The sequence below is a fragment of the Equus asinus genome, chromosome 1 (assembly GCF_041296235.1).
Source record: "Equus asinus isolate D_3611 breed Donkey chromosome 1, EquAss-T2T_v2, whole genome shotgun sequence".
NCBI classification, from domain to species: domain Eukaryota; kingdom Metazoa; phylum Chordata; class Mammalia; order Perissodactyla; family Equidae; genus Equus; species Equus asinus.
This window is the reverse complement of record NC_091790.1, coordinates 90,144,345-90,721,060: the sequence shown is the minus strand read 5'-3', so window position 1 is coordinate 90,721,060 and position 576,716 is coordinate 90,144,345. Positions and strand designations below refer to the sequence as shown.

Below are 576,716 nucleotides of genomic sequence, written 5' to 3'. Positions count from 1 at the left end.
TCCTTAAGAAAATGCCAATGTCAGGGGAAGTTGCACCTTTATCTTAAAGGCATTTGTTCTTGCAATAGTAAATGTTTAAAGCAGATATACAATGCATGATCGATGGCCATGACAGGCCCTTTTGGAAAAACAAAGTAAGGCCAAGCTAGGTTTACACCAAATGGCTTCCTATTATACTCCAATATATTCTATTGGTTGTCATTTCTATTTGTCAAAGCTAACATTATTTAGCTTTGTCTTCCCTCAGTGTTACTAAAAGTTCCATCTCTGATCCCGATGTCAATCCAAATCATGAGAACAGAGTCTTGAGAGAAAAAGAAAAGCCTTACTTTGCCAGGCAGAGGGAGCAAAGCAAGGGCTAGTGCCCCCAAAGTTACTTGCTCCCTGTTAAGAAATAGGTAGGGGTTTTTATTTGGGGTTTTAGGTAGGGGAGGGGGGCCATGGACTTCTTGGTCAGCACTTTCCCATTGACCTGTGTCTGGGACTGCTTCCAGTAGAGGAGACAAAGGATTTCTCAGATGAGTGTGCTTGGCTGTGTATCTCCATGGTGGAAAGTAGACTCTGACGTCAGGAAGCCAAGGAGTTGGGCCTGAGAAGCTTTGGTTTCTTGATGTTCCCTGGACATTAGTTTCTCTGTTAAAGAACTTCAAGGTCCTGGGATTGGCTACATCATTAGTGGAAGCCCAGTTTGAGGCCATCTGGGCTTTAACAATTTGTAACTTCTATTTGGTTGTAAAGCTCAGGGGGTAGGAGATTAAAGAAACAAATATTTACATATGAGTGTAACTAAAGACCCAGGGAACTAGGAATGCAGGTTTTTACTTTTAACCCCATACATGCCAGTTTCACTGTAAGGGAACGAGTATCAGGGCTGATACTAACTAAGACATGGTAACATCAGAACTCTGCTGGGCATTTTTAAATAATGATTTCATTATTCTGCAGAAATATCCTAGAAGATGTATATAATTACTTCTATATCTGAAAGACAATTGAGGTTCAATGAGGTTAAGTTACTTAAATGATGTGGGCTAATGGTATGGTTTTATGGTTTTTGCTTGTTTGATTGGTTAGTTGGTTGGCTGAGTATTAGTCTATCAATTACTGGCTGTGTGATTTCTATCATGTATTTATATTCTTGTGTGAATTAAATGAGATAATGCACATATATCACAGAGCTTAGTAACAATGAATGCAAAATATTTCATAGCAGTAGTTACAGTTATTAGCATGTTTTGAATGATTTATTTTAAATATGATTCTTTACTTCAGTCACAGTAACTCATTCTACCTCACCGAGGGTTTTTATAGTTGAAATAGGAATAGCAACTGAATTACAATTTTCGTATTCAGAAAACTGGGACAGATGATTGCTAGCTACATACTCAACAAATAAATCAGGCTCTGCTCTCCAACAACCTGATGCTCTTTTAAATCTGTGGTGTTTGTTTGTTTTAATTTAAATATGCTTTATGCCATACATCAGATATGTGTCTGGAGTTGATCTGATGGTGTTGCATCAGTTATGCTGTATCTTTTGTCTCCTACCACATCTAAAAAGAACTGCAGTAGCACACACAGTATGAAAACTGACAGACAGGTTGTGTGGTTCCCTGACCAGAAATGAACCAAGGCCACAGCAATGAGAGCACCAAATCTTAACCACCAGACCACTAGGGCTGGCTCTGTTTGCAAAAATCATTACCCATTAAAATTTCCTCTTCTACAAAAATATAACTGATGATAAAACTGATGATAAAAATAAAAACTTTGTTTCAGTAAGAATATGTCCCTGAAATAAAGATTCTGTAGAACAACACCAGTTTTCTCCTCTTCCTTCAGAATCGTGTTTGATTTTTCATTTGTTCCTGATAAGAGTTATTTTAATTTTTTACATAAAGTTTTTTTAAGTTTGTTTTTAAAAAGAATTATTTTATAGGTCTACCAAAATAATAAATTCTCAGTAAATAAAACTGTAAGGGTTGGCCCCATGGCTAAGTGGTTATGTTCACGTCCTCCAGTTTGGCGGCCCAACGTTTTGCTGGTTCAGATCTTCAGCATGGACATGGCACCACTCATCAAGCCATGTTGAGGTGGCATCCCACATAGCACAACCAGAGGTACTCACAACTAGAATATACATCTATGTACTGGGGGGCTTTGGGGAGAAGAAGAAGAAGGGAAAATCCTGTAAAAAGTTTTTACAGGGAAAAACCTGTAAAAAGTTATCTATGTTAGTCATTTTATGTTATAATTGTAGGTGAGAAATAATATTGCAAATTAATTTTTATTTATTTATATTTTTTCTAAAGATTGGCACCTGAGCTAATAACTGTTGCCAATCTTTTTTCTTTTTCTTTCTACTTTTTTACTCCCCAGATCCCCCCAGTATATAGTTGCATATTTTAGTTGTGGGTCCTTCTAGTTGTGGCATGCAAATTAATTTTTAAATAGTTTCTGAAATGATTTCAAGACTATGTTCCATTGGTCTCTAACTGTAGAATTTGTCTGAAACATTTAAAGCTAGGTTGTATTAGGGAAAACTGCATCTCGATGTGAGTTCTCCATGTTCACCAGCAACATAGAGACTGACTGTTGACATTAGGAATCCTTCTATCTTATGATTTATCACTCTGTGCAAAATGAAAACTTGTTATTGATGTTAAGTCATTTAGTAGGTCTTTCTTGGAGACATAGAATCTTATATTTTAAAGACACCTAGGAAGCTTCTTATTTGGTCTAAAACATCCATCAATCCTGCCAAGTCAAAGGCAGATAACATTCCTCTTTATACTAAGGTGAAAATATACTCCCTGTAATGACTATTCACTATTCTGCATAAGTGCTCAAGGAGTCTAATTTATCAATAGGAATGCTGGACTCTATTGTTTAGGTCATATTACCTTCACTTCCACTTAGCAATCAGTGAGCAGAGATTTGAGTCTAGGAAAAGATAAAAGTGGCAGATATCATTTCAGTCCTGAGTCTGATTTAATTGATAAAACTTTTGAGGTACTTGGTCTTCATGTCTAGAATTAGTAATAAGTAAATTATTTGGTTTATCCTACCTGTACACAGAGATCTGGTGAGACCCATTCCTGAGGTTGCTGCATGAAACATACCAAATAGTTTTATGTGTCTGAAGTCCCTGAAGACCTTCACATGGAAATATGTTTATTTATGCCCCATTCCCTGAATGAGAACTAGAATTCCCAAAGATCAGTCTCATTCCCCAGGGAAAGAAAGATAAATTCAGCCCTCACTAGTCAAGTCTCCACTCACAATTTCTTTCAAAGAGTGAAAACATGGATATCCACAAGGGACTCTCTTTGGTGATCATTTTCAATAACAATCGCGTGCAATGATTCCACCTTTTTATTATTTATGTGTTTCAAATTGTACCCCTACATTTGCTGGGAAATGTTGCTGCTGGTCCTGGGATAGAAGAAAATCCACAGTTAGAAAGCACAGGATTCTGGCCCCAATACTCAATTTTAATGTAAATATTAGAAATAAAACTAAATGCAAAACCTCCATTCTTTTTTTAAAAAAATAATATAGGATTATATTTCCTTTTTCTTTTTCTTTTCTACTGGGAAAGATTCACCCCAAGCAACATCTGTTGCCAATCTTCCTCTTTTTTTTCTCCCCTAAACCGAGGACATAGTTATATATTCTAGTTGTAAGTCCTTCTATGTGAGCTGCCACCACAGTATGGCAACTAAAAGATGAATGGTGTCATTCCATGCCCAGGAACTGAACCCAGGCCATCAAAGTGGAGCACGCTGAACTTTAACTGCTAGGCCATCAGGGCTGCCTTGCAAAACCTCCATTCTTGCGTCAACAGTAAGCCTTCATGTATTGGCCATAAAAATCAGAGAATGTACAACATAAATTCAAAATGTGAATTGTTGTAATGATACCAAATATCAGTTTTTTATTGAAATTCATAAAGCATCCATCATACACCTGGTCTTATTTCTAGTTTTTAATAAAAATTATTTGGATGGAAAATATATTTTTTAATATAATCTTGTGATCTTTCTTCAAGCAAAAGTAAATATTGTAATAAACACAAATGACATTTTTATTTTACTTTTTGTCTAGAATTTTCTAGGATATAAGCTTTATCAGTGAAAAATGTATGTCTAAATAGTTTGTCTTTGTATTAACAGCTTCTAAAATAATATCCAGGAAAGGTTAAATGTTCAAAAGATATTTGTTGGTTGACTGATGGAATGAATATGAATAAGTGAATGGATGAATGAGTACAATATACACCCTAAAATTCTGAAATAAAACATGAGGTTTTCATTCCTAGTGCTGGAATCTATCTTTAATGTGATTGATTTTAACTTTGATAAAGAAACAGCAACAACTTGCACATCATTCTATAGAATATTCACTACTTTAGGGAAGGACTCAGTTAGTTGTGCTTTCTTCATCTTGGTGTTCCTAGTACCTAATAAGGATGTGGTACATTCTAGGCTCTAAAATAATGAAGTAACAAACTGTGGACAATAAAGAGGAAATTACAAATATTCCTACCAACTTTGTTATTCATTACAATGAATTTAAATCTTTGAGTTTATTTCCAGAGTCCAAATATCCACATGAAGTTCATGTTGCTTCCTCTGTAATGTCTTTTATGTATTGTCCATCATGTGACCAAAGGCAGTCTGTACCATGCTCAATTAACAATACTTTTGTTCCAACATCAGCTCTGCCAACTTGCCCATCTGTTTAGCATCCCCAGAACATTGTAAAGATTTTCTTAAAAACTTGCTTTTACTCTTTCTATGGTTATTGATGCTTTATATAACTCTTCAATTTCTCCTTTGAAGCTTATTATTTATTGTACAAGAGTTATTTTCCATTTCCCAAGTTTTTTATGCTATTAATAAACTTACCTTGGTCAAGCAGATAAAATTCTAAGACAGGACCATCAATGCATCACAAAATGTCACCTTTATAAATATTTTTAAGAAACACACCCCGACATATCTACATACGTACACATACACACACATACATATAGATAAATATGTATAAAAATGACATTATAGAGACCATATTTCCATCCTTCACATTAAATAGTTTTACCTTATAAGATTCATTATTTTAAAGTTCTCCATAATTACTTATAAACTAAATTTTCACTGATGCCATCTCCCTCATTCCCATTCTCTCTACCCAACCGGGAGGCAACAACTATTAACTATTACAATCTTTTTTCTATTTTTCCAATCTTTTTATTTTTTTATTGAGGTAACAACACTTTAACAAAAGACCTACACTCTTAAGTTTTTAAGTATACAATACAGTAATGGTAACTATAGGTGCAATGTTGTAGAATAGATCTCTAGAACTTAATCATCTTGCATAACTCAAACTTTATGCCTATTGCATAGCAACTCCTATTTCCCCTTCCCCCAGTCCCTGGCCACCAACATTCTACTCTCTGCTTCTATGTGTTTGACAATTTTATATGCCTTATATAAAAGGAGTCATGCAGTATTTGTCCTTCTGTGACTACCTTATTTCACTTAGCATAATGTCCTCAAGGTTCATCCATCTTACCTTTTTTAAAAATAAAATGAATTTACTGTTATGTTCTTGGGTAAATAAATTATACACACTATTGTTAGTTATGCAGCTTTAAAATTTCCATAAGTGGATTTGTGATGTTTACATCATTTTATGACTGCCATATATATAAATATATATTTGGCCCAAACTTAAGATTTGGAGATTTAATTATCTTGATTGCTATAGATTTGGCTCAAGGATTTAAACTAGATGAATATTACATTTGCTTCTGAGTCTTCTCTATTAAGAACAATAATGTGGTTCACATATTCTTATTCCTCAGTTTTCTCACATACAATAATGTATCTAATGTATATACTTGGATGATACTTAAAAGTTATTAGATTATATGGTATATTTTCAAATGTAGTAGATACAAAAAATATATTTTTAAATTGATTCTACCAATTTATAGCCCCATAAAGAATTTGGGAATATTTATTCACATTTTAGCAGCACTTAATAATGCCAAGCAATTCAAATTCTGCTAAATCAAACAAAGCAATGGTATATCATTAATGTTTTACTTTGAACACTGATTAAAAATGAATTTGTAGGAGCTGGCCCCGTGGCCAAATGGTTAAGTTCATGCGTTCTGCTTTGGCAGCCCAGGGTTTCACTGGTTTGGATCCTGGGCATGGACATGGCACTGCTCATAAGGCCATGTTGAGGCAGCATCTGACAGGCCACACCTAGAAGAATTGACAACTAAAATATACAACTATGTACTGGGGGGAGTTGGGAGAAAAAAAAGAAGAAGATTGGCAACAGTTGTTAGCTCAGGTGCCAATCTTTTTAAAAAAATGAATTTAGACTACTGGATATCCATGTGCAAATTTAAGATGTCAGAATCATAACTCATTCTAGATACAAAAATTAACTCAAAATGGATCAAAAACCTAAATATAAGAGCTAAAAGTGTAAAACTCTTAGAAAAAAATGGAGAAGCACTAAATTGACAATAGAGTTTCCTTTTTTTGATGAGGAAGATGGGCCCTGAGCTGACATTTGTGCCAGTTTTCCTCTTTTTTGTATGTGGGTAATCGCCACAGGATGGCTTGATGAGTGATGTAGGTCCATGCCCAGGATTTGAACCCATGTACCCAGGCCACCAAAGTAAAGCATGCCAAAATTAACCACTACACCACCAGGCTAGCCCCAGACAATAGATTCTTAAACATACAAAAATTATAAGAAACAAAAAATAGATAAATGGGACATAATTTAAATTAAATATATTGTGCATCAAAGGACATTATCAAGAAAGTAAAAAGACAACCTACAGAATACAGGAAAATATTTGCAAATAATATACTTAATAAGAGTTAAATATCTAGGATATTTAAGGAATTTCTACAACTTAACAACAAAAAGTCAAATAACCTAACTAAAAAGAAGGCAAAGGATTTGAATAGAAATTTCTCCAAAGAGATATTCAAATGGCCAATAAGTACATGAAAAGATGCTCAACATCATTAGTCATTAAAAAAATGTAAATAAAACCACCCTGAGATACCACTTGACACTGTAGGGGAGGAAGATATTTCCTCTACCCATTCTGGGTGCTTCTGGCCAGAGAATGAATTAAATTCACATGAGACAGAATAACAGGAGAAAATTAATCAAAGTTTTATAACATGTACACAGGGGAGAGGCTAAGGCAAAATGAACAACTTGCCAAAATGGCTGAAGCCACCACCTTAAATATCATCTTCAGCTAAAGACAAAGGAGGATGTTGGGAGAAGTTACCAGACAAGTACAGTAAACAAGAATAAGATTACTATGCAGATTTAAGTCCTTGCCTTCTCCATTGATTATGAGTTTCTAGTGATAAGGTCATCCCCGCTTCTTCCTGGTATAGAGAGGGAGACAGCTTTACAGATGGAGATTTCCTTTACAAATGTAAACGTTTCCTAACAAAGGGTAAGTAAATTCTACTTTTCAGAGTTTCTTTCCTGTCTGCAGTTTTTTAAAAGTAACCAGCCCAAAATAATCCTTATGCCAAAGAGACATATCTTGGGGTGGCCAATTCCAGTCCCCCACAACACAAACTAGGATGGAAAAAAACAACAGACAATAGAAAATGGAGAGATGGAGAGAAATTGATTCATGTCTGCATGGCTGGTGAAAATGAAAAATATAAAATTGCTAATCTGTTGTGGGAAATAGCCTTTCAGTTTCTCAACAGTTAGACATAAAATTACCATATGACCCTACAATTCCAACCTAGATAAAGACTCAAAAGAATTGAAAACAAATAATCAAACAGGGACATGTGAATGCAATACTGTTCACAATAGCAAAAAGGTGGAATGACATCAAATGTCCATCAACAGAAAAATGGATGAACAAACTGCTGTATATGCATACAATGGGATATTACTAATCCATAAAAAGAAATGAAATATAACACCAAAAAGAATAAAGTACTTAACTAAAGAGGTGAAAGAACTAAGTTTTCAGTTTGTAAAATGAACACTGCAATATGTTGTTGACAAAAATAATCCATAACCAATCTATAAATGAAAATTTGGGTAAGTTTATTCTGAGCTAAAATGTGAGGACCATGGCCTGGGGCTTTTCTTCCCAATGGAAGAAAGGGCACCAAAGAAGTGGGGTGTACGGAGTGGTTATATACCCCAAAAGAGGATGTTTCACATATGATTGAAATGTCCCTTTTACAATAGTTACAAGTCTGCTTTGTTGGCACAGTGATTGAAGGACATATTAGGTAGATCTGCTGTTTCAGTGGACACAGCAGGGTGGCAGGTATGTTGTCTCAAGCTGGGTGGTCAGAGGTGAGCTGGGTGGTCAAAGGTGAGCACAGCAATCAGTTCCTAGCCTAAGGAAAGATGCTTATCCTTAAGGAAATGCCAATATAGGGGGGAAGTTACACCTTTATCTTAAGGGCTTTTGTTCTTGTCTTTGGGACATAGGAAATGTTTAAAGCAGATATACAATGCATACCCAACAGCCATGTCAGGCCCTTTTGGAGAAACAGTCAGGCCGAATTAGGTTTACACCAAACGGCTGCCTCATATACTCCAAGATGTGCTATTGCTTGCCATTTCTGTCAACATTGATAAAAACAATTAAAGAAGACACAAACAAATGGAAAGTCATCCTGTGTTCATGGATTGAAATATCTAATATTGTTACGAAGTCCATACCATACAAAATGATCTACAGAGATAAAGGAACTTCTATCAAAATCTCAATGGCATTTTCCCCAGAAATAGAAAAGCAATTATAAAATGCATGTGAAACCACAGAAGATGTTGAATAGTCAAAGCAATCTTGAATAAGAAGAACTAGAACACAGCTGAAGTCATCACACTTCCTGATTTCAAAATATATTGCAAAGCTACAGTTATCAAAACAATACGGTATTGGCAGAGAAACAGATCCATAGATCAATGGAACAGAATACAAAGGCCATAAATAAATCCACACATATATGGTAAATTAATTTTTGTCAAAGGAGCCAAGAATATACAATATGGAAAAGACAGTCTCTTCAGTAAATTATAATAGGAAAACTGGGAAGCCAAGTTTGAAGAGATGAAATTGGACCTTATCTTACACCATACACAAAAATCAACTCAAAATGGATTAAAGATCTAAATGTAAAGCCTGAAACTGCAAAACTTCTAGAAAAAAATGTAAGGGAAAAACTTCATGACATTGGGTTTGGGAATGATTTCATGGATGTGACACCAAAAGCACAGACAACAAAAGCAAAATAGACAAGTGAGACTACATCAAGTTTACAAACTTCTGCACAGCAAAGAAAACAATCAACAAAATGAAAAGGCAAATGGCAAAATGAGAGAGGATATTTGCAAATCGTATAACTTATTAGGGGTTAATTTCCAGAATATATAAACAAATCCTAGAACTCAATGGCAAAATAAAACTAATAACCTCATTTAAAAGTGGGCTAAATTCTTGAAAAGACATTTTTCCAAAAAAGACAGATAAATGATCAAGTACATGAAAATATGCTCAAAATCACAAATTATTAGGGAAATGCAAATCAAAATCACTATGTTAAGATGACTATTATAAAAGCTTTTCTCTACAGCTATGACAGGATATCTATCACATCTATTCCAGGAGAGAACTCTAAGTAGAAAATCTCTTGCTTGTATCTCCTAAGGATCATCTTGAAAATGGACCCTTGACACTTTGCAGTTAAAAAGCCTAATAACATAGTCTCTCTCACATAGAAAGAAAGAAGGGCTTGCTGAATGCAGCCTGGCACTCAGTGCTAGGGAACATCTTCCTTGTAACATTATTAAGCTGTGCAGCGGTGACAAAATATCTGTGACATTCATTCCATGAAAGAAGAGTGTTGAGAGAAATTCTTACTCCTAGCTTCTTAGGATCACCTAGAAAAATGACTTTTCAAACTTTGCAGTTCACAGCATTTGACAGGGTCTCTCCTGCTTAGAAAGAAAGGAGTTTGAATGCAGTTTGCCAGGAGCTGTTAAGGAAAGTCTTCCTTTCTGATTTTTGAAAACTTTTCTCTACAGCTAGGACAGAATATCCATAACATCCATTCTAGCAGAGAACTCTGGCTGATAAAACCCTTGCTTATATCTCATAAGGACCATCTTGAAAAGTGACTTTTGTTCTAGAGCTTTTATGGTTTAGGATTTTACCTTCAAGTCTTTGATTCATTTGGATATAATTTTTGCGTATGGCTAAAGATAGTGGTCCAGTTTAATGTTTTTGTATGTGGCTGTCCAATTTTCCCAATGCCATTTATTGAAAAGAATTTCCTTTCTCCATTGTATGTTCTTAGCTCCTTTGTCAAAGATTAGCTCTCCATAGATGTGTGGTTTTATTTCTGAGCTTTCAATTCTGTTCCACTGATCTGTGTGTCTGTTTTTGTACTCCTGCCATGCTGTTTTAATTACCATAGCTTTGTAGTATATTTTGAAGTCAGGGATTGTGACGCCTCCAGCTTTGATGTTTTTTCTCAAGATTGCTTTATCTATTCAGGGTCTTTGTTGCCCCATATGTATTTTAGGATTCTTCATTGTATTTCCATGAAGAATGTCATTGGGATTCTGATTGGTTTTGCAGTGAATCTGTAGATTGCTTTAGGTACTATGTACAGTTTAACTATGATTGTTCTTCCAATCCATGTGTATGGTGTATCTTTCCATTTCTTTATGTAATCACAGGTTTCTTTCAGTAATGTCTTTCACTTTCTTGGTTAAATTTATTCCTAGAAATTTTATTCTTTTTGTTGTGATTGTAAACAGGATTGTATTATGTGTATAGAAATACAATTGATTTTTTATGCTGATTTTGTACCCTGCAACTTTACTGTATTTGTTGATTATTTCTAATAGATTTTTTAGTGGATTCTTTAGGGTTTTCTATATTTAAAATCATGTCATCTGAAAATACAGTTTCACTTCTTACTTTTCAATTTAGATTCCTGTTGTTTCTTCTTCTTGCCTACTTGCTTTGGCCAAAACCTCCAATACTATCTTGAATAAGAGTGGTGAGAGTGGGCACGCTTGTCTTGTTCCTGTTCTCAGAGGGATGGCTTTCTGTTTTTCCCCATTGAGTATGATGTTGGTTGTGAGTTTGTCATGTATGGACTTTATTATGCTGAGGTACTTCCCTTCTATACCCATGTTATTCTGAATTTTTATCCCAAATGGATGCTGCATCTGGTCAAATACTTTCTTTACATGTATTTTTATTTTTCATTTTGTTAGCGTGGTGTATCACTTTGATTGATTTCTTGATGTTGAATCATCCCTACAGCCCTGGAATGCATCCCACTTGAATGTAGTTTATGAAAGATTTTATGTATTGTTTTATTCAACTTGCTAACATTTTGTTGACGATTTTTGCATCTATATTCATCAGTGATATTGGCCTGTAATTTTCCTTTTTTGTGTTGTCTTTGTCTGGTTTTGGTGTCAAGGTAACCTTGGCCTCATAAGTGGAGTTAGGAAGTGTCCTGTCCTCTTCAATTTTTTGGAAAAGTTTCAGAAGCATAGACATTAATCTTTGATCATTTGGTAGAATTCACCAGAGAAGCCATCTGGTCCTAAACTTTTGTTTTGGTGCAGGCTTTGATTACTATTTCAATCTCTTTACTTTGATTGATCTGTTCAGATTTTCTATTTCATCTTGATTCAGTTTTGGGAGGTTGTATGATTCTAAGAATGTATCCATTTCTTCTAGGTTATACAATTTGTTGGCATATAGCTCTTCATAGTATTCTCTTATAATCATTTGTATTTCTGTGATGTCAATTGTAATTTCTCTTCTTTCACTTCTAACTTATTTATTTGAATCATCTTTATTTTTTCTTTGTGAGTCTGGCTAAGGGCTTGTCAAATTTGTTTATCTGCTCCAAGAACCAGCTCTTAGTTTCATTGGTCCTTTCTGGTTTTTTTTTTTTGTCTTTGTTTCACTTATTTCTGCTCTGGTCTTTATTTCCTCCCTTCTACTGTCTTTGGATTTTGTTTATTCCTCTTTATCTAGTTCTTTTAGGTATAGTCTAAGACTTTGAGATTTTTCTTGTGTCTTGAGGTAGGACTGTATTACAATAAACTTCCGTGTTAGTACTGCATTTGCTGCCTCCCATAAGTTTTGCTATGTGGTGTTTTTATTTTCATTTGTCTCCAAGCTACTTTTCTTTTGATTTATCCGTTCATACAATAGTTGTTCAGTAGCATATTGTTTAGTCTCCATATGTTTGTGACTTTTCCATCTTTCTGATTGTAGTTGATTTCTAGTTTAATAGTATCGTGGTCAGAGAAGATGCTTGATATGATTTCAATCTTCTTGAATTTATTGAGGCTTCCCTTGTTTCCCAACATGTGGTCTCCCTTGGAGAATTTTCCATGTGTGCTTGAGCAGAATGTGTATTCTACTGTTTTTGGATGGAATGTTCTACATATATCTATTAAGTCCATCTGATCTAATGTTTCATTAAGGCCACTGTTTCCTTCTTGATTTTCTGCCTGGATGATCTATCCATTGACATAAATTGAGTGTTAAGGGCCCCTACTATTATTGTGTTTCTGTCAATTTCTCCCCTTACGTCTACTAATCATTGCCTTATATATTTTGGTGCTCCTGTGTTAGGTGTATTTATATTAATGAATGTTATGTCTTCTTGGTGGAATGTCCCTTTTATCAGTATATAATCCTCATCTTTGTCTCACCTTTTTTTGTCTTCAAGTCTGTTTTGTCTGATGTAAGTATAACTACACTCACTTTCTTCTGGTTGCCATTTTCTTCCATTCATTCACTCTGAGCCTGTTTTCTTTAGAGCTGAGATGAGTCTCTTGGAGGCAGCATATTGTTGGGTCTTTTAGGATTATCCACCTAACCACTTTGTGTCTTTTGATTGGTGAATTCAATCCATTTACATTTAGAGTGATTATAGAGGGCTTAGTACTGCAATTTTATCTTTTGTCTTCTGGATGCTCTATGTTTCCATTCTTTCTTTTTCCTGGTATTTCAGTGTGCTATTTCAGTTTTGTGGTTTTCTGTGATGTTTTTATCATTTTCTTTTAATTGTGATTTATGACTTGGCTCTGATTTTTTGTTTTATGGTTACCATGAGGTTTGTATAAAGGATCTCATAGATGAGATAGTTAATTTTCTGATAGTTTCTTATGTCCATTAGCCTATGCAGGTTCAGTCTTTTTCCTCTACTCATTCTATGTTTTTGTTGTCACAAATTATCCCTTTTTGTAGTGTGAGTTTGTTACCAATTGAAATGGTTATATTTATTTTTAATGCTTTCTTTCCCTGTGTTTTTGATGTTATAATTGTTTAATAACATATTCTGATATACACTTCAAGTTTTCTTTTTCTGGTCTATTTATCTCCTTGCTCAAAGCTTTGTAAACCTTTGCTTATTTGTTTCAGGTAGGAGGGCTCCTTTCAACATTTCTTATAAGGCAAGTCTAGTGGTGATGAACTCCCTCAGCTTTTGTTTGTTTAGGAAGGCTTTTATTGCTTTGTCATATCTGAAGGATAATAGGATAATTTCACTGAATAGAGTATCCTTGGCTGATAGTTCTTGTCTCTCAGTATTTTGAATAGATCTTTCCACTGTCTCCTAATCTGTAGGGATTCTGCTGGGAAATCCACTGAAAGCCTTATGGAGGTTCTTTCGTTGGTTATTTTCTTCTCTGTTGACCTTAATACTTTTTTTTTTTGTCATTGACATTTGATAGTTTTACTATTACATTCCTTGGAGAAGTTCTTTTTGCATTGATGTCATTAGGAGTTCTATTATCTTCATGTGTTTGCATGTCAAGTTCCTTCCCCTGGTTTGGGGAGTTCTGTGCTACTATTTCTTTGAATAAGCTCTCTGTTCCTTTCTCTCTCTCTTCTCCTTCTTAGATACCTGTAACCCTTATGTTACTTTTCCTATATTGAGTTGGATGTTTCTTGAAGAATTTCTTCATTTTGTAAAAATCTTAGTTCTCTCTCCTCCTCCACCTGAATCATTTCTTGATTTCTATCTTCAAACTCACTAACTCTCTCCTACATATGTCTGCTTTATTTTTAATGCTATCTACATTATTTTTCATCTCGTTAATTGTGTTCTTCATCTCCAGGATTTCTGTTTGGTATTTTTTTAAAGTTTTACTCTCTTTGGTGAAGTACTCCTTCTGTTTATTAATTTTATTCCTGAGCTCATTGAACTGTCTGAGTTTTCCTGTCACTCATTGAGTTTCTTTATTCTAGATACTTTGAATTATCTGTCAGTTAGATTGTAATTTTCTGTACTTCCTGTTTGGTTTCTGGAGAGTTGTCATTATCTATCTGCTCTGCTGTGTTACTGTAGTTCTTCCTGGTGTTTGATAAATTGATCCCCTGCTGGCACCTTTGTGGTAGTAGTCACCTTTGCTTATTTGGGTATGCCTTTGATTACTTTGGTTTTGGGCTCCTTTTAGTTGTATTCAAGAGCCTGTACTTACAACACTCCACAGCTTCTGCTAGAAGTGTCAACAGTGCCCTCTGTCTGCTGCCTTGTGTCTCTGAGGTTGCTGGTGCCTTGCTGCTTATGATGTCACTGCAGTCTCAAGTGTCACCAGTGGGGTCACCAGGCTGCAAGCTCTTCTGCTTCCAGGGTCTCTTGGGTCTGATGTTCCTCCAATGGCTATCCATAGGCTTGGATGCTGCTGCCCCATGCACCACCTGCAGTGCTACTCCTGTGATGTCTGTGGGTGATAGTTGCACCACTGCCAGGGTTGCTGGGCTCATGGGTGTCATTGTCACTGCTGGGGTCCTGGGGAACCAGGGATTTGTGTGCACCCCCTGCTGGTGGAGCTGGTGTTAGGGGTGACACCACTGGTGGCTGGATCATCAATTTAGTTGTAGCTACTGATGCCTCTTGCTGCATGTTCCACCTGCAACAAAGGCCCACTGCTGGGCCTTTTTTTCTGCTCTTGCTACCTCTGCTCACAGTCACAAGAGCAACTGCTTGAGAATCCACACCCTGGATCACAGTCACAAGGGAGGGAGAAGGGGCCACTCTCCTAGTTCCCCTCCCACGAATATGGTCTGCCTGCTTCCACAAGTATAGATGCATTGATGTGTCCTATTGTGAAATGTAAGGAATCCTCTCTTGGTTATGGATGTCCAATTTGTTGTAACTTAAAAGGGAACAACAGGAACAACTTACTTCGCCATAATGCTGACATCACCTCCTTTTCTCTTATTAATGGTAATAAATTCAGATTCTAATCTTGTAAAGTTACTCAACTTTCTTATATTTAAATTTTGTCTCCCAATTAAATTTCAAACCATAAGTAAATAAACCATTTTTAACATTTCTTTGTATGTCCTACAACCCCTTATTCCAATGCTTTGAAACTAATAATTCAATAAATTTAATGAACTTATAGGGAGTCAACAAGAGCTTAAGTGGCTTTTTCCATCAGAGGTTACAGGTATTATTTTGCAGAATGTGACCATCCTTTATTTATAAATATTACTTATATATATTGTTGATGAAAATAATCCATAACCAATCTATAAGTGAAAATTTGGGTGAGTTTATTCTGAGCTAAAATGTGAGGATTATAACCCAGGAGAGTCTTTCCACAAAGGAACAGGGCACTCCAAAGAAGTGGGGTTATACTTGGTGGTTATATACCCTCAAAGAGGATGTTTCACATATGATTGAAATGTCCCTTTTACAATAGTCACCAGGCTGCTCTGCTGGCACAGTGATTGATGGAAACAGCAGATAGGTCTGTTGCCTCTAGCTGGGTGGTCACAGGTGAGCACTGCAATCAGTTCCTAGCCTAAGGAAAGATGCTTAATCTTTAAGGAAATGCCAACGTTGGGAGGGGGAGGGAAGTTGCACCTTTATCTCAAGGGCCTTTGTTCTTGTCATGGGAAATGTCTAAGCAGATATACAATGCATGCTCAATGGCCACAGTCAGGCCCTTTTGCAAAAAACAAAGTCAGGCCGAATTAGGTTTATACCAAATGGCTTCCTCATATACTCCAATATATCCTATTGCTTGCCATTTCAGTTTGTCAATATTTATCCTATATTTAGTCAGAGTCACCAGGAGTAAAAATGTAGTTAAGAAGTCTAAAAGGTACTTTCTACTGTGATGTTTGATTTTTAAAATATATTTTTTAAATTATAGAACTACTCTTTAAATTTTCTAGGCCTAGTCTCTTCCCAGTTTTTCTTCTTAAACCAATGCAAGGCCAGCTGGATATTTTATAAAGAGCACCCTTATAGGGTAAACTTATAGGGTTTACAAATATGGTAGTTTTCTATCCCAAGTCTGATAGCTAAGTCCCTAATTCTTAGCAACACAATGATCTTGAAGATTATTCACATAAAGAAGGTAGGACATTTATTTCTGTACTGATTTGTATTATTTCCCTCCTTCTACTGACTTTGGGCTTTGTTCATTCTTTTTCTAGTTCTTTTTGGTGTAGTTTAAGGTTACTTGTTTGAGACTTTTCTTGTTTGTTGAGGTAGACCATTATGCCTATAAATTTCCCTCTTAGTATCACTTTTGCTGCATCCCATAAGAGTTGGTATGTTGTGTTTTCCTTTTCATTTTTTCCAGCCTTTTTTCAATTTCTCTTTGTTCAGGAGCATGTTGTTTAGTCTCCATATATTTGTGGCTTCCCCAGCTTTTTTCTTGTAGTTGATTTCTAATTTCACAGTATTGTGGTCAGAAAAGATGCTTAGTAAGATTTAAATCTTCTTAAATTTAATGCTTGCCTTGTTTCCCAACATACGATCTATCTTTGAGAATGCTCCACATTCACTTGAGAAGAATGTGTATCCTACTGTTTTTGGATGCAATGTTCTCTATATATCTATTAAGTCCATCTAGTCTAATGTTTCATTTAAGCCCACTGTTTCCTTGTTGACTTTCTGTCTGAATGATCTATCGATTAACATGAGTGGGGTGTTGAGGTCCCCTACTATTGTTATGCTGCTGTCAATTTCTCCCTTTAGTTCTGTTAATGGTTGCTTTAAATCATACTGCTGGGTATTTATCCAAAGAACATGAAAGACAAAATTCAAAGTGATTTTTGCATTCCTATGTTCAGTGTAGCATTATTCACCATTGCAAGGTATGGAAGTGTGGGGACCTGGAATTGGCCACCCCAAGATATGTCTCTTTGGCATCAGGATTATTTGAGGCCGATTGTTTTTGATAAACTGGACAGGGAAGGAGGCTCTGAGGAATGGAACTTGCCCTTTGTTAGGACACGTTTACATTTGTAAGGTAAATCTCTATCTGCAAAGGTGCCTCCCTCTCTGTACCAGGAAGAAGAAAGGCGATGACCTTCTCTCTAAAAACTCTTAATCAGTACCAAAGGCAAGTACTTAAAATCTGCATTTTTATTGTGCTAGTCTGGTAACCTCCTGTAACTGACTTCCTTCCCCCTCCCAACGTTGGCGTCTCCCTAAAAATTAAGCATCTTTCTTTAGGCTGGGAACCGATTGCGGCGCTCATCTGTGACCCCACCCCCAGCCTGAGGCAACACACCTACCACCCCACGGCGTTCACTGGGACAGCAGACCTATCTGTCGTTTCCATCAAGTGCTGTGCTGACAGAGCAGCCTCATGACTATTGTAAAAGGGACTTTTCAATCATATGTGAAACACCCCGTTTGGGGGCTATATAACCACTCTGTGCACCCCACTTCTTCGGTGCCCTTTCTTCCTTTGGGAAGAAAGGCCCTGGGCCACGGTTCCTCATAAAGCTTTGTTTAATTTTCTCTTGCTATTCTGTCTCATGTGAATTTAATTCGTTCTCCGGCCAGACGAACCCACATTTGGGGAGAGGAAATGTCCTCCTCCCCTACAGAAGAAACCCAAGTGCCCATCAATGAATGAATGGATAAAAAAGATGTGGTATGACAAATAAAAATGGCAAGCAATAGGATATATTGGAGCATATGAGGAAGCCATTTGGTATAAACCTAATTCGGCCTGACTTCTTTTTTTCCTCCAAAAGGGCCTGACTGGCTATTGAGCACGCATTGCATATCTGCTTAGACATTTCCTATGGCCAGAACAAAGGCCCTTGAGATAAAGATGCAACTTCTCCCCCGACATTAGCATTTTTCCTTAGGCTAGGAACTGATTGCTGCACTCACCTCCCAGCTCACCTGTGACCACCCAGCTGGAGACAACAGACTGCCACCCTGCTGTGTTCACCGAGACAGAAGACCTACCTGCTATTTCCATCAATCCCTGTGCCAACAGAGTAGTCTCGCGACTATTGTAAAAGGGACATTCCAATCATATGTGAAACATCCTCTTTGAGGGTATATAACGACCCTGTATACCCCCCCCACCTCTTTGGAGTGTTCTGTTCCTTTGTGGAAAGACTCTCCCGGGTTATAATCCTCAGATTTAAGCTCAGAATAAACTCACCCAAATTTTCACTTATAGATTGGATATGGATTATTTTCGTTGACAGTTCTTGGCGTAGTCGGCAGGATTTCAGAGAAACCCACTGGTGGCCACCTGGAATCTACAGTGAACTGGCATTCGGTACCAATAAGGGCCCATTGAGCCCCCCGGATCACTGCATTCTTCAGGTGACCTTGGTGAGTTCTCCTGAAACCCGGACCTCCTTACTTTAAGTTGACGGTCCAAGAGTTTATATGAGCTGGGTAAGGTCTTAAGACTAGAGGTTTTGAGGGGTACCGGTACAGTTCCTAGGTGGAGAAAAACCTAGAGAGAATTCCTAAGCCTCAGGGGCTTAGAGGATCTTGGAGTGAGCAGGGTTGGTTGTCCTTTTAATTTGGCTTTGAATTGGAAAGAATTGTGTTTATAGAGTCTGAACAAACTGCTTGATAGAAAAATGAGAGACTGAATGTCTTCAGCTCCGAAGAAAAGGGACACTTGCTCCTCCTGGCCTTTACCAAAAGGCGCCCTTAGGTGACTAAGGACCTCAGCGGGAGTGTCAGAGGATCAATCATCTCGACGTGCAGCAGTCCCATAGGGAACTCCACTCTCATTCACGGTAATCAATTACAGGCTCGTCCGGGGACGCGCACATAAGGGCTGGTCACCCCGTGCTCTGAGCTCCCACGGCAGTATTAGGCAGCTGGAGGGAAAAACCGAGGCACGTAAGAGAGTGTTTATGACCTTTCTATGGGGAGTAACACTCACAAGCAGCACACTTCTGACCCACTACACTGTCCTTAGAAGTTGTTCAGACTTTATTTAAAAAAAAAAAACAGACAAGCAAAAAGAAAATGGGAAAACCGTGCTTTTTAAAGCTGGCCAGCTCCCGGATGGACGACCTCCCAATGGAACTCCAGCTGGTTTCCTGTATGGAAACAATGCTTGCAAGTATCTAACAAAAGGGGAGGGATTAACTAAGAATGACTTAAGTGGCCAAAGTGGGGAATGTTTGATATCTCAAAGCTACTGTATTTGCGCCCACAAGTAGAAAGAGCCGGCTCTAAAACTAAAGCAGAAGAATGGGAAGCTTATTTTGATTGGCATTTAGAGGCTTCAAAACGTAATAATGATAAAATGAATTCTTTACAGGAGACTAACCATAAATTGGCAGAGACTGTAACTGAATTAAAAAAGGATAAGAATTCAGAAACCGTCCCACTCCGTTTATCCCTTCCATCTCATCTGCAGCTGCCTTTGGAATCTCAGAGCTCATCTCCTTCTTCTTTTCTAAAGAGCTCTATTCCACTGACTTAAAGTAAGCGCTTACAAAAAAGTTTTTCTGAATAGAACTAACCCAAATGTCTTCATCTCTCTTAGAGTTACAATGGCCATTTTCGCCTCCTTTTTAGCTTTGCAACCGGGAAACAAAGAAACCTTTAAAGAGTCAAAGGCTCCACCCCTGGGAGCCCCAACTTTGGGTTTCTGGGTCTGATCACCCAAGCAACCCTAAGTGGGGTGCCCTCTCTTGACAGTTGACTCATTGAGTATTTTAGTCACCTACTGAGTCAGTTATAAGGGTAGGAGACCTGTGATTTATCTGTGAACTGTCCTTCTGGGGTTGTGTGCCCAGCATAGGAACTGTTGTGTGACTCTTATCTTGATAACCCTCTGGAAGAGGCCATGAGGGCGAGGTCTGATCTCATCTCTTCTTTTCTTTGTCTGTTTTGCTCATCATCTCTTCTGTTGTCACCAAGTCGAGGTTAAGTTCAGGCTGAACCTGACCAGAACCTGGACCTTCTGTAAAATTGAAAACTTGGGTTTCTCTGTGCCTTTGTGATGCAGTTGGACAGGTAGATCAACCTGGAATGTAATTTGAGTTAAAACTCAGTTTCTGAGAAATCAAGAGTTTGGCTTAAAGTAAGTGCTTACATAAATTCCAAATGTAGTAGAAATTAACCCAGTATGTTTCAAAGTTAACGTCTTGTGAATTAACCTTTGGTAAATGAAAGCTTGTTTAAGTTTGTTGGTTTGATTGAAAATAGTCTTGTTGTCAGAGTTGTTGGTATTTGCATACGATGCAGGCATGCAGCCTGGGTTTACTAGTCAAATAAGTTCATGTTGTCTGTTAGAAATTCATCAGCAAAATAATAGCTTTAAATGAGGACCAGTTTTGTCTAATGTCTCATGAGGTTTTCGTAGGTAATCTGAACATAAGTGTTGGAAACAAACGGTTTAAATAGATAAAAGTGGGTACAATAACTGTTTTATGGTCTGTATACTTGGGGGAAAAAAACCTTCAAATTCTTTTTGGTAACAATCTTCAGTTTTGCCAAGTTAAGTTAAATGATAAAAATCTGAGTATCTGGGTAATTTTTGGATTGGATAGAACAAACGTTGCTAAACATCTAAGTTTATCTGCTTTTTTTTTTATTGCAGAGATGCTAAAAGTCTTTGGGTCTTTTACTGTAAAGTGATGTGTTCCTAGAAATTATGAACTGTTTAGAATGTTGATATAAAAGACAATTTGTAATTGCTTACATTTTAGTGTTTATTAGGGTCTGTTAATGGTTAAAAGTTCTAATTAACATATGTAATTAAAGCTATTGGAAATTAATAAGGAAAACAGCTCTGCATTCAAGGAAAGTTAAAATGTAAGTTTTCAGTAAAGAAGGTATAAAGAATGGAAATATTTGTGTTTGGTTGGTTAAGAAAGATAAATTTGTCCTAATGTACTAGAAGGGAAGAAAGAAAGCATGGGACAAATTCTGAAGGCAAAAAGAATGTTGTAGAAGGTTTGTGAAGGAAAAATTCTGAAAAGAGTTTTATGCCTGGTCACATAGACTGAGATTAAAGTAAATCCAATTAAGCAAATGAGTTTAATGTTAAAAAACAAAACTGTTAACAGAGATTAAGAGCAAGAACCGGTTATGTAGGACTGAATGAACTGAGGATGATTATAATTTTTTTTATGACTTTTGTTTGAAATATTGTTTTTGATGTGTTGTTTTGTTTTCTCAGATTTAAGGAAATCTTTTCTCTTATGCTAACCATGTCTTATAGCAATCAGTGAAATTATACCTTTGTGAGCAAAACTGAAACATTTGTCTTTTTCTCCCTACCTGATCCCTCCAGAATTTGGAAACTCTTTGTGAGTGAGTATGGTTATTTCGTGGCAATATAGTTATTTTCATAAGTTCAATAAGAATCTGTTCTCCTTGTAACAGGACACATTTGTTATCTTACCAAAACTTTGACTGGAATGTCATGTTTGAGAGAAAGATACAGACTCAGATATGACAATACTGCCTTTGAGGAATAAGGTTGACTTTCTGGAAATAAAGCCACTTGGAAATATGGGCCTGGTACCTTGCTTTACAGAGAGAGATTCCAGCAATCTTACCTGGTAAGTAAGGAAGCTTGCTTATCTGGCAGGTGCAATGAACCTCGAAATATTCTGGGGAATCTCAAGAAAGGAGAGAAAGTCACCCAAATCTAAGGTATTGCAGGCAAGGCCTCATGGCACAAATCCTTGGCTTGGCTTTTCTGGCCTCAAGAAGTCTTTAAGGTTCAATCTGAGATTCCCCATAAAAAAATTCCAGCAAAAGCAGATTTGAGAGTCTATATGATCAATTGCTATTCTTGCTGCACTTATGTAAATAATTGGGCCAAGTTTCTTGAAACTAAACTTATTTTGCAAACCAATTAGTCTTAATTTGACTATCTTTGGTAAAAATGAGGGTGATTTTGGAGAGAAGAATTATGTTTCAGTGAAAAAAACTATAATACGCATTTGTGGATATTAGATCCTAGTTCTGTTAATTGTCTTTGAGGCTTTTTCTACCTGTGAACTGAACTGCATCCTGAATTCTTCTACTGAAATATCTGGTTACAAATCTCCAAACTAATGTTTTCAATTTTTCCCTCATTTTCATTTGGAATCATTGAGATTTGAACATGCTCTTTTTCCTGAAACCTTGCAAACTGAAGCTGAACAACTTGATAGAAACTTAAGAGAGATTCCTATCTGTTGCTGTGTAAGCTGTAAGCCACTCAAAAAGATACCTGAATGCCCGATGACATCATCAGACACCTTTCACGCTGCAAAAAGATGCTTTGACTCTGACATCTAGAAGTCTTCTTGACTGCCTGCCCCTTGGATGCAGGAACTAATTTATAATTTGCTCCAACCATTAACCTTGTTACCTTGCTTCCAATGTCACAAGGGAGAGAAGACCACGACTGCATTCTATTGTTTAATTTGGTTTACAAATGAGTCTTACTTAAATGATAAGTGAGGATATTACAGTGTCTAGCCTCAAGAATGCCTGCTACTTTCTGTTAACTCTGCTAACCCAGTAGAAGATTTCCTTCTACAGGCTCAAGAAATTGCCACGGAACAAGAGAAACAGATATGGCAGTCAAAAGGGGGAATTTTTGACACCCCCTCACAGATGTGGTTCGGGCCCAATAAGAAACCCACTCCATGGGTCACAAGGCCACTTTCCCTTCCTAAGGGACCCTTCGAGGTATGACAATTGGACTTTGTCCAAATGCCACCATCTCAAGGATAAAACATATCTTGTAATGATCTGTATGTTCTCACATTGTTTTGAGGCCTTTCCTTGCAGAAGAGTGATGGCTTTGGGTAAATTATTATCGAAAAGAATAAATTCCTGTTTGAGGAATTCCTCCCGAGTTACACAGTGACTGGGGGAACTCAAATCTATTTGTAATGTTTGGCCAATATTGCAGCATTTCTACTGTGCTTACCATCCTCGATCTTCAGGACTGGTAAAACTAATGGCACAACTAGAACTTAATTGGCAAGCTTTCAGAAACATTTACTCTCTCACGGCCAAAAGCTCTTATGCTAGTGCTCTTTAATCTTAGATCTATACTTTTTGTAAACATCGGCTGTCTCCTTTTTAAATAATACAACAGCCTATGCAATTAAATGAAGAAATATATAAACCAGCTTTGCTTAAGGGATGTATTACATTGTTTTCATGGTCTTATTGTGGTGCTTAAAAGAAATGAAAGATTTGTAGCTGATTCTTTCACAGAGAAGTCCCAGAACTTAAGGATCATGGACTGTAACCTGAAGAATTTATTTATTGAAAGAGACATCAAATAAGACTCTTTGCAGCCTTGTTGGAAAGGACAATACCAGGAGGAGAAGAAGACGACATCTGTTGTAGACAGCTGTCCCAAGACTCCAGACCAGGCCTGTATTCCCAACCTTATATCTCCTCATTTAAACCTTTGTTATGCTTAAACTGTATACCTATTTTATAATTGTTTGGAATGCTATCATACTTAAAGTGATTAATTTGGAACAGACTCTTCTTGAAGGCCAGGAATTTATCGAGTGACTCCCAATGGATCTCACTGGTTATGTGGAACAAATCTTTGGCCTTGGCTACTGCCTGGATGGCTAAAACACTTCACCCTGAGTTTCCTTTAAAAGCAGGGAAGGAGTCAGGCTGAGTTAAAACCTGTTGCCAATCTCCCTCTCCTTAAGGCCAGATGGGCTTGTTCGGTGTTTCACTGGTATGACTGTATTTGCAGCTATGTTTGCTCCTTCCTTGGGGCTAGAAGATGTCATATTACATATAGAAGCTCTGACTAAATTTACTGAACAAGCCCTTAATGATAGTCAAGCAGGAATAGCCTTATTAAATACTGAAATGACTTTAATGCGAAAGGCTGTCCTTCAAAATAAAATGGCCTTAGATATTCTTACAGCATCCCAAGGTGGCACGTGTGCAATCATTCAGACTGAATGCTGTGTTTTTATACCTGATGAGTCTTCCAATGTGTCATCTCTGCTAAAGCACATGAAGAAGCAGGTGGATGCCTTATGCGATCCTGCACCTAGTTTGATTTGTTTCATTGATTCCCTTTCAGTACCTGTTCCCTTTTTCAATCCGGATTGGAATTCCTATTTCTATTACTTATTGGAATCCTTGTACTGGTCATACTATTCAAACTAATTGTTGTTTTCTTTACTCAGTGTTGTAAGAGTAGCATACAAACTAAAGTAATGATTGCTCGACAGCTTGAGATGGTCAGTCTGTCTTATAACCCTGGACAAATTTCCTTTTCTGATATGGACTATGACTAAGAATTCATTTCAGACTAATCCTTTCAAAAATGCTGTTCTTATCGTTACTGTACTTGTTCTATAATCATATACAATGTAAATGCAAGGTGTCATAGAAAACGCATATGCAATGTTTGTGCAACAATCTAAATTAATTACATAACATATGAAATGCTTCCTCTGTTAATAAATATACTTCTATGCTTGTCCACTATTTCCCCCCAACGTGGATGACTAGGCACATAAATAAGATAAAAGCCTAGCACCGAGGGACATGATGGACCCAGGGCAGGCAGCAACCACCCTGGCGCCGAGGGACAATATTTGATCATAAATGCTTTCTATCGAAAGATTAGAGATCAAAAGGGGAAAATGACAAATAAAAATGGCAAGCAATAGGATATATTGGAGCATATGAGGAAGCCATTTGGTATAAACCTAATTCGGCCTGACTTCTTTTTTTCCTCCAAAAGGGCCTGACTGGCTATTGAGCACGCATTGCATATCTGCTTAGACATTTCCTATGGCCAGAACAAAGGCCCTTGAGATAAAGATGCAACTTCTCCCCCGACATTAGCATTTTTCCTTAGGCTAGGAACTGATTGCTGCACTCACCTCCCAGCTCACCTGTGACCACCCAGCTGGAGACAACAGACTGCCACCCTGCTGTGTTCACCGAGACAGAAGACCTACCTGCTATTTCCATCAATCCCTGTGCCAACAGAGTAGTCTCGCGACTATTGTAAAAGGGGCATTCCAATCATATGTGAAACATCCTCTTTGAGGGCATATAACGACCCTGTATACCCCCCCACCTCTTTGGAGTGTTCTGTTCCTTTGTGGAAAGACTCTCCCGGGTTATAATCCTCAGATTTAAGCTCAGAATAAACTCACCCAAATTTTCATTTATAGATTGGATATGGATTATTTTCGTCGACAGGTATATATCAGTGGACTACTACTTACCATCAAAAAAAGACAGACAAAATCGTGCTATTTGCAGCAACGTGGTTGGACCTTGAGGGTATTATGCTAAGCAAGATAAGTCAGGCAGAGAAAGACAAACATTATGATTCCACTCATATGTGTAAGATAAACAAACACGTGGATAAGGGGGACAGATTAGTGGTTACCAGAGGGGTAGGGAATGAGGGGAGGGCCAAAAGGGTAAAGGGGTACATATGTATTGTGATGGATATAAACTAGACTATTGGTGGTGAACATGCACAGTTTATACAGAAACTGAAATATAATGTACACTTGAAGTTTATACAATGTTATAAGCCAATATGGCCTCAATAAAATAATTAAACAAAAAAAGAAGCTAAGACACCTACCAATCCCTAATGCCCAGATCGTTAATGTACTCAAGGTTCTTCCATCTCCCCAGGGCACAAATATCCAGTGAGATTCCATTCCATACTGTGTACCCCAGCCTGTGTACACCACTGGCTTGTTCTAATCTCCACCTCTCTCTTTTCTTTTTCCTTCCTCTTCTCTTCTCTTTTCTCCTCTCTTCTTCCCTCTGCTCTCCTTTCCCCATCCTTTTCTCCACCTCCCCTGTCCCCTCTCTCATTCTCTTTCTTATTTTATTCATCAAATATTTATTAACATTTACTATATGTGGGGCCCTATATCAGGCAATAGGAACGCTATGTTAGAGTTTATGGTTGAATAGAGAAGTGAATATTAATAAAATGATCACAAATTGTGATGTGTTCTGTAAAGGTAAAGAAAAGAGAGATATAATAGTAGGTTCCAGAGACCTGGTCTTATCTGGAGTGTTTGAGAACACATCCCTAGTTTTAAACTTATGTCTGAGAGAGAAGTTGAATTTACTAACTTATTACCCTTTTCTCTTTTCTGTTTCATTTCTGAGAGATAAATCTCCCCATCCTCCAGCTGCTGACACAAATGGCCCAATGTAATGTTTTTATACCTTCTTGCTATGCTATAATTTTCCCAATAATCAGTAAAGATTCCCTGAAACTAGGTTTTGGACATGTAAGTCTAAAGATGGCATCAGTGAAAAGCTGACCTTGATTCTTCCCTATTGACCAGTGCCCTCATGGACGTATGTCTCCCCTGCTCTTCTTGCACACCCCCTTGTCTCCATCACCTGGCTTGGGGCTGGCCTCCTCTAGAAACCCAGACTGGATTCAATCTCTTTAGCTTCCCCATCCTTGTTTCTCTTCCTATTAATTTTTCACTAAGTGAAACAAATCAAAAATCGTATTAAAGAAAATTTTCAATGTCACCGATGTACTTACTATATTCTAAGTCAGAAAATTATATTTTAGTCATATTTTTAGTAGCAAGGTATGATGTGAATCAAATTTACTTGATAAAGCAGAATGTTGGCAAGGGTGTGGAGAAAATAGAAATTCTAATTCAATGTTACTGACACTAAAATTTGGAAGATTTATTGGCAAAGTCTACCAAGATTTCAAATGTACATGCTTCTTGATCCAGAAGATCCTCTCCAGGACAGACTTGTACAAGTTTTGCAAAGATGTATGTAGAAGAATGTTCACTGCTTCTCTTATAATAAAAATTTAAAGCAACCAAAAGGTCCACCACTGGGGATTGGAGAAATAAATGGTTCAATCATCACAAAGAATCTTTCTGTCAATAAAAGTGAGATAAATAAGTATGGACGGACATGGAAAGATGTACAGAATATACTGTTAAGTGGAAAAAATCAAAATATAGAATGATACAGGAGTATGATCCTATTTCTGAAAAATAATTACAAATAGCAACTCTGAAAGAATAAGTGAAACTAGTCATCTCTGGATGCAGGATATCTGGGTACATTCATTTCCCAATACATCACCTCTGTAACGTTTGAACTTTCACAATGAGCATGCATTATTTTCTTAAATTAAGTCACCGTGGCTGTATATTATTGTTACATATTAATTTACAGTGGCGTTTTCCCATTCCTATTCCCTTCCTTTTATTTGAGGAGTTTCCGTCATTCATTTCCTCAAGCAATGTAACAGAAAAATTTTTCTAAAGCCTTTCCAGTCTTTCTGGCTTTTGCCTTTAGGGGAAGAGACTTTATTATGTACATAAACAAAATGTTTTATTCAGCAGCAAGAGGAATGCAGACTCTCCTTCATCCTAGGAAAAGATGCCACCTGACTGAGGTGATAAAGGAGAGAGAGCCTGAGAGGCCATCAGAGAGAGAAAGAGAACTTTTAATATCCTGGAGCAGAAATAACCCACAAACTGTTCTCAGTAGATGGGCCCAACAGGAGTAGGGGCCAGCATTGCCAGACTTTTTGATTTTTTTTCTCCCCAAAGCCTCCCAGTATATAGTTGTATATTCCAATTGTAGGTCCTTCTTGGTTGTGCTATGTGGGATGCTGTCTCAGCATGGCTTGATGAGCAGTGCATGTCCGTGGCCAGGATCTGAGCAGATGAAACCCTGGACTGCTGAAGCAGAGCATGCAAACTTAACCACTCAGCAACAGGGCTGGCCCCCTTTTTGGTTTTTTACATCAAACCTTAACTTAAAAACTCAATTTTTAATTGGCTCAATTGTGCAGGTCAAACTAAGTGTACCTGAGTACATTTGGGCTGCTGTCACACAATGTCATAGACTGGGTGGCTTATAAACAACAGAAATATTTCTCACAGTTCTGGAGGCTGGGAAGTCTAAGATCAAAGCACCAGAAGATTCAGTGTTTGGAGAAGTCTCACTTCCTGGTTCATAGTCATCTTCTCACTGTGTCCTCACATGGTGAAAGGGTTAGGGAGCTCTCTGGGAGCTCTTTTTTAAGGGGACTAATCCCATTCAATAGCATTCCATCCTCATGACCTAACCACCTCCCAAAGGCCCCAGCTCCAAATATCATCATTTGGAGGTTAGGTTTTCAACACATGAATTTGGGAGATGGACATAAACATTCAGTCTACTGTGGTACCTATGAGTTAAACCCAACCTACAGGCCACACGTGTGAACAGATCAAGGAGGAAGTGGCAGCCTCATAAAAAATTCCTGTGTTCCAAACATTGGTCAAGGACAAGGAGCTGTGAGCATCTCTCTCCACAGATGCCAGAGTTGACCAGGACAACATGTTCCTTCTCACCCCCTATACCCTGCTTAAGACCCAGAACCATAGATGTTGGATTAAAGAGAGATGAGGGAACAAGAACCGAAGAGGACCTGATGTGTTACTTTTTATCTGCTAGTATAGGTGAATGGAGCCACAGAGTCATAAATGAAAATGGGTAAAAAAATCATTAATAATATAGATTATTTTTTGTAGCCCTTGTAGGAAAAACAGGTGCTCTGCCCAGCCCCCTGGGGAGCCAGCTTTTTTTAAGAACCACAGCCATGGAGGCTTTATTTTGCTGCCTGACCACCACCATCATGGGTCACATGTATGCTCCTGTGAAGGGCTTGTCCCAGTAGGCTCTGCCCTTCTGCCACAGCATCCCCACCTGGCTGCAGTTGATGTTTGATGACACAAAAGAGGAGATCTACAAACTGGCCAATAAGTGCCCGACTCCCTCACAAACCGATGTGGTCCTGAGACACTCACATGGCACTGAACAAGTATGCTTTGTGACAGACAATAAAATCTTAGGAATTCTTAAGTACAAAGGACTCAAAGTCTTAAGTCTAATTTAAGAAAGCTGTTTCAGTTTGAAAGCATCTTGAGAGGAACAAAAAGGATAGGGGGGCTAACTTCCATCTGATTCTGATTGAGAGCCATATTACCAGTTGGCTAGGTATTATAAGACTAGATGAGTCATCTCCTTCAGTTGGAAATATGAGTAATCCACAGCGCCTGTGCTGGTTGCATAAATTTGTCTATGTAGTCAAGCAACAAGTCATTAACTAGAAAAAAAAAGAGAACCACAACCCTGGGCTAGCTTTGCCTTTCTGATCCTGCTGTCTCTTCCCACCAGCTCCACACATGGTTCTTTCTCTTCCTGCCCACCCATGCCAGGAAGCCTCAGTGCCCCATCTTCCACCAGTGTCATCAGGACACAAGAGAAAGTTAAGTCCATGTAACTGGGGTTGTTAGTGAGAGTCATAGGGGAGAACTTTTATTTCTGAGATTGTGAGAAAAATGAGTTTCTGGAATACCAAGCTGGAACCTGGAACAAAGAGAAACAATGTAATAAAGAGGATTTTGTTTATTCTGTGCAGTGAATAGTATAAATTTACCATAGTAAGCCATGTCATGAGGGCTGGCCTGGAAAACTAAACCAACTCTTGATTTAAAAAATGAGATATTGTGGGGGCTGACCCCATGGATCAGTGGTTAAGTTCCTGCACTCTGCTTCAGCGGCCGTGGTTTCACCAGTTCAGATCCTGGGTGCCAACCTAGCACTGCTCACCAAGCCATGCTGAGGTGGCATCCCACATAGCACAACTAGAAGGACCTACAACTATAATATACAACTATGTACGGGAGGGCTTTGGGGAGAAGGAGAAGAAAAAAAAAGAAGATTGGCCACAGATGTTATGTCAGGTGCCAATCTTTACAAAAGATTTTTAAAACTTTAAAACAAGTTTTTTAAGAGTGAAGTATTGGGGAGAAGCATCCTTTAACCTACAATCAAACCTCAGGTTCTCTTCACCACTGTCCTCTCTTCCATCTCTATTTTTCTCTTCCTTATTTTGTCCATTAATTCTTACTGCTTCAGTTCCTACCTCTACACAGATGAGTCAAAACCTAGACTTAAGTACAAATTCTCCTCCAAGCACCAGACACACTTTCTGCAGCCTGGGGTGCATCTCAGCCTGGGCTCTCCAGAATGTTTCCCAGACACTTGTGGGAATTTTAATAAGGAACTCCCTGGAGATCGGGGGTGAGAAAAAGGAGAAGAAATGAAGCCAGGTATCTGAGAGCTACAGTAGATAAACCAATTTCCTGTTTTTCCTGTTTAACTTGAGGGGTTACTCAGAGGTCTCAAGGATTTGTGAGCTTGTTTTGCAGAAGAAAGAGAATACCTTTTGGGAGGTCATGATCACCGAATGGCCAGCTCTCAGCAGCCTTGGAAGCCCATAAGTCAGATTTCCCAGGGACTTATTTGGAGTGACTCATTTATTTCCCCAAATCTCCTCCTGAAAAGTCCCTTAGCTCCATAAACCCCCTCTGTTTCTGTCTCTAGGGAGCTGGATTTGAGAGACCCAGGCTCCCACCACTCTTTTTGACAATTCAAATAAATCTTTCTCCATTTCTAAGCACTGATGTCTCACTGTTGACTTCCTGTGCATCAGGCACACAAACTTGAGATTAAGAGGTTTGATATCAATTGTGGCAAGCCAGTCAGGACTCCTGTGCCTGTGGCTGGATGGCCCTGGTGAAGTTTCCAGTGGTTGGTGGTCCCCAGGAGCTGTGGGAAAGTCTTTGCCTGGGGGACTTGTCCTCTGCTCCCCCCTTCCTGCCAGAATCTGCCACCCTAGGTGCATCCTATCTCCCTTGGATTGCTGAATCACATTGGACTTCAGTCCTTGTGTGTGAGTATGTATTTGTCTTATATGTGAGTCTGTTGTCAGTTGAGTTGCCATGACACGTGCAGTCGTGAATTCCCTGTCTCTCCATTTGTTTTTTGTGTGAGTGATTCATTGGAAAGGGGGGTCTGTAATTTGGGAGAGATCTAGGGGATTTTTGGACTTCACCTTCTGTTCTTGTCCTATGGGAGTTAGTTTTGCATTTGCTTGGTGAGCCAATATAACACTCCCAGTTGTCAGTCTCTGTACCTCTATTTGCATTTTGAGTGCATGAAGGCAGGGACTCTCATTTGGGAGAGATCCAAGGGATCGTTGGACTTCACTTATTGTTTTTGACCTGCAGGAGTTGGATTTGTCTTTGTGTGGGTGCATTTGTCTTGCGTGTGTGTGTGTTTGTTGGTTTGATTTAAATGGGCACATTCTTAGAGTTATTGGTAGTGGCAGTCGCCCAGAGGGGAAGGCAGTATGGATGGGAAGGTGGTGAGGAGGGTGGAGACAGGCAGCCCAGTGCTCCCGGCCCTGTCATGGTCGTGATGGGAGAGGTGGCCTGAGGGCAGTGGGCTCCTCTATGCTCAGCCAAGCCTGGCTTAGCTCAGGGGCCATGAGCAGTGGTGGCGGTGGCAGCGGCAGGAGAGGTTGGGTGTCCAATCACTTTGCTTTGGGCTGCACACCAGGCTGGAGTAGGAAGAAATATGTCCCTGGGTCAGAATTTCACAGCTCTGATGAGAGGGCCGTGATGGAGACTAACCCTGAATAGAATCCCAATAACCCTGATGATAAAGAAAAGCAAGGATATATTTTTTTCTGAGGAAGATTAGCCCTGAGCGAACTGCTACCAATCCTCCTCTTTTCGCTGAGGAAGACTGGCACTGAGCTAACATCTATGCCAGTCGTCCTCTACTTTACATGTGGGTTGCCTACCACCGCATGGCATGCCAAGTGGTGCCATGTCCACATCCGGGATCTGAACAGGTGAACCCCGGGCAGCTAAAGTGGAATGTGGAAACTTAACTGCTGTGCCACCGGGCCAGCCCCTTGAGACTTCTATTTTTCTATGTGAGTCTAGCTAAATGTTTGCCAATTTTTATCTTTTCAAAGAACCAGCTCTTGGTTTCATTGATTTTTTTTCTATTTTTCTTAGTCTCCATTTCATTTATTTCTGCTCTGATTTTTATTATTTACTTCCTTATACTGGTTTTAGGATTGTTCCTTCTTCTTTTTCCAGTTCCTTTAGGTGTACTGTTAGATTGTCTATTTGGGATTTTTCTTGTTTGTTGAGGTAGGCCTGTATTGCTATAAACTTCCCTCTTAGAACCAATTTTGCTGTATCCCATAGATTTGGGCATGTTGTCTTCTCATTTTGATTTGTCTCCAGGTATTTTTTGATTTCTCCCTTGATTTCTTCATTGACCCAATCATTGTTTCATAGCATTTTATTTAATCTTTTGTTTAAACTTCGCTTTTCTGATTTTCTTCCTGTAGTTGATCTCTAATTTCATAATTTTGTGGTCAGAAAAGATGCTTGGTAGTATTTCAATCTTCTTAAAATTATTGACACTTGCTTTGTGGCCCAATATGTGATCAATCCTGGAGAATGTTTTATGTGCATGTGACAAGAATGTGTATTCTGCAGTTTTTGAATGAAATGTTCTATATATATCTAGTAAGTCCATCTGGTCTAATGTGTCGTTTAAAGCCATAGTTTCCTTATCAATCTTCTGTTTGGATGATCTATCCATTGGTGTAAGTGGAGTATTAAAATCTCCTACTTTATTGTGTTACTGTCTATTTCTCCTTTTACGTCTTTTGATAATTTCTTTATATATTTAGATGCTTCTGTGTTGGGTGCATAGATATTCACAAGTATTATATCCTCTTGTTGGATTGTTCCCTTTATCATTGTGTAGTACCCTTCTTTGTCTTTTGTTACAGTTTTTGTCCTTTTAAATAGTTTTTTAAACTAGTTTATTTATTTTAACTATTTTATAGTTAAAATTTTTTTAAATAATTCATTCTACCTTTTGTTTTTGTTCCCATTTTTGTTTACCCAGTTTCTTGAGTTGAAATTAGTTTATTAAAATCTCAAATTTATTATTCTCAAAAATGCATCTGAAACTATAAATTTCCCTCTCATATTACCTTCTCTTGTATTGTACATGTGCTCAAAAGGTGTGCTCTCAATTCTAGATACTTTACATTTACGTGTGAATTTCCTCTTTAATGAGAAACATGTCATTTCCAGCTCTACAATAATTTTGCCATTTCTGTTATTATCTGTCAAATTAAAAAGCAAGTTCACTTGTTATTTTACCCTCAAAATGAATTTATTCAGAAACAGCCAAAAGAATTGCAATTTGGGATGTGCATGCTTTGGCAAACCATAGGCAAATCCAGAAAACAAAGGAAGGGAACTTGCTTTTATAGAGAAAAGGGGAGTAGGAAGGGGCTGTTCTGAACAGAAGTCCAATGGGAGAACCTAATAGTTCAGGGCAGCATCAGATTCTCATTGGCTGAGCTGTGGCATTTCTCATTGGCTGAGTTGTTTCCTGGTGGGGAGAGAAGTCTTCCTTCAGTAGTACAGTAGTTTTACTCCCTGTCAGAGGTGCAGGCATTTGTCTCTTCCTGTTTGGAGTAATTGAAGATGTGTGAGAGCTTCCCCTTCAGGACTTCCTGGCTCCAGTTAAGTTAAGGTTTTTTTTTTAATTAATTCCCACATTTCCCCTTTTGATCAAGATGTTTCTCCAAAAGCATCACTGATCAACAGTTGCATTCTCTGCATGCAGTGGTTTTGTCCTTGTCTGCTAGGGAGAACCTTTCCTGGTTGTCATGTCCCATGTTGGAGGTAAAGTACATAGTTGTTGGAAACTATTTAGGCCACATTTGAGTAACAAGGAATGTTAGGAGCAGGAACTCTCAGGTATTTCTCATCTAAAAGTCTATATTTCTCCAAGGTCATAGGCATTGGAGTTCATCTCAAAGTGCTGAGATAACATCCCCTTATCAGGCATGTCATTTTTACAGAGGTTGGACAAGCAGTGGGTACAGAACTCCACAACAGGTATACAGAATAAGATGAAGAGCAATACTATAAGCCTAGTTTTCAGGATGGTTCTAAATCAGTAGCCCAGACCTGAAGACAGCCAGCTGAACAGATCAAAAGACAATGGATTAAGTGAAATTCATTGTAGCCAATGTGCTTTCTCTCTAATGTTATGTAATTTGGTTTCTACTTCCCCAGAGGCATTTATCCAAGGGCAACAGGAGGCACTCACCATGGCACAGACACCTCCTTGCTCACCAAGTAATCAAGTGCTATATGATCACCCAAAACTACCTTGGCCAAGTTAAGCAACCTTTGCTGAGCTGAAATTGCTTTGGCTGTGGAATCAGCCAGTTCTACTAGTATCAGGGAGAAATTCCTGGTCATTGTTTCTTTGGCACTCACTCTGATCCATGGGAAGAAAGTTCTGCCCACGGAGGCAAACCCAGAGTCATGTACACCTCCTGGAAGTTCTCATTTAAAGGAACTATGGAGATTCAATGTGAGAGACAAATGAGAGCCCTCTGATTCATTATGCATAGAGAATAGGACAGTGAATAGGGCAAGGGCACACTGCCTTGTATTCTCCAGCTGTTGAAGCAATGAGTTGTCCAAGTATAAAGACCATTACTGAAACCTCCACAGATGACATAAACCAGGGAGTGTACATAAGGTCCTGGCATAAGTGATATCATCTACAGACTCATTCACCAACATAGAGGAGTCAGCATTATATAACCAAGGCTCAGATACTATGTTGTTACATACTGAGAGGTTGCCTAAATACATGAGCATGTTAAGAAATATGCAAATGATACAACTTGCATTGATGGTACTGCAAAATTTCCATAAAAATATTCAAAATATCTTGTTTTCTCCTCCCAAGGCTAGATTAAAGTAAAGCAAGAGACAAGTTTAGGCGAATATAGCACCCTGACTTGGCAAAATGGACCAGCAGAGCAATTTAGACAAACAACAGAATCTGGAATCTCAGTGAAAATATTTATAGAGTGAACCAAGGGGTCATTACTGGCTTGGACAGACAGAAGTTTTGGATGGTAAATCCAGCAATCAGAGAAGTTTCCCTCTTTTAAGAGGGATTGGGAAATGTGAACAAGGGCATTGTTCTTCCAGGAAATAGAAGGAGAAAATAAATAAACAACAGTGGCATGAGCATATACTGGTCATCTTGGGAAATCTGTCTGCCTCAGATGTCAGCTGCTTCTCTTCCTAGCCAATTTGATTTGCAGATCTCCAGACTTTGTACAGGACCAGATGTCAGGTGGAGCCTTCTTCAGCCATGAGATGTGTACCCAAGTCTTGAGTCCCTGAAGTTTGGATCCAACCTGGTAGTGAGGATGGCCTACTATGGTTCCTTCTAAGAGTCTTAAGGGCATTAAAATTGGGAACATAACTTTGGAGTATTATATCCAGACATTTAAGGGAACTAGAAGAATTTAGGATCCAATCTATCTTACAGCTATAGCAAAACCTTAAAGACAATTAATAGGACTAGAATTTAATATCTACACGGGTGAAGACATAATTTCTCTCTTCACAATTAGCCTGGCTTTGTTAAAGATAATCATAGTAAAACTAATTTACTTGTGTTAAACTGGGCCTGATTATTTATATAAATGCAACAAGGAGAGTGATTGACCATATACGCTCTTTTTAACGATTTCTTTGCTATTACATTGTAAGCAAGGTACTATGCTTGTTTTTCAAACATTTTCTTAAAGCTGTCAGTCAGGTTTGAGTCTCTGCACATCTTTCTTGAATATAACATTCTAGTCAAAGCTTTGGCAATGTAACCAATATTTCCAATTGTGTTTTGTTACAAGGAGAACAGATCTTCACTGAACCCATGCAAATACATATATCATCACAAATAGAATACTTAAAGTTTCCTGAATTCTGGAGGGATCAGGCAAAGAGGAAACAGATAAATGTTTAAACCTTGTTGCAAAGATACACTTTACCAAAATGCTGTAGGTGATAGATATCTTAAAGTAGAGGAGAAAAAGGGGTCCTTTACATCTGGAAAACAAAATGTCAAAGCAATCAGTCTTCCACTCGAGTTTCAGAAATTCCCACCCAGTTCAGAGTTATGATCTTAAAGTTATCAAAACCTGTGTTCCAGGGTACATGTCAGTCTTTTTCATTAATCTCTTTGAAAATGGAATATATTTGTAAAAGCATCAGAGTAAAACAATAACTTACTGTAACTGACAAAAGACTAAAAAGGGCAATGGCTGAATACAATTGACAAGAAAATTTGGGTATTTTTGTGACATACATTTGAGATAGTAACTAGAACTACAGTTAATAACATTATATTAGGGCATATCAGATCTTTAGGAATTATATACCATTTCTACAACACTTTAGTAACATTCACCCATATGATAAACCTAAAAAGACATTATTTCTTATTTGACCATGTTTTTCATGTAATTTGACATACTATATAAGCCTAATTAGTGTAATATGTCTCTTTTTATAAGGAGAAGGAATAAATCTTTTGAGATGTCCCAGGTGCCACTTGGAAAATCCCAGTTACATACAGGCTGAAAAAAAGCTCATTTAGAATTTGAATATTTGGGGAAGCTTGTCAAAATATAAAAAGGTTTGAACAGTTGACCAAATAGGATCACAGATCAGTATAAAATAATACTTAAGTATCTATTTGACCAAAGTAACAACAACAGGTTTCAAAGGCAAATACAAAAGGTCACATGGCTTTAAGCAAAAATCAACTCCAACACTAAGAAGACTCAAGTTTTCCTAATTAGAGACCTAATTTAAAAAAGCACAAGAAATCATTTTGATAAAACATAAAATCTGTTTCCTAGGCATATTTGACTTAAAGGGGAAGAAAGTTTCCAAATCTGTTATCAAGAGCATACCAATAGCCCTAGAAAACCTTGTCCTTTCCATAGAAAAGAAAGCCAAGTTTTAATTTTGCGTCATCTTATTTTAGTATTTTGGTTTTTTTCTCAGGAAGATTAGCCCTGAGCTAACATCTGCTGCCAATCCTCCTCTCTTTGCTGAGGAAGACTGGCCCTGAGCTAACATCTGTGCCCATCTTCCTCTACTTTCTATGTGGGACACTGACATAGCATGGCTTGCCAAGCAGTGCCATGTCTGCACCTGGGATCCAAACTGGTGAACCCTGGGCTGCTGAAGTGGAATGTGCACACTTAACTGCCTCACCACTTGGTTGGCCCCTCATTTTAGTATTAAAATTCATTTTAATAAATTCATTTTAATCTTAGCCAGCTTGAACACACATTAAAATTCTTTTCTCAATATTCTTTTCCACAAAACCTTCTACAATTTCTTTTTACATTTAGATTTTGTCCTATGTTTTCCTCTTTCCCATTCCAAAATAACCAGCTTCTCTTTAAAGCAAAATTACTTTCTTTTCTCTCAATAAAATGCATTTCCAATCTTTATACCTTCTTTTACTGAAAACACATCCTACTTCCCTTGCATACAGGGATGTTTCCCTTTTTATTTCTTGTAGCTTTAGTTACATATATTAGAATTCTTAACCGTTAGAATCCACAATTCCTGGTAAAAATTAAGAAGTAAGCAATTGTGAACTATATTAGCATTTTGTGGTTTGGAAAACTTATAATACCTTTTATAAATTTCTAGAAACATTGCTTTTTTATAGAAAATTTCTCAGCATGACATAAAATTTATTCACTAATAGACTCAAATATCTTTAGTTTTCTGCATTAGGTAAACTTATCTTCAGTAATTAATGTTTTAGTATTTTATCTTGTTTGGAAAATGATTTAGGCATTCAATGACTATCCATTATTTAGTTTAACTTAGTATATAAACTTTGGTCTCATTTACATTTAATTTAATTATTTGCTTTTAGCAATCATGCTTGGAGTAGACACTCAGTAGCCAACCATCATCTTGTTACTTTCTTGCTGACAAATTTTGCAGCAGAGACAGCATGATCCTACATGACTAGTGAACACAGGCAGAGAGAAAAGCTGCACATTTCCATCATACCCAACTAAAACCTTTGAAGATATCCCTGTTTTTTATTTATACCAACAACCTTCAGCTAGCTTTTATTTACTAAAGATTAATCCTAGATCACATAAACTTGAAAAGCATTTGAGTTAGTTTCTATTATATTTCTGAGATTCAGGGATAATTTATAATCAGTTTATTTCAAGAGAATTAAATAGAGCTTTTTAGAAGCTAATTCTAGTAATACCATTTGGAGGTAGAAAAATATCACATCCCTATATCATACATACACAGACATAAATAGAGATCTCATAGCTTTCATTTAAAAAATTTTAGATATGTCTGAAAAGAATAGTTGGATCCAAGTTGTATTTCTGGCAGATGGACTAAGGTAAAGTTAGTTGTTCAGAGATGGCTGAAGTCTCTTACTGAAAGTTTTCATTTGCATCCTTCTGGAGCTGCTTTTGGAGTCATTTTGCCTATTATCAAAAGTCTAGGGTAGCTGCTATTTAAACTTTTCCTTCTAGTTTTTATTTTCTCCAGTTAACTTAGAAATAGTAATAGGAATTAAGCATTTGAGTCCTCAGAGGTCTGATTTTGAAGAGGTAGGTTTTTGCAGAGAGGAAGCGAGGCCTCTGGGGTGGAGCCTGAGACAAAGGAGTCTGGGAAGACAAGATGGCACCTGAGACACAGAAGGGGGTAGGGAGCAGGAGGCTTCAGAAGCCATTTTGTTCTCAGTTTTTTAGTTGTTTTGGTTAACTTAGACAAGATATCTAGTAGTAAGGCAATTTTAGAGCTTTGTGGGTATCCAGAAGCCTTCAGGTACCAAGGAAAATAAACTTCCCATATGTTTTGCTTAATTTTAGAGCCATGGTCTTCCAAAGTGATTTTAAGAAAAGCTAGTTTGGAGAGATTGAATGTCCTCCATAATGGCTATTGCAATTCTGAACTACTTTTGGTCAGTTTGTCCCACTTAGTTAAAAATGTGCATGTAGAGGCCCATAGTTCTTAAACATAAACCTGGCTGGCATCCCTGAAGGAGGATTTCCCTCACAAAATTTAGATCACTGGGATCCCATTTCAGAAATTTCTTCTGAAAACCCAAGAAAGTTGCTAGAGTCCTAGCCCTGATCCCTGAAGGAACCTAAAAACAAAAGATTTGCTGTATTCCCAGCCCTGACTCCAAAAGGAATCTGAAAACCAAGGAAACTTCCAGGAAGTCAGCCAGCTTTGAGGATTCCTGTGAGTCCTTCTATGGGGTGAAGTATCAAAACTGAAGGTGATCTGGAGGACCCCACCCTTGGGCCCAAAACACTTATGTTCATGCCAAATCCTGGACATGAATGTTGTTAGCAGCTCTGCCTCAAGCTGGAAACCACACCATGTTCTTCAAAGAGCAAATGTCTAAAGAAATGGTTGGGGGTTAGTTAGTGGAACGGTGGGTAGAAATGGAGAGAGGTGTTGGGAGACTCATATCAGAGGAGGAATGGGCAGGACTGGGCAATGGATTGTGGGTGATGTGGGGAGATCCAGGATGAGGACATGCTCTGGAGTTTGGAATGAGTAGGGTCACTAGGTGAACAGTGGCACAGTCCACTGAAGGGGGAAGCCTGGGGTATGGCTCAGGTGAGGCCAACCAAACTTTCAGTGTCATATCATTCTTGGACTGTAATGTCCAGGCAGCATCCAAGTCAGAAGATCAACCAGGCAGTTGTATGTGTGATTCTGGGTGGAGAGATCTGGGGTTTATAAGCACTGAGATAATAATGAATGCCTTAGGAATGGATTGGATCACTCAGAGGTTATTTAAAACAATGAAAGCATAGAGATAAAAGAATAGGGCCCAGAGTTGAGCTATGATGCACTTCAATTGTTAAAACCCAGGCAGAGTAGCCTCTGCTGGCAAACAATCATGTGAAAGAATATCCAGAGAGGTAGAAAGAAAAGGAGAAGATTCTGGCATCAGGAGCAGAAACCAGAGTGTCTTCAGAAACAAGGAGGAGCCACATCCCCACTTCTTTGCCCCTGTCCAACCCCTCAGTCTCTCTGCTCCACCCTGACCTGGGGCGACCTGGGGTGTGTGTGACCCCAGCTCTCTAGGTCATTCACCTCTTCCACATACCAGAGCCCCTGGAAATTCAGTGGGCTGCCCCAATCCTCCAAGGCCTGGGGCTGGCAGTCCCAATCTCTGGGCCAGTGCTGTCCAGCTCTCTGAGAGACTCAGATTGCTTTCCCAAGGAAAGGACATTCCCTTCACATGGCAGGGATGAGCCAAGGTTGCATTATCCCTTTGCACCTGGACTCCATCTTACAAACTTTGAGTTCCCTCCACTATGGAGAAAGAAGATGACTGATGCCTCAGGCCCCACTGGCCTGCTGATATCCACTGCTCTCATGGGAGGCATGAGCTGTCATTAGGTCCAGGGTCACCCAACAGGCATGGGAAAAGACACACACACAACACACACACACACACACACTCACACACTCCCTGAGGACCAGTCAGTCCTCCTGCAGGGGCCCAGCAGTGGTGGTAGCAAAAAACATTTCAGGAGACCATCACTGCCACTTCTTTGTCCCCTATGCTAACAGCCCCAGCTGATTCAAGTTCTGGCTGGATTGTTTGGTTTGTTTGTTTGATGTTATTGCAAAGTGCGAGCTTGGAGCTTCCTAATCTGCATTTTATTCTGTCTACTCTACTCCTTCTCCAAAAAACATAGTCATAATTAAGAAGACAATATTATGCATATATTGCATTTGGCTTTCAAACTTGAACCAAGGTTAGTAAGAGAAGGAAACTAAGTTGTCTTTGTTAAAGGAATTTTATCCTTTTTTTTGATACAATCAAAATGTCCAAGTATACTCTATAAAAACTTTAATATGTTCAAAATTGAGGAACACAAATAAGTGGTAGCTCATTGCTCTCTCTGGTCCTATCTCCTTCCCCTACCTCCAGGCTGCACAGCCTCCACTCTAGCTCTTGTGACACTGGACTCATCTGATGAAACACCTACCTCCTCACTGGTATAGAAACTTCTGCTCTCATTCATCTCTATTGCCTGTGTTCACACATATCTAAAGCCACTGCAGCTACTAACATGATAAATGAGGGAATTATTTTTCCACTGAGCCCAAGGGCTGGATGAAAAGAAAAGCTATCCTATCTCTTCTGTGAAGACACAGCCTTAGTGGAGACTAGAACAAATGAGTGTGAATGCTGGGAAGATTATTTCCATGTCCATCCCTGACCTGCTGTACACCTAAGAGGGTGGTGAACATAATGGACACTAACATTTCCCAGGGTGTTTAGAAAATCCAGTCCCAAAGGAGAAACCTGACCACTTGGCAAAAGAGGGATCAATCCAAGAATAAGAGCAAGTCCCTTCTCACCTGTTGGGTCATTGTCAGGAACTCGGCTGCCACCCATCTTCCTCTGTGTCTCACCCAGGAACAGTTTGAAAACTAAACAGATAAAGCTGATGAAAGAGAAAGAAGTCATGAGAATCCAGTCTTTAAAACAGAAGAGACCAGATAGATACATAGTATTGTTAGATACACCAGGCACAACTCCCAAATATTCACCTGGGAATGGACCCCACCAAACCCAACCCACAGGAAAGCCCTATGATCTAAGACCAGCAGGGGGGGCCCTCTCCCCTTCCAGGGTCAAAAGTGAGAAGGCTTTGGTGACTTTGCACATAGGAAAATAGTAATATCCCCATTTTACAGATAACAAAATGAGAATCAGGGGGTGTTATGGACCGGACTGTGTCCCCCCAAACTCATATGTTGAAGTCCCAAGCCCCATTGTGTCTTTATTTAGAGAAAGGGTCTTTAAAGAGGTACTGAATGTTAAATGAGGTCCTCTGCGTGGGGCCCTAACCATAGGACTGGTGTCCTTGTAAGAAGGAGAAGATACACAGAGGAAAGACCATGTGAGGATGTGGTGAGAGGACAGCTGTCTGCAAGCCAAGGAGAGAGGTCTCTGGAGAAACCAACCCTGCTGACACCTTGATCAACTTTCAGCCTCCAGAATTGTGAGAAAATACATTTCTGTTATTTAAGGCCAGTTTGTAGTATTTGGTTAAGGAAGCCCTTGCGGAATAAAATAGGGTTTTATACTTTTATTAGACCTCTTGTTCAGAGTTATTACTTAATTTTTAATTCCTAGGATTAACACCAAGTCCTAGGAAACCCTCACAATTGTCACCTGGGGATTCTTGTCTCCACAGCAGGGATGCCACTCTGAAATTTATGGGTTAATAATTCTTGGTTAGGTGCACAGGATTGCTTTTCCAACACCCACCCCAGCCCTATAGAACCTTCCACTCTCCCTGCTTTGCCCTGCCATCACCCTCCAGATGCACCTTCCTTCACTCCCCTTGGCTCCCCCACATGTGGGATTCAGGCAAGATCAGAGATTTATCCCTAGCTTTGCTCACCATGGCCTTGGACATGTGGCCAGGCTACTGTGGGATCTCTAATGGTGGATGGAACAATCTAAGGACTCACATCTGGTTGGAGGGTCAATGACTCTCATTACACAAGTCAGGCACTAACACCTCTCACACAGGAGAGAAGCAGGAGTGCACACATCACAAGTCTAGTTGTGTTCCATAGTCCCCACAGGGCAGACAGGCTGAGAAAACAGAGTTCATGAGTTTTATTTGGGGGAAACTGAGTTAACTCCTGCAGATATATTAGTGAAATGTTACCTGGAGTTCCATCCTAGTAATTATCATTGGCAGAAACATTCTTTACTTCACAATTTACATATATGACAGCATTTGTAAACTGTAAAGTACTACCTAAATCAATATTTCTTTTAAAGATTGGCACTTGAGCTAACATCTGTTGCCAATCTTCTTTTATCTTTTTCTTCTTCTTGCCAAAGACCCCAGTACATAGTTGTATATTCTAGTTGTGAGTGCCTTTGGTTGTGCTATGTGGGATGCCACTTCAGCATGGCATGATGAGTGGTGCCATATCTGTGCCTAGGACCCAAACTGGTGAAACCCTGGGCCGCTGAAGTGGAGCACACAAACTTAAGACCTTGGCCACAGAGCTGGCCTTAAATCAATATTAATCATTAATTACTGCAAGGACGAATATTGCTAATGTGTCAGGAATAAGGATGGCTTAAAACATTTTGACCTGGAGGTCCCCAAGAGAGGAAACATTTCTCATAGATTTAATTGAAACCCTGTGATCGGGATTTACATGTATTTGCTTCTTTATTCTCTACCATAGCCATGCTAGTTATAGATAAGTTACTCATTGTATAAGTGACATAAGCTAGGTTCAGAAAGCTTGACTAAAATGACAAAATCATGTGGCTAGAAAATGACAGAGCCAGAACTTAAACTTAGCTCTGCCTATCTCTGAATCTCAAATTCCTAAACATGATGGTCTTGAGGGGTGGCCCCCAGACTCAAGCTTTACCTTGATATGTCACCTCTAAGATCAGTGATCAGTGATCAGACACCCCTTCTTATTACAATGCTTCCCAGTTCAGTCTATTCACACAGTCTCCCATTCCCAGGTTCTCCCACTGCAGGGGATCCTCAAGGGCACTGAACAGACTTCCCCAAATCAGCCCCAACTCTCCACAGTTTTACAGGTCAATTTCACCACACAAAAATGTCTCAGGACCCTCTAACCTTTCAGCACACCTGATGATCAAGCCCCAAACCAACAGAACAACAATATGTCCCCTTCCCACAGCTGCATCTGTCACATCTCCCAATTGGCTTGCTAACTGACATTTATAACTTGACCCATGTGGCTGGGACAGCTGGCCTCCTTTGGACAAAGCAGGCAAGCTGTAGAGTGCTCCTCTCCTACCGCCCCACATGTGTGCACCCAGGGAGAGGGCCAGGGGAAGGCCAGTATCAACTCATAGTCACAGATTTCTCACAAGATTAGTGCCTTAGGGAGCAGGAGTGCGTGGCTTTCCTGTCTCCAGAGTTGAGGGTGGCACCTGCCGATGGAAGGGCATGCCCGGTGAGTTCCTTGTCTGTTCCCTAGGGTGCCTGCCTTGTGTGGCCACACTCCTTTGGCAAGCCATTCTCAGCCTTGTGACTTGACAAAGTCTTGCCTTCTCTGGGTGTTGAGAGATTCATTTGTGATGAGAGGCAGTGTCTTTCAGAACAACAAATGAGGCCTGGAATGAACCAGCAGGCAGAGGGATAGCTTGACTGCCTCTGTGGTCTGTTGCAGGCAAAGAGGGTGAGAAAACCACCACTGCCAAATAATGCAAATGGTGCTCTGGGGAAAGTAGAAGGGGATGTGAGGCACAGCTGAGGGAAGTGGGAATCCACTGAGACTTCACCGGCAAATGATCACTGGAAGAGTGTGCCCGCATCATCAGAGCCCCGCTGACCTGATGCTCAGCAACCATAAGGGTCATTGCGAGGCCACAGGTACTGGTCACAAGGCATATGTTGTTGGAGGGTTTAAATAAAGGCAAGAGGGCTACCAAAGGGGTGACAGTAGGAACTTTGGGAGAGGTTGGGGACTTGGGGATGGTGTGAGTGGCCCATGATGCTCTCCTCAGATCCCCAAGATGCCAGGTGTCTGGTTCACAGCCACCACCACACCCCACCAAAGGACCAACTGCCCCCCCCCACCCTTTCACCACCGCCAATAATATCTCAGTGTAGGCCTGATACGGTGGTGAAAGTTGGGTCACCAGGACACATCCTTGGCCTCTGAACCAGACTTGGGTTCATGAGGAAGGGGGGCATGAGGCAGGATGAAATCCACTGAGGCATGGGTGATGAGGATCCCCAAGCCCCATTCTAATGGATGGTCCTGGCAACTGACAATCTCTGGACCACAAGACAGTGCCTCCTCCGAGACATGGCCAGAGGCAGCCCGTTCCTGGCTCCACAGACTGGGGTACCCGGCTCCTCCCAGGGCAACCCAGGAAATGATGGAAAGCCTCCCTCAATGTTGGTGTCCCTCTACCTGACATGCCAAGACAATCAACCTCCCTTGGGAGGCAGGACACGGCCGGCAAGGACCCAGATGAAGCGGGTGCTACCTCCCATGTCGGGCACATGACATGCCCAGGGGCTCCCTCCACTGGCAGGATGATGACACCTCCCAGAAAACCTTCAGGACTCAGGGCCCTTTCCTCTGCCTTTGCCCCACTGACAGAGTCTTGACCCACGTGAATGAGACAGTCAGCCTCCTTTGGGTAAATCAGGAAAGCCCTAGGGCGGTCTTCTCCCTCTGCCCCTGCTCTGTGGACTCAGGGAGTGGGCCAGGAGAGGGCCTCTCTTGGCCCTTCTTGTCAGGTATCTCCCAAGGGGAGTGCCCTGGGTGGCAGGAATGTGGGCTTTCTTCAGTCCAGAGTTGAGGGTGGGAACCACTGAGGGGAGAGTGTGCCTGTGGGTTTCCAATTCATTCCCTGGGTGACATGCCTGTGCTGCCCCACTCCTTTGGCAAGCCTTCTCAGCCTTCTGACTTGACACAGCCTTCCCAACTCCTGGGGAAGAAAGGTTCATTCGTGATGAGAGGCTGTGTTTTTTCTAGCAATAAGTGAGGATACAGATGAACCAGCTAGCACAGGGAGAGCCTTGCTGTCCTCCCAGGTCAGTTGTGAGCAAATAGGACTGGGAAACCTCTTCCAAGGAGGCAAGCAGTGACCTGAGCAGAACAAATGAAGGGGATGTGAGGCACAGGTGAAAGAAAGCAGGCAAGCCACAGAGTGCACCTCCCCCACTGCCCTGTGGCTGTATACTCAGGAAGAGAGCCAGGAGAGGGTGTATCTCTACCCATATTCTAGGATTTCTGCCAAGGGTAGTGCCCCAGGCAGAAGGAAATCAGGCTTTTCTGATGCCAGGACTTGAGGGTGAGTCCTGCTGAGGGAGAAGCTTGCAAAGGGGACTCCCTGTTTGCTCCCTAGGTGGCCTGTCTGCTGTGCCACACTACTGAGTAAGGCATTCTGGGACTTTTGAATAGACAAGCAAAGCCTTTCCTCCTCCTGGAGTTGAAAGTTTCATTTGTGACGTAGGGCCATGATTTTTCTACCAGTCACTGAGGCCTGGAATGACCCAGCTGGCAGAGAGATAGCCTGGGTGTCCTCCCCCAGTCATTATTAGAAAACAGGGCCAGAAAACCTCTCCTGTGAGAAGGCCAGCAGCCAACTGAGCAGAAGGTCAGAAGGGGAGACAAAAAACAGGTGAAGGAAAGGTGAACCCTAGTTCTACTGGGGTTCTACACCAGGAGGAGAGAAGACTTTGCCTAGTCTGTCAGAAAGCCTGGAACTCCTTGCAAAGAAGAGCAGCACAGCAGACTGGCCACCTACATAATGGATGCGGCATCCCCCCAGGTAAGTGCTTGCACCGGAAGAACGCAACCACATGCAACTCTGGGGCAGAGGGAGAGGAGAACCCCATAGCTTGTTGACTTTTCCAAAGAGGGCCATCCAATGCAGCCCCTTGGGCCAAGACGATGTCTGTGGGACTACTAGGAAGGAAAGAGTCCTGGGCCCTGAAAGTTTTCTGGGAAGTGTCATCAGCCCCATCAGGGGAAGAAGCTGCCTGTCTTCTGGTGTGCCCAACCTAAGAACTGGGGCCCACCACACCTGAATCCTTTCCTGCCCTGCCTGGGCTCCCAAGGGAGGACGCTGGACTTGGTCTTGGCAGTGGCCACCAAAGGGAGGCTTGTGGTGAGGGGGGCATTCCTCAGTTGCCTGGGCTACCCTGGGAGAGTCAGAGATCCCTGGGCAGTGGCCCCAGGGAATACGGAACAGACCACTTCTGGCCATTTCTGGGGGAGGGAGCCACCTCAGGGTCCAGAGATGTGTGGTGGCCAATACCATCACTTGGAGCGACCCTCCAGGACCTTCTTTGCCCCCACCTAGGTGGATTTTTGTCTGGACCCCCACCCTGTTGGATCTTATCCCTTCACACCCAGGTCCGGATTGGAGGCAACAGATGATACCAGGAAAACTGCCTTTCACCGCCCTGACTGGCCTTCCCTGTGATTTGGAGGGTGCTGGCAGGCGAAATGACGGTGGGGATGGTGGGACATTTGGTGGTGGTGGGGTCAGCTGTGACCAAGGCATTGGGATCTTGGGGACCTGAGGAGAGGAGGGAGGGCACAACTGAAGCATCCCTACCTCCCGAACCTCTCCTCCCAGTCCTCCTGACCTTCACCCCTGTGGGAGCCTCACTCCCTTGCCTGAAACCTGTCCCTCCCACTGCACGTGTGCAGCAACTGGGGTCCTCTGGCCTCACAGTGACCCTCATGGCTGCTAAGCCCCGAGTCCGCAGGGGATCGTGGATGTGGGGGCAGTTCTAGCTATTTCCAGGTGGAGCTGCAGGCGAACTAGGGTTCACCATTCCTTCACCTGTTTCGCGCCTCCCCTTCTGACCTTCTTTTTAGGTCTTCTGCAGCTGACCTTCTCCAGTGAGGCTTTCTGGCCCATTTTCCAACAGCAGTTGGGGGAGGACACCCAGGCCCTCTCTCTACCAGCTGGCTCTTTCCGTGCCTCAGTGACCAGTTGAAAAGGCATGGCCCCACATCACAAAGGAATCTTTTGACTTGAGGAGGAGGGAAGAGTTTGTCTCGTCTGCCAGAAGGCCCAGGACACCTTGCCAAAGAGAATGGCAGCAGACTGGCTTTGGAGGGAAAAGGGAACACCCTTCCCCCCTGAAAGAGCTTGCAGTGGCAGAACCCACCCACACACAATGCACAACTCTGGAGTCAGGAGACCTTGCTTCCCTGCTGCCCAGGGCACTCCCCTAGGCAGAAATCCAGCCCCTAGTGTAGAGAGATGCCCTCTCCCCTCCTGGCTCTCACCTGGAAGGTGCAGAGCAGGTGCAGAGGCAGAAGAGAACTCTATAGCTTGCCAACTTTTCCAAAAGAGGGCCAGCCAATGCAGCCCATCTGGCCTAGACTCCGTCAGTGGGATTACTAGCAAAGAAAGGGCCCTGGGTGAAGAAAGTTTCCTGGGAGGTGTCATGAGCCCTGTCAGGGGAAGAAGCTGCCCATCACTGTGTGTGCCCACCCGATGTGGGATTTGGTGCTGGCCACATCAGAGTCCTTGCCTGCCCTGCCTGGGCTCCTGAGGACGCTGGACTTAGTCTTGGTAGTGGCAGCCTGAGGGATGAGTGTGGTGAAGACAGAATTTCACAGTTTCCTGGGCTTCCCTGGGAGAGTCAGGGATCCCTGGGCAGTGGCCTCAGGGAACAGGCCACCTCTGGCCATGTAGGGTGGGGGGAGCCAGCTCAGGGTCCAGAGATGTGTGGTGGTCAACACGATCACCTGGAGTGGCCCTCGGGGATCTTCCACACCCCCATTGGATTTTGTCCTGCCCCACCACCCCCATTGGGTCCTATGCCCCCCACACCCAGGTCCAGGTTGGAGGCCAGGGATGATGCCAGGAAACTGCCTTTCACCACCCTGTCTGGCCTTCTCTACACCTTGTAGGACAGCAGCGGGAGAAAAGCTTGTTGGGGCAGCCAGGCACTAGGCTGCCGTGGCTGCAACCCAGGCATTCAGAATCTTGGGGACCTAAGGAGAAGAGGGCAGGTGCACCCGTGCTCTTCCCGCCTCCCCAACCTCTCCCAGGGGTATGGCTGACTCTCACCCCTGTGAGAGCCCCACTCCCCGGCCTGAAACCCATCTCTCCCACTGTGCATGCACGGGGGAGGGGGCGGGTGCCGGCCTCTAGACTCACCAGGACTCCCTCACTTCCCAAGTGCTGGGTCTTGGGGGCTCTTGTGGTGTGGGGGCGCCCTCTGGTGGATGCCTGATGCAGCTGCTAGCAAACGGATTCTCATTTCCTTCAGCTGCTTCTCACATCCCCTTCTTCCTTCTGCGCAGGTAGCTGCTTGCCTCCTTGGAAGAGGTTTTCCAGCAGCCCTCTTTGCTCACAACTGACCTGGGAGGACAGCAAGGCTCTCCCTGTGCTAGCTGGTTCATCTGTATCCTCACTTATTGCTAGAAAAAACACAGCCTCTCATCACGAATGAACCTTTCTTCCCCAGGAGTTGGGAAGGCTGTGTCAAGTCAGAAGGCTGAGAAGGCTTGCCAAAGGAGTGGGGCAGCACAGGCATGCCACCCAGGGAATGAATTGGAAACCCACAGGCACACTCTCCCCTCAGTGGTTCCCACCCTCAACTCTGGACTGAAGAAAGCCCACATTCCTGCCACCCAGGGCACTCCCCTTGGGAGATACCTGACAAGAAGGGCCAAGAGAGGCCCTCTCCTGGCCCACTCCCTGAGTCCACAGAGCAGGGGCAGAGGGAGAAGACCGCCCTAGGGCTTTCCTGATTTACCCAAAGGAGGCTGACTGTCTCATTCACGTGGGTCAAGACTCTGTCAGTGGGGCAAAGGCAGAGGAAAGGGCCCTGAGTCCTGAAGGTTTTCTGGGAGGTGTCATCATCCTGCCAGTGGAGGGAGCCCCTGGGCATGTCATGTGCCCGACATGGGAGGTAGCACCCGCTTCATCTGGGTCCTTGCCGGCCGTGTCCTGCCTCCCAAGGGAGGTTGATTGTCCCAGTGGTGGTAGGGAGAGGGACCTTCTGACCTCACAGAAACCTCCCCTAACCTAAGAGATGCCCTCTGAACTCAGAGAGACCTATCCTGACCTTACAGAGACCTCCCTGTCCTCAGAGACCTCCCCTGACCTCAGAGAGATTGCCTCTGACTTCAAAGAGACTTCCTCTGACATCAGAGACACCCCATTTGACCTCACCTGGATCTCCTCTGATCTCACAAAGAAACCCTTTCACCTCACAGAGACCTACCATGACCTCACAGAGATTGCCTCAGACCTCAGACCTCCTGTGATGACACAGAGACCACTCGGACCTGACGGAGAGCTCCCATAACCACACAGAAACACCCTCTGACCTCAAAGAGCCCTCTTGTGACCTCAAAGAGACCTACTCTGATGTCATAGAGTCCTCCCCTGACCTCAAAGAGACCCACTCTGACCTCACAGAGACTTCCCTGACCTGACAGAGTCCTACACTGACCTCACAAAGTACTCCCCTTACCTAACAGAGACCACCCATGACCTCACAGAGAACCCCTCTGACCTCACTGTGACATCTTACCTCACAGAGATCACGTGTAATATCACAGAGATCACCTCTGTCCTAACAGAGGTCTTACTGATGTCAGAAAGACCTACCCTGATGTCACAGAGACCTCCAGTGATGTCACAGAGATGGCTCAGCCCTAACAGAGGCCTCACATGACCTCACAGAGATAACTTGTGACCTCACATATACCTCCAGGGACCTCAAATTGACAACATCTGAGCTGACAGAGACCTCCCCTGACCTCACAGAGACCACCTCTGACCTCATAGTAACCACTCTGAACTCGCAGAGTCCCTGACATCACAGAGATGTCCAACAACAACACAGATATCCCATCTGATCTCGCAGAGATGTCAATGACCTCAGAGACCACTTCTGACCACAGATACCCCTTCTCTGACCTCAAAGAGAACCCCTGTGATGTCACAGAAATATCCCCTGACATCACAGATTGCTCCCCTGAACTCAAAGACCTCCCTGACCCCAGAGACATCCTTAACCTCATGTAGACCTCCCATGACCACACAGAGAACTCCTCTGAAATCACAGAGACTTCCTCTGACGTCACAGTGACCTGAGGTGACCTCAGAGACCTACTGTGACCTCACAGAGACCTCCCCTGGCTTCAGAGAAATGCTTTGACCTCATAGAGACCACCAGGATCTGAGGGACCTCCTATGACCTCACAGAGACCCCATCTGACATAACAGAGACCTCCTCTGTTCTCAAAGAGATGCCATCTGACCTCACAAACTCATCCTCTGATTTCATAAAGACACACCCTAACCTCAGAGACCTCACCTGACGTCAGAGACTTCCTCTGACATCACGAGACCACCCTTGACATCACACAAAGTCCTCTATTACCTCACCGTGACCCCCTCTAAACAGAGAATCCCCTGACCTCACAGAGACCTCCTTGATCTCACAGAGGCCTACCCTGACATCACAGAGACTCCCTCTGAACTCACAGAGACCTCCCTGTCTTCACAGACACCCCCTCTGACTTCACAGAGACCTCCCCTGACCTCAGAGACCCCTTCTGACCTAACAGAGGTCTCCTCTGACCTTGCAGATAGCCCCTCTGACCTTATATATACCTCCCCTGCCCTGATGATGACCCCCTCTGACACAAGACATCCCTGATCTCAGAGAACTCCAAGACCTTGCTGAGACCCCATCTTATGCAAGAGGCCTCCCTAACCTAACAGAGACCAACTGTGCCCTCACAAAGACCTCCTATAACCTGAGAAACACTCTGAACTCACAGAGACTGCCCCACACCTCATAGTGACCCCCTCAGACCTCACAGAGACCTCATATCACCTCACAGTGACACCCTCTGAGCTAACAGAGACCCCCTGTGAACTCAGATAGACCACTTTTGACCTGAGAGACCTCCCCTCACCTAAAAGAGAACACCCTGACCTAAAAGACCTCCCCTGACTACACAGATACCTCCCCTGAACTCACAGAGACCTCCCTGACCTCAGAGAGCTCAGTGGCATCAGAGACCTCTGCTGAACTCAGAGACATCAAGTGAGCACAAAGAGACCTCTCTCATCTCAAAGAAGCCTCCTTGACATCAAAGATACCTCTATGAGGTCACAGAGACATCCAGTGATGTCACACAGACCACTCTGACCTCACAGAGACTTGATCTGAACACACAGAGACCTCCCTGCCCTCTGAGACATTCCTTGATCTCAGAGACCCCCCTGATCTCATAGAAACCTCCCCTGACCTTGGGTAGACCTCCCCTCTCTCACAGAGACCTTGCCTGACATCACAGATACCTCCCTCTCCTAAAGGACCTCCCCTGACCTCATAAAGACACCCTCAGAGCTCACAGAGACCTTCTCTGACCTACAGAGACCCACTTTTACCTCATAGAGACCTCCCCTGACATCACATAGACCTACCCTGAACTCAGAGACCTGCCTGAACTCACAGAGATCTCATTGATCTCAGAGACCGACCTCCCATGACCTCACAGATGGCTGACCTTACCAACACAGAACCTCATCTGACTTCACAGAGACCTCCCGACATCACAAAATGCTCTCTGACCTCACAGTGACAAGACATAATCTCACAGAGACCTCCTTGAAGTCACAGAGGTCTCTCCTGGCCTCACAGAGACCTCTCTGCCATCTGAGACATTTCCTGATCTCATGAAACCTCCCCATACATCAGATAGGCCTCCCCTCTCTCACACAGACTTCGCCTAACATCACAGATACCTCCATGTCCTCACAGACCTCCTGTGACCCCAGAGACAGCCCCTCTGACCTCACAGAGATGTCCCTTACTTCACAGAGACATCCCTGACTTCACAGAGACCTCTCCTACCTCACAGAGACTTTACTTGACTTCACAGACACAAAGAGACCTCCTTTGAACTCACAGAAAGCCCCTATGACCTCATTGACACCTCCCCTGGCCTCACAGATACCCACTCTGATGTCACAGATACCTCCCCTTCCCCCACAAAGACGTCCTCTGAAACAGAGAGACCTCCTATGACTTCACAGAGAACTCCCATGACCCACAGAGACCACCTCGGACCCCACAGAGTACTCTCTGACCTCACAGAAGCCACAGCTGACAGCAAGAGATCTCCCTGACCTCACAGAGACCTCCCCTTACAACATGGATATGCCCTATGACCTCACAGAGAACTCCTCTGACAACGCACAGACCTCCACTGACCTCAGAGACCTCACATAAGCTCACAGAGGCCTCCCTTAAACTCAAAGAATTCTCCTGATCTTAGAGACCTCTCTAACCTCACAGAGACTTCACCTGAGGACACAGAGAACTCTGACCTCACAGAGATGACCCTAAAGTCAGAGACCTGCATGACCACACAGAGCCCTCCTCTAACATGAGATTGCCCATGATCACACAAAGACATCTGTCCTCAGAGACCACGCTGACCTCACAGATACTCTCTCTGACTTCATAGAGCTCTAATAGAGACACTCATCTCACAGAGACTCCCTCTGACCTCACAGAGACCCCTTCAGACCTCACAGAGACTTCCCCTGACCTAACAGAGAACTCCCCTGGCCACATAGACATCCCATGATATCAGAGGCAACCACTCTGATCTCACAGAGTCCTCCCCTGACCTTACAAGATACACTCTGATCTCAGAGACTCCTCCCCTGAATTCACAGAGACTTTGTCTGAACTGACAGAGACCTACCCTTATCACTGACTAGTTGTCCTGAGGAACTCAAGGGTGGGTTTAGAAGCATTTAACTTTTTCCAAGTTTTTTTCTTTTGTTATGTTAAGGAGACGCCATCACCAACCACCTGGAACCAGACCAAGCCTCACCACAAGAGCTATAGCTGTGACCTTTGCATTATTTTTAATGCTAAGATCTCTCCAGGAGGAGCTTAGGCCTTATTACCATCAGCTGCAGTTTATGTTGAAGTATGTTTTCCAACTGAGTCTGCACAAGAGCATACTCACCTCTCCCTTTTGAATATTCATTCCCCATCCGAAATAAATGTCCCTACTTCCCTTTGGGGACACCATGACTCTGGAAATTATTCCTCATGGTCTCCTATTTGCCACAAACATAGCCTACTTTGTGAGACAACTACTTCTGGTGGAGAGTCTGTTTAACTTATTAGGAGGGAACCCACTTTGGTTTCAATAATAAATTGGTGCCTAACGTGGGGCTTGCCTCTTTGTGATGGTCATGCTGCTGGCTTGAAGTTGCTACTCCCTTGGGAGACCCAGCAGCAGCTGCTGTAGGGGAGGAAGACAATTCCTCTACCCTCTCTGGGTTCGTCTGGTGGGAGAACGAATTAAATTCACATGAGACAGAATAACAGGAGAAAATTAAACAAAGCTTTATAACATGTATACATGGGAGAGGCTCAGGCAAGCTGGGCAACTTGCCAAAATGGCTGAAGCCCCCACCTTAAATATCATCTTAAGCTAATGACAAAGGAGGATGTTGGGGGTGGAGGGAGAGCTGATCATGGGAGATTACCACACAAGTACAGTAAACAAATGCAGATTTAAGTCCTTGCCTTTGGCATTGATTAAGAGTTTCTAGAGATAAAGTCATCCCTGCCTGGTCTTCCTGGTACAGAAAGGGAGACAACTTTACAGATGGAGATTTCCTTTACAATGTAAATGTTCCCTAACAAAGGGTAAGCAAACTCCTCTCCTGAGAGTTGCTTTTATTAAAAGTAATCAGCTCCAAACAATCCTCATGCCAAAGACACATATCTTGGGGTGGCCAATTCCAGGCCCCCACACTGCACTGAGCACTTTGCTCAGTGGATCTCCCAAAGGAGAAGAGGGACACAACCACCATGGCACAGCTATAAAATTTATTTAAGTTGTCTCACAAAGTCTGCCTGTTAGAGCCTGGCTTCAGGGTTCAAGCCCCATCTGGGGGTAGCCTGGCTTAGGGGAGTGAGAGTCCCCTCTGGTTGGAAGTATTGCATGACCCAGCCACTCAGGAAGGGCCAATGCTTGGCTCTGGTGAAATGGGAGCAATCCCTGTCGACCAGTCAGGGGTTAGAGTCCCCTCTGGAGGTTGAGTCTCCTCTAGATTCCATGACCCAGCCACTCTAGTGTGCAGGAGGAATCCCTGTGGACTAGTCAGGGGTTCCAGTCCCCTCTGGAGAATGAATCTCTTCTAGAAATGACAAATAAAAATGGCAAGTAATAGGATATATTGGAGAATATGAGGAAGCCATTTGGTGTAAACCTAATTTGACCTGACCTTGTCTTTCCTAAAGGGCCTGACAGAGGCCATTGAGCATGCATTGTATATCTGCCTTAGAGATTCCCTATGGCAAGAACAAAGGCCCTTGAGATAAAGGTGCAACTTCCCTCCCCCTCCCAACTTTGGCATTTCTTTAAAGATTAAGCATCTTTCCTTAGGCTAGAAACTGATTGATTGCTGCGTTCACCTGTGACCACCCAGCTCAAGACAATAGACTTGCCTCCTGCTACGCCCTCTGAGATAGCAGACCCATTACCTGCTGTGTCCATCAAGCACTGTGCCAACAGGGCAATCTTGTGACCATTGTGAGAGGGACATTTCAATCATATGTTAAACGTCCTGTTTGGGGGTATATAACCACTCTGTATACCTCACTTCTTTGGTGCCCTTTCTTCCTTTGGGAAGAAAGGCCACGGGCCATGGTCCTCAGATTTCAGCTCAGAATAAACTCACTCAAATTTTCATTTATAGATTGGTTATGGATTATTTTCATAGGAAGAAAGAAGAGGTTGGGGTTTGAGTCCCCTGAAGTCACTGAGTCTGTCTTTGTGTTGTGCCTGTGATTGGAGAGGGGTCCCCTTAGATGTAGTCAAGCCCCCTCTGGAGTTGGTGAGTCTGGTTTTTTTTGTCATTTGTTTTTGTTGAGGATGCCTGACATCAATCTTGTTTTTCCACAGTCTGGCTTTTCTGGTCTCCTAGGTCTCCTTTTCTTTCCTTGCCCTCCCTATCTGTGACCCCTGGGTGAAACCCAGCATCCACCAGTTTTATTTTCCCTTTAAGGATTTAGTTACTGGGCCTGGGTCTAGTTTCAGGTGATTAAGGTGCTAAACCTTCTCTGGGCACAGCCTTTTGGCATCTGCATCACCATTAACCATCACAAGCTGCTCCTGGGAGATTGGAAAAAGATCATAAGAAAAGACATTCGAATATCGGGGGAGCAAGCTCCATCCCAGAGGAAAGCCTATTGGGCTGCATCTTCCAAAACTGGAAGGCCTTCAGGTATTCCCCATTGTGTTGAGAGCAGATTATCTTTTTATGTAACACAGCCTGGCCACAATATTCACTGGAAGATGGCCAGAAATGGGACCCTAAATGTTAACACCATACTACAATTAGATCTATTTTGCAAAATAACCAAGAAATGGGAAGAAATCCCTTATGCCCGGTGCTTCATGGCACTATGTCTAAATGAAGGGTTAAAGGTTGAATCTAAGACTTATCTTTCTGACAAGGCTCCTCAAAATCAAGCCAGAGGCTGTAACAGGGCCAAACATCTTAATATCTGTGCCCCCGCCCACCACCAGCAATCCCTCTGTGGATGAAAATAATACAAAACCAACATATAAATCAAAATTGGGGTGAGTTTATTAGCAGCCAGAGTGAGGATTATAACCCAGGAAGGCCTTAGAAGGTGTTCCGGAGAAGCATGGGTTTCGGTACAGTCTTATATATATTTAGATCAAAGAAGATACATTAAACACACCCAGGATACATTTTCAGAGGTATTCATTTGCAAATTAGGAGGTCAACAGGACCCTGATGCCTGGAAAGAAACTAATCCAGGTGTTACCAATAGGGTGTTACCAATAGGGCTAGGAGGGGAAGTATGCATTCTTATCTTGAGAGTACATTAAATAATGTACTTTTATCATTAAGCAGCTAAACAATGTATGTTTGCTAGGCCGTAAGTCAGGCTTTTTAGTTCAAGCTGAATTAGTTTTGAACTCAATTAGTTACCTTCTATACCTCAATATGTGAAAATTTTTTGTCACCTCTATAGGGAATTGGATGCTCCAACAACAAAAGACTCTTCATCCTCCTGTTCCAGATAGGACAACTAGATTAGGAAGCAGTTACAAACCTGGGATATATCCCCTAAGACAGTTGCCTGGATGGAGAGGGGAGACATTAATATGCACATCCCCTTTTCCACTTCTGTTTTGTACACTTGGAAGGCACACACTAAAGGAAGGAAGGACTGACCCTGGGTGGAATCCCAATGATCAAGAAAAGCAAGGATATTTTCAGGGCCTGCTTTTGAAAGCCATGAGAATAGTATGCCAGCTACCCATTAACTGGTCTAAATTAAGAGAGGTCCAACAGGGCCCTGAGGAAAAACCCTCTGCTTATTTTCAGATGATGTGGGACTGCCTCAGAGGATACACAAATTGGGACCCCAAGGCCCAGGGCAGTACAGTGGTTCTTAATAAATATTTCATATCTCAAAGTACTCCAGCCACCCATAGGAAACTCCAGAAGTTCGCTATGTGTCCTGATACTAATTGTGCACAACTAGTAGAGGCTACATTTAGGGTGCTCAATGACCAGGATGAATCTGAGGATGAAAAGTGTTACTGGCTCTTAGTTAATATCAGCCCTGATAAGTTTCCCTACATTGAACCCAGCATATATGGGGTTAAAACCAGAAAATTTCATCTCTGTTCCCCACTTCTTTAGTTACACTCATATATAAATATCTTTCTCTTTAACCTTTGACTCCCTGAGCTTTAAAACCAAATAAAAGTTATAAGTTGTTAAAGCCCAGGTGGCCTGGTTCTGGGCTTACATTAAAGTTTTAGTTAATCATGCATCCTTGAAGTCTACCACGGGGAAAGAGTTGTCTAGAGAACTAGAGCTAGGCTTCTCAGACCTCAACTCCTCAGGCCCCTGACACCAAAATCCACCATCCATCATGAAGGCAAGACAGCCAAGGATGCCTACCTGCAATCAACCTGTCCTCCCATTCCCCTCTTCCTGCAAGCAGCATCTCAAGGCCAAACACAGGCTGGTGGGAAAATGCCAGCAAGCAAGGTTATATGTTCCCCCTACCCTACCTAAAACCCCAAATAAAAATGCTTGCTTGTAGCTTTTCCGGAAGATTGGGATTTCAGTACTAGCCACCCATTCTTCTTGCTCAATGCTTTGCAGTAATAAAGTCCTACTTTCTTCTACTACATCAGTGTCAGAGATTGGCTTGATGCATAACAGGTGAGTGAATCCACTTCAGGTTTGATATCAAAAGGAAGACAAGAAGATGAAAAGGCAAGCCACCCTGATAGCTGTGGCCCTCCAGTCTACCCAAGATAAACTGAGGAAGAGAAATAATATGCCATCAGTGAGTAACCCTGGCACCTACTGAGGGACCAGAAAGCTACCAACAAAGTTGGGGGCAAATCAACGTGTGTATGCAAGTGGGAAGGGCATTAGGGTCAGGATTGTCCAAATCATCCTCAGAAAGGGAAGGGATCAAAGACCAAGCTGTGACAGAGACCCTTGACTACAGATGAGATGTGATGGGGCTGAGGGGCTCCCCTTCTGGCCCCAGGAGGGCCAGGTGACCTTGACAGGAGGAGAGGAGCAGATTGAATCTTTGTTTCATAGTGGAGCCATGTTCTCATTGTTGAAGGCCCAAAAGGGAAACCTTTCTGAAGGAAAGTGTGGACTGAAAGAAGTCTAAGGAAAGAGAGAGGCCCAAAGATTTCTGCAGCCCTGGACCTGTGAAACAGGATCAAAACTGCTTAAGGATTCCTTACTGTGTGTACCAGAATGACCCATTCCCCTCCCCTTCTAGGGAGGGTCATGCCGTCTAAGTTAGGGGCCTCCACAGGCTGGGATCAAGAGAAAATCGAGATCCAAGCACCAAAACGTGGGGGAGGTGAGCCCATGGCCCTCTTACAGGATGCAGCAGCACCTGAGAAGGAAGAGATTCCCCCTACATGTCTTAAGCTGAGCTAACTTGGAATTATGGGCACAAGGACAGGTGGAGTGTGCAGCCGGTGCCACACCAGGAAAGGTAAAATGGAAGCAGGAAGGTCGCTGGCCCTGGGTAAAACATACACCCCTTGAAGGCAGGAGCCATAAAGAGGAATCTTTCCCATAATCAGTAAGTTTTCAGAACAGGGGGATATAGAGTTGCTCAAGACCTAAGTGCTATCAATGCTGTACACTCCTGGAGTTATATAAAAGTAAACAGCTGCACTTTGTTTCTAGCACAGAGCTCCTAAAACTCCTGTAATTTCCCATATGAGAGCCATATGGGGCATCTTTTGTTCTAATAATTACTTTAGTCCTCAGTTCCTGAAATCAGTCCAGAGCAATAAAGGTGAAATGGATTGTCTTGTGTTATTCCTAACAAGCCCCTTTCAACACCACCTGAATTGTGCTAACAAGGTGAGTGTTGGAAAGGCCCTAAGGGTGGGGGCTGGTCACCAGGGAAACCAGTTGTGTGATTTGGGGGTTGGAAGTTTCAGGCCCATTCCTGCCCCAACCCACCCCTTGGGGGGCAGAGAGAGGGGGGAGAGGGGCTTAAGATCATGTTCAATTGCCAACAGCCAATGATTGAATTGACTACACCTAGGTGATGAAGTCTCCATTAAATCCCAAAAGGATGGTGTTCAGACAGCTGCCACGATGGCAAACACGTGGAGGTTTGGGGAGAGTGGCACACCCAGAGAGGCTCTGGGAGTTCCTCGGCCCTTCTCCACATGTTTTGCTCTAGGCATCTCTTCCGTCTGGCTGTTAATAAGTAAAAGGTTTTCCTGAGTTCTGTGAGCCACTCTATCAAAGCACTCAAACCCGAGGAGGGCATTCTGGGAACCTGCGGTCTTGTCGCCGGTTGGTCAGGAGCACAGGTGACAACCTGAACTTGCAAGTGGCACCTAAAATGGAGGCAGGGAGAAGGGTAATCCTCTGGGACCTGATTCTACCCCCAGGTAGATAGATAGTGTCAGAATTCAGTGAAGTATGTTCCACTTCTTAGCCGTAAGGGATATAAGGTGTCTAAAGGGGATGGCTGGGTTTCTGCCATCTTTGGATCCCTAAGGTTGGATTCACAGGAAAGCCTCTCTGGCAAAGGACAGGGGCCAGAAACGGACCCCTTTGAATGAGGAAAGCTAGACACCGTGGCAAAAGTATGGCCCCATGCTTGAGAGCTGTAGCTGCCACCTGCCTGTTACTCAAGAGATCAGAACAACTGACTATGGGCCAACCTAGGATGGTGTGGACACCCCATTAAGTCTCTAGCCTACTAGAGACTAAAGGATATCTCTGGCTACCCCAGAATAGAATACTTCAATATCAAGCGATGCTGCTAAATTCCCCCCATATTTCTTTAAAACTCTGTCATACCTTAAACCCAGCTACTATGCCCCTTGATTCCAATGGGCCTATTAGCCATACTTGCTCAGAGGAGATTGCTGGCCACAGAGGTCTCCAGAGTGAACCCTTGACATTAAACATGGTCCAGAGATCCTTAAACTGCTAGAAACGGTACAGGGCCCCAAGGAAGTAGCTGGAGTCCCTTGTAAAGGTCATGAAAGTGGGGAATCAGAGGCCATAAAAGGAAATAACTTGGCAGCTGCAGCTGAAAAATTGCTGCTATATCAGGAGAGCTTCTCCAGTTACCATTAATTCCAAAGCTACCCTTCTGTGAATTTACACCAGTGTATTCCCCTGATGAAGTAAGGAAAGCCATAACACAGGGTTATCAGTGTTCCTCAGTAGTCATGGGCTGGTTCAGAAACCAATGAGGGAAGATTTTGGTCCCAAAACAAACAGCTTGGGTGCTCCTTAAGAGTGCTCATGCTAACAACTCACAAGGAGGAAACCCACTTTGATTTTGGTAACTTCATGACCTCATAGAGTCCCCATCTGACCTGACTGAGACCCTCTCTGAATACACAGATAACTCCCCTGACCCAACAGAAAGCTTGACCTCACAGAGACATCCCTTGACATCAGACTCCCCTTGACCACACAGAGACCTCCTATGCCCACACAAAGACTCCTCTGATCACCCAGAAACCTCCACTGACCTCACAGTAACCCCCTCTGCCCTCAGAGTGATGTCTCCTGACTTCGCAAAGAACACCCTGCTATACAGAGAGCTCCCTGACCACACAAAGAACTCCTGTGTCCTCCCAGAGAACTCTGGTGCCATTTCAGAGACCCCCCTGACCTCACTGAGACATCCACTGACATCACAGAGACTAATCATTACCTCACCAAGACCCCCTATGACACAGTGATAACTCAACCTCACAGAACCTCAAGTGACTCTCAACACATCTGGGATCTCAGAGAAATGAGGAGAGGATGGTGGGTGCACCCACCCCTCCTCAACTGACTGACAAATCCTATGGGTCCTATTGACCGTTCACACTCTGGAAGACATGCTGCATGGAGTAAAACCCTTCTCTTTACCTATGCACACAGAGCAACAGTGACTCTAGACTCAGAAAGGCCCTCAGGCTTTCTGAGGCAGAGGTCCTCATGGCACTGAAAGTGTAGGGGAGCCAACTGGCAGTAACCAGGTACAGCTGCAGGCAAACAGAGGTTCCCAGCTCCTACAGCTGTGTCTTACACCCACTTCTCCTCTTCTGCTCAGGTCCTGCTACCTTTCTTTGGAAGTGACTTTCTGCCCCTCTTTGTCCATCAGGAACCAGGGGGCTGGGAAGACTGCACACTGGTCATCTAGGACCTACTTTATTGTTCAAGAAAACAAGGCCTCACATCAGGAAGGAACTTTTCAACACAGGGAGCACAAAAGACGTTGACAAGTCAAAGGGGCTGAGGATGGCTAGACAAAGGAGTGTGGCCACACTAGATGTGTCATGCCCCATGCATAAAGAGTGGAGAAACAAGTGGGCCTGCCCTTTCACGGGTGGCCACTCCTCTTCACTCTGGAATCCAGAAAGCCATGCCGTCCTGCTGCCCAGAGCTCTGCTCTTGGGAGAAATTGAGAACTAAGGGCAGAGGCATGCTCTCCCTTAGCCATCTCCCTGGGTGCACTGCTGTGGAGCACAGGGAGAGGTGCACCCTACAGGAAGGTCTGTTTTGTCTGGAGGAGGCTGGCCATCTGGGCTCCCCAGTCTGAGACTCTGTTGGGGGTCTAGGACCGGGGAAAAGGCCCTGAGACCTGAAAGTTACCTGGCAGTTGTCCTCAGCCTGGTTTGAGGAGGATGCCACTGCACAGCTGGTGTGCTGGACCTGCATCTTAGCCCCTTCATGTACAGGCCCTGTCTGGCCCCAGTCAGGCTCCTGAGGGACAATGATAGCCTTGGCAGCAGTCATTTCAGGAATACCAGCTGCAGGGGAGGTGTTCCACAGTCTCCTGGGATGCATTGGGTAGGGCAGGGCCCCCCTGTGTTGTGGCATGTGGACTGGGATGCTTCTGGTCACCTCTGGGGCAGGGGCTCAACTCAGCTCAACAGATGGACAAGTTCCACAAATGACACTTGGAGAGGAGCTCGGGAATCTTCACATCCCAGCTTCAGGGTAATTCTTGCACCACCACTCCTATCAAACCCAATCCCAACATGCCCAGGTCCAGATTTGAGAACACAGTGGTGACTTTAAAACCTACTTTTACCTCCCTGTCCAGCCCACCGTGGTGGTGTTCTTGGTGGTTGGGGAAATGACACTGGTGGTGGCTGCAGTGGTAAAGGCCATGGTGACAGCTATTTCCCAGACATCTGACATCTTGAGGACCGGAGGAATGCATGATTGGTGCACCCACACCCTCCCCCCAACCTCGCCGATCTGTCCTACTGACTCTCACCACTCCAGGAGCCCTGCTTTCTTGAGTTACAGCCTTCACTCCAACTGCACTTGTTTAAATTACACAGCCTTGAAACTTCCCTCCATAAGCTAGTCAGATCAAAATTCTCCCTGGAACCTTCTGAGTTGGCTGAGAGCAGAGCAGCAAAGAACACAACATTCTCCAAAGTTAGAGGCAAAATTTTCATCTTGAACTTCCTAGGCACACCCCTGGGCTCCTAAGCAGGCTGCATCTGACATTAAATATGGATTTCAGGCCATCCACTTCTGTCATTTTGAATCTGGTCTGCCTACCAGGGTTTCATGTTCTGGAGAATATCTTGGGCCTTTTCCAGGTGAAACTTCAGTGTTTCCTCATGGCTTTGCTTCCTCAGTTGGTCCAACAGCTTATGGAGGTGGGCCTCCTGGGACCATGTGACTTCACATATGTTACGTTACTGTGAGTGAAAGCATCTCACACTAGTTCTATTCAATGGGTTCCACCCCAATGTGAGATTTCTGCTTATTGGAGGAGATAGGCATTTAAAAGACTTCCCACAGATATTCATTTATTCTTTTCTCTACGTATGAATTCTAGGCTAATCAGTCAGTCATAGTTCCTAGTTAAAAACCTTCCCCATGTAAGTTACATATACATGGTGTGTTACTCTCTGGAATGCACTGAGATTTCTTCTTTATAACATCTGAACTGTACAGTTGATTAATTTTATAACTTCACTGTGTTTCATAGACTAAGTATTTGAGCCATGTTTTTACAATTGTTCTTTTATAAGAACTCAGGCTATAGCTCTCAGCTCAGGTTAATATCTTTCCAAAATTAAAATTAAGCAAAACTTTCTGCTGGGACAGGACTTACTCCAAAATCAAACTATAGTCATGTTATTATGATGTACTAATAATCATCCCATTCCCAGGCCTCTAATGTAGGGGACCAGGGTTCAACCCAAGAAACTTACCATCACTGTGCAGTTAGATGGGTCCTTTCTGCAGTTATCTGATATAGGTACCATTTCTTGGCTTTAAAGGTCACTTATCTTGCCTAAAGTAAATTAAAACATAAATTTCTAGAGAGGTATTAGAGAACCAAAATTTTGTAAAGCATGCAAGGCAAATATTGACCCTCACACAGGGAAAGAATATGAAATGGAGCAATGCACTAGTGAGTAGAAACATGTTTTAGGGCACTGTCAATTACAAAATGTTTTCAAGGTTGAAGAGAAAATTTAGATGGGATTTTGGTAAAGTTATGAGAAAGGAAATCATCAAGGGGAAGGGACAAGGGCAAAGTTCACCACATAAAACTTTCACTCCAAAGAGCACATAAACCACAAATAAAAGACATGCTCAATGGTAGTAATAATGACATTGAGAACTTTTTCCCCACTGGCTTCTCACACTTTCCTGAAAAGAGCATTGGCTTAAGGAAATCTGCAGTTGGCATTACCAAGGTCCTCACTGCCTCACTGACCAGGCTTCTCCTCATAGTGAACACATATGCCTGGAGTTTACCCAGCCTCAGGCCTTGTGGGAATCCCCTTTCTTCCCTTCACAACTCCTCTTATTACTCCAATGGGAAATTATGTCTTATTTGCAGACCTGCCACCCTGTTCATGGGAAAAAGCCACTTGAACTTTGAACTCTGTTTTAAGAACCATACATATTCTTCAAGTTCAGGACAGGATCTCAATGAACAACCAAGTGAGCATTGAAGAAAACCTTGTAGGTCCTTGAGCAGAGCAGGAGGAACACCCTGACACCAAGCCCAAAGCACTGAGGAACTCATTGTGGATGTGCATGAGCAAGCTCACAGAGTAAAGACTCCCAGTGTTTTCAGCAAGGGAGGAATTAAATGCTTCTAGTTAATCCAGAATAATCTAAGTTTATGTTGCCTGCTATTTTTTCTACTGTAGTCTCAAACTCTGGGTTTAGTGCTTAGAACAGAATAATTACTTAAGAAATGTTTAATCTTATTGTTTAGTCATTAAAAAAAATCCATTGAGTTTCCAGCACTGTTCTGGGTATTGGCAATAGAGCAGCAACAAAGACATGAAACTGTGGTCAGGAACACTATATTCTAGTGGAGGGACAAAGTACATATCAGTAAATCAATAAATAAGCAGGTTACCTTCACATACTTTAGAACTCTAAGTGATATGAAAGAATATGATGGAGAGCTGAGACGGGACTGTGATATGTGGAAACTTCTCTTGATACTTGTTGAATAAATAAATCAGAGTTGACAGACTCACCCACAGAGACAAGATGACAGGTTCTCCAGCATCACAACTCTGTATAGCTTTTTCCAAGATGCACCCACCAAGGCCTATTCTTCCTGGGTGAAGTCTACAACTACATCTATGAAGGTCACAGATTCCTAAAACATTATGGACATTTTGGTTCAGACAGGGACATCTCTCCCAGAGTCCAAGGGTAGAGAGTTATATGATAGTGCTGGAGAAATGAAGCTGTAGGTATAGAATGCTCAAAACCTGTTTGATGTTCCAGCCAAATGCTTCCCTGTGTTGATCTGGCATGTGTTATTTATGCATAACCACAAAGATATATACAGTATGTAAGCAGCCTTAATACATACTAGCTTTATGATAAAGGAATGTCACATGATGTTCAATGTGAAATAAAGTGGACATTTCCCAAAAATTTGGTAAATCTCACTTACATACTTGCATATTTAATATAGTTTATTAGTTTTCAACTTGAGAATATGTAACTAGACTCTCCTTCTCACCAATTTCCAGTAAACCACAGACCATCACATAGCAAGCAATATTTGTTGCCTGTGACATATAACTGTGATTATCTGTAAACATTTCCCCTATGTGAATCTTACATTTCTCCTTTGTGAAATGGTTTAATCACCTGTTACAAATGTGGACAGATCCAATGAGCCAATTTGCAAAGCACTTCCTTTATATCAAACACTCAATACATATAAGTAATAAGTATGCTAGTATTTAAAGGTGGAGAATGATGAATAAATGTTGACCATTCTGCAGAACTTAACAGACTTAATAGAGAACATGGATCAGCAGGTGCAGCCTCTGTCTCTTATCTCTACACATTTCCTGTGTTCACTACGAGGTAGAAGGACAGATGGTCCAGAAACACAACCCAAGGGCCCCTGATAATTCTACACATAAGGATGGCCTTAGCCTGATCCATCCTACAGTGAGGTTTCCATTGTCAATTTTCTCTGGGACCTCCAAGCATCTGTTATCATTGTAGTTTAATCCTATCCATCTTCTAACAGGTAACAGAAACCTCTCAATTGTATATGGTCACTCCAGTCCCCCCCAAATGGCCACAGAATCTGACATTTTATTCTATCTACTATACTCCTTCTCCTCAACACACTGCAAAAGTTAAGAAAATACTCTCCACACAGTTTTCAGTTTTCAAATTTGATCAAAGTTAATTACAAAGACAGGTGGGACCAAGATGGCGGAGTGAGTGGTCTTCTTTGTCTCTCCTCCTTTGAATCTACAACTAATTGGACATTCGCTGATTAACAAAGGATATCCAGATAGCATCTCAAGATGCCTGAGAGACTTGTGCTGCTATACATCGGAAGGCGGACGGACTTCCCCCCAGGAGGAGGTGGAAATAGGAGAAAACTCTCCAACCCCCGACCCACGGTCAGCCCAGTACCTGCAAGAGGCTCTCTTCCAGCAGACTCCCCCATAGCATCGCCACACACCAAGGGCAGGAGTGTGCACTCACCAGTGGAGCAACGGTGGAAACAGGTGACAATAGCCCTACCTAAGCCCCCCGCAATTACACCTAAGCCTACTGGGAAACTCCAGGGTCCTGCACCTGTAGGCAGGGAAGGCCTCTGCTCGCCATTAGCAGGGAGGCCCTTCCCAGAAACCAGAACGAAGTGAAGCTCCCAGGGAGCAGATTCCCTGGCACAGCACCAGCCCACCAGCTGCTGCTGGGCCCACGGTCTCCGGCTGTGCATGGGTCAGTGCAGGAGGCGCCCAGACTTCCCATGGATGTGCTTGGGGACTGAGTGGGAGCTCCAGCACCCAACTCTGCAGCCCAGGGGGAAACTCGAGGGTCCCACACACCCCCAGCAGGGAAAGCCTCTGCTCACCATTAGAGGGGAGGCCCCACCCAGCACACACAACACTGGGAGACTCCCAGGGAGTGGATTCCCCGGCAGGGCACTAGTCCTCCAGCTGCTGCCAGGTCCACGGTCTCCAGCTGTGCATGGGAGAGTGTAGCAGGCACCCAGACATCCTGTGGACATGCTTGGGGACTGGGTGGAGCTCTAGAGCCCAGCTCCATGGCACAGGGGGAAAATCCAGGGTCCCACACCCACCGGCAGGGAAGGCCTCAGCTCACCATTAGCAGGGAGGTTGGGCCCAGAAACCAGAACAAAGGGAAGCTCCCCGGGAGTGGATTCCCTGGAAGGGCACCAGCCCGCCAGCTGCTGCTCGCCCACGGTCTCCGGCTGGGCATGGGTTGGTGCAGGAGGCACCCAGACTTCCCGTGGACATGCTTGGGGACTTGGTGGAGCTCCAGCACCGGGCTCCATGGCCCAGGGGGAAACTCCCGGGTCCCACACCCGCCGGCAGGGAAAGCCTCTGCTTGCCATTAGTGGGGAGGCCCCGCACAGCATTCAGAACACCAGGAAGCTCCCTAGAGCAGAATTCCCCACACGGCAGCAGTTTGCCAGCCACCGCCAGGCCCACGGACTCTGGCCATGTCCCAGACGAGGCAAGGGGCTCCCAGAGACTCTGTGTGAGTGGTGTGGGGCAGGGTGGAGCTCCAGTGAAACAGTTACATGGCCCCGGGGGGAACTCCAGGTTCCTGCAGCAGCCTCAGTGAAAGCCTCTGCACAGCACTAGTGGAGAGGTCCCGACTGGCAATCTCAAGGCTGGAAGGCCCTGGGGCAAAAGTAGCACAGCTAGGTGAGCTAACAACAGACTGAAGAAAATACCCATGGCTCTGCTGGGACCTATAGTGGACAAGTGTGATCTCGTGGGCTCTGTCAGTGACACAGCTGCAATTATAGGTGATCCTGCTCCCGGCTGCTGGGAAAGCTCATAACACCACTGTAGACCCCAAGGAGGGAGCACGTCTAGGTGGGCTGCAACAGTAGGCACCAGCAGCCTGAGGCCCCCTTGCCATTGCCCCCACAACCGACGAGGAACCCCACAGGACCACTGTGACTACGAGGAGGGGTCCAGGTCCAGTCAGTAACAGCTGACAGGGTTCCTTGTTGGTGCAGTCTAAACAGCTGCTCCCCTCCCACACCAGAGAGTTCACTAGGATGGGGGCATAGTCAGCAGGTGTAGGTGCTGACCACCCCAGTGGGCATATGTCATACACCTTTTCTGACCTAGGTTCCTAATGGGTCTTCCTGCCTCTGGTCATCTTCCCCCCCCCAATCAACTCTCCAAACATCACCTAGAAGATGAGATTTCTGAAGCAGGACTCTGAGTGTGTAGTCTCCCCCCATGAACAATTCCAGTGCCCAACAAAGACCCTGCCCACATCTTCAGCCTCAACTGTCACCTCTCCCTTGTCAAATTGTATGGTTCTGCCTCACCAAACTTCTTACAGCTTCCCCAAATATGCCCTGATATTTCTCTCTTCTAGGTTATAGACACATGCAGCACCACTCCCCATGTCTTCCCCCTTTCTAGGTCCTGTTTCCCATCACATCTCTGTTTCCTCATCACTTCATCAGAAAATTTTTCAAGACATGGTTATGTGTTCCTCGAGATTCCCACATGCTCTTGAAATTTCAATTATAGCAATCATCAAAATGTATCATCAGTGCCTATTTACTTCCCTTAAGTATTTGGTGAATAAATGAATTAGAATGAAACAATGCATGACTCAACTAAGAAGTCAACTCGGGATCCTTCACGTTTAGGGTTGGAAAAACTGATGTGTAATAATAGCAATTCCCTTGGGTGCAGTTGCTGCATGTTCTCTTCCTGCCTCCTGTTGGATGACACCCTGCCATGAGTCATTAACTTGGGCATCTAGAAAGACCCCCTTTTACAGCCAGAGACTCCATCCATTACACTGCTACTGAGAAGACCCATCTTTCCTTACAGCCCCATCCCTTCAAGCCATGAAACCAGATCCCATCTTACACCTGTCACATGCACGTTAATCAACAGTTAGGTGGCACCCAGGCAGTGGGATGAGGCATTCAGGGTATTGTCTAAAAGCACTTGCTTCACCATGATGTGGTCCAGATTGGAGAAGAAGAGTGCCTGGATGGTGATGAACATGTAGTCCAAACTAGAGACAGACACAAAGGGAACTCAGCCAGTGTCCCACAACAGCTATGTTTCCTGAGATCCTGCTTTATACAGCCAGAGACCTAGGGATAAGCAGTCGGAGGTTATCTGGCTGTCTCTTCTCCCATACTAGGAAGGAGACCCTGACCAAAAAGTGAAGGCTTCCTGGAGTTGGGAATAGGAGGAATAACAGAAACAATAATGAACATCTATTGAGCACTTCTCAGAAGTGACTTACGCATTCCCTCACCATTACTGTAGTGGAAAGTATTATTATAATTATTCTCATGTTAAAGGCAAAGAAACTGACGTTTAGAAATATTCAAAGATAGCACTGTGTCTCATGATCCCCCTCTTCCCCTGTGTAGATGTCCTAGTTTCTCCACCCATCCCTCAGAGACCTGGATTATGGGATTTAAATGAGATGGTCATTCATGAAAGTGCTCAGCAGGAAGCCTGGTCATGGTCAATGTCATTATCGGACTGATATTTGTTGAAAGTGTCAGGAAGAAGTGAAGGAGGTGGATGTTGGGGGTTAATGCTTTTCCCACCCCTGAGACCTATGGAAGGAGACAGTAGGATTAGGGATATAGGGGAGAATTGGCAGCATGTCAGTGACTTCCAGTCACAGGAGCTCATCAAAGACACCAGCCACCAACTCAGCCAATGTTTCCAATCTCCTCAACTTACATCAAATTAGGGAGTGTGAAACATCCAGCTTTGTTACTTGTTCTCAGGATTCCCTTGGCTGTTTGGAGTTCTTTGTTGTGCCATATAAATTTTAGGATTGTTGGTTCTATTTCTGTGACAAATGTTGTTGTAACTTTGATAGAGATTGCATTGAATCTGTAGATTGCTTTAGGGAGTATGGACATTTTAGCTATGTTAATTCTCCCAATCTAAGAGCATGGAATATCATTCCATTTCTTTGTGTCTTCTATTTCTTTTAACAATGTTTTATCGTTTTCAGTATAAAGGTCTGTTTCTTCTTTGATTAAGTTTCTTCCCAGGTATTTTATTTTGTTGCAATTGTAAATGGGATTTAATTCTAAATTTCTCTTTCTGTTACTTCCTTGTCAGTGTATAAAAATGCAACAGATTTCTGCATGTTAATTTTCTATCCTGCAAATTTACCATATTAATTTCTTATTCATTTATTTATTTATTGTGGTAACATTGGTTTACACCATTATGTAAATTTGAGGTGTAAATCATTATATTTCTATTTCTGTGTAGATTATATTATGTTCACCAACCAAAGGCTAATTACAATCCATCACCATACACATGTGCCTCATCACTCCTTTCACCCTCCTCCCTCCCACCTTACTGTCTAGTAACCACCAATACAATATCTGTCTCTATGTGATTCTTTATTGTTTTTGTCTTCTATTTATGAATGAGATCCTACAGTATTTGACTTTCTTACAATGACTTATCGCATTTAGCATAGTCGACCCTCAAAGTCCATCCATGTTGTCACAAATGGCCAGAATTCATCTTTTTTATGGCTGAGTAGTATTCCAATGTGTAAATATACATCTTCTTTATCCATTTGTCCCTTGATGGGAAACTTGTTTACTTCAAAGTCGTGGCTATTGTGAATGATGTTGCCATGAACATAGGGGTGCTTATATCTTTACACGTTCATGTTTTCATCTTCTTTCGATAAATACCCAGGATTGGAATAGGTGGGTTGTATGGTAATTCTACTCATAATTTTTTGAGAAATCTCCAAAATGTTTTTCATAGTGGCTGCGCCAGTTTGGACTCCTAGAAGCTATGTATGAAAGTTCCCTTTTCTCCACATTCTCTCCAACACTTATTTCCTGTCTTGTTAATTATAGCCATTCTGAGGGGCATGAAGTGATATCTCATTGTAGTTTTCATTTGCATTTCCCTGATAATTAGTGATGTTGAACATCTTTTCATGTGCCTGTTGGCCATGTGTATATCTTCTTTGGAGAAAAGGGCTTTGCCCATTTTTTTACTGGGTTTTTTGTTTTTCTCTAGTTGATATGTATGAGTTCTTTATATCTTTTGGATATTAACCTCTTATCAGATATATGGTTTGCAAATATATTCTACTGATTGTTAAGTTGTCTTTTTGTTTTGTTGATGGTTTCCTTTGCTGTGCAGAAGATTTTTAGTTTGATATAGTCCCATCTGTTTATTTTTTATTTATTTTTATTTTGCCCAGTCAGATATGGTTCTTGGAAACTTGCTAAGACTTATGTCAAAGAGGGCGCCACCTTTACTTTTTCTAGAATTTTCATGGTTTCAGGTATTATATTCAAGTCTATAATCCACTTTAAATTTATTTTTATGTATGGTGTACAATAATGGTCTCCTTTCATTCTTTTGCATATGGCTGTCCAGTTTTCCCAACACAATTTATTGAAGAAATTTTCCTTTGTCCATAGTATGATCTTTTCTCCCTTGCCAAAAACTAGCTGTCCATAGATGTATGGGTTTATTCCTGGGCTCTCGATTCTGTTCTATTCATCTGTGTGCCAGTTTTTGTACCAGTACCATGCTGTTTGGATTTCTATAGCTTTGTATTATATTTTGAAATCAGGGAGTGTGATAATTCCAGCTGTGTTCTTTTTTCTCAGGATTCCTTTGGCTCTTTGGCGTGTCTTGCTGTGCCATATAAATTTTAAGATTCTTTGTTGTATTTCTGTTATAAATGTCATTGAAACTTTGGTAGGGATTGCATTGAACTTGTAGATTGCTTTAGGAGGTATGGACATTTTAACTATGTTAATTCTTCCAATCCAAGAGCATGGAATATCCTTCAATTTCCTTGTGTCTTCTATTTCTTTCAACAATGTAACATTTTGAGTGCAAAGTTCTTTCATCTCATTGGAGAAGTTTCTTCCCAGCTATTTTATTCTTTTTGTTACAATTGTAAATGTGATTGCATTTGCAATTTCTCTTTCAGCAAATTCCTTGTTATTGTATAGAAACCCAACAGATGTCTTCATGCTGATTTGTATCCTGCATCTTTACTGTATTCATTCTTTTATTTATTTATTTATCTATTTATTTATTGTGGTAGCATTGGTTTATAACATTATATAAGTGTCAAGTGTATATGATTATCTTTCTATTTCAGTGTAGATTACATCATGTTCACCACCCAAAGGCTAATTACAATGAATCACCATACCATGTGCCTAATCACCTCATTTACCCTCCTGCCTCCCTCCTCACTTCTGGTAACCACCAATCCAATCTGTGTCTCTATATGTTTGTTCTTGTTTTTACCTTCTATATATGAATGAGATCATATGGTGTTTGACTTTCTCACTGTGATTTATTTCATTTAGCATAGTACCCTCAAGTTCCATCCATGTTGTCACAAATGGCCAGATTTAATTCTCTTTCATGGCTGAGTAGCATCCCATTGTGTATATATACCAAATCTTCTTTATCCATTCTTCTCTTAATGGGCACATAGTTTGCTTCCAAGTTTTGGCTATTCTGAATGAAGCTGCTGTGAATTTAGGGGTGAATATGTCTTTATGTGTTTGTGTTTTCATGTTCTCTGTAAAAATACCCAGCAGAGGACTTGCTAGATCATATTGAAGTACTGTTCTTGATTTTTTGTGGAATCTCTATGCTATTTTCCATACTGGCTGCACTCCCACCAGCTGTACATGAGAGTTCCCTTTTCTCCAGATCCTTTCCTACACTTGTTATTTCCTCTTTTGTTAATTATAGCCATTCTGATGGGGTTAGGTGATATTTCATTGTAGTTTTAATTTGCATTTCCCTGAAAATTAGTGATGTTGAACATCTTTTCTTCTGCTTGTTGGCTATCTGTATATCTTCATTGGAAAAAGATCTTTCGCTTATTTTTGAGTTGGGTTTTTAGTTTATTTGTTGTTGAGATGTATGAGTTCTTTACATATTTTGGATATTAACTCCTTATCAGATATATGGTTAGCAAATATATTCTCCAAATTTTCAGTTTGATTTTTCATTTTGTTGATGGTTTGCTTTGCTGTGCAGAAGTTTTTAGTTTGATGTGGTCCTATTTGTTTATTTTTTCAATTGTTTCCCTTGACCAGTTTTCCTTGACCAGTCAGACATGGTACTTGAAAATATATTACTAAGACCGATGTTGAAGACCATAGCATCTATCTTTCCCTCTAGAAGTTTTATGGTTTCAGGTCTTACACTCAAGTCTTTAATCCATTTTGAGTTAATTTTTGTGTATGGTATAAGATAGTGGTCTACTTTCATTTCTTTCCATTGTCGACGAAAATAATCCATAACCAATCTATAAATGAAAATTTGGGTGAGTTTATTCTGAGCTGAAATCTGAGGACCATGGCCCAGGGACTTTCTTCCCAAAGGAAGAAAGGGCACCGAAGAAGTGAGGTGTACAGAGTGGTTATATAGCCCCAAGCAGGACGTTTCACATATGATTGAAATGTCCCTCCCACAATAGTCACAAGATTGCCCTGTTGGCACAGTGCTTGATGGACACAGCAGGTAGTGGGTCTGCTATCTCAGAGGGCGTAGCAGGAGGCAAGTCTATTGTCTTGAGCTGGGTGGTCACAGGTGAGCTCAGCAATCAGTTTTTAGCCTAAGGAAAGATGCTTAATCCTTAAGGAGATGCTTATGTTGGGAGGGGGAGAGAGGTTGCACCTTTATCTCAAGGGCCTTTGTTCTTGCCATAGGGAATATCTAAAGCAGATATACAATGCATTCTCAACCTCCATGGTCAGGCCCTTTTGGAAAGACAAGGTCAGGCTGAATTAGGTTTATACCAAATGGCTTCCTCGTATTCTGCAATATATCCTATTGCTTGCCATTTTTATTTCTCACCATGTGGCTGTCCAGTTTTCTCAACACCATTTATTGAAGACACTTTCCTTTGTCCATTGTATGTTCTTTGCTCCCTAATAAAAATTATCTGTCCATAGACGTGTGGGTTTATTTCCTTGCTCTCAATTCAGTTCCATTGATCTGTTTCTGTCATGCCAGTACAATGCTGTTTGGATTAATATAGCTTTGCAGTATATTTTGAAATCAGGGAGTGTGATAGCTCCAGCTTTGTTCGTTTAGTCTCAGGATCCCCTTTTTTACCAATGTGGATTCACTCCTGGTGATTTAAATCAGACTCTCCACCAGAAGTAGTTGTCTCACAAAGTAAGGTATATTTTCTGAAAACAGGAGACCATGAGGAATCATTTCCCAAGTCATGGCCTCCCTGAACAAAGGGAAGTAGGGCTGTTTATTTCACATCAGCAATGAATATTCAAAAAGGTGACAAATAAAAATGGCAAGTAATAGGATATATTGGAGAATACGAGGAAGCCATTTGGTATTAACCTGATTCGGCCTGACCTTGTCTTTCCAAAAGGGCCTGACCATGGCTGCTGAGCATGCATTGTATATCTGCTTTAGAGATTCCCTATGGCAAGAACAAAGGCCCTTGAGATAAAGGTGCAACTTCCCTCCCCCTCACAACGTTGGCATCTCTTTAAGGATTAAGCATCTTTCCTTAGGCTAGAAACTGATTGCTGAGCTCACCTGTGACCACCCAGCTCAAGACAATAGACTTGCCTCCTGCTATGCCCACCAGGATAGCAGACCCACTACCTGCTGTGTCCATCAAGTGCTGTCTGACAGGGCAATCTTGTGACTATTGTGGGAGGACATTTCAATCATACGTGAAACACTCTATTTGGGGGTATATAGCCACTCTGTGCACCCCGCTTCTTCGGTGCCCTTTCTTCCTTTGGGAAGAAAGTCCCTGGGCCATGGTCCTCAGATTTCAGCTCAGAATAAACTCACCCAAATTTTCATTTATAGATTGGTTATGGATTATTTTCATCGACAGTTCTTGGTGTAGTCGCAGCAGGATTTCAGAGAAACCCACAGGAGGTCACCTGGAATCTACACTGAGCTGGCATTTGGTACCAATAAGGGCCCATTGAGCCCCCTGGATCACTGCATTCTTCAGGTGACCCTGGTGACTTCTCCTGAAACCCGGACCTCCTTATTTTAAGTTGACAGTTCAAGAGTTTATATGATGTCGACAAAAATAATCCATAACCAATCTATAAATGAAAATTTGGGTGAGTTTATTCTGAGCTGAAATCTTAGGATTGCAACCTGGGAGAGTCTTTCCACAAAGGAACAGAGCACTCCAAAGAAGTAGGGGTACACAGGGTGGTTATATACCCTCAAAGAGGGTGTTTCACATATGATTGAAATGTCCCTCCCACAATAGTCACAAGTCTGCCCTGTCAGCACAGCGCTTGATGGACACAGCAGGTAGTGGGTCTGCTATCTTGGTGGGCATAGCAGGAGGCAAGTCCATTGTCTCATGCTGGGCAGTCACAGGTGAGTGCAGCAATCACTTTCTAGCCTAAGGAAAGATACTTAATCCTTAAGGAGACGCCAATGTTGTGAGGGGGAGGGAAGTTCAACCTTTATCTCAAGGGTCTTTTGCTCTTGCCATAGGGAATATCTAAAGCAGATATACAATGCATGCTCAATGGCCTTGGTCAGGCTCTTTTGGAAAGACAAGGTCAGGCCCAATTAGGTTTACACCAAATGGCTTCCTCATATATTCCAATATATCCTATTACTTGCCATTTTTATTTGTCAATGAGCTGGGTAAGGTCTTAAGACTAGAGGTTTGAGGGGTACCGGTACAGTTCCTAGGCCAGAGGAGCCTAGAGGGAAGTTCCTAGGCCAGAGGAGCCTAGAGGAACTTGGGAGTGAATGGGGAAGGCTGACGTTTTTAAATTGGGTTTAAATTGGAAAGAATTGTGTTTATAAAGTCTGAACAAACTGCTTGATAGAGAAATGAGAGACTGAACGTGTTCAGCTCCGAAGAAAAGGGACACTTGCTCCTCCTGGCCTTTACCAAAAGGCGCCCTTAGGTGACTAAGGACCTCAGCGGGAGTGTCAGAGGATCAATCCTCGTGAAGTGCAGTGGTCCCATAGGGAACTCCACTCTCATTCACAGTAATTAATTACAGACTCGTCTGGGGACACGCACATAAGGGCTGGTCACCTGCGCTCCGAGCCCCACAGTGGTTTTAGACTGCCGGAGGAAAAACCGAGGCACGTAAGAGAGTGTTTATGACCTTTCTATAGGGAGTAACACTCACAAGTAGCACACTTTCCAACCCAGGAAGCTGTCCTTAGAAGTTGTTCAGACTTTATAACCAAACAATATTAAAAGAGAAGTGGGAAATCGAGCTTCTAAAACAGCTCGATCAGTTCCCGAATGGGCAGCCTTTCCTCCAGACTACAGTTGGCTTCATGCTGTGATTGCAACTGCTTAACAAAGGGGGATCCCATGCCAGATTGCTAAGGCCAAAAGAAAGAACAAGAAAGGAAAAAAAAAACTGGGAAAAAAAGTTTTTTCACCGCAGTCTGCTATGAGAACACCAAAGTCAAATATAAGGAAAATATTTGTCTATATGTCTGTCTGTGTGTGTCTATATTTTACAAAAGTTTTTATATTTTACCTCTGGATGGTACAATTTCTAAAGAGCTCCCTTCAATTGACTTAAAGTAAGCGCTCACAAAAAGTTTTTCTAAAAGTTCTAACCCAAATGTCTTTCAAGTTAACATGATATAGGTTAATCTTTGGTTAATGAAAGTGTAAGTTGTTGGTTTGATTGAAAAGGAATGTCCTCAAAAGTTGTTGGTATTTGAATATGGTGCAGGCATGCAGACTGGGTTTACTAGTCAAATAAGTTCATGTTGTCTGTTAAATTCGTCAGCAAAATAATAGCTTTAAATGATGACCAGTTTTGTCTAATGCCTCGTGAAGTTTTCGTAGGTAATCTGTACATAATTGTTGGAAACAAATGATTTAAATAGACAAAAGTGGGTAAAATAACTCTTTTATGGTCTGTATACTTGGGAAAAAACAGCTTCCAAATTCTTTTTGGTAACTTAAAACTTTAGAGTTTTGCTAGGTTAAGTTAAATGATAAAAATCTGAGTATCTGGGTCATTTTTGGATTGGATAGAACACAAACATCGCTAAACATATCTAAGTTATCTACTTTTGGCTTCTTATTGCAGAGAGGCTAAAAGTCTTTGGGTCTCTTACTGCAAAGTGTGGCACGTTTCTAGAAATTATGAAAAGTGTTTAGAATGCTGGGATAAAAGACAATTTGCAACTGCTTACCTTTTTAGTGTTTACTACGGTTTGTTAAAGGTTAAAGAGTTCTAATATATGTGATTAAATCAGCTAGAAATTAATAAGAAAAACAGCTCTGTATTCAAGGAAAGTAAGGTGTAAGTTTTCAGTAAAGAAGGTATAAAAAGAATGGAAATTTTGTTTTGTTGGTTAAGAAAGTACTAAAGTACTCGGAGGAAAAAAAAAGGACATGGGACAAATTCTGAAGGCAAAAAGAAAGTTGTGGAAGGTTTGTGAAGGAGAAATTCTGAAAGGAGTTTTATGCCTGGTCAAGTTGTCTAAGATTAAAGTAAATCCAACTAAGTGAATGAGTTTTAATGTTAAAAATAAGCTGGTGCAGAAATTAAAATTTGACTTTCTCTTTTAAAAGGATAATTTTCTTAAACTCTTAGTCTGCTTTTGATAAAGAAGTTATAAAAGGTTTTTCCTTGTGAGTAAGTTTACAGAAGATCTATGCTTTGTTAAGGTAATTTCCTAGGTGCAAAAAGACAGGGGTCTCTCTATTAAGGTTTTTTGCTGTTGTCACTTTGATTAAATATTATGAGCCTTGTTTCATTGACCCTTGTTTCACAATGACAAGATCAGCAACCTCTTGATCTTAAGTATTTAAAAATCTTTTGATATTTTTGACAAGGTTCTCCCTCAAACAAATAGTCCAGTCCTGAATAAATGCTTTCCTTTGTTCTGGATGAAGGAAGAGAATTTCTCTGAGGATTTTCAGAGGGCCCCTGAAACTTCTCAAAGAAATTTGTTCTCTCTTCCTGTGAAGGAGGGATACTAATTAGGCTTGTTTGGAATGCTAAATTGCATGGGAAGCATTGTCAAGTAAATGATAATAAACCTCAGGTTATATTGTGTAGGTAAATGTTATTCACTATTTTAACCTTGCCGCTGCTGAGGATTATTTTAGGCTGGTTACTGTTGAAAATTGCAGATGAGAAGTAGACTCTGAGAAGCGGAAATTGCTTGCCCTTTGATAAGAGACATTTGCATGTGTGAAGGAAGTCTCCATCTGTGGGTGTTTCCCTCTCTGCACCAGGAGGAACAGGGGAAGACCTTATCTCCAGAAACTCTTAATGGGGGTGGCAAGGACTTAAGTTTTGTTTATTGTGCTTGTCTGGTGACCTCATGTAACTGACTCCCCCCACCACCAATGTCCTCATTTGTCTTTAGCTAACGATAGTATTTAGGGTGGTGGCTTCTGGCATTTACTTAATCCGATTTGATTCTTATCTGAAAGTTATAAGACCACCCAATAGCCAGACCCCACCTGCACTGATACCATTTTAATTTTTTACATATTCTTTCCTTTGTCTTGTAAAGAGATGACTCACATGCCTATGCCTTAGATTTAGCTCTACTGTCAACCGATGTTTGCAGCAGCAGCTCCTCCTGCCCATGGGTCCTGTCCCCATGCTATTCTCTAGATGGGAGAGCACTACTGCCAGACCTTGAGAGAGTCCAAAAAAAATCTTTCTTTTGACTCCTCAGCTCACCGACCCCACATCAGCTACGTTGCTTCCAACATCACAAGGGGAGAAGACCATGAGTGCATTCTATTGCTTAATTTGGTTTACAAATGGGTCTTACTTAAATGATAAACAAGTATGGTTAATCCAGTAAAAAGATTTCCTTCTACAGGCTTAAGAAATCAACACAGAAGAAGAAAAATAATATATGTAGGTTGCAACAAAAGGGGAAAAATCATACTTTTGGCAACTTTCTCCCAGTGGCTCATATAGCCTCTACTTGTTGTGCTATATGCCCAAAGTATAATCCAGAGAAGCCACTTCATGAATCACGAGGCCACTTACCCTTCCTAAGGGACCCTTTGAGGTATGACAATTGGACTTTGTCCAAGTGCCACCATCTCAAGGATAAATATATCTTGTAATGATCTGTATGTTCTCACATTGTTTTGAAGCCTTTCCTTGCAGAAGAGCAATGGCTTTAACAGTAGGTAAATTACTATTAGAGACAATAATTCCTGTTTGGGGAATTCCTACTGAGTTACATAGTGACTGGGGAACTCAAATCTGTTTGTAATGTTTGGCCAATATTGCACTGCGCTTACCATCCCTGATCCTCAGGATTGGTAAAACTAATGGCACAACTAGAACTTAATTGGCAAGCTTTCAGAAGCATTTACTTTCTCATGGCCAAAAGCTCTTGCGCTAGTGCTCCTTAATCTTAGATCTATACTTTTTGTAAACATCGGCTGTCTCATTTTGAAATAATAATAAAACAGCCTATGCAATTAGATGAAGAAATATATGAACCAGCTTTTCTAAAGGGATATATTACATTGTTGTCACGGTCTTATTGAGGTACTTAAAGTAAAATGAAAGATTGATAGCTGATTCTTTCACAGAGCTCCAGAACTTGAGGATCATGGACTATAACCTGAAGAATTTATTTATTGAAAGATACATCAAATAAGACTCTACACAGCCTACTTGGAAAGGACCATACCAGGAGAAGAAGAAGACGACATCTGTTGTAGACAGCTGTCACAAGACTCCGGACCAGGCCTGTATTCCCAACTTTGTATCTCCTCATTTAAACATTTGTTATGCTTAAACTGTAAACGTTTGTTATAATTTGTTTGGAATACTATCATACTTAAAGAAAGGGATTAATTTGGAACAGACTGATCTTGAAGGCCAGGAATTAATCGAGTGACTCCTAATTGAACTCAATGGTTATGTGGAACAAATCTTTGGCCTTGGCTACTGCCTGGATGGCTAAAACACTGCACCCTGAGTTTCCTTTAAAAGCAGGCAAGGAGTCAGACTGAGTTAAACCTCTTGCCAATCTCCCTGTCTTTAAGGCCAGATGGGCTTGTTCAGTGTTCCACTGGTATGGCTATGTTTTCAGCTATATGTGCTTCTTCTTTGGAGCTAAAAGATGTCGTTATTACATATGGAAGCTCTGACTAAATTTACTCAAGGAGCCCTTAATGATAGTCAAGCAGGAATAGCCTTATTTAAATACTGAAATGACTTTAATGCAAAAGGCTGTCCTTCAAAACAGAATGGCTTTAGGTATTCTTACTGCATCCCAAGGTGGTACATATACAATTATTCAGACTGAATGCTGTGTGTTTGTACGTGATGAATCTTCCATTGTGTCATCTCTGCTAAAGCACATGAAGAAGCAGGTGGATGCCTTATGTGAATCCTTCACCCACTTTGATTTATTTGGTTGGCTCCCTTTTCAGTATCAGTTCCCTTTTTCGATCTGGATTGGAATTCCTATTTCTATTATTTATTGGAATCCTGTACTGGTCACAATATTCAGACTAATTGTCGTTTTCTTTACTCAGTGTTGTAAGAATAGCATACAAACTAGAGTAATGATTGCTCAATGGCTTGAGACGGTTGATCTATCTTATAACCCTGGAGAAATTTCCTTTTCTGATAGAGACTATGACTAAGAATTCATTTCAGACTAATCCTTTCAAAAATGCTGTTATTATCGTTACTGTACTTGTTCTATAATCATATACAATGTAAATGCAAGGTGTCATAGAAAAGCACATATGCAATGTTTGTGCAACAATCTAAATTAATTACATAACATATGAAATGCTTCCTCTGTTAATAAATATATTTCCATGCTTGTCCACTATTTCCCTCCCAAGGTGGATGACTAGGCAAATAATGAGATAAAAGCCTAGCACCGAGGGACATGACGGACCCAGGGCAGGCAGCAACCACCCTGGCACCGAGGGACAATATTTTGATCATCAATGCTTTCTATCAAAAGATTAGTGTTCAAAAGGAGAAAATGACAAATAAAAATGGCAAGCAATAGGATATATTGAAGAATATGAGGAAGCCATTTGGTATAAACCTAATTCGGTCTGAACTTGTCTTTCCAAAATGGCCTGGCCAAGGCCGTTGAACATGCATTGTATATCTGCTTTAGATATTCCCTATGGCAAGAGCAAAGGCCCTTGAGATAAAGGTGCAACCTCCCTCCCCCTCCCAACTTTGGCATATCCTTAAGGATTAAGCATCTTTCCTTAGGCTAGAAACTGATTGCTGAGCTCACCTGTGGCCGCCCAGCTTGAGACAATAGACTTACCTCCTGCTACGCCCACCAAGATAGCAGACCCACTACCTGCTGTGTCCATCAAGCACTGTGCCAACAGGGCAATCTTGTGACTATTGTGGGAGGGACATTTCAATCATATGTAAAGCACCCTCTTTGGGGGTATATAACCACTCTGTACATCTCATTTCTTTGGTGCCCTTTCTTCCTTTGGGAAAAAAGACCCCAGGCCATCGTCCTCAGATTTCAGCTCAGAATAAACTCACCCAAATTTTCATTTATAGATTGGTTATGGATTATTTTCGTCGACAAGTGCTTCTACCACCTGCTTCAGATTGATTATGTGTTTGATTGCCATGGAAAGATCAGGGTCTGGATTTGTGAGTGAATCTGAGCCTTTAGGGAACAGCTTCCCATAGGTCATTTCCAAGGAGCTAAGCTTCAGTTTGCCTTTTGGAGCTGCCCTTATCCTAGTGAGGGCCATTGGCAGTAATTTCTCCATTTCTTGTATGTCTTGGCACAATTTTGTCAAGGTTTTCTTTAAAGTTTGATTGGCCCACTCAGTTTTTCCAGAGAGTTCTGGTCTCCATGTGGTTTGTAACCCTTCATTTAATTTTTAAAACTCTAGCTACTTCAGAGGTTATTTTTTATACAAAAGCTGGCCCATTGTCACTCTGAATTGATCTAGCCAGCCCCAAATGGGGAATTATTTCTTTTTAACACTTTTGTTACCTCAATTGTCACTTCTGATCTACAGGAAGGGCTTCAATCCATCCAGTAAATGTATACACAGACACTAAGAGGTATTTTTACCCTCTGGGGGCCATGGTCATAACAGTAAAAGCAACTTGCAGACTTCCCGCAGTAAAGTTCCCTGAATTTGAGTTGCTTTGACCAGGGAAGATACAGGAGTTCTGGTTTATGCATTATTCTTCTGGCAAATGCATTGTGTAGTTATTTATTTCAATCTTCTTTTATACCTGGGGTGCTTATGACCTTTGTCAGCCATAGTTATATAAGGTATCTTTTCCATAATGGGTAGAATCATGAGCACTCTTAAGGAGCCCCCAAGCTGTTTGGGGACCCGAATCTTCCCTCGTGGGTTTATCATGCAGCCCTTGACTTTTGAGGACCACTGGTAACCCTGTGTAGTGGCTTCTCTTACTTCATTAGGGGTGTACATTACACTGGTGTAAATTCATAGGAGGGCAGAGTAGGAATTAATGGTAATTGGAGAAGCTCTCCTGATATAGCAGTCCTTTTTGCAGCTGAATCTGCCAAATTATTCCTTTTATGGCCTCTCATTTCCCACTTTTATGGCCTTTACAATGGCCCACAGCTACTTCGTTGGGGCCCTGTAGCACTTCTAGCAGTTTAAGTATCTCTGGCTCATGTTTAATTTCTTTTACTGCTGCTGTTAAGAAGTCCTCTTTCTTTCCAGATGGCTCCATGAGCATGAATTACAGAGAAAGCATATTTAGAGACCATGTATATTGTTATTACTTTTTTTTCCCAATTCCAAAGCTCTGGTTGATGCAATTATTTCTGCTTTCTGGAACGAGGTGCCTGGTGTCAGCCCCTTGGCTTCTATGGTTGCATGCAGAGGCACTACTGTATAACCTGCTCTTCCTTGTCCGTTACTCATGAAGCTTCTCTCATCTACAAACCATACTTCCTCTGCATGAGGTGATGGTTCACTCTGGAGATCTCTGCAGCTAGAGGAAACCTGATGAATTACTTCTGGGAAATGGGCCCATTGGAATCAGGGAGCAGGGTAGCTGGGTTTAAGTTATGACTAGATATCCTTCAGTCTCTAGTAGGCTAGAGACTTGATGGGAGGTCCACATCCATCAAAGGTTGACCCATCATCACTTTTACTGCCTTTTTTACTCGTGTGGTGGATGTGGTAGTGAGAGGAGTGTTCCCCAGTAATCTCTGTGGTCTCAAATCCAGACCTGGGCATGTGGGGATTTGGTCTTATGGGTGTGGTGGGACAGGAGGAGATACCCTTAGGCAGCTGCAAAGAAGATCCCCACGTTACCCTCCATGTGTCAGTTGTGGCATCCGCCAATCTGCTGACCTGGGAGGGGTCCCTGCCCCAGAGGCATCCAGGGGTAGCCTGTTCCATGGGTTACATCACTGGAGCCCCGCCAGTCCAAGTGCATCCTGGGAAACAATGGAATGCCACCCTCACCACCAGCACCCTTCTGTCTGCCACAGCCAAGGCCATTGTCCCCACTCTGGAGCCTGGGTGTGGTCAGAAGGGACCCAGATGTAGTGAGAGATAAGCCCCATGTTGGGCACAGCAGCTGCCCCACGGCTTCCCACTCTGACAGGGCTAAGGACACTTCCCAGAAAACTTTCAGGACTGAGTGCCTTTTCCTCCATACTAGTCACCCTGGGAGATTCTTGGCCCAGGGATCTGGGATGGACAGCCTCCCTTGGACAAAGCAGGCAAGACATAGGAATCTCTTCCCCCTCTGCCCCTCATCTGTGTACCCTAGGATATGGCCAGGAGAGGACCTGCATCAGCCCTTAGTCACAGATATCTCCCAAGAGTACTGCCATAAGTAACAGGAAGTCATAGCTTTCTTGACTGCAGAGTTGAGGGTGGTACCCTCCCATGGAAGGGCATGCTCAGTGGGTTTCCTGCTCTTTCCCTAGGGGGCCTGCCTAGCGTGGCCGCACTACTTTAACAAGCCTTTCTAGGCCCTGTCACTTGTCAAAGTTTTTCTTTGTGCCAGTACCATGTTGTTTGGATTACTATAGCTTTGTAATATACTTTGAATTAAGGGAGTGAGATACCTCCAGCTTTGTTCTTTTTGCTCAGGATTCCTTTGGCTGCTCAGGGGTCTTTCATTGTGCCATATAAATTTTAGTATTCTTTGTTCTATTTCTCTAAGAAGTGTCATTGGAACTTTGATGGGGGTTGCACTGAATCTGTAGAATGCTTTAGGACATGCAGACATCTTAACTATGTTAATTCTTCTAATTCCAGAGCATTGAATATCTTTTCATCTCTTTGTGTCTTCTTCTATTTCTGTGAACAATATTTTGTTGTTTTCAGTACCAAGGTCTTTCACTTCTTCGGTTAAGTTTCTTCCTAGGTATTTTATTATTTTTGTTGTAACTGGAAATGGGATTCCCTTTTTTTTAAAGATTTTATTTTTCCTTTTTCTCCCAAAGCCCCTGGTACATAGTTTTGTATTTTTAGTTGTGGGTCCTTCTAGTTGTGGCATGTGGGATTCCACATCAGCATGGCTTGATGAATGGTGCGATGTCCATGCCCAGGATTCAAACTGGTGAAATCCCTGGGCCACTGAAGCAGAGAGCGAGAACTTAACCACTTGGCCACCGGGCTGGCCCCAGATTCAATTCTTAATGTCTCTTTCTGCTACTTCCTCGTTAGTACATAGAGACGCTGCAGATTTCTGTATGTTGATATTCTCTCCTGCAACTTTACTGTATTCATTTCTCTTTTGTTTATTTATTCATTTATATATATATTTACTGCAGCAACATTGGTTTATAACGTTATATAAATTTCAGGTGTACATCATTCTTTTTCAGTTTCTGTGTGGATAACATTTTCACTACCCAAAGACTAACTATAAGCCATCACCATATGCATGTCCCTTATTGAACTTTTCACCCTACCCCTCCCTTCTTTCCCTTTGGTAACCACCAATCCAATCTGTCTCTTTGTATTATTTTGTTATGCTTTTCATCTTCTATGTATGAATGAGACCATATGTTATTTAACTTTCTCACTATGACTTACTTTGCTTAGCATAATAACTTCATGATCCACTCCTGTTGTCATAAATGGCTAGAGATTATACTTTTTTATGGATGAGTAATATTCCATTGTGAGTATATACCACATCTTTATTGTTTCATCCCTTATAAACATTTCTTCAAAGATAGGACAGAGTAGCTATAACATACTTTCTATTAAGAAACAATGTGGGGAAAACGATTGTTTCTAGACTTTTCAAACATTGCAGTTCACAGCATGCTGACTGGGTCACTCCCACAAATATAGAAAGAAGAGCTTGTTGATGGCAGCTTGCCAGTACCTCTTAAGGATCATCTTCCTTTCAGATTTTTAAAACTTTTCCTTCAGCCTTGACAGAATATGTATAACATCCATCCATTTAGACAAAGCAGAAGAGAAAAACTCTTGCTTGTAGCAGTTTAGGATGATTTTGAAAGTGACTTCTCAACCTTTGTTGTTCACAGCCTGACCCAAAAGGAAGGCATTCCTTACCTGCTATTGGCAAGCTGTGTTCAGCAAAGCCTTCTTTCTTTCTCTGAAATTCACAGCCTGTCAGTTTGCCATGAACTGCAAAGACTGAAATCCCTTTTCAGATGATCCTAAAAATCTATAAACATCACATTTGCAAACTTATTTTCTGTTCAGGGCATACTGATAGATTCTCTCCCACGTAGAAAGAAAGGAGGCATTATTGAAAGTTGTTTGCCACTGCTTTTAAGGTCAATCTTCCTTTCAGATTTTGCCATCTTTTCTCTACATGTAGCACTGAGTATCTCTACAATCCATGGGAGCAGAGTCCTCTGTGTAGAAAATATCTTACCTTCAGCTGGTAAAGATCATGCTGGAAAGTGACTTTTCAAACTTTGTACTTCACATAACAAGAGAGCCTCTCAAGCAGAGGAAGAGAGGAGATATTACTGAACCCAATTTGCCATAGCTGTTAAGGCCAGTACTCTTTCCAGATTTTTAAATCTTTGCTCTCCAGTTAGGACAGAATATATCATCCATTGCAGGAGAGCACTTTCTGTATAAAATCTGTTTACAGCTACAGAGGAGATTTTGAAAAGTGACTTTAGAAATTTGCAGTCCAGGGCATGCTGAGAGTGAATCTCTAGATTAAAGTGAGAGGAGGCTTTACTGATGCAGTTCTCATGGCTGTTAAAGCCAGCTCTTCTTTTCAAATTTTTAAATCTTTGCTCAGCAGCTAGGACAGCTATATACACTATCCACTGCAGCAGAGACCTGTCAGTTGAAAATGTCTTGCTTGCAGTGGGTATATATCATCTTGATTTTGACTTTCCAAACTGTGCACTTCAGAGCCAGCTGACAGGGTATCTGGGGCAAATAATGAGAACGAGGGCTTACTGAACACAGTTTGCCATAGCTGTTAAAGTCAGTCTTCTTTTCAGATTTTTAAATCTTTGCTCTCCAGCTAGGGCAGAATATCTATACCATCCAATCCAGGCGATACCTCTATGTAGAAAATCTCTTGCCTACAACTGGTCAAGATCATGCTCAAAATGACTTTTCAAACATTGCAGTTCACACACGGAGAGAATCTCTGTTGCACAGAAAAAGAGATGTTATTGGACACAGTTTGCCATAGCTGTTAAACCCAGTCTTCCTTTCACATTTTCCAGTCTTTTCTCTACAGCTCACACAGAATATCTCTACCATCCATGGCAGGAGAGACCTGTGGGTTGAAAATCTCTTGCTTGAAGCTGGTGTACATCATCTTGGAATTGGTTTTTCAAACTTTATAGTTCAGGACCAACTGACAGCAGTATCTATGGCAAAGAATGAGAAAGAGGCCTTACTGAATGCAGGTGGTCAAAACTGTTAAGGAAAGCCTTCCTTGCAAATTTTCCCTATCTTTTCTCTCCAGCTAGGACAGAATATCTATATCTTCCATTGCAGGAGAGCCCTCTTTATAGAAAACCTGTTTGCAGCTACCGAGGAGATTTTCAAAAGTGATTTTACAAACTTTGCACTTTGCATACCCAGAAGGTCTCTCTCACAAAGAGAGGAGGCCTTACCAAAGGCAGTTTACCCTACATGTTAGGGCCAGTGTTTAATTGGCCTTGTGGGCCTACAGAATGCCTATGGGTTTTTGACAATTGAAGTTCACCCTTGCAAACCCCCACTTGCTGATACCTGTTTACTAACTTTTCCTCTCTTTCCTCAGGTTTCACTACAGCCATGACAGTACATCTGTAGCATTCTTTGAGTGATGGAACACCTTGGTGAAACAGCTTTCTTGTAGTTCTATAGGAGCTGGTAGTTGTTTATGTGTATTTTCACAAGATACATAGTTAACATTTCACTAAAGGCAGGAAAAACGTCAACAAAATTCTTTCACTGGAAGAACTCTGTGGTGAAATCTTCTGGCTTTTAGATGTTTAGCAACATCTTCATGTAATATTTAAGAAACATTTCAACACGAGGAGGACAGAGTATGTATATCCTTCAGTCATTGAAGGAACACAGTGATTTAAACATCTTGCTTGCAGCTGTTTAGGACCATCTTCATATAAGACACTACAAGGTTTTCCATATAAGCATTCAGAACAGCTACAGGTTTTTAAAATTGAAGAATATTCCCACAAAGCCCAGCTTGCTAATACCTCTTTACCAACATTCTCTATAAGTCTTTCCAAAGGTTACACTACAGCTGTAACAGAATCTCTGTAGCATTCTTTCAGTCATGGAACTTCATTGTAGCTCTCCAGGAAAATCTTGCTGTAAGACGTCTCAGGGATTGCAGTACAGGCTGTACAGAATGGTGCTCAGTTGCATACAGGGAATAAGACTCATGCTGAAAAAGTACCTTGTCATTGAAATCTGCAGAAACTTTTCACACAGCCTTAACAGAATAACTATAGCATTCTTTCACTGAAAGAAATCTATGTAACAAACTTCTTGCTTGTAGTTTTTAGGAAAGTCTTTGTATAAAGCAAATGAAACATTTCACTAAGGTGGGAAAATCTATATTATTCATTCACAGAAGGAACATAGAGGTGAAACCCTCTTACTACAAGTTCTATGAATATCTTTCTACATAAAATTGCATCCAATGAAAGAGCACACTTGCTGAACCAGGATGTGAGTAGCTGTTCAACAACATCTTCTACAAATCTTTTCAAATGTTTCATTGAAGCCAGAACATAATAACTGTTACATCCATTCAATGAAAGAACACAGTACTGGAGAATGTTGTTTCTAGCTGTTAGTAAAATTTCATGCAATTCCAATGAAGCTTTTCTCTGAAAATGTGTCAGATATGAACAAAATACAATCATTAAGTGAACAGTAAGGTAAAACATACTGCCTTAGGCCTTTTAGGTACATCTTCATACTATCTAATTACATCAAGTGTTATAGAAAGCTTGGTGGCAAGATGGCAGAGTAGGTGGACTCTGAAGTCACCAGCTCCCATGAACACAACAAATTCACTACTATTCTTGGAACAGTTACCCCTGAGAGAGAACTGAAAGCAGGATTAAAAGAACTCCCACAACTAAGGATGGTCCTGACAGAAGTGGAAGTGTCAAAATTCCCTTCTGGAGAGAAAAGAACCACCTTTGAGTCACAGTGCTTCATGACAGGCCAGAAGCAATCTTTAGGTATGAAGCCTTCCTTGGAAGAGTCCAGGATCTGAGTAGGTGAACATTGCCACAATAAGTAGCTTTTGGACTCAGCACAATCAAGATAAGTCTCATAATATTGGTCTTTTCTGAGAACAACAGGGAATACCCTTGTAAAAGCCACTGTACATAAGGGGAAAAAATCCTGCTCTTAAATGACCCATTCACAAGTTCACCCATTTCAGAAAGCAACATAAAATCACCAGAAAGGAAGGTCCTTACCAGTCCCTTGGTGACAAGAGATTCACTTGATAAGGTCTGTGTGCATGTTGGTGAGAGGTGAGACCTCCACAGGGACCGAGACATCAGTAGCAACCATTATTGTGACCTAGTATCATCTTTTGGCTACATATGCTACCACACACTATTGGAGTTCTTACCCTGGCTGTTATCCCAGAGTTCTGCCCCACCCACTAGATACAGCTCAGTCTAGGCAGACTGCCCACCCTTGTAACGGCCCCAACCAAGAGCAAGCCCTCCGGCCATTTGTATCCTGCATAGGTGGGGTGCCTGGAAACTCTGAAGCTGGGTGAGTGGGTCTGACTCTTGGGCAGGGCTTGTGAAAGGGTCATGCCTGAATAACTGGAGAGTGGGACCTCTGCAGTCTGGAAACTGGGTCTGCTTCAGGCTGGATGCATGGGGCAGGACTGTGTTAATGGGGTGTCTGGAACTGTGTGTGGTGGGGTTTTTCAGCTACAGCAGACTTGTTCTTCTCAAATAGCCACATAAGGGATCAGCCCCACATTCCAAAGCCTGAAACAATTGGGAACTCCCATGGCTGGTGTTGGCACCACTCAGCTGCAATCTTGAGAAAGCTGACAACATTGAAGGCTGAAGGCCTTTAGCAGTTCTAAGCTCCTGAGTCTAGCAATCAGGTAGACTGAGAGCCTACTCCCTTAATGGAAAAATGGCAACAGGAATATGCGATTACACTTGGAGCCAACTGTACTTTGGCTCATCACACCCGAAAAATTATTGAAGGGCCCATATCATCCACACACAGCTGATCATTTCAAGCAGCTGGTCAGGGGAAGGCCTAGACTCCTCCAGGCATCTGCAGTAAGAACAACCCTGCCACAGCAGAAGGACACATGTAGCCCACACAGGAGACTCTCATAGAATATTTGGAACTGGTGATGAAAAGGGAGAGCATTGCAGGGCCTCATAAGGCATCTCATGTAAACTCACCTCTCCAAGATCAGGAGATGTAGCTGAAATACCTAATGCATAGAAATAAACAGAGAGAAAGAAGCAAAAAAGGAGACCGAGGACTACATTCTAAGTAAAGGAGCAAGAAAAAATCTCCAGAAAAAAAAATAAGTGAAACACAGATAAACAATCTACCTGACAAAGACTACAAACTAAAACTCAATAGGATTCTCATTGATCTTGGGAGAAGAATGGATGAATTCAGTGAGAACGAAAAAGAATTGGAAAATATAAAAAAGAACCAATTAGAAATGAGGAATACAATACTGGAAATGAAAAATTCACTAGGGAATCAATACCAGAGTAAATGATACAGAAGAACGGATTAGCAACCTGGACAAAAGACAAGAGGAAGTCACCCAATGTGAACAGATAAAGGAATTAAAAAGAATGAGAACAAGCTAAGGGACCTCTGGGACAACATCAAGCACATTAACATTTGTATTATAGATGTCTCAGAAGGTGAAGAGAGAGACAAATTATCAGAGAATCTATTTGAAGAAATAATAGCTGAAAACGTTCCTAACCTAAAAAGGAAACAGACATCCATGTACAGGAAGCACAGACAGCACCAAACAATACAAACCCAAAGAGAGCCATGGCAAGGCACATTATAATTAAAATGTCAAGAATCAAACATAAAGAGAAAATCCTAAAACCTGCAAGAGAAGGGGAACAAGTTACATATGAAGGAAACCTCATAAGGCTATCAGCTGACTTCTCAGCAGAAATCTTACAGTTTTGAAAGGAATGGAATGATATATTTAGTGCTGAAAGGAAAAGACCTACAGCCAAGAATAATCTACCTGGCAAGGTTAACGTTCAGAATGGAAGGAAAGATAGTTTCCCAGACAAGCAAAAACTAAAGGAGTTTATTGCCAAGAAGCCAGCTTTACAAGAAACGCTAAAGGAAATTGCTTAAGTGGAAAAGATAAGACCACACATAGAAATGAGAAAATTATTTTTTAAAAAACAATAAAGTCACTGGTGAAGGAAAATATACAAAAAAGGTAGCAGATCAACCACCTATGAAGCTAATATGAAAGTCAAAAGACAAAAGTATTAAAATTACCTATTTCCATGACAAGAGGGTAATGGATACACAGACACAAAAAGAAGAGCTTAGCTATGATACCAAAAGCATAAAATGTGGGAGGAGGGTATTAAAAGAGTAGAGCTTTTAGAAAGAGATCAAACTAAAGAGACTATCAACTTAATACAGATGGCTATATTTGTGTATTATTATGTATGAACCTCATGGTAATCACAAACCAGAAACCTATAATAAATACACAAAAAATTAAGAGAGAGGAATCCAAACATACTGCTAAAGAAAGCCATCAAACCACAAGGTAAGAGAGCAAGAGAAGAAGAAAGGAACAGAGGAGAACTACTAAAACACCAATAAAAAGTAACAAAATGGCAATAAGTACATCCTTATCATTAGCCACTTTAAATATCATTGGACTAAATGCTCCAATCAAAATGCATAGGGGGTCTGATTGGATAAAAAGGAGGACCCATATATATGCTGCATACAAGAGACTCATTTCAAACCTCACAAACAGAAAATGAAGTGATGGAAAAGATACTCCATGCAAAAGGCAATGAAAAGAAAGCTGGGGTATATCTGTAAATATCTATGCACCCAACATAGGAGCACCTATATATATAAAGTAATTATTAACAACATAAAAAGAGAAATAGACAATAACACAATAATAGTAGGGGGCTTTAACTCTCCACTTACACCAATGGATAGATCAACCAAACAGAAGATCAATAAGGAAACATTGGCCTTAAAGAACACATTAGACAAGATGGATTTAGATATAAAGAGAACATTCCATCCAAAAACTGCAGAATTCATATTCTTTTCAAAGACACATGGAACATTCTCCAAGACTGATCACATATTAGGCCACAAAACAAGTCTCAGTAAATTTAAGAAGATTGAAGTAATACCAAGCATCTTTTCTGACCACAAAAGTATGAAACTAGAAATAAATGACAGGAAGAAAATCGGAAATGCCTCAAATATGTGGAGGTTAAACAAAATGCTACTGAACAAAGATTGGGTCACTAAAGAAATCACAGGAGAAATTTAAAAAATACCTGGAGACAAATGAAAATGAAAATATGACATGCCAAAGTGTATCGGATGAGGCAAATTGATTCTGAGGGAAGTATATAGTAATACAGGCCTACCTCAACAAACAAAAAAAGTCTCAAACAATCTAACAGTGCACCTAAATGAACTGGTAAGAGAAGAGCAAAGAAAGCCCAAAATCAGTAGAAGGAAGGAAATAATAAAAATTAAAGCAGAGGGAAATGAAATAGAGACTAAAAAAATAGAAAAAATCAATGAAACAAAGAGCTGATTCCTTTAAAAGATAAAATTGACAAACTTTTAGACACAGCAAGAAAAAAGACAGAAGGCTCAGATAACTAAAATCAGAAATGAAAGAGGAGAAATTACAATGGACACTTCATGAATACAAAAGATTGTAAGAGAATACTATGAAAAGCTATATGCCAAGACATTGGAGAGATTGAAAACCTTTCTCTACCACTGGGACAAATTATCTGTTACCTTCATACAATACTGGTACATGGCTTAGAAAACTTTTGCTTGTGGCTTTTTAGCATCATCTTCATTAGTGACTTTTAATTCAATGCTGAGCAGTCTTCACACAGGCCCTCATACATATATGTTGAAGGAAAACTATTACTGACCTCACCATGCCAAGAGCTGGAAGTGACAGTTTCCCAGGAGAGATTTAAACATTTATCTACAGCTGGGAGAGAACACCTATAACCTCCATTCAAGGCAAGTATGCTGTGCAGAATAGCCCTGGCTTCTAACTGTTTCAGATCATCAACATAAGTGCCTCACACATTGCACTTCATAGCCTTTAGTCAGGCTTTCTCTCCATGTCATGAAAACGGCTTGTTTTTGAACTCAGCTGCCCGTATCTGTGAAAGGACTTCTTTCAAGGAGACATTGAAAAGTTTTCACTACTTCTGGGACAGATTATTGTAATTTTCATTCAAAGAGTTTAAAAAAACTCCTGCTTGTGGCTCTTTGATATCCTCTTCATAAGTGACTTTTTTCTTTCTTATTACTGCTATGTTTTATTGCAGTATCATTGGTTTATAACATTAGATAAATTTCAGGCATACATCTTAATATATTTTGAAATCTGTATAGATTACTTCATGTTCACAACCCAAAGTGTAACTGCAATCCATCACCACACATGTTCCTTATCACTCTTTTTGCCCTCCTCCCTCCCGACTTCCCTTCCACAACCCAATCTCTGTTGTTATGTGTTTGTCTGTTGTTGTTTCTAACTTCTACTTATGAGTGAGGTCATATGGTATTTGACTTTTTTCTTCTGACATTTCACATAGCGTAATGCCCTCAAGTTCCATCCATGTTGTCCCAAATGGCTGGATTTGATCATTTCTTATGGCTGAGTAGTATTCCATTGTGTATATATACCACATCTTCTTTATCTATTCATCACTTGATGGGCATCTATGTTGCTCCCAAGTCTTGGGTATTGTGAATTGTGCTGCAATGATCATAGGGGTGCATGTAGCTTTATGCATTTGTCTTTTCAAGTTCTTTGGATAAATACCAACAGTGGAATAGCTGGATCATATGGTAGATCTATTCTTAATTTTCTGAGGAATCTCCATGCTGTTTTCCATAGTGGCTGCACCAAATTGCACTCCCACCAGCAGTGTATGAAGATTCCCTTCTCTCCACATCCTCTCCAACACTTTTTCTTTCCTGTGTTGTTAATTATAGCCATTTTGAGCAGCAGGAGCACACTTTCATGACGTGGGTGAGAGACCCAGAGGGAAGGCCAGGAATTGCAATGTTTCGGGTTCTTACCTCGATGATCTGAAAGAGCAAGAAACCAGGGTTATTCAGCACAGTTTCCTTTCCTCGAATGGAGGTTATTGATATGCCATTCGAGTTGTACTGAAATGTGTGAACGCCATCCTGGAAGAAACTCACTGCCACGGGATGGCGTGGTGAGGTGCTCCATGGTCGTCATCCCCAAGCTTGGGAGAGCCTCTGCCTGAACACCTTGGCCTGGAATTACAAGGCCTTTAGGAAGACCATATGAAAGAGATACAAGTGGGAGCTTTGTATACATGGCAGCAGAATTGTAAGAAAGTTGCAGGTGGTCAGTCCCATTGGTAGTGGGTTTCAAAAATCTCCTTGGGAGAAGTATGTCAGAGCTATGGGCAGCTGAGGGAGGGTGAACAGACTGTCTTGGTATTGGTGAGACTGCCCGAGTGAAGCCTGTGAACTCCAATGTGTGAAGCTCTTGCCTGGACCACCTGAAACATCTTTGGAAGCCCGGGTGCTCTGCACAGTGTACTTTCCCTGAACGAAGCTGAGAGAGCTCTTCTCACATCGGTAGGGAAATATTTAAAAGCTCCCACCAGAAAATGTCCCTTCCACCTCTGGGCAAGGCTAGGTCGCCCATAGTTTTCTTTCATCACAGGCGTGTGAGAGCCTGAGTCTAAGACTGCTCTGCCTTGAATTGAAAGTCCCTTATGACGGTGATCTCAAAGATCCACAAAGCAGAAGCCTGTCTAAACAGTGTAGCCACACTGAACTGTAGGAAAGTTATGGGTCATCACGCCCGGCAGTTGGGAAAGTCCCTCTGTCTCACCCTGGGAGATTTCCCTTCACCGCTCTGGGCAGCTGACAGCAGCGGGTACGTGATTTAAGTCACAGGGGAGAAAGCCTGAGTGAAGGCCTACCACCTACCACAGCAATGTGTGAGGCCCTTCCCTAGACTATCTGAAACAGCTAGTTGCCAAGGCTTCTCTGCCCAGGGTACTTCCCTTGAATGTGTGTTATAGAGATAGCGTCTCCCAGAAGTAGTCACATGTTTAAAAGAGCTCCCTGTAGGATAAGACTTGTAGCTCCTGGCAAGCTGAGCCCTGTAGTAATGCTCCTTCGTGAAATGCAGGTGAGACCCTGTGAGTAGACTGCTCAGCATCGAATGCAAGGTCTCCTAGGAAGACGATCATGACAGCCACCACCTCTGGTTTTTCTAATTCTTATAGCCTCACTGTAGGAAAATCACACATGATTTTTTCCATTGCTTCTGATATGGTTTTGGTCTCTATTTGAATGAATTTCCTTTACAGCTTTGAGTAGCTCTCTACAGCATGTACATTATTTTAAATTCATGGGGCATCAAGCCTGTGTTTAGCTTGCAAGCTTATGTGCCAGTCATTGACCTCACTGAGTTCTAAAATTTGGTACCCAGGGCTTTTATGCATAGTGTATTTTCCTTGCATTTGTGTTGTTCATATTTTTTCCCAGGATGAGGAAAATGTTTAAATGCTTTCCTAGTCAAATATGACTTACTCTTATTGATAAATGAAGCTCATTAATTATTCTTCTTCATCACATTCCAGTGAGATCCTGTTTAAAGTGTGCGTGGCTATGTTTTAATTGTCATCTATGAACATGCTCCTTAATAGTGATGGCTTGAGATGTAATGTTCATGTGTCGTTGAACTTTGAACTCAACCCCTTCCTTGTACACAGCATGTTACAACTGTTTTTTAACATTTACCACTGAGAGAGAACTGAAAACTGTATAAAAAGTACCCTTGTATCATAGGACATTCCTGTGTGAGCCAGAAGAGCCAGAAACTTGTGCTTTATGGACAAAAGCCTCCTGCATTAGCTGCAGAGCTTCACAGACTGGTGGGAGCAACACTAATGTATTCAGCCTTTTCTGGATGATTGGGAGACTTGACCAGGTGAATGTTACCACTCCAAGCATCATTCTCACTCAGCATAACTGAAACACATGTTATAATATCTGGCTTTGCTGGCTGTTAACTACAACAGTGAATATCCCTAGAAAAGCTTTCAGACAGAATCAGAAAAAGGCCAGCTCTTAAAGTGCCCAAACACAAACTCACCCATTTTGGAAAGCAAACTAAAATCACCAGAAAGTAATGTGTAAAGTCTTTTGGTTAAAAGAGAGTCACCTGATAGTGTGTGGTTGCATCTCGGTGAGATGTGAGACCTCTCCAGGGACTGAGACATTGGTTGCTAACATTATGGTTACCTAGGACAAGCATACTGACAAAGATGTTGGCAGACACTGTTGGAGTTCTTCCCCTGGCATGTTAGCTCAGGGTCTGCCCTGCCCACTAGAGTGCTGATTTAATCCAGCTCAGCCCAAGCAGGCAGCCCACCCTAAGGACTGACCCCACCCACAACAAGTCCTTGAGCAACTTTTAGGCCTGCCTGAATCATCTGCAGGCAGGTGAGTTGATCTGCTTCTGTTGGGTAGGCTGGGTCTTGGGAGTGGGTGGAGTGCGTGTGGGCCTCTACAGTGGGGCAACTGGGTCCACTTCGGGGCCCTGGGATGTGCACACTGGCAAGGACTGTGTTGAAGGTGGGTGTGGGCCTTGTGCTGTGGGGCTTAACAATGCAGAAGACTAGTGCTTCTGAAACAGCCACACGGTGGATCATCCCTGCCTTCCAAGGCCTGAAAATGTTGGGTAATCCTGTGCCTGAGGCCAGCCCTACTCAGCTACAATCCTGAAGGTGTTGACAACAGCCTTTCAGGTAAGATACCTACAGAATTTCTATGGCCTCGAGCCTAGGAACCAGCCACACTGGGGGCCTATCTAGTTAAAAGAAAACCTTCAAAAGGAATGTGCTATTAGACATTGCAGCCCACTGTGATGGGGCTCCCCAAACATGAGAAACTGACTGAAGTTTCCATAGCAGCCACAGGCAAGTGAGCATTAGAACCAGCTAGCCAGGGGGACTGCCTATACTCCCTGGGCACCTGCATCAAGATCAACTCTGCTGTCACAATAGAAGAACACATGTAGCCCACACAGTGTTCACACCTAGAGCATTTGGAACTGGTGACGAGAGGGAAGTACACTGCTGGACCTCAGAAAGGTGTGTCCTACATAAGGCCACTTCTCCAAGACAGCAGATGTAGCTGACCCACCCAATACATAGATATAAGCACAGAGAAAGAGGCAAAATGAGGAGGCAAAGGAATACATTCCAAGCAAGGGAACGAGACAAAGCACCTGAAAAAGTACTAAATTAAACAGAAATAAACAATCTACCTGACAAAGAGTTTAAGCAAAAGATCATAAGGATGCTCACAGATCTTGAGAGAAGAATGAATGAACACAGTGAGAACATCAACAAATAATTGGGAAATATAAATAAATCTATGAGAAATGAGGGATACAATACTGGAAATGAAAAACCAACTAGAGTGACTAAATAGCAGAGCAGATGATTCAGAATAACAGATCAGTGTGCTGGACTAAAGACTGGAGGAAATCACCCATGCTGCACAGATAAAAGAAAAAGTATTAAAAAGAATGAGAACAGTCTAAGGGAAATCTGGCATAAAATAAAGAGCAGTAACTTCGTATTATATGTGTCCCATAAGGAGAAGAGAGAGACAAAGGGGTAGAGAATCTATTTGAAAATAATAGCTGAAAACTTTCCTGACCTATGGAAGGAAACAGATATCCAAGTACAGGAAGCACAGAGAGCACCAAACAAGAGAAACCCCAAAAAGCCCACACCAAGACACATTATAATTAAAATGTCCAAAATTAAAGAGAAAGAATCCTAAAAGCTGCAAGGGAAAGGCAACAAGTGACATAGAAAGGAAACCCCCTAAGGCTGACTTCTCAGCAGAATCCTTACTGGCTAGAAGGGAGTGAGATGACATATTTATTTAAAGTGCTGGAAGGAAAAAACCTAGAACCAAGAATACTCTCCCTGGCAATGTTAGCATTCAGAATGGAAGGAGAGATAAAGTTTCCCAGACAAGCAAAAATTGACAGAGTTTATCACCAAGAAGCCAGTTTTACAAGAAATGCTAAAGGGACTTATTTAAGTGGGAAGAAGAAGACCACAAATATGAATAATAAAATTATCCACAAAAAGGCAATAAAATCATTGGTAAGGGCAAAAATACAGTGAAAGTAGTAGATCAACCACCTATGAAAATAATGTGACAATCAAAAGACAAATGTACTAAAATTACCTGTTTCAATGATAAGAGGGTAATGTATACACACATAGAAGAAGAGGTTAGATATGACATCAAAAACATAAAATGTGAGAAGAGAGCAGTAAAAGAGTAGAGCTTTTATTTAATTCTTAAAAATTTTTAGGGATTGGCACCTGAGCTAACATCTGTTGCCAATCTTCTATTTTCTCCTTCTCCTCCTCCTCCTCCTTCTTCTTCTCCCCAAAACCCTGCAATACCTAGTTGTATATTGTAGTTGTAGGTCCTTCTGGTTGTGCATGCAGCATACCATCTCAGCATGGCCTAGATGAGCATGTCTGCACCCAGGATCCAAACAGGTGAAACCCCAGGCCACCAAAGTGAAATCAACCACTTGGCCACAGGGTAGAACTTTTATTTATTTTTAAATTTTTCCTTCTTCTCCCCAAAGCTCCACAGTACATAGTTGTATATTTTAGTTGAGGGTCCTTCTAGTTGTGGCATGTGTGATGCCACCTCAGCATGGCTTGATGAGCAGTGCTAGATTCACACCCAGGATCCGAACTGGCAAAACCATGGGCCACCAAAGCAGATCACACAATCTCAACCACTCAGCCACAGGGCCAGCAGGGTAGGGCTTTTAGAAAGATGGGAGACTAAAGAGACCATAAAAGGGCCAGCCCAGTGGTACAGCAGTTAAGTTTACACATTCAGCTTTGGTGGCTTGGGGTTTTCCAGTTCAGATCCTGGGTGCAGACCTATGCACCACTTATCAAGCCATGCTGTCGCAGGTGTCCCACCTATAAAGTAGAGGAAGATAGGCATGGATGTTAGCTCAGGGCCAATCTTTCTCAGCAAAAAAAGAGGAGGATTGGCAGTGGAAGTTACCTCAGTACTAAGCTTCATCAAAAATAAATTAATTGAATAAAGAGACCATCAGGGGCTGACCCAGGGGTGCAGTCGTTAAGTTCACACATTCTTCTTTGGCAGCCCAGGGTTCATGGGTCCAGATCCTGGGTGTGGACATGGTGCCACTTGGCAAGCCATGCTGTAGCAGGCATCCCATATATAAAGTAGAGGAAGATGAGCATGGATATTAGCCCAGGGCCAGTCTTCCTCAGCAAAAACAGGAGGATTGGCAGCAGATGTTAGCTCAGAGCTGATCTTCCTCACACACACAAAAGAGACCATCAACTTAATGTAATTGCTATGTATGTCGACTATTATCTATGAACCTCATAGTAATCACAAACCAGAAAACTATAATGAATACACAAATAATTGGAGAAAGAAACCCCAACATAATACTAATGAAAGTCATCAAACCACAAAGGAAGAAAGCAAGAGAAAAGCATGCAACGGAGAAGAACTACTAAAACACCCAGACAAAAGTAACAAAATGGCAATAAGTACGTATCAATCAATAGCTAATTTAAATGTCAATAGACTAAATGCTCAAATCAAAAGGCATATGGTGGCCTCTTGGATATAAAAACAACACCCATATATATGCTGCATAGAAGAGATATACTTCAGACTTAAAGATACTCACAAACTGAAAGTGAAGCAATGGGAAAAGATACGCCATGCAAATGGCAAAGGCAAGAAAGCTGGGGTAGCAATACTTATATCAGACAAAATAAACTTTAAAACAAACACTGTAACAAGACCCAGGAATGGCACTACATAATGATAGAGGGAACAATCCAACAAGAGGATATAACACTTTTAAATATTTATGTACCCAACACATGAGCCCCAAGTGCTCATATAAAGCAATTTATTAACACACATGGAATAAATAGTAACAATAATAGTAGGGGATTTAACACTCCACTTACACCAATGTGTAGATCATCCAAACAGAAGATAAATAAGGAAACATTGGTCTTAAATGGCACATTAGACCAGATGGACTTAGTGGATATATATAGAACAATCCATCCAAAAACCAAAGAATACAAATTGTTTTCAAAGGCACATGGAACATTTTCCAGGATTGATCACATATTAGACCACAAAACAAGTCTCAATAAGTTTAAGAAGAGTGAAATAATATCAAGCAGCTTTTCTGACCACAAAGGTATGAAACTAGAAATCAACTACAGGAAGAAAATCAGAAAAGCCAGAAGTAGGTGGAGATTAAACAAAATGTTCCTGAACAACGATTGTGTCAATGAAGAAATCAATGGAGAAATCAAAAGATACCTGGAGACAAAGGAAAAGGAAATAGAACACGCCAAAATCTATGGGATACAGCCAAAGTGGTCCTGAGTTAGAACTTTATAGCAGTATAGGCCTACCTCAACAAACAAGAAAAAACTCAAGTGAACAATCTAACAGTACACCTACAGGAAATGGAAAAAGACGAACAAACAAAGCCCAAAATCAGTAGAAGGAAGGAAAGAATAAAAATAAGAGCAGAAATAAATGAAATGGAGACTAAACAATAGAAAAAATCAATGTAACCCAGAGCTTGTTCTTTCAAAAAATAAACAAAATTGACAAAACTTTAGCTAGACTCACCAAGAAAGAAACAGAGAAGGCTCAAGTAAATAAAATCAGAAGTGAAAGAGGAGAAATTACAATGGACACTTCAGAAACACAAAATATTATAAGAGAATATTACAAAAACCTATATGCCACCCAATTGGATAATCTAGAAGAAATGGACAAGTTCTTAGAGTCATACAACCTTCCAAAACTGAATCAAGAAGAAATAGAGAATTTGAATACACTGATCATCAGTAAGAAGATTGAAACAGTAATTAAAAACCTCCCCAAAAATAAAAGTCCAGGACCAGACCAGTCCCTGGTGAATTCTACCAAACATTTAAAGAAGACTTAACACCTATCCTTCTCAAACTCTTCCAAAAAATGAAGAGGGGAAATGTCCTAACTCATTCTGTGAAGCCAACATCACCCTGATACCAAAACCAGACAAGGACAATGCAAAAAAAAGAAAATTATAGGCCAATATCACTGAAGAACATCGATGCAAAAGTCCTCAATAAAATACTAGCAAATCGAATACAACAATATGTTAAAAAGATCATGTACCATGGTCAAGTGGGATTTATTCCAGGGATGCATAGACGGTTCACATCTGCAAATCAATTAATATCATACACCACACTAACAAAATGAATAATAAAAATCACATGATCATCTCAATAGATGCTGAGAAAACATTTCAAATGATACAGAATCCATTTCTGATAAAAACTTTTAGTAAAATAAGTATAGAAGGAAACTACCTCAAAATAATAAAGGCGATATGTGACAAGCCCACAGCTAATATCATTCTCAATGGAGAAAAATGTATAGCTATCCCTCTAAGATCAGGAATCAAACAAGGATGGCCACTTTCACCTCTCTTATTTAACATAGTATTGGAAGTCTTAGCCAGAGCAATCAGGCAAGAAAAATAAATAAAAGGGATGAACATTGGAAAGGAAGAAGTGAAACTATCCCTATTTGCAGCTGACATGACTTTACATATAAAAATCTTGAAAGAATCCACTAAAAAACTTTTACAAACAATAAGTGAATATGGTCAAGCTGCAGGTTACAAATGAACACACAAAAATCAGTTGCATTTCTATACACTAACAACAAAGTAGTGGAAAGAGAAATTAAGAAGACAATCCTATTTACAATTGCACGAAAATGAATAAGATACCTACAAATAAACTTAACCAAAGAGGTGAACGTTCTGTACACTGAAAACTACAAATCATTGTTGAAAGAAATTCAAGAAGACACAAAGAAATGGAAAGATATTCCCTGCTCTTGGATTTGAAGAATTAAAACAGTTAAAATGTCCATACTTCCTAAAGCAATCTACAGATTCAGTGCAACCTGTATCAAAGTTCCAACAATGTTTTTCACAGAAATAGAACAAAAACTTCTAAAATTTATATGGAATAACAAAAGACCCTGAATAGCCAAGGGAATCCTGAGAAAAAAGAACAAAGCTGGAGGTATCACACTCCCTGATCTCAAAATGTACTACAAAGTTACAGTAACCAAAACACCATGGTACCGGCACAGAAACAGACATACAGATCAATGAAACAGAATCAAGAATCCAGAAGTGAACGCACACAAACATGGACGACTAAATGTCAACAAGGAAGCACAGAATATACAATGGAGAAAAGAAAGGCTCTTCAATAAATGGTGTTGGGAAAACTGGACAGCCACGTACAAAAGAATGAAAGCAGACCATTATCTTATACCATACACAAAAATCAACTCAAAGAGGATAAAAGACTTGAATATAAGATTTGAAACCATTAAGATTTTAGAATAAAACACAGCCAACACACTCTTCAAAATCTGTCTTTGCAGCACTTTTTCAAATATCATGTTTGATTGGGTAAGGGAAACAGAAAAATAAACAAATGGGACTACATTAAACTAAAAAGCTTCTGTACAACAAAGGAAACCATCAACAAAATGAAAAGACAACGTAACAATCGGGAGAAGATATTTGCAAACCATATATCAGAGAAGGGGTGAATATCGAAAATATACAATGAATTCATACATCTCAACACCAAAAAAAAGCTAAAAACACAATTTAAAAATCAGCAAAGGATCTGAACTGAGATTTCTTCAAAGAAGATATACAGATGGCCAACAGGCACATGAAAAGATGTTCAATATCATTAACTATCAGGGAAATGCAAATCAGAACTACAATGAGATATCACCTCACTCCCATCAGAATGGTAATAATTAACAAGACAAGAAACAATAAGTGTTAGAGAGTATGTGGAGAGAAGGGAACCCTCATACAGTGCTGGTGGAAGTGCAAACTGGTGCAGCAACTATCAAAAGCAGTAGCGAGTTTCCTCAGAAAATTAATAATATATCTACCATATGATTCAGCTATTCCACTACTGGGTATTTATCCAAAGAACTTGAAAAGACAAATGCGTAAAGCTACATGCACTCCTATGTTCATGGCAGCACTATTCACAATAGCCAAGACTTGGAAGCAACTTGGGTGCCCATCAAGTGACGAATGGATAAAGAAGATGTGGTATATATATACACAATGGAATACTACTCATCCATAAAAAAGGATGAAACCGGACATTTGTGACAATGTGTACGGACCTTGAGGGTATTATGCTAAGTGAAATAAGTCTGCGGGAGAAAGTCAAAACTGTATGATCTCACTCATAAGATACATACAAGACAAACACATAGCAACAGAGATTGTATCAGTTGTTACCAAGGGGGGAAGTGGAGAGGGAGGAGGGCAAAATCAGTGATTAGGCACATGTGTGGTGATGGATTGTAATTAGTTTTTGCATTGTGAATATAATGTAATGCATACAAATTTCAAAATATATTAAGATGTATGCCTGAAATTTATTTAAGGCAATAAAAATAATAATAATAAAGGAAAAAAGTCACTTATGAAGAGGATATTCAAGAGCCACAAGAAGGAGTTTTTCCAAACTTTGTAACCTGTTTGAACAAAAGTTACAAATAATCTATCCCAGATGTAGTGAAAACTTAACTGTCTCCTTGGAAGAAGTCCCTTCACAGATACGGGCAGCTGAGTTCAACAACAACCCGTGTTCATGACCTGGGAGAGAAAGACTGACTACTGACTAAAGGCCATGAACTGCAATGTTTGAGGCACTTACCTAGATGATCTGAAACGGCCAGAAGCCAGGACTATTCTGCACAGTGTACTTTCCTTGAATAGAGATTATAGACATTATCTCCCAGCTATAGGGACATGTTTAGTGCTTTCCTGGGAAAATTTCACTTCCAGGTCCTGGCATGGTGAGGTCTGCAATAGTTTTCCTTCAACACATGCATGTGAGAGCTTGTGTGAAGACTGCTCAGTGTTGAATTAAAAGTCACTTGTGAAGACTATGGTAAAGAGTCACAAGAGAAAGTTTTTCTAAACCACGCACCAGCATTGTATGAAAGTAAGTGATAATCTGTCCCAGCAGTAGAGAAAGGTTTTCAATCTTTCCTTGGAATAAGTACCTTCACAGATATGGTAAGCTGAGTTTGACTTTCTCCCTCAGACTTATTTCACTTAGCATAATACCCTCAAGGTCCGTACACATTGTCACAAATGTCCTGGTTTCATCCTTTTTTATGGCTGAGTAGTATTCCATTGTGTATATATATATATATATATATATATATATATATATACCATATCTTCTTTATCCATGCTTTCACAAAATGAGAGAGAGCCTAAGTGAAGGAAATGAACTGCAAGGTGTACAAAGGAAGTTACTAGGTTAATCCTAAAGTGATCTAGGCCAGAGCTTTTCTGCACAGTGTACTTTCCTTGAATATGTGTTATGGATATTCTCTCCCAGCAGTGGTGAAATGCTAGAAGGTCTCCTGGGAAAATTTCACTCTCTAGCTCCTGGTATGGTGAGGTCAGCAATAGTTTTCGTTCATCACATGCATGTGAGCACCTGTGTGTAGACTGCTTGGCATCGAATTGAAAGTCACTCATGAAGATGATATTAAAGAGTCACAAGCAGGAGTTTTTCTAAAGCATGTAACCTCTTTGAATGAAAGTTACAAATAATCCATCCCAGAGGTAATGAAAACTTTTAAATGTCTCCTTGGGAGCAGTCTTTTCACAGATATGGGCAGCTGAGTTTAACAACCACCTGTTTTCATGACATGGGGGAGAGAGCCTGACAAAAGGCCGTGAAGTGCGATGTGTCTAAAGGAACTTAGCAGGACGATCCTAAAGAGCTACAGGCCACAGATATTCTGCAATGTTTACTTTCCTTGACTGTATGTTATAGATATTCAATCCAAGCTGTTGTTTCACGTTTGAACGCTCTCCAAGGATAATGTCACTTCCAGCACCTGGTAGGCTAAGCTCAGTAAAAGTTTTCCTTCATCACATATGATAGAGAGCTTGAGTGTGTACTGAACAGCAATTTAATAAAAGTCACTTATCAAGAAGACCCTAAAGAGGTACAAGCAGGAGTTTTTTCCCACTGTGATCCTTCATTGAATGGATCTTACAGATAATTCATCCCAGCTGAAGTGGAAACTTTTAACTCTCTCCTTGGAGGAAATCTCTTCATAGTTACAGGCAGCTGAGTTCAACAAGAAACTGGTTTCATGACATGGGAGTGAGAGACTGAGAGAAGGCTGTGAACTGCAATTTGTGTAAAGGAAATTACCAAAACTATCCTAAAAAACAAGCCAGAGTTTTTCTTCATAGTGTAATTTCCTTGAATCTGAGTTATAGATATTCCATCTCTTACATAGATATTCATTCTATCTATACAATTATAGTTATATTCATTCTATCTATGTAATGAAATATTTAAAAACTCTCCAGGGACAATGTTATTTCTATCTCCTGGCACAGTGAAATCATCAATAATTTTCCTTCCTAACAGGGGTGTGAGAGCCTGTGTGTAGACTGCTTGGCATTGAATTAAAAGTTACTTATGAAGACTATATGAAAGAGCCACGAGCAGGAGCTTTTCTCAACCACATACCCCCAGTCAACCAAACTTACTGATAATCTGTCCCATCTGTAGTGAAAATTTTTAACTGTATCCTTTGATGTAGTCCCTTCACAGCTACAGGCAGCCTATTTAAGCAGGAACATGCTTTCCTGACATAGGACAGAGAGCCTGAGGGAAGATCATCAACCACAAAGTGTAAGGCACTTACCTAGATGATCTGAAACAGCTAGAAGCTAGGGTTTATCTGCAGAGTGTACCCTCACTGAAAGAATATAGATATTCTCCCCGAACTGTAGTGAAATGTTTAAAAGTTCTCCTAGATAAATGTCTCTTGCAGCTCCTGACAAGCTGAGCTAAGTCATAGTGTTCCTAGAACCAAAATGAGTTCTTTTCTAATGAGTTAAATCAGACGCTACACCAGAAATAGTTGTCTCACAAAGTAATGTGTATTTGGGGGAATTTGGAGAAAATGAGGAATAATTTCCAGAATCATGGCATCCCCAAACAAAGGGAAGCAGGGACATTTATTTGGGATAGGGAATGAATATTGAAAAGATAGAGGTGGGTATCCTCTTGTTCAGGCTCAGTTGGAAAACATGATTCCACATACTCTTCAGGTGATGGTAATAAGGTCTAAGCTACTCCTGGAGAGATCTTAGCATGAAAAATAAGGCAGAGGTTACAGTAATGGCTCTCATGCAGAGGACTAGTCTGGTTCCTGGTGGTTGGTGATGGCACCTTCTTAACATAAAAAAATGAAAGAGAACAATTTGGGAAAAGTTAAAATGTCCAAGCTCACTCTTTTTTTTATTTTTCTGCTTTATCTCCCCAAAGCCCCCCCCGTACACAGTTGTATATCTTAGTTGCAGGTCCTTCTAGTCGTGGGATGTGGGATGCCACTTCAATGTAGCCTGACAAGCAGTGCTATGTCCGCGCTCAGGATCTGAACCCTGGGCTGCTGCAGCGGAGTGCACGAACTTAACCACTTGGCCACGGAGCCGGCCCCGCGAACTCACTCTTGAAATCCTTGGGTTATCTAGTCAGTGAGAAAAACCAACAATAGTTTTTATGCTGATCCTGATTCTTAAAAGGCACAGGACAAAGTTGCATTTTCATTAACTGCCTCGAGATGAGCATGGGCATTGTCAGAGTGACCATTAGAGGAGCAGAATTTCAAGCTAGTCTCAAATAGGTTTGGGGCCGAGCATTAAGCTCAGGCATAGGCCTACATTCTTTCTAACAATGATCTGTAATAACATAAATGCGTTTAAAACACGTTCAGTAGATCTGCATGCTTATACCCTCAATCCGGATTTGAACAGCTTTATTACAATTTACACACTGGGTTGCCCATCCTTCTCTGGTGAACCAAATCCTTCTGCACAGGAACGTGAAACCTACTTAGACACCGACCGTATCTGAAAGGCATGCGGGGGCTGGCCCCGTGGCCAAATGGTTAAGTTCACATGCTCCACTGCAGGCGGCCCAGTGTTTCGTTGGTTCGAATCATGGTCATGAACATGGCACTCCTCATCAAACCACACTGATGTAGCATCCCACATGCCACAACTAGAAGGACCCACAATGAAGAATATATAACTATGTACCGGGGGGCTTTGGGGAGAAAAAGGAAAAAAAATAAAATCTTTAAAAGGCATGCTGTTGGTAAGGATACAGGGCAGAGGATCAGGGGCATAGGGAGTCATGACTTATCTGGATAGGACTGCTAACACAAGAGGATCAAAATCCAGTGTTTGTGGGAAAACTCAGTGTCCTCAATTGTCTGTGATGGTCTCCCTGGATGTTCAGGGCTGGGGACCTTGATTTCTTAAATTGTACCATTGTGTGGTGCATCCAAGGGGTGACTCCTTGTAGTTTTAGGGAAGAGTGTGTGGTAAGTGACACCAAGCGAGGCCCCACCCAACACGGATGTAGCTGATCTTGGGACAAACCGCTTGTCCACGTTTGAAGACAGCACAAGCACTCTTAAGGAGACCCTACTCTGTTGGTTTGGGGACTAGAATCTTCCCTCATTGGTTTATCATCCAGTCCTTGACTATTAGGGACCACTGATAATCCTGTGTAGTGTCTTCCCTCAATTCATCCGGGGTAAGTTCGCGGAAGGTGTCAGTTCATACGAGGGTAGCATGGGAATTAATGGTAACTGGAAAAGCTCTGCTGATGGAGCGGCCATTTTTGCAGCTGCAGCTGCCAACTTATTTCCTTTTGTGACTTCCGATTCCCCACTTGGATGGCCTTTACAATGGAGCCCAGCTACTTCCTTGGGGCCCTGTACCACTTCTGGCACTTTAAGGATCTCTGGCCCATGTCTAATGTCCGTGGTTCACTCTGGAGAGCTCTGTGGTCAGCAATCACTGGCGGGCAAACATGGCTAATAGGTCCATTGGAATCAAGGAGCAGGGTAGCTAGGTTGAAGGCATGACAGGGTTTTAAAGAAATCTGAGGGGAATCTAGCAGCATGGCTTGATATTGTAGTATTCTATTCTTAGATAGCCGCAGATGTCCTTCAGTCTAGGATGCAGGAGACTTGCTCAGGGAGGGGAGACAGGGTTTGAGGGGAAGCTTTGGCGAGGGTTGGGGAAGTGGTGGTGCACACCATCCTAGGTTGGCCCATAGTCCATTTTCCTGATTTCTTGATTAACAGGCAGATGGCAGCTACAAGTCTCAAGCATGGGGGCCATTCTTTTGCCACGGTGTCTAGCTTACCTCATTCAAAGGGGTCCGTTTCTGGCCCCTGTCCTTTGCCAGAGAGGCTTTCCTGTGAATCCAACCTTAGGGATCCAAAGATGGCAGAAACCCAGCCATCCCCTTTAGACACCTTATATCCCTTACGGCTAAGAAGTGGAACATACTTCACTGAATTCTGACACTATCTATCTACCTGGGGGTAGAATCAGGTCCCACAGGATTACCCTTCTCCCTGCCTCCATTTTAGGTGCCACTTGCAAGTTCAGGTTGTCACCTGTGCTCCTGACCAACCGGCGACAAGACCGCAGGTTCCCAGAACGCCCTCCTCGGGTTTGAGTGCTTTGATAGAGTGGCTCACAGAACTCAGGAAAACCTTTTACTTATTAACAGCCAGACGGAAGAGATGCCTAGAGCAAAACATGTGGAGAAGGGCCGAGGAACTCCCAGAGCCTCTCTGGGTGTGCCACTCTCCCCAAACCTCCACGTGTTTGCCATCATGGCAGCTGTCTGAACACCATCCTTTTGGGATTTAATGGAGACTTCATCACCTAGGTGTAGTCGATTCAATCATTGGCTGTTGGCAATTGAACATGATCTTAAGCCCCTCTCCCCCCTCTCTCTGCCCCCCAAGGGGTGGGTTGGGGCAGGAATGGGCCTGAAACTTCCAACCCCCAAATCACACAACTGGTTTCCCTGGTGACCAGCCCCCACCCTTAGGGCCTTTCCAACACTCACCTTGTTAGCACAATTCAGGTGGTGTTGAAAGGGGCTTGTTAGGAATAACACAAGACAATCCATTTCACCTTTATTGCTCTGGACTGATTTCAGGAACTGAGGACTAAAGTAATTATTAGAACAAAAGATGCCCCATATGGCTCTCATATGGGAAATTACAGGAGTTTTAGGAGCTCTGTGCTAGAAACAAAGTGCAGTTGTTTACTGTTATATAACTCCAGGAGTGTACAGCATTGATAGCACTTAGGTCTTGAGCAACTCTATATCCCCCTGTTCTGAAAACTTACTGATTATGGGAAAGATTCCTCTTTATGGCTCCTGCCTTCAAGGGGTGTATGTTTTACCCAGGGCCAGCGACCTTCCTGCTTCCATTTTACCTTTCCTGGTGTGGCACTGGCTGCACACTCCACCTGTTCTTCTGCCCATAATTCTGAGTTAGATGTGCTAAAGACAGGGAGGGGAATCTCTTCCTTCTCAGGTACTACTGTATCCTGTAAGAGGGCCATGAGCTCACCTCCCCCACTTTTTTGTGCTTGGATCTCGATTTTCTCTTGATCCCAGCCTGTGGAGGCCCCTAACTTAGCATGTCCCTCCCCAGAACGGGAGGGGAACAGGGCATTCTGGTGCACACAGTGAGGGATACCTTCAGCAGTTTTGATCCTGTTTCACAAGTCCATGGCTCCAGAAACCTTTGGGCCTCTCTCTTTCCTGAGACCTCTTTCAGTTCACACTTTCCTTCAGAAAGGTTTCCCTTTGGGGCATTCAACACCGGGAACATGGCTCCATGATGGAGCAAAGATTCAACCTGCTCTCCTCCTCCTGCCAAGGTGACCCGGGCCTCCTGGGGCCAGCGGGGGAGCCCCACAGCCCCATCATATCTCATCTGTCATCAAGGGAAGCTGCCACAGCTCTGTCTTGTTTGATCCCTTTCCTCTCTGGGGATGGTTCGGAGAATCCTGCCACCAACGCCCTTCCTGTTGGCAGTCCACACACCGATTAGCCCCCGATGTTGTTGGTGGCCTCCTGGCCCCTTGGTGGGGGCCGAGGTTACCCATGGCAGATGCCTTGTCTCCCTCAGTTTACCTTGAGGAGACTGGAAGTCCACAGTGAGCAGGGCATCCTGCCTTTTCATCTTCTTGTCTTCCTTTTCATCCTCAGCCTCATGCCTCTCATAGTTGTGCAGGACTGGTATCAGGACTGACAACCAACTTTCAGAGTTTACTATGGGTGTCTGAAGCACTTCTGAGATCTGAAATACAGATCGAGATTCACTGTACTACCCCAGGCCTCCAGCTCCCAATCTGCATCTCGCCGAGGCAGTCCTGCAGCCTCTGCAACAAAGTGGAGGGGTTTTCCTTACGGCCCTATTGCATCTCTCTTAATTTAGGCCATTTACTGGGTGTCTGGCTTACTCTTTTCAAGGCTTTAAAAAGCAAACCCCAAAAATATCCTCCCTTTCCTTGATTCTCTGGATCACTGGGATTCCACTCTGGGGCAGTCTCTGGCACAGCCTGTCCACCAGGCCTGCGGATGTCTGATCTTGGGTCATCTTCCTTCCCTGCTTGTTCTCTGGCTTTGAACAGAACAGATGACTTTTCCTCAGGTGAGAGGCGTGTAGTCACAGGCTTGGAATATCTACCCAGGTCAGCTCATGAGTGTGGAAGATTCCCTTCGTCGGGTTTGTGAACTCCTCTGGGTCAGTGCTCAGTCCTTTTGTGTGTGCCTTCGAATTACACAGGTCTGAGGTGGAAAAGGGGATGTGCACATCAATAAGCGTCCCCTCACCATGAGGCACCTGTCTTAGGGGCTATATCCTGGCTGTATCACTCATTCCTAATCTGGCTGTACACTTTTGAAGAGGAGGAGGAAGGGTCTCTGCTTGTGTCAGAGTCCAATTCCCTGTATGGGGATCGCAGGGGGAGAACAGCAAGGGGTTTGGCCCTGTTCCAGCTCTGGCTCAAGCAGAGGTCAGTTAGGGGGCTACGGTGGATGTCACCCAGGGCTCACCAGCTGGCCTAACAGTGGGGCTGAAGCTGGGGTATGTGAGCAAGGTGGACTCCTGGGTGGGCTTTCCTTAGCATTTGCACCCTCCTCTAGATTCCACCAGCCCTGTAATAGTCTCCACACTGGGTTGCCCGCCTGTCTTTGATGGACCTACTCTTGCTGCCCAGGAAGGTGCAACCGCCTTGGACGCCTACTCTGCCCAAATGGCGTGGGGTTGGTAAGGATCCAGGGCAGAACCTCGGGTGGATAGGCAGTCACTACTTATCTGGATAGGGTTACTGAAATGAGAGGTTCAAATCAGAGAGTGGTCTTTCAGGAAAACTCAGAGTCCTGAATTGTCTGTGACCACCTCTCTGGATGTTCAGGGCTTGGCACCTTACTTTTTTTCTTTCCTTTTTTTCCTTTTACCCTTGCATAGTGGATCAGAGAGGTGACTCCTTGTAATTTTAGGGGAGAGTGTGTGATTAGTGACACCAAGCGAGGCCCTACCCAACACGGATTTAGTGGGTCTTGGGACAAACCGCTTGTCCACATTTGAAGACAGCACGAGCACTCTTAAGGAGACCCCAGGCTGTTGGTTTGGGGACACGGATCTTTCCTCATTGGTTTATCATCCAGCCCTTGACTATTAGGGACCACTGATAATCCTGTGTAGTGGCTTCCCTCAATTCATCCGGGGTAAGTTCACGGAAGGTATCTGTTCATATGAGGGTAGCGTGGGAATTAATGGTAACTGGAAAAACTCTGCTGATGGAGCGGCCATTTTTGCAGCTGTAGCTGCAGCTGCCAACTTATTTCCTTTTGTGGCTTCCGATTCCCCACTTGAATGGCCTTTACAATGGAGCCCAGCTACTTCCTTGGGGCCCTGTACCACTTCTGGCACTTTAAGGATCTCTGGCCCATGTTTAACGTCCATGGTTCACTCTGGAGAGCTCTGTGGCCAGCATTCACTGGTGGGCAAGCATGGCTAATAGGTCCATTGGAATCAAGGAGCAGGGTAGCTAGGTTGAAGGCATGACAGGGTTTTAAAGAAATCTGAGGAGAATCTAGCAGCATGGCTTGATATTGTAGTATTCTGTTCTGAGATAGTCGGAGGTGTCCTTCAGTCCTTCAGATAAAGTGGAGGTCCCCTAGGGCTAACCTGTTGATCTAACGGTGGAGCTGTAGCTGGTGTATATGGGTGAGGTCAGCTTTCCTTAGTTTCACATTTGTTTTTTCCAACCTGGTCAGACTTCTCAGAATAATCTGTCTTAGATTCAACCTTTAACCCTTCATTGAAACATAGTGCCAAGAAGCAGTGAACATAAGTGATTTCTTCCTATTCTTGGTTCTTTTGCAACTTACTTCTCATTGGAGTACGGCGTTCACTTTTAGATTCTCTTTCTGGACATATTTACCCATCTTCCAGTGAATATTGCAGCCAAATTGTGTTATATAAAAAGACCATATGCTCTCTGACCCATGGGTGAGTACTTGAACACCTTCTAGTTCTAGAGTATGCAGCATAATGTGCTTTTCTCCAGGACAGAACTTTCTCCTGCTCTTATTCTAGCATCTTTTCTTATGGTCTCTTTCCAACTTTCCAGGCACAGCTTGTAATGGTTAGTGGAGTCTCAGATGCCACTACTCTGTGCCCAGGATATGTTTACCACCCTAATAGTCTCAAATGAGACCCAGTCCAAGTCACTAATTCCTTAAAGGGAAAAGAAAACTGTTGGATGCTGGCTTTCACCCAGGGACATGTGATATGGAGGGCAAGGAACAGAAAAAGGAGACCTAGAAGTCCAGAAAAGCCAGACTGTGAAAAAACAAGATGGATGTCCAGCCTCCTTGATGAAAACAAGCAAACAACCTAAAAACACAGACTCAGCAACTCCAGAGGGGGCTTGACCTCATCTCGGGTGACCTCTACTCTGATTGCAGGCTCAACACAAAGACAGACACAGGGACTTCAGAGACAGTCTAACCCCATCGAAAGGGACCCCTTCTCCATCACAGGCCCAATGAAAAGACAATCTCAATGACTCCAGGGGCAGTTTAAGGCCATCAGAGGGGGCTCTTTCTCCAATCACAGGCACAACACAAAGACAGAACAAGTGTCTTCAGGGGGCCCTCAAATCCCCACCTTGGAGATTTCTGCAAGGGACTCAAACCCCTGAGTAGTCAACAGTGATTGCTCCCATTCACCAGAGCATCTGGGCCACACCATCCAGAGGATACTCAATCTCCAAAGGGGACTTGAACCCCTGACTAGTCAACAGGGATTGCTCCCATTTCTCCAGAGCCAAGCATCTGCCCTTCCCGAGTGGCAAAGTCCTGTGATCCTTCCTACCAGAGGGGACTCTCACTTCCCTCAGCCTGGCAATGCCCAGAAGGGGACTCAAACCTCAAAGCCAGGCCCCAACAGGCAGGCTTTTGTGAGACAACTTAAAGGAAGAACTCTTATAGACATGCCGTGGGTTTGGTGCCCCTCTCCTCCATTGAGAGAGCCACCAAGCAATGCTCTCAATGCGGCTGTTGGTTCTCCTGAGGGGGCAGTGACATCAAGCTGGTGGCACAGGCACCATGAAGGGGCCAGTCCCTCATTGGGAGCTCACTTGTCACCAAAACCGAAGTAGATTGCCTCCTGGTGAGTTAAATCAGGCTCTACACCAGAAGTAGTTGTCTCACAAAGTAAAGTGTACTTGCACCAAATATGAGAACATGAGGATTCATTTTCATAGTCATGGCATCCTGGAACAAAGGGAAGCAGGGACATTTATGTGGGATGGGGAATGAATATTGAAAATAGAGGTGTGTATCCTCTTGCACAGGCTCTGTTAGAAAATATGATTTCACACACACTGCAGCTGATGGTAATAATACCTAAGCTCCTCCAGGAGAGATCTTAGCACTAAAAATAATGCAAAGGTCACAGGCACAGCTTTCATGGTGAGACCTGTTTCAGTTCATGATGGTTGGTGGTGGCATCTCCTAAACATAACAAAAGGAAGAAGAACAATGTGGAAAAGTTGAAATAACCAAGATTACCATTTAGTTCCTCCCAGTAACTAATCTGGGGCAGTCATTTGCATTCATGACATGAGTGTAAGATATTTGTGTAGACTGATCAGCATTGAAATAAAAGTCATTTATGAAGACGATACTAAAGAACCACAAGCAGAAGGTTTTCTAAACCATATAACAGCATTGCATAAAAGTTACAGATAATCTGTTGTAGTGATAGTGAAAGGTTTTCAATCTCTCTTTGGGAGAAGTTCCTTCACAGCTACAGGAAGCTCAGTTCAACGGAAATGTGCTTTCCTGACATTTGAGAGAGAGCTTGAGTCTATGGACTGCAATGTGTCAGACACTTACCTAGATGATCTGAAACAAGTAGAAGTCACAGCTTTTCAGTATAGAGTGCTTTCCTTGAATATGCATTATAGATATTCTTTCCCAGCTGTAGTGAAATTTTTAAAAGCTCTCCTAGGAAAATGTCACTTGCAGCTCCTGACATGGTGAGGTCACCAATAGTTTTTCTTCATCACATGCACAGGAGAGCGTCTGTGTAGGCTGTTCAGCATTGAATTAATAGTCACTTATGAAGACAATATTAAAGAGCCACATGCAGGAGCCTTTCTAAACCGTGTACCCGCATTGTCTGAAAGTTACAGATAATCTGTCCCAGAGGTAGTGAAGCATTTTCAGTCTCTTTAGAAGAATCCCTTCACAGCTATGGGCAGCTGGGTTCAGCATGAACATACTTTCATGTCAAGGGAGAGAGAGCCTGACCGAAGGCATGAACTGCAATGTGTGTAGTTGTTCTTACTAGGATGATTCTAAACAGCTAAATGCCAGAGCTTTTCTCCTCAGTGTACTTTGCTTGATTGTGAGTGAGATATATTCTTTCCCAGCTCTAGTGGAATGTTTAGAAACTCTCCTAGGAAACCATCACTTGAAGCTTCTGGCAAGCTGATCTCAGTAATAATTTTCCTTCCACACATGCGCTTGATAGCCTATGTCTAGACTGCTTGGTATTGAATTGAAAATCATTGTGAAGATGATATTGAAGAGCCACAAGCAGGACTTTTTCTAAACATTCTATTATTGTGGTGCCATAGACATATTAGCCTAAGTTAAAAGTTTGTTTCATATTATTTTGTCTTTGCCATCATCTTACTATTGCAAACATCACTGTAGCAGTCACATGTGTCTCCCCATCCCTTGTCACTTTGGGCCAACTCTGACTTGGCCTACAGCCATGGTAGACTGTTTCTGGCTTGGTGGCAGCTTCCTATTTTGAAAATTTCACTTCTTTTTCCTGAGGAAAGGGTGTCTTGAGAGCTTGCTCAGACCATATGTAAGACAGTTTGGAATTGCCTGAGGTTCATGTGTCAAGGAGCAGTACTCAACCAGTAAGTGACAGAAACCAATGGGTAAACATGGAAGCTTTCCTAGTCTTCTTTCAAACAACTCCTAGAAGTGGAGAAGTGTTCTGAAGGATATGTCAAAGCATCTCAAGCTATGGCTCTTTAGTTTCTTACAGCAGTAATCTATAATTTATTGCACATTTCATTAACTTTCTTCTCGGTCTAACATTCCATATTCCCTCATTTTCGCTTCCTGAAATCACCTACCAAATAAACATTGTATACTCAAGTCCTTGTTTCAGGGTCTGCTCTTAGGGCAATTTCCATTCTGACAATCCTAGTCTCTTGTATGCCACTAGTAAAATGAGGCCACACTTATCTATAGCACAAATGACACTCTATGGAGACATGATAATAAGAGATAGTGATAATATCACAATACTGGATAACTGGAAGCCCTAACAGAAACCATTAATATTTGAGGCACAGACAGCATCCATATCCCTGACCTGAGCATCAGCATCTTTGCTTAGACAACATTCTAGGTGGAGCTTTCAAAAAATGCTTGTGTCTGGATCTGATCTGATGGTGTTGCATCAGTTATCCTGTATCTTTTGTCTCCTACCACCTCATCTAAAAAGAACTGCACTAGCATCCACAGTATGAAAACTGACAAGCAGTTTGTATGGTTCCCTGACCAGAAATGAACCCAGGCCACAGCAAGTGAGAGCAACAAATCTTAACCACTAGACGACCGGTGCTGGCTGTATTTGCAAAAATACTTAACTATTAAAATTCCCTCTTCTACTGAAATATAACTGATGGCAAACCTAGGGTTACTTTTTATTTCAGTAAGTATATGTCACTCAAATAAAGATTCTGTAGAACAACCTCAGTTTTCTCCTGTTTCTTCAGAATCTTGTTTGATTTTGCATTTGTTCCCGATGAGTCATTTTAATATTTTACCTATAGTTTTTTTACAAGTTTGTTAAGAAAAGAAGTATTTTATAGGTCTACCAAAATTCTAAATAAATTGTAAAAACTATCTAATGTTAATAACTTTATGTTTCAATTGTAGATGAGAAATAATATTGCAAATTAATTCTTAAATAGCTTCTGAAATGATTTCAGGAGTATGTTCCATTGGTCTCTGTAGAATTTGAAACTTATTTAAGCCTAGGTTGTATTAGAGACAAACTGCATCTTGATATGCGCTCTCAGTGTCCACCAGCAACATAAAGACTGTTGACACTAGGAATCCTTCGTTCTTATTATTTGTCAGTCTGGGCAAAATGGAAACTTGTTTTTATTGATGTTAAGTCATTTAGTAGGTCTTTCTTGGAGACATAGAGTCTTGTATTTTAGAGACACTTAAGTTTCTTATCTTGTCTAAAACGTCCAACAATCCTGCCAATTCAAAGGCAGATAATATTCCTCTTTATACTAAGGTGACGTATACTCCCTGTAATGACTATTCATTATTCCACATATGTCTAAGCAGTGTAATTTATCAGTAGGGATGCTGTACTCTGTTGTTTAGGTCATATCCAGCTTCACTTCCACCTAGCAGTGAGCAGAGATTTGAGTCTAGAGAAAGAGACTAGAGCAGATATCAATAGAGCAGAGTCTGATTTAAATTGATAAAACTTCCAAAATACTTGGTCTTCACATCTAGAATTAGTAGTAAGTAAATTATTTGGTTTAACATAACTGTACACAGAGATCTGTTGAAACCCACTCCTGAGGTTGCTGCATGAAGCATGCAAAATAGTTCCAGAAGTGTCTGATGTCCCTGAAGACCTTCAAGCTGAAACATGTTTATTTATGGCCCTATTCCTTGAATGAGAACCAGAATTCCCAAATAAAGGTCTCATTCCCCAGGGAAAGAAAGATAAATTGAATTTTCTTTAGTCAAGTCTCCATTAGAGTGAAAAAGTGGAGATAGGGAACTCTCTTAGGAGATCATTTTGAATAACAATCACATGCAATGATTCTACTTTTTGTTTGTGTGTTTTGAATTGTACACCTACATTTGCTGGGAAATATTGCTGCTGGCCCTAGGATGGAAGCAAATCCAACAGTTAGAAAGCACAGGATTCTGCCTCCAATGTTCAATTTTAATGTGAATATTATGAATAAAATCAAATGCCAAAACCTCATTCTTTTTAAAAATAATATGATTATTTTCTTTGTTCTTTTGGGGTTTTTTTGCTGTGAAATATTCATCCCAAGCAGCATCTGTTGTCAGTACTCCTCTTTTTTTTCCCTACTCGAAGCCTCGTCACATAGTTGTAAGTCTTTTTAGTTCTTCTATATGAGCTACCACCACAGAATGGCTACTGACACACGAGTAGGGTTCCATGCCCAGGAACTGAACCCAGGCCACCAAAGTGGAGTGTATTGAACTTGAACTGCTAGGCCATCAGGGCTGGTTTGCAAAATCTCAAATCTTATGTCAACAATAAGCCTTCATGTATTGGCCATAAAAATCAGAGAATGTACAACATAAATTCAAAATATGAAAGTTGTAATGATATTGCATATCAATTTTTCATTGAAATTCATAAACCGCCTATCATACACCTCATCCAGTTTCTAGTTTTTAATAAAATTTATTTGGATGAAAATGCATTTTTTCATATAACCCTGTGATCTTTTTTCAAGCAAAAATAAATATTGTAACAAATATTGACATTTTTTGTTTTACTTTTTGTCTGGAATTTGCTAGTCTATAAGTTTTTCATTAAAAATGTATGTCTAAATAGGTTGTATTAACACCTTCTAAAATAATATCCAGGAAAGAGTCAATGTTGAAAAGATATTTGTTGGCTGAGTGACTGATGGAATGAATGATGAATAAGTGAATCAATGAATACAATATACACCCTAAAATTCTGAAAGAAGATGAGGTTTTCATTCCCAGTGCTGGAATCTACCTTTAATGTGATTTTAACTTTGATAAAGAAACAGAGACAACTTGCAGTTTAACTGGAACTTATATTTTTCATGGTATAGGTCTTTCACTTCCTTAAATTTATTCCTAAATATTTTATTCTTTTTGTTGTGACTGTAAATGGGATTGTATTCTTGAGTTCTCCTTCTGTTATTTAGTTATTATTGTATAGAAATGCAATTGACTTTTTACCCTGCAACTTTGCTGTAATTGTTGATCTTTCTAATAGATTTTTGGTGGGTTCTTTAGGGTTTTCTATATTTAAAATCATGTCATCTGCAAATAGTGACAGTGTTACTTCTTGCTTTCTAATTTGGATTCCTTTTACTTCTTCTTGCCAAATTGCTTTCACCAAAACCTCCAGTACTATGTTGGATAAGAATGGTGAGATTGGGCACCCTAGTCTTTCTCCTGTTCTCAGAGAGATGGCTTTCTGTTTTCTCCCACTGAATATGATGTTGGCTGCTGGTGTGTCATATGTGGCTTTTATTATGTTGAAGTACTTTCCTTCTATACCCAATTTCATTCAGTTTTTATCAGAAAGGATACTATATCTCGTCAAATACTTTCTCTGCATCTATTTTTATTCTTCATTTTGATAATATAGTTTATTGTATTGATTGATTTGTGGATGTTGAATCACCCCTGTATCTCTGGATTAAATCCCACTTGAATGTAGTTTATAATACTTATCATGTACTGTTTTCTTTGATTTGATAGTATTTTGTGGAGGATTTTTGCATCTATGTTCATCAGTGATATTAACCTGAAATTTTCCTTGTTTGTGTTGTCTTTGTCTGGTTTTGGTGTCAGGGTAATGTTGCCTTCAGAAATTGAGTTAGGAAGTATCCTGTCCTCTTCAATGTTTTGCAAGAGTTTGAGAAGGATAGGTATTAATCTTCTTTGAATACTTGGTAGAATTCAGTAGAGAAACCATCTGCTCCTAAACTTCTGTTTTTTGAGAGGTTTCTGATTACTATTTCCATCTCTTTACTTGTGATTGGTCTGTTCAGATTCTAGTTGTTCTTAAATCAGTTTTTAGAGGTTCTATGATTCTAAGAATGCATCCATTTCTTGTAGGTTATCCAATTTGTTCGCATATAGCTCTTCATATTATTCTCATAGTCTTTTGTACTTGTGTGGTATCCATTGTAATTTCACCTGTTTCATTTGTGACTTATTTTAGTCATCTTTTTTCTTAGTGAGTTTGGGTAAGGGATTGTCAAATTTCATTATCTGCTCCAGAAACCAGCTCTTAGTTTCATTGATCCTTCCTATTATGTTTTAGTCTATGTTTCATTTATTTCTGCTCTGGTTATATTTGCTTCCTTCTACTGATGTTGGGCTTTGTTCTTCTTTGTTTAGTAATTTTAGGTATAGTGTAAGACTGTTTGTTTGAGATATTCTTCACATATGTCTAAAGGCACATTTTGTGTCAGAGTTTTCAAACATAACTCTACAGCTGGGACATAAGAGTTATTACATCCAACCATAGAGATAAGAACAGCCAGAAATCATCTCCCTTCAAGGACTTTATGAAGGTCTTAAAGAAATCTCATGACACAATACTCTTTCTGGCATAAAGTCAACATCTTATTGAAATGCAAGTATGATCGCTACGTCATGCCATGAATTAACTCACAGCTTAGCATCTTCTGCTTCTTCAAGATTTGAATATCTTCAGTACCACCCAGAAAGAACGCGTATATTTACACTGAAGGAACAGAGCAAAGAGAAAGATGCTCAAGCTTCTACATCCTTAAGAACATCTACAGGAAAAGCTTTTAAGGAAAAACTCTCACTGACTTGCAGAGAGAATCTCCCTGAACTACAATAAGGCTCTCTCGGAAGACAGTAAATAAGCAAGCAAAATGGAATTTGTCAAAGGTGACATATTCAAGCAGTGAAGAGCCAAGACAAAATATCTATTGCTTCATTGCTATGAGGTCACAAGGAGGAGAAACACTCCTACTTCAGGTTCTTTGGAAGGCCTTGAATAACTCAGGCAATAGTGAAATTTGCATCCCTCAGGAAAAATGCTCTCCCAAAGACAGCAATGGAATTCTCACAAGGCAGTCAGAAAGAATCTATCTATAAAGGCACATTTTGTGTCAGAGGTGTCATACATTACTCTAGAGCTTGGACACAATGGATATTACATCCATTTCTCAAGATAAGACAAGTAATAAACCATCTTAGTTTGACGTCTTTATGAAACATGTAAATCTCTTCACAGAGTGCTCTTACAGCATAAGAGCAACAACACATTAACATGTCAGCACGAACACGATTTTACCACAGCTTGTAACACTCCACTTAGATTCTTCAGCTTCTGCAAGATTTCAATAATTTTCACACCACTCAGAGAAAACGCGTATATGTTACCCACAAAGAATGGATCCCAGGGAAGAACATAGGTGCTTCTACATGATTAGGAACAGTGACAGAACATTATTTTAACAAATAACCCTTGCTAACTTGCATAGAGAATCTTGATCACCAAAAGGAATGCTCTCTCAGAACAGAGCAAATTAGCAGCCAAAGAGGAACATAGGCAAAATATCAAAGCAGTGTAGAACCAAGACAGACATGTGTTGCTAGCTTGCCAAGACATGATATGGAAAAGAAACACTCTTGTTTCTGCCTCTTTGGAAGGCCTTGAATGACTTGTGCAATATTGCACATTGGTAACTTCACAAAAGCGCTCCCAGGCAGACAGCAACAAAATTCTCACAAGACACTAAAAGAGCACGTATCATGAAAGGCACATTTTGTGTCAAAACTTTCATAAATTGATCTACAAAAGGGATGCAATAGTTATTACATCCACCCCTCAAGATAAGAGAAGCAAAAAAATGTCTTGCTTTCAGGTATTTAGGAAGATGTTATAACACTGCCTTTGCACAGTGCTTACAGCACAATGGCAAATTCTGATTCACAAGGCAGCACGAACGGGGCTTCACACCAGCTTCTAACTCGCAGCTTATGCACTTCTGTATCTCCAAGATATCATTCTCACACCGCTCAGACACAATGCCTACATCTTACCCTCAAGGAATGGAGCCAAGGTGAGAACGTTGGTGCTGCCACATGCTTAGGAGGAGCGAGTAAAATGCTTTTAAAAAACAGAACTTCTGGGTTGGCAAGGAGAATTCCTACACCTAGAAGAACATGCCCTTCCAGCAGAACAAATCAGCGCCCAGAGGGAAACCTTGTCACAGGCGACCTATCAAAGCAGTGTAGAGATGAAACAGACTGTGTCTTGCTTGCTCTCCATGAGATCACAAGGAGGACAAACACTCTTGCTTCTGCCTCTTGGGGGGGCCAGGAAGAACTCCTGCAAGATTGAAGTTTGTTTCCTTCAGGGAAGCAGTCCCCAGGAGAAAGCAATGGAATTCTGCAAAGGCAGTCAGAAAGCACCTATCTAGAAAGGCACATTTAGTGTCAGCCCTTCCATACATCACTCTAGAGCTGAGACCCACCAACCATTACATCTCAAGAAAAGACAAGCCACAAACCGTCTTCCCTCCAGCTCTTGAGGAAGCTGTGAAAGAACTTCCTTTCCCCAGTGCTCTTACAGTGTAACCACAAGCTCTTATTCACAAGGCAGCAGGAACACGATTTCTTTCCAGCATCCATCACAAGGCTATTGCCCTTGTGCTTCTGCCACATTTCAATCTTTCTAACCCTGCTCAGACACAATGTCTACATCTTCCCCTCAAGGAATGGGGATGAGGCCAGAAGGTTGGTGCTTCCACATGCTTAGGAGGAGCAAAGCAATATACGTTTAACAAACGGACCTTTTGTCCACTGGTAGAGACAATCTCCTGCACCTAGAAGAATGCTCCCTTCCATCAGAGCAAATCAGCAGCTGGAGGCAAACGTTGTCACAGGCAGCCTATCCAATCAGTGTAGAGGCAAGATACCATGTGTCTTGCTTGCTTTCCATGAGATCACAAGCAGGAGAAACACTCTTGCTTCTGGCTCTTGGCAGGGCCTGGAAGAACTCCTGCAAGTTTGCAGTTTGTTTCTTTCAGTGAAGCACTCAACAGGAGAAAGCAAGGGAATTCTGAAAAGGCAGCCAGAAAGCACCTAGCTTAAAAGGCATGTTTGGTGTCATCCCTTCCATACAGTACTCTAGAGCTGGGACGTTCCAACCATTACATCCATCCCTCAAGATAAGTCAGGCCACAAACCATATTCCTTCCACCTCTTCAGGAATCTGTGAAAGAACTCCCTTTAAACAGTGCTCTTACAGTGGAATAGTGACCTCTGATTCACAAGGCAGCAGTAGGTCGATTTCTTTTCAGCTTCCAAAGCACAGCAATCCCACTTGAGCTTCTGCCACATTTCAATCTTTCTAACCCTGCTCAGACACAATGCCTACATCTTCCCCTCAAGGAATGGAGCTGCGGCCAAAACATTGGTGCTTCCACATGCTTAGGATGAGCAAACCAATATGCTTTTAACAAATGGCCCTTGTGGACTGGCAGAGAGAATCTCATGCTCCCAAGTGAATGCTCCCTTCCAGCAGAGCAAATCAGGCAGCCAGAGGGAAGCCTTGACACAGGAGACCTAACAAGCAGAATAAAACCAAGACACCTGTGTCTTGCTTGTTCTCCATGAGATCACAAGCAGGAGAAACACTCTTGTTTGTGACTCTTGGCAAGGCCTGGAAGGACTCCTGCAGGATTGGAGTTTGTGTCAGGGAAGCAGTCCGCTCCCCAGCAGACAGCAACAGAATTCTCCAAGGACAGTCAGAAAGCACCTATCTTGAAAGGCACCTTTGGTGTCAGCCCTGCCATGCATGGCTCCAGAGCTGGGACGCACGAACTATGACATCCATCCCTCAAGATAAGACAGGCCACAAACCATCTGCCTTCTAGCTATTGTGGAAGCTGTGAAAGGGCTCCCTTTACCCAGTGCTCTTATACTGTAACTGCAAACTCTGATTCAAAGGCAGGAGGAACGTGATTTCTTTCCAGCTTCCATCACAAGCCTATCACACTTGTGCTTCTGCCACTTTTCCATCTTGCTAACCCTGCTCAGATGAAATGCCTATATCTTCCCTTTAAGCAACATGGCCGAGGCCAGAATGTTGGTGCTTCCACATGATTAGGAGGAGCGAAACAAGAGGCTTTTAACAAACAGCCCTTGTGGACTGGCAGAGAGAATCTCCTTCACCTCCAAGAACGCTCCCTGAGAGCATGGCAATTCAGCAGCCAGAGGCAAACTTTGTCACAAGCTACCTAACAGAGTCATGTAGAGCCAAGACACAACGTGTCTTGCTTGATATCCATGAGATCACAAGCAGAAGAAATACTCTTGTTTCTGGTTTGTGGCAAGACCTGGACGAACTCCTATAGGATTGCAGTTTGTTTCCTTCATGGAAGTGCTCCCAAGCAAACAGCAATGGAATTATCCAAGGCAGTCAGAAAGTGCCTATCTCAAAAGGCACATTTACTGCTAGCCATTCCCTACATTGCTCTAGAGATGGGAGGCACAAAGCATTCCATCTATCCCTCAAGATGAGACAAGCCACAAAACATCTTGCTTCCAGCTCTTTAGGAAGCTGAGAAAGAATTCACTTTCCACCGTGCTCTTACAGTGTAACCACAAGCTCTGATTCAAAAGGCAGCAGAAACACATTTTCGTTTCAGTTGTAAAGCGCGGCTATCCCAAGTCTGCTACTGGCACATTTCCATCTTGCTAACTCTGCTCAGACGAAAAGCATACATCTTCCCCTTAAGTAACAGGGCTGAGGCCAGGAATTTGGTGCTCACACATGCTTAGGAAGAGCAAAATAATAGGCTTTTAACAAACAGCCCTTTTAGACTGGCACATAGAATCTCCCTCACCTAGAGTAATGCTCACTGCCAGCAGGGCAAAACAACAGCCAGAGGCAAACCATGTCACCAGCGACCTAAAAGCACTGTAGAGCCTAGCCCCAAGATGTCTTGCCTGCTCTCCAACATCACAAGCAGGTGAAACACTCTTGCTGCTGGCTCTTGGCAAGACTTGGATGAACTCCTGCAGGACTGCAGTTTGTTTCCTTCAGAGAAGTGCTCCCAGGCAAACAGCAAGGGAATTATCCAAGGCAGTCAGAAAGCACCTATATTGAAAGGTACATTTACTGTCAGCCATGCCATACGTTGCTCTAGAGCTGGGAGGAACAAAGCATTCCATCCATCCCTCAAGATGAGACAAGCCACAAAACATCTTGCTTCCAGCTCTTTAGGAACCTGAGAAAGAACTCGCTTTCCACAGTGCTCTAACAGCATACCAGCAACGTGTGATTCAAAAGGCAGCAGAAACGTGGTTTCTTGCCAGCTTGTAACTCGCGCCTATCATACTTCTGCTTCAGCCACATTTCCATCTTGCTAACCCTGCTCACATGAAATGCCTACATCTTCCCCTTAAGCAACAGGGCCAAGGCCAGAAGTTTGGTGCTTCCATAAGCTTAGGAGGGAAACAATAGGCTTTTAACAAGCAGCCCTTGTGGAGTGACAGAGAGAATCTCCTTCACCTAGATGGATGCTTCCTGACAGCATGGCGAATCAGTAGCCAGAGACAAACCATGTCACAGGTGACCTAGCAGAGCAGTGTTGCGCCAAGGCACAATGTGTCTTGCTTGCTCTCCATGAGATCACAAGGAGGAGAAACACTCTTGCTTCTGGCTCTTGACAAAGCCTGGAAGAACTCCTGCAGGATTGCATTTTGTTTCCTTCTGGGAAGCGCTAACTGGCAAGCAGCAACAGAATTGTCCACAGGCAGTCAGAAAGAGCCTATCATGAAAGACACATTTGCTGTCAGCTGTGCCATACATTGCTCTAGAGCTGGGACCCACAAAGGATTCCATCCATCCCTCAAGATGAGACAAGCCACAAACCATCTTACTTCCAGCTATTTAGGGGGCTGAGAAAGAACATGCTTTCCACAGTGCTCTAACAGCATACCGGCAACCACTGATACAAAAGGCAGCCAAAACACAATTTCTTTCCAGCTTGTAACTCACGGCTATCACACTTCTGCTTCTGCCACACTTACATCTTGCTAACCCTGCTCAAACAAAATGCCTACATCTTCCCCTTAAGCAACAGGGCCAAGGCCAGAACATTCGTGCTTCCACATTCTTAATAGCAGAGAAACAATAGGCTTTTAAAAACAGTCCTTGTGGACTGGCAGAGACAATCTCCTTCACCTAGAGGCACGCTCCCTGACAGCATGGCAAATCAGAAGCTAGAGGCATGCCATGTCACAGGCGACCTAACAGAGCCTTGTAGAGCCAAGACACAATCTGCCTTGCTTTTTCTCCATGAGATCACAAACAGGAGAAACACTCTTGCTTCTGGCTCTTGGCATGGCCTGGACGAACTCCTGCAGGTTTGTACTTTGTTTCTTTGATGGAAGTGCTCCCCGGAAAACAGCAATGGAATTATCCAAGGCAGTCAGAAAGCACCTATATTGAAAGGCACATTTGCTGTTGGCTTTGCCCTACATTGCTCTAGAGCTGGAAGCATTGTATCCATCCCTCAGGGTGAGACAAGCCACCAACTGTCTGGCTTCCAGCTATTTAGGAAACTGAGAAAGAACACACTTTCCACAGTGCTCTAATAGTGTACTGGTAACCACTTATGCAAAAGGCAGCTGAAACGCAGTTTCTTTCCAGCTTGTAACTCACAGATATTGCACTTGTGTTTCATTCACATTTCCATCTTTCTAATCCTGCTGAGATGAAATGCTTACATCTTCCCCTTAAGCAACAGGGCTGAGGCCAAAATGTTGGTGCTTCCACATGCTTAGCAGGAGTGAAGCAATACGCTTTTAACAAACAGCCCTTGTGGACTGTCAGAGAGAATCCCCATCATCTAGAAGAACGCTCCCTACCAGCATGGCCAAACAGCAACCAAAGGGAAACCATGTCACACGTGACCTAAAAGCACCTTACACCCAAGACACAATGTGTCTTGCTCCCTCTCCAGTTGGTCACAAGCAAGAGAAACACTCTTGCTTCTGGCTCTTGGCAAGGCCTGGAAGAACTCCTGCAAGTTTGCAGTTTGTTCGCTTGAGAAAAGTGCTCTGCTCCCTGGAAGAGAGCAATGGAATTCTCCAAAGGCAGTCAGAAAGCACCTAACTCGAATGACACCTTTGGTGTCAGCCCTGCCATGCATTGCTCCAGAGTTGGGACACATGATCCATGACACCCACCCCTCAAGATAGGACAAGCCAGAAACCTTCTTCCTTTCATCTCTTGAGAAAGGTGAGACCGAACTGTGTTTCCACAGTGCTATTATAGGCTAACCACAACCTCTGATACACAAGACAGCAGGAACAAGATTTCTTTTCAGCTTCCAAAGTGCAGCTGTGGCACTTCTGCTTTGCCACATTTCAATCTTTTTAACCCTGCTCAGACACAATGCCTACATCTTCCCCTCAAGGAATGGGGCTGATGCCAGAACATTGGTGTTTCCACATACTTAGGATGAGAGAAGCAATATGCTTTTAACAAATGGCTCTTCACTCCACTGGTACAGAGCATCTCCTGCACCTAGAAGAATGATCCCTTCCAGCAGAGTATTCAAGCAGCCAGAGGGAAGCCTTGTCACAGAAGCCCAAACAAGCAGTGTAGAGCCAAGACACCTTGTGTCTTGCTTGCTGTTTATGAGAACACAATCAGGAGAAACACTCTTGTTTCTGGCTAGTGGCAAGGCCTGAAAGAACTTCTGCAGGATTGCAGTTTGTTTCCTTCACGTATGCACTCCCCAAACAAAGAGCAAAGGAGCTTTCCAAAGGCAGTCAGAAAGCACCTATCTTGAAACGCACATTTGCTGTCAGCCCTACCATATATTGCTCTAGAGCTGGGATGCTCAAAGACTTACCTGCATCCCTCATGATAGAAGAAGCCACAAACCGTCTTGCTTCCAGCTCTTTAGGCAGCTGAGAAGGAACTCCCTTTCCACAGTGCTCTTACAGTGTACCCCCAACATATGATGCAAACAGCAGCAGAAACGCATTTTCTTTCCAGCTTGTAAATCATGGCTATTGCACTTCTGCTTCTGCCACATTTCCATCTTTCTAACCCTGCTCAGATGAAATGCCTACATCTTCCCCAGAAGCAGCAGGGCTGAGGCCAAAACTTTGGTGCTTCCACATGCTTAGGAAGACCTAGAGAAAACACTTTTAACAAACAGCCCTTGCAGGCTGCCAGAGAGAATCTCCTTCACCTAGAAGAACGCTCCCTGACAGCATGGCAAATCAGCAGCCAGAAGCAAACCATGTCACACTGACCAATCAACTCCCTGTAGAGCAAAGACACAATGTGTCTTGCTTGATCTCCATGACATCATAAGCTGAAGAAATACTCTTGCTTCTGGCTCTTGGCAAGGCCTGGAGGAACTCCTACAGGATAGCCGTTTGATTCCTTCAGGGAACCAACCCCCCTCCCCGGCAAACAGCAAGGGAATTGCCCAAAGGCAGTCAGAAAACAAATATGCTGAAAGGAACATTTGCTGCAAGCTGTGCCATACATTGCTCTAGAGCTGGGGCCCTCAAAGCATTCCATCCATCCCTCAAGATGAGACAAGCCACAAACCATCTTGCTTCCAGCTCTTTTGGAAGCTAAGAAAGAACTCACTTTCCACAGAGCTCTTACAGTGTACAGGCAACCTTTGATTCAAAAGACAGCAGAAACGCAGTTTCCTTTCAGCTGGTAACTCGCGGATATCACAGTTCTACTTCTGTCACATTTCCATCTTGCTAACCCTGCTCAGACAAAATGCCTACATCTTCCCCTTCAGCATCAGGGCCGAGGCCAGAGCATTGGTGTTGCCATACGCTTAGGAGGAGAGAGACAATAGCGTTTTAACAAACAGCCCTTGTTGACAGGCTTTGAGAATGTCCTTCATCCATAAGAATGCTCCCTGACAGCATGGCAAATCAGCAGCCAGAGGGAAAGCGTGTCATAGGTGACCTGAAAAAGCTGTGTACAGCTGACACAATGTGTCTTGGTTGCTCTCCATGAGAACAACAGGAGGAGAAACACTCATGTTTCTGGCTCTTGGCAAGTCCTGGATGAACTCCTTAAGGATTGAGTATCTTTCCTTCTGTGAAGTGCTCCCCGGCAAAGAGCAAGGGAATTGTCCACATGCAGTCAGAAAGCAAGTATCTTCAAAGGCACATTTGCTGTCAGTCGTGCCATACATTGCTCTACAGCTGGGTGGCACAATGCATTCCATCCATCCCTCAAGATGAGACAAGCTACAAACCATCTTGCCTCCAGCTCTTTAGGAAGCTGAGAAAGAACTTGCTATCCACAGTGCTCTTACAGCTTACCGGCAACATCTCTTTAAAAAGGCAGCTTAAAGGAGGTTTCCTTTCAGCTTGGGAATCGCAGCTATTGCACTTCTGCTTCTGCCACATTTCCATGTTGTTAACCCTGCTTAGACAAAATGACTACATCTTCCTCTTAAGCAACACGGCCGAGGTCAGAACGTTGGTGCTTCCACATGCTTAGGAGGAGTGAAACCATATGCTTCTAACAAACAGCCCTTTTGGACAAACAGAGAGAATATCCCTCACCTAGAAGAACACTCCCTGCAAGCAGAGCAAAAGAGCAACCAGGTGCAAACCGTGTCACAGGCGACCTAATGGCACTGTACAGCCAATACAAAATGTGTCTTTCTTGCTCTCCATGAGATCACAAGCAGCAGAAACATTCTTGCTTCTGGCTCTTGGCAAGGGCTGGGAGAACTCCTGCACAATGGCAGTTTGTTTCCTTCAGGGATGTGCTCCCAGGCAAAAAACAAGGGAATTATCCAAAGCAGTCAGAAAGGACATATCTGGAAAGGCACATTGCTGTCATCCATGCCCTACATTGCTCTAGTGCTGGAAGTCACAAAGCATTGCCTCCATCCTTCAAGATGAGACAAGACACAAATAGTGTTGCTTCCAGCTCTTTAGGAAGCTGACAAAGAACTTGCTTTCCATAGTGCACTTACAGCATACTGGCAACTTCTGATACACAAGGCAGCTGAAATGCAGTTTCTGTCAAGCTTTTAATTCTTGGCTATCACACTTCTGCTTCTGCCACATTTCTATCTTGCTAACCCTGCTCGGAACAAATGCCTACATCTTCCCCTTAAGCAACAGGTCCTAGGCAAGAACGTTGGTGCTTCCACATGTTGAGGAGGAGAGAAACAATAGGCTTTTAACAAACAGCCCTTGTGGACTGGTGGAGAGAATCTCCCTCACCTAGAAGAAAGCTCACTGCCAGCAGGGTGAAACAGCATCCAGAGGAAAATCGTGTCACAGGCCACCTAGCAAATCAATGTACAGCCAAGACACAATGAGTCCTGCTTGCTCTTCATGAGATCACAAGCAGCAGAAACACTCTTGCTTCTGGCTCTTGGAAATGCGTGGAGGAACTCCTGCAGGATTACCATTTGTTTCCTTTAGAGAAGCACTCCCAGGCAGATATCAATGGAATTGTCCACAGGCAGTCAGACAGCACCTATCTCGAAGGACCCATTTGCTTTCAGCAGTGCCATACATTGCTCTAGAGCTGGGACCCAGAAAGCATTGCACCCATCCCTCAAGATGAAGCTAGCCATAAACCCTATTGCTTCCAGCTCTTTTGGAAGCTGACAAAGAACTTGCTTTCCACAGTGCTCTTACAGCATAGTGGAAAACTCTGATACAAAAGGCAGCTGAAACGTGGTTTCTTTCAAGCTTGTAACACTTGGCTTCTGCCACATTTCCATCTTGCTAACCCTGCTCAAATGAAATGCCTACATCTTCCCCAGAAGCAGCAGGGCTGAGGCCAGAACTTCAGTTCTTCCACATGCTTAAGATGAAACAATAGGCTTTTAACAAACAGCCCTTGTGGTCTGGCAGGGAGAATGTACTTCACCTGGCAGAAGGCTACCTGACAGCATGACAAATCAGCAGCCAGAGGCAAACCATGTCACAGGTGACTTAACAGTTTATGTAGAGCCATATACAATGTGTCTTGCTTGCTTTCCATGAGATCACAAGCAGCAGAAAAACTCTTGCTTCTGGCTGTTGGCAAGGCCTGGATGAACTCCTCCATGATTGCCATATGTTTCAATCAGGGAAGTGCTCACCGGAAAACAGCAAGAGAATTGTCCACAGGCAGACGGAAAGCAACTATTTGAATGGCACATTTGCTGTCTGCCATGCCATACGTTGTTCCAGAAGTGGGACCCTCAAAGCATCGCATGCATCCCTCAAGATGAGACAAGCAAGTAACTGTCTTGCTTACACTCTTTAGGAAGCTGAGAAAGAACTCGTTTTCCACAGTGCTCTTAAAACGTACCACCAACCACTGATTCAAAAGGTAGCAGAACCGTGGTTTCTTTTCAGCTTGTAACTCACGGCTATCGCACTTCTGCTTCTGCCACATTTCCATCTTGCTAACCCTGCTCGGATGAAATGCCTATATCTTCCCCTTAAGCAACAGGATGGAGGTGAGAATGTTACTGCTTCCACATGCTTAGGAGGGGAGAAAAAATAGGCTTTTAACAAACAGGCTTTGTGGGCTGGCAGAGAGAATCTCCTTCACCTAGAAGAGTGCTCCCTGACAGCAAGGCAAACCAGCAACCAGAGGCAAAACTTGTCACAGGCGAGCTAACAAAGAAATATAGATCCAAGACACAATGTGTCTTGCTTGCACTCCATGAGAACACAATCAGCAGAGACACTCTTGCTTCTGGCACTTGTCAGGGCCTGGAAGAAAGCCTGCAGAATTGCAGTCTGTTTCCTTAAGCAAAGTGCTCCCAGGCAAACTGAAATGGAATTATCCAAGGCAGTCAGAAAGCACCTATCTCAAAAGGCACATTTAGTGTCTGCTGTGCCCTACATTGCTCTAGAGCTGGAAGGCACAAAGCATTCCATCCACCCCTCATGAGTAAACAAACCACAAACTGTCTTGCTTCCAGCTCTTTAGGAAGCTGACAAAGACGTTACTTTCCACAGTGCTCTTACAGCATACTGGGAAACACTGATACAAAATGCAGTTGAAAGGCCATTTCTTTCCAGCTTGTAACTCTTGGCTATCACACTTCTGCTTCTGCCACATTTCCATCTTGCTAACCCTACTCAGAAGAAATGCCTACATCCTCCTCTTAAGAAACACAGCTGAGGCAAAAACGTTGGGGCTTCCACATGCTTAAGAGGAGAGAATCAATAGGCTTTTAGCAAACAGCCCTTGAGACTGGAATAGAGAACCTCCATCACCTAGAAGAACACTCCCTGACAGCATGGAAAATCAGCAGCCAAAGGGAAACCGTGTCACAGGTGACCTACAAGGCTGGGTAGAGCCAAGACACAATGTGTCTTGCTTGCTGTCATGAGATTACAAGCAGGAGAAACCCTCTTGCTTCTGGCTGTTGACAAGACCTGGGAGGAGGACTGCAGGATTGCAGTTTGTTTCCTTTAGGGTAGCACTCCCAGGCAAACAGCAATGTAATTTAATTATCCAAGGCAGTCAGAAAGGGCGTATCTTGAAAGGGACATTTGCAGTGAGCCATGCAAACGTTGCTCTAGAGTTCGGACCCACAAAGCATTCCATCCATCCCTCAGGATGAGACAAGCCACAAACAGTCTTGCTTCCAGCTATTTAGGAAGCTGAGAAAGAATTCGCTTTCCACAGTGCTCTTACACCATACTGGCAACCTCTGATTCAAAAGGCAGCAAAAACGTGGATTCTTTTCAGCTTGTAACTTGCAGCTATCACACTTCTGCTTCAGCCACATTTCCATCTTGCTACCTGGCTCAAACGAAATGCTTACATCTTCCCCATAAGCAACTTGGCCAAGGCCAGAACCTTGGTTCTTCCACATGATTAAGAGGAGATATCAATAGGCTTTTAACAAACAGCCCTTGTGGACCAGCAGAGAGAATCACCTTCACCTAGAAGAACGCTCCCTGACAGCATGGCAAATCAGGAACCAGTGTCAAATTGTGTCTCAGTCAACCTAACAAAGACGTGTAGAGCCAAAACACAATTTGTCTTGATTCCTCTCCATGTGATCACAAGCAGCAGAAACACTCTTGCTTATGGCTCTTGGCAATGCCTTGAAGAAGGCCTGCAGGATTTCAGTTTGTTTCATTCATGGAAGCACTCCCCGGCAAACAGCAATGGAATTATGCAAGGCAATCAGCACCTATGTCGAAGGCACATTTGCTCTCAGCCCTGCCCTTCTTGGGTCTATACCTCTGAGGCACAAAAAATTCTATCCATCCCTCAAGATGAGACAAGCCACAAACCATCATGCTTCCAGCTCTTTAGGAAGCTGAGAAAGAACTCGCTTTCCACACTGCACTTAGAGGGTACCGGCAACCTCTAATTCAAAAGGCAGCAGAAAGGAGATTTCTTTTCAGCTTGTAACTCGTGGCTATAGCACTCTGCTTCTGCCATATTTTCATCTTGACAACCCTGCTCAGGTGAAATGCCTAGATCTTCCCCTTAAGCAAAAAGGCCTAGGCAGGAATGTTGGTGCTCCCACATGCTTAGGAGGAGAGAAACAATAGGCTTTTAACAAACAACCCTTGTGGACTGGCAGAGACAATCTCCTTCACCTAGGCAAAGGCTGCCTGACAGCATGGCAAATCAGCAGCCAGAGGCAAACCGTGTCACAGGAGACCTAACAAAGCCATGTAGAGACAAGATACAATGTGTCTTGCTTGCTCTCCATGAGATCACAAGCAGCAGAAACACTCTTGCTTTCGGCTCTTAATGAGGCCTGGAAGAACTCCTCCACGATTGTCAATTGTTTTAATCCGGGAAGCGCTCCCTGGCAAACAGCAATGGAATTCTCAACAAGCAGTCAGAAAGCACCTATCTCAAAAGGCACATTTGCTGTGAGCTGTGCCCTACATTCCTCCACAGCTGGAAGGCACAAAGCATTCCATACATCCCTCAAGATGAGACAAGCCACAAACCATCGTGCTCCCAGCTCTTTAGGAAGCTGAGAGAGAACTCACTTTCCACAGTGTTCTTACATCATACCGGCAATCTATGATTCAAGAGGCAGCAGAAACATGGTTTCTTTGCAGCTTCTAACTCGCAGCTATAGCACTTATGCTCCTGGACATTTCCATCTTGCTAACCCTGCTCAGACGAAATGCCTACATCTTCCCCTTAAGGAACAGTGCCAAGTCAAGAATGTTGGTGTTTCCTCATGTTGAAGAGGAGAGAAAAATTATGCTTTTAACAAACAGCCCTGGTGGACTGGCAGAGAGAATCCACTTCACCTAGAAGAACACTACCTGACACCATGGCAAATCAGCAGCAAGAGGCAAAGGGTCTGTTGACGAAAATAATCCATAACCAATCTATAAATGAAAATTTGGGTGAGTTTATTCTGAGCTTAAATCTGAGGATTATAACCAGGGGCCTTTATTCCCAAAGGAAGAAAGGGCACCAAAGAAGTGGGGTGCACAGACTGGTTATATACCCCCAGAGAGGATGTTTCACATAGGATTGAAGTGTCCCTTTTACAATAGTTGTGAGACTGCTCTGTCGGCACAGCGATTGATGGAAATAGCAGGTAGGTCTTCTGTCTCAGTGAACACAGCAGGGTGGCAGTGTGTTGTCTCCAGCTGAGTGGTCACAGGTGAGCTGGGTGGTCAAAGGTGAGTGCAGCAATCAGTTCCTAGCCTAAGGAAAAATACTTATCCCTAAGGAAATGCTAATGTGGGGGGGAAGTTGCAGCTTTATCTCAAGGGCCTTTGTTCTGGACATAGGAAATGTCTAAGCAGATATGCAATGCGTGCTCAATAGCCACAGTCAGGCCCTTTTGAAAAAAAAAAAAAAACAAAGTCAGGCCGAATTAGGTTTATACCAAATGGCTTCCTCATATACTCCAATATATCCTATTGCTTGCCATTTTTATTTTTCAGGTCTCACAGGCGACCTACCAATGCCATTTAGAGCCAAGAGACAATGGTGTCATGCTTGCTGTCCCTGAGATCACAAGCAGCAGAAACCCTCTTGCTTCTGGCTCTTGGCAAGGCCTGGACAAACTTCTGCACGATTTCCATTTGCTTACATCAGGGAAGTGCTGCCCAAAAAGGAGCAATGGAATTCTCTACAGGCAGTCAGAAAGCACCTAACTCAAAATGTACATTTGCTGTCATGGTGCCCTACGTTGCTCTAGAGCTGTAAGGCACAAAGCATTCCATGCATCCCTCTGGATGAGACAAGCCACAAATTGTCTTGCTTCCAGCTCTTTAGGAAGTTGAGAAAGAACTCACGTTCTACAGTGCTCTTACAGCATACTGACAACCTCTAATTCACAAGGAAGCTGAAACATGCTTTCTTTTCAGTTTGTAGCTCTTGGTTATCACACATCTGCTTCTGCCACATTTCCATCTTGCTAACCCTGCTCAGACAAAATGCCTATATGTTCCCCTTAAGCAATCAGACCGAGGACTGTATGTTGGTGCTTCCACATGCTTATGAGGAGAGAAACTATAGGCTTTTAACAAACAGCCCTTGTGGACTGGCAGAGAGAGTCTCCCTCACCTAGAATAATGCTCACTGCCAGCAGGGCAAAAGAGCACCCGGAGTCAGAGTGTGTCACAGGCCACCTAACCATGTACAGCCAAGACACCATGTGTCTTGCTTGCTCTCCATGAGGTCAGGAGCAGCAGAAACACTCTTGATTCTGGCTCTTGGGATGGCCTTGATGAACTCCTGTATGATTGCCATTTGGGTCCTTCAGGGAAGCACATCCAAGCAAACAGCAGTGGAATTCTGCACAGGCTGTCAGAAAGCACCTATCTTGAAAGGCTCATTTGCTGTCAGCTGAGCATACGTTGCTCTAGTGCTGGGACCCAAAAAGCATTCACCCATCCCTCAAGATGAGACAAGCCACAAACCATCTTGCATCCAGCTCTTTAGGAAGCTGGGAAACAACTCACTTTCCCCAGTGCTATTACAGCATACCAATTGTCTCTGATTCAAAAGGCAGCAGAACTGCAGTTTCTTTTCAGCTTGTAACTCACGGCTATAGCACTTCTGCTTCTGCCACATTTCCATCTTGCCAACCCTGCTCAGAACAAATGCCTAAATCTTCTCCTTAAGCAACAGGGCCGAGGACTGGACTCTGGTGCTTTCACATGCTTAGGAGGAGAGAGACAATAGGCTTTTAAGAAACAGCCCTTGTGTACTGGTGTAGAGAACAGAAGAAAGCACCTATGCCAGAAAGGCACATTTGCTGTCAGCCATACCTTACATTGCTCTTGAGCTGGAAGGCACAGAGCATTGCATCCATCCCTCAAGGTGAGACGAGCCAGAAAGCGTCTTGCTTGTAGCTCTTTAGGAAGCTTAGAAAGAACACGCTGTCCACAGTGCTCGTACAGTGTACCGGCAACTTCTCCTACATAAGGCAGCTGGAGAGCAGTTCTGCCTAGCTTGGAACAAGTGGCTTTACCCACTTCTGCTTCTGCCACATTTCCATCTTGCCAACCGTGCTCAGACCAAATGCCTAAATCTTCCCCTTAAGCAACAGGGCAAAGGATCAAAAGCTTGTGCTTCCAAGTGCTTAGGAGGAGAGAGACAATAGTCATTTAACAAATAGCCTTCAGCAATGGCAGAGAGAAATTCAGAAAGCACCTATGTAAGAAATGCACATTTGCTGTCAACCTGCCCTACATTGCTCTGGAGCTGGAAGACACAAAGCTTTGCATCAGCCCTCAAGGTGAGACTAGCCACAAACCATCTTGCTTCCAGCACTTTAGGAAGCTGAGCACCTTTCCACAGTGCTCTTACAGCGTACCAACCACTCCTACAAAAGGCAGCTGGTCTTCCAATTGGAACTCGTGGCTTTTCACACTTGTGCTTCTGCCACATTTCCATCTTGCCAACCCTGCTCAGAACAAATGCCTAAATCTTCCCCTTAAGCAACATGGCCAAGGACTGGACTCTGGTGCTTTCACATGCTTATGAGGAGAGAGACAATAGGCTTTTAAGAAACAGCCCTTGTGTACTGGTGTAGAGAACAACAGAAAACACCAATGTCAGAAAAGCACATTTGCTGTCAGTCATGCCCTACATTGCTCTTGAGCTGGAAGGCACAGAGCATTGGATCCATGCCTCAAGGTGAGAAGAGCCACAAACCATGTCTCTTCCAGCTCTTTGGGAAGCTGAGAAAGAACTCCCTTTCCACAGGGCTCTTACAGCATACTGGCAACCTCTCCTACAAAAGGCAGCTGATCTTCCCAGCTTGGACTCGAGGATTTTGGCACTTCTGCTTCTGCCACATTTCCATCTTGCCAACCCTGCTCAGACCAAATGCCTACATCTTCTCCTTAAGCAACAGGGCCGAAGCCTGGAACCTGGTGCTTTCACATGCTTAGGAGGAGAGACAATAGGGTTGTAACAAACAGCCTTTGTGCAGTGGTGTAGAGAACAACAGACAGCACCTATGTGTGAAAGGCAGATTTGCTGTCAGCCATGCCCTACATTGCTCTCGAGCTGGAAGGCACAAAGCATTGCATCCATGCCTGAAGGTGAGACTAGCCACAAATCGCCTAGCTTCCAGCTCTTTAGGAAGCTGAGGAAGAACTCCTTTTCCACACTGCTCCTACAGTGTACCAGCAACCTCTCCTACAAAAGGCAGCAGGAAGGCGGTTCTTCCCAGCTTGGAACTCGGGGCTTTTTGCTCTTCTGCTTTTGCCACATTTCCATGTTGGGAACCCTGCAGAGACCAAATGCCTACATCTTCTCCTTAAGCAACAGGGCCAAGACCTGGACTCTGGTGCTTTCACATGCTTAAGAGGAGAGAGACAATAAGCTTTTAACAAACAGACCTTGTGCACTGGCGGAGAGAATGTCAGAAAGCACCTATGTCAGAAAGGCACATTTGCTGTCAGCGTGCCCTACATTGCTCTAGAGGTGGAAGGCACAAAGCACTGCCTCCATCCCTCAAGGGGAAACAAGCCACAAACCATCTGGCTTCCAGCTCTTTAGGAAGCTGAGAAAGAACTCGCTTTCCACAGTGCTCTTACAGCATACCGGGAACCTCTCATACAAAGGCAACTGAAAGGCCATTTCTTCCCAGCCCTTATATCACCACTGTAGAACTTCTGCTTCTGCCACATTTCCACCCTGCCAACCCAGCTCAGACGAAATGCTTACAGCTTCCTCTTAAGCAATGGGGCCAAGGCACAAATGATTGTGCTTCCACGTGCTTAGGGGGAGAGAAAAAATAGGCTTTTATTTTTTTCAGATTTCATCGAAATTTTACTCTTTTTTAAGTTGAGTTAATGATAGGTTACAATCTTGTGAAATTTCAGTTGTACATTTATGTTTGTCATTCGTGTTTTAGGTGCACCACTTCAACCTTTGTGCCCACCCCCACCCCACCTTTCCCCTGGTATTCACTAAACTGTTCTCTTAGTCCACATTTTTAAATTCCTCATATGAGTGGAGTCATACACAGATTATCCTTCTCTAGCTGGCTTATTTCACTTAACATAATTCCCTCAAGGTCCATCCATGTTATTGCAAATGGAGTGATTTTGTTCTGTCTTGCAGCTGAGTAGTATTCCATTGTATATATGTACCACATCTTCTTTATCCATTCATCTGTTGGTGGGCACTTAGCTTGCTTCCATGTCTTGGCTATTGTAAATAGTGCTGCAATGAACATTGCGGTACATAGGACTTTTTGGATTGCTGACTTCAAGCTCTTTAGATAGATACCCAGTAGTGGAATGGCTGGATCGTATTGTAGTTCTATTTTTAATTTTTTTAGGAATCTCCATACTCTTTTCCATAGTGGCTGCACCAGTTTGCATTCCCACCAGCAGTGTATGAGGGTTCCTTTTTCTCCACAACCTCTCCAACATTTGTTACTATTAGTTTTAGATATTTTTGTCATTCTAATGGGTGTAAGGTGATATCTTAGTGTACTTTTGATTTGCATTTCCCTGATGATCAGTGATGATGAGCATCTTTGCATGTGCCTATTGGCCATCCATGTATCTTCTTTGGAGAAATGTCTGTTCATGTCTCCAGCCCATTTTTTGATTGGGTTGTTTGATTTTTTTGTTGTTGAGTTGTGAGAGTTCTTTATATATTATGGATGTTAAGCCTTTGTCAGATATATGTCTTGCAAATATTTTTTCCCAGTTAGTGGGTTGTTTTTTTGTTTCAATCCTGTTTTCATTTGCCTAGAAGAAGCTTTTTAGTCTGATGAAGTCCCATTTGTTTATTCTTTCTACTGTTTCCCTTCTCTGATAAGACATGGTGTCTGAAAAGATCCTTTTAATACTGATGTCAAAGAGTGTACTGCCTACGTTTTCTTCTAGAAGCCTTATGGTTTCAGGTCTCACCTTTAGATCTTTGATCCATTTTGAGTTTATTTTGGTGAATGGTGAAAAAGAAGGGTCAATTTTCATTCTTTTACATATGGCTTTCCAGTTTTCCCAGCATCATTTGTTGAAAAGACTTTCTTTTCTCCATTGTATGCCCTCAGCTCCTTTGTCAAAGATAAGCTGTCCATAGATGAGTAGTTTTCTTTCTGGGCTTTCAATTCTGTTCCATTGATCTGTGCACCTGTTTTTGTACAAGTACCATGCTGTTTTGCTTACTGTAGCTTTGTAGTAAGTTTTGAAGTCAGGGATTGTGATCCCTCCTGTTTTGTTCTTTTTTCTCAGGATTGCTTTAGCAATTTGGGGTCTTTTGTTGCCCCATATGAATTTTAGGATTTTTTGTTCTAATTCTGTAAAGAATGTCATTGGGATTCTGATTGGGATAGCATTGAATCTGTAGATTGCTTTAGGTAGAACGGACATTTTAACTATGTTTATTCTTCCAATCCATGTACATGGAATGTCTTTCCATCTCCTTATGTAGTCATCCAGTTATCTCAGAAAGGCCTTGTAATTTTCATATGTAGGTCTTTCACTTCCTTAGTTAAATTTACCCTGAGGTATTTTATTCTTTTTGTTGCAATTGTGAATGGTATTGTGTTCTTGAGTTCTTTTTCTGTTAGTTTGTTATTAGAATATAGAAATGCTACTGATTTATGCAAATTGATTTTGTACCCTACAACTTTGCTGTAATTGTTGATTACTTCTAAGAGTTTTCCAATGGATTCTTTGGGGTTTTCTATATATAAGATCATGTCATCTGCAAACAGGGAGAGTTTCACTTCTTCCCTCCCTATTTGGATTCCTTTTATTCCTTTTTCTTGTCTGATTGCTCTGGCCAGGACCTCCAGTACTATGTTAAATAAGAGTGGTGATAGAAGGCATCCTTGTCTCCTTCCTGTTTTCAGGGGGATAGTGCTCAGTTTTTGCCCAATGAGTATGATCTTGGCTGTGGGTTTGTCATATAGGGCCTTTATTATGTTGAGGTAGTTTCATTCTATGCCCATTTTCTTCAGAGTTTTTATCATAAATGGCTGTTGGATCTTGTCAAATGCCTTCTCTGCATCTATTGAGATGATCATGTGGTTTTTATTCCTCAGTTTGTTGATGTGGTGTATCACGTTGATTGATTTGTGGATGTTGAACCATCCCTGTGTCCCTGGTATGAATCCAACCTGATCATGATGTATGATCCTTTTGATGAATTGCTGAATTCTGGCTGCAAAAATTTTGTTTAGAATTTTTGCATCTATGTTCATCAGTGATATTGGCCTGTAGTTCTCTTTTTTCGTGGTGTCCTTGTCAGGCTTTGGTATCAGCATGATGTTGGCCTCATAGAATGTGTGAGGAAGTGTTCCATCCTCCCTAATGTTTTGGAATAGCTTGAAAAGGATAGGTATTAAATCCTCTCTGAAAGTTTGGTAGAATTCCCCAGTAAAGCCATCTGGTCGTGGGGTTTTATTCTTTGGGATGTTTTTGATTGCTGTTTCAATCTCTTGTGATTGGTCTGTTCAAATTGTCTGCCTCTTCTTGAGTGAGCTTTGGGAGATTGTAGGAGTCCAAGAACTTATCCATTTCCTCTAGGTTATCCATTCTGTTGGCATATAGTTTTTTGTAGTATTCTGTTATAATCCATTGTATTTCTGCAGAGTCTGTTGTTATTTCTCCTCTTTCATTTCTGATTTTGTTTATTTGAGCTTTCTCCCTTTTTTTCTTTGTAAGTCTGGATAGAGGTTTGTCAATTTTATTTATCTTCTCAAAGAACCAGCTCTTTGTTTCATTGATCATTTCTACTGCCTTTTTCATTTCAATAGTATTTATTTCTGCTCTGATTTTTATTATTTCTCTCCCTCTCCTTCTGCTGACTTTGGGCTTTATTTGTTCTTTTTTATCTAGCTCAGTTAGGTGTAGTTTAAGATTGCTTATTTGGGATTTTTCTTGTTTGTTAAGATGTGCCTGTATTGCGATGAATTTTCCTCTTAATACAGCTTTTGCTGTATCCCATATGAGTTGGTATGGCATGTTATCATTTTCATTTGTTTCCAGGTATTTTTTGATTTCTTATTTAATTTCTTCAATGATCCATTGCTTGTTCAGTAGTGTATTGTTTAGTGTCCACATCCTTGTGCCTTTCTCAGCTTTTTTCTTGTAATTAATTTCTATCCTTATAACATTATGATCGGAGAAGATGCTTGTTATTGTTTCAATTTTTTTAAATTTCTAGAGGCTTGCCTTGTTTCCCAACATATGGTCTATCCTTGAGAATGTTCCATGTGCACTTGAGAAGAATGTGTATTCTGCTGTTTTGGATGAAGTGATCTATATATGTCTATTAAGTCCAATTGTTTTAATTTTTCATTTAGCTCCACTATTTCCTTCTTGATTTTCTGTCTGGATGATCTGTCCATTGATGTGAGTGGGGTGTTGAGGTCCCCTACTATTATTGTGTTATTTTTAACATCTTCTTTTAGGTCTGTTAATAGTTGGTTTATGAATCTTGGTGCTCCTGTGTTGGGTGCATAGATATTTATAAGCATTATTTCTTCTTGATGAAGTGTCCCTTTGATCATTATATATTGTCCCTCTGTGTCTCTCTTTACCTGTCTTATTTTGAAATCCAGTTTGTCTGATATAAGAATTGCAACATCTGCCTTGTTTTGCTTGCTATTAGCTTGAAGTATTGTCCTCCACCCCTTCACTCTGAGCCTGTGTTTGTCCTTGGGGCTGAGGTGTGTTTCCTGGAGGCAACAAATTATTGGATCTTGTTCTTTAATCCATTTTGCCACTATGTGTCTTTTTATTGGAGAGTTCAATCCGTTTACATTGAGAGTGATTATTGATGCATGTGGACTTAATGCTGTCAATCTGTTGCTCATTATCTTGTTTTCCTGAGTTTCTTTTCCTGTGTGCTTTAGCCTACCCATTTAATACTGCAATTTCTTATGCTGGGCTTCTTAGATTTTTTTCCTTATTTATGTTTTGTGGCTCTGTTCTGTTTTTTAGTTTAGTGGCTACCCTGAAGTCTGTATTTAGAATCTCGTGTATAACATAGTCTATATCTGGTGGTCTCTTATTTACTTGACCAATACTGATTTAGACCCTTTTCTCTTCCCCTCCTAAATAATTATTTTCATTTCTTATTCCAACTTGTGTTATGAATTTGTAGTTAGAGTGATAAGATTGTCTTTGCTTTGGTAGTTTCCTTACCTTTACCCTAATGCTATAGTTGAATATTTGCTATCCTGTTCTGGTTCCATCCATTGGTCTCCCTACTCTGTGGTTTGTGACCCCTTTCTCCCTTTTTTTCTTTTTTCAGGTATAAGAGCCTTCTTGAGGATTTCTTGTAGTGGAGGACTTTTAGTTACAAATTCCCTTAACTTTTGTTTGTCTGGAAAAGATTTAATTTCTCCCTGATATCTGAAGGATATTCTTGCTGGATACAGTATTCTTGCCTGAAGATTTTTATCTTTTAAAGCTTTGAATATGTCACTCCATTCTCTCCAAGCTTGTAAGGTTTCTGTAGAGAAGTCCGCTGAAAGTCTGATAGAAGCTCATTTGTAGGTTATTCTCTTCTGTCTTGCTGCCCTGAGCATTCTTTCTTTGTCTTTCATTTTTGCCATTTGTACTACTATGTGCCTTGCAGTAGGTCTTTTTACATTGACAAATCTAGGAGATCTAAAAGCTTCCTCCACACACATTTCTCCATCAATCCCTAGATTTGGGAAGTTCTCTTCTATAATTTCATTAAGTACACTTTCTGCTCCATTTTCCTTTTCAACGTTCTCAGGAATTCCTATGATCCTTAACTTCTTTCTCCTCTTTGAATCCACTATCTCTTGGAGGTTTTCCTCATTTTTTTTAATTCTTAGTTCTCTTTCTTCCTCTGTCTGGAGCCATTCAGCCTGTCTATCTTCGATTATGTTAATTTTCTCTTCTATGGTGTCTACACAGGCATTTAGAGAATCCATATTCTGTTTTCTTTGGCCCATTGTGTTTTTCATCACTAGTAATTCTGTTTAATTCTTCTTTATAATTTCAATCTCTATTGTGAAGTAACTCCAGAACTCATTGGCTTGTTTCTCTATCTTTCCCTCTACCTCATTGAGTTTTTTTATTATAGCTGCTCTGAACTCATTTTCTCTTAGTTTACCTAATTCCAAGCCCTCAGGAGTTAATTCTATGTTTTTATTGTTTTTCTTCTGGTCTGGGGCTTTTATAAATTGCTGGATGGTAGAGGAGCAGTTTTTTCGCATGGTGGTAGAATTTGGTTGCAGTTACAGCCTGTCGCCACTAGCTGGGGGTTGAAAGCTGCGCGTTCTGAGCTCTCCTCATCGGGCAAGATGGCGGCACTGCGTGCACTTTGTTGGGAGGGAGGCCTGCTTTTCTCATGTGCCAATCTGGATTTGGATCAGTTCTGTTCTCTGGTCTCCAGGGACCCTGGGTTTATGGGGTCCCCATGCACAGAAGTTTTCGCCCATCAGCAAGTTTCCACTGTACCAGTGGAGGGAGTCCAGGATGATCCCCCAGTCACGCAGCCCCTCCCCCGCTCCTTCCCAGAGCTGTGCAGTGATCCCAGACACTAGGGGAGGGATCGAAGTTCTCTCCTACCCCGTTCCAGGTCCTCTGAGGCCAGCAGCAAGGTCTCTGTCCTCCGTCTTCTTGCTACTGTAGGTCTCTGATATGTTGGCATTAGATTTATTATCTGAAATTCACATTTTCCAATCTTTTGTTGTAGTTTGGAAGGGAGACAGTCCCGCTTCAGCTCATCCTGACATTTTGCTCCACCCCTCCTCAACAACAGGCTTTTAACCAACCGCCCATGTGCACTGGTGGAGAGAGTGTCAGAAAGCACCTATGGAACAGAGGCCCCTTTGCTCTCAGCCATGCCCTACATTGCTCTAGAAGTGGAAGGCACAAAGTGCTGCCTCTGTCCCTCAGGGGGAGACAAGACACACACCGGTTTGCTTCCAGCACTTTAGGAAGCTGAGAAAGAACTCGCTTTCTACAGTGCTCTTACAGCATACCAGGAACCTCTCATACAAAGGCAGCCGAAACGCCATTTCTTTAGAGACCTTAACTCACCACTTTAGAACTTCTGCATCTGCCACATTTCCACCTTGCCACCCTGACTCCTACAAAATGCCTACATCTTGCCCTTAAGCAATGGGTCCGAGGCTGAAATAGTTGTGCTTCCACAAGCATAGGAGGAGAGCAACAATAGGCTTTTAACCATCACCCCTTGTGCACTGGTGGAGAGAGGGTCAGAAAGAACCTATGGAAGAAAGGTCCCTTTGCTCTCAGGCATGCCCAACATTGCTGTAGACGTGGAAGGCAGAAAGCACTGCCTCCATCCCTCAAGGGGAGACAAGCCACAAAACATCTTGCTTCCAAATCTTTAGGCAGCTGAGAAAGAACTCGCTTTCCACAGTGCTCTTACAGAGTACCGGGAAAGTCTCATACAAAGGCAGCTGAAACGCCATTTCTTCCCAGCCCTTAACACACTGCTTTAGATCTGCTGCTGCTGCCACATTTCCATCTTGCCAACTCGTCTCAGACGAAATGCCTATGTCTTCCCCTTAAGCAATGGGGCCAAGGCCCCAATGATTGTGCTTCCACATGCTTAGGAGGAGAGAGCCAATAGGCTTTTAACCCACCACCCTTGTGCACCGGTGGAGAGAGTGTCAGAAAGCACCCTTTGCAGGTGATCTTCACAAGATTGGTAGGTGGTTCAGGAGTGTGCAGCATGTAGTTCTGGCGTGTCGGGCACCTGTTTCCGGTGTACCAGGCCTGTTGTTCTGGATTGTCCATAAAGTGGTTCAGGCTGGTCTGCCACGTGGTTCAGGTGTGTCTGGCAGCTCTTTCAGGTGTGTCTGACACCTGGTCTGGCCTGTGTTGGACCTGTCTTTGCTGTATCCCTCACATGGTTCCAGTGTGTCCAGCACATGGTTCTGGTGTATTTGGCAGGTGGTTTCAGTGTATCTGGCACCTGGTTCCGGCATATCCAACACGTGGTTCTGAAGTGTCTGGCATGTGCTTCTGGTACGTTTGGAAGATGGTTCCGGCGTGTCCGTTGGGTGCTTCCGGCATGTCCTGGAATTGGTTCTGGTGTGTCAGAGTCATGGTTCCAATGTGAAAGGCAGGTGGTTCCATGTGTTTCTGGCATGTCGGGTGGGTGCCTCCAGTGTGTCTGGTGGGTCGATCTGACCTGTCTGTGTGGTGGTTCCAGAGTGTCCGGTGGGTGGTTCCGACATGTCTGTCGTGTTTTTCTGTCGTCTAAAGGGCTTGTTTCCAGCGTATCCGGCAAGTGATTTTGGCGTGTTCAGCAGGTGGTTCTGGCGAGTCAAGCAGGTCGTTCAGGCATTTTCGCCAGGTGGTTTAGGCGTGTCCAGCAGGTGGTTCAGGTCTGTCCGGGTGGTGGTTCCGGTGTGTCCGGCACATTGTTCTGGCATATCTACGAGGCAGTTCTGGCATGCCTGGCATGTGATTCTGGAGTGTCCATCAAGGGGTTGTGGCATATCTGGCAGGTGATTTTGGTGTGTGAGTCAGGTGGTTGTGGCAGTTCCTGCAGGTGATTCTGGTGCGTTCTGGACCTGATCCTTGCATCTGTGGTGGGTGGTTCCAGAGTGTCCAGATGATGGTTCTGACGTGTCTGACAGTTGGTTCCAGCATGTCAGGAAGGTGGGTCACACATGTCAGGCAGTTGGTTGTGGCATGTGCCACAGATAGTTCCGGCGCATCTGGAAGGTTGTTTTGGCCTGTGCGGCAGATGGTTCAGTCTTGTCCAGCAGGTGGATCAGTCGTGTGGGGCACCTGGTTCTGGTGTGTGCTGCACATGTTTCTGGCATATCTGGCAGGTGGCTCTAGCATGTCCGGCAGGTGGTTCCGTTATGTCTGGCACATGGTTCCGGGGTATGGTGCAGGTGATTTCGACGTGTCCTGTGGGTTGTCCAGGCATGTCCCTCACCTGGTTCTGGCATGTCCGGCAGTTAGTTTCAGCGAATCAGGCACCTGGTTCTGGCGTTTCCAACAGGTGGTCCCGGCATGTCTGGTAGGTGATTCCGGCGTGTGCGGCCGGTGGTTCCAGCGTATCCGGCAGGTGATTTCGACGTGTCCAGCAGGTGGTTCCAGTGTCTCCGGCATCTGGTTCCGGCATGTCTTGCAGGTGGTTCAGTCGTGTCCGGCACCTGGTTTGGGTGTGTGCAAGACCTGTTTCTGGTGTATCCGGCAGGTGGTTCTCACAGGACTCGCAGGTGGTTCAGGCGTGTCCAGCAGGTGGTTCTGGTGTGTCGGGCACCTGGTTCCGGTGTGTCCAGCATGTGGTTCCGGATTGTCCATCAAGTGGTTCAGGCTGGTCTAACAGGTGGTTCAGGTGTGACTGGCAGCTGTTTCAGGTGTGTCCGGCACCTGGTTCTGGCCTGTGTTGGAGCTCTTTTTGGTGTATCTGTCACATGGTTCCGGCATGTCCGGCACATGGTTCTGGCATATTCAGCAGGTGGCTTTAGCATACCAGGAGCCTGGTTCCTGCATATCTGACAGTTGGTTCCATGGTGACTGGCAGGTGGTTCCTGTGTGTCTGGCATGTGGTTCCGGTACGTTCTTATGGTGTTTGGGGCGTGTGTGGCAGGTGGCTACCGTGTGCCCGGGACCTGATTCCATTGTGTCCGGTTGGTGCTTTCAGAGTGTCCAGGTGTTGGTTCCGGAATGTCTGGCAGTTCGTTCCCGCATGTCTGGTGGGTGATTCCAGCGTGTCTGGCAGGTTGTTCCGGCCTTTTCTGGAAATCGGTTCTGGTGTATCCAGGACCTGGTTCCAGTGTATCCGGTAGGTGATTTTGGTGTGTCCGGAGGGTTGTTGCAGCATGTGAGGCTGGTGGTTCCAGCTTGTGTGTCAGGTGTTCATGGCATGTCCAGCATGCGGTTCTGGCATATTCGGCAGGTGCTTTCAGTGTATCTGGCCCCTGGTTCCGGCATATCCAACACGTGCTTCCTGTGTGTTCGGCAGCTGGTTCCTGTGTGTGTTATGTGGTTCTCATACATTTTTAAGCTGGTTCTGGTGTCGCCGCCAGGTGGCTACCGTGTGTCCGGGACCTGATTCCATCATGTCTGGTTGGTGCTTTCAGTGTGTTCAGGTGTTGGTTCTGGCATGTCTGGCAGTTGGTTCCCACAAGGCCGGTGGGTGATTCCTGCGTGTCCAGCAGGTTCTTCCGGCATTTTATGGAAATTGGTTCTTGCATATCAAGGACCTAGTTCTGCTGTATCCGGCAGGTGATTTTCACGTGTCTGGCAGTTTGTTCCAGCATGTAAGGTTGGTGGTTCCGGCTTGTCTGGCATGTTTTTGTGGCGTGTCCAGCACCATGATTCCAGCATATTAGGCATTAGGTTTCTGTGTATCTGGCACCTGGTTCTGACATATCCAACAGTTGATTCTGAAATGTCCAGCAGGTGGTTCCTGTGTGTCTGGCATGTGGTTCTGGTATGTTCGGAAGATGGTTGTGGCGTGTCTGTAGGGTGCTTCAGGCATGTCCGGGAGGTGGTTCTGGCATGTCAGAGTCGTGGTTCCACTGTGTCCAGCAGGTGGTTCCAGGTGGTTCTGCCATGTCTGGTGGGTGCTTCTGGTGTGTTGGTGGGTCGTTCTGGCATGTCTGTGTGGTGGTTGCAGAGTTTCCGGCGGGTGGTTCCAGCATGTCTGTTGGGTATTTCTGGTGTCTAAGGGGCCTGGTTCCAGCATATCCAGCAGGTGATTTTGGCGTGTCCGGTAGGTGGTTCAGGCATGTCCAGCAGGTGGTTCAGGTCTGTCTGGGAGGTATTTCCGGTGTTTCTGGCACATGGTTCTGGCATATCTGAGAGGTGGTTCTGGCATGCCCTGCATTTGATTCCAGAGTGTCCGTCAAGTGGTTCTGTTGTATCCAGCAGGTGATTTTGGCGTGTGAGTCAGGTGGCTCTGGCGTGTCCTGCAGGTGCTTCCTGTGTGTTCTTGACCTGATTGTCGCATCTGCGGTGGGTGGTTCCAGAGTTTCCAGATGATGGTTCCGACGTGTCTGAAAGTTGGTTCCAGCTTGTCAGGCAGGTGTGTCAAACATGTCCAGTGGGTGGTTCTGGCGTGTGCCACAGATGGTTCTGGCACATCCAGAAGGTGGTTTCGGCCTGTCTGGCAGATGGTTCACTCTTGTCCGGCAGTTGGATCCATCATGTGGTGCACCTGGTTCCGGGGTGTGCTGCACCTGCTTCTGGTGTATCTGGCAGGTGGTTCTCACAAGACTGGCAGGTGGTTCAGGCATGTCCAGCAGGTGGTTCTGGCATGTCGGGTACCTGTTGCCAGTGTGCCCGGCATGTGGTTCAGGATTGGTCTAGCAGGTGGTTCAGGTGTGTCCGGCAGCCATTTCTGGCTTCTCCGGCATCTGGTTCTGGCCTGTGCTGGACCTCTTTCTGGTGTATCCATCACATGGTTCCAGTATGTCCAGCTCATGGTTCTGACATATTCAGCAGGTGGCTTCAGCATACCGGGCACCTGATTCCAGCGTATCTGACAGTTGGTTCCATGGTGTCTGGCAGGTGGTTCCTGTGTGCCTGGCATGTGGTTCCGGTACATTCTTAACGTGGTTCCAGCGTGTCCGGCAAGTGGTTCAGGTCCCTCTGGCAGATGGCTCAGTCTTGTCCCACAGGTGATTCAGTCATGTGGGGCAGCTGGTTGCAATGTGTGTCACACCTCTTTCTGATGTATCCGGGAGGTGGTTCCAGCATGTCTGGCAGGTGGTTCATCATGTCCTCACACAGTTCCAGAGTATCATGCAGGTGATTTTGACATGTCCAGTGGGTTGCTCTGGTGTGTCCGGCATCTGGTTCTGGCATGTCTGGCAGGTAGTTTCTGTGAATCAGGCACCTGGTTCTGGTGTATCCAACAGGTGATTCCAGCATGTCTGGTAGGCGCTTCTGGAGTGTCCGGCACATGGTTCTGGCATATCTGGGAGGTGAGTTCGATGTGTCCGGCAGGTGGTTTCAGCATGTCCGGCCTCTGGTTCTGGTGTATCCAACAGTTGGCTCTGGAGTGTCCGGCATGTGTTTCTGATGTGTCTGGCATGTGGTCCCAGTGTGTCAGGCACCTGGTTCTAGCGTGTCTGGCTGGTTGTTCAGCAGTGTCCAGCACCTCGTTTTGGCATGTGCAACATCTGTTTCTGGAGTATCCATCAGGTGGTGTTGGCGTGCCCGGCAGGTGGTTCCTGCAAGTCTGGCAGGTGGTTCAGCCATGTCCAGCAGGTGGTTCTGGCATGTCAGGCACCTGGTTCTGGTTTGTCTGGCAGGTGGTTCCAGACCGTCCAGCAGGAGGTTGCACCATGTCCCCTACCTGATTGCGGCATGTGTGGTGGGTGGTTCCGGTGTGCCTTAGTGGTGCTTCCAGAGTGTCCTGTGGGTGGCTCCAGCATGTCAGGTGGGTGGTTCTGGCATATAAGAAGCTTGGCTCCAGTGATCAGTCGAGTCCGGCGGTTGGTTGCAGCATATCCAGAGTGGTTCTGGCATGTCCACAAGGTGGTTCCAGTGTGTCCAGCAGGTGGTTCCAGCATGTCTGGTGGGTAGTTCCAGCATATAAGGAGCCTGGTTCCAGCGTATCTAGCAGGTGATTGTGGAGTGTCCAGCAGGTTGTTCCGACCAGTCAAGCATATGCTTCTGGCTTGTCAGGCTGGTGGTTTGGGTGTGTCCAGCAGGTATTTCAGGCCTGTCCAGAAGCTGGTTCCCACGTGTCCAGCAGTTGGTTCCAGCATGTCAAGCAGGTGATTCAGGCGTTTCCAGTGGATGGTTCCGCTATGTCAGGCGGGGAGTTCTGCCATGTCCGGCATGTTGTTCAGTGGTGTCTGTCAGCTAATCCAGTTGCATCTAGCTGGCATGGCCGTCCAGTGGTCCAGGCATTTCTGAGACGTGATTCCAACATGTCCAAAAGGTGGTTTCAGCATGTCAGGCACCTGATTCAGGCCTCACCAGGAGATGCTTTGCGGGTGTCTGGCATGTGGCCCGAGTGTGTACGGCAATAGGTTCCAGTGTGTCTGGCATGTCCTGCCAGTATGTCTGGCCTGTGGTTCCAGTGTGTCCAGCTGGCGGTTCCAGCATGTTCAACACCAGGCTCTGGCATGTTTAGGAGGTCATGCCAGCATGTAAATCAGTGGGGTCCAGCATGTATAAAAGGTGGTTACAGCATGTCAGGCAGGTGGTTAGGTCATGTCCAGCAGGTGGTTCAGGCTTGTCCAGCAAGTGTTTCAGTCGTGTCCAGCATCTGGTTCCAGCGTGCATGACACCTGTTTCTGGTGTATCTGGCAGGTGGCTCCATCTTGTCTGGCAGGTCTTCAGTCTTGTCCAGCACCTGGGTTCAGCATGTGCAGCAACTGTTTCTGGCATATCTGGCATGTGGCTCCAGCATGTCCAGCAGTTGGTTCACACTAGGATGGCAGGTGGTTCAGGCATGTCCAGCAGGTGGTACTGGTGTGTCAGGCATTTGGTTCCAGTGTGCCCAGAATGTGGATCTGGAATGTCAGAACCTCCACACAGACATGCTAAAACCACCCATCACACTTGCCAGAACCAACAGTTGGGCATGCCAGAAGCACCCACCGGAAATGATGGAACCACCTTCTGAACGTACCAGAATCACATGACAGACACACCTGAACCACGTGCCAGATACGCCAGAACCACCTGTTGAATATGCCAGACCAGGTGCCGGATACACTGAAACCACCTGCTGAATATGCCAGAACCATGTGATGGACATGACTGGACCTAGTGCCCTGAGGCCATAAGCACCTGCTGGACACACCTGAACCACCTGCCAGGCTTGCGTGAACCCCCTGAAGGACACGTGGGAATCACCTGCTGCATCCACTAGGAAAAGGTGTCACACACACCAAAACCAGGTGCTGGACATGACTGAATCACCTGTCAGACACGCAGGAGCCACCTGCTGGATATGCCAGAAACAGGTGTCGCACATGCCAGAACCAGGTGCTGGACACGACTGAACCAAGTGATGGACAAGGCTGAACCACCTGCTGGACATGCTGTAACCACCTTCAGAGCACGCCAAAAGCATCTGGTTGACATGCCGGAACCACTAGCCAAACACGCAGGGCCAGGTGCCAGACATGCTGGAACCACCTGCTGGACATGCAGGAACCCTAGGCCAGAAATACTCGAATGATACACTGGATATGCCAAACCACTTGCCGGAAACACCCAGACCACCTGCCGAACACCCCCAAAGCACTTCCCGGAGAGGAGTGAATCAGATGCCAGGCACACCCAAACCATCTTTTGGACATGTCAGAACCACGTTTCAGAAATGCCTGGATGACAGGATGACCATGCCTGGACCATGTGCCGGGTGCACCTGGACCAGCTGACAGACACACCTCAACATCTTGCCCACCATGCCGGAACTACCCGCCGGCTATACTGGAACCATCCACCAGAAATGCCTGAACCACCTGCCTGACATGGTGGAACCGACTGCTAGACACATGTGAGCCACCACCCTGAAACTCTGGAACCACCCCTGGAGATGTCAGAATTGCGTCCTGAACACGCTGGAAGCACCTGCCGGAAATGCTGGGACCACCTGCATGAATTGCCAGAATCACCCACAGGACATGATGGAATCACCTTCCTGACACATCAGAACCAACTGTCTGACATCCTGGAACCACCTGCCGGGCATGATGGAACCACATTTTGGACACAGCAGAACCATCCTCAGACATGCTGCAACAAACCACTGGACATAACTGATCTACCTGCTGGACAGAACTGTTCCACCTACCAAACATGGCTGAACAACCAGCCAGACACACCAGAACCACATGCCTGACACCCCAGAACCACCTTCCTGACACACCAGAACCCTGGGTCGGATACAGCAGAACCAGGTGCTGGACAACATGAAAGCACCTGCCGGATATGCCAGAACCAGCTGCCAGACATACCAGAACAACCTGCCGGACAAGCTGAATTCACCTGCCAGACACGCTGGAACCATCACCCAAACATGCCGAAACCACCATCCGACATGGCGGAATCAGGTCCTGGACATGCCACAGCCAACTTTGGGGCACTCCAGAATCACTTGCCAGACATGTGGGTACCAACTGCCAGACACGCCAGAACCACCCACTGGACACACTGCAGCCATTTTCTGAACACACCAGAATCACATGCCAGACACCTGCCAGACACACTGGAACCACCTGTTCTATATGCCAGAACCAGGTGACAAATACACTGAAACCACCTGCCGGAAATGTACAAATCAGCTGTTGGTTACACCAAAACCGTGTGCAGGACATGCTGAAACCATCTGCCAGATATGCCAGAAACAGGTCCAGCATAGGCTGGACCCAGGTGCTGGACAAGCCTGCAGCTGCTGCAGGACTAGCCTGAACCATCTGCTAGACCACCCTGAACCACTTTACAGACATTCTAGAACCACAGGCTGGGCACACCAGAAAAAGGTGCCCAACATGCCAGAACCAACTTCCGCACAGGCTGGAAAAACCTGTGGTACATGCCTAAATCACCAGCTGGACACACATAACCACCTCCCACACATGCTGAAGCCACCACCTGACGTGATGGAATCAGGTCCTGAACATGCCATAGTCACCTGCCTGAACCACTGAATGGACAATCTGGAACCACATGCTGGGCACGCCAGAACCACAAGTCAGATATGCCAGAACCAGGTGCCAGACAGGACAAAACCACCTTCTGGACAGGCCTGAACCACCTGTCAGACATGCCAAAATCACTTGCCAGATTCACCAGAACCAGGCCACTTACATGCTGGAACAACACAACAGACATGCTGAAACCACCTGCTGGACACACTGGAAGCACCACTCAGACACAACAGAACCACCCACCAGACACAACGGATCCACCAGCCGAACACGCAGGAAGCACCCACCAGACATGCTGGAACCATCTGTTGGATATTTCTGAACCAGGTGCCAAATACACTAAAACCACCTGCAGAATGTGCCTGAACCAGATGCTGGACATGGCAGAAACACCTGCTGGACATGTCCAAATCACCTGTCGGATACACTGAAAACATGTGCTGGACATGCCAGGACCATTGGCCAGATACACCATAAACAGGTCCAGCACCGGCCGGAACCAGGCGCCAGACAAGCCCGCAGCTGCTGCAGGACTACCCTGAACCAACTGTAGGACCAGCCTGAACCAGTTTATGGACATTCCAGAACCACATGCCAGGCATGCAAGAACCAGGTGCCTGACACACCAGAACCACTGGCTGGATATGCCTGAACCACCTGCTAGACTTACATGAACCAACTGCTGGACATGCCAGAACCACCTGCCAGAAACACCAGAAACTAGTGTCACAAATGCCAGAACCAGGTGCTGGACATGACTGAACCAACTGCTGGACAAGCCTGAACCACCTACCGGACACACTGGAACCACCTTCAGAATGTGCCAGAACCATCAGGTGGATATGTCAGGCCCACCTGCAGAACACGCCAGTGCCAGGTGCCTGACACACTGGAACCACCTACTGGACATCCTGGAACCAAAGTCTAGACATTCTGGAAGAACATGCCAGACATGCCAGAAGCACTTGCCAGACACACCTGGACCATCTGCCAGACTCCCCCAAAGCACCTCCCAGAGAGTATCAGATTCCAGACACATCCAAAACACATTTTGGACACCTCAGAACCACGTTTCAGAAATGCCTGGACCATGGGACACCCATGAAAGGACCATGTTCTGGATGCAACTGTACCAGCTGACAGACATGCCTGAACAACCTGCCAGGCACACCAGCACTACCTGCTGGACATACCGGAACCATCCACAGGAAATGCCTGAACCACCTGCCTGACTTGCTGGAACGAACTGCCAGAGAATTTGTAACCACCACCCAGAAACTATGCAATCACACACTGGAGATGCCGAATCAGGACCTGGACATGCCAGAAGCACCTGCTGGACATGCTGGAACCTCCTGACTGACACGACAGAACCACCTGCCAGAAACGCTGGAACAACCTTCTGGACATGCTGGAACCACCCCTGGATATGCTGCAACCAACTGCTGGACACAACTGATTCACCTGCTGGAAAGCACTGATCCACCCAACAAACACGGTTGAACCACCAGCCAGACACACCAGATCCACCGGGCAGATACGGTGGAACCAGGTGCCAGAAACTATGAAACCACCTGCCAGATATGCCAGAATCAGGTGCTGGACATGACAGAACTGCCTGCCGCACAAGCCAGAACCAGCTGCCAGACACGCTGGAACAACCTACTGGACACGCTGAGATCCCCTGCCAAATACGCCAGAACCAGGTCCTGGATACACCAGAACCAACTTCCAGAAAGTCCAGAAAAACCTGACGGACACTCCAGAACCAGCATTTGGAAAAGCAGAAACCACCAACATGACACGACAGAATCAGGTCCCAGACATGCCAGAATCACCCTCTGGACATGTGGGAACTAACTGCCAGACACCCCAGAAGCACCTGACATGTCAGAACCACATTCTGGACATACTGGAAACTCATGTCAGACACACAGGAACCCCCTGCTTGACACGCTGGAATCACCTGAATGACACACAGGTACTACTGCCAGGAACATCCAGAAGCACCTGGCACACAAAGCAGAACCACCTGCCAGACAAGAGTGAACCATCTGCTGGATATGCCTGAACTACTTGATGGACAATCTGGAGCCACGTGCCGGGCATGCCGTAACCACGTCAGATATGCCAGAACCAGGTGCTGGACACACCAAATCCACCTTACAGTCAGGCCTGAACCACCTGCTGGACATGCCTGAACCAGCTGACCGACATGCCGCAAACACCTGCTTGACTTGCCAGAGCCACCTGCCGGACACTCCAATATCACCTGCTGGATATGCTGGAACCAGATCCCTTATACACCACAACAACCCAACAGACATGCCAGAACTACCCACTGGACACAGTGGAACCACAACTCAGACACTCCAGAACCACCGGCGAGACACTGGAACCAACTGACAGATATGCCAGAAAAACCCACCAGACATGCCAGAACCACCTACCGAACATACCAGTATCACATGCCAGACACATCTGAACCACGTGCAAGACACACCAGAACCACCGGTTGGATATTCCAGCACCAGGTGCCAAATAAACTGAAACCATCTGCTGAATATGCCAGGACCAGGTGCAGGACATGGCAGAAACACCTGCTGGAAACCTCCAAATCACACCTCAGTTACACCAAAATCATGTCCCGGACATGCCAGAACCATCTGCCAGATATGCCAGAAACAGGTCAAGCACAGCTAGCATCAGGTGCAACACAAGCCTGCAGCTGCTGCAGGACTAGCCTGAACCATCTGGTGGACCAGCCTGAACCACTTTATGGACATTCTGGAAACACAAGGCGGGCACGCCAGAACCAGGTGCCCGACATGCCAGAACCACTGGCTGGACACGCCTGAATCACCTGCCAGACTTGCATGAACAAACTGCTGGACATGCCAGAAGCACCTGCCAGATACGCCAGAAAGAGGTGTCACACACACAGGAACCAGGTGCTGGACACAACTGAACCAAGTGCTGGACAAGCCTGACCCACCTGCTTGACACGACTGAACTACCTACCGCACACACCAGAACCAAATTCAGGATGCACTGGAACCATGTGGTGGACATGCCGGAACCACCTGCTGAAGACACCAGAATCACATGCCAGAAATATCAGAAAAGCCTGACGCACATCCCGGAACACAATCCAGACATTCTGGAAGGACATGCCAGACATGCCTGAACCACTCACTGGACACACCTGGACCACCTGCCAGATACCCTCAAAGCACCTCCCAGAGAGGCCTGAATCAGATGCCAGACACACCCAAACCACCTATCAGATGCGTGAGAACCACATTTCAGAAATGCGTAGACAACAGGACAGCCATGCCTGGACCATGTGCCAGATGCACCTGGACCAGCTGACAGACACACCTGAACAACCTGCCAGAAAATCCAGAAATACCTGCCAGACATATGGGGACCATCCACTGGAAATACCTGAACCACCTGCCTGGAACCACATGCCTGACACGCAGGAACCAACTGCAGGACACTTCAGAACCACCATGCACTCTGGAACCACCCCCGGATACACCAGAATCGGGTCCCAAACATCCTGGAAGCACCAGCCGGACACGCTGGGACCACCTGCCAGGCACAATGGAACCACCTTCTGGACATGCTGCAACCAACCACTGGACATGACTGATCCACCTGCTGGAAAACACTGATCCACCTGCCAAATTCAGCTGAACCACTGGCTGGACACGCCGGAACCACCTGCCTGACACCCCGGAACCACCTGCCAGAGGGGCTGGAGCCACCTGACGGATATGGAGGAACCAGGTGCCGGACACCATGAAACCACCTGCTGGATATGCCAGAACCAGGTGCCAGACACACCAGAACCACCTGCCAGACAAGCCGGAACCACCTGCCAGACACGTTGGAACAAACTGCAGGACATGCAGAAATCACGTGTTGGATACGCCGGAACCGGGTCCAGACATGGCAGAAACACTTGCAGATATGTCCAAATCACCTGTCGGATACGCCAAAGCCTCCTACTAGACATGCCAGAACCATCAGCCAGATACTCCAGAAACAGGTCCAGCACAGGCAAGAACAAGGTGCCACACAAGCCTGCAGCTGCTGCAGGACAAGCCTGAACCACACGCTGGACCAGCCTGAACCACTTTAAAGACATTCCGGAACCACATGCCAGGCACACCGGAACCAGGTGCCCAACATGCCAGAGCCACTGGCTGGGCACACCAGAACCACCTGTCCAGACTTGCATCAACCAACTGCTGGACACACAGGAACCACCTGCCTGATATGCCAGAAACAGGTGTCGCACACGCCAGAACCAGGTGCTGGACATGACTGAACCAACTGCTGGACAAGCCTGAACCACCTGCTGGACACGACTGAACTACCTACTGGACATGCCGGAACCACCTTCAGGATGCACCAGAACCATGTGTTGGACATGCTGGAACCACCTGCTGAACATGGCGGAGCCAGGTGCTGGACATCCTGGAACCAAAGTCCAGACATTCTGGAAGGACACACCGGACATGCTGAAACAACATGCTGGATACACCAAGGGCACCTGCCAGACACACACAAAGCACTTCCCAGATCGGTCTGAATCAGATGCCAGACATGTTCAAACCACCTTTCAAGAATGTCAGAACCACGTTTCAGAAATGCGTGGAACAAAGGATGGCCATGTCAGGACCATATGCCAGATGCAACTGGACCAGCTGACAGACATGCTTGAACAATCTGCCGGACACACCAGAACTACCCACCAGACATACCGGAACTATCCACCAGAAAAACCTGAACCACCTGCCTGACATGCTGGAACCAACTGCTGGGCACGTCAGAACCACCCCTCAGACACTGTGGAACCATGCACCAGAGATGCCAGAATCAGGTCCTGGACATGCTGGAAGCACCAGCTCGACATGCTGGGACCACCTGCGGGAACTGGAAGAATCACTCACCGGACACGGCAGAACCACCTGCTGGACACAATGGAACCACCTTCTTGACAGGGTGGAACCACCCCTTGATATACTGCAACCAACCACTGGACATGACTGATCCCCCTGCTGGACAGCACTGATCCACCTGTCAAACATGGCTGAACCACCAGCCGGACACACTGGAACCACCTGCCTGACACCCTGGAAACACCTGCCTGACACACCTGAACCACCTGTTGGATATGGTGGAACCAGGTGCCGGGCACTGTAAAACCACCTGCTGGATAAGTCAGAAGCAGATGCTGAACACGCCAGAACCACCTGCCGGACACGCTGAAATCACCTGTTGGATACACCAGAACCAGGTCCTGAATATGCCAGAACCAACTTCTGCACAGACTGGAAAAACCTGCCGTACATGTCAAAATCACCTGCCGGACATGATGGAACCACCACCCAGACATACCTAAACCACCACCCGATATGACGGAGTCAGGTCCCCGACATGCTGTAGCCACCTGCAGGACATGCCAGAATCACCCAACGGACATGTGGGAAACAGCTGCCGGACACCCCAGAGGCACCCACCATACATGTCAGAACCACCACACAGACACACTGGAACCACCAGCCACACATGCTGGAACTAATTGCTGGACATGCCGTAAGCACCCACCAGAAATGCCAGAACCACCTTCCTAATGTAACAGAATCACTTGCCAGACACACCTGAACCACCTGCCAGACATGCTGGAACCACCTGTTGGATATGCCAGAACCTGGTGCCGAACACAGCAGAACCTGGTGCCCTATGGCCAGAACAACCTGCTGGACACGCCCGAAATGCTTGACAGACTTGCGTGTACCAACTTCCAGACATGCTGGACTCACCTTCCAAATAAGCTAGAAAAAGATGTTGCACACGGCAAAACCAGGTGCCGGACATGACTGAACCACCTGCCAGACACGCTGGAGCCACCTGCCGGATACGCCAGAAACAGGTGTTGCACATGCCTGAAGCAGGTGCTGGACACGACTGAACCACCTGCCGAATAAGACTGAAGTAGCTGCTGGACATGATTGAACCACCTGCCAGGTATTCCGTAACCACCTTCAGGATGCACCAGAACCATCTGGTGGACATGACAGAACCACCTGCTGAACACACCAGAGCCAGGTGCCAGACACACCTGGACCACCTGCCGGACACCCCAAAGCACCTCCTGGAAACGCCTGTACCACCTGCCTGACATGCTGGAACCAACTGCTGGACATATCAGAACCACCACAAGGACACTCTGGAACCACCCATGGGAGACGGCAGAATTAGGTCCCGGCACGCCATAAGCACCTGCTGGACATGCTGGAAGCACCTGCAGGAACCGCCAGAATGGGGTGGTGGTTTCGGCATATCCGGCTGGTGGTTCAGGCATGTCCAGCAGGTTTTTCCAAGACCTGGTTCTGGCGTATGTGGCAGGTAATTTTGGCGTGTCCGGCAGGTAGTTCAGGCTGGTCTAGCAGGTGGTTCAGGTGTGTCCGGCAGCTTTTTCAGGCGTGTATGGCACCTGGTTCTGGCCTGTGCTGGACCTGTTTCTGGTGTATCCATCACATGGTTCTGGCATGTCCAGCACATGGTTCTGGTGTATTCGGCAGGGGGCTTCAGCATACTGGGTGCCTGGTTCCCGCATATCTGACAGTTGGTTCCATGGTGACTGGCAGGTGGTTCCTGTGTGTCTGGCATGTGGTTGTGGTACATTCTCAAGGTGGTTCCGGTGTGTCCAGCAGGTGGCTACCATGTTTCCAGGACCTGATTCCGTTGTGTCATGTTGGTGCTTTCAGAGTGTCCAGGTGTTGGTTCCGGTGTGCCTGGCAGTTTGTTCCCGCATGTCCGGTGAGTGATTGTGGCATGTCTGCCAGGTTGTTCCGGCCTTTGATGGAAATTGGTTCTGGCATATCCAGGACCTGGTTCCAGTGTATCTGGCAGGTAATTTTGTTGTGTCAGGTAGGTTGTTCCTGGCGTGTTAGGCTGGTGGTTCTGGCTTGTCTGGCAGGTGTTTCTGGTGTGTCCGGCACCTGGTTCTGTTGTATTCCACAGGTGGTTTCATTGTATCTGACACCTGTTGCGGAATATAACACAGGTGGTTACTGTGTGTCTGGCAGGTGGTTCCGGTGTGTCTGACATGGTTCTTTTACGTTCCGAAAATGGTTTCTGCATGTCCGTTGTGTGCTTCTGGCATGTCCAGGGCTTAGTTCTGGCGTGTCAGAGTCACGGTCTCAGTGTGTCCAGTGGGTGGTTCCAGGTGGTTCTGCCGTGTCTGGTGGGTGCTTCCAAGGTGTCTGGTGGATCGTTCTGGCATGTCTGTGTTGTGGTTCCTCAGTGTCTGGCATGTGGTTCCGACATGTCTGTCAGGTTTTTCCATCATCTATGGCGCCTGGTTCCAGTGTATCTGGCAGGTGATTTTGGTGTGTCTGACAGGTGGCTCCAGCATGTCAGTCAAGTGGTTCTGGTGTGCCCAGAATGTGGTTCCCTCTTTTCCTGCAGGTCATTCAGGCAAGTATGAGGATTGCTTCTGGAGTGTCCAGAATGTGCTTCCATAGTGTCCGGCTGGTGGTTCCAAAGTGTCAGTCACATGGTTCCATCGTGTCCAGAAGGTGATTCTGTCATGTCTGGCCTGTGGTTCTGGCATGTCCGTTGAGTGGATCGGGGTTGTCTGTCGGCTTCTTACTTCCTGTTCACCAGGTGTTTCCGGCATGCCCATGAACTGGTTCTGGTGTGTCTGGCAGCTGGTTCTAGTATGTTCAGCATATTTGGATGGTGGTTGTGGGGTGTTCGGCATGTGTCTCAGGCCTCTCCAGCAGGTGTTTCAGGTTGTGGGGCAGGTGGTTGAGTTGTGTCCAGCACCTGGCACCGGTGTATCTGGCAGATAGTGCTGGCGTGCCCGGCAGGTGGTTCCTGACTGTCCGCCAAGTGATTCAGGCGTATTGGGCAAGTGCTTCAGTCTTCTCTGGCAGGTTGTTCAGGCATGTCCTGCAGGTGGTTCAGCCCCATCCAGAAGGTGATTCCAGTGTGTCCGGCACCTGGTTCTGGCATACCTGACTGGTGGTTCCGGGGTGCCCGGCATGTAGTTCCAGAGTGTCTGTCAAGTTGTTCAGACATATCCAGCAGGTGGTTCTTTCTTGTTTGGCAGGTGGTTCAGTTTTGTCTGGCAGGTTGTTCCAGCATGTCCAGCCAGTGGTACCAGTGTGTCATTCAGGTGGTTCCAGCATGTCAGACAGGGTTTCTTGTGTGTCCAGCATGAGTTTATGGTATGTCCAGAAGGTGGTTCCAATGTGTCCGATGGGTGCTTCTGGGGTGTCTGGCAGTTGGTTCCTGCATGTCTGGCGGGTGGCTACGGCGTGTCTGGGACCTGATTCCATTGTGTCGGGTTGGTGATTTTGGTGTGTCCAAGTGGTGGTTCCGGTGTGTCTGGCCTGTCTGGAATTTGGTTCAGGTGTATCCAGGACCTGGTTCTGGTGTATCCAACTAGTGATTTTTGCCATTCTGGCGGGTAGTTCTGGCGTGTCTGGCATGTGGTTCCGTCTTTCCTGGTAGGTGGTTCTGGCACGTCTGACAGGTGGTTTCACGTTGTCCAGCACCTGGTTCTGCCGTATCTGACAGGTGCTTCCGACTTATCTGGGCCCTGGTCCTGGCATCTCTGGTACTTGGTTCCAGATTGTCCGGGTGGTGGTTCAAACGTTTCTGACAGTTGGGTTCAGTGTGTCAGGCAGGTGGTTCAGGCGTTTCTGATGGATGGTTCCGGTATATGTGGCAGGCAGTTCTGGCATGTCTGGCATTTGGTTCCGGCATGTCTGGCAGGTGGTTCTGACATGTCTGAGTGGTGATTCCAGTGTGTCCAGCAGGTGGTTCTGGCATGTCTGGCATGTGGCTCTGGTGTGTAAGAGGCCTGTTTCTGGCACATCTGGCAGGTGATTTTGGCATGTCCGGAAGCTGGTTCCACTGTGTCCGGCACCTGGTTCTGGAATATTATACAGGTGGTTTCAGTGTATCCAGCACCTGGTTCTGGCATAGCCAACAGGTGGTTCTGGCGTGTCTGAAAGGGGTTCCTGTGTGTCTGGCATGTGGTTCAGGTATGTTCTGAAGGTGGTTCTGGCATGTCCAGTGGGTGCTTCTGGTGTGTCTGAGTGGTGGTTCCAGTGTGTCTGGTGGGTGGTTCCAGCATGTCTGGTGGGTTGTTCTGGCATATAAGTGGCCTGGTTCCGGCATGTCTGGCAGGTGGTTCTGGACCATCCAGCAGGCAGTTGCACCATGTCCCCTACCTGATTGCGGCATGTGTAGGGGGTGGTTCCAGTGTGTCCTGTGGGTGGTTCCGGCATGTGTGGTGGGTGGTTCCATCCTATAAGGAGCTTTGTTCCAGTGATCAGTTGAGTCCGGCAGTTGGTTGCAGCATATCCAGGGTGGTTCCGGCATCTCCAGAAGGTGGTTCCAGTGTGTCCAATGGGTGGTTCTGGCATGTCTGGTGGGTGGTTCTGGCCTATAAGGAGACTGGTTCTGGCGTATCTTGCAGGCGATTCTGGAGTGTCCAGCAGGTTGTTCCGGTGAGTCAAGCATGTGCTTTCGGCTTTCCAGACAGGTGGTTCAGGTGTGTCCAACAGGTGTTTCAGGCCTGTCCAGAAGGTGGTTCCCACGTGTCCAGCAGTTGGTTCCAGTGTGTCAAGCAGGTGGTTCAGGAGTTTCCAGTGGATGGTTCCGCTATGTCAGGCAGGGAGTTCTGACGTGTCTGGCAGGTGGTTCAGGCATGTCTGTCAGCTAATCCAGTTGCATCGAGCACATGGTCCTGGCATGGCTGTCCCGTGGTTCAGATATTTCTGAAACGTGGTTCTGACATGTCTGAAAGGTGGTCTCAGCATGTCAGGCACCTGATTCAGGCCTCACCAGGAGATGCTTTGTGGGTGTCTGGCAGTCGGTCCTGGTGTGTCCAGCAATAGGTTCTGGCATTTCTGGCATGTTCTGCCAGTATGTCTGGCTTGTGGTTCTGGTGTGTCCAGCTGGTAGTTCCCGTGTGTCAGACACCTAGCTCCAGCACGTTTGGTAGGTTGTGCTGGCATGCCCACCAGTGGGTTCCAGCATGTATAAAAGGTGATTACAGCATGTCAGGCAGGTGGTTAGATCATGTCTAGCAGGTGGTTCAGGCTTGTCCAGCAGGTGTTTCAGTTGTGTCCAGTACCAGGTTCTGGCATGCACAACGCCTGTTTCTGGTGTATCAGGCAGGTGGCTCTATCGTGTCTGGCAGGTCTTCAGTTGTGTCTGGCACCTGGGTTCAGCATGTGCAAGAACCGTTTCTGGCAGGTCAGGCATGTGGCTCCAGCGTGTCCAGCAGGCAGTTCACACTAGGATGGCAGCTGGTTCAGGCATGTCCAGCAGGTGGTACTGGCGTGTCAGGCATCTGGTTCCAGCATGCCAGGAATGTGGATTTGGAATGTCAGAACCACCACACAGACATGCCAGAACCACCCATCACGCTTGCCAGAAGCAACTGCTGGACACACCAGAAACACTCACTGGAAATGATGTAACCACCTTCCAAAGATACCAGAATCACATGCCAGACACACCTGGACCACCTGCCAGGCATGCCAGAACCACCTGTTTGATATGCCGGAACCAAGTGCCAGATACACTGAAACCACCTGCTGAATATGCCAGAACCATGTGCTGGACATGACGGGACCTGGTGCCACGAGCCCAAAACCACCTGCTGGACATGCCTCAACCACCTGCAAGACTTGTGTGAACCCCCTGAAGGACACGTGGGAATCACCTGCTGCATCTGCTAGAACAAGGCGTTACACATGCCGAAACCAGGTGCTGGACATGACTGAACCACCTGTCAGACATGTGGAAGCCACCTGCCAGATATGCCAGAAACAGGTGTCACACATGTTGGAACCAGGTGCTGGACACAACTGAATCAAATAATGGACAAGGCTGAACCAGCTGCTGGACATGCCATAACCACCTTCAGGACACACCGGAACCATCTGGTGGACATGCCAGAACCACTAGCTGAACACACCAGAGCAAGGTGGGGGACATGTTGGAACCACCTGCTGGACACACCAGAACCCTAGGCCAGAAATACTAAAATGATATGCTGGATATGCCGAACCACTTGCTGGAAACACCGAGACCACCTGCTGAACACCCCCAAATCACTTCCTGGAGAGGAGTGAATCATATGCCAGGCATGCCCAAACCATCTTTTGGATACTTCAGAACCACGTTTCAGAAATTCCTGGATGACAGGATGTCCAGACCTGGGCCATGTACCAGATGCACCAGGACCAGCTGAGAGACATGCCTCAACATCTTGCCAGACATGCCGGAACTACCTGAGGGCCATACCGGAACCATCCACCAGAAATGCCTGAACCACCTGCCTGACACAGTGGAACTGACTGCTGGACACATGGGAGCCACCACCCAGAAACACGGGAACCACCCACAGAGATGCCAGAATCAGGTCCCGAAAATGCCAGAAGCACCTCCCGGACATGCTGGGACCACCTGCACGAACCACTAGAATCACCCACCAGACAGGATGGAACCACCTGCTGGGCATGACGGAACTACATTTTGGACATGCCAGAACCACCCTTGGACATGTTGCAACAAACCACTGGACATGAGTGATCTACCTGCTGGACAGAACTGTTCCACCTGCCAAACATGGCTGAACCACCAGCCAGACACACCAGAACCACCTGCCTGACACCCCAGAATGACCTTCCTGACATGCTGGAACCATGAGTCAGATACAGCAGAACCAGGTGCTGGACAACATGAAAGCACCTGTCGGATATGCCAGAACCAGGTGCCAGACACACCAGAACCACATGCTGAACAAGCCAGAACCACCTGCCAGACATGCCAAAACAACCTGCCATACACCCCAAAATCACCTGCCAGACATGCCGGAACCACCACCCAAACATGCCAAAACCACCATCCGACATGACGGAATCAGGTCCTGGAAACGCCACAGCCACCTTCAGGGCACACTGGAATCACATGCATGACATGTGGGCTCCAACTGCCAGACACCCCAGAAGCACCCACTTGACGTGTCGGAACCACCTTCTGGACCTACCGGAAACTCATGCCAGACACTCAGGAACATCCTGCCTGACACGCTGGAACCACCTGAATGACATACTGGTACCACTGGCAGGGCATGCCGGAACCACCTGCCAGACAAAGCTGAACTACCTGCCAGACAAGACTGAACCACCTGCCAGGTATGCCTGAATAACCTGATGGACAATCTGGAACCACATGCCAGCTATGCCATAACCACATGTCAGATATGCCGGTACCAGGTGCTGGACACAGCAAAATCACCTTCAGGACAGGCCTAAATCATCTTCTGGACAGGACTGAACCACTTGTCGGACATGCTGCAACCATCTACTGGACTTGCCGGAACAACCTGCTGGACATGCAGAAATCACCTCCCGGATACACTGGAACTAGGCCCTTATATGCCAGAACAACCCGACAGACTTCCCAGAACCAACTGCTGGACACACCAGAAGCACCCACTGGACATGCTGGAGCAACCTTCCTAACATACCAGAATCACATGCCAGACACCTACCAGACACGCCGGAACCACCTGTTCTATATGCTGGAACCAGGTGCCAAATACAGTGAAGCCACCTGCTGAATACACCAGAACCAGCTGCTGGACATGGCAGAAACATCTGCCAGAAAGATACAAATGAGCTGTCGGTTACACTAAAACCGTGTGCAGGACATGCCGAAACCATCTGCCGGATATGCCAGAAACAGGTCCAGCATAGGCCAGAACCAGGTGCCACACAAGGCTGCAGCTGCTGCAGGACTAGCCTGAACCATCTGCTAGACCACCCTGAACCACTTTACAGACATTCCAGAACCACATGCCGGGCATGCCGGAACCAGGTGCCTGATACGCCAAAACAAACTTCTGAACAGGCTGAAAAACCCTGTGGTACATGCTTAAATGACCAGCTGGACACACAAGAACCACCTCCCAGACATGATGAAACCACCACCTGACATGATGGAATCAGGTCCTGAACATGCCATAGTCACCTGCCTGGCACCTTGGAAACATCTGCCAGACACGCCAGAACAACCTGTTGGATCTGGGAGAACCAGGTCTGGACACCCTGAAACCACTTGCTGGATATGCCAGAACCAGGTGCTGGGCAGGCCAGAACCACCTGCCAGACAAGCCAGAACCATCTGCCAGACACGCTGGAACAACCTGCTGGACACGCAAAAATCACCTTCTGGATACACTGGAACCAGGTTCCAGATGCACCAGAAACAACTTCCAGACAGGCCAGAAAAACATGCTGGACTTGCTGGAACCCCCACCCGGACATGTGGAAACCACCAACCTGGCATGACAGAACAGGACCTGGACACACCGGAATCACCCTCCAGACATGTGGGAACCAACTGCTGGACGCCCTGGACGCACCCCCCCACCCCGGGCACGTCAGAACCACCTTCTGGACATAGTGGAAACTCATGCCAGACACACAGGAGCACCCTGCCTGACACGCTGGAACCACCTAAATGACATGCTGGTACCACTGGCAGGACATGCTAGAACCACCTGCCAGACAAAGCTGAACCACCTGCCGGATACGCCTGAACCATTTGACAAACATTTGGAACAACATGCCAGGCACACAAGAACCACGTGTCAGATATGCCAGAACCCAGTGCTGGACACACCAAAACCACCTGCCAACAAGCCGGAATCATCGGACACCCCAGAACAACCTGCCAGACATGCCAGAACTACCCACTGGACATACCAGAACCATCCTCAGGAAATGCCTGAACCATCTGCATGACACACTGGAACCAAGTGCCAGACACATCGGAACCTCCCTAGGATCTCTGGAACCATGCCCAGAGATGCCAGAATCGGGTCCCAGACATGCCAGAAGCACCTGACAGACACGCTGGGACCACCTGCTGGGCATGATGGAACCAACTTCTGGACACTCTGGAACCACACCAGACATGCTGCCACCAACCACTGGACATGACTGATCCACCTGCTGGACAGCACTGATCCACCTGACAAACACGGCTAAACCACTGACTGGACACGCCAGAACCACCTGCATGACACCCCGAAACCACCTGCCAGACACGCCAGGACCACCTCTCAGATACAGTGGAACCAGGTGCCAGACACCATGAAACCACCCACCAGATATGCCCGAACTTAGTCCCAGACATGACAGAACCACCTGCCGGACAAGCCAGAACCACCTGCTAGACACGCCGGAACAACCTACTAGACACGCTTATATCCCCTTCGAAGTACACTGGAACCAGGTCCTGGATACGCCAGAACCAACTTTCAGAAAGGCTGGAAAACCCTGCCGGGCAAGCCAGAACCACCATTCGGACATGCAGAAACCATCAACCAGACACTACTGAATCAGGTCCAGGATACACCAGAATCACCCTCCGGACATGCAGGAAACAACTGCTGGACACCACGGAAGCACCCACCTGACACGTTGGAACCACCTTCTGGATGTACCAGAAACTCATGCCAGACACACAGGAACCCCCTGCCTGACATGCTGGAACCACATGAATGACACACAGGTACCACTGCCAGGACATGCTGGAATCACCTGGCACACAATGCAGAACCACCTGCCAGATATGCCTGAACTACTTGATGGACAATCTGGAACCACATGCCGGGCATGCAGTAACCACATGTCAGATATGCCAGAACCAGGTGCTGGACAAGCCAGAAGCACCCAATGGACACACCTGAACCACCTTGCGAATGTACCAGAATCAAATGCCAGACACACCTGAACCTCCCACCAGACACGCCAGTACCAACTGCCATACACCCCAGAAGCAACCACCGGACATGCCAGAACCACCTTCTGAATGTCCCAGAATCACATGCCAGACACACCTGAACCACCTGCCAGACACGCCAGACCCAGCTGTTGGATATGCCAGAACCAGGTGCCAAATACACTGAAACCACCTGCCAAATACACCAGAACCAGGTGCCGGACATGGCAGAAACACCTGGCAGACATGTCCAGATCACCTGTCGGATATGCCAAACCATGTGACAGATATGCCAGAACCATCTGCTGGATATGCTAGAAACAGGTCTAGCACAGGCCAGAACCAGGTGCCACACAAGCCTGCAGTTGCTGCACGACTAGCCTGAATCATCTGCAGTACGAGCCTGAGCAGCTTCACGGACATTCTGGAACCACATGTTGGGCACACCGGAACCAGGTGCCCTACACACCAGAACCATAGGCTAGACACTCCTGAACCACCTGCCAGACTTGCATGAACCAACTGCCGGATACACCAGAACCACCTGCCAGATACACCAGAAACAGGTGTCGCACACACCGGAACCAGGTGCTGGACATGACTGAACTACCTACCGGACACTTCAGAACCACCTTCAAGACACGCCAGAACCATGTGTTGGAGAAGCCAGAACCACCTGCCAAACACACTGGAGCCAGGTTCTGGACACACCGGAACCACCTGCTGGACATCCTGGAAACAAAGTGCAGACATTATGGAAGGACATGCTGGACATGCCAGAACCACTTGCCGGACACACCCTGATAACCTGCCAGACACCCCCAAAGCACCTCCTGGAGAGGCTTGAGTCAGTTGCTGGATATACCCAAACCACCCTTCGCACACATCAAAACCACGTTTCAGAAATGCCTGGACCAAGGGACGGCCATGCCAGGACCATGTGCCGGGCGCAACTGGACCAGCTGACAGACATGCCTGACGTGTCTGCCGGACACAGCGGAACTACCCACTGGACATACCGGAACCATCCACTGGAAACACCTGAACCACCCGCCTGACTTGTGTGAACCAACTGCTGGACACTCCAGAACCACCTGCTGGATATGCCATAAACAGGTGTGGCACACACAGAAACAAGGTGTCGGAGACAACTGAACAACCTGCTGAACATGCTGGAGCCACCTGCTGCATATGCCGGAAACAGGTGTTGCACATGCCAGAAGCAGGTGCTGGACACGACTGAACCACCTGCCGAACAAGACTGAACCACCTGCTGGACATGATTGAATTACCTGCTGGATACACCATAACCACCTACAGGACACGCCAGAACCATCTGGTGGACATGCCGGAACCACCTGCCGAACATGCTGGAGCCAGGTGTTGGACACGCTGAAACTGCCTGCTGGACACGCCAGAACCACAGGCCAGACACTCAGGAAGGGCATGCCAGACATGCTGAAACCACCTGCCGGACACCCGCAGAGCACCTTCTGGAAACGCCTGAACCACCTGCCTGACGTGCTGGAACCAACTGCCAGACACGTCAGAACCACCACAAGGACACTCTGGAACCACCCACCGGAGATAGCAGAATCAGGTCCCGACACACCAGAAGCATCTGCCGGACATGCTGGAACCACCTTCGGGGCACCGCCAGAATCAGGTTGGTGGTTTCGGCGTGTCTGGGTGGTGGTTCCAGCATGTCCAGCATGTTTTTCCAGGACCTGGTTCTGGCGTATGTGACAGGTCATTTTGGCATGTCTGGCACATTTTTCCACCATGTCAGTCAGGTGGTTCCAGCTTTTCCAGCAGGTGGTTCTGTCATGTCCGGCACCTGGTTCTGGCGTATCCAACAAGTGGCTTCATGGTGTCCGACACCTGGTTCCACAGAATCTGACTGGTGTTTCTGGCGTGTCTGGAAGGTGGGTCCATTCTATCCAGTGGGTGATTCCAGCGGTTCCCGAATTTGGTTCCAGAGTGTCCAGCATGTGCTTTTGGCGTGTCCAGGACCTGATTTTGGTGTCTCCAGGCAGGTGTTTGCAGATTGTCCGGGTGGTGGTTCTGATGTTTCCGGCAGTTGGTTCCAGCGAGTCAGGCAGGTGGTTCAGACGTTTCCAGTGGATAGTCCCAGTATGCCCAGGGGGTAGTTCTGGAGTGTCTGTCAGCTGGTCCAGGTGCATCTGACACATGGTCCAGACATGGCCATCTCGTGGTACAGGCATTTCTGAAACATGGTCTTGAAGTGTCCGAATGGTGCTTTGGGCATGTCAGGCAGCTGATTCAGGCCTCTCTGGGAGGTGGTGTCCAGCAGGTGGTCTGGATGTGTCCAGCAATTGGTTCCATCACGTCTGGCATGTCCTTCCAGTATGTCTGGCCTGTGGTTCCAGCGTGTTCAGCAGCTGGTTCCAGCGTATCCACCAGATGGTTTTGGCGCATCTGGAAGGTGGCTGTGGTGTGTCCACCAGGTGGTTCAGGCCTGTATGGAAGGTGTTTCCAGCGTATCTAGCATGTGGTTCCAGAGTGTCCGTCAAGTGGTTCAGGCATGTCTGGCAGGTGGTTCAGTTTTCTCTGGCAGGCGGTTACGGCATGTCCGTCCAATGGTACCAGTGTGTCATTCAGGTCGTTCTGGAATGACAGGCAGGGGGTTCCTGTGTGTCTGTCATGAGTTTCTGGTATGTCTGGAAGGTGGTTTCAACGTGTCCTGGGGGTGCTTCCAGTGTGTCCTGGTGTTGGTTCCCACATGTCTGGCAGGTGGTTCCAGCGTGCTCAGCAGGTGGCTACGGTGTGTCTGGGACCTGATTCCTTCGTGTCCTGTTGGTGCTTTCAGTATGTCCAGGTGTTTGTTCCAGCGTGTCTGGGAGTTGGTTCCTGCATGTTTGGTGGGTGATTCCAGTATGTCTGGCAGGTTGTTCCAACATTCTAAGGAAATTGGTTCTGGCATATCCAGGACCTGGTTCCGGCGTATCTGGCAGGTCATTTCTGCATGTCCAGCAGTTGTTCCAGCATCTCAATCAGGTGGCTCCGTCGTGTCCATTAAGTGGTTCAGGTGTGTCCAGAAGGTGGTTCAGGCCTGTCTGGAAGGTGGTTCTGGAGTGTCTGGCATCTGCTTCTGGCATATCTGACAGGTTGTTCCGGCATGCCTGGAATGTGGTTCCAGAGTGTCCGTCAAGTAGTTCAGGCATATCCGGCAGGTGGTTCAGTCTTGTCTGGCAGGGCGTTCAGTTTTGTATGGCAGGTGGTTCCAGCATGGCCGGTCAATGGTACCGATGTGTCATTCAGGTGGTTCGACGTGTCCAGCAGCTGATTGAGGCGTGTCCAGCACATGGTTCTGGCATATCTGACAGGTTTTTGTGCATGCCCGGCATGTGATTCTGGAGTGTCCTTCAAAAGGTTGAAGCATGTCCGGCAGGTGGTTCAGTCTTGTCTGACAGGTGGTTCAGTTTTCTCTGGCAGGTGGTTATGGCATGTACTGCCGATGGTCCGGCATGTCATTCAGTTGGTTCTGGCATGACAGGCAGGGGGTTCCTGTGTGTCTGGCATGAGATTATGTTATGTCTGGAAGGTGGTTCCAACTTGTCCGGTGGGTGCTTCCGGTGTGTCCTGGTGTTGGTTCCCGCATGTCCTGTGGGTGATTCTGGCATGTCCAGCAGGTGGCTATGGTGTGTCCGGGACCTGATTCCATTGTGTCCTGTTGGTGCTTTCAGTGTCCAGGTGTAGGTTCTGGGGTGTCCAGCAGTTGGTTCCCGCATGTTTGGTGGGTGATTCCAGTGTGTCTGGCAGGTTGTTCCAGCCTTTTACGGAAATTGATTCTGGCGCATCCAGCACCTGGTTCTGGCATGTCTGGCAGGTTGTTCTGGCATGTTAGGCTGGTGGTTCTGGCTTTTCTGGCAGGTGTTTCTGGTGTGTCTGGCACCTGGTTCCGGCGTGCCTGGCATGTGGTTCCGGATTGTCCATAAAGTGGTTCAGGCTGGTCTAGCAGGTGGTTCAGGTGTGGCCAGCAGATGTTTCAGGCATTTCCAGCAGCTGGGTTCTGGCCTGTGCTGGACCTCTTTCTGGTGTATCCGTCCCATTGTTCCAGCGTGTCCAGTACATGATTCTGGTGTATTCAGCACATGGTTTCAGTATATCGGGCACCTGGTTCAGGCGTATCTGACAATTGGTTCCATGGTGTCTGGCAGGTGGTTCCTGTGTGTCTGGCACATGGTTCTGGTACGTTCTTAAGGTGGTTCCGGGGTGTCTGGCAGGTGGCTACTGCGTGTCCTGGACCTGATTCCGTTGTCTGGTTGGTGCTTTCAGAGTGCCCAGGTGTTGGTTCCGGTGTGTCTGGCAGTTGGTTCCTGCATGTCTGGTGGGTGATTCCGGTGTGTCCCTCAGGTTGTTCTGGCCTTTTACGGAAATTGGTTCTGGCGTATCCAAGACCTAGTTCCAGTGTATCTGGCAGGTGATTTCGGTGTGTCTGGCAGGCTGTTCCGGGGTGTTAGGCAGATGGTTCCAGCTTGTCTGGCAGGTTTTTCTGGTGTGTCTGGCACCTGGTTCTGGCATGTTCAGCAAGTGGTTCTGGCTTGTCCACAAGATGGTTCCATGCTTCCTGAGGTTGGTTACGTCATGTCCAGCAGCTGTTTCAGTTGTGTCCAGCAGGTGGTTAAGTCTTGTCTGGCAGATGGTTCAGTCATGTCCGGCACCTGGATTCGGCATGTGCAACACCTGTTTCTGGTGTATCTTGCAGGTGATTCTGGTATGTTTGGCAGGTGGTTCATGCAAAGCTGGCAGGTGGTGCAGGTGTGTTCAGCAGTTGGTTCTGGTGTGTTGGGCACCTGGTTCCAGTGTGCCCAGCATGTGGCTCCAGAATGTCTGTAAAGTGGTTCAGGCTGGTCCAGCAGATGGTTCAGCCTAGTCCGGCAGCTGCTGCAGGCTTGTCCAGCACCTGGTTCTGGTCTAGCAGGACCTATTTCCGGCATATGTGGCAGATGGCTCCAGCCTGAGCCGGAGGTGCTTCCAGGGTGTCCGGCACATGGTTTTGATGTATCTGACAGGTAATTTGTACATGTCTGGCATCTGTTTCTGGGGTATTTGGCAGGTGGTTTCAGTGTATGCGGCACTTGGTTCCAGCATGTCTGGCAGGATGTTCCTGTGTGTCTGACATGTGGTTCTTGTACATCAGAAGGTGGGTCTGGCATGTCCAGTTGGTACTTCCAGGGTGTACAGCATTTGGTTCTGGCATGTCTGGTGGGTGGTTCTGGAGTGTCTCAGTGGTGGTTCCAGTGTGACAGGGGGGTGGTTCTGGCATGTCTGTCGGGTTTTTGTGGCATATAAGGCACCTGGTTCCCGTGTATCCAGCAGGTGATTTTGGTGTGTCTGGCAGGTGGTTCCAGCAAGTCAAGTAGGTGGTTCCAGCGTGTTTGGCACGTGATTCAGGTCTGTCCGGAAGGTGGTTCCAGCATGTCCTGCAACTGGTTCTGGCATATCTGAGAGGTGGTTCCGGATGCCAGGCATGGGATTCTGGAGTGTCCATCAAGTGGTTCCAGTGTATCCAGCAGGGGATTTCAGCATGTCAGTCTGGTGGTTCTGGCGTGTCTGTAGGTGCTTCCGGCATATTCTGGACCTGATTCTCGCATCTCCAGTGGGTGGTTCCAGAGTGTCCGGTTGATGGTTCCAACATGTCCGACAGTTGGTTCCAGCATGTCAGGCAGGTGGGTCACATATGTCTGGCAGGTGATTCCAGCATGTGCAACAGATGGTTCCGGTGCATCCAGAAGGTAGTTTTGGCACGTCCAGAAGATGTTTCATGACTCTCCTGCAGATAGTTCAGTCTTGTCTGGCAGGTGGATGAGTTGTGTGGGGCACCTGGTTCCGGCATGTGCTGCACCTGTTTCTGGCATATCTGGCAGTTGGCTCCGGTGTTTCTGGTAGGTGGTTCCGTTATGTCTGGCACATGGTTATGCGGTATCATGCAGGTGATTTTCACCTGTCCTGTGGGTTGTCCAGGCGGGTCCGTCACTGATTCTGGTGTGTGTGGCAGGTAGTTTCAGTGAATGAAGCACCTGGTTCTGGGGTATACAACAGGTGGTCCCGGCATATCTGGTAGGCAATTCCGGAGGGTCTGGCACCTGGTTCTGGTGTATCTGGCAGATGATTTCAACGTGTCTGGCAGTGGTTCCAGCATGTCCAGCACTTGGCTCAGGTGTGTCTGACACCTGTTTTTGGTGTATCAGGCAGGTGGTTCCAGCATGTCTGGCAGATGGTTCACTCAGGGCTGACAGGGGGTGCAGGGATGTTCAGCAGGTGGTTTGGCATGTCAGGCACCTGGTTCTGGCATACCCAGAATGTGGGTCCGGAATGTCAGACTACCTGCTGGACACACCCAAACCACCTTTTAGACACATCAGAACCACGTTTCAAAAATGCCTGGACCATGGGACAGCCATGCTTGGATCATGTGCCAGATGTACCTGGACCAGCTGATAGACACACCTGAAAAACTTACTGGACACACCGGTACTACCCACCTGACATACAGGAACCATCCACCTGAAACGCCTGAATCACCTACCTGACATGCTGGAACCAAAAGCCGGACACGTTGGCACAACCACCCTGACACTCTGGAACCACTGGCCAGAGATGCCAGAATCAGGCCCTGGCCACGCCAGAAGGAACTTCCAGATATGCAGGAGACAACTGCCGGACAACCCAGAAGCACCCACTGGACACAAGGAAACCACCACACAGACACACCAAAACCACCAGCCACACATGCTGGAACCAACTGCTGTACACACCAGAAGAACACACTGGACACGCTGGAATGGCCTTATGAACATAACAAAACCACATGCCAGACACAGCTGAACCACCTGCCACACACACCAGAAACACCTGTTGGATATGCCAGAACCAGGTGCCAAATACACTGAAACCACCTGCCGAATATGCCATAACCAGGTACCAGACACAGTGGAAACTGATGCCCTAGGGCCAGAACCATCTGCTGGACATGCCCAAGACACCTGCCAGATATGCTAGAAAAAGGTGTCGCAAATGCCAAAACCAGGTGACAGACATGACTGAACCACCCACCAGACACGTTGGAGCCACCTGCTGGATATGCCAGAAACATGTTTTGTATACGCTGGAACCAGGTGCTGGACACGACTGAACCAAGTGACAGACAAGTCTGAACCCCCTGCTGGACATGCCGTAACCAACTTCAGGACACGCCAGAAACATCTGTTGGATGTGCCAGAACCACTGGCCGAACATGCCAGAGCCAGGTGCCAGAAACGCTGGAACCACCTGCTGGACACACTGGAACCCCAGGCCAGACATACTCGAAGGACACGCCAGATATGCCAAACCACTTGCCGGACACACTCGGACGACCTGCCAGACACCCCCAAAGCACCTCCCGGAGAGGACTGAATCAAATGCCAGACATGCCCAAACCATCTTTTGGACACGTCTGAACCATGTTTCAGAAATGCCTGGACCATGAGACGGCCATGCCTGGACCATGAGCCGGATGCACCTGGACCAGCTGACAGATACGCCTGAACAACCTGCTGGACACGCTGGAACTACCCACCAGACATACCAGAACCATCCTCAGGAAATGCCTGAACCACCTGCCTGACATGCTGGAACCAAGTGCCAGACACGTGGGAACCACCCACCAGGAACTCTGGAACCACACCCAGCAATGACAGAATCAGGTCCTGGACACTCTGGAAGCACCTGATGGACACACTAGGACCACCTGTGGGAACCGCAGAATCATGTGCCGGACATGATGGAACCACCTTCTGGACATGCAGGAACAACCTGACTGACATGCTGGAACCACCTGCCGGGCATGATGGAACCACCTCCTGGACACTCTGGAACCACCCCGGACATGCTGCAACCAACCGCCAGACACGACTGATCCACCTGCTGGACAGCACTGATCCACCTGACAAACACAGCTGAATCACTGGCCAGACACACTATAACCACCTGCCTGACACCCTGGAAACACCTGCCAGACACACCAGAACCACCTGTCGGATATGGCGGAACCAGTTGCCATACACCCTGAAACTACCTGCCGGATATGCCAGAAACAGGTCCTGGACACGACAGAACCACCTGCCAGACAACCTGGAACCACCTGCTGGACACGCTGATATCCCCTGCCAAATATGCCAGAACCAGGTCCCGGATACACCAGAACCAACTTCCAGAAAGGCTAGAAAAACCTGCTGGACACGCTGGAACCACCATTCGGACACGCAGAAACCACAAACCCAACACGATGGAATCAGGTCCTGGACACGCCAGACTCACCCTCTGGACATGTGGGAACCAACCACTGGACACCCCGGAAGCACCCACCGGACACGTTGGAAACACCTTCTGGACATACTGGAAACTCATGCCAGACACACATGAAGCCCCTGCCTGACACACTGGAACCACCTGAATGACACACAGGTACCACTGCCAGGACATGCTGGAACCACCTGGCACAGAAAGCAGAACCATCTGCCAGACAAGAGGGAACCCCCTGCTGGATATGCCTGAACTACTTGACAGGCAGTCTGGAACCACATGCCGGGCATGCCATAACCACGTGTCAGAAATGCCAGAAATAGGTGCCGGGCACACCGAAGCCACCTTACAGTCAGGGCTGAACCACCTGTGGGACATGGCTGAACCAGTTGACTGACATGCTGCAAACACCTGCTTGACTCGCCAGAACCACCTGCCTGACACACTGGAACCAACTGCCAGACACGTCAGAACAACCACAAGGACACTCTGGAGCCACCCACTGGAGACAGCAGAATCAGGTCCTGACACGCCGGAAGCACCTGCCGGACATGCTGGAACCACCTGTGGGAACCACCAGAATTGTGTTGGGGGTTTTGGCGTGACCTGGTGGTGGTTCTGGGGTATCTGGCAGGTTTTTCCAGGACCTGGTTCTGGTGTATGTGGCAGGTCACTTCAGCGTGTCCAGTAGGTTGTTCCAGCATGTCAGGCAGGTGGTTCTGGCTTGTCTGGCAGGTGGTTCTCTCGTGTCCAGCACCTGGTTCTGGCATATCCAACAGGTGGTTTCATGGTGCCCGACACCTGGTTCTGCAGAATCTGACAGGTGTTTCTGGTATGTCTGGAAAGTGGTTCTGTCGTATCCAGTGGGTGATTCCAGTGGTTCCAGAAGGTGGTTCCAGAGTGTCTGGCATATGCTTCTGGCATGTCTGGGACCTGATTTTGGTGTCTCCAGGTGGGTGTTTGAAGATTGTCTGGGTGGTGGTTCCGATGTTTCCGGCAGTTGGTTCCAGTGTGTCAGGCAGGTGGGACAAGTGTTTCCAGTGGATGGTTCTGGTATGTCCGGAGGGTAGTTCCGGCATGTCTGTCAGCTGGTCCAGGTGCATCTGGCACATGGTCCAGACATGGCCATCCCATGGTACAGGCATTTCTGAAACATGGTCTTGAAGTGTCCGAATGGTGCTTTGGGCATGTCTGGCAGCTGATTCAGTCCTCTCCGGGAGGTGCTTTGGTGGTGTCCGGCAGGTGGTCCAGGCGTGTCCAGCAATTGGTTCCAGTGTGTCCAGCGTGTCCTTCCAGTATGTCTGGCCTGTGGTTCCAGCATTTCCAGCAGGTGGTTCCTGCATGTTTTGGCGCATCTGGAAGGTGGTTGCGGCGTGTCCACCAGGTGGTTCAGGCATGTCCAGCAGGTGGTTCAGGCCTGTACAGAAGGTGGTTCCAGTGTATCCGGCATGTGATTCTGGAGTGTCTGTCAAGAGGTTCAGGCATGTCCGGCAGGTGGTTCAGTCTTGTCTGGCAGGTGATTCAGTTTTCTCTGGCAGGTGGTTATGGCATGTCCGGCCGATGGTACCGGCATGTCATTCAGGTGGTTCCGGCATGACAGGCAGGGGGTTCCTGTCTATCTGGCATGCGTTTCTGGTATGTCCGGAAAGTGGTTCCAACGTGTCCAGTGGGTGCTTCTGGTGTGTCCTGGTGTTGGTTCCCGCATGTCTGGCAGGTGATTCCGGCGTGTTCAGCATGTCCAGGACCTGATTCCATCATGTCTGGTTGGTGCTTTCAGCATGTGCAGGCGTTGGTTCCAGTGTGTCCATTAGTTGGTTCCCACACGTCCGGTGGATGATTCTGGTGTGTCCAGCAGGTTGTTCCGGGATTTTACGGACATTGGTTCTGCCATATCCAGGACCTGGTTCCGGCATACCCGGCAGGTTGTTCCGGCGTGTCATTCAGGTGGTTCTCGCATGTCCAGCAGGTGGTTCAGGTGTGTCCAGCACCTGGTTCTGGCATATCTGACAGGTGGTTCCAGCGTGCCCGGCATGTGATTCTGGAGTCTCCGTCCAGTGGTTCAGGCGTATCCAGCTGGTGATTTTGGCGTGTCCTGCAGGTGCTTCTGGCGTGTTCTGGACCTGATTCTCGCATCTCTGGTGGGTGGTTCCAGAGTGTCCGGATGATGGTTCCGATGTGTCTGACAGTTGGTTGCAGCATGTCAGGCAGGTGGGTCACATATGTCCAGTGGGTGGTTCTGGCATGTGAAACAGATGGTTCTGGCGCATCTGGAATGTGGTTTTGGCATGTCTGGCAGGTGGTTCAGGCCTCTCCAGCAGATGGTTCAGTATTGTCCACCAGGTGGATGAGTTGTGTGGGGCACCTGGTTCCAGTGTGTGCTGCACCTGTTTTTGGCATATCTGGCAGGTGGCTCTGGTGTGTCTGGCAAGTGGTTCCGTTATGTCTGGCACATGGTTATGGGCTATCATGCAGGTGATTTTGACGTGTCCTGCAGGTTGTCCCGGCATGTCTGGCACCTGGTTCTGGCATGTCCAGCAGGTAGTTTCAGCGAATCAGGCACCTGGTTCCGGTGTATCCAACAGGTGGTCCCAGCATGTCTGGTAGGTGATTCCAGCATATGTGGCACATGGTTCCGGCATATCTGCCAGGTGATTTTGACGTGTCCAGCAGGTGGTTCCAGCATGTCCAGCACCTGGTTCTGGCATGTCTTGCAGGTGTTTCCGGCGTGCCTGATTGGTGGTTCCAGTGTGTCTTGGGGGTGGTTCCAGTGTGTCCAGTGGGTGCTTCCTGCATGTCTGGTGGGTGGTTCTGGTGTGTCTGTGAGGTGGTTCCACTGTGTCCAGCGGGTGGTTCCAGCATGTCCGGCAAGTGGTTCAGGACTGTCTGGAAAGTGGTTTTGGTTTGTCCGGCACCTGGTTCTGGCATATCTGAGCGGTGGTTCCGGCGTGCCCGGCATGTGGTTCCAGAGTGTCCGTCATGTGGTTCAGGCATATCTGGCAGCTGGTTCAGTCTCGTATGGCAGGTGGTTTCGGCATGTCTGGCCAGTGGTACTGGCATGTCATTCAGGTGGTTCCAGCATGTCAGGCAGGGGTTCCTGTGTGTCTGAAATGAGTTTCCTGTATGTCCAGAAGATGGTTCCAACGTGTCTGGTTGGTGCTTCTAGGGTGTCCAGCAGGTGGTTCCTGCTTGTCTGGCAGGTGATTCTGGTGTCTCCGACAGGTGGGTATGACATGTCTGGTACCTGATTCTGTCATATAGGGTTGGTGTTTTAGGCGTGCTTGAGTGATGGTTCTGGCGTGTCTGGCAGGTTTTTCGAGCCTGTCTGGAAGTTGGTTCTGTCATATCTTGGACCTTGTCCCGGCATATCCAGCAGGTGATTTTGGTGTGTGCGGCAAGCAGTTTGGTATATCCGGAACCTGGCTCCAGCATGTTTGGCTGGTGCTGCCAGATGTCCACCAGATGATTCTGGTGTGTCCTGAAGATGGTGATGGTGTGTCCTGCAAGTGGTTCAGTCGTGTCCAGCAGGTGGTTGAAGCTTGTCCGGCAGGTAGTTCAGTCATCTCCAGCACCTTGTTCTGGCGTGTGCGACACTTGTTTTTGGCGTATCTGGCAGGTGGCTCCAGCATGTCCAGTAGTTGGTTCTGCCATGTCCGGCACCTGGTTCTTGCATATTTGGCAGGTGGTTTCAGTGTATCTAGCACCTGGTTCCAGCATATCTAACAGGTGGTTCCAAAGTGTCTGGCAGGTGGTTCCAAAGTGTCTGGCATGTGGTTCTGGTTAGTTTGGAAGATGGTTCCGGCATGTCCATTGGGTGTTTCCAGCGTGTCCAGGAATTGGTTCCAGCATGTCTGGCACGTGGTTCTGGTGTGTTGGAGTCATTGTTCCAGTGTGTCTGGCCTGTGATTCCAGGTGGTTCTGGTGTGTCCAGTGGGTGCTTCCGGAGTCTCTGGTGGGTGGTTCTGGCATGTCTGTTCCACTGTGTCCAGTGGGTGGTTCCAGCATGTCTGTCGGGTTTTTCCAGCATATAAGGGGTCTGGTTCCAGCATTTCCGGCAAGTCATTTTGGTGTGTCTGGCAGGTGGTTCCAATGAGTCAAGCAGGTTGTTCCAGTGTGTTCGGCAGGTGGTTCAGGCGTGTGTAGCAGGTGGTTCACTTCTGTCCAGAAGGTGGTTCCAGCGTGTCTGGCACCTGGTTCTGGCATATCTGAGAAGTGGTTCTGGCATGCCCAGAATGGGGTTCCAGACTGTCCGTCAAGTGGTTTAAGGATATCTGTAAGGTGATTTCGGCATGTCCAGCAGGTTGTTCCGACATGTTAGGCAAATGGTTCAGCTTGTCTGGTAGGTGTTTCTGGCATGTCTGGCACCTGGCTCCAGCATGTTTGGCAGGTAGCTCTGGCATGTCCACCAGATGATTATGGTGCAACCTGAAGGTGGTTACGCCGTGTCCAGCAGGTGGTTCAGGCTTGTCTGGCAGGTGGTTCAGTCATGTCCTGCACCTGGTTTTTTTGTGTGCGACACCTGTTTCTGGTGTATCTTGCAGGTGGTTCCGGCACGTCTGGCAGGACATGTACAAATCACCTGTCAGTTATGCCAAAACCATTTGCCAGACACATCGGAAGCACCTGCCGGACACACTGGAGCCATCTGCCAGATACACCAGAAACAGGTTCTGCTAGGCTGGAACCAGGTATTGGACAAGTCTGCAGCAGCTGCCAGACTAGCTTGAACCAGGTGGTTCCGGCACGTCTGGCAGGTGGTTCATGCAAGGCTGGCAGGTGGTTTAGCAGGTGGTTCTGGAGTGTCGGGCACCTGATTCCAGCATGCCTGGCTTGTGGCTCCGGAATGTCTGTAAAGTGGTTCAGGCTGCTCCAGCAGGTGGTTTGGGCTAGTAAAGCAGCTGGTTCAAGCTAGTCTGGCAGCTGCTGCAGACTTGTCCAATACCTGGTTCCAGCCTAGCAGAACCTGTTTCTGGTGTATCTGGCAGATGGCTCCAGTGTGTCCGGCAGGTGCTTCCGATGTGTCTGGCAAATGGTTTTGGCATAACTGACAGGTGATTTGTACATGTCCGGTAGTTGATTCTGCCATGTCTGGCACCTGGTTCTTGCATATTTGGCAGGTGGTTTCAGTGTATGTGGCACCTGGTTCTGGCATATCAAACAGGTGTTCCCTATCTGGCATGTGGTACTGGTAGGTTCAGAAGGTGAGTCTGGCATGTCCAGTGGGTGCTTGCGTCGTGTCGAGAAGTTGGTTCCGGCGTGTCTGGTTCCAGTGTATCAGAGTGGTGGTTCCAGGGTGGTGGTTCCAGGATTTCTGTCGGGTTGTTCCATCATATAAGGGGCCTGGTTCTGGCATATCCGTCAGGTGATTTCTGCATGTTTGGCAGGGGTTCTGGCGAGTCAAGCAGGTGTTCAGGCCTGTCTGGAAGGTGGTTCCAGTGTGTCTGGCATCTGGTTCTGGCATATCTGACAAGTGGTTCCAGCCTGCCTGGAATGTGGTTCCGGAGTGTCCGTCAAGTGGTTCAGGCGTATCTGGCAGGTGCTTAAGTCTTGTCTGGCAGGTGGTTCTGGCATGGCCGGTCAGTGGTACAGACGTGCCATTCAGGTGGTTCGGCGTGTCCAGCAGGTGGTTCAGGTGTGTCCAGCACCTGGTTCTGGCATATCTGACAGGTGTTTGTGGCATGCCCAGCATGTAGTTTCAGAGTGCTCATCAAGTTGTTCAACTGTGTATGGAAGCTTGTTCAGTCTCGTCTGGCAGGTGGTTCAGTTTTCTCTGGCAGGTGGTTACAGCATGTCCGGCCAATGGTACCAGCATGCCATTCAGGTGTTTCTGGCATGACAGGCAGGGGGTTTCTGTGCATCTGGCATGAGTTTCTGGTATGTCCGGAAGGTGGTACCAACGTGTCCTGGGGGTGCTTCCAGTGTGTCCCGGTGTTGGTTCCCAAATGTCCAGCAGGTGATTCCGGCATGTCTGGCAGGTGGCTATGGCATGTCTGGGACCTGATTCCACCATGTCGGATTCGTGCTTTCAGCGTGTCCAGGTGTTGGTTCCAGCTTGTCTGCCAGTTGGTTCTCGCTTGTCCCATGGGTGATTCTGGCGTGAACCAGGACATGGTTCTGGCCTATGCGGCAGGTGATTTCAGTATGTCCAGCAGGTTGTTCCGGCATGTTAGGCTCATTGATCTGGCTTGCCTGGCAGATGTTTCTGGCAGGTCCAGCATGTGGTTCTGGCTTATTCAGCAGGTAGTTTCAGTGTATCCGGCACCTGGTTCTGGCATATCCAGCAGGTGGTTTGAAGTCTCTGGCAGGTGGTTCCTCTGTGTCTGGTATGTGGTTCTGGTACATTTGGAAGATGGTTGCGGCATGTCCATTGGGTGCTTCCGGCATGTCTGGCAGGTGGTTCCAGTGTGTCGGAATCGTGGTTCCATTGTGTCCACCAGGTGGCTCCAGGTGGTTCCGGCATGTCCGCTGGGTGCTTCCTGCGTGTCTGCTGGGTGGTTCTGGTGTGTCTGTGTGGTGGTTCAACCATGTCCAGCAGGTGTTTCCGGCATGTCTGTCACATGTTGCTGACTTCTAAGGAGCCTGCTTCCAGCATATCCTGCTGGTGATTTTGGCATGTCTGGCAGGTGGTTCCAGCGAGTCAAGCAGGTGGTTCCGGCATGTTCAGCAGGTGGTTCAGGACTCTCCAGAAGGTGGTTCTGGGTGTCCGGCACCTGGTTCTGGCATATCTGAGAGGTGGTTCCGGCATGCCCAGCCTGTGATTCAGGAGTGTCGGTCAAGTGGTTCTGGCATATCTGGCAGGTGATTTCAGCATGGCAGTCAGGTGGTTCTGGCATGTCCTGCAGGTCCTTCCGGCATGTCTGGACCTGATTCTCGTGTGTCCGGTGTGTGGTTCCAGAGTGTCCAGATGATGGTTCTCACGTGTCTGACAGTTGTTTCCAGTGAGTCAGGCAGGTGGATCACACATGTCTGGTGGGTGGTTCCAGCGTGTGCAACAGATGGTTTTGGCACATCCAGAAGGTGATTTCAGTATGTCAAGCAGGTGGTTCAGGCCTCTCCGGCAGATGGTTCAGTCTTGTCCAGCAAGTGGATCAGTCGTGTGGGGCACCTGGTTCTAATGTGTGCTGCACCCGTTTCTGGCATATCTGGCAGGTGGCTCTGGTGTGTCTGGCAGGTGGTTCCAGCACGTTAGGCTGGTGGTTGTGGCTTTCTGGCAGATGTTTCTGGCGTGTCTGGCAAGTGTTTCTGGCATGTCCAGCACCTTGTTCTGGTGTATTTGGCAGATGGTTTCCGTGTATCTGGCACCTGGTTCTGACATATCCTACAGGTGGGTCCAAAGTGTCTGGCAGGTGGTTTCTGTGTATCTGGCATGTGTTTCTGGTACGTTTGGAAGATGGCTCCCACTTGTCCATGAGGTGCTTCCAGCGTCTCTGGGAGTTGGTTTGGGCTGGTCTGGCAGGTGGTTCAGGTGTGTTGGTGTCATGGATCCAGTGTGTCTGGTGTGTGGCTCCAGGTGGTTCCAGCATGTCCATTGGTTGCTTCTGGCGTGTCTGATGGGTGGTTCTGGTGTGTCTGTGTGGTGGTTCCACTGTGTCTAGAGGGTGGTTCCGGCATGTCTGCCAGGTTTTTCTGGCATATAAGTGGCCTGGTTCCAGCATATCCAGCAGGTGATTTTTACTTGTCCCACAGGTGGCTCCAGCAAGTCAAGCAGGTGGTTCTGGCATGTCCGGCACTTGGTTCTGGCATATGTGACAGGTAGTTCTGGCATGCCCAGTGTGTGATTCTGGAGTGTCCATCAATTGCTTCAGGTGTATCCGGCAGGTGATTTCAGGCAAGTCAGTCATGTGGTTCTGGCATGTCATGCAGGTGCTTCTGGCATGTTCTGGACCTGATTCTCGCATCTCCAGTGGATGGTTCCAGAGTGTCCTGATGATGGTTCTCACATGTCCAACATTTGGTTCCAGTGTGTCAGGCAGATGGGTCACACGTGTCCAGTGGGTGGTTCCGGCATGTGCAACAGATGATTCTGGTGCATCCAGAAGGTGGTTTCAGCATTTCCGACAGGTGGTTCAGGCCTCCCTGGCAGATAGTTGTCTTGTGCAGGAGGTGGATCAGTCATGCGGGGCACCTTGTTCCAGCATGTGCTGCATCTGTTTCTGGCGTATCCAGCAGGTGGCTCCGGAGTGTCCAACTGGTGGTTCCCTTATGTCTGGCACATGGGTACAGGTTATCATGCAGGTGATTTTGGTGAGTCTGGCAGGTGGTTCCAGAGTGTCTGGAACCTGGTTCTGGCATGTCATGCAGGTAGTTCAGTCGTGTCTGGCACCTGGTTTTGGCATGTACGACACCTGTTTCTGGAGTATCTGGCAGGTGGTTCTGGCACGTCCAGCAGGTTGTTCTCACAAGACTAGCAGGTGGTTCAGGCGTGTCCAGCAGGTGGTTCTGGTGTGTTGGACACCTGGTTCCAGTGTGCCTAGCATGTGGTTCCAGATTGTCCATAAAGTGGTACAGGCTGGTCTAGCAGGTGGTTCAGTTGTGTCTGGCAGCTGTTTCAGGAGTGTCCGGCACCTGATTCTGACTTGTGCTGGACCTGTTTCTGGTGTATCTGTCCCATTGTTCCAGCATGTCCGGCACAAAGTTCTGGCATATTCAGCAGGTGGTTTCAGCGTATCAGGTACCAGCTTCCGGCGTATCTGAGAGTTGGTTCCATGGTGTCTGGCAGGTGGTTCCTGTGTGTCTGGCATGTGGTGCCGGTACATTCTTAAGGTGGTTCCTGCATGTCCAGCAGTTGGCTACTGCATGTTCCGGACCTGATTCCATCATGTCCGGTTGGTGCTTTCAGAGTGTCCAAGTGTTGGTACCAACATATCTGAAAATTGGTTCCAGCATGTCAGGCAGGTGGGTCACACAAGTCTGGCATGTGGTTCTGGCGTGTCCGGCAGGTTGTTCTGACCTTTTACAGAAATTGGTTTTGGCATATCCAGGACCTGGTTCTGGCGTATCTGGCAGGTGATTTCGGTGTGTCCAGCAGGTTGTTCCGGCGTGCTAGGCAGATGGTTCCTGCTTGTCTGGCAGCTGTTTCTGGCATGTCCGGCACCTGGTTCTGCCATGTTAGGTGGTGGTTCTGGCATGTCCACCATATGGTTCTGGTGCATCCTGAAGTTGGTTATGGTGTCTCAGGCAGGTGGTTCAGTCGTGTCCAGCAGGTGGTTCAGGCTTGTCCAGCAGGTGGTTCAGTCGTGTCCGGCACCTGGTTTCGGTGTGTGCAACACCTGATTCTGGTGTATCCAGCAGGTGGTTCCAGCGTGTCTGGCCTGTGGCTCATGCAAGCCTGGTAGGTGGTTCAAGCATGTTCAGCAGGTGGTTCTGGCGTGTAGGGCACCTAGTTTCAGTGTTCCCAGCATGTGGTTCCAGAATGTCCATAAAGTGGTTCAGGCTGCTCCAGCACGTGCTTCAGGCTTGTCCAGCAGGTGATTCAGGCTAGTCCAGCAGCTGCTGCAGGCTTGTCCAGCACCTGGGTCTGGCCTACCAGACCTGTTTCTGGCATATCTGGAAGATGGCTCTGGCGTGTTGGGGAGGTGCTTCTGGTGTGTCTGGTACATGGTTTTGGCATAATCAACAGGTGATTTGTACATGTCCGGGAGTTGGTTCTGCCATGTCCGGCACATGGTACTGGTGTATTTGGCAGGTGGTTTCAGTGTATGTAGCACCTGGTTGTGGCATATCAAACAGGTGGTTCCAGCGTGTCTGGCAGGAGGTTCCTGTGTGTCTGGCATGTGGCTCTGGTATGTTCAGAAGGTGGGTCTGGCATGTCCAGTGGGTGCTTCTGGCATGTCCAGCAGTTCATTCCGGTGTCTCTGTTGGGTGGTTTCAGATTGTCTGAGTAGTAGTTGCAGTGTGTCAGGGGTTGGTTCCGGGATTTCTGTCGGGTTGTTCCGTCACATAAGGGGCCTGTTTCTGGCATATCCATCAGGTGATTTCTGCGTGTCCGGCAGGTGGTTCCAGTGCATCAATCAGGTGGTTCCAGCGTGTCCAGTAGGTGGTTCAGGCATGTCCAGCAGGTGGTTCAGGTCTGTCTGGAAGGTGGTTCCGGCGTGTCTGGCATCTGGTTCTGGCATATCTGAAAGGTGGTTCTGGCATGACCAGAATGTGGTTCCGGAGTGTCCGTCAAGCAGTTCAGCTGTATCCAACCACTGGTTCAGTCTTGTCTGGCAGGAGGTTCAGTTTTGTCTTGTGGGTGGTTCTGGAATGGCCAGTCAGTGGTACTGACGTGCCATTCAGTTGGTTTGGCATGTCCGGCAGGTGGTTCAGGAGTGTCCAGCATGTGGTTCTGGCATATCTGACAGGCGGTGGTGGCATGCCCAGCATGTGGTTCCAGAGTGTCCATCAAGTGGTTCAGGCGAGTCTGGCAGGTGGTTCAATCTTGTCTGGCAGGTTGTTCAGTTTTTTCTGGCAGGTGGTTATGGCATGTCCAGCTGATGGTTCCAGTGCATCATTCAGCTGGTTCTGGCAAGAGAGGCAGGGGGTTTCTGTGTGTCTGGCATGAGTTTCTGGTATGTCTGGAAGGTGGTTCCAACATGTCTGGTGGCTGCTTCTGACATGTCCTGCTGTTGGTTCCCGCATATCCAGTGGGTGATTCTGGCGTGTCCAGCAGGTGGCTATGGCATGTCTGGGACCTGATTCCATCATGTCTGGTTGGTGATTTCAGAGTGTCCAGGTGTTGGTTACGGCGTGTCCTGCCATTGGTTCCCCCATATCTGGTGGGTGATTCTAGCATGTCCGGCAGGTTGCTCTGGCCTTTTACAGAAATTGGTTCTGGCATATCCAGGACCTGGTTCTGGTGTATCTGGCAGGTGATGTCGGCATGTCCAGCAGGCTGTTCCAGCATATTAGGCTGGTGGTTCCAGCATGTCTGGCAGGTATTTCCAGCCTGTCCAGGACCTAATTCTGGAGTCTCTGGTGTCTGGTTCCAGAGTGTCTGGGTGGTGGTTCTGATGTGTCTGGCAGTTGGTTCACGTGTTTCCAGTGGATGGTTCCAGTGTGTCCAGTGGGTAGTTCTGGAATGTCCGGTAGGTTGTTCAGGTGTGTCTGTCAGCTGGTCCAGGTGCATCCAGCACATGGTCCTGGCATGGCCGTCCCATGGTCCAGGCATTTTTGAAACATGGTTCTGACATGTCTGAAAGGTGGTTTCAGCATGTCAGGCACCTGATTCAGACCTCACTGGGAGATGATTTGGGTGTGTCTGGCAGGTGGTCTGTGTGTGTCTGGCAATGGGTTCCAGGGTGTCCAGCGTGTCCTGCCTGTATGTCTGGCCTGTGGTTTTGGGATGTCCAGCAGGCAGTTCCAGGTTGTCTGATGCCTGGCACCAGTGTGTTCAGTAGGGCATGCTGGCATGTCCACCAGTGGGTTCCAGCGTGTATAAAAGGTGGTTACAGCTTGTCTGGCAGGTGGTTAGGTCATGTCCAGCAGGTGGTTCAGGCTTGTTCAGCAGGTGTTTCAGTCATGTCCAGCACCTGGTTCTGGCGTGCTAGACACCTGTTTCTGGTGTATCAGTCAGGAGGCTTCACTGTGTCCAGCAGGTCTTCAGTTGTGTCTGGCACCTAGTTTCGGCATGTGCAACAACTGTTTCTGGCATTTCCAGCATGTGGCTCTAGTGTGTCTGACAGGTGGTTCACACAAGTCTGGCAGGTGGTTCAGGTGTGTCCAGAAGGTTGTACTGGTGTGTCGGGCATCTGGTTCCCATGTGCCCAGAATGTGGATCCAGAATTATGGGCTACCTGCCAGACACACCTAAACCATCTTTCGGGCACATCAGAACCACGTTTCAAAAATATCTGGACCATGGGATGGCCTTGCTTGTATTATGTGCAACATGCACCTGGACCAGCTGATAGACACACATGAAAAACCTGCCAGACACGCCGGAACTACCAAAGGACATAGGGGAACCATCAACCAGAAACACCCGAATCAACTGCCTGACATGCTCAAACCAAAAGGAAGACACGTCGGTACCACCACCCCGACACTCTGGAACCACTGGCCGGAGATGACAGAATCAGGTCCTGGACATGCCAGAAGCAACTGCTGGATATGTGGGAACCAACTGACAGACACCCCAGAAGCACCCTCTGGACACGAGGGAAACACCACACAGACATGCCAGAACCACCATCCACACACTCTGCAACCACCTGCTGGACATGCCAGAAGCACCCACTGGACACACCAGAACTGCCTTCTGAACATAATGGAACCACATGCCAGACACACCTGAACCACCTGCCACACACTCCAGAATCACGTGCATGGCGCACCAGAACAACTTGTCAGACATGTTGATATACCCTGTGGTTAGGCTGGAAGCAGGTCCCAGAGGCACCAAAACACCTTCCAGACAGGCTTGAACCACCTGCTGGACATGCCTGAACCAGGTGCTGGATGCACCAAAACCACCTTCTGGATAGGCCTGAACTGCCTGCTGAACACGCCTGAACCACCTGACCAACATGCCACAACCACCTGCTTGACTCACCAGAACCACCTGCTGGACACGCCGAAATCACCTGCTGGATGTGCGGGAACCAGGCCCCTTATATACCAGTCAACCTGACAGACATGCTGGAACCACCTGCCGGACACACTGGAACCACCACTCAGACATGCCAGAACCACCCACCAGACACGCTGGGGTGAACTGCCAGACACGCCGGAAGCACCCACTGGACACACCAGAGCCAACTTCCAAACGTACCAGAATCACATGACAGACACACCAGAACCACCTGCCATACACGCCAGAACAACCTATTGGATATGCCAGAACCAGGTGCCAAATACACTGAAACCACCTGCCGAATACGCCAGAACCAGGTGCTGGACATGGCAGAAACACCTGCCAGAAATGTCCAAATCTCCTGTCAGATATGCCAAAACCATGTACCCGACACACTGAAACCATCTGCCAGATATGCCAGAAACAGGTCCAGCACAGGCCAGTACTGGGTGCCAGACAAGCCTGTAGCTGCTGCAGGACTAGCCTTAGCCATCTGCTGGACCAGCCTAAACCACTTTACTGACATTCCAGAACCACATTCTGGGCACACCTGGAGCACCTGCCAGACACAAGAGTACCACCTTCTGCCCATGTTGGAACCACCCCTGGATATGCTGCAACCAACTGCCGGTCATGACTGATCCACCTGCTGGACAGCACTGATCCACCTGACAAACACGGCTGAGCCAACAGGCAGACACACTAGAACCACCTGCCTGACACCCCTGAAACACCTGCCAGACATGCCAGAACCACCCGTCAGATACAGCAGAACCAGGAGCCGGACACGGCAGAACCTGGTGCCCTATGCCAGAACCTCCTCCAGACACGCCTGAACCACCTGCCAGACACACCAGAATCTCCTGCCAGATACGTTAGAAAAAGGTGTTGCACACGCTGAAACTAGTTGCTGGGCATGACTGAACCACCTGCCGGACACCCTGGAACCACTTGCCGGATATGCCAGAAATAGGTTTGGCACATGCCAGAACCAGGTTCTGGACACAACAGAACCAAGTGATGGACAAGCCTGAACCACCTGCTAGATATGCCATAACCAACTTCAGGATACTCCAGAACCATCTGCTAGACATGCCGGAAGTACCTGCCAAGCACGCTGGAGCCAGGTGCCAGACATGTTGGAACCACCTGCTGGACACGCCGGAACCCCAGATCAGACAAACTTGAAGGAGACGCCTGACATGCCGAGGCACTTGCCGGAAACACCCAGACCACCTGCCGGACAGCCCCAAAGCTCCTCCCTAAGAGGACTGAATCAGATGCTGGACATGCCCAAACCATCTTTCAGACATGTCAGAACCATGTTTCAGAAATGGCTGGATCACGGGAGGGCCATGCATGGACCATGTGCCAGTTGAATCTGGACCAGCTGACAGACACGCCTGAACAACCTGCCAGACATGCCGGAACTACACCCTGGACATACCAGAACCATCCACCCTAAATGCCTAAAACACCTGCCTGACATGCTTGGAACCAACAGCTGGACTCGTAGGAACCACCACCCAGAAATTCTGGAACCACCCCCAGAGACACCAGAATTGGGTCCCGAACACACCAGAAGCACTGGCTGGACACAATGGGACCACCTGCAGAAACTGCTATAATCACCCACCGCACATGGTGGAACCACATTCTGGACACGATGGAGCCACCTGACTGACATGCTGAGACCACCTGAAGGGCACGATGGAACCACCTTCTGGACACGCTGGAAGAACCTGCCAGACACTCCAGAATGACCTGTCGGATACGGAGGAACCAGGTGCTGGACACTGTGAAACCATCTGCCAGATATGCAAGAATCAGGTTCCAGACACACCAGAACCATCTGACGGACTAGCCAGAACGACCTGCCAGACAGGCCAGAACAACCTGCCCAACACTCCAAAATCACCTGCCAGATATGCCGGCACCAGGGCCTGGATACACCACAACCAGCTTCCAGACATGCCAGAAAAACCTGCAGGACACGCCGGAACCACCACCCGGACACGCTGAACCACCAACCCAACACAACGGAATCAGGTTCCAGATACACTGGAATCACCCTCCAGAAATGCAGTAACCAACTGCCGGACACACCAGAAGCACCCACCGGACATAGCAGAACCATGTTCTGGACATCCTGGAAACTCATGCCAGACATGCAGGAAACCCCTGCCTGACACGCTGGACCAACCTGAATGACTCTCTGGTACCACAGGCAGGACATGCCGGAACCACCTGCCAGACAAAGGTGAACCACCTTCCAGACAAGACTGAACCACCTGCTGGATACACCTGAACCACTTGATGGACAATCTGGAACCACATGCTGGGCATGCCGGAACCACGTCAGATATGCCAGAACGAGGTGCCAGACATGCCGAAACCACTTCCGGACAGGCCTGAACCACCTGCTGGACACACCTGAACCAGGTGCCGGACACACTGAAACCACCTTTTGGACAGGTCTGAGCTACCTGCCGGACATGCCAAAATCACCTGCCAGATTTGGTAGATGGTTCCGACATGTCCAAGAGGTGGTTCCGGTGTGTCCAGCAGATGGTTTTGGCGTATTCAGCAGGTGATTTGGACGTGGCTGGCAGGTGTTTCTGCCATGTCTGGCAACTGGTTCTGGCATATTTGGCAGGTGGTTTCAGGGTATCTGGCACCTGGTCCTGCCACATGCGACAGGTGGTTCTGGCATGTCTGGCAGGTGGTTCTGGGCTGTCAGCTGGTCCAGTTGCACCCGGCACATGGTCCAGGCATGGCCATCCCCTGGTCCAGGCATTTCTGAAACGTGGTTCTGAATGTCTTAAAGTTGGCTTTGGTGTGTCAGACACTTGATTCAGGCCTCTCTGAGAGGTGCTTTGGGGTTGTCGGGCAGGTGTTCCAGGTGTGTCTGTCAATAGGTTCTGGAATGTTTGGCATGTTCTTCCAGTATGTCTGGCATGTGGTTCTGGCATGTCCAGCAGGTGCTTCCAGTGTGTCCAACACCTGGCTCTGCTGTGCTCGGTACATCTTTCTGGCATGTCCACCAGAGGGTTCCAGTACATCCTGAAGGTGGTTACGGCATGTCAGGCAGGTGGCTCAGTCATGTGTATTGTGTGGTTCAGGCTTCCCCGGCAGGTGTTTCAGTCGTGTCCTGTACCTGGTTTGGCACGTGTGACACCTGTTTCTGGCATATCAGGCAGGTGACTCCGTCATGTCTGGCAGGTCTTCAGTCATGTCCAGCACCTGGTTTCAGTGTGTGCAACATCTGTTTCTGGCATAAGCAGCAGGTGGTTACAGCATGTCTGGCAATTTGTTCTCACAAATCTGGCAGGTAGTTCAGGCATGTCCAACAGGTGGTCATGGTTGGACAATGTGCTGGATGCACCTTGACCAGCTGACAGAAATGCCTGACTAACTTGCCAGACCCGCTGGAACTACCCACCAGAAATACAGGAACCATCCACCAGAAACGCCTGAGTCACCCTCACACACTGGAACCAACTGCTAGACACGTCACTACCACCACCCGGACACTCTGGAACCACTAGCTGGAGACACCAGAATCAGGTCCTGGGCATGTGGGAAGCAACTGCTGGACGAGACAGAACCACTTGCAGAACCGCCAGAATCACCCACCTGACAAGACAGAAACACCTTTCAGACACACAGGAATCACATGACTGACATGCCAGAACCACCTGCTAGACACGATGGAAACAACTTCTAGATGTGCTGGAAGCACCTACCAGACATGCTGGGACCACCTGCAGGAAATGCTGGAATCACCCAATGGACATGCCTGAACCACCTGCCTAACATTCTGCAACCACCTGCTTGACTTGTCAGAAGCACCTGCCAGACATGCCAAAATCACCTGCCGGATACACCAAAACCAGGCTCCTTATATACTGGAACAACCCAACAGACATGCTGGAACCACCCACTGGACAGACTGGAACCACCACACAGATACCCCAGAACCACGGGCCAGATGTGCCAGAACCAACTGCCAAACACTCCAGAAGCACCCACCAGAAGTGTCTGAACCACCTTCCAAACATCCCAGAATTACATGCCAGACACACCTGAACCACCTGCCAGACACGCTGGAACCACCTGTTGGATAGGCCTACACCAGGTGCCAAATACACTCAAGCCACCTGTCGAATATGCCAGAACCAGTTGCCAGAGATGGCAGAAACACATGCAGGACACATCCAAATCAGCTGTCGGATATGTCGAAACCATGTGCCAGACATGCCGGAACCACTTGCTGGACATGACGGAACCACCTTATGGACATGCCGGGTCCACCCTCAGATATGCTGCAACCAACCGCCAGACACAACTGATCCACTTGCTGGACAGCACTGATCCACCTTCCAAACACTGCTGAATGACCAGTCGGAAACACTGGAACCACCTGCTGGACATGACGGAACCAGCTTCTGGATATGCTGTAACCACCATCTGGACATGCTGAAAGCACCAGGCCGACATGATGGGACCAGGTCCTGGATACACTGTAGCCACCTGCCAGACATGCTGGAATCTCCCACTAGACATGTCGGAACCAATGGCCAGACACCATGGAAGCACCCACTGGACATGTCAGAACCACCTGCCGGACACAATGGAACCAGCAACTGGACACACCAGAACCACCCCCGGATATGCTGCAACCAACTGCTGGACACAACTGATCCACCTGCTGGGCAGTACTGATTCACCCGACAAACACGGCTAAACCTCTGGCCAGACATGCTGGAACCATTGGTCTGACACCCCAGAACCACCTGCCAGACATGCCAGAACCACCTGTTGGATACGCCGGAACCAGGTGCTGGATACATTGAAACCACTGGCCGAATACCAGAACCAGGTGCTGGACATGGCAAAAACCCAGCCGGACATGTCTAAATCTACTGTCAGATACACCAAAACCATGTGCCGGACACTCCAGAACAACCTCCCAGACACAACGGAGCCATCTGCTGGATACGCCAGAAACAGGTACAGCACAGGTCAGAACCAGGTGCTGGACAAGCCTGAAGCAGCTGCCGGACTATCGTGAACCACCTGCTGGACCAGCCTGAACCACTTTACAGACATTCCGGAACCACCTGCCGGGCATGCTGGAACCAGCTGACCGACACACCATAACCACCTGCTGGACACACCTGAACCACCTGGCAGAATTGTGTGAACCACCTGCCGGACATGCAGTAACCATCTGCCACATATGCCAGAAACAGGTGTCACACATGCCAGAACCAGGTGTTGGACACAACTGAACCACCTGCCTGAAAAGCCTGAACCACCTGCTGGAAATGCCATAACCACCTTCAGGATGCACTGGAACCATCTGGTGGACATGCTGGAACCACCTGCTGAACACACCAGAGCCAGGTGCCCAACACGCCAGAAACACCAGCTGGACATGCCGGAGCCACCTGCCAGATACACCAGAAACAGGTGTCACACACACCAGAACCAGGTGCTGGACATGACTGAACCAACTGCCGGACAAGCCTGAACCACCTGCTGGACACTCTGTAACCACCTTCAGGATGCGCCAGAACCATTTGTTGGACATGCAGGAACCACCCATCAAACACACCGGAGCCAGCTCCTGGACACTCTGGAACTGCCTGCTGGACACACTGGAACCCCAGGCAAAACATACTCGAAGGACACGTTGGACATGCCAAACCATTTGCAGGAAAAACAGAACAACCTGCCGGACACCCCAGAAAGCACCTCATGGAGAGGACTGAATCAGATGCTGGACATGCCCAAACCATCTTTTGGGAATGTCAGAACTACGTTTCATAAATGCCTGGACCACAGGACGGCCATGCCTGGACAATGTGCCAGATGTACATGGACCAGCTGACAGACATGCCTTAACAGCCAGCCAGGAGGCTGGAACTACCCACCAGACATACCAGAACCATCCACCTGAAATGCAAATGCCTGAACCACCTGCCTGACACACTGGAACCAAATGCCGAACATGTAGGAACCAAACCCAGGAAACTCTGGAATCACCTGCCGGAGACACCAGCATCAGGTCCTGGACACCCAAGAAGCTCCTGGCAGACATGCTGGAACCACATGTGGGAATTACCTGGCGGACATGAAAGAACCAGCTTTCAGACATGCCGGAAGCACCTGACCGACATCCTGGAATCACCTGCCAGACATGACAGAACCAACTTATGAACATGCCAAAATCACCTGCCGGACATGCTGGCACAAGTGGGAACCACCAGAATCACCCACCTGACACAATGGAACCACCTTCCAGACATGCCGGAACCACCTAACTGACACACCAGAATACTGCCAGATACGCTAGAAAAATGTGTTGCACACACCCAAACCAGGTTCCAGAGATGACTGAACCACCTGCCGGACATGCTGGAGCCACCTGCGGGATATGCGAGAAACAGGTGTTGCACATGCCGGATCCAGGTGCTGGACATGACCGAACCAAGTGACTGACAAGCCTGAACCACCTGCTGGACACACCATAACCACCTTAAGAATGAGCCAGAACCACCTGTTAGATATGGCGGAACCAGGTGCCAGACACCATGAAACCACCTGTCAGATACTCCAGAACCAGGTGCCGGACATGCCAGAACCACCTGCCGCTCAAGCTGGAACCACCTGCTTGACACAACTGAACTACCTACCAGACACGCCGGAACCACCTTCAGGAAGCACCAGAACCATAGGGTGGACCTGCCAGTACCACCTGATGAACACACCGGAGCCAGGTGCTGACCACACCGGAATCACCTGCTGGACATCCCAGAACCAAAGTCCAGACATTCTAGAAGGACATGCCAGACATGCTGGAACCACTTGCCAGACACACCCAGACCACCTGCCAGACACCCCCAAAGCACCTCCCGGAGAGGCCTGAATCAGATGCTGGACATGCCCAAGCCACATTTCGGACATGTCAGAACCACGTTTCAGAAAGGCCTGGACCACAGGACAGCCATGTCAGGACCATGTGCTGGATGCAACTGGATCAGCTGGCAGACATACCTGAACAACCTGCTGGACACCCGGAACTACCCACTGGACATACTGGAACCATCCACCAGAAACTCCTAAACCACCTGCCTGATACACTGGAACCAACTGGCAGACACATTGGAACCACCACCTGGACACTCAGGAACCAACCACTGGAGACAGCAGAATCAGGTCTCAGACATGCCAGAAGCAACTGCCAGACATGCTGGAAACACCTGTGGGAACTGACAGAATCACCCACCAGACATGATGGAACCACCTTTCGGACACGCCAGAATCACCTGACTGACAAGCCCGGCCCACCTGCCGGACATGATGCAACCACCTTCTGGACATGCTGGAACCACCCCCGGATATACTGCAACCAATCCCCAGACACAACTGATCCACCTGCTGGACAACAATGATCCATTTGACAAACACTGCTGAACCACATGCGGGACACACCGGAACCACATGCCTGACACCCCAGAACCAGCTGCCAGACATGCCAGAACCAACTGTCTGATATGGCAGAACCAGGTGCCGGACACCATGAAACCACATTCCGGATATGCCAGACCACGTGCCAGACACGCAAGAACCACCTGCCAGATAAGCCAGAACAATTTGCCAGGCACGCTGGAACAACCTGCCAGACATGCTGAAATCACCTGCCAGATATGCTGGAACCAGGTCCTTAATATGCCAGAACCAACTTCCACACAGGCTGGAAAAACCTGCCGTACATGCTGAAATCACTGGCCTGACACACCAGAACCACCACCCAGACAAGCCAAAACCACTAACCGACATGACAGAATCAGGTCCTCAACAGGCCAGAATCACCCTCTGGACATGGCCACTGACCTGACTCGCTGGAACCACCTGCTGGATATGCTGGAACCAGGCCCCTTATACGCCTGAACAGCCCACAAAACAGGCTGGAACAACCCACCAGACACCTTGGAACCACCACTCAGACATGCCAGAACCACCTGCCAGACTTGCCGGAATCACCCACAAGACATGCTGGAAGCAACTGCCAGACATGCCAGAAACACCCACTGGACACGCCAGAACCACCTTCTGAATGTACCAAAATTACAAGCCAGACACACAGGTACCACCTGCCAGACATGCCAGAACCACCTGCTCCATACACCAGAATCAGGTGCCAGATGCACTGAAACCACTGCCGAATACGCCAGAACCAGATGCCAGACACGCTGGAAACACCTGCCATACACATCCAAATCACTTGTCAGATACACCGAAACCATGTGCCAGACACGTTGGAACCACCTCCTGGACATGTTGGAACCATCTGCCAGATACAGCAGAAACAGGTCCAGTAGAGGCTGGAACCAGGTGCCGGACACTCCTGAAGCAACTGCCGGACAAGCCTGAACCACCTGCTGGACTAGCCTGAACCACTTTATGGACATTCCAGAGCCACATGCTGGGAGCACCAGAATCAGGTGCCCGACACGCCAGAACCACCTGCTGGACATGCCTGAACCACCTGCCAGACTTGTGTGAAACACCTGATGGACACGCTGGAACCACCTGTCAAATATGCGAGAAACAGTTGTCACACATGGTGAAACCAGGTGCCGGACAAGACTGAACCACCTGGCGGACATGCTGGAGCCACGTGCCAGATACACCAGAAAAAGGTACCTCACACCCCAGGACCAGGTGCTGGACACGACTGAACCATCTCCCAGACAAGCCTGAACTATCTGCTGGGGAGGCTGGAGCCAGTGTGCGAACATGCCAGAACCAGGTGCCAGACACGCCAGAAACACCTGTTGTACATGCTGGAACAACAAGCCTGACATACTGGAAGGACACACCAGAAATGCCAGAACCATCTGCTGGATACAGCAGAAACCGGTCCAGCACAGGCCAGAACCAGGTGCCAGACATGCCTGAAGCAGCTGCTGGACAAGGTTGAACCATCTGCTGGACCAGCCTGGACCATGTTACAGACATTCTGGAACCACATGCCAGGCATGCTGGAACCAGGTGCAAGACATGCCAGAACCACCTGCTGGACGTGCCTGAACCACCTACCAAACTTGTGTGTACCACCTGCTGGAGACACCGGAACCATGTCCCAGACACACCAGAACCACCTGACGGACACGCTTGGAACACCTGCTGCATATGGCAAAAACAGGTGTTGCACATGCCGGAACCAGGTGCTGCTCATGACTGAACCAACTGCTGGACAAGCCTCAACCACCTGCTGGACCTGACTGAACTATCTACTGGACATGCCAGAACCAACTTCAGGATGCGCTGGAACCATCTGGTGGACATGCTGGAACCACCAGCCGAACACACCGGAGCCAGGTGCCGATCTCACTGGAACTGCGTGCTGGACATCTCGAAACCAAAGTCCAGACATTCTGGAAGGACATGCCAGACATGCTGGAGCCACTTCCAGAGACGCCAAGACAACCTGCCAAACAACCCCAAAGCACCTCCTGGAGAGGCCTGAATATGATTCCAGACATGAGAAAACCACATTTCAGAAATGCCTGGACCATGGGATGGCCATGCCAGGACCATGTGCCGGATGCAACTGGGCCAGCTGACAGACATGCCTGAACAACCTGCCGGACACACCAAATATACCCACCAGACATACCAGAATCATCCACTGGAAATGCCTGCACTACCTGTCTGACACACTGGAACCACCTGTCAGACAAGGTTGAACCACCTGCTGGATACACCTCAACCAATTGATGGACATGCCGGAACCACCTCTCAGATATGCCAGAACCAGGTACCGGACACATTGGATCCACTTTGCGGACAGGCCTGAACCACCTGCTGGACACACCTGAACCACCTGTCGGACATGCCAGAACCACTTGCTTGACTCAGTGGAACCACCTGCTGGAGATGCCAAAATCACCTGACAGATATGCCTGAACTAGGCCCCTTATATGCTGGAACAACCCACCAGACATGCTGGAACCACCCGCAGCACACACTGGAACCACCGCTCAGGCACACCGGAACCACCCACCAGACACACCGGAATCAGGTGCTAGACATGGTATAACCACCTGCTGGACAGTCTGGAACCCCTTCCAGACACTCTGGAATCACCCACCTGACACGCCAGAAGCAACTGGTGGACATGCCAGAAACACCCACTGGAAACGCCAGAACGACCTTCTGAATGTACCAGAACCACTTGCCAGACACACAGGAACCACCTGCCAGACACACTGGAATCAGCTGTTTGATAAGCCGGAACCAGGTGCCAGATATGCTGAAAGCACCTGCCGAATATGCCAGAACCAGGTGCCGGACACGCCGGAACCATCTGCCGCATTCACCAGAAACAGGTCCAGCACTGGCCGGAATCAGGTGCCAGACACACCATAGCCACTTGCCAGACACTTTGGATCTGCCTCCAGTCATACCGGAAACTCAGGCTAGACACACAGGAACCCCCTGCCAGACACAGTGGAACAACCTGTTGGATATGCCGGAACCAGGTGCTGGATACACTGAAACCACAGCCAAATATGTCAGAACCAGGTGGCGGACATGCCAGAAACACCTGCTGGACATGTCCAAATCACCTGTCGGATACACCGATACTATGTGCTTGACACGCCAGAATAGTTTGTTGGATACACCAGAATCAGGTCCAGCACAGCCCGGAACCAGGTGCTGAACACACCTGAAACAGCTGCCAGACAAGCCTGAACCACCTGCTGGACAAGCTTGAGCCACTTTACAGACATTCCTGAACCACATGCTGGGCTCACCAGAAACAGGTGCAGACATGCCAGAAGCATCTACTGGACATGCCTGAACCACCTGCCAGACTTGCATGAACCACCTGCTGGAGAGGCCGGTACCACCTGCCAGATATGCCAGAAACAGGTGTTGCACACGTCAACACCAGGTGCCACACATGACTGAACGACCTCCTGGACAACCCTCATCCACCCACCTGACACGTCAGAACCACAGGCCAGACATGCTGGAATGACATGCCAGACACGCCAGAACCTCTGGCTGGACACACCTGGATGATCTGCCTGACATGCCCAAAGCACCTGCTGGGCACACCCAAACTACCTGCCAGACACAGCCTGGACCACGGGACAGCCATGCCCAGACCACATGCCAGATGCACCTGGACCACCTGATGGACACGTCTGAACAACCTGCCAGACACACCGGAACTACCCGCTGGACATACCAGAAGCATCCACTGGAAACACTGGAACCATCTGCTGGACACGCCTGAACCACCCACTGGAAATGACAAAATCACCTTCTGGACACACCCCAAACATGTGCTGGACATGCCAGAATGACATGCCTGATACGCCGGGACCATGTGCTGGAGACACCCAAAGCACCTGCCAGAGAGGCCTGAACCAGCTGCCAGATACATCAGAACAATGTGTGGGACATGCCAGACCAGGTGCCAGACACAACTGAACCACCTGTCGGACAAGACTGAACCAAGTGCCAGACATGCCTGAACCACCTCCTGGATTCACCAGAACCACCTGGCAGAAGCACCAGAACCACCTCCCAGATATGCCAGAACCAGGTGCCTGTAAGGCCAGAAACACCTGAGGGACACGTCAGAACCAGATGCTGGACACTGCAGAACCAACTGCCTGATACACTGGAACCACCTGCCGGACAAGGCTGAACCACCTGCTGGATATGCCACAAACAGGTGCAGCACATGCTGGGAACAGATGCTGGGTACACCAGAGACAGGTCCAGCACAGGGCAGAACCAGGTGCCAGACATGCCTGAAGCAGCTTCTGGATAAGCCTGAACCACCTGCTGGACCAGCCTAAAGCACTTTACAGACATTCCGGAACCACATGCCGGACAGGCTGGAACCAGGTGCCAGACACGCTGGAACCACATGCTGGACACGCTGGAAACACCTGCTGCATACGCCAAAAACAGGTGTAGCACAAGCCAGAACCAGGTGCTGGACACGCCTGAAGCAGCTGCCAGACAAGCCTGAGCCACCTGCTGGAGATGCCTGAACCACCAGCTGGACATGCCAGAACCCGGTGCTGGACACACTGGCACCACCACCTGGACACTCTGGAACTACCCACTGGAGACACAAGAATCAGGTCCCAGACACACCGGAAGCACCATTCAGACACCCTGGAACCACCTGCAGGAACCACTGGAATCACCCACCAGACATGAAGGAATCACATTCTGGACACGCTGGAACCACCTGACTTACATGCCGGAACCACCTGCCTGGCACCCAGGTACCAATGCCAGACACTCCAGAACCACCTGTTGGATATGCCAGAACCAGGTGCCAGATACACTGAAACCACCTGCTGAATATGCCTGAACCAGGTGCCAGACATGTTGGAAACACCTTCCGGACATGTACAAATCACCTGTTGGATATGCCAAAACCATGTGCTAGACCAGCGAGAACCAACTCCTGGACACACTGGAACCATCTACCAGGTACACCAGAAACAGGTCCAGCACAGGCCGGAACCAGGTGCCAGACACGCCTGAAGCAGCTGCTGGACAAGTCTGAATCACCTGCTGGACACGGCTGAACCACCTGACAGACACACCAGGACCACCTTATTGTCTTGCTGGAACCACCTGCCCAACACCCCAAAATCACCTGTCAGATACACCAGAACCAGTCCCCTTATATGCCAGAACAACTTGCCAGACATGCCAGAACCACCTGCTGGAAACACTGGAACCACCACATAGACATGCCAGAACCACCCTCCAGACAAGCCGGAATCATGTCTGGGACATGGCACAACCACTTGCCGCACACTCTGGGACCACCTGTTGGACAGGCCGGAATCACCCGCCAGACACATTGGAACCAACTGCCCGACACTCCAGAAACACCCATCAGACATGCCGGAAACACCTTCCAAATGTACCAGAACCACATGCCAGATATGCTGGGACCACCTGTTGGATATGCCAGAATCAGGTGCCAGATACACTGAAATCACTGCTGAATACACCAGAACCAGGTGCCTGACATGCCAGAAACACCTGCCTGACACGTCCAAATCACCTGTTGCATATGGCAAAACCATGTGCCAGACACACTGCAATCACCACCTGGACACGCTGGAACCATTTATCAGACACACCAAAAACAGGTCCAGCACAGTCTGGAACCAGGTGCTGAACACGCCTGAACCAGCTGCCTGAAAAGCCTGAACCACCTGCTAGACCAGCCTGAACCACTTTACAGAAATTTTGGAACCACATGTCAGGCATGCCAGAACCAGGTGCAGACATGCTAGAACCACCTGTTGGACATGCATGAACCACCTGTAGGAGACGCCGGTACCACTTGCTGGATATGCCAGAAACAGGTGTCACACATGCCAAAACCAGATGCTGCACACGACTGAACCACCTGCTGGACAACCCTCATCCACCTGCCTGACACACTGGAACCACAGGCCAGACATGCCAGAATGACACACCGGACAGGCTGGAACCACCCATCTGACACACCCGGACCACCTGCTGGACATGCCCGAAGCACCTACTGGACATGCCCGAACCACCTGCCGGACACAGCCTAACCAACTTCAGACATGTCTCAACCACGTTTCAGAAATGCCTGGACCATGGGATAGCCATGCCTGGACCACGTGCTGGTTGAACCTGGACCACCTGGTGGACATGCCTGAACAAACTGCCAGACATGCCGGAACTACCCACTGCACATACCAGAACCATCCACCGGAAACACAGAAACCACCTGCCAGATACAACAGAAAGAGTTGCAACACACACTGGAACCAGATGCTGTGTACACCAGAAACAGGTCCAGCACTGGCCGGAACCAGATGCCAGACATGCCTGAAGCAACAGCCAGACAAGCCTGAACCACCTGCTGGACCAGCCTCAACCACTTTATAGACATTCAGAACCACATGCAGACACACCAGAACCATGTGGCTGACACCCCTCAAACACCAGCCGGACATGCTGGAACCACCTGCCGGATACTCCAGAACCAGGTCTCAGCTACACCAGAACCAACTTCCAGACAAGCCAGAAAAAACTCCCAGACATGCCAGAACCACCTGAATGACACCCTGGTACCACTGGCAGGACATGCCAGAACCACCTGCCAGACAAAGCTGAACCACCTGCCAGACAAGACTGAACCACCTGCTGGATACACCTGAACCACTTGATGGATAATCTGGAACCACATGTCAGATATGCCAGAACCAGGTGCCGGACGTGCCAAAAGCACCTTCTGGACAGGCCTGAACCACCTGCTGGACACACCTGAACCACCTGCCAGACATGCCACAACCACCTGCTTGACTCACTGGAAACACCTGCTGGACAAGCTGAGATCACCTGCTGGATATGCTGGAACCAGGCCCCTTATACAGCAGAACAACCCAACAGACATGCTGGAACGACCCACCAGACACACTGGAACCACCACTCACACATGCCAGAGCCACCCACCAGACACGCTGTAGACAACTGTTGGATATTCCAGAGCCAGGTGCCAAATACACCGAAACTGCCTGCCAAATATGCCAGAACCAGGTGCCGGACATGTCAGAAATACCTACAGGACATGTCTAAATCACCTGTCGGATACACCAAAAACATGTGCCGGTCATGCCAGAACCATCTGCCAGATAAGCCAGAAAGAGGTCCAGCACAGGCCGGAACCAGGTGCTGGACAAGCCTGCAGCTGCTGCAGGACTAGCCTGAACCACCTGCCAGACCAGCCTGAACTACCTTACAGACATTCTGGAACCACATGCTGGGCACGCCAGAACCAAGTGCCCGACACGCCAGAACCACCATCTGGACACACCTGAACCACCTGCCAGACTTGCATGAACCAACTGGTGGACACTCTGGAACAACCTGCCAGATACGCCAGAAACAGGTGTCGCACACACCAGAACTAGGTGCTGGACAAGCCTGAACCACCTGCTGGACATGACTGAACTACCTACGCATGGCACAGCCATGTTTCATGTGTGGCTCCCGTGTGGTTCACGTGTGGTTCAAGCACTGAACATACGTGGCAGGCATGTGGTCGCACGTCTGACATGTCGTACAGCTCTGGCTCCCACGTTGCAGAAATGTGGCCCCCACATACACAGTCATGGCTGGCAAGTGACTCATGCATGCCTCAGCTGTGTTTCATGTGTGGCTCAACTGAGGTTCAAACATCGATCATGTGTGTTTCCCATGTGGTTCAACGGTTCGTCACATGTCGTTCATGCATGGTTCAGGTGTGCATCACACATCGTTCAGGTGTAATTCAGGCTTGGCTCACACATGACTTGTGTGGGTCCCAATGCTGGAGGAGACTTTCACATAGGATTTAGGCATGGCTCACACACGGTTCAGGTGCAGCTCAGCCATGGCTCACAGGTGATGCAGGCACGCCACAGAACTGGGTCACATGTGGCTGACCCATGACTCAGGCTTTTGTCACGCGTGGCTCACAAACAGCTCAGGTGTGGCTCTTGCATGGCTGTGGTGCTGCACAGGCCTGACACACAGTTGTTTCTGGCATGGTTGGCACATGCTTCAGGCATGGCAGGCAAGTGGGTCCACTGTGGCTGACACGTGCTACAAGTGAAACTGGTGTGTTGTTCAAGTGTGACGGGCACTTGCTTCAGGCGTGGTTGGCACCTGACTTTGGCATGGCCAAGATTGACTCAGGTGTAGCTCACACATTGTTCAGGCATGGCTGAAACATGATTCAGGTGATGTGGCCACGTGACACAGGCGTGCCTGACACATCACGCAGGTGTGGTTCGACCTGGTTCAGTCAACTGCGACACACGAAGTGTCAGCCACACAGCAATCAGGTGTCATTGCGGCCTGAACATACCATCACTCAACACTGGAACCCGTGTCAGACACACCTGAATCACATGGCTGTAACACATGTCAGGAATGCCTGAGTCTCCTGTCAGCCATTGCTGAGCCACATGCCAACCATGTCAGAGCCACGGGTGAGCAATACTGGAGCCACATTCCTGCCATGCGTGAGACTCACCTGAGACATGAGTTAGCCATGTGTGCCCAACTCATGAATCATGTGTCAGCCACACCTGACCCCAGTCTGTGGTTCGCATGAACTACATGTGAGCTATGGCTGAGCCATGCATGCACCACGTGGGAGCCACTCCTGAACCACGGGTGAAACACACCTGAACCATATGTGACAGACACATGAGACACATGAGCCATGTGCGAGCCACAGCTGGGTTACAGCTGAACCATTTCTGAGCAACACCTGAACCATGACTGAACCACATTTGAAACACTTGAACAATATGTGAAAAACGTGTGAAGCACACATGTTCAATGCTTGAGCCACACGTGAACTACATGGAAGACTCATGTGAAACATGGCTGGGCCACGCATGAGCCACATGCCAGCCACATCTCAGTAGGCAGAAGCCATGTGTCAGCTATGGGTGAGTCCCGTGTGAGCCACACAAGAATGACATGTAACCCATGCATGAAACACATATCTGCCATGCATGGATCATGTGCAATGAATGCCTGAGTCAGGTGTCAGCCATGCCTGCATCATGCGTCAGCCTCATCTGAAAAACCTGGCACCCATGCGTGAACAACACACCAGTCATCCCTGAGCCACGTGAAGGCCGTGCATGAAGCAGGTGCGAACCACACCTGTGTGACATGTCAGGAACGCCTGTGTCACGTGGCTGCCTCACATGAAACATGAGTCAGCCAGGCCTGAATAACGTGTGTGACACACCTGAGTCTCATCTCACCTCTGCCCAACTCACGTGCCAGGCAGGCCTGAAGCAAGGGCCCGTCACACTTGAACCACACGCCAGCCTCACCTGAAGCACCTGTCAGCCATGATGGAGCCACTTGTCTACCATGCCTGAACCACGTGCCCACCATGCCACCAACAAGTGTGAGCCACACACCAGCAACACCACAGCCATACAAGACCCACACCTGAGCCATGGCTGAGCCATATGTGACAGACCCATGAATCATGGGTCAGCCACATGTGACCCAGTTCTGCGGTATGCCTGCATCACGTGTGAGCCATGGCTGAGCTGCACGTGAGCCATTTGTGAGTCACGCCTAAATTAGACCTGAACTGTGTGTGAGCCACACCTGAACCATGCCCGAACCACATGTGAGGCACCCTTCAACCACATCTGAACCACACCTGGAACCACATCTGAACCACATGGGAGGCACACATGTTTGACGCTAGAAACACACATGAACCTCAGGTGAGACAAACATGAAAAACAGATGAGGCATGCATGAGCCACGTGCCAGCCATGACTGGGTATGTGGGGGCCACTTTTCAGCAACATGGGAGTCACAAGTGTACATGTCCCACATGTGACGACATGCCTGCCACGCATGGACAATGTGCGATGAATGCCTAAGTCACATGTCAGCCATGCCTGCGTCATGTGTCAGCCACACCTGAAACATCGGGCACCCATGCGTGAACCACACACCAGCCACCCCTGAGTCACGTGAACGACGAGAATGAACTAGGTGAGAACCACACACATGTGACGGGGCATGCAAGCCTGTGTCACGTGGCCGCCTCACATGAGTCATGTGTCAGCCAGGCCTGAAAAACGTGTGAACCACGCCTGAATCACATCTCAGCCATGGTCAAGTCACGTGGCAGCCACGCCTGAAGCAAGTGCCCGTCACACTTGAACCACACGCCAGCCTCACCTGAAGCAACTGTCAGCCACGATGGAGCCACTTGCCTGCCATGCCTGAACCACGTGCTGCCCATGCCGCAAACAAGTGTGAGCCAATCCTGAGCAGCACCACAGCCATGCATGAGCCACACCTGAGTCGTATGTGAGCCATGCATGACAGACGCCTGAATCATGGGTCAGCCACATGTGACCCAGTTCTGTGGTGTGCCTGCATCACGTGTGAGCCATGGCTGAGGTGCACCTGAGCCATGTGTGAGCCATGCCTGAGTTACACCTGAACCGTGTGAGAGCCACACCTGAACCATGCCCGAACCACATGTGAGGCACCCTTCAACCACATCTGAACCACACCTGGAACCACATCTGAACCACATGGGAGGCACACATGTTTGATGCTTGAACCACACATGGACTAATGTGAGCCACACATGAAACACAGCTGAGGCATGCATGAGCCACGTGGCAGCCATGACTCAGAATGTGGGGGCCACATTTCAGCAACGTGGGAGCCACACCTGTACGACCTGTCCCATGTGCGACCACATGCCTGCCATGCATGGATAATTCGCAGTGAATGCCTGAGTCCCGTGTGAGCCATGCGTGCGTCATGTGTCAGCCCCGCAGGAGAAATTTGCCAGCCACACCTGAATCACCTGTCACCCACATCAGAAGCACATGTCAGCCACGCCTGAGCCGTGTGTCAACTGCCACACAACAAGTGTCAGAAACACACCAATCACGTGTCACTGTGGCCTGAACGAAGCATCACACACCACTGGAACCCGTGTCAGGCACACCTGAACCCCATGGCTGGAACAGATCTCAGGAACGCCTGAGTCTGGTGTCAGCCATGGCTGAGCCACGTGCCACCCATGACAGAGCCACGGTTGAGCAATGACGGAGCCACGCCCCTCAAACACGTGAGCCCCACCTGAGACATGAGTTAGCCATGTGTGACCAGCTCCTGAATCACATGTCAGCCACACCTGAGCCCGGTCTGAGGCTCACCTGAAGTCCATGTGAGCCATGGCTGAGCCACGCCTGCCCCACGTGGGAGCCAAGCCTGAATCACGGGTGAAACTCTCCTGAAGCCTAGGTGACAGCCACATGAGCCATGTGGGAGGCACATCTGCGTTACACACGAACCATTTGTGAGCTACAGCTAAAGCATGACTGAACATGCTGTGACACACTTGAGCACATGTGAAGCCCGAGTGAAGCACACCTGTTCAATGCTTGAGCCACACGTGGACCACATGGGAGCAACACATGAAGCATGGCTGGCCCACGCCTGAGCCCCGTGCCAGCCACGTCTCAGCAGGCGGGAGGCATGTGTCAGCAATGGGTGAGTCCCGTGTGAGGCACACATGAATGACGTGTAACCCATGCATGAATCACATGTCTGCCATGCATGGATCATGTGCGATGAATGAGTGAGTCACTTGTCAGCCATAACTGCCTCATGTGTCAGCCACACCTGAAACACCTGGCACCCATGCGGGAACCACTCACCAGCCATCCCTGAGCCACTTGAAGGCCGCGCATGAACCAGGTGCGAACCACACCAGCGTGACTTTTCAGGAACGCCTGTGTCACCTGGTCTCCTCACCTGAGTCATGTGTCAGCCAGGCCTGAAAAACGTGTGAACCACGCCTGAATCACATCTCAGCCATGCCCAAATCACGTGCCAGCCACGCCTGAAGCAAGTGCCCGTCACACTTGAACCACTCGCCAGCCTCACCTGAAGCACCTGTCAGCCACGATGGAGCCACTTGCCTGCCATGCCTGAACCACGTGCCGCCCATGCCGCAAACAAGTGTGAGCCAATCCTGAGCAGCACCACAGCCATGCATGAGCCACACCTGAGCTGTGTGTAGGCCATACGTGACAGACGCCCAAATCATGGGTCAGCCACATGTGACCCAGTTCTGCGGTATGCCTGCACCACGTGTGAGCCATGGCTGAGCTGCACCTGAGCCATGTGTGAGGCACGCCTGAATTAGACCTGAACCGTGTGGGAGCCACACCTGAACCATGCCCGAACCACATGTGAGGCACCCTCCAACCACATCTGAAACACATCTGGATCCACATCTGAGCCACATGGGAGGCACACATGTTCGACGCTTGAAACACACATGAACCTCAGGTGAGACACACATGAAACACAGATGAAGCATGCATGAGCTACATGGGAGCCATGACTGAGAATGTGGGGGCCACGTTTCAGCAACTTGGGAGCCACACCTATACGACATGTCCCACGTGCGTCCACATGCCTGCCATGCATGGATAATGTATGATGAATGCCTGAGTCCCGTGTGAGCCATGCCTGCGTCATGCGTCAGCCCAACATGAGTAAAGTGCCAGCCACACCTGAATCACCTGTCACCCACATCTGAACCACATGTCAGCCACGCCTGAGTCGTGTGTCAACTGCCACACAACAACTGTCAGCCAAACAGCAATCACGAGTCACTGCGGCCTGAAGGAAGGATCACACACCACTGGAAGCCGTGTCAGACACACCTGAGTCACATGGCTGTAACACAAGTCAGGGACCCCTGAGTCTCAGGACAGCCATGGCTGAGCCACGTGCCAATCATGACAGAGACACGGGTGAGCAATGCTGGAGCCAGGCCCCTGCCATGCTTGAGCCTCCCCTGAGACGTGAGTTAGCCATGTGTGACCAACTCCTGAATCACGTGTCTGCCACACCTGAGCCCGGTCTGAGCCTCGCACGAACTACATGTGAGCCCAGGCTGAGCCATGCCTGCCCCACGTGGGCGCCACGCCTGAATCACGGGTGAAGCACTCCTGAACCATAGGTGACAGCCACATGAGCCATGAGGGAGGCACACCTGCGTTACACCTGAACCATTGGTGAGCCAGAGCTAAACCATGACTGAACCACCTGTGACGCACTTGAACCACATTTGAGGCACGAGTGAAGCACACCTGTCCAATGCTTGAGCCACACGTGGACCACATGTGAGCAACACATGAAGCATGGCTGGCCCACGCCTGAGCCACGTGCCAGCCACGTGTCAGTAGGCAGGTGGCATGTGTCAGCAACGGGTGAGTCACGTTTGAGCCACACAGGAACGACATGTAACCCATGCATGAAACACAGGTCTGCCATGCATGGATCATGTGCGATGAATGAGTGAGTCACTTGTCAGCCATAACTGCCTCATGTGTCAGCCACACCTGAAACACCTGGCACCCAGGCGGGAACCAATCACCAGCCATCCCCGAGCCACTTGAAGGTCGTGCATGAACCAGGTGCGAACCACACCAGCGTGAGTGTTCAGGAACGCCTGTGTCACCTGGTCTCCTCACCTGAGTCATGTGTCAGCCAGGCCTGAAAAAGGTGTGAACCACGCCTGAATCACATCTCAGCCATGGTCAAGTCACGTGGCAGCCACGCCTGAAGCAAGTGCCCGTCACACTTGAACCACACGCCAGCCTCACCTGAAGCAACTGTCAGCCACGATGGAGCCACTTGCCTGCCATGCCTGAACCACGTGCTGCCCATGCCGCAAACAAGTGTGAGCCAATCCTGAGCAGCACCACAGCCATGCATGAGCCACACCTGAGTCGTATGTGAGCCATGCATGACAGACGCCTGAATCATGGGTCAGCCACATGTGACCCAGTTCTGTGGTGTGCCTGCATCACGTGTGAGCCATGGCTGAGCTGCACCTGAGCCATGTGTGAGCCATGCCTGAGTTACACCTGAACCGTGTGTGAGCCACACCTGAACCATGCCCGAGCCACATGTGAGGCACCCTTCAACCACATCTGAACCACACCTGGAACCACATCTGAACCACATGGGAGGCACACATGTTTGATGCTTGAACCACACATGGACTAATGTGAGCCACACATGAAACACAGCTGAGGCATGCATGAGCCACGTGGCAGCCATGACTCAGAATGTGGGGGCCACATTTCAGCAACGTGGGAGCCACACCTGTACGACCTGTCCCATGTGCGACCACATGCCTGCCACGCATGGATAATTCGCAGTGAATGCCTGAGTCCCGTGTGAGCCATGCGTGCGTCATGTGTCAGCCCCGCAGGAGAAATTTGCCAGCCACACCTGAATCACCTGTCACCCACATCAGAAGCACATGTCAGCCACGCCTGAGCCGTGTGTCAACTGCCACACAACAAGTGTCAGAAACACACCAATCACGTGTCACTGTGGCCTGAACGAAGCATCACACACCACTGGAACCCGTGTCAGGCACACCTGAACCCCATGGCTGGAACAGATCTCAGGAACGCCTGAGTCTGGTGTCAGCCATGGCTGAGCCACGTGCCACCCATGACAGAGCCACGGTTGAGCAATGACGGAGCCACGCCCCTCAAACACGTGAGCCCCACCTGAGACATGAGTTAGCCATGTGTGACCAGCTCCTGAATCACATGTCAGCCACACCTGAGCCCGGTCTGAGGCTCACCTGAAGTCCATGTGAGCCATGGCTGAGCCACGCCTGCCCCACGTGGGAGCCAAGCCTGAATCACGGGTGAAACTCTCCTGAAGCCTAGGTGACAGCCACATGAGCCATGTGGGAGGCACATCTGCGTTACACACGAACCATTTGTGAGCTACAGCTAAAGCATGACTGAACATGCTGTGACACACTTGAGCACATGTGAAGCCCGAGTGAAGCACACCTGTTCAATGCTTGAGCCACACGTGGACCACATGGGAGCAACACATGAAGCATGGCTGGCCCACGCCTGAGCCCCGTGCCAGCCACGTCTCAGCAGGCGGGAGGCATGTGTCAGCAATGGGTGAGTCCCGTGTGAGGCACACATGAATGACGTGTAACCCATGCATGAATCACATGTCTGCCATGCATGGATCATGTGCGATGAATGAGTGAGTCACTTGTCAGCCATAACTGCCTCATGTGTCAGCCACACCTGAAACACCTGGCACCCATGCGGGAACCACTCACCAGCCATCCCTGAGCCACTTGAAGGCCGTGCATGAACCAGGTGCGAACCACACCAGCGTGACTTTTCAGGAACGCCTGTGTCACCTGGTCTCCTCACCTGAGTCATGTGTCAGCCAGGCCTGAAAAACGTGTGAACCACGCCTGAATCACATCTCAGCCATGCCCAAATCACGTGCCAGCCACGCCTGAAGCAAGTGCCCGTCACACTTGAACCACTCGCCAGCCTCACCTGAAGCACCTGTCAGCCACGATGGAGCCACTTGCCTGCCATGCCTGAACCACGTGCCGCCCATGCCGCAAACAAGTGTGAGCCAATCCTGAGCAGCACCACAGCCATGCATGAGCCACACCTGAGCTGTGTGTAGGCCATACGTGACAGACGCCCAAATCATGGGTCAGCCACATGTGACCCAGTTCTGCGGTATGCCTGCACCACGTGTGAGCCATGGCTGAGCTGCACCTGAGCCATGTGTGAGGCACGCCTGAATTAGACCTGAACCGTGTGGGAGCCACACCTGAACCATGCCCGAACCACATGTGAGGCACCCTCCAACCACATCTGAAACACATCTGGATCCACATCTGAGCCACATGGGAGGCACACATGTTCGACGCTTGAAACACACATGAACCTCAGGTGAGACACACATGAAACACAGATGAAGCATGCATGAGCTACATGGGAGCCATGACTGAGAATGTGGGGGCCACGTTTCAGCAACTTGGGAGCCACACCTATACGACATGTCCCACGTGCGTCCACATGCCTGCCATGCATGGATAATGTATGATGAATGCCTGAGTCCCGTGTGAGCCATGCCTGCGTCATGCGTCAGCCCAACATGAGTAAAGTGCCAGCCACACCTGAATCACCTGTCACCCACATCTGAACCACATGTCAGCCACGCCTGAGTCGTGTGTCAACTGCCACACAACAACTGTCAGCCAAACAGCAATCACGAGTCACTGCGGCCTGAAGGAAGGATCACACACCACTGGAAGCCGTGTCAGACACACCTGAGTCACATGGCTGTAACACAAGTCAGGGACCCCTGAGTCTCAGGACAGCCATGGCTGAGCCACGTGCCAATCATGACAGAGACACGGGTGAGCAATGCTGGAGCCAGGCCCCTGCCATGCTTGAGCCTCCCCTGAGACGTGAGTTAGCCATGTGTGACCAACTCCTGAATCACGTGTCTGCCACACCTGAGCCCGGTCTGAGCCTCGCACGAACTACATGTGAGCCCAGGCTGAGCCATGCCTGCCCCACGTGGGCGCCACGCCTGAATCACGGGTGAAGCACTCCTGAACCATAGGTGACAGCCACATGAGCCATGAGGGAGGCACACCTGCGTTACACCTGAACCATTGGTGAGCCAGAGCTAAACCATGACTGAACCACCTGTGACGCACTTGAACCACATTTGAGGCACGAGTGAAGCACACCTGTCCAATGCTTGAGCCACACGTGGACCACATGTGAGCAACACATGAAGCATGGCTGGCCCACGCCTGAGCCACGTGCCAGCCACGTGTCAGTAGGCAGGTGGCATGTGTCAGCAACGGGTGAGTCACGTTTGAGCCACACAGGAACGACATGTAACCCATGCATGAAACACAGGTCTGCCATGCATGGATCATGTGCGATGAATGAGTGAGTCACTTGTCAGCCATAACTGCCTCATGTGTCAGCCACACCTGAAACACCTGGCACCCAGGCGGGAACCAATCACCAGCCATCCCCGAGCCACTTGAAGGTCGTGCATGAACCAGGTGCGAACCACACCAGCGTGAGTGTTCAGGAACGCCTGTGTCACCTGGTCTCCTCACCTGAGTCATGTGTCAGCCAGGCCTGAAAAAGGTGTGAACCACGCCTGAATCACATCTCAGCCATGGTCAAGTCACGTGGCAGCCACGCCTGAAGCAAGTGCCCGTCACACTTGAACCACACGCCAGCCTCACCTGAAGCAACTGTCAGCCACGATGGAGCCACTTGCCTGCCATGCCTGAACCACGTGCTGCCCATGCCGCAAACAAGTGTGAGCCAATCCTGAGCAGCACCACAGCCATGCATGAGCCACACCTGAGTCGTATGTGAGCCATGCATGACAGACGCCTGAATCATGGGTCAGCCACATGTGACCCAGTTCTGTGGTGTGCCTGCATCACGTGTGAGCCATGGCTGAGCTGCACCTGAGCCATGTGTGAGCCATGCCTGAGTTACACCTGAACCGTGTGTGAGCCACACCTGAACCATGCCCGAGCCACATGTGAGGCACCCTTCAACCACATCTGAACCACACCTGGAACCACATCTGAACCACATGGGAGGCACACATGTTTGATGCTTGAACCACACATGGACTAATGTGAGCCACACATGAAACACAGCTGAGGCATGCATGAGCCACGTGGCAGCCATGACTCAGAATGTGGGGGCCACATTTCAGCAACGTGGGAGCCACACCTGTACGACCTGTCCCATGTGCGACCACATGCCTGCCACGCATGGATAATTCGCAGTGAATGCCTGAGTCCCGTGTGAGCCATGCGTGCGTCATGTGTCAGCCCCGCAGGAGAAATTTGCCAGCCACACCTGAATCACCTGTCACCCACATCAGAAGCACATGTCAGCCACGCCTGAGCCGTGTGTCAACTGCCACACAACAAGTGTCAGAAACACACCAATCACGTGTCACTGTGGCCTGAACGAAGCATCACACACCACTGGAACCCGTGTCAGGCACACCTGAACCCCATGGCTGGAACAGATCTCAGGAACGCCTGAGTCTGGTGTCAGCCATGGCTGAGCCACGTGCCACCCATGACAGAGCCACGGTTGAGCAATGACGGAGCCACGCCCCTCAAACACGTGAGCCCCACCTGAGACATGAGTTAGCCATGTGTGACCAGCTCCTGAATCACATGTCAGCCACACCTGAGCCCGGTCTGAGGCTCACCTGAAGTCCATGTGAGCCATGGCTGAGCCACGCCTGCCCCACGTGGGAGCCAAGCCTGAATCACGGGTGAAACTCTCCTGAAGCCTAGGTGACAGCCACATGAGCCATGTGGGAGGCACATCTGCGTTACACACGAACCATTTGTGAGCTACAGCTAAAGCATGACTGAACATGCTGTGACACACTTGAGCACATGTGAAGCCCGAGTGAAGCACACCTGTTCAATGCTTGAGCCACACGTGGACCACATGGGAGCAACACATGAAGCATGGCTGGCCCACGCCTGAGCCCCGTGCCAGCCACGTCTCAGCAGGCGGGAGGCATGTGTCAGCAATGGGTGAGTCCCGTGTGAGGCACACATGAATGACGTGTAACCCATGCATGAATCACATGTCTGCCATGCATGGATCATGTGCGATGAATGAGTGAGTCACTTGTCAGCCATAACTGCCTCATGTGTCAGCCACACCTGAAACACCTGGCACCCATGCGGGAACCACTCACCAGCCATCCCTGAGCCACTTGAAGGCCGCGCATGAACCAGGTGCGAACCACACCAGCGTGACTTTTCAGGAACGCCTGTGTCACCTGGTCTCCTCACCTGAGTCATGTGTCAGCCAGGCCTGAAAAACGTGTGAACCACGCCTGAATCACATCTCAGCCATGCCCAAATCACGTGCCAGCCACGCCTGAAGCAAGTGCCCGTCACACTTGAACCACTCGCCAGCCTCACCTGAAGCACCTGTCAGCCACGATGGAGCCACTTGCCTGCCATGCCTGAACCACGTGCCGCCCATGCCGCAAACAAGTGTGAGCCAATCCTGAGCAGCACCACAGCCATGCATGAGCCACACCTGAGCTGTGTGTAGGCCATACGTGACAGACGCCCAAATCATGGGTCAGCCACATGTGACCCAGTTCTGCGGTATGCCTGCACCACGTGTGAGCCATGGCTGAGCTGCACCTGAGCCATGTGTGAGGCACGCCTGAATTAGACCTGAACCGTGTGGGAGCCACACCTGAACCATGCCCGAACCACATGTGAGGCACCCTCCAACCACATCTGAAACACATCTGGATCCACATCTGAGCCACATGGGAGGCACACATGTTCGACGCTTGAAACACACATGAACCTCAGGTGAGACACACATGAAACACAGATGAAGCATGCATGAGCTACATGGGAGCCATGACTGAGAATGTGGGGGCCACGTTTCAGCAACTTGGGAGCCACACCTATACGACATGTCCCACGTGCGTCCACATGCCTGCCATGCATGGATAATGTATGATGAATGCCTGAGTCCCGTGTGAGCCATGCCTGCGTCATGCGTCAGCCCAACATGAGTAAAGTGCCAGCCACACCTGAATCACCTGTCACCCACATCTGAACCACATGTCAGCCACGCCTGAGTCGTGTGTCAACTGCCACACAACAACTGTCAGCCAAACAGCAATCACGAGTCACTGCGGCCTGAAGGAAGGATCACACACCACTGGAAGCCGTGTCAGACACACCTGAGTCACATGGCTGTAACACAAGTCAGGGACCCCTGAGTCTCAGGACAGCCATGGCTGAGCCACGTGCCAATCATGACAGAGACACGGGTGAGCAATGCTGGAGCCAGGCCCCTGCCATGCTTGAGCCTCCCCTGAGACGTGAGTTAGCCATGTGTGACCAACTCCTGAATCACGTGTCTGCCACACCTGAGCCCGGTCTGAGCCTCGCACGAACTACATGTGAGCCCAGGCTGAGCCATGCCTGCCCCACGTGGGCGCCACGCCTGAATCACGGGTGAAGCACTCCTGAACCATAGGTGACAGCCACATGAGCCATGAGGGAGGCACACCTGCGTTACACCTGAACCATTGGTGAGCCAGAGCTAAACCATGACTGAACCACCTGTGACGCACTTGAACCACATTTGAGGCACGAGTGAAGCACACCTGTCCAATGCTTGAGCCACACGTGGACCACATGTGAGCAACACATGAAGCATGGCTGGCCCACGCCTGAGCCACGTGCCAGCCACGTGTCAGTAGGCAGGTGGCATGTGTCAGCAACGGGTGAGTCACGTTTGAGCCACACAGGAACGACATGTAACCCATGCATGAAACACAGGTCTGCCATGCATGGATCATGTGCGATGAATGAGTGAGTCACTTGTCAGCCATAACTGCCTCATGTGTCAGCCACACCTGAAACACCTGGCACCCAGGCGGGAACCAATCACCAGCCATCCCCGAGCCACTTGAAGGTCGTGCATGAACCAGGTGCGAACCACACCAGCGTGAGTGTTCAGGAACGCCTGTGTCACCTGGTCTCCTCACCTGAGTCATGTGTCAGCCAGGCCTGAAAAAGGTGTGAACCACGCCTGAATCACATCTCAGCCATGGTCAAGTCACGTGGCAGCCACGCCTGAAGCAAGTGCCCGTCACACTTGAACCACACGCCAGCCTCACCTGAAGCAACTGTCAGCCACGATGGAGCCACTTGCCTGCCATGCCTGAACCACGTGCTGCCCATGCCGCAAACAAGTGTGAGCCAATCCTGAGCAGCACCACAGCCATGCATGAGCCACACCTGAGTCGTATGTGAGCCATGCATGACAGACGCCTGAATCATGGGTCAGCCACATGTGACCCAGTTCTGTGGTGTGCCTGCATCACGTGTGAGCCATGGCTGAGCTGCACCTGAGCCATGTGTGAGCCATGCCTGAGTTACACCTGAACCGTGTGTGAGCCACACCTGAACCATGCCCGAGCCACATGTGAGGCACCCTTCAACCACATCTGAACCACACCTGGAACCACATCTGAACCACATGGGAGGCACACATGTTTGATGCTTGAACCACACATGGACTAATGTGAGCCACACATGAAACACAGCTGAGGCATGCATGAGCCACGTGGCAGCCATGACTCAGAATGTGGGGGCCACATTTCAGCAACGTGGGAGCCACACCTGTACGACCTGTCCCATGTGCGACCACATGCCTGCCACGCATGGATAATTCGCAGTGAATGCCTGAGTCCCGTGTGAGCCATGCGTGCGTCATGTGTCAGCCCCGCAGGAGAAATTTGCCAGCCACACCTGAATCACCTGTCACCCACATCAGAAGCACATGTCAGCCACGCCTGAGCCGTGTGTCAACTGCCACACAACAAGTGTCAGAAACACACCAATCACGTGTCACTGTGGCCTGAACGAAGCATCACACACCACTGGAACCCGTGTCAGGCACACCTGAACCCCATGGCTGGAACAGATCTCAGGAACGCCTGAGTCTGGTGTCAGCCATGGCTGAGCCACGTGCCACCCATGACAGAGCCACGGTTGAGCAATGACGGAGCCACGCCCCTCAAACACGTGAGCCCCACCTGAGACATGAGTTAGCCATGTGTGACCAGCTCCTGAATCACATGTCAGCCACACCTGAGCCCGGTCTGAGGCTCACCTGAAGTCCATGTGAGCCATGGCTGAGCCACGCCTGCCCCACGTGGGAGCCAAGCCTGAATCACGGGTGAAACTCTCCTGAAGCCTAGGTGACAGCCACATGAGCCATGTGGGAGGCACATCTGCGTTACACACGAACCATTTGTGAGCTACAGCTAAAGCATGACTGAACATGCTGTGACACACTTGAGCACATGTGAAGCCCGAGTGAAGCACACCTGTTCAATGCTTGAGCCACACGTGGACCACATGGGAGCAACACATGAAGCATGGCTGGCCCACGCCTGAGCCCCGTGCCAGCCACGTCTCAGCAGGCGGGAGGCATGTGTCAGCAATGGGTGAGTCCCGTGTGAGGCACACATGAATGACGTGTAACCCATGCATGAATCACATGTCTGCCATGCATGGATCATGTGCGATGAATGAGTGAGTCACTTGTCAGCCATAACTGCCTCATGTGTCAGCCACACCTGAAACACCTGGCACCCATGCGGGAACCACTCACCAGCCATCCCTGAGCCACTTGAAGGCCGTGCATGAACCAGGTGCGAACCACACCAGCGTGACTTTTCAGGAACGCCTGTGTCACCTGGTCTCCTCACCTGAGTCATGTGTCAGCCAGGCCTGAAAAACGTGTGAACCACGCCTGAATCACATCTCAGCCATGCCCAAATCACGTGCCAGCCACGCCTGAAGCAAGTGCCCGTCACACTTGAACCACTCGCCAGCCTCACCTGAAGCACCTGTCAGCCACGATGGAGCCACTTGCCTGCCATGCCTGAACCACGTGCCGCCCATGCCGCAAACAAGTGTGAGCCAATCCTGAGCAGCACCACAGCCATGCATGAGCCACACCTGAGCTGTGTGTAGGCCATACGTGACAGACGCCCAAATCATGGGTCAGCCACATGTGACCCAGTTCTGTGGTATGCCTGCACCACGTGTGAGCCATGGCTGAGCTGCACCTGAGCCATGTGTGAGGCACGCCTGAATTAGACCTGAACCGTGTGGGAGCCACACCTGAACCATGCCCGAACCACATGTGAGGCACCCTCCAACCACATCTGAAACACATCTGGATCCACATCTGAGCCACATGGGAGGCACACATGTTCGACGCTTGAAACACACATGAACCTCAGGTGAGACACACATGAAACACAGATGAAGCATGCATGAGCTACATGGGAGCCATGACTGAGAATGTGGGGGCCACGTTTCAGCAACTTGGGAGCCACACCTATACGACATGTCCCACGTGCGTCCACATGCCTGCCATGCATGGATAATGTATGATGAATGCCTGAGTCCCGTGTGAGCCATGCCTGCGTCATGCGTCAGCCCAACATGAGTAAAGTGCCAGCCACACCTGAATCACCTGTCACCCACATCTGAACCACATGTCAGCCACGCCTGAGTCGTGTGTCAACTGCCACACAACAACTGTCAGCCAAACAGCAATCACGAGTCACTGCGGCCTGAAGGAAGGATCACACACCACTGGAAGCCGTGTCAGACACACCTGAGTCACATGGCTGTAACACAAGTCAGGGACCCCTGAGTCTCAGGACAGCCATGGCTGAGCCACGTGCCAATCATGACAGAGACACGGGTGAGCAATGCTGGAGCCAGGCCCCTGCCATGCTTGAGCCTCCCCTGAGACGTGAGTTAGCCATGTGTGACCAACTCCTGAATCACGTGTCTGCCACACCTGAGCCCGGTCTGAGCCTCGCACGAACTACATGTGAGCCCAGGCTGAGCCATGCCTGCCCCACGTGGGCGCCACGCCTGAATCACGGGTGAAGCACTCCTGAACCATAGGTGACAGCCACATGAGCCATGAGGGAGGCACACCTGCGTTACACCTGAACCATTGGTGAGCCAGAGCTAAACCATGACTGAACCACCTGTGACGCACTTGAACCACATTTGAGGCACGAGTGAAGCACACCTGTCCAATGCTTGAGCCACACGTGGACCACATGTGAGCAACACATGAAGCATGGCTGGCCCACGCCTGAGCCACGTGCCAGCCACGTGTCAGTAGGCAGGTGGCATGTGTCAGCAACGGGTGAGTCACGTTTGAGCCACACAGGAACGACATGTAACCCATGCATGAAACACAGGTCTGCCATGCATGGATCATGTGCGATGAATGAGTGAGTCACTTGTCAGCCATAACTGCCTCATGTGTCAGCCACACCTGAAACACCTGGCACCCAGGCGGGAACCAATCACCAGCCATCCCCGAGCCACTTGAAGGTCGTGCATGAACCAGGTGCGAACCACACCAGCGTGAGTGTTCAGGAACGCCTGTGTCACCTGGTCTCCTCACCTGAGTCATGTGTCAGCCAGGCCTGAAAAAGGTGTGAACCACGCCTGAATCACATCTCAGCCATGGTCAAGTCACGTGGCAGCCACGCCTGAAGCAAGTGCCCGTCACACTTGAACCACACGCCAGCCTCACCTGAAGCAACTGTCAGCCACGATGGAGCCACTTGCCTGCCATGCCTGAACCACGTGCTGCCCATGCCGCAAACAAGTGTGAGCCAATCCTGAGCAGCACCACAGCCATGCATGAGCCACACCTGAGTCGTATGTGAGCCATGCATGACAGACGCCTGAATCATGGGTCAGCCACATGTGACCCAGTTCTGTGGTGTGCCTGCATCACGTGTGAGCCATGGCTGAGCTGCACCTGAGCCATGTGTGAGCCATGCCTGAGTTACACCTGAACCGTGTGTGAGCCACACCTGAACCATGCCCGAGCCACATGTGAGGCACCCTTCAACCACATCTGAACCACACCTGGAACCACATCTGAACCACATGGGAGGCACACATGTTTGATGCTTGAACCACACATGGACTAATGTGAGCCACACATGAAACACAGCTGAGGCATGCATGAGCCACGTGGCAGCCATGACTCAGAATGTGGGGGCCACATTTCAGCAACGTGGGAGCCACACCTGTACGACCTGTCCCATGTGCGACCACATGCCTGCCACGCATGGATAATTCGCAGTGAATGCCTGAGTCCCGTGTGAGCCATGCGTGCGTCATGTGTCAGCCCCGCAGGAGAAATTTGCCAGCCACACCTGAATCACCTGTCACCCACATCAGAAGCACATGTCAGCCACGCCTGAGCCGTGTGTCAACTGCCACACAACAAGTGTCAGAAACACACCAATCACGTGTCACTGTGGCCTGAACGAAGCATCACACACCACTGGAACCCGTGTCAGGCACACCTGAACCCCATGGCTGGAACAGATCTCAGGAACGCCTGAGTCTGGTGTCAGCCATGGCTGAGCCACGTGCCACCCATGACAGAGCCACGGTTGAGCAATGACGGAGCCACGCCCCTCAAACACGTGAGCCCCACCTGAGACATGAGTTAGCCATGTGTGACCAGCTCCTGAATCACATGTCAGCCACACCTGAGCCCGGTCTGAGGCTCACCTGAAGTCCATGTGAGCCATGGCTGAGCCACGCCTGCCCCACGTGGGAGCCAAGCCTGAATCACGGGTGAAACTCTCCTGAAGCCTAGGTGACAGCCACATGAGCCATGTGGGAGGCACATCTGCGTTACACACGAACCATTTGTGAGCTACAGCTAAAGCATGACTGAACATGCTGTGACACACTTGAGCACATGTGAAGCCCGAGTGAAGCACACCTGTTCAATGCTTGAGCCACACGTGGACCACATGGGAGCAACACATGAAGCATGGCTGGCCCACGCCTGAGCCCCGTGCCAGCCACGTCTCAGCAGGCGGGAGGCATGTGTCAGCAATGGGTGAGTCCCGTGTGAGGCACACATGAATGACGTGTAACCCATGCATGAATCACATGTCTGCCATGCATGGATCATGTGCGATGAATGAGTGAGTCACTTGTCAGCCATAACTGCCTCATCTGTCAGCCACACCTGAAACACCTGGCACCCATGCGGGAACCACTCACCAGCCATCCCTGAGCCACTTGAAGGCCGCGCATGAACCAGGTGCGAACCACACCAGCGTGACTTTTCAGGAACGCCTGTGTCACCTGGTCTCCTCACCTGAGTCATGTGTCAGCCAGGCCTGAAAAACGTGTGAACCACGCCTGAATCACATCTCAGCCATGCCCAAATCACGTGCCAGCCACGCCTGAAGCAAGTGCCCGTCACACTTGAACCACTCGCCAGCCTCACCTGAAGCACCTGTCAGCCACGATGGAGCCACTTGCCTGCCATGCCTGAACCACGTGCCGCCCATGCCGCAAACAAGTGTGAGCCAATCCTGAGCAGCACCACAGCCATGCATGAGCCACACCTGAGCTGTGTGTAGGCCATACGTGACAGACGCCCAAATCATGGGTCAGCCACATGTGACCCAGTTCTGCGGTATGCCTGCACCACGTGTGAGCCATGGCTGAGCTGCACCTGAGCCATGTGTGAGGCACGCCTGAATTAGACCTGAACCGTGTGGGAGCCACACCTGAACCATGCCCGAACCACATGTGAGGCACCCTCCAACCACATCTGAAACACATCTGGATCCACATCTGAGCCACATGGGAGGCACACATGTTCGACGCTTGAAACACACATGAACCTCAGGTGAGACACACATGAAACACAGATGAAGCATGCATGAGCTACATGGGAGCCATGACTGAGAATGTGGGGGCCACGTTTCAGCAACTTGGGAGCCACACCTATACGACATGTCCCACGTGCGTCCACATGCCTGCCATGCATGGATAATGTATGATGAATGCCTGAGTCCCGTGTGAGCCATGCCTGCGTCATGCGTCAGCCCAACATGAGTAAAGTGCCAGCCACACCTGAATCACCTGTCACCCACATCTGAACCACATGTCAGCCACGCCTGAGTCGTGTGTCAACTGCCACACAACAACTGTCAGCCAAACAGCAATCACGAGTCACTGCGGCCTGAAGGAAGGATCACACACCACTGGAAGCCGTGTCAGACACACCTGAGTCACATGGCTGTAACACAAGTCAGGGACCCCTGAGTCTCAGGACAGCCATGGCTGAGCCACGTGCCAATCATGACAGAGACACGGGTGAGCAATGCTGGAGCCAGGCCCCTGCCATGCTTGAGCCTCCCCTGAGACGTGAGTTAGCCATGTGTGACCAACTCCTGAATCACGTGTCTGCCACACCTGAGCCCGGTCTGAGCCTCGCACGAACTACATGTGAGCCCAGGCTGAGCCATGCCTGCCCCACGTGGGCGCCACGCCTGAATCACGGGTGAAGCACTCCTGAACCATAGGTGACAGCCACATGAGCCATGAGGGAGGCACACCTGCGTTACACCTGAACCATTGGTGAGCCAGAGCTAAACCATGACTGAACCACCTGTGACGCACTTGAACCACATTTGAGGCACGAGTGAAGCACACCTGTCCAATGCTTGAGCCACACGTGGACCACATGTGAGCAACACATGAAGCATGGCTGGCCCACGCCTGAGCCACGTGCCAGCCACGTGTCAGTAGGCAGGTGGCATGTGTCAGCAACGGGTGAGTCACGTTTGAGCCACACAGGAACGACATGTAACCCATGCATGAAACACAGGTCTGCCATGCATGGATCATGTGCGATGAATGAGTGAGTCACTTGTCAGCCATAACTGCCTCATGTGTCAGCCACACCTGAAACACCTGGCACCCAGGCGGGAACCAATCACCAGCCATCCCCGAGCCACTTGAAGGTCGTGCATGAACCAGGTGCGAACCACACCAGCGTGAGTGTTCAGGAACGCCTGTGTCACCTGGTCTCCTCACCTGAGTCATGTGTCAGCCAGGCCTGAAAAAGGTGTGAACCACGCCTGAATCACATCTCAGCCATGGTCAAGTCACGTGGCAGCCACGCCTGAAGCAAGTGCCCGTCACACTTGAACCACACGCCAGCCTCACCTGAAGCAACTGTCAGCCACGATGGAGCCACTTGCCTGCCATGCCTGAACCACGTGCTGCCCATGCCGCAAACAAGTGTGAGCCAATCCTGAGCAGCACCACAGCCATGCATGAGCCACACCTGAGTCGTATGTGAGCCATGCATGACAGACGCCTGAATCATGGGTCAGCCACATGTGACCCAGTTCTGTGGTGTGCCTGCATCACGTGTGAGCCATGGCTGAGCTGCACCTGAGCCATGTGTGAGCCATGCCTGAGTTACACCTGAACCGTGTGTGAGCCACACCTGAACCATGCCCGAGCCACATGTGAGGCACCCTTCAACCACATCTGAACCACACCTGGAACCACATCTGAACCACATGGGAGGCACACATGTTTGATGCTTGAACCACACATGGACTAATGTGAGCCACACATGAAACACAGCTGAGGCATGCATGAGCCACGTGGCAGCCATGACTCAGAATGTGGGGGCCACATTTCAGCAACGTGGGAGCCACACCTGTACGACCTGTCCCATGTGCGACCACATGCCTGCCACGCATGGATAATTCGCAGTGAATGCCTGAGTCCCGTGTGAGCCATGCGTGCGTCATGTGTCAGCCCCGCAGGAGAAATTTGCCAGCCACACCTGAATCACCTGTCACCCACATCAGAAGCACATGTCAGCCACGCCTGAGCCGTGTGTCAACTGCCACACAACAAGTGTCAGAAACACACCAATCACGTGTCACTGTGGCCTGAACGAAGCATCACACACCACTGGAACCCGTGTCAGGCACACCTGAACCCCATGGCTGGAACAGATCTCAGGAACGCCTGAGTCTGGTGTCAGCCATGGCTGAGCCACGTGCCACCCATGACAGAGCCACGGTTGAGCAATGACGGAGCCACGCCCCTCAAACACGTGAGCCCCACCTGAGACATGAGTTAGCCATGTGTGACCAGCTCCTGAATCACATGTCAGCCACACCTGAGCCCGGTCTGAGGCTCACCTGAAGTCCATGTGAGCCATGGCTGAGCCACGCCTGCCCCACGTGGGAGCCAAGCCTGAATCACGGGTGAAACTCTCCTGAAGCCTAGGTGACAGCCACATGAGCCATGTGGGAGGCACATCTGCGTTACACACGAACCATTTGTGAGCTACAGCTAAAGCATGACTGAACATGCTGTGACACACTTGAGCACATGTGAAGCCCGAGTGAAGCACACCTGTTCAATGCTTGAGCCACACGTGGACCACATGGGAGCAACACATGAAGCATGGCTGGCCCACGCCTGAGCCCCGTGCCAGCCACGTCTCAGCAGGCGGGAGGCATGTGTCAGCAATGGGTGAGTCCCGTGTGAGGCACACATGAATGACGTGTAACCCATGCATGAATCACATGTCTGCCATGCATGGATCATGTGCGATGAATGAGTGAGTCACTTGTCAGCCATAACTGCCTCATGTGTCAGCCACACCTGAAACACCTGGCACCCATGCGGGAACCACTCACCAGCCATCCCTGAGCCACTTGAAGGCCGTGCATGAACCAGGTGCGAACCACACCAGCGTGACTTTTCAGGAACGCCTGTGTCACCTGGTCTCCTCACCTGAGTCATGTGTCAGCCAGGCCTGAAAAACGTGTGAACCACGCCTGAATCACATCTCAGCCATGCCCAAATCACGTGCCAGCCACGCCTGAAGCAAGTGCCCGTCACACTTGAACCACTCGCCAGCCTCACCTGAAGCACCTGTCAGCCACGATGGAGCCACTTGCCTGCCATGCCTGAACCACGTGCCGCCCATGCCGCAAACAAGTGTGAGCCAATCCTGAGCAGCACCACAGCCATGCATGAGCCACACCTGAGCTGTGTGTAGGCCATACGTGACAGACGCCCAAATCATGGGTCAGCCACATGTGACCCAGTTCTGTGGTATGCCTGCACCACGTGTGAGCCATGGCTGAGCTGCACCTGAGCCATGTGTGAGGCACGCCTGAATTAGACCTGAACCGTGTGGGAGCCACACCTGAACCATGCCCGAACCACATGTGAGGCACCCTCCAACCACATCTGAAACACATCTGGATCCACATCTGAGCCACATGGGAGGCACACATGTTCGACGCTTGAAACACACATGAACCTCAGGTGAGACACACATGAAACACAGATGAAGCATGCATGAGCTACATGGGAGCCATGACTGAGAATGTGGGGGCCACGTTTCAGCAACTTGGGAGCCACACCTATACGACATGTCCCACGTGCGTCCACATGCCTGCCATGCATGGATAATGTATGATGAATGCCTGAGTCCCGTGTGAGCCATGCCTGCGTCATGCGTCAGCCCAACATGAGTAAAGTGCCAGCCACACCTGAATCACCTGTCACCCACATCTGAACCACATGTCAGCCACGCCTGAGTCGTGTGTCAACTGCCACACAACAACTGTCAGCCAAACAGCAATCACGAGTCACTGCGGCCTGAAGGAAGGATCACACACCACTGGAAGCCGTGTCAGACACACCTGAGTCACATGGCTGTAACACAAGTCAGGGACCCCTGAGTCTCAGGACAGCCATGGCTGAGCCACGTGCCAATCATGACAGAGACACGGGTGAGCAATGCTGGAGCCAGGCCCCTGCCATGCTTGAGCCTCCCCTGAGACGTGAGTTAGCCATGTGTGACCAACTCCTGAATCACGTGTCTGCCACACCTGAGCCCGGTCTGAGCCTCGCACGAACTACATGTGAGCCCAGGCTGAGCCATGCCTGCCCCACGTGGGCGCCACGCCTGAATCACGGGTGAAGCACTCCTGAACCATAGGTGACAGCCACATGAGCCATGAGGGAGGCACACCTGCGTTACACCTGAACCATTGGTGAGCCAGAGCTAAACCATGACTGAACCACCTGTGACGCACTTGAACCACATTTGAGGCACGAGTGAAGCACACCTGTCCAATGCTTGAGCCACACGTGGACCACATGTGAGCAACACATGAAGCATGGCTGGCCCACGCCTGAGCCACGTGCCAGCCACGTGTCAGTAGGCAGGTGGCATGTGTCAGCAACGGGTGAGTCACGTTTGAGCCACACAGGAACGACATGTAACCCATGCATGAAACACAGGTCTGCCATGCATGGATCATGTGCGATGAATGAGTGAGTCACTTGTCAGCCATAACTGCCTCATGTGTCAGCCACACCTGAAACACCTGGCACCCAGGCGGGAACCAATCACCAGCCATCCCCGAGCCACTTGAAGGTCGTGCATGAACCAGGTGCGAACCACACCAGCGTGAGTGTTCAGGAACGCCTGTGTCACCTGGTCTCCTCACCTGAGTCATGTGTCAGCCAGGCCTGAAAAAGGTGTGAACCACGCCTGAATCACATCTCAGCCATGGTCAAGTCACGTGGCAGCCACGCCTGAAGCAAGTGCCCGTCACACTTGAACCACACGCCAGCCTCACCTGAAGCAACTGTCAGCCACGATGGAGCCACTTGCCTGCCATGCCTGAACCACGTGCTGCCCATGCCGCAAACAAGTGTGAGCCAATCCTGAGCAGCACCACAGCCATGCATGAGCCACACCTGAGTCGTATGTGAGCCATGCATGACAGACGCCTGAATCATGGGTCAGCCACATGTGACCCAGTTCTGTGGTGTGCCTGCATCACGTGTGAGCCATGGCTGAGCTGCACCTGAGCCATGTGTGAGCCATGCCTGAGTTACACCTGAACCGTGTGTGAGCCACACCTGAACCATGCCCGAGCCACATGTGAGGCACCCTTCAACCACATCTGAACCACACCTGGAACCACATCTGAACCACATGGGAGGCACACATGTTTGATGCTTGAACCACACATGGACTAATGTGAGCCACACATGAAACACAGCTGAGGCATGCATGAGCCACGTGGCAGCCATGACTCAGAATGTGGGGGCCACATTTCAGCAACGTGGGAGCCACACCTGTACGACCTGTCCCATGTGCGACCACATGCCTGCCACGCATGGATAATTCGCAGTGAATGCCTGAGTCCCGTGTGAGCCATGCGTGCGTCATGTGTCAGCCCCGCAGGAGAAATTTGCCAGCCACACCTGAATCACCTGTCACCCACATCAGAAGCACATGTCAGCCACGCCTGAGCCGTGTGTCAACTGCCACACAACAAGTGTCAGAAACACACCAATCACGTGTCACTGTGGCCTGAACGAAGCATCACACACCACTGGAACCCGTGTCAGGCACACCTGAACCCCATGGCTGGAACAGATCTCAGGAACGCCTGAGTCTGGTGTCAGCCATGGCTGAGCCACGTGCCACCCATGACAGAGCCACGGTTGAGCAATGACGGAGCCACGCCCCTCAAACACGTGAGCCCCACCTGAGACATGAGTTAGCCATGTGTGACCAGCTCCTGAATCACATGTCAGCCACACCTGAGCCCGGTCTGAGGCTCACCTGAAGTCCATGTGAGCCATGGCTGAGCCACGCCTGCCCCACGTGGGAGCCAAGCCTGAATCACGGGTGAAACTCTCCTGAAGCCTAGGTGACAGCCACATGAGCCATGTGGGAGGCACATCTGCGTTACACACGAACCATTTGTGAGCTACAGCTAAAGCATGACTGAACATGCTGTGACACACTTGAGCACATGTGAAGCCCGAGTGAAGCACACCTGTTCAATGCTTGAGCCACACGTGGACCACATGGGAGCAACACATGAAGCATGGCTGGCCCACGCCTGAGCCCCGTGCCAGCCACGTCTCAGCAGGCGGGAGGCATGTGTCAGCAATGGGTGAGTCCCGTGTGAGGCACACATGAATGACGTGTAACCCATGCATGAATCACATGTCTGCCATGCATGGATCATGTGCGATGAATGAGTGAGTCACTTGTCAGCCATAACTGCCTCATCTGTCAGCCACACCTGAAACACCTGGCACCCATGCGGGAACCACTCACCAGCCATCCCTGAGCCACTTGAAGGCCGCGCATGAACCAGGTGCGAACCACACCAGCGTGACTTTTCAGGAACGCCTGTGTCACCTGGTCTCCTCACCTGAGTCATGTGTCAGCCAGGCCTGAAAAACGTGTGAACCACGCCTGAATCACATCTCAGCCATGCCCAAATCACGTGCCAGCCACGCCTGAAGCAAGTGCCCGTCACACTTGAACCACTCGCCAGCCTCACCTGAAGCACCTGTCAGCCACGATGGAGCCACTTGCCTGCCATGCCTGAACCACGTGCCGCCCATGCCGCAAACAAGTGTGAGCCAATCCTGAGCAGCACCACAGCCATGCATGAGCCACACCTGAGCTGTGTGTAGGCCATACGTGACAGACGCCCAAATCATGGGTCAGCCACATGTGACCCAGTTCTGTGGTATGCCTGCACCACGTGTGAGCCATGGCTGAGCTGCACCTGAGCCATGTGTGAGGCACGCCTGAATTAGACCTGAACCGTGTGGGAGCCACACCTGAACCATGCCCGAACCACATGTGAGGCACTCTCCAACCACATCTGAAACACATCTGGATCCACATCTGAGCCACATGGGAGGCACACATGTTCGACGCTTGAAACACACATGAACCTCAGGTGAGACACACATGAAACACAGATGAAGCATGCATGAGCTACATGGGAGCCATGACTGAGAATGTGGGGGCCACGTTTCAGCAACTTGGGAGCCACACCTATACGACATGTCCCACGTGCGTCCACATGCCTGCCATGCATGGATAATGTATGATGAATGCCTGAGTCCCGTGTGAGCCATGCCTGCGTCATGCGTCAGCCCAACATGAGTAAAGTGCCAGCCACACCTGAATCACCTGTCACCCACATCTGAACCACATGTCAGCCACGCCTGAGTCGTGTGTCAACTGCCACACAACAACTGTCAGCCAAACAGCAATCACGAGTCACTGCGGCCTGAAGGAAGGATCACACACCACTGGAAGCCGTGTCAGACACACCTGAGTCACATGGCTGTAACACATGTCAGGGACCCCTGAGTCTCAGGACAGCCATGGCTGAGCCACGTGCCAATCATGACAGAGACACGGGTGAGCAATGCTGGAGCCAGGCCCCTGCCATGCTTGAGCCTCCCCTGAGACGTGAGTTAGCCATGTGTGACCAACTCCTGAATCACGTGTCTGCCACACCTGAGCCCGGTCTGAGCCTCGCACGAACTACATGTGAGCCCAGGCTGAGCCATGCCTGCCCCACGTGGGCGCCACGCCTGAATCACGGGTGAAGCACTCCTGAACCATAGGTGACAGCCACATGAGCCATGAGGGAGGCACACCTGCGTTACACCTGAACCATTGGTGAGCCAGAGCTAAACCATGACTGAACCACCTGTGACGCACTTGAACCACATTTGAGGCACGAGTGAAGCACACCTGTCCAATGCTTGAGCCACACGTGGACCACATGTGAGCAACACATGAAGCATGGCTGGCCCACGCCTGAGCCACGTGCCAGCCACGTGTCAGTAGGCAGGTGGCATGTGTCAGCAACGGGTGAGTCACGTTTGAGCCACACAGGAACGACATGTAACCCATGCATGAAACACAGGTCTGCCATGCATGGATCATGTGCGATGAATGAGTGAGTCACTTGTCAGCCATAACTGCCTCATGTGTCAGCCACACCTGAAACACCTGGCACCCAGGCGGGAACCAATCACCAGCCATCCCCGAGCCACTTGAAGGTCGTGCATGAACCAGGTGCGAACCACACCAGCGTGAGTGTTCAGGAACGCCTGTGTCACCTGGTCTCCTCACCTGAGTCATGTGTCAGCCAGGCCTGAAAAAGGTGTGAACCACGCCTGAATCACATCTCAGCCATGGTCAAGTCACGTGGCAGCCACGCCTGAAGCAAGTGCCCGTCACACTTGAACCACACGCCAGCCTCACCTGAAGCAACTGTCAGCCACGATGGAGCCACTTGCCTGCCATGCCTGAACCACGTGCTGCCCATGCCGCAAACAAGTGTGAGCCAATCCTGAGCAGCACCACAGCCATGCATGAGCCACACCTGAGTCGTATGTGAGCCATGCATGACAGACGCCTGAATCACGGGTCAGCCACATGTGACCCAGTTCTGTGGTGTGCCTGCATCACGTGTGAGCCATGGCTGAGCTGCACCTGAGCCATGTGTGAGCCATGCCTGAGTTACACCTGAACTGTGTGTGAGCCACACCTGAACCATGCATGAGCCACATGTGAGGCACCCTTCAACCACATCTGAACCACACCTGGAACCACATCTGAACCACATGGGAGGCACACATGTTTGATGCTTGAACCACACATGGACTAATGTGAGCCACACATGAAACACAGCTGAGGCATGCATGAGCCACGTGGCAGCCATGACTCAGAATGTGGGGGCCACATTTCAGCAACGTGGGAGCCACACCTGTACGACCTGTCCCATGTGCGACCACATGCCTGCCACGCATGGATAATGCGCAGTGAATGCCTGAGTCCCGTGTGAGCCATGCGTGCGTCATGTGTCAGCCCCGCAGGAGAAATTTGCCAGCCACACCTGAATCACCTGTCACCCACATCAGAAGCACATGTCAGCCACGCCTGAGCCGTGTGTCAACTGCCACACAACAAGTGTCAGAAACACACCAATCACGTGTCACTGTGGCCTGAACGAAGCATCACACACCACTGGAACCCGTGTCAGGCACACCTGAACCCCATGGCTGGAACAGATCTCAGGAACGCCTGAGTCTGGTGTCAGCCATGGCTGAGCCACGTGCCACCCATGACAGAGCCACGGTTGAGCAATGACGGAGCCACGCCCCTCAAACACGTGAGCCCCACCTGAGACATGAGTTAGCCATGTGTGACCAGCTCCTGAATCACATGTCAGCCACACCTGAGCCCGGTCTGAGGCTCACCTGAAGTCCATGTGAGCCATGGCTGAGCCACGCCTGCCCCACGTGGGAGCCAAGCCTACATCACGGGTAAACACTCCTGAACCATATGTGACACCCACAGGAGCCATGTGCCAGCCATACCTGGTTTACACCTGAAACATTTGTGAGACACACCTGAACCATGACTGAACCACATGTGACACACTTGAACCACACGTGAACCACATGGGAGCCACACGTGAAACACGGCTGTGCCACATGACAGCCACGTCTCAGTAGGCTAGAGGCATGTGTTAGCAACGGGTGAGACACGTGTGAGCCACACCTGAATGACCTGTAAACCATGCATGAAACTCATGTCTGGCATGCATGGATACTGTGCAATGAATTCCTGAATCACATGTGAGCCACTCTTGCATCATGTGTAAGCCCTACCGGAAACACCAGGAACCACAGCATGAGCCACGTACAAGGCACCCCTGAGCCACGTGAAGGCCGTGCATGAGCCAGGTGCGAAATCACCTGTGTGATGTGTCAGGCACGCCTGTGTCACGTGGCCACATCACCTGAGTCATGTTTCAGCCATGCCTGAACAATGTGTGAGCTACACCCGAGTCACATCTCGGCCATGCCGATGTCACATGCCAGCCACGCCTCAACCATGAGTGAACCACATGTGACACACTTTAAGCACATGTGAGCCACATGAGAAGCACACATGCTCAATGCTTGAACCACACACGAACAAGATGGCAGCCACATGTGATCCACGGCTGGGCCATGCGCGAGCCCCGTGCCAGCCACGTCTGTGTAGTTGGGAGCCATGTGTCAGCAAAGAGGGAGTCACGTGGGAGCCACACATGAAGGACATGTAACCCATGCATGAATCACATGTCTGCCATGCATGGATCATGTGCGATGAATGCCTGAGTCATTTGTCAGCCATAACTGCCTCATGTGTCAGCCACACCTGAAACACCTGGCACCCATGCGGGAACCACTCACCAGCCATCCCTGAGCCACTTGAAGGCCGTGCATGAACCAGGTGCGAACCACACCAGCGTGACTTTTCAGGAACGCCTGTGTCACCTGGTCTCCTCACCTGAGTCATGTGTCAGCCAGGCCTGAAAAACGTGTGAACCACGCCTGAATCACATCTCAGCCATGGTCAAGTCACGTGGCAGCCACGCCTGAAGCAAGTGCCCGTCACACTTGAACCACACGCCAGCCTCACCTGAAGCAACTGTCAGCCACGATGGAGCCACTTGCCTGCCATGCCTGAACCACGTGCTGCCCATGCCGCAAACAAGTGTGAGCCAATCCTGAGCAGCACCACAGCCATGCATGAGCCACACCTGAGTCGTATGTGAGCCATGCATGACAGACGCCTGAATCACGGGTCAGCCACATGTGACCCAGTTCTGTGGTGTGCCTGCATCACGTGTGAGCCATGGCTGAGCTGCACCTGAGCCATGTGTGAGCCATGCCTGAGTTACACCTGAACCGTGTGTGAGCCACACCTGAACCATGCATGAGCCACATGTGAGGCACCCTTCAACCACATCTGAACCACACCTGGAACCACATCTGAACCACATGGGAGGCACACATGTTTGATGCTTGAACCACACATGAACTAATGTGAGCCACACATGAAACACAGCTGAGGCATGCATGAGCCACGTGGCAGCCATGACTCAGAATGTGGGGGCCACATTTCAGCAACGTGGGAGCCACACCTGTACGACCTGTCCCATGTGCGACCACATGCCTGCCACGCATGGATAATGCACAGTGAATGCCTGAGTCCCGTGTGAGCCATGCGTGCGTCATGTGTCAGCCCCGCAGGAGAAATTTGCCAGCCACACCTGAATCACCTGTCACCCACATCAGAAGCACATGTCAGCCACGCCTGAGCCATGTGTCAACTGCCACACAACAAGTGTCAGCCAAACAGCAATCACGTGTCACTGCGGCCTGAACGAACCATCCCACACCACTGGATCCCGTGTCAGACACACCTGAACCACAGACCTGGAACACATGTCAGCAACGCCTGAGTCTGGTGTCAGCCATTGCTGAGCCACGTGCCACCCATGCCACAGTCTTTGGTGAGCAATGCCGGAGCCATGCCCCTGCCACGCGTGAGCCTCCCCTGAGATATAAGTTAGCCATGTGTGACCAACTCCTGAATCACGTGTCAGCCACACCTGATGCCGGTCTGAGGCTCGCCTGAACTACATGTGAGCCATGGCTGAGAAATGCCTGCACCACCTTGGAGCCACACCTGAATACCGAGTGAAACACTCCTGAACCATATGTCACAGCCACATGAGCCATGTGTGAGCCTCACCTGCGTTAAACCTGAACCATTAGTGAGCCACACCTGAACCATGACTGAACCACCTCTGACACACTTGAATCTCATGTGAACCACGTGCGAAGCACACATGTTCTGTGCTTGAGCCACACGTGAACCACATGGGAGCCACACGTGAAACATGGCTGGGCCATGCGTGAGGCACGTGCCAGCCACGTCTCAGCAGGCGGGAGGCATGTGTCAGCAAGGCGTGAGACACGTGTGAGCCACCCATGAACGACATGTAACCCATGCATGAAAAACTTGTCTGCCATGCATGGATCATATTCGATGAATCCCTGAGTCATGTCAGCCATGCCTGGGTCATCTGTCAGCCCCGCATGAGTAAAGTGCCAGCCACACCTGAATCACCTGTCACCCACATCTGAACCACATGTCATCCATGCCTGAGCCATGTGTTAACTGTGACACACCAAGTTTCAGCCACACAGCAATTACGACTCAATGTGGCCTGAACAAATCATCACACAGCACTGGAACCTGTGTCAGGTACCCCTGAATCACATGGCTGTAACACATGGCAGGAACGCCAGAGTCTCATGTCAGCCAGGGCTGAGCCATGTGCCAACCATGCCAGAGCCATGGGTGAGCAATGCCAGAGCCACGCCCCTGCCACGCATGAGCCTCACCTGAGCCATGAGTTATCCATGTGTGACCAACTCCTGAATCACGTGTCAGCCACACCTGACTCCGGTCTGAGGCTCGCCTGAACTACATGTGAGCCATGGCTGAACAATGCCTGCACCACGTGGGAGCCACGCCTGATGCACGGGTAAACACTCCTGAACAATATGTGACACCCACATGAGCCATGTGCCAGCCATACCTGGGTTACACCTGAACCATTTGTGAGCCACACCTGAAACATGACTGAACCACATGTGACACACTTGAACCACATGTGAACCACATGGGAGCCACACATGAAACATGGCTGGGCCACGCATGAGCCACATGCCAGCCACGTCTCAGCAGGCGGGAGGCATGTGTCAGCAAAGGGTGAGTCACGTATGAGCCACACATGAACAGTATTGCAAAGCACAATCCAGGCTTTTTAATCTGTATCCTTCCAGGGTGTTTGGTGCACTGTTACATCTTCAAATTTGCCAAGTAAATGGATGAGCAAGCAAAGTTCAGGAATGACATAAAAAGAGAGGGAATTACAAAATAGCAGAGATTTAAAGAAATAAAATATTAGTGTTAGTTTCCATAATGACTTGCATTGAGAGAACTCTGAGTGCTTTAAAAATATTAATTTACACTCTGTTCACAGGAAGAACTCATTATCTCTAACTTACAAACAAAGTAAGCCAAATGAAGCAACTTTTCCAAAAGGAATATAACGTGTTAAATAGGGAGCTTGGTCTAAACTCTGAATAGCTTTATTTTATACCCTGCCTTGTTCCCAAAGGATTTTAGATGGCTTTGAAAGACACAGACAGTTACACAATTTAACATGTTCACAAAAACACAACAAGCCAGTTGCTCAGGAGAAGCATGACTATTCCTGGTACAAGGTCTGAAAGAAACTTTCTTGGGTCCACACAAAGGGCACCAAACCACATCCTCCAGGCAATGAAGCAGTGGGGCTCATGGGGTTGTTTGTGGCACTCCTCAGTGTGGGCCGATGGCGCGGGGCCAAGGCTCAGATCCACAGAGAAATTCTCCAAGGAACCAGATCAAGACAGCCCAGGTGTGCAATTCTCTGATGGCCTGTCTTAATCCAAAAAGAACATCTGGAGATTCTGGAGGAATCATTTAACAGCACACTCTTCATACGCTGGGCTCTGCGAATTTTACTTTTCACCCAAACACTTCTAATAAGTATTAAGTAAGTGTGAAATTGAAAGTGACAAGCATCTGGAACATGGTCAATGTTCTGTAACAGTGAAGAGTTCCATCTGATTTATCAGTCAGATGACCTGGGGAAGGGTATATTAGCTAAGGTGTAGGATAAGCTGTTCTAACAAAGAGATCCCAAAATACAGTGACCTAGATAAAACCACGCTAACATTTTGGGAAAAAGCCCTGGGAACTTCTGGTCCTGTTGCCTGTGTTAACTAGGCCAAGAGGCCCACGGTGGGTAAGGAGGTCCTGTGGACCCACTGAGTGGGGCCTCAGAGAAGGGGCTTAGGGGGTCACTTACTGAGCTTCTGCGTTTCCTGTCTATAGTGCAGGAATTAGAGCTGTCCGCTGTGATGTTTCCTCCTTTTAATACTATGGCTGGGGCTGTTCTTCTATGAGGCATGACCAAAGTGTAGACCCCTCAGCTGGGAGTTCTCCATTGTGAGGGTTCCAGCAGCCTGGCCAGATGGAGGGGATGGAGGGAAAGGTGGTATTGAAAACGCAAGTTCCACCTACCTGGGTCCCAGTATTTCCATTTTAGCCACTGAACTTTTATCAGCCAGGGAGTTTTTGCTGGGTTTCAAGCTGCCTCAGGAGCCCTCAGGAGCTGGCCTCAGGCGCCATTAATTAAAACCGCTTTAGCCTGGCAGCATGGCTGCAGGGTCAGAGCGTGGAGGTCGCCGGGAGGAAGGGGAGGGTCATGAAGGAGGAAGTGGGGGCCGTGAAGGAGCACAGAACGTAGTGGGCGTGGGGAGGGGCATGAGGGGAGGGGCGTGGAGGAACGCACAGTGTGATGTGCGTGGGGACGGGCATGATGGAGGAAAGGGTTGATACACCATTCCTCTCCTAAGCGCTGTAAGCAGCAGTGGCTGCGACTCCTTTCAGCCCTCAGGCCATGGAGCAGCGGGCCTGCCACTGCAATTTGCTCTTGCCCTGAATCTTTGGGGCGGGGCCTTCAGCCTGTGTGAGGCCTGAAGAGGGTGCTCCTGCCACCGAAGGCATCCAAGTCTTATGGCAGGCACCACTGTCACGCTCAGACATCTCAGACTTGGTCTCAGGCTCGGCTGCTGTCTCTATGGGGCGGCTGTGGACTCTTCAGGTGGGGCGGACAAACTTTGGGGTGTCGGAGCTGGGGTGGGGTGAGCACAGCTCAGCAGGCAGGGGATGGGGGTGGGGTGGGGGATGGGGTGGAGGGTTCTGTGGCCATTTGGGGGCTCCTGGAGTGACCATATACAATTCAGAGGCTTCTGTTACCTGTTATCAGATGCATAGGACTAAACTACAATGATAACAGATGCTTGGAGGTCCCAGAGAAAATTGACAATGGAAACCTCACTGTAGGTGGGGCAGGCTAGGGCCATCCTTCTGTATAGAATTATCACAACCCTTGGGTAGTGTTTCTGGACCATCTGTCCTTCTACCTTGTAGTGAACACAGGGAATGTGTACAGATAAGAGACATAGGCTGCACCTGCTGATCTGTGTTCTCTAAGTCTGTTCCATTCTGCAGAATGGTCAGCATGGCTTCATTCAAATAACATACTTATTACTTATGTGTAGTGAGTGTTTGATATAAAGGAAGTGCTTTGCAAATTAGCTCATTGGATCTGTCAACATTTGTAAGAGGTTGTTAAACCATTTCACAAAGGAGAAAGGTAATGTTCCTATAGGGGAAGTGATTACATATAATCACATTTGTATGTCACAGGCAATTGACATTGCCTGCTATGTGATGAGTCTGTGATTTACTTTAAATTCTCAATTCTCAATTCTCAAGTTGACAACCAATAAACTATATTAAATGTGCCAGTCTGTAAATGAGATTTACCATATTTTTGGGAAACATCCAGTTTATTTCACATTGCACATCATGTGATATTCCTTTACAATGAAGCTAGTATGTATTAAGGCTGTGTACAGAATGTATATACGTTTGTAGTTATGCATGAATAACACATGCCAGATCAGCAGAGGGAAGCGTTTGGCTAGAACTCCAAAGAGGACTTGAGCTTTCTATACCTACAGCCTCCTTTCCCCAACTCTATCATGTCAACTTTCTGCCCCTGGACTCTGGTAGAGATGTCCCTGTCTGAACCAGAATGTCCACAATGTTTTAGGAATCAGCGACCTTCATGGATGTGGTTGTGGACTTCACCCAGGAAGAATAGGCCTTGGTGGGTGCATCCCACCCAGCAAAAGCTGTACAGAGATGTGATGCTGGAGAACATCAGTCATCTTCTCTCTATTGTTGAGTCTGTCAATAAGGACTTATTTACTCAACCAGTATCCAGAGAAGTTTCCACATATCATGCTCCTCTCTCAGCTCTCATTTTTATTCCTTCATAACACAACTACAAGGAAGTAATTCTGTTTATTTATTGATTTAATGACATGTAATTTGTCCCTTCACTAGAATATAGTCTTCTTGACCACAATTTTATGTCTTTGTTGCTGCTCTATTGCCAGCACCCAGAACAGTGCTGAAAACTCAGTGGATTTTTTTAAATAACTAAAAAAGAAGATTAAACAATTCCTAAGCAATTATTCTGTTCTAAGCAGCAATCCCAGAGTTTGAGACCACAGTAGAAAAAATACCAGGCAACATAAACTTAGGTTATTCTGGATTAACTAGAACCATTTAATTCCTCCCTTGTTGAAAACACTGGGAATCTTTACTCTGTGAGCTTGCTCGTGCACGTCCACAATGAGTTCCTCAATGCATTTGGCTTGGTGCCACGGTGTTCCTCCTGCTCTGCTCAAGGACTTACAAGGTTTTCTTCAATGCTCACTTAGTTGTTCACTGAGATCCTGTCCTTGACTTGAGGAATATGTACCGTTCTTAAAACACAGTTCAAAATTCAAGTGGCTTTTTCCCATGAACAAGGTGGCAGCTCTGCAAATAAGACACAATTTCCCATTGGAACAAGGAGAGGAGCTGTGGAGGGAAGAAAGGGGATTCCCACAAGGCCTGAGGCTGGGTAAGCTCCAGGCATGTGTGTTCACTATGAGGAGAAGCCTAGTCAGTGAGGGATCAGGACCTTGGTAATGCCAACTGCAGATTTCCTTAAGTCCATCGTCTTTTCAGGAAAGTATGAGAATCCAGTAGGGAAAAATTCTCAATGTTGTCATTATTCCTACCATTTATCAATGTCTTTTATTTATAGCTTCTGCCCTCTTTGGATCAAAAGTTTCATATTGTGAACTTTGCCCTCATCCCTGCCCCTTGATGATTTCTTCTCTCATAACCTTACCAAAATCCGTCTTAGTTTTCTCTTCAATCTTGAAAACATTTTGTAATTGACAGTGCCCTAAAACATGTTTCTACACACTAGTGCATTGCTCCATTTCACATTCTTGCCCTGTGTAAGGGTCAATATTTGCCTTGCATGCTGTACAACACTTGGGTTCCCTAATGCCTCTTGAGAAATTTATTTTTTAATTTACTTTAGGCATGAGAAGTAACCTTTAAAACCAAGAAATGGTACCTATACCAGATATCTGCAGGAAAGATCCATCTAACTGCATAGTGATGGTAAGTTTCTTGGGTTGAACCCTGGTCCCCTACATTAGAGGCCTGGGAACGGGATGATTATTAGTAAAGCACAATAATGGGACTATAATTTGAGTTGGGAGTAAGTGCCATCCAAGCAGAAAGTTTTGCATAATTTTAATTTAGGAAAGATATTGACCTGAGCTCAGAGCTACAACCCAAGTTCTTATAAAAGGACAATTGTATAAACATGGCTCAAATAACTAGTATATGAAACACAATGAAGTTACAAAATTAACCAACTGTACAGTTGAGGTGTTATAAAGAAGAAATCTCTGGGCTGGTCCAGTGGCACAACAGTTAAGTTCACACGTTCCGCTTCAGTGGCCCAGGCTTCACCAGTTTGGATCCCCGGTGCAGACATGTGACCACTTGGCAGGCCATTCTATGGCAGACGTCCCACATATAAAGTAGAGGAAGATGGACACAGATGTTAGCTCAAGGCCAGTCTTCCTTAGCAAAAAGAGGATTGGCAGCAGATGTTAGCTCAGGGCTAAGCTTCCTCAAAAATAAAAAAAAGAAAAAATCTCAATGCATGCAAGAGAGTAACACACCATGCATATGTACCTTACATGAGGAAGGTTTTTAACCAGGAACTATGACTGACTGATTAGCCTAGAATTCATACATAGAGAAGAGAATGAATGAATGTCTGTGGGCAGTCTTTTAAGTGCCTCGTATCTCCTCTAATAAGCAGAAATCTCACATTGGGGAAGAACCCATTGAATAGAACTAGTGTGAGATGCTTTCACTCACAGGTTCACAGTGACTTAACATATGTGAAGTCACATGGGCCCAGGAGGCCCACCTCCATAAGCTGTTGGACCAACTGAGGCAGCAAAGCCATGAGGAAACACTGAAGTTTCCCCTGGAAAATACCCAAGATATTCTCCAGAACATGAAGTACTGGTAGGCAGACCAGATTCAAAAAGGCAGAAGGGGATGGCCTGAAATACATATTTAAGGTCAGATGAAGCCTGCTTAGGAGCCCAGGGGTGTACCCAGGAAGTTCAAGATGAAAATCTTGCCTCTAACTTCAGAGAATGTTGTGGACTTTGCTGCTCTTCTCTCAGCCAACTCAGAAGGTTCCAGGGAGAATTTTGATCTGAATAGCTTATAGAGGGAGGTTTCAAGGCCATGTAATTTAAACAAGCGCCGTCAAAGAGATGGCTGTAAGTCAAGAAAGCAGGGCTCCTGGAGTGGTGAGAGTCACTAGGACAGATGGGAGAGATGGGGGGCTGGGGAGGGTGTGGGTGCACCAACGATGCACTCCTCAGGTCCCCAAGATGCCAGATGTCTGGGAAGCAGCTGCCACCATGACCTTTACCACTGCAGGCACCGCCAGTGCCATTTCCCCAACCACCAAGAACACCACCGCAGTAGGCTGGACAGGGAAGTAAGAAGTAGGTTCCAAGTTCACCACTGTGGTCTCAAATCTGGACCTGGGCACGTTGGGGTTGGGTCTGATAGGAGTGGTGGGGCAAGAGGAATTACCCTGTGGCAGGGGCATGAAGATCCCTGAGCTCCTCTCCAAGTGTCATTTGTGGCATTTACATCCATTGAGCTGAGGTGGATCCCTGCCCCAGAGGTGACCAGAGGCAGTCCACTCCACATGCCACACCAGAGGGGGGCCCCACCCCACCCAATGAATCCCAGGAGGCTGTGGGACACCATCCCCACTGCTGGTGCCCTTGAAATGGCTGCTGCCAAGTTCATCATCCTCCGTTGGGAGCCTGGCCTGGGCTGGAAGGGGCCCGAATGTGGAGGGGCTGAGACACAGTTTGGGCACACTAGCTGCCTAGCAGCCTCCTGCTCCAACCAGGCTGATGACAACTGCCAGGGTACTTTCACGTCTCAGGACCCTTTTCCCCCTCCTAGACCCCCGACAGTCTCATCCCAGGAAGCTGGAATGGCCGGCCTCATTCAGACAAAGCAGGCTTCTCCAGAGGATACACCTCTCCCTGTGCCCTGCCACAGTGCACCCAGGGAGATGGCCAAGGCAAGGCCTGCCTTGGATCTTAGTCATGGATTTCTCTCAAGAGTAGAGCTCTGGGAAGCAGGAGGGCATGGCTTTTGTGACTCCAGAGTGAAGGGAGGTGCGTGCCCATGGAAGGGCAGGCCTGCCAATTTCCCCACTATTTCCACAGGGGGCGTGGCATGCCTAGAGTGGCCACACTCCTTTGGCTAGCGTTCCTGAGCCCTGTTGACTTGTCAAACATTTACTGCTCCCTGTGTTGTAAAGTTCCTTCCTGACGGGAGGCCTTGTTCTGTCAAACAGTAAAGGAGGCCCCAGATGATCAGCATGCAGGAGGGATAGCCTTGCCCTGCCCCCTGGTCCTGATGGGCAAAGAGGGGCAGAAAGATATTTTCAAAGGATGGTAGTGGGACTTGAGCAAAAGGGGAGAAGGGGATGTGAGACACAGTTGTAGAAGTTGTGAATCCCAGTTCAACAGCAGCTGCACCTGGCCACCACCAGTGGGCTCCCCCACACTTTCAGTGCCAAAATGACCAGTCCCTCAGCAAGCCCAAGGGCCTTTCTGAGACCAGTCACCTTTGCTGTGCATGCGTAGATAGAAAGAAGGGTTTTCCCTCCATGGAGCGGGGCTTCCAGAGTGCTAATAGTCAATAAGACCCATGGGATTTGTCAGTCAGTTGGGGAGGGGCGGGTGCACCCACCATCCTCTCTTCATTTCCCTGAGGTCCTAGATCTGGTGAGAGTCACTTGAGGTTTCCATGAAATTAGTGGAGTTCTCACTGTGTTGTAGGGGGTCTTGTTTAGGTATGGTTGGCCTCTGTGATATCAGGTCTCGGTGAGGTCAGAGGGGGGGTCTCTATAATGTCACTAGAGGTTTCTTGGAGGTCATGGGAGTTCTTTGTGTGTTCAGGGAGTTCTCTGTGAAATCAGAAGACCTCACTTTGAGGGAAGAGGGGTTCACTATGAGGTCAGTGGAGGTCTCTGGGTGGTCAGACAAGTCTCTGTGGCATGCGATGTCTCTGTGTGGTCAGGGGGAGTGTCTAAAGTGTCAGGGGATGTCTCTGTTAGGTCAGCTGAGATCTCTGTCTGTCAGCGAGGGCACAATGGGCCTCTATGAGGTCAGAGGTGGTCTCTGTGAGGTCATGGTGTTACCAAAATCAAAGTTCATTGAATCCTTGTGGGTTAAGTTGGCATGAGCACACTAAAACTATTTGGGGACATAAACCTTGCCTCATTTCTTTGTCATCCAGCCCTTGACTATTGGGGACCACTGATAATGCTGTGTAGTAGCTTCCCTCACTTCATCTGTAGTAAGTTCACAGAAGGTGTCAGTTCACACAAGGGCAGTGTGGAAATTAATGGTAACTAGAGAAGCTCTCCTGATGGAGCAGCCATTTTTGCAGCTGCAGCTGCCACGTTATGTCCTTTTGTGGAATCTGATTCCTCACTTTGATGGGCTTTACATTGGATCCTAGCTACTTTCTTGGGGACCTGTACCACTTCTAGCAGTTTAAGCATCTCTGGACCATGTTTAACGTCCATGATTCACTCTGGAGACCTCGTTGGCTGGAGGTCACTTCTGGGCAAGCATGGCTTAAAGACACACTGGAATCAAGGAGAAGGGCAGCAGGGTTTAAGATATCACAGGATTTTAAAGAAATCTGAAGGGAATCTAGCATCATATCTTGATAGTGCAGTATTGTATTTTGGGATAGCTGGAGGCATCCTCAGTAACTGGTAGACTAGAGAATTGATGTAGGGGTGCAAACTCTCATAGGTAGGCCCATAGCCAATTTTTTTGCTTTCTTGATTAACAAGCAGATGGCAGCTACAGCTCTCAAGCCTGGGGGCTATCCTTTCACCACGGTGTCTAGCTTACCCCATTCAAAAGCGTCCATTTCTGGTCCCCATAGTTCGTCAGAGAGGCTGATAGCCATGCATCCAATGTAAAGAATCCAAAGTAGAAAGAACACAGCCATGCCTTTAGACACCTTATATCCCTTACTGGTCAAGAAGTTGAACATACTTAGCTCACATCTGACTCTATCCCCCTGGGGATAGAATCACACCCCACAGGATTACCCTCTCCCCACCCCCATTTTCGATGCCAATTGCAAGTTTGGGTCATGACCTGTGCTCCTGACAAACTGACTGCAAGACCACAGGTTCCCACCACCCCCTCCTTGGGTTTGAGTGCTCTGATAGAGTGGCTCACACAACTCAGGAGAACCTCTCACTTCTGAACAGCCACATGGAAGAGGTGCATAGAGCAAAACGTGTGGCAGGGAGGAGGAGCTCCCAAGGCCTCTCTGAGTGTTCCACTCTCACCAAACCTCCACGTCTTCTCCAACGCAGCAGCTGTCTGAACACCATCCTTTCAGAGTCTAATGGAGACTCCATCGCCTAGGCATAGTTGATTACGGTCATTGGCTGTTGGCTACTCAATGCGGTCTTCAGCCCCTCTTGCCCCCTCCCCCACCCCAGGGGTGGGGGTGGGGACGGGCCTGAAACTTCCAAGCCCCGAATCGAATCACACAGGTGGTTTCCCCAGCACTCAGCCCCCACCCTTAGGGCTTCTCCAACACTCACCTCGTTGACATCAGTTCAGGTGGCGTTGAAAGGGGCTTGTTAGGAATAACACCAGACAAAGCACTTCACCTTTCTGGCTCTGGACTTATTTTAGTAACTGAGCCCTAAAGTAATTCTCATAACCAAACATGCACCATGTGGCTCTCATATGGGCAATTACAGGAGTTTTAGGCACTCTGTGCCAGAAAAGAAGGGAAGACATTTACTGTTAGAGCCCCAGGAGCACACAGCATTGAGAGTACTAAGGTCTCGAGCAAATCTAGATTCCCCTGTTCTGAAAACTTACTGATTCTGGGAAAGATTCCTCTTTATGGCTTCTGGCTTCAAGGGGTATATGTTTTACCTGGAGCCAGCCACCTACCTGCTTCCATTTTACCTTTCCTGGCATGGCACCAGCTGCTCACTCCACCTGTCCTTGGGCCCATAGTTCCGAGTTAGTCCTGCTTTAAACATGTAGGGGAATCTCTCCCTTCTCAGGTGCTTCTGTATCCTGCAAGAGGGCCATCAGCTCACCTCTCCGACTTTTTGGTGCTTGGGTCTCGATTTTCTCCTGTTCCCAGCCTGTGGAGGCCCCTAACTTACATAGCATATCCCTCCCTAGAAGGGGGTGGGGAACGGGGCATTCTGGTACACACAGTGAGGAATCCGTCAGCAGTTTTGACCCTGTTTCACAGGTCCAGGGCTCCAGAAATCTTCTGGTCCCTCCCTTTCCTAAGACCCCCTTCAGTTCACTCTTTCCTTCAGAAAGGTTTCCCTTGTGGGCATTCAACACCAAGAACATGGCTCCACTAGGGAGCAAAGATTCAGCCTGCTCTCCTTCCTGCTGAGGTCACCCAGGCCTCCTGGAGCCAACCGGGGGGGGTATCCCTCAGCCCCATCATGTCTCATCTGTGGTCAAGGGAAACTGCCATGGCTCGGTCTTCTTCGATCCCTTCCCTCCCTGGGGATGGTTCAGACAATCCTGCCACCAACGCCCTTCCTGTTGGCAGTCCGCACACTGATTAACCCCCGATATTGTTGGTGGCCTCCTGGCCCCTCGGTTGGGGCCGGGGTTACTCACCCATGGTATATTCCTCCTCTCCCTCAGGTTACCTTGAGGAGACTGGCGGGCCACAGCAAGCAGGGCAGCCTGCCTTTTCATCTTCTTGTCTTCCTTTGCATCCTCAGCTTCAAGCTGGTTATGGGTTATGGAGCACCCTCCATGCAGCCACTTGTAGGCTGCAGGACTCATAGCATGACCGATCGCCAACTTTTGGAGTTTCCCACAGGTGTCTGCAGCACTTCTGAGATCTGAAATACGGATTCAGGATCACTGTACTGCCCCGGGCCTCCAGGTCCCAGTTTGCGTATTGCCTGAGGCAGTCCTGCAGCCTCTGGAACAAAGTGTGTGTGTGTGTAGAGGGGGGAGCCGGCTTTCCTCAGGGCCCTATTTGACCTCACTTAATTTAGGCCATTTAATGGGTGGCTGGCTTACTCTTCTCATGGCTTTCAGAAGCAGACTCCAAAAATATCCTCCCTTTCCTCGATCCTCAGGATCATTGGGATTCCACCCTGCCTCAGTCTCTGGCACAGCCTGTCCACCAGGCCTGCGGATGTCCAATCCTGGGTCATCTTCCTTACCCGCTTGTTCTCTGGCTTCGAACGGAATGGATGACTTTGCCTCAGGCATGCTAACCTTCTCCTCCAGAAGCCCACAATCCATATGGGGTGAGAATTCATATGGAGTGAGAATAATAATATTGTTAATAAAGTTATTTTTATTATTAATAGCTAACAATTATATAGTGCTTACTATATTCCAGGCAATATTCTAAGTGCTTTCTAAATATTAACTCTTTTAATCCTTGCAAGTGCCCCATGAGGTAGGTATTATTTCTTTCAAATGAGGAAACTGAGGCACCAGAGTGAGGCTAAAACCAATATGTAACTGATAAATGAATTCATCAATAAGGCTGAGTAAAATGCAGGCTCTCTGCCTTCGGAGTCTTGGCTCTTGATACTCTATACCTATGCTCCTGCAAGTCCTATGAAACTCAGAAGCTTTTACGATGGTGGTGAGGCACAGGGGCTTTAGGCAAACTGCTGAGTTCCACAGCTGACTCCACCCTTGGCTTGGTACTGAACACAGTCCTCAATTTGATAAGCTCAGTTTCTAATGCCCTCTCCTCTAGGACCCAGGAGAGGTGTGGGATTCAGATGCAAATATGGGGAGGCTTTTAAGTTCTAGGGGCAGGTTGTATCCAAAGAAGCTCAGGGCCTGCAGGTAACTTCTCCTCATCAATTTAGCACCTCCCCTACTCCTTCAGCCCCCATCCATGCAGAAAGGCATCATGAGCCTGGAATCACACAGGCCTAGATGAAAATCCTGGCTCTGAAATCCACTGGCTTTGGGTAACAACTTAGGCTTCATGATCAAGGTAAAATCAGAGGAAGATGGTGCTGTTGAATGAGGATCCCAGCAGCTGAGTTAAACGGTAACCAAAATGACTGCCTGATTCAGGGGCATAAGGCTTTAATGCACACACACTTCACATGTCCCAGGCACAGGCTAGACATTCTACATGGCTCATCCCCTTTCATACTCCCAATAGCCCCAGGAGTTGTGTTATTCTATACCCACTTCACAGATGAATAAACTGAAGTTCAGAGACCTTAAGTAAGTTGTACCAAAAGTTGGGCTTCTTTGAATCCTTGTTACCATTACGGGCTTAATTGTATCCTCCCAAAATTGATATGTTGAAGCCCTGACACTTAGCACCTCGGAAGGTGATTGTATTTGAAGACAACGACTTTAAAGTGGTGATTAAGTTACATGAGGCCATTAAGGTGGAGCCCTAATCCAGTCTGACTGGGGTTCTTGTAAGAGGAGGAAATTTGGAATCACAGGGAGACATCAGGGATGCGCTCACACAGAGGGAAGAACATGTTAGCACAGTGAGAAAGTGGCCATCCACAGGTCCTCTACTATCAGCACATAATCAAGAAGGGGAAAGAGGTTCTCTAGTGCCATTTTGTCCAGAGGCTTTATCTCATATTTGGTAACTCCTAGCAGCTCTGAAAAATAAATGCTATGAATGTGGAAATATCAATGGATCTGGGACTTTGTTGTTGCATTATTGTCATTTCTCAGAGGGTCAGAAGATGTTATAGGCATAAGCCTGTCTCTCCTAAGAGGGCCTGGAAAGAAATTATAGAAAGTGTACAAGGCAGGAGCTACTTCTTCTATAGCTCATTTCCAGATTCGGGCTAATATCAGATCTTCATTGGATTACTAATGTTTCTTGAGAGTGCTACTTCATCAACTTTCTCTTCCCTGCCTAGGTCTTCAGCAGCTGATACGGTCATCAGCTGCCTAGCTTGTGGCCCTGCATACCTATGCCTTACCTATTCATATGTCCAAAGTGACATGAAGCTCAGGAGGCCATATTTTCTGATTTGTGGTATCATTTTAGGAAAAGATTTATGAGGTATAAACAAAGCAAACTAGTTAAAAATCTAACAATCATTTTTATTTGAAGAAAATAAGATCACATGACATTAGAACTCCTCTGGAAAACCCAGGACATATATCTCACAACTTGCTTGACTTTTTTTTTTAAAGATTTTATTTTTTCCTTTTTCTCCCCAAAGCCCCTGGTACATAGTTGTGTATTCTTAGTTGTGGGTCCTTCCAGTTGTGGCATGTGGGATGCTGCCTCAATGTGGCTGGATGAGCGGCGCCATGTCTGTGCCCAGGATCTGAACTGATGAAACACTGGGCCACCTGCAGCAGAGCATGCTAACTTAACCACTCGGCCACGGGGCCTGCCCCCTTGCTTGACTTTTGATAGGTAAGAAGGAGATAGAAATTCTTACCAGTGGCTATCTGGTTGCTAGAAATAGAAACTGCCTTTTGTTAACATAAGCAAAAGAAATATTTTTAAAGGCTATGGAATGACATATAAAATTGAGGGAAAATAGAACTTCAGGAAGAACCAGAACCAAAAAATAATGAGAGATACAGAGACAGAGACAGAAAGTGGGAGGAAGGGAAGAAGGGAGGGAAGGATGGGTGGAGAAAGTGATAGAGTTAATTAAACAAGGTGGCCACAGCATAGGCTAAGGGAGGGTATGGGATATTGACAGTAGTCCGTGATCCCAGAGAAGAATGTATTTATATATAAATGGAGGAAGGATACTGGACAAGCAAGTATAAGTGATTTTCACTAACAAAGCATTCCTAAAGTACTCATAAGCATTACGTGACTCCCTGATTGTCACATGCACAAGTATTGCTCAATGAAATTCCTGATTGGGGACTTCACCAAATGTCATCTATTTACACTCAACACCCATTTCTATCCCCTTCTACATTCTTTCTTGTGTTGCAGTACTTCCCATATTTGAGAGGGCTAAAAAGAACATTTCCAAAACTCCCTTGGTGCCACAGTTCTAGAATTGATTTAAGTTCCATCAATGTAATGCAGTTGCACGAGGTTTGAAAGGCAGAAGGGGTAGTGAAGGGCAGCAGGGACATTTCATATATTTATTTTCCTGCATTAGTAGCAACTCCAGGCCCTGGCAGGCATCAGTTTTTCCAGTGGCCCAAAGGCACTTTGAACTGCCTAGTCATCAACCTCATGCTCAGGGGCACTGAGACATCAGCCAGAATTTCCAGCAGTTTCCCCACCTCTGGACTACATCTGCTGAGGCCTGACCCTGAGCCTGAGCCTAGCACCAGACAGCAAACTCCATTCTACTAGCCCTTGCAATAATTCTGTGGACGTCTAATTTCCTATAATAAAGCCCTTTCTAGTGGAGATACTTAAAGTAGTTTCTGTTTCCTGCATGCACCCTGAATGATACAAGTATCAAAAATCTCCTTCAGCATCAATTTAATTTCCAGCTTTATTGCACATTCTTTCAGTGCAATGATATGGTTCACCCATCTTATGTCTCCTTTCCTTGCACAGATGACAGAGTTTTCTCGAGAAATTGAGCAGAGCTTCCTCTGAATTGCCTACAGGTGAGTTCAGTTATTTTGTTCCTTGAGACAACTCCCATTTCCCAGAACTATTGTTGACGATGCTGCTTAGCTTCAGTGGTTTCCTTGTTGTGTTTCATCTCACTACTCCCAGAAATGTAGATGCCTCACTAGTGAAGAAACACTAGGAGTGATGATTGCCTTGATGGCTGTTCTTTTAGGCCAGTTGGATCATAAAAGGCACAATTCTCCAAATATTATTATATAATGAAGCAGTCTCTGGTGATAGCCCTGTGATAGGTACACTTATAGAAGAAGTTAGAGTTGGTATTATGTATTAGAATTTCAGTCACATAGTCCCTTGGATCTAGGAATCCCAAAGCTAGGTACTTATGTTACTGATATCTCACGAAAAAATCCTCTCAGATTTACATATAAGTTTAGTGCAGAAATTTTTTTTGGTAAGTGTTTTTAAAAATGAAAACAGCAAAACGATCTTTCAGGGACCATTTAATTGAATTACAGTATATTCAATTGATAAAAGTATTTAGCTGTAAAATAGCATGGTTGGCCCAATACGGGAAGATTTCCAAGATGTAATATTAAGTGAAATTATAAGGATGAATTGCACAAAACATTTAGCAATTGGCAAGTTTTGAGTATGACAGGTGAAAAAATATGCTTTGGTATTAACTACACACATGAACTGTTCACTAATTCCCCTTGGGATCAAAATACAAGGTTCTGAGAGTTTAGAGTGGGGGGGGTGTGGTATATCATTTTGTATTTCAGTGGAGAAAGAGAAACATTACCAGGTATTTCAAACAGAGGGAATTTACAACAGAGGATTTTGGTTTGGTTATGCCAGGATTGGACGACTGAGAATGAGGGTATTCATTTCCTCAAGGGTGCTGTAGCAAATTACCACAAACTTGGAGGCTTAAAATAATACGCATGAATGAAAAAAGAGAATGAAATATACAAAAAGAAGTGTATATGAGACATATAGGAAATGCTGACAATACCCAGTACACATGTAATCAACGTTTCAGAAGGACAGGAGGAAGAGAATGGAGCTAAAGCAATATCTGAAACAATTATGACTGAGAAATTTCCAAAAGTTATAAAAGACTTCAAGCCACAGATCCAAGAAATGCTATGCATTCTCATGTGGACAAATACAAAACGTTTATAGCCCACCAAACATGGTATGGTCTAAGGTCTAAAGTGGTATTTCACAATAATGAAGTGTGGGCCCAACTTTGCATCTCTTCATTGTGGGGCCTGTGAGTGAGGGAGAGGAAGAAGCAGCAATTATGCAGCAGGGCTATAGCATGGCTGCTGATGGGGGATAATTAGGAGGGAATGAAGGTAGCCTCAGAGGCTCCTTGATCCCCTCAAACATTTCTTGAAGACCTGTAACTCAAGATTTGACAGAAAAATGGCTAAGACTTTGGCTTCCCTTTTATCAAGAAAAAAAATACCTGTGGTAATTCTTATTTAGAACTACTTATACAAAGGGACAAAAAACCCAACTCAGTTGGTATAGACAATGAAGAGATTTTGTTTTATGTAACTGCAAAGTCTGGCAGCAGCAAGCGTTACAGGTGTGGGTTGATCTAACCATTCCGGTGTCAAAATCAAGGATCTGCTTTCATTCTGGCTCTCTGTTCTGCTTTACTTGGTGTTGGCATAATCTCTAGGCTCTATGTGGTAGTCCTCCAACTTCTCCAGGTGGGCACTCCTCTGCAATAGCAAAATAGCCATGGCAGCTATGTCACCATATCTGTATAGCTCCCTCTTTTTGTAGGTCCTTCCAGGAACGAGAGAACATTACTAGCTAAGAAATTATAGCAAACATCTCCTCTCACCTTTGAGTCTCAGATTGAGTCTTATGCCCATCTTTGAACCAAGATTGTGATTGAGATGCCACGTTAGTCTTCAACTAAGCAGAGACCAAGTTTAGAGTTGGAATTGGGGGTTAATCCTACCAAACCACAGCACTGGGATGGGGGAGGAGTGGTCTCCACAAAGCAAAATATAGTTGCTAACAGTAGAAGTGGGTAAACACCAGAGGAGGAACAAATGCTGGAATCCAAAAAAAAAAAAAATCAACTCAAATCACATGGCATGACACTTGACCCACTTCTCTTCCCTTTTCCTCCTGGGTTAGCTCTGCTCTCTTCTCAGCTGTTGCTTGAATGCACCAAACACCCCGCCCTTGAGGCCTTTGCTCTCCCCAGAGCTTTATCCTGGAATGCTCTTTCCTCAGAAATGTGCTTGGCTTTCTCCCTTGTTTCTCTATTCATGGCTCTATTTAAATGTCACTTCAGAGAGGCCTTTGGTGAATTCCCTATCAAAAATAGCAACTGCATTTCTCTCTACTCCCATAATTGGCTTTGGTTGTGTTTATAGCATTTATCACTATTTGACATTATTTTATGTCTCTCTTTGCCCTCACCACTGGGATGCACTCTCCATGAGAAGATTCTCTCTTACTCATAGTTGTATCATGGTGCCTAAAACAGTGCCCAGCATGTAGTAAGCATTAAACAAATGTTTGTTGAATGAATGAATCAGTTAGAATCCAAGACCTATCCCCACCTCTGTAATCTTAAGCAGGGAACTGAAGGCTTTATTGCCTCTGTTACCTTATCTATCAAATGGAGATGCTTTCTACCACAGAGCATTATTCTTCAAGTAAGAAAATGTGTGGGAAATGTCTGGCAAGTACAGATCTTTATATATGTTCTCACAAAGCTTCATTCAGTGGACCCAATGAGGCCAGAATCCTTTATTTAAATCAGTTGTTATCGACCCTGGTGTCACTTGAGGATTACCGAGGGAATTCTTCACAGGTGCTGAGCTTGGTTCTCACCCTGAGCCTCTTATTTAATTGGCCTGGTGTGACGCCCAATCATTGGCAAATTTTAAAGCTCCCCAGCTGGGTCTAATATACAGCCAGAGCTCAAGACCACTAATTTCTAGTCATTGGTGGGCTGATGGCAGGGCTGGATGTGTAACCCTCAGACTCATGGAAGCATTGTAAAACCTGGCCCTTCCAACACCTGGAAATCTCTAGAAGCCAGCTTGGCTTATTTTCTCCAGTACAAACCTTCAACTGGCAGACTACACAGGCGATCCTTCCCACTGTGTTAGAAAGAAAAAACATCAGCTCTGCCTCAGATTTCTCAAATGATTTTTACATGTGCAAACCATGACCTGTTTCCATGCTTGTAGATGTTAGGGGGGAGAAAGGGAAGCTTAAAGGAGACCAGGGAGACGAGTGTGTATTTTCTTCTAAAGAAACTTTTAAAAGTGCAGAGAAACTGGCCTGGGACAAGATCTAAGATCTAGATCTTATACTAACAGGGATGATGCATATGAACAGTGCCCAGAACAATTCCTGGCCCATCATAATTAGTGTTCAATTAAGCAAACTAGACTTGCCTAAGGTGTTATGATAATAATGACACAACAACAAACAATGAATCCATTTTTGAGCATCTTCCCTGTGTTAAGTATTTTAGGTAGGTAACTTTTTGTCTCTACAACATTACTGTAAATCACTGGTTTTCTCCCCTTTCACAACTGGCAAAATTAGGATCTCAAAGCTTGCAACTGGGAAAGGGAAGACTCAAGATTAGCATTCAGGGCTGACACCAAAGTTCATCTTCCTGCCTGTATACTATATACTGTTTCTAGAATCCCCTTAACTCTCAAACTCTATGACTCGGAGCAACTTGAACCTTTTTCACCTGCAGTAAACAGAAAGCTTTTCCTTCACATAAAATAATGTAAATAGTGATAAATGCTGTGAATACAACCGAAGCCAATTGTGGGGGTACTGGGTTAGAGATGCTGTATAAACCTCATCCCATTCAGAACCTCTGACTATTGATAGGAGAGGGAAAGTGGAAGAGAGAAGTTTTGCCTCATCTTTGAGGCATACACCTGTGTGGAGAGAGGGGGCAGAAATGCCTGGTTTTCTGTTAAGAGGTAGGGCCATGGGAGGAAGCTGCTGCCCACTCCCCAAACTGTGCAAGTCCTCCTGATTCAGGGCAGTTCTACAGGCTCTTGTCTCTGCTTATCTGGAACTCTCTGCTCCTTGTGAACACCCACCATCACCTTTGCCTGGAAATTCTTATTCATCCTTTGGATCCACAGTTTAAGTGTCACTTCCTCCAAGAAGCCTCCTCTAGTTCTCCACCACTCCCAACCCTACCCTAAAAGAATATTTTCACATCTTCTTTTGTTGTGTTTATGGTAGTTTGTAATTAAATAATAATTTTGAGTAATTGTTTAGCGCCCACCTCACCTTTGTCAGCTCCATCAGGGCAGGAACCAGATCTTTCTGATCTACCTCCATATCCCCATCGCCTAACACAGTGCCAACCACATAGAAGGGCCTCAACATTTTATTTGCCTGGGTGTAAGTGTTACAATGAAGAGACCAAACTTAACCCTTCCATTTTTTCTTTCTTTTCCAGGAAACAAAGGAAAGGGAACCTCTGCCACTCCAGTGCAGCCTGACATTCCTGAGATACCTTAAGATACAACTAAACACATGGTATGCACCTGGGTATGTGGAGCTTTAGGAAGAGCTTCACTCATCTTTCACCTTCTATTCTCTGATGCTGGGTGGGGTCCTCCTTTCTGTTTTTTTTTTGTTGTTGCTCATTGATTTATTTAATGATTGGCCCTGAGCTAATATCTGTTGCCAATTTTTTGTCCTTCTTCTCCCAAAAGTCCCCTAGTACATGGTTTTATATTCTAGTTGTAGGTCCTTCTGCTTCTCCTATGTGGATGTTGCTTCAGCATGGCTTGATGAGATCCCTTCCCAGGATCTGAACTGGTGAAGCACTGGGCTGCTGAAGCAGAGCATGTGAACTTAACCATTCAGCCACAGGGCTAATCCCCCAATTCTTGGTTTTTGATTTCCACCCACCACTGTGATGTCAGACTCTCTTTGACTTTGAGAGTCTTCTCTGGCAGAGAAGGGAGGTAGAAACCTCCTCAAGTGTGGGGTGGTTCCTGTCTGAGCTGATATCACTGCAGAAACCTCTCTCCACCACCTGGTGATGGGCTTGGCACCTGCCACAAGAAATTGGACCTGTAGCATGTGCACTGGTTCTGAAGCCTGAGACCAATCCTCCCACTGCCATCAAAATAAAGGGTGGTTCTGAGACCTATTTCAACATTTGTTTACGGTTTTATTTTTTTCCTTTTTCTCCCCAAAGCCCCCCGGTACATAGTTGTATATTTTACTTGTGAGTCCTTCTAGATGTGGCATGTGGGATGCTGCCTCAGCATGGTTTGATGAGCAGTGCCGTGTCCACGCCCAGGATTCGAACCAACGAAACACTGGGCCGCCTGCAGCAGAGCACACAAACTTAACCACTCAGCCACGGGGCCAGCCCCCTATTTCAACATCTTAAATTCAGCTTCCAGATACTGAGGGTGACCTTTTTCCCCAGACATCACATTTTAAAATGTAATGGGCTCTTTGATTTTCCAAACAAAATCTGGCAAGGAGTTAAATTACATTTTAATATTCCCAGCACTTAGCCAGGAAAAGATACAGACAGAATTGAAAAGCATCCTGAGTTTTTCTGTCATTGTTTTTATTTAAATGCCCAGATTAGACCATAATTCATCTCAAAATGGCAGGAGGCCTCTTCATGCACTTCACACTTCAAAATATTTTAGAAAATCATGTCAATTTTGGCAAGCCTCTTGCCATGCCAGAAACAACAGCAAATGCTTTTCTCCTTGAGTATCATCTATTGTGAATAAGATTATAAAAAAATACACCTTGCTCTTTTATTTTGCCTCTGTTTTGAGGATTTTATGGCATCTCTGCAGTAATTGATTTGTGTCACATTCCTGCATAAGTGGCATTCATTGTCCCACTTTTTAGAAAGGGGAATTGAAGCAGAGGTGTGGTAAAGCAACTTTCTTATGATCCCAGAGAAAATCACTCATTCATTCACTTGTTCATTCAGTAAACATGTCTTGAGATCCAGCTATGCCCTGGCCACTAACCAGGCCTTGAGGATACAGAAATGACTATCTCACAGGGCAGTCTCCAGATCTCTGGTAGAAGACAGAGTCATTCTAATAAAGGATTACAACATTCCACAATAAGTGCTGAGTTGGATAAAGGGGCCACAAAGAATCGCCCCTCAGCCAGCTTGTCTGTAAGAGAAGGCTTCCCACAAGAAGTGGAATATGAGTCAAATCTTGAAGGATGAGTAGGACCCCAACCATCCAAGGTCTAAGTGGCAAGAAGGGCTTTTACAGCAGAGGGAGCAGCATGCACAAGGCACAAAACAGCTTTGCGTTTCCTGGTTTTATGTGGTTGGAGAAAAAGATGTATATGTGGGATTGAAAGAAGATAGGCAAGAACAAGAATTCGAACAATCTTACATGCCAGTACAGGATGTGGACTTCCTCCTGACACAGTGGGACCAAAACAGTATAGAGTGTGTTAGTTGCTACTCACTCACTTACTTAGTTCAGCCTAATTAAGGTTCATACAAATTCCCCCTTTCCCTGTCTTTAGTGGTCAAAGAGAGTGTTGATGTATCTGAAGAAATATAAAATTATTAAAATCACTTTTTCAGAGCCTAGGACCTCTTTGAACTCTCTAAAGTCATCCTACATGCAAATGTACATTTGCCTGGGTAGATTATCTAAAGCCTCCATTGGATTTCTCAAGTGATCTAAAGCTCTAAAAAGTATAAGAATCGCTACTCTGTTTATTTTATGAAAACTTTCAGCCCTTCCCAAAGTTGATTTTATCCAAGTAGAATTCTTTTATATTAATCTCTTAAAATTTACTGGTTGCTTGTTATCCATGTGGGTACCATATCATGTACCATTCTATTATTTCAAACAAAACAATTCTTCACATTTCCCAGCAGCAGGTTAATCCATGTTTGTTAAACAACTAAAAACTGGACTTCTAATCTCAATTACTATTCTTTAGACCTATGGGATTTTCATACTTTCTATGTGAGAAGTTTGAGACAAAGGTACTATATTGGAGAAATACAGGTATTTGAAAGTTGGGGGAAGCACATATGATTTTCAAAAGTTAGAGTCATAAGGGGCTGGCCCCGTGGCCGAGCGGTTAAGTTCGCGCGCTCCGCTGCAGGCGGCCCAGGGTTTCGTTGGTTCAAATCCTGGGCACGGACATGACACTGCTCATCAAACCACGCTGAGGCAGCGTCCCACATGCCACAACTAGAAGGACCCACAACGAAGAATATACAACTATGTACCGGGGGGCTTTGGGGAGAAAAAGGAAAAAATAAAATCTTTAAAAAAAAAAAGAGGAAGATCTAAAATTTATAAAAAAAAAGTTAGAGTCATAATTCTATGGTGAGTTAGTTAAGATTATTTGGGTTGAAATTAAGAGAAGAAATTCTACTAAATTTATTGGAAGGAGAGAGAAGCGTATTATGCTACCTAAGGTTAGAAATGTAACAAGTAAGAGTGAAGTAAAATCAGGGACTTGAAAATTCCTGGAAAAGTGAGGTTGTGAAGATCAAACAATGGATGCCACTCTGTACATGGTAGGTGACAGAATGCCTGTCATGGCTGCCAGGACTAGGTTGTCCATTATTCTAAAAACATCTCTATTTTGCAGTAGACATGAGATTAGGATACCAAACTGAGCTAGACATAACCTCTACATCTCCTTATAGTTCTGTGTCTACCATTCACTGCCTGATCTCAGTAAGTCACTTCCACTCTCTGGGCCTCATCTTCCTTAGTTAAATTAACAGGACAGACAGAACTGGAAGTTCTTTATGGTCCATTACAAGGAGTCCATGAGCCTAAGACAATGTCACTATTCTTTCAGTCACTCTTTGTCAAGAACCTCAGGCTCATTGTCCAGAGGTTTCCCCATGGAGAAGTTATAAGCAATTCCTGAAGCCCCTCCTCCACGGATTCCACTAGTATAGAACATCACAAAAAGTCTCAGCCAGTTACAAAAGCCTTTTCTTTGTGCAAATGCAAACTGATTAAAGTCACTATTTCACCCTTCTCTTAAAAAAGTAGAAAGCATTCAACACAGTAATTTACAACCTGGAAGGCTTCACAGATGTAGTCCTATAGCACTCAGGACTTGAAACCCATCCTCCAAGCTTTACAAAGCCAGACATTACAGTAAATCTCTCTAGTTGTACGGCCTCATCTTTGGCCAAGAGACTGGAGAAGATCTAGGTGGTGAATGTGTTGCCAGTGAGATGGTTGTGCTGTTTTGGTAGAAAACTCTAGAAGAGGATCTGCAGCCAGAAAACCCTACTGCTGAGACTTCAGCCCCCAAAGATCCCCCAAGCTCTTTGAAAATCAGGTCAGTCTCCTAGCCTTTCCTGAACCCAGTGATGAAGAACGAGTCTGAAGAATAGGAGACATGGATAAAAAGGTTCAGGAAGCTAGAAGATGCCCTATACTTGTGTGATCTGAATAATGCAGGTGAAGTGTGAAGCTTAAAGCTAATATACTTCTGTTTGTGTTTTAGTCTGAAAGTGGAGATCTCATTTTCTTTCACTTGTTAACAAATACTATTTGTATATAAACCACATGCCTGGCACTGTGCTGAGCACAATCAGGGAATACAAAGATGGATCAGATGTGTAACCTCCACCAGGTTGCTTAAAGTTTCTCTGTGTCTCTGGAGGAATCCACTTCACCATCTGGGTCTAACCCACAGTCCAATCTTGCAATTCCCCTGATTGACATTTTCAGCATGCTTGCTAACAGACTGAACTCCAAACTTCTTAGCAAAGCAAAACCTGATCCTTGTCTACCTGACCAGTGTCTTCTCCTTCAATTGTTATTCTCTCAGCATACCCTATCCTGTCAGAGTCAACAATGTGCCTTCCTCAAATGTGATTTCTCCTGTGACCATGCCCTCCATCTGAGCTGTCCACCTCTCCTTTACCTACCTCACCCCCTCCCAACTCTCTGTCTTGTCCAACTGGCTAATTAATGCCTAAACATATTTTACGTTGGAACTCAACTCCACTCCTCTGAGACTCCACAGACAGATCTAGGCCAACCTTTATCTGATAACTTAGAGTTCATTAGCATCCAGTATCATATTTAACATAGTGTATTTTTTCATTTGAGGGCTTGTTACTATCTAACTAGTAGACTATATTCCCTTTTTATCCCCAGCATCTTGTACAATTCTGTTCAACACTTTTTTTGAGGCAATAAGTAAATAAGTAAATGTACATAAATAACTAAATCCAAGATGAGAGGTGATAAGTGCCATTAGGGTGTGCTACGTGGGCATTCAGAGAAAGGAGGTTCCTTCCCATAAGGTGATCAGGAAGTCTCTGGTAATATGGGACTGATCATTAGAGATCGAGGGCAGTTTGTATACAAAGGAATGAAATAGAGCGCCCTCTCTGGCAAAGATGCAGATTAGCGAAGCAAAGTGTTATGTATGAAGCTCAATGCAAGGAGTTTGCTTTGTATAAAACGTAAGGACTATTAAGAAGAACATCAAATGATAGAGGATGGGACCAGATCCAGGAGGATCTTAGATGCCAGACCAGGAGATCAAGATTTCATTCAAAGATAGTGAGTAGTAGTGAGGGTTCCTAAGCAGGGGAATGGTGTGATCAAGTTGTACTCCAGAAAGTTGGTGTTTCTGTGCAGAATGAAGGAGAAATTGAAAGCAGGAAAAGGAGGAAGGAGGCTATTGGAGTGTCCAACTGAGAAAGAATGCAATCCAGAACCAGGTCAGAGGCCTGCAGAAGGGAGGAGCACATACAAAAGCACATGGGCTGAAATTGTTGTACTTAATCACACGAGGTGGTTCGTGAAGACTTAGTGTGCCCTATGTGGCTCTGGAAACACAAAACTTGTAGAAACAGAGATAAGAGTAGTGGTTTTCAGGGGACGGGGGAGATATTTAAAGGGTACAAACTTTCAGTTTTCAGATGAGTAAGTTCTGAGGATCTAGTGTACAGCATGGTGAGGCTAGTTAACAATACTGTATTGTGTACTCAAAAGTTGCTATGAGAATAGGGGTGCAACGGACTCTTGAGATATCTGATATCAGGTTCTTAGGATAGATACCCAGTAATGGGATGGCTGGGTCATAGGGTATTTCTATTTTTAACTTTTTGAGAAATCTCCATACTGTTTTCCATAGTGGCTGTACCAGTTTGCATTCCCACCAACAGTGTATGAGGGTTCCTCTTTCTCCACAACCTCTCCAACATTTGTCGTTCTTGGTTTTGGATGTTTTTGCCAATCTAACGGGGGTAAGGTGATATCTTAGTGTAGTTTTGATTTGCATTTCCCTGATGATTAGCGATGATGAACATCTTTTCATGTGTCTATTGGCCATATTCATATCTTCTTTTGAGAAATGTCTGTTCATGTCCTCTGCCCATTTTTTGATCGGGTTGTTTGTTTTTTTGTTGTTGAGCAGTGTGAGTTCTTTGTACCTATTCTCCTCAAACTGTTCCAGAAAATTGAGAAAGATGGAGAACTCCCTAACACATTCTATGAAGCCAACATCACTCTGATCCCCAAACCTGACAAGGACAACACAAAGAAGGAGAACTACAGGCCGATATCACTGATGAACATAGATGCAAAAATCCTCAACAAAATTTTGGCAAACCGATTACAGCAATACATCAAAAAGATTATACACCATGATCAAGTGGGATTTATACCAGGGACACAGGGATGGTTCAACACCCGCAAGTCAATCAACGTGATACACTACATCAACAAAATGAAAAACAAAAACCACATGATCATCTCAATAGACGCAGAGAAAGCATTCGACAAGATCCAACACCCATTTATGATAAAAACCCTCAGTAAAATGGGTATAGAAGGAAAGTACCTCAACATAATAAAGGCCATATATGATAGACCCACAGCCAACATCATACTCAATGGACAAAAGCTGAAAGCCATCCCTCTGAGGACAGGAAGAAGACAAGGGTGCCCACTTTCACCACTCCTATTCAACATAGTACTGCAGGTGCTGGCCAGAGCAATTCGGCAGGAAAAAAAAATAAAAGGAATCCAAATAGGTAACGAAGAAGTAAAACTCGCGTTGTTTGCAGACGACATGATCTTATACAGAGAAAACCCCAAAGAATCCACAGAAAAACTATTAGAAATAATCAACAACTACAGCAAAGTAGCAGGGTATAAAATTAACGGGCCCCAAAGCATCTTGCTTCCAACTCTTTTGGAAGCTGAGAAACAACTCGCTCTGCACAATGCTCTAACAGCCTACCGGGAACATCTCTTACAAAGGCCTGTGAAACGCAGTTTCTTTGCAGGCAAGATCTGGCTGAAGTAGAACTTCTGCTCTGGGTGTGCTACATTGCCCTAGAGCTGCAAGGCACAAAGTGCTGCCTTCTTGCCAAAGGGTGAGAAGGGCCCCAAAGCATCTTGCTTCCGGCTGTTTGGGAAGCTAAGAAACAACTCGCTCTGCACAGTGCTCTAACAGCCTACCGGGAACATCTCTTACAAAGGCCTGTGAAACGCAGTTTCTTTGCAGGCCTGACCTGGCAGAAGTAGAACATCTGCTCTGGGTGTGCTACATTGCCCTAGAGCAGAAAGGCACAAAGTGCTGCCTTCTTTACTTAATGGCAGATGACCCCCAAAGCATCTTGCTTCCAGGTCTTTGGGAAGCTAAGAAACAACTCGCTCTGCACAGTGCTCTAACAGCCTACAGGGAACATCTCTTACAAATGCCTGTGAAACGCAGTTTCTTTGCAGGCCTGATCTGGCTGAAGAAGAACTTCTGCTCTGGGTGTGCTACATTGCCCTAGAGCTGTAAGGCACAAAGTGCTGACTTCTTTCCAAAGGGTGAGAAGGGCCCCAAAGCATCTTACTTCCAGCTCTTTGGGAAGCTAAGAAACAACTCGCTTTGCACAGTGCTCTAACAGCCTACCGGGAACATCTCTTACAAAGGCCTGTGAAACGCAGTTTCTTTGCAGGCCTGATTTGGCTGAAGTAGAACTTCTGCTCTGGGTGTGCTACATTGCCCTAGAGCTGCAAGGCACAAAGTGCTGCCTTCTTTCCATAGGGTCAGATGGGCCCCAAAGCATCTTGCTTCCAGCTCTCTGGGAAGCTAAGAAACAACTCGCTCTGCACAGTGCTCTAACAGCCTACCCGGAACATCTCTTATAAAGGCCTGTGAAACGAAGTTTCTTTGCAGGCCTGACCTGGGAGAAGTAGAACAACTGCTCTGGGTGTGCTACATTGCCCTAGAGCTGCAAGGCACAAAGTGCTGCCGTCTTTCCTTAAGGGCAGATGGCCCCTAAAGCATCTTGCTTCCAGCTCTTTGGGAAGCTAAGAAAGAACTCGCTCTGCACAGTGCTCTAACAGCCTACAGGGAACATCTCTTACAAAGGCTGTGAAACGCAGTTTCGTTGAAGGCCTGATTTGGCTGAAGTACAACTTCCGCTCTGGGTGTGCTACATTGCCCTAGAGGTGCAAGGCACCAAGTGCTGCCTTCTTTTCAAAGGGTGAGAAGGGCCCCAAATCATCTTGCTTCCATCTCTTTGGGAAGCTAAGAAACAACTCGCTCTGCACAGTGCTCTAACAGCCTACCGGGAACATCTCTTAAAAAGGCTTGTGAAACGCCGTTTCTTTGCATGCCTGACCTGGCAGAAGTTGAACTTCTGCTCTGGGTGTGCTACATTGCCCTAGAGCTGCAAGGCACAAAGTGCTGCCTTCTTTCCTTAAGGGCAGATGGCCCCTAAAGCATCTTGCTTCCAGCTCGTTGGGAAGCTAAGAAACAACTCGCTCTGCACAGTGCTCTAACAGCCTACCGGGAACATCTCTTACAAAGGCCTGTGAAACGCAGTTTCTTTGCGGGCCTGATCTGGCTGAAGTAGAACTTCTGCTCTGGGTGTGCTACAATGCCTTAGAGCTGCAAGGCAGAAAGTGCTGCGTTCTTTCCATAGGGGCAGATGGGCCCCAAAGCATCTTTTTTTTTTTTTTTTTGTTTATTAATGTTATGATGGATTACAAGCTTGTGAAATTTCAGTTGTACATTTTTGTTAGTCATGTTGTGGGAACACCACTTCCCCCTCCGTGCCCTCCCCCCACCCCCCCTTTTCCCTGGTAACCACCGATCAGATCTCCTTCTCAATATACTAATTTCCACCTATGAGTGGACTCATATAGAGTTCGTCTTTCTCTGACTGACTTATTTCGCTTAACATAATGCCCTCGAGGTCCATCCACATTGTTGTGAATGGGCCAATGTCGTCTTTTTTTATGGCTGAGTAGTATTCCATTGTGTATATATACCCCATCTTCTTTATCCAATCATCAGTTTCTGGGCATGTAGGCTGGTTCCACGTCTTGGCTATTGTAAATAATGCTGCGATGAACATAGGGGTGCAACGGACTCTTGAGATATCTGATATCAGGTTCTTAGGATAGATACCCAGTGATGGGATGGCTGGGTCATAGGGTATTTCTATTTTTAACTTTTTGAGAAATCTCCATACTGTTTTCCATAGTGGCTGTACCAGTTTGCATTCCCACCAACAGTGTATGAGGGTTCCTCTTTCTCCACAACCTCTCCAACATTTGTCGTTCTTGGTTTTGGATGTTTTTGCCAATCTAACGGGGGTAAGGTGATATCTTAGTGTAGTTTTGATTTGCATTTCCCTGATGATTAGCGATGATGAACATCTTTTCATGTGTCTATTGGCCATATTCATATCTTCTTTTCAGAAATGTCTGTTCATGTCCTCTGCCCATTTTTTGATCAGGTTGTTTGTTATTTTGTTGTTAAGCAGTGTGAGTTCTTTGTACCTATTCTCATCAAACTGTTCCAGAAAATTGAGAAAGATGGAGAACTCCCTAACACATTCTATGAAGCCAACATCACTCTGATCCCCAAACCTGACAAGGACAACACAAAGAAGGAGAACTACAGGCCGATATCACTGATGAACATAGATGCAAAAATCCTCAACAAAATTTTGGCAAACCGATTACAGCAATACATCAAAAAGATTGTACACCATAATCAAGTGGGATTTATACCAGGGACACAGGGATGGTTCAACACCCGCAAGTCAATCAACGTGATACACTACATCAACAAAATGAAAAACAAAAACCACATGATCATCTCAATAGACGCAGAGAAAGCATTCGACAAGATCCAACACCCATTTATGATAAAAACCCTCAGTAAAATGGGTATAGAAGGAAAGTACCTCAACATAATAAAGGCCATATATGATAGACCCACAGCCAACATCATACTCAATGGACAAAAGCTGAAAGCCATCCCTCTGAGGACAGGAACAAGACAAGGGTGCCCACTTTCACCACTCCTATTCAACATAGTACTGGAGGTGCTGGCCAGAGCAATTCGGCAGGAAAAAAAATAAAAGGAATCCAAATAGGTAACAAAGAAGTAAAACTCGCGTTGTTTGCAGACGACATGATCTTATACATAGAAAACCCCAAAGAATCCACAGAAAAACTATTAGAAATAATCAACAACTACAGCAAAGTAGCAGGGTATAAAATTAACGGGCCCGAAAGCATCTTGCTTCCAGCTCTCTGGGAAGCTAAGAAACAACTCGCTCTGCACAGTGCTCTAACAGCCTACCGGGAACATCTCTTACAAAGGCCTGTGAAACGCAGTTTCTTTGCAGGCCTGATCTGGCTGAAGTAGAAGTTCTGCTCGGGGTGTGCTGCATTGCCCTAGAGCTGCAAGGCACAAAGTGCTGCCTTCTTTCCTTAAGGGCAGATGGCCCCCAAAGCATCTTGCTTCCAGGTCTTTGGGAAGCTAAGAAAGAACTCGCTCTGCACAGTGCTCTAACAGCCTACCGGGAACATCTCTTACAAAGGCCTGTGAAACGCAGTTTCGTTGAAGGCCTGATCTGGCTGAAGTACAACTTCTGCTCTGGGTGTGCTACATTGCCCTAGAGGTGCAAGGCACAAAGTGCTGCCTTCTTTCCTTAAGGGCAGATGGCCCCTAAAGAATCTTGCTTCCAGCTCGTTGGGAAGCTAAGAAAGAACTCGCTCTGCACAGTGCTCTAACAGCCTACAGGGAACATCTCTTACAAAGGCCTGTGAAACGCAGTTTCTTTGCGGGCCTGATCTGGCTGAAGTAGAACTTCTGCTCTGGGTGTGCTACAATGCCCTAGAGCTGCAAGGCAGAAAGTGCTGCGTTCTTTCCCAGGGGCAGATGGGCCCCAAAGCATCTTTTTTTTTTTTTTTTTTGTTTATTAATGTTATGATGGATTACAAGCTTGTGAAATTTCAGTTGTACATTTTTGTTAGTCATGTTGTGGGAACACCACTTCCCCCTCCGTGCCCTCCCCCCACCCCCTCTTTTCCCTGGTAACCACCGATCAGATCTCCTTCTCAATATACTAATTTCCACCTATGAGTGGAGTCTTATAGAGTTCGTCTTTCTCTGACTGACTTATTTCGCTTAACATAATGCCCTCGAGGTCCATCCACATTGTTGTGAAGGGGCCAATGTCGTCTTTTTTTATGGCTGAGTAGTATTCCATTGTGTATATATACCACATCTTCTTTATCCAATCATCAGTTTCTGGGCATGTAGGCTGGTTCCACGTCTTGGCTATTGTAAATAATGCTGCGATGAACATAGGTGTGCAACGGACTCTTGAGACATCTGATATCAGGTTCTTAGGATAGATACCCAGTAATGGGATGGCTGGGTCATAGGGTATTTCTATTTTTAACTTTTTGAGAAATCTCCATACTGTTTTCCATAGTGGCTGTACCAGTTTGCATTCCCACCAACAGTGTATGAGGGTTCCTCTTTCTCCACAACCTCTCCAACATTTGTCGTTCTTGGTTTTGGATGTTTTTGCCAATCTAACGGGGGTAAGGTGATATCTTAGTGTAGTTTTGATTTGCATTTCCCTGATGATTAGCGATGATGAACATCTTTTCATGTGTCAATTGGCCATATTCATACCTTGTATTGAGAAATGTCTGTTCATGTCCTCTGCCCATTTTTTGATCGGGTTGTTTGTTTTTTTGTTGTTAAGCAGTGTGAGTTCTTTGTACCTATTCTCCTCAAACTGTTCCAGAAAATTGAGAAAGATGGAGAACTCCCTAACACATTCTATGAAGCCAACATCACTCTGATCCCCAAACCTGACAAGGACAACACAAAGAAGGAGAACTACAGGCCGATATCACTGATGAACATAGATGCAAAAATCCTCAACAAAATTTTGGCAAACCGATTACAGCAATACATCAAAAAGATTATACACCATGATCAAGTGGGATTTATACCAGGGACACAGGGATGGTTCAACACCCGCAAGTCAATCAACGTGATACACTACATCAACAAAATGAAAAACAAAAACCACATGATCATCTCAATAGACGCAGAGAAAGCATTCGACAAGATTCAACACCCATTTATGATAAAAACCCTCAGTAAAATGGGTATAGAAGGAAAGTACCTCAACATAATAAAGGCCATATATGATAGACCCACAGCCAACATCATACTCAATGGACAAAAGCTGAAAGCCATCCCTCTGAGGACAGGAACAAGACAAGGGTGCCCACTTTCACCACTCCTATTCAACATAGTACTGGAGGTGCTGGCCAGAGCAATTCGGCAGGAAAAAAAAATAAAAGGAATCCAAATAGGTAACGAAGAAGTAAAACTCGCGTTGTTTGCAGACGACATGATCTTATACATAGAAAACCCCAAAGAATCCACAGAAAAACTATTAGAAATAATCAACAACTACAGCAAAGTAGCAGGGTATAAAATTAACGGGCGCCAAAGAATCTTGCTTCCAGCTCTCTGGGAAGCTAAGAAACAACTCGCTCTGCACAGTGCTCTAACAGCCTACCGGGAACATCTCTTACAAAGGCCTGTGAAACGAAGTTTCTTTGCAGGTCTGATCTAGCTGAAGTAGAACTTCGGCTCTTGGTGTGCTACATTGCCCTAGAGCTGCAAGGCACAAAGTGCTGCCTTCTTTCCGAAGGGTGAGAAGAGCCCCAAAGCATCTTGCTTCCAGCTCTTTGGGAAGCTAAGAAACAAGTCGCTCTGCACAGTGCTCTAACAGCCTACCGGGAACATCTCTTACAAAGGCCTGTGAAACGAAGTTTCTTTGCAGGCCTGACCTGGCAGAAGTAGAACAACTGCTCTGGGTGTGCTACATTGCCCTAGAGCTGCAAGGCACAGAGTGCTGCCTTCTTTCCTTAAGGGCAGATGGCCCCTCAAGCATCTTGCTTCCAGCTCCTTGGGAAGCTAAGAATCAACTCGCTCTGCACAGTGCTCTAACAGCCTACAGGGAACATCACTTACAAAGGCCTGTGAAACGCAGTTTCTTTGCAGGTCTGATCTGGCTGAAGTAGAACTTCTGCTCTGGGTGTGCTACATTGCCCTAGAGCTGCAAGGCACAAAGTGCTGCCTTCTTTCCAAAGGGTGAGAAGGGCCCCAAAGCATCTTGCTTCCAGCTCTTTGGGAAGCTGGGAAACAACTCGCTCTGCACAGTGCTCTAACAGCGTACCGGGAACATCTCTTACAAAGGCCTGTGAAACGCAGTTTCTTTGCAGGCCTGATATGGCTGAAGTAGAACTTCTGCTCTGGGTGTGCTACATTGCCCTAGAGCTGCAAGGCAGAAAGTGCTGCGTTCTTTCCATGGGGCAGATGGGCCCCAAAGCATCTTTTTTTTTTGTTTGTTTGTTTATTAATGTTATGATGGATTACAAGCTTGTGAAATTCCAGTTGTACATTTTTGTTAGTCATGTTGTGGGAACACCACTTCCCCCTCCGTGCCCTCGCCCCACCCCCCCTTTTCCCTGGTACCACCGATCAGATCTCCTTCTCAATATACTAATTTCCACCTATGAGTGGAGTCATATAGAGTTCGTCTTTCTCTGACTGACTTATTTCGCTTAACATAATGCCCTCGAGGTCCATCCACATTGTTGTGAATGGGCCAATGTCGTCTTTTTTTATGGCTGAGTAGTATTCCATTGTGTATATATACCACATCTTCTTTATCCAATCATCAGTTTCTGGGCATGTAGGCTGGTTCCACGTCTTGGCTATTGTAAATAATGCTGCGATGAACATAGGGGTGCAACGGACTCTTGAGATATCTGATATCAGGTTCTTAGGATAGATACCCAGTAATGGGATGGCTGGGTCATAGGGTATTTCTATTTTTAACATTTTGAGAAATCTCCATACTCTTTTCCATAGTGGCTGTACCAGTTTGCATTCCCACCAACACTGTATGAGGGTTCCTCTTTCTCCACAACCTCTCCAACATTTGTCGTTCTTGGTTTTGGATGTTTTTGCCAATCTAACGGGGGTAAGGTGATATCTTAGTGTAGTTTTGATTTGCATCTCCCTGATGATTAGCGATGATGAACATCTTTTCATGTGTCTATTGGCCATATTCATATCTTCTTTTGAGAAATGTCTGTTCATGTCCTCTGCCCATTTTTTGATCGGGTTGTTTGTTTTTTTGTTGTTAAGCAGTGTGAGTTCTTTGTACCTATTCTCCTCAAACTGTTCCAGAAAATTGAGAAAGATGGAGAACTCCCTAACACATTCTATGAAGCCAACATCACTCTGATCCCCAAACCTGACAAGGACAACACAAAGAAGGAGAACTACAGGCCGATATCACTGATGAACATAGATGCAAAAATCCTCAACAAAATTTTGGCAAACCGATTACAGCAATACATCAAAAAGATTATACACCATGATCAAGTGGGATTTCTACCAGGGACACAGGGATGGTTCAACACCCGCAAGTCAATCAACGTGATACACTACATCAACAAAATGAAAAACAAAAACCACATGATCATCTCAATAGATGCAGAGAAAGCATTCGACAAGATCCAACAACCATTTATGATAAAAACCCTCAGTAAAATGGGTATAGAAGGAAAGTACCTCAACATAATAAAGGCCATATATGATAGACCCACAGCCAACATCATACTCAATGGACAAAAGCTGAAAGCCATCCTCTGAGGACAGGAACAAGACAAGGGTGCCCACTTTCACCACTCCTATTCAACATAGTACTGGAGGTGCTGGCCAGAGCAATTCGGCAGGAAAAAAAAATAAAAGGAATCCAAATAGGTAACGAAGAAGTAAAACTCGCGTTGTTTGCAGACGACATGATCTTATACTTAGAAAACCCCAAAGAATCCACAGAAAAACTATTAGAAATAATCAACAACTACAGCAAAGTAGCAGGGTATAAAATTAACGGGCGCCAAAGCATCTTGCTTCCAGCTCTCTGGGAAGCTAAGAAGCAACTCGCTCTGCACAGTGCTCTAACAGCCTACCGGGAACATCTCTTACAAAGGCCTGTGAAACGCAGTTTCTTTGCAGGCCTGATCTGGCTGAAGCAGAACTTCTGCTCGGGGTGTGCTGCATTGCCCTAGAGCTGCAAGGCACAAAGGGCTGCGTTCTTTCCATAGGGGCAGATGGGCCCCAAAGCATCTTGCTTCCAGCTCTCTGGGAAGCTAAGAAACTAGTCGCTCTGCACAGTGCTCTTACAGCCTACCGGGAACATCTCTTACAAAGGCCTGTGAAACGAAGTTTCTTTGCAGGTCTGATCTAGCTGAAGTAGTACTTCGGCTCTTGGTGTGCTACATTGCCCTAGAGCTGCAAGGCACAAAGTGCTGCCTTCTTTCCAAAGGGTGAGAAGGGCCCCAAAGCATCTTGCTTCCAGCTCTTTGGGAAGCTAAGAAACAAGTCGCTCTGCACAGTGCTCTAACAGCCTACCGGGAACATCTCTTACAAAGGCCTGTGAAACGAAGTTTCTTTGCAGGCCTGACCTGGCAGAAGTAGAACAACTGCTCTGGGTGTGCTACATTGCCCTAGAGATGCAAGGCACAAAGTGCTGCCTTCTTTCCTTAAGGGCAGATGGCCCCTCAAGCATCTTGCTTCCAGCTCCTTGGGAAGCTAAGAATCAACTCGCTCTGCACAGTGCTCTAACAGCCTACAGGGAACATCTCTTACAAAGGCCTGTGAAACGCAGTTTCTTTGCAGGTCTGATCTGGCTGAAGTAGAACTTCTGCTCTGGGTGTGCTACATTGCCCTAGAGCTGCAAGGCACAAATTGCTGCCTTCTTTCCAAAGGGTGAGAAGGGCCCCAAAGCATCTTGCTTCCAGCTGTTTGGGAAGCTGGGAAACAACTCGCTCTGCACAGTGCTCTAGCAGCCTACCGGGAACATCTCTTACAAAGGCCTGTGAAACGCAGTTTCTTTGCAGGTCTGATCTGGCTGAAGTAGAACTTCTGCTCTGGGTGTGCTACATTGCCCTAGAGCTGCAAGGCACAAATTGCTGCCTTCTTTCCAAAGGGTGAGAAGGGCCCCAAAGCATCTTGCTTCCAGCTGTTTGGGAAGCTGGGAAACAACTCGCTCTGCACAGTGCTCTAGCAGCCTACCGGGAACATCTCTTACAAAGGCCTGTGAAACGCAGTTTCTTTGCGGGCCTGCTGTGGCTGAAGTAGAACTTCTGCTCTGGGTGTGCTACATTGCCCTAGAGCTGCAAGGCAGAAAGTGCTGCGTTCTTTCCATGGGGCAGATGGGCCCCAAAGCATCTTTTTTTTCTTTTTTTTTTTTTTATTAATGTTATGATGGATTACAAGCTTGTGAAATTTCAGTTGTACATTTTTGTTAGTCATGTTGTGGGAACACCACTTCCCCCTCCGTGCCCTCGCCCCACCCCCTCTTTTCCCTGGTAACCACCGATCAGATCTCCTTCTCAATATACTAATTTCCACCTATGAGTGGAGTCATATAGAGTTCGTCTTTCTCTGACTGACTTATTTCGCTTAACATAATGCCCTCGAGGTCCATCCACATTGTTGTGAATGGGCCAATGTCGTCTTTTTTTATGGCTGAGTAGTATTCCATTGTGTATATATACCACATCTTCTTTATCCAATCATCAGTTTCTGGGCATGTAGGCTGGTTCCACGTCTTGGCTATTGTAAATAATGCTGCGATGAACATAGGGGTGCAACGGACTCTTGAGATATCTGATATCAGGTTCTTAGGATAGATACCCAGTAATGGGATGGCTGGGTCATAGGGTATTTCTATTTTTAACATTTTGAGAAATCTCCATACTGTTTTCCATAGTGGCTGTACCAGTTTGCATTCCCACCAACAGTGTATGAGGGTTCCTCTTTCTCCACAACCTCTCCAACATTTGTCGTTCTTGGTTTTGGATGTTTTTGCCAATCTAACGGGGGTAAGGTGATATCTTAGTGTAGTTTTGATTTGCATCTCCCTGATGATTAGCGATGATGAACATCTTTTCATGTGTCTATTGGCCATATTCATATCTTCTTTTGAGAAATGTCTGTTCATGTCCTCTGCCCATTTTTTGATCGGGTTGTTTGTTTTTTTGTTGTTAAGCAGTGTGAGTTCTTTGTACCTATTCTCCTCAAACTGTTCCAGAAAATTGAGAAAGATGGAGAACTCCCTAACACATTCTATGAAGCCAACATCACTCTGATCCCCAAACCTGACAAGGACAACACAAAGAAGGAGAACTACAGGCCGATATCACTGATGAACATAGATGCAAAAATCCTCAACAAAATTTTGGCAAACCGATTACAGCAATACATCAAAAAGATTATACACCATGATCAAGTGGGATTTATACCAGGGACACAGGGATGGTTCAACACCCGCAAGTCAATCAACGTGATACACTACATCAACAAAATGAAAAACAAAAACCACATGATCATCTCAATAGACGCAGAGAAAGCATTCGACAAGATTCAACACCCATTTATGATAAAAACCCTCAGTAAAATGGGTATAGAAGGAAAGTACCTCAACATAATAAAGGCCATATATGATAGACCCACAGCCAACATCATACTCAATGGACAAAAGCTGAAAGCCATCCATCTGAGGACAGGAACAAGACAAGGGTGCCCACTTTCACCACTCCTATTCAACATAGTACTGGAGGTGCTGGCCAGAGCAATTCGGCAGGAAAAAAAAATAAAAGGAATCCAAATAGGTAACGAAGAAGTAAAACTCGCGTTGTTTGCAGACGACATGATCTTATACATAGAAAACCCCAAAGAATCCACAGAAAAACTATTAGAAATAATCAACAACTACAGCAAAGTAGCAGGGTATAAAATTAACGGGCGCCAAAGCATCTTGCTTCCAGCTCTCTGGGAAGCTAAGAAACAACTCGCTCTGCACAGTGCTCTAACAGCCTACCGGGAACATCTCTTACAAAGGCCTGTGAAACGAAGTTTCTTTGCAGGTCTGATCTAGCTGAAGTAGGACTTCGGCTCTTGGTGTGCTACATTGCCCTAGAGCTGCAAGGCACAAAGTGCTGCCTTCTTTCCGAAGGGTGAGAAGAGCCCCAAAGCATCTTGCTTCCAGCTCTTTGGGAAGCTAAGAAACAAGTCGCTCTGCACAGTGCTCTAACAGCCTACCGGGAACATCTCTTACAAAGGCCTGTGAAACGAAGTTTCTTTGCAGGCCTGACCTGGCTGAAGTAGAACAACTGCTCTGGGTGTTCTACATTGCCCTAGAGCTGCAAGGCACAGAGTGCTGCCTTCTTTCCTTAAGGGCAGATGGCCCCTCAAGCATCTTGCTTCCAGCTCCTTGGGAAGCTAAGAATCAACTCGCTCTGCACAGTGCTCTAACAGCCTACAGGGAACATCACTTACAAAGGCCTGTGAAACGCAGTTTCTTTGCAGGTCTGATCTGGCTGAAGTAGAACTTCTGCTCTGGGTGTGCTACATTGCCCTAGAGCTGCAAGGCACAAAGTGCTGCCTTCTTTCCAAAGGGTGAGAAGGGCCCCAAAGCATCTTGCTTCCAGCTCTTTGGGAAGCTGGGAAACAACTCACTCTGCACAGTGCTCTAACAGCGTACCGGGAACATCTCTTACAAAGGCCTGTGAAACGCAGTTTCTTTGCAGGCCTGATATGGCTGAAGTAGAACTTCTGCTCTGGGTGTGCTACATTGCCCTAGAGCTGCAAGGCAGAAAGTGCTGCGTTCTTTCCATGGGGCAGATGGGCCCCAAAGCATCTTTTTTGTTTGTTTGTTTGTTTATTAATGTTATGATGGATTACAAGCTTGTGAAATTCCAGTTGTACATTTTTGTTAGTCATGTTGTGGGAACACCACTTCCCCCTCCGTGCCCTCGCCCCACCCCCCCTTTTCCCTGGTAACCACCGATCAGATCTCCTTCTCAATATACTAATTTCCACCTATGAGTGGAGTCATATAGAGTTCGTCTTTCTCTGACTGACTTATTTCGCTTAACATAATGCCCTCGAGGTCCATCCACATTGTTGTGAATGGGCCAATGTCGTCTTTTTTTATGGCTGAGTAGTATTCCATTGTGTATATATACCACATCTTCTTTATCCAATCATCAGTTTCTGGGCATGTAGGCTGGTTCCACGTCTTGGCTATTGTAAATAATGCTGCGATGAACATAGGGGTGCAACGGACTCTTGAGATATCTGATATCAGGTTCTTAGGATAGATACCCAGTAATGGGATGGCTGGGTCATAGGGTATTTCTATTTTTAACATTTTGAGAAATCTCCATACTCTTTTCCATAGTGGCTGTACCAGTTTGCATTCCCACCAACACTGTATGAGGGTTCCTCTTTCTCCACAACCTCTCCAACATTTGTCGTTCTTGGTTTTGGATGTTTTTGCCAATCTAACGGGGGTAAGGTGATATCTTAGTGTAGTTTTGATTTGCATCTCCCTGATGATTAGCGATGATGAACATCTTTTCATGTGTCTATTGGCCATATTCATATCTTCTTTTGAGAAATGTCTGTTCATGTCCTCTGCCCATTTTTTGATCGGGTTGTTTGTTTTTTTGTTGTTAAGCAGTGTGAGTTCTTTGTACCTATTCTCCTCAAACTGTTCCAGAAAATTGAGAAAGATGGAGAACTCCCTAACACATTCTATGAAGCCAACATCACTCTGATCCCCAAACCTGACAAGGACAACACAAAGAAGGAGAACTACAGGCCGATATCACTGATGAACATAGATGCAAAAATCCTCAACAAAATTTTGGCAAACCGATTACAGCAATACATCAAAAAGATTATACACCATGATCAAGTGGGATTTCTACCAGGGACACAGGGATGGTTCAACACCCGCAAGTCAATCAACGTGATACACTACATCAACAAAATGAAAAACAAAAACCACATGATCATCTCAATAGATGCAGAGAAAGCATTCGACAAGATCCAACAACCATTTATGATAAAAACCCTCAGTAAAATGGGTATAGAAGGAAAGTACCTCAACATAATAAAGGCCATATATGATAGACCCACAGCCAACATCATACTCAATGGACAAAAGCTGAAAGCCATCCTCTGAGGACAGGAACAAGACAAGGGTGCCCACTTTCACCACTCCTATTCAACATAGTACTGGAGGTGCTGGCCAGAGCAATTCGGCAGGAAAAAAAAATAAAAGGAATCCAAATAGGTAACGAAGAAGTAAAACTCGCGTTGTTTGCAGACGACATGATCTTATACTTAGAAAACCCCAAAGAATCCACAGAAAAACTATTAGAAATAATCAACAACTACAGCAAAGTAGCAGGGTATAAAATTAACGGGCGCCAAAGCATCTTGCTTCCAGCTCTCTGGGAAGCTAAGAAGCAACTCGCTCTGCACAGTGCTCTAACAGCCTACCGGGAACATCTCTTACAAAGGCCTGTGAAACGCAGTTTCTTTGCAGGCCTGATCTGGCTGAAGTAGAACTTCTGCTCGGGGTGTGCTGCATTGCCCTAGAGCTGCAAGGCACAAAGGGCTGCGTTCTTTCCATAGGGGCAGATGGGCCCCAAAGCATCTTGCTTCCAGCTCTCTGGGAAGCTAAGAAACTAGTCGCTCTGCACAGTGCTCTTACAGCCTACCGGGAACATCTCTTACAAAGGCCTGTGAAACGAAGTTTCTTTGCAGGTCTGATCTAGCTGAAGTAGAACTTCGGCTCTTGGTGTGCTACATTGCCCTAGAGCTGCAAGGCACAAAGTGCTGCCTTCTTTCCAAAGGGTGAGAAGGGCCCCAAAGCATCTTGCTTCCAGCTCTTTGGGAAGCTAAGAAACAAGTCGCTCTGCACAGTGCTCTAACAGCCTACCGGGAACATCTCTTACAAAGGCCTGTGAAACGAAGTTTCTTTGCAGGCCTGACCTGGCAGAAGTAGAACAACTGCTCTGGGTGTGCTACATTGCCCTAGAGATGCAAGGCACAAAGTGCTGCCTTCTTTCCTTAAGGGCAGATGGCCCCTCAAGCATCTTGCTTCCAGCTCCTTGGGAAGCTAAGAATCAACTCGCTCTGCACAGTGCTCTAACAGCCTACAGGGAACATCTCTTACAAAGGCCTGTGAAACGCAGTTTCTTTGCAGGTCTGATCTGGCTGAAGTAGAACTTCTGCTCTGGGTGTGCTACATTGCCCTAGAGCTGCAAGGCACAAATTGCTGCCTTCTTTCCAAAGGGTGAGAAGGGCCCCAAAGCATCTTGCTTCCAGCTGTTTGGGAAGCTGGGAAACAACTCGCTCTGCACAGTGCTCTAGCAGCCTACCGGGAACATCTCTTACAAAGGCCTGTGAAACGCAGTTTCTTTGCAGGTCTGATCTGGCTGAAGTAGAACTTCTGCTCTGGGTGTGCTACATTGCCCTAGAGCTGCAAGGCACAAATTGCTGCCTTCTTTCCAAAGGGTGAGAAGGGCCCCAAAGCATCTTGCTTCCAGCTGTTTGGGAAGCTGGGAAACAACTCGCTCTGCACAGAGCTCTAGCAGCCTACCGGGAACATCTCTTACAAAGGCCTGTGAAACGCAGTTTCTTTGCGGGCCTGCTGTGGCTGAAGTAGAACTTCTGCTCTGGGTGTGCTACATTGCCCTAGAGCTGCAAGGCAGAAAGTGCTGCGTTCTTTCCATGGGGCAGATGGGCCCCAAAGCATCTTTTTTTTCTTTTTTTTTTTGTTTATTAATGTTATGATGGATTACAAGCTTGTGAAATTTCAGTTGTACATTTTTGTTAGTCATGTTGTGGGAACACCACTTCCCCCTCCGTGCCCTCGCCCCACCCCCTCTTTTCCCTGGTAACCACCGATCAGATCTCCTTCTCAATATACTAATTTCCACCTATGAGTGGAGTCATATAGAGTTCGTCTTTCTCTGACTGACTTATTTCGCTTAACATAATGCCCTCGAGGTCCATCCACATTGTTGTGAATGGGCCAATGTCGTCTTTTTTTATGGCTGAGTAGTATTCCATTGTGTATATATACCACATCTTCTTTATCCAATCATCAGTTTCTAGGCATGTAGGCTGGTTCCACGTCTTGGCTATTGTAAATAATGCTGCGATGAACATAGGGGTGCAACGGACTCTTGAGATATCTGATATCAGGTTCTTAGGATAGATACCCAGTAATGGGATGGCTGGGTCATAGGGTATTTCTATTTTTAACATTTTGAGAAATCTCCATACTGTTTTCCATAGTGGCTGTACCAGTTTGCATTCCCACCAACAGTGTATGAGGGTTCCTCTTTCTCCACAACCTCTCCAACATTTGTCGTTCTTGGTTTTGGATGTTTTTGCCAATCTAACGGGGGTAAGGTGATATCTTAGTGTAGTTTTGATTTGCATCTCCCTGATGATTAGCGATGATGAACATCTTTTCATGTGTCTATTGGCCATATTCATATCTTCTTTTGAGAAATGTCTGTTCATGTCCTCTGCCCATTTTTTGATCGGGTTGTTTGTTTTTTTGTTGTTAAGCAGTGTGAGTTCTTTGTACCTATTCTCCTCAAACTGTTCCAGAAAATTGAGAAAGATGGAGAACTCCCTAACACATTCTATGAAGCCAACATCACTCTGATCCCCAAACCTGACAAGGACAACACAAAGAAGGAGAACTACAGGCCGATATCACTGATGAACATAGATGCAAAAATCCTCAACAAAATTTTGGCAAACCGATTACAGCAATACATCAAAAAGATTATACACCATGATCAAGTGGGATTTCTACCAGGGACACAGGGATGGTTCAACACCCGCAAGTCAATCAACGTGATACACTACATCAACAAAATGAAAAACAAAAACCACATGATCATCTCAATAGACGCAGAGAAAGCATTCGACAAGATCCAACACCCATTTATGATAAAAACCCTCAGTAAAATGGGTATAGAAGGAAAGTACCTCAACATAATAAAGGCCATATATGATAGACCCACAGCCAACATCATACTCAATGGACAAAAGCTGAAAGCCATCCCTCTGAGGACAGGAACAAGACAAGGGTGCCCACTTTCACCACTCCTATTCAACATAGTACTGGAGGTGCTGGCCAGAGCAATTCGGCAGGAAAAAAAAATAAAAGGAATCCAAATAGGTAACGAAGAAGTAAAACTCGCGTTGTTTGCAGACGACATGATCTTATACATAGAAAACCCCAAAGAATCCACAGAAAAACTATTAGAAATAATCAACAACTACAGCAAAGTAGCAGGGTATAAAATTAACGGGCGCCAAAGCATCTTGCTTCCAGCTCTCTGGGAAGCTAAGAAGCAACTCGCTCTGCACAGTGCTCTAACAGCCTACCGGGAACATCTCTTACAAAGGCCTGTGAAACGCAGTTTCTTTGCAGGCCTGATCTGGCTGAAGTAGAACTTTTGCTCGGGGTGTGCTGCATTGCCCTAGAGCTGCAAGGCACAAAGGGCTGCGTTCTTTCCATAGGGGCAGATGGGACCCAAAGCATCTTGCTTCCAGCTCTCTGGGAAGCTAAGAAACTAGTCGCTCTGCACAGTGCTCTTACAGCCTACCGGGAACATCTCTTACAAAGGCCTGTGAAACGAAGTTTCTTTGCAGGTCTGATCTAGCTGAAGTAGAACTTCGGCTCTTGGTGTGCTACATTGCCCTAGAGCTGCAAGGCACAAAGTGCTGCCTTCTTTCCAAAGGGTGAGAAGGGCCCCAAAGCATCTTGCTTCCAGCTCTTTGGGAAGCTAAGAAACAAGTCGCTCTGCACAGTGCTCTAACAGCCTACCGGGAACATCTCTTACAAAGGCCTGTGAAACGAAGTTTCTTTGCAGGCCTGACCTGGCAGAAGTAGAACAACTGCTCTGGGTGTGCTACATTGCCCTAGAGCTGCAAGGTACAAAGTGCTGCCTTCTTTCCTTAAGGGCAGATGGCCCCTCAAGCATCTTGCTTCCAGCTCCTTGGGAAGCTAAGAATCAACTCGCTCTGCACAGTGCTCTAACAGCCTACAGGGAACATCTCTTACAAAGGCCTGTGAAACGCAGTTTCTTTGCAGGTCTGATCTGGCTGAAGTAGAACTTCTGCTCTGGGTGTGCTACATTGCCCTAGAGCTGCAAGGCACAAATTGCTGCCTTCTTTCCAAAGGGTGAGAAGGGCCCCAAAGCATCTTGCTTCCAGCTGTTTGGGAAGCTGGGAAACAACTCGCTCTGCACAGTGCTCTAGCAGCCTACCGGGAACATCTCTTACAAAGGCCTGTGAAACGCAGTTTCTTTGCGGGCCTGCTGTGGCTGAAGTAGAACTTCTGCTCTGGGTGTGCTACATTGCCCTAGAGCTGCAAGGCAGAAAGTGCTGCGTTCTTTCCATGGGGCCGATGGGCCCCAAAGCATCTTTTTTTTCTTTTTTTTTTTGTTTATTAATGTTATGATGGATTACAAGCTTGTGAAATTTCAGTTGTACATTTTTGTTAGTCATGTTGTGGGAACACCACTTCCCCCTCCGTGCCCTCGCCCCACCCCCTCTTTTCCCTGGTAACCACCGATCAGATCTCCTTCTCAATATACTAATTTCCACCTATGAGTGGAGTCATATAGAGTTCGTCTTTCTCTGACTGACTTATTTCGCTTAACATAATGCCCTCGAGGTCCATCCACATTGTTGTGAATGGGCCAATGTCGTCTTTTTTTATGGCTGAGTAGTATTCCATTGTGTATATATACCACATCTTCTTTATCCAATCATCAGTTTCTAGGCATGTAGGCTGGTTCCACGTCTTGGCTATTGTAAATAATGCTGCGATGAACATAGGGGTGCAACGGACTCTTGAGATATCTGATATCAGGTTCTTAGGATAGATACCCAGTAATGGGATGGCTGGGTCATAGGGTATTTCTATTTTTAACATTTTGAGAAATCTCCATACTGTTTTCCATAGTGGCTGTACCAGTTTGCATTCCCACCAACAGTGTATGAGGGTTCCTCTTTCTCCACAACCTCTCCAACATTTGTCGTTCTTGGTTTTGGATGTTTTTGCCAATCTAACGGGGGTAAGGTGATATCTTAGTGTAGTTTTGATTTGCATCTCCCTGATGATTAGCGATGATGAACATCTTTTCATGTGTCTATTGGCCATATTCATATCTTCTTTTGAGAAATGTCTGTTCATGTCCTCTGCCCATTTTTTGATCGGGTTGTTTGTTTTTTTGTTGTTAAGCAGTGTGAGTTCTTTGTACCTATTCTCCTCAAACTGTTCCAGAAAATTGAGAAAGATGGAGAACTCCCTAACACATTCTATGAAGCCAACATCACTCTGATCCCCAAACCTGACAAGGACAACACAAAGAAGGAGAACTACAGGCCGATATCACTGATGAACATAGATGCAAAAATCCTCAACAAAATTTTGGCAAACCGATTACAGCAATACATCAAAAAGATTATACACCATGATCAAGTGGGATTTCTACCAGGGACACAGGGATGGTTCAACACCCGCAAGTCAATCAACGTGATACACTACATCAACAAAATGAAAAACAAAAACCACATGATCATCTCAATAGACGCAGAGAAAGCATTCGACAAGATCCAACACCCATTTATGATAAAAACCCTCAGTAAAATGGGTATAGAAGGAAAGTACCTCAACATAATAAAGGCCATATATGATAGACCCACAGCCAACATCATACTCAATGGACAAAAGCTGAAAGCCATCCCTCTGAGGACAGGAACAAGACAAGGGTGCCCACTTTCACCACTCCTATTCAACATAGTACTGGAGGTGCTGGCCAGAGCAATTCGGCAGGAAAAAAAAATAAAAGGAATCCAAATAGGTAACGAAGAAGTAAAACTCGCGTTGTTTGCAGACGACATGATCTTATACATAGAAAACCCCAAAGAATCCACAGAAAAACTATTAGAAATAATCAACAACTACAGCAAAGTAGCAGGGTATAAAATTAACGGGCGCCAAAGCATCTTGCTTCCAGCTCTCTGGGAAGCTAAGAAACAACTCGCTCTGCACAGTGCTCTTACAGCCTACCGGGAACATCTCTTACAAAGGCCTGTGAAACGAAGTTTCTTTGCAGGTTTGATCTAGCTGAAGTAGAACTTCGGCTGTGGGTGTGCTACATTGCCCTAGAGCTGCAAGGCACAAGGTGCTGCCTTCTTTCGAAAGGGTGAGAAGGTTCCCAAAGCATCTTGCTTCCAGCTCTTTGGGAAGCTAAGAAAGAAGTTGCTCTGCACAGTGCTCTAACAGCCTACGGGGAACATCTCTTACAAAGGCCTGTGAAACGCAGTTTCTTTGCAGGTCTGATCTAGCTGAAGTAGAACTTCTGCTGTGGGTGTGCTACATTGCCCTAGAGCTGCAAGGCACAAAGTGCTGCGTTCTTTCCATAGGGGCAGATGGGCCCCAAAGCATCTTGCTTCCAGCTCTCTGGGAAGCTAAGAAACTAGTTGCTCTGCACAGTGCTCTAACAGCCTATGGGGAACATCTCTTACAAAGGCCTGTGAAACGCAGTTTCTTTGCAGGGCTGACGTGGCAGAAGTAGAACATTTGCTCTGGGTGTGCTACATTGCACTAGAGCTGCAAGGCACAAAGTGCTGCCTTCTTAACGGCAGATCGGCCCCAAAGCATCTTGCTTCCAGCTCTTTGGTAAGCTAAGAAAGAACCCGCTCTGCACAGTGCTCTAACAGCCTACAGGGAACATCTCTTACAAAGGCCTGTGAAACGCAGTTTCTTTGCAGGCCTGATGTGGCTGAAGTAGAACTTGTCTGGGTGAGCTACATTGCCCTAGAGCTGCAAGGCACAAAGTGCTGCCTTCTTTACATAGGGGCAGATGGGCCCCAAAGCATCTTGCTTCCAACTCTTTTGGAAGCTGAGAAACAACTCGCTCTGCACAGTGCTCTAACAGCCTACCGGGAACATCTCTTACAAAGGCCTGTGAAACGCAGTTTCTTTGCGGGCCTCATCTGGCTGAAGTAGAACTTCTGCTCTGGGTGTGCTACATTGCGCTAGAGCTGCAAGGCAGAAAGTGCTGCGTTCTTTCCATAGGGGCAGATGGGCCCCAAAGCATCTTTTTTTTTTTTGTTTTGTTTATTAATGTTATGATGGATTACAAGCTTGTGAAATTTCAGTTGTACATTTTTGTTAGTCATGTTGTGGGAACACCACTTCCCCCTCCGTGCCCTCCCCCCACCCCCTCTTTTCCCTGGTAACCACCGATCAGATCTCCTTCTCAATATACTAATTTCCACCTATGAGTGGAGTCATATAGAGTTCGTCTTTCTCTGACTGACTTATTTCGCTTAACATAATGCCCTCGAGGTCCATCCACATTGTTGTGAAGGGGCCAATTTCGTCTTTTTTTGTGGCTGAGTAGTATTCCATTGTGTATATATACCACATCTTCTTTATCCAATCATCAGTTTCTAGGCATGTAGGCTGGTTCCACGTCTTGGCTATTGTAAATAATGCTGCGATGAACATAGGGGTGCAACGGACTCTTGAGATATCTGATATCAGGTTCTTAGGATAGATACCCAGTAATGGGATGGCTGGGTCATAGGGTATTTCTATTTTTAACTTTTTGAGAAATCTCCATATTCTTTTCCATAGTGGCTGTACCAGTTTGCATTCCCACCAACAGTGTATGAGGGTTCCTCTTTCTCCACAACCTCTCCAACATTTGTCGTTCTTGGTTTTGGATGTTTTTGCCAATCTAACGGGGGTAAGGTGATATCTTAGTGTAGTTTTGATTTGCATCTCCCTGATGATTAGCGATGATGAACATCTTTTCATGTGTCTATTGGCCATATTCATATCTTCTTTTGAGAAATGTCTGTTCATGTCCTCTGCCCATTTTTTGATCGGGTTGTTTGTTTTTTTGTTGTTAAGCAGTGTGAGTTCTTTGTACCTATTCTCCTCAAACTGTTCCAGAAAATTGAGAAAGATGGAGAACTCCCTAACACATTCTATGAAGCCAACATCACTCTGATCCCCAAACCTGACAAGGACAACACAAAGAAGGAGAACTACAGGCCGATATCACTGATGAACATAGATGCAAAAATCCTCAACAAAATTTTGGCAAACCGATTACAGCAATACATCAAAAAGATTATACACCATGATCAAGTGGGATTTCTACCAGGGACACAGGGATGGTTCAACACCCGCAAGTCAATCAACGTGATACACTACATCAACAAAATGAAAAACAAAAACCACATGATCATCTCAATAGACGCAGAGAAAGCATTCGACAAGATCCAACACCCATTTATGATAAAAACCCTCAGTAAAATGGGTATAGAAGGAAAGTACCTCAACATAATAAAGGCCATATATGATAGACCCACAGCCAACATCATACTCAATGGACAAAAGCTGAAAGCCATCCCTCTGAGGACAGGAACAAGACAAGGGTGCCCACTTTCACCACTCCTATTCAACATAGTACTGGAGGTGCTGGCCAGAGCAATTCGGCAGGAAAAAAAAATAAAAGGAATCCAAATAGGTAACGAAGAAGTAAAACTCGCGTTGTTTGCAGACGACATGATCTTATACATAGAAAACCCCAAAGAATCCACAGAAAAACTATTAGAAATAATCAACAACTACAGCAAAGTAGCAGGGTATAAAATTAACGGGCGCCAAAGCATCTTGCTTCCAGCTCTCTGGGAAGCTAAGAAACAACTCGCTCTGCACAGTGCTCTAACAGCCTACCGGGAACATCTCTTACAAAGGCCTGTGAAACGCAGTTTCTTTGCAGGCCTGATCTGGCTGAAGTAGAACTTCTGCTCGGGGTGTGCTGCATTGCCCTAGAGCTGCAAGGCACAAAGGGCTGCGTTCTTTCCATAGGGGCAGATGGGCCCCAAAGCATCTTGCTTCCAGCTCACTGGGAAGCTAAGAAACTAGTCGCTCTGCACAGTGCTCTTACAGCCTACCGGGAACATCTCTTACAAAGGCCTGTGAGACGAAGTTTCTTTGCAGGTCTGATCTAGCTGAAGTAGAACTTCGGCTCTTGGTGTGCTACATTGCCCTAGAGCTGCAAGGCACAAAGTGCTGCCTTCTTTCCAAAGGGTGAGAAGGGCCCCAAAGCATCTTGCTTCCAGCTCTCTGGGAAGCCAAGAAACAAGTCGCTCTGCACAGTGCTCTAACAGCCTACAGGGAACATCTCTTACAAAGGCCTGTGAAACGCAGTCTCTTTGCAGGTCTGATCTAGCTGAATTAGAACTTCTGCTCTGGGTGTGCTACATTGCCCTAGAGCTGCAAGGCACAAAGTGCTGCCTTCTTGCCAAAGGGTGAGAAGGGCCCCAAAGCATCTTGCTTCCAGCTATCTGGGAAGCCAAGAAACAATTCGCTTTGCACAGTGCTCTTACAGCCTACTGGGAACATCTCTAACAAAGGCCTGTGAAACGAAGATTCTTTGCAGGCCTGACCTGGCAGAAGTAGAACAACTGCTGTGGGTGTGCTACATTGCCCTAGAGCTGCAAGGCACAAAGTGCTGCTTCTTTCCTTAAGGGCAGATGGCCCCTAAAGCATCTTGCTTCCAGCTCGTTGGGAAGCTAAGAAACAACTCGCTCTGCAAAGTGCTCTAACAGCCTACAGGGAACGTCTCTTACAAAGGCCTGTGAAACGCAGTTTCTTTGCTGGCCTGATCTGGCTGAAGTAGAACTTCTGCTCTGGGTGTGCTGCATTGCGCTAGAGCTGCAAGGCACAAAGTGCTGCGTCCTTTCCATAGGGGCAGATGGGCCCCAAAGCATCTTGCTTCCAGCTCTCTGGGAAGCTAAGAAACTAGTCGCTCTGCACAGTGCTCTTACAGCCTACCAGGAACATCTCTTACAAAGGCCTGTGAAACGAAGTTTCTTTGCAGGCCTGACCTGGCAGAAGTAGAACAACTGCTCTGGGTGTGCTACATTGCCCTAGAGATGCAAGGCACAAAGTGCTGCCTTCTTTCCTTAAGGGCAGATGGGCCCTAAAGCATCTTGCTTCCAGCTCCTTGGGAAGCTAAGAAACAACTCGCTCTGCACAGTGCTCTAACAGCCTACAGGGAACATCTCTTACAAAGGCCTGTGAAACGCAGTTTCTTTGCAGGTCTGATCTGGCTGAAGTACAACTTATGCTCTGGGTGTGCTACATTGCCCTACAGCTGCAAGGCACAAAGTGCTGACTTCTTTCCAAAGGGTGAGAAGGGCCCCAAAGCATCTAGCTTCCGGCTGTTTGGGAAGCTAAGAAACAACTCGCTCTGCACAGTGCTCTAACAGCCTACCGGGAACATCTCTTACAAAGGCCTGTGAAACGCAGTTTCCTTGCAGGCCTGACCTGGCAGAAGTAGAACATCTCCTCTGGGTGTGCTACATTGCCCTAGAGCTGAAAGACAGAAAGTACTGCCTTCTTTACTTAACGGCAGATGGCCCCCAAAGCATCTTGCTTCCAGGTCTTTGGGAAGCTAAGAAAGAACTCGCTCTGCACAGTGCTCTAACAGCCTACAGGGACCATCTCTTACAAAGTCCTGTCAAAAGCAGTTTCTTTGCAGGCCTGATCTGGCTGAAGAAGAACTTCTGCTCTGGGTGTGCTACATTGTCCTAGAGCTGTAAGGCACAAAGTGCTGCCTTCTTTCCAAAGGGTGAGAAGGGCCTCAAAGCATCTTGCTTCCAGCTCTTTGGGAAGCTAAGGAACAACTCGCTCTGCACAGTGCTCTAACAGCCTACCGGGAACACCTCTTACAAAGGCCAGTGAAACGCAGTTTTTTTGCAGGCAAGATCTGGCTGAAGTAGAACTTCTGCTCTGGGTGTGCTACATTGCCCTAGAGCTGCAAGGCACAAAGTGCTGCGTTCTTTCCATAGGGGCAGATGGGCCGCAAAGCATCTTGCTTCCAGCTCTCTGGGAAGCTAAGAAACAACTCGCTCTGCACAGTGCTCTAACAGCCTACCGGGAACATCTCTTACAAAGGCCTGTGAAACGCAGTTTCTTTGCAGGCCTGATCTCCCTGAAGTAGAACTTCTGCTCTGCCATGTGCTACATTGCCCTAGAGGTGCAAGGCACCAAGTGCTGCCTTGAATCCAAAGGGGGAGACGGGACCAACAGCGTTTTGTTTCCAGCTCTCTGGGAAGCTAAGAGAAAACACGCTCTGCACAGTGCTCTTACAGCCTACCGGGAACATCTCTTACAAAGGCCTGTGACACGCAGTTTCTTTGCAGGCCTGACCTGGCAGAAGTAGAACATCTGCTCTGCGTGAGCTACATTGCCCTAGAGCTGCAAGGCAGAAAGTGCTGCGTTCTTTCCATAGGGGCTGATGGGCCCCAAAGCATCTTGCTTCCAACTCTTTTGCAAGCTAAGAAACAACTCGCTCTGCACAGTGCTCTAACACCCTACCGGGAACATCTCTTACAAAGGCCTGTGAAACGCAGTTTCTTTGCGGGCCTGATCTGGCTGAAGTAGAACTTCTGCTCTGGGTGTGCTACATTGCCCTAGAGCTGCAAGGCAGAAAGTGCTGCGTTCTTTCCATAGGGGCAGATTGGCCCCAAAGCATCTTTTTTTTTTTTTTGTTTATTAATGTTATGATGGATTACAAGCTTGTGAAATTTCAGTTGTACATTTTTGTTAGTCATGTTGTGGGAACACCACTTCCCCCTCCGTGCCCTCCCCCCACCCCCTCTTTTCCCTGGTAACCACCGATCACATCTCCTTCTCAATATACTAATTTCCACCTATGAGTGGAGTCATATAGAGTTCGTCTTTCTCTGACTGACTTATTTCGCTTAACATAATGCCCTCGAGGTCCATCCACATTGTTGTGAATGGGCCAGTGTCGTCTTTTTTTATGGCTGAGTAGTATTCCATTGTGTATATATACCACATCTTCTTTATCCAATCATCAGTTTCTGGGCATGTAGGCTGGTTCCACGTCTTGGCTATTGTAAATAATGCTGCGATGAACATAGGGGTGCAACGGACTCTTGAGATATCTGATATCAGGTTCTTAGGATAGATACCCAGTATTGGGATGGCTGGGTCATAGGGTATTTCTATTTTTAACATTTTGAGAAATCTCCATACTCTTTTCCATAGTGGCTGTACCAGTTTGCATTCCCACCAACAGTGTATGAGGGTTCCTCTTTCTCCACAACCTCTCCAACACTTGTCGTTCTTGGTTTTGGATGTTTTTGCCAATCTAACGGGGGTAAGGTGATATCTTAGTGTAGTTTTGATTTGCATCTCCCTGATGATTAGCGATGATGAGCATCTTTTCATGTGTCTATTGGCCATATTCATATCTTCTTTTGAGAAATGTCTGTTCATGTCCTCTGCCCATTTTTTGATCGGGTTCTTTGTTTTTTGTTGTTAAGCAGTGTGAGTTCTTTGTACCTATTCTCCTCAAACTGTTCCAGAAAATTGAGAAAGATGGAGAACTCCCTAACACATTCTATGAAGCCAACATCACTCTGATCCCCAAACCTGACAAGGACAACACAAAGAAGGAGAACTACAGGCCGATATCACTGATGAACATAGATGCAAAAATCCTCAACAAAATTTTGGCAAACCGATTACAGCAATACATCAAAAAGATTATACACCATGATCAAGTGGGATTTATACCAGGGACACAGGGATGGTTCAACACCCGCAAGTCAATCAACGTGATACACTACATCAACAAAATGAAAAACAAAAACCACATGATCATCTCAATAGACGCAGAGAAAGCATTCGACAAGATCCAACACCCATTTATGATAAAAACCCTCAGTAAAATGGGTGTAGAAGGAAAGTACCTCAACATAATAAAGGCCATATATGATAGACCCACAGCCAACATCATACTCAATGGACAAAAGCTGAAAGCCATCCCTCTGAGGACAGGAACAAGACAAGGGTGCCCACTTTCACCACTCCTATTCAACATAGTACTGGAGGTGCTGGCCAGAGCAATTCGGCAGGAAAAAAAAATAAAAGGAATCCAAATAGGTAACGAAGAAGTAAAACTCGCGTTGTTTGCAGACGACATGATCTTATACATAGAAAACCCCAAAGAATCCACAGAAAAACTATTAGAAATAATCAACAACTACAGCAAAGTAGCAAGGTATAAAATTAACGGGCGCCAAAGCATCTTGCTTCCAGCTCTCTGGGAAGCTAAGAAACAACTCGCTCTGCACAGTGCTCTAACAGCCTACCGGGAACATCTCTTACAAAGGCCTGTGAAACGAAGTTTCTTTGCAGGTCTGATCTAGCTGAAGTAGAACTTCGGCTCTGGGTGTGCTACATTGCCCTAGAGCTGCAAGGCACAAAGTGCTGCCTTCTTTCCAAAGGTTGAGAAGGGCCCCAAAGCATCTTGCTTCCAGCCCTTTTGGAAGCTAAGAAACAAGTCGCTCTGCACAGTGCTCTAACAGCCTACCGCGAACATCTCTTACAAAGGCCTGTGAAACGCAGTTTCTTTGCGGGCCTGATCTGGCTGAAGTAGAACTTCTGCTGTGGGTGTGCTACATTGCCCTAGAGCTGCAAGGCACAAAGTGCTGCCTTCTTTCCAAAGGGTGAGAAGGGCCCCAAAGCATCTTGCTTCCGGCTGTTTGGGAAGCTGAGAAACAACTCGCTCTGCACAGTGCTCTAACAGCCTACGGGGAACATCTCTTACAAAGGCCTGTGAAACGCAGTTTCTTTGCAGGGCTGACGTGGCAGAAGTAGAACATTTGCTCTGGGTGTGCTACATTGCACTAGAGCTGCAAGGCACAAAGTGCTGCCTTCTTTACTTAACGACAGATGGCCCCCAAAGCATCTTGCTTCCAGCTCTTTGGTAAGTTAAGAAAGAACTCGCTCTGCACAGTGCTCTAACAGCCTACAGGGAACATCTCTTACAAAGGCCTGTGAAACGCAGTTTCTTTGCAGGCCTGATGTGGCTGAAGTAGAACTTCTCTGGGTGAGCTACATTGCCCTAGAGCTGCAAGGCACAAAGTGCTGCGTTCTTTCCATAGGGGCAGATGGGCCCCAAAGCATCTTGCTTCCAGGTCTCTGGGAAGCTAAGAAAGTAGTCGCTCTGCACAGTGCTCTTACAGCCTACCGGGAACATCTCTTACAAAGGCCTGTGAAACGAAGTGTCTTTGCAGGTCTGATCTAACTGAAGTAGAACTTCGGCTCTGGGTGTGCTACATTGCCCTAGAGCTGCAAGGCACAAAGTGCTGCCTTCTTGCCAAAGGGTGAGAAGGGCCCAAAAGCATCTTGCTTCCAGGTCTTTGGGAAGCTAAGAAAGAACTCGCTCTGCACAGTGCTCTAACAGCCTACAGGGAACATCTCTTACAAAGGCCTGTGAAACGCAGATTCTTTGCAGGCCTGATCTGGCTGAAGTACAACTTCTGCTCTAGGTGTGCTACATTGCCCTAGAGCTGCAAGGCACAAAGTGCTGCCTTCTTTCCAAAGGGTGAGTAGGGCCCCAAAGCATCTTGCTTCCAGCTCTTTGGGAAGCTAAGAAACAACTCGCTCTGCACAGTGCTCTAACAGCCTACCGGGAAAATCTGTTACAAAGGCCTGTGAAATGCAGTTTCTTTGCGGGCCTCATCTGGCTGAAGTAGAACTTCTGCTCTGGGTGTGCTACATTGCCCTAGAGCTGCAAGCCACAAAGTGCTGCCTGCTTTTCAAAGGGGCAGATGAGCCCCAAAGCATCTTGCTTCCAACTCTTTTGGAAGCTGAGAAACAACTCGCTCTGCACATTGCTCTAACAGCCTACCGCGAACATTTCTTACAAAGGCCTGTGAAACGCAGTTTCTTTGCAGGCCTGATGTGGCTGAAGTAGAACTTCTCTGGGTGAGCTACATTGCCCTAGAGCTGCAAGGCACAAAGTGCTGCCTTCTTTACATAGGGGCAGATGGGCCCCAAAGCATCTTGCTTCCAACTCTTTTGGAAGCTGAGAAACAACTCGCTCTGCACAGTGCTCTAACAGCCTACCAGGAACATCTCTTACAAAGGCCTGTGAAACGCAGTTTCTTTGCGGGCCTCATCTGGCTGAAGTAGAACTTCTGCTCTGGGTGTGCTACATTGCGCTAGAGCTGCAAGGCAGAAAGTGCTGCGTTCTTTCCATAGGGGCAGATGGGCCCCAAAGCATCTTTTTTTTTTTTTTTTGTTTATTAATGTTATGATGGATTACAAGCTTGTGAAATTTCAGTTGTACATTTTTGTTAGTCATGTTGTGGGAACACCACTTCCCCCTCCGTGCCCTCGCCCCACCCCCCCTTTTCCCTGGTAACCACCGATCAGATCTCCTTCTCAATATACTAATTTCCACCTATGAGTGGAGTCATATAGAGTTCGTCTTTCTCTGACTGACTTATTTCGCTTAACATAATGCCCTCGAGGTCCATCCACATTGTTGTTAAGGGGCCAATTTCGTCTTTTTTTGTGGCTGAGTAGTATTCCATTGTGTATATATACCACATCTTCTTTATCCAATCATCAGTTTCTGGGCATGTAGGCTGGTTCCACGTCTTGGCTATTGTAAATAATGCTGCGATGAACATAGGGGTGCAACGGACTCTTGAGATATCTGATATCAGGTTCTTAGGATAGATACCCAGTAATGGGATGGCTGGGTCATAGGGTATTTCTATTTTTAACTTTTTGAGAAATCTCCAAAATGTTTTCCATAGTGGCTGTACCAGTTTGCATTCCCACCCACAGTGTATGAGGGTTCCTCTTTCTCCACAACCTCTCCAACATTTGTCGTTCTTGGTTTTGGGTGTTTTTGCAAATCTAACGGGGGTAAGGTGATATCTTAGTGTAGTTTTGATTTGCATTTCCCTGATGATTAGCGATGATGAACATCTTTTCATGTGTCTATTGGCCATATTCATATCTTCTTTTGAGAAATGTCTGTTCATGTCCTCTGCCCATTTTTTGATCGGGTTGTTTGTTTTTTTTTGTTAAGCAGTGTGAGTTCTTTGTACCCATTCTACTCAAAGTGTTCCAGAAAATTGAGAAAGATGGAGAACTCCCTACCACATTCTATGAAGCCAACATCACGCTGATCCCCAAACCTGACAAGGACAACACAAAGAAGGAGAACTACAGGCCGATATCACTGATGAACATAGATGCAAAAATCCTCAACAAAATTTTGGCAAACCGATTACAGCAATACATCAAAAAGATTATACACCATGATCAAGTGGGATTTATACCAGGGACACAGGGATGGTTCAACACCCGCAAGTCAATCAACGTGATACACTACATCAACAAAATGAAAAACAAAAACCACATGATCATCTCAATAGACGCAGAGAAAGCATTCGACAAGATCCAACACCCATTTATGATAAAAACCCTCAGTAAAATGGGTATAGAAGGAAAGTACCTCAACATAATAAAGGCCATATATGATAGACCCACAGCCAACATCATACTCAATGGACAAAAGCTGAAAGCCATCCCTCTGAGGACAGGAACAAGACAAGGGTGCCCACTTTCACCACTCCTATTCAACATAGTACTGGAGGTGCTGGCCAGAGCAATTCGGCAGGAAAAAAAAATAAAAGGAATTCAAATAGGTAACGAAGAAGTAAAACTCGTGTTGTTTGCAGACGACATGATCTTATACATAGAAAACCCCAAAGAATCCACAGAAAAACTATTAGAAATAATCAACAACTACAGCAAAGTAGCAGGGTATAAAATTAACGGGCGCCAAAGCATCTTGCTTCCAGCTCTCTGGGAAGCTAAGAAACAACACGCTCTGCACAGTGCTCTAACAGCCTACCGGGAACATCTCTTACAAAGGCCTGTGAAACGCAGTTTCTTTGCAGGCCTGATCTGGCTGAAGTAGAACTTCTGCCCGGGGTGTGCTGCATTGCCCTAGAGCTGCAAGGCACAAAGTGCTGCCTTCTTGCCAAAGGGTGAGAAGGGCCCAAAATCATCTTGCTTCCAGCTCTCTGGGAAGCTAAGAAACAACTCGCTCTGCACAGTGCTCTAACAGCCTACAGGGAACATCTCTTACAAAGGCCTGTGAAACGCAGATTCTTTGCAGGCCTGATCTGGCTGAAGTACAACTTCTGCTCTAGGTGAGCTACATTGCCCTAGAGCTGCAAGGCACAAAGTGCTGCCTTCTTTCCAAAGGGTGAGTAGGGCCCCAAAGCATCTTGCTTCCAGCTCTTTGGGAAGCTAAGAAACAACTCGCTCTGCACAGTGCTCTAACAGCCTACCGGGAAAATCTGTTACAAAGGCCTGTGAAATGCAGTTTCTTTGCGGGCCTCATCTGGCTGAAGTAGAACTTCTGCTCTGGGTGTGCTACATTGCCCTAGAGCTGCAAGCCACAAAGTGCTGCCTGCTTTTCAAAGGGGCAGATGAGCCCCAAAGCATCTTGCTTCCAACTCTTTTGGAAGCTGAGAAACAACTCGCTCTGCACATTGCTCTAACAGCCTACCGCGAACATTTCTTACAAAGGCCTGTGAAACGCAGTTTCTTTGCAGGCCTGATGTGGCTGAAGTAGAACTTCTCTGGGTGAGCTACATTGCCCTAGAGCTGCAAGGCACAAAGTGCTGCCTTCTTTACATAGGGGCAGATGGGCCCCAAAGCATCTTGCTTCCAACTCTTTTGGAAGCTGAGAAACAACTCGCTCTGCACAGTGCTCTAACAGCCTACCGGGAACATCTCTTACAAAGGCCTGTGAAACGCAGTTTCTTTGCGGGCCTCATCTGGCTGAAGTAGAACTTCTGCTCTGGGTGTGCTACATTGCGCTAGAGCAGCAAGGCAGAAAGTGCTGCGTTCTTTCCATAGGGGCAGATGGGCCCCAAAGCATCTTTTTTTTTTTTGTTGTTTATTAATGTTATGATGGATTACAAGCTTGTGAAATTTCAGTTGTACATTTTTGTTAGTCATGTTGTGGGAACACCACTTCCCCCTCCGTGCCCTCGCCCCACCCCCCCTTTTCCCTGGTAACCACCGATCAGATCTCCTTCTCAATATACTAATTTCCACCTATGAGTGGAGTCATATAGAGTTCGTCTTTCTCTGACTGACTTATTTCGCTTAACATAATGCCCTCGAGGTCCATCCACATTGTTGTGAAGGGGCCAATTTCGTCTTTTTTTGTGGCTGAGTAGTATTCCATTGTGTATATATACCACATCTTCTTTATCCAATCATCAGTTTCTGGGCATGTAGGCTGGTTCCACGTCTTGGCTATTGTAAATAATGCTGCGATGAACATAGGGGTGCAACGGACTCTTGAGATATCTGATATCAGGTTCTTAGGATAGATACCCAGTAATGGGATGGCTGGGTCATAGGGTATTTCTATTTTTAACTTTTTGAGAAATCTCCATACTGTTTTCCATAGTGGCTGTACCAGTTTGCATTCCCACCAACAGTGTATGAGGGTTCCTCTTTCTCCACAACCTCTCCAACATTTGTCGTTCTTGGTTTTGGGTGTTTTTGCAAATCTAACGGGGGTAAGGTGATATCTTAGTGTAGTTTTGATTTGCATTTCCCTGATGATTAGCGATGATGAACATCTTTTCATGTGTCTATTGGCCATATTCATATCTTCTTTTGAGAAATGTCTGTTCATGTCCTCTGCCCATTTTTTGATCGGGTTGTTTGTTTTTTTTTGTTAAGCAGTGTGAGTTCTTTGTACCCATTCTACTCAAAGTGTTCCAGAAAATTGAGAAAGATGGAGAACTCCCTACCACATTCTATGAAGCCAACATCACGCTGATCCCCAAACCTGACAAGGACAACACAAAGAAGGAGAACTACAGGCCGATATCACTGATGAACATAGATGCAAAAATCCTCAACAAAATTTTGGCAAACCGATTACAGCAATACATCAAAAAGATTATACACCATGATCAAGTGGGATTTATACCAGGGACACAGGGATGGTTCCACACCCGCAAGTCAATCAACGTGATACACTACATCAACAAAATGAAAAACAAAAACCACATGATCATCTCAATAGACGCAGAGAAAGCATTCGACAAGATCCAACACCCATTTATGATAAAAACCCTCAGTAAAATGGGTATAGAAGGAAAGTACCTCAACATAATAAAGGCCATATATGATAGACCCACAGCCAACATCATACTCAATGGACAAAAGCTGAAAGCCATCCCTCTGAGGACAGGAACAAGACAAGGGTGCCCACTTTCACCACTCCTATTCAACATAGTACTGGAGGTGCTGGCCAGAGCAATTCGGCAGGAAAAAAAAATAAAAGAAATTCAAATAGGTAACGAAGAAGTAAAACTCGTGTTGTTTGCAGACGACATGATCTTATACATAGAAAACCCTAAAGAATCCACAGAAAAACTATTAGAAATAATCAACAACTACAGCAAAGTAGCAGGGGATAAAATTAATGGGCCCCAAAGCATCTTGCTTCCAGCTCTCTGGGAAGCTAAGAAACAACTCGCTCTGCACAGTGCTCTAACAGCCTACAGGGAACATCTCTTACAAAGGCCTGTGAAACGCAGTTTCTTTGCAGGCCTGATCTGGCTGAAGTAGAACTTCTGCTCGGGGTGTGCCACATTCCCCTAGAGCTGCAAGGCACAAAGTGCTGCCTTCTTTTCAAAGGGGCAGATGGGACCCAAAACATCTTGCTTCCAACTCTTTTGGAAGCTGAGAAACAACTCGCTCTGCACAGTGCTCTAACAGCCTACCGCGAACATCTCTTACAAAGGCCTGTGAAACACAGTTTGTTTGCAGGCCTGATGTGGCTGAAGTAGAACTTCTGCTCTGGGTGTGCTACATTGCCCTAGAGCTGCAAGGCACAAAGTGCTGCCTTCTTGCCAAAGGGTGAGAAGGGCCCAAAAGCATCTTGCTTCCAGGTCTTTGGGAAGCTAAGAAAGAACTCGCTCTGCACAGTGCTCTAACAGCCTACAGGGAACATCTCTTACAAAGGCCTGTGAAACGCAGATTCTTTGCAGGCCTGATCTGGCTGAAGTACAACTTCTGCTCTAGGTGTGCTACATTGCCCTAGAGCTGCAAGGCACAAAGTGCTGCCTTCTTTCCAAAGGGTGAGTAGGGCCCCAAAGCATCTTGCTTCCAGCTCTTTGGGAAGCTAAGAAACAACTCGCTCTGCACAGTGCTCTAACAGCCTACCGGGAAAATCTGTTACAAAGGCCTGTGAAATGCAGTTTCTTTGCGGGCCTCATCTGGCTGAAGTAGAGCTTCTGCTCTGGGTGTGCTACATTGCCCTAGAGCTGCAAGCCACAAAGTGCTGCCTGCTTTTCAAAGGGGCAGATGAGCCCCAAAGCATCTTGCTTCCAACTCTTTTGGAAGCTGAGAAACAACTCGCTCTGCACATTGCTCTAACAGCCTACCGCGAACATTTCTTACAAAGGCCTGTGAAACGCAGTTTCTTTGCAGGCCTGATGTGGCTGAAGTAGAACTTCTCTGGGTGAGCTACATTGCCCTAGAGCTGCAAGGCACAAAGTGCTGCCTTCTTTACATAGGGGCAGATGGGCCCCAAAGCATCTTGCTTCCAACTCTTTTGGAAGCTGAGAAACAACTCGCTCTGCACAGTGCTCTAACAGCCTACCGGGAACATCTCTTACAAAGGCCTGTGAAACGCAGTTTCTTTGCGGGCCTCATCTGGCTGAAGTAGAACTTCTGCTCTGGGTGTGCTACATTGCGCTAGAGCTGCAAAGCAGGAAGTGCTGCGTTCTTTCCTTAGGGGCAGATGGGCCCCAAAGCATCTTTTTTTTGTTTGTTTGTTTATTAATGTTATGATGGATTACAAGCTTGTGAAATTTCAGTTGTACATTTTTGTTAGTCATGTTGTGGGAACACCACTTCCCCCTCCGTGCCCTCGCCCCACCCCCCCTTTTCCCTGGTAACCACCGATCAGATCTCCTTCTCAATATACTAATTTCCACCTATGAGTGGAGTCATATAGAGTTCGTCTTTCTCTGACTGACTTATTTCGCTTAACATAATGCCCTCGAGGTCCATCCACATTGTTGTGAAGGGGCCAATTTCGTCTTTTTTTGTGGCTGAGTAGTATTCCATTGTGTATATATACCACATCTTCTTTATCCAATCATCAGTTTCTGGGCATGTAGGCTGGTTCCACGTCTTGGCTATTGTAAATAATGCTGCGATGAACATAGGGGTGCAACGGACTCTTGAGATATCTGATATCAGGTTCTTAGGATAGATACCCAGTAATGGGATGGCTGGGTCATAGGGTATTTCTATTTTTAACTTTTTGAGAAATCTCCAAACTGTTTTCCATAGTGGCTGTACCAGTTTGCATTCCCACCCACAGTGTATGAGGGTTCCTCTTTCTCCACAACCTCTCCAACATTTGTCGTTCTTGGTTTTGGGTGTTTTTGCAAATCTAACGGGGGTAAGGTGATATCTTAGTGTAGTTTTGATTTGCATTTCCCTGATGATTAGCGATGATGAACATCTTTTCATGTGTCTATTGGCCATATTCATATCTTCTTTTGAGAAATGTCTGTTCATGTCCTCTGCCCATTTTTTGATCGGGTTGTTTGTTTTTTTTTGTTAAGCAGTGTGAGTTCTTTGTACCCATTCTACTCAAAGTGTTCCAGAAAATTGAGAAAGATGGAGAACTCCCTACCACATTCTATGAAGCCAACATCACGCTGATCCCCAAACCTGACAAGGACAACACAAAGAAGGAGAACTACAGGCCGATATCACTGATGAACATAGATGCAAAAATCCTCAACAAAATTTTGGCAAACCGATTACAGCAATACAACAAATAAGTTATACACCATGATCAAGTGGGATTTATAACAGGGACACAGGGATGGTTCAACACCCGCAAGTCAATCAACGTGATACACTACATCAACAAAATGAAAAACAAAAACCACATGATCATCTCAATAGACGCAGAGAAAGCATTCGACAAGATCCAACACCCATTTATGATAAAAACCCTCAGTAAAATGGGTATAGAAGGAAAGTACCTCAACATAATAAAGGCCAGATATGATAGACCCACAGCCAACATCATACTCAATGGACAAAAGCTGAAAGCCATCCCTCTGAGGACAGGAACAAGACAAGGGTGCCCACTTTCACCACTCCTATTCAACATAGTACTGGAGGTGCTGGCCAGAGCAATTCGGCAGGCAAAAAAAATAAAAGGAATTCAAATAGGTAACGAAGAAGTAAAACTCGTGTTGTTTGCAGACGACATGATCTTATACATAGAAAACCCTAAAGAATCCACAGAAAAACTATTAGAAATAATCAACAACTACAGCAAAGTAGCAGGGGATAAAATTAATGGGCCCCAAAGCATCTTGCTTCCAGCTCTCTGGGAAGCTAAGAAACAACTCGCTCTGCACAGTGCTCTAACAGCCTACAGGGAACATCTCTTACAAAGGCCTGTGAAACGCAGTTTCTTTGCAGGCCTGATCTGGCTGAAGTAGAACTTCTGCTCGGGGTGTGCCACATTGCCCTAGAGCTGCAAGGCACAAAGTGCTGCCTTCTTTTCAAAGGGGCAGATGGGACCCAAAGCATCTTGCTTCCAACTCTTTTGGAAGCTGAGAAACAACTCGCTCTGCACAGTGCTCTAACAGCCTACCGCGAACATCTCTTACAAAGGCCTGTGAAACACAGTTTGTTTGCAGGCCTGATGTGGCTGAAGTAGAACTTCGGCTCTGGGTGTGCTACATTGCCCTAGAGCTGCAAGGCACAAAGTGCTGCCTTCTTTTCAAAGGGGCAGATGGGACCCAAAGCATCTTGCTTCCAACTCTTTTGGAAGCTGAGAAACAACTCGCTCTGCACAGTGCTCTAACAGCCTACCGCGAACATCTCTTACAAAGGCCTGTGAAACACAGTTTGTTTGCAGGCCTGATGTGGCTGAAGTAGAACTTCGGCTCTGGGTGTGCTACATTGCCCTAGAGCTGCAAGGCACAAAGTGCTGCCTTCTTGCCAAAGGGTGAGAAGGGCCCAAAAGCATCTTGCTTCCAGGTCTTTGGGAAGCTAAGAAAGAACTCGCTCTGCACAGTGCTCTAACAGCCTACAGGGAACATCTCTTACAAAGGCCTGTGAAACGCAGATTCTTTGCAGGCCTGATCTGGCTGAAGTACAACTTCTGCTCTAGGTGTGCTACATTGCCCTAGAGCTGCAAGCCACAAAGTGCTGCCTGCTTTTCAAATGGGCAGATGAGCCCCAAAGCATCTTGCTTCCAACTCTTTTGGAAGCTGAGAAACAACTCGCTCTGCACAGTGCTCTAACATCCTACCGCGAACATTTCTTACAAAGGCCTGTGAAACGCAGTTTCTTTGCAGGCCTGATGTGGCTGAAGTAGAACTTCTCTGGGTGAGCTACATTGCCCTAGAGCTGCAAGGCACAAAGTGCTGCCTTCTTTACATAGGGGCAGATTGGCCCCAAAGCATCTTGCTTCCAACTCTTTTGGAAGCTGAGAAACAACTCGCTCTGCACAGTGCTCTAACAGCCTACCGGGAACATCTCTTACAAAGGCCTGTGAAACGCAGTTTCTTTGCGGGCCTCATCTGGCTGAAGTAGAACTTCTGCTCTGGGTGTGCTACATTGCGCTAGAGCAGCAAGGCAGAAAGTGCTGCGTTCTTTCCATAGGGGCAGATGGGCCCCAAAGCATCTTTTTTTTTTTTTGTAGTTTATTAATGTTATGATGGATTACAAGCTTGTGAAATTTCAGTTGTACATTTTTGTTAGTCATGTTGTGGGAACACCACTTCCCCCTCCGTGCCCTCGCCCCACCCCCCCTTTTCCCTGGTAACCACCGATCAGATCTCCTTCTCAATATACTAATTTCCACCTATGAGTGGAGTCATATAGAGTTCGTCTTTCTCTGACTGACTTATTTCGCTTAACATAATGCCCTCGAGGTCCATCCACATTGTTGTGAAGGGGCCAATTTCGTCTTTTTTTGTGGCTGAGTAGTATTCCATTGTGTATATATACCACATCTTCTTTATCCAATCATCAGTTTCTGGGCATGTAGGCTGGTTCCACGTCTTGGCTATTGTAAATAATGCTGCGATGAACATAGGGGTGCAACGGACTCTTGAGATATCTGATATCAGGTTCTTAGGATAGATACCCAGTAATGGGATGGCTGGGTCATAGGGTATTTCTATTTTTAACTTTTTGAGAAATCTCCATACTGTTTTCCATAGTGGCTGTACCAGTTTGCATTCCCACCAACAGTGTATGAGGGTTCCTCTTTCTCCACAACCTCTCCAACATTTGTCGTTCTTGGTTTTGGGTGTTTTTGCAAATCTAACGGGGGTAAGGTGATATCTTAGTGTAGTTTTGATTTGCATTTCCCTGATGATTAGCGATGATGAACATCTTTTCATGTGTCTATTGGCCATATTCATATCTTCTTTTGAGAAATGTCTGTTCATGTCCTCTGCCCATTTTTTGATCGGGTTGTTTGTTTTTTTTTGTTAAGCAGTGTGAGTTCTTTGTACCCATTCTACTCAAAGTGTTCCAGAAAATTGAGAAAGATGGAGAACTCCCTACCACATTCTATGAAGCCAACATCACGCTGATCCCCAAACCTGACAAGGACAACACAAAGAAGGAGAACTACAGGCCGATATCACTGATGAACATAGATGCAAAAATCCTCAACAAAATTTTGGCAAACCGATTACAGCAATACATCAAAAAGATTATACACCATGATCAAGTGGGATTTATACCAGGGACACAGGGATGGTTCAACACCCGCAAGTCAATCAACGTGATACACTACATCAACAAAATGAAAAACAAAAACCACATGATCATCTCAATAGACACAGAGAAAGCATTCGACAAGATCCAACACCCATTTATGATAAAAACCCTCAGTAAAATGGGTATAGAAGGAAAGTACCTCAACATAATAAAGGCCATATATGATAGACCCACAGCCAACATCATACTCAATGGACAAAAGCTGAAAGCCATCCCTCTGAGGACAGGAACAAGACAAGGGTGCCCACTTTCACCACTCCTATTCAACATAGTACTGGAGGTGCTGGCCAGAGCAATTCGGCAGGCAAAAAAAATAAAAGGAATTCAAATAGGTAACGAAGAAGTAAAACTCGTGTTGTTTGCAGACGACATGATCTTATACATAGAAAACCCTAAAGAATCCACAGAAAAACTATTAGAAATAATCAACAACTACAGCAAAGTAGCAGGGGATAAAATTAATGGGCCCCAAAGCATCTTGCTTCCAGCTCTCTGGGAAGCTAAGAAACAACTCGCTCTGCACAGTGCTCTAACAGCCTACAGGGAACATCTCTTACAAAGGCCTGTGAAACGCAGTTTCTTTGCAGGCCTGATCTGGCTGAAGTAGAACTTCTGCTCGGGGTGTGCCACATTCCCCTAGAGCTGCAAGGCACAAAGTGCTGCCTTCTTTTCAAAGGGGCAGATGGGACCCAAAACATCTTGCTTCCAACTCTTTTGGAAGCTGAGAAACAACTCGCTCTGCACAGTGCTCTAACAGCCTACCGCGAACATCTCTTACAAAGGCCTGTGAAACACAGTTTGTTTGCAGGCCTGATGTGGCTGAAGTAGAACTTCTGCTCTGGGTGTGCTACATTGCCCTAGAGCTGCAAGGCACAAAGTGCTGCCTTCTTGCCAAAGGGTGAGAAGGGCCCAAAAGCATCTTGCTTCCAGGTCTTTGGGAAGCTAAGAAAGAACTCGCTCTGCACAGTGCTCTAACAGCCTACAGGGAACATCTCTTACAAAGGCCTGTGAAACGCAGATTCTTTGCAGGCCTGATCTGGCTGAAGTACAACTTCTGCTCTAGGTGTGCTACATTGCCCTAGAGCTGCAAGGCACAAAGTGCTGCCTTCTTTCCAAAGGGTGAGTAGGGCCCCAAAGCATCTTGCTTCCAGCTCTTTGGGAAGCTAAGAAACAACTCGCTCTGCACAGTGCTCTAACAGCCTACCGGGAAAATCTGTTACAAAGGCCTGTGAAATGCAGTTTCTTTGCGGGCCTCATCTGGCTGAAGTAGAGCTTCTGCTCTGGGTGTGCTACATTGCCCTAGAGCTGCAAGCCACAAAGTGCTGCCTGCTTTTCAAAGGGGCAGATGAGCCCCAAAGCATCTTGCTTCCAACTCTTTTGGAAGCTGAGAAACAACTCGCTCTGCACATTGCTCTAACAGCCTACCGCGAACATTTCTTACAAAGGCCTGTGAAACGCAGTTTCTTTGCAGGCCTGATGTGGCTGAAGTAGAACTTCTCTGGGTGAGCTACATTGCCCTAGAGCTGCAAGGCACAAAGTGCTGCCTTCTTTACATAGGGGCAGATGGGCCCCAAAGCATCTTGCTTCCAACTCTTTTGGAAGCTGAGAAACAACTCGCTCTGCACAGTGCTCTAACAGCCTACCGGGAACATCTCTTACAAAGGCCTGTGAAACGCAGTTTCTTTGCGGGCCTCATCTGGCTGAAGTAGAACTTCTGCTCTGGGTGTGCTACATTGCGCTAGAGCTGCAAGGCAGAAAGTGCTGCGTTCTTTCCATAGGGGCAGATGGGCCCCAAAGCATCTTTTTTTTTTTTTTGTTTATTAATGTTATGATGGATTACAAGCTTGTGAAATTTCAGTTGTACATTTTTGTTAGTCATGTTGTGGGAACACCACTTCCCCCTCCGTGCCCTCGCCCCACCCCCCCTTTTCCCTGGTAACCACCGATCAGATCTCCTTCTCAATATACTAATTTCCACCTATGAGTGGAGTCATATAGAGTTCGTCTTTCTCTGACTGACTTATTTCGCTTAACATAATGCCCTCGAGGTCCATCCACATTGTTGTGAAGGGGCCAATTTCGTCTTTTTGGTGGCTGAGTAGTATTCCATTGTGTATATATACCATATCTTCTTTATCCAATCATCAGTTTCTGGGCATGTAGGCTGGTTCCACGTCTTGGCTATTGTAAATAATGCTGCGATGAACATAGGGGTGCAACGGACTCTTGAGATATCTGATATCAGGTTCTTAGGATAGATACCCAGTAATGGGATGGCTGGGTCATAGGGTATTTCTATTTTTAACTTTTTGAGAAATCTCCATACTGTTTTCCATAGTGGCTGTACCAGTTTGCATTCCCACCCACAGTGTATGAGGGTTCCTCTTTCTCCACAACCTCTCCAACATTTGTCGTTCTTGGTTTTGGGTGTTTTTGCAAATCTAACGGGGGTAAGGTGATATCTTAGTGTAGTTTTGATTTGCATTTCCCTGATGATTAGCGATGATGAACATCTTTTCATGTGTCTATTGGCCATATTCATATCTTCTTTGGAGAAATGTCTGTTCATGTCCTCTGCCCATTTTTTGATCGGGTTGTTTGTTTTTTTTTGTTAAGCAGTGTGAGTTCTTTGTACCCATTCTACTCAAAGTGTTCCAGAAAATTGAGAAAGATGGAGAACTCCCTACCACATTCTATGAAGCCAACATCACGCTGATCCCCAAACCTGACAAGGACAACACAAAGAAGGAGAACTACAGGCCGATATCACTGATGAACATAGATGCAAAAATCCTCAACAAAATTTTGGCAAACCGATTACAGCAATACATCAAAAAGATTATACACCATGATCAAGTGGGTTTTATACCAGGGACACAGGGATGGTTCAACACCCGCAAGTCAATCAACGTGATACACTACATCAACAAAATGAAAAACAAAAACCACATGATCATCTCAATAGACGCAGAGAAAGCATTCGACAAGATCCAACACCCATTTATGATAAAAACCCTCAGTAAAATGGGTATAGAAGGAAAGTACCTCAACATAATAAAGGCCATATATGATAGACCCACAGCCAACATCATACTCAATGGACAAAAGCTGAAAGCCATCCCTCTGAGGACAGGAACAAGACAAGGGTGCCCACTTTCACCACTCCTATTCAACATAGTACTGGAGGTGCTGGCCAGAGCAATTCGGCAGGCAAAAAAAATAAAAGGAATTCAAATAGGTAACGAAGAAGTAAAACTCGTGTTGTTTGCAGACGACATGATCTTATACATAGAAAACCCTAAAGAATCCACAGAAAAACTATTAGAAATAATCAACAACTACAGCAAAGTAGCAGGGGATAAAATTAATGGGCCCCAAAGCATCTTGCTTCCAGCTCTCTGGGAAGCTAAGAAACAACTCGCTCTGCACAGTGCTCTAACAGCCTACAGGGAACATCTCTTACAAAGGCCTGTGAAACGCAGTTTCTTTGCAGGCCTGATCTGGCTGAAGTAGAACTTCTGCTCGGGGTGTGCCACATTGCCCTAGAGCTGCAAGGCACAAAGTGCTGCCTTCTTTTCAAAGGGGCAGATGGGACCCAAAGCATCTTGCTTCCAACTCTTTTGGAAGCTGAGAAACAACTCGCTCTGCACAGTGCTCTAACAGCCTACCGCGAACATCTCTTACAAAGGCCTGTGAAACACAGTTTGTTTGCAGGCCTGATGTGGCTGAAGTAGAACTTCGGCTCTGGGTGTGCTACATTGCCCTAGAGCTGCAAGGCACAAAGTGCTGCCTTCTTGCCAAAGGGTGAGAAGGGCCCAAAAGCATCTTGCTTCCAGGTCTTTGGGAAGCTAAGAAAGAACTCGCTCTGCACAGTGCTCTAACAGCCTACAGGGAACATCTCTTACAAAGGCCTGTGAAACGCAGATTCTTTGCAGGCCTGATCTGGCTGAAGTACAACTTCTGCTCTAGGTGTGCTACATTGCCCTAGAGCTGCAAGCCACAAAGTGCTGCCTGCTTTTCAAATGGGCAGATGAGCCCCAAAGCATCTTGCTTCCAACTCTTTTGGAAGCTGAGAAACAACTCGCTCTGCACAGTGCTCTAACATCCTACCGCGAACATTTCTTACAAAGGCCTGTGAAACGCAGTTTCTTTGCAGGCCTGATGTGGCTGAAGTAGAACTTCTCTGGGTGAGCTACATTGCCCTAGAGCTGCAAGGCACAAAGTGCTGCCTTCTTTACATAGGGGCAGATTGGCCCCAAAGCATCTTGCTTCCAACTCTTTTGGAAGCTGAGAAACAACTCGCTCTGCACAGTGCTCTAACAGCCTACCGGGAACATCTCTTACAAAGGCCTGTGAAACGCAGTTTCTTTGCGGGCCTCATCTGGCTGAAGTAGAACTTCTGCTCTGGGTGTGCTACATTGCGCTAGAGCAGCAAGGCAGAAAGTGCTGCGTTCTTTCCATAGGGGCAGATGGGCCCCAAAGCATCTTTTTTTTTTTTTGTAGTTTATTAATGTTATGATGGATTACAAGCTTGTGAAATTTCAGTTGTACATTTTTGTTAGTCATGTTGTGGGAACACCACTTCCCCCTCCGTGCCCTCGCCCCACCCCCCCTTTTCCCTGGTAACCACCGATCAGATCTCCTTCTCAATATACTAATTTCCACCTATGAGTGGAGTCATATAGAGTTCGTCTTTCTCTGACTGACTTATTTCGCTTAACATAATGCCCTTGAGGTCCATCCACATTGTTGTGAAGGGGCCAATTTCGTCTTTTTTTGTGGCTGAGTAGTATTCCATTGTGTATATATACCACATCTTCTTTATCCAATCATCAGTTTCTGGGCATGTAGGCTGGTTCCACGTCTTGGCTATTGTAAATAATGCTGCGATGAACATAGGGGTGCAACGGACTCTTGAGATATCTGATATCAGGTTCTTAGGATAGATACCCAGTAATGGGATGGCTGGGTCATAGGGTATTTCTATTTTTAACTTTTTGAGAAATCTCCATACTGTTTTCCATAGTGGCTGTACCAGTTTGCATTCCCACCAACAGTGTATGAGGGTTCCTCTTTCTCCACAACCTCTCCAACATTTGTCGTTCTTGGTTTTGGGTGTTTTTGCAAATCTAACGGGGGTAAGGTGATATCTTAGTGTAGTTTTGATTTGCATTTCCCTGATGATTAGCGATGATGAACATCTTTTCATGTGTCTATTGGCCATATTCATATCTTCTTTTGAGAAATGTCTGTTCATGTCCTCTGCCCATTTTTTGATCGGGTTGTTTGTTTTTTTTTGTTAAGCAGTGTGAGTTCTTTGTACCCATTCTACTCAAAGTGTTCCAGAAAATTGAGAAAGATGGAGAACTCCCTACCACATTCTATGAAGCCAACATCACGCTGATCCCCAAACCTGACAAGGACAACACAAAGAAGGAGAACTACAGGCCGATATCACTGATGAACATAGATGCAAAAATCCTCAACAAAATTTTGGCAAACCGATTACAGCAATACATCAAAAAGATTATACACCATGATCAAGTGGGATTTATACCAGGGACACAGGGATGGTTCAACACCCGCAAGTCAATCAACGTGATACACTACATCAACAAAATGAAAAACAAAAACCACATGATCATCTCAATAGACGCAGAGAAAGCATTCGACAAGATCCAACACCCATTTATGATAAAAACCCTCAGTAAAATGGGTATAGAAGGAAAGTACCTCAACATAATAAAGGCCATATATGATAGACCCACAGCCAACATCATACTCAATGGACAAAAGCTGAAAGCCATCCCTCTGAGGACAGGAACAAGACAAGGGTGCCCACTTTCACCACTCCTATTCAACATAGTACTGGAGGTGCTGGCCAGAGCAATTCGGCAGGCAAAAAAAATAAAAGGAATTCAAATAGGTAACGAAGAAGTAAAACTCGTGTTGTTTGCAGACGACATGATCTTATACATAGAAAACCCTAAAGAATCCACAGAAAAACTATTAGAAATAATCAACAACTACAGCAAAGTAGCAGGGGATAAAATTAATGGGCCCCAAAGCATCTTGCTTCCAGCTCTCTGGGAAGCTAAGAAACAACTCGCTCTGCACAGTGCTCTAACAGCCTACAGGGAACATCTCTTACAAAGGCCTGTGAAACGCAGTTTCTTTGCAGGCCTGATCTGGCTGAAGTAGAACTTCTGCTCGGGGTGTGCCACATTCCCCTAGAGCTGCAAGGCACAAAGTGCTGCCTTCTTTTCAAAGGGGCAGATGGGACCCAAAACATCTTGCTTCCAACTCTTTTGGAAGCTGAGAAACAACTCGCTCTGCACAGTGCTCTAACAGCCTACCGCGAACATCTCTTACAAAGGCCTGTGAAACACAGTTTGTTTGCAGGCCTGATGTGGCTGAAGTAGAACTTCTGCTCTGGGTGTGCTACATTGCCCTAGAGCTGCAAGGCACAAAGTGCTGCCTTCTTGCCAAAGGGTGAGAAGGGCCCAAAAGCATCTTGCTTCCAGGTCTTTGGGAAGCTAAGAAAGAACTCGCTCTGCACAGTGCTCTAACAGCCTACAGGGAACATCTCTTACAAAGGCCTGTGAAACGCAGATTCTTTGCAGGCCTGATCTGGCTGAAGTACAACTTCTGCTCTAGGTGTGCTACATTGCCCTAGAGCTGCAAGGCACAAAGTGCTGCCTTCATTCCAAAGGGTGAGTAGGGCCCCAAAGCATCTTGCTTCCAGCTCTTTGGGAAGCTAAGAAACAACTCGCTCTGCACAGTGCTCTAACAGCCTACCGGGAAAATCTGTTACAAAGGCCTGTGAAATGCAGTTTCTTTGCGGGCCTCATCTGGCTGAAGTAGAGCTTCTGCTCTGGGTGTGCTACATTGCCCTAGAGCTGCAAGCCACAAAGTGCTGCCTGCTTTTCAAAGGGGCAGATGAGCCCCAAAGCATCTTGCTTCCAACTCTTTTGGAAGCTGAGAAACAACTCGCTCTGCACATTGCTCTAACAGCCTACCGCGAACATTTCTTACAAAGGCCTGTGAAACGCAGTTTCTTTGCAGGCCTGATGTGGCTGAAGTAGAACTTCTCTGGGTGAGCTACATTGCCCTAGAGCTGCAAGGCACAAAGTGCTGCCTTCTTTACATAGGGGCAGATGGGCCCCAAAGCATCTTGCTTCCAACTCTTTTGGAAGCTGAGAAACAACTCGCTCTGCACAGTGCTCTAACAGCCTACCGGGAACATCTCTTACAAAGGCCTGTGAAACGCAGTTTCTTTGCGGGCCTCATCTGGCTGAAGTAGAACTTCTGCTCTGGGTGTGCTACATTGCGCTAGAGCTGCAAGGCAGAAAGTGCTGCGTTCTTTCCATAGGGGCAGATGGGCCCCAAAGCATCTTTTTTTTTTTTTTGTTTATTAATGTTATGATGGATTACAAGCTTGTGAAATTTCAGTTGTACATTTTTGTTAGTCATGTTGTGGGAACACCACTTCCCCCTCCGTGCCCTCGCCCCACCCCCCCTTTTCCCTGGTAACCACCGATCAGATCTCCTTCTCAATATACTAATTTCCACCTATGAGTGGAGTCATATAGAGTTCGTCTTTCTCTGACTGACTTATTTCGCTTAACATAATGCCCTCGAGGTCCATCCACATTGTTGTGAAGGGGCCAATTTCGTCTTTTTGGTGGCTGAGTAGTATTCCATTGTGTATATATACCATATCTTCTTTATCCAATCATCAGTTTCTGGGCATGTAGGCTGGTTCCACGTCTTGGCTATTGTAAATAATGCTGCGATGAACATAGGGGTGCAACGGACTCTTGAGATATCTGATATCAGGTTCTTAGGATAGATACCCAGTAATGGGATGGCTGGGTCATAGGGTATTTCTATTTTTAACTTTTTGAGAAATCTCCATACTGTTTTCCATAGTGGCTGTACCAGTTTGCATTCCCACCCACAGTGTATGAGGGTTCCTCTTTCTCCACAACCTCTCCAACATTTGTCGTTCTTGGTTTTGGGTGTTTTTGCAAATCTAACGGGGGTAAGGTGATATCTTAGTGTAGTTTGATTTGCATTTCCCTGATGATTAGCGATGATGAACATCTTTTCATGTGTCTATTGGCCATATTCATATCTTCTTTGGAGAAATGTCTGTTCATGTCCTCTGCCCATTTTTTGATCGGGTTGTTTGTTTTTTTTTGTTAAGCAGTGTGAGTTCTTTGTACCCATTCTACTCAAAGTGTTCCAGAAAATTGAGAAAGATGGAGAACTCCCTACCACATTCTATGAAGCCAACATCACGCTGATCCCCAAACCTGACAAGGACAACACAAAGAAGGAGAACTACAGGCCGATATCACTGATGAACATAGATGCAAAAATCCTCAACAAAATTTTGGCAAACCGATTACAGCAATACATCAAAAAGATTATACACCATGATCAAGTGGGTTTTATACCAGGGACACAGGGATGGTTCAACACCCGCAAGTCAATCAACGTGATACACTACATCAACAAAATGAAAAACAAAAACCACATGATCATCTCAATAGACGCAGAGAAAGCATTCGACAAGATCCAACACCCATTTATGATAAAAACCCTCAGTAAAATGGGTATAGAAGGAAAGTACCTCAACATAATAAAGGCCATATATGATAGACCCACAGCCAACATCATACTCAATGGACAAAAGCTGAAAGCCATCCCTCTGAGGACAGGAACAAGACAAGGGTGCCCACTTTCACCACTCCTATTCAACATAGTACTGGAGGTGCTGGCCAGAGCAATTCGGCAGGCAAAAAAAATAAAAGGAATTCAAATAGGTAACGAAGAAGTAAAACTCGTGTTGTTTGCAGACGACATGATCTTATACATAGAAAACCCTAAAGAATCCACAGAAAAACTATTAGAAATAATCAACAACTACAGCAAAGTAGCAGGGGATAAAATTAATGGGCCCCAAAGCATCTTGCTTCCAGCTCTCTGGGAAGCTAAGAAACAACTCGCTCTGCACAGTGCTCTAACAGCCTACAGGGAACATCTCTTACAAAGGCCTGTGAAACGCAGTTTCTTTGCAGGCCTGATCTGGCTGAAGTAGAACTTCTGCTCGGGGTGTGCCACATTCCCCTAGAGCTGCAAGGCACAAAGTGCTGCCTTCTTTTCAAAGGGGCAGATGGGACCCAAAGCATCTTGCTTCCAACTCTTTTGGAAGCTGAGAAACAACTCGCTCTGCACAGTGCTCTAACAGCCTACCGCGAACATCTCTTACAAAGGCCTGTGAAACACAGTTTGTTTGCAGGCCTGATGTGGCTGAAGTAGAACTTCTGCTCTGGGTGTGCTACATTGCCCTAGAGCTGCAAGGCACAAAGTGCTGCCTTCTTGCCAAAGGGTGAGAAGGGCCCAAAAGCATCTTGCTTCCAGGTCTTTGGGAAGCTAAGAAAGAACTCGCTCTGCACAGTGCTCTAACAGCCTACAGGGAACATCTCTTACAAAGGCCTGTGAAACGCAGATTCTTTGCAGGCCTGATCTGGCTGAAGTACAACTTCTGCTCTAGGTGTGCTACATTGCCCTAGAGCTGCAAGGCACAAAGTGCTGCCTTCTTTCCAAAGGGTGAGTAGGGCCCCAAAGCATCTTGCTTCCAGCTCTTTGGGAAGCTAAGAAACAACTCGCTCTGCACAGTGCTCTAACAGCCTACCGGGAAAATCTGTTAGAAAGGCCTGTGAAATGCAGTTTCTTTGCGGGCCTCATCTGGCTGAAGTAGAACTTCTGCTCTGGGTGTGCTACATTACCCTAGAGCTGCAAGCCACAAAGTGCTGCCTGCTTTTCAAAGGGGCAGATGAGCCCCAAAGCATCTTGCTTCCAACTCTTTTGGAAGCTGAGAAACAACTCGCTCTGCACAGTGCTCTAACAGCCTACCGCGAACATTTCTTACAAAGGCCTGTGAAACGCAGTTTCTTTGCAGGCCTGATGTGGCTGAAGTAGAACTTCTCTGGGTGAGCTACATTGCCCTAGAGCTGCAAGGCACAAAGTGCTGCCTACTTTACATAGGGGCAGATGGGCCCCAAAGCATCTTGCTTCCAGCTCTTTGGGAAGCTAAGAAACAACTCGCTCTGCACAGTGCTCTAACAGCCTACCGGGAACATCTCTTACAAAGGCCTGCGAAACGCAGTTTCTTTGCGGGCCTGATCTGGCTGAAGTACAACTTCTGCTCTGGGTGTGCTACATTGCCCTAGAGCTGCAAGGCAGAAAGTGCTGCATTCTTTCCATAGGGGCAGATGTGCCCCAAAGCATCTTTATTTTTTTTTTTTGTTTATTAATGTTATGATGGATTACAAGCTTGTGAAATTTCAGTTGTACATTTTTGTTAGTCATGTTGTGGGAACACCACTTCCCCCTCCGTGCCCTCCCCCCACCCCCCCTTTTCCCTGGTAACCACCGATCAGATCTCCTTCTCAATATACTAACTTCCACCTATGAGTGGACTCATATAGAGTTCGTCTTTCTCTGACTGACTTATTTCGCTTAACATAATGCCCTCGAGGTCCATCCACATTGTTGTGAAGGGGCCAATGTCGTCTTTTTTTATGGCTGAGTAGTATTCCATTGTGTATATATACCACATCTTCTTTATCCAATCATCAGTTTCTGGGCATGTAGGCTGGTTCCACGTCTTGGCTATTGTAAATAATGCTGCGATGAACATAGGGGTGCAACGGACTCTTGAGATATCTGATATCAGGTTCTTAGGATAGATACCCAGTAATGGGATGGCTGGGTCATAGGGTATTTCTATTTTTAACTTTTTGAGAAATCTCCATACTGTTTTCCATAGTGGCTGTACCAGTTTGCATTCCCACCCACAGTGTATGAGGGTTCCTCTTTCTCCACAACCTCTCCAACATTTGTCGTTCTTGGTTTTGGATGTTTTTGCCAATCTAACGGGGGTAAGGTGATATCTTAGTGTAGTTTTGATTTGCATCTCCCTGATGATTAGCGATGATGAACATCTTTTCATGTGTCTATTGGCCATATTCATATCTTCTTTTGAGAAATGTCTGTTCATGTCCTCTGCCCATTTTTTGATCGGGTTGTTTGTTTTTTTGTTGTTAAGCAGTGTGAGTTCTTTGTACCCATTCTCCTCAAACTGTTCCAGAAAATTGAGAAAGATGGAGAACTCCCTACCACATTCTATGAAGCCAACATCACTCTGATCCCCAAACCTGACAAGGACAACACAAAGAAGGAGAACTACAGGCCGATATCACTGATGAACATAGATGCAAAAATCCTCAACAAAATTTTGGCAAACCGATTACAGCAATACAACAAATAAGTTATACACCATGATCAAGTGGGATTTATACCAGGGACACAGGGATGGTTCAACACCCGCAAGTCAATCAACGTGATACACTACATCAACAAAATGAAAAACAAAAACCACATGATCATCTCAATAGACGCAGAGAAAGCATTCGACAAGATCCAACACCCATTTATGATAAAAACCCTCAGTAAAATGGGTATAGAAGGAAAGTACCTCAACATAATAAAGGCCAGATATGATAGACCCACAGCCAACATCATACTCAATGGACAAAAGCTGAAAGCCATCCCTCTGAGGACAGGAACAAGACAAGGGTGCCCACTTTCACCACTCCTATTCAACATAGTACTGGAGGTGCTGGCCAGAGCAATTCGGCAGGCAAAAAAAATAAAAGGAATTCAAATAGGTAACGAAGAAGTAAAACTCGTGTTGTTTGCAGACGACATGATCTTATACATAGAAAACCCTAAAGAATCCACAGAAAAACTATTAGAAATAATCAACAACTACAGCAAAGTAGCAGGGGATAAAATTAATGGGCCCCAAAGCATCTTGCTTCCAGCTCTCTGGGAAGCTAAGAAACAACTCGCTCTGCACAGTGCTCTAACAGCCTACAGGGAACATCTCTTACAAAGGCCTGTGAAACGCAGTTTCTTTGCAGGCCTGATCTGGCTGAAGTAGAACTTCTGCTCGGGGTGTGCCACATTCCCCTAGAGCTGCAAGGCACAAAGTGCTGCCTTCTTTTCAAAGGGGCAGATGGGACCCAAAGCATCTTGCTTCCAACTCTTTTGGAAGCTGAGAAACAACTCGCTCTGCACAGTGCTCTAACAGCCTACCGCGAACATCTCTTACAAAGGCCTGTGAAACACAGTTTGTTTGCAGGCCTGATGTGGCTGAAGTAGAACTTCTGCTCTGGGTGTGCTACATTGCCCTAGAGCTGCAAGGCACAAAGTGCTGCCTTCTTGCCAAAGGGTGAGAAGGGCCCAAAAGCATCTTGCTTCCAGGTCTTTGGGAAGCTAAGAAAGAACTCGCTCTGCACAGTGCTCTAACAGCCTACAGGGAACATCTCTTACAAAGGCCTGTGAAACGCAGATTCTTTGCAGGCCTGATCTGGCTGAAGTACAACTTCTGCTCTAGGTGTGCTACATTGCCCTAGAGCTGCAAGGCACAAAGTGCTGCCTTCATTCCAAAGGGTGAGTAGGGCCCCAAAGCATCTTGCTTCCAGCTCTTTGGGAAGCTAAGAAACAACTCGCTCTGCACAGTGCTCTAACAGCCTACCGGGAAAATCTGTTACAAAGGCCTGTGAAATGCAGTTTCTTTGCGGGCCTCATCTGGCTGAAGTAGAGCTTCTGCTCTGGGTGTGCTACATTGCCCTAGAGCTGCAAGCCACAAAGTGCTGCCTGCTTTTCAAAGGGGCAGATGAGCCCCAAAGCATCTTGCTTCCAACTCTTTTGGAAGCTGAGAAACAACTCGCTCTGCACATTGCTCTAACAGCCTACCGCGAACATTTCTTACAAAGGCCTGTGAAACGCAGTTTCTTTGCAGGCCTGATGTGGCTGAAGTAGAACTTCTCTGGGTGAGCTACATTGCCCTAGAGCTGCAAGGCACAAAGTGCTGCCTTCTTTACATAGGGGCAGATGGGCCCCAAAGCATCTTGCTTCCAACTCTTTTGGAAGCTGAGAAACAACTCGCTCTGCACAGTGCTCTAACAGCCTACCGGGAACATCTCTTACAAAGGCCTGTGAAACGCAGTTTCTTTGCGGGCCTCATCTGGCTGAAGTAGAACTTCTGCTCTGGGTGTGCTACATTGCGCTAGAGCTGCAAGGCAGAAAGTGCTGCGTTCTTTCCATAGGGGCAGATGGGCCCCAAAGCATCTTTTTTTTTTTTTTGTTTATTAATGTTATGATGGATTACAAGCTTGTGAAATTTCAGTTGTACATTTTTGTTAGTCATGTTGTGGGAACACCACTTCCCCCTCCGTGCCCTCGCCCCACCCCCCCTTTTCCCTGGTAACCACCGATCAGATCTCCTTCTCAATATACTAATTTCCACCTATGAGTGGAGTCATATAGAGTTCGTCTTTCTCTGACTGACTTATTTCGCTTAACATAATGCCCTCGAGGTCCATCCACATTGTTGTGAAGGGGCCAATTTCGTCTTTTTGGTGGCTGAGTAGTATTCCATTGTGTATATATACCATATCTTCTTTATCCAATCATCAGTTTCTGGGCATGTAGGCTGGTTCCACGTCTTGGCTATTGTAAATAATGCTGCGATGAACATAGGGGTGCAACGGACTCTTGAGATATCTGATATCAGGTTCTTAGGATAGATACCCAGTAATGGGATGGCTGGGTCATAGGGTATTTCTATTTTTAACTTTTTGAGAAATCTCCATACTGTTTTCCATAGTGGCTGTACCAGTTTGCATTCCCACCCACAGTGTATGAGGGTTCCTCTTTCTCCACAACCTCTCCAACATTTGTCGTTCTTGGTTTTGGGTGTTTTTGCAAATCTAACGGGGGTAAGGTGATATCTTAGTGTAGTTTGATTTGCATTTCCCTGATGATTAGCGATGATGAACATCTTTTCATGTGTCTATTGGCCATATTCATATCTTCTTTGGAGAAATGTCTGTTCATGTCCTCTGCCCATTTTTTGATCGGGTTGTTTGTTTTTTTTTGTTAAGCAGTGTGAGTTCTTTGTACCCATTCTACTCAAAGTGTTCCAGAAAATTGAGAAAGATGGAGAACTCCCTACCACATTCTATGAAGCCAACATCACGCTGATCCCCAAACCTGACAAGGACAACACAAAGAAGGAGAACTACAGGCCGATATCACTGATGAACATAGATGCAAAAATCCTCAACAAAATTTTGGCAAACCGATTACAGCAATACATCAAAAAGATTATACACCATGATCAAGTGGGTTTTATACCAGGGACACAGGGATGGTTCAACACCCGCAAGTCAATCAACGTGATACACTACATCAACAAAATGAAAAACAAAAACCACATGATCATCTCAATAGACGCAGAGAAAGCATTCGACAAGATCCAACACCCATTTATGATAAAAACCCTCAGTAAAATGGGTATAGAAGGAAAGTACCTCAACATAATAAAGGCCATATATGATAGACCCACAGCCAACATCATACTCAATGGACAAAAGCTGAAAGCCATCCCTCTGAGGACAGGAACAAGACAAGGGTGCCCACTTTCACCACTCCTATTCAACATAGTACTGGAGGTGCTGGCCAGAGCAATTCGGCAGGCAAAAAAAATAAAAGGAATTCAAATAGGTAACGAAGAAGTAAAACTCGTGTTGTTTGCAGACGACATGATCTTATACATAGAAAACCCTAAAGAATCCACAGAAAAACTATTAGAAATAATCAACAACTACAGCAAAGTAGCAGGGGATAAAATTAATGGGCCCCAAAGCATCTTGCTTCCAGCTCTCTGGGAAGCTAAGAAACAACTCGCTCTGCACAGTGCTCTAACAGCCTACAGGGAACATCTCTTACAAAGGCCTGTGAAACGCAGTTTCTTTGCAGGCCTGATCTGGCTGAAGTAGAACTTCTGCTCGGGGTGTGCCACATTCCCCTAGAGCTGCAAGGCACAAAGTGCTGCCTTCTTTTCAAAGGGGCAGATGGGACCCAAAGCATCTTGCTTCCAACTCTTTTGGAAGCTGAGAAACAACTCGCTCTGCACAGTGCTCTAACAGCCTACCGCGAACATCTCTTACAAAGGCCTGTGAAACACAGTTTGTTTGCAGGCCTGATGTGGCTGAAGTAGAACTTCTGCTCTGGGTGTGCTACATTGCCCTAGAGCTGCAAGGCACAAAGTGCTGCCTTCTTGCCAAAGGGTGAGAAGGGCCCAAAAGCATCTTGCTTCCAGGTCTTTGGGAAGCTAAGAAAGAACTCGCTCTGCACAGTGCTCTAACAGCCTACAGGGAACATCTCTTACAAAGGCCTGTGAAACGCAGATTCTTTGCAGGCCTGATCTGGCTGAAGTACAACTTCTGCTCTAGGTGTGCTACATTGCCCTAGAGCTGCAAGGCACAAAGTGCTGCCTTCTTTCCAAAGGGTGAGTAGGGCCCCAAAGCATCTTGCTTCCAGCTCTTTGGGAAGCTAAGAAACAACTCGCTCTGCACAGTGCTCTAACAGCCTACCGGGAAAATCTGTTAGAAAGGCCTGTGAAATGCAGTTTCTTTGCGGGCCTCATCTGGCTGAAGTAGAACTTCTGCTCTGGGTGTGCTACATTGCCCTAGAGCTGCAAGCCACAAAGTGCTGCCTGCTTTTCAAAGGGGCAGATGAGCCCCAAAGCATCTTGCTTCCAACTCTTTTGGAAGCTGAGAAACAACTCGCTCTGCACAGTGCTCTAACAGCCTACCGCGAACATTTCTTACAAAGGCCTGTGAAACGCAGTTTCTTTGCAGGCCTGATGTGGCTGAAGTAGAACTTCTCTGGGTGAGCTACATTGCCCTAGAGCTGCAAGGCACAAAGTGCTGCCTACTTTACATAGGGGCAGATGGGCCCCAAAGCATCTTGCTTCCAGCTCTTTGGGAAGCTAAGAAACAACTCGCTCTGCACAGTGCTCTAACAGCCTACCGGGAACATCTCTTACAAAGGCCTGCGAAACGCAGTTTCTTTGCGGGCCTGATCTGGCTGAAGTACAACTTCTGCTCTGGGTGTGCTACATTGCCCTAGAGCTGCAAGGCAGAAAGTGCTGCATTCTTTCCATAGGGGCAGATGTGCCCCAAAGCATCTTTATTTTTTTTTTTTGTTTATTAATGTTATGATGGATTACAAGCTTGTGAAATTTCAGTTGTACATTTTTGTTAGTCATGTTGTGGGAACACCACTTCCCCCTCCGTGCCCTCCCCCCACCCCCCCTTTTCCCTGGTAACCACCGATCAGATCTCCTTCTCAATATACTAACTTCCACCTATGAGTGGACTCATATAGAGTTCGTCTTTCTCTGACTGACTTATTTCGCTTAACATAATGCCCTCGAGGTCCATCCACATTGTTGTGAAGGGGCCAATGTCGTCTTTTTTTATGGCTGAGTAGTATTCCATTGTGTATATATACCACATCTTCTTTATCCAATCATCAGTTTCTGGGCATGTAGGCTGGTTCCACGTCTTGGCTATTGTAAATAATGCTGCGATGAACATAGGGGTGCAACGGACTCTTGAGATATCTGATATCAGGTTCTTAGGATAGATACCCAGTAATGGGATGGCTGGGTCATAGGGTATTTCTATTTTTAACTTTTTGAGAAATCTCCATACTGTTTTCCATAGTGGCTGTACCAGTTTGCATTCCCACCCACAGTGTATGAGGGTTCCTCTTTCTCCACAACCTCTCCAACATTTGTCGTTCTTGGTTTTGGATGTTTTTGCCAATCTAACGGGGGTAAGGTGATATCTTAGTGTAGTTTTGATTTGCATCTCCCTGATGATTAGCGATGATGAACATCTTTTCATGTGTCTATTGGCCATATTCATATCTTCTTTTGAGAAATGTCTGTTCATGTCCTCTGCCCATTTTTTGATCGGGTTGTTTGTTTTTTTGTTGTTAAGCAGTGTGAGTTCTTTGTACCCATTCTCCTCAAACTGTTCCAGAAAATTGAGAAAGATGGAGAACTCCCTACCACATTCTATGAAGCCAACATCACTCTGATCCCCAAACCTGACAAGGACAACACAAAGAAGGAGAACTACAGGCCGATATCACTGATGAACATAGATGCAAAAATCCTCAACAAAATTTTGGCAAACCGATTACAGCAATACAACAAATAAGTTATACACCATGATCAAGTGGGATTTATACCAGGGACACAGGGATGGTTCAACACCCGCAAGTCAATCAACGTGATACACTACATCAACAAAATGAAAAACAAAAACCACATGATCATCTCAATAGACGCAGAGAAAGCATTCGACAAGATCCAACACCCATTTATGATAAAAACCCTCAGTAAAATGGGTATAGAAGGAAAGTACCTCAACATAATAAAGGCCAGATATGATAGACCCACAGCCAACATCATACTCAATGGACAAAAGCTGAAAGCCATCCCTCTGAGGACAGGAACAAGACAAGGGTGCCCACTTTCACCACTCCTATTCAACATAGTACTGGAGGTGCTGGCCAGAGCAATTCGGCAGGCAAAAAAAATAAAAGGAATTCAAATAGGTAACGAAGAAGTAAAACTCGTGTTGTTTGCAGACGACATGATCTTATACATAGAAAACCCTAAAGAATCCACAGAAAAACTATTAGAAATAATCAACAACTACAGCAAAGTAGCAGGGGATAAAATTAATGGGCCCCAAAGCATCTTGCTTCCAGCTCTCTGGGAAGCTAAGAAACAACTCGCTCTGCACAGTGCTCTAACAGCCTACAGGGAACATCTCTTACAAAGGCCTGTGAAACGCAGTTTCTTTGCAGGCCTGATCTGGCTGAAGTAGAACTTCTGCTCGGGGTGTGCCACATTCCCCTAGAGCTGCAAGGCACAAAGTGCTGCCTTCTTTTCAAAGGGGCAGATGGGACCCAAAGCATCTTGCTTCCAACTCTTTTGGAAGCTGAGAAACAACTCGCTCTGCACAGTGCTCTAACAGCCTACCGCGAACATCTCTTACAAAGGCCTGTGAAACACAGTTTGTTTGCAGGCCTGATGTGGCTGAAGTAGAACTTCTGCTCTGGGTGTGCTACATTGCCCAAGAGCTGCAAGGCACAAAGTGCTGCCTTCTTGCCAAAGGGTGAGAAGGGCCCAAAAGCATCTTGCTTCCAGGTCTTTGGGAAGCTAAGAAAGAACTCGCTCTGCACAGTGCTCTAACAGCCTACAGGGAACATCTCTTACAAAGGCCTGTGAAACGCAGATTCTTTGCAGGCCTGATCTGGCTGAAGTACAACTTCTGCTCTAGGTGTGCTACATTGCCCTAGAGCTGCAAGGCACAAAGTGCTGCCTTCTTTCCAAAGGGTGAGTAGGGCCCCAAAGCATCTTGCTTCCAGCTCTTTGGGAAGCTAAGAAACAACTCGCTCTGCACAGTGCTCTAACAGCCTACCGGGAAAATCTGTTACAAAGGCCTGTGAAATGCAGTTTCTTTGCGGGCCTCATCTGGCTGAAGTAGAGCTTCTGCTCTGGGTGTGCTACATTGCCCTAGAGCTGCAAGCCACAAAGTGCTGCCTGCTTTTCAAAGGGGCAGATGAGCCCCAAAGCATCTTGCTTCCAACTCTTTTGGAAGCTGAGAAACAACTCGCTCTGCACAGTGCTCTAACAGCCTACCGCGAACATTTCTTACAAAGGCCTGTGAAACGCAGTTTCTTTGCAGGCCTGATGTGGCTGAAGTAGAACTTCTCTGGGTGAGCTACATTGCCCTAGAGCTGCAAGGCACAAAGTGCTGCCTTCTTTACATAGGGGCAGATGGGCCCCAAAGCATCTTGCTTCCAGCTCTTTGGGAAGCTGAGAAACAACTCGCTCTGCACAGTGCTCTAACAGCCTACCGGGAACATCTCTTACAAAGGCCTGCGAAACGCAGTTTCTTTGCGGGCCTGATCTGGCTGAAGTAGAACTTCTGCTCTGGTTGTGCTACATTGCCCTAGAGCTGCAAGGCAGAAAGTGCTGCGTTCTTTCCATAGGGGCAGATGTGCCCCAAAGCATCTTTATTTTTTTTTTTTGTTTATTAATGTTATGATGGATTACAAGCTTGTGAAATTTCAGTTGTACATTTTTGTTAGTCATGTTGTGGGAACACCACTTCCCCCTCCGTGCCCTCCCCCCACCCCCCCTTTTCCCTGGTAACCACCGATCAGATCTCCTTCTCAATATACTAACTTCCACCTATGAGTGGAGTCATATAGAGTTCGTCTTTCTCTGACTGACTTATTTCGCTTAACATAATGCCCTCGAGGTCCATCCACATTGTTGTGAATGGGCCAATGTCGTCTTTTTTTATGGCTGAGTAGTATTCCATTGTGTATATATACCACATCTTCTTTATCCAATCATCAGTTTCTGGGCATGTAGGCTGGTTCCACGTCTTGGCTATTGTAAATAATGCTGCGATGAACATAGGGGTGCAACGGACTCTTGAGATATCTGATATCAGGTTCTTAGGATAGATACCCAGTAATGGGATGGCTGGGTCATAGGGTATTTCTATTTTTAACTTTTTGAGAAATCTCCATACTGTTTTCCATAGTGGCTGTACCAGTTTGCATTCCCACCCACAGTGTATGAGGGTTCCTCTTTCTCCACAACCTCTCCAACATTTGTCGTTCTTGGTTTTGGATGTTTTTGCCAATCTAACGGGGGTAAGGTGATATCTTAGTGTAGTTTTGATTTGCATCTCCCTGATGATTAGCGATGATGAACATCTTTTCATGTGTCTATTGGCCATATTCATATCTTCTTTTGAGAAATGTCTGTTCATGTCCTCTGCCCATTTTTTGATCGGGTTGTTTGTTTTTTTGTTGTTAAGCAGTGTGAGTTCTTTGTACCTATTCTCCTCAAACTGTTCCAGAAAATTGAGAAAGATGGAGAACTCCCTAACACATTCTATGAAGCCAACATCACTCTGATCCCCAAACCTGACAAGGACAACACAAAGAAGGAGAACTACAGGCCGATATCACTGATGAACATAGATGCAAAAATCCTCAACAAAATTTTGGCAAACCGATTACAGCAATACAACAAATAAGTTATACACCATGATCAAGTGGGATTTATACCAGGGACACAGGGATGGTTCAACACCCGCAAGTCAATCAACGTGATACACTACATCAACAAAATGAAAAACAAAAACCACATGATCATCTCAATAGACGCAGAGAAAGCATTCGACAAGATCCAACACCCATTTATGATAAAAACCCTCAGTAAAATGGGTATAGAAGGAAAGTACCTCAACATAATAAAGGCCAGATATGATAGACCCACAGCCAACATCATACTCAATGGACAAAAGCTGAAAGCCATCCCTCTGAGGACAGGAACAAGACAAGGGTGCCCACTTTCACCACTCCTATTCAACATAGTACTGGAGGTGCTGGCCAGAGCAATTCGGCAGGCAAAAAAAATAAAAGGAATTCAAATAGGTAACGAAGAAGTAAAACTCGTGTTGTTTGCAGACGACATGATCTTATACATAGAAAACCCTAAAGAATCCACAGAAAAACTATTAGAAATAATCAACAACTACAGCAAAGTAGCAGGGGATAAAATTAATGGGCCCCAAAGCATCTTGCTTCCAGCTCTCTGGGAAGCTAAGAAACAACTCGCTCTGCACAGTGCTCTAACAGCCTACAGGGAACATCTCTTACAAAGGCCTGTGAAACGCAGTTTCTTTGCAGGCCTGATCTGGCTGAAGTAGAACTTCTGCTCGGGGTGTGCCACATTCCCCTAGAGCTGCAAGGCACAAAGTGCTGCCTTCTTTTCAAAGGGGCAGATGGGACCCAAAGCATCTTGCTTCCAACTCTTTTGGAAGCTGAGAAACAACTCGCTCTGCACAGTGCTCTAACAGCCTACCGCGAACATCTCTTACAAAGGCCTGTGAAACACAGTTTGTTTGCAGGCCTGATGTGGCTGAAGTAGAACTTCGGCTCTGGGTGTGCTACATTGCCCTAGAGCTGCAAGGCACAAAGTGCTGCCTTCTTGCCAAAGGGTGAGAAGGGCCCAAAAGCATCTTGCTTCCAGGTCTTTGGGAAGCTAAGAAAGAACTCGCTCTGCACAGTGCTCTAACAGCCTACAGGGAACATCTCTTACAAAGGCCTGTGAAACGCAGATTCTTTGCAGGCCTGATCTGGCTGAAGTATAACTTCTGCTCTAGGTGTGCTACATTGCCCTAGAGCTGCAAGGCACAAAGTGCTGCCTTCTTTCCAAAGGGTGAGTAGGGCCCCAAAGCATCTTGCTTCCAGCTCTTTGGGAAGCTAAGAAACAACTCGCTCTGCACAGTGCTCTAACAGCCTACCGGGAAAATCTGTTAGAAAGGCCTGTGAAATGCAGTTTCTTTGCGGGCCTCATCTGGCTGAAGTAGAACTTCTGCTCTGGGTGTGCTACATTGCCCTAGAGCTGCAAGCCACAAAGTGCTGCCTGCTTTTCAAAGGGGCAGATGAGCCCCAAAGCATCTTGCTTCCAACTCTTTTGGAAGCTGAGAAACAACTCGCTCTGCACAGTGCTCTAACAGCCTACCGCGAACATTTCTTACAAAGGCCTGTGAAACGCAGTTTCTTTGCAGGCCTGATGTGGCTGAAGTAGAACTTCTCTGGGTGAGCTACATTGCCCTAGAGCTGCAAGGCACAAAGTGCTGCCTTCTTTACATAGGGGCAGATGGGCCCCAAAGCATCTTGCTTCCAGCTCTTTGGGAAGCTAAGAAACAACTCGCTCTGCACAGTGCTCTAACAGCCTACCGGGAACATCTCTTACAAAGGCCTGCGAAACGCAGTTTCTTTGCGGGCCTGATCTGGCTGAAGTAGAACTTCTGCTCTGGTTGTGCTACATTGCCCTAGAGCTGCAAGGCAGAAAGTGCTGCATTCTTTCCATAGGGGCAGATGTGCCCCAAAGCATCTTTATTTTTTTTTTTTGTTTATTAATGTTATGATGGATTACAAGCTTGTGAAATTTCAGTTGTACATTTTTGTTAGTCATGTTGTGGGAACACCACTTCCCCCTCCGTGCCCTCCCCCCACCCCCCCTTTTCCCTGGTAACCACCGATCAGATCTCCTTCTCAATATACTAACTTCCACCTATGAGTGGAGTCATATAGAGTTCGTCTTTCTCTGACTGACTTATTTCGCTTAACATAATGCCCTCGAGGTCCATCCACATTGTTGTGAATGGGCCAATGTCGTCTTTTTTTATGGCTGAGTAGTATTCCATTGTCTATATATACCACATCTTCTTTATCCAATCATCAGTTTCTGGGCATGTAGGCTGGTTCCACGTCTTGGCTATTGTAAATAATGCTGCGATGAACATAGGGGTGCAACGGACTCTTGAGATATCTGATATCAGGTTCTTAGGATAGATACCCAGTAATGGGATGGCTGGGTCATAGGGTATTTCTATTTTTAACTTTTTGAGAAATCTCCATACTGTTTTCCATAGTGGCTGTACCAGTTTGCATTCCCACCCACAGTGTATGAGGGTTCCTCTTTCTCCACAACCTCTCCAACATTTGTCGTTCTTGGTTTTGGATGTTTTTGCCAATCTAACGGGGGTAAGGTGATATCTTAGTGTAGTTTTGATTTGCATCTCCCTGATGATTAGCGATGATGAACATCTTTTCATGTGTCTATTGGCCATATTCATATCTTCTTTTGAGAAATGTCTGTTCATGTCCTCTGCCCATTTTTTGATCGGGTTGTTTGTTTTTTTGTTGTTAAGCAGTGTGAGTTCTTTGTACCTATTCTCCTCAAACTGTTCCAGAAAATTGAGAAAGATGGAGAACTCCCTAACACATTCTATGAAGCCAACATCACTCTGATCCCCAAACCTGACAAGGACAACACAAAGAAGGAGAACTACAGGCCGATATCACTGATGAACATAGATGCAAAAATCCTCAACAAAATTTTGGCAAACCGATTACAGCAATACAACAAATAAGTTATACACCATGATCAAGTGGGATTTATACCAGGGACACAGGGATGGTTCAACACCCGCAAGTCAATCAACGTGATACACTACATCAACAAAATGAAAAACAAAAACCACATGATCATCTCAATAGACGCAGAGAAAGCATTCGACAAGATCCAACACCCATTTATGATAAAAACCCTCAGTAAAATGGGTATAGAAGGAAAGTACCTCAACATAATAAAGGCCAGATATGATAGACCCACAGCCAACATCATACTCAATGGACAAAAGCTGAAAGCCATCCCTCTGAGGACAGGAACAAGACAAGGGTGCCCACTTTCACCACTCCTATTCAACATAGTACTGGAGGTGCTGGCCAGCGCAATTCGGCAGGCAAAAAAAATAAAAGGAATTCAAATAGGTAACGAAGAAGTAAAACTCGTGTTGTTTGCAGACGACATGATCTTATACATAGAAAACCCTAAAGAATCCACAGAAAAACTATTAGAAATAATCAACAACTACAGCAAAGTAGCAGGGGATAAAATTAATGGGCCCCAAAGCATCTTGCTTCCAGCTCTCTGGGAAGCTAAGAAACAACTCGCTCTGCACAGTGCTCTAACAGCGTTCAGGGAACATCTCTTACAAAGGCCTGTGAAACGCAGTTTCTTTGCAGGCCTGATCTGGCTGAAGTAGAACTTCTGCTCGGGGTGTGCCACATTCCCCTAGAGCTGCAAGGCACAAAGTGCTGCCTTCTTTTCAAAGGGGCAGATGGGACCCAAAGCATCTTGCTTCCAACTCTTTTGGAAGCTGAGAAACAACTCGCTCTGCACAGTGCTCTAACAGCCTACTGCGAACATCTCTTACAAAGGCCTGTGAAACGCAGATTCTTTGCAGGCCTGATCTGGCTGAAGTACAACTTCTGCTCTAGGTGTGCTACATTGCCCTAGAGCTGCAAGCCACAAAGTGCTGCCTGCTTTTCAAATGGGCAGATGAGCCCCAAAGCATCTTGCTTCCAACTCTTTTGGAAGCTGAGAAACAACTCGCTCTGCAGAGTGCTCTAACATCCTACCGCGAACATTTCTTACAAAGGCCTGTGAAACGCAGTTTCTTTGCAGGCCTGATGTGGCTGAAGTAGAACTTCTCTGGGTGAGCTACATTGCCCTAGAGCTGCAAGGCACAAAGTGCTGCCTTCTTTACATAGGGGCAGATGGGCCCCAAAGCATCTTGCTTCCAACTCTTTTGGAAGCTGAGAAACAACTCGCTCTGCACAGTGCTCTAACAGCCTACCGGGAACATCTCTTACAAAGGCCTGTGAAACGCAGTTTCTTTGCGGGCCTCATCTGGCTGAAGTAGAACTTCTGCTCTGGGTGTGCTACATTGCGCTAGAGCTGCAAGGCAGGAAGTGCTGCGTTCTTTCCTTAGGGGCAGATGGGCCCCAAAGCATCTTTTTTTTGTTTGTTTGTTTATTAATGTTATGATGGATTACAAGCTTGTGAAATTTCAGTTGTACATTTTTGTTAGTCATGTTGTGGGAACACCACTTCCCCCTCCGTGCCCTCGCCCCACCCCCCCTTTTCCCTGGTAACCACCGATCAGATCTCCTTCTCAATATACTAATTTCCACCTATGAGTGGAGTCATATAGAGTTCGTCTTTCTCTGACTGACTTATTTCGCTTAACATAATGCCCTCGAGGTCCATCCACATTGTTGTGAAGGGGCCAATTTCGTCTTTTTTTGTGGCTGAGTAGTATTCCATTGTGTATATATACCACATCTTCTTTATCCAATCATCAGTTTCTGGGCATGTAGGCTGGTTCCACGTCTTGGCTATTGTAAATAATGCTGCGATGAACATAGGGGTGCAACGGACTCTTGAGATATCTGATATCAGGTTCTTAGGATAGATACCCAGTAATGGGATGGCTGGGTCATAGGGTATTTCTATTTTTAACTTTTTGAGAAATCTCCAAACTGTTTTCCATAGTGGCTGTACCAGTTTGCATTCCCACCCACAGTGTATGAGGGTTCCTCTTTCTCCACAACCTCTCCAACATTTGTCGTTCTTGGTTTTGGGTGTTTTTGCAAATCTAACGGGGGTAAGGTGATATCTTAGTGTAGTTTTGATTTGCATTTCCCTGATGATTAGCGATGATGAACATCTTTTCATGTGTCTATTGGCCATATTCATATCTTCTTTTGAGAAATGTCTGTTCATGTCCTCTGCCCATTTTTTGATCGGGTTGTTTGTTTTTTTTTGTTAAGCAGTGTGAGTTCTTTGTACCCATTCTACTCAAAGTGTTCCAGAAAATTGAGAAAGATGGAGAACTCCCTACCACATTCTATGAAGCCAACATCACGCTGATCCCCAAACCTGACAAGGACAACACAAAGAAGGAGAACTACAGGCCGATATCACTGATGAACATAGATGCAAAAATCCTCAACAAAATTTTGGCAAACCGATTACAGCAATACATCAAAAAGATTATACACCATGATCAAGTGGGATTTATACCAGGGACACAGGGATGGTTCAACACCCGCAAGTCAATCAACGTGATACACTACATCAACAAAATGAAAAACAAAAACCACATGATCATCTCAATAGACGCAGAGAAAGCATTCGACAAGATCCAACACCCATTTATGATAAAAACCCTCAGTAAAATGGGTATAGAAGGAAAGTACCTCAACATAATAAAGGCCATATATGATAGACCCACAGCCAACATCATACTCAATGGACAAAAGCTGAAAGCCATCCCTCTGAGGACAGGAACAAGACAAGGGTGCCCACTTTCACCACTCCTATTCAACATAGTACTGGAGGTGCTGGCCAGAGCAATTCGGCAGGAAAAAAAAATAAAAGGAATTCAAATAGGTAACGAAGAAGTAAAACTCGTGTTGTTTGCAGACGACATGATCTTATACATAGAAAACCCTAAAGAATCCACAGAAAAACTATTAGAAATAATCAACAACTACAGCAAAGTAGCAGGGGATAAAATTAATGGGCCCCAAAGCATCTTGCTTCCAGCTCTCTGGGAAGCTAAGAAACAACTCGCTCTGCACAGTGCTCTAACAGCCTACAGGGAACATCTCTTACAAAGGCCTGTGAAACGCAGTTTCTTTGCAGGCCTGATCTGGCTGAAGTAGAACTTCTGCTCGGGGTGTGCCACATTGCCCTAGAGCTGCAAGGCACAAAGTGCTGCCTTCTTTTCAAAGGGGCAGATGGGACCCAAAGCATCTTGCTTCCAACTCTTTTGGAAGCTGAGAAACAACTCGCTCTGCACAGTGCTCTAACAGCCTACCGCGAACATCTCTTACAAAGGCCTGTGAAACACAGTTTGTTTGCAGGCCTGATGTGGCTGAAGTAGAACTTCGGCTCTGGGTGTGCTACATTGCCCTAGAGCTGCAAGGCACAAAGTGCTGCCTTCTTGCCAAAGGGTGAGAAGGGCCCAAAAGCATCTTGCTTCCAGGTCTTTGGGAAGCTAAGAAAGAACTCGCTCTGCACAGTGCTCTAACAGCCTACAGGGAACATCTCTTACAAAGGCCTGTGAAACGCAGATTCTTTGCAGGCCTGATCTGGCTGAAGTACAACTTCTGCTCTAGGTGTGCTACATTGCCCTAGAGCTGCAAGCCACAAAGTGCTGCCTGCTTTTCAAATGGGCAGATGAGCCCCAAAGCATCTTGCTTCCAACTCTTTTGGAAGCTGAGAAACAACTCGCTCTGCAGAGTGCTCTAACATCCTACCGCGAACATTTCTTACAAAGGCCTGTGAAACGCAGTTTCTTTGCAGGCCTGATGTGGCTGAAGTAGAACTTCTCTGGGTGAGCTACATTGCCCTAGAGCTGCAAGGCACAAAGTGCTGCCTTCTTTACATAGGGGCAGATGGGCCCCAAAGCATCTTGCTTCCAACTCTTTTGGAAGCTGAGAAACAACTCGCTCTGCACAGTGCTCTAACAGCCTACCGGGAACATCTCTTACAAAGGCCTGTGAAACGCAGTTTCTTTGCGGGCCTCATCTGGCTGAAGTAGAACTTCTGCTCTGGGTGTGCTACATTGCGCTAGAGCAGCAAGGCAGAAAGTGCTGCGTTCTTTCCATAGGGGCAGATGGGCCCCAAAGCATCTTTTTTTTTGTTGTTGTTTATTAATGTTATGATGGATTACAAGCTTGTGAAATTTCAGTTGTACATTTTTGTTAGTCATGTTGTGGGAACACCACTTCCCCCTCCGTGCCCTCGCCCCACCCCCCCTTTTCCCTGGTAACCACCGATCAGATCTCCTTCTCAATATACTAATTTCCACCTATGAGTGGAGTCATATAGAGTTCGTCTTTCTCTGACTGACTTATTTCGCTTAACATAATGCCCTCGAGGTCCATCCACATTGTTGTGAAGGGGCCAATTTCGTCTTTTTTTGTGGCTGAGTAGTATTCCATTGTGTATATATACCACATCTTCTTTATCCAATCATCAGTTTCTGGGCATGTAGGCTGGTTCCACGTCTTGGCTATTGTAAATAATGCTGCGATGAACATAGGGGTGCAACGGACTCTTGAGATATCTGATATCAGGTTCTTAGGATAGATACCCAGTAATGGGATGGCTGGGTCATAGGGTATTTCTATTTTTAACTTTTTGAGAAATCTCCATACTGTTTTCCATAGTGGCTGTACCAGTTTGCATTCCCACCCACAGTGTATGAGGGTTCCTCTTTCTCCACAACCTCTCCAACATTTGTCGTTCTTGGTTTTGGGTGTTTTTGCAAATCTAACGGGGGTAAGGTGATATCTTAGTGTAGTTTTGATTTGCATTTCCCTGATGATTAGCGATGATGAACATCTTTTCATGTGTCTATTGGCCATATTCATATCTTCTTTTGAGAAATGTCTGTTCATGTCCTCTGCCCATTTTTTGATCGGGTTGTTTGTTTTTTTTTGTTAAGCAGTGTGAGTTCTTTGTACCCATTCTACTCAAAGTGTTCCAGAAAATTGAGAAAGATGGAGAACTCCCTACCACATTCTATGAAGCCAACATCACGCTGATCCCCAAACCTGACAAGGACAACACAAAGAAGGAGAACTACAGGCCGATATCACTGATGAACATAGATGCAAAAATCCTCAACAAAATTTTGGCAAACCGATTACAGCAATACATCAAAAAGATTATACACCATGATCAAGTGGGATTTATACCAGGGACACAGGGATGGTTCAACACCCGCAAGTCAATCAACGTGATACACTACATCAACAAAATGAAAAACAAAAACCACATGATCATCTCAATAGACGCAGAGAAAGCATTCGACAAGATCCAACACCCATTTATGATAAAAACCCTCAGTAAAATGGGTATAGAAGGAAAGTACCTCAACATAATAAAGGCCATATATGATAGACCCACAGCCAACATCATACTCAATGGACAAAAGCTGAAAGCCATCCCTCTGAGGACAGGAACAAGACAAGGGTGCCCACTTTCACCACTCCTATTCAACATAGTACTGGAGGTGCTGGCCAGAGCAATTCGGCAGGAAAAAAAAATAAAAGGAATTCAAATAGGTAACGAAGAAGTAAAACTCGTGTTGTTTGCAGACGACATGATCTTATACATAGAAAACCCTAAAGAATCCACAGAAAAACTATTAGAAATAATCAACAACTACAGCAAAGTAGCAGGGGATAAAATTAATGGGCCCCAAAGCATCTTGCTTCCAGCTCTCTGGGAAGCTAAGAAACAACTCGCTCTGCACAGTGCTCTAACAGCCTACAGGGAACATCTCTTACAAAGGCCTGTGAAACGCAGTTTCTTTGCAGGCCTGATCTGGCTGAAGTAGAACTTCTGCTCGGGGTGTGCCACATTGCCCAAGAGCTGCAAGGCACAAAGTGCTGCCTTCTTTTCAAAGGGGCAGATGGGACCCAAAGCATCTTGCTTCCAACTCTTTTGGAAGCTGAGAAACAACTCGCTCTGCACAGTGCTCTAACAGCCTACCGCGAACATCTCTTACAAAGGCCTGTGAAACACAGTTTGTTTGCAGGCCTGATGTGGCTGAAGTAGAACTTCGGCTCTGGGTGTGCTACATTGCCCTAGAGCTGCAAGGCACAAAGTGCTGCCTTCTTGCCAAAGGGTGAGAAGGGCCCAAACGCATCTTGCTTCCAGGTCTTTGGGAAGCTAAGAAAGAACTCGCTCTGCACAGTGCTCTAACAGCCTACAGGGAACATCTCTTACAAAGGCCTGTGAAACGCAGATTCTTTGCAGGCCTGATCTGGCTGAAGTACAACTTCTGCTCTAGGTGTGCTACATTGCCCTAGAGCTGCAAGGCACAAAGTGCTGCCTTCTTTCCAAAGGGTGAGTAGGGCCCCAAAGCATCTTGCTTCCAGCTCTTTGGGAAGCTAAGAAACAACTCGCTCTGCACAGTGCTCTAACAGCCTACCGGGAAAATCTGTTACAAAGGCCTGTGAAATGCAGTTTCTTTGCGGGCCTCATCTGGCTGAAGTAGAGCTTCTGCTCTGGGTGTGCTACATTGCCCTAGAGCTGCAAGCCACAAAGTGCTGCCTGCTTTTCAAAGGGGCAGATGAGCCCCAAAGCATCTTGCTTCCAACTCTTTTGGAAGCTGAGAAACAACTCGCTCTGCACAGTGCTCTAACAGCCTACCGCGAACATTTCTTACAAAGGCCTGTGAAACGCAGTTTCTTTGCAGGCCTGATGTGGCTGAAGTAGAACTTCTCTGGGTGAGCTACATTGCCCTAGAGCTGCAAGGCACAAAGTGCTGCCTTCTTTCCATAGTGGCAGATGGGCCCCAAAGCATCTTGCTTCCAACTCTTTTGGAAGCTGAGAAACAACTCGCTCTGCACAGTGCTCTAACAGCCTACCGGGAACATCTCTTACAAAGGCCTGTGAAACGCAGTTTCTTTGCGGGCCTCATCTGGCTGAAGTAGAACTTCTGCTCTGGGTGTGCTACATTGCGCTAGAGCTGCAAGGCAGAAAGTGCTGCGTTCTTTCCATAGGGGCAGATGGGCCCCAAAGCATCTTTTTTTTTTTTTTTGTTTATTAATGTTATGATGGATTACAAGCTTGTGAAATTTCAGTTGTACATTTTTGTTAGTCATGTTGTGGGAACACCACTTCCCCCTCCGTGCCCTCGCCCCACCCCCCCTTTTCCCTGGTAACCACCGATCAGATCTCCTTCTCAATATACTAATTTCCACCTATGAGTGGAGTCATATAGAGTTCGTCTTTCTCTGACTGACTTATTTCGCTTAACATAATGCCCTCGAGGTCCATCCACATTGTTGTGAAGGGGCCAATTTCGTCTTTTTTTGTGGCTGAGTAGTATTCCATTGTGTATATATACCATATCTTCTTTATCCAATCATCAGTTTCTGGGCATGTAGGCTGGTTCCACGTCTTGGCTATTGTAAATAATGCTGCGATGAACATAGGGGTGCAACGGACTCTTGAGATATCTGATATCAGGTTCTTAGGATAGATACCCAGTAATGGGATGGCTGGGTCATAGGGTATTTCTATTTTTAACTTTTTGAGAAATCTCCATACTGTTTTCCATAGTGGCTGTACCAGTTTGCATTCCCACCCACAGTGTATGAGGGTTCCTCTTTCTCCACAACCTCTCCAACATTTGTCGTTCTTGGTTTTGGGTGTTTTTGCAAATCTAACGGGGGTAAGGTGATATCTTAGTGTAGTTTTGATTTGCATTTCCCTGATGATTAGCGATGATGAACATCTTTTCATGTGTCTATTGGCCATATTCATATCTTCTTTTGAGAAATGTCTGTTCATGTCCTCTGCCCATTTTTTGATCGGGTTGTTTGTTTTTTTTTGTTAAGCAGTGTGAGTTCTTTGTACCCATTCTACTCAAAGTGTTCCAGAAAATTGAGAAAGATGGAGAACTCCCTACCACATTCTATGAAGCCAACATCACGCTGATCCCCAAACCTGACAAGGACAACACAAAGAAGGAGAACTACAGGCCGATATCACTGATGAACATAGATGCAAAAATCCTCAACAAAATTTTGGCAAACCGATTACAGCAATACATCAAAAAGATTATACACCATGATCAAGTGGGTTTTATACCAGGGACACAGGGATGGTTCAACACCCGCAAGTCAATCAACGTGATACACTACATCAACAAAATGAAAAACAAAAACCACATGATCATCTCAATAGACGCAGAGAAAGCATTCGACAAGATCCAACACCCATTTATGATAAAAACCCTCAGTAAAATGGGTATAGAAGGAAAGTACCTCAACATAATAAAGGCCAGATTGATAGACCCACAGCCAACATCATACTCAATGGACAAAAGCTGAAAGCCATCCCTCTGAGGACAGGAACAAGACAAGGGTGCCCACTTTCACCACTCCTATTCAACATAGTACTGGAGGTGCTGGCCAGAGCAATTCGGCAGGCAAAAAAAATAAAAGGAATTCAAATAGGTAACGAAGAAGTAAAACTCGTGTTGTTTGCAGACGACATGATCTTATACATAGAAAACCCTAAAGAATCCACAGAAAAACTATTAGAAATAATCAACAACTACAGCAAAGTAGCAGGGGATAAAATTAATGGGCCCCAAAGCATCTTGCTTCCAGCTCTCTGGGAAGCTAAGAAACAACTCGCTCTGCACAGTGCTCTAACAGCGTACAGGGAACATCTCTTACAAAGGCCTGTGAAACGCAGTTTCTTTGCAGGCCTGATCTGGCTGAAGTAGAACTTCTGCTCGGGGTGTGCCACATTCCCCTAGAGCTGCAAGGCACAAAGTGCTGCCTTCTTTTCAAAGGGGCAGATGGGACCCAAAGCATCTTGCTTCCAACTCTTTTGGAAGCTGAGAAACAACTCGCTCTGCACAGTGCTCTAACAGCCTACCGCGAACATCTCTTACAAAGGCCTGTGAAACACAGTTTGTTTGCAGGCCTGATGTGGCTGAAGTAGAACTTCGGCTCTGGGTGTGCTACATTGCCCTAGAGCTGCAAGGCACAAAGTGCTGCCTTCTTGCCAAAGGGTGAGAAGGGCCCAAAAGCATCTTGCTTCCAGGTCTTTGGGAAGCTAAGAAAGAACTCGCTCTGCACAGTGCTCTAACAGCCTACAGGGAACATCTCTTACAAAGGCCTGTGAAACGCAGATTCTTTGCAGGCCTGATCTGGCTGAAGTACAACTTCTGCTCTAGGTGTGCTACATTGCCCTAGAGCTGCAAGGCACAAAGTGCTGCCTTCTTTCCAAAGGGTGAGTAGGGCCCCAAAGCATCTTGCTTCCAGCTCTTTGGGAAGCTAAGAAACAACTCGCTCTGCACAGTGCTCTAACAGCCTACCGGGAAAATCTGTTAGAAAGGCCTGTGAAATGCAGTTTCTTTGCGGGCCTCATCTGGCTGAAGTAGAACTTCTGCTCTGGGTGTGCTACATTGCCCTAGAGCTGCAAGCCACAAAGTGCTGCCTGCTTTTCAAAGGGGCAGATGAGCCCCAAAGCATCTTGCTTCCAACTCTTTTGGAAGCTGAGAAACAACTCGCTCTGCACAGTGCTCTAACAGCCTACCGCGAACATTTCTTACAAAGGCCTGTGAAACGCAGTTTCTTTGCAGGCCTGATGTGGCTGAAGTAGAACTTCTCTGGGTGAGCTACATTGCCCTAGAACTGCAAGGCACAAAGTGCTGCCTTCTTTACATAGGGGCAGATGGGCCCCAAAGCATCTTGCTTCCAGCTCTTTGGGAAGCTAAGAAACAACTCGCTCTGCACAGTGCTCTAACAGCCTACCGGGAACATCTCTTACAAAGGCCTGCGAAACGCAGTTTCTTTGCGGGCCTGATCTGGCTGAAGTAGAACTTCTGCTCTGGGTGTGCTACATTGCCCTAGAGCTGCAAGGCAGAAAGTGCTGCATTCTTTCCATAGGGGCAGATGTGCCCCAAAGCATCTTTATTTTTTTTTTTTGTTTATTAATGTTATGATGGATTACAAGCTTGTGAAATTTCAGTTGTACATTTTTGTTAGTCATGTTGTGGGAACACCACTTCCCCCTCCGTGCCCTCCCCCCACCCCCCCATTTCCCTGGTAACCACCGATCAGATCTCCTTCTCAATATACTAACTTCCACCTATGAGTGGAGTCATATAGAGTTCGTCTTTCTCTGACTGACTTATTTCGCTTAACATAATGCCCTCGAGGTCCATCCACATTGTTGTGAATGGGCCAATGTCGTCTTTTTTTATGGCTGAGTAGTATTCCATTGTGTATATATACCACATCTTCTTTATCCAATCATCAGTTTCTGGGCATGTAGGCTGGTTCCACGTCTTGGCTATTGTAAATAATGCTGCGATGAACATAGGGGTGCAACGGACTCTTGAGATATCTGATATCAGGTTCTTAGGATAGATACCCAGTAATGGGATGGCTGGGTCATAGGGTATTTCTATTTTTAACTTTTTGAGAAATCTCCATACTGTTTTCCATAGTGGCTGTACCAGTTTGCATTCCCACCCACAGTGTATGAGGGTTCCTCTTTCTCCACAACCTCTCCAACATTTGTCGTTCTTGGTTTTGGATGTTTTTGCCAATCTAACGGGGGTAAGGTGATATCTTAGTGTAGTTTTGATTTGCATCTCCCTGATGATTAGCGATGATGAACATCTTTTCATGTGTCTATTGGCCATATTCATATCTTCTTTTGAGAAATGTCTGTTCATGTCCTCTGCCCATTTTTTGATCGGGTTGTTTGTTTTTTTGTTGTTAAGCAGTGTGAGTTCTTTGTACCTATTCTCCTCAAACTGTTCCAGAAAATTGAGAAAGATGGAGAACTCCCTAACACATTCTATGAAGCCAACATCACTCTGATCCCCAAACCTGACAAGGACAACACAAAGAAGGAGAACTACAGGCCGATATCACTGATGAACATAGATGCAAAAATCCTCAACAAAATTTTGGCAAACCGATTACAGCAATACAACAAATAAGTTATACACCATGATCAAGTGGGATTTATACCAGGGACACAGGGATGGTTCAACACCCGCAAGTCAATCAACGTGATACACTACATCAACAAAATGAAAAACAAAAACCACATGATCATCTCAATAGACGCAGAGAAAGCATTCGACAAGATCCAACACCCATTTATGATAAAAACCCTCAGTAAAATGGGTATAGAAGGAAAGTACCTCAACATAATAAAGGCCAGATATGATAGACCCACAGCCAACATCATACTCAATGGACAAAAGCTGAAAGCCATCCCTCTGAGGACAGGAACAAGACAAGGGTGCCCACTTTCACCACTCCTATTCAACATAGTACTGGAGGTGCTGGCCAGAGCAATTCGGCAGGCAAAAAAAATAAAAGGAATTCAAATAGGTAACGAAGAAGTAAAACTCGTGTTGTTTGCAGACGACATGATCTTATACATAGAAAACCCTAAAGAATCCACAGAAAAACTATTAGAAATAATCAACAACTACAGCAAAGTAGCAGGGGATAAAATTAATGGGCCCCAAAGCATCTTGCTTCCAGCTCTCTGGGAAGCTAAGAAACAACTCGCTCTGCACAGTGCTCTAACAGCCTACAGGGAACATCTCTTACAAAGGCCTGTGAAACGCAGTTTCTTTGCAGGCCTGATCTGGCTGAAGTAGAACTTCTGCTCGGGGTGTGCCACATTCCCCTAGAGCTGCAAGGCACAAAGTGCTGCCTTCTTTTCAAAGGGGCAGATGGGACCCAAAGCATCTTGCTTCCAACTCTTTTGGAAGCTGAGAAACAACTCGCTCTGCACAGTGCTCTAACAGCCTACCGCGAACATCTCTTACAAAGGCCTGTGAAACACAGTTTGTTTGCAGGCCTCATGTGGCTGAAGTAGAACTTCTGCTCTGGGTGTGCTACATTGCCCTAGAGCTGCAAGGCACAAAGTGCTGCCTTCTTTACATAGGGGCAGATGGGCCCCAAAGCATCTTGCTTCCAGCTCTTTGGGAAGCTAAGAAACAACTCGCTCTGCACAGTGCTCTAACAGCCTACCGGGAACATCTCTTACAAAGGCCTGCGAAACGCAGTTTCTTTGCGGGCCTGATCTGGCTGAAGTACAACTTCTGCTCTGGGTGTGCTACATTGCCCTAGAGCTGCAAGGCAGAAAGTGCTGCATTCTTTCCATAGGGGCAGATGTGCCCCAAAGCATCTTTATTTTTTTTTTTTGTTTATTAATGTTATGATGGATTACAAGCTTGTGAAATTTCAGTTGTACATTTTTGTTAGTCATGTTGTGGGAACACCACTTCCCCCTCCGTGCCCTCCCCCCACCCCCCCTTTTCCCTGGTAACCACCGATCAGATCTCCTTCTCAATATACTAACTTCCACCTATGAGTGGAGTCATATAGAGTTCGTCTTTCTCTGACTGACTTATTTCGCTTAACATAATGCCCTCGAGGTCCATCCACATTGTTGTGAATGGGCCAATGTCGTCTTTTTTTATGGCTGAGTAGTATTCCATTGTGTATATATACCACATCTTCTTTATCCAATCATCAGTTTCTGGGCATGTAGGCTGGTTCCACGTCTTGGCTATTGTAAATAATGCTGCGATGAACATAGGGGTGCAACGGACTCTTGAGATATCTGATATCAGGTTCTTAGGATAGATACCCAGTAATGGGATGGCTGGGTCATAGGGTATTTCTATTTTTAACTTTTTGAGAAATCTCCATACTGTTTTCCATAGTGGCTGTACCAGTTTGCATTCCCACCCACAGTGTATGAGGGTTCCTCTTTCTCCACAACCTCTCCAACATTTGTCGTTCTTGGTTTTGGGTGTTTTTGCCAATCTAACGGGGGTAAGGTGATATCTTAGTGTAGTTTTGATTTGCATCTCCCTGATGATTAGCGATGATGAACATCTTTTCATGTGTCTATTGGCCATATTCATATCTTCTTTTGAGAAATGTCTGTTCATGTCCTCTGCCCATTTTTTGATCGGGTTGTTTGTTTTTTTGTTGTTAAGCAGTGTGAGTTCTTTGTACCTATTCTCCTCAAACTGTTCCAGAAAATTGAGAAAGATGGAGAACTCCCTAACACATTCTATGAAGCCAACATCACTCTGATCCCCAAACCTGACAAGGACAACACAAAGAAGGAGAACTACAGGCCGATATCACTGATGAACATAGATGCAAAAATCCTCAACAAAATTTTGGCAAACCGATTACAGCAATACAACAAATAAGTTATACACCATGATCAAGTGGGATTTATACCAGGGACACAGGGATGGTTCAACACCCGCAAGTCAATCAACGTGATACACTACATCAACAAAATGAAAAACAAAAACCACATGATCATCTCAATAGACGCAGAGAAAGCATTCGACAAGATCCAACACCCATTTATGATAAAAACCCTCAGTAAAATGGGTATAGAAGGAAAGTACCTCAACATAATAAAGGCCAGATATGATAGACCCACAGCCAACATCATACTCAATGGACAAAAGCTGAAAGCCATCCCTCTGAGGACAGGAACAAGACAAGGGTGCCCACTTTCACCACTCCTATTCAACATAGTACTGGAGGTGCTGGCCAGAGCAATTCGGCAGGCAAAAAAAATAAAAGGAATTCAAATAGGTAACGAAGAAGTAAAACTCGTGTTGTTTGCAGACGACATGATCTTATACATAGAAAACCCTAAAGAATCCACAGAAAAACTATTAGAAATAATCAACAACTACAGCAAAGTAGCAGGGGATAAAATTAATGGGCCCCAAAGCATCTTGCTTCCAGCTCTCTGGGAAGCTAAGAAACAACTCGCTCTGCACAGTGCTCTAACAGCCTACAGGGAACATCTCTTACAAAGGCCTGTGAAACGCAGTTTCTTTGCAGGCCTGATCTGGCTGAAGTAGAACTTCTGCTCGGGGTGTGCCACATTCCCCTAGAGCTGCAAGGCACAAAGTGCTGCCTTCTTTTCAAAGGGGCAGATGGGACCCAAAGCATCTTGCTTCCAACTCTTTTGGAAGCTGAGAAACAACTCGCTCTGCACAGTGCTCTAACAGCCTACCGCGAACATCTCTTACAAAGGCCTGTGAAACACAGTTTGTTTGCAGGCCTGATGTGGCTGAAGTAGAACTTCTGCTCTGGGTGTGCTACATTGCCCTAGAGCTGCAAGGCACAAAGTGCTGCCTTCTTTACATAGGGGCAGATGGGCCCCAAAGCATCTTGCTTCCAGCTCTTTGGGAAGCTAAGAAACAACTCGCTCTGCACAGTGCTCTAACAGCCTACCGGGAACATCTCTTACAAAGGCCTGCGAAACGCAGTTTCTTTGCGGGCCTGATCTGGCTGAAGTACAACTTCTGCTCTGGGTGTGCTACATTGCCCTAGAGCTGCAAGGCAGAAAGTGCTGCATTCTTTCCATAGGGGCAGATGTGCCCCAAAGCATCTTTATTTTTTTTTTTTGTTTATTAATGTTATGATGGATTACAAGCTTGTGAAATTTCAGTTGTACATTTTTGTTAGTCATGTTGTGGGAACACCACTTCCCCCTCCGTGCCCTCCCCCCACCCCCCCTTTTCCCTGGTAACCACCGATCAGATCTCCTTCTCAATATACTAACTTCCACCTATGAGTGGAGTCATATAGAGTTCGTCTTTCTCTGACTGACTTATTTCGCTTAACATAATGCCCTCGAGGTCCATCCACATTGTTGTGAATGGGCCAATGTCGTCTTTTTTTATGGCTGAGTAGTATTCCATTGTGTATATATACCACATCTTCTTTATCCAATCATCAGTTTCTGGGCATGTAGGCTGGTTCCACGTCTTGGCTATTGTAAATAATGCTGCGATGAACATAGGGGTGCAACGGACTCTTGAGATATCTGATATCAGGTTCTTAGGATAGATACCCAGTAATGGGATGGCTGGGTCATAGGGTATTTCTATTTTTAACTTTTTGAGAAATCTCCATACTGTTTTCCATAGTGGCTGTACCAGTTTGCATTCCCACCCACAGTGTATGAGGGTTCCTCTTTCTCCACAACCTCTCCAACATTTGTCGTTCTTGGTTTTGGGTGTTTTTGCCAATCTAACGGGGGTAAGGTGATATCTTAGTGTAGTTTTGATTTGCATCTCCCTGATGATTAGCGATGATGAACATCTTTTCATGTGTCTATTGGCCATATTCATATCTTCTTTTGAGAAATGTCTGTTCATGTCCTCTGCCCATTTTTTGATCGGGTTGTTTGTTTTTTTGTTGTTAAGCAGTGTGAGTTCTTTGTACCTATTCTCCTCAAACTGTTCCAGAAAATTGAGAAAGATGGAGAACTCCCTAACACATTCTATGAAGCCAACATCACTCTGATCCCCAAACCTGACAAGGACAACACAAAGAAGGAGAACTACAGGCCGATATCACTGATGAACATAGATGCAAAAATCCTCAACAAAATTTTGGCAAACCGATTACAGCAATACAACAAATAAGTTATACACCATGATCAAGTGGGATTTATACCAGGGACACAGGGATGGTTCAACACCCGCAAGTCAATCAACGTGATACACTACATCAACAAAATGAAAAACAAAAACCACATGATCATCTCAATAGACGCAGAGAAAGCATTCGACAAGATCCAACACCCATTTATGATAAAAACCCTCAGTAAAATGGGTATAGAAGGAAAGTACCTCAACATAATAAAGGCCAGATATGATAGACCCACAGCCAACATCATACTCAATGGACAAAAGCTGAAAGCCATCCCTCTGAGGACAGGAACAAGACAAGGGTGCCCACTTTCACCACTCCTATTCAACATAGTACTGGAGGTGCTGGCCAGAGCAATTCGGCAGGCAAAAAAAATAAAAGGAATTCAAATAGGTAACGAAGAAGTAAAACTCGTGTTGTTTGCAGACGACATGATCTTATACATAGAAAACCCTAAAGAATCCACAGAAAAACTATTAGAAATAATCAACAACTACAGCAAAGTAGCAGGGGATAAAATTAATGGGCCCCAAAGCATCTTGCTTCCAGCTCTCTGGGAAGCTAAGAAACAACTCGCTCTGCACAGTGCTCTAACAGCCTACAGGGAACATCTCTTACAAAGGCCTGTGAAACGCAGTTTCTTTGCAGGCCTGATCTGGCTGAAGTAGAACTTCTGCTCGGGGTGTGCCACATTCCCCTAGAGCTGCAAGGCACAAAGTGCTGCCTTCTTTTCAAAGGGGCAGATGGGACCCAAAGCATCTTGCTTCCAACTCTTTTGGAAGCTGAGAAACAACTCGCTCTGCACAGTGCTCTAACAGCCTACCGCGAACATCTCTTACAAAGGCCTGTGAAACACAGTTTGTTTGCAGGCCTGATGTGGCTGAAGTAGAACTTCTGCTCTGGGTGTGCTACATTGCCCTAGAGCTGCAAGGCACAAAGTGCTGCCTTCTTTACATAGGGGCAGATGGGCCCCAAAGCATCTTGCTTCCAGCTCTTTGGGAAGCTAAGAAACAACTCGCTCTGCACAGTGCTCTAACAGCCTACCGGGAACATCTCTTACAAAGGCCTGCGAAACGCAGTTTCTTTGCGGGCCTGATCTGGCTGAAGTACAACTTCTGCTCTGGGTGTGCTACATTGCCCTAGAGCTGCAAGGCAGAAAGTGCTGCATTCTTTCCATAGGGGCAGATGTGCCCCAAAGCATCTTTATTTTTTTTTTTTGTTTATTAATGTTATGATGGATTACAAGCTTGTGAAATTTCAGTTGTACATTTTTGTTAGTCATGTTGTGGGAACACCACTTCCCCCTCCGTGCCCTCCCCCCACCCCCCCTTTTCCCTGGTAACCACCGATCAGATCTCCTTCTCAATATACTAACTTCCACCTATGAGTGGAGTCATATAGAGTTCGTCTTTCTCTGACTGACTTATTTCGCTTAACATAATGCCCTCGAGGTCCATCCACATTGTTGTGAATGGGCCAATGTCGTCTTTTTTTATGGCTGAGTAGTATTCCATTGTGTATATATACCACATCTTCTTTATCCAATCATCAGTTTCTGGGCATGTAGGCTGGTTCCACGTCTTGGCTATTGTAAATAATGCTGCGACGAACATAGGGGTGCAACGGACTCTTGAGATATCTGATATCAGGTCCTTAGGATAGATACCCAGTAATGGGATGGCTGGGTCATAGGGTATTTCTATTTTTAACTTTTTGAGAAATCTCCATACTGTTTTCCATAGTGGCTGTACCAGTTTGCATTCCCACCCACAGTGTATGAGGGTTCCTCTTTCTCCACAACCTCTCCAACATTTGTCGTTCTTGGTTTTGGGTGTTTTTGCCAATCTAACGGGGGTAAGGTGATATCTTAGTGTAGTTTTGATTTGCATCTCCCTGATGATTAGCGATGATGAACATCTTTTCATGTGTCTATTGGCCATATTCATATCTTCTTTTGAGAAATGTCTGTTCATGTCCTCTGCCCATTTTTTGATCGGGTTGTTTGTTTTTTTGTTGTTAAGCAGTGTGAGTTCTTTGTACCTATTCTCCTCAAACTGTTCCAGAAAATTGAGAAAGATGGAGAACTCCCTAACACATTCTATGAAGCCAACATCACTCTGATCCCCAAACCTGACAAGGACAACACAAAGAAGGAGAACTACAGGCCGATATCACTGATGAACATAGATGCAAAAATCCTCAACAAAATTTTGGCAAACCGATTACAGCAATACAACAAATAAGTTATACACCATGATCAAGTGGGATTTATACCAGGGACACAGGGATGGTTCAACACCCGCAAGTCAATCAACGTGATACACTACATCAACAAAATGAAAAACAAAAACCACATGATCATCTCAATAGACGCAGAGAAAGCATTCGACAAGATCCAACACCCATTTATGATAAAAACCCTCAGTAAAATGGGTATAGAAGGAAAGTACCTCAACATAATAAAGGCCAGATATGATAGACCCACAGCCAACATCATACTCAATGGACAAAAGCTGAAAGCCATCCCTCTGAGGACAGGAACAAGACAAGGGTGCCCACTTTCACCACTCCTATTCAACATAGTACTGGAGGTGCTGGCCAGAGCAATTCGGCAGGCAAAAAAAATAAAAGGAATTCAAATAGGTAACGAAGAAGTAAAACTCGTGTTGTTTGCAGACGACATGATCTTATACATAGAAAACCCTAAAGAATCCACAGAAAAACTATTAGAAATAATCAACAACTACAGCAAAGTAGCAGGGGATAAAATTAATGGGCCCCAAAGCATCTTGCTTCCAGCTCTCTGGGAAGCTAAGAAACAACTCGCTCTGCACAGTGCTCTAACAGCCTACAGGGAACATCTCTTACAAAGGCCTGTGAAACGCAGTTTCTTTGCAGGCCTGATCTGGCTGAAGTAGAACTTCTGCTCGGGGTGTGCCACATTCCCCTAGAGCTGCAAGGCACAAAGTGCTGCCTTCTTTTCAAAGGGGCAGATGGGACCCAAAGCATCTTGCTTCCAACTCTTTTGGAAGCTGAGAAACAACTCGCTCTGCACAGTGCTCTAACAGCCTACCGCGAACATCTCTTACAAAGGCCTGTGAAACACAGTTTGTTTGCAGGCCTGATGTGGCTGAAGTAGAACTTCTGCTCTGGGTGTGCTACATTGCCCTAGAGCTGCAAGGCACAAAGTGCTGCCTTCTTTACATAGGGGCAGATGGGCCCCAAAGCATCTTGCTTCCAGCTCTTTGGGAAGCTAAGAAACAACTCGCTCTGCACAGTGCTCTAACAGCCTACCGGGAACATCTCTTACAAAGGCCTGCGAAACGCAGTTTCTTTGCGGGCCTGATCTGGCTGAAGTAGAACTTCTGCTCTGGGTGTGCTACATTGCCCTAGAGCTGCAAGGCAGAAAGTGCTGCATTCTTTCCATAGGGGCAGATGTGCCCCAAAGCATCTTTATTTTTTTTTTTTGTTTATTAATGTTATGATGGATTACAAGCTTGTGAAATTTCAGTTGTACATTTTTGTTAGTCATGTTGTGGGAACACCACTTCCCCCTCCGTGCCCTCCCCCCACCCCCCCTTTTCCCTGGTAACCACCGATCAGATCTCCTTCTCAATATACTAACTTCCACCTATGAGTGGAGTCATATAGAGTTCGTCTTTCTCTGACTGACTTATTTCGCTTAACATAATGCCCTCGAGGTCCATCCACATTGTTGTGAATGGGCCAATGTCGTCTTTTTTTATGGCTGAGTAGTATTCCATTGTGTATATATACCACATCTTCTTTATCCAATCATCAGTTTCTGGGCATGTAGGCTGGTTCCACGTCTTGGCTATTGTAAATAATGCTGCGACGAACATAGGGGTGCAACGGACTCTTGAGATATCTGATATCAGGTCCTTAGGATAGATACCCAGTAATGGGATGGCTGGGTCATAGGGTATTTCTATTTTTAACTTTTTGAGAAATCTCCATACTGTTTTCCATAGTGGCTGTACCAGTTTGCATTCCCACCCACAGTGTATGAGGGTTCCTCTTTCTCCACAACCTCTCCAACATTTGTCGTTCTTGGTTTTGGGTGTTTTTGCCAATCTAACGGGGGTAAGGTGATAGCTTAGTGTAGTTTTGATTTGCATCTCCCTGATGATTAGCGATGATGAACATCTTTTCATGTGTCTATTGGCCATATTCATATCTTCTTTTGAGAAATGTCTGTTCATGTCCTCTGCCCATTTTTTGATCGGGTTGTTTGTTTTTTTGTTGTTAAGCAGTGTGAGTTCTTTGTACCTATTCTCCTCAAACTGTTCCAGAAAATTGAGAAAGATGGAGAACTCCCTAACACATTCTATGAAGCCAACATCACTCTGATCCCCAAACCTGACAAGGACAACACAAAGAAGGAGAACTACAGGCCGATATCACTGATGAACATAGATGCAAAAATCCTCAACAAAATTTTGGCAAACCGATTACAGCAATACAACAAATAAGTTATACACCATGATCAAGTGGGATTTATACCAGGGACACAGGGATGGTTCAACACCCGCAAGTCAATCAACGTGATACACTACATCAACAAAATGAAAAACAAAAACCACATGATCATCTCAATAGACGCAGAGAAAGCATTCGACAAGATCCAACACCCATTTATGATAAAAACCCTCAGTAAAATGGGTATAGAAGGAAAGTACCTCAACATAATAAAGGCCAGATATGATAGACCCACAGCCAACATCATACTCAATGGACAAAAGCTGAAAGCCATCCCTCTGAGGACAGGAACAAGACAAGGGTGCCCACTTTCACCACTCCTATTCAACATAGTACTGGAGGTGCTGGCCAGAGCAATTCGGCAGGCAAAAAAAATAAAAGGAATTCAAATAGGTAGCGAAGAAGTAAAACTCGTGTTGTTTGCAGACGACATGATCTTATACATAGAAAACCCTAAAGAATCCACAGAAAAACTATTAGAAATAATCAACAACTACAGCAAAGTAGCAGGGGATAAAATTAATGGGCCCCAAAGCATCTTGCTTCCAGCTCTCTGGGAAGCTAAGAAACAACTCGCTCTGCACAGTGCTCTAACAGCCTACAGGGAACATCTCTTACAAAGGCCTGTGAAACGCAGTTTCTTTGCAGGCCTGATCTGGCTGAAGTAGAACTTCTTCTCGGGGTGTGCCACATTCCCCTAGAGCTGCAAGGCACAAAGTGCTGCCTTCTTTTCAAAGGGGCAGATGGGACCCAAAGCATCTTGCTTCCAACTCTTTTGGAAGCTGAGAAACAACTCGCTCTGCACAGTGCTCTAACAGCCTACTGCGAACATCTCTTACAAAGGCCTGTGAAACACAGTTTGTTTGCAGGCCTGATGTGGCTGAAGTAGAACTTCTGCTCTGGGTGTGCTACATTGCCCTAGAGCTGCAAGGCACAAAGTGCTGCCTTCTTGCCAAAGGGTGAGAAGGGCCCAAAAGCATCTTGCTTCCAGGTCTTTGGGAAGCTAAGAAAGAACTCGCTCTGCACAGTGCTCTAACAGCCTACAGGGAACATCTCTTACAAAGGCCTGTGAAACGCAGATTCTTTGCAGGCCTGATCTGGCTGAAGTACAACTTCTGCTCTAGGTGTGCTACATTGCCCTAGAGCTGCAAGGCACAAAGTGCTGCCTTCTTTCCAAAGGGTGAGTAGGGCCCCAAAGCATCTTGCTTCCAGCTCTTTGGGAAGCTAAGAAACAACTCGCTCTGCACAGTGCTCTAACAGCCTACCGGGAAAATCTGTTACAAAGGCCTGTGAAATGCAGTTTCTTTGCGGGCCTCATCTGGCTGAAGTAGAACTTCTGCTCTGGGTGTGCTACATTGCCCTAGAGCTGCAAGACACAAAGTGCTGCCTGCTTTTCAAAGGGGCAGATGAGCCCCAAAGCATCTTGCTTCCAACTCTTTTGGAAGCTGAGAAACAACTCGCTCTGCACAGTGCTCTAACAGCCTACCGCGAACATTTCTTACAAAGGCCTGTGAAACGCAGTTTCTTTGCAGGCCTGATGTGGCTGAAGTAGAACTTCTCTGGGTGAGCTACATTGCCCTAGAGCTGCAAGGCACAAAGTGCTGCCTTCTTTCCATAGTGGCAGATGGGCCCCAAAGCATCTTGCTTCCAACTCTTTTGGAAGCTGAGAAACAACTCGCTCTGCACAGTGCTCTAACAGCCTACCGGGAACATCTCTTACAAAGGCCTGTGAAACGCAGTTTCTTTGCGGGCCTCATCTGGCTGAAGTAGAACTTCTGCTCTGGGTGTGCTACATTGCGCTAGAGCTGCAAGGCAGAAAGTGCTGCGTTCTTTCCATAGGGGCAGATGGGCCCCAAAGCATCATTTTTTTTTTTTTTGTTTATTAATGTTATGATGGATTACAAGCTTGTGAAATTTCAGTTGTACATTTTTGTTAGTCATGTTGTGGGAACACCACTTCCCCCTCCGTGCCCTCGCCCCACCCCCCCTTTTCCCTGGTAACCACCGATCAGATCTCCTTCTCAATATACTAATTTCCACCTATGAGTGGAGTCATATAGAGTTCGTCTTTCTCTGACTGACTTATTTCGCTTAACATAATGCCCTCGAGGTCCATCCACATTGTTGTGAAGGGGCCAATTTCGTCTTTTTTTGTGGCTGAGTAGTATTCCATTGTGTATATATACCATATCTTCTTTATCCAATCATCAGTTTCTGGGCATGTAGGCTGGTTCCACGTCTTGGCTATTGTAAATAATGCTGCGATGAACATAGGGGTGCAACGGACTCTTGAGATATCTGATATCAGGTTCTTAGGATAGATACCCAGTAATGGGATGGCTGGGTCATAGGGTATTTCTATTTTTAACTTTTTGAGAAATCTCCATACTGTTTTCCATAGTGGCTGTACCAGTTTGCATTCCCACCCACAGTGTATGAGGGTTCCTCTTTCTCCACAACCTCTCCAACATTTGTCGTTCTTGGTTTTGGGTGTTTTTGCAAATCTAACGGGGGTAAGGTGATATCTTAGTGTAGTTTTGATTTGCATTTCCCTGATGATTAGCGATGATGAACATCTTTTCATGTGTCTATTGGCCATATTCATATCTTCTTTGGAGAAATGTCTGTTCATGTCCTCTGCCCATTTTTTGATCGGGTTGTTTGTTTTTTTGTTGTTAAGCAGTGTGAGTTCTTTGTACCCATTCTACTCAAAGTGTTCCAGAAAATTGAGAAAGATGAAGAACTCCCTACCACATTCTATGAAGCCAACATCACGCTGATCCCCAAACCTGACAAGGACAACACAAAGAAGGAGAACTACAGGCCGATATCACTGATGAACATAGATGCAAAAATCCTCAACAAAATTTTGGCAAACCGATTACAGCAATACAACAAAAAGATTATACACCATGATCAAGTGGGATTTATACCAGGGACACAGGGATGGTTCAACACCCGCAAGTCAATCAACGTGATACACTACATCAACAAAATGAAAAACAAAAACCACATGATCATCTCAATAGACGCAGAGAAAGCATTCGACAAGATCCAACACCCATTTATGATAAAAACCCTCAGTAAAATGGGTATAGAAGGAAAGTACCTCAACATAATAAAGGCCATATATGATAGACCCACAGCCAACATCATACTCAATGGACAAAAGCTGAAAGCCATCCCTCTGAGGACAGGAACAAGACAAGGGTGCCCACTTTCACCACTCCTATTCAACATAGTACTGGAGGTGCTGGCCAGAGCAATTCGGCAGGCAAAAAAAATAAAAGGAATTCAAATAGGTAGCGAAGAAGTAAAACTCGTGTTGTTTGCAGACGACATGATCTTATACATAGAAAACCCTAAAGAATCCACAGAAAAACTATTAGAAATAATCAACAACTACAGCAAAGTAGCAGGGGATAAAATTAATGGGCCCCAAAGCATCTTGCTTCCAGCTCTCTGGGAAGCTAAGAAACAACTCGCTCTGCACAGTGCTCTAACAGCCTACAGGGAACATCTCTTACAAAGGCCTGTGAAACGCAGTTTCTTTGCAGGCCTGATCTGGCTGAAGTAGAACTTCTGCTCGGGGTGTGCCACATTCCCCTAGAGCTGCAAGGCACAAAGTGCTGCCTTCTTTTCAAAGGGGCAGATGGGACCCAAAGCATCTTGCTTCCAACTCTTTTGGAAGCTGAGAAACAACTCGCTCTGCACAGTGCTCTAACAGCCTACCGCGAACATCTCTTACAAAGGCCTGTGAAACACAGTTTGTTTGCAGGCCTGATGTGGCTGAAGTAGAACTTCTGCTCTGGGTGTGCTACATTGCCCTAGAGCTGCAAGGCACAAAGTGCTGCCTTCTTGCCAAAGGGTGAGAAGGGCCCAAAAGCATCTTGCTTCCAGGTCTTTGGGAAGCTAAGAAAGAACTCGCTCTGCAAAGTGCTCTAACAGCCTACAGGGAACATCTCTTACAAAGGCCTGTGAAACGCAGATTCTTTGCAGGCCTGATCTGGCTGAAGTACAACTTCTGCTCTAGGTGTGCTACATTGCCCTAGAGCTGCAAGGCACAAAGTGCTGCCTTCTTTCCAAAGGGTGAGTAGGGCCCCAAAGCATCTTGCTTCCAGCTCTTTGGGAAGCTAAGAAACAACTCGCTCTGCACAGTGCTCTAACAGCCTACCGGGAAAATCTGTTACAAAGGCCTGTGAAATGCAGTTTCTTTGCGGGCCTCATCTGGCTGAAGTAGAACTTCTGCTCTGGGTGTGCTACATTGCCCTAGAGCTGCAAGCCACAAAGTGCTGCCTGCTTTTCAAAGGGGCAGATGAGCCCCAAAGCATCTTGCTTCCAACTCTTTTGGAAGCTGAGAAACAACTCGCTCTGCACAGTGCTCTAACAGCCTACCGCGAACATTTCTTACAAAGGCCTGTGAAACGCAGTTTCTTTGCAGGCCTGATGTGGCTGAAGTAGAACTTCTCTGGGTGAGCTACATTGCCCTAGAGCTGCAAGGCACAAAGTGCTGCCTTCTTTACATAGGGGCAGATGGGCCCCAAAGCATCTTGCTTCCAGCTCTTTGGGAAGCTAAGAAACAACTCGCTCTGCACAGTGCTCTAACAGCCTACCGGGAACATCTCTTACAAAGGCCTGCGAAACGCAGTTTCTTTGCGGGCCTGATCTGGCTGAAGTAGAACTTCTGCTCTGGGTGTGCTACATTGCCCTAGAGCTGCAAGGCAGAAAGTGCTGCATTCTTTCCATAGGGGCAGATGTGCCCCAAAGCATCTTTATTTTTTTTTTTTGTTTATTAATGTTATGATGGATTACAAGCTTGTGAAATTTCAGTTGTACATTTTTGTTAGTCATGTTGTGGGAACACCACTTCCCCCTCCGTGCCCTCCCCCCACCCCCCCTTTTCCCTGGTAACCACCGATCAGATCTCCTTCTCAATATACTAACTTCCACCTATGAGTGGAGTCATATAGAGTTCGTCTTTCTCTGACTGACTTATTTCGCTTAACATAATGCCCTCGAGGTCCATCCACATTGTTGTGAATGGGCCAATGTCGTCTTTTTTTATGGCTGAGTAGTATTCCATTGTGTATATATACCACATCTTCTTTATCCAATCATCAGTTTCTGGGCATGTAGGCTGGTTCCACGTCTTGGCTATTGTAAATAATGCTGCGATGAACATAGGGGTGCAACGGACTCTTGAGATATCTGATATCAGGTTCTTAGGATAGATACCCAGTAATGGGATGGCTGGGTCATAGGGTATTTCTATTTTTAACTTTTTGAGAAATCTCCATACTGTTTTCCATAGTGGCTGTACCAGTTTGCATTCCCACCCACAGTGTATGAGGGTTCCTCTTTCTCCACAACCTCTCCAACATTTGTCGTTCTTGGTTTTGGATGTTTTTGCCAATCTAACGGGGGTAAGGTGATATCTTAGTGTAGTTTTGATTTGCATCTCCCTGATGATTAGCGATGATGAACATCTTTTCATGTGTCTATTGGCCATATTCATATCTTCTTTGGAGAAATGTCTGTTCATGTCCTCTGCCCATTTTTTGATCGGGTTGTTTGTTTTTTTGTTGTTAAGCAGTGTGAGTTCTTTGTACCCATTCTACTCAAAGTGTTCCAGAAAATTGAGAAAGATGGAGAACTCCCTACCACATTCTATGAAGCCAACATCACGCTGATCCCCAAACCTGACAAGGACAACACAAAGAAGGAGAACTACAGGCCGATATCACTGATGAACATAGATGCAAAAATCCTCAACAAAATTTTGGCAAACCGATTACAGCAATACATCAAAAAGATTATACACCATGATCAAGTGGGATTTATACCAGGGACACAGGGATGGTTCAACACCCGCAAGTCAATCAACGTGATACACTACATCAACAAAATGAAAAACAAAAACCACATGATCATCTCAATAGACGCAGAGAAAGCATTCGACAAGATCCAACACCCATTTATGATAAAAACCCTCAGTAAAATGGGTATAGAAGGAAAGTACCTCAACATAATAAAGGCCATATATGATAGACCCACAGCCAACATCATACTCAATGGACAAAAGCTGAAAGCCATCCCTCTGAGGACAGGAACAAGACAAGGGTGCCCACTTTCACCACTCCTATTCAACATAGTACTGGAGGTGCTGGCCAGAGCAATTCGGCAGGCAAAAAAAATAAAAGGAATTCAAATAGGTAACGAAGAAGTAAAACTCGTGTTGTTTGCAGACGACATGATCTTATACATAGAAAACCCTAAAGAATCCACAGAAAAACTATTAGAAATAATCAACAACTACAGCAAAGTAGCAGGGGATAAAATTAATGGGCCCCAAAGCATCTTGCTTCCAGCTCTCTGGGAAGCTAAGAAACAACTCGCTCTGCACAGTGCTCTAACAGCCTACAGGGAACATCTCTTACAAAGGCCTGTGAAACGCAGTTTCTTTGCAGGCCTGATCTGGCTGAAGTAGAACTTCTGCTCGGGGTGTGCCACATTCCCCTAGAGCTGCAAGGCACAAAGTGCTGCCTTCTTTTCAAAGGGGCAGATGGGACCCAAAGCATCTTGCTTCCAACTCTTTTGGAAGCTGAGAAACAACTCGCTCTGCACAGTGCTCTAACAGCCTACCGCGAACATCTCTTACAAAGGCCTGTGAAACACAGTTTGTTTGCAGGCCTGATGTGGCTGAAGTAGAACTTCTGCTCTGGGTGTGCTACATTGCCCTAGAGCTGCAAGGCACAAAGTGCCGCCTTCTTGCCAAAGGGTGAGAAGGGCCCAAAAGCATCTTGCTTCCAGGTCTTTGGGAAGCTAAGAAAGAACTCGCTCTGCACAGTGCTCTAACAGCCTACAGGGAACATCTCTTACAAAGGCCTGTGAAACGCAGATTCTTTGCAGGCCTGATCTGGCTGAAGTACAACTTCTGCTCTAGGTGTGCTACATTGCCCTAGAGCTGCAAGGCACAAAGTGCTGCCTTCTTTCCTTAAGGGCAGATGGCCCCTAAAGCATCTTGCTTCCAGCTCGTTGGGAAGCTAAGAAAGAACTCGCTCTGCACAGTGCTCTAACAGCCTACAGGGAACATCTCTTACAAAGGCCTGTGAAACGCAGATTCTTTGCAGGCCTGATCTGGCTGAAGTACAACTTCTGCTCTAGGTGTGCTACATTGCCCTAGAGCTGCAAGGCACAAAGTGCTGCCTTCTTTCCAAAGGGTGAGAAGGGCGCCAAAGCATCTTGCTTCCAGCTCTTTGGGAAGCTAAGAAACACGTCGCTCTGCACAGTGCTCTAACAGCCTACCAGGAACATCTCTTACAAAGGCCTGTGAAACGAAGTTTCTTTGCAGGCCTGACCTGGCAGAAGTAGAACAACTGCTCTGGGTGTGCTACATTGCCCTAGAGATGCAAGGCACAAAGTGCTGCCTTCTTTACTTAAGGGCAGATGGCCCCCAAAGCATCTTGCTTCCGGCTGTTTGGGAAGCTAAGAAACAACTCGCTCTGCACAGTGCTCTAACAGCCTACCGGGAACATCTCTTACAAAGGCCTGTGAAATGCAGTTTCTTTGCGGGCCTGATCTGGCTGAAGTAGAACTTCTGCTCTGGGTGTGCTACATTGCCCTAGAGCTGCAAGGCACAAAGTGCTGCCTTCTTTACATAGGGGCAGATGGGCCCCAAAGCATCTTGCTTTCAGCTCTTTGGGAAGCTAAGAAACAAGTCGCTCTGCACAGTGCTCTAACAGCCTACAGGGAACATCTCTTACAAAGGCCTGTGAAACGAAGTTTCTTTGCAGGCCTGACCTGGCAGAAGTAGAACAACTGCTCTGGGTTTGCTACATTGCCCTAGAGATGCAAGGCACAAAGTGCTGCCTTCTTTCCTTAAGGGCAGATGGGCCCTAAAGCATCTTGCTTCCAGCTCCTTGGGAAGCTAAGAAACAACTCGCTCTGCACAGTGCTCTAACAGCCTACCGGGAACATCTCTTACAAAGGCCTGTGAAACGCAGTTTCTTTGCAGGCCTGATCTGGCTGATGTAGAACTTCCGCTCTGGGTGTGCTACATTGCCCTATAGCTGCAAGGCACAAAGTGCTGCCTTCTTTCCAAAGGGTGAGAAGGGCCCCAAAGCATCTTGCTTCCGGCTCTTTGGGAAGCTAAGAAACAACTCGCTCTGCACAGTGCTCTAACAGCCTACGAGGAACATCTCTTACAAAGGCCTGTGAAACGCAGTTTCTTTGCACGCCTGACCTGGCAGAAGTAGAACATCTGCTCTGGGTGTGCTACATTGCCCTAGAGCTGCAAGGCACAAAGTGCTGCCTTCTTGCCAAAGGGTGAGAAAGGCCCCAAAGCATCTTGCTTCCGGCTCTTTGGGAAGCTAAGAAACAACTCGCTCTGCACAGTGCTCTAACAGCCTGCCGGGAACATCTCTTACAAAGGCCTGTGAAACGCAGTTTCTTTGCGGGCCTGATCTGGCTGAAGTAGAACTTCTGCTCTGGGTGTGCTACATTGCCCTAGAGCTGCAAGGCAGAAAGTGCTGCGTTCTTTCCATAGGGGCAGATGGGCCCCAAAGCATCTTTTTTGTTTGTTTGTTTGTTTGTTTATTAATGTTATGATGGATTACAAGCTTGTGAAATTTCAGTTGTACATTTTTGTTAGTCATGTTGTGGGAACACCACTTCCCCCTCCGTGCCCTCCCCCCACCCCCCCTTTTCCCTGGTAACCACCGATCAGATCTCCTTCTCAATATACTAATTTCCACCTATGAGTGGAGTCATATAGAGTTCGTCTTTCTCTGACTGACTTATTTCGCTTAACATAATGCCCTCGAGGTCCATCCACATTGTTGTGAATGGGCCAATGTCGTCTTTTTTTATGGCCGAGTAGTATTCCATTGTGTATATATACCACATCTTCTTTATCCAATCATCAGTTTCTGGGCATGTAGGCTGGTTCCACGTCTTGGCTATTGTAAATAATGCTGCGATGAACATAGGGGTGCAACGGACTCTTGAGATATCTGATATCAGGTTCTTAGGATAGATACCCAGTAATGGGATGGCTGGGTCATAGGGTATTTCTATTTTTAACTTTTTGAGAAATCTCCATACTGTTTTCCTTAGTGGCGGTACCAGTTTGCATTCCCACCAACAGTGTATGAGGGTTCCTCTTTCTCCACAACCTCTCCAACATTTGTCGTTCTTGGTTTTGGATGTTTTTGCCAATCTAACGGGGGTAAGGTGATATCTTAGTGTAGTTTTGATTTGCATTTCCCTGATGATTAGCGATGATGAACATCTTTTCATGTGTCTATTGGCCATATTCATATCTTCTTTTGAGAAATGTCTGTTCATGTCCTCTGCCCATTTTTTGATCGGGGTGTTTGTTTTTTTGTTGTTAAGCAGTGTGAGTTCTTTGTACCTATTCTCATCAAACTGTTCCAGAAAATTGAGAAAGATGGAGAACTCCCTAACACATTCTATGAAGCCAACATCACTCTGATCCCCAAACCTGACAAGGAAAACACAAAGAAGGAGAACTACAGGCCGATATCACTGATGAACATAGATGCAAAAATCCTCAACAAAATTTTGGCAAACCGATTACAGCAATACATCAAAAAGATTATACACCATGATCAAGTGGGATTTATACCAGGGACACAGGGATGGTTCAACACCCGCAAGTCAATCAACGTGATACACTACATCAACAAAATGAAAAACAAAAACCACATGATCATCTCAATAGACGCAGAGAAAGCATTCGACAAGATCCAACACCCATTTATGATAAAAACCCTCAGTAAAATGGGTATAGAAGGAAAGTACCTCAACATAATAAAGGCCAGATATGATAGACCCACAGCCAACATCATACTCAATGGACAAAAGCTGAAAGCCATCCCTCTGAGGACAGGAACTAGAAAAGGGGGCCCACTTTCACCACTCCTATTCAACATAGTACTGGAGGTGCTGGCCAGAGCAATTCGGCAGGAAAAAAAAATAAAAGGAATCCAAATAGGTAACGAAGAAGTAAAACTAGCGTTGTTTGCAGACAACATGATCTTATACATAGAAAACCCCAAAGACTCCACAGAAAAACTATTAGAAATAATCAACAACTACAGCAAAGTAGCAGGGTATAAAATTAACGGGCCCCAAAGCATCTTGCTTCCAGCTCTCTGGGAAGCTAAGAAACAACTCGCTCTGCACAGTGCTCTAACAGCCTACCGGGAACATCTCTTACAAAGGCCTGTGAAACGCAGTTTCTTTGCAGGCCTGATCTGGCTGAAGTAGAACTTCTGCTCGGGGTGTGCTGCATTGCCCTAGAGCTGAAAGGCACAAAGTGCTGCCTTCTTTGCAAAGGGGCAGATGAGCCCCAAAGCATCTTGCTTCCAACTCTTTTGGAAGCTGAGAAACAACTCGCTCTGCACAGTGCTCTAACAGCCTACCGCGAACATCTCTTACAAAGGCCTGTGAAACGCAGTTTCTTTGCAGGCCTGATCTGGCTGAAATAGAACTTCTGCTCTGGGTGTGCTACATTGCCCTAGAGCTGCAAGGCACAAAGTGCTGCCTTCTTTCCAAAGGGTGAGAAGGGCGCCAAAGCATCTTGCTTCCAGCTCTTTGGGAAGCTAAGAAACACGTCGCTCTGCACAGTGCTCTAACAGCCTACCAGGAACATCTCTTACAAAGGCCTGTGAAACGAAGTTTCTTTGCAGGCCTGACCTGGCAGAAGTAGAACAACTGCTCTGGGTGTGCTACATTGCCCTAGAGATGCAAGGCACAAAGTGCTGCCTTCTTTACTTAAGGGCAGATGGCCCCCAAAGCATCTTGCTTCCGGCTGTTTGGGAAGCTAAGAAACAACTCGCTCTGCACAGTGCTCTAACAGCCTACCGGGAACATCTCTTACAAAGGCCTGTGAAATGCAGTTTCTTTGCGGGCCTGATCTGGCTGAAGTAGAACTTCTGCTCTGGGTGTGCTACATTGCCCTAGAGCTGCAAGGCACAAAGTGCTGCCTTCTTTACATAGGGGCTGATGGGCCCCAAAGCATCTTGCTTTCAGCTCTTTGGGAAGCTAAGAAACAAGTCGCTCTGCACAGTGCTCTAACAGCCTACAGGGAACATCTCTTACAAAGGCCTGTGAAACGAAGTTTCTTTGCAGGCCTGACCTGGCAGAAGTAGAACAACTGCTCTGGGTTTGCTACATTGCCCTAGAGATGCAAGGCACAAAGTGCTGCCTTCTTTCCTTAAGGGCAGATGTGCCCTAAAGCATCTTGCTTCCAGCTCCTTGGGAAGCTAAGAAACAACTCGCTCTGCACAGTGCTCTAACAGCCTACCGGGAACATCTCTTACAAAGGCCTGTGAAACGCAGTTTCTTTGCAGGCCTGATCTGGCTGATGTAGAACTTCCGCTCTGGGTGTGCTACATTGCCCTATAGCTGCAAGGCACAAAGTGCTGCCTTCTTTCCAAAGGGTGAGAAGGGCCCCAAAGCATCTTGCTTCCGGCTCTTTGGGAAGCTAAGAAACAACTCGCTCTGCACAGTGCTCTAACAGCCTACGAGGAACATCTCTTACAAAGGCCTGTGAAACGCAGTTTCTTTGCACGCCTGACCTGGCAGAAGTAGAACATCTGCTCTGGGTGTGCTACATTGCCCTAGAGCTGCAAGGCACAAAGTGCTGCCTTCTTGCCAAAGGGTGAGAAAGGCCCCAAAGCATCTTGCTTCCGGCTCTTTGGGAAGCTAAGAAACAACTCGCTCTGCACAGTGCTCTAACAGCCTGCCGGGAACATCTCTTACAAAGGCCTGTGAAACGCAGTTTCTTTGCGGGCCTGATCTGGCTGAAGTAGAACTTCTGCTCTGGGTGTGCTACATTGCCCTAGAGCTGCAAGGCAGAAAGTGCTGCGTTCTTTCCATAGGGGCAGATGGGCCCCAAAGCATCTTTTTTGTTTGTTTGTTTGTTTGTTTATTAATGTTATGATGGATTACAAGCTTGTGAAATTTCAGTTGTACATTTTTGTTAGTCATGTTGTGGGAACACCACTTCCCCCTCCGTGCCCTCCCCCCACCCCCCCTTTTCCCTGGTAACCACCGATCAGATCTCCTTCTCAATATACTAATTTCCACCTATGAGTGGAGTCATATAGAGTTCGTCTTTCTCTGACTGACTTATTTCGCTTAACATAATGCCCTCGAGGTCCATCCACATTGTTGTGAATGGGCCAATGTCGTCTTTTTTTATGGCTGAGTAGTATTCCATTGTGTATATATACCACATCTTCTTTATCCAATCATCAGTTTCTGGGCATGTAGGCTGGTTCCACGTCTTGGCTATTGTAAATAATGCTGCGATGAACATAGGGGTGCAACGGACTCTTGAGATATCTGATATCAGGTTCTTAGGATAGATACCCAGTAATGGGATGGCTGGGTCATAGGGTATTTCTATTTTTAACTTTTTGAGAAATCTCCATACTGTTTTCCTTAGTGGCGGTACCAGTTTGCATTCCCACCAACAGTGTATGAGGGTTCCTCTTTCTCCACAACCTCTCCAACATTTGTCGTTCTTGGTTTTGGATGTTTTTGCCAATCTAACGGGGGTAAGGTGATATCTTAGTGTAGTTTTGATTTGCATTTCCCTGATGATTAGCGATGATGAACATCTTTTCATGTGTCTATTGGCCATATTCATATCTTCTTTTGAGAAATGTCTGTTCATGTCCTCTGCCCATTTTTTGATCGGGGTGTTTGTTTTTTTGTTGTTAAGCAGTGTGAGTTCTTTGTACCTATTCTCATCAAACTGTTCCAGAAAATTGAGAAAGATGGAGAACTCCCTAACACATTCTATGAAGCCAACATCACTCTGATCCTCAAACCTGACAAGGAAAACACAAAGAAGGAGAACTACAGGCCGATATTACTGATGAACATAGATGCAAAAATCCTCAACAAAATTTTGGCAAACCGATTACAGCAATACATCAAAAAGATTATACACCATGATCAAGTGGGATTTATACCAGGGACACAGGGATGGTTCAACACCCGCAAGTCAATCAACGTGATACACTACATCAACAAAATGAAAAACAAAAACCACATGATCATCTCAATAGACGCAGAGAAAGCATTCGACAAGATCCAACACCCATTTATGATAAAAACCCTCAGTAAAATGGGTATAGAAGGAAAGTACCTCAACATAATAAAGGCCATAGATGATAGACCCACAGCCAACATCATACTCAATGGACAAAAGCTGAAAGCCATCCCTCTGAGGACAGGAACTAGAAAAGGGGGCCCACTTTCACCACTCCTATTCAACATAGTACTGGAGGTGCTGGCCAGAGCAATTCGGCAGGAAAAAAAAATAAAAGGAATCCAAATAGGTAACGAAGAAGTAAAACTAGCGTTGTTTGCAGACAACATGATCTTATACATAGAAAACCCCAAAGAATCCACAGAAAAACTATTAGAAATAATCAACAACTACAGCAAAGTAGCAGGGTATAAAATTAACGGGCCCCAAAGCATCTTGCTTCCAGCTCTCTGGGAAGCTAAGAAACAACTCGCTCTGCACAGTGCTCTAACAGCCTACCGGGAACATCTCTTACAAAGGCCTGTGAAACGCAGTTTCTTTGCAGGCCTGATCTGGCTGAAGTAGAACTTCTGCTCGGGGTGTGCTGCATTGCCCTAGAGCTGAAAGGCACAAAGTGTTGCCTTCTTTGCAAAGGGGCAGATGAGCCCCAAAGCATCTTGCTTCCAACTCTTTTGGAAGCTGAGAAACAACTCGCTCTGCACAGTGCTCTAACAGCCTACCGCGAACATCTCTTACAAAGGCCTGTGAAACGCAGTTTCTTTGCAGGCCTGATCTGGCTGAAATAGAACTTCTGCTCTGGGTGTGCTACATTGCCCTAGAGCTGCAAGGCACAAAGTGCTGCCTTCTTTCCAAAGGGTGAGAAGGGCGCCAAAGCATCTTGCTTCCAGCTCTTTGGGAAGCTAAGAAACACGTCGCTCTGCACAGTGCTCTAACAGCCTACCAGGAACATCTCTTACAAAGGCCTGTGAAACGAAGTTTCTTTGCAGGCCTGACCTGGCAGAAGTAGAACAACTGCTCTGGGTGTGCTACATTGCCCTAGAGATGCAAGGCACAAAGTGCTGCCTTCTTTCCTTAAGGGCAGATGGCCCCTAAAGCATCTTGCTTCCAGCTCCTTGGGAAGCTAAGAAACAACTCGCTCTGCACAGTGCTCTAACAGCCTACAGGGAACATCTCTTACAAAGGCCTGTGAAACGCAGTTTCTTTGCAGGCCTGATCTGGCTGATGTAGAACTTCCGCTCTGGGTGTGCTACATTGCCCTAGAGCTGCAAGGCACAATGTGCTGCCTTCTTTCCAAAGGGGCAGATGAGTCCCAAAGCATTTTGCTTCCAGCTCTTTGGGAAGCTAAGAAACAAGTCGCTCTGCACAGTGCTCTTAAAGCCTACCGGGAACATCTCTTACAAAGGCCTGTGAAACGCAGTTTCTTTGCAGGCCTGATCTGGCTGAAGTAGAACTTCTGCTCTGGGTGTGCTGCATTGCCCTAGAGCTGCAAGGCACAAATTGCTGCCTTCTTTCCAAAGGGTGAGAAGGACCCCAAAGCATCTTGCTTCCAGCTCTTTGGGAGGCTAAGAAACAAGTCGCTCTGCACAGTGCTCTTACAGCCTACTGGGAACATCTTTTACAATGGCCTGTGAAATGCAGTTTCTTTGCAGGCGTGATCTCCCTGAAGTAGAACTTCTGCTCTTCCATGTGCTACATTGCCCTAGAGGTGCAAGGCACCAAGTGCTGCCTTGTTTCCAAAGAGGGAGACAGGACCAAAAGCGTTTTGTTTCCAGCTCTTTGGGAAGCTAAGAGAAAACACGCTCTGCAAAGTGCTCTAACAGCGTACCGGGAACATCTCTTACAAAGGGCTGTGAAACGCAGTTTCTTTGCAGGCTTGACCTGGCAGAAGTAGAACATCTGCTCTGGGTGAGCTACATTGCCCTAGAGCTTCAAGGCACAAAGTGCTGCCTTCTTTACTTAAGGGCAGATGGCCCCCAAAGCCTCTTGCTTCCAGCTCTTTGGGAAGCTCAGAAAGAACTCGCTCTGCACAGTGCTCTAACAGCCTACCGGGAACATCTCTTACAAAGGCCTGTGCAACAAAGTTTCTTTGCAGGTCTGATCTAGCTGAAGTAGAACTTCTGCTCTGGGTGTGCTACATTGCCCTAGAGCTGCAAGGCACAAAGTGCTGCCTTCTTTCCAAAGGGTGAGAAGGGCACCAAAGCATCTTGCTTCCAGCTCTTTGGGAAGCTAATAAACAACACGCTCTGCACAGTGCTCTAACAGCCTACCGGGAACATCTCTTACAAAGGCCTGTGAAACGCAGTTTCTTTGCAGGCCTGATCTGGCTGATGTAGAACTTCCGCTCTGGGTGTGCTACATTGCCCTATAGCTGCAAGGCACAAAGTGCTGCCTTCTTTCCAAAGGGTGAGAAGGGCCCCAAAGCATCTTGCTTCCGGCTCTTTGGGAAGCTAAGAAACAACTCGCTCTGCACAGTGCTCTAACAGCCTACGAGGAACATCTCTTACAAAGGCCTGTGAAACGCAGTTTCTTTGCACGCCTGACCTGGCAGAAGTAGAACATCTGCTCTGGGTGTGCTACATTGCCCTAGAGCTGCAAGGCACAAAGTGCTGCCTTCTTGCCAAAGGGTGAGAAAGGCCCCAAAGCATCTTGCTTCCGGCTCTTTGGGAAGCTAAGAAACAACTCGCTCTGCACAGTGCTCTAACAGCCTGCCGGGAACATCTCTTACAAAGGCCTGTGAAACGCAGTTTCTTTGCGGGCCTGATCTGGCTGAAGTAGAACTTCTGCTCTGGGTGTGCTACATTGCCCTAGAGCTGCAAGGCAGAAAGTGCTGCGTTCTTTCCATAGGGGCAGATGGGCCCCAAAGCATCTTTTTTGTTTGTTTGTTTGTTTGTTTATTAATGTTATGATGGATTACAAGCTTGTGAAATTTCAGTTGTACATTTTTGTTAGTCATGTTGTGGGAACACCACTTCCCCCTCCGTGCCCTCCCCCCACCCCCCCTTTTCCCTGGTAACCACCGATCAGATCTCCTTCTCAATATACTAATTTCCACCTATGAGTGGAGTCATATAGAGTTCGTCTTTCTCTGACTGACTTATTTCGCTTAACATAATGCCCTCGAGGTCCATCCACATTGTTGTGAATGGGCCAATGTCGTCTTTTTTTATGGCCGAGTAGTATTCCATTGTGTATATATACCACATCTTCTTTATCCAATCATCAGTTTCTGGGCATGTAGGCTGGTTCCACGTCTTGGCTATTGTAAATAATGCTGCGATGAACATAGGGGTGCAACGGACTCTTGAGATATCTGATATCAGGTTCTTAGGATAGATACCCAGTAATGGGATGGCTGGGTCATAGGGTATTTCTATTTTTAACTTTTTGAGAAATCTCCATACTGTTTTCCTTAGTGGCGGTACCAGTTTGCATTCCCACCAACAGTGTATGAGGGTTCCTCTTTCTCCACAACCTCTCCAACATTTGTCGTTCTTGGTTTTGGATGTTTTTGCCAATCTAACGGGGGTAAGGTGATATCTTAGTGTAGTTTTGATTTGCATTTCCCTGATGATTAGCGATGATGAACATCTTTTCATGTGTCTATTGGCCATATTCATATCTTCTTTTGAGAAATGTCTGTTCATGTCCTCTGCCCATTTTTTGATCGGGGTGTTTGTTTTTTTGTTGTTAAGCAGTGTGAGTTCTTTGTACCTATTCTCATCAAACTGTTCCAGAAAATTGAGAAAGATGGAGAACTCCCTAACACATTCTATGAAGCCAACATCACTCTGATCCCCAAACCTGACAAGGAAAACACAAAGAAGGAGAACTACAGGCCGATATCACTGATGAACATAGATGCAAAAATCCTCAACAAAATTTTGGCAAACCGATTACAGCAATACATCAAAAAGATTATACACCATGATCAAGTGGGATTTATACCAGGGACACAGGGATGGTTCAACACCCGCAAGTCAATCAACGTGATACACTACATCAACAAAATGAAAAACAAAAACCACATGATCATCTCAATAGACGCAGAGAAAGCATTCGACAAGATCCAACACCCATTTATGATAAAAACCCTCAGTAAAATGGGTATAGAAGGAAAGTACCTCAACATAATAAAGGCCATAGATGATAGACCCACAGCCAACATCATACTCAATGGACAAAAGCTGAAAGCCATCCCTCTGAGGACAGGAACTAGAAAAGGGGGCCCACTTTCACCACTCCTATTCAACATAGTACTGGAGGTGCTGGCCAGAGCAATTCGGCAGGAAAAAAAAATAAAAGGAATCCAAATAGGTAACGAAGAAGTAAAACTAGCGTTGTTTGCAGACAACATGATCTTATACATAGAAAACCCCAAAGACTCCACAGAAAAACTATTAGAAATAATCAACAACTACAGCAAAGTAGCAGGGTATAAAATTAACGGGCCCCAAAGCATCTTGCTTCCAGCTCTCTGGGAAGCTAAGAAACAACTCGCTCTGCACAGTGCTCTAACAGCCTACCGGGAACATCTCTTACAAAGGCCTGTGAAACGCAGTTTCTTTGCAGGCCTGATCTGGCTGAAGTAGAACTTCTGCTCGGGGTGTGCTGCATTGCCCTAGAGCTGAAAGGCACAAAGTGCTGCCTTCTTTGCAAAGGGGCAGATGAGCCCCAAAGCATCTTGCTTCCAACTCTTTTGGAAGCTGAGAAACAACTCGCTCTGCACAGTGCTCTAACAGCCTACCGCGAACATCTCTTACAAAGGCCTGTGAAACGCAGTTTCTTTGCAGGCCTGATCTGGCTGAAATAGAACTTCTGCTCTGGGTGTGCTACATTGCCCTAGAGCTGCAAGGCACAAAGTGCTGCCTTCTTTCCAAAGGGTGAGAAGGGCGCCAAAGCATCTTGCTTCCAGCTCTTTGGGAAGCTAAGAAACACGTCGCTCTGCACAGTGCTCTAACAGCCTACCAGGAACATCTCTTACAAAGGCCTGTGAAACGAAGTTTCTTTGCAGGCCTGACCTGGCAGAAGTAGAACAACTGCTCTGGGTGTGCTACATTGCCCTAGAGATGCAAGGCACAAAGTGCTGCCTTCTTTACTTAAGGGCAGATGGCCCCCAAAGCATCTTGCTTCCGGCTGTTTGGGAAGCTAAGAAACAACTCGCTCTGCACAGTGCTCTAACAGCCTACCGGGAACATCTCTTACAAAGGCCTGTGAAATGCAGTTTCTTTGCGGGCCTGATCTGGCTGAAGTAGAACTTCTGCTCTGGGTGTGCTACATTGCCCTAGAGCTGCAAGGCACAAAGTGCTGCCTTCTTTACATAGGGGCTGATGGGCCCCAAAGCATCTTGCTTTCAGCTCTTTGGGAAGCTAAGAAACAAGTCGCTCTGCACAGTGCTCTAACAGCCTACAGGGAACATCTCTTACAAAGGCCTGTGAAACGAAGTTTCTTTGCAGGCCTGACCTGGCAGAAGTAGAACAACTGCTCTGGGTTTGCTACATTGCCCTAGAGATGCAAGGCACAAAGTGCTGCCTTCTTTCCTTAAGGGCAGATGTGCCCTAAAGCATCTTGCTTCCAGCTCCTTGGGAAGCTAAGAAACAACTCGCTCTGCACAGTGCTCTAACAGCCTACCGGGAACATCTCTTACAAAGGCCTGTGAAACGCAGTTTCTTTGCAGGCCTGATCTGGCTGATGTAGAACTTCCGCTCTGGGTGTGCTACATTGCCCTATAGCTGCAAGGCACAAAGTGCTGCCTTCTTTCCAAAGGGTGAGAAGGGCCCCAAAGCATCTTGCTTCCGGCTCTTTGGGAAGCTAAGAAACAACTCGCTCTGCACAGTGCTCTAACAGCCTACGAGGAACATCTCTTACAAAGGCCTGTGAAACGCAGTTTCTTTGCACGCCTGACCTGGCAGAAGTAGAACATCTGCTCTGGGTGTGCTACATTGCCCTAGAGCTGCAAGGCACAAAGTGCTGCCTTCTTGCCAAAGGGTGAGAAAGGCCCCAAAGCATCTTGCTTCCGGCTCTTTGGGAAGCTAAGAAACAACTCGCTCTGCACAGTGCTCTAACAGCCTGCCGGGAACATCTCTTACAAAGGCCTGTGAAACGCAGTTTCTTTGCGGGCCTGATCTGGCTGAAGTAGAACTTCTGCTCTGGGTGTGCTACATTGCCCTAGAGCTGCAAGGCAGAAAGTGCTGCGTTCTTTCCATAGGGGCAGATGGGCCCCAAAGCATCTTTTTTGTTTGTTTGTTTGTTTGTTTATTAATGTTATGATGGATTACAAGCTTGTGAAATTTCAGTTGTACATTTTTGTTAGTCATGTTGTGGGAACACCACTTCCCCCTCCGTGCCCTCCCCCCACCCCCCCTTTTCCCTGGTAACCACCGATCAGATCTCCTTCTCAATATACTAATTTCCACCTATGAGTGGAGTCATATAGAGTTCGTCTTTCTCTGACTGACTTATTTCGCTTAACATAATGCCCTCGAGGTCCATCCACATTGTTGTGAATGGGCCAATGTCGTCTTTTTTTATGGCTGAGTAGTATTCCATTGTGTATATATACCACATCTTCTTTATCCAATCATCAGTTTCTGGGCATGTAGGCTGGTTCCACGTCTTGGCTATTGTAAATAATGCTGCGATGAACATAGGGGTGCAACGGACTCTTGAGATATCTGATATCAGGTTCTTAGGATAGATACCCAGTAATGGGATGGCTGGGTCATAGGGTATTTCTATTTTTAACTTTTTGAGAAATCTCCATACTGTTTTCCTTAGTGGCGGTACCAGTTTGCATTCCCACCAACAGTGTATGAGGGTTCCTCTTTCTCCACAACCTCTCCAACATTTGTCGTTCTTGGTTTTGGATGTTTTTGCCAATCTAACGGGGGTAAGGTGATATCTTAGTGTAGTTTTGATTTGCATTTCCCTGATGATTAGCGATGATGAACATCTTTTCATGTGTCTATTGGCCATATTCATATCTTCTTTTGAGAAATGTCTGTTCATGTCCTCTGCCCATTTTTTGATCGGGGTGTTTGTTTTTTTGTTGTTAAGCAGTGTGAGTTCTTTGTACCTATTCTCATCAAACTGTTCCAGAAAATTGAGAAAGATGGAGAACTCCCTAACACATTCTATGAAGCCAACATCACTCTGATCCTCAAACCTGACAAGGAAAACACAAAGAAGGAGAACTACAGGCCGATATCACTGATGAACATAGATGCAAAAATCCTCAACAAAATTTTGGCAAACCGATTACAGCAATACATCAAAAAGATTATACACCATGATCAAGTGGGATTTATACCAGGGACACAGGGATGGTTCAACACCCGCAAGTCAATCAACGTGATACACTACATCAACAAAATGAAAAACAAAAACCACATGATCATCTCAATAGACGCAGAGAAAGCATTCGACAAGATCCAACACCCATTTATGATAAAAACCCTCAGTAAAATGGGTATAGAAGGAAAGTACCTCAACATAATAAAGGCCATAGATGATAGACCCACAGCCAACATCATACTCAATGGACAAAAGCTGAAAGCCATCCCTCTGAGGACAGGAACTAGAAAAGGGGGCCCACTTTCACCACTCCTATTCAACATAGTACTGGAGGTGCTGGCCAGAGCAATTCGGCAGGAAAAAAAAATAAAAGGAATCCAAATAGGTAACGAAGAAGTAAAACTAGCGTTGTTTGCAGACAACATGATCTTATACATAGAAAACCCCAAAGAATCCACAGAAAAACTATTAGAAATAATCAACAACTACAGCAAAGTAGCAGGGTATAAAATTAACGGGCCCCAAAGCATCTTGCTTCCAGCTCTCTGGGAAGCTAAGAAACAACTCGCTCTGCACAGTGCTCTAACAGCCTACCGGGAACATCTCTTACAAAGGCCTGTGAAACGCAGTTTCTTTGCAGGCCTGATCTGGCTGAAGTAGAACTTCTGCTCGGGGTGTGCTGCATTGCCCTAGAGCTGAAAGGCACAAAGTGTTGCCTTCTTTGCAAAGGGGCAGATGAGCCCCAAAGCATCTTGCTTCCAACTCTTTTGGAAGCTGAGAAACAACTCGCTCTGCACAGTGCTCTAACAGCCTACCGCGAACATCTCTTACAAAGGCCTGTGAAACGCAGTTTCTTTGCAGGCCTGATCTGGCTGAAATAGAACTTCTGCTCTGGGTGTGCTACATTGCCCTAGAGCTGCAAGGCACAAAGTGCTGCCTTCTTTCCAAAGGGTGAGAAGGGCGCCAAAGCATCTTGCTTCCAGCTCTTTGGGAAGCTAAGAAACACGTCGCTCTGCACAGTGCTCTAACAGCCTACCAGGAACATCTCTTACAAAGGCCTGTGAAACGAAGTTTCTTTGCAGGCCTGACCTGGCAGAAGTAGAACAACTGCTCTGGGTGTGCTACATTGCCCTAGAGATGCAAGGCACAAAGTGCTGCCTTCTTTCCTTAAGGGCAGATGGCCCCTAAAGCATCTTGCTTCCAGCTCCTTGGGAAGCTAAGAAACAACTCGCTCTGCACAGTGCTCTAACAGCCTACAGGGAACATCTCTTACAAAGGCCTGTGAAACGCAGTTTCTTTGCAGGCCTGATCTGGCTGAAGTAGAACTTCTGCTCTGGGTGTGCTGCATTGCCCTAGAGCTGCAAGGCACAAATTGCTGCCTTCTTTCCAAAGGGTGAGAAGGACCCCAAAGCATCTTGCTTCCAGCTCTTTGGGAGGCTAAGAAACAAGTCGCTCTGCACAGTGCTCTTACAGCCTACTGGGAACATCTTTTACAATGGCCTGTGAAATGCAGTTTCTTTGCAGGCGTGATCTCCCTGAAGTAGAACTTCTGCTCTTCCATGTGCTACATTGCCCTAGAGGTGCAAGGCACCAAGTGCTGCCTTGTTTCCAAAGAGGGAGACAGGACCAAAAGCGTTTTGTTTCCAGCTCTTTGGGAAGCTAAGAGAAAACACGCTCTGCAAAGTGCTCTAACAGCGTACCGGGAACATCTCTTACAAAGGGCTGTGAAACGCAGTTTCTTTGCAGGCTTGACCTGGCAGAAGTAGAACATCTGCTCTGGGTGAGCTACATTGCCCTAGAGCTTCAAGGCACAAAGTGCTGCCTTCTTTACTTAAGGGCAGATGGCCCCCAAAGCCTCTTGCTTCCAGCTCTTTGGGAAGCTCAGAAAGAACTCGCTCTGCACAGTGCTCTAACAGCCTACCGGGAACATCTCTTACAAAGGCCTGTGCAACAAAGTTTCTTTGCAGGTCTGATCTAGCTGAAGTAGAACTTCTGCTCTGGGTGTGCTACATTGCCCTAGAGCTGCAAGGCACAAAGTGCTGCCTTCTTTCCAAAGGGTGAGAAGGGCACCAAAGCATCTTGCTTCCAGCTCTTTGGGAAGCTAATAAACAACACGCTCTGCACAGTGCTCTAACAGCCTACCAGGAACATCTGTTACAAAGGCCTGTGAAACGCAGTTTCTTTGCATGCCTGACCTGGCAGAAGTAGAACATCTGCTCTGGGTGTGCTACATTGCCCTAGAGCTGCAAGGCACAAAGTGCTGCCTTCTTTTCAAAGGAGCAGATGAGCCCCAAAACATCTTGCTTCCAACTCTTTTGGAAGCTGAGAAACAACTCGCTCTGCACAGTGCTCTAACAGCCTACCGGGAACATCTCTTACAAAGGCCTGTGAAACGCAGTTTCTTTGCAGGCCTGATCTGGCTGAAGTACAACTTCTTCTCTGGGTGTGCTACATTGCCCTAGAGCTGCAAGGCACAAAGTGCTGCCTTCTTGCCAAAGGGTGAGAAGGGCCCCAAAGCATCTTGCTTCCGGCTCTTTGGGAAGCTAAGAAACAACTCGCTCTGCACAGTGCTCTAACAGCCTGCCGGGAACATCTCTTACAAAGGCCTGTGAAACGCAGTTTCTTTGCGGGCCTGATCTGGCTGAAGTAGAACTTCTGCTCTGGGTGTGCTACATTGCCCTAGAGCTGCAAGGCAGAAAGTGCTGCGTTTTTTCCATAGGGGCAGATGGGCCCCAAAGCATCTTTTTTTTTGTTTGTTTGTTTGTTTATTAATGTTATGATGGATTACAAGCTTGTGAAATTTCAGTTGTACATTTTTGTTAGTCATGTTGTGGGAACACCACTTCCCCCTCCGTGCCCTCCCCCCACCCCCCCTTTTCCCTGGTAACCACCGATCAGATCTCCTTCTCAATATACTAATTTCCACCTATGAGTGGAGTCATATAGAGTTCGTCTTTCTCTGACTGACTTATTTCGCTTAACATAATGCCCTCGAGGTCCATCCACATTGTTGTGAATGGGCCAATGTCGTCTTTTTTTATGGCTGAGTAGTATTCCATTGTGTATATATACCACATCTTCTTTATCCAATCATCAGTTTCTGGGCATGTAGGCTGGTTCCACGTCTTGGCTATTGTAAATAATGCTGCGATGAACATAGGGGTGCAACGGACTCTTGAGATATCTGATATCAGGTTCTTAGGATAGATACCCAGTAATGGGATGGCTGGGTCATAGGGTATTTCTATTTTTAACTTTTTGAGAAATCTCCATACTGTTTTCCTTAGTGGCTGTACCAGTTTGCATTCCCACCAACAGTGTATGAGGGTTCCTCTTTCTCCACAACCTCTCCAACATTTGTCGTTCTTGGTTTTGGATGTTTTTGCCAATCTAATGGGGGTAAGGTGATATCTTAGTGTAGTTTTGATTTGCATTTCCCTGATGATTAGCGATGATGAACATCTTTTCATGTGTCTATTGGCCATATTCATATCTTCTTTTGAGAAATGTCTGTTCATGTCCTCTGCCCATTTTTTGATCGGGGTGTTTGTTTTTTTGTTGTTAAGCAGTGTGAGTTCTTTGTACCTATTCTCATCAAACTGTTCCAGAAAATTGAGAAAGATGGAGAACTCCCTAACACATTCTATGAAGCCAACATCACTCTGATCCCCAAACCTGACAAGGAAAACACAAAGAAGGAGAACTACAGGCCGATATCACTGATGAACATAGATGCAAAAATCCTCAACAAAATTTTGGCAAACCGATTACAGCAATACATCAAAAAGATTATACACCATGATCAAGTGGGATTTATACCAGGGACACAGGGATGGTTCAACACCCGCAAGTCAATCAACGTGATACACTACATCAACAAAATGAAAAACAAAAACCACATGATCATCTCAATAGACGCAGAGAAAGCATTCGACAAGATCCAACACCCATTTATGATAAAAACCCTCAGTAAAATGGGTATAGAAGGAAAGTACCTCAACATAATAAAGGCCATAGATGATAGACCCACAGCCAACATCATGCTCAATGGACAAAAGCTGAAAGCCATCTCTCTGAGGACAGGAACAAGACAAAGGTGCCCACTTTCACCACTCCTATTCAACATAGTACTGGAGGTGCTGGCCAGAGCAATTCGGCAGGAAAAAAAAATAAAAGGAATCCAAATAGGTAACGAAGAAGTAAAACTAGCGTTGTTTGCAGACGACATGATCTTATACATAGAAAACCCCAAAGATCCACAGAAAAACTATTAGAAATAATCAACAACTACAGCAAAGTAGCAGGGTATAAAATTAACGGGCCCCAAAGCATCTTGCTTCCAGCTCTCTGGGAAGCTAAGAAACAACTCGCTCTGCACAGTGCTCTAACAGCCTACCGGGAACATCTCTTACAAAGGCCTGTGAAACGAAGTTTCTTTGAAGGCCTGATCTGGCTGAAGTAGAACTTCTGCTCGGGGTGTGCTGCATTGCCCTAGAGCTGCAAGGCACAAAGTGCTGCCTTCTTTTCAAAGGGGCAGATGAGCCCCAAAGCATCTTGCTTCCAGCTCTTTGGGAAGCTAAGAAAGAACTCGCTCTGCACAGTGCTCTAACAGCCTACCGGGAACATCTCTTACAAAGGCCTGTGAAACGAAGTTTCTTTGCAGGCCTGACCTGGCAGAAGTAGAACAACTGCTCTGGGTGTGCTACATTGCCCTAGAGCTGCAAGGCACAAAGTGCTGTCTTCTTTCCAAAGGGTGAGAAGGACCCCAAAGCATCTTGCTTCCAGCTCTTTGGGAGGCTAAGAAACAAGTCGCTCTGCACAGTGCTCTTACAGCCTACTGGGAACATCTTTTACAATGGCCTGTGAAATGCAGTTTCTTTGCAGGCGTGATCTCCCTGAAGTAGAACTTCTGCTCTGCCATGTGCTACATTGCCCTAGAGGTGAAAAGCACCAAGTGCTGCCTTGTTTCCAAAGAGGGAGACAGGACCAAAAGCGTTTTGTTTCCAGCTCTTTGGGAAGCTAAGAGAAAACACGCTCTGCACAGTGCTCTAACAGCCTACCGGGAACATCTCTTACAAAGGCATGTGAAACGCAGTTTCTTTGCAGGCCTGACCTGGCAGAAGTAGAACATCTGCTCTGGGTGAGCTGCATTGCCCTAGAGCTGCAAGGAACAAAGTGCTGCCTTCTTTACTTAAGGGCAGATGGCCCCCAAAGCATCTTGCTTCCAGCTCTTTGGGAAGCTAAGAAAGAACTCGCTCTGCACAGTGCTCTAACAGCCTACCGGGAACATCTCTTACAATGGCCTGTGCTACGAAGTTTCTTTGCAGGTCTGATCTAGCTGAAGTAGAACTTCTGCTCTGGGTGTGCTACATTGCCCTACAGCTGCAAGGCACAAAGTGCTGCCTTCTTGCCAAAGGGTGAGAAGGGCCCCAAAGCATCTTGCTTCCGGCTCTTTGGGAAGCTAAGAAACAACTCGCTCTGCACAGTGCTCTAACAGCCTGCCGGGAACATCTCTTACAAAGGCCTGTGAAACGCAGTTTCTTTGCGGGCCTGATCTGGCTGAAGTAGAACTTCTGCTCTGGGTGTGCTACATTGCCCTAGAGCTGCAAGGCAGAAAGTGCTGCGTTTTTTCCATAGGGGCAGATGGGCCCCAAAGCATCTTTTTTTTTGTTTGTTTGTTTGTTTATTAATGTTATGATGGATTACAAGCTTGTGAAATTTCAGTTGTACATTTTTGTTAGTCATGTTGTGGGAACACCACTTCCCCCTCCGTGCCCTCCCCCCACCCCCCCTTTTCCCTGGTAACCACCGATCAGATCTCCTTCTCAATATACTAATTTCCACCTATGAGTGGAGTCATATAGAGTTCGTCTTTCTCTGACTGACTTATTTCGCTTAACATAATGCCCTCGAGGTCCATCCACATTGTTGTGAATGGGCCAATGTCGTCTTTTTTTATGGCTGAGTAGTATTCCATTGTGTATATATACCACATCTTCTTTATCCAATCATCAGTTTCTGGGCATGTAGGCTGGTTCCACGTCTTGGCTATTGTAAATAATGCTGCGATGAACATAGGGGTGCAACGGACTCTTGAGATATCTGATATCAGGTTCTTAGGATAGATACCCAGTAATGGGATGGCTGGGTCATAGGGTATTTCTATTTTTAACTTTTTGAGAAATCTCCATACTGTTTTCCTTAGTGGCTGTACCAGTTTGCATTCCCACCAACAGTGTATGAGGGTTCCTCTTTCTCCACAACCTCTCCAACATTTGTCGTTCTTGGTTTTGGATGTTTTTGCCAATCTAATGGGGGTAAGGTGATATCTTAGTGTAGTTTTGATTTGCATTTCCCTGATGATTAGCGATGATGAACATCTTTTCATGTGTCTATTGGCCATATTCATATCTTCTTTTGAGAAATGTCTGTTCATGTCCTCTGCCCATTTTTTGATCGGGGTGTTTGTTTTTTTGTTGTTAAGCAGTGTGAGTTCTTTGTACCTATTCTCATCAAACTGTTCCAGAAATTTGAGAAAGATGGAGAACTCCCTAACACATTCTATGAAGCCAACATCACTCTGATCCCCAAACCTGACAAGGAAAACACAAAGAAGGAGAACTACAGGCCGATATCACTGATGAACATAGATGCAAAAATCCTCAACAAAATTTTGGCAAACCGATTACAGCAATACATCAAAAAGATTATACACCATGATCAAGTGGGATTTATACCAGGGACACAGGGATGGTTCAACACCCGCAAGTCAATCAACGTGATACACTACATCAACAAAATGAAAAACAAAAACCACATGATCATCTCAATAGACGCAGAGAAAGCATTCGACAAGATCCAACACCCATTTATGATAAAAACCCTCAGTAAAATGGGTATAGAAGGAAAGTACCTCAACATAATAAAGGCCATAGATGATAGACCCACAGCCAACATCATACTCAATGGACAAAAGCTGAAAGCCATCTCTCTGAGGACAGGAACAAGACAAAGGTGCCCACTTTCACCACTCCTATTCAACATAGTACTGGAGGTGCTGGCCAGAGCAATTCGGCAGGAAAAAAAAATAAAAGGAATCCAAATAGGTAACGAAGAAGTAAAACTAGCGTTGTTTGCAGACGACATGATCTTATACATAGAAAACCCCAAAGATCCACAGAAAAACTATTAGAAATAATCAACAACTACAGCAAAGTAGCAGGGTATAAAATTAACGGGCCCCAAAGCATCTTGCTTCCAGCTCTCTGGGAAGCTAAGAAACAACTCGCTCTGCACAGTGCTCTAACAGCCTACCGGGAACATCTCTTACAAAGGCCTGTGAAACGAAGTTTCTTTGCAGGCCTGACCTGGCAGAAGTAGAACAACTGCTCTGGGTGTGCTACATTGCCCTAGAGCTGCAAGGCACAAAGTGCTGTCTTCTTTCCAAAGGGTGAGAAGGACCCCAAAGCATCTTGCTTCCAGCTCTTTGGGAGGCTAAGAAACAAGTCGCTCTGCACAGTGCTCTTACAGCCTACTGGGAACATCTTTTACAATGGCCTGTGAAATGCAGTTTCTTTGCAGGCGTGATCTCCCTGAAGTAGAACTTCTGCTCTGCCATGTGCTACATTGCCCTAGAGGTGAAAAGCACCAAGTGCTGCCTTGTTTCCAAAGAGGGAGACAGGACCAAAAGCGTTTTGTTTCCAGCTCTTTGGGAAGCTAAGAGAAAACACGCTCTGCACAGTGCTCTAACAGCCTACCGGGAACATCTCTTACAAAGGCCTGTGAAACGCAGTTTCTTTGCAGGCCTGACCTGGCAGAAGTAGAACATCTGCTCTGGGTGAGCTACATTGCCCTAGAGCTGCAAGGAACAAAGTGCTGCCTTCTTTACTTAAGGGCAGATGGCCCCCAAAGCATCTTGCTTCCAGCTCTTTGGGAAGCTAAGAAAGAACTCGCTCTGCACAGTGCTCTAACAGCCTACCGGGAACATCTCTTACAATGGCCTGTGCTACGAAGTTTCTTTGCAGGTCTGATCTAGCTGAAGTAGAACTTCTGCTCTGGGTGTGCTACATTGCCCTACACCTGCAAGGCACAAAGTGCTGCCTTCTTTCCAAAGGTGAGAAGGGCACCAAAGCATCTTGCTTCCAGCTCTTTGGGAAGCTAAGAAACAACACGCTCTGCACAGTGCTCTAACAGCCTACCAGGAACATCTGTTACAAAGGCCTGTGAAACGCAGTTTCTTTGCAGGCCTGATCTGGCTGAAATAGAACTTCTGCTCTGGGTGTGCTACATTGCCCTAGAGCTGCAAGGCACAAAGTGCTGCCTTCTTTCCAAAGGGTGAGAAGGGCCCCAAAGCATCTTGCTTCCAGCTCTTTGGGAAGCTAAGAAACACGTCGCTCTGCACAGTGCTCTAACAACCTACCTGGAACATCTCTTACAAAGGCCTGTGAAACGAAGTTTCTTTGCAGGCCTGACCTGGCAGAAGTAGAACAACTGCTCTGGGTGTGCTACATTGCCCTAGAGCTGCAAGGCACAAAGTGCTGCCGTCTTTCCAAAGGGTGAGAAGGGCCCCAAAGCATCTTGCTTCCAGCTCTCTGGGAAGCTAAGAAACAACTCGTTCTGCACAGTGCTCTAACAGCCTACGGGGAACATCTCTTACAAAGGCCTGTGAAACGCCGTTTCCTTGCAGGCCTGATCTGGCTGAAGTACAACTTCTTCTCTGGGTGTGCTACATTGCCCTAGAGCTGCAAGGCACAAAGTGCTGCCTTCTTGCCAAAGGGTGAGAAGGGCCCCAAAGCATCTTGCTTCCGGCTCTTTGGGAAGCTAAGAAACAACTCGCTCTGCACAGTGCTCTAACAGCCTGCCGGGAACATCTCTTACAAAGGCCTGTGAAACGCAGTTTCTTTGCGGGCCTGATCTGGCTGAAGTAGAACTTCTGCTCTGGGTGTGCTACATTGCCCTAGAGCTGCAAGGCAGAAAGTGCTGCGTTTTTTCCATAGGGGCAGATGGGCCCCAAAGCATCTTTTTTTTTTTTTGTTTGTTTGTTTATTAATGTTATGATGGATTACAAGCTTGTGAAATTTCAGTTGTACATTTTTGTTAGTCATGTTGTGGGAACACCACTTCCCCCTCCGTGCCCTCCCCCCACCCCCCCTTTTCCCTGGTAACCACCGATCAGATCTCCTTCTCAATATACTAATTTCCACCTATGAGTGGAGTCATATAGAGTTCGTCTTTCTCTGACTGACTTATTTCGCTTAACATAATGCCCTCGAGGTCCATCCACATTGTTGTGAATGGGCCAATGTCGTCTTTTTTTATGGCTGAGTAGTATTCCATTGTGTATATATACCACATCTTCTTTATCCAATCATCAGTTTCTGGGCATGTAGGCTGGTTCCACGTCTTGGCTATTGTAAATAATGCTGCGATGAACATAGGGGTGCAACGGACTCTTGAGATATCTGATATCAGGTTCTTAGGATAGATACCCAGTAATGGGATGGCTGGGTCATAGGGTATTTCTATTTTTAACTTTTTGAGAAATCTCCATACTGTTTTCCTTAGTGGCTGTACCAGTTTGCATTCCCACCAACAGTGTATGAGGGTTCCTCTTTCTCCACAACCTCTCCAACATTTGTCGTTCTTGGTTTTGGATGTTTTTGCCAATCTAACGGGGGTAAGGTGATATCTTAGTGTAGTTTTGATTTGCATTTCCCTGATGATTAGCGATGATGAACATCTTTTCATGTGTCTATTGGCCATATTCATATCTTCTTTTGAGAAATGTCTGTTCATGTCCTCTGCCCATTTTTTGATCGGGGTGTTTGTTTTTTTGTTGTTAAGCAGTGTGAGTTCTTTGTACCTATTCTCATCAAACTGTTCCAGAAAATTGAGAAAGATGGAGAACTCCCTAACACATTCTATGAAGCCAACATCACTCTGATCCCCAAACCTGACAAGGAAAACACAAAGAAGGAGAACTACAGGCCGATATCACTGATGAACATAGATGCAAAAATCCTCAACAAAATTTTGGCAAACCGATTACAGCAATACATCAAAAAGATTATACACCATGATCAAGTGGGATTTATACCAGGGACACAGGGATGGTTCAACACCCGCAAGTCAATCAACGTGATACACTACATCAACAAAATGAAAAACAAAAACCACATGATCATCTCAATAGACGCAGAGAAAGCATTCGACAAGATCCAACACCCATTTATGATAAAAACCCTCAGTAAAATGGGTATAGAAGGAAAGTACCTCAACATAATAAAGGCCATATATGATAGACCCACAGCCAACATCATACTCAATGGACAAAAGCTGAAAGCCATCTCTCTGAGGACAGGAACAAGACAAGGGTGCCCACTTTCACCACTCCTATTCAACATAGTACTGGAGGTGCTGGCCAGAGCAATTCGGCAGGAAAAAAAAATAAAAGGAATCCAAATAGGTAACGAAGAAGTAAAACTAGCGTTGTTTGCAGACGACATGATCTTATACATAGAAAACCCCAAAGATCCACAGAAAAACTATTAGAAATAATCAACAACTACAGCAAAGTAGCAGGGTATAAAATTAACGGGCCCCAAAGCATCTTGCTTCCAGCTCTCTGGGAAGCTAAGAAACAACTCGCTCTGCACAGTGCTCTAACAGCCTACCGGGAACATCTCTTACACAGGCCTGTGAAACGAAGTTTCTTTGAAGGCCTGATCTGGCTGAAGTAGAACTTCTGCTCGGGGTGTGCTGCATTGCCCTAGAGCTGCAAGGCACAAAGTGCTGCCTTCTTTTCAAAGGGGCAGATGAGCCCCAAAGCATCTTGCTTCCAACTCTTGTGGAAGCTGAGAAACAACTCCCTCTGCACAGTGCTCTAACAGCCTACCGGGAACATCTCTTACAAAGGCCTGTGAAACGAAGTTTCTTTGCAGGCCTGACCTGGCAGAAGTAGAACAACTGCTCTGGGTGTGCTACATTGCCCTAGAGCTGCAAGGCACAAAGTGCTGTCTTCTTTCCAAAGGGTGAGAAGGACCCCAAAGCATCTTGCTTCCAGCTCTTTGGGAGGCTAAGAAACAAGTCGCTCTGCACAGTGCTCTTACAGCCTACGGGGAACATCTTTTACAATGGCCTGTGAAATGCAGTTTCTTTGCAGGCGTGATCTCCCTGAAGTAGAACTTCTGCTCTGCCATGTGCTACATTGCCCTAGAGGTGAAAAGCACCAAGTGCTGCCTTGTTTCCAAAGAGGGAGACAGGACCAAAAGCGTTTTTTTTCCAGCTCTTTGGGAAGCTAAGAGAAAACACGCTCTGCACAGTGCTCTAACAGCCTACCGGGAACATCTCTTACAAAGGCCTGTGAAACGCAGTTTCTTTGCAGGCCTGACCTGGCAGAAGTAGAACATCTGCTCTGGGTGAGCTACATTGCCCTAGAGCTGCAAGGAACAAAGTGCTGCCTTCTTTACTTAAGGGCAGATGGCCCCCAAAGCATCTTGCTTCCAGCTCTTTGGGAAGCTAAGAAAGAACTCGCTCTGCACAGTGCTCTAACAGCCTACCGGGAACATCTCTTACAAAGGCCTGTGCTACGAAGTTTCTTTGCAGGTCTGATCTAGCTGAAGTAGAACTTCTGCTCTGGGTGTGCTACATTGCCCTACAGCTGCAAGGCACAAAGTGCTGCCTTCTTTCCAAAGGTGAGAAGGGCACCAAAGCATCTTGCTTCCAGCTCTTTGGGAAGCTAAGAAACAACACGCTCTGCACAGTGCTCTAACAGCCTACCAGGAACATCTGTTACAAAGGCCTGTGAAACGCAGTTTCTTTGCAGGCCTGATCTGGCTGAAATAGAACTTCTGCTCTGGGTGTGCTACATTGCCCTAGAGCTGCAAGGCACAAAGTGCTGCCTTCTTTCCAAAGGGTGAGAAGGGCCCCAAAGCATCTTGCTTCCAGCTCTTTGGGAAGCTAAGAAACACGTCGCTCTGCACAGTGCTCTAACAGCCTACCAGGAACATCTCTTACAAAGGCCTGTGAAACGAAGTTTCTTTGCAGGCCTGACCTGGCAGAAGTAGAACAACTGCTCTGGGTGTGCTACATTGCCCTAGAGATGCAAGGCACAAAGTGCTGCCTTCTTTCCTTAAGGGCAGATGGCCCCTAAAGCATCTTGCTTCCAGCTCCTTGGGAAGCTAAGAAACAACTCGCTGTGCACAGTGCTCTAACAGCCTACAGGGAACATCTCTTACAAAGGCCTGTGAAACGCAGTTTCTTTGCAGGCCTGATCTGGCTGAAGTAGAACTTCCGCTCTGGGTGTGCTACATTGCCCTAGAGCTGCAAGGCACAATGTGCTGCCTTCTTTCCAAAGGGGCAGATGAGTCCCAAAGCATTTTGCTTCCAGCTCTTTGGGAAGCTAAGAAACAAGTCGCTCTGCACAGTGCTCTTAAAGCCTACCGGGAACATCTCTTACAAAGGCCTGTGAAACGCAGTTTCTTTGCAGGCCTGATCTGGCTGAAGTAGAACTTCTGCTCTGGGTGTGCTGCATTGCCCTAGAGCTGCAAGGCACAAAGTGCTGCCTTCTTTCCAAAGGGTGAGAAGGACCCCAAAGCATCTTGCTTCCAGCTCTTTGGGAGGCTAAGAAACAAGTCGCTCTGCACAGTGCTCTTACAGCCTACTGGGAACATCTTTTACAATGGCCTGTGAAATGCAGTTTCTTTGCAGGCGTGATCTCCCTGAAGTAGAACTTCTGCTCTGCCATGTGCTACATTGCCCTAGAGGTGCAAGGCACGAAGTGCTGCCTTGTTTCCAAAGAGGGAGACAGGACCAAAAGCGTTTTGTTTCCAGCTCTTTGGGAAGCTAAGAGAAAACACGCTCTGCACAGTGCTCTAACAGCGTACCGGGAACATCTCTTACAAAGGCCTGTGAAACGCAGTTTCTTTGCAGGCCTGACCTGGCAGAAGTAGAACATCTGCTCTGGGTGAGCTACATTGCCCTAGAGCTTCAAGGCACAAAGTGCTGCCTTCTTTACTTAAGGGCAGATGGCCCCCCAAGCCTCTTGCTTCCAGCTCTTTGGGAAGCTAAGAAAGAACTCGCTCTGCAGCAGTGCTCTAACAGCCTACCGGGAACATCTCTTACAAAGGCCTGTGAAACGCAGTTTCTTTGCAGGCTTGATCTGGCTGAAGTAGAACTTCTGCTCTGGGTGTGCTACATTGCCCTAGAGCTGCAAGGCACAAAGTGCTGCCTTCTTTCCAAAGGGTGAGAAGGGCCCCAAAGCATCTTGCTTCCAGCTTTCTGGGAAGCTAAGAAACAACTCGTTCTGCACAGTGCTCTAACAGCCTACCGGGAACATCTCTTACAAAGGCCTGTGAAACGCAGTTTCTTTGCGGGCCTGATCTGGCTGAAGTAGAACTTCTGCTCTGGGTGTGCTACATTGCCGTAGAGCTGCAAGGCACAAAGTGCTGCCTTCTTTCCAAAGGGTGAGAAGGGCCCCAAAGCATCTTGCTTCCAGCTCTTTGGGAAGCTAAGAAACACGTCGCTCTGCACAGTGCTCTAACAGCCTACCGGGAACATCTCTTACAAAGGCCTGTGAAACGAAGTTTCTTTGCAGGCCTGACCTGGCAGAAGTAGAACAACTGCTCTGGGTGTGCTACATTGCCCTAGAGATGCAAGGCACAAAGTGCTGCCTTCTTTCCTTAAGGGCAGATGGCCCCTAAAGCATCTTGCTTCCAGCTCCTTGGGAAGCTAAGAAACAACTCGCTCTGCACAGTGCTCTAACAGCCTACAGGGAACATCTCTTACAAAGGCCTGTGAAACGCAGTTTCTTTGCAGGCCTGATCTGGCTGATGTAGAACTTCCGCTCTGGGTGTGCTACATTGCCCTAGAGCTGCAAGGCACAATGTGCTGCCTTCTTTCCAAAGGGGCAGATGAGTCCCAAAGCATTTTGCTTCCAGCTCTTTGGGAAGCTAAGAAACAAGTCGCTCTGCACAGTGCTCTTAAAGCCTACCGGGAACATCTCTTACAAAGGCCTGTGAAACGCAGTTTCTTTGCAGGCCTGATCTGGCTGAAGTAGAACTTCTGCTCTGGGTGTGCTGCATTGCCCTAGAGCTGCAAGGCACAAAGTGCTGCCTTCTTTCCAAAGGGTGAGAAGGACCCCAAAGCATCTTGCTTCCAGCTCTTTGGGAGGCTAAGAAACAAGTCGCTCTGCACAGTGCTCTTACAGCCTACTGGGAACATCTTTTACAATGGCCTGTGAAATGCAGTTTCTTTGCAGGCGTGATCTCCCTGAAGTAGAACTTCTGCTCTGCCATGTGCTACATTGCCCTAGAGGTGCAAGGCACCAAGTGCTGCCTTGTTTCCAAAGAGGGAGACAGGACCAAAAGCGTTTTGTTTCCAGCTCTTTGGGAAGCTAAGAGAAAACACGCTCTGCACAGTGCTCTAACAGCGTACCGGGAACATCTCTTACAAAGGCCTGTGAAACGCAGTTTCTTTGCAGGCCTGACCTGGCAGAAGTAGAACATCTGCTCTGGGTGAGCTACATTGCCCTAGAGCTTCAAGGCACAAAGTGCTGCCTTCTTTACTTAAGGGCAGATGGCCCCCCAAGCCTCTTGCTTCCAGCTCTTTGGGAAGCTAAGAAAGAACTCGCTCTGCACAGTGCTCTAACAGCCTACCGGGAACATCTCTTACAAAGGCCTGTGCAACAAAGTTTCTTTGCAGGTCTGATCTAGCTGAAGTAGAACTTCTGCTCTGGGTGTGCTACATTGCCCTAGAGCTGCAAGGCACAAAGTGCTGCCTTCTTTCCAAAGGGTGAGAAGGGCACCAAAGCATCTTGCTTCCAGCTCTTTGGGAAGCTAAGAAACAAAACGCTCTGCACAGTGCTCTAACAGCCTACCAGGAACATCTGTTACAAAGGCCTGTGAAACGCAGTTTCTTTGCATGCCTGACCTGGCAGAAGTAGAACATCTGCTCTGGGTGTGCTACATTGCCCTAGAGCTGCAAGGCACAAAGTGCTGCCTTCTTTTCAAAGGGGCAGATGAGCCCCAAAGCATCTTGCTTCCAACTCTTTTGGAAGCTGAGAAACAACTCGCTCTGCACAGTGCTCTAACAGCCTACCGGGAACATCTCTTACAAAGGCCTGTGAAACGCAGTTTCTTTGCAGGCTTGATCTGGCTGAAGTAGAACTTCTGCTCTGGGTGTGCTACATTGCCCTAGAGCTGCAAGGCACAAAGTGCTGCCGTCTTTCCAAAGGGTGAGAAGGGCCCCAAAGCATCTTGCTTCCAGCTTTCTGGGAAGCTAAGAAACAACTCGTTCTGCACAGTGCTCTAACAGCCTACCGGGAACATCTCTTACAAAGGCCTGTGAAACGCAGTTTCTTTGCGGGCCTGATCTGGCTGAAGTAGAACTTCTGCTCTGGGTGTGCTACATTGCCCTAGAGCTGCAAGGCACAAAGTGCTGCCTTCTTTCCTTAAGGGCAGATGGCCCCCAAAGCATCTTGCTTCCAGGTCTTTGGGAAGCTAAGAAAGAACTCGCTCTGCACAGTGCTCTAACAGCCTACCAGGAACATCTGTTACAAAGGCCTGTGAAACGCAGTTTCTTTGCATGCCTGACCTGGCAGAAGTAGAACATCTGCTCTGGGTGTGCTACATTGCCCTAGAGCTGCAAGGCACAAAGTGCTGCCTTCTTTTCAAAGGGGCAGATGAGCCCCAAAGCATCTTGCTTCCAACTCTTTTGGAAGCTGAGAAACAACTCGCTCTGCACAGTGCTCTAACAGCCTACCGGGAACATCTCTTACAAAGGCCTGTGAAACGCAGTTTCTTTGCAGGCCTGACCTGGCAGAAGTAGAACATCTGCTCTGGGTGAGCTACATTGCCCTAGAGCTTCAAGGCACAAAGTGCTGCCTTCTTTACTTAAGGGCAGATGGCCCCCCAAGCCTCTTGCTTCCAGCTCTTTGGGAAGCTAAGAAAGAACTCGCTCTGCACAGTGCTCTAACAGCCTACCGGGAACATCTCTTACAAAGGCCTGTGCAACAAAGTTTCTTTGCAGGTCTGATCTAGCTGAAGTAGAACTTCTGCTCTGGGTGTGCTACATTGCCCTAGAGCTGCAAGGCACAAAGTGCTGCCTTCTTTCCAAAGGGTGAGAAGGGCACCAAAGCATCTTGCTTCCAGCTCTTTGGGAAGCTAAGAAACAAAACGCTCTGCACAGTGCTCTAACAGCCTACCAGGAACATCTGTTACAAAGGCCTGTGAAACGCAGTTTCTTTGCATGCCTGACCTGGCAGAAGTAGAACATCTGCTCTGGGTGTGCTACATTGCCCTAGAGCTGCAAGGCACAAAGTGCTGCCTTCTTTTCAAAGGGGCAGATGAGCCCCAAAGCATCTTGCTTCCAACTCTTTTGGAAGCTGAGAAACAACTCGCTCTGCACAGTGCTCTAACAGCCTACCGGGAACATCTCTTACAAAGGCCTGTGAAACGCAGTTTCTTTGCAGGCTTGATCTGGCTGAAGTAGAACTTCTGCTCTGGGTGTGCTACATTGCCCTAGAGCTGCAAGGCACAAAGTGCTGCCGTCTTTCCAAAGGGTGAGAAGGGCCCCAAAGCATCTTGCTTCCAGCTTTCTGGGAAGCTAAGAAACAACTCGTTCTGCACAGTGCTCTAACAGCCTACCGGGAACATCTCTTACAAAGGCCTGTGAAACGCAGTTTCTTTGCGGGCCTGATCTGGCTGAAGTAGAACTTCTGCTCTGGGTGTGCTACATTGCCCTAGAGCTGCAAGGCACAAAGTGCTGCCTTCTTTCCTTAAGGGCAGATGGCCCCCAAAGCATCTTGCTTCCAGGTCTTTGGGAAGCTAAGAAAGAACTCGCTCTGCACAGTGCTCTAACAGCCTACCAGGAACATCTGTTACAAAGGCCTGTGAAACGCAGTTTCTTTGCATGCCTGACCTGGCAGAAGTAGAACATCTGCTCTGGGTGTGCTACATTGCCCTAGAGCTGCAAGGCACAAAGTGCTGCCTTCTTTTCAAAGGGGCAGATGAGCCCCAAAGCATCTTGCTTCCAACTCTTTTGGAAGCTGAGAAACAACTCGCTCTGCACAGTGCTCTAACAGCCTACCGGGAACATCTCTTACAAAGGCCTGTGAAACGCAGTTTCTTTGCAGGCCTGACCTGGCAGAAGTAGAACATCTGCTCTGGGTGAGCTACATTGCCCTAGAGCTGCAAGGAACAAAGTGCTGCCTTCTTTACTTAAGGGCAGATGGCCCCCAAAGCATCTTGCTTCCAGCTCTTTGGGAAGCTAAGAAAGAACTCGCTCTGCACAGTGCTCTAACAGCCTACCGGGAACATCTCTTACAAAGGCCTGTGCTACGAAGTTTCTTTGCAGGTCTGATCTAGCTGAAGTAGAACTTCTGCTCTGGGTGTGCTACATTGCCCTACAGCTGCAAGGCACAAAGTGCTGCCTTCTTTCCAAAGGTGAGAAGGGCACCAAAGCATCTTGCTTCCAGCTCTTTGGGAAGCTAAGAAACAACACGCTCTGCACAGTGCTCTAACAGCCTACCAGGAACATCTGTTACAAAGGCCTGTGAAACGCAGTTTCTTTGCAGGCCTGATCTGGCTGAAATAGAACTTCTGCTCTGGGTGTGCTACATTGCCCTAGAGCTGCAAGGCACAAAGTGCTGCCTTCTTTCCAAAGGGTGAGAAGGGCCCCAAAGCATCTTGCTTCCAGCTCTTTGGGAAGCTAAGAAACACGTCGCTCTGCACAGTGCTCTAACAGCCTACCAGGAACATCTCTTACAAAGGCCTGTGAAACGAAGTTTCTTTGCAGGCCTGACCTGGCAGAAGTAGAACAACTGCTCTGGGTGTGCTACATTGCCCTAGAGATGCAAGGCACAAAGTGCTGCCTTCTTTCCTTAAGGGCAGATGGCCCCTAAAGCATCTTGCTTCCAGCTCCTTGGGAAGCTAAGAAACAACTCGCTCTGCACAGTGCTCTAACAGCCTACAGGGAACATCTCTTACAAAGGCCTGTGAAACGCAGTTTCTTTGCAGGCCTGATCTGGCTGATGTAGAACTTCCGCTCTGGGTGTGCTACATTGCCCTAGAGCTGCAAGGCACAATGTGCTGCCTTCTTTCCAAAGGGGCAGATGAGTCCCAAAGCATTTTGCTTCCAGCTCTTTGGGAAGCTAAGAAACAAGTCGCTCTGCACAGTGCTCTTAAAGCCTACCGGGAACATCTCTTACAAAGGCCTGTGAAACGCAGTTTCTTTGCAGGCCTGATCTGGCTGAAGTAGAACTTCTGCTCTGGGTGTGCTGCATTGCCCTAGAGCTGCAAGGCACAAAGTGCTGCCTTCTTTCCAAAGGGTGAGAAGGACCCCAAAGCATCTTGCTTCCAGCTCTTTGGGAGGCTAAGAAACAAGTCGCTCTGCACAGTGCTCTTACAGCCTACTGGGAACATCTTTTACAATGGCCTGTGAAATGCAGTTTCTTTGCAGGCGTGATCTCCCTGAAGTAGAACTTCTGCTCTGCCATGTGCTACATTGCCCTAGAGGTGCAAGGCACCAAGTGCTGCCTTGTTTCCAAAGAGGGAGACAGGACCAAAAGCGTTTTGTTTCCAGCTCTTTGGGAAGCTAAGAGAAAACACGCTCTGCACAGTGCTCTAACAGCGTACCGGGAACATCTCTTACAAAGGCCTGTGAAACGCAGTTTCTTTGCAGGCCTGACCTGGCAGAAGTAGAACATCTGCTCTGGGTGAGCTACATTGCCCTAGAGCTTCAAGGCACAAAGTGCTGCCTTCTTTACTTAAGGGCAGATGGCCCCCCAAGCCTCTTGCTTCCAGCTCTTTGGGAAGCTAAGAAAGAACTCGCTCTGCACAGTGCTCTAACAGCCTACCGGGAACATCTCTTACAAAGGCCTGTGCAACAAAGTTTCTTTGCAGGTCTGATCTAGCTGAAGTAGAACTTCTGCTCTGGGTGTGCTACATTGCCCTAGAGCTGCAAGGCACAAAGTGCTGCCTTCTTTCCAAAGGGTGAGAAGGGCACCAAAGCATCTTGCTTCCAGCTCTTTGGGAAGCTAAGAAACAAAACGCTCTGCACAGTGCTCTAACAGCCTACCAGGAACATCTGTTACAAAGGCCTGTGAAACGCAGTTTCTTTGCATGCCTGACCTGGCAGAAGTAGAACATCTGCTCTGGGTGTGCTACATTGCCCTAGAGCTGCAAGGCACAAAGTGCTGCCTTCTTTTCAAAGGGGCAGATGAGCCCCAAAGCATCTTGCTTCCAACTCTTTTGGAAGCTGAGAAACAACTCGCTCTGCACAGTGCTCTAACAGCCTACCGGGAACATCTCTTACAAAGGCCTGTGAAACGCAGTTTCTTTGCAGGCTTGATCTGGCTGAAGTAGAACTTCTGCTCTGGGTGTGCTACATTGCCCTAGAGCTGCAAGGCACAAAGTGCTGCCGTCTTTCCAAAGGGTGAGAAGGGCCCCAAAGCATCTTGCTTCCAGCTTTCTGGGAAGCTAAGAAACAACTCGTTCTGCACAGTGCTCTAACAGCCTACCGGGAACATCTCTTACAAAGGCCTGTGAAACGCAGTTTCTTTGCGGGCCTGATCTGGCTGAAGTAGAACTTCTGCTCTGGGTGTGCTACATTGCCCTAGAGCTGCAAGGCACAAAGTGCTGCCTTCTTTCCTTAAGGGCAGATGGCCCCCAAAGCATCTTGCTTCCAGGTCTTTGGGAAGCTAAGAAAGAACTCGCTCTGCACAGTGCTCTAACAGCCTACGGGGAACATCTCTTACAAAGGCCTGTGAAACGCCGTTTCCTTGCAGGCCTGATCTGGCTGAAGTACAACTTCTTCTCTGGGTGTGCTACATTGCCCTAGAGCTGCAAGGCACAAAGTGCTGCCTTCTTGCCAAAGGGTGAGAAGGGCCCCAAAGCATCTTGCTTCCGGCTCTTTGGGAAGCTAAGAAACAACTCGCTCTGCACAGTGCTCTAACAGCCTGCCGGGAACATCTCTTACAAAGGCCTGTGAAACGCAGTTTCTTTGCGGGCCTGATCTGGCTGAAGTAGAACTTCTGCTCTGGGTGTGCTACATTGCCCTAGAGCTGCAAGGCAGAAAGTGCTGCGTTCTTTCCATAGGGGCAGATGGGCCCCAAAGCATCTTTTTTTTTTTTTGTTTGTTTGTTTATTAATCTTATGATGGATTACAAGCTTGTGAAATTTCAGATGTACATTTTTGTTAGTCATGTTGTGGGAACACCACTTCCCCCTCCGTGCCCTCCCCCCACCCCCCCTTTTCCCTGGTAACCACCGATCAGATCTCCTTCTCAATATACTAATTTCCACCTATGAGTGGAGTCATATAGAGTTCGTCTTTCTCTGACTGACTTATTTCGCTTAACATAATGCCCTCGAGGTCCATCCACATTGTTGTGAATGGGCCAATGTCGTCTTTTTTTATGGCTGAGTAGTATTCCATTGTGTATATATACCACATCTTCTTTATCCAATCATCAGTTTCTGGGCATGTAGGCTGGTTCCACGTCTTGGCTATTGTAAATAATGCTGCGATGAACATAGGGGTGCAACGGACTCTTGAGATATCTGATATCAGGTTCTTAGGATAGATACCCAGTAATGGGATGGCTGGGTCATAGGGTATTTCTATTTTTAACTTTTTGAGAAATCTCCATACTGTTTTCCTTAGTGGCTGTACCAGTTTGCATTCCCACCAACAGTGTATGAGGGTTCCTCTTTCTCCACAACCTCTCCAACATTTGTCGTTCTTGGTTTTGGATGTTTTTGCCAATCTAACGGGGGTAAGGTGATATCTTAGTGTAGTTTTGATTTGCATTTCCCTGATGATTAGCGATGATGAACATCTTTTCATGTGTCTATTGGCCATATTCATATCTTCTTTTGAGAAATGTCTGTTCATGTCCTCTGCCCATTTTTTGATTGGGGTGTTTGTTTTTTTGTTGTTAAGCAGTGTGAGTTCTTTGTACCTATTCTCATCAAACTGTTCCAGAAAATTGAGAAAGATGGAGAACTCCCTAACACATTCTATGAAGCCAACATCACTCTGATCCCCAAACCTGACAAGGAAAACACAAAGAAGGAGAACTACAGGCCGATATTACTGATGAACATAGATGCAAAAATCCTCAACAAAATTTTGGCAAACCGATTACAGCAATACATCAAAAAGATTATACACCATGATCAAGTGGGATTTATACCAGGGACACAGGGATGGTTCAACACCCGCAAGTCAATCAACGTGATACACTACATCAACAAAATGAAAAACAAAAACCACATGATCATCTCAATAGACGCAGAGAAAGCATTCGACAAGATCCAACACCCATTTATGATAAAAACCCTCAGTAAAATGGGTATAGAAGGAAAGTACCTCAACATAATAAAGGCCATATATGATAGACCCACAGCCAACATCATACTCAATGGACAAAAGCTGAAAGCCATCTCTCTGAGGACAGGAACAAGACAAGGGTGCCCACTTTCACCACTCCTATTCAACATAGTACTGGAGGTGCTGGCCAGAGCAATTCGGCAGGAAAAAAAAATAAAAGGAATCCAAATAGGTAACGAAGAAGTAAAACTCGCGTTGTTTGCAGACGACATGATCTTATACATAGAAAACCCCAAAGAATCCACAGAAAAACTATTAGAAATAATCAACAACTACAGCAAAGTAGCAGGGTATAAAATTAACAGGCCCCAAAGCATCTTGCTTCCAGCTCTCTGGGAAGCTAAGAAACAACTCGCTCTGCACAGTGCTCTAACAGCCTACCGGGAACATCTCTTACAAAGGCCTGTGAAACGAAGTTTCTTTGAAGGCCTGATCTGGCTGAAGTAGAACTTCTGCTCGGGGTGTGCTGCATTGCCCTAGAGCTGCAAGGCACAAAGTGCTGCCTTCTTTTCAAAGGGGCAGATGAGCCCCAAAGCATCTTGCTTCCAACTCTTTTGGAAGCTGAGAAACAACTCGCTCTGCACAGTGCTCTAACATCCTACCGCGAACATCTCTTACAAAGGCCTGTGATACGCAGTTTCTTTGCAGGCCTGATCTGGCTGAAGTAGAACTTCTGCTCTGGGTGTGCTACATTGCCCTAGAGCTGCAAGGCACAAAGTGCTGCCTTTTTCCAAAGGGTGAGAAGGGCCCCAAAGCATCTTGCTTCGAGCTCTTTGGGAAGCTAAGAAACACGTCGCTCTGCACAGTGCTCTAACAGCCTACCAGGAACATCTCTTACAAAGGCCTGTGAAACGAAGTTTCTTTGCAGGCCTGACCTGGCAGAAGTAGAACAACTGCTCTGGGTGTGCTACATTGCCCTAGAGATGCAAGGCACAGAGTGCTGCCTTCTTTCCTTAAGGGCAGATGGCCCCTAAAGCATCTTGCTTCCAGCTACTTGGGAAGCTAAGAAAGAACTCGCTCTGCACAGTGCTCTAACAGCCTACAGGGAACATCTCTTACAAAGGCCTGTGAAACGCCGTTTCTTTGCAGGCCTGATCTGGCTGAAGTACAACTTCTTCTCTGGGTGTGCTACATTGCCCTAGAGCTGCAAGGCACAAAGTGCTGCCTTCTTTCCAAAGGGTGAGAAGGACCCCAAAGCATCTTGCTTCCAGCTCTTTGGGAGGCTAAGAAACAAGTCGCTCTGCACAGTGCTCTTACAGCCTACTGGGAACATCTTTTACAATGGCCTGTGAAATGCAGTTTCTTTGCAGGCGTGATCTCCCTGAAGTAGAACTTCTGCTCTGCCATGTGCTACATTGCCCTAGAGGTGCAAAGCACCAAGTGCTGCCTTGTTTCCAAAGAGGGAGACAGGACCAAAAGCGTTTGTTTCCAGCTCTTTTGGAAGCTAAGAGAAAACACGCTCTGCACAGTGCTCTAACAGCCTACCGGGAACATCTCTTACAAAGGCCTGTGAAATGCAGTTTCTTTGCAGGCCTGACCTGGCAGAAGTAGAACATCTGCTCTGGGTGTGCTACATTGCCCTAGAGCTGCAAGGCACAAAGTGCTGCCTTCTTTTCAAAGGGGCAGATGAGCCCCAAAGCATCTTGCTTCCAACTCTTTTGGAAGCTGAGAAACAACTCGCTCTGCACAGTGCTCTAACAGCCTACCGGGAACATCTCTTACAAAGGCCTGTGAAACGCAGTTTCTTTGCAGGCCTGACCTGGCAGAAGTAGAACATCTGCTCTGGGTGAGCTACATTGCCCTAGAGCTTCAAGGCACAAAGTGCTGCCTTCTTTACTTAAGGGCAGATGGCCCCCCAAGCCTCTTGCTTCCAGCTCTTTGGGAAGCTAAGAAAGAACTCGCTCTGCACAGTGCTCTAACAGCCTACCGGGAACATCTCTTACAAAGGCCTGTGCAACAAAGTTTCTTTGCAGGTCTGATCTAGCTGAAGTAGAACTTCTGCTCTGGGTGTGCTACATTGCCCTAGAGCTGCAAGGCACAAAGTGCTGCCTTCTTTCCAAAGGGTGAGAAGGGCACCAAAGCATCTTGCTTCCAGCTCTTTGGGAAGCTAAGAAACAAAACGCTCTGCACAGTGCTCTAACAGCCTACCAGGAACATCTGTTACAAAGGCCTGTGAAACGCAGTTTCTTTGCATGCCTGACCTGGCAGAAGTAGAACATCTGCTCTGGGTGTGCTACATTGCCCTAGAGCTGCAAGGCACAAAGTGCTGCCTTCTTTTCAAAGGGGCAGATGAGCCCCAAAGCATCTTGCTTCCAACTCTTTTGGAAGCTGAGAAACAACTCGCTCTGCACAGTGCTCTAACAGCCTACCGGGAACATCTCTTACAAAGGCCTGTGAAACGCAGTTTCTTTGCAGGCTTGATCTGGCTGAAGTAGAACTTCTGCTCTGGGTGTGCTACATTGCCCTAGAGCTGCAAGGCACAAAGTGCTGCCGTCTTTCCAAAGGGTGAGAAGGGCCCCAAAGCATCTTGCTTCCAGCTTTCTGGGAAGCTAAGAAACAACTCGTTCTGCACAGTGCTCTAACAGCCTACCGGGAACATCTCTTACAAAGGCCTGTGAAACGCAGTTTCTTTGCGGGCCTGATCTGGCTGAAGTAGAACTTCTGCTCTGGGTGTGCTACATTGCCCTAGAGCTGCAAGGCACAAAGTGCTGCCTTCTTTCCTTAAGGGCAGATGGCCCCCAAAGCATCTTGCTTCCAGGTCTTTGGGAAGCTAAGAAAGAACTCGCTCTGCACAGTGCTCTAACAGCCTACCAGGAACATCTGTTACAAAGGCCTGTGAAACGCAGTTTCTTTGCATGCCTGACCTGGCAGAAGTAGAACATCTGCTCTGGGTGTGCTACATTGCCCTAGAGCTGCAAGGCACAAAGTGCTGCCTTCTTTTCAAAGGGGCAGATGAGCCCCAAAGCATCTTGCTTCCAACTCTTTTGGAAGCTGAGAAACAACTCGCTCTGCACAGTGCTCTAACAGCCTACCGGGAACATCTCTTACAAAGGCCTGTGAAACGCAGTTTCTTTGCAGGCCTGACCTGGCAGAAGTAGAACATCTGCTCTGGGTGAGCTACATTGCCCTAGAGCTGCAAGGAACAAAGTGCTGCCTTCTTTACTTAAGGGCAGATGGCCCCCAAAGCATCTTGCTTCCAGCTCTTTGGGAAGCTAAGAAAGAACTCGCTCTGCACAGTGCTCTAACAGCCTACCGGGAACATCTCTTACAAAGGCCTGTGCTACGAAGTTTCTTTGCAGGTCTGATCTAGCTGAAGTAGAACTTCTGCTCTGGGTGTGCTACATTGCCCTACAGCTGCAAGGCACAAAGTGCTGCCTTCTTTCCAAAGGTGAGAAGGGCACCAAAGCATCTTGCTTCCAGCTCTTTGGGAAGCTAAGAAACAACACGCTCTGCACAGTGCTCCTACAGCCTACCAGGAACATCTGTTACAAAGGCCTGTGAAACGCAGTTTCTTTGCAGGCCTGATCTGGCTGAAATAGAACTTCTGCTCTGGGTGTGCTACATTGCCCTAGAGCTGCAAGGCACAAAGTGCTGCCTTCTTTCCAAAGGGTGAGAAGGGCCCCAAAGCATCTTGCTTCCAGCTCTTTGGGAAGCTAAGAAACACGTCGCTCTGCACAGTGCTCTAACAGCCTACCAGGAACATCTCTTACAAAGGCCTGTGAAACGAAGTTTCTTTGCAGGCCTGACCTGGCAGAAGTAGAACAACTGCTCTGGGTGTGCTACATTGCCCTAGAGATGCAAGGCACAAAGTGCTGCCTTCTTTCCTTAAGGGCAGATGGCCCCTAAAGCATCTTGCTTCCAGCTCCTTGGGAAGCTAAGAAACAACTCGCTCTGCACAGTGCTCTAACAGCCTACAGGGAACATCTCTTACAAAGGCCTGTGAAACGCAGTTTCTTTGCAGGCCTGATCTGGCTGATGTAGAACTTCCGCTCTGGGTGTGCTACATTGCCCTAGAGCTGCAAGGCACAATGTGCTGCCTTCTTTCCAAAGGGGCAGATGAGTCCCAAAGCATTTTGCTTCCAGCTCTTTGGGAAGCTAAGAAACAAGTCGCTCTGCACAGTGCTCTTAAAGCCTACCGGGAACATCTCTTACAAAGGCCTGTGAAACGCAGTTTCTTTGCAGGCCTGATCTGGCTGAAGTAGAACTTCTGCTCTGGGTGTGCTGCATTGCCCTAGAGCTGCAAGGCACAAAGTGCTGCCTTCTTTCCAAAGGGTGAGAAGGACCCCAAAGCATCTTGCTTCCAGCTCTTTGGGAGGCTAAGAAACAAGTCGCTCTGCACAGTGCTCTTACAGCCTACTGGGAACATCTTTTACAATGGCCTGTGAAATGCAGTTTCTTTGCAGGCGTGATCTCCCTGAAGTAGAACTTCTGCTCTGCCATGTGCTACATTGCCCTAGAGGTGCAAGGCACCAAGTGCTGCCTTGTTTCCAAAGAGGGAGACAGGACCAAAAGCGTTTTGTTTCCAGCTCTTTGGGAAGCTAAGAGAAAACACGCTCTGCACAGTGCTCTAACAGCGTACCGGGAACATCTCTTACAAAGGCCTGTGAAACGCAGTTTCTTTGCAGGCCTGACCTGGCAGAAGTAGAACATCTGCTCTGGGTGAGCTACATTGCCCTAGAGCTTCAAGGCACAAAGTGCTGCCTTCTTTACTTAAGGGCAGATGGCCCCCCAAGCCTCTTGCTTCCAGCTCTTTGGGAAGCTAAGAAAGAACTCGCTCTGCACAGTGCTCTAACAGCCTACCGGGAACATCTCTTACAAAGGCCTGTGCAACAAAGTTTCTTTGCAGGTCTGATCTAGCTGAAGTAGAACTTCTGCTCTGGGTGTGCTACATTGCCCTAGAGCTGCAAGGCACAAAGTGCTGCCTTCTTTCCAAAGGGTGAGAAGGGCACCAAAGCATCTTGCTTCCAGCTCTTTGGGAAGCTAAGAAACAAAACGCTCTGCACAGTGCTCTAACAGCCTACCAGGAACATCTGTTACAAAGGCCTGTGAAACGCAGTTTCTTTGCATGCCTGACCTGGCAGAAGTAGAACATCTGCTCTGGGTGTGCTACATTGCCCTAGAGCTGCAAGGCACAAAGTGCTGCCTTCTTTTCAAAGGGGCAGATGAGCCCCAAAGCATCTTGCTTCCAACTCTTTTGGAAGCTGAGAAACAACTCGCTCTGCACAGTGCTCTAACAGCCTACCGGGAACATCTCTTACAAAGGCCTGTGAAACGCAGTTTCTTTGCAGGCTTGATCTGGCTGAAGTAGAACTTCTGCTCTGGGTGTGCTACATTGCCCTAGAGCTGCAAGGCACAAAGTGCTGCCGTCTTTCCAAAGGGTGAGAAGGGCCCCAAAGCATCTTGCTTCCAGCTTTCTGGGAAGCTAAGAAACAACTCGTTCTGCACAGTGCTCTAACAGCCTACCGGGAACATCTCTTACAAAGGCCTGTGAAACGCAGTTTCTTTGCGGGCCTGATCTGGCTGAAGTAGAACTTCTGCTCTGGGTGTGCTACATTGCCCTAGAGCTGCAAGGCACAAAGTGCTGCCTTCTTTCCTTAAGGGCAGATGGCCCCCAAAGCATCTTGCTTCCAGGTCTTTGGGAAGCTAAGAAAGAACTCGCTCTGCACAGTGCTCTAACAGCCTACGGGGAACATCTCTTACAAAGGCCTGTGAAACGCCGTTTCCTTGCAGGCCTGATCTGGCTGAAGTACAACTTCTTCTCTGGGTGTGCTACATTGCCCTAGAGCTGCAAGGCACAAAGTGCTGCCTTCTTGCCAAAGGGTGAGAAGGGCCCCAAAGCATCTTGCTTCCGGCTCTTTGGGAAGCTAAGAAACAACTCGCTCTGCACAGTGCTCTAACAGCCTGCCGGGAACATCTCTTACAAAGGCCTGTGAAACGCAGTTTCTTTGCGGGCCTGATCTGGCTGAAGTAGAACTTCTGCTCTGGGTGTGCTACATTGCCCTAGAGCTGCAAGGCAGAAAGTGCTGCGTTCTTTCCATAGGGGCAGATGGGCCCCAAAGCATCTTTTTTTTTTTTTGTTTGTTTGTTTATTAATCTTATGATGGATTACAAGCTTGTGAAATTTCAGATGTACATTTTTGTTAGTCATGTTGTGGGAACACCACTTCCCCCTCCGTGCCCTCCCCCCACCCCCCCTTTTCCCTGGTAACCACCGATCAGATCTCCTTCTCAATATACTAATTTCCACCTATGAGTGGAGTCATATAGAGTTCGTCTTTCTCTGACTGACTTATTTCGCTTAACATAATGCCCTCGAGGTCCATCCACATTGTTGTGAATGGGCCAATGTCGTCTTTTTTTATGGCTGAGTAGTATTCCATTGTGTATATATACCACATCTTCTTTATCCAATCATCAGTTTCTGGGCATGTAGGCTGGTTCCACGTCTTGGCTATTGTAAATAATGCTGCGATGAACATAGGGGTGCAACGGACTCTTGAGATATCTGATATCAGGTTCTTAGGATAGATACCCAGTAATGGGATGGCTGGGTCATAGGGTATTTCTATTTTTAACTTTTTGAGAAATCTCCATACTGTTTTCCTTAGTGGCTGTACCAGTTTGCATTCCCACCAACAGTGTATGAGGGTTCCTCTTTCTCCACAACCTCTCCAACATTTGTCGTTCTTGGTTTTGGATGTTTTTGCCAATCTAACGGGGGTAAGGTGATATCTTAGTGTAGTTTTGATTTGCATTTCCCTGATGATTAGCGATGATGAACATCTTTTCATGTGTCTATTGGCCATATTCATATCTTCTTTTGAGAAATGTCTGTTCATGTCCTCTGCCCATTTTTTGATTGGGGTGTTTGTTTTTTTGTTGTTAAGCAGTGTGAGTTCTTTGTACCTATTCTCATCAAACTGTTCCAGAAAATTGAGAAAGATGGAGAACTCCCTAACACATTCTATGAAGCCAACATCACTCTGATCCCCAAACCTGACAAGGAAAACACAAAGAAGGAGAACTACAGGCCGATATTACTGATGAACATAGATGCAAAAATCCTCAACAAAATTTTGGCAAACCGATTACAGCAATACATCAAAAAGATTATACACCATGATCAAGTGGGATTTATACCAGGGACACAGGGATGGTTCAACACCCGCAAGTCAATCAACGTGATACACTACATCAACAAAATGAAAAACAAAAACCACATGATCATCTCAATAGACGCAGAGAAAGCATTGGACAAGATCCAACACCCATTTATGATAAAAACCCTCAGTAAAATGGGTATAGAAGGAAAGTACCTCAACATAATAAAGGCCATATATGATAGACCCACAGCCAACATCATACTCAATGGACAAAAGCTGAAAGCCATCTCTCTGAGGACAGGAACAAGACAAGGGTGCCCACTTTCACCACTCCTATTCAACATAGTACTGGAGGTGCTGGCCAGAGCAATTCGGCAGGAAAAAAAAATAAAAGGAATCCAAATAGGTAACGAAGAAGTAAAACTCGCGTTGTTTGCAGACGACATGATCTTATACATAGAAAACCCCAAAGAATCCACAGAAAAACTATTAGAAATAATCAACAACTACAGCAAAGTAGCAGGGTATAAAATTAACAGGCCCCAAAGCATCTTGCTTCCAGCTCTCTGGGAAGCTAAGAAACAACTCGCTCTGCACAGTGCTCTAACAGCCTACCGGGAACATCTCTTACAAAGGCCTGTGAAACGAAGTTTCTTTGAAGGCCTGATCTGGCTGAAGTAGAACTTCTGCTCGGGGTGTGCTGCATTGCCCTAGAGCTGCAAGGCACAAAGTGCTGCCTTCTTTTCAAAGGGGCAGATGAGCCCCAAAGCATCTTGCTTCCAACTCTTTTGGAAGCTGAGAAACAACTCGCTCTGCACAGTGCTCTAACATCCTACCGCGAACATCTCTTACAAAGGCCTGTGATACGCAGTTTCTTTGCAGGCCTGATCTGGCTGAAGTAGAACTTCTGCTCTGGGTGTGCTACATTGCCCTAGAGCTGCAAGGCACAAAGTGCTGCCTTTTTCCAAAGGGTGAGAAGGGCCCCAAAGCATCTTGCTTCGAGCTCTTTGGGAAGCTAAGAAACACGTCGCTCTGCACAGTGCTCTAACAGCCTACCAGGAACATCTCTTACAAAGGCCTGTGAAACGAAGTTTCTTTGCAGGCCTGACCTGGCAGAAGTAGAACAACTGCTCTGGGTGTGCTACATTGCCCTAGAGATGCAAGGCACAGAGTGCTGCCTTCTTTCCTTAAGGGCAGATGGCCCCTAAAGCATCTTGCTTCCAGCTACTTGGGAAGCTAAGAAAGAACTCGCTCTGCACAGTGCTCTAACAGCCTACAGGGAACATCTCTTACAAAGGCCTGTGAAACGCCGTTTCTTTGCAGGCCTGATCTGGCTGAAGTACAACTTCTTCTCTGGGTGTGCTACATTGCCCTAGAGCTGCAAGGCACAAAGTGCTGCCTTCTTTCCAAAGGGTGAGAAGGACCCCAAAGCATCTTGCTTCCAGCTCTTTGGGAGGCTAAGAAACAAGTCGCTCTGCACAGTGCTCTTACAGCCTACTGGGAACATCTTTTACAATGGCCTGTGAAATGCAGTTTCTTTGCAGGCGTGATCTCCCTGAAGTAGAACTTCTGCTCTGCCATGTGCTACATTGCCCTAGAGGTGCAAAGCACCAAGTGCTGCCTTGTTTCCAAAGAGGGAGACAGGACCAAAAGCGTTTTGTTTCCAGCTCTTTTGGAAGCTAAGAGAAAACACGCTCTGCACAGTGCTCTAACAGCCTACCGGGAACATCTCTTACAAAGGCCTGTGAAATGCAGTTTCTTTGCAGGCCTGACCTGGCAGAAGTAGAACATCTGCTCTGGGTGAGCTACATTGCCCTAGAGCTGCAAGGCACAAAGTGCTGCCTTCTTTAATTAAGGGCAGATGGCCCCCAAAGCATCTTGCTTCCAGCTCTTTGGGAAGCTAAGAAAGAACTCGCTCTGCACAGTGCTCTAACAGCCTACCGGGAACATCTCTTACAAAGGCCTGTGAAACGAAGTTTCTTTGCAGGTCTGATCAAGCTGAAGTAGAACTTCTGCTCTGGGTGTGCTACATTGCCCTAGAGCTGCAAGGCACAAAGTGCTGCCTTCTTTCCAAAGGGGCAGATGAGTCCCAAAGCATTTTGCTTCCAGCTCTTTGGGAAGCTAAGAAACAAGTCGCTCTGCACAGTGCTCTTACAGCCTACCGGGAACATCTCTTACAAAGGCCTGTGAAACGCAGTTTCTTTGAAGGCCTGATCTGGCTGAAGTAGAATTTCTGCTCTGGGTGTGCTGCATTGCCCTAGAGCTGCAAGTCACAAAGTGCTGCCTTCTTTACTTAACGGCAGATGGCCCCCAAAGCATCTTGCTTCCGGCTCTTTGGGAAGCTAAGATAGAACTCGCTCTGCACAGTGCTCTAACAGCCTACCGTGAATATCTCTTGCAAAGGCCTGTGAAACGTAGTTTCTTTGCAGGCCTGATCTGGCTGAAGTAGAACTTCTGCTCTGGGTGTGCTACATTGCCCAAGAGCTGCAAGGCACCAAGTGCTGCGTTCTTTCCTTAAGGGCAGATGGCCCCCAAAGCATCTTGCTTCCAGCTCGTTGGGAAGCTAAGAAACAACTCGCTCTGCACAGTGCTCTAACAGCCTACCGGGAACATCTCTTACAAAGGCTTGTGAAACGCAGTTTCTTTGCAGGTCTGAGCTGGCTGAAGTAGAACATCTGCTCTGGGTGTGCAACATTGCCCTAGAGCTGCAAGGCACAAAGTGCTGACTTCTTTACTTAAGGGCAGATGGCCCCCAAAGCATCTTGCTTCCAGCTCTTTGGGAAGCTAAGAAAGAACTCGCTCTGCACAGTGCTTTAACAGCCTACCGGGAACATCTCTTACAAAGGCCTGTGCAACGAAGTTTCTTTGCAGGTCTGATCAAGCTGAAGTAGAACTTCTGCTCTGGGTGTGCTGCATTGCCCTAGAGCTGCAAGGCACAAAGTGCTGCGTTCTTTCCTTAAGGGCCGATGGCCCCCAAAGCATCTACTTCCAGCTCGTTGGGAAGCTGAGAAACAACTCGCTCTGCACAGTGCTCTAACAGCCTACAGGGAACATCTCTAACAAAGGCCTGTGAAACGCAGTTTCTTTGCAGGTCTGAGCTGGCTGAAGTAGAACTTCTGCTCTGGGTGTGCTACATTGCCCTAGAGCTGCAAGGCACAAAGTGCTGCCTTCTTTCCAAAGGGTGAGAAGGGCCCCAAAGCATCTTGCTTCCAGCTCTTTGGGAAGCTAATAAACAACTCGCTCTGCACAGTGCTCTAACAGTCTACCGGGAAAATCTCTTACAAAGGCCTGTGAAATGCAGTTTCTTTGTGGGCCTGATCTGGCTGAAGTAGAACTTCTGCTCTGGGTGTGCTACATTGCCCTAGAGCTGCAAGGCACAAAGTGCTGCCTTCTTTCCAAAGGGGCAGATGAGTCCCAAAGCATTTTGCTTCCAGCTCTTTGGGAAGCTAAGAAACAACTCGCTCTGCACAGTGCTCTAACAGCCTACCGGGAATATCTCTTACAAAGGCCTGTGAAACGCAGTTTCTTTGCAGGCCTGACCTGGCAGAAGTAGAACATCTGCTCTGGGTGTGCTACATTGCCCTAGAGCTGCAATGCACAAAGTGCTGCCTTCTTTACTTAACGGCAGATGGCCCCCAAAGCATCTTGCTTCCAGCTCTTTGGGAAGCTAAGAAAAAACTCGCTCTGCACAGTGCTCTAACAGCCTACCGGGAACATCTCTTAGAAAGGCCTGTGCAACGAAGTTTCTTTGCAGGTCTGATCTAGCTGAAGTAGAACTTCTGCTCTGGGTGTGCTACCTTGCCCTAGAGCTGCAAGGCACAAAGTGCTGCTTTCTTTCCTTAAGGGCCGATGGCCCCCAAAGCATCTACTTCCAGCTCGTTGGGAAGCTAAGAAACAACTCTCTCTGCACAGTGCTCTAACAGCCTACAGGGAACATCTCTAACAAAGGCCTGTGAAACGCAGTTTCTTTGCAGGTCTGAGCTGGCTGAAGTAGAACTTCTGCTCTGGGTGTGCTACATTGCCCTAGAGCTGCAAGGCACAAAGTGCTGCCTTCTTTACTTAAGGGCAGATGGCCCCCAAGGCATCTTGCTTCCAACTCTTTGGGAAGCTAAGAAAGAACTCGCTCTGCACAGTGCTCTAACAGCCTACCGGGAAAATCTCTTACAAAGGCCTGTGCAACGAAGTTTCTTTGCAGGTCTGATCAAGCTGAAGTAGAACTTCTGCTCTGGGTGTGCTGCATTGCCCTAGAGCTGCAAGGCACAAAGTGCTGCCTTCTTAACTTAAGGGCAGATAGCCCCCAAAGCATCTTGCTTCCAGCTCTTTGGGAAGCTCAGAAAGAACTCGCTCTGCACAGTGCTCTAACAGCCTACCGGGAACATCTCTTACAAAGGCCTGTGAAACGCAGTTTCTTTGCAGGTCTGAGCTGGCTGAAGTAGAACTTCTGCTCTGGGTGTGCTACATTGCCCTAGAGCTGCAAGGCACAAAGTGCTGCCTTCTTTCCAAAGGGTGAGAAGGGCCCCAAAGCATCTTGCTTACAGCTCTTTGGGAAGCTAAGAAACAACTCGCTCTGCACAGTGCTCTAACAGTCTACCGGGAACATCTCTTACAAAGGCCTGTGAAATGCAGTTTCTTTGTGGGCCTGATCTGGCTGAAGTAGAACTTCTGCTCTGGGTGTGCTACATTGCCCTAGAGCTGCAAGGCACAAAGTGCTGCCTTCTTTCCAAAGGGGCAGATGAGTCCCAAAGCATTTTGCTTCCAGCTCTTTGGGAAGCTAAGAATCAACTCGCTCTGCACAGTGCTCTAACAGCCTACCGGGAATATCTCTTACAAAGGCCTGTGAAACGCAGTTTCTTTGCAGGCCTGACCTGGCAGAAGTAGAACATCTGCTCTGGGTGTGCTACATTGCCCTAGAGCTGCAAGGCACAAAGTGCTGCCTTCTTTCCAAAGGGTGAGAAGGGCCCCAAAGCATCTTGCTTCCGGCTCTTTGGGAAGCTAAGAAACAAGTCGCTCTGCACAGTGCTCTAAGAGCCTACCGGGAACATCTCTTACAAAGGCCTGTGAAACGAAGTTCCTTTGCAAGACTGATCTGGCTGAAGTAGAACTTCTGCTCTGGGTGTGCTACTTTGCCCTAGAGCTGCAAGGCAGAAAGTGCTGCGTTCTTTCCATAGGGGCAGATGGGCCCCAAAGCATCTTTTTTTTTGTTTGTTTGTTTGTTTATTAATCTTATGATGGATTACAAGCTTGTGAAATTTCAGATGTACATTTTTGTTAGTCATGTTGTGGGAACACCACTTCCCCCTCCGTGCCCTCCCCCCACCCCCCCTTTTCCCTGGTAACCACCGATCAGATCTCCTTCTCAATATACTAATTTCCACCTATGAGTGGAGTCATATAGAGTTCGTCTTTCTCTGACTGACTTATTTCGCTTAACATAATGCCCTCGAGGTCCATCCACATTGTTGTGAATGGGCCAATGTCGTCTTTTTTTATGGCTGAGTAGTATTCCATTGTGTATATATACCACATCTTCTTTATCCAATCATCAGTTTCTGGGCATGTAGGCTGGTTCCACGTCTTGGCTATTGTAAATAATGCTGCGATGAACATAGGGGTGCAACGGACTCTTGAGATATCTGATATCAGGTTCTTAGGATAGATACCCAGTAATGGGATGGCTGGGTCATAGGGTATTTCTATTTTTAACTTTTTGAGAAATCTCCATACTGTTTTCCTTAGTGGCTGTACCAGTTTGCATTCCCACCAACAGTGTATGAGGGTTCCTCTTTCTCCACAACCTCTCCAACATTTGTCGTTCTTGGTTTTGGATGTTTTTGCCAATCTAACGGGGGTAAGGTGATATCTTAGTGTAGTTTTGATTTGCATTTCCCTGATGATTAGCGATGATGAACATCTTTTCATGTGTCTATTGGCCATATTCATATCTTCTTTTGAGAAATGTCTGTTCATGTCCTCTGCCCATTTTTTGATTGGGGTGTTTGTTTTTTTGTTGTTAAGCAGTGTGAGTTCTTTGTACCTATTCTCCTCAAACTGTTCCAGAAAATTGAGAAAGATGGAGAACTCCCTAACACATTCTATGAAGCCAACATCACTCTGATCCCCAAACCTGACAAGGAAAACACAAAGAAGGAGAACTACAGGCCGATATTACTGATGAACATAGATGCAAAAATCCTCAACAAAATTTTGGCAAACCGATTACAGCAATACATCAAAAAGATTATACACCATTATCAAGTGGGATTTATACCAGGGACACAGGGATGGTTCAACACCCGCAAGTCAATCAACGTGATACACTACATCAACAAAATGAAAAACAAAAACCACATGATCATCTCAATAGACGCAGAGAAAGCATTGGACAAGATCCAACACCCATTTATGATAAAAACCCTCAGTAAAATGGGTATAGAAGGAAAGTACCTCAACATAATAAAGGCCATATATGATAGACCCACAGCCAACATCATACTCAATGGACAAAAGCTGAAAGCCATCTCTCTGAGGACAGGAACAAGACAAGGGTGCCCACTTTCACCACTCCTATTCAACATAGTACTGGAGGTGCTGGCCAGAGCAATTCGGCAGGAAAAAAAAATAAAAGGAATCCAAATAGGTAACGAAGAAGTAAAACTCGCGTTGTTTGCAGACGACATGATCTTATACATAGAAAACCCCAAAGAATCCACAGAAAAACTATTAGAAATAATCAACAACTACAGCAAAGTAGCAGGGTATAAAATTAACAGGCCCCAAAGCATCTTGCTTCCAGCTCTCTGGGAAGCTAAGAAACAACTCGCTCTGCACAGTGCTCTAACAGCCTACCGGGAACATCTCTTACAAAGGCCTGTGAAACGAAGTTTCTTTGAAGGCCTGATCTGGCTGAAGTAGAACTTCTGCTCGGGGTGTGCTGCATTGCCCTAGAGCTGCAAGGCACAAAGTGCTGCCTTCTTTTCAAAGGGGCAGATGAGCCCCAAAGCATCTTGCTTCCAACTCTTTTGGAAGCTGAGAAACAACTCGCTCTGCACAGTGCTCTAACATCCTACCGCGAACATCTCTTACAAAGGCCTGTGATACGCAGTTTCTTTGCAGGCCTGATCTGGCTGAAGTAGAACTTCTGCTCTGGGTGTGCTACATTGCCCTAGAGCTGCAAGGCACAAAGTGCTGCCTTTTTCCAAAGGGTGAGAAGGGCCCCAAAGCATCTTGCTTCGAGCTCTTTGGGAAGCTAAGAAACACGTCGCTCTGCACAGTGCTCTAACAGCCTACCAGGAACATCTCTTACAAAGGCCTGTGAAACGAAGTTTCTTTGCAGGCCTGACCTGGCAGAAGTAGAACAACTGCTCTGGGTGTGCTACATTGCCCTAGAGATGCAAGGCACAGAGTGCTGCCTTCTTTCCTTAAGGGCAGATGGCCCCTAAAGCATCTTGCTTCCAGCTACTTGGGAAGCTAAGAAAGAACTCGCTCTGCACAGTGCTCTAACAGCCTACAGGGAACATCTCTTACAAAGGCCTGTGAAACGCCGTTTCTTTGCAGGCCTGATCTGGCTGAAGTACAACTTCTTCTCTGGGTGTGCTACATTGCCCTAGAGCTGCAAGGCACAAAGTGCTGCCTTCTTTCCAAAGGGTGAGAAGGACCCCAAAGCATCTTGCTTCCAGCTCTTTGGGAGGCTAAGAAACAAGTCGCTCTGCACAGTGCTCTTACAGCCTACTGGGAACATCTTTTACAATGGCCTGTGAAATGCAGTTTCTTTGCAGGCGTGATCTCCCTGAAGTAGAACTTCTGCTCTGCCATGTGCTACATTGCCCTAGAGGTGCAAAGCACCAAGTGCTGCCTTGTTTCCAAAGAGGGAGACAGGACCAAAAGCGTTTTGTTTCCAGCTCTTTTGGAAGCTAAGAGAAAACACGCTCTGCACAGTGCTCTAACAGCCTACCGGGAACATCTCTTACAAAGGCTTGTGAAATGCAGTTTCTTTGCAGGCCTGACCTGGCAGAAGTAGAACATCTGCTCTGGGTGAGCTACATTGCCCTAGAGCTGCAAGGCACAAAGTGCTGCCTTCTTTAATTAAGGGCAGATGGCCCCCAAAGCATCTTGCTTCCAGCTCTTTGGGAAGCTAAGAAAGAACTCGCTCTGCACAGTGCTCTAACAGCCTACCGGGAACATCTCTTACAAAGGCCTGTGAAACGAAGTTTCTTTGCAGGTCTGATCAAGCTGAAGTAGAACTTCTGCTCTGGGTGTGCTACATTGCCCTAGAGCTGCAAGGCACAAAGTGCTGCCTTCTTTCCAAAGGGGCAGATGAGTCCCAAAGCATTTTGCTTCCAGCTCTTTGGGAAGCTAAGAAACAAGTCGCTCTGCACAGTGCTCTTACAGCCTACCGGGAACATCTCTTACAAAGGCCTGTGAAACGCAGTTTCTTTGAAGGCCTGATCTGGCTGAAGTAGAATTTCTGCTCTGGGTGTGCTGCATTGCCCTAGAGCTGCAAGTCACAAAGTGCTGCCTTCTTTACTTAACGGCAGATGGCCCCCAAAGCATCTTGCTTCCGGCTCTTTGGGAAGCTAAGATAGAACTCGCTCTGCACAGTGCTCTAACAGCCTACCGTGAATATCTCTTGCAAAGGCCTGTGAAACGTAGTTTCTTTGCAGGCCTGATCTGGCTGAAGTAGAACTTCTGCTCTGGGTGTGCTACATTGCCCAAGAGCTGCAAGGCACCAAGTGCTGCGTTCTTTCCTTAAGGGCAGATGGCCCCCAAAGCATCTTGCTTCCAGCTCGTTGGGAAGCTAAGAAACAACTCGCTCTGCACAGTGCTCTAACAGCCTACCGGGAACATCTCTTACAAAGGCTTGTGAAACGCAGTTTCTTTGCAGGTCTGAGCTGGCTGAAGTAGAACATCTGCTCTGGGTGTGCAACATTGCCCTAGAGCTGCAAGGCACAAAGTGCTGACTTCTTTACTTAAGGGCAGATGGCCCCCAAAGCATCTTGCTTCCAGCTCTTTGGGAAGCTAAGAAAGAACTCGCTCTGCACAGTGCTTTAACAGCCTACCGGGAACATCTCTTACAAAGGCCTGTGCAACGAAGTTTCTTTGCAGGTCTGATCAAGCTGAAGTAGAACTTCTGCTCTGGGTGTGCTGCATTGCCCTAGAGCTGCAAGGCACAAAGTGCTGCGTTCTTTCCTTAAGGGCCGATGGCCCCCAAAGCATCTACTTCCAGCTCGTTGGGAAGCTGAGAAACAACTCGCTCTGCACAGTGCTCTAACAGCCTACAGGGAACATCTCTAACAAAGGCCTGTGAAACGCAGTTTCTTTGCAGGTCTGAGCTGGCTGAAGTAGAACTTCTGCTCTGGGTGTGCTACATTGCCCTAGAGCTGCAAGGCACAAAGTGCTGCCTTCTTTCCAAAGGGTGAGAAGGGCCCCAAAGCATCTTGCTTCCAGCTCTTTGGGAAGCTAATAAACAACTCGCTCTGCACAGTGCTCTAACAGTCTACCGGGAAAATCTCTTACAAAGGCCTGTGAAATGCAGTTTCTTTGTGGGCCTGATCTGGCTGAAGTAGAACTTCTGCTCTGGGTGTGCTACATTGCCCTAGAGCTGCAAGGCACAAAGTGCTGCCTTCTTTCCAAAGGGGCAGATGAGTCCCAAAGCATTTTGCTTCCAGCTCTTTGGGAAGCTAAGAAACAACTCGCTCTGCACAGTGCTCTAACAGCCTACCGGGAATATCTCTTACAAAGGCCTGTGAAACGCAGTTTCTTTGCAGGCCTGACCTGGCAGAAGTAGAACATCTGCTCTGGGTGTGCTACATTGCCCTAGAGCTGCAATGCACAAAGTGCTGCCTTCTTTACTTAACGGCAGATGGCCCCCAAAGCATCTTGCTTCCAGCTCTTTGGGAAGCTAAGAAAAAACTCGCTCTGCACAGTGCTCTAACAGCCTACCGGGAACATCTCTTAGAAAGGCCTGTGCAACGAAGTTTCTTTGCAGGTCTGATCTAGCTGAAGTAGAACTTCTGCTCTGGGTGTGCTACCTTGCCCTAGAGCTGCAAGGCACAAAGTGCTGCTTTCTTTCCTTAAGGGCCGATGGCCCCCAAAGCATCTACTTCCAGCTCGTTGGGAAGCTAAGAAACAACTCTCTCTGCACAGTGCTCTAACAGCCTACAGGGAACATCTCTAACAAAGGCCTGTGAAACGCAGTTTCTTTGCAGGTCTGAGCTGGCTGAAGTAGAACTTCTGCTCTGGGTGTGCTACATTGCCCTAGAGCTGCAAGGCACAAAGTGCTGCCTTCTTTCCAAAGGGTGAGAAGGGCCCCAAAGCATCTTGCTTCCAGCTCTTTGGGAAGCTAAGAAACAACTCGCTCTGCACAGTGCTCTAACAGTCTACCGGGAACATCTCTCACAAAGGCCTGTGAAATGCAGTTTCTTTGTGGGCCTGATCTGGCTGAAGTAGAACTTCTGCTCTGGGTGTGCTACATTGCCCTAGAGCTGCAAGGCACAAAGTGCTGCCTTCTTTACTTAAGGGCAGATGGCCCCCAAAGCATCTTGCTTCCAGCTCTTTGGGAAGCTAAGAAACAACTCGCTCTGCACAGTGCTCTAACAGTCTACCGGGAACATCTCTCACAAAGGCCTGTGAAATGCAGTTTCTTTGTGGGCCTGATCTGGCTGAAGTAGAACTTCTGCTCTGGGTGTGCTACATTGCCCTAGAGCTGCAAGGCACAAAGTGCTGCCTTCTTTCCAAAGGGGCAGATGAGTCCCAAAGCATTTTGCTTCCAGCTCTTTGGGAAGCTAAGAAACAACTCGCTCTGCACAGTGCTCTAACAGCCTACCGGGAATATATCTTACAAAGGCCTGTGAAACGCAGTTTCTTTGCAGGCCTGACCTGGCAGAAGTAGAACATCTGCTCTGGGTGTGCTACATTGCCCTAGAGCTGCAAGGCACAAAGTGCTGCCTTCTTTACTTAACGGCAGATGGCCCCCAAAGCATCTTGCTTCCAGCTCTTTGGGAAGCTAAGAAAGAACTCGTTCTGCACAGTGCTCTGACAGCCCACCGGGAACATCTCTTACAAAGGCCTGTGCAACGAAGTTTCTTTGCAGGTCTGATCTAGCTGAAGTAGAACTTCTGTTCTGGGTGTGCTACATTGCCCTAGAGCTGCAATTCACAAAGTGCTGCCTTCTTTCCAAAGGGTGAGAAGCGCCCCAAAGCATCTTGCTTCCGGCTCTTTGGGAAGCTTAGAAACAAGTCGCTCTGCACAGTGCTCTAACAGCCTACCGGGAACATCTCTTACAAAGGCCTGTGAAACGAAGTTCCTTTGCAAGACTGATCTGGCTGAAGTAGAACTTCTGCTCTGGGTGTGCTACATTGCCCTAGAGCTGCAAGTCACAAAGTGCTGCCTTCTTTACTTAACGGCAGATGGCCCCCAAAGCATCTTGCTTCCGGCTCTTTGGGAAGCTAAGATAGAACTCGCTCTGCACAGTGCTCTAACAGCCTACCGTGAATATCTCTTACAAAGGCCTGTGAAACGTAGTTTCTTTGCAGGCCTGATCTGGCTGAAGTAGAACTTCTGCTCTGGGTGTGCTACATTGCCCAAGAGCTGCAAGGCACCAAGTGCTGCGTTCTTTCCTTAAGGGCAGATGGCCCCCAAAGCATCTTGCTTCCAGCTCGTTGGGAAGCTAAGAAACAACTCGCTCTGCACAGTGCTCTAACAGCCTACTGGGAACATCTCTTACAAAGGCCTGTGAAACGCAGTTTCTTTGCAGGTCTGAGCTGGCTGAAGTAGAACATCTGCTCTGGGTGTGCAACATTGCCCTAGAGCTGCAAGGCACAAAGTGCTGCCTTCTTTACTTAAGGGCAGATGGCCCCCAAGGCATCTTGCTTCCAACTCTTTGGGAAGCTAAGAAAGAACTCGCTCTGCACAGTGCTCTAACAGCCTACCGGGAACATCTCTTACAAAGGCCTGTGCAACGAAGTTTCTTTGCAGGTCTGAGCTGGCTGAAGTAGAACTTCTGCTCTGGGTGTGCTGCATTGCCCTAGAGCTGCAAGGCACAAAGTGCTGCGTTCTTTCCTTAAGGGCCGATGGCCCCCAAAGCATCTACTTCCAGCTCGTTGGGAAGCTGAGAAACAACTCGCTCTGCACAGTGCTCTAACAGCCTACAGGGAACATCTCTAACAAAGGCCTGTGAAACGCAGTTTCTTTGCAGGTCTGAGCTGGCTGAAGTAGAACTTCTGCTCTGGGTGTGCTACATTGCCCTAGAGCTGCAAGGCACAAAGTGCTGCCTTCTTTCCAAAGGGTGAGAAGGGCCCCAAAGCATCTTGCTTCCAGCTCTTTGGGAAGCTAATAAACAACTCGCTCTGCACAGTGCTCTAACAGTCTACCGGGAAAATCTCTTACAAAGGCCTGTGAAATGCAGTTTCTTTGTGGGCCTGATCTGGCTGAAGTAGAACTTCTGCTCTGGGTGTGCTACATTGCCCTAGAGCTGCAAGGCACAAAGTGCTGCCTTCTTTCCAAAGGGGCAGATGAGTCCCAAAGCATTTTCCTTCCAGCTCTTTGGGAAGCTAAGAAACAACTCGCTCTGCACAGTGCTCTAACAGCCTACTGGGAATATCTCTTACAAAGGCCTGTGAAACGCAGTTTCTTTGCAGGCCTGACCTGGCAGAAGTAGAACATCTGCTCTGGGTGTGCTACATTGCCCTAGAGCTGCAATGCACAAAGTGCTGCCTTCTTTACTTAACGGCAGATGGCCCCCAAAGCATCTTGCTTCCAGCTCTTTGGGAAGCTAAGAAAAAACTCGCTCTGCACAGTGCTCTAACAGCCTACCGGGAACATCTCTTACAAAGGCCTGTGCAACGAAGTTTCTTTGCAGGTCTGATCTAGCTGAAGTAGAACTTCTGCTCTGGGTGTGCTACCTTGCCCTAGAGCTGCAAGGCACAAAGTGCTGCTTTCTTTCCTTAAGGGCCGATGGCCCCCAAAGCATCTACTTCCAGCTCGTTGGGAAGCTAAGAAACAACTCTCTCTGCACAGTGCTCTAACAGCCTACAGGGAACATCTCTAACAAAGGCCTGTGAAACGCAGTTTCTTTGCAGGTCTGAGCTGGCTGAAGTAGAACTTCTGCTCTGGGTGTGCTACATTGCCCTAGAGCTGCAAGGCACAAAGTGCTGCCTTCTTTCCAAAGGGTGAGAAGGGCCCCAAAGCATCTTGCTTCCAGCTCTTTGGGAAGCTAAGAAACAACTCGCTCTGCACAGTGCTCTGACAGCCCACCGGGAACATCTCTTACAAAGGCCTGTGCAACGAAGTTTCTTTGCAGGTCTGATCTAGCTGAAGTAGAACTTCTGTTCTGGGTGTGCTACATTGCCCTAGAGCTGCAATTCACAAAGTGCTGCCTTCTTTCCAAAGGGTGAGAAGCGCCCCAAAGCATCTTGCTTCCGGCTCTTTGGGAAGCTTAGAAACAAGTCGCTCTGCACAGTGCTCTAACAGCCTACCGGGAACATCTCTTACAAAGGCCTGTGAAACGAAGTTCCTTTGCAAGACTGATCTGGCTGAAGTAGAACTTCTGCTCTGGGTGTGCTACATTGCCCTAGAGCTGCAAGTCACAAAGTGCTGCCTTCTTTACTTAACGGCAGATGGCCCCCAAAGCATCTTGCTTCCGGCTCTTTGGGAAGCTAAGATAGAACTCGCTCTGCACAGTGCTCTAACAGCCTACCGTGAATATCTCTTACAAAGGCCTGTGAAACGTAGTTTCTTTGCAGGCCTGATCTGGCTGAAGTAGAACTTCTGCTCTGGGTGTGCTACATTGCCCAAGAGCTGCAAGGCACCAAGTGCTGCGTTCTTTCCTTAAGGGCAGATGGCCCCCAAAGCATCTTGCTTCCAGCTCGTTGGGAAGCTAAGAAACAACTCGCTCTGCACAGTGCTCTAACAGCCTACTGGGAACATCTCTTACAAAGGCCTGTGAAACGCAGTTTCTTTGCAGGTCTGAGCTGGCTGAAGTAGAACTTCTGCTCTGGGTGTGCTACATTGCCCTAGAGCTGCAAGGCACAAAGTGCTGCCTTCTTTCCAAAGGGTGAGAAGGGCCCCAAAGCATCTTGCTTCCAGCTCTTTGGGAAGCTAATAAACAACTCGCTCTGCACAGTGCTCTAACAGTCTACCGGGAAAATCTCTTACAAAGGCCTGTGAAATGCAGTTTCTTTGTGGGCCTGATCTGGCTGAAGTAGAACTTCTGCTCTGGGTGTGCTACATTGCCCTAGAGCTGCAAGGCACAAAGTGCTGCCTTCTTTCCAAAGGGGCAGATGAGTCCCAAAGCATTTTGCTTCCAGCTCTTTGGGAAGCTAAGAAACAACTCGCTCTGCACAGTGCTCTAACAGCCTACCGGGAATATCTCTTACAAAGGCCTGTGAAACGCAGTTTCTTTGCAGGCCTGACCTGGCAGAAGTAGAACATCTGCTCTGGGTGTGCTACATTGCCCTAGAGCTGCAATGCACAAAGTGCTGCCTTCTTTACTTAACGGCAGATGGCCCCCAAAGCATCTTGCTTCCAGCTCTTTGGGAAGCTAAGAAAAAACTCGCTCTGCACAGTGCTCTAACAGCCTACCGGGAACATCTCTTACAAAGGCCTGTGCAACGAAGTTTCTTTGCAGGTCTGATCTAGCTGAAGTAGAACTTCTGCTCTGGGTGTGCTACCTTGCCCTAGAGCTGCAAGGCACAAAGTGCTGCTTTCTTTCCTTAAGGGCCGATGGCCCCCAAAGCATCTACTTCCAGCTCGTTGGGAAGCTAAGAAACAACTCTCTCTGCACAGTGCTCTAACAGCCTACAGGGAACATCTCTAACAAAGGCCTGTGAAACGCAGTTTCTTTGCAGGTCTGAGCTGGCTGAAGTAGAACTTCTGCTCTGGGTGTGCTACATTGCCCTAGAGCTGCAAGGCACAAAGTGCTGCCTTCTTTCCAAAGGGTGAGAAGGGCCCCAAAGCATCTTGCTTCCAGCTCTTTGGGAAGCTAAGAAACAACTCGCTCTGCACAGTGCTCTAACAGTCTACCGGGAACATCTCTCACAAAGGCCTGTTAAATGCAGTTTCTTTGTGGGCCTGATCTGGCTGAAGTAGAACTTCTGCTCTGGGTGTGCTACATTGCCCTAGAGCTGCAAGTAACAAAGTGCTGCCTTCTTTACTTAACGGCAGATGGCCCCCAAAGCATCTTGCTTCCGGCTCTTTGGGAAGCTAAGATAGAACTCGCTCTGCACAGTGCTCTAACAGCCTACTGTGAATATCTCTTACAAAGGCCTGTGAAACGTAGTTTCTTTGCAGGCCTGATCTGGCTGAAGTAGAACTTCTGCTCTGGGTGTGCTACATTGCCCAAGAGCTGCAAGGCACCAAGTGCTGCGTTCTTTCCTTAAGGGCAGATGGCCCCCAAAGCATCTTGCTTCCAGCTCGTTGGGAAGCTAAGAAACAACTCGCTCTGCACAGTGCTCTAACAGCCTACCGGGAACATCTCTTACAAAGGCCTGTGAAACGCAGTTTCTTTGAACGTCTGAGCTGGCTGAAGTAGAACATCTGCTCTGGGTGTGCAACATTGCCCTAGAGCTGCAAGGCACAAAGTGCTGACTTCTTTACTTAAGGGCAGATGGCCCCCAAAGAATCTTGCTTCCAGCTCTTTGGGAAGCTAAGAAAGAACTCGCTCTGCACAGTGCTCTAACAGCCTACCGGGAACATCTCTTACAAAGGCCTGTGCAACGAAGTTTCTTTGCAGGTCTGATCAAGCTGAAGTAGAACTTCTTCTCTGGGTGTGCTGCATTGCCCTAGAGCTGCAAGGCACAAAGTGCTGCGTTCTTTCCTTAAGGGCCGATGGCCCCCAAAGCATCTACTTCCAGCTCGTTGGGAAGCTAAGAAACAACTCGCTCTGCACAGTGCTCTAACAGCCTACAGGGAACATCTCTAACAAAGGCCTGTGAAACGCAGTTTCTTTGCAGGTCTGAGCTGGCTGAAGTAGAACTTCTGCTCTGGGTGTGCTACATTGCCCTAGAGCTGCAAGGCACAAAGTGCTGCCTTCTTTCCAAAGGGTGAGAAGGGCCCCAAAGCATCTTGCTTCCAGCTCTTTGGGAAGCTAAGAAACAACTCGCTCTGCACAGTGCTCTAACAGTATACCGGGAACATCTCTCACAAAGGCCTGTGAAATGCAGTTTCTTTGTGGGCCTGATCTGGCTGAAGTAGAACTTCTGCTCTGGGTGTGCTACATTGCCCTAGAGCTGCAAGGCACAAAGTGCTGCCTTCTTTCCAAAGGGGCAGATGAGTCCCAAAGCATTTTGCTTCCAGCTCTTTGGGAAGCTAAGAAACAACTCGCTCTGCACAGTGCTCTAACAGCCTACCGGGAATATCTCTTACAAAGGCCTGTGAAACGCAGTTTCTTTGCAGGCCTGACCTGGCAGAAGTAGAACATCTGCTCTGGGTGTGCTACATTGCCCTAGAGCTGCAAGGCACAAAGTGCTGCCTTCTTTACTTAACGGCAGATGGCCCCCAAAGCATCTTGCTTCCAGCTCTTTGGGAAGCTAAGAAAGAACTCGTTCTGCACAGTGCTCTGACAGCCCACCGGGAACATCTCTTACAAAGGCCTGTGCAACGAAGTTTCTTTGCAGGTCTGATCTAGCTGAAGTAGAACTTCTGTTCTGGGTGTGCTACATTGCCCTAGAGCTGCAATTCACAAAGTGCTGCCTTCTTTCCAAAGGGTGAGAAGCGCCCCAAAGCATCTTGCTTCCGGCTCTTTGGGAAGCTTAGAAACAAGTCGCTCTGCACAGTGCTCTAACAGCCTACCGGGAACATCTCTTACAAAGGCCTGTGAAACGAAGTTCCTTTGCAAGACTGATCTGGCTGAAGTAGAACTTCTGCTCTGGGTGTGCTACATTGCCCTAGAGCTGCAAGTCACAAAGTGCTGCCTTCTTTACTTAACGGCAGATGGCCCCCAAAGCATCTTGCTTCCGGCTCTTTGGGAAGCTAAGATAGAACTCGCTCTGCACAGTGCTCTAACAGCCTACCGTGAATATCTCTTACAAAGGCCTGTGAAACGTAGTTTCTTTGCAGGCCTGATCTGGCTGAAGTAGAACTTCTGCTCTGGGTGTGCTACATTGCCCAAGAGCTGCAAGGCACCAAGTGCTGCGTTCTTTCCTTAAGGGCAGATGGCCCCCAAAGCATCTTGCTTCCAGCTCGTTGGGAAGCTAAGAAACAACTCGCTCTGCACAGTGCTCTAACAGCCTACTGGGAACATCTCTTACAAAGGCCTGTGAAACGCAGTTTCTTTGCAGGTCTGAGCTGGCTGAAGTAGAACTTCTGCTCTGGGTGTGCTACATTGCCCTAGAGCTGCAAGGCACAAAGTGCTGCCTTCTTTCCAAAGGGTGAGAAGGGCCCCAAAGCATCTTGCTTCCAGCTCTTTGGGAAGCTAATAAACAACTCGCTCTGCACAGTGCTCTAACAGTCTACCGGGAAAATCTCTTACAAAGGCCTGTGAAATGCAGTTTCTTTGTGGGCCTGATCTGGCTGAAGTAGAACTTCTGCTCTGGGTGTGCTACATTGCCCTAGAGCTGCAAGGCACAAAGTGCTGCCTTCTTTCCAAAGGGGCAGATGAGTCCCAAAGCATTTTGCTTCCAGCTCTTTGGGAAGCTAAGAAACAACTCGCTCTGCACAGTGCTCTAACAGCCTACCGGGAATATCTCTTACAAAGGCCTGTGAAACGCAGTTTCTTTGCAGGCCTGACCTGGCAGAAGTAGAACATCTGCTCTGGGTGTGCTACATTGCCCTAGAGCTGCAATGCACAAAGTGCTGCCTTCTTTACTTAACGGCAGATGGCCCCCAAAGCATCTTGCTTCCAGCTCTTTGGGAAGCTAAGAAAAAACTCGCTCTGCACAGTGCTCTAACAGCCTACCGGGAACATCTCTTACAAAGGCCTGTGCAACGAAGTTTCTTTGCAGGTCTGATCTAGCTGAAGTAGAACTTCTGCTCTGGGTGTGCTACCTTGCCCTAGAGCTGCAAGGCACAAAGTGCTGCTTTCTTTCCTTAAGGGCCGATGGCCCCCAAAGCATCTACTTCCAGCTCGTTGGGAAGCTAAGAAACAACTCTCTCTGCACAGTGCTCTAACAGCCTACAGGGAACATCTCTAACAAAGGCCTGTGAAACGCAGTTTCTTTGCAGGTCTGAGCTGGCTGAAGTAGAACTTCTGCTCTGGGTGTGCTACATTGCCCTAGAGCTGCAAGGCACAAAGTGCTGCCTTCTTTCCAAAGGGTGAGAAGGGCCCCAAAGCATCTTGCTTCCAGCTCTTTGGGAAGCTAAGAAACAACTCGCTCTGCACAGTGCTCTAACAGTCTACCGGGAACATCTCTCACAAAGGCCTGTGAAATGCAGTTTCTTTGTGGGCCTGATCTGGCTGAAGTAGAACTTCTGCTCTGGGTGTGCTACATTGCCCTAGAGCTGCAAGGCACAAAGTGCTGCCTTCTTTCCAAAGGGGCAGATGAGTCCCAAAGCATTTTGCTTCCAGCTCTTTGGGAAGCTAAGAAACAACTCGCTCTGCACAGTGCTCTAACAGCCTACCGGGAATATCTCTTACAAAGGCCTGTGAAACGCAGTTTCTTTGCAGGCCTGACCTGGCAGAAGTAGAACATCTGCTCTGGGTGTGCTACATTGCCCTAGAGCTGCAAGGCACAAAGTGCTGCCTTCTTTACTTAACGGCAGATGGCCCCCAAAGCATCTTGCTTCCAGCTCTTTGGGAAGCTAAGAAAGAACTCGTTCTGCACAGTGCTCTGACAGCCCACCGGGAACATCTCTTACAAAGGCCTGTGCAACGAAGTTTCTTTGCAGGTCTGATCTAGCTGAAGTAGAACTTCTGTTCTGGGTGTGCTACATTGCCCTAGAGCTGCAATTCACAAAGTGCTGCCTTCTTTCCAAAGGGTGAGAAGCGCCCCAAAGCATCTTGCTTCCGGCTCTTTGGGAAGCTTAGAAACAAGTCGCTCTGCACAGTGCTCTAACAGCCTACCGGGAACATCTCTTACAAAGGCCTGTGAAACGAAGTTCCTTTGCAAGACTGATCTGGCTGAAGTAGAACTTCTGCTCTGGGTGTGCTACATTGCCCTAGAGCTGCAAGTCACAAAGTGCTGCCTTCTTTACTTAACGGCAGATGGCCCCCAAAGCATCTTGCTTCCGGCTCTTTGGGAAGCTAAGATAGAACTCGCTCTGCACAGTGCTCTAACAGCCTACCGTGAATATCTCTTACAAAGGCCTGTGAAACGTAGTTTATTTGCAGGCCTGATCTGGCTGAAGTAGAACTTCTGCTCTGGGTGTGCTACATTGCCCAAGAGCTGCAACGCACCAAGTGCTGCGTTCTTTCCTTAAGGGCAGATGGCCCCCAATGCATCTTGCTTCCAGCTCGTTGGGAAGCTAAGAAACAACTCGCTCTGCACAGTGCTCTAACAGCCTACTGGGAACATCTCTTACAAAGGCCTGTGAAACGCAGTTTCTTTGCAGGTCTGAGCTGGCTGAAGTAGAACATCTGCTCTGGGTGTGCAACATTGCCCTAGAGCTGCAAGGCACAAAGTGCTGCCTTCTTTACTTAAGGGCAGATGGCCCCCAAGGCATCTTGCTTCCAACTCTTTGGGAAGCTAAGAAAGAACTCGCTCTGCACAGTGCTCTAACAGCCTACCGGGAAAATCTCTTACAAAGGCCTGTGCAACGAAGTTTCTTTGCAGGTCTGATCAAGCTGAAGTAGAACTTCTGCTCTGGGTGTGCTGCATTGCCCTAGAGCTGCAAGGCACAAAGTGCTGCCTTCTTAACTTAAGGGCAGATAGCCCCCAAAGCATCTTGCTTCCAGCTCTTTGGGAAGCTCAGAAAGAACTCGCTCTGCACAGTGCTCTAACAGCCTACCGGGAACATCTCTTACAAAGGCCTGTGAAACGCAGTTTCTTTGCAGGTCTGAGCTGGCTGAAGTAGAACTTCTGCTCTGGGTGTGCTACATTGCCCTAGAGCTGCAAGGCACAAAGTGCTGCCTTCTTTCCAAAGGGTGAGAAGGGCCCCAAAGCATCTTGCTTACAGCTCTTTGGGAAGCTAAGAAACAACTCGCTCTGCACAGTGCTCTAACAGTCTACCGGGAACATCTCTTACAAAGGCCTGTGAAATGCAGTTTCTTTGTGGGCCTGATCTGGCTGAAGTAGAACTTCTGCTCTGGGTGTGCTACATTGCCCTAGAGCTGCAAGGCACAAAGTGCTGCCTTCTTTCCAAAGGGGCAGATGAGTCCCAAAGCATTTTGCTACCAGCTCTTTGGGAAGCTAAGAATCAACTCGCTCTGCACAGTGCTCTAACAGCCTACCGGGAATATCTCTTACAAAGGCCTGTGAAACGCAGTTTCTTTGCAGGCCTGACCTGGCAGAAGTAGAACATCTGCTCTGGGTGTGCTACATTGCCCTAGAGCTGCAAGGCACAAAGTGCTGCCTTCTTTCCAAAGGGTGAGAAGGGCCCCAAAGCATCTTGCTTCCGGCTCTTTGGGAAGCTAAGAAACAAGTCGCTCTGCACAGTGCTCTAAGAGCCTACCGGGAACATCTCTTACAAAGGCCTGTGAAACGAAGTTCCTTTGCAAGACTGATCTGGCTGAAGTAGAACTTCTGCTCTGGGTGTGCTACTTTGCCCTAGAGCTGCAAGGCACAAAGTGCTGCCTTCTTTACTTAACGGCAGATGGCCCCCAAAGCATCTTGCTTCCAGCTCTTTGGGAAGCTAAGATAGAACTCGCTCTGCACAGTGCTCTAACAGCCTACCGTGAATATCTCTTACAAAGGCCTGTGAAACGTAGTTTCTTTGCAGGCCTGATCTGGCTGAAGTAGAACTTCTGCTCTGGGTGTGCTACATTGCCCTAGAGCTGCAAGGCACCAAGTGCTGCGTTCTTTCCTTAAGGGCAGATGGCCCCCAAAGCATCTTGCTTCCAGCTCGTTGGGAAGCTAAGAAACAACTCGCTCTGCACAGTGCTCTAACAGCCTACCGGGAACATCTCTTACAAAGGCCTGTGAAACGCAGTTTCTAGGCAGGTCTGAGCTGGCTGAAGTAGAACATCTGCTCTGGGTGTGCAACATTGCCCTAGAGCTGCAAGGCACAAAGTGCTGACTTCTTTACTTAAGGGCAGATGGCCCCCAAAGCATCTTGCTTCCAGCTCTTTGGGAAGCTAAGAAAGAACTCGCTCTGCACAGTGCTCTAACAGCCTACCGGGAACATCTCTTACAAAGGCCTGTGAAACGAAGTTTCTTTGCAGGTCTGATCAAGCTGAAGTAGAACTTCTGCTCTGGGTGTGCTACATTGCCCTAGAGCTGCAAGGCACAAAGTGCTGCCTTCTTAACTTAAGGGCAGATCGCCCCCAAAGCATCTTGCTTCCAGCTCTTTGGGAAGCTCAGAAAGAACTCGCTCTGCACAGTGCTCTAACAGCCTACCGGGAAAATCTCTTACAATGGCCTGTGCAACGAAGTTTCTTTGCATGCCTGATCTGGCTGAAGTAGAACTTCTGCTCTGGGTGTGCTACATTGCCCTAGAGCTGCAAGGCACAAAGTGCTGCCTTCTTTCCTTAATGGCAGATGGCCCCCAAAGCATATTGCTTCCAGCTCTTTGGGAAGCTAAGAAACAACTCGCTCTGCACAGTGCTCTAACAGCCTACAGAGAACATCTCTTACAAAGGCCTGTGCAAAGAAGTTTCTTTGCAGGTCTGATCTAGCTGAAGTAGAACTTCTGCTCTGGGTGTGCTACATTGCCCTAGAGCTGCAAGGCACAAAGTGCTGCCTTCTTTCCAAAGGGTGAGAAGGGCCCCAAAGCATCTTGCTTCCGGCTCTATGGGAAGCTAAGAAACAAGTCGCTCTGCACAGTGCTCTAACTGCCTACCGGAACATCTCTTACAAAGGCCTGTGAAACGAATTTTCTTTGCAAGCCTGATCTGGCTGAAGTAGAACTGCTGCTCTGGGTGTGCTACATTGCCCTAGAGCTGCAAGGCACAAAGTGCTGCCTTCTTTCCAAAGGGTGAGAAGGGCCCCAAAGCATCTTGCTTCCAGGTCTTTGGGAAGCGAAGAAAGAACTCGCTCTGCACAGTGCTCTAACAGCCTACGGGGAACAGCTCTTACAAATGCCTGTGAACCGCAGTTTCTTTGCAGGCCTGAGCTGGCTGAAGTAGAACTTCTGTTATGGGTGTGCTACATTGCCCTAGAGCTGCAAGGCACAAAGTGCTGCCTTATTTTCAAAGGGGCAGATGGGCCCCAAAGCATCTTGCTTCCAGCTCTTTGGGAAGCTAAGAAAGAACTCGCTCTGCACAGTGCTCTATCAGCCTACGGGGAACAGCTCTTACAAAGGCCTGTGAACCGCAGTTTCTTTGCAGGCCTGATCTGGCTGAAGTAGAACTTCTGTTATGGGTGTGCTACATTGCCCTAGAGCTGCAAGGCACAAAGTGCTGCCTTCTTTCCAAAGGGGCAGATGAGTCCCAAAGCATTTTGCTTCCAGCTCTTTGGGAAGCTAAGAAACAAGTCGCTCTGCACAGTGCTCTTACAGCCTACCGGGAACATCTCTTACAAAGGCCTGTGAAACGCAGTTTCTTGGAAGGCCTTATCTGGCTGAAGTAGAACTTCTGCTCTGGGTGTGCTGCATTGCCCTAGAGCTGCAAGGCACAAAGTGCTGCCTTCTTTCCAAAGGGTGAGAAGGACCCCAAAGCATCTTGCTTCCAGCTCTTTGGGAGGGTAAGAAACAAGTCGCTCTGCACAGTGCTCTTACAGCCTACTGGGAACATCTTTTACAATGGCCTGTGAAATGCAGTTTCTATGCAGGCGTGATCTCCCTGAAGTAGAACTTCTGCTCTGCCATGTGCTACATTGCCCTAGAGATGCAAGGCACCAAGTGCTGCCTTGTTTCCAAAGAGGGAGACAGGACCAAAAGGGTTTTGTTTCCAGCTCTTTGGGAAGCTAAGAGAAAACACGCTCTGCACAGTGCTCTAACAGCCTACCGGGAACATCTCTTACAAAGGCCTGTGACACGCACTTTCTTTGCAAGCCTGACCTGGCAGAAGTAGAACATCTGCTCTGGGTGAGCTACATTGCCCTAGAGCTGCAAGGCACAAAGTGCTGCCTTCTTTACTTAAGGGCAGATGGCCCCCAAAGCATCTTGCTTCCAGCTCTTTGGGAAGATAAGAAAGAACACGCTCTGCACAGTGCTCTAACAGCCTACTGGGAACATCTCTTACAAAGTCCTGTGCAACGAAGTTTCTTTGCAGGTCTGATCTAGCTGAAGTAGAACTTCTGCTCTGGGTGTGCTACATTGTCATAGAGCTGCACGGCACAAAGTGCTGCCTTCTTTCCCAAGGGTGAGAAGGGACCCAAAGCATCTTGCTTACGGCTCTTTGGGAAGCTAAGAAACAAGTCGCTCTGCACAGTGCTCTAACAGCCTACCAGGAACATCTCTTACAAAGGCCTGTGAAACGCAGTTTTTGCACGCCTGACCTGGCAGAAGTAGAACATCTGCTCTGGGTGTGCTACATTGTCCTAGAGCTGCAAGGCACAAAGTGCTGCCTTCTTTCCTTAAGGGCAGATGGCCCCCAAAGCATCTTGCTTCCGGCTGTTTGGGAGGCTAAGAAACAACTCGCTCTGCACAGTGCTCTAACTGCCTACCGCGAACATCTCTTACAAAGGCCTGTGCAACGAAGTTTCTTTGCAGGTCTGATCTAGCTGAAGTAGAACTTCTGCTCTGGGTGTGCTACCTTGCCCTAGAGCTGCAAGGCACAAAGTGCTGCGTTCTTTCCTTAAGGGCCGAAAGCCCCCAAAGCATCTACTTCCAGCTCGTTGGGAAGCTAAGAAACAACTCGCTCTGCACAGTGCTCTAACAGCCTACAGGGAACATCTCTAACAAATGCCTGTGAAACGCAGTTTCTTTGCAGGTCTGAGCTGGCTGAAGTAGAACTTCTGCTCTGGGTGTGCTACATTGCCCTAGAGCTGCAAGGCACAAAGTGCTGCCTTCTTTCCAAAGGGTGAGAAGGGCCCCAAAGCATCTTGCTTCCAGCTCTTTGGGAAGCTAAGAAACAACTCGCTCTGCACAGTGCTCTAACAGTCTACCGGGAACATCTCTCACAAAGGCCTGTGAAATGCAGTTTCTTTGTGGGCCTGATCTGGCTGAAGTAGAACTTCTGCTCTGGGTGTGCTACATTGCCCTAGAGCTGCAAGGCACAAAGTGCTGCCTTCTTTCCAAAGGGGCAGATGAGTCCCAAAGCATTTTGCTTCCAGCTCTTTGGGAAGCTAAGAAACAACTCGCTCTGCACAGTGCTCTAACAGCCTACCGGGAATATCTCTTACAAAGGCCTGTGAAACGCAGTTTCTTTGCAGGCCTGACCTGGCAGAAGTAGAACATCTGCTCTGGGTGTGCTACATTGCCCTAGAGCTGCAAGGCACAAAGTGCTGCCTTCTTTACTTAACGGCAGATGGCCCCCAAAGCATCTTGCTTCCAGCTCTTTGGGAAGCTAAGAAAGAACTCGTTCTGCACAGTGCTCTGACAGCCTACCGGGAACATCTCTTACAAAGGCCTGTGCAACGAAGTTTCTTTGCAGGTCTGATCTAGCTGAAGTAGAACTTCTGTTCTGGGTGTGCTACATTGCCCTAGAGCTGCAATTCACAAAGTGCTGCCTTCTTTCCAAAGGGTGAGAAGCGCCCCAAAGCATCTTGCTTCCGGCTCTTTGGGAAGCTTAGAAACAAGTCGCTCTGCACAGTGCTCTAACAGCCTACCGGGAACATCTCTTACAAAGGCCTGTGAAACGAAGTTCCTTTGCAAGACTGATCTGGCTGAAGTAGAACTTCTGCTCTGGGTGTGCTACATTGCCCTAGAGCTGCAAGTCACAAAGTGCTGCCTTCTTTACTTAACGGCAGATGGCCCCCAAAGCATCTTGCTTCCGGCTCTTTGGGAAGCTAAGATAGAACTCGCTCTGCACAGTGCTCTAACAGCCTACTGTGAATATCTCTTACAAAGGCCTGTGAAACGTAGTTTCTTTGCAGGCCTGATCTGGCTGAAGTAGAACTTCTGCTCTGGGTGTGCTACATTGCCCAAGAGCTGCAAGGCACCAAGTGCTGCGTTCTTTCCTTAAGGGCAGATGGCCCCCAAAGCATCTTGCTTCCAGCTCGTTGGGAAGCTAAGAAACAACTCGCTCTGCACAGTGCTCTAACAGCCTACCAGGAACATCTCTTACAAAGGCCTGTGAAACGCAGTTTCTTTGCAGGTCTGAGCTGGCTGAAGTAGAACATCTGCTCTGGGTGTGCAACATGGCCCTAGAGCTGCAAGGCACAAAGTGCTGACTTCTTTACTTAAGGGCAGATGGCCCCCAAAGCATCTTGCTTCCAGCTCTATGGGAAGCTAAGAAAGAACTCGCTCTGCACAGTGCTCTAACAGCCTACCGGGAACATCTCTTACAAAGGCCTGTGCAACGAAGTTTCTTTGCAGGTCTGATCAAGCTGAAGTAGAACTTCTGCTCTGGGTGTGCTGCATTGCCCTAGAGCTGCAAGGCACAAAGTGCTGCGTTCTTTCCTTAAGGGCCGATGGACCCCAAAGCATCTACTTCCAGCTCGTTGGGAAGCTAAGAAACAACTCGCTCTGCACAGTGTTCTAACAGCCTACAGGGAACATCTCTAACAAAGGCCTGTGAAACGCAGTTTCTTTGCAGGTCTGAGCTGGCTGAAGTAGAACTTCTGCTCTGGGTGTGCTACATTGCCCTAGAGCTGCAAGGCACAAAGTGCTGCCTACTTTCCAAAGGGTGAGTAGGGCCCCAAAGCATCTTGCTTCCAGCTCTTTGGGAAGCTAAGAAACAACTCGCTCTGCACAGTGCTCTAACAGCCTACCGGGAACATCTCTTACAAAGGCCTGTGAAATGCAGTTTCTTTGTGGGCCTGATCTGGCTGAAGTAGAACTTCTGCTCTGGGTGTGCTACATTGCCCTAGAGCTGCAAGGCACAAAGTGCTGCCTTCTTTCCAAAGGGGCAGATGAGTCCCAAAGCATTTTGCTTCCAGCTCTTTGGGAAGCTAAGAAACAAGTCGCTCTGCACAGTGCTCTTACAGCCTACCGGGAACATCTCTTACAAAGGCCTGTGAAACGCAGTTTCTTTGAAGGCCTGATCTGGCTGAAGTACAATTTCTGCTCTGGGTGTGCTGCATTGCCCTAGAGCTGCAAGTCACAAAGTGCTGCCTTCTTTACTTAACGGCAGATGGCCCCCAAAGCATCTTGCTTCCGGCTCTTTGGGAAGCTAAGATAGAACTCGCTCTGCACAGTGCTCTAACAGCCTACCGTGAATATCTCTTACAAAGGCCTGTGAAACGTAGTTTCTTTGCAGGCCTGATCTGGCTGAAGTAGAACTTCTGCTCTGGGTGTGCTACATTGCCCAAGAGCTGCAAGGCACCAAGTGCTGCGTTCTTTCCTTAAGGGCAGATGGCCCCCAAAGCATCTTGCTTCCAGCTCGTTGGGAAGCTAAGAAACAACTCGCTCTGCACAGTGCTCTAACAGCCTACCGGGAACATCTCTTACAAAGGCTTGTGAAACGCAGTTTCTTTGCAGGTCTGAGCTGGCTGAAGTAGAACATCTGCTCTGGGTGTGCAACATTGCCCTAGAGCTGCAAGGCACAAAGTGCTGACTTCTTTACTTAAGGGCAGATGGCCCCCAAAGCATCTTGCTTCCAGATCTTTGGGAAGCTAAGAAAGAACTCGCTCTGCACAGTGCTCTAACAGCCTACCGGGAACATCTCTTACAAAGGCCTGTGCAACGAAGTTTCTTTGCAGGTCTGATCAAGCTGAAGTAGAACTTCTGCTCTGGGTGTGCTGCATTGCCCTAGAGCTGCAAGGCACAAAGTGCTGCGTTCTTTCCTTAAGGGCCGATGGCCCCCAAAGCATCTACTTCCAGCTCGTTGGGAAGCTGAGAAACAACTCGCTCTGCACAGTGCTCTAACAGCCTACAGGGAACATCTCTAACAAAGGCCTGTGAAACGCAGTTTCTTTGCAGGTCTGAGCTGGCTGAAGTAGAACTTCTGCTCTGGGTGTGCTACATTGCCCTAGAGCTGCAAGGCACAAAGTGCTGCCTTCTTGCCAAAGGGTGAGAAGGGCCCCAAAGCATCTTGCTTCCAGCTCTTTGGGAAGCTAAGAAACAACTCGCTCTGCACAGTGCTCTAACAGTCTACCGGGAAAATCTCTTACAAAGGCCTGTGAAATGCAGTTTCTTTGTGGGCCTGATCTGGCTGAAGTAGAACTTCTGCTCTGGGTGTGCTACATTGCCCTAGAGCTGCAAGGCACAAAGTGCTGTCTTCTTTCCAAAGGGGCAGATGAGTCCCAAAGCATTTTGCTTCCAGCTCTTTGGGAAGCTAAGAAACAACTCGCTCTGCACAGTGCTCTAACAGCCTACCGGGAATATCTCTTACAAAGGCCTGTGAAACGCAGTTTCTTTGCAGGCCTGACCTGGCAGAAGTAGAACATCTGCTCTGGGTGTGCTACATTGCCCTAGAGCTGCAAGGCACAAAGTGCTGCCTTCTTTACTTAACGGCAGATGGCCCCCAAAGCATTTGGCTTCCAGCTCTTTGGGAAGCTAAGAAAAAACTCGCTCTGCACAGTGCTCTAACAGCCTACCGGGAACATCTCTTACAAAGGCCTGTGCAACGAAGTTTCTTTGCAGGTCTGATCTAGCTGAAGTAGAACTTCTGCTCTGGGTGTGCTACCTTGCCCTAGAGCTGCAAGGCACAAAGTGCTGCGTTCTTTCCTTAAGGGCCGATGGCCCCCAAAGCATCTACTTCCAGCTCGTTGGGAAGCTAAGAAACAACTCTCTCTGCACAGTGCTCTAACAGCCTACAGGGAACATCTCTAACAAAGGCCTGTGAAAGGCAGTTTCTTTGCAGGTCTGAGCTGGCTGAAGTAGAACCTCTGCTCTGGGTGTGCTACATTGCCCTAGAGCTGCAAGGCACAAAGTGCTGCCTTCTTTCCAAAGGGTGAGAAGGGCCCCAAAGCATCTTGCTTACAGCTCTTTGGGAAGCTAAGAAACAACTCGCTCTGCACAGTGCTCTAACAGTCTACCGGGAACATCTCTCACAAAGGCCTGTGAAATGCAGTTTCTTTGTGGGCCTGATCTGGCTGAAGTAGAACTTCTGCTCTGGGTGTGCTACATTGCCCTAGAGCTGCAAGGCACAAAGTGCTGCCTTCTTTCCAAAGGGGCAGATGAGTCCCAAAGCATTTTGCTTCCAGCTCTTTGGGAAGCTAAGAAACAACTCGCTCTGCACAGTGCTCTAACAGCCTACCGGGAATATCTCTTACAAAGGCCTGTGAAACGCAGTTTCTTTGCAGGCCTGACCTGGCAGAAGTAGAACATCTGCTCTGGGTGTGCTACATTGCCCTAGAGCTGCAAGGCACAAAGTGCTGCCTTCTTTACTTAACGGCAGATGGCCCCCAAAGCATCTTGCTTCCAGCTCTTTGGGAAGCTAAGAAAGAACTCGTTCTGCACAGTGCTCTGACAGCCTACCGGGAACATCTCTTACAAAGGCCTGTGCAACGAAGTTTCTTTGCAGGTCTGATCTAGCTGAAGTAGAACTTCTGTTCTGGGTGTGCTACATTGCCCTAGAGCTGCAATTCACAAAGTGCTGCCTTCTTTCCAAAGGGTGAGAAGCGCCCCAAAGCATCTTGCTTCCGGCTCTTTGGGAAGCTTAGAAACAAGTCGCTCTGCACAGTGCTCTAACAGCCTACCGGGAACATCTTTTACAAAGGCCTGTGAAACGAAGTTCCTTTGCAAGACTGATCTGGCTGAAGTAGAACTTCTGCTCTGGGTGTGCTACATTGCCCTAGAGCTGCAAGTCACAAAGTGCTGCCTTCTTTACTTAACGGCAGATGGCCCCCAAAGCATCTTGCTTCCGGCTCTTTGGGAAGCTAAGATAGAACTCGCTCTGCACAGTGCTCTAACAGCCTACCGGGAACATCTCTTACAAAGGCCTGTGCAACGAAGTTTCTTTGCAGGTCTGATCAAGCTGAAGTAGAACTTCTGCTCTGGGTGTGCTGCATTGCCCTAGAGCTGCAAGGCACAAAGTGCTGCGTTCTTTCCTTAAGGGCCGATGGCCCCCAAAGCATCTACTTCCAGCTCGTTGGGAAGCTAAGAAACAACTCGCTCTGCACAGTGCTCTAACAGCCTACAGGGAACATCTCTAACAAAGGCCTGTGAAACGCAGTTTCTTTGCAGGTCTGAGCTGGCTGAAGTAGAACTTCTGCTCTGGGTGTGCTACATTGCCCTAGAGCTGCAAGGCACAAAGTGCTGCCTTCTTTCCAAAGGGTGAGAAGGGCCCCAAAGCATCTTGCTTCCAGCTCTTTGGGAAGCTAAGAAACAACTCGCTCTGCACAGTGCTCTAACAGCCTACCGGGAACATCTCTTACAAAGGCCTGTGAAACGAAGTTCCTTTGCAAAACTGATCTGGCTGAAGTAGAACTTCTGCTCTGGGTGTGCTGCATTGCCCTAGAGCTGCAAGTCACAAAGTGCTGCCTTCTTTACTTAACGGCAGATGGCCCCCAAAGCATCTTGCTTCCGGCTCTTTGGGAAGCTAAGATAGAACTCGCTCTGCACAGTGCTCTAACAGCCTACCGTGAATATCTCTTACAAAGGCCTGTGAAACGTAGTTTCTTTGCAGGCCTGATCTGGCTGAAGTAGAACTTCTGCTCTGGGTGTGCTACATTGCCCAAGAGCTGCAAGGCACCAAGTGCTGCGTTCTTTCCTTAAGGGCAGATGGCCCCCAAAGCATCTTGCTTCCAGCTCGTTGGGAAGCTAAGAAACAACTCGCTCTGCACAGTGCTCTAACAGCCTACCGGGAACATCTCTTACAAAGGCCTGTGAAACGCAGTTTCTTTGCAGGTCTGAGCTGGCTGAAGTAGAACATCTGCTCTGGGTGTGCAACATTGCCCTACAGCTGCAAGGCACAAAGTGCTGACTTCTTTACTTAAGGGCAGATGGCCCCCAAAGCATCTTGCTTCCAGCTCTTTGGGAAGCTAAGAAAGAACTCGCTCTGCACAGTGCTCTAACAGCCTACCGGGAACATCTCTTACAAAGGCCTGTGCAACGAAGTTTCTTTGCAGGTCTGATCAAGCTGAAGTAGAACTTCTGCTCTGGGTGTGCTGCATTGCCCTAGAGCTGCAAGGCACAAAGTGCTGCGTTCTTTCCTTAAGGGCCGATGGCCCCCAAAGCATCTACTTCCAGCTCGTTGGGAAGCTAAGAAACAACTCGCTCTGCACAGTGCTCTAACAGCCTACAGGGAACATCTCTAACAAAGGCCTGTGAAACGCAGTTTCTTTGCAGGTCTGAGCTGGCTGAAGTAGAACTTCTGCTCTGGGTGTGCTACATTGCCCTAGAGCTGCAAGGCACAAAGTGCTGCCTTCTTTCCAAAGGGTGAGAAGGGCCCCAAAGCATCTTGCTTCCAGCTCTTTGGGAAGCTAAGAAACAACTCGCTCTGCACAGTGCTCTAACAGTATACCGGGAACATCTCTCACAAAGGCCTGTGAAATGCAGTTTCTTTGTGGGCCTGATCTGGCTGAAGTAGAACTTCTGCTCTGGGTGTGCTACATTGCCCTAGAGCTGCAAGGCACAAAGTGCTGCCTTCTTTCCAAAGGGGCAGATGAGTCCCAAAGCATTTTGCTTCCAGCTCTTTGGGAAGCTAAGAAACAACTCGCTCTGCACAGTGCTCTAACAGCCTACCGGGAATATCTCTTACAAAGGCCTGTGAAACGCAGTTTCTTTGCAGGCCTGACCTGGCAGAAGTAGAACATCTGCTCTGGGTGTGCTACATTGCCCTAGAGCTGCAAGGCACAAAGTGCTGCCTTCTTTACTTAACGGCAGATGGCCCCCAAAGCATCTTGCTTCCAGCTCTTTGGGAAGCTAAGAAAGAACTCGTTCTGCACAGTGCTCTGACAGCCCACCGGGAACATCTCTTACAAAGGCCTGTGCAACGAAGTTTCTTTGCAGGTCTGATCTAGCTGAAGTAGAACTTCTGTTCTGGGTGTGCTACATTGCCCTAGAGCTGCAATTCACAAAGTGCTGCCTTCTTTCCAAAGGGTGAGAAGCGCCCCAAAGCATCTTGCTTCCGGCTCTTTGGGAAGCTTAGAAACAAGTCGCTCTGCACAGTGCTCTAACAGCCTACCGGGAACATCTCTTACAAAGGCCTGTGAAACGAAGTTCCTTTGCAAGACTGATCTGGCTGAAGTAGAACTTCTGCTCTGGGTGTGCTACATTGCCCTAGAGCTGCAAGTCACAAAGTGCTGCCTTCTTTACTTAACGGCAGATGGCCCCCAAAGCATCTTGCTTCCGGCTCTTTGGGAAGCTAAGATAGAACTCGCTCTGCACAGTGCTCTAACAGCCTACCGTGAATATCTCTTACAAAGGCCTGTGAAACGTAGTTTCTTTGCAGGCCTGATCTGGCTGAAGTAGAACTTCTGCTCTGGGTGTGCTACATTGCCCAAGAGCTGCAAGGCACCAAGTGCTGCGTTCTTTCCTTAAGGGCAGATGGCCCCCAAAGCATCTTGCTTCCAGCTCGTTGGGAAGCTAAGAAACAACTCGCTCTGCACAGTGCTCTAACAGCCTACTGGGAACATCTCTTACAAAGGCCTGTGAAACGCAGTTTCTTTGCAGGTCTGAGCTGGCTGAAGTAGAACATCTGCTCTGGGTGTGCAACATTGCCCTAGAGCTGCAAGGCACAAAGTGCTGCCTTCTTTACTTAAGGGCAGATGGCCCCCAAAGCATCTTGCTTCCAGCTCTTTGGGAAGCTAAGAAAGAACTCGCTCTGCACAGTGCTCTAACAGCCTACCGGGAACATCTCTTACAAAGGCCTGTGAAACGCAGTTTCTTTGCAGGTCTGAGCTGGCTGAAGTAGAACTTCTGCTCTGGGTGTGCTACATTGCCCTAGAGCTGCAAGGCACAAAGTGCTGCCTTCTTTCCAAAGGGTGAGAAGGGCCCCAAAGCATCTTGCTTACAGCTCTTTGGGAAGCTAAGAAACAACTCGCTCTGCACAGTGCTCTAACAGTCTACCGGGAACATCTCTTACAAAGGCCTGTGAAATGCAGTTTCTTTGTGGGCCTGATCTGGCTGAAGTAGAACTTCTGCTCTGGGTGTGCTACATTGCCCTAGAGCTGCAAGGCACAAAGTGCTGCCTTCTTTCCAAAGGGGCAGATGAGTCCCAAAGCATTTTGCTTCCAGCTCTTTGGGAAGCTAAGAAACAACTCGCTCTGCACAGTGCTCTAACAGCCTACCGGGAATATCTCTTACAAAGGCCTGTGAAACGCAGTTTCTTTGCAGGCCTGACCTGGCAGAAGTAGAACATCTGCTCTGGGTGTGCTACATTGCCCTAGAGCTGCAAGGCACAAAGTGCTGCCTTCTTTCCAAAGGGTGAGAAGGGCCCCAAAGCATCTTGCTTCCGGCTCTTTGGGAAGCTAAGAAACAAGTCGCTCTGCACAGTGCTCTAAGAGCCTACCGGGAACATCTCTTACAAAGGCCTGTGAAACGAAGTTCCTTTGCAAGACTGATCTGGCTGAAGTAGAACTTCTGCTCTGGGTGTGCTACATTGCCCTAGAGCTGCAAGGCACAAAGTGCTGCCTTCTTTACTTAACGGCAGATGGCCCCCAAAGCATCTTGCGTCCAGCTCTTTGGGAAGCTAAGATAGAACTCGCTCTGCACAGTGCTCTAACAGCCTACCGTGAATATCTCTTACAAAGGCCTGTGAAACGTAGTTTCTTTGCAGGCCTGATCTGGCTGAAGTAGAACTTCTGCTCTGGGTGTGCTGCATTGCCCTAGAGCTGCAAGGCACCAAGTGCTGCGTTCTTTCCTTAAGGGCAGATGGCCCCCAAAGCATCTTGCTTCCAGCTCGTTGGGAAGCTAAGAAACAACTCGCTCTGCACAGTGCTCTAACAGCCTACCGGGAACATCTCTTACAAAGGCCTGTGAAACGCAGTTTCTAGGCAGGTCTGAGCTGGCTGAAGTAGAACATCTGCTCTGGGTGTGCAACATTGCCCTACAGCTGCAAGGCACAAAGTGCTGACTTCTTTACTTAAGGGCAGATGGACCCCAAAGCATCTTGCTTCCAGCTCTTTGGGAAGCTAAGAAAGAACTCGCTCTGCACAGTGCTCTAACAGCCTACCGGGAACATCTCTTACAAAGGCCTGTGAAACGAAGTTTCTTTGCAGGTCTGATCAAGCTGAAGTAGAACTTCTGCTCTGGGTGTGCTGCATTGCCCTAGAGCTGCAAGGCACAAAGTGCTGCCTTCTTAACTTAAGGGCAGATCGCCCCCAAAGCATCTTGCTTCCAGCTCTTTGGGAAGCTCAGAAAGAACTCGCTCTGCACAGTGCTCTAACAGCCTACCGGGAAAATCTCTTACAATGGCCTGTGCAACGAAGTTTCTTTGCATGCCTGATCTGGCTGAAGTAGAACTTCTGCTCTGGGTGTGCTACATTGCCCTAGAGCTGCAAGGCACAAAGTGCTGCCTTCTTTCCTTAACGGCAGATGGCCCCCAAAGCATCTTGCTTCCAGCTCTTTGGGAAGCTAAGAAACAACTCGCTCTGCACAGTGCTCTAACAGCCTACAGGGAACATCTCTTACAAAGGCCTGTGCAAAGAAGTTTCTTTGCAGGTCTGATCTAGCTGAAGTAGAACTTCTGCTCTGGGTGTGCTACATTGCCCTAGAGCTGCAAGGCACAAAGTGCTGCCTTCTTTCCAAAGGGTGAGAAGGGCCCCAAAGCATCTTGCTTCCGGCTCTATGGGAAGCTAAGAAACAAGTCGCTCTGCACAGTGCTCTAACTGCCTACCGGAACATCTCTTACAAAGGCCTGTGAAACGAATTTTCTTTGCAAGCCTGATCTGGCTGAAGTAGAACTGCTGCTCTGGGTGTGCTACATTGCCCTAGAGCTGCAAGGCACAAAGTGCTGCCTTCTTTCCAAAGGGTGAGAAGGGCCCCAAAGCATCTTGCTTCCAGGTCTTTGGGAAGCGAAGAAAGAACTCGCTCTGCACAGTGCTCTAACAGCCTACGGGGAACAGCTCTTACAAATGCCTGTGAACCGCAGTTTCTTTGCAGGCCTGAGCTGGCTGAAGTAGAACTTCTGCTCTGGGTGTGCTACATTGCCCTAGAGCTGCAAGGCACAAAGTGCTGCCTTATTTTCAAAGGGGCAGATGGGCCCCAAAGCATCTTGCTTCCAGCTCTTTGGGAAGCTAAGAAAGAACTCGCTCTGCACAGTGCTCTATCAGCCTACGGGGAACAGCTCTTACAAAGGCCTGTGAACCGCAGTTTCTTTGCAGGCCTGATCTGGCTGAAGTAGAACTTCTGTTATGGGTGTGCTACATTGCCCTAGAGCTGCAAGGCACAAAGTGCTGCCTTCTTTCCAAAGGGGCAGATGAGTCCCAAAGCATTTTGCTTCCAGCTCTTTGGGAAGCTAAGAAACAAGTCGCTCTGCACAGTGCTCTTACAGCCTACCGGGAACATCTCTTACAAAGGCCTGTGAAACGCAGTTTCTTGGAAGGCCTTATCTGGCTGAAGTAGAACTTCTGCTCTGTTTGTGCTGCATTGCCCTAGAGCTGCAAGGCACAAAGTGCTGCCTTCTTTCCAAAGGGTGAGAAGGACCCCAAAGCATCTTGCTTCCAGCTCTTTGGGAGGGTAAGAAACAAGTCGCTCTGCACAGTGCTCTTACAGCCTACTGGGAACATCTTTTACAATGGCCTGTGAAATGCAGTTTCTATGCAGGCGTGATCTCCCTGAAGTAGAACTTCTGCTCTGCCATGTGCTACATTGCCCTAGAGATGCAAGGCACCAAGTGCTGCCTTGTTTCCAAAGAGGGAGACAGGACCAAAAGCGTTTTGTTTCCAGCTCTTTGGGAAGCTAAGAGAAAACACGCTCTGCACAGTGCTCTAACAGCCTACCGGGAACATCTCTTACAAAGGCCTGTGACACGCACTTTCTTTGCAAGCCTGACCTGGCAGAGGTAGAACATCTGCTCTGGGTGAGCTACATTGCCCTAGAGCTGCAAGGCACAAAGTGCTGCCTTCTTTACTTAAGGGCAGATGGCCCCCAAAGCATCTTGCTTCCAGCTCTTTGGGAAGATAAGAAAGAACACGCTCTGCACAGTGCTCTAACAGCCTACTGGGAACATCTCTTACAAAGTCCTGTGCAACGAAGTTTCTTTGCAGGTCTGATCTAGCTGAAGTAGAACTTCTGCTCTGGGTGTGCTACATTGTCATAGAGCTGCACGGCACAAAGTGCTGCCTTCTTGCCCAAGGGTGAGAAGGGACCCAAAGCATCTTGCTTACGGCTCTTTGGGAAGCTAAGAAACAAGTCGCTCTGCACAGTGCTCTAACAGCCTACCAGGAACATCTCTTACAAAGGCCTGTGAAACGCAGTTTTTGCACGCCTGACCTGGCAGAAGTAGAACATCTGCTCTGGGTGTGCTACATTGTCCTAGAGCTGCAAGGCACAAAGTGCTGCCTTCTTTCCTTAAGGGCAGATGGCCCCCAAAGCATCTTGCTTCCGGCTGTTTGGGAGGCTAAGAAACAACTCGCTCTGCACAGTGCTCTAACTGCCTACCGCGAACATCTCTTACAAAGGCCTGTGCAACGAAGTTTCTTTGCAGGTCTGATCTAGCTGAAGTAGAACTTCTGCTCTGGGTGTGCTACCTTGCCCTAGAGCTGCAAGGCACAAAGTGCTGCGTTCTTTCCTTAAGGGCCGATGGCCCCCAAAGCATCTACTTCCAGCTCGTTGGGAAGCTAAGAAACAACTCGCTCTGCACAGTGCTCTAACAGCCTACAGGGAACATCTCTAACAAAGGCCTGTGAAACGCAGTTTCTTTGCAGGTCTGAGCTGGCTGAAGTAGAACTTCTGCTCTGGGTGTGCTACATTGCCCTAGAGCTGCAAGGCACAAAGTGCTGCCTTCTTTCCAAAGGGTGAGAAGGGCCCCAAAGCATCTTGCTTCCAGCTCTTTGGGAAGCTAAGAAACAACTCGCTCTGCACAGTGCTCTAACAGTCTACCGGGAACATCTCTCACAAAGGCCTGTGAAATGCAGTTTCTTTGTGGGCCTGATCTGGCTGAAGTAGAACTTCTGCTCTGGGTGTGCTACATTGCCCTAGAGCTGCAAGGCACAAAGTGCTGCCTTCTTTCCAAAGGGGCAGATGAGTCCCAAAGCATTTTGCTTCCAGCTCTTTGGGAAGCTAAGAAACAACTCGCTCTGCACAGTGCTCTAACAGCCTACCGGGAATATCTCTTACAAAGGCCTGTGAAACGCAGTTTCTTTGCAGGCCTGACCTGGCAGAAGTAGAACATCTGCTCTGGGTGTGCTACATTGCCCTAGAGCTGCAAGGCACAAAGTGCTGCCTTCTTTACTTAACGGCAGATGGCCCCCAAAGCATCTTGCTTCCAGCTCTTTGGGAAGCTAAGAAAGAACTCGTTCTGCACAGTGCTCTGACAGCCTACCGGGAACATCTCTTACAAAGGCCTGTGCAACGAAGTTTCTTTGCAGGTCTGATCTAGCTGAAGTAGAACTTCTGTTCTGGGTGTGCTACATTGCCCTAGAGCTGCAATTCACAAAGTGCTGCCTTCTTTCCAAAGGGTGAGAAGCGCCCCAAAGCATCTTGCTTCCGGCTCTTTGGGAAGCTTAGAAACAAGTCGCTCTGCACAGTGCTCTAACAGCCTACCGGGAACATCTCTTACAAAGGCCTGTGAAACGAAGTTCCTTTGCAAGACTGATCTGGCTGAAGTAGAACTTCTGCTCTGGGTGTGCTACATTGCCCTAGAGCTGCAAGTCACAAAGTGCTGCCTTCTTTACTTAACGGCAGATGGCCCCCAAAGCATCTTGCTTCCGGCTCTTTGGGAAGCTAAGATAGAACTCGCTCTGCACAGTGCTCTAACAGCCTACTGTGAATATATCTTACAAAGGCCTGTGAAACGTAGTTTCTTTGCAGGCCTGATCTGGCTGAAGTAGAACTTCTGCTCTGGGTGTGCTACATTGCCCAAGAGCTGCAAGGCACCAAGTGCTGCGTTCTTTCCTTAAGGGCAGATGGCCCCCAAAGCATCTTGCTTCCAGCTCGTTGGGAAGCTAAGAAACAACTCGCTCTGCACAGTGCTCTAACAGCCTACCAGGAACATCTCTTACAAAGGCCTGTGAAACGCAGTTTCTTTGCAGGTCTGAGCTGGCTGAAGTAGAACATCTGCTCTGGGTGTGCAACATTGCCCTAGAGCTGCAAGGCACAAAGTGCTGACTTCTTTACTTAAGGGCAGATGGCCCCCAAAGCATCTTGCTTCCAGCTCTTTGGGAAGCTAAGAAAGAACTCGCTCTGCACAGTGCTCTAACAGCCTACCGGTAACATCTCTTACAAAGGCCTGTGCAACGAAGTTTCTTTGCAGGTCTGATCAAGCTGAAGTAGAACTTCTGCTCTGGGTGTGCTGCATTGCCCTAGAGCTGCAAGGCACAAAGTGCTGCGTTCTTTCCTTAAGGGCCGATGGACCCCAAAGCATCTACTTCCAGCTCGTTGGGAAGCTAAGAAACAACTCGCTCTGCACAGTGCTCTAACAGCCTACAGGGAACATCTCTAACAAAGGCCTGTGAAACGCAGTTTCTTTGCAGGTCTGAGCTGGCTGAAGTAGAACTTCTGCTCTGGGTGTGCTACATTGCCCTAGAGCTGCAAGGCACAAAGTGCTGCCTACTTTCCAAAGGGTGAGTAGGGCCCCAAAGCATCTTGCTTCCAGCTCTTTGGGAAGCTAAGAAACAACTCGCTCTGCACAGTGCTCTAACAGCCTACCGGGAACATCTCTTACAAAGGCCTGTGAAATGCAGTTTCTTTGTGGGCCTGATCTGGCTGAAGTAGAACTTCTGCTCTGGGTGTGCTACATTGCCCTAGAGCTGCAAGGCACAAAGTGCTGCCTTCTTTCCAAAGGGGCAGATGAGTCCCAAAGCATTTTGCTTCCAGCTCTTTGAGAAGCTAAGAAACAAGTCGCTCTGCACAGTGCTCTTACAGCCTACCGGGAACATCTCTTACAAAGGCCTGTGAAACGCAGTTTCTTTGAAGGCCTGATCTGGCTGAAGTAGAATTTCTGCTCTGGGTGTGCTGCATTGCCCTAGAGCTGCAAGTCACAAAGTGCTGCCTTCTTTACTTAACGGCAGATGGCCCCCAAAGCATCTTGCTTCCGGCTCTTTGGGAAGCTAAGATAGAACTCGCTCTGCACAGTGCTCTAACAGCCTACCGTGAATACCTCTTACAAAGGCCTGTGAAACGTAGTTTCTTTGCAGGCCTGATCTGGCTGAAGTAGAACTTCTGCTCTGGGTGTGCTACATTGCCCAAGAGCTGCAAGGCACCAAGTGCTGCGTTCTTTCCTTAAGGGCAGATGGCCCCCAAAGCATCTTGCTTCCAGCTCGTTGGGAAGCTAAGAAACAACTCGCTCTGCACAGTGCTCTAACAGCCTACCGGGAACATCTCTTACAAAGGCTTGTGAAACGCAGTTTCTTTGCAGGTCTGAGCTGGCTGAAGTAGAACATCTGCTCTGGGTGTGCAACATTGCCCTAGAGCTGCAAGGCACAAAGTGCTGACTTCTTTACTTAAGGGCAGATGGCCCCCAAAGCATCTTGCTTCCAGATCTTTGGGAAGCTAAGAAAGAACTCGCTCTGCACAGTGCTCTAACAGCCTACCGGGAACATCTCTTACAAAGGCCTGTGCAACGAAGTTTCTTTGCAGGTCTGATCAAGCTGAAGTAGAACTTCTGCTCTGGGTGTGCTGCATTGCCCTAGAGCTGCAAGGCACAAAGTGCTACGTTCTTTCCTTAAGGGCCGATGGCCCCCAAAGCATCTACTTCCAGCTCGTTGGGAAGCTGAGAAACAACTCGCTCTGCACAGTGCTCTAACAGCCTACAGGGAACATCTCTAACAAAGGCCTGTGAAACGCAGTTTCTTTGCAGGTCTGAGCTGGCTGAAGTAGAACTTCTGCTCTGGGTGTGCTACATTGCCCTAGAGCTGCAAGGCACAAAGTGCTGCCTTCTTGCCAAAGGGTGAGAAGGGCCCCAAAGCATCTTGCTTCCAGCTCTTTGGGAAGCTAAGAAACAACTCGCTCTGCACAGTGCTCTAACAGTCTACCGGGAAAATCTCTTACAAAGGCCTGTGAAATGCAGTTTCTTTGTGGGCCTGATCTGGCTGAAGTAGAACTTCTGCTCTGGGTGTGCTACATTGCCCTAGAGCTGCAAGGCACAAAGTGCTGCCTTCTTTCCAAAGGGGCAGATGAGTCCCAAAGCATTTTGCTTCCAGCTCTTTGGGAAGCTAAGAAACAACTCGCTCTGCACAGTGCTCTAACAGCCTACCGGGAATATCTCTTACAAAGGCCTGTGAAACGCAGTTTCTTTGCAGGCCTGACCTGGCAGAAGTAGAACATCTGCTCTGGGTGTGCTACATTGCCCTAGAGCTGCAAGGCACAAAGTGCTGCCTTCTTTACTTAACGGCAGATGGCCCCCAAAGCATTTGGCTTCCAGCTCTTTGGGAAGCTAAGAAAAAACTCGCTCTGCACAGTGCTCTAACAGCCTACCGGGAACATCTCTTACAAAGGCCTGTGCAACGAAGTTTCTTTGCAGGTCTGATCTAGCTGAAGTAGAACTTCTGCTCTGGGTGTGCTACCTTGCCCTAGAGCTGCAAGGCACAAAGTGCTGCGTTCTTTCCTTAAGGGCCGATGGCCCCCAAAGCATCTACTTCCAGCTCGTTGGGAAGCTAAGAAACAACTCTCTCTGCACAGTGCTCTAACAGCCTACAGGGAACATCTCTAACAAAGGCCTGTGAAAGGCAGTTTCTTTGCAGGTCTGAGCTGGCTGAAGTAGAACCTCTGCTCTGGGTGTGCTACATTGCCCTAGAGCTGCAAGGCACAAAGTGCTGCCTTCTTTCCAAAGGGTGAGAAGGGCCCCAAAGCATCTTGCTTACAGCTCTTTGGGAAGCTAAGAAACAACTCGCTCTGCACAGTGCTCTAACAGTCTACCGGGAACATCTCTCACAAAGGCCTGTGAAATGCAGTTTCTTTGTGGGCCTGATCTGGCTGAAGTAGAACTTCTGCTCTGGGTGTGCTACATTGCCCTAGAGCTGCAAGGCACAAAGTGCTGCCTTCTTTCCAAAGGGGCAGATGAGTCCCAAAGCATTTTGCTTCCAGCTCTTTGGGAAGCTAAGAAACAACTCGCTCTGCACAGTGCTCTAACAGCCTACCGGGAATATCTCTTACAAAGGCCTGTGAAACGCAGTTTCTTTGCAGGCCTGACCTGGCAGAAGTAGAACATCTGCTCTGGGTGTGCTACATTGCCCTAGAGCTGCAAGGCACAAAGTGCTGCCTTCTTTACTTAACGGCAGATGGCCCCCAAAGCATCTTGCTTCCAGCTCTTTGGGAAGCTAAGAAAGAACTCGTTCTGCACAGTGCTCTGACAGCCTACCGGGAACATCTCTTACAAAGGCCTGTGCAACGAAGTTTCTTTGCAGGTCTGATCTAGCTGAAGTAGAACTTCTGTTCTGGGTGTGCTACATTGCCCTAGAGCTGCAATTCACAAAGTGCTGCCTTCTTTCCAAAGGGTGAGAAGCGCCCCAAAGCATCTTGCTTCCGGCTCTTTGGGAAGCTTAGAAAGAAGTCGCTCTGCACAGTGCTCTAACAGCCTACCGGGAACATCTTTTACAAAGGCCTGTGAAACGAAGTTCCTTTGCAAGACTGATCTGGCTGAAGTAGAACTTCTGCTCTGGGTGTGCTACATTGCCCTAGAGCTGCAAGTCACAAAGTGCTGCCTTCTTTACTTAACGGCAGATGGCCCCCAAAGCATCTTGCTTCCGGCTCTTTGGGAAGCTAAGATAGAACTCGCTCTGCACAGTGCTCTAACAGCCTACCGGGAACATCTCTTACAAAGGCCTGTGCAACGAAGTTTCTTTGCAGGTCTGATCAAGCTGAAGTAGAACTTCTGCTCTGGGTGTGCTGCATTGCCCTAGAGCTGCAAGGCACAAAGTGCTGCGTTCTTTCCTTAAGGGCCGATGGCCCCCAAAGCATCTACTTCCAGCTCGTTGGGAAGCTAAGAAACAACTCGCTCTGCACAGTGCTCTAACAGCCTACAGGGAACATCTCTAACAAAGGCCTGTGAAACGCAGTTTCTTTGCAGGTCTGAGCTGGCTGAAGTAGAACTTCTGCTCTGGGTGTGCTACATTGCCCTAGAGCTGCAAGGCACAAAGTGCTGCCTTCTTTCCAAAGGGTGAGAAGGGCCCCAAAGCATCTTGCTTCCAGCTCTTTGGGAAGCTAAGAAACAACTCGCTCTGCACAGTGCTCTAACAGCCTACCGGGAACATCTCTTACAAAGGCCTGTGAAACGAAGTTCCTTTGCAAAACTGATCTGGCTGAAGTAGAACTTCTGCTCTGGGTGTGCTGCATTGCCCTAGAGCTGCAAGTCACAAAGTGCTGCCTTCTTTACTTAACGGCAGATGGCCCCCAAAGCATCTTGCTTCCGGCTCTTTGGGAAGCTAAGATAGAACTCGCTCTGCACAGTGCTCTAACAGCCTACCGTGAATATCTCTTACAAAGGCCTGTGAAACGTAGTTTCTTTGCAGGCCTGATCTGGCTGAAGTAGAACTTCTGCTCTGGGTGTGCTACATTGCCCAAGAGCTGCAAGGAACCAAGTGCTGCGTTCTTTCCTTAAGGGCAGATGGCCCCCAAAGCATCTTGCTTCCAGCTCGTTGGGAAGCTAAGAAACAACTCGCTCTGCACAGTGCTCTAACAGCCTAAAGGGAACATCTCTTACAAAGGCCTGTGAAACGCAGTTTCTTTGCAGGTCTGAGCTGGCTGAAGTAGAACATCTGCTCTGGGTGTGCAACATTGCCCTAGAGCTGCAAGGCACAAAGTGCTGACTTCTTTACTTAAGGGCAGATGGCCCCCAAAGCATCTTGCTTCCAGCTCTTTGGGAAGCTAAGAAAGAACTCGCTCTGCACAGTGCTCTAACAGCCTACCGGGAACATCTCTTACAAAGGCCTGTGCAACGAAGTTTCTTTGCAGGTCTGATCAAGCTGAAGTAGAACTTCTGCTCTGGGTGTGCTGCATTGCCCTAGAGCTGCAAGGCACAAAGTGCTGCCTTCTTTACTTAAGGGCAGATGGCCCCCAAAGCATCTTGCTTCCAGCTCTTTGGGAAGCTAAGAAAGAACTCGCTCTGCACAGTGCTCTAACAGCCTACTGGGAACATCTCTTACAAAGGCCTGTGAAACGCAGTTTCTTTGCAGGTCTGAGCTGGCTGAAGTAGAACTTCTGCTCTGGGTGTGCTACATTGCCCTAGAGCTGCAAGGCACAAAGTGCTGCCTTCTTTCCAAAGGGTGAGAAGGGCCCCAAAGCATCTTGCTTACAGCTCTTTGGGAAGCTAAGAAACAACTCGCTCTGCACAGTGCTCTAACAGCCTACCGGGAATATCTCTTACAAAGGCCTGTGAAACGCAGTTTCTTTGCAGGCCTGACCTGGCAGAAGTAGAACATCTGCTCTGGGTGTGCTACATTGCCCTAGAGCTGCAAGGCACAAAGTGCTGCCTTCTTTCCAAAGGGTGAGAAGGGCCCCAAAGCATCTTGCTTCCGGCTCTTTGAGAAGCTAAGAAACAAGTCGCTCTGCACAGTGCTCTAAGAGCCTACCGGGAACATCTCTTACAAAGGCCTGTGAAACGAAGTTCCTTTGCAAGACTGATCTGGCTGAAGTAGAACTTCTGCTCTGGGTGTGCTACATTGCCCTAGAGCTGCAAGGCACAAAGTGCTGCCTTCTTTACTTAACGGCAGATGGCCCCCAAAGCATCTTGCTTCCAGCTCTTTGGGAAGCTAAGATAGAACTCGCTCTGCACAGTGCTCTAACAGCCTACCGTGAATATCTCTTACAAAGGCCTGTGAAACGTAGTTTCTTTGCAGGCCTGATCTGGCTGAAGTAGAACTTCTGCTCTGGGTGTGCTACATTGCCCTAGAGCTGCAAGGCACCAAGTGCTGCGTTCTTTCCTTAAGGGCAGATGGCCCCCAAAGCATCTTGCTTCCAGCTCGTTGGGAAGCTAAGAAACAACTCGCTCTGCACAGTGCTCTAACAGCCTACCGGGAACATCTCTTACAAAGGCCTGTGAAACGCAGTTTCTAGGCAGGTCTGAGCTGGCTGAAGTAGAACATCTGCTCTGGGTGTGCAACATTGCCCTAGAGCTGCAAGGCACAAAGTGCTGACTTCTTTACTTAAGGGCAGATGGCCCCCAAAGCATCTTGCTTCCAGCTCTTTGGGAAGCTAAGAAAGAACTCGCTCTGCACAGTGCTCTAACAGCCTACCGGGAACATCTCTTACAAAGGCCTGTGAAACGAAGTTTCTTTGCAGGTCTGATCAAGCTGAAGTAGAACTTCTGCTCTGGGTGTGCTGCATTGCCCTAGAGCTGCAAGGCACAAAGTGCTGCCTTCTTAACTTAAGGGCAGATCGCCCCCAAAGCATCTTGCTTCCAGCTCTTTGGGAAGCTCAGAAAGAACTCGCTCTGCACAGTGCTCTAACAGCCTACCGGGAAAATCTCTTACAATGGCCTGTGCAACGAAGTTTCTTTGCATGCCTGATCTGGCTGAAGTAGAACTTCTGCTCTGGGTGTGCTACATTGCCCTAGAGCTGCAAGGCACAAAGTGCTGCCTTCTTTCCTTAACGGCAGATGGCCCCCAAAGCATCTTGCTTCCAGCTCTTTGGGAAGCTAAGAAACAACTCGCTCTGCACAGTGCTCTAACAGCCTACTGGGAACATCTCTTACAAAGTCCTGTGCAACGAAGTTTCTTTGCAGGTCTGATCTAGCTGAAGTAGAACTTCTGCTCTGGGTGTGCTACATTGTCATAGAGCTGCAAGGCACAAAGTGCTGCCTTCTTGCCCAAGGGTGAGAAGGGACCCAAAGCATCTTGCTTACGGCTCTTTGGGAAGCTAAGAAACAACTCGCTCTGCACAGTGGTCTAACAGCCTACCGGGAACATCTCTTACAAAGGCCTGTGAAACGCAGTTTTTGCACGCCTGACGTGGCAGAAGTAGAACATCTGCTCTGGGTGTGCTACATTGTCCTAGAGCTGCAAGGCACAAAGTGCTGCCTTCTTTCCTTAAGGGCAGATGGCCCCCAAAGCATCTTGCTTCCGGCTGTTTGGGAGGCTAAGAAACAACTCGCTCTGCACAGTGCTCTAACTGCCTACCGCGAACATCTCTTACAAAGGCCTGTGCAACGAAGTTTCTTTGCAGGTCTGATCAAGGTGAAGTAGAACTTCTGCTCTGGGTGTGCTACCTTGCCCTAGAGCTGCAAGGCACAAAGTGCTGCGTTCTTTCCTTAAGGGCCGATGGCCCCCAAAGCATCTACTTCCAGCTCGTTGGGAAGCTAAGAAACAACTCGCTCTGCACAGTGCTCTAACAGCCTACAGGGAACATCTCTAACAAATGCCTGTGAAACGCAGTTTCTTTGCAGGTCTGAGCTGGCTGAAGTAGAACTTCTGCTCTGGGTGTGCTACATTGCCCTAGAGCTGCAAGGCACAAAGTGCTGCCTTCTTTCCAAAGGGTGAGAAGGGCCCCAAAGCATCTTGCTTCCAGCTCTTTGGGAAGCTAAGAAACAACTCGCTCTGCACAGTGCTCTAACAGTCTACCGGGAACATCTCTCACAAAGGCCTGTGAAATGCAGTTTCTTTGTGGGCCTGATCTGGCTGAAGTAGAACTTCTGCTCTGGGTGTGCTACATTGCCCTAGAGCTGCAAGGCACAAAGTGCTGCCTTCTTTCCAAAGGGGCAGATGAGTCCCAAAGCATTTTGCTTCCAGCTCTTTGGGAAGCTAAGAAACAACTCGCTCTGCACAGTGCTCTAACAGCCTACCGGGAATATCTCTTACAAAGGCCTGTGAAACGCTGTTTCTTTGCAGGCCTGACCTGGCAGAAGTAGAACATCTGCTCTGGGTGTGCTTCATTGTCCTAGAGCTGCAAGGCACAAAGTGCTGCCTTCTTTACTTAACGGCAGATGGCCCCCAAAGCATCTTGCTTCCAGCTCTTTGGGAAGCTAAGAAAGAACTCGTTCTGCACAGTGCTCTGACAGCCTACCGGGAACATCTCTTACAAAGGCCTGTGCAACGAAGTTTATTTGCAGGTCTGATCTAGCTGAAGTAGAACTTCTGTTCTGGGTGTGCTACATTGCCCTAGAGCTGCAAATCACAAAGTGCTGCCTTCTTTCCAAAGGGTGAGAAGCGCCCCAAAGCATCTTGCTTCCGGCTCTTTGGGAAGCTTAGAAACAAGTCGCTCTGCACAGTGCTCTAACAGCCTACCGGGAACATCTCTTACAAAGGCCTGTGAAACGAAGTTCCTTTGCAAGACTGATCTGGCTGAAGTAGAACTTCTGCTCTGGGTGTGCTACATTGCCCTAGAGCTGCAAGTCACAAAGTGCTGCCTTCTTTACTTAACGGCAGATGGCCCCCAAAGCATCTTGCTTCCGGCTCTTTGGGAAGCTAAGATAGAACTCGCTCTGCACAGTGCTCTAACAGCCTACTGTGAATATCTCTTACAAAGGCCTGTGAAACGTAGTTTCTTTGCAGGCCTGATCTGGCTGAAGTAGAACTTCTGCTCTTGGTGTGCTACATTGCCCAAGAGCTGCAAGGCACCAAGTGCTGCGTTCTTTCCTTAAGGTCAGATGGCCCCCAAAGCATCTTGCTTCCAGCTCGTTGGGAAGCTAAGAAACAACTCGCTCTGCACAGTGCTCTAACAGCCTACCGGGAACATCTCTTACAAAGGCCTGTGAAACGCAGTTTCTTTGCAGGTCTGAGCTGGCTGAAGTAGAACATCTGCTCTGGGTGTGCAACATTGCCCTAGAGCTGCAAGGCACAAAGTGCTGACTTCTTTACTTAAGGCCAGATGGCCCCCAAAGCATCTTGCTTCCAGCTCTTTGGGAAGCTAAGAAAGAACTCGCTCTGCACAGTGCTCTAACAGCCTACCTGGAACATCTCTTACAAAGGCCTGTGAAACGCAGTTTCTAGGCAGGTCTGAGCTGGCTGAAGTAGAACATCTGCTCTGGGTGTGCAACATTGCCCTAGAGCTGCAAGGCACAAAGTGCTGACTTCTTTACTTAAGGGCAGATGGCCCCCAAAGCATCTTGCTTCCAGCTCTTTGGGAAGCTAAGAAAGAACTCGCTCTGCACAGTGCTCTAACAGCCTACCGGGAACATCTCTTACAAAGGCCTGTGCAACGAAGTTTCTTTGCAGGTCTGATCAAGCTGAAGTAGAACTTCTGCTCAGGGTGTGCTGCATTGCCCTAGAGCTGCAAGGCACAAAGTGCTGCCTTCTTAACTTAAGGGCAGATCGCCCCCAAAGCATCTTGCTTCCAGCTCTTTGGGAAGCTCAGAAAGAACTCGCTCTGCACAGTGCTCTAACAGCCTACCGGGAAAATCTCTTACAATGGCCTGTGCAACGAAGTTTCTTTGCATGCCTGATCTGGCTGAAGTAGAACTTCTGCTCTGGGTGTGCTACATTGCCCTAGAGCTGCAAGGCACAAAGTGCTGCCTTCTTTCCTTAACGGCAGATGGCCCCCAAAGCATCTTGCTTCCAGCTGTTTGGGAAGCTAAGAAACAACTCGCTCTGCACAGTGCTCTAACAGCCTACCGGGAACATCTCTTACAAAGGCCTGTGCTACGAAGTTTCTTTGCAGGTCTGATCTAGCTGAAGTAGAACTTCTGCTCTGGGTGTGCTACCTTGCCCTAGAGCTGCAAGGCACAAAGTGCTGCGTTCTTTCCTTAAGGGCCGATGGCCCCCAAAGCATCTACTTTCAGCTCGTTGGGAAGCTAAGAAACAACTCGCTCTGCACAGTGCTCTAACAGCCTACAGGGAACATCTCTAACAAAGGCCTGTGAAACGCAGTTTCTTTGCAGGTCTGAGCTGGCTGAAGTAGAACTTCTGCTCTGGGTGTGCTACATTGCCCTAGAGCTGCAAGGCACAAAGTGCTGCCTTCTTTCCAAAGGGTGAGAAGGGCCCCAAAGCATCTTGCTTCCAGCTCTTTGGGAAGCTAAGAAACAACTCGCTCTGCACAGTGCTCTAACAGTCTACCGGGAACATCTCTCACAAAGGCCTGTGAAATGCAGTTTCTTTGTGGGCCTGATCTGGCTGAAGTAGAACTTCTGCTCTGGGTGTGCTACATTGCCCTAGAGCTGCAAGGCACAAAGTGCTGCCTTCTTTCCAAAGGGGCAGATGAGTCCCAAAGCATTTTGCTTCCAGCTCTTTGGGAAGCTAAGAAACAACTCGCTCTGCACAGTGCTCTAACAACTTACCGGGAATATCTCTTACAAAGGCCTGTGAAACGCAGTTTCTTTGCAGGCCTGACCTGGCAGAAGTAGAACATCTGCTCTGGGTGTGCTACATTGCCGTAGAGCTGCAAGGCACAAAGTGCTGCCTTCTTTACTTAACGGCAGATGGCCCCCAAAGCATCTTGCTTCCAGCTCTTTGGGAAGCTAAGAAAGAACTCGTTCTGCACAGTGCTCTGACAGCCCACCGGGAACATCTCTTACAAAGGCCTGTGCAACGAAGTTTCTTTGCAGGTCTGATCTAGCTGAAGTAGAACTTCTGTTCTGGGTGTGCTACATTGCCCTAGAGCTGCAATTCACAAAGTGCTGCCTTCTTTCCAAAGGGTGAGAAGCGCCCCAAAGCATCTTGCTTCCGGCTCTTTGGGAAGCTTAGAAACAAGTCGCTCTGCACAGTGCTCTAACAGCCTACCGGGAACATCTCTTACAAAGGCCTGTGAAACGAAGTTCCTTTGCAAGACTGATCTGGCTGAAGTAGAACTTCTGCTCTGGGTGTGCTACATTGCCCTAGAGCTGCAAGTCACAAAGTGCTGCCTTCTTTACTTAACGGCAGATGGCCCCCAAAGCATCTTGCTTCCGGCTCTTTGGGAAGCTAAGATAGAACTCGCTCTGCACAGTGCTCTAACAGCCTACCGTGAATATCTCTTACAAAGGCCTGTGAAACGTAGTTTCTTTGCAGGCCTGATCTGGCTGAAGTAGAACTTCTGCTCTGGGTGTGCTACATTGCCCAAGAGCTGCAAGGCACCAAGTGCTGCGTTCTTTCCTTAAGGGCAGATGGCCCCCAAAGCATCTTGCTTCCAGCTCGTTGGGAAGCTAAGAAACAACTCGCTCTGCACAGTGCTCTAACAGCCTACCGGGAACATCCCTTACAAAGGCCTGTGAAACGCAGTTTCTTTGCAGGTCTGAGCTGGCTGAAGTAGAACATCTGCTCTGGGTGTGCAACATTGCCCTAGAGCTGCAAGGCACAAAGTGCTGCCTTCTTTCCTTAACGGCAGATGGCCCCCAAAGCATCTTGCTTCCAGCTCTTTGGGAAGCTAAGAAACAACTCGCTCTGCACAGTGCTCTAACAGCCTACAGGGAACATCTCTTACAAAGGCCTGTGCAAAGAAGTTTCTTTGCAGGTCTGATCTAGCTGAAGTAGAACTTCTGCTCTGGGTGTGCTACATTGCCCTAGAGCTGCAAGGCACAAAGTGCTGCCTTCTTTCCAAAGGGTGAGAAGGGCCCCAAAGCATCTTGCTTCCGGCTCTATGGGAAGCTAAGAAACAAGTCGCTCTGCACAGTGCTCTAACAGCCTACGGGGAACAGCTCTTACAAATGCCTGTGAACCGCAGTTTCTTTGCAGGCCTGATCTGGCTGAAGTAGAACTTCTGTTATGGGTGTGCTACATTGCCCTAGAGCTGCAAGGCACAAAGTGCTGTCTTCTTTTCAAAGGGGCAGATGGGCCCCAAAGCATCTTGCTTCCAGCTCTTTGGGAAGCTAAGAAAGAACTCGCTCTGCACAGTGCTCTAACAGCCTACGGGGAACAGCTCTTACAAAGGCCTGTGAACCGCAGTTTCTTTGCAGGCCTGATCTGGCTGAAGTAGAACTTCTGTTATGGGTGTGCTACATTGCCCTAGAGCTGCAAGGCACAAAGTGCTGCCTTCTTTCCAAAGGGGCAGATAAGTCCCAAAGCATTTTGCTTCCAGCTCTTTGGGAAGCTAAGAAACAAGTCGCTCTGCACAGTGCTCTTACAGCCTACCGGGAACATCTCTTACAAAGGCCTGTGAAACGCAGTTTCTTGGAAGGCCTTATCTGGCTGAAGTAGAACTTCTGCTCTGGGTGTGCTGCATTGCCCTAGAGCTGCAAGGCACAAAGTGCTGCCTTCTTTCCAAAGGGTGAGAAGGACACCAAAGCATCTTGCTTCCAGCTCTTTGGGAGGGTAAGAAACAAGTCGCTCTGCACAGTGCTCTTACAGCCTACTGTGAACATCTTTTAAAATGGCCTGTGAAATGCAGTTTCTATGCAGGCGTGATCTCCCTGAAGTAGAACTTCTGCTCTGCCATGTGCTACATTGCCCTAGAGATGCAAGGCACCAAGTGCTGCCTTGTTTCCAAAGAGGGAGACAGGACCAAAAGCGTTTTGTTTCCAGCTCTTTGGGAAGCTAAGAGAAAACACGCTCTGCACAGTGCTCTAACAGCCTACCGGGAACATCTCTTACAAAGGCCTGTGACACGCACTTTCTTTGCAAGCCTGACCTGGCAGAAGTAGAACATCTGCTGTGGGTGAGCTACATTGCCCTAGAGCTGCAAGGCACAAAGTGCTGCCTTCTTTACTTAAGGGCAGATGGCCCCCAAAGCATCTTGCTTCCAGCTCTTTGGGAAGATAAGAAAGAACACGCTCTGCACAGTGCTCTAACAGCCTACTGGGAACATCTCTTACAAAGTCCTGTGCAACGAAGTTTCTTTGCAGGTCTGATCTAGCTGAAGTAGAACTTCTGCTCTGGGTGTGCTACATTGTCATAGAGCTGCAAGGCACAAAGTGCTGCCTTCTTGCCCAACGGTGAGAAGGGACCCAAAGCATCTTGCTTACGGCTCTTTGGGAAGCTAAGAAACAACTCGCTCTGCACAGTGCTCTAACAGCCTACAGGGAACATCTCTAACAAAGGCCTGTGAAACGCAGTTTCTTTGCAGGTCTGAGCTGGCTGAAGTAGAACTTCTGCTCTGGGTGTGCTACATTGCCCTAGAGCTGCAAGGCACAAAGTGCTGCCTTCTTTCCAAAGGGTGAGAAGGGCCCCAAAGCATCTTGCTTCCAGCTCTTTGGGAAGCTAAGAAACAACTCGTTCTGCACAGTGCTCTAACAGTCTACCGGGAACATCTCTCACAAAGGCCTGTGAAATGCAGTTTCTTTGTGGGCCTGATCTGGCTGAAGTAGAACTTCTGCTCTGGGTGTGCTACATTGCCCTAGAGCTGCAAGGCACAAAGTGCTGCCTTCTTTCCATAGGAGCAGATGGGCCCCAAAGCATCTTGCTTCCAGCTCTCTGGGAAGCTAAGAAACTAGTTGCTCTGCACAGTGCTCTAACAGCCTATGGGGAACATCTCTTACAAAGGCCTGTGAAACGCAGTTTCTTTGCAGGGCTGACGTGGCAGAAGTAGAACATTTGCTCTGGGTGTGCTACATTGCACTAGAGCTGCAAGGCACAAAGTGCTGCCTTCTTAACGGCAGATCGGCCCCAAAGCATCTTGCTTCCAGCTCTTTGGTAAGCTAAGAAAGAACCCGCTCTGCACAGTGCTCTAACAGCCTACAGGGAACATCTCTTACAAAGGCCTGTGAAACGCAGTTTCTTTGCAGGCCTGATGTGGCTGAAGTAGAACTTGTCTGGGTGAGCTACATTGCCCTAGAGCTGCAAGGCACAAAGTGCTGCCTTCTTTACATAGGGGCAGATGGGCCCCAAAGCATCTTGCTTCCAACTCTTTTGGAAGCTGAGAAACAACTCGCTCTGCACAGTGCTCTAACAGCCTACCGGGAACATCTCTTACAAAGGCCTGTGAAACGCAGTTTCTTTGCGGGCCTCATCTGGCTGAAGTAGAACTTCTGCTCTGGGTGTGCTACATTGCGCTAGAGCTGCAAGGCAGAAAGTGCTGCGTTCTTTCCATAGGGGCAGATGGGCCCCAAAGCATCTTTTTTTTTTTTGTTTTGTTTATTAATGTTATGATGGATTACAAGCTTGTGAAATTTCAGTTGTACATTTTTGTTAGTCATGTTGTGGGAACACCACTTCCCCCTCCGTGCCCTCCCCCCACCCCCTCTTTTCCCTGGTAACCACCGATCAGATCTCCTTCTCAATATACTAATTTCCACCTATGAGTGGAGTCATATAGAGTTCGTCTTTCTCTGACTGACTTATTTCGCTTAACATAATGCCCTCGAGGTCCATCCACATTGTTGTGAAGGGGCCAATTTCGTCTTTTTTTGTGGCTGAGTAGTATTCCATTGTGTATATATACCACATCTTCTTTATCCAATCATCAGTTTCTAGGCATGTAGGCTGGTTCCACGTCTTGGCTATTGTAAATAATGCTGCGATGAACATAGGGGTGCAACGGACTCTTGAGATATCTGATATCAGGTTCTTAGGATAGATACCCAGTAATGGGATGGCTGGGTCATAGGGTATTTCTATTTTTAACTTTTTGAGAAATCTCCATATTCTTTTCCATAGTGGCTGTACCAGTTTGCATTCCCACCAACAGTGTATGAGGGTTCCTCTTTCTCCACAACCTCTCCAACATTTGTCGTTCTTGGTTTTGGATGTTTTTGCCAATCTAACGGGGGTAAGGTGATATCTTAGTGTAGTTTTGATTTGCATCTCCCTGATGATTAGCGATGATGAACATCTTTTCATGTGTCTATTGGCCATATTCATATCTTCTTTTGAGAAATGTCTGTTCATGTCCTCTGCCCATTTTTTGATCGGGTTGTTTGTTTTTTTGTTGTTAAGCAGTGTGAGTTCTTTGTACCTATTCTCCTCAAACTGTTCCAGAAAATTGAGAAAGATGGAGAACTCCCTAACACATTCTATGAAGCCAACATCACTCTGATCCCCAAACCTGACAAGGACAACACAAAGAAGGAGAACTACAGGCCGATATCACTGATGAACATAGATGCAAAAATCCTCAACAAAATTTTGGCAAACCGATTACAGCAATACATCAAAAAGATTATACACCATGATCAAGTGGGATTTCTACCAGGGACACAGGGATGGTTCAACACCCGCAAGTCAATCAACGTGATACACTACATCAACAAAATGAAAAACAAAAACCACATGATCATCTCAATAGACGCAGAGAAAGCATTCGACAAGATCCAACACCCATTTATGATAAAAACCCTCAGTAAAATGGGTATAGAAGGAAAGTACCTCAACATAATAAAGGCCATATATGATAGACCCACAGCCAACATCATACTCAATGGACAAAAGCTGAAAGCCATCCCTCTGAGGACAGGAACAAGACAAGGGTGCCCACTTTCACCACTCCTATTCAACATAGTACTGGAGGTGCTGGCCAGAGCAATTCGGCAGGAAAAAAAAATAAAAGGAATCCAAATAGGTAACGAAGAAGTAAAACTCGCGTTGTTTGCAGACGACATGATCTTATACATAGAAAACCCCAAAGAATCCACAGAAAAACTATTAGAAATAATCAACAACTACAGCAAAGTAGCAGGGTATAAAATTAACGGGCGCCAAAGCATCTTGCTTCCAGCTCTCTGGGAAGCTAAGAAGCAACTCGCTCTGCACAGTGCTCTAACAGCCTACCGGGAACATCTCTTACAAAGGCCTGTGAAACGCAGTTTCTTTGCAGGCCTGATCTGGCTGAAGTAGAACTTTTGCTCGGGGTGTGCTGCATTGCCCTAGAGCTGCAAGGCACAAAGGGCTGCGTTCTTTCCATAGGGGCAGATGGGACCCAAAGCATCTTGCTTCCAGCTCTCTGGGAAGCTAAGAAACTAGTCGCTCTGCACAGTGCTCTTACAGCCTACCGGGAACATCTCTTACAAAGGCCTGTGAAACGAAGTTTCTTTGCAGGTCTGATCTAGCTGAAGTAGAACTTGGGCTCTTGGTGTGCTACATTGCCCTAGAGCTGCAAGGCACAAAGTGCTGCCTTCTTTCCAAAGGGTGAGAAGGGCCCCAAAGCATCTTGCTTCCAGCTCTTTGGGAAGCTAAGAAACAAGTCGCTCTGCACAGTGCTCTAACAGCCTACCGGGAACATCTCTTACAAAGGCCTGTGAAACGAAGTTTCTTTGCAGGCCTGACCTGGCAGAAGTAGAACAACTGCTCTGGGTGTGCTACATTGCCCTAGAGCTGCAAGGTACAAAGTGCTGCCTTCTTTCCTTAAGGGCAGATGGCCCCTCAAGCATCTTGCTTCCAGCTCCTTGGGAAGCTAAGAATCAACTCGCTCTGCACAGTGCTCTAACAGCCTACAGGGAACATCTCTTACAAAGGCCTGTGAAACGCAGTTTCTTTGCAGGTCTGATCTGGCTGAAGTAGAACTTCTGCTCTGGGTGTGCTACATTGCCCTAGAGCTGCAAGGCACAAATTGCTGCCTTCTTTCCAAAGGGTGAGAAGGGCCCCAAAGCATCTTGCTTCCAGCTGTTTGGGAAGCTGGGAAACAACTCGCTCTGCACAGTGCTCTAGCAGCCTACCGGGAACATCTCTTACAAAGGCCTGTGAAACGCAGTTTCTTTGCGGGCCTGCTGTGGCTGAAGTAGAACTTCTGCTCTGGGTGTGCTACATTGCCCTAGAGCTGCAAGGCAGAAAGTGCTGCGTTCTTTCCATGGGGCAGATGGGCCCCAAAGCATCTTTTTTTTTTGTTTGTTTGTTTATTAATGTTATGATGGATTACAAGCTTGTGAAATTCCAGTTGTACATTTTTGTTAGTCATGTTGTGGGAACACCACTTCCCCCTCCGTGCCCTCGCCCCACCCCCCCTTTTCCCTGGTAACCACCGATCAGATCTCCTTCTCAATATACTAATTTCCACCTATGAGTGGAGTCATATAGAGTTCGTCTTTCTCTGACTGACTTATTTCGCTTAACATAATGCCCTCGAGGTCCATCCACATTGTTGTGAATGGGCCAATGTCGTCTTTTTTTATGGCTGAGTAGTATTCCATTGGGTATATATACCACATCTTCTTTATCCAATCATCAGTTTCTGGGCATGTAGGCTGGTTCCACGTCTTGGCTATTGTAAATAATGCTGCGATGAACATAGGGGTGCAACGGACTCTTGAGATATCTGATATCAGGTTCTTAGGATAGATACCCAGTAATGGGATGGCTGGGTCATAGGGTATTTCTATTTTTAACATTTTGAGAAATCTCCATACTGTTTTCCATAGTGGCTGTACCAGTTTGCATTCCCACCAACAGTGTATGAGTGTTCCTCTTTCTCCACAACCACTCCAACATTTGTCGTTCTTGGTTTTGGATGTTTTTGCCAATCTAACGGGGGTAAGGTGATATCTTAGTGTAGTTTTGATTTGCATCTCCCTGATGATTAGCGATGATGAACATCTTTTCATGTGTCTATTGGCCATATTCATATCTTCTTTTGAGAAATGTCTGTTCATGTCCTCTGCCCATTTTTTGATCGGGTTGTTTGTTTTTTTGTTGTTAAGCAGTGTGAGTTCTTTGTACCTATTCTCCTCAAACTGTTCCAGAAAATTGAGAAAGATGGAGAACTCCCTAACACATTCTATGAAGCCAACATCACTCTGATCCCCAAACCTGACAAGGACAACACAAAGAAGGAGAACTACAGGCCGATATCACTGATGAACATAGATGCAAAAATCCTCAACAAAATTTTGGCAAACCGATTACAGCAATACATCAAAAAGATTATACACCATGATCAAGTGGGATTTCTACCAGGGACACAGGGATGGTTCAACACCCGCAAGTCAATCAACGTGATACACTACATCAACAAAATGAAAAACAAAAACCACATGATCATCTCAATAGACGCAGAGAAAGCATTCGACAAGATCCAACACCCATTTATGATAAAAACCCTCAGTAAAATGGGTATAGAAGGAAAGTACCTCAACATAATAAAGGCCATATATGATAGACCCACAGCCAACATCATACTCAATGGACAAAAGCTGAAAGCCATCCCTCTGAGGACAGGAACAAGACAAGGGTGCCCACTTTCACCACTCCTATTCAACATAGTACTGGAGGTGCTGGCCAGAGCAATTCGGCAGGAAAAAAAAATAAAAGGAATCCAAATAGGTAACGAAGAAGTAAAACTCGCGTTGTTTGCAGACGACATGATCTTATACATAGAAAACCCCAAAGAATCCACAGAAAAACTATTAGAAATAATCAACAACTACAGCAAAGTAGCAGGGTATAAAATTAACGGGCGCCAAAGCATCTTGCTTCCAGCTCTCTGGGAAGCTAAGAAACAACTCGCTCTGCACAGTGCTCTTACAGCCTACCGGGAACATCTCTTACAAAGGCCTGTGAAACGAAGTTTCTTTGCAGGTTTGATCTAGCTGAAGTAGAACTTCGGCTGTGGGTGTGCTACATTGCCCTAGAGCTGCAAGGCACAAGGTGCTGCCTTCTTTCGAAAGGGTGAGAAGGTTCCCAAAGCATCTTGCTTCCAGCTCTTTGGGAAGCTAAGAAAGAAGTTGCTCTGCACAGTGCTCTAACAGCCTACGGGGAACATCTCTTACAAAGGCCTGTGAAACGCAGTTTCTTTGCAGGTCTGATCTAGCTGAAGTAGAACTTCTGCTGTGGGTGTGCTACATTGCCCTAGAGCTGCAAGGCACAAAGTGCTGCGTTCTTTCCATAGGGGCAGATGGGCCCCAAAGCATCTTGCTTCCAGCTCTCTGGGAAGCTAAGAAACTAGTTGCTCTGCACAGTGCTCTAACAGCCTATGGGGAACATCTCTTACAAAGGCCTGTGAAACGCAGTTTCTTTGCAGGGCTGACGTGGCAGAAGTAGAACATTTGCTCTGGGTGTGCTACATTGCACTAGAGCTGCAAGGCACAAAGTGCTGCCTTCTTAACGGCAGATCGGCCCCAAAGCATCTTGCTTCCAGCTCTTTGGTAAGCTAAGAAAGAACCCGCTCTGCACAGTGCTCTAACAGCCTACAGGGAACATCTCTTACAAAGGCCTGTGAAACGCAGTTTCTTTGCAGGCCTGATGTGGCTGAAGTAGAACTTGTCTGGGTGAGCTACATTGCCCTAGAGCTGCAAGGCACAAAGTGCTGCCTTCTTTACATAGGGGCAGATGGGCCCCAAAGCATCTTGCTTCCAACTCTTTTGGAAGCTGAGAAACAACTCGCTCTGCACAGTGCTCTAACAGCCTACCGGGAACATCTCTTACAAAGGCCTGTGAAACGCAGTTTCTTTGCGGGCCTCATCTGGCTGAAGTAGAACTTCTGCTCTGGGTGTGCTACATTGCGCTAGAGCTGCAAGGCAGAAAGTGCTGCGTTCTTTCCATAGGGGCAGATGGGCCCCAAAGCATCTTTTTTTTTTTTGTTTTGTTTATTAATGTTATGATGGATTACAAGCTTGTGAAATTTCAGTTGTACATTTTTGTTAGTCATGTTGTGGGAACACCACTTCCCCCTCCGTGCCCTCCCCCCACCCCCTCTTTTCCCTGGTAACCACCGATCAGATCTCCTTCTCAATATACTAATTTCCACCTATGAGTGGAGTCATATAGAGTTCGTCTTTCTCTGACTGACTTATTTCGCTTAACATAATGCCCTCGAGGTCCATCCACATTGTTGTGAAGGGGCCAATTTCGTCTTTTTTTGTGGCTGAGTAGTATTCCATTGTGTATATATACCACATCTTCTTTATCCAATCATCAGTTTCTAGGCATGTAGGCTGGTTCCACGTCTTGGCTATTGTAAATAATGCTGCGATGAACATAGGGGTGCAACGGACTCTTGAGATATCTGATATCAGGTTCTTAGGATAGATACCCAGTAATGGGATGGCTGGGTCATAGGGTATTTCTATTTTTAACTTTTTGAGAAATCTCCATATTCTTTTCCATAGTGGCTGTACCAGTTTGCATTCCCACCAACAGTGTATGAGGGTTCCTCTTTCTCCACAACCTCTCCAACATTTGTCGTTCTTGGTTTTGGATGTTTTTGCCAATCTAACGGGGGTAAGGTGATATCTTAGTGTAGTTTTGATTTGCATCTCCCTGATGATTAGCGATGATGAACATCTTTTCATGTGTCTATTGGCCATATTCATATCTTCTTTTGAGAAATGTCTGTTCATGTCCTCTGCCCATTTTTTGATCGGGTTGTTTGTTTTTTTGTTGTTAAGCAGTGTGAGTTCTTTGTACCTATTCTCCTCAAACTGTTCCAGAAAATTGAGAAAGATGGAGAACTCCCTAACACATTCTATGAAGCCAACATCACTCTGATCCCCAAACCTGACAAGGACAACACAAAGAAGGAGAACTACAGGCCGATATCACTGATGAACATAGATGCAAAAATCCTCAACAAAATTTTGGCAAACCGATTACAGCAATACATCAAAAAGATTATACACCATGATCAAGTGGGATTTATACCAGGGACACAGGGATGGTTCAACACCCGCAAGTCAATCAACGTGATACACTACATCAACAAAATGAAAAACAAAAACCACATGATCATCTCAATAGACGCAGAGAAAGCATTCGACAAGATCCAACACCCATTTATGATAAAAACCCTCAGTAAAATGGGTATAGAAGGAAAGTACCTCAACATAATAAAGGCCATATATGATAGACCCACAGCCAACATCATACTCAATGGACAAAAGCTGAAAGCCATCCCTCTGAGGACAGGAACAAGACAAGGGTGCCCACTTTCACCACTCCTATTCAACATAGTACTGGAGGTGCTGGCCAGAGCAATTCGGCAGGAAAAAAAAATAAAAGGAATCCAAATAGGTAACGAAGAAGTAAAACTCGCGTTGTTTGCAGACGACATGATCTTATACATAGAAAACCCCAAAGAATCCACAGAAAAACTATTAGAAATAATCAACAACTACAGCAAAGTAGCAGGGTATAAAATTAACGGGCGCCAAAGCATCTTGCTTCCAGCTCTCTGGGAAGCTAAGAAACAACTCGCTCTGCACAGTGCTCTAACAGCCTACCGGGAACATCTCTTACAAAGGCCTGTGAAACGCAGTTTCTTTGCAGGCCTGATCTGGCTGAAGTAGAACTTCTGCTCGGGGTGTGCTGCATTGCCCTAGAGCTGCAAGGCACAAAGGGCTGCGTTCTTTCCATAGGGGCAGATGGGCCCCAAAGCATCTTGCTTCCAGCTCTCTGGGAAGCTAAGAAACTAGTCGCTCTGCACAGTGCTCTTACAGCCTACCGGGAACATCTCTTACAAAGGCCTGTGAAACGAAGTTTCTTTGCAGGTCTGATCTAGCTGAAGTAGAACTTCGGCTCTTGGTGTGCTACATTGCCCTAGAGCTGCAAGGCACAAAGTGCTGCCTTCTTTCCAAAGGGTGAGAAGGGCCCCAAAGCATCTTGCTTCCAGCTCTTTGGGAAGCTAAGAAACAAGTCGCTCTGCACAGTGCTCTAACAGCCTACCGGGAACATCTCTTACAAAGGCCTGTGAAACGAAGTTTCTTTGCAGGCCTGACCTGGCAGAAGTAGAACAACTGCTCTGGGTGTGCTACATTGCCCTAGAGATGCAAGGCACAAAGTGCTGCCTTCTTTCCTTAAGGGCAGATGGCCCCTCAAGCATCTTGCTTCCAGCTCCTTGGGAAGCTAAGAATCAACTCGCTCTGCACAGTGCTCTAACAGCCTACAGGGAACATCTCTTACAAAGGCCTGTGAAACGCAGTTTCTTTGCAGGTCTGATCTGGCTGAAGTAGAACTTCTGCTCTGGGTGTGCTACATTGCCCTAGAGCTGCAAGGCACAAAGTGCTGCGTTCTTTCCATAGGGGCAGATGGGCCCCAAAGCATCTTGCTTCCAGCTCTCTGGGAAGCTAAGAAACTAGTTGCTCTGCACAGTGCTCTAACAGCCTACGGGGAACATCTCTTACAAAGGCCTGTGAAACGCAGTTTCTTTGCAGGGCTGACGTGGCAGAAGTAGAACATTTGCTCTGGGTGTGCTACATTGCACTAGAGCTGCAAGGCACAAAGTGCTGCCTTCTTAACGGCAGATGGCCCCCAAAGCATCTTGCTTCCAGCTCTTTGGTAAGCTAAGAAAGAACCCGCTCTGCACAGTGCTCTAACAGCCTACAGGGAACATCTCTTACAAAGGCCTGTGAAACGCAGTTTCTTTGCAGGTCTGATCTGGCTGAAGTAGAACTTCTGCTCTGGGTGAGCTACATTGCCCTAGAGCTGCAAGACACAAAGTGCTGCCTTCTTTACATAGGGGCAGATGGGCCCCAAAGCATCTTGCTTCCAACTCTTTTGGAAGCTGAGAAACAACTCGCTCTGCACAGTGCTCTAACAGCCTACCGGGAACATCTCTTACAAAGGCCTGTGAAACGCAGTTTCTTTGCAGGCCTGATCTGGCTGAAGTAGAACTTCTGCTCTGGGTGTGCTACATTGCCCTAGAGCTGCAAGGCAGAAAGTGCTGCGTTCTTTCCATGGGGCAGATGGGCCCCAAAGCATCTTTTTTTTCTTTTTTTTTTTGTTTATTAATGTTATGGTGGATTACAAGCTTGTGAAATTTCAGTTGTACATTTTTGTTAGTCATGTTGTGGGAACACCACTTCCCCCTCCGTGCCCTCGCCCCACCCCCCCTTTTCCCTGGTAACCACCGATCAGATCTCCTTCTCAATATACTAATTTCCACCTATGAGTGGAGTCATATAGAGTTCGTCTTTCTCTGACTGACTTATTTCGCTTAACATAATGCCCTCGAGGTCCATCCACATTGTTGTGAATGGGCCAATGTCGTCTTTTTTTATGGCTGAGTAGTATTCCATTGTGTATATATACCACATCTTCTTTATCCAATCATCAGTTTCTGGGCATGTAGGCTGGTTCCACGTCTTGGCTATTGTAAATAATGCTGCGATGAACATAGGGGTGCAACAGACTCTTGAGATATCTGATATCAGGTTCTTAGGATAGATACCCAGTAATGGGATGGCTGGGTCATAGGGTTTTTCTATTTTTAACTTTTTGAGAAATCTCCATACTCTTTTCCATAGTGGCTGTACCAGTTTGCATTCCCACCAACAGTGTATGAGGGTTCCTCTTTCTCCACAACCTCTCCAACATTTGTCGTTCTTGGTTTTGGATGTTTTTGCCAATCTAACGGGGGTAAGGTGATATCTTAGTGTAGTTTTGATTTGCATCTCCCTGATGATTAGCGATGATGAACATCTTTTCATGTGTCTATTGGCCATATTCTTATCTTCTTTTGAGAAATGTCTGTTCATGTCCTCTGCCCATTTTTTGATCGGGTTGTTTGTTTTTTTGTTGTTAAGCAGTGTGAGTTCTTTGTACCTATTCTCCTCAAACTGTTCCAGAAAATTGAGAAAGATGGAGAACTCCCTACCACATTCTATGAAGCCAACATCACTCTGATCCCCAAACCTGACAAGGACAACACAAAGAAGGAGAACTACAGGCCGATATCACTGATGAACATAGATGCAAAAATCCTCAACAAAATTTTGGCAAACCGATTACAGCAATACATCAAAAAGATTATACACCATGATCAAGTGGGATTTATACCAGGGACACAGGGATGGTTCAACACCCGCAAGTCAATCAACGTGATACACTACATCAACAAAATGAAAAACAAAAACCACATGATCATCTCAATAGACGCAGAGAAAGCATTCGACAAGATCCAACACCCATTTATGATAAAAACCCTCAGTAAAATGGGTATAGAAGGAAAGTACCTCAACATAATAAAGGCCATATATGATAGACCCACAGCCAACATCATACTCAATGGACAAAAGCTGAAAGCCATCCCTCTGAGGACAGGAACAAGACAAGGGTGCCCACTTTCACCACTCCTATTCAACATAGTACTGGAGGTGCTGGCCAGAGCAATTCGGCAGGAAAAAAAAATAAAAGGAATCCAAATAGGTAACGAAGAAGTAAAACTCGCGTTGTTTGCAGACGACATGATCTTATACATAGAAAACCCCAAAGAATCCACAGAAAAACTATTAGAAATAATCAACAACTACAGCAAAGTAGCAGGGTATAAAATTAACGGGCGCCAAAGCATCTTGCTTCCAGCTCTCTGGGAAGCTAAGAAACAACTCGCTCTGCACAGTGCTCTAACAGCCTACCGGGAACATCTCTTACAAAGGCCTGTGAAACGCAGTTTCTTTGCAGGCCTGATCTGGCTGAAGTAGAACTTCTGCTCGGGGTGTGCTGCATTGCCCTAGAGCTGCAAGGCACAAAGGGCTGCGTTCTTTCCATAGGGGCAGATGGGCCCCAAAGCATCTTGCTTCCAGCTCTCTGGGAAGCTAAGAAACTAGTCGCTCTGCACAGTGCTCTTACAGCCTACCGGGAACATCTCTTACAAAGGCCTGTGAAACGAAGTTTCTTTGCAGGTCTGATCTAGCTGAAGTAGAACTTCGGCTCTTGGTGTGCTACATTGCCCTAGAGCTGCAAGGCACAAAGTGCTGCCTTCTTTCCAAAGGGTGAGAAGGGCCCCAAAGCATCTTGCTTCCAGCTCTCTGGGAAGCTAAGAAACAAGTCGCTCTGCACAGTGCTCTAACAGCCTACCGGGAACATCTCTTACAAAGGCCTGTGAAACGAAGTTTCTTTGCAGGCCTGACCTGGCAGAAGTAGAACAACTGCTCTGGGTGTGCTACATTGCCCTAGAGATGCAAGGCACAAAGTGCTGCCTTCTTTCCTTAAGGGCAGATGGCCCCTCAAGCATCTTGCTTCCAGCTCCTTGGGAAGCTAAGAATCAACTCGCTCTGCACAGTGCTCTAACAGCCTACAGGGAACATCTCTTACAAAGGCCTGTGAAACGCAGTTTCTTTGCAGGTCTGATCTGGCTGAAGTAGAACTTCTGCTCTGGGTGTGCTACATTGCCCTAGAGCTGCAAGGCACAAAGTGCTGCGTTCTTTCCATAGGGGCAGATGGGCCCCAAAGCATCTTGCTTCCAGCTCTCTGGGAAGCTAAGAAACTAGTTGCTCTGCACAGTGCTCTAACAGCCTACGGGGAACATCTCTTACAAAGGCCTGTGAAACGCAGTTTCTTTGCAGGGCTGACGTGGCAGAAGTAGAACATTTGCTCTGGGTGTGCTACATTGCACTAGAGCTGCAAGGCACAAAGTGCTGCCTTCTTAACGGCAGATGGCCCCCAAAGCATCTTGCTTCCAGCTCTTTGGTAAGCTAAGAAAGAACCCGCTCTGCACAGTGCTCTAACAGCCTACAGGGAACATCTCTTACAAAGGCCTGTGAAACGCAGTTTCTTTGCAGGCCTGATGTGGCTGAAGTAGAACTTGTCTGGGTGAGCTACATTGCCCTAGAGCTGCAAGACACAAAGTGCTGCCTTCTTTACATAGGGGCAGACGGGCCCCAAAGCATCTTGCTTCCAACTCTTTTGGAAGCTGAGAAACAACTCGCTCTGCACAGTGCTCTAACAGCCTACCGGGAACATCTCTTACAAAGGCCTGTGAAACGCAGTTTCTTTGCGGGCCTCATCTGGCTGAAGTAGAACTTCTGCTCTGGGTGTGCTACATTGCGCTAGAGCTGCAAGGCAGAAAGTGCTGCGTTCTTTCCATAGGGGCAGATGGGCCCCAAAGCATCTTTTTTTGTTTTGTTTTGTTTATTAATGTTATGATGGATTACAAGCTTGTGAAATTTCAGTTGTACATTTTTGTTAGTCATGTTGTGGGAACACCACTTCCCCCTCCGTGCCCTCCCCCCACCCCCTCTTTTCCCTGGTAACCACCGATCAGATCTCCTTCTCAATATACTAATTTCCACCTATGAGTGGAGTCATATAGAGTTCGTCTTTCTCTGACTGACTTATTTCGCTTAACATAATGCCCTCGAGGTCCATCCACATTGTTGTGAAGGGGCCAATTTCGTCTTTTTTTGTGGCTGAGTAGTATTCCATTGTGTATATATACCACATCTTCTTTATCCAATCATCAGTTTCTGGGCATGTAGGCTGGTTCCACGTCTTGGCTATTGTAAATAATGCTGCGATGAACATAGGGGTGCAACGGACTCTTGAGATATCTGATATCAGGTTCTTAGGATAGATACCCAGTAATGGGATGGCTGGGTCATAGGGTATTTCTATTTTTAACTTTTTGAGAAATCTCCATATTCTTTTCCATAGTGGCTGTACCAGTTTGCATTCCCACCAACAGTGTATGAGGGTTCCTCTTTCTCCACAACCTCTCCAACATTTGTCGTTCTTGGTTTTGGATGTTTTTGCCAATCTAACGGGGGTAAGGTGATATCTTAGTGTAGTTTTGATTTGCATCTCCCTGATGATTAGCGATGATGAACATCTTTTCATGTGTCTATTGGCCATATTCATATCTTCTTTTGAGAAATGTCTGTTCATGTCCTGTGCCCATTTTTTGATCGGGTTGTTTGTTTTTTTGTTGTTGAGCAGTGTGAGTTCTTTGTACCTATTCTCCTCAAACTGTTCCAGAAAATTGAGAAAGATGGAGAACTCCCTAACACATTCTATGAAGCCAACATCACTCTGATCCCCAAACCTGACAAGGACAACACAAAGAAGGAGAACTACAGGCCGATATCACTGATGAACATAGATGCAAAAATCCTCAACAAAATTTTGGCAAACCGATTACAGCAATACATCAAAAAGATTATACACCATGATCAAGTGGGATTTATACCAGGGACACAGGGATGGTTCAACACCCGCAAGTCAATCAACGTGATACACTACATCAACAAAATGAAAAACAAAAACCACATGATCATCTCAATAGACGCAGAGAAAGCATTCGACAAGATCCAACACCCATTTATGATAAAAACCCTCAGTAAAATGGGTATAGAACGAAAGTACCTCAACATAATAAAGGCCATATATGATAGACCCACAGCCAACATCATACTCAATGGACAAAAGCTGAAAGCCATCCCTCTGAGGACAGGAACAAGACAAGGGTGCCCACTTTCACCACTCCTATTCAACATAGTACTGGAGGTGCTGGCCAGAGCAATTCGGCAGGAAAAAAAAATAAAAGGAATCCAAATAGGTAACGAAGAAGTAAAACTCGCGTTGTTTGCAGACGACATGATCTTATACATAGAAAACCCCAAAGAATCCACAGAAAAACTATTAGAAATAATCAACAACTACAGCAAAGTAGCAGGGTATAAAATTAACGGGCGCCAAAGCATCTTGCTTCCAGCTCTCTGGGAAGCTAAGAAACAACTCGCTCTGCACAGTGCTCTAAAAGCCTACCGGGAACATCTCTTACAAAGGCCTGTGAAACGCAGTTTCTTTGCAGGCCTGATCTGGCTGAAGTAGAACTTCTGCTCGGGGTGTGCTGCATTGCCCTAGAGCTGCAAGGCACAAAGTGCTGCGTTCTTTCCATAGGGGCAGATGGGCCCAAAAGCATCTTGCTTCCGGCTCTCTCGGAAGATAAGAAACTAGTCGCTCTGCACAGTGCTCTTACAGCCTACCGGGAACATCTCTTACAAAGGCCTGTGAAACGAAGTTTCTTTGCAGGTCTGATCTAGCTGAAGTAGAACTTCGGCTCTTGGTGTGCTACATTGCCCTAGAGCTGCAAGGCACAAAGTGCTGCCTTCTTTCCAAAGGGTGAGAAGGGCCCCAAAGCATCTTGCTTCCAGCTCTTTGGGAAGCTAAGAAACAAGTCGCTCTGCACAGTGCTCTAACAGCCTACCGGGAACATCTCTTACAAAGGCCTGTGAAACGAAGTTTCTTTGCAGGCCTGACCTGGCAGAAGTAGAACAACTGCTCTGGGTGTGCTACATTGCCCTAGAGCTGCAAGGCACAAAGTGCTGCCTTCTTTCCTTAAGGGCAGATGGCCCCTCAAGCATCTTGCTTCCAGCTCCTTGGGAAGCTAAGAATCAACTCGCTCTGCACAGTGCTCTAACAGCCTACAGGGAACATCTCTTACAAAGGCCTGTGAAACGCAGTTTCTTTGCAGGTCTGATCTGGCTGAAGTAGAACTTCTGCTCTGGGTGTGCTACATTGCCCTAGAGCTGCAAGGCACAAAGTGCTGCGTTCTTTCCATAGGGGCAGATGGGCCCCAAAGCATCTTGCTTCCAGCTCTCTGGGAAGCTAAGAAACTAGTTGCTCTGCACAGTGCTCTAACAGCCTACGGGGAACATCTCTTACAAAGGCCTGTGAAACGCAGTTTCTTTGCAGGGCTGACGTGGCAGAAGTAGAACATTTGCTCTGGGTGTGCTACATTGCACTAGAGCTGCAAGGCACAAAGTGCTGCCTTCTTAACGGCAGATGGCCCCCAAAGCATCTTGCTTCCAGCTCTTTGGTAAGCTAAGAAAGAACCCGCTCTGCACAGTGCTCTAACAGCCTACAGGGAACATCTCTTACAAAGGCCTGTGAAACGCAGTTTCTTTGCAGGCCTGATGTGGCTGAAGTAGAACTTGTCTGGGTGAGCTACATTGCCCTAGAGCTGCAAGACACAAAGTGCTGCCTTCTTTACATAGGGGCAGACGGGCCCCAAAGCATCTTGCTTCCAACTCTTTTGGAAGCTGAGAAACAACTCGCTCTGCACAGTGCTCTAACAGCCTACCGGGAACATCTCTTACAAAGGCCTGTGAAACGCAGTTTCTTTGCGGGCCTCATCTGGCTGAAGTAGAACTTCTGCTCTGGGTGTGCTACATTGCGCTAGAGCTGCAAGGCAGAAAGTGCTGCGTTCTTTCCATAGGGGCAGATGGGCCCCAAAGCATCTTTTTTTGTTTTGTTTTGTTTATTAATGTTATGATGGATTACAAGCTTGTGAAATTTCAGTTGTACATTTTTGTTAGTCATGTTGTGGGAACACCACTTCCCCCTCCGTGCCCTCCCCCCACCCCCTCTTTTCCCTGGTAACCACCGATCAGATCTCCTTCTCAATATACTAATTTCCACCTATGAGTGGAGTCATATAGAGTTCGTCTTTCTCTGACTGACTTATTTCGCTTAACATAATGCCCTCGAGGTCCATCCACATTGTTGTGAAGGGGCCAATTTCGTCTTTTTTTGTGGCTGAGTAGTATTCCATTGTGTATATATACCACATCTTCTTTATCCAATCATCAGTTTCTGGGCATGTAGGCTGGTTCCACGTCTTGGCTATTGTAAATAATGCTGCGATGAACATAGGGGTGCAACGGACTCTTGAGATATCTGATATCAGGTTCTTAGGATAGATACCCAGTAATGGGATGGCTGGGTCATAGGGTATTTCTATTTTTAACTTTTTGAGAAATCTCCATATTCTTTTCCATAGTGGCTGTACCAGTTTGCATTCCCACCAACAGTGTATGAGGGTTCCTCTTTCTCCACAACCTCTCCAACATTTGTCGTTCTTGGTTTTGGATGTTTTTGCCAATCTAACGGGGGTAAGGTGATATCTTAGTGTAGTTTTGATTTGCATCTCCCTGATGATTAGCGATGATGAACATCTTTTCATGTGTCTATTGGCCATATTCATATCTTCTTTTGAGAAATGTCTGTTCATGTCCTGTGCCCATTTTTTGATCGGGTTGTTTGTTTTTTTGTTGTTGAGCAGTGTGAGTTCTTTGTACCTATTCTCCTCAAACTGTTCCAGAAAATTGAGAAAGATGGAGAACTCCCTAACACATTCTATGAAGCCAACATCACTCTGATCCCCAAACCTGACAAGGACAACACAAAGAAGGAGAACTACAGGCCGATATCACTGATGAACATAGATGCAAAAATCCTCAACAAAATTTTGGCAAACCGATTACAGCAATACATCAAAAAGATTATACACCATGATCAAGTGGGATTTATACCAGGGACACAGGGATGGTTCAACACCCGCAAGTCAATCAACGTGATACACTACATCAACAAAATGAAAAACAAAAACCACATGATCATCTCAATAGACGCAGAGAAAGCATTCGACAAGATCCAACACCCATTTATGATAAAAACCCTCAGTAAAATGGGTATAGAAGGAAAGTACCTCAACATAATAAAGGCCATATATGATAGACCCACAGCCAACATCATACTCAATGGACAAAAGCTGAAAGCCATCCCTCTGAGGACAGGAACAAGACAAGGGTGCCCACTTTCACCACTCCTATTCAACATAGTACTGGAGGTGCTGGCCAGAGCAATTCGGCAGGAAAAAAAAATAAAAGGAATCCAAATAGGTAACGAAGAAGTAAAACTCGCGTTGTTTGCAGACGACATGATCTTATACATAGAAAACCCCAAAGAATCCACAGAAAAACTATTAGAAATAATCAACAACTACAGCAAAGTAGCAGGGTATAAAATTAACGGGCGCCAAAGCATCTTGCTTCCAGCTCTCTGGGAAGCTAAGAAACAACTCGCTCTGCACAGTGCTCTAACAGCCTACCGGGAACATCTCTTACAAAGGCCTGTGAAACGCAGTTTCTTTGCAGGCCTGATCTGGCTGAAGTAGAACTTCTGCTCGGGGTGTGCTGCATTGCCCTAGAGCTGCAAGGCACAAAGGGCTGCGTTCTTTCCATAGGGGCAGATGGGCCCCAAAGCATCTTGCTTCCAGCTCTCTGGGAAGCTAAGAAACTAGTCGCTCTGCACAGTGCTCTTACAGCCTACCGGGAACATCTCTTACAAAGGCCTGTGAAACGAAGTTTCTTTGCAGGTCTGATCTAGCTGAAGTAGAACTTCGGCTCTTGGTGTGCTACATTGCCCTAGAGCTGCAAGGCACAAAGTGCTGCCTTCTTTCCAAAGGGTGAGAAGGGCCCCAAAGCATCTTGCTTCCAGCTCTCTGGGAAGCTAAGAAACAAGTCGCTCTGCACAGTGCTCTAACAGCCTACCGGGAACATCTCTTACAAAGGCCTGTGAAACGAAGTTTCTTTGCAGGCCTGACCTGGCAGAAGTAGAACAACTGCTCTGGGTGTGCTACATTGCCCTAGAGATGCAAGGCACAAAGTGCTGCCTTCTTTCCTTAAGGGCAGATGGCCCCTCAAGCATCTTGCTTCCAGCTCCTTGGGAAGCTAAGAATCAACTCGCTCTGCACAGTGCTCTAACAGCCTACAGGGAACATCTCTTACAAAGGCCTGTGAAACGCAGTTTCTTTGCAGGTCTGATCTGGCTGAAGTAGAACTTCTGCTCTGGGTGTGCTACATTGCCCTAGAGCTGCAAGGCACAAAGTGCTGCGTTCTTTCCATAGGGGCAGATGGGCCCCAAAGCATCTTGCTTCCAGCTCTCTGGGAAGCTAAGAAACTAGTTGCTCTGCACAGTGCTCTAACAGCCTACGGGGAACATCTCTTACAAAGGCCTGTGAAACGCAGTTTCTTTGCAGGGCTGACGTGGCAGAAGTAGAACATTTGCTCTGGGTGTGCTACATTGCACTAGAGCTGCAAGGCACAAAGTGCTGCCTTCTTAACGGCAGATGGCCCCCAAAGCATCTTGCTTCCAGCTCTTTGGTAAGCTAAGAAAGAACCCGCTCTGCACAGTGCTCTAACAGCCTACAGGGAACATCTCTTACAAAGGCCTGTGAAACGCAGTTTCTTTGCAGGCCTGATGTGGCTGAAGTAGAACTTGTCTGGGTGAGCTACATTGCCCTAGAGCTGCAAGACACAAAGTGCTGCCTTCTTTACATAGGGGCAGACGGGCCCCAAAGCATCTTGCTTCCAACTCTTTTGGAAGCTGAGAAACAACTCGCTCTGCACAGTGCTCTAACAGCCTACCGGGAACATCTCTTACAAAGGCCTGTGAAACGCAGTTTCTTTGCGGGCCTCATCTGGCTGAAGTAGAACTTCTGCTCTGGGTGTGCTACATTGCGCTAGAGCTGCAAGGCAGAAAGTGCTGCGTTCTTTCCATAGGGGCAGATGGGCCCCAAAGCATCTTTTTTTGTTTTGTTTTGTTTATTAATGTTATGATGGATTACAAGCTTGTGAAATTTCAGTTGTACATTTTTGTTAGTCATGTTGTGGGAACACCACTTCCCCCTCCGTGCCCTCCCCCCACCCCCTCTTTTCCCTGGTAACCACCGATCAGATCTCCTTCTCAATATACTAATTTCCACCTATGAGTGGAGTCATATAGAGTTCGTCTTTCTCTGACTGACTTATTTCGCTTAACATAATGCCCTCGAGGTCCATCCACATTGTTGTGAAGGGGCCAATTTCGTCTTTTTTTGTGGCTGAGTAGTATTCCATTGTGTATATATACCACATCTTCTTTATCCAATCATCAGTTTCTGGGCATGTAGGCTGGTTCCACGTCTTGGCTATTGTAAATAATGCTGCGATGAACATAGGGGTGCAACGGACTCTTGAGATATCTGATATCAGGTTCTTAGGATAGATACCCAGTAATGGGATGGCTGGGTCATAGGGTATTTCTATTTTTAACTTTTTGAGAAATCTCCATATTCTTTTCCATAGTGGCTGTACCAGTTTGCATTCCCACCAACAGTGTATGAGGGTTCCTCTTTCTCCACAACCTCTCCAACATTTGTCGTTCTTGGTTTTGGATGTTTTTGCCAATCTAACGGGGGTAAGGTGATATCTTAGTGTAGTTTTGATTTGCATCTCCCTGATGATTAGCGATGATGAACATCTTTTCATGTGTCTATTGGCCATATTCATATCTTCTTTTGAGAAATGTCTGTTCATGTCCTGTGCCCATTTTTTGATCGGGTTGTTTGTTTTTTTGTTGTTGAGCAGTGTGAGTTCTTTGTACCTATTCTCCTCAAACTGTTCCAGAAAATTGAGAAAGATGGAGAACTCCCTAACACATTCTATGAAGCCAACATCACTCTGATCCCCAAACCTGACAAGGACAACACAAAGAAGGAGAACTACAGGCCGATATCACTGATGAACATAGATGCAAAAATCCTCAACAAAATTTTGGCAAACCGATTACAGCAATACATCAAAAAGATTATACACCATGATCAAGTGGGATTTATACCAGGGACACAGGGATGGTTCAACACCCGCAAGTCAATCAACGTGATACACTACATCAACAAAATGAAAAACAAAAACCACATGATCATCTCAATAGACGCAGAGAAAGCATTCGACAAGATCCAACACCCATTTATGATAAAAACCCTCAGTAAAATGGGTATAGAACGAAAGTACCTCAACATAATAAAGGCCATATATGATAGACCCACAGCCAACATCATACTCAATGGACAAAAGCTGAAAGCCATCCCTCTGAGGACAGGAACAAGACAAGGGTGCCCACTTTCACCACTCCTATTCAACATAGTACTGGAGGTGCTGGCCAGAGCAATTCGGCAGGAAAAAAAAATAAAAGGAATCCAAATAGGTAACGAAGAAGTAAAACTCGCGTTGTTTGCAGACGACATGATCTTATACATAGAAAACCCCAAAGAATCCACAGAAAAACTATTAGAAATAATCAACAACTACAGCAAAGTAGCAGGGTATAAAATTAACGGGCGCCAAAGCATCTTGCTTCCAGCTCTCTGGGAAGCTAAGAAACAACTCGCTCTGCACAGTGCTCTAAAAGCCTACCGGGAACATCTCTTACAAAGGCCTGTGAAACGCAGTTTCTTTGCAGGCCTGATCTGGCTGAAGTAGAACTTCTGCTCGGGGTGTGCTGCATTGCCCTAGAGCTGCAAGGCACAAAGTGCTGCGTTCTTTCCATAGGGGCAGATGGGCCCAAAAGCATCTTGCTTCCGGCTCTCTCGGAAGATAAGAAACTAGTCGCTCTGCACAGTGCTCTTACAGCCTACCGGGAACATCTCTTACAAAGGCCTGTGAAACGAAGTTTCTTTGCAGGTCTGATCTAGCTGAAGTAGAACTTCGGCTCTTGGTGTGCTACATTGCCCTAGAGCTGCAAGGCACAAAGTGCTGCCTTCTTTCCAAAGGGTGAGAAGGGCCCCAAAGCATCTTGCTTCCAGCTCTTTGGGAAGCTAAGAAACAAGTCGCTCTGCACAGTGCTCTAACAGCCTACCGGGAACATCTCTTACAAAGGCCTGTGAAACGAAGTTTCTTTGCAGGCCTGACCTGGCAGAAGTAGAACAACTGCTCTGGGTGTGCTACATTGCCCTAGAGCTGCAAGGCACAAAGTGCTGCCTTCTTTCCTTAAGGGCAGATGGCCCCTCAAGCATCTTGCTTCCAGCTCCTTGGGAAGCTAAGAATCAACTCGCTCTGCACAGTGCTCTAACAGCCTACAGGGAACATCTCTTACAAAGGCCTGTGAAACGCAGTTTCTTTGCAGGTCTGATCTGGCTGAAGTAGAACTTCTGCTCTGGGTGTGCTACATTGCCCTAGAGCTGCAAGGCACAAAGTGCTGCGTTCTTTCCATAGGGGCAGATGGGCCCCAAAGCATCTTGCTTCCAGCTCTCTGGGAAGCTAAGAAACTAGTTGCTCTGCACAGTGCTCTAACAGCCTACGGGGAACATCTCTTACAAAGGCCTGTGAAACGCAGTTTCTTTGCAGGGCTGACGTGGCAGAAGTAGAACATTTGCTCTGGGTGTGCTACATTGCACTAGAGCTGCAAGGCACAAAGTGCTGCCTTCTTAACGGCAGATGGCCCCCAAAGCATCTTGCTTCCAGCTCTTTGGTAAGCTAAGAAAGAACCCGCTCTGCACAGTGCTCTAACAGCCTACAGGGAACATCTCTTACAAAGGCCTGTGAAACGCAGTTTCTTTGCAGGCCTGATGTGGCTGAAGTAGAACTTGTCTGGGTGAGCTACATTGCCCTAGAGCTGCAAGACACAAAGTGCTGCCTTCTTTACATAGGGGCAGACGGGCCCCAAAGCATCTTGCTTCCAACTCTTTTGGAAGCTGAGAAACAACTCGCTCTGCACAGTGCTCTAACAGCCTACCGGGAACATCTCTTACAAAGGCCTGTGAAACGCAGTTTCTTTGCGGGCCTCATCTGGCTGAAGTAGAACTTCTGCTCTGGGTGTGCTACATTGCGCTAGAGCTGCAAGGCAGAAAGTGCTGCGTTCTTTCCATAGGGGCAGATGGGCCCCAAAGCATCTTTTTTTGTTTTGTTTTGTTTATTAATGTTATGATGGATTACAAGCTTGTGAAATTTCAGTTGTACATTTTTGTTAGTCATGTTGTGGGAACACCACTTCCCCCTCCGTGCCCTCCCCCCACCCCCTCTTTTCCCTGGTAACCACCGATCAGATCTCCTTCTCAATATACTAATTTCCACCTATGAGTGGAGTCATATAGAGTTCGTCTTTCTCTGACTGACTTATTTCGCTTAACATAATGCCCTCGAGGTCCATCCACATTGTTGTGAAGGGGCCAATTTCGTCTTTTTTTGTGGCTGAGTAGTATTCCATTGTGTATATATACCACATCTTCTTTATCCAATCATCAGTTTCTGGGCATGTAGGCTGGTTCCACGTCTTGGCTATTGTAAATAATGCTGCGATGAACATAGGGGTGCAACGGACTCTTGAGATATCTGATATCAGGTTCTTAGGATAGATACCCAGTAATGGGATGGCTGGGTCATAGGGTATTTCTATTTTTAACTTTTTGAGAAATCTCCATATTCTTTTCCATAGTGGCTGTACCAGTTTGCATTCCCACCAACAGTGTATGAGGGTTCCTCTTTCTCCACAACCTCTCCAACATTTGTCGTTCTTGGTTTTGGATGTTTTTGCCAATCTAACGGGGGTAAGGTGATATCTTAGTGTAGTTTTGATTTGCATCTCCCTGATGATTAGCGATGATGAACATCTTTTCATGTGTCTATTGGCCATATTCATATCTTCTTTTGAGAAATGTCTGTTCATGTCCTGTGCCCATTTTTTGATCGGGTTGTTTGTTTTTTTGTTGTTGAGCAGTGTGAGTTCTTTGTACCTATTCTCCTCAAACTGTTCCAGAAAATTGAGAAAGATGGAGAACTCCCTAACACATTCTATGAAGCCAACATCACTCTGATCCCCAAACCTGACAAGGACAACACAAAGAAGGAGAACTACAGGCCGATATCACTGATGAACATAGATGCAAAAATCCTCAACAAAATTTTGGCAAACCGATTACAGCAATACATCAAAAAGATTATACACCATGATCAAGTGGGATTTATACCAGGGACACAGGGATGGTTCAACACCCGCAAGTCAATCAACGTGATACACTACATCAACAAAATGAAAAACAAAAACCACATGATCATCTCAATAGACGCAGAGAAAGCATTCGACAAGATCCAACACCCATTTATGATAAAAACCCTCAGTAAAATGGGTATAGAACGAAAGTACCTCAACATAATAAAGGCCATATATGATAGACCCACAGCCAACATCATACTCAATGGACAAAAGCTGAAAGCCATCCCTCTGAGGACAGGAACAAGACAAGGGTGCCCACTTTCACCACTCCTATTCAACATAGTACTGGAGGTGCTGGCCAGAGCAATTCGGCAGGAAAAAAAAATAAAAGGAATCCAAATAGGTAACGAAGAAGTAAAACTCGCGTTGTTTGCAGACGACATGATCTTATACATAGAAAACCCCAAAGAATCCACAGAAAAACTATTAGAAATAATCAACAACTACAGCAAAGTAGCAGGGTATAAAATTAACGGGCGCCAAAGCATCTTGCTTCCAGCTCTCTGGGAAGCTAAGAAACAACTCGCTCTGCACAGTGCTCTAAAAGCCTACCGGGAACATCTCTTACAAAGGCCTGTGAAACGCAGTTTCTTTGCAGGCCTGATCTGGCTGAAGTAGAACTTCTGCTCGGGGTGTGCTGCATTGCCCTAGAGCTGCAAGGCACAAAGTGCTGCGTTCTTTCCATAGGGGCAGATGGGCCCAAAAGCATCTTGCTTCCGGCTCTCTCGGAAGATAAGAAACTAGTCGCTCTGCACAGTGCTCTTACAGCCTACCGGGAACATCTCTTACAAAGGCCTGTGAAACGAAGTTTCTTTGCAGGTCTGATCTAGCTGAAGTAGAACTTCGGCTCTTGGTGTGCTACATTGCCCTAGAGCTGCAAGGCACAAAGTGCTGCCTTCTTTCCAAAGGGTGAGAAGGGCCCCAAAGCATCTTGCTTCCAGCTCTTTGGGAAGCTAAGAAACAAGTCGCTCTGCACAGTGCTCTAACAGCCTACCGGGAACATCTCTTACAAAGGCCTGTGAAACGAAGTTTCTTTGCAGGCCTGACCTGGCAGAAGTAGAACAACTGCTCTGGGTGTGCTACATTGCCCTAGAGCTGCAAGGCACAAAGTGCTGCCTTCTTTCCTTAAGGGCAGATGGCCCCTCAAGCATCTTGCTTCCAGCTCCTTGGGAAGCTAAGAATCAACTCGCTCTGCACAGTGCTCTAACAGCCTACAGGGAACATCTCTTACAAAGGCCTGTGAAACGAAGTTTCTTTGCAGGTCTGATCTGGCTGAAGTAGAACTTCTGCTCTGGGTGTGCTACATTGCCCTAGAGCTGCAAGGCACAAAGTGCTGCCTTCTTTCCAAAGGGTGAGAAGGGCCCCAAAGCATCTTGCTTCCAGCTGTTTGGGAAGCTGGGAAACAACTCGCTCTGCACAGTGCTCTAACAGCGTACCGGGAACATCTCTTACAAAGGCCTGTGAAACGCAGTTTCTTTGCAGGCCTGATCTGGCTGAAGTACAACTTATGCTCTGGGTGTGCTACATTGCCCTAGAGCTGCAAGGCACAAAGTGCTGACTTCTTTCCAAAGGGTGAGAAGGGCCCCAAAGCATCTTGCTTCCGGCTGTTTGGGAAGCTAAGAAACAACTCGCTCTGCACAGTGCTCTAACAGCCTACTGGGAACATCTCTTACAAAGGCCTGTGAAACGCAGTTTCTTTGCAGGCCTGACCTGGCAGAAGTGGAACATCTGCTCTGGTTGTGCTACATTGCCCTAGAGCTGAAAGGCACAAAGTGCTGCCTTCTTTACGTAACGGCAGATGGCCCCCAAAGCATGTCGCTTCCAGGTCTTTGGGAAGCTAAGAAACAACTCGCTCTGCACAGTGCTCTAACAGCCTACCGGGAACATCTCTTACAAAGGCCTGTGAAACGCAGTTTCTTTGCAGGCCTGATCTGGCTGAAGTAGAACTTCTGCTCTGGGTGTGCTACATTGCCCTAGAGCTGCAAGGCACAAAGTGCTGCCTTCTTTACATAGGGGCAGATGGGCCCCAAAGCATCTTTTTTTTCTTTTTTTTTTTGTTTATTAATGTTATGATGGATTACAAGCTTGTGAAATTTCAGTTGTACATTTTTGTTAGTCATGTTGTGGGAACACCACTTCCCCCTCCGTGCCCACCCCCCCCCTTTTCCCTGGTAACCACCGATCAGATCTCCTTCTCAATATACTAATTTCCACCTATGAGTGGAGTCATATAGAGTTCGTCTTTCTCTGACTGACTTATTTCGCTTAACATAATGCCCTCGAGGTCCATCCACATTGTTGTGAAGGGGCCAATGTCGTCTTTTTTTATGGCTGAGTAGTATTCCATTGTGTATATATACCACATCTTCTTTATCCAATCATCAGTTTCTGGGCATGTAGGCTGGTTCCACGTCTTGGCTATTGTAAATAATGCTGCGATGAACATAGGGGTGCAACGGACTCTTGAGATATCTGATATCAGGTTCTTAGGATAGATACCCAGTAATGGGATGGCTGGGTCATAGGGTATTTCTATTTTTAACATTTTGAGAAATCTCCATACTCTTTTCCATAGTGGCTGTACCAGTTTGCATTGCCACCAAGAGTGTATGAGGGTTCCTCTTTCTCCACAACCTCTCCAACATTTGTCGTTCTTTGTTTTGGATGTTTTTGCCAATCTAACGGGGGTAAGGTGATATCTTAGTGTAGTTTTGATTTGCATCTCCCTGATGATTAGCGATGATGCACATCTTTTCATGTGTCTATTGGCCATATTCATATCTTCTTTTGAGAAATGTCTGTTCATGTCCTCTGCCCATTTTTTGATCGGGTTGTTTGTTTTTTTGTTGTTAAGCAGTGTGAGTTCTTTGTACCTATTCTCCTCAAACTGTTCCAGAAAATTGAGAAAGATGGAGAACTCCCTAACACATTCTATGAAGCCAACATCACTCTGATCCCCAAACCTGACAAGGACAACACAAAGAAGGAGAACTACAGGCCGATATCACTGATGAACATAGATGCAAAAATCCTCAACAAAATTTTGGCAAACCGATTACAGCAATACATCAAAAAGATTATACACCATGATCAAGTGGGATTTATACCAGGGACACAGGGATGGTTCAACACCCGCAAGTCAATCAACGTGATACACTACATCAACAAAATGAAAAACAAAAACCACATGATCATCTCAATAGATGCAGAGAAAGCATTCGACAAGATCCAACACCCATTTATGATAAAAACCCTCAGTAAAATGGGTATAGAAGGAAAGTACCTCAACATAATAAAGGCCATATATGATAGACCCACAGCCAACATCATACTCAATGGACAAAAGCTGAAAGCCATCCCTCTGAGGACAGGAACAAGACAAGGGTGCCCACTTTCACCACTCCTATTCAACATAGTACTGGAGGTGCTGGCCAGAGCAATTCGGCAGGAAAAAAAAATAAAAGGAATCCAAATAGGTAACGAAGAAGTAAAACTCGCGTTGTTTGCAGACGACATGATCTTATACATAGAAAACCCCAAAGAATCCGCAGAAAAACGATTAGAAATAATCAACAACTACAGCAAAGTAGCAGGGGATAAAATTAACGGGCCCCAAAGCATCTTGCTTCCAGCTCTCTGGGAAGCTAAGAAACAACTCGCTCTGCACAGTGCTCTAACAGCCTACCGGGAACATCTCTTACAAAGGCCTGTGAAACGCAGTTTCTTTGCAGGCCTGATCTGGCTGAAGTAGAACTTCTGCTCGGGGTGTGCTGCATTGCCCTAGAGCTGCAAGGCACAAAGTGCTGCGTTCTTTCCATAGGGGCAGATGGGCCCCAAAGCATCTTGCTTCCAGCTCTCTGGGAAGCTAAGAAACTAGTCGCTCTGCACAGTGCTCTTACAGCTTACTGGGAACATCTCTTACAAAGGCCTGTGAAACGAAGTTTCTTTGCAGGCCTGACCTGGCAGAAGTAGAACAACTGCTCTGGGTGTGCTACATTGCCCTAGAGCTGCAAGGCCCAAGTGCTGCCTTCTTTCCATAGGGGCAGATGGGCCCCAAAGCATCTTGCTTCCAGCTCTCTGGGAAGCTAAGAAACAACTCGCTCTGCACAGTGCTCTAACAGCCTACGGGAACATCTCTTACAAAGGCCTGTGAAACGCAGTTTCTTTGCAGGTCTGATCTGGCTGAAGTAGAACTTCTGCTCTGGGTGTGCTACATTGCCCTAGAGCTGCAAGGCACAAAGTGCTGCCTTCTTTACTTAAGGGCAGATGGCCCCCAAAGCATCTTGCTTCCAGGTCTTTGGGAAGCTAAGAAAGAACTCGCTCTGCACAGTGCTCTAACAGCCTACCGGGAACATCTCTTACAAAGGCCTGTGAAACGCAGTTTCTTTGCAGGCCTGATCTGGCTGAAGTACAACTTCTGCTCTGGGTGTGCTACATTGCACTAGAGGTGCAAGGCACCAAGTGCTGCCTTCTATCCAAAGGGTGCAAAGGGCCCAAAAGCATCTTGCTTCCAGCTCTCTGGGAAGCTAAGAAACAACTCGCTCTGCACAGTGCTCTAACAGCCTACCGGGAACATCTCTTACAAAGGCCTGTGAAACGCAGTTTCTTTGCAGGCCTGATGTCGCTGAAGTAGAACTTCTGCTCTGCCATGTGCTACATTGCCCTAGAGGTGCAAGGCACCAAGTGCTGCCTTGTTTCCAAATGGGGAGACCGGACCAACAGAGTTTTGTTTCCAGCTCTTTGGGAAGCTAAGAAACAACTCGCTCTGCACAGTGCTCTAACTGCCTACCGGGAACATCTCTTACAAAGGCCTGTGAAATGCAGTTTCTTTGCGGGCCTGATCTGGCTGAAGTAGAACTTCTGCTCTGGGTGTGCTACATTGCCCAAGAGCTGCAAGGCACAAAGTGCTGACTTCTTTTCAAAGGGGCAGATGAGCCCCAAAGCATCTTGCTTCCAACTCTTTTGGAAGCTGAGAAACAATTCGCTCTAGACAGTGCTCTAACAGCCTACCACGAACATCTCTTACAAAGGCCTGTGAAACGCAGTTTCTTTGCAGGCCTGCTCTGGCTGAAGTAGAACTTCTGCTCTGGGTGTGCTACATTGCCCTAGAGCTGCAAGGCACAAAGTGCTGCCTTCTTTCCTTAAGGGCAGATGGGCCCTAAAGCATCTTGCTTCCAGCTCCTTGGGAAGCTAAGAAACAACTCGCTCTGCACAGTGCTCTAACAGCCTACAGGGAACATCTCTTACAAAGGCCTGTGAAACGCAGTTTCTTTGCAGGCCTGATCTGGCTGAAGTACAACTTATGCTCTGGGTGTGCTACATTGCCCTACAGCTGCAAGGCACAAAGTGCTGACTTCTTTCCAAAGGGTGAGAAGGGCCCCAAAGCATCTAGCTTCCGGCTGTTTGGGAAGCTAAGAAACAACTCGCTCTGCACAGTGCTCTAACAGCCTACCGGGAACATCTCTTACAAAGGCCTGTGAAACGCAGTTTCCTTGCAGGCCTGACCTGGCAGAAGTAGAACATCTCCTCTGGGTGTGCTACATTGCCCTAGAGCTGAAAGACAGAAAGTACTGCCTTCTTTACTTAACGGCAGATGGCCCCCAAAGCATCTTGCTTCCAGGTCTTTGTGAAGCTAAGAAAGAACTCGCTCTGCACAGTGCTCTAAGAGCCTACAGGGAACATCTCTTACAAAGGCCTGTGAAACGCAGTTTCTTTGCAGGCCTGATCTGGCTGAAGAAGAACTTCTGCTCTGGGTGTGCTACATTGTCCTAGAGCTGTAAGGCACAAAGTGCTGCCTTCTTTCCAAAGGGTGAGAAGGGCCTCAAAGCATCTTGCTTCCAGCTCTTTGGGAAGCTAAGAAACAACTCGCTCTGCACAGTGCTCTAACAGCCTACCGGGAACAGCTCTTACAAAGGCCTGTGAAACGCAGTTTTTTTGCAGGCAAGATCTGGCTGAAGTAGAACTTCTGCTCTGGGTGTGCTACATTGCCCTAGAGCTGCAAGGCTCAAAGTGCTGCCTTCTTTACTTAAGGGCAGATGGCCCCCAAAGCATCTTGCTTCCAGGTCTTGGGAAGCTAAGAAAGAACTCGCTCTGCACAGTGCTCTAACAGCCTACCGGGAACATCTCTTACAAAGGCCTGTGAAACGCAGTTTCTTTGCAGGCCTGATGTCCCTGAAGTAGAACTTCTGCTCTGCCATATGCTACATTGCCCTAGAGGTGCAAGGCACCAAGTGCTGCCTTGTTTCCAAATGGGGAGACGGGACCAACAGAGTTTTGTTTCCAGCTCTTTGGGAAGCTAAGAAACAACTCGCTCTGCACAGTGCTCTAACAGCCTACCGGGAACATCTCTTACAAAGGCCTGTGAAATGCAGTTTCTTTGCGGGCCTGATCTGGCTGAAGTAGAACTTCTGCTCTGGGTGTGCTACATTGCCCAAGAGCTGCAAGGCACAAAGTGCTGACTTCTTTTCAAAGGGGCAGATGAGCCCCAAAGCATCTTGCTTCCAACTCTTTTGGAAGCTGAGAAACAATTCGCTCTAGACAGTGCTCTAACAGCCTACCACGAACATCTCTTACAAAGGCCTGTGAAACGCAGTTTCTTTGCAGGCCTGCTCTGGCTGAAGTAGAACTTCTGCTCTGGGTGTGCTACATTGCCCTAGAGCTGCAAGGGACAAAGTGCTGCCTTCTTGCCAAAGGGTGAGAAGGGCCCCAAAGCATCTTGCTTCCAGCTCTCTGGGAAGCTAAGAAACAACTCGCTCTGCACAGTGCTCTAACAGCCTACCGGGAACATCTCTTACAAAGGCCTGTGAAACGAAGTTTCTTTGCAGGTCTGATCTGGCTGAAGTAGAACTTCTGCTCTGGGTGTGCTACATTGCCCTAGAGCTGCAAGGCACAAAGTGCTGCGTTCTTTCCATAGGGGCAGATGGGCCCCAAAGCATCTTGCTTCCAGCTCTCTGGGAAGCTAAGAAACTAGTTGCTCTGCACAGTGCTCTAACAGCCTACTGGGAACATCTCTTACAAAGGCCTGTGAAACGCAGTTTCTTTGCAGGGCTGACGTGGCAGAAGTAGAACATTTGCTCTGGGTGTGCTACATTGCACTAGAGCTGCAAGGCACAAAGTGCTGCCTTCTTAACGGCAGATGGCCCCCAAAGCATCTTGCTTCCAGCTCTTTGGTAAGCTAAGAAAGAACCCGCTCTGCACAGTGCTCTAACAGCCTACAGGGAACATCTCTTACAAAGGCCTGTGAAACGCAGTTTCTTTGCAGGCCTGATGTGGCTGAAGTAGAACTTGTCTGGGTGAGCTACATTGCCCTAGAGCTGCAAGACACAAAGTGCTGCCTTCTTTACATAGGGGCAGATGGGCACCAAAGCATCTTGCTTCCAACTCTTTTGGAAGCTGAGAAACAACTCGCTCTGCACAGTGCTCTAACAGCCTACCGGGAACATCTCTTACAAAGGCCTGTGAAACGCAGTTTCTTTGCGGGCCTCATCTGGCTGAAGTAGAACTTCTGCTCTGGGTGTGCTACATTGCGCTAGAGCTGCAAGGCAGAAAGTGCTGCGTTCTTTCCATAGGGGCAGATGGGCCCCAAAGCATCTTTTTTTGTTTTGTTTTGTTTATTAATGTTATGATGGATTACAAGCTTGTGAAATTTCAGTTGTACATTTTTGTTAGTCATGTTGTGGGAACACCACTTCCCCCTCCGTGCCCTCCCCCCACCCCCTCTTTTCCCTGGTAACCACCGATCAGATCTCCTTCTCAATATACTAATTTCCACCTATGAGTGGAGTCATATAGAGTTCGTCTTTCTCTGACTGACTTATTTCGCTTAACATAATGCCCTCGAGGTCCATCCACATTGTTGTGAAGGGGCCAATTTCGTCTTTTTTTGTGGCTGAGTAGTATTCCATTGTGTATATATACCACATCTTCTTTATCCAATCATCAGTTTCTAGGCATGTAGGCTGGTTCCACGTCTTGGCTATTGTAAATAATGCTGCGATGAACATAGGGGTGCAACGGACTCTTGAGATATCTGATATCAGGTTCTTAGGATAGATACCCAGTAATGGGATGGCTGGGTCATAGGGTATTTCTATTTTTAACTTTTTGAGAAATCTCCATATTCTTTTCCATAGTGGCTGTACCAGTTTGCATTGCCACCAAGAGTGTATGAGGGTTCCTCTTTCTCCACAACCTCTCCAACATTTGTCGTTCTTGGTTTTGGATGTTTTTGCCAATCTAACGGGGGTAAGGTGATATCTTAGTGTAGTTTTGATTTGCATCTCCCTGATGATTAGCGATGATGAACATCTTTTCATGTGTCTATTGGCCATATTCATATCTTCTTTTGAGAAATGTCTGTTCATGTCCTCTGCCCATTTTTTGATCGGGTTGTTTGTTTTTTTGTTGTTGAGCAGTGTGAGTTCTTTGTACCTATTCTCCTCAAACTGTTCCAGAAAATTGAGAAAGATGGAGAACTCCCTAACACATTCTATGAAGCCAACATCACTCTGATCCCCAAACCTGACAAGGACAACACAAAGAAGGAGAACTACAGGCCGATATCACTGATGAACATAGATGCAAAAATCCTCAACAAAATTTTGGCAAACCGATTACAGCAATACATCAAAAAGATTATACACCATGATCAAGTGGGATTTATACCAGGGACACAGGGATGGTTCAACACCCGCAAGTCAATCAACGTGATACACTACATCAACAAAATGAAAAACAAAAACCACATGATCATCTCAATAGACGCAGAGAAAGCATTCGACAAGATCCAACACCCATTTATGATAAAAACCCTCAGTAAAATGGGTATAGAAGGAAAGTACCTCAACATAATAAAGGCCATATATGATAGACCCACAGCCAACATCATACTCAATGGACAAAAGCTGAAAGCCATCCCTCTGAGGACAGGAACAAGACAAGGGTGCCCACTTTCACCACTCCTATTCAACATAGTACTGGAGGTGCTGGCCAGAGCAATTCGGCAGGAAAAAAAAATAAAAGGAATCCAAATAGGTAACGAAGAAGTAAAACTCGCGTTGTTTGCAGACGACATGATCTTATACATAGAAAACCCCAAAGAATCCACAGAAAAACTATTAGAAATAATCAACAACTACAGCAAAGTAGCAGGGTATAAAATTAACGGGCGCCAAAGCATCTTGCTTCCAGCTCTCTGGGAAGCTAAGAAACAACTCGCTCTGCACAGTGCTCTAACAGCCTACCGGGAACATCTCTTACAAAGGCCTGTGAAATGCAGTTTCTTTGCAGGCCTGATCTGGCTGAAGTAGAAGTTCTGCTCGGGGTGTGCTGCATTGCCCTAGAGCTGCAAGGCACAAAGTGCTGCGTTCTTTCCATAGGGGCAGATGGGCCCCAAAGCATCTTGCTTCCAGCTCTCTGGGAAGCTAATAAACAACTCGCTCTGCACAGTGCTCTAACAGCCTACCGGGAACATCTCTTACAAATGCCTGTGAAACGCAGTTTCTTTGCAGGACTGATGTCCCTGAAGTAGAACTTCTGCTCTGCCATGTGCTACATTGCCCTAGAGGTGCAAGGCACCAAGTGCTGCCTTGTTTCCAAATGGGGAGAGGGGACCAACAGAGTTTTGTTTCCAGCTCTTTGGGAAGCTAAGAAACAACTCGCTCTGCACAGTGCTCTAACAGCCTACCGGGAACATCTCTTACAAAGGCCTGTGAAATGCAGTTTCTTTGCGGGCCTGATCTGGCTGAAGTAGAACTTCTGCTCTGGGTGTGCTACATTGCCCAAGAGCTGCAAGGCACAAAGTGCTGCCTTCTTTACATAGGGGCAGATGGGCCCCAAAGCATCTTGCTTCCAACTCTTTTGGAAGCTGAGAAACAACTCGCTCTGCACAGTGCTCTAACAGCCTACCGGGAACATCTCTTACAAAGGCCTGTGAAACGCAGTTTCTTTGCGGGCCTCATCTGGCTGAAGTAGAACTTCTGCTCTGGGTGTGCTACATTGCGCTAGAGCTGCAAGGCAGAAAGTGCTGCGTTCTTTCCATAGGGGCAGATGGGCCCCAAAGCATCTTTTTTTGTTTTGTTTTGTTTATTAATGTTATGATGGATTACAAGCTTGTGAAATTTCAGTTGTACATTTTTGTTAGTCATGTTGTGGGAACACCACTTCCCCCTCCGTGCCCTCCCCCCACCCCCTCTTTTCCCTGGTAACCACCGATCAGATCTCCTTCTCAATATACTAATTTCCACCTATGAGTGGAGTCATATAGAGTTCGTCTTTCTCTGACTGACTTATTTCGCTTAACATAATGCCCTCGAGGTCCATCCACATTGTTGTGAAGGGGCCAATTTCGTCTTTTTTTGTGGCTGAGTAGTATTCCATTGTGTATATATACCACATCTTCTTTATCCAATCATCAGTTTCTAGGCATGTAGGCTGGTTCCACGTCTTGGCTATTGTAAATAATGCTGCGATGAACATAGGGGTGCAACGGACTCTTGAGATATCTGATATCAGGTTCTTAGGATAGATACCCAGTAATGGGATGGCTGGGTCATAGGGTATTTCTATTTTTAACTTTTTGAGAAATCTCCATATTCTTTTCCATAGTGGCTGTACCAGTTTGCATTGCCACCAAGAGTGTATGAGGGTTCCTCTTTCTCCACAACCTCTCCAACATTTGTCGTTCTTGGTTTTGGATGTTTTTGCCAATCTAACGGGGGTAAGGTGATATCTTAGTGTAGTTTTGATTTGCATCTCCCTGATGATTAGCGATGATGAACATCTTTTCATGTGTCTATTGGCCATATTCATATCTTCTTTTGAGAAATGTCTGTTCATGTCCTCTGCCCATTTTTTGATCGGGTTGTTTGTTTTTTTGTTGTTGAGCAGTGTGAGTTCTTTGTACCTATTCTCCTCAAACTGTTCCAGAAAATTGAGAAAGATGGAGAACTCCCTAACACATTCTATGAAGCCAACATCACTCTGATCCCCAAACCTGACAAGGACAACACAAAGAAGGAGAACTACAGGCCGATATCACTGATGAACATAGATGCAAAAATCCTCAACAAAATTTTGGCAAACCGATTACAGCAATACATCAAAAAGATTATACACCATGATCAAGTGGGATTTATACCAGGGACACAGGGATGGTTCAACACCCGCAAGTCAATCAACGTGATACACTACATCAACAAAATGAAAAACAAAAACCACATGATCATCTCAATAGACGCAGAGAAAGCATTCGACAAGATCCAACACCCATTTATGATAAAAACCCTCAGTAAAATGGGTATAGAAGGAAAGTACCTCAACATAATAAAGGCCATATATGATAGACCCACAGCCAACATCATACTCAATGGACAAAAGCTGAAAGCCATCCCTCTGAGGACAGGAACAAGACAAGGGTGCCCACTTTCACCACTCCTATTCAACATAGTACTGGAGGTGCTGGCCAGAGCAATTCGGCAGGAAAAAAAAATAAAAGGAATCCAAATAGGTAACGAAGAAGTAAAACTCGCGTTGTTTGCAGACGACATGATCTTATACATAGAAAACCCCAAAGAATCCACAGAAAAACTATTAGAAATAATCAACAACTACAGCAAAGTAGCAGGGTATAAAATTAACGGGCGCCAAAGCATCTTGCTTCCAGCTCTCTGGGAAGCTAAGAAACAACTCGCTCTGCACAGTGCTCTAACAGCCTACCGGGAACATCTCTTACAAAGGCCTGTGAAATGCAGTTTCTTTGCAGGCCTGATCTGGCTGAAGTAGAAGTTCTGCTCGGGGTGTGCTGCATTGCCCTAGAGCTGCAAGGCACAAAGTGCTGCGTTCTTTCCATAGGGGCAGATGGGCCCCAAAGCATCTTGCTTCCAGCTCTCTGGGAAGCTAATAAACAACTCGCTCTGCACAGTGCTCTAACAGCCTACCGGGAACATCTCTTACAAAGGCCTGTGAAACGCAGTTTCTTTGCAGGACTGATGTCCCTGAAGTAGAACTTCTGCTCTGCCATGTGCTACATTGCCCTAGAGGTGCAAGGCACCAAGTGCTGCCTTGTTTCCAAATGGGGAGACGGACCAACAGAGTTTTGTTTCCAGCTCTTTGGGAAGCTAAGAAACAACTCGCTCTGCACAGTGCTCTAACAGCCTACCGGGAACATCTCTTACAAAGGCCTGTGAAATGCAGTTTCTTTGCGGGCCTGATCTGGCTGAAGTAGAACTTCTGATCTGGGTGTGCTACATTGCCCAAGAGCTGCAAGGCACAAAGTGCTGACTTCTTTTCAAAGGGGCAGATGAGCCCCAAAGCATCTTGCTTCCAACTCTTTTGGAAGCTGAGAAACAATTCGCTCTAGACAGTGCTCTAACAGCCTACCACGAACATCTCTTACAAAGGCCTGTGAAACGAAGTTTCTTTGCAGGCCTGCTCTGGCTGAAGTAGAACTTCTGCTCTGGGTGTGCTACATTGCCCTAGAGCTGCAAGGGACAAAGTGCTGCCTTCTTGCCAAAGGGTGAGAAGGGCCCCAAAGCATCTTGCTTCCAGCTCTCTGGGAAGCCAAGAAACAAGTCGCTCTGCACAGTGCTCTAACAGCCTACAGGGAACATCTCTTACAAAGGCCTGTGAAACGCAGTCTCTTTGCAGGTCTGATCTAGCTGAAGTAGAACTTCTGCTCTGGGTGTGCTACATTGCCCTAGAGCTGCAAGGCACAAAGTGCTGCCTTCTTGCCAAAGGGTGAGAAGGGCCCCACAGCATCTTGCTTCCAGCTATCTGGGAAGCCAAGAAACAATTCGCTCTGCACAGTGCTCTTACAGCCTACTGGGAACATCTCTTACAAAGGCCTGTGAAACGAAGATTCTTTGCAGGCCTGACCTGGCAGAAGTAGAACAACTGCTCTGGGTGTGCTACATTGCCCTAGAGCTGCAAGGCACAAAGTGCTGCCTTCTTTCCTTAAGGGCAGATGGGCCCTAAAGCATCTTGCTTCCAGCTCCTTGGGAAGCTAAGAAACAACTCGCTCTGCAAAGTGCTCTAACAGCCTACAGGGAACGTCTCTTACAAAGGCCTGTGAAACGCAGTTTCTTTGCGGGCCTGATCTGGCTGAAGTAGAACTTCTGCTCTGGGTGTGCTGCATTGCCCTAGAGCTGCAAGGCACAAAGTGCTGCGTTCTTTCCATAGGGGCAGATGGGCCCCAAAGCATCTTGCTTCCAGCTCTCTGGGAAGCTAAGAAACTAGTCGCTCTGCACAGTGCTCTTACAGCCTACCAGGAACATCTCTTACAAAGGCCTGTGAAACGAAGTTTCTTTGCAGGCCTGACCTGGCAGAAGTAGAACAACTGCTCTGGGTGTGCTACATTGCCCTAGAGATGCAAGGCACAAAGTGCTGCCTTCTTTCCTAAAGGGCAGATGGGCCCTAAAGCATCTTGCTTCCAGCTCCTTGGGAAGCTAAGAAACAACTCGCTCTGCACAGTGCTCTAACAGCCTACAGGGAACATCTCTTACAAAGGCCTGTGAAACGCAGTTTCTTTGCAGGCCTGATCTGGCTGAAGTACAACTTATGCTCTGGGTGTGCTACATTGCCCTACAGCTGCAAGGCACAAAGTGCTGACTTCTTTCCAAGGGGTGAGAAGGGCCCCAAAGCATCTAGCTTCCGGCTGTTTGGGAAGCTAATAAACAACTCGCTCTGCACAGTGCTCTAACAGCCTACCGGGAACATCTCTTACAAAGGCCTGTGAAACGCAGTTTCCTTGCAGGCCTGACCTGGCAGAAGTAGAACATCTCCTCTGGGTGTGCTACATTGCCCTAGAGCTGAAAGACAGAAAGTACCGCCTTCTTTACTTAACGGCAGATGGCCCCCAAAGCATCTTGCTTCCAGGTCTTTGGGAAGCTAAGAAAGAACTCGCTCTGCACAGTGCTCTAACAGCCTACAGGGAACATCTCTTACAAAGGCCTGTGAAACGCAGTTTCTTTGCAGGCCTGATCTGGCTGAAGAAGAACTTCTGCTCTGGGTGTGCTACATTGTCCTAGAGCTGTAAGGCACAAAGTGCTGCCTTCTTTCCAAAGGGTGAGAAGGGCCTCAAAGCATCTTGCTTCCAGCTCTCTGGGAAGCTAAGAAACTAGTCGCTCTGCACAGTGCTCTTACAGCCTACCGGGAACATCTCTTACAAAGGCCCGTGAAACGCAGTTTGTTTGCAGGCCTGACCTGGCATAAGTGGAACATCTGCTCTGGGTGTGCTACATTGCCCTAGAGCTGCAAGGCACAAAGTGCTGCCTTCTTTCCTTAAGGGCAGATGGCCCCCAAAGCATCTTGCTTCCAGGTCTTTGGGAAGCTAAGAAACAACTCGCTCTGCACAGTGCTCTAACAGCCTACCGGGAACATCTCTTACAAAGGCCTGTGAAACGCAGTTTCTTTGCAGGCCTGATCTGGCTGAAGTAGAACTTCTGCTCTGGGTGTGCTACATTGCCCTAGAGGTGCAAAGCACAAAGTGCTGACTTCTTTCCAAAGGGTTTGAAGGGCCCCAAATCATCTTGCTTCCAGCTCTTTGGGAAGCTAAGAAACAACTCGCTCTGCACAGTGCTCTAACAGCCTACCGGGAACATCCCTTACAAAGGCCTGTGAAATGCAGTTTCTTTGCGGGCCTGATCTGGCTGAAGTAGAACTTGTGCTCTGGGTGTGCTACATTGCCCTAGAGCTGACAGGCACAAAGTACTGCCTTCTTTACTTAACGGCAGATGGCCCCCAAAGCATCTTGCTTCCAGGTCTTTGGGAAGCTAAGAAAGAAGTCGCTCTGCACAGTGCTCTAACAGCCTACCGGGAACATCTCTTACAAAGGCCTGTGAAACGAAGTTGCTTTGCAGGCCTGATCTGGCTGAAGAAGAACTTCTGCTCTGGGTGTGCTACATTCTCCTAGAGCTGTAAGGCAGAAGGTACTGCCTTCTTTCCAAAGGGTGAGAAGGGCCCCAAAGCGTCTTGCTTCCAGCTCTTTGGGAAGCTAAGAAAGAACTCGCTCTGCACAGTGCTCTAACAGCCTACCGGGAACACCTCTTACAAAGGCCTGTGAAACGCAGTTTCTTTGCAGGCCTGATCTGGCTGAAGTACAACTTCTGCTCTGGGTGTGCTACATTGCACTAGAGGTGCAAGGCACCAAGTGCTGCCTTCTTTACATAGGGGCAGATGGGCCCCAAAGCATCTTGCTTCCAGCTCTCTGGGAACCTAAGAAACAACTCGCTCTGCACAGTGCTGTAACAGCCTACCGGGAGCATCCCTTACAAAGGCCTGTGAAATGCAGTTTCTTTGCGGGCCTGATCTGGCTGAAGAAGAACTTCTGCTCTGCCATGTGCTACATTGCCCTAGAGCTGCAAGGCACAAAGTGCTGCGTTCTTTCCAAAGGGTGAGAAGGGCCCCAAAGCATCTTGCTTCCAGCTCTCTGGGAAGCCAAGAAACAAGTCGCTCTGCACAGTGCTCTTACAGCCTACCGGGAACATCTCTTACAAAGGCCTGTTAAACGAAGATTCTTTGCAGGCCTGACCTGGCAGAAGTAGAACAACTGCTCTGGGTGCGCTACATTGCCCTAGAGCTACAAGGCACAAAGTGCTGCCTAGTTTCCTTAAGGGCAGATGGCCCCTAAAGCATCTTGCTTAAAGCTCGTTGGGAAGCTAAGAAACAACTCGCTCTGCAAAGTGCTCTAACAGCATACAGGGAACATCTCTTAGAAAGGCCTGTGAAACGCAGTTTCTTTGCGGGCCTGATCTGGCTGAAGTAGAACTTCTGCTCTGGGTGTGCTGCATTGCCCTAGAGCTGCAAGGCACAAAGTGCTGCGTTCTTTCCATAGGGGCAGATGGGCCCCAAAGCATCTTGCTTTCAGCTCTTTGGGAAGCTAAGAAACAAGTCGCTCGCACAGTGCTCTAACAGCCTACAGGGAACATCTCTTACAAAGGCCTGTGAAACGAAGTTTCTTTGCAGTCCTGACCTGGCAGAAGTAGAACAACTGCTCTGGGTGTGCTACATTGCCCTAGAGATGCAAGGCACAAAGTGCTGCCTTCTTTCCTTAAGGGCAGATGGGCCCTAAAGCATCTTGCTTCCAGCTCCTAGGGAAGCTAAGAAACAACTCGCTCTGCACAGTGCTCTAACAGCCTACAGGGAACATCTATTACAAAGTCCTGTGAAACGCAGTTTATTTGCAGGCCTGATCTGGCTGAAGTACAACTTATGCTCTGGGTGTGCTACATTGCCCTAGAGCTGCAAGGCACAAAGTGCTGACTTCTTTCCAAAGGGTGAGAAGGGCCCCAAAGCATCTTGCTTCCGGCTGTTTGGGAAGCTAAGAAACAACTCGCTCTGCACAGTGCTCTAACAGCCTACCGGGAACATCTCTTAAAAAGGCCTGTGAAACGCAGTTTCCTTGCAGGCCTGATCTGGCTGAAGTAGAATTTCTGCTCTGGGTGTGCTACATTGCCCTAGAGCTGCAAGGCACAAAGTGCTGCCTTCTTTCCAAAGGGTGAGAAGGGCCCCAAAGCATCTTGCTTCCAGCTCTTTGGGAAGCTAAGAAACAACTCGCTCTGCACAGTGCTCTAACAGCCTACCGGGAACATCTCTTACAAAGGCCTGTGAAACGAAGTTTCTTTGCAGGCCTGACTTTGCAGAAGTAGAACAACTGGTCTGGGTCTGCTACATTTCCCTAGAGCTGCAAGGCACAAAGTGCTGCATCTTTCCTTAAGGGCAGATGGCCCCTAAAGCATCTTGCTTCCAGCTCTTTGGGAAGCTAAGAAACAACTCGCTCTGCACAGTGCTCTAACAGCCTACCGGGAACATCTCTTACAAAGGCCTGTGAAACGCAGTTTCTTTGCAGGCCTGACCTGGCAGAAGTAGAACAACTGCTCTGCGTGAGCTACATTGCCCTAGAGCTGCAAGGCACTAAGTGCTGCCTTCTTTTCTTAAGGGCAGATGGCCCCCATAGCATCTTGCTTCCAGGTCTTTGGGAAGCTAAGAAAGAACTCGCTCTGCACAGTGCTCTAACAGCCTGCCGGGAACATCTCTTACAAAGGCCTGTGAAACGCAGTTTCTTTGCAGGCCTGATCTGGCTGAAGTACAACTTCTGCTCTGGGTGTGCCACATTGCACTAGAGGTGCAAGGCATCAAGTGCTGCCTTCTTTCCAAAGGGTGAGAAGGGCCCCAAAGCATCTTGCTTCCAGCTCTTTGGGAAGCTAAGAAACAACTCGCTCTGCACAGTGCTCTAACAGCCTACCGGGAACATCTCTTACAAAGGCCTGTGAAATGCAGTTTCTTTGCGGGCCTGATCTGGCTGAAGTAGAACTTCTGCTCTGGGTGTGCTACATTGCCCAAGAGCTGCAAGGCACAAAGTGCTGACTTCTTTTCTTAGGGGCAGATGAGCCCCAAAGCATCTTGCTTCCAACTCTTTTGGAAGCTGAGAAACAATTCGCTCTAGACAGTGCTCTAACAGCCTACCACGAACATCTCTTACAAAGGCCTGTGAAACGCAGTTTCTTTGCAGGCCTGCTCTGGCTGAAGTAGAACTTATGCTCTGGGTGTGCTACATTGCCCTAGAGCTGCAAGGGACAAAGTGCTGCCTTCTTGCCAAAGGGTGAGAAGGGCCCCAAAGCATCTTGCTTCCAGCTCTCTGGGAAGCCAAGAAACAAGTCGCTCTGCACAGTGCTCTAACAGCCTACAGGGAACATCTCTTACAAAGGCCTGTGAAACGCAGTCTCTTTGCAGGTCTGATCTAGCTGAATTAGAACTTCTGCTCTGGGTGTGCTACATTGCCCTAGAGCTGCAAGGCACAAAGTGCTGCCTTCTTGCCAAAGGGTGAGAAGGGCCCCAAAGCATCTTGCTTCCAGCTATCTGGGAAGCCAAGAAACAATTCGCTTTGCACAGTGCTCTTACAGCCTACTGGGAACATCTCTAACAAAGGCCTGTGAAACGAAGATTCTTTGCAGGCCTGACCTGGCAGAAGTAGAACAACTGCTGTGGGTGTGCTACATTGCCCTAGAGCTGCAAGGCACAAAGTGCTGCTTCTTTCCTTAAGGGCAGATGGCCCCTAAAGCATCTTGCTTCCAGCTCGTTGGGAAGCTAAGAAACAACTCGCTCTGCAAAGTGCTCTAACAGCCTACAGGGAACGTCTCTTACAAAGGCCTGTGAAACGCAGTTTCTTTGCGGGCCTGATCTGGCTGAAGTAGAACTTCTGCTCTGGGTGTGCTGCATTGCGCTAGAGCTGCAAGGCACAAAGTGCTGCGTTCTTTCCATAGGGGCAGATGGGCCCCAAAGCATCTTGCTTCCAGCTCTTTGGGAAGCTAAGAAACAACTCGCTCTGCACAGTGCTCTAACAGCCTACAGGGAACATCTCTTACAAAGGCCTGTGAAACGCAGTTTCTTTGCAGGTCTGATCTGGCTGAAGTACAACTTATGCTCTGGGTGTGCTACATTGCCCTACAGCTGCAAGGCACAAAGTGCTGACTTCTTTCCAAAGGGTGAGAAGGGCCCCAAAGCATCTAGCTTCCGGCTGTTTGGGAAGCTAAGAAACAACTCGCTCTGCACAGTGCTCTAACAGCCTACCGGGAACATTTCTTACAAAGGCCTGTGAAACGCAGTTTCCTTGCAGGCCTGACCTGGCAGAAGTAGAACATCTCCTCTGGGTGTGCTACATTGCCCTAGAGCTGAAAGACAGAAAGTACTGCCTTCTTTACTTAACGGCAGATGGCCCCCAAAGCATCTTGCTTCCAGGTCTTTGGGAAGCTAAGAAAGAACTCGCTCTGCACAGTGCTCTAACAGCCTACAGGGAACATCTCTTACAAAGTCCTGTGAAAAGCAGTTTCTTTGCAGGCCTGATCTGGCTGAAGAAGAACTTCTGCTCTGGGTGTGCTACATTGTCCTAGAGCTGTAAGGCACAAAGTGCTGCCTTCTTTCCAAAGGGTGAGAAGGGCCTCAAAGCATCTTGCTTCCAGCTCTTTGGGAAGCTAAGGAACAACTCGCTCTGCACAGTGCTCTAACAGCCTACCGGGAACACCTCTTACAAAGGCCAGTGAAACGCAGTTTTTTTGCAGGCAAGATCTGGCTGAAGTAGAACTTCTGCTCTGGGTGTGCTACATTGCCCTAGAGCTGCAAGGCACAAAGTGCTGCGTTCTTTCCATAGGGGCAGATGGGCCGCAAAGCATCTTGCTTCCAGCTCTCTGGGAAGCTAAGAAACAACTCGCTCTGCACAGTGCTCTAACAGCCTACCGGGAACATCTCTTACAAAGGCCTGTGAAACGCAGTTTCTTTGCAGGCCTGATCTCCCTGAAGTAGAACTTCTGCTCTGCCATGTGCTACATTGCCCTAGAGGTGCAAGGCACCAAGTGCTGCCTTGAATCCAAAGGGGGAGACGGGACCAACAGCGTTTTGTTTCCAGCTCTCTGGGAAGCTAAGAGAAAACACGCTCTGCACAGTGCTCTTACAGCCTACCGGGAACATCTCTTACAAAGGCCTGTGACACGCAGTTTCTTTGCAGGCCTGACCTGGCAGAAGTAGAACATCTGCTCTGCGTGAGCTACATTGCCCTAGAGCTGCAAGGCAGAAAGTGCTTCGTTCTTTCCATAGGGGCTGATGGGCCCCAAAGCATCTTGCTTCCAACTCTTTTGCAAGCTAAGAAACAACTCGCTCTGCACAGTGCTCTAACACCCTACCGGGAACATCTCTTACAAAGGCCTGTGAAACGCAGTTTCTTTGCGGGCCTGATCTGGCTGAAGTAGAACTTCTGCTCTGGGTGTGCTACATTGCCCTAGAGCTGCAAGGCAGAAAGTGCTGCGTTCTTTCCATAGGGGCAGATTGGCCCCAAAGCATCTTTTTTTTTTTTTTGTTTATTAATGTTATGATGGATTACAAGCTTGTGAAATTTCAGTTGTACATTTTTGTTAGTCATGTTGTGGGAACACCACTTCCCCCTCCGTGCCCTCCCCCCACCCCCTCTTTTCCCTGGTAACCACCGATCACATCTCCTTCTCAATATACTAATTTCCACCTATGAGTGGAGTCATATAGAGTTCGTCTTTCTCTGACTGACTTATTTCGCTTAACATAATGCCCTCGAGGTCCATCCACATTGTTGTGAATGGGCCAATGTCGTCTTTTTTTATGGCTGAGTAGTATTCCATTGTGTATATATACCACATCTTCTTTATCCAATCATCAGTTTCTGGGCATGTAGGCTGGTTCCACGTCTTGGCTATTGTAAATAATGCTGCGATGAACATAGGGGTGCAACGGACTCTTGAGATATCTGATATCAGGTTCTTAGGATAGATACCCAGTAATGGGATGGCTGGGTCATAGGGTATTTCTATTTTTAACTTTTTGAGAAATCTCCATACTGTTTTCCATAGTGGCTGTACCAGTTTGCATTCCCACCCACAGTGTATGAGGGTTCCTCTTTCTCCACAACCTCTCCAACATTTGTCGTTCTTGGTTTTGGATGTTTTTGCCAATCTAACGGGGGTAAGGTGATATCTTAGTGTAGTTTTGATTTGCATTTCCCTGATGATTAGCGATGATGAACATCTTTTCATGTGTCTATTGGCCATATTCATATCTTCTTTTGAGAAATGTCTGTTCATGTCCTCTGCCCATTTTTTGATCGGGTTGTTTGTTTTTTTTTGTTAAGCAGTGTGAGTTCTTTGTACCCATTCTACTCAAAGTGTTCCAGAAAATTGAGAAAGATGGAGAACTCCCTAACACATTCTATGAAGCCAACATCACTCTGATCCCCAAACCTGACAAGGACAACACAAAGAAGGAGAACTACAGGCCGATATCACTGATGAACATAGATGCAAAAATCCTCAACAAAATTTTGGCAAACCGATTACAGCAATACATCAAAAAGATTATACACCATGATCAAGTGGGATTTATACCAGGGACACAGGGATGGTTCAACACCCGCAAGTCAATCAACGTGATACACTACATCAACAAAATGAAAAACAAAAACCACATGATCATCTCAATAGACGCAGAGAAAGCATTCGACAAGATCCAACACCCATTTATGATAAAAACCCTCAGTAAAATGGGTGTAGAAGGAAAGTACCTCAACATAATAAAGGCCATATATGATAGACCCACAGCCAACATCATACTCAATGGACAAAAGCTGAAAGCCATCCCTCTGAGGACAGGAACAAGACAAGGGTGCCCACTTTCACCACTCCTATTCAACATAGTACTGGAGGTGCTGGCCAGAGCAATTCGGCAGGAAAAAAAAATAAAAGGAATCCAAATAGGTAACGAAGAAGTAAAACTCGCGTTGTTTGCAGACGACATGATCTTATACATAGAAAACCCCAAAGAATCCACAGAAAAACTATTAGAAATAATCAACAACTACAGCAAAGTAGCAGGGTATAAAATTAACGGGCGCCAAAGCATCTTGCTTCCAGCTCTCTGGGAAGCTAAGAAACAACTCGCTCTGCACAGTGCTCTAACAGCCTACCGGGAACATCTCTTACAAAGGCCTGTGAAACGAAGTTTCTTTGCAGGTCTGATCTAGCTGAAGTAGAACTTCGGCTCTGGGTGTGCTACATTGCCCTAGAGCTGCAAGGCACAAAGTGCTGCCTTCTTTCCAAAGGTTGAGAAGGGCCCCAAAGCATCTTGCTTCCAGCCCTTTTGGAAGCTAAGAAACAAGTCGCTCTGCACAGTGCTCTAACAGCCTACCGCGAACATCTCTTACAAAGGCCTGTGAAACGCAGTTTCTTTGCGGGCCTGATCTGGCTGAAGTAGAACTTCTGCTGTGGGTGTGCTACATTGCCCTAGAGCTGCAAGGCACAAAGTGCTGCCTTCTTTCCAAAGGGTGAGAAGGGCCCCAAAGCATCTTGCTTCCGGCTGTTTGGGAAGCTGAGAAACAACTCGCTCTGCACAGTGCTCTAACAGCCTACGGGGAACATCTCTTACAAAGGCCTGTGAAACGCAGTTTCTTTGCAGGGCTGACGTGGCAGAAGTAGAACATTTGCTCTGGGTGTGCTACATTGCACTAGAGCTGCAAGGCACAAAGTGCTGCCTTCTTTACTTAACGACAGATGGCCCCCAAAGCATCTTGCTTCCAGCTCTTTGGTAAGTTAAGAAAGAACTCGCTCTGCACAGTGCTCTAACAGCCTACAGGGAACATCTCTTACAAAGGCCTGTGAAACGCAGTTTCTTTGCAGGCCTGATGTGGCTGAAGTAGAACTTCTCTGGGTGAGCTACATTGCCCTAGAGCTGCAAGGCACAAAGTGCTGCGTTCTTTCCATAGGGGCAGATGGGCCCCAAAGCATCTTGCTTCCAGCTCTCTGGGAAGCTAAGAAAGTAGTCGCTCTGCACAGTGCTCTTACAGCCTACCGGGAACATCTCTTACAAAGGCCTGTGAAACGAAGTTTCTTTGCAGGTCTGATCTAACTGAAGTAGAACTTCGGCTCTGGGTGTGCTACATTGCCCTAGAGCTGCAAGGCACAAAGTGCTGCCTTCTTGCCAAAGGGTGAGAAGGGCCCAAAAGCATCTTGCTTCCAGGTCTTTGGGAAGCTAAGAAAGAACTCGCTCTGCACAGTGCTCTAACAGCCTACAGGGAACATCTCTTACAAAGGCCTGTGAAACGCAGATTCTTTGCAGGCCTGATCTGGCTGAAGGTCAACTTCTGCTCTAGGTGTGCTACATTGCCCTAGAGCTGCAAGGCACAAAGTGCTGCCTTCTTTCCAAAGGGTGAGTAGGGCCCCAAAGCATCTTGCTTCCAGCTCTTTGGGAAGCTAAGAAACAACTCGCTCTGCACAGTGCTCTAACAGCCTACCGGGAAAATCTGTTACAAAGGCCTGTGAAATGCAGTTTCTTTGCGGGCCTCATCTGGCTGAAGTAGAACTTCTGCTCTGGGTGTGCTACATTGCCCTAGAGCTGCAAGCCACAAAGTGCTGCCTGCTTTTCAAAGGGGCAGATGAGCCCCAAAGCATCTTGCTTCCAACTCTTTTGGAAGCTGAGAAACAACTCGCTCTGCACATTGCTCTAACAGCCTACCGCGAACATTTCTTACAAAGGCCTGTGAAACGCAGTTTCTTTGCAGGCCTGATGTGGCTGAAGTAGAACTTCTCTGGGTGAGCTACATTGCCCTAGAGCTGCAAGGCACAAAGTGCTGCCTTCTTTACATAGGGGCAGATGGGCCCCAAAGCATCTTGCTTCCAACTCTTTTGGAAGCTGAGAAACAACTCGCTCTGCACAGTGCTCTAACAGCCTACCGGGAACATCTCTTACAAAGGCCTGTGAAACGCAGTTTCTTTGCGGGCCTCATCTGGCTGAAGTAGAACTTCTGCTCTGGGTGTGCTACATTGCGCTAGAGCTGCAAGGCAGAAAGTGCTGCGTTCTTTCCATAGGGGCAGATGGGCCCCAAAGCATCTTTTTTTTTTTTGTTTGTTTATTAATGTTATGATGGATTACAAGCTTGTGAAATTTCAGTTGTACATTTTTGTTAGTCATGTTGTGGGAACACCACTTCCCCCTCCGTGCCCTCGCCCCACCCCCCCTTTTCCCTGGTAACCACCGATCAGATCTCCTTCTCAATATACTAATTTCCACCTATGAGTGGAGTCATATAGAGTTCGTCTTTCTCTGACTGACTTATTTCGCTTAACATAATGCCCTCGAGGTCCATCCACATTGTTGTGAAGGGGCCAATTTCGTCTTTTTTTGTGGCTGAGTAGTATTCCATTGTGTATATATACCACATCTTCTTTATCCAATCATCAGTTTCTGGGCATGTAGGCTGGTTCCACGTCTTGGCTATTGTAAATAATGCTGCGATGAACATAGGGGTGCAACGGACTCTTGAGATATCTGATATCAGGTTCTTAGGATAGATACCCAGTAATGGGATGGCTGGGTCATAGGGTATTTCTATTTTTAACTTTTTGAGAAATCTCCAAAATGTTTTCCATAGTGGCTGTACCAGTTTGCATTCCCACCCACAGTGTATGAGGGTTCCTCTTTCTCCACAACCTCTCCAACATTTGTCGTTCTTGGTTTTGGGTGTTTTTGCAAATCTAACGGGGGTAAGGTGATATCTTAGTGTAGTTTTGATTTGCATTTCCCTGATGATTAGCGATGATGAACATCTTTTCATGTGTCTATTGGCCATATTCATATCTTCTTTTGAGAAATGTCTGTTCATGTCCTCTGCCCATTTTTTGATCGGGTTGTTTGTTTTTTTTTGTTAAGCAGTGTGAGTTCTTTGTACCCATTCTACTCAAAGTGTTCCAGAAAATTGAGAAAGATGGAGAACTCCCTACCACATTCTATGAAGCCAACATCACGCTGATCCCCAAACCTGACAAGGACAACACAAAGAAGGAGAACTACAGGCCGATATCACTGATGAACATAGATGCAAAAATCCTCAACAAAATTTTGGCAAACCGATTACAGCAATACATCAAAAAGATTATACACCATGATCAAGTGGGATTTATACCAGGGACACAGGGATGGTTCAACACCCGCAAGTCAATCAACGTGATACACTACATCAACAAAATGAAAAACAAAAACCACATGATCATCTCAATAGACGCAGAGAAAGCATTCGACAAGATCCAACACCCATTTATGATAAAAACCCTCAGTAAAATGGGTATAGAAGGAAAGTACCTCAACATAATAAAGGCCATATATGATAGACCCACAGCCAACATCATACTCAATGGACAAAAGCTGAAAGCCATCCCTCTGAGGACAGGAACAAGACAAGGGTGCCCACTTTCACCACTCCTATTCAACATAGTACTGGAGGTGCTGGCCAGAGCAATTCGGCAGGAAAAAAAAATAAAAGGAATTCAAATAGGTAACGAAGAAGTAAAACTCGTGTTGTTTGCAGACGACATGATCTTATACATAGAAAACCCCAAAGAATCCACAGAAAAACTATTAGAAATAATCAACAACTACAGCAAAGTAGCAGGGTATAAAATTAACGGGCGCCAAAGCATCTTGCTTCCAGCTCTCTGGGAAGCTAAGAAACAACACGCTCTGCACAGTGCTCTAACAGCCTACCGGGAACATCTCTTACAAAGGCCTGTGAAACGCAGTTTCTTTGCAGGCCTGATCTGGCTGAAGTAGAACTTCTGCTCGGGGTGTGCTGCATTGCCCTAGAGCTGCAAGGCACAAAGTGCTGCCTTCTTGCCAAAGGGTGAGAAGGGCCCAAAAGCATCTTGCTTCCAGGTCTTTGGGAAGCTAAGAAAGAACTCGCTCTGCACAGTGCTCTAACAGCCTACAGGGAACATCTCTTACAAAGGCCTGTGAAACGCAGATTCTTTGCAGGCCTGATCTGGCTGAAGTACAACTTCTGCTCTAGGTGAGCTACATTGCCCTAGAGCTGCAAGGCACAAAGTGCTGCCTTCTTTCCAAAGGGTGAGTAGGGCCCCAAAGCATCTTGCTTCCAGCTCTTTGGGAAGCTAAGAAACAACTCGCTCTGCACAGTGCTCTAACAGCCTACCGGGAAAATCTGTTACAAAGGCCTGTGAAATGCAGTTTCTTTGCGGGCCTCATCTGGCTGAAGTAGAACTTCTGCTCTGGGTGTGCTACATTGCCCTAGAGCTGCAAGCCACAAAGTGCTGCCTGCTTTTCAAAGGGGCAGATGAGCCCCAAAGCATCTTGCTTCCAACTCTTTTGGAAGCTGAGAAACAACTCGCTCTGCACATTGCTCTAACAGCCTACCGCGAACATTTCTTACAAAGGCCTGTGAAACGCAGTTTCTTTGCGGGCCTCATCTGGCTGAAGTAGAACTTCTGCTCTGGGTGTGCTACATTGCGCTAGAGCAGCAAGGCAGAAAGTGCTGCGTTCTTTCCATAGGGGCAGATGGGCCCCAAAGCATCTTTTTTTTTTTGTTGTTTATTAATGTTATGATGGATTACAAGCTTGTGAAATTTCAGTTGTACATTTTTGTTAGTCATGTTGTGGGAACACCACTTCCCCCTCCGTGCCCTCGCCCCACCCCCCCTTTTCCCTGGTAACCACCGATCAGATCTCCTTCTCAATATACTAATTTCCACCTATGAGTGGAGTCATATAGAGTTCGTCTTTCTCTGACTGACTTATTTCGCTTAACATAATGCCCTCGAGGTCCATCCACATTGTTGTGAAGGGGCCAATTTCGTCTTTTTTTGTGGCTGAGTAGTATTCCATTGTGTATATATACCACATCTTCTTTATCCAATCATCAGTTTCTGGGCATGTAGGCTGGTTCCACGTCTTGGCTATTGTAAATAATGCTGCGATGAACATAGGGGTGCAACGGACTCTTGAGATATCTGATATCAGGTTCTTAGGATAGATACCCAGTAATGGGATGGCTGGGTCATAGGGTATTTCTATTTTTAACTTTTTGAGAAATCTCCATACTGTTTTCCATAGTGGCTGTACCAGTTTGCATTCCCACCCACAGTGTATGAGGGTTCCTCTTTCTCCACAACCTCTCCAACATTTGTCGTTCTTGGTTTTGGATGTTTTTGCCAATCTAACGGGGGTAAGGTGATATCTTAGTGTAGTTTTGATTTGCATTTCCCTGATGATTAGCGATGATGAACATCTTTTCATGTGTCTATTGGCCATATTCATATCTTCTTTTGAGAAATGTCTGTTCATGTCCTCTGCCCATTTTTTGATCGGGTTGTTTGTTTTTTTTTGTTAAGCAGTGTGAGTTCTTTGTACCCATTCTACTCAAAGTGTTCCAGAAAATTGAGAAAGATGGAGAACTCCCTAACACATTCTATGAAGCCAACATCACTCTGATCCCCAAACCTGACAAGGACAACACAAAGAAGGAGAACTACAGGCCGATATCACTGATGAACATAGATGCAAAAATCCTCAACAAAATTTTGGCAAACCGATTACAGCAATACATCAAAAAGATTATACACCATGATCAAGTGGGATTTATACCAGGGACACAGGGATGGTTCAACACCCGCAAGTCAATCAACGTGATACACTACATCAACAAAATGAAAAACAAAAACCACATGATCATCTCAATAGACGCAGAGAAAGCATTCGACAAGATCCAACACCCATTTATGATAAAAACCCTCAGTAAAATGGGTGTAGAAGGAAAGTACCTCAACATAATAAAGGCCATATATGATAGACCCACAGCCAACATCATACTCAATGGACAAAAGCTGAAAGCCATCCCTCTGAGGACAGGAACAAGACAAGGGTGCCCACTTTCACCACTCCTATTCAACATAGTACTGGAGGTGCTGGCCAGAGCAATTCGGCAGGAAAAAAAAATAAAAGGAATCCAAATAGGTAACGAAGAAGTAAAACTCGCGTTGTTTGCAGACGACATGATCTTATACATAGAAAACCCCAAAGAATCCACAGAAAAACTATTAGAAATAATCAACAACTACAGCAAAGTAGCAGGGTATAAAATTAACGGGCGCCAAAGCATCTTGCTTCCAGCTCTCTGGGAAGCTAAGAAACAACTCGCTCTGCACAGTGCTCTAACAGCCTACCGGGAACATCTCTTACAAAGGCCTGTGAAACGAAGTTTCTTTGCAGGTCTGATCTAGCTGAAGTAGAACTTCGGCTCTGGGTGTGCTACATTGCCCTAGAGCTGCAAGGCACAAAGTGCTGCCTTCTTTCCAAAGGTTGAGAAGGGCCCCAAAGCATCTTGCTTCCAGCCCTTTTGGAAGCTAAGAAACAAGTCGCTCTGCACAGTGCTCTAACAGCCTACCGCGAACATCTCTTACAAAGGCCTGTGAAACGCAGTTTCTTTGCGGGCCTGATCTGGCTGAAGTAGAACTTCTGCTGTGGGTGTGCTACATTGCCCTAGAGCTGCAAGGCACAAAGTGCTGCCTTCTTTCCAAAGGGTGAGAAGGGCCCCAAAGCATCTTGCTTCCGGCTGTTTGGGAAGCTGAGAAACAACTCGCTCTGCACAGTGCTCTAACAGCCTACGGGGAACATCTCTTACAAAGGCCTGTGAAACGCAGTTTCTTTGCAGGGCTGACGTGGCAGAAGTAGAACATTTGCTCTGGGTGTGCTACATTGCACTAGAGCTGCAAGGCACAAAGTGCTGCCTTCTTTACTTAACGACAGATGGCCCCCAAAGCATCTTGCTTCAAGCTCTTTGGTAAGTTAAGAAAGAACTCGCTCTGCACAGTGCTCTAACAGCCTACAGGGAACATCTCTTACAAAGGCCTGTGAAACGCAGTTTCTTTGCAGGCCTGATGTGGCTGAAGTAGAACTTCTCTGGGTGAGCTACATTGCCCTAGAGCTGCAAGGCACAAAGTGCTGCGTTCTTTCCATAGGGGCAGATGGGCCCCAAAGCATCTTGCTTCCAGCTCTCTGGGAAGCTAAGAAAGTAGTCGCTCTGCACAGTGCTCTTACAGCCTACCGGGAACATCTCTTACAAAGGCCTGTGAAACGAAGTTTCTTTGCAGGTCTGATCTAACTGAAGTAGAACTTCGGCTCTGGGTGTGCTACATTGCCCTAGAGCTGCAAGGCACAAAGTGCTGCCTTCTTGCCAAAGGGTGAGAAGGGCCCAAAAGCATCTTGCTTCCAGGTCTTTGGGAAGCTAAGAAAGAACTCGCTCTGCACAGTGCTCTAACAGCCTACAGGGAACATCTCTTACAAAGGCCTGTGAAACGCAGATTCTTTGCAGGCCTGATCTGGCTGAAGGTCAACTTCTGCTCTAGGTGTGCTACATTGCCCTAGAGCTGCAAGGCACAAAGTGCTGCCTTCTTTCCAAAGGGTGAGTAGGGCCCCAAAGCATCTTGCTTCCAGCTCTTTGGGAAGCTAAGAAACAACTCGCTCTGCACAGTGCTCTAACAGCCTACCGGGAAAATCTGTTACAAAGGCCTGTGAAATGCAGTTTCTTTGCGGGCCTCATCTGGCTGAAGTAGAACTTCTGCTCTGGGTGTGCTACATTGCCCTAGAGCTGCAAGCCACAAAGTGCTGCCTGCTTTTCAAAGGGGCAGATGAGCCCCAAAGCATCTTGCTTCCAACTCTTTTGGAAGCTGAGAAACAACTCGCTCTGCACATTGCTCTAACAGCCTACCGCGAACATTTCTTACAAAGGCCTGTGAAACGCAGTTTCTTTGCAGGCCTGATGTGGCTGAAGTAGAACTTCTCTGGGTGAGCTACATTGCCCTAGAGCTGCAAGGCACAAAGTGCTGCCTTCTTTACATAGGGGCAGATGGGCCCCAAAGCATCTTGCTTCCAACTCTTTTGGAAGCTGAGAAACAACTCGCTCTGCACAGTGCTCTAACAGCCTACCGGGAACATCTCTTACAAAGGCCTGTGAAACGCAGTTTCTTTGCGGGCCTCATCTGGCTGAAGTAGAACTTCTGCTCTGGGTGTGCTACATTGCGCTAGAGCAGCAAGGCAGAAAGTGCTGCGTTCTTTCCATAGGGGCAGATGGGCCCCAAAGCATCTTTTTTTTTTTGTTGTTTATTAATGTTATGATGGATTACAAGCTTGTGAAATTTCAGTTGTACATTTTTGTTAGTCATGTTGTGGGAACACCACTTCCCCCTCCGTGCCCTCGCCCCACCCCCCCTTTTCCCTGGTAACCACCGATCAGATCTCCTTCTCAATATACTAATTTCCACCTATGAGTGGAGTCATATAGAGTTCGTCTTTCTCTGACTGACTTATTTCGCTTAACATAATGCCCTCGAGGTCCATCCACATTGTTGTGAAGGGGCCAATTTCGTCTTTTTTTGTGGCTGAGTAGTATTCCATTGTGTATATATACCACATCTTCTTTATCCAATCATCAGTTTCTGGGCATGTAGGCTGGTTCCACGTCTTGGCTATTGTAAATAATGCTGCGATGAACATAGGGGTGCAACGGACTCTTGAGATATCTGATATCAGGTTCTTAGGATAGATACCCAGTAATGGGATGGCTGGGTCATAGGGTATTTCTATTTTTAACTTTTTGAGAAATCTCCATACTGTTTTCCATAGTGGCTGTACCAGTTTGCATTCCCACCCACAGTGTATGAGGGTTCCTCTTTCTCCACAACCTCTCCAACATTTGTCGTTCTTGGTTTTGGATGTTTTTGCCAATCTAACGGGGGTAAGGTGATATCTTAGTGTAGTTTTGATTTGCATTTCCCTGATGATTAGCGATGATGAACATCTTTTCATGTGTCTATTGGCCATATTCATATCTTCTTTTGAGAAATGTCTGTTCATGTCCTCTGCCCATTTTTTGATCGGGTTGTTTGTTTTTTTTTGTTAAGCAGTGTGAGTTCTTTGTACCCATTCTACTCAAAGTGTTCCAGAAAATTGAGAAAGATGGAGAACTCCCTAACACATTCTATGAAGCCAACATCACTCTGATCCCCAAACCTGACAAGGACAACACAAAGAAGGAGAACTACAGGCCGATATCACTGATGAACATAGATGCAAAAATCCTCAACAAAATTTTGGCAAACCGATTACAGCAATACATCAAAAAGATTATACACCATGATCAAGTGGGATTTATACCAGGGACACAGGGATGGTTCAACACCCGCAAGTCAATCAACGTGATACACTACATCAACAAAATGAAAAACAAAAACCACATGATCATCTCAATAGACGCAGAGAAAGCATTCGACAAGATCCAACACCCATTTATGATAAAAACCCTCAGTAAAATGGGTGTAGAAGGAAAGTACCTCAACATAATAAAGGCCATATATGATAGACCCACAGCCAACATCATACTCAATGGACAAAAGCTGAAAGCCATCCCTCTGAGGACAGGAACAAGACAAGGGTGCCCACTTTCACCACTCCTATTCAACATAGTACTGGAGGTGCTGGCCAGAGCAATTCGGCAGGAAAAAAAAATAAAAGGAATCCAAATAGGTAACGAAGAAGTAAAACTCGCGTTGTTTGCAGACGACATGATCTTATACATAGAAAACCCCAAAGAATCCACAGAAAAACTATTAGAAATAATCAACAACTACAGCAAAGTAGCAGGGTATAAAATTAACGGGCGCCAAAGCATCTTGCTTCCAGCTCTCTGGGAAGCTAAGAAACAACTCGCTCTGCACAGTGCTCTAACAGCCTACCGGGAACATCTCTTACAAAGGCCTGTGAAACGAAGTTTCTTTGCAGGTCTGATCTAGCTGAAGTAGAACTTCGGCTCTGGGTGTGCTACATTGCCCTAGAGCTGCAAGGCACAAAGTGCTGCCTTCTTTCCAAAGGTTGAGAAGGGCCCCAAAGCATCTTGCTTCCAGCCCTTTTGGAAGCTAAGAAACAAGTCGCTCTGCACAGTGCTCTAACAGCCTACCGCGAACATCTCTTACAAAGGCCTGTGAAACGCAGTTTCTTTGCGGGCCTGATCTGGCTGAAGTAGAACTTCTGCTGTGGGTGTGCTACATTGCCCTAGAGCTGCAAGGCACAAAGTGCTGCCTTCTTTCCAAAGGGTGAGAAGGGCCCCAAAGCATCTTGCTTCCGGCTGTTTGGGAAGCTGAGAAACAACTCGCTCTGCACAGTGCTCTAACAGCCTACGGGGAACATCTCTTACAAAGGCCTGTGAAACGCAGTTTCTTTGCAGGGCTGACGTGGCAGAAGTAGAACATTTGCTCTGGGTGTGCTACATTGCACTAGAGCTGCAAGGCACAAAGTGCTGCCTTCTTTACTTAACGACAGATGGCCCCCAAAGCATCTTGCTTCCAGCTCTTTGGTAAGTTAAGAAAGAACTCGCTCTGCACAGTGCTCTAACAGCCTACAGGGAACATCTCTTACAAAGGCCTGTGAAACGCAGTTTCTTTGCAGGCCTGATGTGGCTGAAGTAGAACTTCTCTGGGTGAGCTACATTGCCCTAGAGCTGCAAGGCACAAAGTGCTGCGTTCTTTCCATAGGGGCAGATGGGCCCCAAAGCATCTTGCTTCCAGCTCTCTGGGAAGCTAAGAAAGTAGTCGCTCTGCACAGTGCTCTTACAGCCTACCGGGAACATCTCTTACAAAGGCCTGTGAAACGAAGTTTCTTTGCAGGTCTGATCTAACTGAAGTAGAACTTCGGCTCTGGGTGTGCTACATTGCCCTAGAGCTGCAAGGCACAAAGTGCTGCCTTCTTGCCAAAGGGTGAGAAGGGCCCAAAAGCATCTTGCTTCCAGGTCTTTGGGAAGCTAAGAAAGAACTCGCTCTGCACAGTGCTCTAACAGCCTACAGGGAACATCTCTTACAAAGGCCTGTGAAACGCAGATTCTTTGCAGGCCTGATCTGGCTGAAGGTCAACTTCTGCTCTAGGTGTGCTACATTGCCCTAGAGCTGCAAGGCACAAAGTGCTGCCTTCTTTCCAAAGGGTGAGTAGGGCCCCAAAGCATCTTGCTTCCAGCTCTTTGGGAAGCTAAGAAACAACTCGCTCTGCACAGTGCTCTAACAGCCTACCGGGAAAATCTGTTACAAAGGCCTGTGAAATGCAGTTTCTTTGCGGGCCTCATCTGGCTGAAGTAGAACTTCTGCTCTGGGTGTGCTACATTGCCCTAGAGCTGCAAGCCACAAAGTGCTGCCTGCTTTTCAAAGGGGCAGATGAGCCCCAAAGCATCTTGCTTCCAACTCTTTTGGAAGCTGAGAAACAACTCGCTCTGCACATTGCTCTAACAGCCTACCGCGAACATTTCTTACAAAGGCCTGTGAAACGCAGTTTCTTTGCAGGCCTGATGTGGCTGAAGTAGAACTTCTCTGGGTGAGCTACATTGCCCTAGAGCTGCAAGGCACAAAGTGCTGCCTTCTTTACATAGGGGCAGATGGGCCCCAAAGCATCTTGCTTCCAACTCTTTTGGAAGCTGAGAAACAACTCGCTCTGCACAGTGCTCTAACAGCCTACCGGGAACATCTCTTACAAAGGCCTGTGAAACGCAGTTTCTTTGCGGGCCTCATCTGGCTGAAGTAGAACTTCTGCTCTGGGTGTGCTACATTGCGCTAGAGCTGCAAGGCAGAAAGTGCTGCGTTCTTTCCATAGGGGCAGATGGGCCCCAAAGCATCTTTTTTTTTTTTGTTTGTTTATTAATGTTATGATGGATTACAAGCTTGTGAAATTTCAGTTGTACATTTTTGTTAGTCATGTTGTGGGAACACCACTTCCCCCTCCGTGCCCTCGCCCCACCCCCCCTTTTCCCTGGTAACCACCGATCAGATCTCCTTCTCAATATACTAATTTCCACCTATGAGTGGAGTCATATAGAGTTCGTCTTTCTCTGACTGACTTATTTCGCTTAACATAATGCCCTCGAGGTCCATCCACATTGTTGTGAAGGGGCCAATTTCGTCTTTTTTTGTGGCTGAGTAGTATTCCATTGTGTATATATACCACATCTTCTTTATCCAATCATCAGTTTCTGGGCATGTAGGCTGGTTCCACGTCTTGGCTATTGTAAATAATGCTGCGATGAACATAGGGGTGCAACGGACTCTTGAGATATCTGATATCAGGTTCTTAGGATAGATACCCAGTAATGGGATGGCTGGGTCATAGGGTATTTCTATTTTTAACTTTTTGAGAAATCTCCAAAATGTTTTCCATAGTGGCTGTACCAGTTTGCATTCCCACCCACAGTGTATGAGGGTTCCTCTTTCTCCACAACCTCTCCAACATTTGTCGTTCTTGGTTTTGGGTGTTTTTGCAAATCTAACGGGGGTAAGGTGATATCTTAGTGTAGTTTTGATTTGCATTTCCCTGATGATTAGCGATGATGAACATCTTTTCATGTGTCTATTGGCCATATTCATATCTTCTTTTGAGAAATGTCTGTTCATGTCCTCTGCCCATTTTTTGATCGGGTTGTTTGTTTTTTTTTGTTAAGCAGTGTGAGTTCTTTGTACCCATTCTACTCAAAGTGTTCCAGAAAATTGAGAAAGATGGAGAACTCCCTACCACATTCTATGAAGCCAACATCACGCTGATCCCCAAACCTGACAAGGACAACACAAAGAAGGAGAACTACAGGCCGATATCACTGATGAACATAGATGCAAAAATCCTCAACAAAATTTTGGCAAACCGATTACAGCAATACATCAAAAAGATTATACACCATGATCAAGTGGGATTTATACCAGGGACACAGGGATGGTTCAACACCCGCAAGTCAATCAACGTGATACACTACATCAACAAAATGAAAAACAAAAACCACATGATCATCTCAATAGACGCAGAGAAAGCATTCGACAAGATCCAACACCCATTTATGATAAAAACCCTCAGTAAAATGGGTATAGAAGGAAAGTACCTCAACATAATAAAGGCCATATATGATAGACCCACAGCCAACATCATACTCAATGGACAAAAGCTGAAAGCCATCCCTCTGAGGACAGGAACAAGACAAGGGTGCCCACTTTCACCACTCCTATTCAACATAGTACTGGAGGTGCTGGCCAGAGCAATTCGGCAGGAAAAAAAAATAAAAGGAATTCAAATAGGTAACGAAGAAGTAAAACTCGTGTTGTTTGCAGACGACATGATCTTATACATAGAAAACCCCAAAGAATCCACAGAAAAACTATTAGAAATAATCAACAACTACAGCAAAGTAGCAGGGTATAAAATTAACGGGCGCCAAAGCATCTTGCTTCCAGCTCTCTGGGAAGCTAAGAAACAACACGCTCTGCACAGTGCTCTAACAGCCTACCGGGAACATCTCTTACAAAGGCCTGTGAAACGCAGTTTCTTTGCAGGCCTGATCTGGCTGAAGTAGAACTTCTGCTCGGGGTGTGCTGCATTGCCCTAGAGCTGCAAGGCACAAAGTGCTGCCTTCTTGCCAAAGGGTGAGAAGGGCCCAAAAGCATCTTGCTTCCAGGTCTTTGGGAAGCTAAGAAAGAACTCGCTCTGCACAGTGCTCTAACAGCCTACAGGGAACATCTCTTACAAAGGCCTGTGAAACGCAGATTCTTTGCAGGCCTGATCTGGCTGAAGTACAACTTCTGCTCTAGGTGAGCTACATTGCCCTAGAGCTGCAAGGCACAAAGTGCTGCCTTCTTTCCAAAGGGTGAGTAGGGCCCCAAAGCATCTTGCTTCCAGCTCTTTGGGAAGCTAAGAAACAACTCGCTCTGCACAGTGCTCTAACAGCCTACCGGGAAAATCTGTTACAAAGGCCTGTGAAATGCAGTTTCTTTGCGGGCCTCATCTGGCTGAAGTAGAACTTCTGCTCTGGGTGTGCTACATTGCCCTAGAGCTGCAAGCCACAAAGTGCTGCCTGCTTTTCAAAGGGGCAGATGAGCCCCAAAGCATCTTGCTTCCAACTCTTTTGGAAGCTGAGAAACAACTCGCTCTGCACATTGCTCTAACAGCCTACCGCGAACATTTCTTACAAAGGCCTGTGAAACGCAGTTTCTTTGCAGGCCTGATGTGGCTGAAGTAGAACTTCTCTGGGTGAGCTACATTGCCCTAGAGCTGCAAGGCACAAAGTGCTGCCTTCTTTACATAGGGGCAGATGGGCCCCAAAGCATCTTGCTTCCAACTCTTTTGGAAGCTGAGAAACAACTCGCTCTGCACAGTGCTCTAACAGCCTACCGGGAACATCTCTTACAAAGGCCTGTGAAACGCAGTTTCTTTGCGGGCCTCATCTGGCTGAAGTAGAACTTCTGCTCTGGGTGTGCTACATTGCGCTAGAGCAGCAAGGCAGAAAGTGCTGCGTTCTTTCCATAGGGGCAGATGGGCCCCAAAGCATCTTTTTTTTTTTTGTTGTTTATTAATGTTATGATGGATTACAAGCTTGTGAAATTTCAGTTGTACATTTTTGTTAGTCATGTTGTGGGAACACCACTTCCCCCTCCGTGCCCTCGCCCCACCCCCCCTTTTCCCTGGTAACCACCGATCAGATCTCCTTCTCAATATACTAATTTCCACCTATGAGTGGAGTCATATAGAGTTCGTCTTTCTCTGACTGACTTATTTCGCTTAACATAATGCCCTCGAGGTCCATCCACATTGTTGTGAAGGGGCCAATTTCGTCTTTTTTTGTGGCTGAGTAGTATTCCATTGTGTATATATACCACATCTTCTTTATCCAATCATCAGTTTCTGGGCATGTAGGCTGGTTCCACGTCTTGGCTATTGTAAATAATGCTGCGATGAACATAGGGGTGCAACGGACTCTTGAGATATCTGATATCAGGTTCTTAGGATAGATACCCAGTAATGGGATGGCTGGGTCATAGGGTATTTCTATTTTTAACTTTTTGAGAAATCTCCATACTGTTTTCCATAGTGGCTGTACCAGTTTGCATTCCCACCAACAGTGTATGAGGGTTCCTCTTTCTCCACAACCTCTCCAACATTTGTCGTTCTTGGTTTTGGGTGTTTTTGCAAATCTAACGGGGGTAAGGTGATATCTTAGTGTAGTTTTGATTTGCATTTCCCTGATGATTAGCGATGATGAACATCTTTTCATGTGTCTATTGGCCATATTCATATCTTCTTTTGAGAAATGTCTGTTCATGTCCTCTGCCCATTTTTTGATCGGGTTGTTTGTTTTTTTTTGTTAAGCAGTGTGAGTTCTTTGTACCCATTCTACTCAAAGTGTTCCAGAAAATTGAGAAAGATGGAGAACTCCCTACCACATTCTATGAAGCCAACATCACGCTGATCCCCAAACCTGACAAGGACAACACAAAGAAGGAGAACTACAGGCCGATATCACTGATGAACATAGATGCAAAAATCCTCAACAAAATTTTGGCAAACCGATTACAGCAATACAACAAATAAGTTATACACCATGATCAAGTGGGATTTATACCAGGGACACAGGGATGGTTCAACACCCGCAAGTCAATCAACGTGATACACTACATCAACAAAATGAAAAACAAAAACCACATGATCATCTCAATAGACGCAGAGAAAGCATTCGACAAGATCCAACACCCATTTATGATAAAAACCCTCAGTAAAATGGGTATAGAAGGAAAGTACCTCAACATAATAAAGGCCAGATATGATAGACCCACAGCCAACATCATACTCAATGGACAAAAGCTGAAAGCCATCCCTCTGAGGACAGGAACAAGACAAGGGTGCCCACTTTCACCACTCCTATTCAACATAGTACTGGAGGTGCTGGCCAGAGCAATTCGGCAGGAAAAAAAAATAAAAGGAATTCAAATAGGTAACGAAGAAGTAAAACTCGTGTTGTTTGCAGACGACATGATCTTATACATAGAAAACCCTAAAGAATCCACAGAAAAACTATTAGAAATAATCAACAACTACAGCAAAGTAGCAGGGGATAAAATTAATGGGCCCCAAAGCATCTTGCTTCCAGCTCTCTGGGAAGCTAAGAAACAACTCGCTCTGCACAGTGCTCTAACAGCCTACAGGGAACATCTCTTACAAAGGCCTGTGAAACGCAGATTCTTTGCAGGCCTGATCTGGCTGAAGTACAACTTCTGCTCTAGGTGAGCTACATTGCCCTAGAGCTGCAAGGCACAAAGTGCTGCCTTCTTTCCAAAGGGTGAGTAGGGCCCCAAAGCATCTTGCTTCCAGCTCTTTGGGAAGCTAAGAAACAACTCGCTCTGCACAGTGCTCTAACAGCCTACCGGGAAAATCTGTTACAAAGGCCTGTGAAATGCAGTTTCTTTGCGGGCCTCATCTGGCTGAAGTAGAACTTCTGCTCTGGGTGTGCTACATTGCCCTAGAGCTGCAAGCCACAAAGTGCTGCCTGCTTTTCAAAGGGGCAGATGAGCCCCAAAGCATCTTGCTTCCAACTCTTTTGGAAGCTGAGAAACAACTCGCTCTGCACAGTGCTCTAACAGCCTACCGCGAACATTTCTTACAAAGGCCTGTGAAACGCAGTTTCTTTGCAGGCCTGATGTGGCTGAAGTAGAACTTCTCTGGGTGAGCTACATTGCCCTAGAGCTGCAAGGCACAAAGTGCTGCCTTCTTTACATAGGGGCAGATGGGCCCCAAAGCATCTTGCTTCCAACTCTTTTGGAAGCTGAGAAACAACTCGCTCTGCACAGTGCTCTAACAGCCTACCGGGAACATCTCTTACAAAGGCCTGTGAAACGCAGTTTCTTTGCGGGCCTCATCTGGCTGAAGTAGAACTTCTGCTCTGGGTGTGCTACATTGCGCTAGAGCTGCAAGGCAGAAAGTGCTGCGTTCTTTCCATAGGGGCAGATGGGCCCCAAAGCATCTTTTTTTTTTTGTTGTTTATTAATGTTATGATGGATTACAAGCTTGTGAAATTTCAGTTGTACATTTTTGTTAGTCATGTTGTGGGAACACCACTTCCCCCTCCGTGCCCTCGCCCCACCCCCCCTTTTCCCTGGTAACCACCGATCAGATCTCCTTCTCAATATACTAATTTCCACCTATGAGTGGAGTCATATAGAGTTCGTCTTTCTCTGACTGACTTATTTCGCTTAACATAATGCCCTCGAGGTCCATCCACATTGTTGTGAAGGGGCCAATTTCGTCTTTTTTTGTGGCTGAGTAGTATTCCATTGTGTATATATACCACATCTTCTTTATCCAATCATCAGTTTCTGGGCATGTAGGCTGGTTCCACGTCTTGGCTATTGTAAATAATGCTGCGATGAACATAGGGGTGCAACGGACTCTTGAGATATCTGATATCAGGTTCTTAGGATAGATACCCAGTAATGGGATGGCTGGGTCATAGGGTATTTCTATTTTTAACTTTTTGAGAAATCTCCATACTGTTTTCCATAGTGGCTGTACCAGTTTGCATTCCCACCAACAGTGTATGAGGGTTCCTCTTTCTCCACAACCTCTCCAACATTTGTCGTTCTTGGTTTTGGGTGTTTTTGCAAATCTAACGGGGGTAAGGTGATATCTTAGTGTAGTTTTGATTTGCATTTCCCTGATGATTAGCGATGATGAACATCTTTTCATGTGTCTATTGGCCATATTCATATCTTCTTTTGAGAAATGTCTGTTCATGTCCTCTGCCCATTTTTTGATCGGGTTGTTTGTTTTTTTTTGTTAAGCAGTGTGAGTTCTTTGTACCCATTCTACTCAAAGTGTTCCAGAAAATTGAGAAAGATGGAGAACTCCCTACCACATTCTATGAAGCCAACATCACGCTGATCCCCAAACCTGACAAGGACAACACAAAGAAGGAGAACTACAGGCCGATATCACTGATGAACATAGATGCAAAAATCCTCAACAAAATTTTGGCAAACCGATTACAGCAATACAACAAATAAGTTATACACCATGATCAAGTGGGATTTATACCAGGGACACAGGGATGGTTCAACACCCGCAAGTCAATCAACGTGATACACTACATCAACAAAATGAAAAACAAAAACCACATGATCATCTCAATAGACGCAGAGAAAGCATTCGACAAGATCCAACACCCATTTATGATAAAAACCCTCAGTAAAATGGGTATAGAAGGAAAGTACCTCAACATAATAAAGGCCAGATATGATAGACCCACGGCCAACATCATACTCAATGGACAAAAGCTGAAAGCCATCCCTCTGAGGACAGGAACAAGACAAGGGTGCCCACTTTCACCACTCCTATTCAACATAGTACTGGAGGTGCTGGCCAGAGCAATTCGGCAGGAAAAAAAAATAAAAGAAATTCAAATAGGTAACAAAGAAGTAAAACTCGTGTTGTTTGCAGACGACATGATCTTATACATAGAAAACCCTAAAGAATCCACAGAAAAACTATTAGAAATAATCAACAACTACAGCAAAGTAGCAGGGGATAAAATTAATGGGCCCCAAAGCATCTTGCTTCCAGCTCTCTGGGAAGCTAAGAAACAACTCGCTCTGCACAGTGCTCTAACAGCCTACAGGGAACATCTCTTACAAAGGCCTGTGAAACGCAGTTTCTTTGCAGGCCTGATCTGGCTGAAGTAGAACTTCTGCTCGGGGTGTGCCACATTCCCCTAGAGCTGCAAGGCACAAAGTGCTGCCTTCTTTTCAAAGGGGCAGATGGGACCCAAAACATCTTGCTTCCAACTCTTTTGGAAGCTGAGAAACAACTCGCTCTGCACAGTGCTCTAACAGCCTACCGCGAACATCTCTTACAAAGGCCTGTGAAACACAGTTTGTTTGCAGGCCTGATGTGGCTGAAGTAGAACTTCTGCTCTGGGTGTGCTACATTGCCCTAGAGCTGCAAGGCACAAAGTGCTGCCTTCTTGCCAAAGGGTGAGAAGGGCCCAAAAGCATCTTGCTTCCAGGTCTTTGGGAAGCTAAGAAAGAACTCGCTCTGCACAGTGCTCTAACAGCCTACAGGGAACATCTCTTACAAAGGCCTGTGAAACGCAGATTCTTTGCAGGCCTGATCTGGCTGAAGTACAACTTCTGCTCTAGGTGTGCTACATTGCCCTAGAGCTGCAAGGCACAAAGTGCTGCCTTCTTTCCAAAGGGTGAGTAGGGCCCCAAAGCATCTTGCTTCCAGCTCTTTGGGAAGCTAAGAAACAACTCGCTCTGCACAGTGCTCTAACAGCCTACCGGGAAAATCTGTTACAAAGGCCTGTGAAATGCAGTTTCTTTGCGGGCCTCATCTGGCTGAAGTAGAGCTTCTGCTCTGGGTGTGCTACATTGCCCTAGAGCTGCAAGCCACAAAGTGCTGCCTGCTTTTCAAAGGGGCAGATGAGCCCCAAAGCATCTTGCTTCCAACTCTTTTGGAAGCTGAGAAACAACTCGCTCTGCACATTGCTCTAACAGCCTACCGCGAACATTTCTTACAAAGGCCTGTGAAACGCAGTTTCTTTGCAGGCCTGATGTGGCTGAAGTAGAACTTCTCTGGGTGAGCTACATTGCCCTAGAGCTGCAAGGCACAAAGTGCTGCCTTCTTTACATAGGGGCAGATGGGCCCCAAAGCATCTTGCTTCCAACTCTTTTGGAAGCTGAGAAACAACTCGCTCTGCACAGTGCTCTAACAGCCTACCGGGAACATCTCTTACAAAGGCCTGTGAAACGCAGTTTCTTTGCGGGCCTCATCTGGCTGAAGTAGAACTTCTGCTCTGGGTGTGCTACATTGCGCTAGAGCTGCAAGGCAGGAAGTGCTGCGTTCTTTCCTTAGGGGCAGATGGGCCCCAAAGCATCTTTTTTTTGTTTGTTTGTTTATTAATGTTATGATGGATTACAAGCTTGTGAAATTTCAGTTGTACATTTTTGTTAGTCATGTTGTGGGAACACCACTTCCCCCTCCGTGCCCTCGCCCCACCCCCCCTTTTCCCTGGTAACCACCGATCAGATCTCCTTCTCAATATACTAATTTCCACCTATGAGTGGAGTCATATAGAGTTCGTCTTTCTCTGACTGACTTATTTCGCTTAACATAATGCCCTCGAGGTCCATCCACATTGTTGTGAAGGGGCCAATTTCGTCTTTTTTTGTGGCTGAGTAGTATTCCATTGTGTATATATACCACATCTTCTTTATCCAATCATCAGTTTCTGGGCATGTAGGCTGGTTCCACGTCTTGGCTATTGTAAATAATGCTGCGATGAACATAGGGGTGCAACGGACTCTTGAGATATCTGATATCAGGTTCTTAGGATAGATACCCAGTAATGGGATGGCTGGGTCATAGGGTATTTCTATTTTTAACTTTTTGAGAAATCTCCAAACTGTTTTCCATAGTGGCTGTACCAGTTTGCATTCCCACCCACAGTGTATGAGGGTTCCTCTTTCTCCACAACCTCTCCAACATTTGTCGTTCTTGGTTTTGGGTGTTTTTGCAAATCTAACGGGGGTAAGGTGATATCTTAGTGTAGTTTTGATTTGCATTTCCCTGATGATTAGCGATGATGAACATCTTTTCATGTGTCTATTGGCCATATTCATATCTTCTTTTGAGAAATGTCTGTTCATGTCCTCTGCCCATTTTTTGATCGGGTTGTTTGTTTTTTTTTGTTAAGCAGTGTGAGTTCTTTGTACCCATTCTACTCAAAGTGTTCCAGAAAATTGAGAAAGATGGAGAACTCCCTACCACATTCTATGAAGCCAACATCACGCTGATCCCCAAACCTGACAAGGACAACACAAAGAAGGAGAACTACAGGCCGATATCACTGATGAACATAGATGCAAAAATCCTCAACAAAATTTTGGCAAACCGATTACAGCAATACAACAAATAAGTTATACACCATGATCAAGTGGGATTTATACCAGGGACACAGGGATGGTTCAACACCCGCAAGTCAATCAACGTGATACACTACATCAACAAAATGAAAAACAAAAACCACATGATCATCTCAATAGACGCAGAGAAAGCATTCGACAAGATCCAACACCCATTTATGATAAAAACCCTCAGTAAAATGGGTATAGAAGGAAAGTACCTCAACATAATAAAGGCCATATATGATAGACCCACAGCCAACATCATACTCAATGGACAAAAGCTGAAAGCCATCCCTCTGAGGACAGGAACAAGACAAGGGTGCCCACTTTCACCACTCCTATTCAACATAGTACTGGAGGTGCTGGCCAGAGCAATTCGGCAGGAAAAAAAAATAAAAGGAATTCAAATAGGTAACGAAGAAGTAAAACTCGTGTTGTTTGCAGACGACATGATCTTATACATAGAAAACCCTAAAGAATCCACAGAAAAACTATTAGAAATAATCAACAACTACAGCAAAGTAGCAGGGGATAAAATTAATGGGCCCCAAAGCATCTTGCTTCCAGCTCTCTGGGAAGCTAAGAAACAACTCGCTCTGCACAGTGCTCTAACAGCCTACAGGGAACATCTCTTACAAAGGCCTGTGAAACGCAGTTTCTTTGCAGGCCTGATCTGGCTGAAGTAGAACTTCTGCTCGGGGTGTGCCACATTGCCCTAGAGCTGCAAGGCACAAAGTGCTGCCTTCTTTTCAAAGGGGCAGATGGGACCCAAAGCATCTTGCTTCCAACTCTTTTGGAAGCTGAGAAACAACTCGCTCTGCACAGTGCTCTAACAGCCTACCGCGAACATCTCTTACAAAGGCCTGTGAAACACAGTTTGTTTGCAGGCCTGATGTGGCTGAAGTAGAACTTCGGCTCTGGGTGTGCTACATTGCCCTAGAGCTGCAAGGCACAAAGTGCTGCCTTCTTGCCAAAGGGTGAGAAGGGCCCAAAAGCATCTTGCTTCCAGGTCTTTGGGAAGCTAAGAAAGAACTCGCTCTGCACAGTGCTCTAACAGCCTACAGGGAACATCTCTTACAAAGGCCTGTGAAACGCAGATTCTTTGCAGGCCTGATCTGGCTGAAGTACAACTTCTGCTCTAGGTGTGCTACATTGCCCTAGAGCTGCAAGCCACAAAGTGCTGCCTGCTTTTCAAATGGGCAGATGAGCCCCAAAGCATCTTGCTTCCAACTCTTTTGGAAGCTGAGAAACAACTCGCTCTGCACAGTGCTCTAACATCCTACCGCGAACATTTCTTACAAAGGCCTGTGAAACGCAGTTTCTTTGCAGGCCTGATGTGGCTGAAGTAGAACTTCTCTGGGTGAGCTACATTGCCCTAGAGCTGCAAGGCACAAAGTGCTGCCTTCTTTACATAGGGGCAGATGGGCCCCAAAGCATCTTGCTTCCAACTCTTTTGGAAGCTGAGAAACAACTCGCTCTGCACAGTGCTCTAACAGCCTACCGGGAACATCTCTTACAAAGGCCTGTGAAACGCAGTTTCTTTGCGGGCCTCATCTGGCTGAAGTAGAACTTCTGCTCTGGGTGTGCTACATTGCGCTAGAGCAGCAAGGCAGAAAGTGCTGCGTTCTTTCCATAGGGGCAGATGGGCCCCAAAGCATCTTTTTTTTTTTTTGTAGTTTATTAATGTTATGATGGATTACAAGCTTGTGAAATTTCAGTTGTACATTTTTGTTAGTCATGTTGTGGGAACACCACTTCCCCCTCCGTGCCCTCGCCCCACCCCCCCTTTTCCCTGGTAACCACCGATCAGATCTCCTTCTCAATATACTATTTTCCACCTATGAGTGGAGTCATATAGAGTTCGTCTTTCTCTGACTGACTTATTTCGCTTAACATAATGCCCTCGAGGTCCATCCACATTGTTGTGAAGGGGCCAATTTCGTCTTTTTTTGTGGCTGAGTAGTATTCCATTGTGTATATATACCACATCTTCTTTATCCAATCATCAGTTTCTGGGCATGTAGGCTGGTTCCACGTCTTGGCTATTGTAAATAATGCTGCGATGAACATAGGGGTGCAACGGACTCTTGAGATATCTGATATCAGGTTCTTAGGATAGATACCCAGTAATGGGATGGCTGGGTCATAGGGTATTTCTATTTTTAACTTTTTGAGAAATCTCCATACTGTTTTCCATAGTGGCTGTACCAGTTTGCATTCCCACCAACAGTGTATGAGGGTTCCTCTTTCTCCACAACCTCTCCAACATTTGTCGTTCTTGGTTTTGGGTGTTTTTGCCAATCTAACGGGGGTAAGGTGATATCTTAGTGTAGTTTTGATTTGCATTTCCCTGATGATTAGCGATGATGAACATCTTTTCATGTGTCTATTGGCCATATTCATATCTTCTTTTGAGAAATGTCTGTTCATGTCCTCTGCCCATTTTTTGATCGGGTTGTTTGTTTTTTTTTGTTAAGCAGTGTGAGTTCTTTGTACCCATTCTACTCAAAGTGTTCCAGAAAATTGAGAAAGATGGAGAACTCCCTACCACATTCTATGAAGCCAACATCACGCTGATCCCCAAACCTGACAAGGACAACACAAAGAAGGAGAACTACAGGCCGATATCACTGATGAACATAGATGCAAAAATCCTCAACAAAATTTTGGCAAACCGATTACAGCAATACATCAAAAAGATTATACACCATGATCAAGTGGGATTTATACCAGGGACACAGGGATGGTTCAACACCCGCAAGTCAATCAACGTGATACACTACATCAACAAAATGAAAAACAAAAACCACATGATCATCTCAATAGACGCAGAGAAAGCATTCGACAAGATCCAACACCCATTTATGATAAAAACCCTCAGTAAAATGGGTATAGAAGGAAAGTACCTCAACATAATAAAGGCCATATATGATAGACCCACAGCCAACATCATACTCAATGGACAAAAGCTGAAAGCCATCCCTCTGAGGACAGGAACAAGACAAGGGTGCCCACTTTCACCACTCCTATTCAACATAGTACTGGAGGTGCTGGCCAGAGCAATTCGGCAGGCAAAAAAAATAAAAGGAATTCAAATAGGTAACGAAGAAGTAAAACTCGTGTTGTTTGCAGATGACATGATCTTATACATAGAAAACCCTAAAGAATCCACAGAAAAACTATTAGAAATAATCAACAACTACAGCAAAGTAGCAGGGGATAAAATTAATGGGCCCCAAAGCACCTTGCTTCCAGCTCTCTGGGAAGCTAAGAAACAACTCGCTCTGCACAGTGCTCTAACAGCCTACAGGGAACATCTCTTACAAAGGCCTGTGAAACGCAGTTTCTTTGCAGGCCTGATCTGGCTGAAGTAGAACTTCTGCTCGGGGTGTGCCACATTCCCCTAGAGCTGCAAGGCACAAAGTGCTGCCTTCTTTTCAAAGGGGCAGATGGGACCCAAAACATCTTGCTTCCAACTCTTTTGGAAGCTGAGAAACAACTCGCTCTGCACAGTGCTCTAACAGCCTACCGCGAACATCTCTTACAAAGGCCTGTGAAACACAGTTTGTTTGCAGGCCTGATGTGGCTGAAGTAGAACTTCGGCTCTGGGTGTGCTACATTGCCCTAGAGCTGCAAGGCACAAAGTGCTGCCTTCTTGCCAAAGGGTGAGAAGGGCCCAAAAGCATCTTGCTTCCAGGTCTTTGGGAAGCTAAGAAAGAACTCGCTCTGCACAGTGCTCTAACAGCCTACAGGGAACATCTCTTACAAAGGCCTGTGAAACGCAGATTCTTTGCAGGCCTGATCTGGCTGAAGTACAACTTCTGCTCTAGGTGTGCTACATTGCCCTAGAGCTGCAAGGCACAAAGTGCTGCCTTCTTTCCAAAGGGTGAGTAGGGCCCCAAAGCATCTTGCTTCCAGCTCTTTGGGAAGCTAAGAAACAACTCGCTCTGCACAGTGCTCTAACAGCCTACCGGGAAAATCTGTTACAAAGGCCTGTGAAATGCAGTTTCTTTGCGGGCCTCATCTGGCTGAAGTAGAGCTTCTGCTCTGGGTGTGCTACATTGCCCTAGAGCTGCAAGCCACAAAGTGCTGCCTGCTTTTCAAAGGGGCAGATGAGCCCCAAAGCATCTTGCTTCCAACTCTTTTGGAAGCTGAGAAACAACTCGCTCTGCACATTGCTCTAACAGCCTACCGCGAACATTTCTTACAAAGGCCTGTGAAACGCAGTTTCTTTGCAGGCCTGATGTGGCTGAAGTAGAACTTCTCTGGGTGAGCTACATTGCCCTAGAGCTGCAAGGCACAAAGTGCTGCCTTCTTTCCATAGTGGCAGATGGGCCCCAAAGCATCTTGCTTCCAACTCTTTTGGAAGCTGAGAAACAACTCGCTCTGCACAGTGCTCTAACAGCCTACCGGGAACATCTCTTACAAAGGCCTGTGAAACGCAGTTTCTTTGCGGGCCTCATCTGGCTGAAGTAGAACTTCTGCTCTGGGTGTGCTACATTGCGCTAGAGCTGCAAGGCAGAAAGTGCTGCGTTCTTTCCATAGGGGCAGATGGGCCCCAAAGCATCTTTTTTTTTTTTTTGTTTATTAATGTTATGATGGATTACAAGCTTGTGAAATTTCAGTTGTACATTTTTGTTAGTCATGTTGTGGGAACACCACTTCCCCCTCCGTGCCCTCGCCCCACCCCCCCTTTTCCCTGGTAACCACCGATCAGATCTCCTTCTCAATATACTAATTTCCACCTATGAGTGGAGTCATATAGAGTTCGTCTTTCTCTGACTGACTTATTTCGCTTAACATAATGCCCTCGAGGTCCATCCACATTGTTGTGAAGGGGCCAATTTCGTCTTTTTGGTGGCTGAGTAGTATTCCATTGTGTATATATACCATATCTTCTTTATCCAATCATCAGTTTCTGGGCATGTAGGCTGGTTCCACGTCTTGGCTATTGTAAATAATGCTGCGATGAACATAGGGGTGCAACGGACTCTTGAGATATCTGATATCAGGTTCTTAGGATAGATACCCAGTAATGGGATGGCTGGGTCATAGGGTATTTCTATTTTTAACTTTTTGAGAAATCTCCATACTGTTTTCCATAGTGGCTGTACCAGTTTGCATTCCCACCCACAGTGTATGAGGGTTCCTCTTTCTCCACAACCTCTCCAACATTTGTCGTTCTTGGTTTTGGGTGTTTTTGCAAATCTAACGGGGGTAAGGTGATATCTTAGTGTAGTTTTGATTTGCATTTCCCTGATGATTAGCGATGATGAACATCTTTTCATGTGTCTATTGGCCATATTCATATCTTCTTTGGAGAAATGTCTGTTCATGTCCTCTGCCCATTTTTTGATCGGGTTGTTTGTTTTTTTTTGTTAAGCAGTGTGAGTTCTTTGTACCCATTCTACTCAAAGTGTTCCAGAAAATTGAGAAAGATGGAGAACTCCCTACCACATTCTATGAAGCCAACATCACGCTGATCCCCAAAGCTGACAAGGACAACACAAAGAAGGAGAACTACAGGCCGATATCACTGATGAACATAGATGCAAAAATCCTCAACAAAATTTTGGCAAACCGATTACAGCAATACATCAAAAAGATTATACACCATGATCAAGTGGGTTTTATACCAGGGACACAGGGATGGTTCAACACCCGCAAGTCAATCAACGTGATACACTACATCAACAAAATGAAAAACAAAAACCACATGATCATCTCAATAGACGCAGAGAAAGCATTCGACAAGATCCAACACCCATTTATGATAAAAACCCTCAGTAAAATGGGTATAGAAGGAAAGTACCTCAACATAATAAAGGCCATATATGATAGACCCACAGCCAACATCATACTCAATGGACAAAAGCTGAAAGCCATCCCTCTGAGGACAGGAACAAGACAAGGGTGCCCACTTTCACCACTCCTATTCAACATAGTACTGGAGGTGCTGGCCAGAGCAATTCGGCAGGCAAAAAAAATAAAAGGAATTCAAATAGGTAACGAAGAAGTAAAACTCGTGTTGTTTGCAGACGACATGATCTTATACATAGAAAACCCTAAAGAATCCACAGAAAAACTATTAGAAATAATCAACAACTACAGCAAAGTAGCAGGGGATAAAATTAATGGGCCCCAAAGCATCTTGCTTCCAGCTCTCTGGGAAGCTAAGAAACAACTCGCTCTGCACAGTGCTCTAACAGCCTACAGGGAACATCTCTTACAAAGGCCTGTGAAACGCAGTTTCTTTGCAGGCCTGATCTGGCTGAAGTAGAACTTCTGCTCGGGGTGTGCCACATTCCCCTAGAGCTGCAAGGCACAAAGTGCTGCCTTCTTTTCAAAGGGGCAGATGGGACCCAAAGCATCTTGCTTCCAACTCTTTTGGAAGCTGAGAAACAACTCGCTCTGCACAGTGCTCTAACAGCCTACCGCGAACATCTCTTACAAAGGCCTGTGAAACACAGTTTGTTTGCAGGCCTGATGTGGCTGAAGTAGAACTTCTGCTCTGGGTGTGCTACATTGCCCTAGAGCTGCAAGGCACAAAGTGCTGCCTTCTTGCCAAAGGGTGAGAAGGGCCCAAAAGCATCTTGCTTCCAGGTCTTTGGGAAGCTAAGAAAGAACTCGCTCTGCACAGTGCTCTAACAGCCTACAGGGAACATCTCTTACAAAGGCCTGTGAAACGCAGATTCTTTGCAGGCCTGATCTGGCTGAAGTACAACTTCTGCTCTAGGTGTGCTACATTGCCCTAGAGCTGCAAGGCACAAAGTGCTGCCTTCTTTCCAAAGGGTGAGTAGGGCCCCAAAGCATCTTGCTTCCAGCTCTTTGGGAAGCTAAGAAACAACTCGCTCTGCACAGTGCTCTAACAGCCTACCGGGAAAATCTGTTAGAAAGGCCTGTGAAATGCAGTTTCTTTGCGGGCCTCATCTGGCTGAAGTAGAACTTCTGCTCTGGGTGTGCTACATTGCCCTAGAGCTGCAAGCCACAAAGTGCTGCCTGCTTTTCAAAGGGGCAGATGAGCCCCAAAGCATCTTGCTTCCAACTCTTTTGGAAGCTGAGAAACAACTCGCTCTGAACAGTGCTCTAACAGCCTACCGCGAACATTTCTTACAAAGGCCTGTGAAACGCAGTTTCTTTGCAGGCCTGATGTGGCTGAAGTAGAACTTCTCTCGGTGAGCTACATTGCCCTAGAGCTGCAAGGCACAAAGTGCTGCCTTCTTTACATAGGGGCAGATGGGCCCCAAAGCATCTTGCTTCCAGCTCTTTGGGAAGCTAAGAAACAACTCGCTCTGCACAGTGCTCTAACAGCCTACCGGGAACATCTCTTACAAAGGCCTGCGAAACGCAGTTTCTTTGCGGGCCTGATCTGGCTGAAGTAGAACTTCTGCTCTGGTTGTGCTACATTGCCCTAGAGCTGCAAGGCAGAAAGTGCTGCATTCTTTCCATAGGGGCAGATGTGCCCCAAAGCATCTTTATTTTTTTTTTTTGTTTATTAATGTTATGATGGATTACAAGCTTGTGAAATTTCAGTTGTACATTTTTGTTAGTCATGTTGTGGGAACACCACTTCCCCCTCCGTGCCCTCCCCCCACCCCCCCTTTTCCCTGGTAACCACCGATCAGATCTCCTTCTCAATATACTAACTTCCACCTATGAGTGGAGTCATATAGAGTTCGTCTTTCTCTGACTGACTTATTTCGCTTAACATAATGCCCTCGAGGTCCATCCACATTGTTGTGAATGGGCCAATGTCGTCTTTTTTTATGGCTGAGTAGTATTCCATTGTGTATATATACCACATCTTCTTTATCCAATCATCAGTTTCTGGGCATGTAGGCTGGTTCCACGTCTTGGCTATTGTAAATAATGCTGCGATGAACATAGGGGTGCAACGGACTCTTGAGATATCTGATATCAGGTTCTTAGGATAGATACCCAGTAATGGGATGGCTGGGTCATAGGGTATTTCTATTTTTAACTTTTTGAGAAATCTCCATACTGTTTTCCATAGTGGCTGTACCAGTTTGCATTCCCACCCACAGTGTATGAGGGTTCCTCTTTCTCCACAACCTCTCCAACATTTGTCGTTCTTGGTTTTGGATGTTTTTGCCAATCTAACGGGGGTAAGGTGATATCTTAGTGTAGTTTTGATTTGCATCTCCCTGATGATTAGCGATGATGAACATCTTTTCATGTGTCTATTGGCCATATTCATATCTTCTTTTGAGAAATGTCTGTTCATGTCCTCTGCCCATTTTTTGATCGGGTTGTTTGTTTTTTTGTTGTTAAGCAGTGTGAGTTCTTTGTACCCATTCTAATCAAACTGTTCCAGAAAATTGAGAAAGATGGAGAACTCCCTAACACATTCTATGAAGCCAACATCACTCTGATCCCCAAACCTGACAAGGACAACACAAAGAAGGAGAACTACAGGCCGATATCACTGATGAACATAGATGCAAAAATCCTCAACAAAATTTTGGCAAACCGATTACAGCAATACAACAAATAAGTTATACACCATGATCAAGTGGGATTTATACCAGGGACACAGGGATGGTTCAACACCCGCAAGTCAATCAACGTGATACACTACATCAACAAAATGAAAAACAAAAACCACATGATCATCTCAATAGACGCAGAGAAAGCATTCGACAAGATCCAACACCCATTTATGATAAAAACCCTCAGTAAAATGGGTATAGAAGGAAAGTACCTCAACATAATAAAGGCCAGATATGATAGACCCACAGCCAACATCATACTCAATGGACAAAAGCTGAAAGCCATCCCTCTGAGGACAGGAACAAGACAAGGGTGCCCACTTTCACCACTCCTATTCAACATAGTACTGGAGGTGCTGGCCAGAGCAATTCGGCAGGCAAAAAAAATAAAAGGAATTCAAATAGGTAACGAAGAAGTAAAACTCGTGTTGTTTGCAGACGACATGATCTTATACATAGAAAACCCTAAAGAATCCACAGAAAAACTATTAGAAATAATCAACAACTACAGCAAAGTAGCAGGGGATAAAATTAATGGGCCCCAAAGCATCTTGCTTCCAGCTCTCTGGGAAGCTAAGAAACAACTCGCTCTGCACAGTGCTCTAACAGCCTACAGGGAACATCTCTTACAAAGGCCTGTGAAACGCAGTTTCTTTGCAGGCCTGATCTGGCTGAAGTAGAACTTCTGCTCGGGGTGTGCCACATTCCCCTAGAGCTGCAAGGCACAAAGTGCTGCCTTCTTTTCAAAGGGGCAGATGGGACCCAAAGCATCTTGCTTCCAACTCTTTTGGAAGCTGAGAAACAACTCGCTCTGCACAGTGCTCTAACAGCCTACCGCGAACATCTCTTACAAAGGCCTGTGAAACACAGTTTGTTTGCAGGCCTGATGTGGCTGAAGTAGAACTTCTGCTCTGGGTGTGCTACATTGCCCAAGAGCTGCAAGGCACAAAGTGCTGCCTTCTTGCCAAAGGGTGAGAAGGGCCCAAAAGCATCTTGCTTCCAGGTCTTTGGGAAGCTAAGAAAGAACTCGCTCTGCACAGTGCTCTAACAGCCTACAGGGAACATCTCTTACAAAGGCCTGTGAAACGCAGATTCTTTGCAGGCCTGATCTGGCTGAAGTACAACTTCTGCTCTAGGTGTGCTACATTGCCCTAGAGCTGCAAGGCACAAAGTGCTGCCTTCTTTCCAAAGGGTGAGTAGGGCCCCAAAGCATCTTGCTTCCAGCTCTTTGGGAAGCTAAGAAACAACTCGCTCTGCACAGTGCTCTAACAGCCTACCGGGAAAATCTGTTACAAAGGCCTGTGAAATGCAGTTTCTTTGCGGGCCTCATCTGGCTGAAGTAGAGCTTCTGCTCTGGGTGTGCTACATTGCCCTAGAGCTGCAAGCCACAAAGTGCTGCCTGCTTTTCAAAGGGGCAGATGAGCCCCAAAGCATCTTGCTTCCAACTCTTTTGGAAGCTGAGAAACAACTCGCTCTGCACAGTGCTCTAACAGCCTACCGCGAACATTTCTTACAAAGGCCTGTGAAACGCAGTTTCTTTGCAGGCCTGATGTGGCTGAAGTAGAACTTCTCTGGGTGAGCTACATTGCCCTAGAGCTGCAAGGCACAAAGTGCTGCCTTCTTTACATAGGGGCAGATGGGCCCCAAAGCATCTTGCTTCCAGCTCTTTGGGAAGCTGAGAAACAACTCGCTCTGCACAGTGCTCTAACAGCCTACCGGGAACATCTCTTACAAAGGCCTGCGAAACGCAGTTTCTTTGCGGGCCTGATCTGGCTGAAGTAGAACTTCTGCTCTGGTTGTGCTACATTGCCCTAGAGCTGCAAGGCAGAAAGTGCTGCGTTCTTTCCATAGGGGCAGATGTGCCCCAAAGCATCTTTATTTTTTTTTTTTGTTTATTAATGTTATGATGGATTACAAGCTTGTGAAATTTCAGTTGTACATTTTTGTTAGTCATGTTGTGGGAACACCACTTCCCCCTCCGTGCCCTCCCCCCACCCCCCCTTTTCCCTGGTAACCACCGATCAGATCTCCTTCTCAATATACTAACTTCCACCTATGAGTGGAGTCATATAGAGTTCATCTTTCTCTGACTGACTTATTTCGCTTAACATAATGCCCTCGAGGTCCATCCACATTGTTGTGAATGGGCCAATGTCGTCTTTTTTTATGGCTGAGTAGTATTCCATTGTGTATATATACCACATCTTCTTTATCCAATCATCAGTTTCTGGGCATGTAGGCTGGTTCCACGTCTTGGCTATTGTAAATAATGCTGCGACGAACATAGGGGTGCAACGGACTCTTGAGATATCTGATATCAGGTTCTTAGGATAGATACCCAGTAATGGGATGGCTGGGTCATAGGGTATTTCTATTTTTAACTTTTTGAGAAATCTCCATACTGTTTTCCATAGTGGCTGTACCAGTTTGCATTCCCACCCACAGTGTATGAGGGTTCCTCTTTCTCCACAACCTCTCCAACATTTGTCGTTCTTGGTTTTGGATGTTTTTGCCAATCTAACGGGGGTAAGGTGATATCTTAGTGTAGTTTTGATTTGCATCTCCCTGATGATTAGCGATGATGAACATCTTTTCATGTGTCTATTGGCCATATTCATATCTTCTTTTGAGAAATGTCTGTTCATGTCCTCTGCCCATTTTTTGATCGGGTTGTTTGTTTTTTTGTTGTTAAGCAGTGTGAGTTCTTTGTACCTATTCTCCTCAAACTGTTCCAGAAAATTGAGAAAGATGGAGAACTCCCTAACACATTCTATGAAGCCAACATCACTCTGATCCCCAAACCTGACAAGGACAACACAAAGAAGGAGAACTACAGGCCGATATCACTGATGAACATAGATGCAAAAATCCTCAACAAAATTTTGGCAAACCGATTACAGCAATACAACAAATAAGTTATACACCATGATCAAGTGGGATTTATACCAGGGACACAGGGATGGTTCAACACCCGCAAGTCAATCAACGTGATACACTACATCAACAAAATGAAAAACAAAAACCACATGATCATCTCAATAGACGCAGAGAAAGCATTCGACAAGATCCAACACCCATTTATGATAAAAACCCTCAGTAAAATGGGTATAGAAGGAAAGTACCTCAACATAATAAAGGCCAGATATGATAGACCCACAGCCAACATCATACTCAATGGACAAAAGCTGAAAGCCATCCCTCTGAGGACAGGAACAAGACAAGGGTGCCCACTTTCACCACTCCTATTCAACATAGTACTGGAGGTGCTGGCCAGAGCAATTCGGCAGGCAAAAAAAATAAAAGGAATTCAAATAGGTAACGAAGAAGTAAAACTCGTGTTGTTTGCAGACGACATGATCTTATACATAGAAAACCCTAAAGAATCCACAGAAAAACTATTAGAAATAATCAACAACTACAGCAAAGTAGCAGGGGATAAAATTAATGGGCCCCAAAGCATCTTGCTTCCAGCTCTCTGGGAAGCTAAGAAACAACTCGCTCTGCACAGTGCTCTAACAGCCTACAGGGAACATCTCTTACAAAGGCCTGTGAAACGCAGTTTCTTTGCAGGCCTGATCTGGCTGAAGTAGAACTTCTGCTCGGGGTGTGCCACATTCCCCTAGAGCTGCAAGGCACAAAGTGCTGCCTTCTTTTCAAAGGGGCAGATGGGACCCAAAGCATCTTGCTTCCAACTCTTTTGGAAGCTGAGAAACAACTCGCTCTGCACAGTGCTCTAACAGCCTACCGCGAACATCTCTTACAAAGGCCTGTGAAACACAGTTTGTTTGCAGGCCTGATGTGGCTGAAGTAGAACTTCTGCTCTGGGTGTGCTACATTGCCCTAGAGCTGCAAGGCACAAAGTGCTGCCTTCTTGCCAAAGGGTGAGAAGGGCCCAAAAGCATCTTGCTTCCAGGTCTTTGGGAAGCTAAGAAAGAACTCGCTCTGCACAGTGCTCTAACAGCCTACAGGGAACATCTCTTACAAAGGCCTGTGAAACGCAGATTCTTTGCAGGCCTGATCTGGCTGAAGTACAACTTCTGCTCTAGGTGTGCTACATTGCCCTAGAGCTGCAAGGCACAAAGTGCTGCCTTCTTTCCAAAGGGTGAGTAGGGCCCCAAAGCATCTTGCTTCCAGCTCTTTGGGAAGCTAAGAAACAACTCGCTCTGCACAGTGCTCTAACAGCCTACCGGGAAAATCTGTTACAAAGGCCTGTGAAATGCAGTTTCTTTACGGGCCTCATCTGGCTGAAGTAGAGCTTCTGCTCTGGGTGTGCTACATTGCCCTAGAGCTGCAAGCCACAAAGTGCTGCCTGCTTTTCAAAGGGGCAGATGAGCCCCAAAGCATCTTGCTTCCAACTCTTTTCGAAGCTGAGAAACAACTCGCTCTGCACATTGCTCTAACAGCCTACCGCGAACATTTCTTACAAAGGCCTGTGAAACGCAGTTTCTTTGCAGGCCTGATGTGGCTGAAGTAGAACTTCTCTGGGTGAGCTACATTGCCCTAGAGCTGCAAGGCACAAAGTGCTGCCTTCTTTACATAGGGGCAGATGGGCCCCAAAGCATCTTGCTTCCAACTCTTTTGGAAGCTGAGAAACAACTCGCTCTGCACAGTGCTCTAACAGCCTACCGGGAACATCTCTTACAAAGGCCTGTGAAACGCAGTTTCTTTGCGGGCCTCATCTGGCTGAAGTAGAACTTCTGCTCTGGGTGTGCTACATTGCGCTAGAGCTGCAAGGCAGGAAGTGCTGCGTTCTTTCCTTAGGGGCAGATGGGCCCCAAAGCATCTTTTTTTTGTTTGTTTGTTTATTAATGTTATGATGGATTACAAGCTTGTGAAATTTCAGTTGTACATTTTTGTTAGTCATGTTGTGGGAACACCACTTCCCCCTCCGTGCCCTCGCCCCACCCCCCCTTTTCCCTGGTAACCACCGATCAGATCTCCTTCTCAATATACTAATTTCCACCTATGAGTGGAGTCATATAGAGTTCGTCTTTCTCTGACTGACTTATTTCGCTTAACATAATGCCCTCGAGGTCCATCCACATTGTTGTGAAGGGGCCAATTTCGTCTTTTTTTGTGGCTGAGTAGTATTCCATTGTGTATATATACCACATCTTCTTTATCCAATCATCAGTTTCTGGGCATGTAGGCTGGTTCCACGTCTTGGCTATTGTAAATAATGCTGCGATGAACATAGGGGTGCAACGGACTCTTGAGATATCTGATATCAGGTTCTTAGGATAGATACCCAGTAATGGGATGGCTGGGTCATAGGGTATTTCTATTTTTAACTTTTTGAGAAATCTCCATACTGTTTTCCATAGTGGCTGTACCAGTTTGCATTCCCACCCACAGTGTATGAGGGTTCCTCTTTCTCCACAACCTCTCCAACATTTGTCGTTCTTGGTTTTGGGTGTTTTTGCAAATCTAACGGGGGTAAGGTGATATCTTAGTGTAGTTTTGATTTGCATTTCCCTGATGATTAGCGATGATGAACATCTTTTCATGTGTCTATTGGCCATATTCATATCTTCTTTGGAGAAATGTCTGTTCATGTCCTCTGCCCATTTTTTGATCGGGTTGTTTGTTTTTTTTTGTTAAGCAGTGTGAGTTCTTTGTACCCATTCTACTCAAAGTGTTCCAGAAAATTGAGAAAGATGGAGAACTCCCTACCACATTCTATGAAGCCAACATCACGCTGATCCCCAAACCTGACAAGGACAACACAAAGAAGGAGAACTACAGGCCGATATCACTGATGAACATAGATGCAAAAATCCTCAACAAAATTTTGGCAAACCGATTACAGCAATACATCAAAAAGATTATACACCATGATCAAGTGGGATTTATACCAGGGACACAGGGATGGTTCAACACCCGCAAGTCAATCAACGTGATACACTACATCAACAAAATGAAAAACAAAAACCACATGATCATCTCAATAGACGCAGAGAAAGCATTCGACAAGATCCAACACCCATTTATGATAAAAACCCTCAGTAAAATGGGTATAGAAGGAAAGTACCTCAACATAATAAAGGCCAGATATGATAGACCCACAGCCAACATCATACTCAATGGACAAAAGCTGAAAGCCATCCCTCTGAGGACAGGAACAAGACAAGGGTGCCCACTTTCACCACTCCTATTCAACATAGTACTGGAGGTGCTGGCCAGAGCAATTCGGCAGGCAAAAAAAATAAAAGGAATTCAAATAGGTAACGAAGAAGTAAAACTCGTGTTGTTTGCAGACGACATGATCTTATACATAGAAAACCCTAAAGAATCCACAGAAAAACTATTAGAAATAATCAACAACTACAGCAAAGTAGCAGGGGATAAAATTAATGGGCCCCAAAGCATCTTGCTTCCAGCTCTCTGGGAAGCTAAGAAACAACTCGCTCTGCACAGTGCTCTAACAGCCTACAGGGAACATCTCTTACAAAGGCCTGTGAAACGCAGTTTCTTTGCAGGCCTGATCTGGCTGAAGTAGAACTTCTGCTCGGGGTGTGCCACATTCCCCTAGAGCTGCAAGGCACAAAGTGCTGCCTTCTTTTCAAAGGGGCAGATGGGACCCAAAGCATCTTGCTTCCAACTCTTTTGGAAGCTGAGAAACAACTCGCTCTGCACAGTGCTCTAACAGCCTACCGCGAACATCTCTTACAAAGGCCTGTGAAACACAGTTTGTTTGCAGGCCTGATGTGGCTGAAGTAGAACTTCGGCTCTGGGTGTGCTACATTGCCCTAGAGCTGCAAGGCACAAAGTGCTGCCTTCTTGCCAAAGGGTGAGAAGGGCCCAAAAGCATCTTGCTTCCAGGTCTTTGGGAAGCTAAGAAAGAACTCGCTCTGCACAGTGCTCTAACAGCCTACAGGGAACATCTCTTACAAAGGCCTGTGAAACGCAGAGTCTTTGCAGGCCTGATCTGGCTGAAGTATAACTTCTGCTCTAGGTGTGCTACATTGCCCTAGAGCTGCAAGGCACAAAGTGCTGCCTTCTTTCCAAAGGGTGAGTAGGGCCCCAAAGCATCTTGCTTCCAGCTCTTTGGGAAGCTAAGAAACAACTCGCTCTGCACAGTGCTCTAACAGCCTACCGGGAAAATCTGTTAGAAAGGCCTGTGAAATGCAGTTTCTTTGCGGGCCTCATCTGGCTGAAGTAGAACTTCTGCTCTGGGTGTGCTACATTGCCCTAGAGCTGCAAGCCACAAAGTGCTGCCTGCTTTTCAAAGGGGCAGATGAGCCCCAAAGCATCTTGCTTCCAACTCTTTTGGAAGCTGAGAAACAACTCGCTCTGCACAGTGCTCTAACAGCCTACCGCGAACATTTCTTACAAAGGCCTGTGAAACGCAGTTTCTTTGCAGGCCTGATGTGGCTGAAGTAGAACTTCTCTGGGTGAGCTACATTGCCCTAGAGCTGCAAGGCACAAAGTGCTGCCTTCTTTACATAGGGGCAGATGGGCCCCAAAGCATCTTGCTTCCAGCTCTTTGGGAAGCTAAGAAACAACTCGCTCTGCACAGTGCTCTAACAGCCTACCGGGAACATCTCTTACAAAGGCCTGCGAAACGCAGTTTCTTTGCGGGCCTGATCTGGCTGAAGTAGAACTTCTGCTCTGGTTGTGCTACATTGCCCTAGAGCTGCAAGGCAGAAAGTGCTGCATTCTTTCCATAGGGGCAGATGTGCCCCAAAGCATCTTTATTTTTTTTTTTTGTTTATGAATGTTATGATGGATTACAAGCTTGTGAAATTTCAGTTGTACATTTTTGTTAGTCATGTTGTGGGAACACCACTTCCCCCTCCGTGCCCTCCCCCCACCCCCCCTTTTCCCTGGTAACCACCGATCAGATCTCCTTCTCAATATACTAACTTCCACCTATGAGTGGAGTCATATAGAGTTCGTCTTTCTCTGACTGACTTATTTCGCTTAACATAATGCCCTCGAGGTCCATCCACATTGTTGTGAATGGGCCAATGTCGTCTTTTTTTATGGCTGAGTAGTATTCCATTGTCTATATATACCACATCTTCTTTATCCAATCATCAGTTTCTGGGCATGTAGGCTGGTTCCACGTCTTGGCTATTGTAAATAATGCTGCGATGAACATAGGGGTGCAACGGACTCTTGAGATATCTGATATCAGGTTCTTAGGATAGATACCCAGTAATGGGATGGCTGGGTCATAGGGTATTTCTATTTTTAACTTTTTGAGAAATCTCCATACTGTTTTCCATAGTGGCTGTACCAGTTTGCATTCCCACCCACAGTGTATGAGGGTTCCTCTTTCTCCACAACCTCTCCAACATTTGTCGTTCTTGGTTTTGGATGTTTTTGCCAATCTAACGGGGGTAAGGTGATATCTTAGTGTAGTTTTGATTTGCATCTCCCTGATGATTAGCGATGATGAACATCTTTTCATGTGTCTATTGGCCATATTCATATCTTCTTTTGAGAAATGTCTGTTCATGTCCTCTGCCCATTTTTTGATCGGGTTGTTTGTTTTTTTGTTGTTAAGCAGTGTGAGTTCTTTGTACCTATTCTCCTCAAACTGTTCCAGAAAATTGAGAAAGATGGAGAACTCCCTAACACATTCTATGAAGCCAACATCACTCTGATCCCCAAACCTGACAAGGACAACACAAAGAAGGAGAACTACAGGCCGATATCACTGATGAACATAGATGCAAAAATCCTCAACAAAATTTTGGCAAACCGATTACAGCAATACAACAAATAAGTTATACACCATGATCAAGTGGGATTTATACCAGGGACACAGGGATGGTTCAACACCCGCAAGTCAATCAACGTGATACACTACATCAACAAAATGAAAAACAAAAACCACATGATCATCTCAATAGACGCAGAGAAAGCATTCGACAAGATCCAACACCCATTTATGATAAAAACCCTCAGTAAAATGGGTATAGAAGGAAAGTACCTCAACATAATAAAGGCCAGATATGATAGACCCACAGCCAACATCATACTCAATGGACAAAAGCTGAAAGCCATCCCTCTGAGGACAGGAACAAGACAAGGGTGCCCACTTTCACCACTCCTATTCAACATAGTACTGGAGGTGCTGGCCAGAGCAATTCGGCAGGCAAAAAAAATAAAAGGAATTCAAATAGGTAACGAAGAAGTAAAACTCGTGTTGTTTGCAGACGACATGATCTTATACATAGAAAACCCTAAAGAATCCACAGAAAAACTATTAGAAATAATCAACAACTACAGCAAAGTAGCAGGGGATAAAATTAATGGGCCCCAAAGCATCTTGCTTCCAGCTCTCTGGGAAGCTAAGAAACAACTCGCTCTGCACAGTGCTCTAACAGCCTACAGGGAACATCTCTTACAAAGGCCTGTGAAACGCAGTTTCTTTGCAGGCCTGATCTGGCTGAAGTAGAACTTCTGCTCGGGGTGTGCCACATTCCCCTAGAGCTGCAAGGCACAAAGTGCTGCCTTCTTTTCAAAGGGGCAGATGGGACCCAAAGCATCTTGCTTCCAACTCTTTTGGAAGCTGAGAAACAACTCGCTCTGCACAGTGCTCTAACAGCCTACCGCGAACATCTCTTACAAAGGCCTGTGAAACACAGTTTGTTTGCAGGCCTGATGTGGCTGAAGTAGAACTTCTGCTCTGGGTGTGCTACATTGCCCTAGAGCTGCAAGGCACAAAGTGCTGCCTTCTTGCCAAAGGGTGAGAAGGGCCCAAAAGCATCTTGCTTCCAGCTCTTTGGGAAGCTAAGAAACAACTCGCTCTGCACAGTGCTCTAACAGCCTACAGGGAACATCTCTTACAAAGGCCTGTGAAACGCAGATTCTTTGCAGGCCTGATCTGGCTGAAGTACAACTTCTGCTCTAGGTGTGCTACATTGCCCTAGAGCTGCAAGGCACAAAGTGCTGCCTTCTTTCCAAAGGGTGAGTAGGGCCCCAAAGCATCTTGCTTCCAGCTCTTTGGGAAGCTAAGAAACAACTCGCTCTGCACAGTGCTCTAACAGCCTACCGGGAAAATCTGTTACAAAGGCCTGTGAAATGCAGTTTCTTTGCGGGCCTCATCTGGCTGAAGTAGAGCTTCTGCTCTGGGTGTGCTACATTGCCCTAGAGCTGCAAGCCACAAAGTGCTGCCTGCTTTTCAAAGGGGCAGATGAGCCCCAAAGCATCTTGCTTCCAACTCTTTTGGAAGCTGAGAAACAACTCGCTCTGCACATTGCTCTAACAGCCTACCGCGAACATTTCTTACAAAGGCCTGTGAAACGCAGTTTCTTTGCAGGCCTGATGTGGCTGAAGTAGAACTTCTCTGGGTGAGCTACATTGCCCTAGAGCTGCAAGGCACAAAGTGCTGCCTTCTTTCCATAGTGGCAGATGGGCCCCAAAGCATCTTGCTTCCAACTCTTTTGGAAGCTGAGAAACAACTCGCTCTGCACAGTGCTCTAACAGCCTACCGGGAACATCTCTTACAAAGGCCTGTGAAACGCAGTTTCTTTGCGGGCCTCATCTGGCTGAAGTAGAACTTCTGCTCTGGGTGTGCTACATTGCGCTAGAGCTGCAAGGCAGAAAGTGCTGCGTTCTTTCCATAGGGGCAGATGGGCCCCAAAGCATCTTTTTTTTGTTTGTTTGTTTATTAATGTTATGATTGATTACAAGCTTGTGAAATTTCAGTTGTACATTTTTGTTAGTCATGTTGTGGGAACACCACTTCCCCCTCCGTGCCCTCGCCCCACCCCCCCTTTTCCCTGGTAACCACCGATCAGATCTCCTTCTCAATATACTAATTTCCACCTATGAGTGGAGTCATATAGAGTTCGTCTTTCTCTGACTGACTTATTTCGCTTAACATAATGCCCTCGAGGTCCATCCACATTGTTGTGAAGGGGCCAATTTCGTCTTTTTTTGTGGCTGAGTAGTATTCCATTGTGTATATATACCACATCTTCTTTATCCAATCATCAGTTTCTGGGCATGTAGGCTGGTTCCACGTCTTGGCTATTGTAAATAATGCTGCGATGAACATAGGGGTGCAACGGACTCTTGAGATATCTGATATCAGGTTCTTAGGATAGATACCCAGTAATGGGATGGCTGGGTCATAGGGTATTTCTATTTTTAACTTTTTGAGAAATCTCCAAACTGTTTTCCATAGTGGCTGTACCAGTTTGCATTCCCACCCACAGTGTATGAGGGTTCCTCTTTCTCCACAACCTCTCCAACATTTGTCGTTCTTGGTTTTGGGTGTTTTTGCAAATCTAACGGGGGTAAGGTGATATCTTAGTGTAGTTTTGATTTGCATTTCCCTGATGATTAGCGATGATGAACATCTTTTCATGTGTCTATTGGCCATATTCATATCTTCTTTTGAGAAATGTCTGTTCATGTCCTCTGCCCATTTTTTGATCGGGTTGTTTGTTTTTTTTTGTTAAGCAGTGTGAGTTCTTTGTACCCATTCTACTCAAAGTGTTCCAGAAAATTGAGAAAGATGGAGAACTCCCTACCACATTCTATGAAGCCAACATCACGCTGATCCCCAAACCTGACAAGGACAACACAAAGAAGGAGAACTACAGGCCGATATCACTGATGAACATAGATGCAAAAATCCTCAACAAAATTTTGGCAAACCGATTACAGCAATACATCAAAAAGATTATACACCATGATCAAGTGGGATTTATACCAGGGACACAGGGATGGTTCAACACCCGCAAGTCAATCAACGTGATACACTACATCAACAAAATGAAAAACAAAAACCACATGATCATCTCAATAGACGCAGAGAAAGCATTCGACAAGATCCAACACCCATTTATGATAAAAACCCTCAGTAAAATGGGTATAGAAGGAAAGTACCTCAACATAATAAAGGCCATATATGATAGACCCACAGCCAACATCATACTCAATGGACAAAAGCTGAAAGCCATCCCTCTGAGGACAGGAACAAGACAAGGGTGCCCACTTTCACCACTCCTATTCAACATAGTACTGGAGGTGCTGGCCAGAGCAATTCGGCAGGCAAAAAAAATAAAAGGAATTCAAATAGGTAACGAAGAAGTAAAACTCGTGTTGTTTGCAGACGACATGATCTTATACATAGAAAACCCTAAAGAATCCACAGAAAAACTATTAGAAATAATCAACAACTACAGCAAAGTAGCAGGGGATAAAATTAATGGGCCCCAAAGCATCTTGCTTCCAGCTCTCTGGGAAGCTAAGAAACAACTCGCTCTGCACAGTGCTCTAACAGCCTACAGGGAACATCTCTTACAAAGGCCTGTGAAACGCAGTTTCTTTGCAGGCCTGATCTGGCTGAAGTAGAACTTCTGCTCGGGGTGTGCCACATTGCCCTAGAGCTGCAAGGCACAAAGTGCTGCCTTCTTTTCAAAGGGGCAGATGGGACCCAAAGCATCTTGCTTCCAACTCTTTTGGAAGCTGAGAAACAACTCGCTCTGCACAGTGCTCTAACAGCCTACCGCGAACATCTCTTACAAAGGCCTGTGAAACACAGTTTGTTTGCAGGCCTGATGTGGCTGAAGTAGAACTTCGGCTCTGGGTGTGCTACATTGCCCTAGAGCTGCAAGGCACAAAGTGCTGCCTTCTTGCCAAAGGGTGAGAAGGGCCCAAAAGCATCTTGCTTCCAGGTCTTTGGGAAGCTAAGAAAGAACTCGCTCTGCACAGTGCTCTAACAGCCTACAGGGAACATCTCTTACAAAGGCCTGTGAAACGCAGATTCTTTGCAGGCCTGATCTGGCTGAAGTACAACTTCTGCTCTAGGTGTGCTACATTGCCCTAGAGCTGCAAGCCACAAAGTGCTGCCTGCTTTTCAAATGGGCAGATGAGCCCCAAAGCATCTTGCTTCCAACTCTTTTGGAAGCTGAGAAACAACTCGCTCTGCACAGTGCTCTAACATCCTACCGCGAACATTTCTTACAAAGGCCTGTGAAACGCAGTTTCTTTGCAGGCCTGATGTGGCTGAAGTAGAACTTCTCTGGGTGAGCTACATTGCCCTAGAGCTGCAAGGCACAAAGTGCTGCCTTCTTGACATAGGGGCAGATGGGCCCCAAAGCATCTTGCTTCCAACTCTTTTGGAAGCTGAGAAACAACTCGCTCTGCACAGTGCTCTAACAGCCTACCGGGAACATCTCTTACAAAGGCCTGTGAAACGCAGTTTCTTTGCGGGCCTCATCTGGCTGAAGTAGAACTTCTGCTCTGGGTGTGCTACATTGCGCTAGAGCAGCAAGGCAGAAAGTGCTGCGTTCTTTCCATAGGGGCAGATGGGCCCCAAAGCATCTTTTTTTTTGTTGTTGTTTATTAATGTTATGATGGATTACAAGCTTGTGAAATTTCAGTTGTACATTTTTGTTAGTCATGTTGTGGGAACACCACTTCCCCCTCCGTGCCCTCGCCCCACCCCCCCTTTTCCCTGGTAACCACCGATCAGATCTCCTTCTCAATATACTAATTTCCACCTATGAGTGGAGTCATATAGAGTTCGTCTTTCTCTGACTGACTTATTTCGCTTAACATAATGCCCTCGAGGTCCATCCACATTGTTGTGAAGGGGCCAATTTCGTCTTTTTTTGTGGCTGAGTAGTATTCCATTGTGTATATATACCACATCTTCTTTATCCAATCATCAGTTTCTGGGCATGTAGGCTGGTTCCACGTCTTGGCTATTGTAAATAATGCTGCGATGAACATAGGGGTGCAACGGACTCTTGAGATATCTGATATCAGGTTCTTAGGATAGATACCCAGTAATGGGATGGCTGGGTCATAGGGTATTTCTATTTTTAACTTTTTGAGAAATCTCCATACTGTTTTCCATAGTGGCTGTACCAGTTTGCATTCCCACCAACAGTGTATGAGGGTTCCTCTTTCTCCACAACCTCTCCAACATTTGTCGTTCTTGGTTTTGGGTGTTTTTGCAAATCTAACGGGGGTAAGGTGATATCTTAGTGTAGTTTTGATTTGCATTTCCCTGATGATTAGCGATGATGAACATCTTTTCATGTGTCTATTGGCCATATTCATATCTTCTTTTGAGAAATGTCTGTTCATGTCCTCTGCCCATTTTTTGATCGGGTTGTTTGTTTTTTTTTGTTAAGCAGTGTGAGTTCTTTGTACCCATTCTACTCAAAGTGTTCCAGAAAATTGAGAAAGATGGAGAACTCCCTACCACATTCTATGAAGCCAACATCACGCTGATCCCCAAACCTGACAAGGACAACACAAAGAAGGAGAACTACAGGCCGATATCACTGATGAACATAGATGCAAAAATCCTCAACAAAATTTTGGCAAACCGATTACAGCAATACATCAAAAAGATTATACACCATGATCAAGTGGGATTTATACCAGGGACACAGGGATGGTTCAACACCCGCAAGTCAATCAACGTGATACACTACATCAACAAAATGAAAAACAAAAACCACATGATCATCTCAATAGACGCAGAGAAAGCATTCGACAAGATCCAACACCCATTTATGATAAAAACCCTCAGTAAAATGGGTATAGAAGGAAAGTACCTCAACATAATAAAGGCCATAGATGATAGACCCACAGCCAACATCATACTCAATGGACAAAAGCTGAAAGCCATCCCTCTGAGGACAGGAACAAGACAAGGGTGCCCACTTTCACCACTCCTATTCAACATAGTACTGGAGGTGCTGGCCAGAGCAATTCGGCAGGCAAAAAAAATAAAAGGAATTCAAATAGGTAACGAAGAAGTAAAACTCGTGTTGTTTGCAGACGACATGATCTTATACATAGAAAACCCTAAAGAATCCACAGAAAAACTATTAGAAATAATCAACAACTACAGCAAAGTAGCAGGGGATAAAATTAATGGGCCCCAAAGCATCTTGCTTCCAGCTCTCTGGGAAGCTAAGAAACAACTCGCTCTGCACAGTGCTCTAACAGCCTACAGGGAACATCTCTTACAAAGGCCTGTGAAACGCAGTTTCTTTGCAGGCCTGATCTGGCTGAAGTAGAACTTCTGCTCGGGGTGTGCCACATTGCCCTAGAGCTGCAAGGCACAAAGTGCTGCCTTCTTTTCAAAGGGGCAGATGGGACCCAAAGCATCTTGCTTCCAACTCTTTTGGAAGCTGAGAAACAACTCGCTCTGCACAGTGCTCTAACAGCCTACCGCGAACATCTCTTACAAAGGCCTGTGAAACACAGTTTGTTTGCAGGCCTGATGTGGCTGAAGTAGAACTTCGGCTCTGGGTGTGCTACATTGCCCTAGAGCTGCAAGGCACAAAGTGCTGCCTTCTTGCCAAAGGGTGAGAAGGGCCCAAAAGCATCTTGCTTCCAGGTCTTTGGGAAGCTAAGAAAGAACTCGCTCTGCACAGTGCTCTAACAGCCTACAGGGAACATCTCTTACAAAGGCCTGTGAAACGCAGATTCTTTGCAGGCCTGATCTGGCTGAAGTACAACTTCTGCTCTAGGTGTGCTACATTGCCCTAGAGCTGCAAGCCACAAAGTGCTGCCTGCTTTTCAAATGGGCAGATGAGCCCCAAAGCATCTTGCTTCCAACTCTTTTGGAAGCTGAGAAACAACTCGCTCTGCACAGTGCTCTAACATCCTACCGCGAACATTTCTTACAAAGGCCTGTGAAACGCAGTTTCTTTGCAGGCCTGATGTGGCTGAAGTAGAACTTCTCTGGGTGAGCTACATTGCCCTAGAGCTGCAAGGCACAAAGTGCTGCCTTCTTGACATAGGGGCAGATGGGCCCCAAAGCATCTTGCTTCCAACTCTTTTGGAAGCTGAGAAACAACTCGCTCTGCACAGTGCTCTAACAGCCTACCGGGAACATCTCTTACAAAGGCCTGTGAAACGCAGTTTCTTTGCGGGCCTCATCTGGCTGAAGTAGAACTTCTGCTCTGGGTGTGCTACATTGCGCTAGAGCAGCAAGGCAGAAAGTGCTGCGTTCTTTCCATAGGGGCAGATGGGCCCCAAAGCATCTTTTTTTTTTTTGTTGTTTATTAATGTTATGATGGATTACAAGCTTGTGAAATTTCAGTTGTACATTTTTGTTAGTCATGTTGTGGGAACACCACTTCCCCCTCCGTGCCCTCGCCCCACCCCCCCTTTTCCCTGGTAACCACCGATCAGATCTCCTTCTCAATATACTAATTTCCACCTATGAGTGGAGTCATATAGAGTTCGTCTTTCTCTGACTGACTTATTTCGCTTAACATAATGCCCTCGAGGTCCATCCACATTGTTGTGAAGGGGCCAATTTCGTCTTTTTTTGTGGCTGAGTAGTATTCCATTGTGTATATATACCACATCTTCTTTATCCAATCATCAGTTTCTGGGCATGTAGGCTGGTTCCACGTCTTGGCTATTGTAAATAATGCTGCGATGAACATAGGGGTGCAACGGACTCTTGAGATATCTGATATCAGGTTCTTAGGATAGATACCCAGTAATGGGATGGCTGGGTCATAGGGTATTTCTATTTTTAACTTTTTGAGAAATCTCCATACTGTTTTCCATAGTGGCTGTACCAGTTTGCATTCCCACCAACAGTGTATGAGGGTTCCTCTTTCTCCACAACCTCTCCAACATTTGTCGTTCTTGGTTTTGGGTGTTTTTGCAAATCTAACGGGGGTAAGGTGATATCTTAGTGTAGTTTTGATTTGCATTTCCCTGATGATTAGCGATGATGAACATCTTTTCATGTGTCTATTGGCCATATTCATATCTTCTTTTGAGAAATGTCTGTTCATGTCCTCTGCCCATTTTTTGATCGGGTTGTTTGTTTTTTTTTGTTAAGCAGTGTGAGTTCTTTGTACCCATTCTACTCAAAGTGTTCCAGAAAATTGAGAAAGATGGAGAACTCCCTACCACATTCTATGAAGCCAACATCACGCTGATCCCCAAACCTGACAAGGACAACACAAAGAAGGAGAACTACAGGCCGATATCACTGATGAACATAGATGCAAAAATCCTCAACAAAATTTTGGCAAACCGATTACAGCAATACATCAAAAAGATTATACACCATGATCAAGTGGGATTTATACCAGGGACACAGGGATGGTTCAACACCCGCAAGTCAATCAACGTGATACACTACATCAACAAAATGAAAAACAAAAACCACATGATCATCTCAATAGACGCAGAGAAAGCATTCGACAAGATCCAACACCCATTTATGATAAAAACCCTCAGTAAAATGGGTATAGAAGGAAAGTACCTCAACATAATAAAGGCCATAGATGATAGACCCACAGCCAACATCATACTCAATGGACAAAAGCTGAAAGCCATCCCTCTGAGGACAGGAACAAGACAAGGGTGCCCACTTTCACCACTCCTATTCAACATAGTACTGGAGGTGCTGGCCAGAGCAATTCGGCAGGCAAAAAAAATAAAAGGAATTCAAATAGGTAACGAAGAAGTAAAACTCGTGTTGTTTGCAGACGACATGATCTTATACATAGAAAACCCTAAAGAATCCACAGAAAAACTATTAGAAATAATCAACAACTACAGCAAAGTAGCAGGGGATAAAATTAATGGGCCCCAAAGCATCTTGCTTCCAGCTCTCTGGGAAGCTAAGAAACAACTCGCTCTGCACAGTGCTCTAACAGCCTACAGGGAACATCTCTTACAAAGGCCTGTGAAACGCAGTTTCTTTGCAGGCCTGATCTGGCTGAAGTAGAACTTCTGCTCGGGGTGTGCCACATTGCCCTAGAGCTGCAAGGCACAAAGTGCTGCCTTCTTTTCAAAGGGGCAGATGGGACCCAAAGCATCTTGCTTCCAACTCTTTTGGAAGCTGAGAAACAACTCGCTCTGCACAGTGCTCTAACAGCCTACCGCGAACATCTCTTACAAAGGCCTGTGAAACACAGTTTGTTTGCAGGCCTGATGTGGCTGAAGTAGAACTTCGGCTCTGGGTGTGCTACATTGCCCTAGAGCTGCAAGGCACAAAGTGCTGCCTTCTTGCCAAAGGGTGAGAAGGGCCCAAACGCATCTTGCTTCCAGGTCTTTGGGAAGCTAAGAAAGAACTCGCTCTGCACAGTGCTCTAACAGCCTACAGGGAACATCTCTTACAAAGGCCTGTGAAACGCAGATTCTTTGCAGGCCTGATCTGGCTGAAGTACAACTTCTGCTCTAGGTGTGCTACATTGCCCTAGAGCTGCAAGGCACAAAGTGCTGCCTTCTTTCCAAAGGGTGAGTAGGGCCCCAAAGCATCTTGCTTCCAGCTCTTTGGGAAGCTAAGAAACAACTCGCTCTGCACAGTGCTCTAACAGCCTACCGGGAAAATCTGTTACAAAGGCCTGTGAAATGCAGTTTCTTTGCGGGCCTCATCTGGCTGAAGTAGAGCTTCTGCTCTGGGTGTGCTACATTGCCCTAGAGCTGCAAGCCACAAAGTGCTGCCTGCTTTTCAAAGGGGCAGATGAGCCCCAAAGCATCTTGCTTCCAACTCTTTTGGAAGCTGAGAAACAACTCGCTCTGCACAGTGCTCTAACAGCCTACCGCGAACATTTCTTACAAAGGCCTGTGAAACGCAGTTTCTTTGCAGGCCTGATGTGGCTGAAGTAGAACTTCTCTGGGTGAGCTACATTGCCCTAGAGCTGCAAGGCACAAAGTGCTGCCTTCTTTCCATAGTGGCAGATGGGCCCCAAAGCATCTTGCTTCCAACTCTTTTGGAAGCTGAGAAACAACTCGCTCTGCACAGTGCTCTAACAGCCTACCGGGAACATCTCTTACAAAGGCCTGTGAAACGCAGTTTCTTTGCGGGCCTCATCTGGCTGAAGTAGAACTTCTGCTCTGGGTGTGCTACATTGCGCTAGAGCTGCAAGGCAGAAAGTGCTGCGTTCTTTCCATAGGGGCAGATGGGCCCCAAAGCATCTTTTTTTTTTTTTTTGTTTATTAATGTTATGATGGATTACAAGCTTGTGAAATTTCAGTTGTACATTTTTGTTAGTCATGTTGTGGGAACACCACTTCCCCCTCCGTGCCCTCGCCCCACCCCCCCTTTTCCCTGGTAACCACCGATCAGATCTCCTTCTCAATATACTAATTTCCACCTATGAGTGGAGTCATATAGAGTTCGTCTTTCTCTGACTGACTTATTTCGCTTAACATAATGCCCTCGAGGTCCATCCACATTGTTGTGAAGGGGCCAATTTCGTCTTTTTTTGTGGCTGAGTAGTATTCCATTGTGTATATATACCATATCTTCTTTATCCAATCATCAGTTTCTGGGCATGTAGGCTGGTTCCACGTCTTGGCTATTGTAAATAATGCTGCGATGAACATAGGGGTGCAACGGACTCTTGAGATATCTGATATCAGGTTCTTAGGATAGATACCCAGTAATGGGATGGCTGGGTCATAGGGTATTTCTATTTTTAACTTTTTGAGAAATCTCCATACTGTTTTCCATAGTGGCTGTACCAGTTTGCATTCCCACCCACAGTGTATGAGGGTTCCTCTTTCTCCACAACCTCTCCAACATTTGTCGTTCTTGGTTTTGGGTGTTTTTGCAAATCTAACGGGGGTAAGGTGATATCTTAGTGTAGTTTTGATTTGCATTTCCCTGATGATTAGCGATGATGAACATCTTTTCATGTGTCTATTGGCCATATTCATATCTTCTTTTGAGAAATGTCTGTTCATGTCCTCTGCCCATTTTTTGATCGGGTTGTTTGTTTTTTTTTGTTAAGCAGTGTGAGTTCTTTGTACCCATTCTACTCAAAGTGTTCCAGAAAATTGAGAAAGATGGAGAACTCCCTACCACATTCTATGAAGCCAACATCACGCTGATCCCCAAACCTGACAAGGACAACACAAAGAAGGAGAACTACAGGCCGATATCACTGATGAACATAGATGCAAAAATCCTCAACAAAATTTTGGCAAACCGATTACAGCAATACATCAAAAAGATTATACACCATGATCAAGTGGGTTTTATACCAGGGACACAGGGATGGTTCAACACCCGCAAGTCAATCAACGTGATACACTACATCAACAAAATGAAAAACAAAAACCACATGATCATCTCAATAGACGCAGAGAAAGCATTCGACAAGATCCAACACCCATTTATGATAAAAACCCTCAGTAAAATGGGTATAGAAGGAAAGTACCTCAACATAATAAAGGCCAGATTGATAGACCCACAGCCAACATCATACTCAATGGACAAAAGCTGAAAGCCATCCCTCTGAGGACAGGAACAAGACAAGGGTGCCCACTTTCACCACTCCTATTCAACATAGTACTGGAGGTGCTGGCCAGAGCAATTCGGCAGGCAAAAAAAATAAAAGGAATTCAAATAGGTAACGAAGAAGTAAAACTCGTGTTGTTTGCAGACGACATGATCTTATACATAGAAAACCCTAAAGAATCCACAGAAAAACTATTAGAAATAATCAACAACTACAGCAAAGTAGCAGGGGATAAAATTAATGGGCCCCAAAGCATCTTGCTTCCAGCTCTCTGGGAAGCTAAGAAACAACTCGCTCTGCACAGTGCTCTAACAGCCTACAGGGAACATCTCTTACAAAGGCCTGTGAAACGCAGTTTCTTTGCAGGCCTGATCTGGCTGAAGTAGAACTTCTGCTCGGGGTGTGCCACATTCCCCTAGAGCTGCAAGGCACAAAGTGCTGCCTTCTTTTCAAAGGGGCAGATGGGACCCAAAGCATCTTGCTTCCAACTCTTTTGGAAGCTGAGAAACAACTCGCTCTGCACAGTGCTCTAACAGCCTACCGCGAACATCTCTTACAAAGGCCTGTGAAACACAGTTTGTTTGCAGGCCTGATGTGGCTGAAGTAGAACTTCGGCTCTGGGTGTGCTACATTGCCCTAGAGCTGCAAGGCACAAAGTGCTGCCTTCTTGCCAAAGGGTGAGAAGGGCCCAAAAGCATCTTGCTTCCAGGTCTTTGGGAAGCTAAGAAAGAACTCGCTCTGCACAGTGCTCTAACAGCCTACAGGGAACATCTCTTACAAAGGCCTGTGAAACGCAGATTCTTTGCAGGCCTGATCTGGCTGAAGTACAACTTCTGCTCTAGGTGTGCTACATTGCCCTAGAGCTGCAAGGCACAAAGTGCTGCCTTCTTTCCAAAGGGTGAGTAGGGCCCCAAAGCATCTTGCTTCCAGCTCTTTGGGAAGCTAAGAAACAACTCGCTCTGCACAGTGCTCTAACAGCCTACCGGGAAAATCTGTTACAAAGGCCTGTGAAATGCAGTTTCTTTGCGGGCCTCATCTGGCTGAAGTAGAACTTCTGCTCTGGGTGTGCTACATTGCCCTAGAGCTGCAAGCCACAAAGTGCTGCCTGCTTTTCAAAGGGGCAGATGAGCCCCAAAGCATCTTGCTTCCAACTCTTTTGGAAGCTGAGAAACAACTCGCTCTGCACAGTGCTCTAACAGCCTACCGCGAACATTTCTTACAAAGGCCTGTGAAACGCAGTTTCTTTGCAGGCCTGATGTGGCTGAAGTAGAACTTCTCTGGGTGAGCTACATTGCCCAAGAGCTGCAAGGCACAAAGTGCTGCCTTCTTTACATAGGGGCAGATGGGCCCCAAAGCATCTTGCTTCCAGCTCTTTGGGAAGCTAAGAAACAACTCGCTCTGCACAGTGCTCTAACAGCCTACCGGGAACATCTCTTACAAAGCCTGCGAAACGCAGTTTCTTTGCGGGCCTGATCTGGCTGAAGTACAACTTCTGCTCTGGGTGTGCTACATTGCCCTAGAGCTGCAAGGCAGAAAGTGCTGCATTCTTTCCATAGGGGCAGATGTGCCCCAAAGCATCTTTATTTTTTTTTTTTGTTTATTAATGTTATGATGGATTACAAGCTTGTGAAATTTCAGTTGTACATTTTTGTTAGTCATGTTGTGGGAACACCACTTCCCCCTCCGTGCCCTCCCCCCACCCCCCCTTTTCCCTGGTAACCACCGATCAGATCTCCTTCTCAATATACTAACTTCCACCTATGAGTGGAGTCATATAGAGTTCGTCTTTCTCTGACTGACTTATTTCGCTTAACATAATGCCCTCGAGGTCCATCCACATTGTTGTGAATGGGCCAATGTCGTCTTTTTTTATGGCTGAGTAGTATTCCATTGTGTATATATACCACATCTTCTTTATCCAATCATCAGTTTCTGGGCATGTAGGCTGGTTCCACGTCTTGGCTATTGTAAATAATGCTGCGATGAACATAGGGGTGCAACGGACTCTTGAGATATCTGATATCAGGTTCTTAGGATAGATACCCAGTAATGGGATGGCTGGGTCATAGGGTATTTCTATTTTTAACTTTTTGAGAAATCTCCATACTGTTTTCCATAGTGGCTGTACCAGTTTGCATTCCCACCCACAGTGTATGAGGGTTCCTCTTTCTCCACAACCTCTCCAACATTTGTCGTTCTTGGTTTTGGATGTTTTTGCCAATCTAACGGGGGTAAGGTGATATCTTAGTGTAGTTTTGATTTGCATCTCCCTGATGATTAGCGATGATGAACATCTTTTCATGTGTCTATTGGCCATATTCATATCTTCTTTTGAGAAATGTCTGTTCATGTCCTCTGCCCATTTTTTGATCGGGTTGTTTGTTTTTTTGTTGTTAAGCAGTGTGAGTTCTTTGTACCTATTCTCCTCAAACTGTTCCAGAAAATTGAGAAAGATGGAGAACTCCCTAACACATTCTATGAAGCCAACATCACTCTGATCCCCAAACCTGACAAGGACAACACAAAGAAGGAGAACTACAGGCCGATATCACTGATGAACATAGATGCAAAAATCCTCAACAAAATTTTGGCAAACCGATTACAGCAATACAACAAATAAGTTATACACCATGATCAAGTGGGATTTATACCAGGGACACAGGGATGGTTCAACACCCGCAAGTCAATCAACGTGATACACTACATCAACAAAATGAAAAACAAAAACCACATGATCATCTCAATAGACGCAGAGAAAGCATTCGACAAGATCCAACACCCATTTATGATAAAAACCCTCAGTAAAATGGGTATAGAAGGAAAGTACCTCAACATAATAAAGGCCAGATATGATAGACCCACAGCCAACATCATACTCAATGGACAAAAGCTGAAAGCCATCCCTCTGAGGACAGGAACAAGACAAGGGTGCCCACTTTCACCACTCCTATTCAACATAGTACTGGAGGTGCTGGCCAGAGCAATTCGGCAGGCAAAAAAAATAAAAGGAATTCAAATAGGTAACGAAGAAGTAAAACTCGTGTTGTTTGCAGACGACATGATCTTATACATAGAAAACCCTAAAGAATCCACAGAAAAACTATTAGAAATAATCAACAACTACAGCAAAGTAGCAGGGGATAAAATTAATGGGCCCCAAAGCATCTTGCTTCCAGCTCTCTGGGAAGCTAAGAAACAACTCGCTCTGCACAGTGCTCTAACAGCCTACAGGGAACATCTCTTACAAAGGCCTGTGAAACGCAGTTTCTTTGCAGGCCTGATCTGGCTGAAGTAGAACTTCTGCTCGGGGTGTGCCACATTCCCCTAGAGCTGCAAGGCACAAAGTGCTGCCTTCTTTTCAAAGGGGCAGATGGGACCCAAAGCATCTTGCTTCCAACTCTTTTGGAAGCTGAGAAACAACTCGCTCTGCACAGTGCTCTAACAGCCTACCGCGAACATCTCTTACAAAGGCCTGTGAAACACAGTTTGTTTGCAGGCCTGATGTGGCTGAAGTAGAACTTCTGCTCTGGGTGTGCTACATTGCCCTAGAGCTGCAAGGCACAAAGTGCTGCCTTCTTGCCAAAGGGTGAGAAGGGCCCAAAAGCATCTTGCTTCCAGGTCTTTGGGAAGCTAAGAAAGAACTCGCTCTGCACAGTGCTCTAACAGCCTACAGGGAACATCTCTTACAAAGGCCTGTGAAACGCAGATTCTTTGCAGGCCTGATCTGGCTGAAGTACAACTTCTGCTCTAGGTGTGCTACATTGCCCTAGAGCTGCAAGGCACAAAGTGCTGCCTTCTTTCCAAAGGGTGAGTAGGGTCCCAAAGCATCTTGCTTCCAGCTCTTTGGGAAGCTAAGAAACAACTCGCTCTGCACAGTGCTCTAACAGCCTACCGGGAAAATCTGTTACAAAGGCCTGTGAAATGCAGTTTCTTTACGGGCCTCATCTGGCTGAAGTAGAGCTTCTGCTCTGGGTGTGCTACATTGCCCTAGAGCTGCAAGCCACAAAGTGCTGCCTGCTTTTCAAAGGGGCAGATGAGCCCCAAAGCATCTTGCTTCCAACTCTTTTCGAAGCTGAGAAACAACTCGCTCTGCACATTGCTCTAACAGCCTACCGCGAACATTTCTTACAAAGGCCTGTGAAACGCAGTTTCTTTGCAGGCCTGATGTGGCTGAAGTAGAACTTCTCTGGGTGAGCTACATTGCCCTAGAGCTGCAAGGCACAAAGTGCTGCCTTCTTTACATAGGGGCAGATGGGCCCCAAAGCATCTTGCTTCCAGCTCTTTGGGAAGCTAAGAAACAACTCGCTCTGCACAGTGCTCTAACAGCCTACCGGGAACATCTCTTACAAAGGCCTGCGAAACGCAGTTTCTTTGCGGGCCTGATCTGGCTGAAGTAGAACTTCTGCTCTGGGTGTGCTACATTGCCCTAGAGCTGCAAGGCAGAAAGTGCTGCATTCTTTCCATAGGGGCAGATGTGCCCCAAAGCATCTTTATTTTTTTTTTGTTTATTAATGTTATGATGGATTACAAGCTTGTGAAATTTCAGTTGTACATTTTTGTTAGTCATGTTGTGGGAACACCACTTCCCCCTCCGTGCCCTCCCCCCACCCCCCCTTTTCCCTGGTAACCACCGATCAGATCTCCTTCTCAATATACTAACTTCCACCTATGAGTGGAGTCATATAGAGTTCGTCTTTCTCTGACTGACTTATTTCGCTTAACATAATGCCCTCGAGGTCCATCCACATTGTTGTGAATGGGCCAATGTCGTCTTTTTTTATGGCTGAGTAGTATTCCATTGTGTATATATACCACATCTTCTTTATCCAATCATCAGTTTCTGGGCATGTAGGCTGGTTCCACGTCTTGGCTATTGTAAATAATGCTGCGACGAACATAGGGGTGCAACGGACTCTTGAGATATCTGATATCAGGTTCTTAGGATAGATACCCAGTAATGGGATGGCTGGGTCATAGGGTATTTCTATTTTTAACTTTTTGAGAAATCTCCATACTGTTTTCCATAGTGGCTGTACCAGTTTGCATTCCCACCCACAGTGTATGAGGGTTCCTCTTTCTCCACAACCTCTCCAACATTTGTCGTTCTTGGTTTTGGGTGTTTTTGCCAATCTAACGGGGGTAAGGTGATATCTTAGTGTAGTTTTGATTTGCATCTCCCTGATGATTAGCGATGATGAACATCTTTTCATGTGTCTATTGGCCATATTCATATCTTCTTTTGAGAAATGTCTGTTCATGTCCTCTGCCCATTTTTTGATCGGGTTGTTTGTTTTTTTGTTGTTAAGCAGTGTGAGTTCTTTGTACCTATTCTCCTCAAACTGTTCCAGAAAATTGAGAAAGATGGAGAACTCCCTAACACATTCTATGAAGCCAACATCACTCTGATCCCCAAACCTGACAAGGACAACACAAAGAAGGAGAACTACAGGCCGATATCACTGATGAACATAGATGCAAAAATCCTCAACAAAATTTTGGCAAACCGATTACAGCAATACAACAAATAAGTTATACACCATGATCAAGTGGGATTTATACCAGGGACACAGGGATGGTTCAACACCCGCAAGTCAATCAACGTGATACACTACATCAACAAAATGAAAAACAAAAACCACATGATCATCTCAATAGACGCAGAGAAAGCATTCGACAAGATCCAACACCCATTTATGATAAAAACCCTCAGTAAAATGGGTATAGAAGGAAAGTACCTCAACATAATAAAGGCCAGATATGATAGACCCACAGCCAACATCATACTCAATGGACAAAAGCTGAAAGCCATCCCTCTGAGGACAGGAACAAGACAAGGGTGCCCACTTTCACCACTCCTATTCAACATAGTACTGGAGGTGCTGGCCAGAGCAATTCGGCAGGCAAAAAAAATAAAAGGAATTCAAATAGGTAACGAAGAAGTAAAACTCGTGTTGTTTGCAGACGACATGATCTTATACATAGAAAACCCTAAAGAATCCACAGAAAAACTATTAGAAATAATCAACAACTACAGCAAAGTAGCAGGGGATAAAATTAATGGGCCCCAAAGCATCTTGCTTCCAGCTCTCTGGGAAGCTAAGAAACAACTCGCTCTGCACAGTGCTCTAACAGCCTACAGGGAACATCTCTTACAAAGGCCTGTGAAACGCAGTTTCTTTGCAGGCCTGATCTGGCTGAAGTAGAACTTCTGCTCGGGGTGTGCCACATTCCCCTAGAGCTGCAAGGCACAAAGTGCTGCCTTCTTTTCAAAGGGGCAGATGGGACCCAAAGCATCTTGCTTCCAACTCTTTTGGAAGCTGAGAAACAACTCGCTCTGCACAGTGCTCTAACAGCCTACCGCGAACATCTCTTACAAAGGCCTGTGAAACACAGTTTGTTTGCAGGCCTGATGTGGCTGAAGTAGAACTTCTGCTCTGGGTGTGCTACATTGCCCTAGAGCTGCAAGGCACAAAGTGCTGCCTTCTTTACATAGGGGCAGATGGGCCCCAAAGCATCTTGCTTCCAGCTCTTTGGGAAGCTAAGAAACAACTCGCTCTGCACAGTGCTCTAACAGCCTACCGGGAACATCTCTTACAAAGGCCTGCGAAACGCAGTTTCTTTGCGGGCCTGATCTGGCTGAAGTACAACTTCTGCTCTGGGTGTGCTACATTTTCCTAGAGCTGCAAGGCAGAAAGTGCTGCATTCTTTCCATAGGGGCAGATGTGCCCCAAAGCATCTTTATTTTTTTTTTTTTGTTTATTAATGTTATGATGGATTACAAGCTTGTGAAATTTCAGTTGTACATTTTTGTTAGTCATGTTGTGGGAACACCACTTCCCCCTCCGTGCCCTCGCCCCACCCCCCCTTTTCCCTGGTAACCACCGATCAGATCTCCTTCTCAATATACTAACTTCCACCTATGAGTGGAGTCATATAGTGTTCGTCTTTCTCTGACTGACTTATTTCGCTTAACATAATGCCCTCGAGGTCCATCCACATTGTTGTGAATGGGCCAATGTCGTCTTTTTTTATGGCTGAGTAGTATTCCATTGTGTATATATACCACATCTTCTTTATCCAATCATCAGTTTCTGGGCATGTAGGCTGGTTCCACGTCTTGGCTATTGTAAATAATGCTGCGACGAACATAGGGGTGCAACGGACTCTTGAGATATCTGATATCAGGTTCTTAGGATAGATACCCAGTAATGGGATGGCTGGGTCATAGGGTATTTCTATTTTTAACTTTTTGAGAAATCTCCATACTGTTTTCCATAGTGGCTGTACCAGTTTGCATTCCCACCCACAGTGTATGAGGGTTCCTCTTTCTCCACAACCTCTCCAACATTTGTCGTTCTTGGTTTTGGGTGTTTTTGCCAATCTAACGGGGGTAAGGTGATATCTTAGTGTAGTTTTGATTTGCATCTCCCTGATGATTAGCGATGATGAACATCTTTTCATGTGTCTATTGGCCATATTCATATCTTCTTTTGAGAAATGTCTGTTCATGTCCTCTGCCCATTTTTTGATCGGGTTGTTTGTTTTTTTGTTGTTAAGCAGTGTGAGTTCTTTGTACCTATTCTCCTCAAACTGTTCCAGAAAATTGAGAAAGATGGAGAACTCCCTAACACATTCTATGAAGCCAACATCACTCTGATCCCCAAACCTGACAAGGACAACACAAAGAAGGAGAACTACAGGCCGATATCACTGATGAACATAGATGCAAAAATCCTCAACAAAATTTTGGCAAACCGATTACAGCAATACAACAAATAAGTTATACACCATGATCAAGTGGGATTTATACCAGGGACACAGGGATGGTTCAACACCCGCAAGTCAATCAACGTGATACACTACATCAACAAAATGAAAAACAAAAACCACATGATCATCTCAATAGACGCAGAGAAAGCATTCGACAAGATCCAACACCCATTTATGATAAAAACCCTCAGTAAAATGGGTATAGAAGGAAAGTACCTCAACATAATAAAGGCCAGATATGATAGACCCACAGCCAACATCATACTCAATGGACAAAAGCTGAAAGCCATCCCTCTGAGGACAGGAACAAGACAAGGGTGCCCACTTTCACCACTCCTATTCAACATAGTACTGGAGGTGCTGGCCAGAGCAATTCGGCAGGCAAAAAAAATAAAAGGAATTCAAATAGGTAACGAAGAAGTAAAACTCGTGTTGTTTGCAGACGACATGATCTTATACATAGAAAACCCTAAAGAATCCACAGAAAAACTATTAGAAATAATCAACAACTACAGCAAAGTAGCAGGGGATAAAATTAATGGGCCCCAAAGCATCTTGCTTCCAGCTCTCTGGGAAGCTAAGAAACAACTCGCTCTGCACAGTGCTCTAACAGCCTACAGGGAACATCTCTTACAAAGGCCTGTGAAACGCAGTTTCTTTGCAGGCCTGATCTGGCTGAAGTAGAACTTCTGCTCGGGGTGTGCCACATTCCCCTAGAGCTGCAAGGCACAAAGTGCTGCCTTCTTTTCAAAGGGGCAGATGGGACCCAAAGCATCTTGCTTCCAACTCTTTTGGAAGCTGAGAAACAACTCGCTCTGCACAGTGCTCTAACAGCCTACCGCGAACATCTCTTACAAAGGCCTGTGAAACACAGTTTGTTTGCAGGCCTGATGTGGCTGAAGTAGAACTTCTGCTCTGGGTGTGCTACATTGCCCTAGAGCTGCAAGGCACAAAGTGCTGCCTTCTTTACATAGGGGCAGATGGGCCCCAAAGCATCTTGCTTCCAGCTCTTTGGGAAGCTAAGAAACAACTCGCTCTGCACAGTGCTCTAACAGCCTACCGGGAACATCTCTTACAAAGGCCTGCGAAACGCAGTTTCTTTGCGGGCCTGATCTGGCTGAAGTACAACTTCTGCTCTGGGTGTGCTACATTTTCCTAGAGCTGCAAGGCAGAAAGTGCTGCATTCTTTCCATAGGGGCAGATGTGCCCCAAAGCATCTTTATTTTTTTTTTTTGTTTGTTAATGTTATGATGGATTACAAGCTTGTGAAATTTCAGTTGTACATTTTTGTTAGTCATGTTGTGGGAACACCACTTCCCCCTCCGTGCCCTCGCCCCACCCCCCCTTTTCCCTGGTAACCACCGATCAGATCTCCTTCTCAATATACTAACTTCCACCTATGAGTGGAGTCATATAGAGTTCGTCTTTCTCTGACTGACTTATTTCGCTTAACATAATGCCCTCGAGGTCCATCCACATTGTTGTGAATGGGCCAATGTCGTCTTTTTTTATGGCTGAGTAGTATTCCATTGTGTATATATACCACATCTTCTTTATCCAATCATCAGTTTCTGGGCATGTAGGCTGGTTCCACGTCTTGGCTATTGTAAATAATGCTGCGACGAACATAGGGGTGCAACGGACTCTTGAGATATCTGATATCAGGTTCTTAGGATAGATACCCAGTAATGGGATGGCTGGGTCATAGGGTATTTCTATTTTTAACTTTTTGAGAAATCTCCATACTGTTTTCCATAGTGGCTGTACCAGTTTGCATTCCCACCCACAGTGTATGAGGGTTCCTCTTTCTCCACAACCTCTCCAACATTTGTCGTTCTTGGTTTTGGGTGTTTTTGCCAATCTAACGGGGGTAAGGTGATATCTTAGTGTAGTTTTGATTTGCATCTCCCTGATGATTAGCGATGATGAACATCTTTTCATGTGTCTATTGGCCATATTCATATCTTCTTTTGAGAAATGTCTGTTCATGTCCTCTGCCCATTTTTTGATCGGGTTGTTTGTTTTTTTGTTGTTAAGCAGTGTGAGTTCTTTGTACCTATTCTCCTCAAACTGTTCCAGAAAATTGAGAAAGATGGAGAACTCCCTAACACATTCTATGAAGCCAACATCACTCTGATCCCCAAACCTGACAAGGACAACACAAAGAAGGAGAACTACAGGCCGATATCACTGATGAACATAGATGCAAAAATCCTCAACAAAATTTTGGCAAACCGATTACAGCAATACAACAAATAAGTTATACACCATGATCAAGTGGGATTTATACCAGGGACACAGGGATGGTTCAACACCCGCAAGTCAATCAACGTGATACACTACATCAACAAAATGAAAAACAAAAACCACATGATCATCTCAATAGACGCAGAGAAAGCATTCGACAAGATCCAACACCCATTTATGATAAAAACCCTCAGTAAAATGGGTATAGAAGGAAAGTACCTCAACATAATAAAGGCCATATATGATAGACCCACAGCCAACATCATACTCAATGGACAAAAGCTGAAAGCCATCCCTCTGAGGACAGGAACAAGACAAGGGTGCCCACTTTCACCACTCCTATTCAACATAGTACTGGAGGTGCTGGCCAGAGCAATTCGGCAGGCAAAAAAAATAAAAGGAATTCAAATAGGTAACGAAGAAGTAAAACTCGTGTTGTTTGCAGACGACATGATCTTATACATAGAAAACCCTAAAGAATCCACAGAAAAGCTATTAGAAATAATCAACAACTACAGCAAAGTAGCAGGGGATAAAATTAATGGGCCCCAAAGCATCTTGCTTCCAGCTCTCTGGGAAGCTAAGAAACAACTCGCTCTGCACAGTGCTCTAACAGCCTACAGGGAACATCTCTTACAAAGGCCTGTGAAACGCAGTTTCTTTGCAGGCCTGATCTGGCTGAAGTAGAACTTCTTCTCGGGGTGTGCCACATTCCCCTAGAGCTGCAAGGCACAAAGTGCTGCCTTCTTTTCAAAGGGGCAGATGGGACCCAAAGCATCTTGCTTCCAACTCTTTTGGAAGCTGAGAAACAACTCGCTCTGCACAGTGCTCTAACAGCCTACCGCGAACATCTCTTACAAAGGCCTGTGAAACACAGTTTGTTTGCAGGCCTGATGTGGCTGAAGTAGAACTTCTGCTCTGGGTGTGCTACATTGCCCTAGAGCTGCAAGGCACAAAGTGCTGCCTTCTTGCCAAAGGGTGAGAAGGGCCCAAAAGCATCTTGCTTCCAGGTCTTTGGGAAGCTAAGAAAGAACTCGATCTGCACAGTGCTCTAACAGCCTACAGGGAACATCTCTTACAAAGGCCTGTGAAACGCAGATTCTTTGCAGGCCTGATCTGGCTGAAGTACAACTTCTGCTCTAGGTGTGCTACATTGCCCTAGAGCTGCAAGGCACAAAGTGCTGCCTTCTTTCCAAAGGGTGAGTAGGGCCCCAAAGCATCTTGCTTCCAGCTCTTTGGGAAGCTAAGAAACAACTCGCTCTGCACAGTGCTCTAACAGCCTACCGGGAAAATCTGTTACAAAGGCCTGTGAAATGCAGTTTCTTTGCGGGCCTCATCTGGCTGAAGTAGAACTTCTGCTCTGGGTGTGCTACATTGCCCTAGAGCTGCAAGCCACAAAGTGCTGCCTGCTTTTCAAAGGGGCAGATGAGCCCCAAAGCATCTTGCTTCCAACTCTTTTGGAAGCTGAGAAACAACTCGCTCTGCACAGTGCTCTAACAGCCTACCGCGAACATTTCTTACAAAGGCCTGTGAAACGCAGTTTCTTTGCAGGCCTGATGTGGCTGAAGTAGAACTTCTCTGGGTGAGCTACATTGCCCTAGAGCTGCAAGGCACAAAGTGCTGCCTTCTTTCCATAGTGGCAGATGGGCCCCAAAGCATCTTGCTTCCAACTCTTTTGGAAGCTGAGAAACAACTCGCTCTGCACAGTGCTCTAACAGCCTACCGGGAACATCTCTTACAAAGGCCTGTGAAACGCAGTTTCTTTGCGGGCCTCATCTGGCTGAAGTAGAACTTCTGCTCTGGGTGTGCTACATTGCGCTAGAGCTGCAAGGCAGAAAGTGCTGCGTTCTTTCCATAGGGGCAGATGGGCCCCAAAGCATCTTTTTTTTTTTTTTTGTTTATTAATGTTATGATGGATTACAAGCTTGTGAAATTTCAGTTGTACATTTTTGTTAGTCATGTTGTGGGAACACCACTTCCCCCTCCGTGCCCTCGCCCCACCCCCCCTTTTCCCTGGTAACCACCGATCAGATCTCCTTCTCAATATACTAATTTCCACCTATGAGTGGAGTCATATAGAGTTCGTCTTTCTCTGACTGACTTATTTCGCTTAACATAATGCCCTCGAGGTCCATCCACATTGTTGTGAAGGGGCCAATTTCGTCTTTTTTTGTGGCTGAGTAGTATTCCATTGTGTATATATACCATATCTTCTTTATCCAATCATCAGTTTCTGGGCATGTAGGCTGGTTCCACGTCTTGGCTATTGTAAATAATGCTGCGATGAACATAGGGGTGCAACGGACTCTTGAGATATCTGATATCAGGTTCTTAGGATAGATACCCAGTAATGGGATGGCTGGGTCATAGGGTATTTCTAGTTTTAACTTTTTGAGAAATCTCCATACTGTTTTCCATAGTGGCTGTACCAGTTTGCATTCCCACCCACAGTGTATGAGGGTTCCTCTTTCTCCACAACCTCTCCAACATTTGTCGTTCTTGGTTTTGGGTGTTTTTGCAAATCTAACGGGGGTAAGGTGATATCTTAGTGTAGTTTTGATTTGCATTTCCCTGATGATTAGCGATGATGAACATCTTTTCATGTGTCTATTGGCCATATTCATATCTTCTTTTGAGAAATGTCTGTTCATGTCCTCTGCCCATTTTTTGATCGGGTTGTTTGTTTTTTTGTTGTTAAGCAGTGTGAGTTCTTTGTACCCATTCTACTCAAAGTGTTCCAGAAAATTGAGAAAGATGGAGAACTCCCTACCACATTCTATGAAGCCAACATCACGCTGATCCCCAAACCTGACAAGGACAACACAAAGAAGGAGAACTACAGGCCGATATCACTGATGAACATAGATGCAAAAATCCTCAACAAAATTTTGGCAAACCGATTACAGCAATACATCAAAAAGATTATACACCATGATCAAGTGGGATTTATACCAGGGACACAGGGATGGTTCAACACCCGCAAGTCAATCAACGTGATACACTACATCAACAAAATGAAAAACAAAAACCACATGATCATCTCAATAGACGCAGAGAAAGCATTCGACAAGATCCAACACCCATTTATGATAAAAACCCTCAGTAAAATGGGTATAGAAGGAAAGTACCTCAACATAATAAAGGCCATATATGATAGACCCACAGCCAACATCATACTCAATGGACAAAAGCTGAAAGCCATCCCTCTGAGGACAGGAACAAGACAAGGGTGCCCACTTTCACCACTCCTATTCAACATAGTACTGGAGGTGCTGGCCAGAGCAATTCGGCAGGCAAAAAAAATAAAAGGAATTCAAATAGGTAGCGAAGAAGTAAAACTCGTGTTGTTTGCAGACGACATGATCTTATACATAGAAAACCCTAAAGAATCCACAGAAAAACTATTAGAAATAATCAACAACTACAGCAAAGTAGCAGGGGATAAAATTAATGGGCCCCAAAGCATCTTGCTTCCAGCTCTCTGGGAAGCTAAGAAACAACTCGCTCTGCACAGTGCTCTAACAGCCTACAGGGAACATCTCTTACAAAGGCCTGTGAAACGCAGTTTCTTTGCAGGCCTGATCTGGCTGAAGTAGAACTTCTGCTCGGGGTGTGCCACATTCCCCTAGAGCTGCAAGGCACAAAGTGCTGCCTTCTTTTCAAAGGGGCAGATGGGACCCAAAGCATCTTGCTTCCAACTCTTTTGGAAGCTGAGAAACAACTCGCTCTGCACAGTGCTCTAACAGCCTACCGCGAACATCTCTTACAAAGGCCTGTGAAACACAGTTTGTTTGCAGGCCTGATGTGGCTGAAGTAGAACTTCTGCTCTGGGTGTGCTACATTGCCCTAGAGCTGCAAGGCACAAAGTGCTGCCTTCTTGCCAAAGGGTGAGAAGGGCCCAAAAGCATCTTGCTTCCAGGTCTTTGGGAAGCTAAGAAAGAACTCGCTCTGCACAGTGCTCTAACAGCCTACAGGGAACATCTCTTACAAAGGCCTGTGAAACGCAGATTCTTTGCAGGCCTGATCTGGCTGAAGTACAACTTCTGCTCTAGGTGTGCTACATTGCCCTAGAGCTGCAAGGCACAAAGTGCTGCCTTCTTTCCAAAGGGTGAGTAGGGCCCCAAAGCATCTTGCTTCCAGCTCTTTGGGAAGCTAAGAAACAACTCGCTCTGCACAGTGCTCTAACAGCCTACCGGGAAAATCTGTTACAAAGGCCTGTGAAATGCAGTTTCTTTGCGGGCCTCATCTGGCTGAAGTAGAACTTCTGCTCTGGGTGTGCTACATTGCCCTAGAGCTGCAAGCCACAAAGTGCTGCCTGCTTTTCAAAGGGGCAGATGAGCCCCAAAGCATCTTGCTTCCAACTCTTTTGGAAGCTGAGAAACAACTCGCTCTGCACAGTGCTCTAACAGCCTACCGCGAACATTTCTTACAAAGGCCTGTGAAACGCAGTTTCTTTGCAGGCCTGATGTGGCTGAAGTAGAACTTCTCTGGGTGAGCTACATTGCCCTAGAGCTGCAAGGCACAAAGTGCTGCCTTCTTTACATAGGGGCAGATGGGCCCCAAAGCATCTTGCTTCCAGCTCTTTGGGAAGCTAAGAAACAACTCGCTCTGCACAGTGCTCTAACAGCCTACCGGGAACATCTCTTACAAAGGCCTGCGAAACGCAGTTTCTTTGCGGGCCTGATCTGGCTGAAGTAGAACTTCTGCTCTGGGTGTGCTACATTGCCCTAGAGCTGCAAGGCAGAAAGTGCTGCATTCTTTCCATAGGGGCAGATGTGCCCCAAAGCATCTTTATTTTTTTTTTTTGTTTATTAATGTTATGATGGATTACAAGCTTGTGAAATTTCAGTTGTACATTTTTGTTAGTCATGTTGTGGGAACACCACTTCCCCCTCCGTGCCCTCCCCCCACCCCCCCTTTTCCCTGGTAACCACCGATCAGATCTCCTTCTCAATATACTAACTTCCACCTATGAGTGGAGTCATATAGAGTTCGTCTTTCTCTGACTGACTTATTTCGCTTAACATAATGCCCTCGAGGTCCATCCACATTGTTGTGAATGGGCCAATGTCGTCTTTTTTTATGGCTGAGTAGTATTCCATTGTGTATATATACCACATCTTCTTTATCCAATCATCAGTTTCTGGGCATGTAGGCTGGTTCCACGTCTTGGCTATTGTAAATAATGCTGCGATGAACATAGGGGTGCAACGGACTCTTGAGATATCTGATATCAGGTTCTTAGGATAGATACCCAGTAATGGGATGGCTGGGTCATAGGGTATTTCTATTTTTAACTTTTTGAGAAATCTCCATACTGTTTTCCATAGTGGCTGTACCAGTTTGCATTCCCACCCACAGTGTATGAGGGTTCCTCTTTCTCCACAACCTCTCCAACATTTGTCGTTCTTGGTTTTGGATGTTTTTGCCAATCTAACGGGGGTAAGGTGATATCTTAGTGTAGTTTTGATTTGCATCTCCCTGATGATTAGCGATGATGAACATCTTTTCATGTGTCTATTGGCCATATTCATATCTTCTTTGGAGAAATGTCTGTTCATGTCCTCTGCCCATTTTTTGATCGGGTTGTTTGTTTTTTTGTTGTTAAGCAGTGTGAGTTCTTTGTACCCATTCTACTCAAAGTGTTCCAGAAAATTGAGAAAGATGGAGAACTCCCTACCACATTCTATGAAGCCAACATCACGCTGATCCCCAAACCTGACAAGGACAACACAAAGAAGGAGAACTACAGGCCGATATCACTGATGAACATAGATGCAAAAATCCTCAACAAAATTTTGGCAAACCGATTACAGCAATACATCAAAAAGATTATACACCATGATCAAGTGGGATTTATACCAGGGACACAGGGATGGTTCAACACCCGCAAGTCAATCAACGTGATACACTACATCAACAAAATGAAAAACAAAAACCACATGATCATCTCAATAGACGCAGAGAAAGCATTCGACAAGATCCAACACCCATTTATGATAAAAACCCTCAGTAAAATGGGTATAGAAGGAAAGTACCTCAACATAATAAAGGCCAGATATGATAGACCCACAGCCAACATCATACTCAATGGACAAAAGCTGAAAGCCATCCCTCTGAGGACAGGAACAAGACAAGGGTGCCCACTTTCACCACTCCTATTCAACATAGTACTGGAGGTGCTGGCCAGAGCAATTCGGCAGGCAAAAAAAATAAAAGGAATTCAAATAGGTAACGAAGAAGTAAAACTCGTGTTGTTTGCAGACGACATGATCTTATACATAGAAAACCCTAAAGAATCCACAGAAAAACTATTAGAAATAATCAACAACTACAGCAAAGTAGCAGGGGATAAAATTAATGGGCCCCAAAGCATCTTGCTTCCAGCTCTCTGGGAAGCTAAGAAACAACTCGCTCTGCACAGTGCTCTAACAGCCTACAGGGAACATCTCTTACAAAGGCCTGTGAAACGCAGTTTCTTTGCAGGCCTGATCTGGCTGAAGTAGAACTTCTGCTCGGGGTGTGCCACATTCGACTAGAGCTGCAAGGCACAAAGGGCTGCCTTCTTTTCAAAGGGGCAGATGGGACCCAAAGCATCTTGCTTCCAACTCTTTTGGAAGCTGAGAAACAACTCGCTCTGCACAGTGCTCTAACAGCCTACCGCGAACATCTCTTACAAAGGCCTGTGAAACACAGTTTGTTTGCAGGCCTGATGTGGCTGAAGTAGAACTTCTGCTCTGGGTGTGCTACATTGCCCTAGAGCTGCAAGGCACAAAGTGCCGCCTTCTTGCCAAAGGGTGAGAAGGGCCCAAAAGCATCTTGCTTCCAGGTCTTTGGGAAGCTAAGAAAGAACTCGCTCTGCACAGTGCTCTAACAGCCTACAGGGAACATCTCTTACAAAGGCCTGTGAAACGCAGATTCTTTGCAGGCCTGATCTGGCTGAAGTACAACTTCTGCTCTAGGTGTGCTACATTGCCCTAGAGCTGCAAGGCACAAAGTGCTGCCTTCTTTCCAAAGGGTGAGTAGGGCCCCAAAGCATCTTGCTTCCAGCTCTTTGGGAAGCTAAGAAACAACTCGCTCTGCACAGTGCTCTAACAGCCTACCGGGAAAATCTGTTACAAAGGCCTGTGAAATGCAGTTTCTTTGCGGGCCTCATCTGGCTGAAGTAGAACTTCTGCTCTGGGTGTGCTACATTGCCCTAGAGCTGCAAGCCACAAAGTGCTGCCTGCTTTTCAAAGGGGCAGATGAGCCCCAAAGCATCTTGCTTCCAACTCTTTTGGAAGCTGAGAAACAACTCGCTCTGCACAGTGCTCTAACAGCCTACCGCGAACATCTCTTACAAAGGCCTGTGAAACGCAGTTTCTTTGCAGGCCTGATCTGGCTGAAATAGAACTTCTGCTCTGGGTGTGCTACATTGCCCTAGAGCTGCAAGGCACAAAGTGCTGCCTTCTTTCCAAAGGGTGAGAAGGGCGCCAAAGCATCTTGCTTCCAGCTCTTTGGGAAGCTAAGAAACACGTCGCTCTGCACAGTGCTCTAACAGCCTACCAGGAACATCTCTTACAAAGGCCTGTGAAACGAAGTTTCTTTGCAGGCCTGACCTGGCAGAAGTAGAACAACTGCTCTGGGTGTGCTACATTGCCCTAGAGATGCAAGGCACAAAGTGCTGCCTTCTTTACTTAAGGGCAGATGGCCCCCAAAGCATCTTGCTTCCGGCTGTTTGGGAAGCTAAGAAACAACTCGCTCTGCACAGTGCTCTAACAGCCTACCGGGAACATCTCTTACAAAGGCCTGTGAAATGCAGTTTCTTTGCGGGCCTGATCTGGCTGAAGTAGAACTTCTGCTCTGGGTGTGCTACATTGCCCTAGAGCTGCAAGGCACAAAGTGCTGCCTTCTTTACATAGGGGCAGATGGGCCCCAAAGCATCTTGCTTTCAGCTCTTTGGGAAGCTAAGAAACAAGTCGCTCTGCACAGTGCTCTAACAGCCTACAGGGAACATCTCTTACAAAGGCCTGTGAAACGAAGTTTCTTTGCAGGCCTGACCTGGCAGAAGTAGAACAACTGCTCTGGGTTTGCTACATTGCCCTAGAGATGCAAGGCACAAAGTGCTGCCTTCTTTCCTTAAGGGCAGATGGGCCCTAAAGCATCTTGCTTCCAGCTCCTTGGGAAGCTAAGAAACAACTCGCTCTGCACAGTGCTCTAACAGCCTACCGGGAACATCTCTTACAAAGGCCTGTGAAACGCAGTTTCTTTGCAGGCCTGATCTGGCTGATGTAGAACTTCCGCTCTGGGTGTGCTACATTGCCCTATAGCTGCAAGGCACAAAGTGCTGCCTTCTTTCCAAAGGGTGAGAAGGGCCCCAAAGCATCTTGCTTCCGGCTCTTTGGGAAGCTAAGAAACAACTCGCTCTGCACAGTGCTCTAACAGCCTACGAGGAACATCTCTTACAAAGGCCTGTGAAACGCAGTTTCTTTGCACGCCTGACCTGGCAGAAGTAGAACATCTGCTCTGGGTGTGCTACATTGCCCTAGAGCTGCAAGGCACAAAGTGCTGCCTTCTTGCCAAAGGGTGAGAAAGGCCCCAAAGCATCTTGCTTCCGGCTCTTTGGGAAGCTAAGAAACAACTCGCTCTGCACAGTGCTCTAACAGCCTGCCGGGAACATCTCTTACAAAGGCCTGTGAAACGCAGTTTCTTTGCGGGCCTGATCTGGCTGAAGTAGAACTTCTGCTCTGGGTGTGCTACATTGCCCTAGAGCTGCAAGGCAGAAAGTGCTGCGTTCTTTCCATAGGGGCAGATGGGCCCCAAAGCATCTTTTTTGTTTGTTTGTTTGTTTGTTTATTAATGTTATGATGGATTACAAGCTTGTGAAATTTCAGTTGTACATTTTTGTTAGTCATGTTGTGGGAACACCACTTCCCCCTCCGTGCCCTCCCCCCACCCCCCCTTTTCCCTGGTAACCACCGATCAGATCTCCTTCTCAATATACTAATTTCCACCTATGAGTGGAGTCATATAGAGTTCGTCTTTCTCTGACTGACTTATTTCGCTTAACATAATGCCCTCGAGGTCCATCCACATTGTTGTGAATGGGCCAATGTCGTCTTTTTTTATGGCTGAGTAGTATTCCATTGTGTATATATACCACATCTTCTTTATCCAATCATCAGTTTCTGGGCATGTAGGCTGGTTCCACGTCTTGGCTATTGTAAATAATGATGCGATGAACATAGGGGTGCAACGGACTCTTGAGATATCTGATATCAGGTTCTTAGGATAGATACCCAGTAATGGGATGGCTGGGTCATAGGGTATTTCTATTTTTAACTTTTTGAGAAATCTCCATACTGTTTTCCTTAGTGGCGGTACCAGTTTGCATTCCCACCAACAGTGTATGAGGGTTCCTCTTTCTCCACAACCTCTCCAACATTTGTCGTTCTTGGTTTTGGATGTTTTTGCCAATCTAACGGGGGTAAGGTGATATCTTAGTGTAGTTTTGATTTGCATTTCCCTGATGATTAGCGATGATGAACATCTTTTCATGTGTCTATTGGCCATATTCATATCTTCTTTTGAGAAATGTCTGTTCATGTCCTCTGCCCATTTTTTGATCGGGGTGTTTGTTTTTTTGTTGTTAAGCAGTGTGAGTTCTTTGTACCTATTCTCATCAAACTGTTCCAGAAAATTGAGAAAGATGGAGAACTCCCTAACACATTCTATGAAGCCAACATCACTCTGATCCCCAAACCTGACAAGGAAAACACAAAGAAGGAGAACTACAGGCCGATATCACTGATGAACATAGATGCAAAAATCCTCAACAAAATTTTGGCAAACCGATTACAGCAATACATCAAAAAGATTATACACCATGATCAAGTGGGATTTATACCAGGGACACAGGGATGGTTCAACACCCGCAAGTCAATCAACGTGATACACTACATCAACAAAATGAAAAACAAAAACCACATGATCATCTCAATAGACGCAGAGAAAGCATTCGACAAGATCCAACACCCATTTATGATAAAAACCCTCAGTAAAATGGGTATAGAAGGAAAGTACCTCAACATAATAAAGGCCATAGATGATAGACCCACAGCCAACATCATACTCAATGGACAAAAGCTGAAAGCCATCCCTCTGAGGACAGGAACTAGAAAAGGGGGCCCACTTTCACCACTCCTATTCAACATAGTACTGGAGGTGCTGGCCAGAGCAATTCGGCAGGAAAAAAAAATAAAAGGAATCCAAATAGGTAACGAAGAAGTAAAACTAGCGTTGTTTGCAGACAACATGATCTTATACATAGAAAACCCCAAAGAATCCACAGAAAAACTATTAGAAATAATCAACAACTACAGCAAAGTAGCAGGGTATAAAATTAACGGGCCCCAAAGCATCTTGCTTCCAGCTCTCTGGGAAGCTAAGAAACAACTCGCTCTGCACAGTGCTCTAACAGCCTACCGGGAACATCTCTTACAAAGGCCTGTGAAACGCAGTTTCTTTGCAGGCCTGATCTGGCTGAAGTAGAACTTCTGCTCGGGGTGTGCTGCATTGCCCTAGAGCTGAAAGGCACAAAGTGCTGCCTTCTTTGCAAAGGGGCAGATGAGCCCCAAAGCATCTTGCTTCCAACTCTTTTGGAAGCTGAGAAACAACTCGCTCTGCACAGTGCTCTAACAGCCTACCGCGAACATCTCTTACAAAGGCCTGTGAAACGCAGTTTCTTTGCAGGCCTGATCTGGCTGAAATAGAACTTCTGCTCTGGGTGTGCTACATTGCCCTAGAGCTGCAAGGCACAAAGTGCTGCCTTCTTTCCAAAGGGTGAGAAGGGCGCCAAAGCATCTTGCTTCCAGCTCTTTGGGAAGCTAAGAAACACGTCGCTCTGCACAGTGCTCTAACAGCCTACCAGGAACATCTCTTACAAAGGCCTGTGAAACGAAGTTTCTTTGCAGGCCTGACCTGGCAGAAGTAGAACAACTGCTCTGGGTGTGCTACATTGCCCTAGAGATGCAAGGCACAAAGTGCTGCCTTCTTTCCTTAAGGGCAGATGGCCCCTAAAGCATCTTGCTTCCAGCTCCTTGGGAAGCTAAGAAACAACTCGCTCTGCACAGTGCTCTAACAGCCTACAGGGAACATCTCTTACAAAGGCCTGTGAAACGCAGTTTCTTTCCAGGCCTGATCTGGCTGATGTAGAACTTCCGCTCTGGGTGTGCTACATTGCCCTAGAGCTGCAAGGCACAATGTGCTGCCTTCTTTCCAAAGGGGCAGATGAGTCCCAAAGCATTTTGCTTCCAGCTCTTTGGGAAGCTAAGAAACAAGTCGCTCTGCACAGTGCTCTTAAAGCCTACCGGGAACATCTCTTACAAAGGCCTGTGAAACGCAGTTTCTTTGCAGGCCTGATCTGGCTGAAGTAGAACTTCTGCTCTGGGTGTGCTGCATTGCCCTAGAGCTGCAAGGCACAAATTGCTGCCTTCTTTCCAAAGGGTGAGAAGGACCCCAAAGCATCTTGCTTCCAGCTCTTTGGGAGGCTAAGAAACAAGTCGCTCTGCACAGTGCTCTTACAGCCTACTGGGAACATCTTTTACAATGGCCTGTGAAATGCAGTTTCTTTGCAGGCGTGATCTCCCTGAAGTAGAACTTCTGCTCTTCCATGTGCTACATTGCCCTAGAGGTGCAAGGCACCAAGTGCTGCCTTGTTTCCAAAGAGGGAGACAGGACCAAAAGCGTTTTGTTTCCAGCTCTTTGGGAAGCTAAGAGAAAACACGCTCTGCAAAGTGCTCTAACAGCGTACCGGGAACATCTCTTACAAAGGGCTGTGAAACGCAGTTTCTTTGCAGGCTTGACCTGGCAGAAGTAGAACATCTGCTCTGGGTGAGCTACATTGCCCTAGAGCTTCAAGGCACAAAGTGCTGCCTTCTTTACTTAAGGGCAGATGGCCCCCAAAGCCTCTTGCTTCCAGCTCTTTGGGAAGCTAAGAAAGAACTCGCTCTGCACAGTGCTCTAACAGCCTACCGGGAACATCTCTTACAAAGGCCTGTGCAACAAAGTTTCTTTGCAGGTCTGATCTAGCTGAAGTAGAACTTCTGCTCTGGGTGTGCTACATTGCCCTAGAGCTGCAAGGCACAAAGTGCTGCCTTCTTTCCAAAGGGTGAGAAGGGCACCAAAGCATCTTGCTTCCAGCTCTTTGGGAAGCTAATAAACAACACGCTCTGCACAGTGCTCTAACAGCCTACCAGGAACATCTGTTACAAAGGCCTGTGAAACGCAGTTTCTTTGCATGCCTGACCTGGCAGAAGTAGAACATCTGCTCTGGGTGTGCTACATTGCCCTAGAGCTGCAAGGCACAAAGTGCTGCCTTCTTTTCAAAGGAGCAGATGAGCCCCAAAGCATCTTGCTTCCAACTCTTTTGGAAGCTGAGAAACAACTCGCTCTGCACAGTGCTCTAACAGCCTACCGGGAACATCTCTTACAAAGGCCTGTGAAACGCAGTTTCTTTGCAGGCCTGATCTGGCTGAAGTACAACTTCTTCTCTGGGTGTGCTACATTGCCCTAGAGCTGCAAGGCACAAAGTGCTGCCTTCTTTCCAAAGGGTGAGAAGGGCGACAAAGCATCTTGCTTCCAGCTCTTTGGGAAGCTAAGAAACACGTCGCTCTGCACAGTGCTCTAACAGCCTACCAGGAACATCTCTTACAAAGGCCTGTGAAACGAAGTTTCTTTGCAGGCCTGACCTGGCAGAAGTAGAACAACTGCTCTGGGTGTGCTACATTGCCCTAGAGATGCAAGGCACAAAGTGCTGCCTTCTTTACTTAAGGGCAGATGGCCCCCAAAGCATCTTGCTTCCGGCTGTTTGGGAAGCTAAGAAACAACTCGCTCTGCACAGTGCTCTAACAGCCTACCGGGAACATCTCTTACAAAGGCCTGTGAAATGCAGTTTCTTTGCGGGCCTGATCTGGCTGAAGTAGAACTTCTGCTCTGGGTGTGCTACATTGCCCTAGAGCTGCAAGGCACAAAGTGCTGCCTTCTTTACATAGGGGCAGATGGGCCCCAAAGCATCTTGCTTTCAGCTCTTTGGGAAGCTAAGAAACAAGTCGCTCTGCACAGTGCTCTAACAGCCTACAGGGAACATCTCTTACAAAGGCCTGTGAAACGAAGTTTCTTTGCAGGCCTGACCTGGCAGAAGTAGAACAACTGCTCTGGGTTTGCTACATTGCCCTAGAGATGCAAGGCACAAAGTGCTGCCTTCTTTCCTTAAGGGCAGATGGGCCCTAAAGCATCTTGCTTCCAGCTCCTTGGGAAGCTAAGAAACAACTCGCTCTGCACAGTGCTCTAACAGCCTACCGGGAACATCTCTTACAAAGGCCTGTGAAACGCAGTTTCTTTGCAGGCCTGATCTGGCTGATGTAGAACTTCCGCTCTGGGTGTGCTACATTGCCCTATAGCTGCAAGGCACAAAGTGCTGCCTTCTTTCCAAAGGGTGAGAAGGGCCCCAAAGCATCTTGCTTCCGGCTCTTTGGGAAGCTAAGAAACAACTCGCTCTGCACAGTGCTCTAACAGCCTACGAGGAACATCTCTTACAAAGGCCTGTGAAACGCAGTTTCTTTGCACGCCTGACCTGGCAGAAGTAGAACATCTGCTCTGGGTGTGCTACATTGCCCTAGAGCTGCAAGGCACAAAGTGCTGCCTTCTTGCCAAAGGGTGAGAAAGGCCCCAAAGCATCTTGCTTCCGGCTCTTTGGGAAGCTAAGAAACAACTCGCTCTGCACAGTGCTCTAACAGCCTGCCGGGAACATCTCTTACAAAGGCCTGTGAAACGCAGTTTCTTTGCGGGCCTGATCTGGCTGAAGTAGAACTTCTGCTCTGGGTGTGCTACATTGCCCTAGAGCTGCAAGGCAGAAAGTGCTGCGTTCTTTCCATAGGGGCAGATGGGCCCCAAAGCATCTTTTTTGTTTGTTTGTTTGTTTGTTTATTAATGTTATGATGGATTACAAGCTTGTGAAATTTCAGTTGTACATTTTTGTTAGTCATGTTGTGGGAACACCACTTCCCCCTCCGTGCCCTCCCCCCACCCCCCCTTTTCCCTGGTAACCACCGATCAGATCTCCTTCTCAATATACTAATTTCCACCTATGAGTGGAGTCATATAGAGTTCGTCTTTCTCTGACTGACTTATTTCGCTTAACATAATGCCCTCGAGGTCCATCCACATTGTTGTGAATGGGCCAATGTCGTCTTTTTTTATGGCTGAGTAGTATTCCATTGTGTATATATACCACATCTTCTTTATCCAATCATCAGTTTCTGGGCATGTAGGCTGGTTCCACGTCTTGGCTATTGTAAATAATGATGCGATGAACATAGGGGTGCAACGGACTCTTGAGATATCTGATATCAGGTTCTTAGGATAGATACCCAGTAATGGGATGGCTGGGTCATAGGGTATTTCTATTTTTAACTTTTTGAGAAATCTCCATACTGTTTTCCTTAGTGGCGGTACCAGTTTGCATTCCCACCAACAGTGTATGAGGGTTCCTCTTTCTCCACAACCTCTCCAACATTTGTCGTTCTTGGTTTTGGATGTTTTTGCCAATCTAACGGGGGTAAGGTGATATCTTAGTGTAGTTTTGATTTGCATTTCCCTGATGATTAGCGATGATGAACATCTTTTCATGTGTCTATTGGCCATATTCATATCTTCTTTTGAGAAATGTCTGTTCATGTCCTCTGCCCATTTTTTGATCGGGGTGTTTGTTTTTTTGTTGTTAAGCAGTGTGAGTTCTTTGTACCTATTCTCATCAAACTGTTCCAGAAAATTGAGAAAGATGGAGAACTCCCTAACACATTCTATGAAGCCAACATCACTCTGATCCCCAAACCTGACAAGGAAAACACAAAGAAGGAGAACTACAGGCCGATATCACTGATGAACATAGATGCAAAAATCCTCAACAAAATTTTGGCAAACCGATTACAGCAATACATCAAAAAGATTATACACCATGATCAAGTGGGATTTATACCAGGGACACAGGGATGGTTCAACACCCGCAAGTCAATCAACGTGATACACTACATCAACAAAATGAAAAACAAAAACCACATGATCATCTCAATAGACGCAGAGAAAGCATTCGACAAGATCCAACACCCATTTATGATAAAAACCCTCAGTAAAATGGGTATAGAAGGAAAGTACCTCAACATAATAAAGGCCATAGATGATAGACCCACAGCCAACATCATACTCAATGGACAAAAGCTGAAAGCCATCCCTCTGAGGACAGGAACTAGAAAAGGGGGCCCACTTTCACCACTCCTATTCAACATAGTACTGGAGGTGCTGGCCAGAGCAATTCGGCAGGAAAAAAAAATAAAAGGAATCCAAATAGGTAACGAAGAAGTAAAACTAGCGTTGTTTGCAGACAACATGATCTTATACATAGAAAACCCTAAAGAATCCACAGAAAAACTATTAGAAATAATCATAAACTACAGCAAAGTAGCAGGGTATAAAATTAACGGGCCCCAAAGCATCTTGCTTCCAGCTCTCTGGGAAGCTAAGAAACAACTCGCTCTGCACAGTGCTCTAACAGCCTACCGGGAACATCTCTTACAAAGGCCTGTGAAACGCAGTTTCTTTGCAGGCCTGATCTGGCTGAAGTAGAACTTCTGCTCGGGGTGTGCTGCATTGCCCTAGAGCTGAAAGGCACAAAGTGCTTCCTTCTTTGCAAAGGGGCAGATGAGCCCCAAAGCATCTTGCTTCCAACTCTTTTGGAAGCTGAGAAACAACTCGCTCTGCACAGTGCTCTAACAGCCTACCGCGAACATCTCTTACAAAGGCCTGTGAAACGCAGTTTCTTTGCAGGCCTGATCTGGCTGAAATAGAACTTCTGCTCTGGGTGTGCTACATTGCCCTAGAGCTGCAAGGCACAAAGTGCTGCCTTCTTTCCAAAGGGTGAGAAGGGCGCCAAAGCATCTTGCTTCCAGCTCTTTGGGAAGCTAAGAAACACGTCGCTCTGCACAGTGCTCTAACAGCCTACCAGGAACATCTCTTACAAAGGCCTGTGAAACGAAGTTTCTTTGCAGGCCTGACCTGGCAGAAGTAGAACAACTGCTCTGGGTGTGCTACATTGCCCTAGAGATGCAAGGCACAAAGTGCTGCCTTCTTTCCTTAAGGGCAGATGGCCCCTAAAGCATCTTGCTTCCAGCTCCTTGGGAAGCTAAGAAACAACTCGCTCTGCACAGTGCTCTAACAGCCTACAGGGAACATCTCTTACAAAGGCCTGTGAAACGCAGTTTCTTTCCAGGCCTGATCTGGCTGATGTAGAACTTCCGCTCTGGGTGTGCTACATTGCCCTAGAGCTGCAAGGCACAATGTGCTGCCTTCTTTCCAAAGGGGCAGATGAGTCCCAAAGCATTTTGCTTCCAGCTCTTTGGGAAGCTAAGAAACAAGTCGCTCTGCACAGTGCTCTTAAAGCCTACCGGGAACATCTCTTACAAAGGCCTGTGAAACGCAGTTTCTTTGCAGGCCTGATCTGGCTGAAGTAGAACTTCTGCTCTGGGTGTGCTGCATTGCCCTAGAGCTGCAAGGCACAAATTGCTGCCTTCTTTCCAAAGGGTGAGAAGGACCCCAAAGCATCTTGCTTCCAGCTCTTTGGGAGGCTAAGAAACAAGTCGCTCTGCACAGTGCTCTTACAGCCTACTGGGAACATCTTTTACAATGGCCTGTGAAATGCAGTTTCTTTGCAGGCGTGATCTCCCTGAAGTAGAACTTCTGCTCTTCCATGTGCTACATTGCCCTAGAGGTGCAAGGCACCAAGTGCTGCCTTGTTTCCAAAGAGGGAGACAGGACCAAAAGCGTTTTGTTTCCAGCTCTTTGGGAAGCTAAGAGAAAACACGCTCTGCAAAGTGCTCTAACAGCGTACCGGGAACATCTCTTACAAAGGGCTGTGAAACGCAGTTTCTTTGCAGGCTTGACCTGGCAGAAGTAGAACATCTGCTCTGGGTGAGCTACATTGCCCTAGAGCTTCAAGGCACAAAGTGCTGCCTTCTTTACTTAAGGGCAGATGGCCCCCAAAGCCTCTTGCTTCCAGCTCTTTGGGAAGCTAAGAAAGAACTCGCTCTGCACAGTGCTCTAACAGCCTACCGGGAACATCTCTTACAAAGGCCTGTGCAACAAAGTTTCTTTGCAGGTCTGATCTAGCTGAAGTAGAACTTCTGCTCTGGGTGTGCTACATTGCCCTAGAGCTGCAAGGCACAAAGTGCTGCCTTCTTTCCAAAGGGTGAGAAGGGCACCAAAGCATCTTGCTTCCAGCTCTTTGGGAAGCTAATAAACAACACGCTCTGCACAGTGCTCTAACAGCCTACCAGGAACATCTGTTACAAAGGCCTGTGAAACGCAGTTTCTTTGCATGCCTGACCTGGCAGAAGTAGAACATCTGCTCTGGGTGTGCTACATTGCCCTAGAGCTGCAAGGCACAAAGTGCTGCCTTCTTTTCAAAGGAGCAGATGAGCCCCAAAGCATCTTGCTTCCAACTCTTTTGGAAGCTGAGAAACAACTCGCTCTGCACAGTGCTCTAACAGCCTACCGGGAACATCTCTTACAAAGGCCTGTGAAACGCAGTTTCTTTGCAGGCCTGATCTGGCTGAAGTACAACTTCTTCTCTGGGTGTGCTACATTGCCCTAGAGCTGCAAGGCACAAAGTGCTGCCTTCTTGCCAAAGGGTGAGAAGGGCCCCAAAGCATCTTGCTTCCGGCTCTTTGGGAAGCTAAGAAACAACTCGCTCTGCACAGTGCTCTAACAGCCTGCCGGGAACATCTCTTACAAAGGCCTGTGAAACGCAGTTTCTTTGCGGGCCTGATCTGGCTGAAGTAGAACTTCTGCTCTGGGTGTGCTACATTGCCCTAGAGCTGCAAGGCAGAAAGTGCTGCGTTCTTTCCATAGGGGCAGATGTGCCCCAAAGCATCTTTATTTTTTTTTTTGTTTATTAATGTTATGATGGATTACAAGCTTGTGAAATTTCAGTTGTACATTTTTGTTAGTCATGTTGTGGGAACACCACTTCCCCCTCCGTGCCCTCCCCCCACCCCCCCTTTTCCCTGGTAACCACCGATCAGATCTCCTTCTCAATATACTAATTTCCACCTATGAGTGGAGTCATATAGAGTTCGTCTTTCTCTGACTGACTTATTTCGCTTAACATAATGCCCTCGAGGTCCATCCACATTGTTGTGAATGGGCCAATGTCGTCTTTTTTTATGGCTGAGTAGTATTCCATTGTGTATATATACCACATCTTCTTTATCCAATCATCAGTTTCTGGGCATGTAGGCTGGTTCCACGTCTTGGCTATTGTAAATAATGCTGCGATGAACATAGGGGTGCAACGGACTCTTGAGATATCTGATATCAGGTTCTTAGGATAGATACCCAGTAATGGGATGGCTGGGTCATAGGGTATTTCTATTTTTAACTTTTTGAGAAATCTCCATACTGTTTTCCTTAGTGGCTGTACCAGTTTGCATTCCCACCAACAGTGTATGAGGGTTCCTCTTTCTCCACAACCTCTCCAACATTTGTCGTTCTTGGTTTTGGATGTTTTTGCCAATCTAATGGGGGTAAGGTGATATCTTAGTGTAGTTTTGATTTGCATTTCCCTGATGATTAGCGATGATGAACATCTTTTCATGTGTCTATTGGCCATATTCATATCTTCTTTTGAGAAATGTCTGTTCATGTCCTCTGCCCATTTTTTGATCGGGGTGTTTGTTTTTTTGTTGTTAAGCAGTGTGAGTTCTTTGTACCTATTCTCATCAAACTGTTCCAGAAAATTGAGAAAGATGGAGAACTCCCTAACACATTCTATGAAGCCAACATCACTCTGATCCCCAAACCTGACAAGGAAAACACAAAGAAGGAGAACTACAGGCCGATATCACTGATGAACATAGATGCAAAAATCCTCAACAAAATTTTGGCAAACCGATTACAGCAATACATCAAAAAGATTATACACCATGATCAAGTGGGATTTATACCAGGGACACAGGGATGGTTCAACACCCGCAAGTCAATCAACGTGATACACTACATCAACAAAATGAAAAACAAAAACCACATGATCATCTCAATAGACGCAGAGAAAGCATTCGACAAGATCCAACACCCATTTATGATAAAAACCCTCAGTAAAATGGGTATAGAAGGAAAGTACCTCAACATAATAAAGGCCATAGATGATAGACCCACAGCCAACATCATACTCAATGGACAAAAGCTGAAAGCCATCTCTCTGAGGACAGGAACAAGACAAAGGTGCCCACTTTCACCACTCCTATTCAACATAGTACTGGAGGTGCTGGCCAGAGCAATTCGGCAGGAAAAAAAAATAAAAGGAATCCAAATAGGTAACGAAGAAGTAAAACTAGCGTTGTTTGCAGACGACATGATCTTATACATAGAAAACCCCAAAGATCCACAGAAAAACTATTAGAAATAATCAACAACTACAGCAAAGTAGCAGGGTATAAAATTAACGGGCCCCAAAGCATCTTGCTTCCAGCTCTCTGGGAAGCTAAGAAACAACTCGCTCTGCACAGTGCTCTAACAGCCTACCGGGAACATCTCTTACAAAGGCCTGTGAAACGAAGTTTCTTTGAAGGCCTGATCTGGCTGAAGTAGAACTTCTGCTCGGGGTGTGCTGCATTGCCCTAGAGCTGCAAGGCACAAAGTGCTGCCTTCTTTTCAAAGGGGCAGATGAGCCCCAAAGCATCTTGCTTCCAACTCTTTTGGAAGCTGAGAAACAACTCCCTCTGCACAGTGCTCTAACAGCCTACCGGGAACATCTCTTACAAAGGCCTGTGAAACGAAGTTTCTTTGCAGGCCTGACCTGGCAGAAGTAGAACAACTGCTCTGGGTGTGCTACATTGCCCTAGAGCTGCAAGGCACAAAGTGCTGTCTTCTTTCCAAAGGGTGAGAAGGACCCCAAAGCATCTTGCTTCCAGCTCTTTGGGAGGCTAAGAAACAAGTCGCTCTGCACAGTGCTCTTACAGCCTACTGGGAACATCTTTTACAATGGCCTGTGAAATGCAGTTTCTTTGCAGGCGTGATCTCCCTGAAGTAGAACTTCTGCTCTGCCATGTGCTACATTGCCCTAGAGGTGAAAAGCACCAAGTGCTGCCTTGTTTCCAAAGAGGGAGACAGGACCAAAAGCGTTTTGTTTCCAGCTCTTAGGGAAGCTAAGAGAAAACACGCTCTGCACAGTGCTCTAACAGCCTACCGGGAACATCTCTTACAAAGGCATGTGAAACGCAGTTTCTTTGCAGGCCTGACCTGGCAGAAGTAGAACATCTGCTCTGGGTGAGCTACATTGCCCTAGAGCTGCAAGGAACAAAGTGCTGCCTTCTTTACTTAAGGGCAGATGGCCCCCAAAGCATCTTGCTTCCAGCTCTTTGGGAAGCTAAGAAAGAACTCGCTCTGCACAGTGCTCTAACAGCCTACCGGGAACATCTCTTACAATGGCCTGTGCTACGAAGTTTCTTTGCAGGTCTGATCTAGCTGAAGTAGAACTTCTGCTCTGGGTGTGCTACATTGCCCTACAGCTGCAAGGCACAAAGTGCTGCCTTCTTGCCAAAGGGTGAGAAGGGCCCCAAAGCATCTTGCTTCCGGCTCTTTGGGAAGCTAAGAAACAACTCGCTCTGCACAGTGCTCTAACAGCCTGCCGGGAACATCTCTTACAAAGGCCTGTGAAACGCAGTTTCTTTGCGGGCCTGATCTGGCTGAAGTAGAACTTCTGCTCTGGGTGTGCTACATTGCCCTAGAGCTGCAAGGCAGAAAGTGCTGCGTTTTTTCCATAGGGGCAGATGGGCCCCAAAGCATCTTTTTTTTTTTTTGTTTGTTTGTTTATTAATGTTATGATGGATTACAAGCTTGTGAAATTTCAGTTGTACATTTTTGTTAGTCATGTTGTGGGAACACCACTTCCCCCTCCGTGCCCTCCCCCCACCCCCCCTTTTCCCTGGTAACCACCGATCAGATCTCCTTCTCAATATACTAATTTCCACCTATGAGTGGAGTCATATAGAGTTCGTCTTTCTCTGACTGACTTATTTCGCTTAACATAATGCCCTCGAGGTCCATCCACATTGTTGTGAATGGGCCAATGTCGTCTTTTTTTATGGCTGAGTAGTATTCCATTGTGTATATATACCACATCTTCTTTATCCAATCATCAGTTTCTGGGCATGTAGGCTGGTTCCACGTCTTGGCTATTGTAAATAATGCTGCGATGAACATAGGGGTGCAACGGACTCTTGAGATATCTGATATCAGGTTCTTAGGATAGATACCCAGTAATGGGATGGCTGGGTCATAGGGTATTTCTATTTTTAACTTTTTGAGAAATCTCCATACTGTTTTCCTTAGTGGCTGTACCAGTTTGCATTCCCACCAACAGTGTATGAGGGTTCCTCTTTCTCCACAACCTCTCCAACATTTGTCGTTCTTGGTTTTGGATGTTTTTGCCAATCTAATGGGGGTAAGGTGATATCTTAGTGTAGTTTTGATTTGCATTTCCCTGATGATTAGCGATGATGAACATCTTTTCATGTGTCTATTGGCCATATTCATATCTTCTTTTGAGAAATGTCTGTTCATGTCCTCTGCCCATTTTTTGATCGGGGTGTTTGTTTTTTTGTTGTTAAGTAGTGTGAGTTCTTTGTACCTATTCTCATCAAACTGTTCCAGAAATTTCAGAAAGATGGAGAACTCCCTAACACATTCTATGAAGCCAACATCACTCTGATCCCCAAACCTGACAAGGAAAACACAAAGAAGGAGAACTACAGGCCGATATCACTGATGAACATAGATGCAAAAATCCTCAACAAAATTTTGGCAAACCGATTACAGCAATACATCAAAAAGATTATACACCATGATCAAGTGGGATTTATACCAGGGACACAGGGATGGTTCAACACCCGCAAGTCAATCAACGTGATACACTACATCAACAAAATGAAAAACAAAAACCACATGATCATCTCAATAGACGCAGAGAAAGCATTCGACAAGATCCAACACCCATTTATGATAAAAACCCTCAGTAAAATGGGTATAGAAGGAAAGTACCTCAACATAATAAAGGCCATATATGATAGACCCACAGCCAACATCATACTCAATGGACAAAAGCTGAAAGCCATCTCTCTGAGGACAGGAACAAGACAAAGGTGCCCACTTTCACCACTCCTATTCAACATAGTACTGGAGGTGCTGGCCAGAGCAATTCGGCAGGAAAAAAAAATAAAAGGAATCCAAATAGGTAACGAAGAAGTAAAACTAGCGTTGTTTGCAGACGACATGATCTTATACATAGAAAACCCCAAAGATCCACAGAAAAACTATTAGAAATAATCAACAACTACAGCAAAGTAGCAGGGTATAAAATTAACGGGCCCCAAAGCATCTTGCTTCCAGCTCTCTGGGAAGCTAAGAAACAACTCGCTCTGCACAGTGCTCTAACAGCCTACCGGGAACATCTCTTACAAAGGCCTGTGAAACGAAGTTTCTTTGCAGGCCTGACCTGGCAGAAGTAGAACAACTGCTCTGGGTGTGCTACATTGCCCTAGAGCTGCAAGGCACAAAGTGCTGTCTTCTTTCCAAAGGGTGAGAAGGACCCCAAAGCATCTTGCTTCCAGCTCTTTGGGAGGCTAAGAAACAAGTCGCTCTGCACAGTGCTCTTACAGCCTACTGGGAACATCTTTTACAATGGCCTGTGAAATGCAGTTTCTTTGCAGGCGTGATCTCCCTGAAGTAGAACTTCTGCTCTGCCATGTGCTACATTGCCCTAGAGGTGAAAAGCACCAAGTGCTGCCTTGTTTCCAAAGAGGGAGACAGGACCAAAAGCGTTTTGTTTCCAGCTCTTTGGGAAGCTAAGAGAAAACACGCTCTGCACAGTGCTCTAACAGCCTACCGGGAACATCTCTTACAAAGGCCTGTGAAACGCAGTTTCTTTGCAGGCCTGACCTGGCAGAAGTAGAACATCTGCTCTGGGTGAGCTACATTGCCCTAGAGCTGCAAGGAACAAAGTGCTGCCTTCTTTACTTAAGGGCAGATGGCCCCCAAAGCATCTTGCTTCCAGCTCTTTGGGAAGCTAAGAAAGAACTCGCTCTGCACAGTGCTCTAACAGCCTACCGGGAACATCTCTTACAATGGCCTGTGCTACGAAGTTTCTTTGCAGGTCTGATCTAGCTGAAGTAGAACATCTGCTCTGGGTGTGCTACATTGCCCTACACCTGCAAGGCACAAAGTGCTGCCTTGTTTCCAAAGGTGAGAAGGGCACCAAAGCATCTTGCTTCCAGCTCTTTGGGAAGCTAAGAAACAACACGCTCTGCACAGTGCTCTAACAGCCTACCAGGAACATCTGTTACAAAGGCCTGTGAAACGCAGTTTCTTTGCAGGCCTGATCTGGCTGAAATAGAACTTCTGCTCTGGGTGTGCTACATTGCCCTAGAGCTGCAAGGCACAAAGTGCTGCCTTCTTTCCAAAGGGTGAGAAGGGCCCCAAAGCATCTTGCTTCCAGCTCTTTGGGAAGCTAAGAAACACGTCGCTCTGCACAGTGCTCTAACAACCTACCTGGAACATCTCTTACAAAGGCCTGTGAAACGAAGTTTCTTTGCAGGCCTGATCTGGCTGAAGTAGAACAACTGCTCTGGGTGTGCTACATTGCCCTAGAGCTGCAAGGCACAAAGTGCTGCCGTCTTTCCAAAGGGTGAGAAGGGCCCCAAAGCATCTTGCTTCCAGCTCTCTGGGAAGCTAAGAAACAACTCGTTCTGCACAGTGCTCTAACAGCCTACGGGGAACATCTCTTACAAAGGCCTGTGAAACGCCGTTTCCTTGCAGGCCTGATCTGGCTGAAGTACAACTTCTTCTCTGGGTGTGCTACATTGCCCTAGAGCTGCAAGGCACAAAGTGCTGCCTTCTTGCCAAAGGGTGAGAAGGGCCCCAAAGCATCTTGCTTCCGGCTCTTTGGGAAGCTAAGAAACAACTCGCTCTGCACAGTGCTCTAACAGCCTGCCGGGAACATCTCTTACAAAGGCCTGTGAAACGCAGTTTCTTTGCGGGCCTGATCTGGCTGAAGTAGAACTTCTGCTCTGGGTGTGCTACATTGCCCTAGAGCTGCAAGGCAGAAAGTGCTGCGTTTTTTCCATAGGGGCAGATGGGCCCCAAAGCATCTTTTTTTTTTTTTGTTTGTTTGTTTATTAATGTTATGATGGATTACAAGCTTGTGAAATTTCAGTTGTACATTTTTGTTAGTCATGTTGTGGGAACACCACTTCCCCCTCCGTGCCCTCCCCCCACCCCCCCTTTTCCCTGGTAACCACCGATCAGATCTCCTTCTCAATATACTAATTTCCACCTATGAGTGGAGTCATATAGAGTTCGTCTTTCTCTGACTGACTTATTTCGCTTAACATAATGCCCTCGAGGTCCATCCACATTGTTGTGAATGGGCCAATGTCGTCTTTTTTTATGGCTGAGTAGTATTCCATTGTGTATATATACCACATCTTCTTTATCCAATCATCAGTTTCTGGGCATGTAGGCTGGTTCCACGTCTTGGCTATTGTAAATAATGCTGCGATGAACATAGGGGTGCAACGGACTCTTGAGATATCTGATATCAGGTTCTTAGGATAGATACCCAGTAATGGGATGGCTGGGTCATAGGGTATTTCTATTTTTAACTTTTTGAGAAATCTCCATACTGTTTTCCTTAGTGGCTGTACCAGTTTGCATTCCCACCAACAGTGTATGAGGGTTCCTCTTTCTCCACAACCTCTCCAACATTTGTCGTTCTTGGTTTTGGATGTTTTTGCCAATCTAATGGGGGTAAGGTGATATCTTAGTGTAGTTTTGATTTGCATTTCCCTGATGATTAGCGATGATGAACATCTTTTCATGTGTCTATTGGCCATATTCATATCTTCTTTTGAGAAATGTCTGTTCATGTCCTCTGCCCATTTTTTGATCGGGGTGTTTGTTTTTTTGTTGTTAAGCAGTGTGAGTTCTTTGTACCTATTCTCATCAAACTGTTCCAGAAAATTGAGAAAGATGGAGAACTCCCTAACACATTCTATGAAGCCAACATCACTCTGATCCCCAAACCTGACAAGGAAAACACAAAGAAGGAGAACTACAGGCCGATATCACTGATGAACATAGATGCAAAAATCCTCAACAAAATTTTGGCAAACCGATTACAGCAATACATCAAAAAGATTATACACCATGATCAAGTGGGATTTATACCAGGGACACAGGGATGGTTCAACACCCGCAAGTCAATCAACGTGATACACTACATCAACAAAATGAAAAACAAAAACCACATGATCATCTCAATAGACGCAGAGAAAGCATTCGACAAGATCCAACACCCATTTATGATAAAAACCCTCAGTAAAATGGGTATAGAAGGAAAGTACCTCAACATAATAAAGGCCATAGATGATAGACCCACAGCCAACATCATACTCAATGGACAAAAGCTGAAAGCCATCTCTCTGAGGACAGGAACAAGACAAAGGTGCCCACTTTCACCACTCCTATTCAACATAGTACTGGAGGTGCTGGCCAGAGCAATTCGGCAGGAAAAAAAAATAAAAGGAATCCAAATAGGTAACGAAGAAGTAAAACTAGCGTTGTTTGCAGACGACATGATCTTATACATAGAAAACCCCAAAGATCCACAGAAAAACTATTAGAAATAATCAACAACTACAGCAAAGTAGCAGGGTATAAAATTAACGGGCCCCAAAGCATCTTGCTTCCAGCTCTCTGGGAAGCTAAGAAACAACTCGCTCTGCACAGTGCTCTAACAGCCTACCGGGAACATCTCTTACAAAGGCCTGTGAAACGAAGTTTCTTTGAAGGCCTGATCTGGCTGAAGTAGAACTTCTGCTCGGGGTGTGCTGCATTGCCCTAGAGCTGCAAGGCACAAAGTGCTGCCTTCTTTTCAAAGGGGCAGATGAGCCCCAAAGCATCTTGCTTCCAACTCTTTTGTAAGCTGAGAAACAACTCCCTCTGCACAGTGCTCTAACAGCCTACCGGGAACATCTCTTACAAAGGCCTGTGAAACGAAGTTTCTTTGCAGGCCTGACCTGGCAGAAGTAGAACAACTGCTCTGGGTGTGCTACATTGCCCTAGAGCTGCAAGGCACAAAGTGCTGTCTTCTTTCCAAAGGGTGAGAAGGACCCCAAAGCATCTTGCTTCCAGCTCTTTGGGAGGCTAAGAAACAAGTCGCTCTGCACAGTGCTCTTACAGCCTACTGGGAACATCTTTTACAATGGCCTGTGAAATGCAGTTTCTTTGCAGGCGTGATCTCCCTGAAGTAGAACTTCTGCTCTGCCATGTGCTACATTGCCCTAGAGGTGAAAAGCACCAAGTGCTGCCTTGTTTCCAAAGAGGGAGACAGGACCAAAAGCGTTTTGTTTCCAGCTCTTTGGGAAGCTAAGAGAAAACACGCTCTGCACAGTGCTCTAACAGCCTACCGGGAACATCTCTTACAAAGGCCTGTGAAACGCAGTTTCTTTGCAGGCCTGACCTGGCAGAAGTAGAACATCTGCTCTGGGTGAGCTACATTGCCCTAGAGCTGCAAGGAACAAAGTGCTGCCTTCTTTACTTAAGGGCAGATGGCCCCCAAAGCATCTTGCTTCCAGCTCTTTGGGAAGCTAAGAAAGAACTCGCTCTGCACAGTGCTCTAACAGCCTACCGGGAACATCTCTTACAAAGGCCTGTGAAACGCAGTTTCTTTGCAGGCCTGATCTGTCTGAAGTAGAACTTCTGCTCTGGGTGTGCTACATTGCCCTAGAGCTGCAAGGCACAAACTGCTGCCGTCTTTCCAAAGGGTGAGAAGGGCCCCAAAGCATCTTGCTTCCAGCTCTCTGGGAAGCTAAGAAACAACTCGTTCTGCACAGTGCTCTAACAGCCTACGGGGAACATCTCTTACAAAGGCCTGTGAAACGCCGTTTCCTTGCAGGCCTGATCTGGCTGAAGTACAACTTCTTCTCTGGGTGTGCTACATTGCCCTAGAGCTGCAAGGCACAAAGTGCTGCCTTCTTGCCAAAGGGTGAGAAGGGCCCCAAAACATCTTGCTTCCGGCTCTTTGGGAAGCTAAGAAACAACTCGCTCTGCACAGTGCTCTAACAGCCTGCCGGGAACATCTCTTACAAAGGCCTGTGAAACGCAGTTTCTTTGCGGGCCTGATCTGGCTGAAGTAGAACTTCTGCTCTGGGTGTGCTACATTGCCCTAGAGCTACAAGGCAGAAAGTGCTGCGTTTTTTCCATAGGGGCAGATGGGCCCCAAAGCATCTTTTTTTTTTTTGTTTGTTTGTTTATTAATGTTATGATGGATTACAAGCTTGTGAAATTTCAGTTGTACATTTTTGTTAGTCATGTTGTGGGAACACCACTTCCCCCTCCGTGCCCTCCCCCCACCCCCCCTTTTCCCTGGTAACCACCGATCAGATCTCCTTCTCAATATACTAATTTCCACCTATGAGTGGAGTCATATAGAGTTCGTCTTTCTCTGACTGACTTATTTCGCTTAACATAATGCCCTCGAGGTCCATCCACATTGTTGTGAATGGGCCTATGTCGTCTTTTTTTATGGCTGAGTAGTATTCCATTGTGTATATATACCACATCTTCTTTATCCAATCATCAGTTTCTGGGCATGTAGGCTGGTTCCACGTCTTGGCTATTGTAAATAATGCTGCGATGAACATAGGGGTGCAACGGACTCTTGAGATATCTGATATCAGGTTCTTAGGATAGATACCCAGTAATGGGATGGCTGGGTCATAGGGTATTTCTATTTTTAACTTTTTGAGAAATCTCCATACTGTTTTCCTTAGTGGCTGTACCAGTTTGCATTCCCACCAACAGTGTATGAGGGTTCCTCTTTCTCCACAACCTCTCCAACATTTGTCGTTCTTGGTTTTGGATGTTTTTGCCAATCTAACGGGGGTAAGGTGATATCTTAGTGTAGTTTTGATTTGCATTTCCCTGATGATTAGCGATGATGAACATCTTTTCATGTGTCTATTGGCCATATTCATATCTTCTTTGGAGAAATGTCTGTTCATGTCCTCTGCCCATTTTTTGATCGGGGTGTTTGTTTTTTTGTTGTTAAGCAGTGTGAGTTCTTTGTACCTATTCTCATCAAACTGTTCCAGAAAATTGAGAAAGATGGAGAACTCCCTAACACATTCTATGAAGCCAACATCACTCTGATCCCCAAACCTGACAAGGAAAACACAAAGAAGGAGAACTACAGGCCGATATCACTGATGAACATAGATGCAAAAATCCTCAACAAAATTTTGGCAAACCGATTACAGCAATACATCAAAAAGATTATACACCATGATCAAGTGGGATTTATACCAGGGACACAGGGATGGTTCAACACCCGCAAGTCAATCAACGTGATACACTACATCAACAAAATGAAAAACAAAAACCACATGATCATCTCAATAGACGCAGAGAAAGCATTCGACAAGATCCAACACCCATTTATGATAAAAACCCTCAGTAAAATGGGTATAGAAGGAAAGTACCTCAACATAATAAAGGCCATAGATGATAGACCCACAGCCAACATCATACTCAATGGACAAAAGCTGAAAGCCATCTCTCTGAGGACAGGAACAAGACAAAGGTGCCCACTTTCACCACTCCTATTCAACATAGTACTGGAGGTGCTGGCCAGAGCAATTCGGCAGGAAAAAAAAATAAAAGGAATCCAAATAGGTAACGAAGAAGTAAAACTAGCGTTGTTTGCAGACGACATGATCTTATACATAGAAAACCCCAAAGATCCACAGAAAAACTATTAGAAATAATCAACAACTACAGCAAAGTAGCAGGGTATAAAATTAACGGGCCCCAAAGCATCTTGCTTCCAGCTCTCTGGGAAGCTAAGAAACAACTCGCTCTGCACAGTGCTCTAACAGCCTACCGGGAACATCTCTTACAAAGGCCTGTGAAACGAAGTTTCTTTGAAGGCCTGATCTGGCTGAAGTAGAACTTCTGCTCGGGGTGTGCTGCATTGCCCTAGAGCTGCAAGGCACAAAGTGCTGCCTTCTTTTCAAAGGGGCAGATGAGCCCCAAAGCATCTTGCTTCCAACTCTTTTGTAAGCTGAGAAACAACTCCCTCTGCACAGTGCTCTAACAGCCTACCGGGAACATCTCTTACAAAGGCCTGTGAAACGAAGTTTCTTTGCAGGCCTGACCTGGCAGAAGTAGAACAACTGCTCTGGGTGTGCTACATTGCCCTAGAGCTGCAAGGCACAAAGTGCTGTCTTCTTTCCAAAGGGTGAGAAGGACCCCAAAGCATCTTGCTTCCAGCTCTTTGGGAGGCTAAGAAACAAGTCGCTCTGCACAGTGCTCTTACAGCCTACTGGGAACATCTTTTACAATGGCCTGTGAAATGCAGTTTCTTTGCAGGCGTGATCTCCCTGAAGTAGAACTTCTGCTCTGCCATGTGCTACATTGCCCTAGAGGTGAAAAGCACCAAGTGCTGCCTTGTTTCCAAAGAGGGAGACAGGACCAAAAGCGTTTTGTTTCCAGCTCTTTGGGAAGCTAAGAGAAAACACGCTCTGCACAGTGCTCTAACAGCCTACCGGGAACATCTCTTACAAAGGCCTGTGAAACGCAGTTTCTTTGCAGGCCTGACCTGGCAGAAGTAGAACATCTGCTCTGGGTGAGCTACATTGCCCTAGAGCTGCAAGGAACAAAGTGCTGCCTTCTTTACTTAAGGGCAGATGGCCCCCAAAGCATCTTGCTTCCAGCTCTTTGGGAAGCTAAGAAAGAACTCGCTCTGCACAGTGCTCTAACAGCCTACCGGGAACATCTCTTACAAAGGCCTGTGAAACGCAGTTTCTTTGCAGGCCTGATCTGTCTGAAGTAGAACTTCTGCTCTGGGTGTGCTACATTGCCCTAGAGCTGCAAGGCACAAACTGCTGCCGTCTTTCCAAAGGGTGAGAAGGGCCCCAAAGCATCTTGCTTCCAGCTCTCTGGGAAGCTAAGAAACAACTCGTTCTGCACAGTGCTCTAACAGCCTACGGGGAACATCTCTTACAAAGGCCTGTGAAACGCCGTTTCCTTGCAGGCCTGATCTGGCTGAAGTACAACTTCTTCTCTGGGTGTGCTACATTGCCCTAGAGCTGCAAGGCACAAAGTGCTGCCTTCTTGCCAAAGGGTGAGAAGGGCCCCAAAACATCTTGCTTCCGGCTCTTTGGGAAGCTAAGAAACAACTCGCTCTGCACAGTGCTCTAACAGCCTGCTGGGAACATCTCTTACAAAGGCCTGTGAAACGCAGTTTCTTTGCGGGCCTGATCTGGCTGAAGTAGAACTTCTGCTCTGGGTGTGCTACATTGCCCTAGAGCTACAAGGCAGAAAGTGCTGCGTTTTTTCCATAGGGGCAGATGGGCCCCAAAGCATCTTTTTTTTTTTTGTTTGTTTGTTTATTAATGTTATGATGGATTACAAGCTTGTGAAATTTCAGTTGTACATTTTTGTTAGTCATGTTGTGGGAACACCACTTCCCCCTCCGTGCCCTCCCCCCACCCCCCCTTTTCCCTGGTAACCACCGATCAGATCTCCTTCTCAATATACTAATTTCCACCTATGAGTGGAGTCATATAGAGTTCGTCTTTCTCTGACTGACTTATTTCGCTTAACATAATGCCCTCGAGGTCCATCCACATTGTTGTGAATGGGCCTATGTCGTCTTTTTTTATGGCTGAGTAGTATTCCATTGTGTATATATACCACATCTTCTTTATCCAATCATCAGTTTCTGGGCATGTAGGCTGGTTCCACGTCTTGGCTATTGTAAATAATGCTGCGATGAACATAGGGGTGCAACGGACTCTTGAGATATCTGATATCAGGTTCTTAGGATAGATACCCAGTAATGGGATGGCTGGGTCATAGGGTATTTCTATTTTTAACTTTTTGAGAAATCTCCATACTGTTTTCCTTAGTGGCTGTACCAGTTTGCATTCCCACCAACAGTGTATGAGGGTTCCTCTTTCTCCACAACCTCTCCAACATTTGTCGTTCTTGGTTTTGGATGTTTTTGCCAATCTAACGGGGGTAAGGTGATATCTTAGTGTAGTTTTGATTTGCATTTCCCTGATGATTAGCGATGATGAACATCTTTTCATGTGTCTATTGGCCATATTCATATCTTCTTTGGAGAAATGTCTGTTCATGTCCTCTGCCCATTTTTTGATCGGGGTGTTTGTTTTTTTGTTGTTAAGCAGTGTGAGTTCTTTGTACCTATTCTCATCAAACTGTTCCAGAAAATTGAGAAAGATGGAGAACTCCCTAACACATTCTATGAAGCCAACATCACTCTGATCCCCAAACCTGACAAGGAAAACACAAAGAAGGAGAACTACAGGCCGATATCACTGATGAACATAGATGCAAAAATCCTCAACAAAATTTTGGCAAACCGATTACAGCAATACATCAAAAAGATTATACACCATGATCAAGTGGGATTTATACCAGGGACACAGGGATGGTTCAACACCCGCAAGTCAATCAACGTGATACACTACATCAACAAAATGAAAAACAAAAACCACATGATCATCTCAATAGACGCAGAGAAAGCATTCGACAAGATCCAACACCCATTTATGATAAAAACCCTCAGTAAAATGGGTATAGAAGGAAAGTACCTCAACATAATAAAGGCCATATATGATAGACCCACAGCCAACATCATACTCAATGGACAAAAGCTGAAAGCCATCTCTCTGAGGACAGGAACAAGACAAGGGTGCCCACTTTCACCACTCCTATTCAACATAGTACTGGAGGTGCTGGCCAGAGCAATTCGGCAGGAAAAAAAAATAAAAGGAATCCAAATAGGTAACGAAGAAGTAAAACTAGCGTTGTTTGCAGACGACATGATCTTATACATAGAAAACCCCAAAGATCCACAGAAAAACTATTAGAAATAATCAACAACTACAGCAAAGTAGCAGGGTATAAAATTAACGGGCCCCAAAGCATCTTGCTTCCAGCTCTCTGGGAAGCTAAGAAACAACTCGCTCTGCACAGTGCTCTAACAGCCTACCGGGAACATCTCTTACAAAGGCCTGTGAAACGAAGTTTCTTTGAAGGCCTGATCTGGCTGAAGTAGAACTTCTGCTCGGGGTGTGCTGCATTGCCCTAGAGCTGCAAGGCACAAAGTGCTGCCTTCTTTTCAAAGGGGCAGATGAGCCCCAAAGCATCTTGCTTCCAACTCTTGTGGAAGCTGAGAAACAACTCCCTCTGCACAGTGCTCTAACAGCCTACCGGGAACATCTCTTACAAAGGCCTGTGAAACGAAGTTTCTTTGCAGGCCTGACCTGGCAGAAGTAGAACAACTGCTCTGGGTGTGCTACATTGCCCTAGAGCTGCAAGGCACAAAGTGCTGTCTTCTTTCCAAAGGGTGAGAAGGACCCCAAAGCATCTTGCTTCCAGCTCTTTGGGAGGCTAAGAAACAAGTCGCTCTGCACAGTGCTCTTACAGCCTACTGGGAACATCTTTTACAATGGCCTGTGAAATGCAGTTTCTTTGCAGGCGTGATCTCCCTGAAGTAGAACTTCTGCTCTGCCATGTGCTACATTGCCCTAGAGGTGAAAAGCACCAAGTGCTGCCTTGTTTCCAAAGAGGGAGACAGGACCAAAAGCGTTTTTTTTCCAGCTCTTTGGGAAGCTAAGAGAAAACACGCTCTGCACAGTGCTCTAACAGCCTACCGGGAACATCTCTTACAAAGGCCTGTGAAACGCAGTTTCTTTGCAGGCCTGACCTGGCAGAAGTAGAACATCTGCTCTGGGTGAGCTACATTGCCCTAGAGCTGCAAGGAACAAAGTGCTGCCTTCTTTACTTAAGGGCAGATGGCCCCCAAAGCATCTTGCTTCCAGCTCTTTGGGAAGCTAAGAAAGAACTCGCTCTGCACAGTGCTCTAACAGCCTACCGGGAACATCTCTTACAAAGGCCTGTGCTACGAAGTTTCTTTGCAGGTCTGATCTAGCTGAAGTAGAACTTCTGCTCTGGGTGTGCTACATTGCCCTACAGCTGCAAGGCACAAAGTGCTGCCTTCTTTCCAAAGGTGAGAAGGGCACCAAAGCAACTTGCTTCCAGCTCTTTGGGAAGCTAAGAAACAACACGCTCTGCACAGTGCTCTAACAGCCTACCAGGAACATCTGTTACAAAGGCCTGTGAAACGCAGTTTCTTTGCAGGCCTGATCTGGCTGAAATAGAACTTCTGCTCTGGGTGTGCTACATTGCCCTAGAGCTGCAAGGCACAAAGTGCTGCCTTCTTTCCAAAGGGTGAGAAGGGCCCCAAAGCATCTTGCTTCCAGCTCTTTGGGAAGCTAAGAAACACGTCGCTCTGCACAGTGCTCTAACAGCCTACCAGGAACATCTCTTACAAAGGCCTGTGAAACGAAGTTTCTTTGCAGGCCTGACCTGGCAGAAGTAGAACAACTGCTCTGGGTGTGCTACATTGCCCTAGAGATGCAAGGCACAAAGTGCTGCCTTCTTTCCTTAAGGGCAGATGGCCCCTAAAGCATCTTGCTTCCAGCTCCTTGGGAAGCTAAGAAACAACTCGCTCTGCACAGTGCTCTAACAGCCTACAGGGAACATCTCTTACAAAGGCCCGTGAAACGCAGTTTCTTTGCAGGCCTGATCTGGCTGATGTAGAACTTCCGCTCTGGGTGTGCTACATTGCCCTAGAGCTGCAAGGCACAATGTGCTGCCTTCTTTCCAAAGGGGCAGATGAGTCCCAAAGCATTTTGCTTCCAGCTCTTTGGGAAGCTAAGAAACAAGTCGCTCTGCACAGTGCTCTTAAAGCCTAC

The 576,716-nt window shown here is 46.5% G+C and overlaps 1 pseudogene; it reads left to right on the top strand.

The window, feature by feature from the left end:
- The first annotated feature begins 28,980 nt into the window (after nt 1–28,980).
- On the top strand, nt 28,981–29,418 carry LOC106833156 (small ribosomal subunit protein uS15-like; annotated as a pseudogene).
- Nucleotides 29,419–576,716: the final 547,298 nt, after the last annotated feature.